This window comes from Trachypithecus francoisi, unplaced genomic scaffold (genome assembly GCF_009764315.1).
Source record: "Trachypithecus francoisi isolate TF-2019V2 unplaced genomic scaffold, Tfra_2.0 Lachesis_group9, whole genome shotgun sequence".
In the NCBI taxonomy this organism is placed as follows: Eukaryota; Metazoa; Chordata; class Mammalia; order Primates; family Cercopithecidae; genus Trachypithecus; species Trachypithecus francoisi.
In genome coordinates this window covers 9,780,041-10,356,756 of record NW_022681474.1, presented here as the reverse complement: position 1 = coordinate 10,356,756, position 576,716 = coordinate 9,780,041, and the positions used below count along the sequence as shown (strand labels likewise).

The 576,716-nt window shown below is 43.0% G+C and overlaps 3 protein-coding genes and 1 long non-coding RNA gene across 7 annotated transcripts; 2 read left to right on the top strand and 2 right to left on the bottom strand.

Moving 5' to 3' along the window:
- Window positions 1-53,178: 53,178 nt before the first annotated feature.
- LOC117082339 lies at window positions 53,179-158,929 on the bottom strand. Of its 2 annotated transcripts, none has more exons than XR_004436557.1 (4): window positions 158,906-158,929; window positions 138,995-139,076; window positions 54,422-54,715; window positions 53,179-53,829 (listed from the first exon to the last, which is right to left on the bottom strand). It is a non-coding gene; the product is annotated as an uncharacterized LOC117082339 (long non-coding RNA). The 2 variants fall into 2 exon arrangements; XR_004436556.1 differs by lacking the exon at window positions 158,906-158,929 and adding an exon at window positions 157,386-157,538.
- Window positions 158,930-204,432: 45,503 nt separating this feature from the next.
- LOC117082803 lies at window positions 204,433-220,325 on the top strand. The gene is made up of 4 exons (XM_033209795.1): window positions 204,433-204,836; window positions 205,189-205,457; window positions 217,198-217,322; window positions 220,173-220,325. Exons 1-4 carry the CDS (start codon window positions 204,433-204,435, stop codon window positions 220,323-220,325), a joined length of 951 nt encoding a protein of 316 aa, XP_033065686.1.
- A 58,346-nt stretch (window positions 220,326-278,671) lies between these two features.
- On the bottom strand, window positions 278,672-538,553 carry SFMBT2 (Scm like with four mbt domains 2). 3 transcript variants are annotated; one of them, XM_033208309.1, is made up of 21 exons: window positions 538,356-538,553; window positions 508,822-508,967; window positions 497,591-497,682; window positions 494,649-494,889; window positions 404,738-404,826; window positions 402,692-402,938; window positions 395,447-395,544; window positions 367,559-367,660; window positions 362,558-362,705; window positions 347,095-347,177; window positions 342,735-342,861; window positions 327,000-327,113; window positions 323,670-323,712; window positions 321,608-321,678; window positions 318,453-318,592; window positions 308,950-309,059; window positions 296,687-296,862; window positions 293,238-293,404; window positions 292,637-292,900; window positions 290,964-291,092; window positions 278,672-283,966 (listed from the first exon to the last, which is right to left on the bottom strand). In XM_033208309.1, exons 2-21 carry the CDS (start codon window positions 508,919-508,921, stop codon window positions 283,826-283,828), a joined length of 2,682 nt encoding a protein of 893 aa, XP_033064200.1. In that variant the 5' UTR covers window positions 508,922-508,967; window positions 538,356-538,553; the 3' UTR covers window positions 278,672-283,825. The 3 variants fall into 3 exon arrangements, with proteins under 3 accessions (XP_033064200.1, XP_033064199.1, XP_033064202.1); XM_033208308.1 differs by having other exon boundaries at window positions 497,591-497,685; window positions 538,356-538,552; XM_033208311.1 differs by lacking the exons at window positions 395,447-395,544; window positions 402,692-402,938 and having other exon boundaries at window positions 497,591-497,685; window positions 538,356-538,550.
- Window positions 538,554-539,096: 543 nt separating this feature from the next.
- On the top strand, window positions 539,097-540,948 carry LOC117082627 (collagen alpha-1(XXIII) chain-like). Its single transcript, XM_033209487.1, has one exon. It carries the CDS (start codon window positions 539,540-539,542, stop codon window positions 540,110-540,112), a length of 573 nt encoding a protein of 190 aa, XP_033065378.1. The 5' UTR covers window positions 539,097-539,539; the 3' UTR covers window positions 540,113-540,948.
- Window positions 540,949-576,716: the final 35,768 nt, after the last annotated feature.

Sequence of the window (576,716 nt, the reverse complement as noted above, 5' to 3'; positions counted from 1 at the left end):
TCTCATAATCATTTTCCAGTGATTATTACCAAAATATCATTTCATGTAAAGCTATTTGCAGTTTTTGCAAACCTTGGAAGAATTACAAGCAAACTGTTGAGATGCAATCATTTGCATCGAGGACAGGCGTTCCACCAGTTACCGAGGTTCTTCTTCTAACATTGAAATTGGCGTGTACACAGTGGTCTCCCCAAGTGGGCTTCTCTAACGTTCTCAGCACTTATCCTGCTCTTGAAGTTAGCAGTTGTTTGATCATCCAAGTAGTAAAAATGTATATTGATACTGAAGCTGGTTTGTGTTCCTGCTCTCTTTTCTTCTAAAATTATAGGTTACAATGTTAGACGTTGTCACTTCTCTTTTTTTCTTATTTCTTCATTTGTTCAACCAACAATCACTGAGCACCTTCTTTGTGCCAAACACCAATCTCAACTCCAGGGATATTGCACTGAACCATCCAGATCTCAGTTGTGAATTGCTCTCAGGAACACTGTGCTTTGAGAATGAATTCATTACATTACTAGCAGAGTTCATCACCACATGCATCATTACAGCAGAGCTTAATTATCATTAATGTGATATTAGCATTTGTATATTTACTCATTACACACACAATTAGCAATATTATCTTTCCCAGATAAAATACTTTAACAAGTCCAATTACTAAGCTGCCAAAAGGACATATATAAATGTTTGTAAATAAATAGAGGTTTGGAAGATACAAGATGATTGTGACAAATGTCTGTCCCTGAAACATGATAATTATTGAAAAGCATTACATTTATTTTGAGGAAACCGGTTTTTTTGAACAGGAAAAAACATATTTGTAGCAGCTGGAATAACGGGTATGCATAGTATGAGAATTATACCTAATTTCATAGCAAGTCAGTTTTATTTCTTATGATTTGCTGTTCCATTGTGATTATAGTTTGTTGACTAGTGGCACCTGCAACCTTTTTATGATTTGTTCTTACAACTAGTCATTCTTCTCTTTCTGCTACAGTGTTGGTTCCTCTTCCTCGCTGTAGCATCTCATTTTGATCTAGTTATCTGTTTGAGCTCTGCTCTACTATTTCCTTAGCATTTTCTCTTATTTCTTTGTTCTTACATCAGCTGTTTTGCACACATCTTAAATGTGGTTAGGTTAATAAATGCACAGAGAAACTCAGTTTTTTACCACCAGTCAGGCACCTGTTCATGTCAGCAATTGTCACCTAATGTACTGGTTTTTTTGTTGTTGTTGTTTTTGTTTTTTTGTTTTTTTTTTTGAGACAGGGTCTCGCTTTGTTGCTGGAATGCAGTCGTATGATCATGGCTCACTGCAGCCTTGACCTCCTGGTCTTAAGCCATCTCCTGCCTCAGCCTCCTGAGTAGCTGAGACTACAGGTGCCTGCCTGTCACACCCTGGCTAAATTTTTGTGTTTTGTAGAGATAAGATCTCATTATGTTTCCCAGGTTGGTCTCAAACTCCTGGGCTCAAGTGATCCTCCCGCTTCAGCCTTCCAAAGTGCTGGGATTACAGGAATGAGCCACTGCACCCAGCCCACTGTAATTTTCATATACTCACAGTGCTGGCTCTCACTGATCATATGAAATTATGAAATCACATGAAAACAATGCCTAGTTCAGTCCAAGGGAAGTAGATATGACTATTTTATAGAAAGGGATATTAGTAAACCCATAATCATGTCCAAGGAATTAATGTATACAGTGTTAGCTAGATGAGTGTTTTCTGTTACAGGTACCATTTCTGGATTTGAAGGGTATATTAGTCATGTGAAATAGTCTTTGCTCCAGATATAAAGGAAAGAAGAGAAGGCAACATAGCGCGGTAGAAAATAATGAGCTATAGAAACAGATAGGTGTGGATTTAAATTTCTGCTTTACTTTTTCCTACTATTAAGATTGGACCCACTGAGCTTCAGTTTTTTTTACCTGTAATACGAAGATAATGAAACAAATGTCATAGAATGTTACATACTAGTTTCTAACATTTTTCTTCCTTTGAATCCAAAAAGAAACCACAGGTGTTTAAAATATGCACCACTCAACACTCTAAGATGGAAACAGCTTAAAGTACCAAATTTGAGATTGATGTATATTGGGGAATGGAGATTATTCAATTTCCTTGTTCAGATGAAACATAATTAACATAATCAGTTTGGAACTTTTTTCAGGCCTAATTCACTTTCTAGTCCGAAAATAACGTTGTGCAAATTATTGGCACACTGTTTCATTTTCATGCCTGATTTAAAAAAAAATATTTTCCTTGTGTTTAAATACCTATTTAGTTCCATTTGGGCCATTTTCTTTGAACTAAATGCAAATGAGGGAGGTTGCATCTATTTCACAATCTCCCTTTAATCAAGATCACTAAGAAGCATCAGCCCCCTGGGTGACGGTTGACATAAATCATATTAACTTAATTCTGTGTGTTTCATTAAAGGATTTGGTATTTTTATGAACCAGAGTATCTGGGTCACTGCCACAGAAGCTTCAATCAAGCTGCAGATCTTATGGAGTCAATGATGTGTTGCTTATTTGATGAGATGAAGATGAAGTGCCTACTTCCATCTCATACTGGCCTCATTAATACATGGCTGCTTTAAGAGTTCATGAGTTTTGGCCGGGCGCAGTGGCTCACGCCTGTAATTCCAGCACTTGGGGAGGGCCGAGGTGGGCGGATCATGAGGTCAGGAGATTGAGACCATCCTGGCTAACGCAGTGAAACCTCGTCTCTACTAAAAATACAAAAAAAAAAAAAAAAAAAAAAAAAATTAACCAGGCATGGTGGCAGGCGCCTATAGTCCCAGCTACTTGGGAGGCTGAGGCAGGAGAATGGCGTGAACCCAGGAGGCGGAGCTTGCAGTGAACGAGATGGCACCACTGCACTCCAGCCTGGGCGACAGAGCGAGACTCCATCTCAAAAAAAAAAAGAAGGTCACAAGTTTATAAGAGACAGTTGAGTCCCTGGCCCCAGGAAACAAAGAAGTCCAGATCTTATACAATGTGCTGGACATATACGTATAACAAGTTTTGCATTCACTTCCCCCTTACCGTTGAAATTTATGATTTCTATGTACAACCGTTTTCTCAACAATCCAAAAAGGCAAGGTTGGCAGCACGCAATTTGCTGAAGAATCCTGCCTAAATACCCTTTTCCACTTCACACTGTCTACCATGGAGTCATTTTGCTTCTTTTTTATTCCTGGATGAATAAACTATGATATCCCAAACCTGATAATTTGTCTATACTTCCAGTCAGGCACTTCTGCACAATACCTAAATATTTATGTTTCTTTGTCAAATGACAGGACCAAGAATGTTTCTGTAATATTCGTGAGAACACAGGAGTTGTTAAGAGAAGAATCTTTGTCTCCTAAGGAAGGGAAATGAGAAAAGTTGGGAAGAAAGATTGAGCCCACAGTTGACAAAGGTTTTAAACATGTAGGGGACTATCATCACATGATAAGAGCTTTTGACTGGATTGCATGCAGTTAAAATTGACTACCCAGCATCACATAAATGCAGTGTTAGAAGGATTTCATAAATTAAGAAATCTGCAAGCATCTGGGAGAGTGGATGGTTCGCCTTGGGTGGCAAGGATGGTAGATACAAGGTTTTCACTGGAAAATAAGCCTATTACACATACCATTTCCTTTTCTGAAAATCTCCAGGGTCGCTGCTGGACACAGAACTTGGGAATGGGAAGAAACTGCCAGAGCTCTGTCCTCTCCCAGACGATCAGAATACAGGTGCACACAGTGCGCAGTTTCTTAGGGTTGTTGGTGATACCAGCCCACTTTCGCTATAGAACTGACGTTTGTGGGGTTTTTTGAATAAACATAGAAATTGACCCCCTGGGACTTAAACAGAGTCTCACTCTGTCGCTCAGGCTGGAGTACAGTGGTACCATCTTGGCTCACTGCAACCTCTGCCTCCTAGGTTCAAGTGATCCTCCTGCCTCAGCCTCCTGCATAGCTGGGGTTACAAGCATGTGCCACCACACCCAGCTAATTTTTGTATTTTTAGTAGAGACAAGGTTTCACCATATTCCATATTCCATGTATAATGGAATAATCTCCATTCCCTAATATACATCAAGGTTTCACCAGACCAGGCTGGTCTCGAACTCCTGACCTCAGATGACCCGCCAGCCTCAGCCTCCCAAAGTGCTGGGATTACAGGCATGAGCCACCATGCCTGGCCCTTATCTGAGTTCTTTCAGGCCTCCCAGATAGTATTAAGTAACTGAAACTTAGGAAATAACCACATCTAGACAATGAATTGCCATATCCCTCATCCACCATAACTGCCTAACTGACCACCTGCTTCCCACTGGCCAACTCCTCCTTCTTATCCTCCCTGAATCCTGTTTTCCCATGCATAGCTACATTCCTTCACCACTATACAAACCTTGGTTTTGGTTGGTTGGGAAGACGGATTTGAAACTTATCTCCTATCTCCTTAGTGATGTCACCCGAATAAAACCTTTCTTTCCTGGCAATATTCATCTCAGTGATTCCCTTTCTGTGCAGTGAGCAACAGGCCCAAGACGGAACCCTGGTGTTTGGTATCATTGGCAGTCAGAATTCACTTCTCCCCAAGAGGAACAACTCCTCCCTTCTGAAGAAGACAAAGAAACGGTCGTCGGCAAGTCACTCGGAAGTGTCCACGCTCATCTGGGTTAGGATTCGGATTCTTCTGACAGGGTTTGCAAAGAGCACATTTATCCAGAGGATTTGGCTTCTTGATTTGCATCATGAACCCCTTCGAGAGTCTTATAAAAAATTTTAGATCCTCTCCCAGAAATTGCACATACATGCAACTATTATTGTTTGCAATAAGCCTCTTACTGCAAGTTAAGACCTTATGACCTAGACATTGAAAAGCTTTATGTTTTAATGGAAGCTTTGACATTAACAGCAATAAATAGAGGATTGTTGCCCAAAGAAAGCCACTTCTTTGAAGTTAAATGCTGTTATTGTCCTGGTCACTGAAGCAGCAACATTAGGGATACATTGGAAAGCTCAGGTCCTTCCGTGAGTCCAGAGTCAGTTCCAGAAATAAATAATGCCTATTCTGAGTCTTCTGGAACCAGTGGTTCTCACCCCTTGGCTATGCATAAGAATTCTAGTGAAGCTTTTCCAAATTATACATGCCCAAGAAGACACACACACTTCCCAATGTCAAAACTTACGACAAACGACGCTAATCAGTATCGTTCTGGCATAAGGATAGACATGTAGACAATGAAATCATATTGAAAGTCCAGAAGTAATCTCTATTTATGGTCAATTGATTTTTGATGAAGGTACAAGAATCGAGTTTTTAACAAATAGTGCTGGGACAATTCGATATTTTCCTTGAAGATAAAGAGATAATGTCTGTATTCCAGGGACAGTCTCAGGCGTGTGCGCTTTCACTTTTGCTTCTGTTTTAATCAAGTTCCATGAGGATTCTCATATCCAGCTTTGGTTGAGATCCATGCTACAAGGTCAGTTACTGTATGTCACCTGGAGGAAATGATTTAAACTCTTCAAACTGCAACTTATTTATCTACAAAACACATCTGCTGGTGTTTTGCAAGGTCTCCATGAGATAAATGTTTTCTTTGTTGTTGTTTTTGTTGTTGTTGTTTTTGAGACAAGGTCTCTGTCACCCAGGCTGGAGTACAGTGGTGAGATCTCAGCTCACTGCAACCTCCACATCTCAGGTTCAAGTGATTCTCCTGCCTCAGCCTCCCAAGTAGCTAAGATTACAGGTGCGTGGCACCACGCCTGGCTAATTTTTGTATTTTTAGTAGTGACAGGGTTTCACCATGTTAGCCAGGCTGGTCTTGAACTCCTGACCTCAGATGATCCACCCGCTCTGGCCTGCCAAAGTGCTGGGATTACAGGAACGAGCCACTGCGCCCAGCCGAGATAAATGTTCAACAGTTCCTTGCATATTGCTGCATACAGTTAGTGCTCAACATATGTCAGCTGCTATTATTGTTGTCGTTCGTTGTTATTCTCATTATTACTACTAAACCAAGCCACTGAGGTGAGAGATCTTATGAGAGATGTGGATTCAGTACAAGGCAAATTAATTAATTTGCCATAATTATAATAGGTCTCCTGATGCTTACCACTTCCTCTTCAACTGTTTTCGGTATCCAATTCTTCAGGTCTCCTCTAACACCTTCCAGTTTGCCTTTTACCTTTGAAGGAAATTTGTTTGGCCTTAGAATTGAGTCCACCCAGGCCCTCACCAGTGTCAGAATCTTAGGCATGCTCTGTGACCTCTGTGTCAAACCTCTCCTAAAAGGAGGAAATGACTTCTTAGTGCCAGCCTCGTAAAGATGCTTATACAGGAGGAATGCAGTAAAACAGGGGTCCCCGATCCCCGTGTCATGGGCTGGTACTGGTCCGTGGCCTGTTAGGAACAAGGCCACACAGTAGGAGGTGAGCAGCTGGTGAGCGAGCATTACTGCCTGAGCTCCACCTCCTGTCAGATCAGCAGTGGCATTAGATTGTCATAGGAGCGCGAACCCTATTGTGAACTGTGCATGCCAGGGATCTGAGTTCCACGCTTCTTGTAAGAATCTAATGCCTGGTGATCTGAGGTGAAACAGTTTCATCTCAAAACCATCCCCCCATCCCAGTCCGTGGAAATAGTATCTTTTATGAAACTAGTTCCTGGTGCCAAAAAGGTTGGGGACTGCTGTCTTAAAAGATATAAACTAGGCCGGGCACAGTGGCTCAAGCCTGTAATCCCAGCACTTTGGGAGGCCGAGACGGGCGGATCACAAGGTCAGGAGATCGAGACCATCCTGGCTAACACGGTGAAACCCCGTCTCTACTAAAAAATACAAAAAACTAGCCGGGCGAGGTGGCGGGCGCCTGTAGTCCCAGCTACTGGGGAGGCTGAGGCAGGAGAATGGCGTAAACCCGGGAGGCGGAGCTTGCAGTGAGCTGAGATCCGGCCACTGCACTCCAGCCTGGGCGACAGAGTGAGACTCCGTCTCAAAAAATACATAAATAAATAAATAAATAAATAAATAAATAAATAAATAAAAAAGATATAAACTACTCAGAGCTGGGCCTGACGTGCAGTGATTTGTGGCTGTTGTTTTCATTATTTTTGTCTATTGGAGATTTGGAAACAATTGATCTTTTCTGTCATGAATTTCCACTTTCCAGCTTTTCATGAAATTTACTGTATTCAGTTATAAAACCACAGAGCGCCAGAACAAGCTTGTCCGACCCGCATCCTGCAGGACGCTTTGAATGCAACCTGACTCAAATTCCAAAACTTTTTTAAAACAGTCTGAGATTTTTCGGTGGTTTTGCTTTTTAGCTCATCAGCTATTATTAGTGTCAGTGTGTTTTATATGTGACCCAAGACACTTCTTCTTCCAATGTGGCCCAGGGAAGCCAAAAGTAGAGACACCTTTGCTGTACAACATTAAGCTCTAGGGACCTTAGGGAGACTTTAGTTCAACTCCTCACTTTGTAGTGGAAAAATCAAAGCCCAGGATGGTGAGAAATTCCCTGGGGCCGCACTGCAGAGCCAGTAAAATGAATGTAACATTGTGAACAGGTTCCCTCAAGAGAGCTGGTCCAGCCCCCATCAGCCCACACATTCACGTCCTGCCTGATTTTTCCCTTCTTTTTGGCCTGAGTATGAATATACGTATCTTTTTAAATGTTAAGTTAAAAACAAGGACAACACCCATTTTTGCTTTGCTTTGTCTTTGGTTCTATTTAATGTCTCCAGATGTCTAATAGTTTTTTTTTTTTTTATGTTTTCAGCTTTATTTGTCACAAAGATTTTTTTAAAGGAAATTTTTATAATGTATTTAATTGTTCACTGTTTTACTCTTTTCTCCTTTCTTTAGAACCTGTCAAAGCCAAAATATCATTTGGGGCTATGCCAGATGTTTTCCCACCAAGTCAGAAAAGTAAATGAATTTTTTTGTTCAACTGGATTAACTGGAAAGAAGATAATTAAAACACAAATATATATATAGTATTTAATGATATATAGTAATCTTACACAATAATATATAATATTTTAATAATATTATTTAGCCTTAAAATATTATTAAGTCTTTACCTAACTTGGTAATAATAGTTTGTATGATTTATTGCTGGTCAGAGTTACTAGCCAAGTCCTTTAGAATCCATGTTTATACTTAATAAACCAATTCAATTCTTAGTAAATGTTCAAATCAGTGGTTGGCATTTTTGACTTGAAAAGCCTACATTTAAGTTTTAACTCTAGTACCTATCTAACTTTTAGAGAAAGCAAATAAAATCTGAGTTTCATCTTCCTCAAATACGAAATAACAACAATAATAACACTAATAATCTTACCTATCTCTAGAGTTTCAATATCATAACCATGGCTTTGTGTACATACAGACTGACTGTTCTCCGAGACACTCCCCATTCACCCTCATCACCCCAATCTCCGAAATATACAGCAGTGCACTCAAACAACAACAAAAAGACCCGTAGGGTCTACATAAGTCATACCCAGGTTTGAATGAAAACATTCTTGCCACTTTTTTCATACAATGGCTTATATTTCTGTTTTGAAGAAACATACGAACTTTCGAAGGGAAAGGTGACAAGATACCAATAGCCTTTCTGAGACTGAATGGGGTGTAATTGTTGGAGAAGCAGAACCTCTTGTGAAGGAGACAGTTATTCTGCCCTAGGCCTCAGGTGACAGAAAAACTTCATATCAACTCGACCACAAAAATGATAAAGAATGAGATAGAGGGAGAATAGTCTGACCTGAAAAGATAATCAACCTAGAAATCCAGAAACAGAAAGGCCCAGGAGAGGGATTAAGACTGCAGCCAAATCTCTTCTTAATTTTGTTAATCAGACATTTGTCAGCACAGGGCACTTTGCAAGTGTTGAAAAATCGAAGCTGGTGAATAGGGCCTGGGCCCCATCTTATTACTTTCTCTATCACTGGGGAACATTTCTCAAGTTGGCTTCCTAAAAGGCATTTGGGTTTCTGTCTCATGTATGAAGATAATTATTTCTGTCATGATGAATAATTTAAGCCGTCATTCCCAACTCCACCCTCAGACCACTCTTAGCTTTCAACACAAGGAGATACACTGCTCTGTAATGTAACAGCTTCTCTGTTTTATGGACCTGGGAGGAAACGTAATGAAAGCAAAAATGTTTCCCCAAACTTCCATGCCAAAATTATTGGTTGGTTATCACTGATTTTTCTCAGTGTAGAATCATAGAACATTAGCACTGAATGTGTCCTTAGATAACTACAGACGAGAAAGACGAAGCGTGGATTAATTCAGTACTATGATCAGGGCATAAAGCTACTCGATGGAGTGGAGTTTTAGACATAGGTTTGTTTGTCTCTTGATAAAATTACTTACTTTCTTCGCACCACTCTAATATTGTGACAATGCTGTGTTATAAAAGTTAATGAGATCAGGCACAGTGGCTCACGGTTGGAATCCCAGCATTTTGGGAGGCTGAGAAGGGCGGATCACATGAGCCCAGGAGTTAGAGGCTGCAGTGAGCTGTGATCCCATCGCAGCACTCCAGCTTGTGCAACAGAGTTAGACCCTGTCTCTAATTAATTAATTAATTTTAAAAGTCTGTTAAACAAGAAACTTGGCCTGGCTGTCTCACATACTGGCTGGTTAATTAAGCACCTTGGGACCCTATAAAATGGGTTTGATAACTCAAAATTTGTTTCATTCTGAAACAATCTCAAACTTACAGAAAAGTTGCAACTCCAGTACAAAGAGCTTTTCTTGAACTGCTGAGTTTCCAACATGATGTAAATCTAGTGCTTCATCCCCTGAAAACTTCAGTGTGTATTTCCTACAAACAAGGACAAAATCAACAACACAGCCACCAAAGTCAAGAAGTTAGTGTTTGTGCATTCGTGTTTCACCACCTCTTTCATTAGGGTCCTTTTCAGTAAAAGGAGCTTATTCCAGATCCCAGATTGCCTTTGGTTGTCATGTCATTTAAATTGTCATGTCACATATTCCCTGCAATCTGGGACAGTTACTAGGTCTTCTCTTGACTTTCCTGATCTCAGAACCTTTGCGGATTAAAGGGCTGTTATTTCATAGAATAACTCTCAAGCTGTTTTTGCTGGTGTAGCCTTGTGAGTACACAGGCAGTAACATCACACAAAGGTGGTGTGCAGTTTGGATGCACTTATTACAGATGTTAATTTTGGTCACATGGTCAAGGTGATTTCTCCCTTGATCCTTCAATCTAATGACATTTTTCCTTTATAATTAATAGGTATTTAGTGGGAAGATATTTTGAGACTATGTAAATAGCCTTTACCTTATCAATCTTCTAAGTTATTCATTTACCTATACCACTATAAACTCATAGTTTCTCATTTTACTCAATGGGATACAATTCTTATAAAATATTTATTTTAATATTCTCATTGGCCAAGATTTAGTCATGTGGAAGCCCTGTGGAGATAGCCACCGTGTCCTTTTGGCATGTTCCTATCATTCTGTGAATTCTTACTACTTTTTCCACAAGGAGGAAGATATTCCAGACTCATTTCGTGCTTTTTTAGTCCCAGAGCAGGAATCAGCCACTTGTCAAAGAAACTTGGGCCCTGTTAGTAGATAACACAATTTAGAAACAGTATCAGGGCACTGGGTAGGCTCGTTGCACACGCATACTCACACTGACACCCATATTTCTTTCTACAGCTGCCTCCATACAGTACATTGAAAACCGTATGTTCACACCAAAGCCTCCAAATCCAACCTGTATCACAGGGTTCATCTTTCTAGTCTTCTCCTTCCCTCCCTCCCTCCCTACCTTCCCTCCCTCCCTTCTCTCTTCTCCCTTCCTTCCTTCCCTCCTTTGTTCGTTTCTTCCTCCCTCCCTCCTTCCTTTCTTCATTCCTTCTTTTCTCTCTCTTTTCTCTCCCTTCTTTCTCTTTCTTCCTTCCTTCCTTCCTTTTCCTTTCCTTCCTCCCTTCTTCCTTCCTCTTTCCCTCCCTCCCTCCCTCCCTCTTTTTCTTTCTTTCTTTCTTTCTCTTTCTTTTTCTTTCTTTCTTTCTTCCTTCCTCCCTTCTTCCTTCCTCTTTGTCCTTCCTTCTTTCTTCCCTCCCTCCCCCCTCTTTTTCCTTCCTTCCTTCCCTCCTTCCCTCTCTTCCTCCCTCCTTCTTTCATTCCTTTCTTCCTTCCTCCTTTGTTCGTTTCTTCCTCCCTCCCTCCTTCCTTTCTTCATTCCTTCTTTTCTCTCTCTTTTCTCTCCCTTCTTTCTCTTTCTTCCTTCCTTCCTTCCTTCCTTCCTTCCTCCCTTCTTCCTTCCTCTTTCCCTCCCTCCCTCCCTCCCTCTTTTTCTTTTCTTCTTTCTTTCCTTCCTTCCTTTTTCTTTTCCTTCCTTCCTTCCTTCCTTCCTCCCTTCTTCCTTCCTCTTTGTCCTTCCTTCTTTCTTCCCTCCCTCCCCCCTCTTTTTCCTTCCTCCTTCCCTCCTTCCCTCTCTTCCTCCCTCCTTCTTTCATTCCTTTCTTCCTTCCTCCTTTGTTCGTTTCTTCCTCCCTCCCTCCTTCCTTTCTTCATTCCTTCTTTTCTCTCTCTTTTCTCTCCCTTCTTTCTCTTTCTTCCTTCCTTCCTTCCTTTCCTTCCTTCCTCCCTTCTTCCTTCCTCTTTCCCTCCCTCCCTCCCTCCCTCCCTCTTTTTCTTTCTTTCTCTTTCTTTTTCTTTTCTTCTTTCTTTCTTTCCTTCCTTCCTCCCTTCTTCCTTCCTCTTTGTCCTTCCTTCTTTCTTCCCTCCCTCCCCCCTCTTTTTCCTTCCTTCCTTCCCTCCTTCCCTCTCTTCCTCCCTCCTTCTTTCATTCCTTTCTTCCTTCCTTCCTTTTTCTTTTCCTTCCTTCCTTCCTTCTTTCTTCCCTCCCTCCCTTCCTTCCTTCCTCCTTCCCTCCTTCCCTCTCTTCCTCCCTCCTTCTTTCATTCCTTTCTTCCTTCCTTCCTCCCTTCTTCCTTCCTCTTTCCCCTTCCTTCCTTCCTTCCTTTTTCTTTTCCTTCCTTCCTTCTTTCTTCCCTCCCTCCCTTCTCTCTTCTCCCTTCCTTCCTTCCCTCCTTCCCTCTCTTCCTCCCTCCTTCTTTCATTCCTTTCTTCCTTCCTTCCTCCTTCTTCCTTCCTTCCTTTCCTTCCTTCCTCCCTTCTTCCTTCCCTCCCTCCCTCCCCTCCCCTCCCCTCCCCTCCCCCTCCCTCCCTCCCTCCTCCCTCCCTTCCTTCCTTCCTTCCCTCCCCCATATTTGTAATTCCCTTCTTTGGTAAGAAAAAAACGCGGTTCCATCATCCTTAACATGTATACCCATTTTGTCACTGCCCCCATCTGTAGCAGGTTTTCTGAGCTGCAGAAGCTATGGGCACCTCTCTGGCCTGGGTGTCCTTCACCCTCTGGAGCACCCGCACCCTGCCCTGGGCCTCCTCCTACACAAATCCCCTCTTCACTCCGACTCTGACACTTGCAGACCCCTTTTTCCTCTGCCAAGGTGCCGATACCCCACATGGACCGTACCATCTGGACCCCTTCAGGCCCCACATGGGCTCCAATGCTCTGCTCCAGCCACGCACCTTTCCTGCCCCTGTGCAGGCTCCTTGCTCACCCCCACCAAAGGCCTCTGGAATGAATTTGATAACTTCCTCATTTTGCCTGTCTCTCAGGGTAGCTCTAAACTTTTGATGAAACAATGGGTGTAAATGAACACTTTGCAAACGATGAAGAGTTTAAGGTCCTGACCAAAGCATTTCTTCCCAGCAATGAAGCTTGTGGAGCCCAGGCTGGTATTCCGAAAAGGGGCGCCAGCTGTGCTCAGTGCTGTTGACCCCGGGGCTCCCTCACGTCCCTGTCCCTCCCTGGCCCTTCCTGCCTGCCCTCATGCTGGACTCCACACCACACCCTCCTTTTCACACCAACCTTCAGGAAAATCCCAACAGGACCCGCCAAAGGACTTCGGCTGCTTGGGGAAGACTGGGATGTAAACAAGTATATGATGTGGATGGCGATATTTAGCGTTCTCTCCCACCTCTTGGGTGAGATAAAACTGGTTTCCTTGACAAACAAACCAAAAACGTATAATGGATCACACAAAATGGAGTATTTATTTCTCACTTCTGTGAATTCTACAATGGGAGTTCCTGTTCCCTGGCAGCTTATTCATTTGTCAGGGCTGCCCATCACAAAGCATCACACACTGGGTGGCTTAAACAAGACAATTATGGTCTCCCGGTTCTGGAGGCTGAAAGTTTAAGATGGAGGTGTTGGCAGGGCTGGTTCCTTCCAAGGTTATGGGGTACAGTCCGCCCCAGGCCTCGGCCCTTTTTCTGCAGACGGCTGTCTTCTTCCCATGTCCTTACCTGGCCTTCTCCCTACATCTGTGTCTGTGTGCCTAACTTCACCTTGAAACTGACCCAATAGCCCAATAGACAGTTTTTTTTTTTTGATAAACATAGAAATTACCCCATTTGGTCTTAAAGCTTGAGACTTACATTTTTTAGGCCCATGGCAGATAGGAGTCGGGGTTAGAATCCAGCTGCCATGCAGACAGAGCAGTGTGTGAAGACTCGCATCGTGAACTGTTGTTCCAGAACTACCATAGGAAAAAGCTAGGAAAGTGGAGAGAATCCACAGGCCTCTGAAGGCAGCAGATTCCTCCTGTAGGACCCGAGAGACACCCCAAATACCGTGCTGGTATCCACAGCTGAGAGACCTGCAGACCATTCACATCACAGAACTCTGTGCAGACAACCCCCAGTACCAGCCAGGAGCCTGGTAGACCTGCGGGTGGCTAGGTCCAGAAGAGAGATAACCATCACTATAGCTCAGCTCTCAGGAAGCCACATCCCTGGGAAAAGGGGGAGAGTACTACATCAAGGGAACCCTCTATAGGACGAAAGAATCTGAACAGCAGCCTTGAGCCCCAGACTTTCCCTGCGGCATTGCCTACCCAAATGAGAAGGAGCCAGAAAAACAATTCTGGTAATATGACAAAGCAAGGTTCTTTAACACCTCGCAAAACATCACACTAGCTCATCAGCAATGGATCCAAAACAAGAAGAAATCCCCAAGAAACATACTGTAGTCAGGAAATGAAAATTAGAGTATTGGTTGCAAGATCTTCAAGAGGAAAAAAAAAAAAGATACTATTTCTGTGCACTTTTTAGAATATTCTCAATATTTTAATTACCAATGTGTCATCTGCCAACGAAAATGATATTAAAGGAAAAAGAGGTCAGTTGTAGCCCAGGGTAGCCTGGGCACTTCAGAGATTCTGCTCAGGTTCTACCCTGACACATTTAAGTTGCTGCTTCCTTTTGTTTGCGCAGTTGGGTAATTCCAATCTGGATTAGAATCTCTAACATTCTCTTGGGAGGTCATTCTTTCCCTAGGGCTCCTGTTATCTTTACTCTATAATATTAATGGTAACTGTAACCACCAGCAGGGTAGTGCTGAAACAAGCATTATCCTACAAAACTGAAATTCACTGCTGGGAATTTTTCTTAAACACCGTTATGCATAACAATATTTTTAATGGGGTGATTCCTACCAACTGGCTCACAAAACTCTTGTCATTTTTTAAAGCAGAATTAAATAATGCCGGGCAGCAGAGTGTGTTAGGCATAAATTACAGATGGCAGGAGGGCAAAGACATTTGGTGGTGGATAAATTAGAGCCTTAGATTATGGGGTCAGTGTGCTAGGTACAGGGAAGGAAGGCTGAGGCTGTAAGAGGGGAATGTTTTCAGACCACATTGAAATTAGGTCTCCGGTCCATGAGGGCTAAGCACCTAGGAGAGATCATTACTGCAGAAGGGAAGGATTTTCTTGGCTACAAAATATTACTAGAAAAATGTAAGCTTTTTTTTTTTTTTTAATCTTGCCTGTCATTGTAAAGTCCTAAAAGGTCAGGTGTGGATCTGGTTATGTTTCTAAGCTTGACAGACTTTGGAACTCATTATATATTTCACAGGTAAGAAGGAAATACAGTGCCTTGGGACACTTGGGTCCCAAGAGAGTCAGAGCTTATTTTCTTCTTCTTTTTTTTTTTGTACAGATGGGGTCTCGCTATGTTGCTCAGGCTGGTTTTGATCTCCTGGCCTTAAGCAATCTTCCCATCTCAGCCTCCCAAAGTGCTGAGACTACAGGCATGAGCCACCACACCCAGTCTTCTCTAAACAGCAACCTCAAATTAAAATGAGGTCCTTTCTGAAGGCTTAGAGATTGGGTACACCACGGAAAATATTTGATTTCTCTCTAGGCCTTACCTTTGTGGGGATTTAAGTTCTGCTTATTCAGCCTCAGAAATATCTTTCAAAGTGTGGCCTTTCCCACCATCCGTACAAATTTGAATCTTCAGCATCTCTAGCCTTGACTACTCATAACCTCTCACTAACCCCAGCACCTCGAATCTCAGTCTCTTCTCCTATTCTCTTGCTGACTACCCTCCGCACTGCTGCCAAGGACGTGTTTTCTAAAACGCGGTACTCATCATGCAGGGTAGGCCTAATGTTCTAACATGAAAAATTGACTCCACAGGATAGAGTCTGAAATCTCTAAGATGTTCTAAGAGATTGTGAAAGCACCTCTCCAGCCACGGCTGTCTACAGGGTCCATGCTTATGCTTCACTGGAACTCTCCATCTGCCTCAGCTGTGTCACACTGAATGCCAAATCCTTGGGACTTAGACTCTTCTAGGGCTGTCAGTAGCGTACGTAGAGCTTTTGTGGAAATCAGAAGACCCCTTTTCCCCAGCAGGATACAGCCAGTGCCAGGCCACCTTGCTTGGTAGGAAGCACTAGCGCTGGATTTCAGCCCCACTCGGCCCCTCATCTGCACGGTGGCTCCCTAGGTGCTGAACTGTTCCTGGGACTGTGGTGACCTTCCCCATTCCGTTTTCTTTATGAGCAGATTAAATGTCACGTACAACCACTCCAGGCAGAGGCTGTCACTCCCTCATCTTTGATAGCACAGCACTTTAGATGTTCAGACGTCTACCATTTGTTCAGACGCCTACCGTTTGTTCCTCCACTTTCCAAAAGACCGTGGGCTCAAGAACAATATGTTTGTTTTCTACACACCTTGTTTTTGTTGTTGTTGTTGTTTTAATCCCCAGTTCCAAGCACACTACATGGCACGGAATAGCGGTTCCAAGCATACTACATGGCACGGAATAGCGGTTCCAAGCATACTACATGGCACGGAATAGCGGTTCCAAGCATACTACATGGCACGGAATAGCGGTTCCAAGCATACTACATGGCACGGAATAGCGGTTCCAAGCATACTTCATGGTACAGGAATAGCGGTTCCAAGCATACTTCATGGTACAGGAATAGCTAGCTGTTCAGTAAGTGTTCCATAGGGAAGGTAGGAGGGAGAAAGGAAAGAGTCATTGAGTCTAAACTTGCAAAGAAAACTGGAAAAAGACGGATTTCCAACAATGTTGCAGAAATTAATGATTAGGAAAAAGTAGATTACTATTCTACACTATATTCTGAAAGAAAATATTTCAAAATGCTGGAAAATTGAAAATTAAAAATTACATGGGATTTAGTAGTACTTAAATTCCCAAAATATAAATATTTAAGAGGAAAAATGAAATGAAATTTAAAAACTGTTGTAAGGAAACAAAAATGTACTGGAAATTTTGTATCTAATATACAGATAAAAACAATATGTTCTGAGCATAATACCAAAGCCAAGGACCGTAAAGGAAAAAGTTCATAATGGGCCGGGCGCGGTGGCTCAAGCCTGTAATCCCAGCACTTTGGGAGGCCGAGGCGGGCGGATCACGAGGTCAGGAGATCGAGACCATCCTGGCTAACACGGTGAAACCCCGTCTCTATCAAAAATACAAAAAATTAACCGGGCGTGGTGGTGGGCGCCTGTAGTCCCAGCTACTCGGAAGGCTGAGGCAGGAGAATGGCGTGAACCCAAGAGGTGGAGCTTGCAGTGAGCCAAGATTGCGCCACTGCCCTCCAGCCTGGGCAACAGAGCAAGACTCCATCTCAAAAAAAAAAAAAAAAGTTCATAATGACTACATAACCCAACACCTATACATAATGAAATGACAAGTAACAACTTAGAAATATTTATAACAAAGAGTTTATAACTTTCTTACAAAATTATAAGTTAAAAGCTCTTATAAATCAGGTTTGATGGCTATCTAAAGAGAGAAAAGGTAAAATACATTCATCTATTTTTACTTTCATCTACATCAGTGTTTGTATATTTGAAAGCTTTGCTATTTAGTGCATGCACAATTGAGATTATTATAGCTTCTTGATGTATTAATTATTTTACTATAAAATATAATTTATATGGTCCTGGTTATAGTCCTTGTCTTTAAGTCTATGATGTTTGATATTAATATAATAATTCCCTCTTTCTTAAGATTACTATTTGCTTGATATATCTTTTCCATACTTTTAACCTATAGATGTCTTTATGTTTTAAAGCAAATTTATTACAGATAGCATATGTTGGATCTATTTTACCTGGTCTGAAAACCAATTTTAGTTGTGGTGTTTAGGCCACTTACACTTAACATAATTATAAATATTGTGTTTCAGTCCACCATCTTGCTATTCGTTTTGTAGTTGACTTATCTGTTCTTTGAGTTTTTTTCCCCGACTCTTTTTCTGCCTTTCTCCAGATCGACAGAATAATTTTAAAATGATTTCCTTGTATGTCCACAATGGATGTTTTCTCTATATCACTTGTTTTGCTTTGTTTTGGTGGTGGTTCTTGAGATTATACTGTGCATTTTTACCTTATAATTATCTATCTCCCAATAATATTATATCACTGCATGTAAAGTGTAGGAGCCTTACGATGTTATATTTACATTTCTCCACTGTTTACTTTCATCCATATTAACAGAATCAGGGTGGGGCATGCAGCATATGATCACCAAAAATGCACTGAAAAATATATGACAAAATATTAAGACTCATTTATGATAAAACCTTGTAGCAAACTAGGAATAAAGGGCACTTCTTTAATTTAACAAAGTACATTTATGAAAAACCTACAACTAACGACATGCTTGGTAAAGACTGAATGGTTCCTCCCTGGCATCAGGAGCAAGGAAAAGATGTCTTCTGTTACCACTCCTATTCAACACTGTGCTGGAGGTTTTGCCCAATAAGGTTAAAAAAGAAATAAAATGTACACAGATTTGAAAGAAATAAAGCTATCTTCATTTGCAGATAATATGATTGCATATGTAGATAATCCTAAGAAATCTATAAAAATAGCTACAAGGCTGAGGTGGGTGGATCACTTGAGGTCAGGAGTTCAAGACCAGCCTGGGCAACATGGTAAAACCCTGTCTCTACTAAAAATACAAAAATCAGCCAGGCGTGGTGGCACCCACCTGTAATCCCAGCTAATTGAGAGGCTGAGGCAGGAGAATCACTTGAACCTGGGAGGCAGAGGTTGCAGTGAGCTGAGAGCACACCATTGCACTCCAGGCTGGGTGACAGAGTGAGACTCCATCTCAAAAAAACAACAAAAATAAAAATAAATGTAAAAAGCTACAAAAATTGTAAGTACATTGAGAAAGCTTACAAAATGCAAGGTTGATATACAAAATTTAATTATATTTCAATACACCAGCAATGGACAATTAGAAAAAGAAATTTTAAATTCTAATACCATTTATAATAGCATAAAATATTAAAATTATTTAATAAAATATGCATAAAACCTAAATACTGAAAATCAAAAAAAATTTGCTGAAACAAATTAAGGAAATAAACCATCTCTGTATTAGTCCATTTTCAGCAATGTTTAATTAACTCCCAGTTCCACATGGCTGGGGAGGCCTCAGGAAACTTACAGTCAAGGCAGAAGGCTTAGGGGAAGCAGGCACCTCTTACATGGTGGCAGGAGAGAAAGAGAGCTAGCACAGGAGAAAATGCCATTTATAAAACCATCAGATCATGTGAGAACTCACTCACTGTCATGAGAATAGCATAGGGGAAACCGCTATGCTATTCCCATGATCCAGTCACCTCCCACCAGGTCCCTCCTTCCATGTGTGGGGATTACAATTTGAGATAAAATTTGGGTGGCGACACAGAGCCAAACCACATCAATCCTCGTGGATTGACTTAGTATTATTAAAATATCAATTATCTCTAAATTGATCTATGTATTCAAAGCCATCTTAATGAATTTCTTACAGGCTTCCCTTAAAAATGACAAACTAATTCTAAAATGCAAATGCAAAGAATGTAGAATACCCAAAATAATTTTGAAAAAGGAGAATAAAGTTGGAGGACTCACATTACCTGACTTCAAGAATTACCAAAAAATACAGTAATTAAGAAAATGTGATATTAACTTAATAATGGGCATATTATTGTGGAACTAAAAACAGAGTCCAGAAATAGAACCATACATACGTAGGGTATTGGCTTTTCTGTCTAAGGAACCAAGCTAATGTAACAGGGGAAGGGTAACCTTTAATAAGTGGTGCTAAAACAAAACAAAACGAAAATGAATTTCAACTCATACTTCACACCATTCACAAAATTATTTCAAAATGAAATGCAGTTGTAAATGTATTGGCTAATACTAGAAAACTTCAAAGAGAAAATGTAATGATCATCTTTACAACCTTGTAATAGGCAAAGATTTCTCAAATAAAACACAAAAAAAGCATGAACCATAATAGAAAAAATTAATACCTTGAACTCCACCAAAATTAAAACCTCCTGGTCCTTGGAAGATACCATAGATACCATTAAGAAAATGATAAGGCAAGCCACAGACTAGGAGAAAATATATAGAACTTAAAAGGCTGATGATAGCAAGTGTTGGCAAAGATATGGAACAACTGGACCACTCGTAGATTGTTTTGGTTGTATAAACTGTTACAACTTTGGCGTCTTCTTGTGAAGTTAAACATGCATTTACTGCACAATTCAATAATTCCTCTCCTAGGCATTTATCTAAGGGAAATAAAAAATAAAAACACATGTCCACAAAAAAACACTATTATACAGATGTTCATTGCAACTTACTTTTAAGGCTAAAACTCAAAACAACCTAAATGTCCATTTGCAAATGAGTGGTAAGCAATTTGTGTATATCTATGTAATGCAATATTACCCAGTAATAAAAAGGAACAAACTACTAATGCCCTCAACATGGATGTGTCTCAAAAATGTCATGCAGAGTAAATGAATACAGACTCGAAGGAGTACATGTTGTATGACTCTGCATATATGAAAGTATAGAATTATCAAAAGGCCTCTGTAGTGACAGCAAACAAATTAGTGATTGTCTGGGACTAGGACAAAAGGACATGGGGTAACTTTTAAGAAGAACAAAAATATTCTGCATCTTTGTTGGCTTGTGGTTACATTGTGTGTACGTTTGTTAACACTTGTGGAACATACCTGTAAAGTGAGTGTATTTTTTATACAGTATGTAAATAATACTTTCATCAAATTGATTTTAAAAAACAAAAATAGTATATCATTTTGAAAGTATGAACCTGGCAAAAAATTTAAGACGTGAGGACGTGAGGACAGGACGCTCTCATACACAGCAGGTAGGAAAATGAATGAATGAAAACCTTCTCTGAGAGAAGGGTGTAGCACTTACCCAAATCCTTAACAATGGATGTATTCTGTTTAATAATTTTTTTTCATTCCTTCCTAGGACTAAATTCTAAGTAAACAATTAAAATGTACAAAGGCTTAGCTATGAGAGTGCTTGTCTAAATGTTGTTTATCACTGAAAGTATTGAAAATAAACTATCCCAAAATAGGAGCTTGGTTAAGTAAATTATATTCGTGCAATAAAGTGCCATGCAGTCACTAAAAAGGATGGGAAACTATAGTTGTTGATATCAAAATACATTCATGATATCTGATTAAATGTTTAAAAGACACATTTATAAAACTGTGTCATACAATCTTACTTTTGTACAAGCACAGTAAAAAGGCAAGGAAATGCCAGGAGTTATTATTCGTAGTTTTACCTAGATGATAGGGCTGTGATGAGGTTTTCCTTCTCTTTTTCTGGTTTATTTGCATGTTTCTCTCTATTTCAAATGCATACATAATGTTTTTCTAAAGACAAAAATAGAAGTGTATTTTGTTATAGCAAGTATTGTTCTTAAAAGGTAAAAGAAAGGGTATCCTGAGAGATGAGGTGCTGTGTGGAACATTATTAAGGTAAGCACTGGGGTGTGACAGAGGCTTGGCCTTTTAGTCTCTGTCGTGGACAGACACTAGACTCAGGCGGGGAGCCCTTTTTGGGTTCCTTCATTGCCATCTGACTTCCTACTACTTCAGGCTCTCCTGATATGAATTATTTTATACCTTTTCTCAACCTATGGACTCTTGTTGATAAATCAACTTTGAAAGAAAGCTGCTGTAGGGACAGCAACCAACATTAATGAAGACAGTCAAGTGATTTTGGGCTGAAATGATTTCATTTCCTGGGGACATACACTCCTCCACAATACTTTAGACTCCATGAAGGGAAGAACTGTCTACCACAAAATATAAGAGCCTGACAACTTCAACTGGTATAAGGTGGTCCTTGGCAGAGCTCAGCACCCAGTGGATAATAGGATTTATAAATTCACTGCAATAGCATACTCTTGTTGGAATTCCTTAAGACCTTTTCAAATGCCTCATGGCCAAATACCCAGCAAGTATCCTTGAAATACTTTGAGCACTAGAACTGAGAATTGTTATGTAAATGGTACATGGCTGCTAACAGCCATGTGAGGTCTTAGAAGGAAAGGTTAAAAGAATTGGGTTAATTAGCTTGGTGGGAAGAAAGTTGACGAGAAATGTAATAGCTATCATTAAGAATCTGAAATATTATTATAAATAGACTATTTCCCAACCATTCTTAATATCCGCAGAGAGCAAAGTTTTTGCAGCAGCAAGAAGTCAAATAACACACTGGTAAAGAACTTTCTGATTCAACACTGAAACAGGCTACCAAGAGATGAAGTATTCATTCCTGGAAACCTTTCAGAATAGCATAGACAACTCACTGTTCAATTAACCTGAATCTAGCCCTGAATCAAAGAATTAAACAAATGCCCCTTGTGCTTGCTTCCCATATTAGGGAGGTGTACTTTTATCTTAACTAGAAAGTCACTCCATCAAAAGAAGGCCAGAGAACTCACTGAAGTGGCCACAAAGTGCTGAGTGTTAATTTTTTTAATGACATGTGTAAGAATGATATTCATTAAATTTAGAGAGCTTTATACACTGTGGAAGTGACACAGGATTTTTCTCAGCCCCTTTGCTAGACTTGCAGCATGGGCATCCCGTCTACTTGGCCTGCTGCACTGAGCTCCTTGCAGGAGGGAGCACGTGAGCAAGTGAGTTTGGGATCTGGCCGGCCACTCCAAGCAGCAACAAAGGAGCAAGCTTCATGAGGGACCTGTGACCAGACCAGGCATGTCACCTTGAGAGGGCGCCTGTGACCCTGAAGCCCCCGAGGGGGTGTTTTTGTGCTAATTAGCTCTTTTAGTTCCACTATCAACAGGCTGATGGACAGCATCATGTTAGCAGCTCAGCCAGTCCCTGGCCCCATTGTGTGGGGTGGCTGCCCTCTGCCAGTGAGGGCAAAAGGCCAGTGTGACAGCCTTTCTGTGTACCTGCAGTTGGTGGGTCCAAAGCTCGTGTCCAGCATCCAAGAAGAATGAGGGTACATGACAACTGAAGAGTGAGCAAGGCAGGGAGTTTTATTGAGTGATGAAACAGCCTTCCATGGAGAAGAGACATGGGGATGGTCTCCCTACCTGAAGGCAGGAAAGTCCCCCCAGTGTGGCTGAGTCTGGGGCTTTTATGGGCTCAGAATTGGGGGGGAGCAGGCCACAGGTAGTACTGGAAAAGGCAACATTTGATTGGTTAAAAGGCATTATTCAGAAAGAATCAACCAGGAAAGTGGTGGCAAACAGGAACAGAAGTTCTCACACTGGGTCGTAGGTTTCATCCAGGACCAGTAGTCTGGTCTTCCAGCCTTCAGGCTGTTTTTTGGCTTGAAGGTGGGGTTTCCCTGGGGACCCACCCCTGCCTGCCTGGTCATTTGGCTGCCTCCTGTTGCTATCAGAAGTTGTGCATGTTTAGTCTTAAAAAATTGCAGCCAATGTAAACACTGCCTATTGCAATGAAATATAAAACAAATGATGTAAACTTTGCACCCTGGCAAAAAGTGTCAAGGCATTCTACCATCTACCATCAACCATGCAAATATCTAAACTTATGTGAACTGTCAAGCAATAAACTGGAAGGATCTGTGTGCTTTTTCATAGAGATATAGTCTTCCTTGGCCCTACCCACAAACAATATAAAAGTTAAGGAGATTAATGCATTTTCCCAAATTACTTGAAAATGTCACTCTTTGTTCAGAACTGCTAAGACCTAAGGTCCAGTGAGGTCCTAGTAGTCAAAATGTTAAATCACAACAAAGCCAGTTAATGGGGTATTAACCACACCTTGTTGAAATTCCACATTGAAACAGGCTGGTAGTGCATTCAATTTAAATGACCTCAGTTGACTTAGGACTCAGTTTGCAAAAATGGTCCCCAAAGCTTCAGCTATGAATGATTATCTTGTGAGGTTTTCCTGCAGCTTTCCAAACCTTACTCTCAGGGCTGCACAGTTTAGGCATAAAGCACAGGCTTAGAAGTGAGACTCAAGGGTCTCGAGGTTTGTTTTTTTTCCCTCCTCCATGGACTTCAGCAAGTTGCTAGGAAACTTTTGTTTCTCAGTCAAATTCCAGCTCCCAGAGCAATAATTAACAATTAGCATTGGCACCAAAATAAAACACCAGTGTCTTCTGGCCAAGAGGCAAAGACAACACATGAGGCATTTAGCATTAGTTAATGAATAATTATTAATTAATCAAGTCTCAAATAAATAGCCATCTTTAGTTTTGCCAGAGACTATTTACTTTCAAATTATTCCCTCATGACCAGTAACAACCAATTTGAGGGGCTGTATTATGGCATCAATTTTATTAATGTCACGTTGGAAAGACAATCATAACAATAAAACAGCACACAGCTGTTAGAGGAGTTTTTCTATATGCGTTAATCATGTATTCATAATAGATTTTAATATTCTACATCATAAGCTGCAGTGTTTTAAATATAAGATGGGCAAAAAGATGAGGCAGTAATGAATTTTTCACACTTACCTATTCTCATAATAAAGTCTTAAAGAACATCTCCCTATATTTTCAAAGATGTCTGTGTGTTGTGTAAACCATTGTTACCAAAATGTTATTGTTAGACAATAGTATTAATTATAATTTACAAAACTGCTAAATAAGAAACTTAGCAATATGTTTCTTCATAATTTATGAATCTCCTTGAAAAGGAAATGCTTTTCCCAATTTGGTTCTGGGTAAAGCTGGGCAGTAAGCAGTTTCAACAGTAGCTATCTCAGCTAATTACAGATTATATTGGGCAAACTCTTAATATTTTTGTTTTAGTGTTGAAAAGAGAAGACTCTAGGATATAGGGCTCAGCTACAAGAAAATCAGAACAGAGAAAGCAGTAAAGAGATTGGTTGCACATTTGTAAAATCAACATGTTAAAATCTTGATAGATGTAAAAAATAAATGTAAAAGAACAGTGTTTCTGGCCAGGTGCAATGGCTCATGCCTATAATCCCAGCACTTTGGGAGGCAGAGTGGGGTGGATCACTTGAGGTCAGGAGTTCAAGACCAGCCTGGCCAACATGGTGAAACCTTATCTCTACTAAAAATACAAAAATTACCCAGGCATGGTGGTGGGTGCCTGTAATCCAGGCTACTTGGGAGGCTGAGGCAGGAGAAACTCTGAAACCCAGGAGGTGGATGTTGCAGTGAGCCGAGATCACACCATTGCACTCCAGCTTGGGCGACAGAGCAAGACTCTTGTCAAACAAAACAAAACAAAACAAAAAACAAAAAGAACAGTGCTTTTACAAAGAACTCCACTGGAAATCCTAAAAATAGCAACCTCTCTTTGTGTCCTTGGCTGTATGTTCAAATGTTGATATAGAATTAACTAGCAGGAAAACACATCTTACCCAAGAACATGACAGGAGGGTGTACTGGAAAGAGGGCAAACTTTGTAATTCAACTGGACCAAAGTTCAAATTCCGGTTCTATGAATGTGGGAAATTCACTCCATAAACCTCACTGCTCATCTATAAAATGGGTCAATAAGGTATATTTGCAAGATTACAGTGAGGAATAATTTACACAAATTATGTAAAATGCAAGGTTCACAGTAGGTACTCAATGTATATTGCAAATATATCTAAAAGATATGCTCTAGGTAGTGATAATAAGGAGAAAACCTAACAAGGAAATCTCTCATTCAAGCTTCCTATTTAGCAAAGTCCAATTCAGTGAGAATCTTGCACAGGCCACACATTACTCGAAATCTCTCCTTTTCTCACAAATGCTTATACAGGACTCTATTGGGTAAGAACTTGTGTTTGTCTTGTGGATTACAATGAGCAAAGCAGAAGGAAAGGATATTCCAAAGGAAAAAAAAAAATAAAGTTATTTCAATCTAATAAGAAAACAGGACAGGACAAAATCTGCAAGGCCCTGCATTACAATTTTTTCCAACAAGCATGCCCCTGGCCCCTGGGGGAAAATGTTGTATTTGTGGAAATTAAGTGAATATTTATAAATACAAAAACCCAAACTTCCCAGAGGTGATTTTTGTGTTTTCAAAGCAACACCAGAAAAATTTGGAAAAGAAGGATTTTCTCATTGAAGAAATGAATAAGGGCATAGTAAGGATATGATTTGCACAAAGAAAGACAGATGATATCAGTTCCCCTCCCTGCCTCTGATTCCAACTCTGAGTTTTCCCTCCTGATCTCACATCTATTTTTTGCAGTTTACTTGTATGTTACATACTTATTATTGCAGGGGGGGAACTTTTTCTCTATCCTCTTAAGTTTAGTAACTGGGGTCCTAAAAAGTAAACTTGCAAAAGACAGATTAACAGGAGGAAAAGAGTTATTTATGTGCATCTGGAAGGCCTCACAGAAATCAAGTGAATTTCCAAAGAGGCAGTGAGACCTGGAGGCTTATATACCACGCTAACAAAGGGCTGTAAATTTGTGCAGACGTGACAATTACAAAGGAATAGGAGTTTTGAGCTTCCAGGGTAATTTGTGGGAAGGTAAATATATAGGGAAAACTAACGGAAGATAAAAATTGTTTATTAGGGTTTTGTTTATGCATACTTATCTCAGTGCTCTCTCCAGTAGTAAGATCCATTCTCCTCTTCCTGGTATGGGAAAGAGGAGTGGGGACACCATCTCAAAGGGAAATTTATGTACTGCTTTCAGGCAAATAGGGACAAGGCAGATGGCTTTTTTGGTGTCTGCTCGTTCTCACTCTCTGCATCTTAAAACAATCTTTATGCCAAAGTGGAGGCAGATAGTAAATATTTTAGGTCTTGCAGACCATAAAATATCTGTTCAACTCTGCCATTGTGGAAAGCAGCCATAGACAATATGTAAATAAATGGGCATATCTGTTTTCCCGTAGTCTTATTCACAAAATCAGGTGCTAGGCTAGATTTGGCCCTGTTCAAGGGGTTTGTTAATTTCAACGATCCTGACAGATCCACTAGTTTCAGATACCTTAATGTATTATAATTTTCTGTTACTCATATTAAATATTTCAAAAATTAGTTACTACTGCTTTCATGTTTCATTTTGAAATATTATGTTATTTTGAATAATTTTGGAAATATGAAAAATACAAAATTGGTTAAAAACAGATAAATGGACAGAATATTTTCATAATTATTTATTCCTTCCCCCTGCATATTCCATTGTTCTTTTTAATTTTCATTAACTTTTGTATGTGCTCAAGAACTTTTGATCTTAAAATAAACATTTTTAATGTCTCATCCTTTTCAGCTACCTCTATACTTTTCTCCAACTTTGAAAACATTTTTATTATCATCTCATCACTTCCAAATTCAGTCCAGTCTTTCCTTTGAGCTCCAGATTTGCACACCCAGTGGTCTAGTTAACTACTTTTTACATCTCAAAAGTAACTCAAATGTCCCCACCAACACCCAATCTATCTGGTCACAACTAGGAGTCACAGTTGATACTACTCTCTTTTTCAACCCTTTCCTCTACTAATTCAAAAACATATCCTCTTGACTTTTTTTTTCCCAAATTACTTCTCAAGTATGTCCAGTTGTTTCCATTTTCTCCGCCCCAACCATACTCCCAGCTAGTACATTTCTTGCTTAGACAGCTACAATAATCTTCCTACTCATCTATAACCTTCTTTTACTCTGGTTCCATCTGATCTATACTTAAGATTAAGAGGAGCCTTTTCAGGCTGGACAGGGTGGCTTGCACCTATAATCCCAGCACTTTGGGAGGCCAAGGTGGGTGGATCACTTGAAGATAGGCGTTAGCAGACCAGCCTGGGCAACATGGTAAAACCCTGTCTCTACAAAAAATACAAAAATTTGCTAGGCATGGTAGCAAACACCTGTGGTCCCAGCTACTTGGAAGGCTGAGGTGGGAAGATGAGTTGGGAGGTGGAGGTTGTAGTGAGCCAGACTGCACCACTGCACACCAGCCTGGATGACAGATCAAAAGTCTGTCTCAAAAAAAAAAAAGAATAGTCTTTTCAAAATACAAATTTGGTCTTCGGTCTTAAAATTTGTTTGCTTAAAACTCTCTGTTGGCTTTCTTGCTCTTAGAATAAAAACCAAAGTAAGTAACGTGACTAAGAGTTCATTCAGCCTGGTCCTGCCCTGCCTGTCTCTCCAGGTTTACAGCTCACCCCTGACTCCACCCACTTCAACTTCCTCACTCCTCCATCCTTTAAGCATTGCAGACTCTCTCCTATTAGGAGGCCTTGACTAGTCCTCAATGAATGCTCCCAGATAGGCCCTCATCAGGTAGTGAGGAGTCACAGATTCTTTGATTTGCAAGTTCCTGCCTTGCCAGGAGTGTTTGCCAAGTTCTTCCTGTCCTCTCCTTCTTTCGTTCTCACCCCTTCTTCCATGCTAAGGCTCTTCATTAAGTATTTTCCTTGTGAAAGGCACTGGTGGTTGGGCATTTTGCAATGTAGAATGGCACTGGTAACTGGTCTGACTTGAATCCCATAGAGTGCATGCTGTTAATAGCAATAGTAAGAAGCAATAATACTACTGATAGAGCTAATATTTGTCTAGTATTTGTTCTATCGCAGGCCCTGTGCTGAGTCCATTGGCTAATATAACCCTTAAATACTAGTATGTTAAAATTGTTATTCCCGGTTTGCAGATAAGAAAACCAAGGCTTACATTTTCTCAAAGACTCACAACTATTGAAGGGGTTCAGGACATGTTACCCCAAAATATGGCTCCTTCCTCACTAAGTCCCCCCAGTTTGTTACCATTAGATCACACCCCTCCTTGTTCAAGCATGTTTCCCCATAACTATTCACTTCTTCATCAGACTTAGCATAAAATGTACATGGCTCTCCTGCTTCTTTGCATCTTCATTAATGAAGGCTCTTATGTTACATACATTTGTATGCTTTTCCCTCATTAATCTGTCTTTTGTTATAGGGGTCTGTATTAGTCCATTTTCTGTTGCTATGAAAGAATACCTGTGACTGAATAATTTATAAAGAAAAGAGGTTTATTTGGCTCACAGTTCTGCAGGATATACAAGAAGCATGGTGCCAGCATCTGCTTCTGGTGAGGCCTAAGTTAGCTTCCAATCATGGCAGAAGGCCAAGGGGGAGCCAGCATGTCACATGGCAAGAGAGGGTGCAAGAGAGAGGATGCAAGAGAGAGGACAAGGTGCCAGACTCTTTTAAACAACCAGCTCTGTGTAAACTAATAGAATAAGAACTCACTCATTACCATGGGGAGGGCACCAAGCTGTTCATGAAGGATCTGCCCCCATGACCCAAACACCTCCCACCAGGCCCCACCTCCAACATTGGGGATCACATTTCAATATGATATTTGGATGGGATAAACCTCCAAATGATATCAGAGTGTCAGCCGCGAACCTTGTGGTGGGTGAAAAGTCTTTTCTCTCCGACACTAGTAAGTGTGGGATATGACACAGACCCTTCAGTCTGGTCACAGTCTTCACATTCTTAGCCATAGCACTATATTGCTTCTGAAACATCACCATATACATCTTGGAAGAAAATTAAGAGTAAACAAAATCCATGGGGAAGGGCCAGAGAAAGACAGGATTTCTTTTTGGAGATTTCAGACCAGGAAGACCTCAATTTGTGTTGTAGTTTTCTAATTCTAGGGAGAGACACAGACTTCTTCTGCGGGTTGAAGAAGTTCCAAGAGAGTCAGACAGAAGCTGTAGAATCACTTTGGGACAAATGGCGCAGCAAGAACGTCTCCTCTGCCCTCAAACAAAGCAAAACAAAACAAAACAAAACAAAGGAATACTCTGCAGTGATGGTGTGTCTATAGCCAATATGGTCCTTAGTGTATTCAGGGCAACACAGTCTTTAGCACGACCTGACAATTACACTGCACCTGAGTACGGTGATAGCTGAACCACTGGGTTCCTGGACACTGTCCTTCAAGTGGTGCAGTGGGAACTGCAGGTTTCCCTCCTCTGGACAGCGAGCAACCCAACCTTTTGTCCTACGTCTCCATTCTCCTGAGTCCACACGCAATGGGGAAGAACCCACGTGATTTATTCCTGAAAGGATGAACGGACAATCGTAAGCGACCTCCTCTTGTCAAAGGGGTCTTTGAAATCGCCAGGCAGTAAGGTCATTGCCTGTGTTAGAGACAGCAGTAATTCTTTGCAGAAAGGAGGTGAAATGATTAAAAAGACAGGTCAAGGGGTAAAATGGATTAAGTAGATGAGTGGAGGTTTGTGGGTAAAACATCAATGCCAATGTTTCCATTTTCCCATCACTGCTGTCAGAAAGCAATTGCTCCTTTGTTCATGTAAATGACAGGCTTTTAAGAGGTGACCTCAACCGTTAATTTTAAATAAAAGTCTCTCTTTGGTCCCTCCCGGGTGGATCAGGCTGCTTCCATGAAATAGCAATAAGGTGAACCGGTTTTCCTTGGATTCCAGGGGTGTCTCTTTCCTCTTGCCAGGACTGGGAGGTTAGGTTTTGCCCCTTTATTTATTTATTTATTTATTTAAAGGGAAAGAGAAATTGATGAGTCTCACTTCTGTAGTCTTCAAAAAGTTGAATAAGTAATGATATGGAATCTTAAATATTTATTTTCAGTTCCTTATGTTGATCTTTTCTCCAGATTCCATCAACCTCTCCAGCTCCGCCAGACTCCCCCATATGCAAAATGACAGCTTTGTTTCAATCCTTATCACAGTTGCATTTCTGCTTAGCGGTCCAGTCAACATCATTTGCAAAGACAGCCTGAGTTCCTGGGGGATCAGTTCCTGAGGTCATTCTCTCTCCTTCAAAGTCAAAATGTGACTATTTCTAATGGTACCCAAGAAGACAAATCTAGGCTGATTTTAATGCTTTCCCCCCAGGAGTCCCTCTCTTCTGGGTGACAGTGGGGTTCAGGACACGCTACCCCAAATTATGCAGCTTGGGAAAATTGCAAAAGCAGACCATAAAAATTGGAAAGAATTTCCCTCATGCCATGTCCCCTGAAGCAGGCCTAATAACCTAGCTGACCTTCCCTGAAATAGGCCTGGAATGAGTCCTCATTCCAGAGGTGCCCTATGGGACACAGGACACAGGACAGAATCTGAACAAATGGGCCTTGCTAAGGTCCCTCCAGTTTATTCCCATGAGATCCCATCGCCTTGGTCCCATCACGTGTCTCCACAAGGATCCACTTCGTCATCAGACTTAGCATAACATTTACACAGTTGTGTTTCTCTGTGTCCTCATTCCTGAAAGCTCCATATAAAGTGTCACATAAAACTTGAATTCAATAAATATGTCTGCTTTCCCTTGTTAATCTGTCTTTTGTTATAGGAGTCTCAGCCATGATCCTTGCAATGGGTGAGGAAATCATTCTTTTTTCCCCTACCCTGATAGTCTCCATGGCTACATTTCATCTCTCTTCCCTCCCTCCCTCCCTCCCTCCCTCCATCCCTCCCTCCCTTCCTTCCTTTCCTTCTTTCCTTCCTTCCTTCCTTCCTACCTTCCTTCCTTCCTTTCTTCCTTCCTTCTCCCTTTCCCTTTTTCTCCCTTTCCTTTTTCCCTTCCCTTCCCTCCCCTCCCCTCCCCTCCCTTCCCTTCCTTTCCTTTCCTTTCCTTTTTCCTTTCCTTTCGAGATGGAATTGTACTCTTGTCGCCAGGTTGCAGTGCAGTGGTATGATCTTGGCTCACTGCAACCTCTGCCTCCCAGGTTCAGGAGCCAGCCTCCCGAGTAGCTGGGATTACAGGTGCATGCCACCATGCCTGGCTAAGTTTTGCATTTTTAACACAGACGGGGTTTCACCATGTTGGCTAGGCAGTCTCAAACTCCTGACCTCAGTTGACCCATCCGCCTCGGTCTCCCAAAGTGCTGGGATTACAGGCGTGAGCCACCGCACCCAGCTCATGTCTTTCTTTACGGCATGCCCAGTTCTGGGGTTATGCTCCAGAGTGGAGAACTAGGTGAACTACTAGAGTTGAGTTTGATTTTGTCCCTGCAGCAAGAGGTGAGGCACATCCCACATCAGGCACCGGGAGAGGCCTTCAGTACCAACAGCTACATGGAGCAAACCATGCCCAGCAGCAAGTGTGTTGCAGTCCCACAGAGAGCAGTGCTTCCCAGAAGTGGCTCTGAAATCTTCAAGTGGCCTAAAAAACCCAATTCTTTTTTAAGTGTGTAAGTTATAGATGATCTGATAAAGCCTACTTAGAAAGCCAGCATTGTGGAAAGAGGCTCATACCTGTAATTTTCAGAAAATCTAATGAATGATGATGCAGGGCTCTTAAATATTTATATAAGAAGGCAGGAGAGAACCTGCCAGCTTCCTCAGCTAGAGGCAACATCTTTTATGCCAAATATGAATCATCATATAGTATTCTTTCTCAAAGAGACATAGTACTAGTCATAAATCAGCGTACTCGAGTGATCCAGACACTTTTATCAGTTTATAATCTCTTTTTCCTGCGGTTGTTGCGAAACTGTTTTCATTTTACTTGCAAGAGGTTCTGCCTGACGCAGCACAGCTGTGCACCCTTCTCCTCCTTTCAGCCACCCTTGCGTTTTTAAGTCAAAAAGGATTAGGCTCATCAGACCAACACCATAGAAGGAAATTATAATGAAACTAGTACAGTGCATTAAAGACCAACACAGCACAATAGTTAGGAGCCAGACTCAGTGGTTGAATTGACCTACATTTCAGGTTCAGCTCCATCAATTACTAAATGCGCCAGTTGACCGTGAGTCTCTAAGTAAATCACTCTCTGCATCAGCTTCCTCCACTGGAAAATGGAGACAATAATAAGAAAGTGCATGGAAATAGTGAGTGTTCTGTAAATGTTAGCAACTATTATCACATCTAGAAACCCATCCATTTGTGAAACCAGCTCTACAGACTCAAGGGCCTTAGAAAGAATGTTTATGTCAAACAAGAAGACAAATACCAGGCTACTCTTGGCTTAAACTCAGCAGCATAAAAACAAAACTGAACTACATTCATACTGCTTTTGACCTAGTTAAGCTTTGAGGATCTTGAAAGAGAGAGAGAGGAATAGAAAGGGAACTGGTTTCACTTTGAAGGGTTTGCTTAGTCGATTTAGATAGAGTTGACATCTAGCAGGTTTTACATGCAGGTAGGTCAGGGTTTCTCAGTCTTGGCACTATTGGCATTTGGGGCTAAATAATTCCTTGTTGTCAGGGGCTGTCCTGTGTGTTGCTGGACATTTAGTAGCATCCCAAGTTGTGACAACCAAAAATGTCTCCAGATAGATCATTATAAAATGTCTCTGTGGGACAAAATTGGCCCCATTTGAAAACCATTGGAGGATATTATTAGATTGATAGATAGATTCATAGATAGATATGGATATAGATATGAATATCCATGAAGGTGTAGGGATAGACGCAGGTGTAAATACCTGGCAGATGGTTATCAGTGGGTAGAGTGCTCATCTTCTTGAACGCTCTACCATGCATCCATAATTATCTATCTAAAACACAAGTCTGATGGCATTGCTTGGCTGCTTTAAAGGCTTTACTTAGCTTCCTCTGCCTACCAAATTGTTTAAAGTATTTAATATTAAATGCAATGTTATCCACAACTTGACCCCTTCTCATTTCAGATCCAGTTCCCCATTTTCCCCACTATATTGTTCTTCGCCCAAACCTTCCACATACACAGACACACGCACACACTACACACAGACATGACACACACGGACACACACATCATGCATATATACCCATATGTACAGACACACTGGTTTTCTGACAGTTTTACAAACACATCATGTGCTTTTGCACCTTCATTTTTGTTCTGTGTCTGTCTCATCCATCCCTGCTCCTCTACGTCTCAGCCTAGAGAACACCTGTCCCATTTTTAAGGCAAGCCCAAATGTGACCTCTGGAAAATCTTCCTGGATGCCACCTCATGGGCGGATTTAATCCTCGTCACCTGCAGTCACCTGATCCTCTGTACCTATGGCCCTCCCAGCCCTCTTCATCATAGCCCACAGTCTCTATTTGTCTCCTCTGTAATTAAAGACTGCATTCTTTTCATGGCTGTAGTAACACAGTCCCTGCTGGCTCATAGCAGGCACTTGATGGGGGTTTGCTGAATTGAGCATGTACGTTTCTCCAGCTTTAAACTTTAAAGCACCACTCCTTCCAGGAGATTCCACAAATACTGACCGAGCTCCTGAAGTAGACACAATACCACATGGGTGCAGGCAAAGACTATGCAGCTCACGGGGAATAAGACAAATACGGAAGTAGAAAGTGTAACGTGATAGATGTAGAACCGGTGCTCTAGGGGGCTGGAAATATGGTGCTGTGGAGTGAGGGAGTGGAGAGCACACCTGCTTCATGGAGAATGTGGAGTGGGAATAGCAGGTAGATCTATAGAGTCGGGAATGATAGAAAACAGGCCACCAAGCCTCAGATGGGGAAATTTCCAGAGGTAATTAGGGCACAGTAAATAGACCATTTTGGCTGAAAGTGCAGTTTGGTATACAGGAAAAGTAGGAGAAAAACCAGAATACTAGGGAGGGGGTGTCTAGTTGAAGGGTCTTTTCTCCGAAGTGCTAATGGTTGCAAGAAAGAGAAACTCTCTTGAGCTATTTAAGCAAGTGTGGAGATGGGAAAGGAGGCAGAGTGTAGGAGTATTGAATGTATTCAGACACTGAGGGGAAAAGGACATGCAAAGATATGGAATATTGAAAATCTCTTGGGGCTAAGTAGCTAACCTCTTAGTCAATCTAGATGTGTCTATCAGTCAATTTGTCCACCATCTGTCTGTCTAAGACCATATAGTCTCCATCCTCTGTAGATTTTGCTCCATCGTCCTCTCTACAGTCCACCCACAAAGTAAATAGCTGTGAGATTACACTGCCTGGGCTTTTATTCTAGTATTTTAGCTGCATGACCTTGTACAAGTTTTAAAACTTTTAAAACTCTAAGTTCCTCATCTGTTGGGTGGTCACAGTAATTTTCTTTCTTTAGATGATAGATAGATGGATAGCTAGATAGATAGATAGACACATATCTTGATGGGGTTATAAAAATTAAATAACATACATTAAACACTTCACATAGCACCTGCCATGATGAATACTCAATAAATAGTAGCCATTATTGTTATTACTGCTCAGGATTTCTCTGCTCCCATGTAACTTAAGTGTGCATATGGCTTCAACTTGCCAAGGTACCAGTCCTGATAAAGGATCTTTCAGCTCAATCTCCTGATCTATTTCTGCATCCTCTGCTCAATTTCTTGAGGGGAGTGAGATAAAGAGAAGAGAGAGGAGAGAGAGATGAGAGAGATGAGAGAGATGAGAGAGAGAGAGAGAGAGAGAGAGAATGAGAATCTGATTGGTCACAGGCTACATGGGTGGGTTAAGTGCCCTCTAATGAGCTGTGGCCAGGAATGATGAATCTTGTGGCATGCAGGGCTTCAGGGGTTGAGGCAGGTGATGGATTTAGATGAGATTGGATATGGATGGCAGGCCATGATATTTGTCTAGACAAGGCACCTGAATGCAAGGTGAAGAGAACAAAGGCAAGTTGAGAGGAGTCTGGAAGGCCAGTGAGAGCTGAAAGAGGTATACTCAGCAGGCAAGGGCCCCCAGCTCTGCCTGAATGGAAAAATGACAGCTCACCACTTTACCAGCTGCAGACATCAACAGTAGAACCATCAGGATACCCTAGAATGGAACTTGGGCCAACTTGGAAGACAAAACCCAGCACACACCCAAAGACCACACAGGGCAAGGGCTTTCTTCCTCACTCCACCTTCTTCCAAGTCCTAGACAATATCTCAGGGTCAAATAGGAGGGATAGAATAGAAAGGATGAGAAAGTATCCCCAAATGGCTGAGTTATACCTGTAGACTTAAATCCTTGAATCATGCCAAATGAGAGCAATCACATTGTATATTCATTTTCCCTCCTCTCTAGTAGGCAGAAACCCATAAAGCAGCTTCATAGGAGGAAGAAACTATAAGAAACTACATTTTCTTGGTATATCCAAAGGTTGTGACTTTGTAACCTTGTTCCTTTACAGGAGGTGTACCTGCCAAATTTTAAGAGCTGTCTTAGAAGATTCCCATCTTAAGGACAGAGATCATGTCACGAATCTATCCATCAAAGCTGAAAGAATACAAGTTTTGCTAAGTGCAAAATCACTGGGACCAAACTTGGATGCCCATTTACTAGCTCTGTGAAACTGGGCAGCTCCTTTAATTTCTCTTACCTTCCACTTCTCTTTCTGTAAAGTGGGCCTGGCCATCTTGGTCCTACCTTCCATTGAAGGCATTTCAGAAAGTCACATGAGATAATGTAAAGTAAATCTGCTTTCGAAGTCATATAGAATAAAAGCTTGAATTATTGTAAGAGTGTCCAGCAGATGGTGGGTGCTAAAAACTATGCAATAGTAAGTATGAAATTACTGAGTAATTTAATTCTATGCAATTTAATGGAATGTCATTTTTCCTACAGATATAGTGTATAGAGATTTGAAAAAGAAAGAAGACGCTGTTTCCTCATTTTAATACCTGAAGCCCTATTGATAATGGCAAAGTTTTATACATTAGAGTTTTCTAGACATGCAGGATGATTTAATCTAGTTCATTGTCAAGGTCAAGACCCTGTGTCTTAGTGTGGTTTCAAGACCAACGTCAGGAATGAGGTGTCTGTTTCCTGGTCCAGTGACCTTGCAACCATACCACGATGTCATTTTTTAAATGTCTTACTATCAGTAAAATTACAACAACAAGCAATTGACATATGACTTCACAGATTCCAAAATGCATTTCCATGTGTGATTTCCCTTGATCCTTTAAAATACAGGGGGAAGATGTTATGACCCACACTTTGTCACCGGAGAGGAAACCAAAGTTTGGGTACATCAGATAACATGTTCAGGAAATGACAAGTTGCATTTTAAGTCTCTTTTTTCAGCGCTCATATGAGATCAAAAAGATCTACAATTTCCACAAATGGAGAAGAAGACAATAGTCACTTCACAGTGCACACTAACGACACACATCAAAACCAGGAGATGAAGCAAGATTTCTGGATCAGAAAAAAAAAAAAGTGTGATGCTATGGTTTTAGAGGAACAAAGCTGAAGGCAGTGGAAGCTGCAAGCGCATGCTGATTTCATTTAGAGGCTCTGATGCCTTCACAAGTTCATTTTAAAAATGAACATGACTTGGGTCACCAAGAAACCACACCAGCCATGTGATCCAGTTTGGTATATATTGTCCTTTGGAGTGAAATGCTGCTACACTGACAGTGTTTAACCCTAATTTAACTGGAAAGGAGAATTTGTACTGTTTAAAGGCAAATTTCTTTCTTTAATCATGGGACAAACCTTAAGGCCAACACAGTGGCAACGCCAGGGCCAAAGCAGGAGGTTCCTAAAAAAAATGGAAGACTGAAGGAGAGCTCGGTGAGAGGCAGAGTTCATTGGGGACATAGCACTAGATCCTGCTTCTTTTGCTATCTGCCTCTGGGGACACTGAAAAGTAGTGCTTTAGTGTTTCCCAATACCTTCTGAGATGGATTCATTTGTTACCCATTCAGTGAACATTACTGAGCATCTATTGGTTTTATAAAATCATTGAGAACAGGATGAACTTACATTCTAGTGTGTGTGGGCAGGCGGCAGGGCAGAGATACAAGTAGATAAAAGCAGAAACCATTTCAGAAGATGAAAAGGGCTAGGAAGGAAATAAACATCAATGACAGTGACAGGGACATGGTCAGGGAGGGATTCTGTGGAATAAGCGCAGAACCGAGGCCTGAATGATGAGAAGTCAGCCATGAAAGGAGGTAGTACAAGACCGTTCTAAGTAGAGGGAATAGATGGGCAGGAATGAGCTAAGCCAATGTGGATGAAGTGTAGGGGATGTAAACCTGAAATATCTGGGACAGGTCTCAATCAATTTAGAAAGTTTAGAATTTTCCCTTTGCCAAGGTTAAGGGCACGCCCACGACACAGACTCAGGAGGGCCTGACGTCATGTGCCCAGGGTCATCGAGCACAGCGTGGGGATAAATGGAGAAAATCAAGAGCTCTGTTTGGAATGTGTTAAATGTAAGTCACTCAGTCAATATCTACACAGTAGACAGTTGAATATGCAAATCTGGAGCACTGAGGTAAGTTTAGGGTCAGAAATGTAAGTCTGGGACTCAACATATGAGTTGAGAGACGGGATGAGTGCACCTAACGGGAAGGTGCAGGTAGAGAAGAGAAGGTGGCCAGACTGGAGCCTGTTACCCTGTGACGTTTATGTCATGTACCTGAGCAAGACCCAGCAAAGAGAACTGATGAAGAGGACCCCTGATGAAGTAGGAGGAAAACCAGCAGGGGATGCTGTTGGGGAAGGCGGGCACGACTGTATTGTGTGCTGCTGAAATGCTGAGTGTGATTGCATTTCTAGGCAAGGAGTCATTGCAAAATATTTATTTTAAACCAACTGTAAAGTAGCCCAATTGTTAGCTCTAGGTAACAAATGCTTGCTGAATGAAGGGAGGAGTAGAAGGATGGAGGGGTGAATACAGGGAAGGCCATGAGAAGATGAAATTTCCGAGTCCAGCTCTTGGCTCTCTTAGGGGCTACCTGCTTGGTCTTGGATTCACTTAGCACATGAATTCCTTATCTCTGAAAATGCTTTAACACAGCATATTAGCTTGGTTCTCCAGAGAACAGAGCCTACAGGATGCGTGTATATACACGAAGAGATTTAATTCTAAGGAATTGGCTCACATGATTAGAAAGTCTGGGAAATCCCAAGGTCACCAGGGAGAGTGGGCAGGTTGGAGACACAGGAGAGCTGAGGGTTTAGTTCCAGCCCAAAGGCCAGCAGGCTTCAGACTCAGGAAAAGCCAGTGTTTCAGTTTGAGTCTGAAGGCAAGAAAAAACCCATATCCCAGTCGGAAGGCTATCAAGCAGGAGGAACTCCTTTAATAGGGGAAAGGTAAACCTTTTTGTTCTATTCAGGCCTTCAGTGAACTAGATGAGGTTCACCCATATTAGGAAGGGCAATTGGCTTTACTCTGTCTATTGATTTAAATCCCAAAACAGACACACCTAGAATAATGTTTAACCAGCTATCTGGGCAACCCATGGCCCAGTTAAGTTGACACAGCAGTTAGCCATTACACACAGGCTGAAGGGCTCCTTGTCCAGGATATCTTAAAATAGGTTCTTGCGGTTAAAGTGTGGACTTGTTTGCTTTATAAAGTCCCCAACACTTAATAGAGTGTGTGATTCTAGGATTTATAGGATATAAGCAAGTGAAACAAATATTTTTTAAGAACTAATTCAGGCTGGCACAGTGGCTCATGCCTGTAATCCCAGCACTTTGGGAGGCCAAGGTGGGCAGATCACTTGAGGCCAGGAGTTTGAGACCAGCCTGGCCAACATGGCAAAACCCTGTCACTACTAAAAATACAAAAATTATCTGGACATGGACGTGCACCTGTAATCCCAGCTACTCGGGAGACTGAGGCACGAGAATCGCTTGAACCCAGGAGGCAGAGGTTGCAGCGAGCCGAGATCATGCTACTGCACTCCAGCCTGGGTGACAGAGTGAGTCTCTGTCTGAATTAAAAAACAAAAAACAAGCAAACAAAAAAAAAAAAAAAAGAAGAAAAAAAAAGAACTAATTCAAAAATTGTATATTATTTGTTGCAATATTATCATGGAATATACTTACAAACAAACAGGACCTATGCTGGCAAGCAAAAGGTGGTGTTTAAATGTTCTCATTCGAAAAGTCAGTATGGTTAGAGCCCCAGGAGTCTAACTGATATGCAGGGTTGTGATTTTTTTCTCTGGGGTTTCTCCTTTCCCCACCATGGGTCTATTGAAGCAGATCATCTTATTTCACCCAAAGGTTCGTTGGAAAGAGCTGGGTCGCAGGCTTAGAGGATGGCTCTCATGCTGTTTGTCCCCTGACTTCCATACGGTCCCCTTCTGTGCCCTGTATTCTCCCTGTTTGTTGGGGCTTCCTCTGTCCCCACTTGGAGACATCGCACCTGCGCAGATGCTGACAGACACCCATAGGTGGCAGCAGCCTTCTGAAGCAACAGCAGAGGTAACATGGGCGTCTGCCTTAGGAGCCGGGGCAGGGTGCAGAGTCAGGGTAGTGGGTGAATGTTCACACCAGCTGTGCACTTTCCTTTCCAAAGCAAAAAAGCGAATCTGTCCCGGCACATGTTAGAATATTTGTTATTTTAAATAGAACTAATACTCAAGATGGGAGGAAAGAAAGGCAGCAACTCCCAACCTCTTAAACTTCGGGTTTACATACCTTCAAAAACAAGTTGTACTCTTTGTCTGCGATTGTTGCTTCTAACATATGTTGGGCTCTTAGCATTTCCCAGCAGCTGCAGGCACAAGGACGAAACTTGCTCACTCTGCCTATAATCCGTTAAGAACAGATGTCCAAATAGATGTATCCCCCCCTAAACCTTAAGTAAAGATAATGTATGCAGAGTAAACAGAAAAGTGGGCATATTTGCCCAAATACAGATGGCTTTGCTGGATAGAGGTGTGTTGCAGAAGTCATTAAACATGAAGGTTTAATAACGTCACATCAAAATACTGCATTTTACAAGAAAAATAGCTAATACCAGTGCTATTGGGTTTATCTTTCCACATTCAATGTTGCTGTCTCTGAATGCCTCTGCAGGCAGCAAGAACTAATGAGACGTCTTGGAAAACTCAGCCTGTTCTATGGGGATTCCCGGCAACTGTCCAGGACATTTGTTGAAGCATTCTGCTGACTGGAACAAGCCAGAAAATTAAAGCAAGTGTTTTTCACCTAAAGACAGGTTCCAGGAAAAAAAAAAAAAAGGACAGGCACAGTGGCTCAGGCCTGTAATCCCAGCACTTTGGGAGGCCGAAGTGGGCAGATCACGAGGTCAGTAGATCAAGACCATCCTGGCTAACATGGTGAAACCTGGTCTCTACTAAAAATACAAAAAATTAGCTGGGCACGGTGGCACGTGCCTGTAATCCCAGCTATGCAGGAGGCTGAGGCAGGAGAATCGCTTGAATCCGGGAGGCAGAGGCTGCAGTGAGCCAAGATCACACCACTGCACTCCAGCCTGAGCGACAGAGCGAGACTCTGTCTCAGAAAACAAAAGGAAACAAAAAAACCTTTGCACGGGATCTTGGGTCAAAGATCAGCAGTATTCTAAATGTCTTCACCCTGTAATATGCACTGATCCATTTTAAAAACTATAAGAGAACATACTAAAGTAATAAGGTATAAAGGTGTAATTGGTCTGCGTCCCAATTCTGAGTTAAAAAATAATGTGCTTTTTGTTTGTGGTTTTTAAAAAAAAACAAAAAAAAAAACCTAGGTTAGGCTGCCATGCACCATTCTCTAAACTCTTTGTGCATTTCTCCTAAATATTTTATATTTATTTTTGAATAGGTAATTCACACATATAGTTTAAAAATTTTAAATGTATTTAAAGGAATACAATGAAAAGGCTCTTTCAAATGCCTGCTACTCATCCACACGTTACCATTGTCATGAATTTTTTATGTGTCCTTTCAGAGTAGGAAGGCATACAAATAAAAGTAAATACATATCATTATGTTTTTCCTTTTTAACACAAAAAAGGGAAACTCTGTTTACACTATTCCACCTCTTGCTTTTTTAAATAACACTATAGGTTGGAGAGCTTTCCATATCAACCTATAGAAAGTTCTCTTATTCTGGTTTACAGCTGTGTGATAGCCCATTACTTGGGTAAATCATATACCAAATGTTATGAACTAGTTCTTTATTAATAGATACTTAAATTATTTCCTGTCTGCAATTACAGACAGTGCTGTACTAATAATCTCAAAATATATCTTTTCAATATGTGCCCGGACATCTATGTGATAAATGGCCAGAAGTGTAACTGTTGGGTCTGAGAGCAGATGTTGGTGCATGTTTTAACGCTTTTCATCTGAATCTTGCACATGTTGTGTTGCGTTTATTCCTATGTATTTTATCTCTGGGTTGCTATTGTAAACGGGATCTTTGCTTCCATTATATCTTCTAATGGGCTACTGTTAATATATATGAAAGCTATGGATTTCTGTGTAATAATTTTCTACCTTATTACTTTAGTATATTCTCTTATAATTTTTAAAATTGATCAGTGAATTCACTTCAGTTTTCCAAATATTCAGTTTTATTGTCATCTGCAGATAGCATGGTTTTACATTTTCTGTTCCATTTTTAAATCTCAATTTTTTCATCAAATTTTACATTTAATTCTACAGTGAAATATTAAATAATAATGACATTAGCGGGCATCCCTGATTTCATCCTGATATTTAATAGAAATGTCTCTAGTACTGGCTTTTGAATTGATATACCAATTTTTATTATATTAAACAAGTGTTATATTTATTAAAGAAGTGTTCATGTATTTCTACTTTATTATTTTCATCAAGAAGGATTACTGAAATTTTTTAAATGCCTTTTGAAAGACTATGTAGATAATGACGTGATTTTTCTATTAAGATGACAAATTATGTAGTAGATTTCCTAACACTGAATCAGCTTTGAAATTCTAGCCTTAACCCTACTTATTATAGTTCTTTTAATGTGTTGCTAAATTCTGCTTGTTAACAGTTACTTAGGGTTTTGGAATCACTATTCATAAGTGAGATTTGTTGATAGGTTGGTTTTCTTAAATTTCATAACATTTAATTATTAATATCATTACTTTAACATTTTTCCTGCAATATTATTTGTTTCCTCCAGGTTTTCAAACCATTTCCAGAGACTTGAGGGAAGTAGTCTCATTCATTTAATCATCTCTGTTATTTTGGTTATATTCCCTTTTCCATTTCTTTTTTTATTTCATATTATATATTTACCCTTTGCAAAAAGTAGGTTTTTCAGTTTATATGTTTTTCTCATAAACAGTTTATAGATTTATTTATCAGGGCTACTGTTTCTCTGTTTTCTAACTCGTTAAATTCTGCTTTTATCTTCATTCAAGGCTTGTGTTCTTTTTCCAACATTTTGGGTAAGATAGAAATGTGTTTGTTTTCCCTCATTTTTTGGTGTATGTTGTTACTGTTATGAGGAGGTTATTGTGCATGGCTTTAGCTGTGCCTGATATATTCTCCCCTGTCTTGTTGCTATTTTAATTGTGTTCTAGATCAGTGCTATCCAATAGAACTTTCTGGGATAATGGAAATGTCATTGGCCATCTATGGGTATTGAGAACTTGAAATGCGGCTGGTATTTGTGAGTTGAGGAACTTAATTTTTAATTTAACTTTATATAATTTTTATTTATTTATTTATTTATTTATTTTTGAGACGGAGTCTCGCTCTGCCGCCCAGGCTGGAGTGCAGTGGCCGGGTCTCAGCTCACTGCAAGCTCCGCCTCCTGGGTTTACGCCATTCTCCTGCCTCAGCCTCCCAAGCAGCTGGGACTACAGGCGCCCGCCATGTCGCCCGGCTAGTTTTTTGTATTTTTTAGTAGAGACGGGGTTTCACCATGTTAGCCAGGATGGTCTCGATCTCCTGACCTCGTGATCCGCCTGTCTCGGCCTCCCAAGTGCTGGGATTACAGGCTTGAGCCACCGCGCCCGGCCTATAATTTTTAAATTTAATTTTAAATAGCCACACATGGGCCAAACATGGTGGCTCATGCCTGTAATCCCAGCACTTTGGGAGGCCAAGGCAGGCAGATCACAAAGTCAAGAGATCGAGACCATCCTGACCAACATGGTGAAACCCCGTCTCTACAAAAAATATGAAAATTAGCCGGGCATGGTGGCGGCCGCCTGTAGTCCCAGCTACTGGGGAGGCTGAGGCAGGAGAATGGCCTAAACCCGGGAGGCGGAGGTTGCCGTGAGCTGAGACCGCGCCACTGCACTCCAGCCTGGCAACAGAGCGAGACTCCATCTAAAAAAAAAAACAAAAACAAAAACAAACAAAAACAAAAAAACCACACACGGCTCATGGCAACCACATTAGGTAGTGTGTAGCTAGACATTTTCCCAATTTTCTTTTGTATTTCTCCTTTTATCCAAGAATTACCCAAGAGATGGGGCTTTTTTTTTTTTAAGCATGTCACTGATTAGGAGACAGAGTTTATATATATATGAAAGGTTGAGAGAACTTTTAGTTATCCAATTTCATTAACTATTAGAGAACGCTGCCTGTACTCTTGTTTTTGTTTTGTTTTGTTTTGAGACGGAGTCTCGCTCTGTCGCCCAGGCTGGAGTGCAGTGGCGCGATCTTGCCTCACTGCAAGCTCCGCCTCCCAGGTTCCCGCCATTCTCCTGCCTCAGCCTCCCGAGTAGCTGGGACTACAGGCGCCGCCACCACGCCCGGCTAATTTTTTGTATTTTTGGAAGAGACGGGGTTTCACCGTGGTCTCGATCTCCTGACCTCGTGATCTGCCCGCCTCGGCCTCCCAAAGTGCTGGAATTACAGGCGTGAGCCACCGCGCCTGGTCGCCGGTACTCTTTGTGGTTTGGGGGCATTATTTAGGATATCTCTGTGACCCAATGTATACTGTATGTGGGTGTACAATGTGTACTGAGAGTGCTGGGGCCACTTTGAAAAGGCTTATTCAGTATCTTCAGGATAGAATGTTAGATGCAGATCCATCAATCATGTAATGTTATTTAGAACTACTGTATCCATATATTTTTTTGTACTTGATCTGTCATGACTGACAGAGATAAATTAAGATTTCCTGCTACCAGTTCGCTTCGATTTCTTGTGTCTCCTTTAATCCCTGCTTCATGACTGTGGCTGTTATTTTATATTTAGCGCAGGGCTAATGTGTTTTCATTATGACTCACACAAGTTGGCATTACAAAGCGCCCTTGTCCGTCTTGTTCTGGCCTGAACCCCACGTTGACTGATATTAAAGTTTGTGATCGTTTTCTTTAATTGCATTTGACTAGCATATCTCTATCTGTTATTTGATATTTATATACTTGTATTTCCATGATTTTGAAGCTCTGTTTTAGGACTGCTGCTTTCATTTAGCATCGAGTTGTGTTTGGTTTTGATTCAACCTGAAGCCTGTTTGTATTAATAGATAAATTAAACTCATTTAACCTGTTAGTGTGATAGATATGTCAAGCTTCAGTTCTACCTATTCTTTTATGTTTATGTGTTCATGATATCTTAAAGGTCTTTTACTATGCACTCCATGAATAGTACTTTCATCACAGAGTTAAAAAAATATTTTTGTTTAATGGTTGATTACCCTTATAATTGCAAATTTATGCATTATCACCAGCACTCTCTTCAGTTCATAGCAATTATCTCCTCCTCCCTACTCTCCATGACCCATTTTCATTTAATAATATTACCTTTTTTGGTACCTAACTATGTAGTATTAAACATACTACTGCTTCTATTTACTGGTTTGTGAGTTTAAAATGATACCTTTGATATCTAACTTTATAGATGAAGCAATTAGCAAACCTATCTACTTACACGCTTTCCCTCTTCCTCTCCCACTTTTATCACTCATAGCATTTATATCTTGTTTGGGCATATACCATTTATATTTTATCCTGTCCCACTGACCACCATTTCAATCTTATTTGTACAATTGAACATATTCATGCACTACTATTAGTCCTTTTGCTATACTTTTCTCAGTCATCTCTTAGTTGAATAAAGCCCATTCTTTAGCAATTACCCCAACATAGGCTTATAGGAACAATATAATTTGAGTTTTGCAGGATCAAAACTGTTTTTCTGCATTGCCGCCTAAGGAGAGCTTGGCCTCATGAAAATCCTTGGGCCACAATTTATTTCCATCTATGTCTTATAAGCATTGTTTCCTGGTCTTCATGTTACTCTGGAAACATCTAAAGCCAGCCCTATTTGTTCCCTTATTTTAGTGACAGTATTTTTACCTGGCTTCCCAAAGATGTCTCCTTTCATTCTTCTAGTTCAACAATTTCACAAAATTATATTTTGATACTGACAATTTGTGGTGAGTATTTTCTGGCTCACAGTATGCCCATTCAGCATGCAGATTTGTTTCATTTTATTTAATTTATGCCTTTGCCTATTTGTTCTATTTCACTCATCTTTGAAAATTCTGGCCAGGGGCAGTGGCTCACACTTGTAATCTCAGCAATTTGGGGGGCCAAGGAGGGCAGATCACTTGAAGTCGGGCATTTCAGACCAGCCTGGCCAACATGTCGAAACCCCATCTCTACTAAAAATATAAAAATTAGCTGGGTGTGGCGGCACGCACCTGTAATCCCAGCTACTTAGGAGGCTGAGTCAGGAGAATCACTTGAACCCAGGGGGTGGAGGTTGCAGTGAGCTAAGATGGCACCACTGTACTCCAGCTTGGGTGACAGACCAAGACTCTGTGTCAAAAAAAAAAAAAAGAGAGAAAATTCCAGTGACATTTATTTTACATCTATCATTTTCTTTCTGGGGCTTTTTCACTATGTGTTACTATATTACCTTATTTTATTTTTCTCATTTCTATCCTTCAGGACCCTTCGTCTTTTAATCACACTGTCGATTCTCTCTTATGACCACTGGATTTCCTTTCCGTTTCTATGATGGTTTTGCTTTTTCTTCCATTTATTTTCTGAGTCCTCCTCACTCCTGTCTTATAACCTGCAGTTGTCTCTTGGCATTCTCCTGGAATTATTACATTTCCACTTTGTGGCATTCTTTCTTAGAAGCAACTGCTCCATTACACTCCTTAAAATCGTGGCAAACTGTTTGGTCGCAGTTCATCTTTTCTCAGTGACACTGTTTTTAGGAGAATAATCTGTATCAGTTGGAAAGCTCTGCAGATCTTTTCCACATACTTATTCACAATAAATTTTCTTACTGTTTATCATTGAAAACTTGGTTTTTCATGACCCAGCTGTTACCAGACAAGTCCTATAGGCAGAGACGAAGGAGGGCAGCCCTGGCTTCACAGCAAAGGGCTTGTTCCTTCACTGCCACAGAACCAGAATGCTCACTGTGAATATTGCTCTTCTGTGTGAGACTGGATTTCCATTTCTGGGGCCATCGTAACTTCTGCCACCAACTTTCCTTGTCCTGGCACAAGACATCCACTGTTGCAAAAAAGAAATACAGCTCTTGTACTGCCCGACCATCAATACTTGCATGTTTATGGATCTTCCTGAATTTTCCTTCTTATGATTCCACTCATTACTCTCTGAGCTTCTTTTTCCTACTCTTTCCTACTGCTCTTCCTCCCATCTGCTTCTGCCTTGTTTGGGGTTTTTGAACGTCCCTACAGGTATTTTGAAGTCAGCATATCATCTGATTTCTAAATTTCATGGACAGTTGAATTTGCAGGACTTAGCAAATTCTTCTAGTTTTTTGTTTGTTTGTCTGCTTGCTTCTTCAGGAGAAGAAGAAGAAAGCACTGATGGATACAGTCATGTTCATAAGAAGATCTCTTCCAAGTGTTTGATGGAACCTCTGCTTCCACCATCCCATCTTCTCCTTCTGAAAACCACTGTCATTTGTGCACACCAATTTCATTATCAAACTTGAAAATGTATCCCTCTTATCCATTTCCTTACTTTATCAAAAACTTTGGAAATGCATAACATAATGGAATGTACATTAACTTAGTTACCATCATTTTAGTTGTCCATTACCAGTACCTAATCATGATGGTTAGTTCAGGGATAAATTTTCAACAGATACTCCTGCAGCAATGCTAGGGGTGTCAATGATGGTTCCTTGACTTAAAGGAAGCGTATGATCTACTTAAATCACCTGCCTTTTTCTATCATCGACTAAATTTAAAAATGAAATAAAAAATAATAGCAGGGAGCCTTGATGGTAGGTTGAAAACTGTCTACCAAGTGAGTAGCTATTTTTATCCAAACAGACAAGAGGACAGCAAGCCCCTCGACTTGTGATTTCCGTTCTCTCGTTTCCTGTGTGCACCCACATGAACCATCTGCCCTCCCTGACTTCCTGCCTCCACGTCTAGAGAAGGAGGGGTGGATCTTCTCCAATTCCCCTGGTGTGCTTGACTTGTTCCCCACCACCCAAGGGCTAAGGCTTAGGCACTGTGTTGAAAACTTCAGCACAGCAGGGAACCTCAGCCACTCTGTCTTCTATCCGTCCTCCTTCATGTCTTCTCTGCACTACTGTCTCTATCTGTTGGCACCTGGGCCTCTGCCTGCCTTCACCTCCTTGTGTCCATCCTTGCAATGAATGCCATAGTAAGGCCACCTCTCCTTCTCCAGTGTAACTTCACTCTGGCATTATTTTCTGAAATTTGTGGACCCTCCATGCTGCAGCTATCCTAAACCCACTCTCCTGAGAAGCCCTAGTTCCCAGAACTGAAGTCCAGGGCAGCCCTCGGTCCCCACACTTCTCTACTTAAACAGCAGCTGCCTAAGAGTCTGTGAACCTGTACAATTTTCACTAGCAGTGTCTCAACAATTAGCCAGTGCCTCACAAGTGTGGCAGATGGTATAGCCAGGAATGAGAATTTCATGTTTCTTCTGATTCAAATGCATTCCTATCTAAAGGCTGTTTCCTTTTAGAGACAAACTAATTTCTTCTCTTTCGTCCTTTGCCTGGGTTTTATGTTTACTTTTACAGACTGGCACTTCCAGTGGTTTCTAGAGAGCTCATTGGTGCGCTCTCTCTCTCTCTCTCTCTCTCTCTTCTCTCTCACACACACACACACACTATGTACACACCTCACAGGAAATGGAAACTTGTTTCCATTATGAGTCCTGAAACAAAGCTCTGTGGATATGCATGTGCTACTCAGATTTTCTATCCCAGGAAATGAGTGTAAATATCTACCTCCCCAAGAAATTTTTTTTTCAGAGACGACAGACCTTGGAAGTGGAAGTCAAAACCCTCCTTGAATGTGGTTCTTGGGAGTTGGAAATCTCCATTGCTGTTGCTTCCCCATGGAAGGCTTTGCAGTGCTAAGTGGCTTATCTCCATGACAACCAGAAGAGCTGGTTTTTTTTTTTTTTTCTGCTGGACATTTTCATCTAGATTTTACTTCATATTTAAAATAATTAAAAGTGTTTATCTCAGTACACCACAACCAGTCATTTACTGGGCCAATGTCAGGAGGCAGCTCACATCTGTTTGGGGGCCACTCAAACCACCTCCATGCTGTCGGTCCTCAAAGTTTCCAAGAGGTTTGGTTTCTTTTTGAAATCTGGCTTCTCACTTGCTCACTGTATAACTTTTAAACAGATTAATTTTTTTAGTTCCTTATATATGTTTTTTGCATGTAAAAATTTGAGATAATTTTATGTCAAGAAGAGCAGAGAAGATGTATTAGATAATGTGTGAGAGACTGCCTGACAGAGCTGAACACATGGGAAGCATACAAAATATTCATCTCTCTGCTTATTCTTTTCCTTAGCAGAATATCTGGCTACAGCTTGCTGCAGCCATCCCGTCATCAGTTCCCAAATGGGAGGAATGCCATGGTCTCTTGATAGAGGCTCTCTTGCATTGTTGGTGGCAAGGGTCTGCTGTCCTGTCAAGTTGGCCCATTTATCCAGTTACTCGTGAAATATCTTGTTCTCTCAGAGAATCAACTGGCGGCTGTGTGCTGACTTCACAAAGAAAAATCCATTCTTTCACCAAGTAGTTGTCAAGCATAATAAAGAAAAACTGGCAGAATAATTGCGGTGGTTGCTGAGTCTAACTCAACATCATGTGAAATAAAATATATGGAACAATAGTCTTTAAAGAGAACTGCACACCTCTGTTTGTACGACAGGCTCAAACACGGCCAATCAGACGTATGTAGAGTCAAAGTGAGGAAGTGGAGGTCATTCAGACTACTAGTAGACCCAGAATTCGAGCCAAAACAGAAGTAGAAAACAGAAATAGATGCTTGAGGATCTGTCCCTCTGCCAAGCCAACCCAGCAATTCTCATCAGAAACCTCAACAAACAATTGGAACAGAAGCAGGTGGAAATTGTGGTTCAATTTTAAGGTATCATTGTGTTTATCTCGAAACATTTTTTTCTTCAAAATGGAAATCATTTTATTGTCTTATTTATAAACGTGATGAATGCTTGTTGCAAAAACAATCAGAGGAAACAGTTTTATTGTTTTATTTAGTTAAAATATGATGCAAAAACAGAGGCTACAAAAAATAGAAAAAAGAAAAGAGAAAAAAGATGAAAGAAGGAAAAGAATGAAAGAAAGGAAGAAAAAGATGAGAAGAAAACACGTGAAAGGGATCAGAGTATGCCACCCCAAAATATATTATTTTGAGATACTGACTATTTTGAGCTGAAGACAATTGAGAAAGAGCAGATCCAGGAAGATTATTTTGAGCTCAAGATGATTGAGAAACAGCAGATCGAGGAAGAGCTGTCTTCCCACTTTCTATGTATATAAAAGCAGGGCATACATTTTCTGTAAGAAAAGTACCCTCCAGGTACCAGGAAGAGGAGAGAATTTTTGTTGTCAGAGATGGGGAGTCGAAGCTGAGATGAATCCATACAAACAAGCCTACTAAAATTATACTTGCCTTCCATGAATTTTCCCTATGTATTTCTTAGTCACTGTCCCATGATTTGCCTCCCCAAACAGAAATCCCTTTCTCCCTTGACTCTCCATGTCTCCACAACTTATTATTTTCTGTTAAAATGATATATAGGTTCTTGGGCCTTTTCACCTCTTTGAATTCTCATTTCTTACATATGAAAGGCCCCATATACACATAAACACATTAGTATCAAATAATATTCGTATGCTTTTCCTCCTATTAACCTGTCTTTTGTCTATTTAATTCTCAGGACCAGCCACAGAACCTAACAGGACACAGAAAAAGTCTTTCCTTCCCTATGGAAGGAAGCAAGGAGAATAAAAATAAAGCATGATTGGTAATACAGCCACCCAAGATAAACACTGTCCATTGGCTTTTGATTACTGACCACAGTACTTTATATTCTCAAAAAAAAAAAAAAAAAACTAATGAATTTGGTCAGCAATTAGCATTTTGGTGAGGGCATGGAGAGTCATGAGAGCTTGCTGTTTGCACGAAACAGTCTTTAAGTAGAACTATTGCATAGCGTATAAAAGGAAAGTTGTTCCTAGAAGTTAGGTCAGAAGATAGAAGTGAAGGGACAAGATAATAAAGGAATTTATCATCCTAAAGCTTTTTATTTTCTTTCCTCATCTGCTGGATGACACATAATGCAGAATTGGAATGTTCTAGAATGTTCAGAATTTAGAATGGTTCCAAGTTGTCAACCCAATTCTATAAAGACATGTGAGATACATAAGGGTACAGGAATAGATACCTATTTGCACTGGCACTGTATTATGTTAAAGTGTGGAAGAAGCTCCAGTTTTTGCACTTGAGTCACTGTTCAGATAGACCTGTCCATTGATATTCTGAGGAAAATGTTACCAATGTGGGAGAAGGGGCTCTGCTATAACAGAAGGAGACAACATGGCATGATGGTTAAGAATTGGACCTGGGCGGGGCGTGGTAGTTCACACCTGTAATCCCAGCACCTTGGGGGCCAAGGGGGGCAGATCACCTGAGGCCGGGAGTTTGAGACCAGCCTGGCCAACATGGTGAAAACTCGTCTCTACTAAAAACACAAAAAATTAGCCGAGCGTGGTAGCGGGTGCCTATAGTCCCAGCTACTTGGGAAGCTGAGCCATGAGAATCGCTTGAACCTGGGAGGTGGAGGTTGCAGTGAGCCAAGATCATGCCACGGCACCCCAGCCTGGGCAACAAGAGCGAGACTCCATCTCGACAACAACGACAACAACAACAACAACAACAACAACAACAGAGAATTAAACTCGAGCCAGATTGCTCAGGTTTATCCTAGCTCTGCCACTAGGCTCTGTGACCTTGAGAAAAAGATAGCCTTCTAATTTATCAGTTTGGGCAAACGTAAAATAGGGAAAATCGCAATCCATCCCTTTTAATATTAGAAGGTGGTGGCTGTGCAGTGGCTCACACCCATAATCCCAGCACTTTAGGAGGCTGAGATGGGAGGGCTGCTTGAGCTCAGGAGTTCAAGACCAGCCTGGACAACAAAGTGAGACCTTGTCTCTACAAAAAAATTTAAAAATTAACCAGGTGTGGTGGTACATGCCTGTGGTCCCAGCTACATGGGAGGCTGAGACAGGAGGATTGCTTGAGCCCTAAAGGTCAAGGCTGCAGGGAGCCATGATCAAGCCATTGCACTCTAGCTTGGGCAACAGAGTGAGACCCTGTCTTTTAAAAAAAAGAATATGGTGTAAGTAAATTAACATAAAACACTCAAAACCATGCCTGGCACATGTTAAGTCCCATATAAATGTTAGTTATTCTTAACTCTCTCCTCACCATCTTTGCATCAAGGTTGGAAGAATTCTTAACCACTTTCTGTCTCACTAAGCACATTTTACATGCTGGCATGCAAGGATATGGTAAATACCTATTCGTCTGGAATAATTTAGAACTAGATACAACTTTGCTTATAAAATCAAATTGGGCTGGGCATGGTAGCTCACGCCTGTAATGTTAGCACTTTGGAGGCCGAGGTGGTGGGTCACCTGAGGTGAGGAGTTCAACACCAGCCTTTCCAACATGGTGAAACCCCATCTCTACTAAAAATACAACAACAACAACAACAATTCGCTGGGTGTGGTGGTGCATGCCTGTAATCCCAGCTACTCTGAAGGCTGAGGCAGGTGAATTGCTTGAACCCGGAAAGTGGAGGTTGCAGTGAGGTGAGATTGCGCCCTTGCGCCCAGCCTGGGTGACAGAGCGAGACTCCGTCTCAAAAAAAAAAAAAAAAATTCAGAAATTTGTCAAATACCTTCAGAGTTCCTAAAATTGAATGATGCCATTGCATTTATTCCTACAGATGCTTATACTCTAAACTCAATATTTTTCTCTTTGCTAATGTTTATAAACAATAGTTCTCTCTCAGGCATTCCTCAGCTATCCCAGTGTTTTCTCCATTTTGAATTTTTTTTTTTTTTTTCAGATGGAGTCTGGCTCTGTCACCAGGCTGGAGTGCAGCGTCGCAATCTCGGCTCGCTGCAACCTCCACCTCCTGGGTTCAAGTGATTCTCCTGCCTCAGCCTCCTGAGTAGCTGGGGACTACAGACGCGTGCCACCACACCCGGCTAATTTTTGTATTTTTAGCACAGACGTGGTTTCACCATGTTGGCCAGGATGGTCTTGATCTCTTGACCTCGTGATCCACCCGCCTCGGCCTCTCAAAGTGTTGGGATTATAGGCATGAGACACCGCGCCCAGCCGTGAAGCACTTTTACAGAAGATAGCTCCATGGCTCCAGGACCCCTTTTATAAACTCTGACTGCATCCCCTTTCATCCATGAAGTGCTTGCTCCATGTTTCCTCTTGTCCACTCCCTTGCAACCATAGTATGCAAGGTAGAAACTGTCCGCGTTAAATCTCACCTGCCGTGTGTCAGCCTACTTAGATTAAATTGCTGATCCGAATCTTTGTTCACTTGTGCCTGAGCAACACAGCATATTTTTCTCTTTTTTAAGTTATTTTTCTTTTTTTAAAAAATGCAGAATCTATGAACATTAAAATAGATTTGTAATAGCCATAGCCATGCACTGACCATTGCTACAAAAGTGTACTTTGCACCCTCAGGCTCTTCACACTGAAGAGTCTTTCTCGTGATTCTTATGCTGGGTCTTCCTAATGCTCTTCCCTACCCCAGCCCCCATAGTGTTCAGATCAAATCATGCTTTATTAGGTGAAACTCTATTGAATTGTGAAACTTTCAAGCCCATTTAGTATCCTTTACCACACCTCGTCTGTGTCTGAGGTTACCGAGAGAAAATTGTCTTTTCCTTTCTCATGGCTATGTTGCTTTTTCTTAAGTGTTTTTTTCCCAAAATTTGAGAGCCACACTATATCCTAAATTTGTATCAACAAAGAAACTACTGCTGAACTATCAATTAAAGTTAATAAAAACAGCCATGCAATTAAAAAAAAAATCAAAATTGCCAGTAACATTTCTTTTTTAATACCTCTTTCAGGTAAAAATGTGGCAATCTCTTTATTTGAATTCCATAGCAAGTCTCAGTTCAGATGCTCCTCCACTCACCATGGGACTTCGAGATGGTTTGGATCGTCTGTCCTGTCCAAATCTCATGTTGAAATGTGACTCCCAGCATTGGAAGTGGGACCTGGTAAGAAAGGTTTCTGACATGGAGGTGGATCCCTCATGGTGCCATCCTCATGCTAATGAGTAAGTTCTTACTGTGTTAGTTAATGTGAGAGCTGATTGTTACAAAGAGCCTGGCACCTCCTCTTCCCTCTCTGGCTCCCTCTCTAACCATGTGATAGGCTGGCTCCCTGTTTACCTTCTGCTATGACTGGAAGCTTCCTGAGGCTTCACCAGGAGCAGATGCTGGTGCCATGCTTCCTGTACATCCTGCAGAGCCATGAGCCAAAATAAACTTCTATTCTTTATAAATTGCCCAGCATCAGATATTACTTTATAGCAATACAAATGGACAAAGAAAGGCTATGTCCCAATAAACCCATCTGAAGTTGAAAATATCATCACTTGAAAATGCACTTAATATGTCTACCCTATCAAATATCATAGCTTAACCTAACTTACCTTAAATGTGCTTGGAACATTTACATTAGCCTACAGTTCAGCAAAATCATCCAACATAATGCCTATTTTTATAATAAAGCATTGAATATTTCATGTTATTTATTAAACACTGTAGCAAAACTGAAAAACAAAATGATCACCTGGGTACTCACCATTAACATACACAGCTGAAAGCACACTTGGCCTGAAGAATGTTTGAAGCATTGAACTAAGATGCAGGATGATGGGATACTGCAGCTACAGGGTTGCCAATCTCTCTCTTCTAATGAGGCTTGAGAATGGCTCATGGAAGGCACTGGGGCATCCACACTGGATGGTTTAGCAGGCATGATGTTCTTTAAGAAGATGTCAAGTATCCGTATTTTACCCTCATGATCCAGTGGTTGACTGGGAGCTGCAGCTCAGCATTGAGAGAACGCACAATGCTATAGCTACATATCACTACCCTGGAAAAAGACCAAAATTCAAAGTTTTAAATATGTTTTCTACTGAATGGTCTTTTTCATACCATCATAAAGTCAAAAAATCTAAGTTGAACCATTATTAGTCAGGGGTCATCTGTGTGTTCAGCTGACCCTCAGTGTCCATGGGTTCCACATTCATGGATTCAACCAACTGTGGATGGAAAATATTCAAAACCTCCAAAACAGTAAAAACAACAATAAAACAATAATACAAACAAAATACAGTATAACAATGTTGTTATACTACAGTATTTACATTGTATCAGATACTATAAGTAACCTAGAGATGATTTAAAACGTGCAGGAGGATGTGCATAGATTATATGCATTTTCTACACAAAATTTTATTTCAGGGATTTGAGCAACCACAGATTTTCGTGTTCACAGGAGTCCTGGAACCAATTCTCCACTGATACTGAAGGATGACTGTATCTGTTCAGTGAGTAAATATTACTCAACTCAATTCTTTTCTTGTGGCTTTGCAGAATGACAAATATAATAAAATGCATTCTTTGTCCCTTCTGCAGTGGGCATGCTTAAATTTTTGTGCTATTATGCACAACATACATTTTTATCCATCAGCTAGAGAATCAAGCTTCATAATTTTTAGAAGACCATAATCAATGCCAGCTTCCACTAATCTTTTAAATTTCAGCTTACTATGTCACTTTTTCAGCAAAACTTCCCTACCCCAAGGTTAGGTTATGGCGCTTAATTGCAATCCTACAAAACCCCACCTTTCTTCTCTGTGCATAACTAAATTTTTAATTAAATACTTCAAGTCTTTACTTGTCTAGCTCTCTTCTAGATGGTAAGCTCCATGAATGCACAGTCCCACTCATCAGTGCTTAGTAGAGGGCAAAGTCTTTTTAGGTCATCTTTAAGCCTTGGTTGAAGAGACACAGGCATTCATGAATGAATAGATGGATGAATGAATGGTAACAACAGATCTGCAGTAGAATTTTTAGAATCATCCCTGGATCATTATTTGGAAAGCATAATGGCTACAGTTTGAATGTTTGTCACCTCTGAAACTTAATGCCCAATGTAATAGTATTAAGAGGCAGGGCCTTTAAGAGGTAATTAATAGATTAATCTATTCATGGATTAATAGGTTATCACAGGACTGGGTTCGTTGTCACCAGAGTGAGTCTGTTGTCTGTTATAAAAGCCAGTTTTGCTCCCTCTCCTGCATGCCCTATTGCCCTGTGATGCCTTCTGCCATGTTATGATGCAGCCTGAAACCCTCACCAGAATGTGCTGCCTGACCTTGGACTTCCCAGCCTTCAGAACTGAAAGAAATACATTTATTTTCTTTATAAATTACCCAGTCTGTGATATTCTGTTATAGCAACAGTAATGGGCAAATACAATAACTGATTATCTTCTCAGAGAGATGCATTATCAATCTTTAAACTCTTCTAGTTTTCAGAGTTCCTAATTAGGATGAAGAATTTTGAACTTCTAGCTCAATTAATTAAACAGTTCCACATACCCTTCTCTCTCTTCCCAGAGAAGGATTAAAGGGGAACACACAAATGGCGCCTGAGAATTCTCTTCTAGTATCACGTTCCCAAAACAGTATCCTTCCCACTAAGCCAGCAGAAGTCTTATAGAATGTAACATACTTTTGAAAAATGCTGTAAGCCTCCTGAGAATTGACTTTATTGACTTAATTGGCTCCACTGACTTAGAATGACAAACTCAGAAGTCTCACGTCAATCAGATCCTAACCGACTCCCAGGAAGCCTAGGTTCTTATTCTTCAGAATACAAATGATAATGACAGCAATAACACTACTTTCTCAGGCCCTGGTAAACACAGCTATTCATACTCCAGGCACTTTCTATTTAAACAGAGAGAGAGAGAGAGAGAGAGAGAGTGTGTGTGTGTGTGTGTGTGTGTGTGTGTGTGTGTCTGTGTGAGAGAAATATGCCACATGGTAACAAATGTGATGGAGATATATGAGGGTGACCAGGGAGGTTATATTGATAAGTGACACATACGTAGAGACTTGAAGAACCTGGAAGAAGGAACCATGGAGATACCTAACTAAAAGAATTATGTAAACAGGCCAAACCTGGTCTCCTTGAAACAGCAATAGGGGGAACAGCATGGCTGTTCCCAAATAGTGCTGGAGGTATCCCACTAAACTCTGCCTTATCTCCCAGAAGACCAAAAAGGTTAATTCTGTTTCTCCATCTTTTGGGTTTATACCCTAGGGACTGTAGAGAGAGGCCCATCTTCTTGGCTCTAGGGAAGGGCAGGGCAGTGCAGATCTGTACATTTGCTGCACACTGGAATATTCTGCAAGCCTTTAAAACTCTGATGCCCAGGTTGCACCCCATACTAATTAAGGCAGTTAATCACCCTCTGAGGGTGAGACCCAGAAATCAGTGTTTTTGAAACGTTACCAGGAGAATCCAAAGTGGACATTCTGGAGCCAACTGACACCAGCTCCCGAGGGCAAATAATGTGCACTCCTTCAGGGGTAGAATAAGGATACCTCGTTCCTGACATGCAGCTTCAAAAACAATTGGAATTTCCTGAGTGACAGGCAAGTCTTCTGTTATTCATAATAAGCCCCTTTAGACCATACCTGAGTTTATGCTAACGAGGCAACTCCTGGTGGGTTCTTACACGGTTGGGAGGCAAGGGGGCAGTTGGGGGGTAGGGGAGTTGTGAGGGGCAAACCAGAAAGACCTCAAATGTGATTGGAGGGTTGGAACTTTCAGCCAAACCTATGACTTCTGGTGAGGGGAGAGGAACTGGAAATTGCATTTCATCAAATGGCTAATGATGTAATCAGTCATGCCTATGTAATGACACCTCATATGAAAACTCTGGATACCAAAGACCAGGGGGGCTTTCTGATGGGTGAACATACATCTAGGGAGAGCAGCACACTTCAACTGCATGGGAGCAGAAGCTTCTGCGCTTGGGATCGTCCTTGACTTTGGGCTCTGTACCTGTTTACCTGGCTGTTCATTTGTGCTCTCCATAATAAAATAGCGGTCATCAGTACAGAGTTTTCCTCAGTTATGCAGGTCATTCTCATAAATTATCACACCTGGGAAGGAATGAAAAGTTCCACATTTGTAGTCAGCTGAGCAGAAATGCAGGTGGTTTGGAGATGGCTGAAATGTACATCTGCCTTCTGAAGTGGGGCACTTGTGAAGTGAAGTGAAGAACTTTGTGAAGAACCTTGTGAAGAACTTTGCCCTCAACATGTGGGGTTTGCATGAACTCCAGGAAGTCGGTGTCAGAACCGAATCAAATTTCAAGACACTCAGTACTACAGAGTTGGCTCTGGAATATGCTTCCCAGCTCTGTGTTCAGTGATCTCATGTTAGCAGTTGAAGTCAGCCAGGGTGAGAATATGTACACCATGGAAATTGGCAAATGCTACAAATCAAGGCTTCTTGTCCTTCTGCCCCCAAGAACTGGTTATTAAACGTTTAGCAACACACTGCTATTTTAGAACCAATGGCCTATGCCATTAGGTGCTGATTAGGAAAGGCTAGAAAGACCTCAGGAGGGACAGTCTGAACACACTGAGAACTCCTTCTATTGCATACCCACGCAGAGTAGGCTGAGCCCATCCTGTGAGTGAGTGGAACTCCTTCCCTTCTGAAATCCCTCCACACAGTCCCACTTCCACATAAGCCGTGTCCAACCTATATATTGCACTAACCTGCCACTAGGTAAAATTCTTCTTAAGGAAGAAGACAACCTGGTCACTTAACGAATCAGGGGGAAGCCACGCCTACTTCTTTATGTTAATTCCTTGTGTTCATTTTTCATGGGCCTCTCTTGTTCCTCTTGAATTGTTAAATTTATTGCATATTTTTAGTAATAGATGGGTACTCTTCACATATTAGCCTCAGGTTGAGTCAAATCCCTTTCTGGGAACTCACAGAGAAGTTCCTGTTTTATTTAGTCTTCAGGAAATTCACTTAAATGTTATGAGTTTTCTAAGATAATTAATCCACCAGTACAATTCCCACCTGAAACTCTCTCCTTCCCCTCTATCCCCTCTTCAAATTTGGTTCTAATTTGGTTAATATTTCTGCCTTCCTGACCCATAATTCACGTAAGAGTGTGAACACACATGCGTTATCCCAGGAAACCACTGTGTGGGAATTCACTGACCCTTTCAAATCCATGTTTTCACTCTTCATTTAAAATGGAGGTTCAGCTGTTCCCCTGCTGTTAGAATTTAGGATTTAGTTGCGTGCTTAAGGGATGTAGTTGAAATCCTTGCAATATATTTGCAGGAATTGACTCGCCTGAAATAATGAATCACATTAAGCATTTAATTAGGACCTTGAGGATGGAGAATCAGGAACAGGAGTGAGAGACATGGAGGCTTAGAAAGTCAGTTCAGGCCAGGCACGGTGGCTCATGCCTGTAATCTCAGCATTTTGGGAAGCCGAGGTGGGTGGATCACAAGGTCAGGAGATCGAGACCATCCTGGCTAACACAGCGAAACCCCGTCTCTACTAAAAATACAAAAAATTAGCCGGGTGAGGTGGCGGCGCCTGTAGTCTCGGCTACTCGGGAGACTGAGGCAGGAGAATGGCGTGAACCCAGGAGGCGGAGGTTGCAGTGAGCCGAGATCGTGCCACTGCACTCCAGCCTGGGCGACAGAGCGGCGCTCCGTCTCAAAAAAAAAAAAAAAAGAAAAAAAGAAAGTCAGTTCAAATCAGGCACCGTGGCACATGCTTGTGGTCCCTGTGACTCGGGCAGCTGAGGTGGGAGGATCACTTGAGCCCAAGAGTTCAAGGCTGCAGGGAGCTCTGACTGCACCACTGAACTCTGGCCTGGGCGACAGAGCAAGACCCTGTTTCTAAAAAACAATTTTTAAAAGTTTACTTGAAGGTAACATGTGACAAAGGAATATCCCCCTTATACACATACACACACACAGACACACACACATGCACATATTCTCTCTCTCCCTCTCTCTCTCTCTCTCCTCTTCTTGCAATTCATTGTGGGAGTAAGCTAAACTATACCTAGCACATAACCCTCCCAGTCCATGTCTTAAAATTTTACTCCATATTCAATTTGGTTCTAGCCTCTGCATCTTCTTCCTCTTTGAGTTTCACTGTGAGAGTAAATCAAATCTAACCTTAAGTGACATCATCCAATAGTACTTTCTGTGAAGATGGGAATGTTCTAAATCTGTGCTGTCCAGTGGAGTAGCCACTAGCCACATGGGGCTACTGAGTCTATTCCATATAACTAGTGCAACTGAAGTTCTAATTTTACTTAATGCTAATTAACTTAAATTTACATAGTGTAATTGATGGCTACTGTATTAGACAGCTCAGCTGCAGATTAACAAACATGAATAAGGATTCAAGGGAAAAAAGCTGAGAATTGGCACCTGTATTAATTGGCCAAGGCTGCCCTAACAAACTGCCACAGACTGGGTGGCTTAAACAGCTGACGTTTATAGTCTCACAATTGTGGAGGCTGGAAGTCCAAGATGAAGGTGTCAACAGGGTGGGTTCCTTCAGAAGCATCTCTCATTGGCTTGTGGATGGCTGTCTTCTCCCTGTATCTTCCCTCTGGAGGTGTCTGTGCCCACATGTCCTGTTCTCATAAGGACACCAGTCATTTTGGATTAGAGTCCACCCTAATAATCTCATTTTAATTTAATTACCTCTGTAAATACACTATTTCCAAATAGACACATCTTAGGGTACTAGAGGTTAGGGCTTCAATGTGTGACCGTAGATGAGTCAGGTGACACATCTCACTCCATAACAGCTCTTTCACTGACCTCCAGCAGGACTGCTTTCCGATTCCACACCGAGACGAGCCATACCAGCATGATTATCTCTTTCAGAGATTCAGATGAAATTGAAAGACAAGGACAATTTCGTATCTTTAAAACTCCTTAATGAAGACAAGCTAGTCATGTTGTTACTGTTGTATGATGCTCCTTCCTGATTCCTCCTCTCGGAATGTAACAGGAGATCCACCTAAAGGTCTCTCTCACACGACTCCCAAGCCTCTTGCAGACATTGGTGATTCTGACCCCTTTTGTTTCCTTTTCCAGGAACCTGTTCTGAGAGCCTGCTTTCCCTTTCTCAACCTTTCATCAGCCAGGGGTAAAATGACACGTTTACAGCTATGGTTAAATTTAAAGACTCCATTCTGGGAGCCAGTGCAGGAGGTGCCTGGTGAGACCATCACGTTTCATCCTTTTTTTTTTTTTTGAGACGGAGTCTCACTCTACTGCCTAGGCTGGAGTGCAGTGGTGCTATCTCGGCTCACTGCAACCTCTGCCTCCTGGGTTCAAGTGATTCTCGTGTCTCAGCCTCCCAAGTAGCTGGGATTACAGGCACATGCCACCACACCTGGCTCATTTTTGTATTTTTAGTAGAGACAGGGTTTTGCCATGTTGGCCAGGCTGGTCTCAAACTACTGACCTCAGGTGATCTGCCCGCCTCGGCCTCCCAAAGTGCTGCGATTACAGGCATGAGCCACCGTGCCCAGCCCCATCCTTTTTATTGGTGAATTTGGAACCAACCTTTTGGGCTCAGTTGTTTTATAACCCTGCTGAGCTTGATTCCTATGTTGCCCCCTTTCTGTTAAATTCCCATCACGTTTGTTGAAATCGTTTAACAGAAAAACTAAAATTAAATTAATTAGATGAGAGAACACATCAGGTAGTCATGTGACTCAGACTCCGGAACCAGACATATGCCCACCTATCACTTCCCTACGGGTATGAAACTCTGTGCAACTGATACTTTATCTACAACACAAAGATAAAAAAGAGACTTCTTGTGCATATTTGCTAAGATAAGGCATGTAAGGTGCTCAGCCCAGTGCCTGGCACATAAAGCACTATTTACATGTTAGCTACAGTTATTATTTGTATTAGAAATCTTATTGTCAAGCACAGTTTGTGGAGGGAAACAGCATAGCAGAGTTGGATGCACCCAGAGAGAAATGGAAACAGATCGTCTCTGAGATCTCTTCCCATTGTAAAGTTCTATAAGGCATGACGTCTTTTTTTTTTTTTTTTTTTTTTTTTTTTGAGGCGGAGTCTCGCTCTGTCGCCCGGACTGGAGTGCAGTGGCCGGATCTCAGCTCACTGCAAGCTCCGCCTCCCGGGTTTACGCCATTCTCCTGCCTCAGCCTCCCGAGTAGCTGGGACTACAGGCGCCCGCCACCTCGCCCGGCTAGTTTTTTTGTATTTTTAGTAGAGACGGGGTTTCACTGTGTTAGCCAGGATGGTCTCGATCTCCTGACCTCGTGATCCGCCCGTCTCGGCCTCCCAGAGTGCTGGGATTACAGGCTTGAGCCACCGCGCCCGGCCCATGACGTCTTTTTTAAAAAAAAGAACAAAATTGTTTCACCTCACCGTTGGCTGGGTTATGATAGAATAACGGCACCGAACTACCTTGCCCATTTGAAGTACGGGAACTCCTAAACACATTTAATTTCTAAGTAGGCATGTTTCCAAGAACTCTCAAAGCACCTGTAGTATTAAGCACTTCTCTTTCAGGAGAGCAGCATGGCACATCCTTTGGCATCACACATTGCCATGGTGATTTCTCCCTGATCCCAACATGTGTTCTTACATCGTGTTTAATTTAGGAAGATTAGAACCGGTGATCAACCCCAGCTCCCACCTGGATTCCTTCTCATCTGCATTGCTGCATCAACCTTTTGATGTTTTTGTACTTTAGATTTTTAAAAGTATTTCTGAATACCATGTATGGTTCACAGAGGTCGAGGATCACTCACTTTCAAAATCTTCCTCTTATCCTAAATTGTACCTAACCTCCCATGAAATTACTTTTAACATCTATTTCCCTAATAGACATAAGCTATGCAAAGTCAAATTTGAGTTTGTGTTGTTTGCCACTGTTCCCCCAGCAGCCAACACAAGCCCACCTAGCTCAGACCAGGCACTTGCTGTTTGTTAAATGGTTTGTTTTTTTCCTACGCCATTGACTAAAACCTGAGTTAAAAATCACAGGGCCTGGACACTGTGGCTCACACCTCTAATCCCAGCACTTTCCGGAGCTGACACGGGCAGATCACTTGAGATCAGGAGTTCGAGACCAGCCTGGCCAACATGATGAAAACCCATCTCTACTAAAAATACAAAAATCAGCTGGGAGTGGTGGCACATGCCTGTAATTCCATCTACTTGGGAGGCTGAGGTAGGAGATTTGCTTGAACCTGAGTGGCAGATGTTGCTGTGAGCCAACATTGCACCACTGTACCCCAGCCTGGGTGACAGAGCGAGACTCTGTCAAAAATAAAAATTTTAAAAAGTCACAGGGGCCAGACGCAGTGGCTCACACCTGTAATCCCAACATTTTGGGATGCTGACATGGGCAGACTACTTGAGGTCAGGAGTTCCAGACCAGCGTGGCCAACACGGTGAAACCCCATCTCTACTAAAAATACAAAAATTAGCCGGGTGTGGTGGCAGATGCCTGTAATTCCAGCTACTTGGGAGACTGAGGCAGGAGAATCACTTGAACACGGGAGGTGGAGGTTGCAGTGAGCCAGGATTGCGCCACTGCACTCTACCCTGAGCAACAAAGCAAGACCCGGTCTCAAAAAAAAATAAAAAGAAAAGTCACAGTGAAAGAGCCAATAAAGAAAGACAAAGAACATTCCTGTTCTGCCACATGCAATATTTTGCAGCCTAGAAGATGTTACTTGTACACACCATTGCTTCTCCCCACAACGACCTGCAATCACTATAGGAAAGGCTTTAAACATCTTCAAAGAAAGCGGAAATGTCTTGTTTCTTAGGCTGAGAATAGAGTTTGAAGAATTAGAATGATTCTCTTCTTCATTAAGAGGCTGATCTCAATCATCTCTTCCCTGGCCCATCTCAGGAGAATGGAGAGGAACAAAGAAAGAAGCAAGCTCAAAAAGATTCCTACAGGACTGACAACCTTTCACCCACTTAAAAATGAAAGGCAATAAAAGCCCTCAGAGAAAGAGAAAGATCACTTCTTCAACCTAACATCCCACCCTAAGCTCTAACCTGCATAGACAGGTGCAAGCTGATGGATGAGACTATTAGCAATGAGAACTTATTTATTGTTCATGTTGTTCACCCTGGGGGAGGAGCAAGGAGCAAAAGGTGACAGTAGAAAGGGCTTATTACCTCCCCTTGGTAATTAAGCATCACACAAGAAAGAAAACTGCCCTCACCCTAATCTTACATTTTCAGGGGCAGTATTTAAATTTTTATTTTTAATTGAAGAGAATGCTTGGGTTTCTCCTAAAGGGAAAGTTACAGAGACTTATGAGTTTTGATATATGTAAATGTACTGGAGTTTCAGAAAAAATTCAAGATCCCAGTAGAATTCTGAGAGTTGCCAGTAATCATTTTGTCTTGAAGAATGACCATGACTGAGCAAATCAAGATGGGTAAAACTAATGGGAAAATGAACTCTTTCCAAAAGGATTAACAAACCCCCGATTCCCATGGAAGGAAGAACCCTGAAGGGGAGCCATCAAATGAAGGCATCAAATCTTGGATCCCCAGCCAAAGACATAATGTCAGAGGCATTTGAACCAGAGTGACTCCCTTTTGAGTGGGGCTGGAAAATGAGGGTGGGACTTGCTTCTTGGACTGCATTATCAGAAAGTACAGCCTTCCTAGCTTCTACAGATGTTTATGGCCAAGGGAACAAATTAATATTGCTTACTAAACAGACCCAGACTTGGGAGTGTCCAGATATCCCACTATCTTGAGAACAAAGGCATTCCTAATTTTGCTTTAAAGATAATAATATTGATTCTTACAAAATATAGTAATTAAGAAAATCAGTCCTTTATCACAAACCCTTGTAGCAGAACACATCTCCCCATATATACCAGCATTGTACTTACGGTGGATGCACTCCTCCTCTTACTTTCAGGAACGTCCTACTCTGTCTATGGAGTAGCTGTCCTTTAACCTTTTTGCTTTCTTAATAAACTTGCTTTTGCTTTGTACTGTGGGCTCACCCTGAATTCTTCCTTGAATGAGACCCAAGAACCTTCTCTTGGGGTCTGGATCGGGACCCCTTTCCTGTAACAATAAGATCTGAGAGGCTGATAAGATGCATGTTGAGAAATTCAGACCCCATGTCCTCTCTCGGATTTCACACTGCAGCATCAGAGAACTTGATTCTGCCCAATTACAGCCACGACACCAGGAGTTACGGAAATGTATTTTCCACGGCTTCTCTTCCTTTTTCTGCTTCTCCCTCCCTTGTTCCCACCCTCCCACCCTCCTTCTCTCTCTTAAATGTGCACAATAACAATTATTAAGTCCAAAATATTTTCTTCTAAACTTAAAAAAAAAACCTCTAAGAAAATGTAATGCCTTCTCTGTTTATTACAAAAATTTGCAGTTGTGTGAAAACAGATTATATGGGTAAATAGAGTTTTTACTTTATAAATATCAATTAGTAGTCCAGTGGGTAGCATTTTCCTTTATTTAGGGTTTCAACAAAAGCAAAGATGACTTTGTCTTAGAAACATTATATGTGGGAGAAGGCTGCTGAAGTTACTGGGTTAGGGAGAATCTTTGGAAATGTGTGTTCTAGATCGAGTTTGCCAAAGATATTTTGGCAGCCCTGGAAAAATGACACCCACCCCCAAGCCCATCCCCTCTTGCCTACCAAGAGCCTCAGCTCCCTCATTGCCCATTGAAGATATTGAGCCATGGGTTTCCAGCTGCTCCCTAGGGATTTGCAGATCTCCCTTCAGGGGCCGTGATGGAGAAGTGGGCAAGGAAGAGTACAAATGTCCTGTTTCATTCTGAGTGATTTATTTTTGGTATTTCTGTTTACATTTTTATTTGAACAAAAGATATCTCCATCACAAAGAAGTTTGAAAACCACTAGCTTAACTGATCATGAAATCAGTATCCTCCACCTCTAAAACTCTGAGATCAACGTGTCATTAAAAAAAGGCTATGGCCAAAACCAAGACTTCCAGGTTTAAATCCTTGCCCATTATTTTCTAGTTGTGTGACTTCAGGACAGTTGTCCACCTATACAATGGATAACAATGTTATGTAAACCACATAAGGATGGAGGCTGAACAAATTCTTGACATTCCATCCCAACTTTTTTTTTTTTTTTTTTTTTTTTTTTTTTTGAGGCGGAGTCTCGCTCTGTCGCCCAGGCTGGAGTGCAGTGGCCAGATCTCAGCTCACTGCAAGCTCCGCCTCCCGGGTTTACGCCATTCTCCTGCCTCAGCCTCCCGAGTAGCTGGGACTACAGGCCCAACTTTATTCCTTGATGATTCTATGGTACTTGGTGCTTTTATTACAGCCAGTATTTCTGGTCTCTCTTTAGGCTCCTGCCATTGGAATGCAAACAAGTATAAAGCTTGTTCCCAGCAACCAAAATGTGCCCAGATGCCCCACAGACAAATGCATCTGCAATGCTGCAGTCTTTGGTTTAACAAAGTATTTAAAATACTGGTTTATTGGTAAAGAGAAAGTCAAACTGTCACTATTTGCTGACGATATGATCATTTACATTGAAATCCCTAAGGACTCCTTTAGAAAGTTCCCAGAACTGATGAAAGAATTCAGCAAAGTTTCTAGATACAAGATTAGTAACTCTTAGTTAGTACACAAATTAGTAACTCTTCTATACACCAACAATGACCAAGCAGAGAATCAAATGAAGAATTCAACCCCTTTTACAATGGCTGCAAAAATAGACAGACAGATAGATAGATAAATAAATAAATAAATAAATAAATAAAACATTTAGGAATATACCTAACACAGGAGTCAAAATACCTCTACAAGGAAAGCTATAAAACACTGCTGAAAGAAATCATAGATGACACAAACAAGTGGAAACACATCCCATGCTCATGGATGAATAGAATCAATATTGTGAAAATGATCATACTGCCAAAAGCAATCTACAAATTCAATGCAATGCCCATCAGAATACCACAATCATGCCTCACAGAATTAGAAAAAAAAATTCTAAAATTCATATGGAACCAAAAAAGAACCTGTATAGTCAAAGCGACACTAAGCAAAAAGAACAAATCTGGAGGTATCACACTTTCTGATTCCAAACTATACGGTAAGGCCATAGTCCCCAAAACAGCATGGTATTGCTTTAAAAATAGGCACATAGACCAATGGAACAGAATAGAGAACGCAGAAATAAACCCAAATACAGCCAACTGATCTTCAACAAAGCAAACAGAAACATAAAGTGGTGAAAGGACACCCTTTTCAACAAATGGTGCTGAGATAATTGGCTAGCCATATTCAGGAGAATGAAACTGGATCCTCATCTCTCATCTTATACTAAAATCAACTCAAGATGGATTAAGGACTTAAACCTAAGGCCTGACACTGTAAAAATTCTAGAAGATAATGCTGGAAAAACCCTTCTAGACATTGACTTAGGCAAGGATTTCAAGACCAACAACCCAAAAGCAAATGCAACAAAAACAAAGATAGATAGCTGGGCCCTAATTAAACTAAAGAGCTTTTGCACTGCAAAAGGAACAGTCAGCAGAGTAAACAGACAACCCACAGCGTGGGAGAAAATCTTCACAATCTATACATCTGACAAAGGACTGAGATTCAGAATCTACAACAAACTCAAACAAATTAACAAGAAAAAAAACAATTCCATCAAAAAGTGGGGCTAAGGACATGAATAGACAATTCTAAAAAGAAGATATACAAATGGCCAAAAACATGAAAAAAAAATGCTCAATATCACTAATGATCAGGGAAGTGCAAATGAAAACCACACTGAGATACCACCTTACTCCTGCAAGGATGGCCATAATCAAAAACTCAAAAAACAGTAGATGTTGGTGTGGATGCAGTGAACAGGGAACACTTCTACATTGCTGGTGGGAATCTAAACTAGTACAGCCACTACGGAAAACAGTGTGGAGATTCCTTAAAGAACTAAAAGGAGAACTACCTTTTGATCCAGGAACCCCGCTACTGGGTATCTACCCAGAGGAAAATAAGTCATTATTCGAAAAAGATACTTGCACATGCATGTTTATAGCAGCACAATTCACAATCGCAAGACCGTGTAACCAACTCAAATGCCCATCTGCAATTGACAACTGCAAGATCGTGGAACCAACCCAAATGCCCATCAATCAATCAGTGGATAAAGAAACTGTGCCCTGGATAAGATTGGAGACTAATGTTCTAAGTGATGTAACTCAGGAATGGAAAACCAAACATCGTATGTTCTCACTGATATGTGGAAGTTAGGCTATGCAGATGAAAAGGCCTAAGAATGATACAATGGACTTTGGGGACTTGGGGGGAAGAGTGAGGGGATGAGGGATAAAAGACTATAAATATGGTGCAGTGTATACTGCTCAAGTGATGGGTGCACCAAAATCTCACAAATCACCACTAAAGAACTTACTCATGTAACCAAATACCACCTGTACCCCAACAACTTACGGAAAAATAAAAATAAATACAACACTGGTTGCTCCTCAAAAATTAAAACTAGAATTGCCATACGATCCAACAATTTTGTTTCTGGGTTTATTCTCAAAAGAATTGAAAACAGAGTCTCAAAGAGATATTTATGAACCCATGTCCATAGCACTATTATTCACAATAGCCAAAAGGGAGAAGCAACCCAGTGTCCATTGATAGATGAGTGGATAAACAAAATGTGGCCTCTCTATACAATGCAATATTATTCAGCCTGAGAAAGGAAGGAAATTCTGATACATGCTATTAACACAACTTGGATAAACTCTGAAGACAGGATTCTGAGTGAGATAAGCCCATTAGAAAAAGATGTACTGTGTGGTTCCAATCACATGAGGTCCCCAAATTCACAGAGACAGAAAATAGAATGGTGGCTGCCAGGGGCTGATGGGAGAGGAAATGGGGAGTAATTGTTTAATAGGCATAGAGTTTCTGTTCAACAAGATGAAAACAGTAATGAAGATGGATGGTTGCGTAACATTGTGAATATATTTAATATCACTGAATTGTACATCTAAAAATGATTACAATGGTAAATTCTATGTTCCAAATATTTTACTACCATTTTTGAAAATGCTATTTTCAGTTGTTCTTATTTATAAGGTACATTAGCATTTCTGTAATACATAATTACATCTTAAATATCAAACGTTACCAATCATTTTGCCAATGTTCCTCAATTCACTGAGAGTATCATCTCTTGTACCCTTGGGGAAGTCTGTTTAGAACCAAGGTAATGGATACGTTGCCTATGTTAGTCAGCTCAGGCTGCTATAACAGAATGCCACAGACTGGGTGGCTTAAACAACAGACATTTATTTCTCACAGTTCTGGAAGCTGGAAGTCCAAGGTCAAGCTGTTAGCTGGCTCAGTTCCTGATGAGGGCTCTCTTCCTGGTTTGCAGATGGCCACCTTCTTGCTGTGTCCTCACACAGTTAAGAGACAGAGCGAGAGCTCTGGTGTCCCCTCCCTGCCTTCTTCTCCTCTTCCTTCTCCTCTTCCTGCTTCTTCTTTTCCTCTCTTGTTCTTTATTTTCTAAGGACATTTATCCAATCTTGGGAGCCCCATCCTTATGACCTCATCTAAACTTAATCACCTCCCAAAGGCCCTATCTCTAAATACATCACATTGCAGGTTAGGGCTTCCACATAAGAATTTTGGGGAAACACAAACATTCAGTCCATAATATGGGCTAAATTTGCAATTTAGGTTACAGAGGCAGTAAAAGTCTGCAAATCTTAGAAAATATGTCGAAGCACCCCAATATCTAAAGCCAAGATTGTTCTTTACTTCCAAAGTCAACCTCACCATAGTTCCAGGGACCCGCATTACATTAGTAAACATGACTAGTGGTCTTAACAAAAATATACCTGGATTATTAAAAGAAATCAATCAGATAACCCTTGGTCATTATCCAGATTTCCACAAAGAATCCTTTATTTCTCAAGTTTAAGTTTTAGGCCCCAAGAAATTAGAACTATAGAAATGAGGAGAATGATGCTTTAAATGCTCATTAGTAATTCTGACACTTCTTCATAACCAGGTCCCATCGATCAACGTGTGGGTAAAGAAAATGTGGTACATATACACCATGGAATACTACTCATTCATAAAAAGGAATGAAATAATGTCTCTTGTAGCAACTTGGATGGAGCTGGAGGCGATTATTCTAAGTAAAGTAACTCAAGAATGAAAAACCAAATATCGTATCTCCTCACTTATAAGTAGGAGCTAAGCTACAAGGACATGTGTTAATCTGTTCTCATGCTGCTGGTAAAGACATACCTGAGACTGGGTAATTTATACAGGAAAGAGGCTTTATTGACTCACACTTCCACATGGCTGGGGGGGTCTCACAATCATGGTAGAAGGTAAGGGAGGAGCAAAGTCACATCTTACATGGTGGCAGGCAAGAGAGAGCTTGTGCAGAGGAACTGCCCTTTTTAAAACCAGACCTCATGAGACTTACTCATTATCAGGAGAACAGCACAGGAAAGACCTGCCCCCATGATTCAATTACCTCCCACCGGGTCCCTCCCATGACATGTGGGAATTATGGGAGCTACAATTCAAGATGAGATTTGGGTGGGGACACAGTCAAACCATATCAGGACACAAAGGCACAAGAATAACATAAAGGACTCTGTGGACTCAGTGGGGGAAGAGAGGGATAGAGGTGAGGGATAAAAGTGTACACTGCTCAGGTGACGGGTGCACCAACACCTAAGAAACCACCACGAAAGAACGTATCCATTTAATCAAAACCCACCTGCATCCCAAAAACTAGTGAAATAAAACTTTTAATGAGAAAAAAAATCAGACCCTCTCTCCTTGCTTCTTCGGGGAGGTGTTGAGAGGGTTCAACAGGAAGAAAAAGTAAAGAGAACACTGGTGCCTGAGAAGCAAGGAGGAAGGAGAGCAGCCCTGTGGGCAGGGAGGGAGCTGGGACAGAGAAGTGTGCTGGAAGGCTACACGCTCACGGCTAAATTCACACTTTATGCCAGAGTTGGCCTAATAGTAATTTGTTGTAGATGTACCTTCCAACAATAAAATGATCTCTGAATCAAGACCACTGAAGTTTATTTCACTAAGCATTGGAGAGTTTCTTTCCATCTTGAAGCTTAAAATGAGTCCTGAAGAGTAGTCCAGATGCATCCAGAATTTCAACTCCATTTCCATGACATTTGGTTACTGTTTGGTGCCTTTAAACACACACACACGCACACACACATGCTTGCACACACCAGTGCATATACATGCACCGGCTCACACACAGATAGACAGCCAAGTCTGTTGTTAGAGGGTTGCTTGCTGAGTTCTCTGGATTTTCACAGCATCACATCACGTTATTCATGAACATAATAAAACAAAGATTAAGTGGGAATTTTAAGCTTTGTAGGGTGAATGTGTTTCCATGAGGACAGGCAAATCTTGTAACAGAAAGTAACCAGAGCGTGGGAAGAACTTGACTTCTGGAATCCAAGCAAATCCTTTTATCCTCAGCCTAACATGCTGGAAGTCAAGGCATCATCATAAAGTTACGTTTTAGTAAAGTCGCACTATCAGCAATAACAGTTTTCAATTACAAGCAGCTATTTCCAGAGTTCTAATGTTTTGCATTTGCCTTTTAGAGAGATTCTCTGGACCTTTAGACCAGTAAAAATCTAATCATCATCCATCGTTCCATGTTGGGGCCAGGACAATGGCTCTCATGATGCCCAGGCTTAGAGACTTTGGGATGGTGTTACCTTGATTGCTTATGGGACTTACTGCAGAAGTATAATTTCATTTATTAGGAGCAGACAGCTTATAAAGTCCTGTGAAACAACAGGGACCAGAAGGAAAGCCAGATGCTCTAATGAGCACTGGAAACTAGCTCTGGAGAAAGCAGAGATGCAATTGATGCCGTTTGCATTTATCTTTAGACACAAATCAATCGAATCCTTCCAACCAGATTATCTCACCATGCTACTGCAAACAGTTTTCATCTACAGTTATTGATGGTTTTGTTCCTAACCAAGAAAAAAAAATGGAATGGAGAAAAATCATGGATAGTGCAAAGTCTTAGAACAGGCGCGTATATATGGAGTAGTTTAAAGGAAAAATAAATAATCAGAATACACTTGGTGACACTTCATTTGGTTTCTTGGAAAATAAAATGTTACATATAATGAAATTTTCCATATAAGAGAAGATCATCGATTCAAACTTACAACCCTAAAAATTGTATGGAAGTTGTGTGCTTGAGGAAAACTACAAAGTCATCTATGCTAAGGGAGATAACCTCTAAAAAATTAGAAGTACATTTGAAATCATATTCAGCACATCTTACACCCTATAATGATAAGGGTGTTTAATATTAAAAGAGGCAATACCTACTTAGTAAACAGTTAACAAGCTTAATTAAATAATTCATGGAATGTACCAATACATTGAAAATTTTATTGGATACTACTTTAATTACCATATTATTGCATTTCATTCATACCCATGGACATGGTATTTCTATTCCTAGGCAAGTAGAAGTAGTACTTTTAATTCCCATGAATAAAAATTACCATATTTTAAAAAATTATGTAGAAGGGCAAGTAATAAGCATAAGAAAATATATGTACATTCTTATAGAAGGATGAACACAATGAACTTCATATATGCTTCTTGCTCTACTCTTGAAAAGAAAGCATCTTCCAGTCCAGGAAACATGGCAAAACCCTGTCTCTACAAAAACAAAACTACCAAATTTAGCCAGGCATGGTGGCAGGACCCTGTGGGTCCAGCTACTCAGGAGGCTGAGGTGTGAGGAGCACTTGAGCCCAGGAGGTCAAGGCTGTGGTGAGCTGAGATCGTATCTTTGCACTCCAGCCATGGCAAGAGAGTGAGGCCCTGTCTCAAAAAAAAAAAAAAAAAAAAAGCAAGCATCTTAAAAAACAACTTTCTTAATTACATACATATACGTTACATAATATGTCATTATTACAAAAATTTATTTGTATTTCCCACAGCTCGTGTCTGCACAGTTTGTTTCCTCTTTCTAGAGGAGACAGAATGTTCTATTCCTTTCTAGGATCCACTGGTAATCTCTTACAGGTAGAAGATCTAGTTTGTTAAGAATTTGTTGTAAATTAGAGATGACATCCCTGTGTGAGACACTAATGGACAAAGTATAATGAGTTCACTGTAGGAGCTTTATTTCTTGAATTTAGGTCTGGGACTATGTTTTAGAAAGTTAAAATTTGGGGAAATTTGACTTCTAGTTCACTAGACTGTTACTTAATGCATTTTTTTTATTTTTATTTTTATTTTTAATATCTTTGTGCCACTGAACTATGCCTATGAGATCACAAATATCTTTTCTGTCTTGTGACCCTTGACTGGAATCAGACAACCTGCTGAGATTGGACAATTGCTAAGAACAGCGGGGAAAGGAAAACAGATCTGCGTCCCATCAAGTTCACAGTGAAGGCCAAGCATTCTGGGATTTTTCTGGTGTGGCTTGCTGAACTCTGACCAGAATAAAGTCCCGTGGGATTGTGCCAGACATAGTCAGGACCAACAGTCACTTCGACCTCTGTAAGCACCAGTGTTTGGGGGCAGCTGAGGCCTGGGGGCTTGGACGTCACTAGTATGATACTATCCAAGTGCTTTTGGTTTTAGGAATGCTGGGATAGTGGATGTGTGGCTCTGGGATCATTTTACCCAAACAAAGATGTCATCACTGTGTCTTCTAAACAATCCTATCCCTGGAGCCTTTGGGATCTGCGCCAAAGCAGTTCTAACAGTCATAACCGCCAACACTAGCCACAGGGCAGCCAAGCTGGACCTCAGTCCAGAGGAATAATTTACTGTAAGTATACATCGGGAACCTTCCAGCAACAGTCATGGTGAAGACAGAGGTTGCAGTGATGCTTCCACAAGCCAAAGTATACCAAAGATTTCCAGGACAGATTCTCCTCCACAGCCTCCAAAGGAGCCAAGTCTGCCAACTCCGGATCTAGGACTTCTGGTTTTCCGAACTGTGAGTTGAGATATTTTCATTCATAAATCACCTCGTCTGTGGTATTTTGCTCCAGTAGCCCGAGCAAACTAACACAGCAACTGGTTGGTTTAACAACAACAACAAAAAAAAAGAGTCAGAATTATATCCCAGGTTGTATACTAGAATTACTGGGGAAATGGGAAGCTTGTTGAAAAAATGGGAACATCAAGAGACTGAGCCAGTCTGGAGAGATTGATGAAGTCAGTCTTGACATGCTGAGTTCAGCAGTGAAAATAAGTCCATGGCAATTTCCAGTAAAAACCTGAAGATATAAAGCTTCAGTTCTAAAAAAGATTTTTTTTCCTGGATACTCATATAGCAAAGATGTGTAGTCTTTGGTTGTAGTTGAAATCAAGGCAGTAGGTAAAATCTCCAAGGAAGAGTAGAGCAAGAAAATGAAAGGGCCACATGCTGCCCTTCTTGGTATCTCATCTATGAACAGACTTGGGAGAAAGACTGTGGCTTCTCAGTGCTGTTTCCCACTCCCTGTCCTCAAAGCAGCTGCTGAGCCACCCCTTCCATGGCACCATGAGTATCCATGCAGGGACAGGAAGCAGAGAGGCCACTGGGGGTGACTCTGTCCTTGGAGTTCACACCTGAGCTCCTTCTCCTCTAGCAAGTGATGAAAATGTCCAGGACTGAGTCAGGCATGGACACAAGAGAACACCCCTGAGAATTCTCAGAAGATCTGGGGAGAGGAACGTGAAACTCTGCTGAATTTCCTACCAGTGGAGCCGTGGAAGGTCAGAGCAGCAGGATTTTAATCTTAACCTAGGTGGAATCTCATTTGTATTCAAAGGAGGAGCTAGCCTGGGGCACTGCAGTCACCATGTCCAGTATTAATATAAATATGGGATGAGAACACAAAGCAATGAAGAAGGTCACACAATGAAACAATTTTTAATCAACTCAAGCACTGTGAAAATACTCCAGACCCACAAGCCTGAAGGCCTGGATTCTAGCAAGATGAGACCCCCTCAGCAGTGTGGCATTGACAAATCATCTCAAAGCAACAGATTAACTCCACTAGCAATGGAAGGACTCACCGAGACCAGGAGTGCCAAGCCTAAAGCCTGCAGCAGAACCAGCCCATAGACCTGAGCTCTGCAGCTGGCATGGTGGTCAACATGCTTTTCAATTTGAAAGCTCTTCAGCAGACTTCTGACAGGTCACTGCAGTCCCTACAACTACTGCATTCCCATCCTGCATGGCTTACTAACGGTCCCTACTGACAGGCAGAATTCTAAAAGGGAACCTCCCCTTGCCCTGGTTGTTTAATCAAAGGCTACTCTACTACCACTGTGAAAGGGTTTTGCAGATGAAATTAAAGTCCCAAGTCAACTGACTGAAGATGATCAGATAGATGGACCCGATATGGTCACATGAACCTTTTATGGTGAAAAGAACTTCAAGCATCACTGTTAGTTAATGGAGGAGCTCCGTGGGAAGGGATGTGGGCGGCGGATGGGAGCACAGGGCAGCCCCAGGTTGACAGCCAGCAGGGAGACAGGGACCTCAGTCTCACAGCCACAGGGAACTGAATCCTGCTGCAACCACATAAGCTGGGAGGAGGACCGCACACCTCCAGAGGAGAGCTGTGCCTGGTTGCCGTCTTGATCCAACTGGAGGCCTGAAGCAGGAGCCCAGCTGAGCCCTGCCGAAGACCACCCTGGGGAACTGCGTGCTCGGACATCATGTTGCTGGACGCTGCCACAATGATGATCCTCTATTGTGCAGAACAGAAAACCAACCCCTCCCTTAGCGTTTCTCATCTGAAACACTTGGATCTTTGAATCTTGAGATCATAAGAAAACACCACCAAACAAACCTACAAAGCCCAGATCTCCCAGGTGCCCAGGCTTATTCATTTTCACCTTGTTTGCTCACACATTCATTCACTCAACAAATACTTTTTGCAAACAGACTATGTGCAGATCCCTGTTATGCGAGGACTGCGAGGATGGGCATAGCAAGGTCAAGGTCACATGGCACCATCAGCTCTATCACACAGACTGCAGTGAGTTTAAGGTCTTTATCTTCTGCCCGTCCATCAGAGCCCTGAATTCTCATATTTACTGTTGTTCTCATAAAATCCAAGTACTGCGAGGCTAAAAGAAGCCACCATAAAGTTTTAAACGATCACACATGCCATGTTTTGATTAAAATCAGTGATTTTTTGTGGGAAGAAGAGTACAGGTTTCTGAAATAATAAAGTCCCCAAATGTATATCATTCTGAGGATCATACTCAAGCTACATTCTGTATCCTCTTCTTATCTATGAGACACCGGAATATCCAACAGTGTCTTATATTTACTTAAGTGACCCAGATATGAAGCATGTTTTTTAATTCCTCTTTACTATTCGACTGTAGACATGTCTATGCTGATTTCACCTCTACGTTTTTTAAAGGAGCCAGGGAGCAGGGAAGCAATTCCATATTAACAGCACTTGGAGTGGTGTCATCCCCACCAAAGCTCTTATTCTATTAAATTACACCAAAAAGATAAAAAATATTTATTCTGTTTTGCTGACACCCATATCAGATGTGATCAGCTTTCAAGTCAAAACATTATGTTTCTAATTATACTACAAATGGCCTGAGCTGGGAGAATCAACATGTTTCCTTTTCACTCTGCACCTCCTTCTCCTAAAACAAAGTGGCCGCAGCCAGGATTCAGCTGGCAGATGGGAGAATGATTCATAAGGTAGAGTGGGATTCAACTTGGCTTTTCCACGGACTGTCTGCACAGAGCCAAAAGGAGCCAAAATGGGTTTGTTTCCACAATACAAGCAGTTTTCACAAAATGGTACACGGGGAACAGATACAAGGAGGAAGATGGCCTGATACTTTCTCTGCAACATGGCCTATTTCTTCGATAGATAGACGCTATCTATAGTCAATAACCATTCCACACAAGATCAAGGAAGTTCCACACCCGAGCCTGGAAAAGCTGCCAAGAGTCATCATTGTCGCTTAGGAGCCCAGAATTCAGAGCAAGGCCCTACAGAGTCCGGTTGAGAGAATCCTGCGATTGAATTCATCTGCAGTCACTGAATCTGTTTTTAGAAAAGAAGTATTCAGTTTTGCCCATGGTTTTGATAAAAATTCCTCCAAGACCATGCTTGCATTACACAAAAATGACCAGCTATGTTCCTCCTACAGGACAGAGTGAACAGAATCACAGGAACCTGTGGGCGTCTTGCAGACAGGTTGGTGACAGGGACTCCCCGCTGCCTGGAGTTGAACATGCCCATCTGCCCTAGATATGGGGGTAACTGCCTCATTTTTAGAGACTTCCCGTAAGGTCTATGCCAGGTCCTAATCATATTCACAGCATAAAAAAAATGTTTCCTTGTGATTAATAGCCATTTCTCTGAAGGAGGTTTATTTCTTTAATTGCCACAAGTAACAGCTGGCCTTTTCATATCACACCTTGCAATTAAAAACTTCCTCTTCAGGGCCAAGTGTGGTGGCTCATACCTGTAATCCCACGGAAGCCAAGATGGGGGGCATATCATGAGGCCAGAAGTTCTGAGACCAGCCTGGGCCACGTAATGAGACCCCCATCTCAACAAAATAATTGTTTTAAAACTTATCCAGGTGTGGCGGTGCACACCTGCAGTCCCAGCAGCTCAGGAGGCTGGAGGGGATCGCTTGAGCCCAGACCCCCATCTCTAAATAATAATAAAAATCTTCTTTGAACTTTCATGTTTTCAGGTTAGGTATTCCTAGTGAAATAAAATCCTCCTTTTCAGGATAACGTTGTCTCCCTATCTAGCTCACAAGTTTCAAGACAGCCGGGATGGTGTGGGTCTTAGTCATTGCGATAATTCTATGTTCAGCACAAGGTTTGCCATGCAACAAAGGTTTACTGAAATTAATATTTTGAATTCTCCAATTATTGGCATTGTTCATTTCTGGACGTGTTCTTTTTACCCATTGCATCATCAAGACTACCTATCAGTACAGCTGTGATGGCGGTTACAGTATTAAAACACTTCCCAACCCCATGGTCCCACTCACAGGTACCCTGGTCACCTGATAGGATGATCCCAACTATCATCCTCTGGACCTTCCAGAACTTTCCACCATCCAGCAACTAAAGGGTTAACATCCACTGCAGCTGGGAGCTTCCAGGATCCTGCTGATTGGCCAATGCCTGGTGGCCTACCTTGAAACAGCTTTGAAGTATTATTGTAAATATAGTCCTGACTCCAGTGTTATTAATACATGAAAGAGAATAACAGTTTAAGGGAGATCAATTTAAATAATAAACCACAAGTGTTATCAAACGCTTCTCCCTTTCATCTGTAATATCTGAATCGACAATTGCTGTGCTGTGGCCAGAGGTGGCACTTCAGGACAAAGGTGTAAGATACGTCAGAGAACAGGCAGAGGAAGCAGCCACAGTCCTGGGATGGGGAGGTGATAAAGGAGCCATCAAGGCTAAAAGTCAGCCTGTTCTGCTAAGGAGACTGCAAGAATAGTATCACACTCTTAAAATCTCCCTTATGTACCAAGTTTATAGAAATGAAATCAGACAGCCCCCTTAAAACTTTGAGTAGATACTCACTTGCTGAATAATTCAGGAAGCTTTTTAGAGCTGATTTTGTTTGGGCGTCTTTATTGTTGTATTCTGTTTCATTGTATTTTTAGTTTATGTTCTGGGATAGCAGGAAAGGCCCTGGAAAAGGAACTGAGGATGGAAAAAGAAAATATCTTCCTATCATTGCCTCCTTTCTTTCCTCTCCATAGAAGAGCATAGAAAATAAGTCCTTTGCACATTATGGGCACCTGGAGAGGTGTTTGTTTTGTGGTTTGCAAAGGAAATGTTCTGAATTGTTGCTTGAGAGACAAAATTTCTAGCAGTAACCCTCAAAGTTATAGGTGTTAGGCAAGTCTTTTTTGGCAAGAGATAATGGTAGGAGACATATATATTTTCCATTACCTGACTTAGCAAATTTAAATAAAGGATAAGAAACAACAACAGGGATCTTTCTATTTTAGTGCATACACTTTGCTGCTTGATAATCCATTTTATGTGTATCACAATTAATTAGACTGATCTGCAGTTGAACATTTGGGTGCTTTCAAGTCTTTTGCTCTTTGAGTCAATGAATTGGACAATGGATTTTTTGCATATATATCTGCATATGTTTAATTGATGAGTCAAAGGTTATGTGTATGTTTTTAATGAGAAAGACAAGTTGTAGAACACGATCTGTCATAGAAGTCTGTGTTTTATTTTCAATGTGTGTTTATATGTTCATCAATGTATAAGTGTATAAAGAAATCATGTATTTCAGGAAGGTAAGGTAAGAAATTGCTAAATTTCCTAGAGGTGAGACATTTTTATCAAGATTCTCATTACTTTTATAATAATTATTAATAAAATGATGCATGAGTTAGACCAAGAGAAAAAGCTGACTTATGAGCCAATAAGGATGTTTTGTATATGATTAGCACATTTCAAAGCAGTTTGTATTTCATGGAAAAAAAATCCAGAAATCCAGATAAAAAGTCAGAGTTACCTTGAATTGGGATTGAAATAAGCATAGGTAGCACTCCTACACTTTTCAAGCTTAATTGAAGGGAGGAGTGCTACCTATGCTTATTTCAATCCCAATAGGAATTAAGCACTGAGGAGTCAGAATCCAATTTTCTAGGACTGAAATCTCCCATGCTATTAACAAGCCTCGAAACAAGCTGAGTAAGTTATTTTCTCTTTCTTGGTCTCAGTTTCCCCACTGAAATATGAGAAAAAAAGAGTACTTTTTACCTCATTGAGTAACTGTGAGGGTTAAAGAGATAATTCATGCAGCACTAAGCACTGAGTCTGAAGTAAGTCCTCAATAAATGTTCATTATGTTTACTATTATTAGAAAAAGCAGCACGTCTGAAAACAATAATTTATCAATTCATGTTTACTGCACTAAGATAAACACAATATTCAAATAAAATTTCCCCAGTCTAAGAAAAAAATCAGTATTAACAGTTGTAGAAATATTCAGGCTTCCCTAAGATGATGACTTCCATCAAAGCAGGTTGAGGTACATTGTTTTCAATTATTTATCACAGCAAGTTACCATCGCAAATCAATTGTGTCAAGAAGCTATATTTAGGTTCTGTGGGTCAGCATCTCCCAAATTTAGCATGATTTTGCATTCAAAGAGAAAAAGGTATCTGTGTAATGTTTTGGCTGCTCTCAGAAAACATCAGCATCTGCTGTGAATGAGAAGGCCCTGTGCCCGCCACCCTCTGTCTCTTCTGTCTCTCGTTTCATCTGCCAGCATGTTGGATGCTCTTGGATCTGCCTCTGCTCCTGGGACCGAGCCAGTCCCCAGAGAAGGCGGCAGCACTGACCCCATCTGGCAAGGAGGGTGGAGACAGACGATAAGGAAGAATGCCATTCTTGATAGAGGGTGGTGGTCCCAGAGGGCCTCTCAGAAGAGGTGTGATTTAAGTTATTATGGATGGCAGCTCAGCCAGCAAAGGACTCAGGAAGGGCACCCAGGGGAGGACTCAGGCAAAGGTGGGGAAAGTGTGTGGTACTCAAGCATCAGAAGAGCCATCCGTGTGCCTGGAAGCTCAGTGGGGAAGGGAACAAGGTAACAAGAGATAACAATGGAAGGAATCAGTGTCCAGACCGTTTGGTGCCTGGGAGACCCCATTCAGGAGTCACTTGGGGTGTAATTCCAGAACAACAGGAAACTGCTAGAGAGAATTCACAAAGTTAGACTCCTGTTTTTAGGAGCTCACATTGGCTGCTCCTGCTGAGAATGAACTTTAGGGAGACAAAGTGGACGTAAGCAGCCCACTTAATAAGTTGCCCTAGTCCAGGAAGAAAAGGATGAAACCCTGAGGGGAAGGGGCAGGCGGCCCCTGATGGGAGACTCTAACGCTGGTACTGAGGGCCGGATGACTGGCTTGGGGTTTTAAACAAACTATTAAAAGGGCTCCTTTGATTTGGGGGCTGGAGAATCTTCTGCAACATTCACAGTGTGTGTTTCTTCTTGGATGATGTGATGACCTTTGGGTTGAAGCATTTACCTTGCCTTGGCTATGAAAATCTGCAACCACTGTTATAACCAATCACTTGCTTTCTGCAGCCCTGGGGCGTGCATTTGTCACTAAGTAATAAGGCTTCAGTGAACACTCAAAAGCCCCTATAATGCATATCAGGGCAGTGCCCCAAGTAGATCTATCAGAACAGGTCCAAGAAAGGATCCCGACAGCTTCCCCTACAGCCAGGTGGGAACTGATCCAGGGGTTTAGACACCCCCTGTGCAAAGCACCCCCAGCAGAAGCACTCCTGCCCTGCCCGTGCCCTATCCATCCTACCTTGCCCAACCACAGTGACTGCATTCCTTGGGCACCTGGCCCTGTATTGTGGTGAATCCTCACTGAAACGACCTGGCTGCTAGAGGGAGACCTATAAACCTGCCAGCTTCGGATTACGGTCACAGCACACCCCAAGTATCAGGAGATGGAGAGAAGTGGATGGATGGATGGAGTCAACATTCACAGATTTTGGAGTCAGACTTGCCCCTGCCCCAGGTATACAGAACCGTATTGAAACACAGCCCATTCTACTATACTTGGTTTTGAAAATGCAAATTTGTTCTAATGGGATTGAGATATTAAGGGAATAATCTAAATGTAACATGAATGTGCTGTTTTCTTATGTGTGACTTCATCTGAAAAGCACTAGCCAAACGCAGCTGCACAGAACAGCCTAGGAATCCGCAAAATGCACCCACAACCACCTCAAAGGACAGCTGGCTACCTCAGCGCACCATGTCTGGGCCACACCTGTCCACACCAGGCGTCCATCCTTCCCTCCATCTCACATAACCCCCTTCATGGTCTCATAGTAAGGCAGGAGCTACAATCCTTCCACAGGCAAACTTCAGGGCTTTTCCAAGAAAGAGTGCTTATGTATTGCAGTATTTATGTGTCTCTTACCCACGTACTATACGTAAAACTGTGCTGCCCTTTGTACTATGTTCCTGTCTTTGTTTTTAATGTGTCCCTGATGCAAGGTTAGACTGCTTGCCCCAACCTCGTTATCCTCATGAGCCCCATGGTTTGGGTGCTGTTGCATAGTAAGGAAGAAATAGGTCACCTTACAGCAACACCTACATCTACACCCACATAGGTAACTTTGTCCAACCCACATGAAGTACCTTTGTCAGGCAAGGTGCGGTGGCTCATGCCTGTAATCCCAGCATTTTAGGAGGTCGAGGCAGGTGGATCACTTGAGGCCAAGAGTTCAAGATCAGCCTGGCCAACATGACAAAACCCCGGTTCTACTGAAAAAAAAAAAAACAAAAATTAGCTGGGCCTGGTGGCGCACACCTTTAATCCCAACTACTTGAGAGGCTAAGGCATGAGAATCACTTGAACCCAGGAGGCAGAGGTTGCAGTGAGCCAAGATGGCAACATTGCACTCCAGCCTGGGCCACAGAGCGAGACTCTTTTAAAAAAAAAAAAGAAAGGAAGGAAGGAAGGATGGACGGACAGAAGGAAGGAAGGAAGGAAGGAAGGAAGGAAGGAAGGATGACGGACAGAAGGAAGGAGGAAGGAAGGAAGGAAGGAAGGAAGGACGGACAGAAGGAAGGAAGGAAGGAAGGAGGAAGGAAGAAGGAAGGACGGACGGACAGAAGAAGGAAGGAAGGAGGAAGGAAGGAAGAAGGATGGACGGACAGAAGGAAGGAAGGAAGGAAGAAGGAAGGAAGGACGGACGGACAGAAGGAAGGAGGAAGGAAGAAGGAAGGAAGGATGGACGGACGGACGGAAGGAAGGAAGGAAGAAGGAAGGAAGAAGGACAGAAGAAGGAAGGAAGGAAGGAAGGAGGAAGGAAGGAAGGACAGAAGGAAGGAGGAAGGAAGGAAGGAGGAAGGAAGGATGGACAGACGGAAGGAAGGAAGGAAGGAAGGAAGGAAGGAAGGAAGGAAGGATGGACGGACAGAAGGAAGGAAGGAAGGAAGGAAGGGGAGAGAGAGAAAGAAAGAAGAAACGCACTTGTTTAGCAACTTGCTTCACTTGCTTTCCTCACTTAACAGGTTGTGAATGTCACGTTATGTTACTATACAGAAATCTAAAAACACATTTATGTGTCATATATAGGTCTCCACACAAATAAGATCTACACAGATTTTAAGAAACACACCTTCCTCTGTGTGCATGTGGTATGAAGGACATTGAGGTGGCTTATGGTTTTTGTTGCTGTTGTTATAAATGTTGCCAAAGAGACCACTCCTGTAAGAATGTCTTTGTGCACTTGGATGGTGTGGTTGTAAGAAAAATCCCTACAAGTGGAATTGCTGTGTTAAAGACACGCATGCTTATGTTTTCATAGATTCTGTCAAATTGCTCTCCAAGGAAGTTGTATCAATGAATAATCATATAACCAACTATATATAACCGTTCCTATTCTGCTGTCATTGGAGATTGCCATTTTTTTGAAGTTCATGAATCATAGAAACACATACTCTAAATACACAATAGACTGAAATTAATAAATTATTGCTAGAGTCTGAATGTCTGTATTCCCCTCAAATTAATATGTTGATATTCTCACCCCCAAGTGGATGGTGTTAGGAGGTGGGGCCTCTGGGATGTGGTTAGGTCATGGGGGCAGAGCCCTCATTTATATGGTTCGGTTGTGTCCCTCTCAAACCTCATCTTGAATTGTATGTAGCTCCCACAGTTCCCGCATGTCATGGGATGGAACCTGAGGGAAGTAAGTGAATCAGCGGGGTGAGTCTTTCTCATGCTGTTCTCATGATAGTGAATAAGTTTCATGAGATCTGATGGTTTTATAAGGAGCAGTTTCCTTGCACAAGTTCTCTCTTGTCTGCCACCATGTAAGAGGTACCTTTCACCTTCCGCCATGATTGTGAGGCCTCCTCAGCCATGTGGAACTGTGAGTGCATTAAATTTCTTTTTCCTTACAAATTACCCAGTCTTGGGCATGCCTTTATCAACAGCATGAAAACAGACTAGTACACTCATAAATGGAATTAATGCCCTTACAAAAGTGACTCCAGTGAGCTTCCCTGCCCCTTTCATCATGTGAGGATGCAGCAAGGCGGCTGCATCTGTGACTAAGGAAGTAAACCCTCAGCAGACATTGAATTGTCACAGCCATTCCCCTGGACCCCAGCCTCTAGAGCTGTGAAAAATAAGTAGTTGCTGTTTATAAGACACTGAGGGCATAGTATTTTATTATAGCAGCCTGAGCAGACTAAGGTAATGGAGCATCAATATCAGTCCACTAGTCTGATGTAATATGTTAATCACAGAGCAGCCTGGGCATGAGAAGTGTGAGAACTACAGTATCTTCTCAATTGTCCTATAAATTAAAACTGTTACTAAAAAGTCTGTTAAAAATACATATATTGTCTTACATTAGTTGTGTCTATTCATGAAATTTAACATCTTTTTACAAGCGTATAAGTCATTTGTATTTTAATTTTTGTTAATTCCTTGTTTATGTTCTATCTCCAGCTTTCTATTAGATTATCTTTTTTTCCCAGAATTTAAAAACTTCCAAAAAAGTTCCAAGTTTTGAAATAATATTATTTATCTTTTGCTATATATGAAATTTGGCCAAATCTGTCAAATTGTATAACCCTTGGGGCTTCATGGCTTTTTTAGAAAATACCAACTTAACCCACCATTGCATTTAGAATAACTTTATCCACAATAAAATAAATCTAAAATATTTACTTATCAGTTAATTAGTAAACCAACTGCATTAGTCTCCTTAAGCTGCTATAACAAATACCACACACTGGGTGGCTTAAGCAACAGGCATTTGTTTTCTCACAGTTCTGGAGGCTGGAAAGTCCAAGATCAAGTTGGCAGAAGGGTTGGTTTCTGATAAGGCCTCTTTCCTTGGTTTGTAGAAGGCCACTTTCTCATTGTGTCTTTACATGACCTCCTCTGTGTGTGTGGAGAGAGATAGAGATATTGTGTCTCTGTCTCTGGGACACTAATCCTATCAGATTACACATTGTTATGACTTCATTTAACCTTAGTTACCTTCCTAAAGTTCATTTCTCTGAATATAGGCACAATGGGGAGCAGTGCTTCCACATGTGTTTGATGGGGGGACACAAGGGGGACACAATTCAGTCCTTAACATCATTCAACCAATATTTATTGATAGTGGATTACTCTACACTGTGCTTGCTAATCGAGAGAATACAAAGGCATGGCCCCTGACACCCACAAGTTTACAATCTAATCTTACAAGCATGAAATAATATTTACAATAATTATAATTTGGCAGATTTAAGTGCTTCCCCTGAGGGGAAAAAAAAAAAAAACACAGTGTAATGTCTAGACTGTAAAAGTGGCTGCAGACTTGTTTCCCTGCACCTCTCAGAACAGAGAGGTGCATCATAAAATTAAACATATCAATCTCTAGTCAAAAGTGACTTGTGACGTGGATGTGAAGGTGAAGTTATAGAATGTGGCAGAGAAAGAGGAAGAAATACAGCAAGATACTGAAAAAAGTGTACAAACAAGAAACAAAGTGTACAAACAAGAAACCAAACCACAGGGATCTGAGGCTACTGCAAACTACATACTCTGGAGTGGCAGGAATAACAGCTTAAAGTATATGATGCATTTTTTTCCTCTGAAACCCTCAAAACTCTTCTCAAGGATTTATTATCCTCTCATAATCACACTAAGGTAGAAAATAAATACGTTTTCTAGGCTTTTTAAATTTTAATTTCACATAGTTATAGATAAATACAGGGATCTCACTATCATGAATCTGATTATTAAATATTTTGCTGAAAACCTATTTTGCATAAGGTTGCTTTAGACCCTGTGGGTGTGTAATAAGGGCTAGGACATAGTACCTGTGTTGGAAAACACTGAAGTCTTACAGTTAGAAGGAAACAAGAGTTCCTCAATTTAGGAAAAGATTCACCCCCTCCCTCCGCTTTGGCAACCATGGAGGGCATCATTATTTGACCCCTGACTCATTGCAACTAATATCCTCAGAAGTACCCTCAGGATATTTCCCAGAGCTCTGCAAGAAGCCACTCACCACCAGCAGAACCAGGTGGGCACAGGAGTCAACATCTGTTCCTTGCACTATTCTATGCTGCCCCCCTTTAATAGTTTAACAACCTAAAAACCCATAGGGTTTTTCTGTGCCACTTTGATCCCATGCTTTATTTCCGTTGGATTCTCCATAGAATTCAAGAACGAGATGGCAGACCAATTGCTAAACTTAAGAAAACTAACACTTTTTACCTGACTTGTTGAGCCTAATTCCAATATCTGCCTTCATTTGACAGTGAGTATTCAGAAAAGGATTTTAAAAAATACAAAACAAACAAACAAAATCCAGTCGATGTGGAAAACACACATGCCTACTTTGACTTTCCTGGGTCAGAAATGGAAGTGAAAGCAGGCACTTCTCCAACTACCATTCTGCAGGAAAAGGTGAGTGCAACAAAGAAAACCCAAATGGCTTTCACTACGGCTACAGAACCAAACTGAAGAATGTGAGATCAGACAGCTGCCAGGGATCTTTACTGCGTATAAATACGGTATCTTAGTGCCTAAGAATGGCAGACAATGCCTGCTGGCATTGGTGAAGATGAGGATTCCGAAGAGAAGTGAAGGAAGGAGGGTCAGGAGGCCCCGGGAATATTTTTTCATAGAGAATTCCCCAATACCAACATTTTCCCCTTTCTTTGGGGCTGTGGGGTAATAATGAAACACATTCTGTGTTAGGGTTTCTTTGACACAGTGGCTACAGTTTGGTAACGATGACTGTCCTTGCCATTATTATTATGGCATTTATTTTATTGTGATTATTTAATCCATTCAACACTATGCTGTGAACTTTTAACAGCGTATTTCAGGTAATGATCTTAACAGCTCTGCTAAGTTAATATTATTGTTCCCATTTTTAAAATGAGGAAATTTAAAATTCTAAAGGATTCAGAAAATTATACAGGGAGTGACAAAGCCAGGCAGGATGCAAACCCATGTCTGCTCCAAGAGGAAGAAATAAAGGGCATCCAAATTGGCAAAGAGGAAGTCAGACTGTTGCTGTTCACTGATGATATGATCGGATACCAAGGAAACCCTAAAAACTCATCCCAAAGCATTTAAAACTGGTAAATGAATTCAGCAGAGTTTCAGGATACAAAATTAATGTACACAAATCAGTAGCACAGCTATTGCAACCCCTTTCACAATAGCTGTGAAAACACACACACACACACACACATACACACACACACACACAAACTCAGGAATATACCTAACCAAGGAGGTGAAAGACCTCTACAAAGAAAACTACAAAACACTGGTGAAAGAAGTCATACCTGACACAAACAAATGGAAACACATCCCATGAACATGTATGGATAGAATCAATATTGTGAAAATGAACATATTGCCAAGAGCAATCTATTATTCAACGCAATTCACATCAAAATACCCCATCATTCTTCACAAAAGTGGAAAAAACAATCCTAAAATTCATATAGAACCAAAAAAGAGCCCGAACAGCCAAAGCAAGACTAAGCAAAAAGAACAAATCTGGAGGCATCACATTACCTGATTACAAACTACAGTATAAGGCCATAGTCACCGAAACAGCATGGTACTGGTATAAAAATAGGCACATAGGCCAATGGAACAGAATAGAGAACCCAGAAATAAAGCCAAATACTTATAGACAACTGATCCATAACAAAGCAAACAAAAACATAAAGTGGGGGAAAGGACACCCTATTCAACAAATGGTGCTGGGATAATTGGCAAGCCACACATGGAAGAATAAAACTGGATCCTCATCTCTCAACTCATATAAAATTCAACTCAAGCTTGTTCAAAGACCTAAATCTGAGACCTGAAACCATAACGATTCTAGAAGATAACATCGGAAATAACCTTCTAGACACTGGCTTAGGCAAAGACTTCATGATCCAAAACCCAAAAGCAAATGAAACAAATACTAAGATAAATAGATTGGACTTAATTAACTAAAAAGCTTCTGCACAGCAAAAGAAATCAGCAGAGTAAACAGACAACCCACAGAGGTGGAGAAAATCTCTGCAAACTGTGCATCCAACAAAAGATTAATAACTAGAAGCTACAAAGAACTCAAATAAATCAGCAAGACAAAAACAAACAATCCCGTCAAAAAGTGGGCTAAGGATGTGAATAGACAATTCTCAAAAGAAGACATACAAATATATGAAAAATATGCTCCACATCACAGATTATTAGGGAAATGCAAATCAAAACCACAATGTGTTACCACTTTACTCCTGCAAGAATGTCCAAAAGATAATAATAATAATAGATGTTGGTGTGGATGTGGAGAAAAGGGAACACTTTTACACTGCTGGTGCAAACGTAAACTAGTACAACCACTGTGGAAAACAGTGTGGAGATTTCTTTAAAAACTAAAAGTAGAACTATCATTCAATTCAGCAATCCCACTACTGAGTATCTACCCAGAGAAAAAGAAGTCATTATACAAAAAAGATACTTGCACACACGTTTGTAGCAGCACAATTCACAACTGCAAAAACTTGAAACCAGCCCAAATGCCCATCAATGAGTAAAGAGAACATTATATATATGTGTGTGTGTATATACATATGCATATATACACATATACATACATATACATATATACACATACACACATATATATACATACAGACACACCATGGAATACTACTCACCCATAAAACAGAACAAAATAATGCACTTGTAGCAACCTGGATGGAATTGGAGACCATTATTCTAAGTGAAGTAACTCAGGAATGGAAGGTATGTTCTCATTCACAAGTGGGCACTAAGCTATGAGGATGCAAGGCATAAGAATGATACAGTGGACTTTGGGGCCTCAGGGGATAGGGTGGCAGGGGGTGAGGGATAAAAGACTACATATTGGGTACAATGTATACTGCTCAGGTGACAGGTGCACCAAAGTCTCAGAAATAACCACTAAGTAACTTATTCATGTAACCAAACACCACCTGTTCCCCCAAAACTATTGAAATAAATAGATACATAAATTCCTCAATAAAAAACCCCCATAAAACCATGCCCGCTCAACACGGGTAATCCTTCCCCTCTGACATCCTAATGTTCTCTCTTCATTCTAACGCTGTGGTAAGTATAGAAGACTAGGGGCGTAAATCCGCACTAGAGCTCACAACGTTTTTTCCTATAAAGAACCAGAGAGTAAATTTCAGGCTTTGTGGGTCAGATGATCATAGCCGTTACTCAGCCATTGTAGCAAAAAAAGCAGCCTGAAACAACACAGAAAGGAATGAGCGTGACTGTGTTCCAATACAACTTTATTTATAAAAACAGGTGGTGGGCCATATTTGGCCCTCAGGCTGTGGTTAGTCTACCTCAGTCTGCAAGAATGAGAAGTAGGAGAGATGGTTGCAGGAGCTGGAAGAACATTGCAATGACCAATGAAAGACACCATCTTTAACCTCAGATACTTTAAAATCTAGCAATAAACGCCACAAAAAAACCCACCATTTTTTAAAAAAGAATAGATTCAGAGAAAGAAAACACATTGAAAAACACAGAACAAATATAGTACAAATTATGAAAGCAATTTCCAGGAACAAAAAGGAGTGACTGCTCAGGTATAGCTAAATCAGCTAAAATGTCTTAGACAACGGAGATTTAAAGCTGGGTTTTAGAGGCAGGATAGAGGCTGAATGGGAACAGAGAAGAGAATACATCCCTCTCCACTTAGGCATCTGAAATTTACATGACATAGAAGGGATAAAGGAACTTGGGAAGCACCAGACAGCAATGGATAAACAACCAAAGGCATTTGTGTGCTTCAAAAAAAGTAGTAAAATCTCATGCCCTCCACCCAAGGAGTGCCCGTTAAAATAAATATCATCTGCTCAGAATAACAAACTGATAAGACTGAATTAATGATTACTCTATGAAAGTTTTCATTTGAAGTGTTCTGTGGATTAATGCAATAATCAAATCCATTTCCCCAGTCCGTCCCCTGCTCTTCTCTCTCAGCTTCAATTTCAGCTCTGAATTGTAAAACAGAATGAGGTTTTACTGGAAGCCTCTCTCCCTCTACCTTCCGAGTGCTCTCTGCAGTCATCCTAAGTCAAGGCCTGAAAGCTGAGGGAATCAACAGGCCAAAAGGAGAACAGGCTCCATGCCACTTTCTGCAAAGCAATTTTCCAATGGAAATTGGATGCACTTGCATCATGGGGCTTAATTCCTCTGCTTGAAGCACAGGACTTAGCAGGCTGCAAATCCGCAGCTCCCATGCGACACAAACTCCTGTCAGGTGGCCAGGTTTGTTTCTCATGATGAATTTCCTCTTGCAGGAATATTGTGAGTTGGAGCCAAAGGAATATGGTGAGTTGCAGAGCTATGGAGGCATCCAATGACCTTGGCCCCCAGCTCACAGACGACCCAGACTTACACCCTAGCAAGGTCAGGGCACAATCTCCCCAAAAGAAAATATGATTCATTCAGTTCTGAAGTCAATGAGGCAGAAATGGTCTCCCTCTCCGGATTTACCGTTTCTCCTCTTGCGTTCACACCCATCCTGGGTTTCCTCACTTCACCCCTAAGCTGTAACTGAAGCATTCACCTCTGGCAGCACTCTGCTTTTAAATCACATTGTCCTTGTCAATCAAATTTTACCTTAGAATCTTAACTTGCTCCGCTATAAAGCTCCAGGTCTAACTGTAGCAATGCTGAGCTCCCAGCATATTGCTTTAGAATCCCAGTCCCCACTTCTCCCTGTCTGGGAGCCACAGCAACGGCTCTGGTTTTCCTTGGATCCTTTAGACAAGACACTGAACGGAGAACATGCCCATTACAGCAGTCACTGGCCACCCTCCAGAAGCACACCTGTGGTTTAACAAATTGGGTTGACTACTCATTGCAATGAGGGAGCACTCACACCATGGGAACCATGGGACACCTTCATAAGGGGAGGCTAGAACCTATTATAGGATGAGGGCCTTGATTGGGTGATTTGGGGGAGAGTCTAAGGAAGCAGACATTTGCCCTAGAGTAGGTATCATCAGAAAATAAGGCAATTCTCTGAGTGGGTATCTCAATCAATCCCATCTAGAGGAAGGCCAGACTAGAGTGAGGAAAAGGCTGGAACTGATAATCATGTAGTAGTTACTCAGTGAACGAGAGAAGGGGATGTCTGGGACTTTGTTGGTTGCACAGTGACCTGGTCTGCATCCATATCCTGCGATATTGTTTATGTCTAGCAGGAGAAAACGAGGATTAGCTGTGCCAGATCAGTTTGCAATAACGTTGAGACCAAGCTCTGAACATCAAATTCAGTTCCCAGGCATCAGGATTGCATTATTTTCTTTTTCATACTGTTCTGTTAAGGAAAAAAAAATGCCAAGGTGTGTTAGTTATGAAATTGTGTGATTATGGTGATTCTGCATTCGAGTTAAATGATATTTGCATTTAAAATTGGCATTGCACGGTATAAAGACAAACACTAAAATCCATGATAATCATTTTAATTTTTAATTTTTCTTTACTTCAATCAACATGGCAAATTTTAAAATGGCATGAATAGTTGAGAGAGAGAGGCTGTGAAAGAAGAGAAAAAGCTTTACATTTTAGTCCCACTAATGACCTTTTTTTTCTGCTTTTTGAACAAGGCGGTCCTCATTTTCATTTTGTGCTGTGTCCTCCACATGACATAGCTGTTTCTGTTCCCTGGTCTTTATTTCTTTTAATCTTTGACAGTATCCTAAAGAGATATTCTTAAATGTCGTAATTTTCCTCTGTTTTTCAGAGATCGCTAGCTGCCCTGTGTGCCCTAAGTCAGCGAATGCCATAGGGGGTCAATTCTCTATGGATGCTTTCAGAGATGACACTTAGGTTAGATGGGGAGGAGTCAACCCAGCCTCCCGTTCTCTTGCCGGATCCTGATCCTTCTTTTCACTGCGTAGAAGCAGGAAGAGAACAGAAGCTGTCGCAGATCAGTCCCCACTGAGAATTCAAAGCCGTGTGTCCGGACTCCCATCAGCAAGACACGTTCTCCAGGCACTACAGTGCTTTTCTGGTGATTTTTGTTTGTTTGCTTTCTTTCATTTTTCCTGGGTCAAAAATATTCAAGTGTCCATTCACTCTTCTGATCAATATCTTATTTGTAAATAATTTTCCAGTTCTTATCGCAAGTTGCCCTAATGATCCCCTGGCAGCAACCTCAGCTCAGATTCGTCTCTGATATAAATGTACAGTGAATCTGCTTCCTAGAAAGGTCTTTCTCTATCCTTTACACAGAAATCACTTTTTAGTGTAATTTAGAGAAAGGCGTTTGAGAAGAGGTTTAAAGTGACTTCGTGGCAAACCAGTTAAGACCAAATGAACTGTGTATTTGAAAAATTCCGAATTTTTGACACATTCTTGCTTTCTTTTTCTTAACAGAAACGTCTGCTATGCTTACATTCAGATACCTGAAGGCCTCTGCCCTGAGGCACAGAATGTCAATAGAAGATTCCAGGAGTCCTTGCCCAAGTTTTTGGTACCATATCTGCAAATAGCCCTGACCCATCCTTTTGGGTCAATACAGTTAGCAGGCTGAAGAGGAGGCTCTGAATCAAAAGACAGCAGCCTATTTGGATGAAGTGGACATAGGAGGAAATAATGGCATCCATCACCACCACCCGCTCCCCGCAATCTCCATCCCAGTCCTGGGGCTGGATTCTCCTGCCATCTGGACATCCTCTCGGAGTGATGTGTCTGGCAGCATAGGTGGTCTTGGTGGCTCTTCTTGGCTGCTGCTATTCAAAAGGAGGAAACTGGTTTTATTGAATCTCAACAAAACCTGCCTGCCCCTCACCAAACCACATCATTCTCATGTCTTATTCTTAAGCCTCAAACTTAAGCTTAAGCCTCAAGCACTGAAACCGATGAATTGGGCCTTGTTCTGTCAACTGCATTAACTTACATAGTGAGAAGAAGTTTAGTAACAGCAGAAACTAAACCTTTGTTTGGTTTCTTAACATAGCACTTGCAGAATATAAAAACTGACCCTAATTTCTTACAGATTATTATTATTATCACATTTAAATATATTGAGTGCTTAGGAAGTATTCTTTACTTCAAAAGCATCGTCTCGTTGAATCCTTACAAACACTGAAATAAGTATTGTTATTACATATGTTTAACAGATAAAGAAACAGGTTTAGGAAAATTGAGAAAATAACCAAGGTAAAACAGCTAGCAAATGGTCTGAACAGAATTCAAACCCAGGATGTCCAGCCCCAGTGAATTTGCTCTCAGCTATTATGGTATAAAGTATTTACACACAATACACATTTACTTCATATACCCAAACGTGTTCATTACAAAACTATAGAACGTATTCACTGCCCTGGAAATACTGCAGTTTGCATTTGGAATTTTGATTATTTACAACAAATCCCAAAGTTCATGATACATATTAGTTTGTCATTTTGCTGAGGCATGATCTCAATCTCGCTCACAAGATTTCAATCTTTTCCCGCCACAACATAAGCCCTTGAACTTCAGCCATAAAAATGAAAGACATCTACAGCTGAAGGCGTGAAGAACCTGACTGCACCTGGGATGGAAAGCCTCGAGACAGCAACATAACAATGTACTTCTGCTCACCACTTCCTACAGGACTGCAGAGGGCACAGTGAGAATGCAGGCCCCACAGTCTCTTCCTGAGGACTCGACCTCAGCAGCAAGTCAGATCTTGACAGCAGCTACCATCTTTCCGTTCTGCAGAAATGTCAACAACATCCACTCTGCCCATCCACTAAAGAACCCCTTGGGCTGTTTTCAAGATTCCAAGGAGCCACCCACCTGAAGGACGGGAGCCCTGGAGGGCCACATCTACTTGGACAAAAATGGGGGAAGTAATATGCTTTTGAGTGGAAACATGGTCTTTGTCAATTTCTCCTTCACCAGCCTGGCTAACTTTCCAACGGACAGTGGGGGTTTTTGTTTTTATTAGTGAGTGAGGTAGAATTCTTGAGAGAGTGAGAGACAGAGACATAGAGATAGGGACCAGGAGAAAATTAGCCTTAGAAATAACTGAATTCTAGCAGAAAGTGGCAGTCAGTGACACCCATGGCAGTGGAGTCGCGTATGGGATTCCCTTTCTCTCTATCTGCCCTTTTCCACTATAGAGGAACCCATCGCTCTAACTCCTTCATGGCATCTTCTTCACTGATAAAACCTACAGGAGAAGAAACAATTGTTCTTGTGTGAGAGTTTGCCTTTTTCATAGAACATACCACAAACATTAGTTAAAAGAAGATCTGGATTTCAGCACTAGATCTATTTATTACAGGTCAGTTGTGTGATCTTACACAGGAGCCATTTTACCTCACTTAGCTTCAGTTTCCCCACCTGTATAATAAGAAAGTCAGAGAATTCCCTGAGGCTTCTTGCAGCTCTTCCCTTCTAAACTGTTTTGCAGAAACACAGTCACATAGCTGATTGCAGCTTATGTTTTCCAAAGTAATTCCTTATTTTGGCCCCTGGATTCACCTACCCATGGTCTGTTTGCCAGTGAATTCTCCTTTGATTAATGGACAAGTTCTGTGTCTCTCTAAGCCTCAGTTTTCCCTTCAGTCACTATGCTAAACCCTGAGAGACAGCGAAGAAGGCACAGCCATGTCCTCAAGGAGCATGCTGTCCAGGAAGGCAGTGGGTCTGCCTAGACAATCTCTAAGGCTTGTTTCAGCTCTGCTGTCCTAGGATTCTATGATTGCAAGCATTTCAGGGGCCACCATCTCCACAACTAAGGTTGGTAATAAAGAAAATGATTTGTATTTCAGAAGCTCTCTTCAAAGATGCCAAACACCACAGTGACAACATCTGCCATCTTGTCCGGTGGAAGACTCTGAAACACCCAGCTGTGAACAGAGTCTTTTAAACTTCCTTTAGAAGACAGGTAGCAGAGAAGCAAGCTCAGGTGTCAGTTGCAAATGGCCTTTTCCTTCAAAGAGTTGTTTAGACTTGAGTTCTTTTCTGAAATTGGAGCGTAAAAGTTCAGAGTTCTACTACGATTCTCCAATCGTTCCTCAATATTCCTGGCCTGTCCTACAATTAGGAGTATTTGACTTTTCAGCTGTAATAACGCATTGTCCTGGGGACATGGATGCCCTCACACTCTTACTTCCTTCGATCAACACATGTATATGTGACAGAGGTCAGTAGAAAAAGGACTGGGCCAATGTAACGATCTCAAACAGGTTCAAACCTGCCCCAAGGCTGTGTCAGCACCAAGCTCTAGGTTAAGGAGCAAAATTAGGTCATAAGCTAAGACAAAGAGCATAAAGTAGACAGGGACTCTCCGACTTCTCAGACTTTGCAATTCAGGACAGAAAATCAAAAGAGGTTGCCTTTTCTCACAACTCCCCCAAACACACACGCGTGCACGCACCCACACACACACCACACACGCACACAAACCTGTGAGTTCCAAAGTGCAAAGGAATCCATCCAGAATAGCCTAAGGAAGAATGCTCATTCCACTCCTCTCCCTGGCATAACTACTGCCCAGCGGGGGAAGTAGCCCTGCCCAGTGATCAGGCCTCAGGCTCTGTGGCCAGGCAGGATGCAAGCATCCAACTCTAGCACCCACTCATAGGATAACTGGGTTGGGATCTCTGAACCTTGACTTCCTCATCTAGACAATGGACACAAGAGTGTACTAGCTCAGAGGGCTGGTGGTGAGATTAAATAAGACAAGGTGATTCCAGGGAGCACCCCAGAGCAATGGCTCAGGGTGTGATACGGTTTGAATCTGTGCCCCCACCCAAATCTCATGTTCAAGTGTAATCCCCAGTGTTGGAGGTGGGGCCTGGTGGGAGGTGATTGGATCATGAGGGCTGTTTCTCATGAATGATTTAGCACCATCCCCTTGATGCTGTTCTCACAATATTGAGAGTTCTCATGATGAGATCTGCTTGTTTAAGAGTGCAGCACCTCCGCCCTGCCTCTCTTGCTCCTGCTTCTGCCATGTGAGACTCTCCTTCCACCATGACTGGAAGCTTCCTGAGGCCTCCCCAGAACCTGAGCAGATGCCAGCATCATGCTTCCTGTTACAGCCTGTGGAACCATGAGCCAATTAAACCTCACTTCTTTATAAATGACCCAGTCTCTGGCATTCCTTTATAGCAATTCAAAAACAGACTAATACAGGCTGTCAGCAGTTTCTTGTCCTCATGACTCAGACCCTGCCTGCATGGGATCAGGTCTTCCAGAAAGCTTTGTCCTGGTGGTTATTTATTTTATAACTAACAAGGGCAAGCTTTTTCTAAAAATTTGCTTAGGAACTCTACCCTCTCTTGTTTATATTCATTTTTAATTATTCATAAATATGTGGTTAGTGTAGAAAATTCAAATACATAGAGGTCCCTCTTTGAGATCTGTCTTTTCAAACTCTTTAGAATGTATGCACACGAACATACTCACTGGAGAAAGTACACACACACACACACACACACAGACATCATTTTTAACAAAAGTTGTACAGATATTGTATTGGCTCCTTTAGCTGCTTTTTCCAAGAGATGAGAGAACACAAAAAAATTAAAGGGAGACTTGCATATATCCAAATACAGGTTGTGCTGCTATTACTGGTCTCTTCTTCCCAGGAGTTCTAGAAGATGTTTTTAGGAGCAAATATTAGTGTGATATCTCTCCACAATTGATTACATTTCCATTAGTAATGATAATGTTATATAATAAAATATCCAGGAAGATAAAAATGATAATTGCTGAATCAAGGGTGAATATTTTGGAGCAAGGATAGATAAGAGGACAAAGCAGAAAGGCTTAAACTCTAACTCAGTAAATCTGTCATTATCCAGAAAAAAGTCTAGATGGTTTGTTTGGTTTCAACTTGCTTATTGAGTCATATTAATGACTGCTACACATTCAGCTGGGGACCTTTTTCTGGAACCCGGTGTCCCCCACCAAAAAAAATCAAAAGTCACCTGAGGTGAGAGACTGTCAAACCCCACAGGATGCCAGTCTTGTCCAGAAACTCTCACTCCAGTGGCTTCTTTCTAAGCAGAGCTATACCCAGCCTAAAATCTCCCCATGGACTGGAAGACCATCTAACAAAAACAATTGCTTCTTTCTGTTGCTTCAAACAAGAGGAAAAGACTCTGGTGTCATCAAAAATGAAATAATACCATGCTGAAGGGAAGGAACCCCTTGTAAAGGCCATTAAATAAAAATTGCCCTCCTTGTTGCTAATGGTTTCAATTAACACCAAAATGTGCCACCAGCTTAGCTGCAGCCTCTCCCTGAATCGACTGAATCATTGTTTGACTGTTTGTTCAAACACAGAGCTAGACAGTACAAATTTGTTAGCATAATACCATTTAATATGGTGACTACACATTCTCGCTAGCGGGAGCAAAGTGCATTTGTCAGAGCGATTACGTTGCTGGCATGAAACTCCACAATTCCAGCTCTTCTTAGCAATTCTAACTTCACATCTACTCAATGGCTCCGATCTCAGATCATCTTTTTCTAGGAAAACCTTCTTGGACCCTGCTTGTGTGGGTTAAGAAGACCAAACAGCACAGCGGCATCCCCCAGATTCCTTGGCTCTGTCCTAAGTTCTTTGTGATTCTGGGAGCAGGAGAGCAGGAGGAGACATCAGTGTGAACCATGGAATTTCTTTGCTTGAAGAGGGGGCTAATTTCTGTTAAAAGCAAGATTCAGATCTGAAAGAGCTCTGTGCTCTGCTGCAGGTCCCCAGAAAAGTAATCTTAATAAAATCTACTGCTGCCCCCTCTCGGTTCTGAGAGGGCAGGGATGGCACCATCTCATGCACCTGACTTTTCTCAACCTCATTGCCTGGCACATGCTGGACACATGTCGAACGAATGAATGAACAAATGAATGAACGAATGAATGAACCAATGAACGAACGAATGAACGAACAAACGAATGAACGAATGAATGAATGAGTTTCTGGGCGTGAAAGTAGGCAGTACAGGCAAACGGCAAAAGGAGGAGTGGGATGTGATTGTTTCTCCCAAATAAAACATTTTTAAAGTTGTGTCTGTCCATCCTTAATTTTCATTTCATTGATTCCATTTCATCTTTCCCTTGCCTCAAACTATGACTCAGATAGGTCCTTAGAAACCATTTCTTTCACTCTATAATTTTAGATACAAGGAATGTGATGCCTGAAGAGGTAAAATTACTTATTCAGGAAAACATGCTAGTTCATTTTTACGGTATTTTACACCATTGTGAGTTTTTTATAGATTGATCTTCTGTGAAAGCACGGAGTCCTCCTGTATCCTCCTGGTTGTCTCCAGTAACCAGAACATTAGAGCTTACAGAAAACAACCCTCCTTCCACTTCCAATACGTTAAAATGTGAAAAGAAATAGCTGGTAGAGCATTTACATACTAGGGTTTCATGAAATCTTACATCCCAATTAATTGTAAGGTGCACAATTATTTTACACACTGCTAAGAAAAAAATACCGCAAGCACGTTACTACTATTCAGAAGTTCTGTGTCATACCTATCAAAAGAGCTCTTTTAGACTTATTTATGCAATTTTAATTTATCTGTCTTGTTCATACCTTAAAAAGAAAACAGCAAAATGAGTTTGTTGTAGCATTTCTATAACTGCTTCGCGTTCAGGGAATGATGCTTTTATATTACTTTTTGGCTCCATTATTGATGGACAGTCTTTTTCACTGTTCCGTCATTTGTGCTATCAAAAGAGCTGATGAGACAGCTTTCTTTTAAACAAAAAACAATAGGGAGAGACAATCTCCCTATTGTCTCAGCTTCCTTTCCAAGCCACTGTTCGCCTCTCTGTGAGTTCTGCAGTTGGTGCTTACCTGCCTGGCTGGTGTGAAAGGTGTGATAGGTGATCTTTTTGCATTGTCTCAGAAGGCAGAGGGAGGCACCCAGCTCTCCCTGCAGAAGCGTCCTTTTAGATTCCATGAAACACTTGGTTGCTGCTTTGCAAGAACATAAGGAATTGCTGTCATTCCTTTAATGACAAGTCATTGTTTCCCTAACACCAAATGTGTGCCCCACTTCTCTGCTTCCATGTCTTTCTTTGTACACAATAACTTTCCGTGTTAAAGCCAAATCATCGTGCAATCTTCCCAAAGACATTTTAAGCGTCTGTTAAACTCCACACATATGGTTGCAGCAATGCACAGAACGCATTTGCATAGGACCAGATAGAGAGGGTGACAAACAAGTTTGCGTGTGTGCAGGGTAGCCTTATTAGGGTAATTATTAGCCTAATAAGGGTAGCCTTATTAGGATGGCTACCTGGCCCACAGTGATGAAACAATGATATTACTGTAAGATGCATGCTGACTTCTAATATGTTAAAATGTGAAAAAAAAAATGCACACCATAGAAATGAGGAAATAGAAGCAGTTTAAGCCTGTGTCAGAGTTTCTTCTGGGGAATCCTTTTGTTCTAGCTTAGTATGGTAGATTTTGATGTTTTCATTAACATTTCAAAAGTGCCTAAAATACCTCACAAAGAAAAGGTAACAAAGGCTTTTTTGTTTTGTTTTGTTTTCCAGAGACAGGGTTTCACTTTGTAACCCAGGCTAGAGTACAGTGGTGCCACCATACCTTACTGCAGACTCAAACTCCTGGGCTCAAGTGATCCTCTCACTTCAGCCTTCCAAATCCCTGAGATTACAGGACTGAGCCACTGCACCTGGGCAATGCAAAATTTTAAAAGATATCTGCAAGTCAACGCAAGCAGCATTTCTCAACACCGGCTGTGCATTAGATGCAATTGAGAAATTAAACTAACAAACCAAAAACCAATGTTGGCCCCAGATTGAATCTCTAGGAGTGGGGCCCAGGAACCAGGTAATTTTGGAAAACACTCTAGGAGGTTCTAGTGCAAGCCTAGTCTGAGAACCCCTGACTAATATATGAGGAATCTTCTGGATTTCTAGAAAGCAAACTCCTAGTGCTTTCTATGTGGAACGAAGAGAGTTCACCTTCCTTGGGAACATCCACATGAAGCAGCAGGTGGCTCCAGGCTTCTTTCATGTGGGCGGTCCATGGTGCCAGCACCTCTCCCCCTCTCCTTTTTCTTTCCTCTTTTTTTCCCCTCTCCCTGTTTCATGCTGGCTTGGCGACCTTGCTGCCCAGATCTATTTTTAGCGCAGCTCTTCACTGGGCTTTTAAGTCTTTTAAACCGTGTTATTCAAAACCGTGCGTGCCCTATCACGCATGCAGAACTGACTTTCTAGGATTCTCTGAACTCAGGTGCTGGCTGCAGTGTTTTCGGCATCCTCACTGTCCCTTTTGTCCGTGGGGCTGGCTGGTCCCACCTCTGCCTCCCCTAGGTCCTTGTGAAGTGGTCCCACCTTGTCTGACTCCGTGGTGCTTGGGAAATGAACGAGCAGAAGCTCCAGAGGTTGCGCTAGATTCCAGCAGCTGCTTTAGTCTTCTCTCTTGTTAGCTGCAGACAACATGCACAGATGAAAACAGAGGGTGCCGGGGTCCGGGGCCCGAGAAAACCCCTCTGCAGTTTTTCTCAGTCTCATGTGGGCGGTCCATGGTGCCAGCACCTCTTCCCCCCTCCTTTTTCTTTCCTCTTTTTTTCCCCTCTCCCTGTTTCCTGCTGGCTTGGCGACATTGCTCATGTACCTTAGCTCATGTTGTTTAAATACTGACATTTGTGTACCACATGTTTGGGGGTTCCAATCACAAAATGAAAAAACTTCTTTTTAGAAATTGACATGTAATCGTTGTACATACTTTGGAGGTACATGTGACACTTTGATACCCGTATACAATGCGTCATGATCAAATCGGGGTCATTTGGATATCTATCACTTCAAACATTTATCTTTTCTTTGTGTTGGCAAAGTTACAGTTTCTCTTTTAGTTATTTTTCAATAGCCAATGAATTACTGTTAGCTGTAATTTCTCCACTATGCTATTGACTGCTAGACCTTCTTCTTTCTATCTAAGTGTATTTTTTTGCCCCTTAACCAACTAAAATATCTCATGTTCCTATTCATATGTGGGAGCTTACAAAGTGGATTCTGCCGGGCGCAGTGGCTCACGCCTGTAATCCCAGCACTTTGCGAAGCTGAGATGGGCAGATCACTTGAGGCCAGGAGTTTGAGACCAGCCTGGCCAACATGGCAAAATCCCATCTCTACTGAAAATACAAAAATTAGCTGGGTGTGGTGGCGGTTGCCAGCAATCCCAGCTACTTGGGAGGCTGAGGCACGAGAATCACTTGAACCTAGGAGGCAGAGGTTGCAGTGAACCGAGATTGCACCACTGTACTCCAGCCTGGGTGACAGAGCAAGACTCTGTCTAAAAAAAAGGAAAAAAAGAAATTGGATTTCATAGAGGTAGAGAGGATGGTAGTTTCCAGAGGCTGGGAAGAGAAGCAGGGAGTAGGAAAAAGAACTGCTTATTAAAAATTCCACAGCCTTCTCATCATACCTTTTACACTGCCATTTTGTCTCTGCTTTTGTTTGTTTTTTAAGCTTAAAAACCCGGCCTAATTAGGCAAGAGGAAACAATCCCATTGGGAGGCATTTTGCAATGGGAGCTCAAGCCTTGATATTGGGAGAATTATTTCAAATTCATTTTCCAAGTGCTATGCAGGTATTACAAAGAAAATAGATTACAGTGTGCCCTGTTCTTCACCCCTTTTTCCCATTTAGGAAAAAAATAAGTACAGCTCACTGCTAGCGCTCATTTAATTTTACATAAACACACTCTGTGAGGCCGAAGCAAACCTAAATGATTTTCAATGTGAAAATAAAATATAAAAACTGTTCTTGGGGTTGTTTCTAAACAGAACTTGTCTCTAACCCTAATGGAACATCATGATGTTCCAAAAGTATTCTCAGGGCAAACGGGAAATGAGTTAAACTCCTATTGGGATTGTTCTGGAAGAGATGCTTCTGACTTCCTTGGGTATTTAACTCAGTTTGGACAATGTCATAGCCAAGTGATATAGCCAAGAAGGTTAAATAATTACATCCATCGAAGGTGACCCATTTCTAAATCTTTCCATGGGATCACAGTGAGTTTTCTTTTAGGACACATTTTTTTGTGTAACTTATTTTTCATATGAGAAATAAACCAGACATCGTAGTATCTACCACAAACAAACAAACAAAGAACAATCTATTAATTGAAATCTCTTCTCCTTACTCTTCTCTGCATTTGTAGGAATTTTCCTAACAACGCATGGCTTCCCTTGGAGACCACAGTTCATGTGAGTGAAACTTCGCGAGAGGTATTTTGTAATGAATTCTCAGCAATCTGTGGAGTTCTGCACAATGTTCTTTAGGTTAAAAAAGCCCTTTTAGGATATACGTTGCTGCCACTCATTGTATGAGATTGAGGACATTGCTTGCCTTCTTTAGGGCTCAGTTTTCTCACTTAAGAAAAGAAGGTATTTATAATATCTACCCCATAGGGTTTTTGTGAACATTAAAATAAATGAAAAGGATGTGGCTAATTGCTGGGCACACAGTTAAGTGCACAATAAATGATAGGTAGATGTTGTTATTATTACATTTCTTTTTGTTAGCCAACAGTTTCTTTGTCTCCATCCATTTTTGTCTGGACATGCTATATATAGCTAAAATGAAAGTTCAAAGAGTAGATTTTTTCCACCACTTGAAATTGAGCTTCTCAACCTTTACGTGGTCTCCTAAACAGAGAGACAGAATTTATAAGGCGCAATTAACCTGTCTTTGAAGATGAATCTTTCCTTGCGTACAAATTATCTGATTTGCTACAACACACCAAAGAATTCTGAAGGGTTTGGAGGTTTTCCCCTGGTAAGATCAATAGAGTCCTCTCCCAAATGCTATTCTTCATAATTCCTTAGTAGTGATTCTGCTTTACATTCTTATAGCAATTTGTGCTTTTCAAGCCTTATTACAGTATATGTGAACTCTACAACAGTTCAGCCAACAATGTATCAGAAATCTTACTGTCATGGAAGAAAGTTAAGAAACAGAGAGTTTAGGTAACTTGACCATTGACCCTCAGTTAGTGCGAAATTCAGGGAAGGTGCTAACTTTATCTGCCATGTTTTTGTCGACATAGGCTATTACTCCCATCATTAGTGAGTTCAAAATAGTTCTGTTCATATTAAGAAGGACCTGGGCTGGTGGCTCAGGCCTGTAATCTCAACATTTTGGAAGCCCGAGTTGGGAGGCTCCCTTGAGCCCAGAGTTTAAGATCAGCCTGGCCAACGTCTCTACAAAAAGTAAAAAAAAAATTAGCTGGGTGTGTTGGCGAGTGCCTGCAGTCCCAACTACTTGAGAGACTGAAGCGGGAGCATCACTTGAGCCCAGGAGGTGAAGGCTGCAGTGATCGCACCACCGCACTCCAGCCTGGGTGACAGAGTGAGACCTGCCTGAAAACACATGAGCAAAACCAAAAACAAATTTAAAAAATATTAAGAAGGAGGACACAGCTGAGAAAGAATCACTAGATTTTCTCTTTCTCTTTTTCTTTCTTCCTTTCTTCCTTTCTCTCTTTCTCTCTTTTTCTTTTTCCTTCCTTCCTTCCTTCTTTCCTTCTTTCTTAATATTTAATTTTGTTTCATTTTAAGTTCTGGGATACATGTGCAGGACCTGCAGATTTGTTACATAGGTAAATGTGTGCCATGGTGGTTTGCTGCACCCATCAACCCACCACCTTGGTATTAAGCCCCGTATGCATTAGCTATTTATCCTGATACTCTCCCTCCCCCAGCCCCCCAACAGGCCCCAGTGCGTGTTGTTCCCTTCCCAGTGTCCATGTGTTCTCATTGTTCAGCTCCCACTTACGAGTGAGAACACGCAGTGTTTGGTTTTCTGTTCCTGTGTTAGTTTGCTGAGGATAATGGCTTCCAGCTCCATCCAGGTCCCTGCAAAGGACATGATCTCATTCCTCTTGATGGCTGCATAGTATTCCATGGTGCATATATACTACATTTTCTTTATCCACTCTATTGTTGTTGGGCATCTGGGCTCATTCCATGTCTTTGCTATTATGAATAGTGCTGCAACAAACATACACAAGCATGTATCTTTATACTAGAATGATTTCTATTCCTTTGGGTATACACCCAGTAAAGGGATTGCTGGGTCAAATGGTATTCTCGTTCTTCACTAGGTGATTTTTCTTATCTTGAGTTTACTGCCTGTTTTTGCAGGGAGACAGCTGCCTTGCTACATCCTTTGCTGCTTAGGATATTTTAAAAAATTAAATCCAAGGAGCATTTCAATATCTGATTTAGTTCTTTTGTTTACCCATTTCCCATTTAGAAAAAAATAAAAATGCATAGCTGGCTGCCAGCACTCATCTCCTGGGGCAAATGGGGAATGGATGAAATTTCTCCCAGCCACACCTGCAGGTATTCACCCACTTATGACTATCAACGTGGACTTGCTTTTCTGTTTTGCCCTCCTTTTCTACTTGGCATTTCTTGAAACCAACAAAAAGCCAGGGGTAGCAAAAGGCAAGAGAATAAAAGGTGTGAGTGGAGGAGTTAAAAAGAGACCTGGCCCATCCGCTGAAGTGATAACAGCTTCCTCACGACTAAGATCTTGTATCTGATGGCAAGTCAGCTTTACGGTCTCCTGAACAGTTCACAGTGTGCCAAGCTTTGGGCAGAGCACCCTTTCCCTGGATGAAATAAATGTGGCTTCCAGTGGCCTGGTGACATCTGTTGTTCCTATTTAAAACCCAAGGGTATACCACCTTTTTCTGTCTGAGCTGTTAGCTTTTAAAAATACTTAAAAACCAATCAGCAACTAAATTGCATCTGAAGAGCTATTTCAATTATAGAATGGAGGCAGTTCCTCAGCAACCGAAGTATTTAAGAGCTGCGAAAATTAATGTGCATTTGAATGCTGATTTTCAGAGTATAATACACTTTGTAATTCATTTAAATGTATTCTGTGGGTTTTATTCTAGCTTAAGGCACAGCAGCAGTCCTTGACTCATCATAAAACTACATTTTGAAGGATTTTTTTATAGAAAAGTATTTAAAACCTAAGAAGATAAACTGAGTGAAGCATAATTGGTCAGAATCAGAATATAGATGGGTTCTTCTCCTTGAATAACATAACTTAAAAGCACTCCTGTGGGTGATCCTTGGTCCTTAAAGAGATAACCTGGAGTTTGGGTTTTATCAAATGAAAATCCCATCTAAAATTGCCTTTTCCTCGGTTGCCCGGCCACAGATGCAGCCTTCGTGCTTTCTAACTAGGAGCCATGCTATTTTTCGAAAGCTACTGACGTGACAGATAAATCCAGCAGAATTAGTGCCTCCGTGGTTGGGGTGTTTTAAATCTGAGTTAATCAAACATAAGCGTTTTGCCCCAAAGCCATTGCAAGCAGTACATATGTTGACAGCCCAAAGAAGGTAGAGTCAGCAAAGGAAACAGCTGCTTTTGCTCAGCAGTTGCTGAAACTAAGATTAAATGGATGTGCAAGGGAAAAAACAGCAAGCAGGAGGAGGTGCTCCGGGGGAGGGATGCTCCAGGCCCTGGGTCACCTTTCTGTAGCCTTTAGCAAGAAACCAGGGAAGGGCGGATTTGAACCAGAGACCACCAATGCTGGGAGAAACCTGTGCCCTCGCCTCATTCAAGCCCTCCCTCCTGTCGAATAGCAGATGAGAGACTGACTCCTGGACATGGAATGACAGGAGTCCCCCACAGTCTGAAAGTATTACATGGAAATTTCCAGAAATAGCCAGTTCATAAGTTTTGTGTTTTGGTGGGTTTTTTTTTTTTTTTTTGCTTGTTTGTTGTCTTGCTTTTTTGTTTGTTTGTTATTTTTCTTGAGACAGAGTCTTGCTCTGTTGCCCAGAGTGCAGTGGTGTGATCTCAGCTCCCCGCAACCTCCGCCTCCCGGGTTCACGCCATTCTCCTGCTTCAGCCCCCCAAGTAGCTGGGACTACAAGCACCCGCCACCACGCCGGGCTAATTTTTTGTATTTTTAGTAGAGACGGGGTTTCACCATGTTAGCCAGGCTGGTCTCAATCTCCTGACCTCGTGATCCACCTGCCTCGGCCTCCCAAAGTGCTGGGATTACAGGCGTGAGCAACCACGCGGGCCTGCCAATTCACAAGTTTTTAATGGCACCCTGTGCTGAGTAGAGTAACGAATTCCTACACTGTCCCAATCTGACCTGCCTGGGATGTGAACTCCTTTCATCCAGCTGTCTACAGTATGCACCCACTGGTCACTTAGTAGCCACCTTGGTTATCAGATGGAGAAAACACCGTATATGAAGGGCGCGGTACTACCTGCAGTTCCAGACATCTGCTGAGAGTCCTGGAACAAAGCGCCTTTGGACCAGGGGTTGGTATGCTGCAGCCTCACACAAGGAGCCAGGCCTGGAACCCGCGTTTCCGGTCTCCCTAACCAGCCCCTAGAAGGATCCAGACATTTTCTTTCTCCATCGCTTCCGGCAGTCAAATGAAAAAACACACACACACACACACACACACACACATATGCTTCTGTACAACTTCAAGCATTGTCTGGGATTATTTCTGACTTTGATCAGTCCTAGGTTCAATATTATTTGTGTTTGATTTGCTTGAATTGCATTTTAATCAATGAGTTGCCCAGAGCCATGCACAGAGGATATTCTCTGGTTTTCAGGAAGAACACCTCTTTCCTGAAGCTAATTCTTCTCTCTGCTTGAAGTCAACGTGGCTATAAGTAGAGTCCCTTAATGCCCTTGAAGACAGAAGGAAGCTCCTTTCACAGCCTGCCCTGGAATTTCCACTGCACTCTTAGGGAACAGAGGTTCAAAGGCACCTCCCTGGGCCCCATGCAGCCCAGTGAAGTGGCTGCTCCTCCGTTTAACAGGCAGGAAACCGGCACCTATGTGGAGTGCATTCGTTAGCATGACAGGGAAATGAAGGAGAGAACCACACTCTCCGTGATCGGAGACGGCCAGGTCTGATGGATCAGAAATATTTGGGGACTCTGTATTGCCCACATAAAAATAAAGAGCCCTGGGGCTTAGCAGAACGTTTATGGGATTTGGTTGAACTCAGTAGTCACAGGCGAAACGTAGTTTGGAAGATGCTAGGGGCACCTAGCTGGGACTGTCCATCCCAACCCTCCAAACTCAGGGAACCAACAGTTCAGGGATCTAAAGAAGCCTCAGGCTAATGCACAGGCTGGGTTGAGAGTGTGGCTTCCCAGAGCTCTGCGTCAACTTTCCTGACCTCTGCTGGGTAACTAAAATCTGTAGGATTTGCCTGCTGAGCCATGACAGCCCGAGGCCTCTGCCCTCTGGTCCCAAAGGGCCCCCACTCCCCAGGCAAACCTAATATCACAGCCCCGACGGAGTCCCAGGTACCTCCTGCCCATGAGGCCTCCATTTCTAGGCCAGGGAGCCAGGCCTCTCACAAGGAAACCATTGAGTCTGCTTCTGAGCTGTAGACAGGGGTGGCTTTCATCGAAATACCCACTGCTCCCCCTGACAGAACTGGGAACAGAGAGCGCTATTTATAAGCATTCTGGTGGCAATTTCCACAGCAAGGAGGTGAGGCTGGTTTCTGATTTACGCCTTTCCAGCCAGCTGTCCCCCGTCAGACTGCACATGCCGGCGTGACATTTCCCTCCAGCCAATTTCATCCTGAAAAGTTGTGTTTCTTTCACACTTGAATGAAAAGTAAGGCTCTGACTTGAATCATCCCTCACCTCCCCCCTCCCATAAAAGTGCACTTTCCCAGGTTCTATCGGATTTGTACTCATGTCCTTCTAAGCTTTGGGGACAACACACGTTATCAGGGCTTCTGTGGTGTGCCGTGTGGACTTTCCTTTGTAAATTCACTTGGGGAATTTAATTAAGAGTTTGGGGAATAAACTGGGATCTGACTGATTTTTTAAGAAAATGTATGTTCCTCTTCTCCTTTTTCTTTTTTTTTTGCTTTTCTGAATTTTAAAGGCAAAGAATATCCAGCCTGGGCAACATGGTGAAACCCCGTGTCTGCAAAAAATAGAAAAACTTAGCCAGGAATGGTGGCACGTGTCTGTAATCCCAGTTACTTGGGAGGCTGAGACAGGAGGATTGCTTGAGCCCGGGATGTTCAGGCTGCAGTGAGCCAAGATGGTACCACTGCACTCCAGCCTGGGCAACAGAGTAAGACCCTGTCTTAAAAGAAACAGAGAGAGAGAGAGAGAGAGAAGAAAGAAAAGAAAGAGAAAGAAAAAGAGAGAAAGAAAGAAAGAAAGAAAGAGAGAGAGAGAGAGAGAAAGAAGGAAGGAAGGAAGGAAGGAAGGAAGGAAGGAAGGAAGGAAGGAAGGAAGGAAAAGAAGGAGGAGGAAGAGGAGAAGGAGGAGAAGGAGGAGGAGAAGCAGGAGGAGGAGGAGGAGGAAGAGAAGGAGAAGAAGAAGAAAGAAGAAGAAAGAAGAAAGAAGAAAGAAGAAGAAGAAGAAGAAGAGAAGAAGAAGAAGAAGAAAGAAGAAAGAAGAAAGAAGAAGAAGAAGAAGAAGAAGAAGAAGAAGAAGAAAAAAAAGAAGACAACGACAAGGAGGAGGAGGAGGAGGAGGAAGGAAGGAAGGGAGGGAGGGAGGGAGGGAGGAATCAAACGTAGGTATTAGCAGGTAATTAAAAGCCAAGCGGACTTTGACAAAAAAGATAGAAGAGAAACACCCAGTAATTCTAGTATCTTAAGTCAATCAGATGGCACCAAGTCCCCAACAATGTGAAACAGAAAGTTGCCGCTAAGTGAAGAGATGACTATTGGAAAGGACAAATGCCAGGGCTACAGGAGGGGCAGACATGATCTGGGGCCTCAAGAAACAGGAACTGTAATACATCATGACACATCCCTGGGTCCATTACTTTGGGAGGGCAAGACAGGAGGATTGCTTGAGGCCAGGAGTTGGAGACCAGCCTGGGCAACATAGCAAGACTGCATCTCCACAAAAAATTAAAATATAAGCCAGGCCTGGTAGCTCACACCTGTAGTCCCAGCTACTCAGAAGGCTGAGGCAGGAGGCTCACTTGAGCCCAGGAGATTCATGCTATAGTGAGCTATGATTGCACTACTGCACTCCAGCCTGGGTGACAGAGTGAGACTCTATCTCAAAAAAGATATATAAATAAATGACACATCTCTAAGGCTCTCTGGATATTCAGTAAAGCCCCAGAGCTTTGGCCTTAGAGAAGGAATTATAAGGTCCCACCAGCTGACTCCAAGACCATCCATTCTTACAGAACTTCACATAAGCCTTGTGTTTTCCATTCAGATTGTTCTGTTAGTGACACATGGGGAACTTTCAGGAACCGAAATCACATCTTATGAAGTGGGTGAGAATCTAAAAGTGAATAATATACTAGCTGTGAAATTCTTCGAGTTATCTGAAATACATGTGCCATAAACACAACAAAAATGTACTTGAAGTTGAGATCTGAAGGCAGACTGAGGAACAGGGTAAGAGAAGGTATATTCACAATAAAATTCTACCCACGCCTCCACTTTAGAAGTGTGTTTGGGCCAGGCATGGTGGCTTGTGCCTGCAATCCCAGAGCTTTGGGAGGCCAAGGTGGACAGATCACTTGAGCTCAGGAGTTCAGGATCAGCCTGGGCAACACAGTAAGCCCTCTGCTATACAAAAATTACAAAAAAATTAGCCGGGTGTGGTGGTACATGTCTGTAGTGTCAGCTACATGGGAGAATGACCTGGACCTAAGAGGTTGAGACTACAGTGATACAGTGGGCTGTGATCACACTGCTGCACTCCAGCCTGGGTGACAGAGCAAGACTCTGTCAAAAAAAAAAAAAAAAAAAGTGTGTTCAGAAATACTAATTGAATTAGTAAGCAATGAACTAATGGATGAGTCATGAGCAGAGGGATAAGAACCATAGTTTAGACTTTTCTGAGAAAGGGAAATTTAAGTAGGATTCAATAGCATTCAAAGAGCAGGAGCAAAATTTCCTTATTAAAGTGTGACAAGAACCCAGATGACTCTCAGGTTTTCTCTACATTCTCAGATATTAAAGAAGACTTAAAAGTGAGTTAAGACAATAATTGCTACAAAACATGGGAAAAGACCAGATGATTGACAAAAATCCTTAACTTTTTAATCCTATTGATAATACCTCAAGAAACGTGGTGTAAATTTATCAACTGTTTTTGTTACAAAATATTTCAAGGACACAGAAAAGTGGAAGGAATAAGCTCTGTTAAACCCAACACATTCCCACGTTCACTTTAGATCTTTCTTGTCTTTTTTAAGAAACAAAGCAAAGAGGTAAAGCAGCCGTGTTTGGTTTTTTTGTTTGGCTTTTTTGTTTGTTTGTGTGTTTTCCCCTAATCCTTGTACATCTCCCTTTCCAGAAATAACCACTTTCCTGAAACTGGTGTTTGTCATTCCAAAACTTTTTTAAAAATTAAATTTTCTTACAGATGTACATACTCATACATCATGAAGTTTTACATCTTTTTCATTTTTTTATAAATAGTGCTGTGCCATACATATCTTTCTATAACTTGCTTTTCTTACTCGATATACTTGGAGGATTTATCCATGCTGATTTATGTAGCTCTAAGTAATTTATTTTAAACGATGTATAGTATGTATTGTACTTTATGAATATATCATACTTTACATCTCCATTTTCCTGATGCTATATATTTCAGTCATTTTAAACTTTTTTTTTATTGTTGCAAACAAGGCTTCCCTGAATATTTCCATTTCTTTTATTGAGTATATCACTAAGTGCAACTCCAGGGCAGGGGTTCTCAAGCCCGGGTGCACGTTACAGAGTATTTTAAGTGATTTAAGAAAAATACGGCTGCCGAGCCCTACATCGGATTCTGATTTAATTGGTTGAGGGTCTACAGCCTAGAGATAGAAGACAGAATACACACAGAGTTGTAGATTTGGAAATAGCTGGAAATGATACAAGATACAAGAAAAATAAGCCAAGGAAGTACTATAGGGCCTGGGTCATCAGGGAAGAGCCTCCCACAGAGGTGACGTTGAAGCTGAGACTCAATGACCAAGGTAGGGGCCATCAGAAGATCTCAGAGAAAAAGCATCATGCTACAAGAGACGGTAGGAGGTGGTTTATCCGTTTGAGAAACAGGAAGGAAGGAAGTGTGTCTGCCACCTGTCCCTAAATTTGTGGGGCTTGGGCAGGAAGATCAAGGCAGGCCCATAAACCATACATCTAAACATTTAAAAGTCATAAATTAGGCCAGGCATGGTGGCTCACACCTGTAATTCCAGAGCTTCGGGAGGCCAAGGTGGGAGGATTGCTTGAAGCCAGGAGTTTGAGACCAGCTCGACAACAAAGTGAGACCTCATTTCTACAAAAATAAAAATATTAGCCGAGCATGGTGTTACATGCTTGTGGGCCCAGCTATTTGGGAGGCTGAGGCAGAAGCATTGCTTGAGTCCAGCAGTTGGAGACTGCAGTGAACTCTGTTCATATCTCTGCACTCCAGCCGGGTGACAGAGGGAGATCCCACCTCTTAAAAAAATGTCGTAAGTCAATCAAACTATTAAAGAGCGTGTGTTCTATCTTCCTATTTTAACAAATATGCCAGCATAATGACAAAATTTTAAAATATGGATAAAGTTATAGTTATCTGACAGCAAATCATCAAAATACCAATGGCAACTGAATTTATTATTATTGCACATGTCTGGGCTTGTTGTAGGTAGACCAATGATGCTTGAATAAGTAATGAAATATAGGTAAATAATTCATAAATTATTTTCTATTTATTTCTCTAAACTTGTTTTGCTGGATTGATTTCAATAAAATCACTAATTATGTTGTCATAATCAATATTCACACAATTTGTTTTATTAATAGCAATGATCTAAAAGATTAAAAATAAAATATAGTTTTACTTAATATATACACAATTTAAATATATCTTCATTAAAAACATGAATTAAAGTTAAAAAATTTAACTACCATTTGTTTCATATGTTTTCCATAAGGTTATTTTTCTTCTAAAATACAAATCGTGATTAATAACAAAATATTTATCTAAAATCACCTAAGAAATGTTAAAGTTTAAACTTTAGAAAGTTTAAATAAATCTCATTAAAGATTTTTATGAATATAAAATAATTTACAGTTCAAGTGTTGGATCTATGTCTGGTTGCTAATGTAAGAATTTGTACCACTTTTCGTGTTACAGCTAGTCCCTTATTATTTCAAAACTGAAGTTTTAGTATTATTTAGGTATGGTGGGGGCAACAGTTCAGGAGACAGCTGCCATTGAAAAGAGAGTTTGTTACTCATAGATCCCAAAAGAAGGGGTATGGCACGCTATGGGTGTAACATGGAGACACCTGGGTCAGTTAGGAGGCAGAGAGAGTGGGTAAAAATGTGGACAAGAACCTGTATCATGGTCTTCATGGGAAGGAATGGTGGAGGCAAGGTGAGCGGGTTAGGATCTGCTAGTTGACATAATGTCAGCAGGCTCTGGGGACGTCTCATAGGAGTCCCCTGTCCACAGCTCCTTGGCACCTGGCACCAGGGTGATTAGGGCAGGGGATAGTGGCTCAGAGTATGAGATGTGGGCACAGGAGGTGCTTAGAAATAATTGGCTGGCGCCAGGCACAGTGGCTCACACCTGTAATCCTAGCACTTTGGGAGGCCAAGGTGGGTGCATCACGAGGTCAGGAGTTTGAGACCAGCCTGACCAACATTGTGAAACCCTGTCTCTACTAAAAATACACACACACACACACAAAATAGCTGGGTGTGGTGGCGGGCACCTATGGTCCCAGCTACTCAGGAGGCTCAGGCAGAAGAATCGCTTGAACCCAGGAGTTGGAGGTTGCAGTGAGCCGAGATTGCGCCACTGCACTCCAGCCTGGGCGACAGAGCGAGACTCCATCTCAAAAAGAAAAAAAAAGAAAAGAAAGAAGAAATAATTAGCTAGTTTGCATACAAAACGTGTGCTCACAGGTGAGTTTTTTGCCTTCTCTAGGAATTGGCTAACCCTGGATGGGGGAGAGAAGAGTTCCTCCAAAGTCAACAAGACCCCAAGATGTCAAAGCATGAAAATATAGAAAACAAAAGCATGGATAAAATATGGAGCGAAAAGCATTCATAATCAACACACATACACAAATTTAAGAGTAAGATGAACTGTTTATATTGCAAAATGTTCCTAGGTGACCTCTGTAACTATTGCGAACACCAGTAGTTCATGTGCAGGACCTAAGCCTACATGTCCACGGCCGCAGCTGGCTGGGACTGAACAGCGGCTACAGCCCCCAGATAGGCACCATCACCCCAGTATTCCAGCCTCCGCCACTCCCTACCATTGCCACGGTTGAGGTCTCGCGTTTTTGCCTTTTGCCACCATGGCTTTCCTATTGATTTTCTTAAAGTAAGGAAGACAATGATAGGTATCTTGTATTCACGTTTCTGAGAGTTGATAAAAGCAGCTTCACCAAGAGGCCAAAGCTGTTCATCAGAATGGGAAAGAACTCACTTCTTTGCTAGATGAAAGAATAGTTCTGTATGTTTAGTATTAAAAAAAAGTATTTGGTATGAAAAAAGTCTGTCAAAAGAATATCACTTAGGAAATCAATATAAAGCAATTCACAGTAAGTTTCACCTGAATCAAGTATGACAAAAAAACTAATAAAATGAGAAACAAAAAAAAAGTTCAAGGGGTTTATTTATAGTGTGAGTAAAATAAACAATGCTGCTGAGGAACACAGTTACATATTAAGTGAAAACTTGACCCAGGCATTAAAACTTTTTCGGTTGGAGTGTTTATAATGAGCATCTACAGAGGTGGCTGGGTATGGGAGAGAAAGAAGCATTTACAAATCTAACCACAGTTGCTTTTGTTCTGAATTCTGACAATGAAGCTGATAATTTCAAGAGCAAGTTGCTTAAAAATAGATAAATTATATGGTATTTTCTATTACAGTTGAGACAAGTACAGATGACAGCTGCCAGTTAGTTGTATTTCTTTGTCTTTTCCATTGAGTTTTGATATGACCAAACGTCTGGACATGGTGCCAGTGACAGCTACACACATCAGGACATGACATGTTGTGTTGTGTTGAGAAGAGTTTTGGAAAATTTAATGTGAACTTGTCCCAATTAGTAAACTGAACTACAGATAAGGTACGGTCAAGGTCAAAGTTGGACTTGCTACTGTACTTAACTCCAATACGTTAATAGTATGCAAAAGCATTGTATTTAGCTATCTGTTAAATCATTCACTCAGGAATAATTGTTTATTATAAAACTTTAAGAAGGGCAACATGTTGAACACTCTCTGCCCCTAGATGTAAAATCAGAGACAGTTTATGCCTATTGGACTCAAAGTGTGGCATGGTGTTATCACATGGAGGTCAGATGATCTGCTTGTGCCAGGTGACAAAGAGATTTGTATCAATTTTTGGCTAAAATAGGCATGTTACTTCAATACAAAGAAAAAAATCTCATCACCTTTCACCAGCAAAGCGTGAACACAGGTTTAGCCTTTTGGGTTGACATTAACACATCCCATGAAATTTTAACTTCCTACAAAGTTGTTCACATGCCATTTTAAAAGAAGTCATACAACTCAGTTTCCCTCTCAAACCAATTTTCTGAAATGCAAGCGAAACACTTCCAAAACTGTAGATCTGAAGACTGAATGGCAAAAGAAAAAAAATTCCAGATTTCATACTTTATGGAATGCACTTACAGGGTTCAGTTCACACTCTGATTTAACGTAATTTGAACAAAAACTACAAATGGAAGTTACTGTACTACACTTCACTGAAAAGTAAATTTTACAATGATGTTAGAAAACCAGAATTTTACAAATGGCTTGAGAGTAGTTACTTTAACAATGAAAACCACTGTGCAAGAACGTATCCACATTTAGAATACCTATATTTGTGAACAGCTGGTTTTCATTATGAAACCGCATAAAACTAAATGTCACTGCCTGTGAAAGGTTTAAGGATGAATTCTGGTTTGCACAGAACACAAAACCTGACATTGTCATGTTCGGACAAAAAAATAAAAAGGACTGTCATGTTTCTATATCCTAGTCAAAAGCATGATGAACGATAAAACTAAAAATCACAAAGCATAAATCAAAATTGTAATGAATTGCATATTAAACTGTATTACAATATATTTATTATAAGACATATTAAGTACATTTATTTTAATTGTAACTTTTAATTTCAAATTGATAACATATTCGCTACTATTACATATATTTTGTATGACCTTATAATAATACATCTTTAAAAAGAGAGAAAGATTGCCTATATTTCTGGCAGCTTGTTTTTCTTCTACTCAATTCATTTCACTCATTCATTTCCAAATTCCTGGCCCTATGGACACATCACTGTGTGATCCCTGCTGTAGACTGTAAGCTCCTCATGGACAGAGACACAGGCAGTATATGATTCCACCAGCTTCCCCATTTGTTCTTCAAAGATTCATCAATGACATAACAAATATTTGTTGGTGTCCTACTATCTCTCTGGCACTGTAGCTAGTGCTGCAGTGGCAAAATTGCGTAAGACAATTCCTGCGCCAGGAGCTCAGATTCCAGGTGGAAACAGAGCAAGTATTCAGTAGTCCAAATTGAACTGATTATCTGTCTTGTACCACAATGCAAAAAAAAAAAAAAAAAAATTCTAAGTTACAAAATGTATGGATCCAGAAGAGGTTCATTGCAATGTAGAAGGTAATATAACAGCTTATAAAATTCATCCCCAAGAGAAAAATTATTCCTGTCTGCAGGGTTTGATTTGTGAAAGCATCTGGCACAATGGGAAGCATCAAATTTTGCATTCATGATGAGTAAAATTTAAGTCCCTGAAGCTAATTAGTAAATTAGCATATAGGCTCATTCACCTGAGACCCCTCCAAGCCCTTTCCTACGGCTGTGGCATGAAGTAAGTTTTCCCCAGGAGACACCATTGAAACATATGTCTAAATAAACACGCCTTTGTCTTCACCGACATCTGAATCTATTTCTCTTTGTCATCACACTTGGAATCCAAAGGACTGCACTTCTAAGCCTGGTACATTCAGCTTAACACAGCCAGTGAACAGCATTTACATTCCCGCCCCCTACATCAACTTTTCTTTAGGCTGTCTCTTAACATACAGCTGGGCTGCTATCATAGGATATAGGATGGTACCTCTTTCATGACCTAAGGAGTTGCACAAAATTTAAAGACACAGATGAAAATAAAAGATGACGTGGAGGCTTCTGAGGTCAAAATGGAAATACAGAAATTAATTGCATGCTTTTTTTCTATTTCAATTTAAGAAATATTGCACGGTGGCTCAAGCCTGTAATACTAGCACTTTGGGAGGCCGAGACGGGCGGATCACAAGGTCAGGAGATCGAGACCATCCTGACTAACACGGTGAAACCCCGTCTCTACTAAAAAATACAAAAAACTAGCCGGGCGAGGTGGCGGGCACCTGTAGTCCCAGCTACTCGGGAGGCTGAGGCAGGAGAATGGCGTGAACCCGGGAGGCGGAGCTTGCATTGAGCTGAGATCTGGCCCCTGCACTCCAGCCTGGGCGACAGAGCGAGACTCCGTCTCAAAAAAAAGAAAAAAAAAAGAAATATTAAAATTCTCATCATTTATTAGTCCAGAAAATACAGTTGTTCTTTGACCTCCTATACTTTTTAGTTATTTGCTAGCATTGTCCTTCTTCCACCATGCTAATCCACATAACTCAGCTGAATTCTAGTATAATTCATGTTATTTTAACAAGTGCCTGTCCTATGCAAGGCCCTGTAGGCAGGAGAGCAGCTAAAAAAGTTTTCCATCAAAGACAGAACAAAGGATGAATGTCATTGATCAAGTGAAAAAGACAATGTATGAAATCCAGGCAGTTCACAAAAGTATGAAACATCGTAGTGGACAAAAGGAAAATATAAATTGTTTGGATGGCTGGGGTAACAGAAAAAGAGCAGATTCCCCATCTGCCTGCGACCTGGGGCTAGATCCAGCAGCCCAGGGGTCCATCACTGCTCAAGGGAAGGTTTGCTTCAGAGTCACCAGGGGATTTAACACACATGCGCGCGCGCACACACACACACATTTTCTTTTTATCTGGTCAGCACACAAGGTAATTTATATTCAGTAGGTATGGGGTTGGGACCCCAAAATATTTATTTTTCTAAATGCTTTCCAGGTTTCAGTTCAAGATGGCAGACTGAGAACAGGCATGTGCCTCCCTGAAACTTTACTGAAATTGTAGTAAAGAAGGACTAAATGATTCACCCACAACCATGAAGAGAACAGAAAAATTGCAAGGGGGCCAGAGTCCATAATCTATCACTTAAAGGAAAAGCTGCAGCAGTTGTAAAAACCATAATTTCTGGCAGAGCTACAGAAAGACTTCAAAATTGGTGTTAGCAGGAGTGAGTAATCAGTAATGTGACAAGAAAAATAGGTGATTGGAAGACTGTCTAGGGAACCGTTGAATCCTCCCCTTCCAACTCACGGAGAATAACTGGTAACCCAGCTTCTTCTTCTCTTTAGGCTTTCTTTTTACAGCAGATTTAGGTTCACAGCAAAATTAAGCAGAAGGTACAGAGAGTCCCCTGTATCCCCTACCTCCACACCTGCACAGCCTCACCCAGTATTAACATCCCCCACCAAAGGGTACTTTAGTTGCGACTGATGAACCATCATTATTACCCCAAATCTAGAGTTTATATCATGGTTTACTCTTAGTGTGAACGTCATGCGGGTTGAAAAAATGTATAATGGCACGAAGACGCCACCATTGTAGTATCACAAAGAGTGTTTTCAATGCCCTAAAATTCCCCCGTGCTCCTCCTAGTCATTCTTCCCCCACCCTAAGCACCACTGCAGCCGAGCTTTTAACCACATAGTAAAGATGTTCTTTGTTTTTTTTTTTCTTTTTTTAAATACTTTGATGTTTTTTGAATGAGGTTTTCCAGAAATCTGTGAGATGTGATTTCTAACCTGATTAACTTCTCCCTGGCTGAGGGCACAGGAAGACAAGCCCTCCCTGCAGTTTTCCCGGAAGTGGGGAAGGAGAATACCCCCACCCTGCTACAAGTACTCCTGAGGCTCAGACCTCACGAGAGACCCAGAGGAAGTGCGGAAGAAGATGAGAGCTGAAGTTAATTTCACTCCTGTTGCATCGCAGCCTTGGGACAACTAATGATATATGGCCTTTATGGTGATTACTATCAATCTTATTAGGGTGGCAATAAGAATTTTAATATAGGCCGGGCGCGGTGGCTCAAGCCTATAATCCCAGCACTTTGGGAGGCCGAGATGGGCGGATCACGAGATCAGAAGATCGAGACCATCCTGGCTAACACAGTGAAACCCCATCTCTACTAAAAAATACAAAAAACTAGCCGGGCGAGGTGGCGGGCGCCTGTAGTCCCAGCTACTCGGGAGGCTGAGGCAGGAGAATGGCGTGAACCCGGGAGGCGGAGCTTGCAGTGAGCTGAGATCTGGCCACTGCACTCCAGTCTGGGCGACAGAGTGAGATTCCGTCTCAAAAAAAAAAAAAAAAAAAAGAATTTTAATATAGAGCTTCAAAACAACCCAGCCAGGGCTGAGGTTGCCTCTTCTCTCCTATTACTGCAAGCACTGGCAATGGGAATCACACTTTTCCTTTGAATTATATCTCTCAGAGAAGAAGGTATTCTCTGATAGGTAGAGGGGCAAAAATAAGCCAAAGCTCCCATTTGAAACTTCCATTGACTACCCTTGTTTGTTCCCTGGAGAAGAAAAGAAACCAGCAGGAACATGTGGTTGGTGCTGGCGGAACCCAGAACTAGATTTGGCTGGAAAGGAGTTGGGGGTCAGGAGTCTTAAACCCAGTGCTCTTGGGAATCCAACCCGTCGTGTGAAAGGTAACATCAAGAGACTCCAGACCAAGGCGAGTTTTGGAAACTGGTGTGAATCAGTCCTCAGCCACTTGCTGAAAAAGGTCACCTTCTTCAGGAGAAGACACTGCCAAGGACCAGGAATGTTTTCAGAGCTGCATCCAAATGGGCTGAGATACTCCCATCCCACCATGAGGACCTGGACGACGCAGAAGCTCAGTCCTTGGAACTGGACAAATGTAGCATGCACAATGCCAATCTATCAGGCAGCAAAGCCACAGTCCATCTGCACATGGCTTCTCAGTATCCCCCCAGGCTAAGGCCCACAGTCCTATATTGGACCCCACTAGATTGTGGGCCCAAATCTGGGAAACTGCCCTGCTTCGAACAGAATGAGTTAGAAAAAAACACCCTTAAAATTCTTTTGCAATGTCACATGGCAGGGGTGAAGAAACAAAAGAACTCTCAATTTGTAGTATTGAGAAATTAGCTTTTGTGGTGTGGGGGAGATTCCCTAATTTTTTATTGAAAAAAAAAACACAGGTTTAATGCACTTGTTTTTAATGTCTCTTGCTCTACAATGAGGCTTTGTGACTGATTTTCACACAGTGGGTCACTGCAACCTTTAAGTCTTTTCTTTTCCATACTCACACTCAATCAGCCAGTGCTCAAGCTATACCAATGTTACATACATCTGAGTGTGTGTATGGGAAGGTGGGGCTGGGGGTTAAATACACCCCTTTGTATGTGTCTCTAGAGAGTTTACTTCTGGTAGGTTCTGACCTCTCCTCTGGCCTTTTGAATGGAATCAGTCTGCTGCTCACAAACTTGGCTTTGTTTGACAATGAATAAACCACTCTTCATCCCACAGTCCATTTAGGAAACCAAAACAGCCCTAGACCAGGGTAGACTGGTACAGCACAGCTTTGGCACAATCTCCACCCACTCCTTCTCTCCACAAGGGACCACTGAAAATGCCTCCTGGATTCCCAGCTCCAAGCCATCTTGAGCCATGCAACAAAGAGAAATGGTTGTTTTAAAGATTCCTTTCTCCGTGTGGATCTGTAATAACATTCCACGTGGAGAGGATTTTGGTTTTTGCATTTGCATATTCATTTTCTTTCTCCGGTGTGACTCCCCACGAGCTCTGCACAAATCCTGCCTCAATACACTTTTTGCTTTCAAAGCACCAGGCACACAGCTATTAGTTTTAATGTCTGTTTGTAAAAGTCGGCCCTAAAATTTAAAATTCAATGAAATCTCTCCACATGGTGAGATCACAGTTGTAAAGTAGCCCTTTTATGAATACCAGGGAAATAATAGAATCTTCACTTGCTTTCTGAGGCTGTGGCCGAAGCCGCCGCCGCTGCCTTGGTTACAGCCATGTGGGTTCTCAACAAGCTCTTAATTTGAATGGGCTGTTTATGTTCTGCTTACAGGAGGCAAGCCTAGGTATGAAGTCCACTAACCACAGGAGAGCGGGACTCGGTGAATTACTTTCTTTGCACTGATTATGCTTTATGTGACTAGCTCTCAGCCCACTTACAGCAACAGTGCAAGTGGTAAGTGCTTGTGTTGGTTCTCATTCAAAGGCAGGAATTGAATAATGAGAACACTGGGACACACGATGGGGAACATCACACACTGGGGCCTGTTGTGGGGTGGGGGGACAGGGAAGGGATAGCATTAGGAGAAATACCTAATGTAAGTGACAAGTTAATGGGTGCAGCAAACCAACATGGCACATGTATACATATGTAACAAACTTCCATGTTGTGCACATGTACCCTAGAACTTAAATATATAGAGAGAGAGACAGAAATAAATTGGATCTCCGATACCCCCACCACCTCAAGCAGACTGATGAGTCAGTTCTATAGACAGATGCCGTCGTCTCCTCTAAGCACAGGAAGGGGGTCTGTCTGAAGGGAATATCTGTCCCTGTGATGCTGAGGGTGCTAGGAGATCACCTGTACACCTGTTTCGGTCAAGCTGTACCCCTGGGTCATTTGCCCAGGGCCCGTATCTGTGGGGTCAGGAGCTTCTGGGTAATTTCAGAGCCTTTTGTGGGATTACCCCTCATACTCATCGCCACTCAATCGTTCACCTGTTGAGAGCTGGGAGGAGAAGAAATGTCACAAGATGGTATTCCTTCTGCTCGTTGACGCTGCCGTCAAAAATTCTCCTTCTCACCCAGAGAGAGAGAGATGGTACAGCCAAACAAGGCAGCGATAGCTGCACAATGTCAAACCAGAAATGAAGAAAAGCCAGAAACCGGGGGCCAGCCGGTGGGTTGGAAGCAAGAGGACCACATCCACTGACACTCAGACATGGGAGGCGATAAGAAGCAGAAGATACAAAAGAGGTGGGATAGTTGTTAAATTGTCTGCAAGTCCTTTGGCAGTCTTCCCACAGAAAGTAGAGTCTAATTTCCCTCTCCCTGAATAGGGATCAATCTAGCGACCTGCTTGTGCGGGATGAGATGCATCAGAAGTGGCCCCCTGTGACTTCCGTGGCTGGCTTTCTGCCTGGCTCTCTCTTGGGACAGGTACCTCTGGAGCCCTGAGCCACCGTGGAGGATGCTGACCACTCGGAAGCTGTCTTGATACAGAGACCCCCTAGAGGTAGCTGTGCCTGAGGGACCCGAGGGGTTCCAGACCCCAGTGTCTTGATCTTCTTAGCCAGATCCCAGGCATGGGGGTGTGCAAAACTTCATATGATTCTAATCCCCAGATTCAAGCGGCTGAGGCCGGGGGGGACAGAAACAAACCATTCCCACAGGGCAGTTTCCTAAGAAGCATCAATTAGATCTGTTATTCTAACAAATCCAGGGAACTGAAACTAGGTAAGATATAGAAGCCGCAGGGATGCAGATTTCAGCTTTCTGTAAAAACAAAATAATACAGCAGAAAGAAAACAAATTATATAAAATCAGAGGGGCCAGGTACAGTAGCTCACATCTATAATCCCAGTACTTTGGGAAGCTGAGGTAGGAGGATCGTCTGAGCCCAGGAGTTGGAGACCAGTCTGGGAAACATAGCAAGACCCCATATCTACAAAATGTATTTAAACAACTTAGCCAGGCATGGTGGTGCACCCTTGTAGGTGTTACTCTGGAGGCTGAGGCAGGCGGCTCACTTGAGCCCGGGAGGTCAAGACTCCAGTGAGCTATGATTGCACTACTGCACTCCAGCCTGGGTGACACAGTAAGACCTAGTGTCAAAAAAACAAAAATGAAGATAAAAATAAAATCATAGGAACAAAACACAGAGCCCCACCTTAGCCACTGGCAAACTGATTGAGTGGTTTGACTTATTTGACCTTCAGTTTCTTATTTATAAAATGATGTTACTGATGATTCTTGCCTCATGGCATTCCGATGATTAAATAAGATAACATACGCTTTGGAAACTTATAAAACTGTAAATTCCTAAAATGTGCAACAATTGTTAATCTTGCTGTAAGAAATTAAAGATCGATGTTCAGAAATTGAGCATTCTTAAGAGAGAGCTTCTCATCGTGAAATCCCACCAACACAGTGTCTTCTGCTTAACGTGTGTCCAGTAAATAAATGAATGAGTGTATTGCCTGGCATGGGTCCATTCTCCCAACAACAGCCAGGATACAAAGCAACCAAATACATCTAGGTGAATGAACCGGCACTGGTCAAGAATAACTGAATTTTTGGCATTCCTCCACGACAGCCTCTCCCCCAACCCTTGCATCTATAGCCATACTCGATCCATGGGCAATATGTGGCTTCTTCAGTCATGGTGGAAACGTGTTGCCCAGATCCCCCTTCAAGGAGGGACTTGCTGTGGAGTGTGATCAGTAGACAGCCTCAGACATCAGCTCCTTTAAGGTTCACCTCAGCTACAAAGGGTGCCCCAACCCGAGGGCATTCCCTTCCAGGGACAGCCTGCATCTGATGACCAGGTGTGAAAAGTTGCCCAGTTCTGCTAAGCACCCTGAATGGCACCACTCACTCCAGAGCTCCCTGTGCCTTTGTTGGGCTGCACAGCACCTGACTTCCTCTGTCCCATCCTGCTTCCTCTCTCCCATCACAGCTATTGATCCCTAGCCAGCATCTTGCATCCCAAACTTGGTCTTAACATTAGCTTCCAAAAAGCAACATTAGTTATTTCAATATTCACCAGCACTGAAGAAAGAGCAGATGAGATTTCCTCATCATCTCCCAACTCCAACTGCACAAGGTGAAGACAGAAAAGCATTCTCTTTCTCTCTGCAACAGTGGGGCTTGACATTTTTGTTGAGACATTTTTCTGGATACCCTTTGAATGCTGGAGTTTTGGGCGGCATGCTTGGAGGAACTAAATTGTGTTGGTAGTCAGCGTGCTATTCACTCTATTGCCTTTCAGCAATGGAGCGTTCTCTGAGTAGAATTGTCCATTGCCCTGAAGAGTCTCTGACAGTGTCTCTAAAAGTTACATGACTAGTTAAGGAACATGTATTATGTCATATCCCAGCCCTTTCATACATGTAGGTTCACAAGTGTGCATGACAGAAGCAAGTCTTATGATATAGCAGTTATATAAAAGTGCTCTGATATTTGCTATTCTATTTTGTTCCTTTGCCTTTAATAATGCCTGTTGTGACCTACTAAATTGATTTTATGACCCACTAGGGTCATATGGTTTTTTTTAATGTATGTGTGGAAAAATAATAGCTCTATTTTATACTTTTAAGGCAAAATCTGTTGCATATATGTAAACACAATTGGTCCTCTACCTAGTGTTTCTCATTTTTTTCTTTGATGACTTATAACAAAGAATAAATTTTACACCAAGAGCCACTGTACACAGAGAAAAGTTTCATGAAACAATACCTCCCTTGTATACAGAAAACAGTTTCCTATTTGCATTTTCGTTGATTTTATTTTGGAAATGCATAGAGCTCAGTAAGTTGATTTCATGATCCATGGTTAGAAAGCATTACTCTAATGTAAATGAAAGAGTCCATCAGGTCAACGTTCTACTCAAGACATATTCAAGTCACTTGTACTCTCAGTTGTAATTAAAACTTCTTTTACACATTGATCAAAAAGTGGCATCCTGACCAGGAACAGCAAACCAGGGCTCTCATGGCGGTGACAGGAAAAGGATGGAAGCACACGATAGAAACCCTGACATGATCAACCACAGTGACATGTGCACACACAGAGCTGGAGGCTGGCACTGAAGTGAATGTGTGCATTGCATGTGGGCACTGAATTTGCAGTCTCTCATCTCTGCCTCCTACAGACCCCTCAGTTCCCCGAGAATGTTTCACAGAAACTGTTTAAACCAAGTTTTTAAAAATATATTTCCCTGAGTTAGTTACTTCATACCTCAGCAGTGCTGCAAGACATGATAATTTCCTATCAATTTCTTCCATTCCCTCACCCGTATGTTACCACTAGTTGTCTTGCCCAGCAGTTTTAAAAATGTAATGTTTTAGCATTGTACTGGCATGAAAACAGACATATAGACCAATGAAACAGAACAGTGACCTCAAAAATAACACCACACATCTACAACCAGCTGATCTTTGACAAACCAGACAAAAACAAGCAATGGGAAAAGGATTCCCTATTTAATAGTTTAGAACCAGTTGCGAAAACTGGCTAGCCATATGCAGAAAACTGAAACTGGACCCCTTCCTTACACTTTATACAAAAATATATACATCTTAACTCAAGATGGATTAAAGACTTAAATATAAAACCCAAAACCATAAAAATCCTAGAAGAAAACCCAGGCAATATCATTCAGGACATAGGCATGGGCAAAGATTTCATGATGACAACACCAAAAGCAATTGCAACAAAAGCTAAAACTGACAAACGGGATCTAATTAAACTAAAGAGCTTCTGCACACCAAAAGAAACTACCATCAGAGTGAACAGACAACCTACAGAATGGGAGAAAATATTTGCAATCTACTCATCTGACAGAGGTTTAAAATTCAGAATCTACAAGAACTTAAACAAATTTACAAGAAAAAAAAACATCAAAAAGTGGGCAAAGGATATGAACAGACACCTCTCAAAAGAAGACATTTATGTTGTCAACAAACGTATGAAAAAAAGCTCAGCATCACTGATCATTAGAGAAATGCAAACAAAACCACAATGAGATACCATCTCATGTCAGAATGGTGATTATTAAAAAATCAGGAAACAACAGATGCTTGTGAGGCTGTGGAGAAATAGGGACTCTCTTACACTGTTGGTGGGAGTGTAAATTAGTTCCACCACTGTGAAATACAGTATGGCAATTCCTCAGGGATCTAGAACCAGAAATACAAAGTAACATGGGAACAGTAAACCAAACACTGCATGTTTCGAACAATGAGAACATATGGACACAGGGATGGGAACAACATACACCAGAGCCTATTGGTGGGTGGGTGTCAAGGGAAGGGAGAGCACTAGGCAAATACCTAATGCATGTGGGGCTTAAAACCTAGAAGACAGGTTGATAGGTGCAGCAAACTACCATGGCACATGTATATCTATGTAACAAACCTGCACGTTCTGCACATGTATCCCAGAACTTGAAGTAAAATGAAAAAAAAAAAAAAGTCATGTTTTGCCTCTGTTTTCTCATTGCAAGAAACTTCGATACTCTGTTTCCATGGCTGATTTTCTCAAAAACGTATGGTTTTCATCTAAATCCAATGGCCATATTTCTCTAACTTCCCTATTGCTCCCCTGTGTGGCAATGGTGGAGCAGGACTCTGATGTAAGTTCAATGACAAAGGCTTACCACTAAATAAGAGCCTTCCAAAATGATCCCGTGTGTCAATATCCTATGCATACATACAAACTGATGATTTTCAGACCCTTTGCCGTCTACGGTGGACTCAGCCCAAGTAACGTTCATTGTTGACTAAGAGAGGCGGAAAGCATGAGGTTGCAAATGGAGAAGAAGACAGAACTAAGTTTTTCTACTAAGAAGAGGACCATGGGAGAGGAGTAGAGTATGAGCTGGAAGGGAGGGAAAGCTAAAGGCGCCACTGAAAAGGTTGCTCAGAAGAGGATTCATGGGAGAAAATAATCCAAAAGAAGAAAAAGCAGAGAATGTATTCAGATGATTTCTATGAGTTTTTTTTTTTCCCCTGTGGAATGCAAATATATAGTTTTACTCCAATTTCTCTTGAAAGCATCAGTAAGACCAACATTGCTTGCCAGAGCTTGGGTGGTGCCTGGGAAGGAACCGAGTCTGGTCTCAAGGTAGCACAGAGTGAAGGAAGCCCCTCACATTTGAGTCTCCAAGAAGACAGTTTCTCTTCTCGTCTTCAGGGGTTAATGGAAAACAGTCAAAAGAATGAAGTAAGACAGACTCCAGCCCATCCAGGACACGGAAAGAGGAAACTGGAGCCACACAATGGGTCTATAGATATGTTCTTTCTCTTTTTTTTCGTAAGAGATCACCTTTGAGATAGGTTTGAACACATGCTCGGGTTTGAACCTATCTCACCTTTGAGATAGGTTTTGAACACTCTCCCTGTCCGGGAGAGACTCTTTCAGAAGTCCATTGATCCACAGTCCAGCAAGCTGATTACTTAAGAAGAGGTTAAAAAAAAAAAAAAAGTAACAGGAAAGGAGGGAGAAAAAACACATTGGAGGGAGGAAGGGGAAGAAGGGATAGAAAATCTGTCTGCTAAATTTATTATTTTAGCTTGCATTTTGGTGAGAATATGTACATTAATGGCCCATCTGCTGAGAAAATCCACCAGAGATTTTCAGTGATTCAAAGTGATGATAGGACTCACATTTCCACTTCCTTCCAGCTGCAGAAAAGGAGCCCACTTCTAAGAGAAAAATCAATGACCTGCCTTGGTTGCCTGGTGAACCAACTCTCATTTTCTAAGAGCTGAGGATAAAAATCGCACCTCTAGGCATTAAGCCTTGGAGCACACACCTGTGCACGAAACTTCTGGACAAGGCCTTAGAGAACTCAGATCAGCTCCCACAGCTACTCTTCAGTGACCAAAGGGCCTCGACAAAATCACTTCCTTTCCTCCTGCCACGCTTTCCCCAACTTTAACACCAAGATCATCTTTTACCCTCCTTTCTCAGAGGGAAACTGTTCAGTCCTCTGCTTTAAATTTAACCCTTTCTTGTCTTCATTTTAACCAAATACCTTCACTTTATCTTGACAAAACTCATGGCCCATATAGTTCCTCGGTTTTTATTCTCCCGAAACGCTCATCGTTGCTTAATACACGTAGACACTCATGCTGCCTTCACTTCCATCAACCAAACTACCCAGCCCTGACTTTTCTCCTGCCTGTTTCAGTGCTCAGTTCCATTTTCTATTTCTTTTCTTCATCCTGACCCCAAACCCTGGGGATCCCCAAAAGCTTTGTCTTTGACTTCTCATTCCCTTTCTTTAAACTCTTGCCCTGTATCTTACCATTGCTGTAACCGTCACCTGTGACTAGAAAGTCATCAAATTCTTAACTCCAGGCCTAGGATGTCATCACCAGACACACAACTCACCGTAAAGGTATTTATTTCTGTTTGCCTGTTCCATGGTTACCCTGCATGTAACATGTCTTACAGACAACCTGTGAACACCCCCAAATGCAAATAAATCATTCCTTCCTCCTTCTTTATCCTACTAATGACATCACCTGTCCTCTCTGAAATCAATCACAAGTAGCCAGACGGATCATCAAACCCTGCACATTTTTAGTTTATCCTGCCTCCCCCACCACCCACAGGGATCCATCCTTTTCCTTTCCATGCTATCTCCTTAGGCCACACCATCATCTCACATCCCTCCGTGCGAATGCAACTGCCATTTGGAATGACTCCCAGCCTTCAGCCATCTTTCTATCTGACAAATCTTCTTAAAACTCTCTTCTTTTACACAAAAGGCCTAATGAAGAAAGAACCTCTGGATTAAACAGATATGCTCGTGCTGCTGCTGGTAGTGATGAACAGCATCTTCAAAGAAGAGCAGGACATGGTCTGAGTCCTAAGGCCTATAGCTCGGAAGATAAAAAGCACAAGGACAATCACTGGGACCACAAACCAGCCCGTGCAGAGCAGAGGTCACCTCCGTGCCCCACACTAGCCCTTTCCTAGTTCAACTCTCCCGTATTCAGAACCTTCCTCCTTTGCCCTTCTCCCTCATGGAGTCTTTCTCCATCACTTTAGTGCTTTCTCTGAAATCCTTCGGCATTTATTTCCTTCAGGTAATCAAATATTGTTCCACATATCTGAACATTTAATTCTTTCTGTTGAGTATGTCCTTGAGCACTTTCCCTCCAGTCATAGAGGAATAATTTTCTCTGCATTCTTCCAGAAAAAATGTTAGTTGGGACAACCAAATAATAAATAATTGGCCGGGCGCGGTGGCTCAAGCCTGTAATCCTAGCACTTTGGGAGGCCGAGACGGGCGGATCACGAGGTCAGAAGATCGAGACCATCCTGACTAACACGGTGAAACCCCGTCTCTACTAAAAACTACAAAAAACTAGCCGGGCGAGGTGGCGGCGCCTGTAGTCCCAGCTACTCGGGAGGCTGAGGCAGGAGAATGGCGTGAACCCGGGAGGCGGAGCTTGCAGTGAGCTGAGATCCGGCCACAGCACTCCAGCCTGGGTGACAGCGCGAGACTCCGTCTCAAAAAAAAATAAATAAATAAATAAATAAATAAATAATTGAAGGGCAAGAATCATGTCTCACAACGCTCTCGTAGTCCCAACATCCCGGTAAAGAATCATGCATACAGATGTCAATTGGAGACATTTATTCAACATTTATTGAACAACTACTTTGTTCTAGGCTCTATTCTAGGTAATAGAATACAATGAACAAATTAAACCAAATTCCTGCCTCCCCAAGCTTGATTTTCCAGTGGGGCAGAAGAAATGGAATTAAAGAGAAATAGCTGAAATAGATAATAACATGTTGCAAAATAACACATTATTATTTTGTATGTTTTAATGCATATTTCTAATTATTATAAGTTATTATAAAACAATACCAAATAAGAAAAGAATGAACACAAAATTAGTTAATTCTATGATATATTAGAAATTGATAAAGCAGTAGAGAAACACGAAGCACGGCAGGGCGATAGAGAATACAAGTTGCAGAGTGAGGAGCAATTATAAATTAGGTAGTTAGGGAAGGTCTCTGCAAAAGTATTAGGTTGGTGCAAAAGTAATTGCGGTTTTTGCATTGTTGGAATTTGCTGTTTGATATTGGAATACATTCTTAAATGTGGTTATGTTATACATAATTTTAGTGGACATTTCTTGCTTTATTATTATGATTATTTTTTGGCTAATGACTTATTACTTGCTGTTTATTGTAGACTATGGAAATGACGGTAGCAAAAAGCAAATTCGAGCAATTTTCTTGAGTTCAAAGTGGGTTGTAAAGCAGTGGCGACAACTCCCAGCATCAACAACACATTTAGCCTGGCCCAGGACCTGCTAACAAATGTACAGTGCAGTGATGGTTCAAGAAGTCTTGCAAAGGAGATGAAATCCTTGAAGATGAGAAGCACAGTGCCAGGGCATCAGAAGTTGACAAAGACCAGTTGAGAGCAACCATCGAAGCTGATCCTCTTACAACTACACAAGAGGTTCCCAAAGAACTCAACATCAACTATTCTATGGTTATTCAGCATTTGAAGCAAACTGGAAAGGTGAAAAGGCTCGATAAGTGGATGCCTCATGAGCTGACTGAAAATAATTAAAAAAAACATTTGTTTTGAAGTGTTGTCTTCCCTTATTCTATGCAAAAACAGTGAACCATGTCTTGATTGTATTGTGACATGCAACGAAAAGTGGACTTCATATGACTACCAGTGACAACCAGCTCAGTGGTTGAACCAAGAAGCTCCAAAGCACTTCCCAATGACAAACTTGCATCAAAAAAAAGTCATGGTCACTGTTTCGTGGTCTGTTGCTGGACTAATTCACTACAGTTTTCTGAATCCTAGAGGAACGATTACATCTGAGAAGTATGCTCAGCAAACCTATGAGATGCACTGAAAACTGCAACACCTATAGCTGGCATTGTTGAGCCAGCATTGGTCAACAGAAAGGGCCCAATTCTTGACAATGATGCCCAATCGCACGTCGCACAACCAACACTTCAAATGTTGAATGAATTGGGCTACAAAGTTTTGCCTCATCCACTATATTCTCCTGACCTCTTGCCAACTGACTACCACTTCCTCAACCATCTGGACAACTTTTTGCAGGGAAAAGGCTCGTACAACCAGCAGGACACAGAAAAGGGTTTCCAAGAGTTCATCAAATCCCAAAGCACAGATTTTTTTTTTTTTTTTTTTGAGATGGAGTCTCGCTCTGTCACCCAGGCTGGAGTGCAGTGGCGCAATCTCGGCTTACTGCAAGCTCCGCCTCCCAGGTTCACGCCATTCTCCTGCCTCAGCCTCCCAAGTAGCTGGGACTACAGGTGCCCACCACCACGCCCAGCTAGTTTTTTGTATTTTTTAGTAGAGACGGGGTTTCACCGCCAAAGCACAGATTTTTACACTACAGGGATAAACAAACTTATCGCATTGGCAAAAACGTGTTGATTATAATGGTTCCTATTTTGATTAATAAAGATGTGTTTGAACCTAGTTATAATGATTTAAAATTCATGGTCTGAAACCACAGTTTCTTTTGCACCAACCTAATAACATCTGAGCCATTTCTGGAAGGAGGTGAGGGAATGAGGCATGTTGCTCTTTGGGTAAGGAATATGCTGCATAATGGGAACAACATGTGCAAAGACCCTGAGACAGGACCAAGTCTAGAATATTCTAGAAAGTGCAAAGAAGCTACTTTAGGAACATTGGCTTTTATTCCAAATGAGATTATGAATCACTGGAGTTTTCACTGGAGTAGTAAATAATTTTGATCACCCCAGTTGCTGTGAGATAATGTGCAGGCAAGTGCAGAGGCAGGGGGACTAGTTAGAAGAACTTATAATCCAATGCAAAGGTGACCACAGCTCAGACCAAGGAGGAAGTGGTAGAGAGGAGAAGGGGTCGGACTCTGGTTACATTCTGAAGGTAAAGCCAGTGGGATTTGCTGGTGGATTGATTGTGGAGTGGGAGGAAAGGGACAGAGTCAAGGATGACTCCAAGATTTCTGACCTGGGCAAGTGAAAGAACAGAATTGAGAATTTTCTTAACTGGGTCAAAGAAAAGTGGAGCATGCACAAATATAAGGTAGAAGATTGACATATTATTTAACGTTCTCCAGAGAGATAGAAACAATTGTGTCTGTGTGTGTGTGTATGTGTGTGTATGTGTCTGTGTGTGTACAGAGAAAGCTCTTTATTTTGAAGGAAGTGGCTTGATTATGGAGACTGGTAAGTCCAAAATCTTCAGGGTGAGCCTGCAGGCTGGAGACCCTGGAAGAGGCACGCTGCAGGTCAAGTCTGAAGACCATCTGCTGCAGAACTCCTTCTTGCTCAGGGAAGGTCGGGTTTTGTTTTAGTCAGGCCTTCAACTGATTGGACGAGGCTCTCCCACAGGAAGGGAGGGTAACCCACTTTTCTCAGTCTGCCTATTTACATGTTAATCACATTCAAAAACATTTGCAGAAATATCCAGAATAATGTTTGACCACATATCTGGGCACTGGCCAGCCAAGATGACACAAAATAAACCATTGCAACTGGGGATTTAGTTTTGGAAATGTTAAGGGTGAGATGAATATTGACTATAAGTGGAGATGTTAGGTAGAAAGTTGGATATAAGAGTGTAGAAGGCAACAGAGTGAATCAGGCTACAGATATAAGGTTGTGAATCATCAGTAAACGACTTTAAAGCCAGGCCTGGAAGACACCATCAAAGGAGGGAGTGATAGAGGAACACTCCGAGGACTGAGCGGGGTATTTCAACACTGAGACGACTGACAGAAGAGCAGCAGCCAAGCGAAGAAGATGAAGAAAAAGCAGCCCATGAGGCAAACAGAAGAAACACATATGATAATTACATACACTGTATCATATTGAGTGAATATACACAAATCAAATACATAATGAGTAAATAAGCACACAGCAATTAATTAGAATTCATTCATATATTTAATAGATAGTATCACATTTGATCATGAAAAAGAGAAGTTCATTGCAAAAAACAAACAGTTATGGTTTTATCTGAAACACAGTGACCTAAAGGGAACGGTATACATTTAATAACTCATGAAGAGAAATATCACCTGCCCTCTAAAAAAGAAAGAAAATCAAAAAAGAGTTTCAGTTACTTGCCTGGAGAAGCAAGGAAAAGTAACTCATTTGAATAAATTTGATTTTCTTAATGGAATCTACTTGTTTCTTAAAGGACCTAAATGTCGTTTTTCTTTCTCAGACAAATGTGTCTTTAAATCCCCACTTTCACTGCTGCCCGAGTCTTTTCCATGATAAAGTAACTACATTGAAACACTCTGTTCTAAATGTAACACCTGCTTGCAAAGCTTCTCTCCTTTCTTTGGCACCAATAAAGGGTAACAAAACTCTGGAAATACGCTGTTGAGAGCAAGCTGCTGTTTTGCTCCTTCCCTTATGGGTGATAAGGAAATACCTTCTTATGTCAGTAATTTTGATAGCATAGACCAGATCTCAGCCAACATTTTCTGTAAAGGTAAATATTTTAAGTTTTACAGGCTATACAGCCTCTTCCTCAACTGCCCAACTCTGCTCTTAAAGTATGAAAACAGCATACCTAGGGCAGAGCAAGATGGCCGAATAGGAACAGCTCCAGTCTCCAACTCCCAGCGCGAGCGACACAGAAGACCGGTGATTTCTGCATTTTCAACTGAGGTACTGGGGTCATCTCACTAGGGAGTGCCGGACAATCGCTGCTGCTGCAGCCCGACCAGCGAGAGCTGAAGCAGGGCGAGGCATCGCCTCGCGTGGGAAGCGCAAGGGGGAAGGGAATCCCTTTTCCTAGCCAGGGGAACTGAGACACACAACACCTGGAAAATCGGGTAACTCCCACCCCAATACTGCACTTTAAGCAAACGGGCACACCAGAAGATTATACCCACACCTGGCCGGGAGGGTCCCACGCCCACGGAGCCTCCCTGATTGCTAACACAGCAGTCTGTGATCTAACCAAAACGGCAGCAGCGAGGCTGGGGGAGGGGCGCCCGCCATTGCTGAGGCTTAAATAGGTAAACAAAGCCACTGGGAAGCTCGAACTGGGTGGAGCTCACAGCAGCTCAAGGAAACCTGCCTGTCTCTGTAGACTCCACCTCTGGGGACAGGGCACAGTTAACAACAACAACAACAAAAGCAGCAAGAACCTCTGCAGACGCAAACGACTCTGACAGCTTTGAAGAGAGCAGTGCATCTCCCAACACCAAGGCCGAGATCTGAGAAGGGACAGACTGCCTGCTCAAGTGGGTTCCTGACCCCTGAGTAGCCTAACTGGGAGACATCCCCCACTAGGGGCAGTCTGACACCCCACACCTCACAGCGTGGAGTACACCCCACACCTCACAGCGTGGAGTACACCCCTGAGAGGAAGCTTCCAAAGGAAGAATCAGACAGGTACACTCGCTGTTCAGCAATAGTCTATCTTCGGCAACCTCTGCTGCTGATACCCAGGCAAACAGGGTCTGGAGTAGACCTCAAGCAATCTCCAACAGACCTACAGCTGAAGGTCCTGACTGTCAGAAGGAAAACTATCAAACAGGAAGGACACCTATACCAAAACTCCATCAGTACGTCACCATCATCAAAGACCAGAGGCAGATAAAACCACAAAGATGGGGAAAAAGCAGGGCAGAAAAGCTGGAAATTCAAAAAAAAAGGAGTGCAGTCCATCGCCAGCAACAGATCAAAGCTGGTCAGAGAATGACTTTGACGAGATGAGAGAAGAAGGCTTCAGTCCATCAAACTTCTCAGAGCTAAAGGAGGAATTACATATCCAGCGGAAAGAAACTAAAAATCTTGAAAAAAGAGTGGAAGAATTGACAGCTAGACTAATTAATGCAGAGAAGGTCATAAACGAAATGACAGAGATGAAAACCATGACACGAGAAATACGTGACAAATACACAAGCTTCAGTAACCGACTCAATCAACTGGAAGAAAGAGTATCAGTGATTGAGGATCAAATGAATGAAATGAAGCAAGATGAGAAACCAAAAGAAAAAAGAAGAAAAAGAAATGAACAAAGCCTGCAAGAAGCATGGGATTATGTAAAAAGACCAAATCTACATCTGATGGGGGTGCCTGAAAGTGAGGGGGAAAATGGAACCAAGTTGGAAAACACTCTTCAGGATATCATCCAGGAGAACTTCCCAACCTAGTAGGGCAGGCCAACATTCAAATTCAGGAAATACAGAGAACGCCACAAAGATACTCCTCCAGAAGAGCAACTCCAAGACACATAATTGCCAGATTCACCAAAGTTGAAATGAAGGAAAGAATCTTAAGGGCAGCCAGAGAGAAAGGTCGGGTTACCCACAAAGGGAAGCCCATCAGACTAACAGCAGATCTCTCGGCAGAAACTCTACAAGCCAGAAGAGAGTGGGGGCCAATATTCAACATTCTTAAAGAAAAGAATTTTAAACCCAGAATTTCATATCCAGCCAAACTAAGTTTCATCAGTGAAGGAAAATAAAATCCTTTACAGATAAGCAAATGCTTAGAGATTTTGTCACTACCAGGCCTGCCTTACAAGAGACCCTGAAGGAAGCCCTAAACATGGAAGGAACAACCGGTACCAGCCATTGCAAAAACATGCCAAAATGTAAAGACCATCGAGGCTAGGAAGAAACTGCATCAACTAACGAGCAAAATAACCAGTTAATATCATAATGACAGGATCAAGTTCACACATAACAATATTAACCTTAAATGTCAATGGACTAAATGCTCCAATTAAAAGACACAGACTGGCAAACTGGATCAAGAGTCAAGACCCATCAGTCTGCTGTATTCAGGAGACCCATCTCACATGCAGAGACATACATAGGCTCAAAATAAAGGGATGAAGGAAGATCTACCAAGCAAATGGAGAACAAAAAAAAGCAGGGGTTGCAATCCTAGTCTCTGATAAAACAGACTTTAAACCATCAAGGATCAAAAGAGACAAAGAAGGCCATTACATAATGGTAAAGGGATCAATTCAACAGGAAGAGCTAACTCTCCTAAATATATATGCACCCAATAGAGGAGCACCCAGATTCATAAAGCAAGTCCTTAGAGACTTACAAAGGGACGTAGACTCCCATACAATAATAATGGGAGACTTCAACACTCCACTGTCAACATTAGACAGATCAACGAGACAGAAAGTTAACAAGGATATCCAGGAATTGAACCCATCTCTGCACCAAGCGGACCTAATAGACATCTATAGAACTCTCCACCCCAAATCAACAGAATATACATTCTTTTCAGCACCACATCGCACTTATTCCAAAATTGACCACATAATTGGAAGTAAAGCACTCCTCAGCAAATGTCAAAGAACAGAAATGATAACAAACTGTCTCTCAGACCACAGTGCAATCAAACTAGAACTCAGGACTAAGAAACTCAATCCAAACCGCTCAACTACATGGAAACTGAACAACCTGCTCCTGAATGACTACTGGGTACATAACGAAATGAAAGCAGAAATAAAGATGTTCTTTGAAACCAATGAGAACAAAGATAACAACATACCAGAATCTCTGGGACACATTTAAAGCAGTGTGTAGAGGGAAATTTATAGCACTAAATGCCCACAAGAGAAAGCAGGAAAGATCTAAAACTGACACTCTAACATCACAATGAAAAGAACTAGAGAGGCAAGAGCAAACACATTCAAAAGCTAGCAGAAGGCAAGAAATGACTAAGATCAGAGCAGAACTGAAGGAGATAGAGACACAAGAAACCCTCCAAAAAATCAATGAATCCAGGAGTTGGTTTTTTGAGAAGATCAACAAAATTGACAGACCGCTAGCAAGACTAATAAAGAAGAAAAGAGAGAGGAATCAAATAGACGCAATAAAAAATGATAAAGGGGATATCACCACTGACCCCACAGAAACACAAACTACCATCAGAGAATACTATAAACACCTCTACGCAAATCAACTAGAAAATCTAGAAGAAATGGATAATTTCCTGGACACTTACACTCTTCCAAGACTAAACCAGGAAGAAGTTGAATCCCTGACTAGACCAATAGCAGGCTCTGAAATTGAGGCAATAATTAATAGCCTACCAACCAAAAAAAGTCCAGGACCAGATGGATTCACAGCTGAATTCTACCAGAGGTACAAGGAGGAGCTGGTACCATTCCTTCTGAAACTATTCCAATCAATAGAAAAAGAGGGAATCCTCCTAACTCATTTTATGAGGCCAACATCATCCTGATACCAAAGCCTGGCAGAGACATAACAAAAAAGAGAATTTTAGACCAATATCCCTGATGAACATCGATGCAAAAATCCTCAATAAAATACTGGCAAATCGGATTCAGCAGCACATCAAAAAGCTTATCCACCATGATCAAGTGGGCTTCATCCCTGGGATGCAAGGCTGGTTCAACATTCGCAAATCAATAAATGTAATACAGCATATAAACAGAACCAAAGACAAGAACCACATGATTATCTCAATAGATGCAGAAAAGGCTTTTGACAAAATTCAACAGCCCTTCATGCTAAAAACGCTCAATAAATTCGGTATTGATGGAACGTACCTCAAAATAATAAGAGCTATTTATGACAAACCCACAGCTAATATCATACTGAATGGGCAAAAACTGGAAAAATTCCCTTTGAAAACTGGCACACGACAGGGATGCCCTCTCTCACCACTCCTATTCAATGTAGTGTTGGAAGTTCTGGCTAGGGCAATCAGGCAAGAGAAAGAAATCAAGGGTATTCAGTTAGGAAAAGAAGAAGTCAAATTGTCCCTGTTTGCAGATGACATGATTGTATATTTAGAAAACCCCATCGTCTCAGCCCAAAATCTCCTTAAGCTGATAAGCAACTTCAGCAAAGTCTCAGGATACACAATAAATGTGCAAAAATCACAAGCATTCTTATACACCAGTAACAGACAAACAGAGAGCCAAATCAGGAATGAACTTCCATTCACAATTGCTTCAAAGAGAATAAAATACCTAGGAATCCAACTTACAAGGGATGTAAAGGACCTCTTCAAGGAGAACTACAAACCACTGCTCAGTGAAATCAAAGAGGACACTAACAAATGGAAGAACATACCATGCTCATGGATAGGAAGACTCAATATCGTGAAAATGGCCATACTGCCCAAGGTTATTTATAGATTCAATGCCATCCCCATCAAGCTACCAATGACTTTCTTCACAGAATTGGAAAAAACGGCTTTAAAGTTCATATGGAACCAAAAAAGAGCCCGCATTGCCAAGACAATCCTAAGTCAAAAGAACAAAGTTGGAGGCGTCACGCTACCTGACTTCAAACTATACTACAAGGCTACAGTAACCAAAACAGCATGGTACTGGTACCAAAACAGAGATATAGACCAATGGAACAGAACAGAGTCCTCAGAAATAATACCACACATCTACAGCCATCTGATCTTTGACAAACCTGAGAGAAACAAGAAATGGGGAAAGGATTCCCTATTTAATAAATGGTGCTGGGAAAATTGGCTAGCCATAAGTAGAAAGCTGAAACTGGATCCTTTCCTTACTCCTTATACGAAGATTAATTCAACATGGATTAGAGACTTAAATGTTAGACCTAATACCATAAAAACCCTAGAAGAAAACCTAGGTAGTACCATTCGGGACATAGGCATGGGCAAGGACTTCATGTCTAAAATACCTAAAGCAACGGCAGCAAAAGCCAAAATTGACAAATGGGATCTAATTAAACTAAAGAGCTTCTGCACAGCAAAAGAAACTACCATCAGAGTGAACAGGCAACCTACAGAATGGGAGAAAATTTTTGCAATCTACTCATCTGACAAAGGGCTAATATCCAGAATCTACAAAGAACTCAAATATACAAGAAAAAAACAAACAACCCCATCAAAAAGTGGGCAAAGGATATGAACAGACATTTCTCAAAAGAAGACATTCATACAGCCAACAGACACGTGAAAAAATGCTCATCATCACTCGCCATCAGAGAAATGCAAATCAAAACCACAATGAGATACCATCTCACACCAGTTAGAATGGTGATCATTAAAAAGACAGGAAACAACAGGTGTTGGAGAGGATGTGGAGAAATAGGAACACTTTTACACTGTTGGTGGGATTGTAAACTAGTTCAACCATTATGGAAAACAGTATGGCCATTCCTCAAGGATCTAGAACTAGATGTACCATATGACCCAGCCATCCCACTACTGGGTATATACCCAAAGGATTATAAATCATGCTGCTATAAAGACACATGCACACGTATGTTTATTGTGGCACTATTCACAATAGCAAAGACTTGGAATCAACCCAAATGTCCATCTGTGACAGACTGGATTAAGAAAATGTGGCACATATACACCATGGAATACTATGCAGCCATAAAAAAGGATGAGTTTGCGTCCTTTGTAGGGACATGGATGCAGCTGGAAACCATCATTCTTAGCAAATTATCACAAGAACAGAAAACCAAACACCGCACGTTCTCACTCATAGGTGGAAACTGAACAAGGAGATCACTTGGACTCAGGAAGGGGAACATCACACACCGGGGCCTATCATGGGGAGGGGGGAGGGATTGCATTGGGAGTTATACCTGATATAAATGATGAATTGATGGGTGCTGACGAGTTGATGGGTGCAGCACACCAACATGGCACAAGTATACATATGTAACAAACCTGCATGTTATGCACATGTACCCTAGAACTTAAAGTATAATAAAATAAATAAATAAATAAATAAAACCCACCTAAAAAAAAAAAAGAAAAGAAAAGAAAACAGCATACCTAAACAAGTGAGCATGGCAGTGTTCCAATAAAACTTTATTTACAAAAGCAAGCCACAGACCAGAGTTGGGTCTGGTCCTTATAGTTTGCTGACCCCTTGCATCAACCACAGACCAGTCTTTCTAATCATTAGTCACCTATTTGCCCTGGAGGAACAATTCCAATACCATAAAAACTCTTTGATATAATAAGCATCACACAATGGAGGAGAAGCAGAATAAATGTATCTGTTGCTTCATGGCTATTGTTGTGGATATTTGATTTTTCTTAATGAAGAATAGCCGTATTTAAATGTGATACATAAGGTAGCAACATTGAGAAAAATTTGTGGAACTCATAAATCGCTCAACTCCCCAAGGATTTCTCTGGGTATGCTATAGACAGGACTATCAAATAGCAAAATGGGAAATTACATTACCTGTTACGTAATATTAGAACCTCTTGTCCAATGACATGGGTGTCTTTTCCGCATATCTTTTCTTGGCATTAATCTGAAAAGGCTGAGAGGAAAAAGAAACTTGAATTTGAATTTGACATCCTCTTGCGTCTGTCATTAAATTTCTAGGTAAAGTCTGACTTCTCAAAAGTGTAACTCCATTTAACTTAGTCACAATTTCATAAAACCTTCTCTTTAATTTCACAGGTTTCTATGTCTCTTTCAAGACGAAGATTCAAAGAAAGATTTTTCTGTGTATGGTAGTTTTGATATAAAGAACCCATTAGCAAACTTGAAATGTGTAAATTACATGGAAGGCTCTAAGATGTGCCTTAAATTGTAAGGGCAGACTACCTTCTCCCGGGAGGTTAATGGAGAAAGGAGGTGCTTGTTTCAACAAAGAGTTAAAAATAATACCCTGAAAATCACCTTTGTAATCAAAAGATGGACTGCTTTTAATTGCAGATGTGTGTTATGATATGAGTGACTAGAAAACAGTTTTATTCTTCCTTTATGGCATTTCCCTTGGCAAATAGAATTAAAATGAAGCCCCGAATATATCCAGCATAATATTCCTCAGTGCTCACTAACTCATCTGCTTCAATTCAGGATAGATATCGTAACAATCATTTTCATAATGCCTGTGGGTGCTTTATTAATATTTTATAATAAAATTATCATCATCTTATACAAATTTCACTCTATAATATGTTAAAAATGGGATCAGAGACTTGCAAATGAAATGAAAGCAATGGTAAAATTTAAAACATCATTTTCCACTGCAGTTTTTCTATTTTTTTCCTCCACAAAAAAGTTTTGAGTCACAGCTTTACCAATGCTGTAGACATTATTATCTTGATATCTCCACTATCTAGTTTATTAATACTCATCAGTGGTCTATATTAATCTCAGCTAAGCATGTTTTTCCTAGGGAGCCCAACGTACTACTATTTTTATTTTGCCAGAGCAGTTCCACTAAATTATAACATGCAATATATGTCATAACCTTTTGTCTGTTGTTAGAAAATCAACACATGAAATTTACAAGGTTATTTCTCCATTTTCAGGTAAAAAGGAAGGACAAAAGAGGTGCTCTTATCAATTAGAGCACCAGGGCTTTCATATATGCATCTCATTGAATCCTCAATCAGTTGAGGTAGATGCTATTACCCCATTTTACAGAGGGGAACAGCTGGGTTTCACAAAGACTAACTTGCCCACAGTTACACCTTTTGTAACTGGAGGACTGAGCCCACATTTCTTTGATTTCAAATGATGTGGGATAAGTTAGGTACATAAGGTGAATTTTTTTTAAAAAATTAAGTTTGACACCATTAAACTGTAAGGAATAAGTCTTTGAGATTTTAAAAAGAAAGTACATACACACAAGAAATCTTTACGTAGACATAACCATTTGACCAAAATATAGAATCCTCCTTAAGCATCTTCCTGTATGTCTCAAGGTGAATCAGGTAGAAAGGTACATTTCTCTCTCTTCTTGAGGAGGTTGGACTGTTGATTACCTATTTCCCCGGGCTGAATTAGGAGGAAGGTTGAAAGATGGACTTTTTAGCAAGGGCCTGAGGCTCTAGAACTGTCCAACTTGCCTCCTAATTTCCCATTGAAATTTGGCATTAAGGAGATGTTGACCTTGGCAATAATGTAATATTCTCCAACTCAATAGCTGTAGCCCCACAGAAAAAGACAGTGGTTGTTACCGTTCTAATCAGTATGGAATTTATTAGCCTTAACTAAGACTTCAAGTGTAGTTTGCAACCTTTAGAAATGATTAGGCCTTCACTGAACAAGCAGCCATAGTGACGAGTTGTGCTACCGTTGGTCTTCTCCAAAGCTACTATGCAACGTACAACACACAATAATTTTCCCACTAGCTGACTTGTATTGGGAACTTGCCATAAATGAGGCGCTGTGCTAAGGTTTTCCATGCAGCACCCCACGAAATCTCACCACAGCCTATTACCATCCCAGTTTACGGATGGGGAAGCTGAGGCCTACAGAGTTTGTAAAACCCTATCCTAGACCACCTAACCAGGAAGTCGTTGATCAGGATTTGAACTTGGGTCTCTCTGTCTCCTGCTCTCATAACACTCACATTGTCCTCTGGGTGATAATGAGGTTGAAGGGACACTTATTCCCCATACCTCATGTTTTATTTTATAGAAAGGGACCGTCTGCTAAAGTAACCTTCTCCTTGTCCTTTACTTCTAAGAAAAGATTAATGGTGCACCAATTAGAGCTAAGGAAAAGGCTCTCGGCCTGCTGGCTCAGTTCATTCCACTTGGGGACCCAGTGATCTGCAGAAACAACAACTCTTTTCTGCTTCCATGCTTGGCAGGAGGCCCAAGTTGTTTCAGCACAGCAAGTACCTGAGCAGGTGAGCTCAAATCAGTTAGCAGAATTGGCCAATGTTCTCCCACCTCCCCTTTCTATTAGTCACGACAGAGACATTTGAACCTCCATCTGCACTGGGACCTTGTCTAGTACCTTCTACATGAGACTGAGGCACAATGGCTTATTGATCAAGCCTCTTTTAAATCAAAACCATTGGGAGTCTGTAATTTACACAATAAACCTATAGGTCTCCCCCAGCTCTGTGACTCTCACTGGATTTCAGTGCCCACAAAGGGCAAAAATTCAAAAACCTTCCCAAATACACTTTTTCACAGTTTCTAACTTTCATATCTGCACCTTTTATATTTTACTGGCTAGCATTATTTTTTCCCAAATAAGATTTGCCCTTGTGGTTTCGTTGTTTTGTTTCAGATTAGATTAATAAACCATGAAGAATTCAACTGAAAATAAGATTTTTTTTTCAGAATTCATTTTAGGGAGTATATACTTTTTAAAAAGTCATTTCTAAATCATAACACATGAAAAGTGCCAGGCTACTTATAAAAAGAAAGTAGGTCTCTCATGTGTGCGTGCTCTCTCTCTCTTTCTCTCTCACACACACACACACACACACACTCTCACACTCACTCATTCCTACCTGCCTAAGATGATTTATGTAGGAAGTATCCCTAGTGGCGCGTGGGAGAAAAGCCCTACTCTGTAGCATTTGCCAGTTTCTGTGGTGTAAACTCTCCCATCACGACTGATTTCGAGTTAACACGATGTCACTGAACACCAGCTGGAGAAGAGGCAGGCGCAGTGACTTCTCACATGCCAGTGTAAGCTGACTGTATCACGCCATTGGACCAGACCCTTTCCTATGACAACAGGTAGCCAAATGGTATCTTAGTATCACTAGCTCCATTAACCAGGCAAACACTATTCTTTTTATAAAGCTCAACTGATTGCAGTTGTCCCTGAAACTATAGTTCCCCAGAAACTGTAGTTTCAGCGACAACCCACTACTTTGATATAAAATAAATTGAAATATGTTTTTTTCCTCCTGCATCCTTCAGAGGCTCTTTGCAACAATGAAGTCATAAGCGTTGGTTTTACAGAATTCAACTTAAACTTCTCTCTTGAGGCTCTTTTTATCAGTAAGAGATGCTTTATCTCTTTCTATATCCAAGATTCCCCTGAGGAAATCATTAAACTGCGTTATTTAGTATCTTTGGGACTTTTCTGCCTAGTTCTCTAACTCATGAGGTAGAAGTCTTTAAGAAAAGTTCTCTAGGCATGATACAAGTTTGAGAAAAAACATTTCCCACTCATGGCCCCCTCTCTATTTTGTAGTACTCATTGGAATCAAGAGAGATTATGCTGTTTGAGAAGATTCATTAATTACATCATATTCTTAGGCTGAATTTTTTTTCCTGACTAGAGACAATAATCAATCTTTTATTGATATTTAGGAAATCTGGATAATGTTTCTGATTGCACCACTAACTGTGTGGACTTGGGCAAGTTGCTGAAATCCTCTGGGTTTCAATCATACTGAAGAGTAAAGAGTGAGGATAGATAGTAATACTGATGGTTATTATTTCCGAGTCCTCAGAATGTACCAAGTAATGAGTGATATACTTTACTAACTCATGTAATTATCACCATAACCCAAAAAATGTAGATACTATTTAGTAGTCTCATTTTTACCTAGGAAAAGTGAGGCTTAGAGTGTAAGTAACATTCTCTAGGCCACATAGTAGTATTCAGAAGAGACGGGACTTGAAACCAGACCATCTTGACTCAAAGCACATTTCTTCAACCATTATTCTCTCCTGTCTTCTCATGTAGATAGCCAAAGAGGTCCCATCTGTGTCTCAAATCCCATTGCATTGGGGTGTTTCCAGAAACTGATAGCATGTGAGAACACTGGTAGTTGTATACACAAAGAGCTAGAATTGACACATCTGATTTTTAAAATGAATACTGTGAACATTTGGAGTCAGGAAACATTACTTAGTGTCTGTCTGCATTCAAGTTTTCCTACTTAGGAAATAAAAAGATTACTGGGTCTATTCAGGGCAGATATTTTGGAAAGATATTTTCTTAGTTATACAATACCCTCTACAAATTCCAGCTTCAAAAAAAATCGCTCTACAAATTCCAGCTTCAAAAACAATAGCTCTTCCAGTCACCATGTTAGGTATATATAAAACCATTGAAAACTTACAATACTCATTTTATATACAAATGCAGGAAGGGTAAAGATTTTGAGTTGCCCTAAACCACAGAACCCCATTTTCAGCCATGGTACACTGTACCACACCATCCAACAGAGTTACTTACATGTATAAAAGTTTGTGCATTCTTTTAAAATTTTAAAGTAAAAATAAATAAATATGCTGTAGAAAGAGGCAACCTCGTGGAATGGACTGCAAGGCAGAGATTTCAATTCTGTCTCTTGGTTTTTTTCACTGATGTGCTGTGTGATCTAGGAAAGGTCATCTACTTCACAGGTCTCAGCCTCACATCCACAAAGTCACTGACCACTGAAATATATTCTGACTTTAAATTTGTCTCTACTCTGGGGTTTAGTGTCTGACTGGGATACCCTGATCCCCTTGAAAGACAGATTATCCAAGCATAACTATTAGATGACCTATGATATTATTTTGCTAAGATTTTTCACAAAACCCCATCATCATCAGAGATATGGTAGTTCCTGGAGAGAAAGCACACTCTTTGCAGGTTTGGAAAGCCCAGTTCCCATCCTTGCTCCATTCCATACTGTGGGAGACACAAAGGGAGGAGGTAGGAAATTTCTGCAAAAATCCCATGAAGGGATAATAGATCACCTGTACTTCCGCTTAATGTTCTTCACAGCATACAGTCAAACAATGGGAATCAGTCACAGAAGTCATGATTTTGATTTGTTTCCTAATCTAATGTATTCTACAAACCATAATTTCTCTTTTTAATTCTACAGAGTATACTATATAATGCACATAAACAGTATACATTCAAAGATCGTAATGCACACATCACATTATTGTGTTTCTACATCAGCATCTTTAATGTGACCCTCCAGAACTGTTCTTCAACTGCTTGTGGCAGACATAAGTTGTATGGATGACAAATAGGAACAAGAAATGTTGGATGAATGAACAAATTAAGAAAGAAACAGACTAAGGGCAATAGAACTACAAATCAAAATGTTGAACACACAAATAATATCTCTATTTTTTAAATGACAATATTAGTATCATCATTTTTATTTTAGGAGAACTAGGAGTGATCACACATCATGGGAGCTAATGACTTGTGACAAGAAGGAAATTGCTCAGGAGTTGTGTGAATTGACCCCAAACACAGGTTAGCTAGATATGACACTTAGAATGTACAATATGGATGATGGTCTATCAGGTTCTGGGTAATACACACTCTTTATTCTTGGTATTTGCATTCTTCTGAGAACATTTTTTGGGAAATGTCCCTAGGGACAAGAGTATCCATGACCCTATACATCAGGGGAAAATCTGCAGGTGACGATGCAGAGTGAAGTTGCTAATAAAGGTATGTAGATGTAGGAAATATCAACAAATCCCTGGTATCATTAAGTTCTGTAATACAGCTTTTCACACAAAATCACATTACAGTCATTTTCACAATAATCAAAGCTGAGGACTCAAAACCAAATGTGTGAGGTTTTCTGTTGAAGAGGTCACTGTGAGTATCAATTTTCTTACTTGCTTGGGATATTTACCCAATTTTAAATACAAGAAAAAAGTTGAAATTGATGATGTCAGCCAGTTGATGGAATAGTAGAAACCAGCACTCATTCCCTTATAGACACATCAACATGAACAACCATCCACACATGAAAGGACCTTCACAAGAGCTAAGTCATTCAGATGAGAAATTATAGCACCTGAGTGTAGAACAGAAATAAGAAAAAATAGATTGAACATGGTAGGAAGAACAGCTTCACATTACCCATGTCATCTCTTTCCCAAGCTAAAGTGCAGACAGAGGTGCCATTCACATGGAAGGAGGAGGATAAACTGAGTACACAAATTCACCATGAACCACAGTATCAGGCCTTCTCCATTGAATCCTGGCACCAGGCCAATCCCCATGACCCTAGGCTCCAGGTTTGGCCTCATGGCCTCAGGCACCAAACTAGCACCTGCAGATTCAGGCTCCAGACTCTTTCACCTACTGACCCAGATACCACATCAGTCCATCTGAGGACTCCAATGGCAAGCCTACCTGCAGACACTGGCAGCCAGCCTGTCCAAAATCCCTGGACAGGCTTACCGCTATAAGGCTTTCTCTGCTGAAGCTGGGGTATAAAGACTGGAAGAGGTACCTAGTTTCTCAAAAGTTCAGATACTTCTTCAAAATTACAAGGATCATAAATAATCAGGGAGCCATGGCACCAGCAAAAAACAAATAAATAAATAAAGCATCAGTAGCTGATCCTAAATAAATTAAGATCTATTAATGGTCTGACAAAGAATTCAAAATAACCAACTTAAAGAAACTCAGTGAGCTATAAAAAAAAATAACTAAGCAAAATCAGGAAAACAATATGTGAATAAAATCAGTAGGTTAACAAGCAGATACCATAAAAAAGAACCAAACAGAAATTCTGGAAATAGAGAATACAAAGTCTGAGCTGAAAAATTTCATAAAGAATTTCAACAGCAGACTCAATCAAGCAGAAAAAACAATCAGTGAGCTCAAAGACAATTCAAGTTGAAACAACAGGACACTAACAAACATTGTGAAAATAAAACTCATTGCAAAAGTAAGAATATAGTCAAATTCAGAATATTCTAATACTGTAATTGTGGTGCACAAATCACTTTTACCTCTAGCAAAAAAAGTCTTAAAAATAACTAGAGCTGCAGTAACTCGTTAATAAACACAAATTACAAAAAGATGTAAATTGAGACATCAATAATATAAAATGTGGAGGAAGGAGAATTAAAGTGTACAATTTTTACAAAAATTTATCCTCTTAAAGTAGCATTTTTGTGTTATTGTTGTTAATGTTTTTGAGATGGAGTCTCACTCTGTCACCCAGGCTGGAGTGGAATGGCGTGATCTCAGCTCACTGCAGCTTCCACCTCCCAGATTCAAGCAATTATCCTGCCTCAGCCTCCTGAGTAGCTGGGACTACAGGTGCATGCCGCCATGCCCAGCTAATTTTGTATTTTTAGTAGAGACAGGGTTTCACCATGTTGGCCAGGATGGTCTTGATCTCCTGACCTCATGATCCACCTGCCTCGGCCTCCCAATGTGCTGGGATTATAGGCGTGAGCCACTGCACTCAACCAAAGTAGAATGTTGTAACTAAAGACTGTTTTCTGTTACATAAACCTCATTATAACCACTAAGAAAAGTCTCTAGCAGAAAGAGAAAGATAACAGAATCAAAACATATCACTACAAAAATCACCAAACCACAAAGGAAGCTGGCAAGAGAGAAAGAAAGAAACAAAGGAACTAAGAAATAGTCAGAAGAACAGTAAGTTCTAAGCTAGCAATAATTACTTTAAACATAAGTGAATTAAATTATCCAATCAGAAGACATAAAATGGCTAAATGAATTTAAAAAAATAATTCAACTACATGCTGCCTACAAGAGACTCACTTTAGATTTAAAGGTCTACATAAGCTGAAAGAGAAGGAACAAAATAAAAGATACCCCATGCAAATAAGAAAGCAAAAGTAGCTATATGTATATCAGACAAAATAAAACAAGATAAAAAATATCACAAGAGACAAAGAAGATAATTATATAATGACAAAATGACAATCCATCAAGAGGATATAATAACTGTAAATATATATGCAGAGAGCACTGAAGCACCTAAATACATCAAATATTAACAGAACTGAAAGGACAAATAGACAATAATACAATAATAGTAGGGGACTTCAATACCCCACTTTCAATGATACATGGATCATCCAGACAGAAAATGAACAAAGAAACAACAGAGTTGGATGGGGGCAGTGGCTCATGCCTATAATCCCAGCACTTTAGGAGGCTGAGGCGGGTGGATCACCTGAGATCAAGAGTTCGAGACCAGTCTGACCAACATGGAGAAACCCCGTCTCTACTAAAAATACAAAACTTAGCCAGGCTTAGTGGTGCATGCTTGTAATCCCACCTACTCGGGAGGCTGAGGCAGGAGAAGGGCCTGAACCCAGGAGGCAAAGGTTGCAGTGAGCCGATACCATGCCACTGCATTCCAGCCTGGGCAACAAGAGTGAAACTCCGTCAAAAAAAAAAAAAAAGAAAGAAAGAAAAAGAAACAGCAGACTTGAACAACAATATAGACCAAATGGACCTAACAGACATACAGAAAATTCCAGTCATCAGCAGGAGACTACACGTTCTTTTCAAGTACCCAAGGAATATACTCTAGGATAGATGATACAGATCATAAGTTAAGCCACAAAACTAGTCCTAATAAATTTAAAAAGAAATTACAATAAGTATCTTTTTCCAATCACAAGGGTATGAAGCCAGAAATCAATAATAGAGGAAAATTGGAAAATTCAAAAACACATGGAAATTAACACACTTCTGAACAATCAATAGGTTAAAGAATAAATCAAAAAATAAATGTGAGAAGTCTTGAGACAAATAAAAATGGAAACACAACATTCCAAAACTTACAAGATACGGCAAGAAAAAATTGTAAGCAGAAAATTTATAGTGAGAAATGCCTATATTAAGAAAAAAGAGACATCATAAAACACAAAAAGGTGTAAAACTCCTAAGTCTTATAAACAATTAAACAAAAGGGGAAGAAAAGGAACTCAAATGGCAAGACAACATAACTCCAAGAAGCCACAAAGACAGAGAAAAAAGAAAGAATCCACAAAACAACTAGATAACAATTGACATTGTGACAGGAATAAAACATCACATATCAATATTAACCGTGAATGTAAACGGATTAAATGCTCTACTTGTAAGATACAAATGGCTAGATGGGTTTTTTTAAACATGAACTAATTATATGTGCTTACAAGAAACTCACCTTACTGGTAAAGACACACAGACTAAAGGTAAAGGGTTAAAAAAAGTTACTTCATGGAAACAGAAACCAAAAGTGAGCAGGAGTACCTATACCTATATGAGATAAAACAAATATTAAACCAAAAACAGTAAGAAAAGACAAGGAATGCCAATACATACTGATAAAGAGATAAATTCAACAAGAGTATGTAACAACCCTAAATATATATGCAGCCAGTACTGGAGAACCCAAATTCATAATACAAATGTTACTAGAGCCAAAGAAAGAAATAGACAGCAATGCAATAAAAATAAAGGACTTCAATATCTCACGTACACTAGACAGATAATTGAGACAAAAATTAACAAAGACAAATTAACTAAAAAAACTGAACTTTAGACTAAGTGGAACTAACAAACCTTCAGACTAAGTGGAATTAACAACCTAACATTGCACCTCAAGGATCTAGAAACACAAGAACAAACACACCCAGTTAGCAAAAGAAAACAAATAACTAAGATCAGAGAGGAACCAAATGAAATTGAGAAAAAAATAAATACAAAGGATCGATGAAATGAAAAAATTGTTCTTTGAAAAGATAATATTGATAACCACTAGCTAGGCTAACTAAAAAAAGAATAAAGGATCCAAATAAGCATAATTAGAAATAAAAAAGAGACATTACAATTGATAACATCAGAGACTACAGTGAAAAACTATGTGCTCACAAACTAGAAAACCTAGGAAATGGATAAATTATTGGAAACATACAATCTCCCAAGATTGATCCAGGAAGAAACAGAAATCCTGAAGAGGCCAATAACAAGCAATGAGATTGAATTAGTAATAAATTCCTGTCAGCTACAGCACCTGATCACAGACACTAGCCAACCTCCTAACTCACTTGCAAAGCTGGACTGGTGACTTTTAGAAATATGGCGGGCAGTTTAACTCAGCTTGAGTCCTTATACTGCTAGTCTGCACACCCAGCCTCAGAACCCACCCGAGCAACCCCCACCTAGGCAAGAAGACTCCCACCTCCACGCATTTAGGAGAAGAGTAAAGGCTAGACCTCCTTACCTAAAAAATCAAGCAGCAGCTCCACTTAGCCAAAAAGCTCCCATAATGACCTCACCGAGGCAAGGAAACTTCTACCTCCACACATTTTGGAGAATAGGGGCCAGACTAGCTTGATCTGGGAGGTCAAAGAGCCACTCCTTCAGCCAAAAGCCCACCTAATAGCTCCACCCTGACAGTGAGACAATCTTCAATCATGCATTTCTAAGGAGCATGACCTCTAATTTTGCCCATCCCAAGCAGTAAATTCACCTAACCTCAGGCCTAGCCTATAGCCCTGACCATCAATTGTGTTTCTATATATTGACAATAAGCTAACTGAAGAAGAAATTAAGGACACAACTCTATTTAAAAGAACGTTAAAAATACGAATTTAACAAAGAGATGAAAAATCTATACACTGAAAACTTACATAAAACACTGACAAAAAAATTGAAGAAAACACAAATGAATGGAAAAATACCTCATGTTCATGGACTGGAAGAATTATTATTATTAAAATATCCATACTACCCAAAGCTATCTACAGATTTAATGCAATCCCTATCAAAATTCCAAAGGCTTTTTCATATAAAAAGAAAACAATTCTAAAATTTATATGGAACCATAAAAGACCCTGAATGGGCAAAGCAATCTTGAGCAAGAAGAATAAAGCTGGAGGGATCATGTAGTCTAATTTCAAATTATATTACAAAGCTATAATAATAAAAAGGGTAGAGTACTTGCATAAAAACAGACATACAGACCAATGGAGATGAACAGAAAGCCGCCAAATGAATCCACACATTTATGGTTGACTGATCTTCAACAAAGGTGCCAAGAACACAAGAACACACAATAGGCAAAGAATAAATGGTGTTGATAAAACTGGATATCCACATGCAGGAGAATAAGACTTAATCTTTATCTCACTTTATATTCATCCAACTCAATAGGAATTAAAGACTTCATTGTAAGACCTGAAACTAAACAGATAGCAGAAAACATATGGGAAAGACTTCTGTAAATAAGCTTTTGGCTATAACCTCAAAACCAAATAGGCAAAAAGTGGCAAATTGAATTTGATATGGTTCACATATTTTTTCACTCCAAATTTCATGTTGAAATATAATCCTTAATGTTGGAGGTGAGGCCTACTGAGAGGTGTTTGGGCCATGGAAGCAGATCGCTCATGAGTAGCTTGGTGCTGTCCTCATGATAATAAGTGAGTTCTGGTTCTGAGTTCACACAAGTTCTGCTATTTTAAAGTGTGTGGCACCCCTCCCTTGTTACCACTCTCACCATGTGACATACCTGTTCCTACCTTGTTCTCTGCCATGATTGGAAGCTTTTTGAGGTCTCCCCCAGAAACCAAGCAGATGTTAATGCCGTGCTTGTACAGCCTACACAACCATGAGCCAATTAAATCTCTTTTCCTTATAAATCTTCCTGAAACCCTAGGCATGATTATGTGAGCTTCATGAAATGATACACACCGCACCTTGGAGTGTGGTTTATCTGAATAAATAGACATGACCATTGAACATGTTGAAAAATCCAAGTGACAGATTGATGCTCACATGATGCAGAAGTTGGACTTTTGAAAACTGAAACAAAACATTAAAATGAATCTCTGTCCCTTCCACATACCTCAAATACAGTTTAGTCTGGCAATGCAGGCTCCCCCACCTACTGTGCCTCTCTAAAGAAAAGGACCTAATTCAGAAGAGTAGGAAGGTAGGCATTTTTCTGAAATTTAATAAAAGCATAAAGTTAACTATACCCAGTTGCACTTTATGAGGTAAGACTTTTCATTCATAAATGGTAACATAAGCCAAGAATAACTACACGGAGTGTAGGAAAAAGAAACCTGTGACCCACATATCTCATTCTCGAAGGGAAGATGATGATTGTGCCAAGAATGGCCAAGAAGGCGTTTGCATAACATAACCCAGGACCATCAGATAATTCACAACAGAAATCAGAAGATAGGGTAAGAGACCTTCATTTCTGATCATGACTCTACCATTGATCCTCTCACAAGTCATGGCCACTTCCTGCTTCCTATTTTTAAAAATCTCCAACAAGACATCACCAGCACTTCCGAAAGCCCCTGTACTGCTTCTCTGTTTCTAACCCCTACCAGGGTAACCAGCATCCCTACTCCTAGCAGCACAGCTTAGTTGGGCCTATTTTTGTACATTATATAAATGGAATCCCATTTTTAAAAGTCTCCTACTTTCATCACCATCAAGTAGTTTTCCCTAATTTTAAACTTCATATACATGAAATTATAAAGAATAATTTATAAAGAATATGTGCTACTTTGTCTGACTTTTTTCATCCAACTTTATATTTGTGAAACTCTTCCAAGTGGTTGCATGGGTCTGAGTTGGTGCATTTTTGAAAATCTTATTAGTCCCTTTTATGAGTATCCTACAACTTATTCACTCATTCTCCTGTTGATGAACATTAGATGTTTCCAGAGTTGGCCTACTGTGAATAGTATTTCTAGGAACGTTTTTATGTATGTATGCCTCCTGAGGCACAAATATACATTTCTATCCCCAGGAGTGGCGTTGCTGAATCATAAGGCACATCGTAAGGTATATTCAGCTTTATTAGAAATGCCAAACGGATTTGCAAACTTATTGCACCAGTTTACACTCCCATCAACTGTGTGTGAGAGCCCTAGCTGCTTCATGTTTGCACCAGAAGGTTTTACTGTTTGCCATTTCAAGTGTAGCCATTCCGACTGTGTATCTCATTGTGGTTTTCATTTGCATTTCCCTCCTGGCTAATTATGTCAAGGGTCCTTTAAATGCACGTATTGGTCACTTGGATATCTTCTTGGTTAAACAGCTATTCAAGCCTTTTGCCCATTTTTAAAGATTGGGATGGCTTTCTTATGGGTTTATTTGCAGGGATGACTTTATATATTCTGGAGACAAACCTTTGGTTAGATGCATACATTGCAACTATCTTTCCCCACTTTGTGGCTTTCATTGTAACAGTCTTACTGATTTGGTTTACAGACTTTCATAGTTCCAGTGCAGTCAAATGTATCCATCTTTGATTTATCTTTAGTGTTATAATAAAGAACAATTAATCTCCTTCTCATTATTTCCCCTCCAATCCACTACTCTGGACATATGGAAACATTCTTTCTCCAAAATCTTGATTACATACGCAACCAGTTTTTTATCAAGATGAGGGGTAAGTGTATAGCCAAGCAGACACCATGAGGTAGAAATGAAAATGAGCATCACTTGGCTGCAGTTAAGGCTGCAACAGCACAGATCAGAGGAAAGCAGCTCCAGAGAGAAATCAAACGGGGCCTGTGTCTTTTTAAAAACCATTAACGTTTTGCAAGGTGAAAAAAATCCAAAATCAAGTTGTTGGCAGGGTTGGTTCTTGCTGAAAGCTGTGAGGGAGAATCTGCCCTGTCCTCTGTCCAGCTTCAGGTGGTCACCAGACAGCCCTGGCATTTCCTGGTATTGAGTGCATCACTCTCATCTCCATCTCTGTCTTCACATAACATGCATTTCTGTGTCTCTTCTGTTCTTATAAGGACAGCAGTCATTGTGAGGTGGGAGGCAGGGCTTGACTCCAGAGGCAGGGGTCAGACAGTGCACCAAATTGGGGACTAGCTGAAACAGGGACCAGGTAGGGGCAGCTTTCCCTAAAACATGCCCACTGGTGTGCATGCCAGTTTACCATTACATGGCAACACCCGGGACTTACCACCCCTTTCCATGGCAATGACCTGATAACCCAAAAGTTACCACTGTTTTTTCTAGCAATTTCTGCATAAACTGCCCCTTAATCTAAATATAATTACAACTAGGTGTAAATATGACTGCAAAACTGCCCTGAGCCGCTCCTCTCAGCACGCTGCCTGTCATGGACCTATAACACTGCTGCCTCAGTAAAGCTGTTTTCTTCCACCCTACCACAGGCTTGCCCTTGAATTCTTTCCTGGCTGAAGCCAAGGGCCCTGATGTGTTAAGCTCCACTTTGGGGCTTGCCTGCCCTGCATCAGTTGGATTAGGGTCCACCCTCCTCCACTGTGACCTCACCTTAACTCATTACATCTGCAAAGACCCTGTTTCCAAATAAGCTCACATTCTGGTGTTCTGGGTGCACATGAGTTTAGGGGCCCACTGTTCAACCCAGGACAGTTGCCAGAAAGAATATCCTTTTTAGGTGTGCTGACCAGACAATCACAGGTGTGGAAGGAGGTGAGAAATCCATGTGCTTTAAGTAATTGCTGCAAAGGAACCTTAGCTGAGGCTGCACTGCCTGGCCCATCTTTCCAATTTGCTTTGCATTCTGAATAAGCATCTAGGACTATAAATACATTTGGTGATGTGCACATTTTTGGTCTTTTTCACTGTAAGTGGATGAAACCCCCAATCGTGGCAGAAGCTAGAGACAGAGACAGTAGACCCCTGAATAATCACCACTGTTGGGGTCCTGCCTGCTGAGGAGTGACAAGCTTGTGCCCTGTGCAACAAAAGGCAGTGGACAGAGAAGGGGCAGGGACGTCAGATATAGAGCATTTCCCCCTCTCGGACACATGCACAGTTAGATGCTTCACTGTCCTACATTGGCCTTATCTTTCGAACTCAGATAGTGAGGTTCTCCCAGAGAAAATTGCATTCATGAGAATTTTAAAGTGTGACAAAAGAAGCATAAGAAGCACAGATGATCTAATCTTAGTGGTCTTCTCGGTGAACTTCAGTGACCTTTCATAGAGACTGCTCTGGGAGGATTTTAGGCCATCAGAGAATCCAGGAATCAGCTATGACCAGCAGATACTAGAAAAACTGCAGTGGGTGCCAAACAAGCACAGAGATGGGCTAGAGGGAGGCGGCAGGAGGTAACCCTAGAGAGACGAAGGCCCTTCGATGGACCAGCCCTGTTTTCTAGAGTCCACATCCACTGGGCAGGGGCCAACCCTGGTATCAGGAGCCTGTGTCCAGGGGCCTGCCTGCCCTCCTTCCTGTCTTCTACTTCAAAAATTGTGGTTAACACATCCCCAAATGTCTCCACAAGGCCTTGTGAGTGTGCCTGTGTGTGTGCCTCCGTGTGTGCAAGTGCATGCATGAGCATGTGAAAGTATGAGTGTGCATGTGTGTTTGAGTGTGCCTGTGTGTGTGTGCCTGTGTGTGCAAGTGTGCACCCATGAGCATGTGTGAGTGTGTATGCGTGTGCATGTGTGTTTGTGTGTGCATGTGTGGGTGCGTTTGTGTGTGCAAGTGTGTATGCATGAGCATGTGCAACAGTATGTATGTGTTCGTGTGTGTGTAAGTGTGCATGCAATCAGACAGTTTAGGGCTATGCTGTCTTCTATGTCATAGCAAAGATTCTCAAGCAACAATGACACTGGTCATTTGGAAGGCTCCCAGCTGGGTCCTGCCCATTTTCATCCTAATGAGATTGTCATCCAAGCAGCTTTAGCACAGGTGAGCACAGAGGTCAAGGGGTGCCTGCTCAGAAGCGAATTTTCCTAGAGAGCTGGTCGTCTGAAACATTTTTTAAAAAATTTAAATGTAGTCCACCGGGAAGCACATAGGTTCAAAGAAAGTCCAAGCTGGGTTTGTAAACCTTCTTCACCATTTATTAGCAGCGTGAACTTGGACCAGCCAGTTAACCTCTGACTCTTCCAGTTTCCCTGTCTATAAAATGGCATTCACATTACCTACCTAATGGGGTTATTGTGAAAATTAACAGTGTATGTACAAAGTACCCAGCTGAGTAACTCCATGGAGATGACTCTCCCTAAATGGTGGCATTATTATTCGTGTAGTGTCTGCTTTGACTGTCACCTGTGCTCTCTGGCAGAATCCATCCATAAGGAAGTCAGCAGCCTTGTGCACCAACAGCCAGCTTCGTGGCTCAGCAAGTGATGAGGCATCTGCTCGGGCCCCGGAGGGCAACCCATCAAACACTGCCCTGGGGTCATTGTCATCCCCACCAATGTCCCCAGGCATAGGACATCACAGCCCCAGCAGGCAGAGCTCACGGGAAGCCTGCTGCTCCCAGAGCTTTGGTGTTTTCCCAGAAGAAAAAGGAGGAGGAGATGAAATGGCCTTTCCTCACTTGCTGTGCACCCCTTTATCCAAGTGTAAAGCAAACTCCTCCAACACACACCTGCACAACAGCTTGTAAACCACGGGAGGGCGGGGGGTTTATCTGTCTTGTTCTTCAGTGTGTCCTCGGTGCCTAGGACAGTGCCTGGCATGGAATAGGGGTCTGAATAGTAATTACGATAATGACAAAGCTTACTGGGTAGGTACTGCTTACTATGTGCCACACCCTACCCTTATCACTACATTAATATGGTCACATTGAGTAGTGCTCCCCACAGCCTATCAGGGAGGTACTGAGATTATCCTATTTTCCAGACTAGGAAACAGGCCTAAGGAGGGGAAGGGACTTGCCTAAAGTGAGACTCCTGCTTACTTGCTTCCTGTGTGATTCCCTGCTGTTGGCATCACCCCTGAAACTCCAAGCCCCCTCACTTTGCCCGAGAAGAGGAGGAGAGCAGAGAGGAATCTAGACAAGAAGACTCAAAACTGCACCTTCTGGGTGACAGAGGGGAGGGAGACAGCCAGAGAAAGAGAGAAAAAGGGGAGAGTGAGAAAGAGAAGGGGGAGAAATAACTGTGTTCAGCATCACCAGGGAAGCGTTGCCTTGGCTCTCCACTGGCAGCCACCGGATAAGGAGTGACGATGGCATCCGGATGCATGGGAGCATCCTTGGGGAACTGCCCCCAGGCAATCACTGAAACAGGGGATTGTGACATTGCAATGTCTTTCCAGTGAGCTTCAGACTTCTGTCCTCCAGTCATATTTATTGTTAACAGCAGGGGCCGCCGTATATATCCCAGAAAGGTACAACTTTGGCTTCAGAATAACTATAATAATTAGAATCATAAACAAAATAGAGATAAAAAATTAACTTTAGAGATTCCTAGAGCAAGTGGAAAAATCAGGCACCAGATTCTCACATTGAAGAGATGCATGCATACAACCTGTCCAGCACAGGATGAATGTATATCTAAAAGTCATCAGAAGTCTTCGTGAAATAGTCCTCTAGATTTAAAATACAGTTTCCAGAATAATCTGGGGCTCATCTTTTGCCTTTGTCTGGAACATCCTTCATGGCAGGCACCCCCCATCCCCTCATTCTCACTGGAACCTCTTCTCTTCCCACTGGTGTTCCTATCTGCATATACACTTGAGGTCACTTCATCAGATGAAAGCAACAAGCATTTCTTCCCTCCAAAAAATTACACCAAAATTTATCAAATACTTGCATGAAATTCATAGATCCCCTAAACTTCATTCATATATTCTTCTGTGGTTATGGACCCTCCCCCCCAAAAAAAACAATTCTATAAATCGCCTTGTGTAAATAAAATATCAGCAACAAACATAAATGCAACCTCTAAGAAGTACCTTGGGTTATTCTACCAATGTCACACAAATCTCTTCTATAACTTGGCCTAAAGACACCCATGTACTGCCATTCTTGAGTTTGACAATTAAAATAATCTAGTACAATCTAGTTGCTCCTTAAGAAAGAGACGTATTACTTGCTGGGACCTCAGAAATCCCAATCCTGGTCTAAGGGAACTTTCTGTTGAATGCTGATTCCAACTGTCTATTGGAAAATGGCTCAAATGAGCATCGGATAGAGGCAGAGCCCTCTGAAATGCCACACAGTCTGTGCCTTCCAGAGATCCAGCCCCTGCATCCTGAGGCTAAGCCACCTACCCAAGCAGACCCTGGTTACACTATACACTGGACAGTCCTCTAATTCAGGAACACGTTTTGTGGAAGCCTGTAATTCCCCTCTTTTTCTAATCCCTGTAAAATTAATTCAGACATTTCCACACTTCCCTATAGTTCTACCTACCTTCTCAAGTGTAACTCTACAGGGAAGCTCTTGTAGGCTTTTGCTTGCTCAATATACTTAAGCCACTTCACCGCTGCTTTGCAAAACTCATCAACCGAGGGTTTGGTCTGCAACTTGTTCTACTTGTATTTTGGTTCTTAGGTGTGAAGAGCTTTTGCAACTTGCTAGGCCTCCTGACCTTCCCTTCCTCTTTCCTGGCCTACTTTGCAACTGTGGTGAGTCCTTCCTACCTCCCCACATGCTCTATGGTTTCCTGAAACCTTCACCACACTTCAGCTAAGCAGCCATTCTTAATTCCACTTCCCCTTATACCTCCATACTTAAATACATATACATATGATATTAAATATATAAGATGAACTTGTTAACAAATGAAAAGCAATAAACTAGTGCATTGTCCCATCTCCATTCTCTAGTAATTCTCTAATTCTTGAGATCCATGCCAATCTTCACATATCTAATGCACAGGTCTGACTGCATGGAGTGTGTGGTTGATTCTGTCAATAGGCAGGCTTTCTGGATGTCTGTCCTTCACTTAAGTGTCATGTTTTAGTGCTTTGGTTTCAGAACGATGCCTCTTGTGGTGATTATCATCTGAGACGACTCTGCCAGTGGCAGAAAGTAGAAGAGTTTTGGTCGATCGGTAGGTTGGTTTGTCGGTTGGCTGACATTAGCTACGGAACCAAGAAAAACATCCTGGGGAATCTACTGATTCTGCTACACATCAGGGTTGTTCATTGTGAAGCCCCTGGCTTGGGGAGGGGTCACACACGGAGGTGCTTAGGTCTGTGGGACCCTCGCACAGTGTTCCCAAATGAAGGCCACCAGGGACTGATCTGCACTGGTGTCTGCTCTCCTTGCTGTTTTCATTGGAGTGAAAAGTTGTAAAATATTTCTCTAGTTGCTAAATTAAAATTGTGGCTGTGTCCAAAACCCCATATAAACCCAGACTTGTCACTTTCCTCAGTGCTAGAATAAAAGCAAGCAAAAAAGAAAAAGAAGCGAGAAAGAAATATTATCTCCAATATCCCCAAGCCATGAACTGAATTTATGTGGCAACCAGCAATAGCAATTAAAAGGAAGAAAATGACAACAAAGCCATTTTTCTTACTCACAGCTTGAATTCTAAAGCCAGTATTTCCTCTGGTTCTTGATCTACTGTTTCTAGATGAAGTCTTTTTCTTCAAACTCAGCTGCAGAGGTTGAGGACAATAGCCTTTTGGAGCTCAATTGCATCCTAAGACTAGCGTATTCTATACTTGTGCTTTGGATAAAAGCAACTGCTGTTCTTTGTACTCCTTGTACCTATTACATAACCCTGAACAAAGCATTGGTTCCTATGGTCTTCCACAATTTGTCCCTCTGAACACGGGGCCAAATGAAATACTTCTTATTTTTAGGGGCTTCAGGGGCCACCAGAAGGATGGTGTATTAGTCTGTTTTCACACTGCTGATAAAGATATAACAGAGACTGCAAAGAAAAAGAGGTTTAATGAACTCAAAGTTCCATGTGGCTGCACAATCATGGCAGAAGGTGAAAGGCACTTCTTATATGGTAGTGGCAAGGGAGAAGAATGAGAGTGAAACAAAAGCAGAAACCCCTTAAAACCATCAGATCTTGTGAGATTTATTCACTACCACAAGAACAGTATGGGGGAAACTGCCCCCAGGATTCCATTGTCTCCCACTGGGTCCCTCCCACAACATGTGGGAATTCTGGGAGCTACAATTCAAGATGAGATTTGGGTGGGGACACAGAGCCAAACCATATCAGATGGTGAGTAAATGAAGATATATTAGTACCATTAAATGAAGTGTTTGTATTTCCTCTCCTTCTTCAAGACTACCAAATCAGTAATGCCATCCTGAGAAGGATTAATCTGCCCTTTATTTTACCACTCGAAGATGAAAGGAGCAAAATTAAGTACAACATTAAAATTGTAGTCTTCTATTTAGAGAAGCTTCAGGTACTTCCACGAGCCAGGCTGTTAAGTATACAGCACAGAGCTGCTTCCTGATGATAACGGCAGGATGAAGCCAGCAGGAGGCCGTGGATGAAGGATAGTACTTAGGTGTCTGTTTGGGTCTGTAGCAATCTCAGGTAGAGTGTATTGTAAGACAAAACATTTAATGTATTCTTTCCTGTGACCAAATATGAGTTTTTGCAGCAATGATTGCATCCCTGGAAGCTGAAGTCATTGTAGTCTAAACGTAAAAATGGCACAAACGAATCAGCTTCTGGGCTATAAAGAAATGGCGTAGGTCTTGTCGGCACAGCAGTTGGTTTGGAAAATAAAGATACATGTGTTTCCCAGGTTTTACGAACCCCTATAGCCAATTTACAGAGCCATTGATGTCCAGTCATGTGTCATTTAATGGCGGGAATACATTCTGAGAAATGCATCATTAGATGATTTTGTTATGCAAACCATAGAGTGAATTTACAAAAACCTAGATGATAGAGCCTACCGCACGCCAGGGCTGTACGGCGGGGCCTACCACAGGCCGGGACTGTACAGCAAAGCCTATCGCGCACGCCAGGGCTGTATGGTAGATATGGCAGAGCCTACCGCGCACGCCGGGGCTGTACGGCAGAACCTATTGCTCCCAGGCTACAAAAAAGTACAGCATGCAACTGCTCTGAAAGCTGTAGCAAATGGTAACACAATGGCAAGTATCTGTGTATCAAAACCTGTGTAAACATAGAAAATGTACAGTAACAACATGGTATAGAAGATAAAAAGGCCAGGCATGGTGGCTCACGCCTGTAATCCCACACTTTGGAGGCTAAGGTGGGCAGATCGCTTGAGCCCAGGAGTTCGAGACCAGCCTAGATGGGCAACATGGTGAAACCTCATCTCAACTAAAAAAAATACAAAAATTGACTGGGCACGGTGGCTCACGCCTGTAATCCACGCAACTTTGGGAGGCCAAGGTGGGTGGATCATTAGGTCAGGAGATTGAGACCATTGTGGCTAACACAGTGAAACCCTATCCCTACTAAAAATACAAAAAGTGAGCTGGCTGTGGTGGCAGGTACCTGTAGTCCCAGTTACTCAGAAGGCTGAAGCAAGAGAATCACTTGAACCTGGGAGGTGGAGCTTGCAGTGAGCTGAGATCACACCAGTGCACTCCAGCCGGGGCAACAGTGCAAGACTCTGTCTCAAAACAAAAAGCAAAAAACAAAAAAAACCCACAAATATTAGCCAGGTGTGGTGGTGCATGCCTGTAGTCCCAGCTACTCAGGAGGCTTGAGGTGAGAGGATCACCTGAGCCCTGGAGGTCAAGGCTGCAGAGATAATCATGCCACTGCACTCCAGCCTGGATGACAAAGTGAGACTGTCTCAAAAAAAAAAAAAAAAAAAAAAAAGGATAAATAATAGTACAGTTGTATACGGGACTTTCCATGAATGGGATTGGCAGGACTGGAAACTGTGGAAGTTGATCTGGATGAGCCAATGAGTGGTAAGTAAATGTGAAGGCCTAGGATATTACTGTACACTTTTGTACGATTGGCAGTGCAGTAGGTTTGTTTATACCAGCATCCCCACAAACACATTGTGCTATGACACTAGGCGATAGGAATTTTACAGCCCTGTTCTAATCTTATGGGACCCCATCGTATACACCATCCGTCACTGACTGAAACATTCTGATTCACCACATGACTCTATTTAAACTTTAAGTGATTGAATCCAAACCTGGGATTTTTCAGCCTCTGTCTATTACCTTGAGCAGACAGACTTTTGTTCCTAAACAATATCAGCTCTTGCAAGGTTAGGAAAACTTACAATGTCTTTGAAAATCCTCATAATATACATGTAGGGTGACATTCCATAGCCAGAAGGATCGGGTGAGCTGGTGGACTGACGCTCCAAGGACAAACTTACTCCGCAGTTTATTTTAGAACTCACCTGGTGATATGGTTTGGCTGTGTCCCCACCCAAATCTCATCTTGAATTCCCATGTGTTGTGGAAGGGATCCAGTGGGAGGTAATCAAATCATAGGGGCAGGTCTTTCCCTTGCTGTTCTTATGATAGTAAGTCTCACGAGATCTGATGGTTATTATAAGGAGTTTTCCCGCACAAGCTCTCTCTTTTTGCTTGCCGCTGTCCATGTAAGACATGACTAGCTCCTCCTTGCCTTCCACCATGATTGTGAGGCCTCCCTAGCTACGTGGAACTCTAAATCTACCTAAACCTCTCCCTTTCGTAAACTGCCCAGTCTCGGGTATGTCTTTACCAGCAGTGTGAAAATGGACTAATACACCTGGGAATCTCAGCTTTGTTTTTTGCGCTTTAAAAGAGTTATACCACCTGAACTCTGATTTTTCTTAATTAGGACAAGTTCAGCCATTTCAAAGAACACTGACCTACCACATTTCACTGAATAAAATACAAAGATTATTACCTGTATGTTTAACTTTTAATCTAGGCCTTCTGGCATCAAAGTGGATTAAACCCAGTTTACTAAGGACCCACTGCCTCCCCCAAAAAATCCAGAATTCCCTGGGCAATAATAATCTTCAATAATATTGACATTTGCCTAAACAATGAGATTAACCATAAATTCCATATTTGAAAGTACATTTTGCCATTGAATTTATTTCATTCTCTTTTCAAATGTCTTAAGGATTTTTTCTGCACATATTTCAGAGTTTTTTTTTAACACATTCAGAACAGAAGAACAGACAAAATTGTCACCCTGAAATAAGTTCCTGCTGTTTCATAAATATTGCAGTGAATATGAACAACTTGTCAAAAAGATATTAATGAAAATTTGAGAAATTTTTTTATGAATGCAGTTGAGTTTCACAACCCTTTCATAGTGAAAATGAGTCTAAAGAAAAATGAACTATTCTTTAACCACTATTTCTATTTGTCTTCACTTATAATTTTGGGGTATTATAATTGGCTTCTGAATTTATTGTTCATGTCATACGCAGATGAAGAGATGGATGAAAGAGGCTGAAAATATTCTACATGGTGAAAGGCTAAGAGTTTAGAACCACAGGCAAAAGGCTGAGAAGTCTCAGTACTCGTAAACAGGAAAAGATCTTGGATCCCTAAACTGTACTGAAGACATCTCAGAAAGCATAGACCCCATTGATTCTCATCCTTGGCTGCATGTTAGAATAATCTGGAGAGCTTTAAAAATGCTGATGTCCAGTATTAATACCCAGACTAGTTAAATCCAATCTTCTCATTGACAAGATAGCCTGCAGTAGCCATTTGGGACAATCGTGGAATCCATGCTCCAGGTCTTTCTCATCACCCGTAATCTCCCATTTGTAATTGCAGTGGATTGAATAGCATCCCCGCAAAATGTATGTCTACCCAGAACCCCAGAATATGGCCCTATTTGGAAATATAATTAGTTGAGGATGAAGATAGGCTCATACTGGATTAGAGTGGGTCCTAAATTCAATGATGAACATCCTTGTAAGAAAAGGGGAGGACACAGACACAGACACCCGCACGAAGAAAGCTGTGTGAGAAGGGGGACAGAGACGGGGTTATACTGTCACCAGCTGGATTAGTCAGAGTTCTCCAGAGGGGCAGAACCAATAAAATATGTGTATATATGCACCATGGAATACTATGCAGCCATCAAAAAGGATGAGTTTGCGTCCTTTGTAGGGACATGGATGCAGCTGGAAACCATCATTCTTAGCAAACTATCACAAGAACAGAAAACCAAACACCGCATGTTCTCACTCATAGGTGGGAACTGAACACTGAGATCACTTGGACTCGGGAAGGGGAACATCACACACTGGGGCCTATCATGGGGAGGGGGGAGGAGGGAGGGATTGCACTGGGGAGTTATACATGATATAAATGATGAATTGATGGGTGCTGACGAGTTGATGGGTGCAGCACACCAACATGGCACAAGTATACATATGTAACAAACCTGCACGTTATGCACATGTACCCTAGAACTTAAAGTATAATAAAAAAAAAAAAGAAAAAAAAAATGTGTATATAAGAAAGGGAATTTATTAGGGGAATTGGCTCACACAATTACAAGGCGAAGTCCCATGATAGGCCATCTGCAAGCTGGGGAAAGAGAGAGAAGCTGGTAGTGGCTCAGTACAAGCCCAAAAGCCTTAAAACCAGAGAAGCCAACATTGCAGCCTTCACTCTGCAGCCAAAGGCCCAAGAGCCCCCCTGAAAGCCGCAGGTGCAAGTCCCAGAGTGCAGAGGCCGAACAACCTGGAGTCTGAGGTCCAAGGCCAGGAGGAGCAGAAGCAAGCATCCAGCAAGGGAAGAAGAAAAAGAGCCAGAAGACTCAGCAAGCAAACAGATCCCCCTTCTTCTACCTGCCTTGTTCCAGCCATGCTGGCAGCAGATTGGGTGGTGCCCATCCACATAGAGAGTGGGTCTTCCTCTCCAGTCCACCCACTCAAACATCAATCTCCTCTGACAACACCCTCCCAGACACGCTCAGAAATAACACTTCACCGGCCATCTAGGTATCCCTCAATCCAATCAAGTTGACACCTACTATTAACCATCACACAAGCCTTGGAGGGCCCCGGGCCACCAGGATCTGGAAGAGGCAAGGAAGGTGTCTTCCCTAGAGACTTTGGTGAGAGATCGGCCCTGCAGACACCTCGATGTCTGACTCATAGAACTGTCAAAAACTTAATGTCCACTGTGTTAAGCCACCCAGCTAAGATATTTTGTTATGGCAGCCCTAGTAAGCTGATACAGTGACCTTCCCCTCATTTTTGGATTACAGAATAAACTACCAGGCAAGGCAATTTCTTATTATCATAGATATTTAAGTCTCATTGTAAATATGGGTTGGACTCCATCTGGGTACAGAACTATTCTAAGATCTTACCATTGTGAGAATACATATATAGAGTGGGCACTGAAGCCCTGATCCAAATCTTTCACCTTCCGTATTATCCTTAATACCACATCTGAAACTGTAAGCTCAAATGGCTACGCTCCAGGCTTCTTCCAACACTATTTTAGATTTTCCAGGTGGATGAAAAAGAAGAGAATAGCTTGGTAATTGATATGAAGTATGCTGTGATTGTGACTACTTGATTCATACTCTTTACCACTTTGTCAATTATTAATATAATGAAACAATAACTAATTTGCTTTTAGAAAACCCAGTAACAAATACTTAGGGAAAAGATTGGTCTCATTTTGTCATACTAACAGACTAAATTTAAGTATTAGTTGTGGAGACAGGATGCAGAAAAATAAGGACAGAAGGATTAGCATGAAATTTCCCTAAAACTGTGATTCTCAAACCCAGTACACTTATATATAAGGGAAACAATATTTTGCAAAAAGTGTTCTTACTATTTCTGATGCACTCTGATCTTTTAAACTGTTTTTTGATCTTGATATTGATGTACAAAATTCATTTCATGCCCTAAAAATGAGTCTCAACTCTGAGCTTAAACAACCTCTAATTGGGGAAATTTGATTATGGATTGAGAATGACGTGATCTCAAAGACACTATCTTTGTGTTAGGTGTAATAACGGCACTGTGGTTCTCTAAGAAAATGTCCTTATCTCTTAGAGAGTCAATGAGAAGCAAATCTGGATGCTCTTAGAGGCATGTTTCCTTCCTGGTCTTAGTGGCTTAATCGCCCTGGCTCAGCTAGCCTGGGCCCATCTGTAGGAGGCAGAGAGGCCTTAGTCTAATGTTCACATCCCTGACAAGCAAGGCTGGTCCCAGGCCCCCGCAGGTAGACCTTGGCCCTCGGTAAGCCTCAAGTTATTCCTAGGCCTAGAAATTCCTTGATATATTTCTTGTTATTTGAAGAAACTAGGTGTGTGCGTCCACCTCCCCTTATGCTCACTCATATAACCCTAAGTAACACAAAGAGGGGGCAGGGCTCTCTCTCCTGACTGCTCTCTCTCCTGAAACTTTGGCCATCCATGCCTGGCTTATAGCATGAAACTTTGAGAGGAGGGAATTTGTCAGGCACTGTGCTACTTCTCTACTTGTAAGTTTCCCCCATTAAAGCCCATGATACATTCGCATCACGTGGCAGTAGTGACGGCTTGCATGACAAGATACACCCTGAATACATAAGAATGAAATGACAGGTGCCTGGGGGGATCTGTTTTAAATACTTCATTAAGGAGGAGGAAAAGGATGGATGGGGCAAAAGTGATGCAACCTTGATAATGGCTGGATCTGTGTAGTGGGGATGTGGAGGTTCATTTTACTATTCTGTTTTGCATATATTTGAACATTTTCATAAGAAGGAATTTTAAAAAGACATGCACACACAATACTGCCCCAGAATGTCTCTTGCCCTGGAACTTGAACATTATATGATAACTCTGAGATTTTTAGAGAAAGCTGTGTATTGATCCTCAAATTCTCATTTCATGGAAAAACAGAAAGAAGGAGAAATCTGTACAGTAAAACATTTCTATCCAGAAAAGTTTAACACTTCTGCATTTATATGGTAATACAGAGACAATAAGGCCAGCAATTTAGCCCTCTTCCTAGTCACTGTGACATTGTTTTTTGTCTTTGTCTATATGGCTAATCTCTCCAACTAAATGGGAAACTGGGTAAGGACAGGGATATTGACTAATGTCCTTTTGCCTTTTCTGGAAAAAGATGACTTGCATATTGCAGGCATTTTATCAATATTTTTTAGTTGATTGAGCTATGTAAATATACTTGTAGTTATAGTTTTAAGATTGGGTACACTTGTTTGCATTCTTCTACTTCCTTTAAAAAATATACTTTGGGAGGCCGAGGTAGGTGAATCATCTGAGGTTGGGAGTTCAAGACCAGCATGACCAATATGGAGAAACGCCATCTCTACTAAAAATACAAAAAATTAGCTAGGCATGGTGGCACATGCCTGTAATCCTAGCTACTCAGGAGGCTGAGGCAGGAGAATTGCTTGAACTCAGGAGGTGGAGGTTGCAGTGAGCTGAGATCGCGCCATTGCACTCCAACCTGGGCAACAAAACGAAACTCCGTCTCAAAAAAAGAAAAAAAAAAATTACTTGCATATGGTAAAAACAAAAACTTACTATTAGAGTTTTCAACTGGAGAGTCATCACCAAGCTTATTAGATAATAGTTTAAAATATATATTAAGCATTTACTCTGTCTGCCACTCTGCAAAATGCTTTATGTAAAATATCCCATTTAATCTTCATAGTAATCCTAGAACAGTTACTGTCAGAACCTTCTGATAGGGAAACTGAGGCACAGAGATTAAGTCTTGTGACTTTCTTAGTGTCACAAAGCTACTTAGCAACAGAGCCAGATTTTAAACCTCAGAAGTATGACTGATGCTAGAATCCTTTCTTTCAAAGGCCCTCTCTCCTGCAGTTCAGATGAGGCCCATGAGGTAGTGCTCTTGAGCACCATATCCAAGAGGCCTCAGATTCTGCTTGGCCCGTGTGATCCTGAAAGCTACATTCTGCACAGTCATTTGCTACTAAAAAATGACATAAAGGACTCATATCTATTGGGCATCGAATGTACCAGACACTATGCTAGCTGCTTTACAAATATTGTTTAATTTAATCTTCCCATAAGGAAGAGACATGATTAATTACTATTATAGTAATTCAATATTATATCAAGATATATCAATATAATACCAAGATACATCAAGAAATCAAATATCTTTCTAAATATGGGAAACAGGGTACAGCCTGGTGTTTGCTGATGGCTTGGTGGCTGAGTTTACTCCAGCATAAAGTGGGGCAAATCAAGAATGCTAACAGGTGCCTTAGCACGACCAGGTGACTGTCATCAGTGAATAAATGCAGGAGGCAAACTTCTGAAACATTACTAGAGCGACAGGGAGAAGGACAGAGTCTCTGTGAAAAGTAGAGAGTTTGGTAAACTGGAGATGAGTGCTGAGCAAAGAAAAAACAGCCAAGAAGAGACAATCAAGTGCACGGGAGGAGAGGAGAGGCAGTGATTTTATAAGAAAGAGGAGTGTAGACAAGACGGTGGCAGGAAGGAAATCCTCAGTGAATTGGGAATTTCAGTGTCGCTTCCATCTATTTTAGATCTAAGTCACACAATAGAATAAGCATCTATCAGAACAAATTAAGAAAAATAATCCCTCAAGGAAAGAAAAGAAATTCCCACTTCAGACAAAAAATCAAATTATGTGATCAAATAAGTAAGCAAAGAGGTTTATATATATTTGTTTTTGCCAACTGAATGAGTATAGTCACTGTAGAAAACATGATGTTAGTTCCTCAAAAACTTAAACATGAAATTACCATCTGCAAAGCATAGAATGTTTGTGTCTCCCCAAAATGTATATCTTCAAAACCTAACCTCCAGTGTGACAGAATTAGAAAGTGGGGTTCTTAGGTCATGAGAACAGAGCCCTCAGGAGGGGGACTAGTACCCTTATAAAGGGACTCCGGAGAGCTCTCTCACCATTTTTTCCTGCGGTGAAAATATAACAAGAAGTCAGTAGTCTGCAAACCAGAAGACAGCGCTCACCAAAACTCTACCTTGCTGGCACCCTGATCTCAGATGTCCAGCCTCCTCAACTGTGAGAAATAGATTTCTGTGGTTTGTAAGCCACTTGATCTATGGTGTCTTGTTATAGCAGCCTGAACTGACCAAGACACCCTATGATACAACAATTCCTCTTCTCCGTATATATACAAAAGAACTGAAAGCAGAACTTCAAAGAGAAATCTGCACACTCATGTTCATAACAGCATTGTTCACAGTAGCTAAAACATGGCTGCAACCCAGAAGTCCATCAACGGATGAATGGATAGCACAATGACGATGTAGTATATACAGAAAATGGAATATTATGCAGCCTTAAAAAAGGAAGGAAATGCTGATACAGGTTACAACATGGATGAACCTTGAGGACATTATGCTGAGTGAAATAAGCCAATCACAAAATGACAAATATGATATGATTCCACTTATATGATATACCTAAGGTAATCAAAATTATATAGATAGAAAGTAGAATGGTGGCTGCCAGGGCCTGGGAAGGGGAGGGAATGGGGAGTTATTATTTAATAGGTACATAGTTTCAGTTTTGCAAGATGAAAAGAGCTCTGGAGATGGATGATGGCAATGATTGTACAACAATATGAACCTACTTAATGTCACTAAACTACACACTTATGAATGGTTAAGATGGTAAATGTTGGTTGGGCGCCGTGGCTCACGCCTATAATCCTGGCACTCTGGGAGGCCGAGGCGGGTGGATCACCTGAGGCCAGGAGTTCGAGCCCAGCCTGGCCAACGGGTGAAACCCCATCTCTACTCAAAATACAAATACACACACACACACACACATATATATATTAGCCAGGCATGGTGGCAGGCACCTGTAATCCCAGCTACTTGGGAGGCTGAAGCAGAAGAATTGCTTGAACCCGGGAGGCAGAGATTGCAGTGAGCAGAGATCACACCATTATACTCCAGCCTGGACAAAACTCCATCTCAAAAAAAAAAAATGTTATGTTGTGTATTCTATCACAATAAAAATTGAAAATCAATGAATACATTGATAAAGAGACAAACTAAGGCCCCTGAATTAAAAACCAAACAGACTTTGGGAAACTATTTTTTATATATTTTTTGCTGGGCAGAAGAAACACATTGCACAATATGTCTAGTTACTTTCCTGCCAGCTTGAGAGGCAAAACTGTATCTTTAGACATCATGCCCCCAGCACCCAGCATGATGCACGGTGCACATTAGATTCCAAAAACAGTTTCTGCACAATTAGAACAGGTCAAAGCAAAAATAAGAGAGGGATCAAAGATGTCTCATAGAGAGAAAACACTGATCGACCAGTTTTATCACTAAAGAATCAGCAGCTCATTGAATAGTAGGTTGGATATTTTTTGAGGGAGGGGGATGCAGAATCCTTCTCGTGCTGGAGTAGATGCTGCTGACATCATCTCTTTACCTTCTTTCTTGTTTGTTTGAGATGGAGTCTCACTCTGTTGCCCAGGCTGGAGTGCAGTGGCACAATCTTGGCTCACTGCAACCTCCACCTCCCAGGTTTGAGTGATTCTCCTGCCTCAGCCCCCTGAGTAGCTGGGATTACAGATGTGCACCACCATGCCTGGCCAATTTTTTTGTATTTTTAATAGAGACGGGGTTTTGTCATGTTGGCCAGGCTGGTCTTGAACCCCTGACCTCAGGTGATCCACCCGCCTCGACCTCCCAAAGTGCTGAACCTTACATCTGTAATGCCAGGACTTTGGGAGACCAAGGCAAGTGGATCACCTGAGGTCAGGAGTTCGAGATCTCTACCTTCTTTCTACAAGAATCTCTCATGTCAGTGTCGGCCTACTCCTATCTGTATGACAAAGCATTTCAAATACTAAACACACACATCCCATGAGGTGGGTGTTATTATTCACACTTACGGACAGGAACATTAGTACTATGGCTTAAGTAGCTTGACCAGGGAGTGCTGGTGGGTCACTATTAGGACCCGGTTTGCAGCCCAGATGGAAGCGGCTCTCACTACCTCATCAGGGTGCCCCTGGAAATTCCACAAGCCTATTATCATCAGCCAACACCATGTCCTCTTCATTCCTGACCTTCACACCCACCTTGCTTTCTTGAGCTTCCTACCCTGGTTGTCAGCATTTCTATCTATAATAGAAACAGTCCTAAGATGAATATTTTGTAGACAGTCTTTCTCTTCACAGGAGTCTAAGAAAAAGCTTGGATTTTGTTTTCTTATCTTGGTTTACTGGAGAACCATCAATTCAGTATCATTTTGAAAGGAAGGACTTCGGCTCATGAGTCAGACTTAGCCTTGGACGGTGTGTGGGGAGTGTGGGGATATTATAATACGAGGTGGAGATCTGGCTGCTTCTTCTTGGTGCGTAACAATCACAATCACTTTAGAAGACTGAGCCTCTTCAGATCGATGCACTCCGTCTTCTCTTCTGGGAACCTTTCAAAGCATTTACCTTGTAGGTCTCATGACATTTCTGGTGAGCTGTAGCGTCAGAGAGAAGAAGTATGGAGCTGACAAAAAGAATGCAGATGTGCAGAGAGTATCAGTGAGTTCTCGCAAAGGTATCACACATAGAAGGGAATGGGAAACATGGCGAAACCCCATCTCTACAAAAAGTAAAAAAATTAGCCAGGCATGGTGGAGCACACCTGTAGTTCCAGCTCCTAAAGAAGCTGAGGTGGGAGGATCGCTCAAGCCGGGGAAGCGGAGGTTGCAGTGAGCTGAGCTGAGATCGCACCATTGTATTCCAGCCTGGGCAACAGAGAAACACCCTGCCTCCAAAAAAAAAAAAAAAAAAAAAAAATCTTCAGGACACTAAATTTGCGACTATCCTTGACATCCTCGATGCTATGTTAGTGTTAACTGTGCTAAATTTTTCACTGGTCCTTCCCTTTAATAGCAAATTGCTTTAGAAACAAATATTTCCTCCCAAACCGTCTATACATCTCTAAATTCCCTTTGCAATTGCTATGCTTGTTTTATTCTTGCAAATATTTGAACACTTCTGCATAAACACCCATTTAGAAATCAACCACTTGAACTTTAAGAAACTTTTGACATTAACAAAATTAAATGATGTTTTTCCTAACTCTCACTGTTCTTCCAGCAATTTTTTTGAGCAATCCTCTTTGGAACAGAAATAATGTCACTTCAGGAAAGAGGCACTGACATTTTCTGACCAAGCCACCTTTAATAATTCATTATCACCAAATATTCCAATGTTGTTGAACTTAAAAATCAGAAAATGTAATGCTATGCTTATAGTTAACTTCTCAGTGACATGAATTATTTATTTTGTGCCATTTCTGGAAGAAAAAATATGGCCCACAGTCATAGCATGAGTGTATGTATATTTAATATTTTTACTGCACATGCATTAAAAATCAGTATTTATTCCCTAGAAACATAGGATAGGGTAAGAGTTGACTGGCTGCTACAAAGGAAAACACTGTCTCTTTGGGGGCTGCAAAGCAACCAGACACAGCAAAGTGTTATGTAAGCTGGAGAGGTGGTAAATGAGGGTTTCTTGGGCTTGTCTGTCTCCCTCACTGAGGTCACACAGCCTGCTGCTTCCTTCTAAGTTTTATTGCAGGGGTCCCCAACTCCAGGGCCATGGGTGGGTATTGCTCTGTGGCCTGTTAGGAAACATGCTGTGCATCAGGTGAGAGGTGGGGAAGCGAAGCTTCATCTGTATTTACAGCCACCCCCCATCACTGGCATTACTGCCTGAGCTCAGCCTCCTGTCAGATCAGCCGCGGCATTAGATTCTCACAGGAGTGCGAGCCCTATTGTGAACTGCGCATTTAAGGGATCTAGGCTGTATATTCCTTATGAGAATCCAATGCCTGATGACCTGACACTGTCTCCCATCGCCCCCAGATGGGACTGTCTAGTTGCAGGAAAACAAGCTTGGGCTCCCACTGATTCTACATAAGTTATAACAGTTATTACAACAGATATTGTTGTAATATATTGTTATTACATTGTAATATATAATTAAATAATTATACCACCCATGTAGATAGTTGAATAATAATAATAATAATAATAATAGAAACAAAGTGGCCAGGCCTGTAATCCCAGCACTTTGGGAGGCCGAGGTGGGCAGATCACAAGGTCAGGAGATCGAGACCATGGTGAAACCCCATCTCTACTAAAACTACAAAAAATTAGCCGGGCGTGGTGGCGGCGCCTGTAGTCCCAGCTATTCAGGAGGCTGAGGCAGAAGAATGGCGTGAACCCAGGAGGCAGAGCTTGCAGTGAGCCAAGATCGCACCACAGCACTCCAGCCTGGGCGACAGAGCGAGACTCCATCTCAAAATAAATAAATAAATAAATACATAGAAATAAAGTGGCCAGGCGTGGTGGCTCATGCTTGTAATCCCAGCACTTTGGGAGGGTGAGGCAGGTAGATCACCTGAGGTCAGGAGTTCGAGACAAGCTTGGCCAACATGTAGTGAAACCTCGCTCCTATTAAAAATACAAAAAATCAGCCAGGCGCAGTGGTGTGTGCCTGTAATCCTAGCTACTTGGGAGGCTGAGGCAGGAGAATTGCTTGAACCCGGGAGGTTGAGGTTGCAGCGAGCTGAGATTGTGCCACTGCACTCAGCTTGGGCAGCGAGAGTGAAACTCCATCTCAGAAAGAAAAAAAAAAAGTGCACAATAAATATAATGCACTTGAATCATCTCAAAACCATCGCCCTTCCCTGGTCCATGGAAAAATTATCTTCCACGTATCTGGTCCCTGGTGCCAAAAAGGTTGAGGACGGCTGACATAAAGGATGGGAACCTTGGTTTGACAACATAACCACCATTGGATAATGGTAGAAAATACTCCACCTGCAAGCCAGAAATCTGGTGAACACAAGCAGATAAAATGTTTCAATATTTATCCCATTATCAGTGAACTGACTTTCTGATTTATATTTTTATGTACGATTAGTTAGGTTAGTATGTATCAACCCTGGAGGACATTGTTTTTTTGGTTGCTGTTTTGTGTGGGCTTAAGGTTTCATTTTATTTTACTATTATTATTTTTGAGACGGAGTCTCGCTCTCGCTCTGTTACCCAGGCTGTAGTGCAGTGGCACAATCTCGGCTCACTGCAAGCTCCACCTTCCGGGTTCACGCCATTCTCCTGCCTCAGCCTCCCAAGTAGCTGGTACTACAGGCACCTGCCACTACGTCCAGCTAATTTTTTGTATTTTTTTTAGTGGAGACAGGATTTCACCGTGTTAGCTAGGATGGCCTTGATCTCCTGACCTCATGATCCACCCACCTCGGCCTCCCAAAGTGCTGGGATTACAGGCGTGAGCCACCGTGCCCGGCCAACATTTTTTCTTAATTGTGGTAAAAAGTAGACAACATACAACGTACCCTCTCAATCACTTTGAAATGCATCATACAGTAGTGTCAAGTATATGTACCTTGTTATATAACAGATCTCCAGAACTTTTTCATCTTGCAAAACTGAAACTCTGCACCCATTAAGAACCACTCTCATTTTCCCTACTCCCAGCCCCTGCCCATCATTTTACTTTCTGTCTCTATGATTTTGACTACTCTAGGGACCTCATGTAAATGGAATCACGTAGTATTTGTTCTTTTGTGTCTGGCTTAATCCCCTTAGCATAATGTCCTCAAGCTTCATTCATATTGTAGCATATAATGGGATTTCCTTCTTTTTTAAGGCAAAATAATATTCCATTGTACGTATAGAACACATTTCTTTATTCATTCATCCTTCAATGAACACTTAGCCTGCTTCCACATCTTGGCTACTGCAAATACTGCTGCAATAAACATAGGTTGACAAATATTTTAATTCTTTTAGATATATACCCAGAAATGGGATTGCTGAATGATTGGAGAGTTTTATGTTTAATTTTTTAGGAACCTTAAAACGGAAGAAAATATTTGACAAGGTGACTTCTGTATTCAGAAGTGTCCGTGTTGGTCAAGGCAGTGTGTTGGCCGGGGAGGAGCCTGGCCTGAGTGACCAGACCAGAAGATTCTGAAAGTGGGAAATAAGGTGAGCAGGTAAAAAGCCCCAGAGAGCAGGCAAACCCATGAAACTATGGAGCAAGGCTTTGATGAGCTGCAGCACCTCCTATCTGGGATGTGGCATAGAAAAAGCAACATACTGAAAAAATCAGTTCATTAATTCATTTATCACATATATGCCTACCATGTGTGCGGAGCTAGTCTAGACGCTGGGGACATGGTAGTAAACATTACCGATAAACTGCTTCTCCATGCAAGCTTAAATTTTGGTGAGAGGAGACAAAAGACATGCAAGTAAATTGTGTGTGTGTGTGTGTGTGTGTGTGTGTGTGTGTGTGTGTGTGTGTAAAATAAGTCAGAATAATAAGTGCATGGAAAAAAGTAAAGCAGAGTAAGGGAAGAGGGAGGAAGACTGTTTTAAACAGGGAAAGGGCATGGAGAGATTCTCTGAGCAGATCCTAGCATGAAGAGAAGGAGCAAGACCAATGGCCATCTAAAATGAAAATATCCGGGAATGGTGACTGCAGAGGCCCTGAGGTGGGGACATGCAGGCGTGCCGGAGGAGCTGAAGGTTGGACTGTTGTGGCCAGAGCCAAGGCCAGCAGGAGATGGGGGCACAGAATGTGAAGGACTGAAGGATTATGTGACCATTATAAGGACTTTGGCATTTACTCTGAGTGAGATGGAAAATCGCTGGAGGTTTTTGAGCACCACAGCGACATCTTAGAAGGACCTTTCTGGCGGCTATAAAAAGTATAGTCAGCAGGTAGCAAGAGGGGAATGAGATCACCCAGTGAGGATCCTGCAACAGACCAGATATGAGAAGGTTGACTTGGACTAAAGTGGTATTGGTGGGGGAGGTGAGAAGGGGTTAGATTCTGGCTATATTTATGAAGAGAGTTAACAGGATTTGCTGATGAATTGGATATGGAGGGAAAGAGGAATCATCTTACATGACTCCCAGGTTTTCAACCTTAGCAACCAAAAGTTTGACATGGCTGTTTACCGAAGAATGGAAAATAGGAGAGAAGCTAGGCATTTTGTGAAGTATCAGGTATTTTGAAAAAAATTAGATTTGTAGAAGTATGCAGTGTAGACTGGTTCCTGGACATTGAGATTATTCCACTGATTCGTTTAAGAAGCAATGACAGACCAACGAGGTGAAGGGTAAGGTAATGGGGGATGAATAAGGGGCTCTAGGAGGTTTTGTTAAGGTAAAATAACAATGCATGTTGAGAGATCAAAAATAGTCAATCCATGAAATATCACAGACTCCAGAGTAGACGTGGTAAGAAGTACAGAATGGTATAATTTGTGTCTGTTAACATGCAAAAGAAAAGAGTGGGGGATAGCCATACCTTTTATAGTTTCAATAATATGAATCTAGGATATCTATTTCTATAACGCAAACCTGTGTAACTTCTCTGATAAGGTTTCCATACATTAACAAGACTCAGCGACAAGATTTTGCTGTACGTTGTTAGAAAGGAGGACGAGTTCTTTTTTAAGCTTGCATTTTCCAGGAGTCCTCAATAGATACTGATTACAGATTCATAGATGCAGCTTCTCAATCACTATTTCATGAATTTTCACTTTTGCACTTTCCTACTTGGGCTTGCCCAACCGCACAAAAATTTAACTGTCTAGATTCAAGTCTCAAGGTGGAGAGGACTTTAAGTGCATTAAACAGATAAAGTGTATGTGTAATAATATCCACCTCTTCCATCTGCTTCTGAAATTAAAAAAAAAAAAAAACCTAGGAGAATGAGAAGTGTGTCTTACAAACCAGTGATGGCCAAATAGGATGAGGTTGTGAGTGTAAGGTGCACGACACATTCAGCCAGCTGTCCCACTTCAGGTTTCAGGTCCCCCATCAACACCTGCATATCACAAAACTGTAGGCAGGGCATTCCATGGCCCTCTGCTGGGGTTCAATCTCTGTTCATGAAACTGTAGAGAATAAAACTAAAATACTATAAAAAATAATATCCATGCAATGACAGACAAAATTATGGAAAAAAAGCGGAAGGAGAGTAATCCATCAAATATCAGAATAATAAACATTACAAACACAGATATATGTCTGGTACATATTCAGAGGAAAAAGAAAAGAATTTATCTTTGTCTAATTTTTTTTTACTTTTCTTATGTTTAACTCAATACAACAAAATATACATTTCAATTGCTTTCAAGCATCAAGAGTCTATTTTTTCCATTATGACAGTTTCACAGAACGTTATCATTGTCTTTGTTTGAATAACTGATGGAAGCACTGTGGTTTTTTTCACCCAATAACTTAGGTAGTATCAAACTTAACTCCCACCCAGTCCCCAGACAGCAAGAGTTAGAACCACCGATGATTCTCCAACCATCCTATTCTCAAAATGTCATGGGATTGCCTCTCAGCAGAAGGCAAGAGAAGCCCGCAAAATGGTCAAGATCACTGTCCTTGATAAAAGCAAAGGGAGGAGACATCCAGATTTATCTATGTTTGAAGAATAGATGTAGGACTTACCCTCCTACTGTAAATAACTATACAATGTAGAAATAAAATTATTTACAGGGACTGGACCACTGACTTCATAGGCTGTCATTCTGAGAAGAGGAGAACCTACCAGTGAGTTCCAAATTCACCTCAGCTTCATGCCTCTAGGCACTTTCCAAACCATAGCGCGCACGCACACACGCGCACGCACACACACACACGCACACACACACACACGCACACACACACACACACACACACACACAAAGGAGCAACATTCTCACTGGGTAAAGGAAACAAAGATTGGAGTTTGAGTCTTTTAAAGCAGGTGGAATATATGGGGCAGAGTGTCAGAAGGGAGCTGTGTAGAAAGGGAGTTCTGGAAATCTGCATAACATTTCTCCTTGTGTCTTTGGCCAGATATAAAGCTGCGTATGTGCTGGAGAAAACTCTGTAAGACCTATTAGGAAACAGCTACTAGGAAAGGGGTTGTGAACTGAATGGAATTTCCAAAAATGACGCAGTGCTGGGAGACGTTGCAGCTCCAACCACTCATAATGGAGACACCACAATGAACATCCAAGGAACAAAATCACATCTCAGGAATAGATATGTTTTAGCCCTAGACTACCATCAGTTCTAGACCCAACCTAACAAAGCCTAAAATAAATGTTTCACAGAATCAACTGTCAGAAGAAAACTCAGTATCTTTCAAAGAAACAAAGTAAAATCCACACTCTACAATGTGTGATCTACAATGTACAGCATCTAATAGTTTTTTAAATGACTAAGACATGCAGAGAATCAGGAAAATTTGACCTACTCCAAAAGAAAATATAGTCAATGGAAACAGACCCAGAGATTATATTAATGTTGGAATTAGCAAGCAAAAAATGTAAAATAGCTGTTTTATATCAAAATTTAAAACTTTTGCTCAAAAAAATGCACCATTAAGAAAATAAACAGGCAAGCCATAAACTGGGAGAAAATATTTGCCATGCATAAATCTGGCAAAGCCTTGTATCCTGAATATATAAGAACGTCTAGAAGTCAATCATAAAAAGAAAAGGAACCTAATCAAAACATGGCAAAATCTTGGACATACAATTTAAAAAGAAAGATATAAAAATTGCCAAAATCATTAAGAAAATGCAAGTTAAAATGACAACGAGATGATACCACACTGTCACTCGAACATCTAAAATTAAAAAGATGGACAATCCAACCCAATGTTGGCAAGGGTGTGAAGCACCAGGATTCTCATATGTTGCTGGTAGAAATGTAGAACTGTACAATTATATCCAAAGAAAAGGTCTTTTAATTTAGAGTTTATCAAGAACCTACTGTATAACCCACGATTTCCATTCCTAGGTTTTTATGCAATAGAAATGAAAACTTATGTCCACAAACCCCATATGTATATGGCATTTATTGACAAGACCTCAAAATGGCAACAATGGAAATGCCATCAAAAAGTGAATGGATATTTAAAATTGTGGCAGTGGAATACTCCTTGGTTAAAAAAAAAGAAAATGAATCATTCTTATGCATACATAACACCACAGTTGATTCTCACAGACATCGTGATGAGTAAAAGAAGACAAACATGAAAGAAGATATTACACATGCTTCTAATTCACATGAAGTTCTAGGACACACAAAACTAAACTGTGGAGAAAAAAACCAGAAGAGTGGTTTCCTAGGTGAGAACAGAGTGTAGTGCCTGGGAAGGATCATAAGAAATATCCTTGTGTGAAGCGTCAGTTACATAGGTGTGAACACTGCCGAAACACTTGAGATCTGTACATTTCACTGTACTTAAGTTATGTCTCACTTTAGGCAAAGGAATACACTGGAGGGCAGGTGGCATGAGAGAAACAAAGACGATGCTTTGATTTCTGGTAGCGAGAATGCCAGCAAGCAGGTACCAGATTGTAACCCTGCTACTCCCAGTTCAGTCCAGTCCAGTCCAGTCCTAAGTCATTGCAAAGAACCAGTGGGAATCCAGCTTAGGAAAAGTTGAAGAAAAAAGTGTAGCTCGGAAGAAGTGCAGAGCAGCAATTGTAAGGATGATGCACCAGATCAAACCAGAGGAAAACTGCCAAAGGAAAAAAAAAAAGCAAGGTAAAATTGGGTCAGGTGTGAACCTCCATGAAATAAAGCTTACAAGATATAAGGTAAAAGGAAGCCCAAGCCAAAACACATCCAACCACCAACACGATGTCCCTCAAGAACAACAGGTATAAGGTAGATCAGACAAGCCCTCTGGCCTTCTTCTAGAACACTGAGCAGAACTGCTGTGTAGTGGAAACCCTCTGGCCTTCTTCTAGAACACTGGGCAGAACTGATGTGTAGTGGAAACCCTCTGGCCTTCTTCTAGAACACTGGGCAGAACTGCTGTGTAATGGAAGCCCTCTGGCCTTCTTCTAGAACACTGGGCAGAACTGCTATGTAGTGGAAGCCCTCTGGCCTTCTTCTAGAACACTGAGCAGAACTGCTGTATAGTGGCCTAAAGGATTTCCACTCATCCCCTGCAGGGAGAAGCAGCTCTGTTTTTCCCCTAGGCAGCGCTCCAAATGTGCTGTCCTGCTGACTTTCCAACAATTCCAGGCAAGTTATGGGGCATATTGTGCCCAGCTGAACCCACAATCAAATGACATTAGCTTTATCTTATTAGCTTGGTGCAAAAGTAATCGTGGTTTTTCCATTACTTTTAATTACTTCATTCTAGATAACTCTTGATGCACCATCTACCATTATGGTCACAACCAAACACTGAACAATGATCTCGTATCCAGACATTTCAGAAGTATGCGAAAAGTCCGTGTGGACATACGAGAATGGTTACGTGTGCTCTGCTCTTGGCCCAACAGCTCCACCGGAATGGAAGGAAAGAAACAATAATGCCATTAATTCCTGGGTAAAAGGAGAACATTAACAGGTATAACTGGGAATGAGAAAGGTCCATGTGTTTTTGGAAGACAGAGTGGATGGAGGAACAGAGGGGGTGTGGCAATACAGAGAGGATCATAAGAAATATCCTTGTGTGAAACGTCAGTTACATAGGTGTGAACACTGCCGAAACACTTGAGATCTGTACATTTCACTGTACTTAAGTTATGTCTCACTTTAGGCAAAGGAATACACTGGAGGGCAGGTGGCATGAGAGAAACAAAGACGATGCTTTGATTTCTGGTAGCGAGAATGCCAGCAAGCAGGTACCAGATTGTAACCCTGCTACTCCCAGTTCAGTCCAGTCCAGTCCAGTCCTAAGTCATTGCAAAGAACCAGTGGGAATCCAGCTTAGGAAAAGTTGAAGAAAAAAGTGTAGCTCGGAAGAAGTGCAGAGCAGCAATTGTAAGGATGATGCACCAGATCAAACCAGAGGAAAACTGCCAAAGGAAAAAAAAAAGCAAGGTAAAATTGGGTCAGGTGTGAACCTCCATGAAATAAAGCTTACAAGATATAAGGTAAAAGGAAGCCCAAGCCAAAACACATCCAACCACCAACACGATGTCCCTCAAGAACAACAGGTATAAGGTAGATCAGACAAGCCCTCTGGCCTTCTTCTAGAACACTGAGCAGAACTGCTGTGTAGTGGAAACCCTCTGGCCTTCTTCTAGAACACTGGGCAGAACTGCTATGTAGTGGAAGCCCTCTGGCCTTCTTCTAGAACACTGAGCAGAACTGCTGTATAGTGGCCTAAAGGATTTCCACTCATCCCCTGCAGGGAGAAGCAGCTCTGTTTTTCCCCTAGGCAGCGCTCCAAATGTGCTGTCCTGCTGACTTTCCAACAATTCCAGGCAAGTTATGGGGCATATTGTGCCCAGCTGAACCCACAATCAAATGACATTAGCTTTATCTTATTAGCTTGGTGCAAAAGTAATCGTGGTTTTTCCATTACTTTTAATTACTTCATTCTAGATAACTCTTGATGCACCATCTACCATTATGGTCACAACCAAACACTGAACAATGATCTCGTATCCAGACATTTCAGAAGTATGCGAAAAGTCCGTGTGGACATACGAGAATGGTTACGTGTGCTCTGCTCTTGGCCCAACAGCTCCACCGGAATGGAAGGAAAGAAACAATAATGCCATTAATTCCTGGGTAAAAGGAGAACATTAACAGGTATAACTGGGAATGAGAAAGGTCCATGTGTTTTTGGAAGACAGAGTGGATGGAGGAACAGAGGGGGTGTGGCAATACAGAGAGGATCATAAGAAATATCCTTGTGTGAAACGTCAGTTACATAGGTGTGAACACTGCCGAAACACTTGAGATCTGTACATTTCACTGTACTTAAGTTATGTCTCACTTTAGGCAAAGGAATACACTGGAGGGCAGGTGGCATGAGAGAAACAAAGACGATGCTTTGATTTCTGGTAGCGAGAATGCCAGCAAGCAGGTACCAGATTGTAACCCTGCTACTCCCAGTTCAGTCCAGTCCAGTCCAGTCCTAAGTCATTGCAAAGAACCAGTGGGAATCCAGCTTAGGAAAAGTTGAAGAAAAAAGTGTAGCTCGGAAGAAGTGCAGAGCAGCAATTGTAAGGATGATGCACCAGATCAAACCAGAGGAAAACTGCCAAAGGAAAAAAAAAAGCAAGGTAAAATTGGGTCAGGTGTGAACCTCCATGAAATAAAGCTTACAAGATATAAGGTAAAAGGAAGCCCAAGCCAAAACACATCCAACCACCAACACGATGTCCCTCAAGAACAACAGGTATAAGGTAGATCAGACAAGCCCTCTGGCCTTCTTCTAGAACACTGAGCAGAACTGCTGTGTAGTGGAAACCCTCTGGCCTTCTTCTAGAACACTGGGCAGAACTGATGTGTAGTGGAAACCCTCTGGCCTTCTTCCGGCAATGGGGACTTCCTTATGAGAGGTAACACATTTTACCTTACAGAACTGATGAGGGGGTAGTTCTAAGAGGGAAGATTGAAGTTAAGCACATGGCTGAAAACAGTAAGACTTGTTTATCATCTGTACGTAGGACCATTGGACACTCCTCAGTGTTGCTCATCTCAACCCTTGCAGCCAGGCAGCCAGCCACACAGCTCCTCTCGCTAGCGGGAGACAAGAGTTACTCTCTGAATACATTGAAACTAAGATCCTCTGGACTAAGGGGCATTAAGCAGAGAAGGCAACATGAGACACAAGGCTGAAAACAGAAGGATTAAATGAAATCTCTACCTTGAACTTTAGGACTGCAGCCTGGGTCCCTCCCATTGCTCCCAGATACCTGCAGCCAGGCAGAAGGACATCTCTGTGGAGACACTGCCTGGCACCTGGGTGCACATCTGCGTTGCAGGCTCTCTCAAGAAAGCTGCATTCCTCCTCAACCGCCTCAACTGGGGACTAAACCCAGAAGTGTGGGATGGAGGGAACACGACCCCAGAAAGGCAGTACAGGGAAGCCGCAGGCACTCAACTTCATGCCAGGCTTAGAGAACAAACTGGGCCAGAGGAAGGGGAAGCTTGGAGGACATTCCTCTGAGGAGGTGTGGAGCAGGTGGAGAACTGGACGGCAGAACTGATCTGATGGACTGCTTGGCATTGCGTTTGAGCTCTTGGCAAGATTATTAGTAGATGTATGCCAAAAGTGTTAAAACATCTGGAAAGAGTTAGTGATAAGTACATACAAAACTAAGCAAATGGAAGAAAATGAGGCAATTATTAATTCCAAGAATAACAAAAACATAGTGTGAAACAGAAAATGGAATCAATTTCTATGACTTGACCCATTAGTAAAAATCATTACATAGCATTATCTAATTGGTGGATGTGGCCCAAATTTGATGTATGACACTACTGAGAAGACAAGGGAAGAAGAAAGAAAGAGGGGCTGGTGGAAATGAAAAAGAGGTAAATCCCCAAATTTTAAAACATGTTAAGTTGATAGATATTATCTAAGATTGATCAATTAATACACAGCAGTACAAGTATATGATTTGGAAATACAAAGGCAAATAGCAGAAAAACTAAAACCTTGGAATTGGCTTTCTCTGGGAAAATAGGGATGAGAAGGAAGAAGGCAGGTGCAGCCGTGTCTCGGATGCTGCCAGTGTCTACCCACATCCCCTTGGCCTCACCTGTCCTGTACATGCTGGTCACTTGCTTCCGCAAGCCAGTGGGACTCTTCCCCTGAGTGCTGTCTCTAGCTGGGCTCAGCCTGCACATGGGCAGAATGAGTGATTCCCACTCTCGGTAACCCTCAGACAAGCCATGGACAGGAACTGGAAATAGACAGTCCAACTCACCCATCCCTTGGGTAGGTCAACTCTGAGGTTCATCCTACACCATCTCCCAGTGCTGTCTGCTATTATCTGCTCATTAATGCTCCCCACATTGACTCCCTTCCTTCCTTTCCCCCTTTCCCACCTCCATATCCGTGCTTCCTGGAATCACTTCCCAAAGAAAGAAGCCATTTGCACTCTGATTCTTGTTTGAGGGTCTGCTTCCGGGGAAGCCCAACCTAAGACCGGTTGTTACTCAATAGGAAACTTTCAGAACAGCAAGAATTGATGCCTTCACTATGTGCATATAACCTCCATGAAAATAAAATAAAATAGTGTAAGAGTGATTCTCTTCTGAAATGATGCCATGCTATAGCTATTATCATATTAATCATTAGTTTATTACTCAAGTGAATTTGCAATAGATTCATTATAACATGATAGGCTCAATTAATAAGTCAAGTATGATCATTTAGTATTGGAATTAAAAATGATCTCCTAATACATCTCATCTGGTGGTGCTGCCATCTGAATAATAATCTGGAAGAAGTGCCTCTTCTTCCCAGCTCATCAAGCTAGCGTTTCTGTGTAGTCATTGTGTCAAAGAGTAAGTTTTTCTATGATTTCTCTGTTTCCACATTTGTTCCTCTGCTAGAGCTAATAGTTGTTTGCTTGCTTTTTTTTTTTTCTCTCCATAGATTTTTGGTTAAGTGTCAACTAAGTTTGGCAGCAATATTGACTTCTCTGCTGAAGTAACATTGACTTCAATGTTACTGCTCTGGGAGTTTCACTGAGAGTGAAGTGACCATTGATTAGGATTTATTATCCTCTATGACTCCTGTCTTTCTACATAATAGCACTGTGATTACTTTCTAAAATACTCTAAGGTGTATAGTCTGATTTTGTAATGCTTCACCCGTTCACATATGAACACTAATTACTACATTGCGTTATCATCTTACCATCAGATTTCTCGATTTCCAGTCAAGGACGTCATGGACCAGTGCAGTGACCAAGCCAAAGTCACAACTCAGCAGATCTGGTTAAGTTTGTTGCTGGGACTGTTCACTTAGGCAGCTGGAGAAACAGATGCTCTCCAAATCCAGACTCAAAAACTAGCACAGAGATACTTCTCAGTAGTGACACTCATCAGAACATCATTCTACATTGACTTTATTATTCAGAGTTTATAACTCTCAATCTACTTTGCTAACAGCTTCCTTGCTCAGAATTTCAACGCAGTGATACTAGCTCACTCATAACCACTCCACTAAGAATACACAGCATAGCATCAACTTCTAAGAGCAGTGCCCAAGAGGCTATGGGCCAGAAAGAAATTGTTTCATGAAAAATGCCAAGAAAAAAGAAAAAGAAGTCATATTTTAAGAAAATAAATGTTGAGGAATAAAACTGACCAGCAATAAATAGGCCCATTGCTAAAGAATTAAGGCAATGTCAACAAGTGATTAGAAGATGGTAGAACTCCTCGACTTCTAACTTCTTGGTTTTCACTAAGGAAAATGCACAAGCGTTATTCCAAAGGAGAGAAGCTTCAGTGTAGGAGGAAATATACACACTATTCTCTTTCACAGAATCCAAATCACAAAGCACCTTTCATGAAGAGCTGAAGTTTGGAAATAAGCTCACGGATTTGGTCTCAAAAGTATTGCCATAATGAGGGAGAGAATTGGAGAGGAACAGAAGACATGGCAGACAAACGTTATCCCAGCCTTGAGGAAAGAAGCAAAGGTGAGCTTTAGAAAAGGTAAACTGCTCAGTGTGATGTCCTCTAAAGGAATTCTAGAACAGAGCTTCCAACAGGTGACTTGGAATATTACTAATTATTACAAGATTGTTAGGAATCAGTCATGCCAGGGATATGTCAGAAGTCTGCTGTATTTTATTTCCTGAGGCACTCAATGAAGCCTCTTTTTCTATCTTCGAACATTTCTCAAATGTTCATTTGGGAAACAAACGTGGGCTGAGAGCAGGATAGATGGCCTTGGAGTTGCTGAACAAGCAGGCATGCCCAAGGAGTCTGATTAACCGAAGTTAACCTTTCCAGGGGCAGTTAATGGTGCAGTAAATAATCATGATGAAAACTTGGGTTTGGGATGTGGGCCTGTAGTCACCAGCTGGGTGGCAAGTTACTTAACCTCACTTGCTGGGTCTTAATTTCCTGATCTGTCTCTAAATGGTCGTGATGATCATGCTGAAATCCTGAAGTTGGGGATTGAATGAGGCAGTGCCTATATGAGGGTTTACACGGGCCAAGTATACTCAATAGTAAGGGCCCACCAAAGCTCACCTCACAAGGCTTCTATCCTGTGGGTTTAAAAACAATTGGCTCATTTATCTCACAGTTTCATTTCTGTGTCTGGGAAGCATGTGCAGCCAAGAAACCTTATTGGCTTTCTAAGTTTTACCCCATCCTGACCTCTGCAATATAGAAGCCACTCCATAAACATACTTTTCCTGCCTCCTATGTGCTTCTCCCTCCAGTGCTGAGTATTTTGATAGCATCTTCTTTTCTTAATGAGAAGTGAATCCACAATTTAATTTTTTAAAATTTATTTTATTATGACATATTTTTTGAGACGGAGTCTCGCTCTGTCGCCCAGGCTGGAGTGCAGTGGTGCAATCTCGGCTCATCGCAAGCTCCGCCTCCAGGGTTCACGCCATTCTCCTGCCTCAGCCTCCCGAGAAGCTGGGACTATAGGTGCCCACTGCCACGCCTGGCTAATTTTTTGTATTTTTAGTAGAGATGGGGTTTCACCGTGTTAGCCAGGATGGTCTCAATCTCCTGATCTCATGATCCACCCGCCTCGGCCTCCCAAAGTGCTGGGATTACGGGGGTGAGCCACCACGCCTGGCCTAATATTTTTTATTGTAGTAAAAAATGCATAACACAATTTACAATCATAACCACTTTTAAATACATAGTTCAGGAGTCATGAGTATATGCACATTGTTGTGAAACAGATCACCAGAACCTTTTCATCTTCCCACACTGAAACTCTCGACCTGTTAAACAACAACTCTTCATTCTCTTTCCCCACAGCACCTGACACACAGCAGCTCACCTTCTGCCCCCAGGATTTTGACTCCTCGAGGGACTGCGTATGACTGGAATCAGTTTGCATTTGTACCTTTGTACCAGGCTTATTTCATTTAGCATAACATCCTCAAAGTGCATCCCTTTTGTGTACGTGACAAAATTTCCTTGTTATTAAGGTTGAATAATATTCCATGGTGTATAATAAAAAAGAAGTCAACATCACCCTAATACCAAAACTAGGAAAGAATACAACAAAAAAAGAAAACTATAGACCAATATCCCTGATAGACATAGATGTAAAAATCATCAGTAAAATATTAGCAAACCAAATCCAACAGCATATCAAAAAGATAATTCGCCATGATCTAGTGAGTTTCATACCAGGGATGCAAGGATGGTCTAACATATGCAAGTCAATAAATACGATACACCACATAAACAGAATTTTTAAAAATCATATGATCATCTCAATAGATGCAGAAAAAGCATTTGACAAAATCCAGCATCCTTTTATGATTAAAACCCTCAGCAAAATCAACATACAAGGAACATGCCTCAATGTAATAAAAGCCATCTATGACAAGCCCACAGCCAACACTATATGGAACAGGGATAATTTGAAAGCATTCCCTATGAAAACTGGAACAAGAAAAGGACACCCCCCACCACCACCACCACTTCTATTCAACATAGTACTGGAAGTCCTAGCCAGAGCAACTAGACAGGAGAAAGAAATAAAGGACACCCAAATCAGTAAAATAGAAGTCAAACTGTCACTGTTTGTTGATGATATGATCGTATACCTAGAAAATCCTAAAGACTCCTCCAAAATACTCCTAGAACTGATAAATGAAGTCAGCCAAGTTTCAGGATACAAAATTAATATACACAAATCAGTAGCTTTGCTATACACCAACAGTGACCAAACTGAAAATCAAATCAAGAACTCAAACCCTTTTATGTGAGCTGCAATAAAATAAAAATAAAAATACTCAGGAATATACCTAACCAAGGAGGTGAAAGACCTCTACAAGGAAAGTTACCAAATTTCCTTTATCCATTTATCTGTCAATAGCCACTGGGGTTGCTTCTGCTTATTGGCTATTATGAATGCTGCTATGAACATGGGTCAACAAATCTCTCTTCAAGTCCCTGCTTCCAGTTCTTCTGCGTAAATATTCCGAAGTGGAATGGCAGGACAATACAGTAATTCGATTTCTAATTTTTTGAGGAACCACTACACTGTATATACCACAGTTTGTTTATTTATTCATCTGTTGATGGATATTTGGGTTGCAACTTACTTTTAAAGGTTCTATGTCTATTTTCATTTTAGTCACGAAGCAAGTGTGACGTGTGCTTAGCATGTCAGCAAACCAGCATCACAAGTGTCCTGGGGGCACAAAATAAAAGGAAAAAATCCCTGCACTGAAAGTCCTAGCAAATGCCTTTAAATCCTCCCCAGTCCTCAAACAGAGCTCGGGACATTATAACCGTGTCCAGGAGTTGCACACTACAGGTTTCTTAACATAGAATTTTCCTCTGACACAATCTCCATCTGTAGCAGCCTTGTAAATAGGGGAGCAAAACACTCAGTGGCACTCTCATGGCACTAAGGACATTTCCATTCTGTATCTGAAAGTCTAAGCTTACGGTTTTCCCTTTGGTACCCAGTAAATTGACAGAAGGCACTGGGATTATCCTTGCTTTGCTCTTATAAGTCATTACGGAAGGATGGGGCCAGCTTCTCCCCTGGAAAGGTACATGGAGGGGACTCTTACTCAGGAGGGGAAGCTAAATACCACTTGAGAGGAATGGGCATGAAGAGGAAATCTCATAAGACCTCTTCTGGAAGTAGAAATTTGGAATTGATCTGTGCATAGAGTTTTATTGCATGTTGAATTGGTCCTGTTTAATTGCTACATCCACAGTCTTCTTCCGCTTGTCACAGAGCAATACCAGGCTGAGACGCCCCACCACAGAGCTTCCCAAACCCAGCAGGCAAGGGAATCTTGGGCACAGTAGAGTTTCCTGGTAGGTAGGATACCAGGGCCCTGACTCAGCCCTAAGCATCTCCCTGCAGCTTTTGCCTACCCCGGATACATCCAAAGCACTCCAAGTTTGAAAGAGAGTATCAGGCTGCACTCCATTCTGAAATGAACAAAAACCAAGAGAGAAGCAGTCTAAATCCCTTCACCAACACACCAGATTTAAAGCATGATGGTGGGCCTTGGGGGAAAGACAAGAAGGAAAAGAAGAAAGAAAATGACACCAACTGGGCTCCAACCCTGTTCACAGCCTGGAATGACACTAGCAGATGGCCTGGGTTGAATCCCACCTCCCCACTCAGCCTTCCTACATTGAACAGGTTACTTCCCTCCTCTGCCTGCATTCCCCAATCTGTGAAGTGGACACGATAACCCATGCTATGTTCTTAAACAGTGGCAGATGCAGAATAATTCCTCAAACTAAGTGGGGCGCACGTGGCAGTTCTAGCACTGTCATTCCTGTACCTTTCTCTCCACCACGCATTCCTCCCCAGTTTCCCTGCAGGTGGGCAATGAGGGGACCCACTGCATCTCTTCGCCACCAAAATCTGTGCTCAGGCAAGAGATAAAGTGTCAATCATTTCTACTGAATATGAATTTGTGGCCAGTGGGGTTTGCTTTTTAAAGCTTCATCAGTGACTGTGAAATATGATGTTACAGGACATCAGTGAGCACCAAGGGAATCATTTTAGGGAAGAAGCATTTGCTTCCCAGAAAGTCTGCAAACCCACTCTGTGGGCAATGTGGGCAGCTGGCCACCCCCTCTGCCCAGGACCAAGGAGCAGAAACGTGGCTATTGTCTCTTGCAGCTCTTGTCTGTGCTGGATCCGTGTCTCTAGCCCTTAAATAGCCCTGAGCAGAGCTGCGTCAGAAAACAGCAACTGTGGCTACCTTAGAGCTGAAGCGCATGGAGGAGTCAACGCATCGCTTTCTCAAACGGAGCGATAACATTCCATTTATATGAAACATGGCCTAGTGGGGAAGGTTTCTTTTAACAAACTATCTGATATTGCTTTTTATTCAACGGCTTAATAATTAATCAGTGGAAGGAAAGCTACATTTAAAGGAATTGGATGGAAAATCAATAAGTAAATGCACATCACTGCTTGTGAGAATAAAATAGGCTTCGGCAGCTGAAGCAATGAAAAGCTCTGTTGCAAACATGAATCCATCCCTTGCTCTTCCCTCCTGCTTCCCCTGTGTGCAGCAACTGAGGGGCCAAAGAGCGGGAGCATCTTCCTCATTTGTCACATAGACAGGGAGAGTCCCAGCCCACGAATGTTTTTTAAGGTTTTTCAAAAACAACGATTAAAAGACAGATGTGTTTTGGATGGGAAGCTGTATCTTTGTCTTTTCAAAAACAAACAAACAAAAAGTAGCAATGCAATTTCTCCAACCTCTCAATCCCTCTACTCTTCAAAATACGAACAGAAACGGAGAACTGCAAAGCTTGAGACACCTATGTTCATTAGAGAAATATTTCCAGCTATTTCTGGTGAGCACATTTAGGATGCATTTGACACCACCCTCAAAATATTGACTTTATGTTTCAGTGAATATGAGGATTTATCGTCCCTTGAGGTAAATATTGACCTTCGCACTGCCACAGTCAATATTTACTGTGCTTTTCACATCGATAAATCTTGCTATTCACCCAAATGAGAATTCAGTGCTGCTATGGCTAAACTAGCTGGAAAGAAAGAAGGCAGAGGAAGGAGAGTGCATAGAAGCTGCGTAACTCCACCCTGCATTTTCTGAAAAGTGGTCCCTGGCTAGCAGACAAATCCCAGAGCAACTGTTAAATGGATGTGATTTGCATTAGGCATTGCCCCCTCCCTTTTCAAGTTCTAACTTCTCCTACTTACTATTTAACCCAGTTCCCCAGGTCCAGTGTAACTCAGTCAAAGAGAACTATCCCGATAGCTCTCTTCACTTTGGGGTACTGAAAAGGACTGGATTTGCTTAGTGCCAGTAATGGCTTGGCTTTGTGGAAGTCTCCCTGCCATACCTTGCTGTCAAAGGAATGCATTTCTAACTGTGGAATTCCGCAAACATAGGCACATCCCTAAGGAAGCTGTTTTAAGAAAGACACATCTGCCACATTCCATTATTTGGATTGAATTCCAAAAAACCAAGATATTTCTTCAAACTCTGGCTAATCCTCTACACTCTGCTAAGAAGAGAGGAACTTTGGCATTCCTGAACAAGTCCTTAAGACCCTACATGCATCCTCTCTTAGGAAGCTAAGACATCTGTGAGTTGGTCTTCAACTCTCGTGTTCAGAATTGGAAAATGAGTACAGCAGAGTGGGGTTAAAGGGAGAGGAGGGGTGATTAGAATCACCCCAGAGAGTATAATGTCTGGCACATGGAACATGCAGCACACCTTTTAAATGCTGGTGGGGTGGATAAAATATATCAACATCCATTGGTTTGAGGACTATTCATACTCATCTAGATGGAGGTTGGTGTGATGTTGGTATAGTGATCTTCTAAATATTCCCAGTAGGAAGAAGAATAGAATTTTCTCAGCCCATTCTGAATAGTCCCCCAATCCTGACTACAAAAATTAATTCATTGTCCCAGAAGTTTGGCTTAGAAGATTTTCTAAACTTCAGTTCATTTGAAGTTTGGTTTTTAGTCTGAATATTTATAGTGGTCTGTCAAAGAAGCCTCTAGACCACATTACTTCTTAATTATTTTTTTCTATACTGATTTCACTTTCCTAAACCTCCATATACATTATGAAAATTTTTAAGAGTTTAGTGATTTGCTGAATCATGGGTTGCGAGAGAAAAAATACTAGAAATTATCTGTTTCACTTTGGTCGTTTTACAGATGAAATTGAATCTTCTAATGCTGGTAAATATGAATACATTTATGTTCTACAACCCATGCATTAAGCTGGATAGAAAGGGGGAATGCCATAAAGTGCAGGAATTTCAGAAGATACTTTCCTAGAACAACATCACAAATGCCTGGCGCTGGTGGGAACAGCTGAAGGAGGGATCAATTTTTAAATTTGGTTTAATTTGACACTTCCAACTATCTAAGTACACATTAAAGTTTTGTCATCTCTGCACATTTCTCTCCATTCTTAATTTTAAAAGTTACTCAATTTGTAGATAAGAGAGTCAAATAAGTGATTTTAGAAGGCCCATAGTATTGATCTACTGTGCATTCATTTCAGTGTGCTTTAACAGGAAATACGTAGTTGTTTATAAATCTGTCTTGGATGCTAAGTCCCTGAAGAAGGAAATACATCAGTCTCCGTCCAGCATCCCATCACCTTGTACATAGTGTTGGAAGCTCATATCTCTTGAAAGTATATTTAAAAATAGGGTTGCTGGGCCTCCAATATGGTAGGTAAAGGAAATCTGCAACTGGGCATTGGGATCCTGTTGTAAAATACCTCACAATGAATCCAGTAAGAGGCAGTGATGTTCCTGCAGCTGCAGAGTAAAGACCAGATGCTTGTGTCTGTGGTTATAAAAGACAAACAAGCAAACGTGCGTTATTTCTCCAATCACCTACTGCAATTTAAAGGAGCTGGAAAACATATTTTTTTACCTACGAAGTTACTAGGAAATACAAAGACCTTGGCAAAATAGAGTAGCCGGCTGACTTTCTTTGAAAACCTGACAAAATGCATTTATCTGACTCATCTTGATGTCTTCAATGGACTCACAGGTTGATAAACAAACAGGAGAGAACATCAATTCATCCTTTTATTTTCAGCTGTGCTTTCTGCATACTTGACTGTCCATTACATAAAGCTGAGAAGCAGCTCTTTGATTGTGTTCACATTTGATTAAGAAACTCAGTGTTTGGCAGACCAAAATATACCAAACTGTTAATTGCTTTTTAAAGGAGAATTATGACACTTTTAACAAGCCACATATCCTACTAAGCCTTGTTAGAGTGGATACTCTCATTCTGCTGAACTGTCTTATTTTGAGATTTGGGTCCCTAATTGCTTATAAACCATACTGTTTATTGAGTATTAACTGTGGCATGGCTGTTTATTATGTCAGCTTATTGCTTAATGCCTATAAAAAGCAGTCTAAATGAGCTACTCTGTGCCTGTAGTGTCTCTGCTCCCCAAAACACACACACACGTACACACACACACTCACAAGCTCACGGGGCTACACTTAAGTTCATCAACTGAAAGAAGTATTGGCAGAATTATGCAGAGGCAAAGCTTAGGTAGCACGTTGCTTGGTAACCAGGAAGTCCTCTGTCGATTCTCCAGGGTGTCAGCCATACATTTTCCTCTGCACATTACCTACAATGAAAAGGTCGGTGACCCAATGAAATACCAGATTAAGTCAAACTATTAACTGGACAAATGCATTTAAAGTGCTCTTGTCCCCTGGTTGGGTCTGATTAGTATACATTATGTTCTTCCGAGGCAAGCATGAATCATTAATAGATTCAGACTCTGCTGCTCCCTGCAATGAAACATCATAACTCAATGTGGAGTAATGCAGTGTGTTGTGTTTATAAGATGCGGGCTCTTCACTTAGTGTAATCTACAGGGTTGATATTTTGTGGTAAGGACACAGCTCCTTTTTTTTTTTTTTTTTTAACTTTAGTAAATAATGTTTGTCATTGCCTTAAAAAAGAAAGAAAAATCTTTCCCCAGAAAAATTGTTCCCTGTCTGCCTGTGCCTGCATGGGGGAGGGAGAGTAGCTTAGCCCATAAATAGATGCATTGTTTTTTTGCTCACTCTATGAAACTTTTTTTTAATCTCCTCCAGTTTAAAGTCAATTGTAATAGACCCAGGCAGGAAGAATCTCAATTCTGAAAATTAAAGAAAGGCAAACAATCTCAAGACAAAATTCCCGGAACTGAGTTTGAACTCTGACATCTCCTTGTCCTCTTCCCTTGTCTGTGATCATGCTGTGGCAGCCAGCTGGGTTTTGTATGAGAACCTATAAACTGGGAATGTGTCCAGCTCTGCTTTCTCCCGCTGTAGCTAGAAACTGAAGCCTCTGTGAGCTCAGCCATTTGTTATTTGACCTCTATGTGTCTCAATGAAGCTCACCATGCAAAAGTAACTGTATGGTAGAACTTGGGTTTGATTATCCCCACTACCCCTAATAACCCTATTTAATCCACCTAAAGACATTTTGCGGTGGGAAGAGGCAATACAGAACAGTGCTGCAGGCAACAACGCTGAAACATTAAGACTTGCCCTGGAATTTACTCCCAGCTCCAGCTGATAGCCAGCTATTCTGACACTCATGACTAGTGGGTGAAAAGAAACATGATCCGACACGTCAGTCTAGCAGGCATGTGCTGAACGCCTACTGTGTGCTAGGCAGGGTGCTAAGATCTAAGGCTCTCAGCCTGCACATCCAACCACAGCGGCAGATGTGGGAGGAGCTTCGTCCTGCAGCTGCCTGAGTTCCTTTACTTGGTTGAGTGTCAGGAATCTAGCCAAGAGGATGCTCATATCAATTTCTAAAGAGTTTATTCCACCCACAGTTCAAAAAAAAATGACGTATTTATTTTTCCATGGGAGTTAAGGAAGAAAACACCCCAAACAAATGGAACTGGATAACTTGTAAAGAAAGATGATGGCTAACCTCGTGAAATGTCGGGCGACGTGTCATTCTGTTCTGTAATGCAGAGATCTGCAGTTTCCATTCTTTGCTTTCCTTTTCTTTTTTTGCCTTTGCTTTGTGTGCTTGCCTCTAGACTATTTCACAGAGTCCACAGAGTTAGGGACCTGGGCACTGCCTGCCTCTCAGGGAAACTGTTAGCAAGTCCCCGGTGCTTCAAGTTCCTTTCACGCAGTAGCAGCTCCTACATTTGTCTTCCTTCTCATTTTCTCTAGATTGGCAGTAGATAGCCGCTGCTCTTCAGAGCTGCTACTGGCTGGAGCTGCCATTTAAGAAAGTATGTACACGAGAGGTCCCAAATCTCTGAAATCCTGAAACTCTGGCTATGTAAATCTATCACATTTCAGCTGTTTACAACTCCATGTCAGATTTATCTTTATTAAAGCTACCTTTATTTCCAAGAATGTGGCAGCCGTGGGCATTGACTTTGGAGGCATAACAAAGTTTCTCAGCAGCTGACTGTGCCATATGGCTCATCTAGCCCACCTGTCCTTTCAGAAGTGTCCCCAACTTGTTGTCATCTGGGTAAACCACCAACTTCATTGTTATGGGCTGAATCACATCCCCCTAAAATTCACATGTTGTATTCCTGATCCCCATTCACTCTGAATGTACAGAATTAATTACATTACAGTGAAGTCATTAGACTGGGCCTTCATCTGATCTGACTCGTGTCTTTACAAGAAGAGGAGATTGGGACACAGGCACACACCAAGGAAAGACAATGTGAAGACACAAAAAGAAGACACCATTTGCAAGCCAAGGAGAGAGGCCTCAGAAGGAACCAGCCCTGCCGACACCTTGATCTCAGTCTGCCAAGCCTCCAGAATGATAAGAAAATACATTCTTGTTGTTTAAACCTCCCAGTCTATGGTACTTTGTTATGGTGGCCCTAGCACACCAGTATATTCATGCTTACAACAATATCAGATTGCAGAGAAAGAAACATCAAAACATGAAATCAAGTGTTAGACTAAACTTCACTGTTCTTCAGGACAAATATCACCTATAAACAAATACATGTGCTTATATGTTTACCTGGATTAGTGTCCAGATAAAGCCAATGGGCTTTAGTTTCTGTCTTGGTTACAAAGCAGTGCGGGCAAAGGGCCATGCCAGGCTATTTTGTCTGCTTCTCTTAGTATGATATCAAGGACATCCACTTGGAGGTTGCTGGTTTGCCAACTCAAAGCATATCCATGTGAACATGAGATTCATTCTGAATACAGAAAGAAATTGGAAATGCTAAAGGAAGGACTTGGGCCGAGAACGGAAGGTAAAACTGGCTTTCGTCCAGTTAGAAGACCTACGCAATGATAGGAAAATGCGATCTCCAGCAAGTCCCTCATTCCATTACGTCTCCATGTAATGGGAGCCATAATACCTCCTTTCCTATACTAACAGTCAGAGGAGAGGTCATAAAACAACACAGTGTATGTATTAGGCCAAAAGCTGGAACGGAGGCTGATGAATATACCAGGAAAGGACCATTAGCAAAATGATGGATTAAAGTTCTGTATACATTTCTATTGGGATGGATCCTCGCTTGTTAGTTTAAGTAATCCTGTGCTTTGATTATAGCCATCAGCATATAAAAACAGGCTCTGTTAACCTTGAAGGTGTAAAATTCTAACGTGCTCATAGAAACTCAGGAACACTATCATTCACTGAAGTATTGGGGACTCCAAAAGAATGAAGGAGCTCTTAGTTAAAAAAAAATAGTGTTGTCAAGAAAGGCAAAAACAGGCCCATGGTCTATGAACAGCTCATTTTGCATTCTTTATGCACATGGATCTGCTTCCTCCATTAGGTCTGTAAGACCGAGGAATATCTACTTCAATTTGGTCATTTTACAGATGAAATTGAGGATTCTAATGCTGACAAGTATAAATACATTTATTTTCCACGCACACATAAAGCTGGATATGTCCTAACTTGTGACAAATATTTTTTATTGCCTACTCTGTAGCTATACACACCCCACTTCCAGCTTTCTTTCTTGTAGAACTCACCTCCTCCCAGAAGAGCTGAAAACACTAGACACTTTCCAAGGCTCCATCCATGCTTCTGTTGCAGCTAGAGCATGGGCATGTGATGCAACCCTAATCCTAGCCAATGAACCAGGGAGGAAGTCTGCTGAGAGTCTGGGGGGTGAATTAGCCCATTCTTGCACTGCTATAAAAAATACTTGAAACCACGTAATTTATAGAGGAAAGAGGTTTAATTGGCTCACAGTTCCACAGGCTATATAGGAAGCATTGCTGAGGAGGCCTCAGGAAATTTACAATCATGGCAGAAGGTGACGGGGAAGCTTGCATGTCTCACGTGGCTGGAACAGGAGTAAGAAAGATGGGGGAGGTCCTCCACACTTTCAAACAACCACATATCATGAGAACTCTATCATGAGGACAGCACCAAAGGGGGAAATCCACTCCCATGATCCAATTGCCTCCCACCCGGCCCCTCCTCCAACATTGGGGATTACAATTAACATAAGATTCGGGTGGGGACACAGATTCAATCCATATCAGCAGGACTTCTAGGAAAGGTTGAATTCCTTAATAAAAAGAGCGATAGATGAAATGCTCTGTTTCTTCTTGGATAGATAAAAGTCCCATCTATATGTGAGGTCAGGAGTAGTCAACTTCAAATATGAGGGCATGAGCCTAAGGTCCAAGCCACGACACCAAGAAAGTTCGAGCCATGACATCAAGAAAGTTCGAGCCACGACACCAAGAAAGTCTGAGCCACGACACCAAGAAAGTTCGAGACACGACACCAAGAAAGTCTGAGCCACGACACCAAGAAAGTTCGAGCCATGACATCAAGAAAGTTCGAGCCACGACACCAAGAAAGTCTGAGCCACGACACCAAGAAAGTTCGAGACACGACACCAAGAAAGTCTGAGCCACGACACCAAGAAAGTTCGAGCCATGACATCAAGAAAGTTCGAGCCACGACACCAAGAAAGTCTGAGCCACGACACCAAGAAAGTTCGAGCCACGACACCAAGAAAGTCTGAGCCACGACACCAAGAAAGTTCGAGCCATGACATCAAGAAAGTTCGAGCCACGACACCAAGAAAGTCTGAGCCACGACACCAAGAAAGTTCGAGCCACGACACCAAGAAAGTCTGAGCCACGACACCAAGAAAGTTCGAGCCATGACATCAAGAAAGTTCGAGCCATGACACCAAGAAAGTCTGAGCCACGACACCAAGAAAGTTCGAGCCACGACACCAAGAAAGTCTGAGCCACGACACCAAGAAAGTTCGAGCCACGACACCAAGAAAGTCTGAGCCACAACACCAGAGATGATAGCCCGGAAAGATGGGACGAGCCTCAGTCCTTGAACACATCCAGAAGCCACTGAACCAACCTGAGAACTGTCTGCCTGGACTTCAAGTCATGTTGGAAAATAAATGTCCTCATTGTTTAAGCCACTTTGGGATGGTTTTCTTTACTTCCGTCTGAAAACATTCTAATATACATGTGGCTTTTACAAGAATCGGGATTATTGCAGATCACAGTAAGTTGTGTAGTAGTTTCTCTAGAGTCAAACATGACAAAATCACCAGAGCATGAAAGTTTAGAGCCAAATGAACCTTAGAGCTCATTTTATACATAAGGAAACTAAGGACGTAAGGTTAAATGACTGATTCATTCTAGTTCTTGCATCTTGTTTCTCCCACCCAGGCCCTGGGAAGTTTATTGGCTGAAGTTCACATTTCAAGCTGCGCAGTGCTTCCCAAGGCAGACCACAACCTCTGAACCAAAAGAGACCAGGCAAATCCCGAGGACTTGCTAAATACCATTGAATGGAATTCCATAGGTGGTCATTCAATGATGTTCTCTCCTGAACACACACACACATTTTCTAGAAAAATCTTCATCTATGATTCAGGACATTCCTCAAGCTACTGAGGAACTGGGGAAATAGGAAAAAGAAGTAGCAATTGTCCTTTTTCATACTGTCCAAGAGTGAACATATGAAACGTTATTCAGTCTAATTCTTTACTGCATGAGCTAAAAGGAATCATGGGCTAGGAGCTCAAGGAATAGTGACAGTCATCACAATATTGATGTGAATTTTACAAATTAGAAACTACACACACACATGCACACACATACATTTTTTAATCTTCTACTCAGCATTGCCTTGTAATACAGGCAGGAAATATTACTTTTGCTAATGTAGAGAGAAAAAAAATAACTGAGGCTCAAATTGCTAAGGACCAACATGATCTGGTAAGCCCAGTTTTTCACTTTGATTAGTGGCTTCCTGTTTACTTTCTAACAAGAGTATAGCTATTTTATTTTAGAAAGAGCCTAATAACATTCCTTGACTGGAACTAAAAAAAAAAAAAAAATGCTAGCAACAATTTCAGCCTCCTCCCTAGAAACAAATCAAAGGAAACTCAATGTTCCTTTTTATGCCTGGAAGGAGATGCTGTTTAGTTAAGCTCAGCTCTCAACCACAGACAAGGGTGAGCAATGGGCTGGCCATGATTCAATATAATCTGTCTTCCTCTAACCTAAGTGCTCTAATAAACAATACAAATTAATGTTCTACTTCATAAGCTAGATGCCTGTAAAGTGCTTGTTATTATGGAAATGTTTCATGCGTGACAATCAGCAATGTCAAGACATGAGAGATTATGTTCCCAAGAAAGCGTTATTAGTTTGAGTTTAATTTTGTTTATTGGGCAGTACACGTAAAGCACAGGAGAAATGTTTATTGCCAGTAACAATAAAAACAATGATGATAGCTGGCATGTTTCTGCCCCTTAGGCAACAACTCTGGTATGAAACCTGGTTCTTCTCGATTTCTTCATTGCCCAAGCACTTAGGACTCACATAGGCCAGGAACAATTTTACTGAGTACCTACTACAATCAAGGCACTTTGCTAGGCACTGTTGGCATTTACTGAGTGCCTTCTGTGAGCAAGAATCTTTATTGTCATTGTTTCTAAGTTCCCAACAATCTGTCATGGTGCCTATTATTATCCTCTTTTTGCAAATGGTGAAAGAAACTAAAAGAAGTTAGGAGCCTGTCCTCCTAGAACATATACTTTTAAACTCACATGCCTCAAAAGGCATAAGACTATCAACGAATAAAATTAGAAAACTTGCTTTAACATCATAACATTACCAGTTGAACAGCCCTACTTTGAAAAAAAATTTAATCAACATATTAATCTGCTGCTTTCTGTAACAGGGTTTTATTTTAACATGCCTTTAAAACTGATCCTATGTATTCTCAGCACTTTGGAAGGTCAAAGAAAGAGGATCACATGAGCCCAGGAGTTTAAGGCCAGCCTGGGAAACATGGTGAGACCCCATCTCTACAATTTTTTTTTTTTTTGTGAGAGATTTTCGCTTTTGTTGTACATACTGGAGTGCAATGGCATGATCCCAGCTTACTAGAACCTCCACTGCCTGGTTCAAGTGATTCTCCTGCCTCAGCCTCTTGAGTAGCTGGAATTACAGGTGTGTGCTACCTCGCCGAGCCAGTTTTTGTTGTTGTTATTGTTGTTGATGTTGTTTTTGTGGGTCTTTTTTTTTTTTTTCCTGTATTTTTAGTAGAGACAGGGTTTCACCATGTTGGCCAGGCTGGTCTCCAACTCCTGACCTCAAGTGATCTGCCCACCTTATTCCAAAGTGCTGGGATTGCAGGTGTGAGCCACCGCGCCGAGCTGCCACACACTTTTAAACAACCAGATCTTGCACAAACTAAGTGAGCAAGAACTCACTCTTTACTGCAAGAACATCACCAAGCCATTCCTGAGGGATCCGGTCCTAGGACCCAAACCTCTCCACCAGGCCCCACCTCCAACACTGGGAATTATATTTCAATATGAGATTTGGAAGGGATAAGCATCTAAACTATATCAGGCCCCTATGACCTTTGAATTTTAAATGATCTTGGCTCTCCTAACACTTCCAGAGGAGTGAGAGGCATGGCTCTTACAATTCTCTCTTTGAAGCCACGTGTTTCCCTGAAATGCTTCATGGACACTCATCTGACCCTATGTAATAGCATGTATCATGTTAAATCATTCTATTTGTGTGACTATTTAAAGTATGCATTTCATCTACATGGTCAGCTCCCTGTGGGCAAGAATTCCAGTGTTTTACTTTCCATTGAGTTCCCAGAGCTGACGAGGGCCTCACCATTGAGGAGCGTGTGGATGAATGAATGGCAGAACCAACAGCTTATTGTATATTACAGTTTGTGAAAATTCTTTCAACATCTTGTTTTCAAAGCTCCCTTATAATAAATATAGAAGGTATGGAGAGTTACGGTCATTTTACAGGGCAAGAAACTGGCACAGAGTAATTGGTTAAAAAAAAAAAAAAAAATCCTAGAGCTGGTAAAGGGTGGATTTAAGACTCGAATCCAGAGTCTCTCTCTGTCTCTGTCTCTCTCTCTCTCTCTCCCCACTCCCACCCACCATGCTGTCTTTTTAGTATTTTCCCTACTTTAGACCTTATACACTAAAGTCGGCACTTTTCCTGTACCTAAACTATCTAACCAAAGAAGCCGCCGGGCGCGGTGGCTCAAGCCTGTAATCCCAGCACTTTGGGAGGCCGAGACGGGTGGATTGCGAGGTCAGGAGATCGAGACCAACCTAGCTAACACGGCGAAACCCCGTCTCTACTAAAAAATACAAAAAAACTAGCCGGGCGAGTTGGCGGGCGCCTGTAGTCCCAGCTACTTGGGAGGCTGAGGCAGGAGAATGGCGTAAACCCGGGAGGCGGAGCTTGCAGTGAGCTGAGATCCGGCCACTGCACTCCAGCCTGGGCTACAGAGAGAGACTCCGTCTCAAAAAAAAAAAAAAAAGAAGCAAGCTTCCAGTTGGTCATTTCTTGAATGATCACAGAACAAGCCCAAATGGTATGCAGGGCCTTGATTCAAGTGGCCCTGAATTCGGCTGGGAGAGGGGCAGTTCTCATCAGGGATGACACAGAGTGCAGAGCTGAGAGTGCAGACCTGAACACATCCCATTCAGCCCTCAAGATCTGTGTAGCATGAACCCATCACGGGAAACAACACACACTGGGGCCTGTCGGGGGTTGGGGGAGGGAAAGCATCAGAAAGAAGAGCTGATAGATGTGGAGCTTAATACCTAGGTGATTGGTTGATCTGTGCAGCAAACCAGCATGGCACACGTTTACTTATGTAACAAACCTGCACACCCTGTACATGTACCCAGGAACTTAAAATAAAATTTGAGGCCGGGCGCGGTGGCTCAAGCCTGTAATCCCAGCACTTTGGGAGGCCGAGACGGGCGGATCACGAGGTCAGGAGATCGAGACCATCCTGGCTAATATGGTGAAACCCCGTCTCTACTAAAAATACAAAAACTAGCCGGGCGAGGTGGCGGGCGCCTGTAGTCCCAGCTACTCGGGAGGCTGAGGCAGGAGAATGGCGGAAACCCGGGAGGCGGAGCTTGCAGTGAGCTGAGATCCGGCCACTGCACTCCAGTCTGGGCGACAGAGCGAGACTCCGCCTCAAAAAAAAAAAAAAAAAAAAAAAAAAAAATTTGAAGAAAAAAATAAAATAAAATAAAAAGGTCTGTGTAGCATAGGCGTGGTGAGCCTTGCATTTGCAGGGTAGCTGAAATGAGTCAGGGCCCTTAAGTTTACTCTTGGGGAACCTGAGCAGGAGCACATTGCAAAAAAAAATCCCAACTGGTTTTCTTTTTTTTTTTTTTAACGTCCCAAGTATATGACCCAAACTGTTAGAGGCTAACTAATAGAATCTAATAGCATCTATTAACTGCACCAAGATCTGTCATCTAAAGCTGCCCTACCATGCTAAGATGGAGCTGGAACATGGGCTCTTTCTAAAGTATCTATACAGTATCACATGCCAGCCAGATGCCTTATTCACACTAGCCTCTTATTTTCTCATCTTGATTGCTCACGTCTCAGGGTCTGCCCTGTAATCTATGCCATCTACTCTTGGTATCTACCCCTGAGCCTTGGGGCTGCTCACCCCTCAGTACTGCACCAAACTCCATGTAATGATTTCAAAGAGGCAATTTAAAAATGCAAAATAAACTTATTTCTCCTCCCATGAGAATATGAACTCAGCCCTCTGTTCCTTCACTTTTGCTATCTGTTATGCCCCCGAGAATGGCCACATTCTCTTGCTGTCCTCTTCTCCCAGCTCCCTGACTGCCCCAGCCTTGCTGAGAGCCTCCTTCCCTAAGACTCTATGGGCATCACTCATCTGGTAGAAGGGGAGTGTGGTGCCCTTAGAGCACACCGGCTTTAGAGTCCAAGGACCTGAGTTTGAACTCTATCTCAGTCACTGTTAAACTGTGACCACAGGCAGGCTGTGGGCTCCTGCTTTCTTTTGGATGTTTGTCACCAAACCTCCTGTTGAAATTTCATCCCCAAGGTTGGAGGTGGGGCCTAGTGGGAGGTGATTGGGTCATGGAGTTGGATCCCTCATGAATAGATGAATGTCCTCCCTTAGGAGTGATTGAGTTCTGGCTCTATTCATTCCTGCATGAGCTGGTTGTTAAAAGAGCCTGGCCACTCCCCACCACTCTTGCTTCCTCTCTCACCACATGATTTATGCATACACAGGCTCCCCTTCGCTTTCCACCATGAGTGGGAGATTCCTGAGACCCTCATCAGAAGCAAATGTTGACACCATGCTTCTTGTCTGCAGAATGAACCAAGTTTCTTTGCTTTATAAATTATCCGGCCTCAGGTATTCCTTTAGAACAACACAAATTGACTAAGACAATCCCTTTGGGCCTCAGTTTCCACATCTCATGCATAATAACAAGACTTATTTATGTTTGGGGAGTAGTAGAAATAATGTATGCAAAAGGACCACTAAACAAGTAGTGACAGTCGTTACTAATTAGTAACTGTCTTCAATGATACATGAGTTATTTCCATCCTCTTGCAAACTCCCTGAGAGAATGCAGGTTCTAGTGGGTGGGGTCCCCGTCTTGTGCTTCAAGCAATATATGCTTCAGCAAACAACTCCCTGGCTGCAATTTCCAAGATCTAGACTGTTTTCCCAAAATTATTCTTCTTGTCTTTTTTTAGACACAATTTTTTTTTCTTTCTTGAAATGCTGTTTGGCATTCTACAAAGCATTCAAATGAGGAATTCTGAGCACATCTCCAAGATCCACCTGCACTTCCTCTCTCAGGCCCTTTATAACTAATGTTTGTGCCAGAGGCCATCTCAAGTCTGTGGCCATAGGTGTGTGGCATTCAGTGACCTTGAGGAGCTCAAAACAATGATCTAAGGACAGACAAGATGTTAAAAGACAACCCACAGAATGGGAGAAAATATTTGCAAATCATATATCTGATGAATGTCCAGTCTCCAGAATATATAAAGAACAACTCAGCGATAAAGACAAGCAATCCAATTGTAAACTGGGCAAAGGATTTAAAGAAACATTTCCCCAAAGAAGATTTACAGATTCCAATGAGCACATGAAAAGATGCTCAGCATCATTAGTCACTAGGGAAATGGAAATCAAAATCACAGCGAGCTTCCACTTCACATCACTAGGATGGCTATAATATATAAAGAAAATTTAACAAGTGATGGCAAGAAAGGTATCAGAATCCCCATACATCGCTGGTATGAATGTAAAATAGTGTGATCATTGTGAGAAAAATCTTGGCAGTTTCTCAAAAACCTAAACATAGAGTTACCATATGACCCAGCAATTCTACTCCTAGTTATATACCCAAGAGAACTGAAAACATATCTTCACACAAGAACTTGTACATGGATGTCCACAGCAGCATTATTCATCATAGGCAAAAGGTGGAAACAAGCCAGATGTCCACTGACTGGTGAATGAATAAATAAAATGTAGTGTATACATACAATGGAATAAAAAGAAACGAAGTACTCCTCCATGCTGAGACACAGAAATCCTTGAAAAAATTATTCTAAGTGAAAGCAGCCAGACATAAAAGGCCATCTATTATATGATTACATTTATATAAAGTGGCAAGAATAGGCAAATCCATAGAAGTACATTAGTGGTGGCCAGAGGCTAGGAGGAGGAAGATGGGGAGTGACTGCCAATGGTATGGAGTTTCTTTGGGGAAAGATAGAAATCTTTAAGAATGAGATAGTGTGAGGGTTGCACAGCACTGTGAATACACTAAAACCACCTTGATGCACACTTATAAATATGAAAAGTATAAAACCGTACACTGTGGACTTTACATTATACACATTTCATATCAATAAAAGTAATTGTGGCAGGGCACAGTGGCTCATGCCTGTAATTCCAGCACTTTGGGAGACCAAGGCAGGTGGATCACTTGAGGTCAGGAGTTTGAGAGCAGCCTGGCCAACATGGTGAAACCCCGTCTCCACTAAAAATACAAAAATTAATTGGGCACAGTGGTGCATGCCTGTAGTCCCAGCTACTTGGGTGACTGAGGCACGGGAATCGCTTGAACTCAGGAGGCAGAAGATCACACCATTGCACTCCAGCCTGGGTGACAGAGCAAGACTCCATTTCAACAAAAAGAAAAAAAAAGTAATTACAAACTACAAACAAAGAAGGCTTAGCACCATTATCACCAAGTACCATCTAAACTAACCATCTTAACAACTAACTTAACCACAACAGAACCCAGCTCTATGGAGACAGCTGTTCAGATAAGGCAGAATATTAGCCTCTTTCCTTTGTGAAATAAGAATGAGCTCACAGGAGGACAGGCTCTTCCCATGTATTAACTACCTTTCTCCAGTGCTATACCATGTATGGCTGGAAAATAAAAATGCCACTAACCTCTCCTCTACATTTTTTCCAGGGATAATTCTGATACAAAAAAAAAAAAATGCATTGTCGGTAGCATGCATTGGGTGTTCAATAAATGTCACCAGTCAAGAATAATCATGAAGGAAAGACAAGAAAGTGGATGCCTTGAGGAGGCTCTGGAAAAGAGATAAGGTGAGACATTTGCTTCTTTGTATCTTGTGTTAGTTCCTTTCCAAGATGTGAATCCTCCCCGCCATATGCTCTCACCAAAAGCCCTGTTCCATGTTAGAAACAGCCCTCAAAGTTTACCTGAGCCCAAGGCCACATGGGTGGAGTTGGCAGCTGGTTGCCCTGGCCAACTCCAGGGCTTCTTGGAAAGGGGAGAGCCTCCTCATCCCACATCGCCCAAGGCCCTGAGATGGCCTCCTCTAGTGAGGGCTGTTCTCCTGGGAGGAAAGAACCGCTTGGCGAGAGAGAAGGAAGCGAGGAGTGGATTTATCAGGGGAGAGAGCTTGACGACACCGTATTCCAAGAGAAAGCAGTGGCATTAAAGGCACTGGAGGTGTTGCACGGGGAGTTGAAGACTTCTGAGGGCAGCCTTCTCCTACCCCGCAATTCTGCCTCAGCCTGGCCCTGCCCATCATCTCCGAAGGGGAGGTGGCCACGGGCTCCAGAAATAAAGAGCACGGTTCCGGCACTCTTCACTTTAAACTCCCCACTCCGGCCACGGTGAGCGGCTCCTCAACCCCCACCCGTGACTCTTTCTTCACCTCCATTCCTGTGTGACCTCAAACAAGTCCTCAGTGTCTTACCTTCGGTTTCTTCTTCTCCCCAGTGGGGCTAATAGCACCGGCTCAGAGACCATGTAGCCGAAAAGTTCCAGTCTCCCAGCACACCCCCTGGGGAATGGTGCCTCCTCCTGGAAAGTGAACCACACACACGGCTCCGCGGGAAACAGGAGACTTCCGCCTAACACACGCACGGCTCCGCGGGGAACAGGAGACTTCCGCCAAACACATGCACGGCTCCGCGGGAAACAGGAGACTTCCGCCTAACACACGCACGGCTCCGCGGGAAACAGGAGACTTCCGCCAAACACACGCACGGCTCCACGGGAAACAGGAGACTTCCGCCAAACACACGCACGGCTCCGCGGGGAACAGGAGACTTCCGCCAAACACACGCACGGCTCCGCGGGAAGCAGGAGACTTCCGCTTTACACACGCACGGCTCTGCGGGAAACAGGTGACCTCCGCCAAACAGGAGACAATGGACCTGGAATGTTCCAGCTGTGTCCCATTAGGTGCTCTGCTAACAGCTTGCTTTCTCTTCTGAGCCCTCAGTACGCTGGTAAGTATTCACTTACAGCCTATGCTCCCCAATGGACTACAAAATCCAGCAGGTGCCACGGAACTCACGGTCACTGTTCCTTCCCGGCTCCAGCACAGATGGAAGATGCCTCCTATACATTTCAAGCCGGCTAATCACAGGGGAAGAAACAGGGCGTGTTTTAACCGCTTTCTACAGGCTTCCTATGCCTTCAGTCCGTGCGTTCCTGCAGAGTCACCTCTGAAGGGGGAACCAGATCATCCAAAGCTTCTGGCTGTAATACCAGGTGGCCTTACGTAAACTGTCTCAGGGTCCTCATTTGCAAATGAAGGAGTTAAACTAGGTGGTCTCTGAAGGCTCCTTCAGTTCCCCCATGGAAAGCCACAGGCTAGGTTTTCAAAGTCACTCACTGCTCAATTATTTTGAAGCAATTGCATCCAACATCAGGGCTAGACTGTGGATAACCCACAAGACAATACAGCAGAGATATAGGAAAGGATGGATGATTTAGATATTCCCATGGTGGGAAAAATAGAAACTGAGCAAATAAGGAGACTAAAGTTCTCTACTGACGAGAAAAGATGAAATGTGGGTGATTTCCCACATTCCCAAATAAGAGGCGAGCAAACGTGGAGGTCTGTTGCCAGTGCCTCTGGGAGCCCAGCTCCTGCAGTGGGGTTCTCTCCGGATCCTTGCAGACCCCAAACAGAGAGATGATGCGGCCTGCAGACCTTGCCTGGCTGTCAGAAATTTTCCACCTGCTGAAGAGGTGGCTGGCAGCGCTCTACACTCTGCATGTGGCCTTCCTAAATTAATGAACACACTAACACATACACACATTCACACACACACTGACACACACCACTCACACATGCACCTAGACATACCCCCACACTCATATACATTCACACACACACCACTCACACCCAATTCACAGACATACTCACACTCACATACAATCACACACTCACATACACACCATTCAGCCTCACAGTCTCACATTCACACACACCACTCACACTCACACAGACATAAAAACACACTCATACACTCACAATCACACACGCACACCACTGACAGTCATACATACAAACACTCGTATACTCACAATCACACTAGCATACACGCACACCACTCAGTCATACAAACACACTCACACTCAAAATCACACTTGCATACAGGTACACCACTCACATACACTCAAATATACTCACATACACACACCACTCACACATACACACTCATACAATCACATGCACACCACTCACACACATTCACACTCACACGCTAACATTCACACAATCACACACCACTCACACTCACATACACACAATCACACACATTCACAACACTCACCCACACTCACACTCAGACACTCTCACACTCTGATGTTTGTAGACTTCTCAAACACGCTGTTGGTTTTTGAAGGGAAATAAGTTGTAGACTTTTTCATTGTTTTGCATTAAAAACCCAGTGTTCTCATCATCTTATTTAATAGTCACCAGCAGGATAGTGTCTCAAATGGAATAAGGGCAGGTGCTTTAGGCACCCTCCACAAGGGACTGTCTTCTTCATCTCAGCCTTGCCAAACACAGAGGAAATGAAGGGAGGTCCATGGTTAGTGAGCTGCAAATCGAGACATCGTGCCCCGTGCCAGGCTTTGCAAAACCTGTTAGTTCATGGGGAATGGTGGACAGTCACACAATATTCTTCACAAGTACATATGAAATATTTTCTGAAAACCTATTAGTTCATAGGGAATGGTGGACAGTCATACAATATTCTTCACAAGGACATATGAAATGTCTTCTGAAAAGTTAAGGATGAAGTTATATGAGTGTGAGTTCCAAGTCAAATGCAAAAAGCAAAGGTTTTAAAGGAAAAACATCAAAAAAAAAAAAAAAAAAAGAAATGAGAGGCCGGGCGCAGTGGCTCATGCATGGGCCTGGTGGCTCACACCTGTAATCCCAGCACTTTGGGAGGCCAAGGCGGGTGGACCACCTGAGGTCAAGAGTTCAAGACCAGCCAGGCCAACACGGTAAAACACAGTGTCTAGTAAAAATACAAAAATTAGCCAGGCATAGTGGTCCATGCCTGTAATCCCAGCTACTCGGGAAGCTGAGGTAGGAGAATCAGTTGAACTGGGAGGCAGAGGTTGCAGTGAGCTGAGATCATGCCATTGCACTACAGCCTGGGTGACAGAGAAGGCTCCATCTCAAATAAATAAGTAAATAAATAAATGAGGACAAAGTAGCATCTAGGTTAGAGAACGAGCATGAACAAAACTGTGAGATGCCACATTTTTTTTCAGGCTTCCCCCTCCCTTGTAGTTCCATCTCTTACCCTCTCTGACTTCACCCTGGTTCTTCCCAACAGTTCTGGGTTCTCCAGTGCACTTTCCAGCTGGCCTGCACCCTCCACCAGGTCAGGGGCTCACCTTCTCTATTCTTTCTTTTTTTAACTTCTTGCTAGGTGGCTTGGACACTGGCTCAGGAACTAAGCACCATCCATGTATCCCACCCAGCCCGGGAGGTGGTCCTGTCCAGGCAATGCCATTGCTGTCGTGTGAAGGGCAGGAACCATGCTGGTCTCGGCCATCATCCAATCTTTAACACCCAAGTATTTCACATATAATCATCACTCAATGTATTTTTATTTAAAATTATTTAAAAGTTCTCCAAAATTTGTGAACTTTTTGGGATATACATCTTTGCCTACTGGTTTTGGAGTTAAATTTCTATCCTCCAAAATTCCTGAGTCAAGGGTATGCATGTATGAAATTTTGAAGCATATTATTCATACACCTCCAAATTATTTGTACTAATTTACACTCCCACCCAGCGTCTGTGGAAGCCTTTCTCCTTCTTGCCTAAAAACCTTTGGGAAACAGTTATTCTTTCTTTTGTCAACTCACTCTTTTTGGCTCTCTCTGACCAAACAAAATAAATGGTATATTCCACAGAGTTTTTCCATCAAAACTTTTGGCAATTACTAACTATTGCAATAATTAAAATTCTTCTTGGATAGAAATCTCTCTTTGCTCCTGGGAGAGGATACAAAAAGAGTCAAACAAAATGGATTTTTTTGTTGTTGTTCTCAGAGGGCTCTCTAATGCATTCTCATAAATGATTAGTGGCATCATCTTGTTGGGTTACTCATCTCTTCTAGCATGGTGATGCTGGGTGATCCATAGTCCTAATTCACTACCCATAGCCAGCAGGAAAGCATCAAGAGGAACAGGACACTAGCATGATTATTTATTTCCACAGCTCTTTAAACTGAACAGTGGCTGGACACGGTGGCTCACACCTGTAATCCCAGCACTTGGGGAGGCTGAGGTAGGCGGATCATTTGAGGTCAGGAGTTCAAGACCAGCCTGGCCAACATGCTGAAACCCCATCTCTACTAAAAAATATAAAGATCAGCAAGGCGTGGTGATGGGCATCAGGAGTCCCAGCTACTCAAGAGGCTGAGGCAGGGAGAGTTGCTTGAACCTGGGAGGCAGAGGTTGCAGTGAGCCAAGATTGTGTCACCGCACTCCAGTCTGGGCAACAGAGTAAGATTCCGCCTCAAAAACAAACAAACAAACAAACAAACAAAAGTTTCATAATTTAAAATGCAAGAGACTGAGAACAAAATGGACTTTGAAGTAACTGAGTTCCTTTGAGCCAGAGGTTTTATTATAAATCAGCATTCAGCTGACCAGGGAAAGTCAGTTGTTTCAAGCAATGACTGTGATGATGCTCAATGATGTTTTTTTGTTTGTTTGTTTTTTGTTGTTATTGTTTTTTGAGACAGAATCTCTCTCTGTTCCCTAGGCTGGAGTGCAGTGGTGCCATCTCAGCTCACTGCAAACTCCGTCTCCCAGGTTCAAGTAATTCTCCTGCCTCAGCCTCCCAAGTAGCTGCGACTACAGGCGCATGCCACCACGCCTGGCTAATCTTTTGTATTTTTAGTAGAGATGAGGTTTCACCATGTTAGCCAGAATGGTCTCAATCTCCCGACCTCAGGTGATCTGCCCACCTCGACCTCCCAAAGTGCTAGGATTACAGGCGTGAGCCACTGCGCCTGGCCAGTGTTTTTATTTCCAAGATATTTTTAGTCACCTATGTTGAGGATGATGTTTTAAAAGACACTCCACAGCTCATAAGGAAATGCACACGGAATAATTATTATGAAGGGACATGCAGAATGACATAAACTCACCATTCTGCAATTCAACAGGAGCTGAATAAAATAACAAATAACGTGTCTGATTCTACCCACACTACTTGATCTTAGGTAGATCTTCTACAAAGCTGAAGAACTGCTGCACAAGAGGAAAAGAAAAACCCTGTGCATTTGGGCTTTACTAACAAGTAATAACATCTGGACTTTGCAAGCATCCGTGGAACAAATTGAATTAGGCCAGCAATTTATGGATAGTCTCCAAATTAGTCTCTGAATTTGGAGACAGTGACTATTTCAGCGTAAAAGTACCTATCTTCATTAAATTGTATTTCAGCTTAAAAGTAACATTTTCACTATCATGTCAGATACTCTAGAACACAATATGCCCAAGTCTACCTTTATCTCCATAAAGAGAACCTGGGAACTCCTAAAGGGTTGTTGAATGAACAAGTTATGGCTTGTTTTGTTAGTATGACAGTATGTGATGGGCTGTGGCTTTGACTGTCTCAGCTCTTCTTTGAAAAGGTCTCGTGGGTTTTTCCCCCAGGATACAATCAAGTGAGTCAACCATTTTATTAATCTTTGGAAAAACCGAAGATCTGATTCATGTAGCTTATGGCTTCAATCCAAAGTTAGGACGATTCTTGGTGGAAGAGCCTTGGGATAACCAGAGTTTTGGGAAGAGTCAGGGAGAAAAGGAACTCTGTATGAGAGAGTCTGTTTAGCTCTGAGGTTAAAACTCTAATCATCTGCTGCTGTGCACTACAGCCATAAATGAAGAAATGAAAAACATCATCCTAGAGGCAATATGACATCTGCTGCCAAATATTGGGAAAGGCTTCTTGATGAAGAGAAAATACATCTGTGCAAGCTGAAAAGGCAAACAGTAGCCCGTGGATTGGAGTCACTCCTGGGAAGGCAATGTGAGTAAGGTTTTCGTAACAATTAGAACTGGGACAATAAAGACTCCATCAAAGAAAAGATTCAATAAAGTTAAGTTAATGCTACTGCTTTAAGAAGTAACCCCTTATGTTATTCCGTTCTCACACTGCTAGTAAAGACATACCCAAGCATTTATCAGGGAAAGAGGTTTAACTGACTCACAGTTCAGCATGGCTAGGGAGACCTCAGAAAACTTACAATCAAGGTGGAAGAGGAAGCAAACACATCCTTCACATGGCAGCAGCAAGGAGAAGTGCTGAGCAAAGGGGGAAAGCTTCTTATAAAACCATCAGATCTCGTGAGAACTCATTCATTATCACAAGAGCAGCATGGAGGTAACTGCCCTCATGATTCAATTACTTCCACCTGGTCCCACCCTTGACATGTGGGGATTGTTACAACTCAAGATTTTGGGTGGAGACACAGAGCCAAACCATATCACCTATACATTTCAATGGCTTCGCACAATGGAATTTTCTCTCTTGCTCACATAATGGCCTGATGCTGGCATTCCTGGTCAGCTCATTCTTTCTTCCATGTGGTGACTCAAGATCCCAGGCTTTTGCATCTTGCAGCACTGGCCACCCGCTCTGGAGTCCTCTGCTTCTAACTGGTGGAAAAGAAATAAGTGGAAATTTTCAGGCCCATTCACAATAATCACTCTGCCTCTGTGCATTTCCTTATGAGCTGCCGAGTGCTTTTTTAGTCATCATCATCATCGACATAGGTGACTAAAAATCTCTTGGAAATGCAAACATCATTGAGCATCATCATAGTCATTGTTCAAAACAGCTGTCTTTCTCTGGTCAAGTGAGTGCTCTCTGGTTTTTAATAAAACCTCTTGTTAATATGAACTCAGTTACTTCAAAGCCCATTTGTTCCCAGTCTCTTGTATTTTAAGTTATGAGGATTTACTGTATGCTTTGTAGAGATCCTGGTCATGAGGTCTGTGCATATCCACTAGCAAGAGCTAATCATGTGGAAACATCTGGATCTACAGGGGTTGGGACATGTGCGAGGTGTAGTCCCAGCTGGGCTACATGAAATCTATGGTGCCTTCCAACTTTGAGAGTTGACTGATTCAACAGACACAGAATGAGCACCTACTTCATGCATGACTCATTGTGTCAGGGAATACAAACAAAATGAAAAATGCATAGAAACTATCACCTGAAAGCTTACATCTTAGAAGGGAAAGCAAGACAAACTCAATGATATTACACAACAAAATATAGGAGTTATAAAATGCTATGGGAATTTAGCAGAGAATTGAGTCACCTGAAAAGAATTCATTGGAGTTAATGTCCTCAGGATGGGCCTTGAAGGAAGGGGTAGGATTTCAATGTGTGGAGATGGGGGAAGGTCTAGAAAGCAAATAACTGGCACAGATAAAAGATGATTGGATTCCCGATAATCCAAGGAATTCCTCCAGGAATTGCTGTTAGTACTGACCCTTCATATCCTTGGGTCTCACATCCATGGATTCAACCAACCATGGATCAAAAATATTTGGAAAAAAAATTGCATCTGTACTGAACACGTAGACTTTTTTGTTGTTATTCCCTAAACAATACAGTATAACAACTATTTACATAGCACTTGCATTGTATTAGGTATTATAAGTAATCTAGAGATGATTTAAAGTATATGAGAGGGTGTACATAGGTTATACGCCAATACTGTGGCATTTTATAGCAGGCACTTGAGCATCTATAGATTTCGATATCCACGGGGGACCTGGAACTCATCCCCCAAATACCAAGGGACCACTGTAGTTTTCTTTAACTTTTATTTCAAGTTTGGGGGCACAAGTGCAGGTTTGTTACATAGGTAAACTCGTGTCATGGGGGATTGTTGTACATATTATTTTGTCACCCAGCTACTAAGCCCAGTACCCAATAGTTATCTTTTCTGCTCCTCTCCCACCTCCCACCCTCCCCCATCAAGTAGACCTCAGTGTCTGTTGTTCCCTTCTTTTTGTTCATGAGTTCTCATCATTTAGCTCCCACTTATAAATGAGAACATGTGGTATTTGGTTTTCTGTTCCCACATTAGTTTGCTAAGGATAATGGCCTCCAGCTCCATACATGTTCATGCAAAAGACATGATCCTGTTCTTTTTTATGGTTGCATAGTATTCCATGGTGTATATGTACCATATTTTCTTTATCCAATCTGTCATTGATGAGCATTTAGGTTGTTTCCAAGTCTTTGCTATTGTGAATAGTATTGCAATGAACATAAGTGTGCATGTGTCTCTATGGTAGAATGATTTATATTCCTCTGTGTATATAGCCAGTAATGGGATTTCTGGTTGAATGGTATTTCTGTTTTCAATTATTTGAGGAATTGCCACACTTCTTTTCACAATGGTTGAACTAATTTACACTCCCACCAACAGTGTATAAGTATTCATTTTTCTCCACAACCTCACCAATATCTGTTATTTTTTGACTTTTTAAAATAGCCATTCTGACTGCTGTGAGATGGTAGCTCATTGTAGTTTTGATTTGCATTTCTCTAATGATCAGTGTGATATTCAGACTTTTTACATATGGTTGTTGGCCACATTTGTCTGTTCATGTCTTTTACCTACTTTTTAATGGGGTTGCTTCTGTCTTGTAATTTTTTTTTTTTTAGTTCCTTTTAGATGCTGGATATTAGACCTTCGTCAGAGGCGTGGTTTGCAAACATTTTCTCCCATTCTGTAGGTTATCTGTTTACTCTGTTGACAGCTTCTTTTGCTGTGCTCTTTGTTTTTTATAAGCCTATCTTAATATACTTTCTTAGTATAAATGAGTAAATGCCTTAATCAATATTAGCATAGAGAACACTCAATAAATGGTAGCCACTAGTAACTTTAGGTGAAGAAGTATTTAAAATTAATGATTTGCTTGTTGATTTCACATGTGCATAATGTAATCATACCTGGGGACCATTAAGCTCTCTTAAATCCTCTTGATATCCAGGAAAAAGACATTTATATACCCACACTAACTCAGTGTAGATGTGTTAACAAAAAAAAAAAGAAAAAGAAAAAAGTGAATTTCCCTCCAAATACTATAAATGGAGCCATTGCTTCCCCTGAATTACTGGAAGAGTCAGCCTGATTCTTGGCCTGGTTGTGTTACTAGAGACCAGACGCCAGAGTCCCAGAATAGGTCACTTGGCCTTGATATACCTTGTTCATTCCCTTGAAAAATGGAAATCACAGCCAGCATCACCTACGACAGGATGAGATAATGTCTGTAAGGCATACTCTACTCCCTGCTAGACCCTCCCCAGCCCCGTGCCCGCTGACAATGATAAACAAATATTTCAAACCTATCTGAGTTCACTGGTGCAGGTTAAATCTGAAAGGAAGCTTCACAGGTATTTTTCTTATTTAATTCATCTGGTGTCAGCTCAAGGTTCCACACTGTCCTTTATAGATGGATTCACCCTATAGATTTGGGGGATCGCTGAGCTTGCTCTGTGCTTTCTGGTCTTCCCGTAATCTCTCAGTGGCTTTAAATCGTTAGCTGATCTTGACAATTAAGGATAAGGGAAAAATTTCAAAGCCTCGTAAACACCCACCCAAGAAAAAACCACAGGAAGTTAGAATGAAATGTTCATTTTCAGGCTAACCAGGAATTTTCAGTGCCAGGCAGAGAATTAACAAGCAATCAATCAGCCAGAGTTGGAACACATTATTTGCAAACCAATTTGAATTTGATGAGGCTGGGTGGATAATTTTGAATGAAATTGGACCTGAATATTTCTAGAACTTAAATGTTTCAGTGAGTGTGGCTGCTTAGATATTTATGAAAAAAAATATGGGACCTAGGTCTTCCTGTTACAATCCATGACTATCTGAAATATGCAATGGGCTAAAGAGTGAAGGAGAAAAGTGTCAGAAGGGAGAAATAGATTTTTATTTCATAATAACATAGAACAAAATGAAGGTTGGTAGACCTATGGTCAAAATTAGGAGACAGAGATAATCACAAAATGTGTGTGAAGCCCTCAGTTAATGCCAGGTTTTAGTAATAGTACCAAGCTCCAGGAAAAATGGCTCACTTATTTTTCTCCCTGCTCATAAAACCTCACAGGTGGAAGAAGTGAGCGGAAAGAGCAGAGCCTATTGGAAAAATAAATTACATTTTAATTATGTATTTTATATATAGCAAATGCATGCAAAAATATACCTGCATGTTTATTGCTATATAAACACACAATATAAAAATAATATAAATATATAAAACTATAAATACAATCTATACATATATCTATGTATATTATCTGTGTTTGATAAATTTAATTTAAATATGTATTCTATATGTAAAATATTTATATCTGTGTGTGTGTTTGTATTTTTAAGGAACATAAATGAGTCACAAGAGGAGTTTGATGTCTAATTTAGCCATTTGTTTGCAAAAATGTTGCATGATCAATGTCAAGTATCTTCTAGTAGAGGCCAATGCTACTTTACAAAATCGTAACTCATTCCATCTGAGCCCCCTTTGGATTTCCCTCTGAGAGGACAGAGGCTGGCCCTTAGTGCCTCTTCTCTAGTGATTCCAGTCAAGGCTGCGGGATGGTGGGAAGGTCTTCCCAAGCCTTAAAGCAAGGAACAGACGTGGAGAATACATTATCTGTGTATTGATTTGTAATACATAAGGCTTCTGAAGTTAGAATAAGACAGTAAATGCAGATTCTTTTTTTTTTTTTGAGACAGAGTCTCACTCTGTCGCCCGGGCTGGAGTGCAGTGGCGCGATCTCAGCTCACTGTAAGCTCCGCCTCCCGGGTTTACGCCATTCTCCTGCCTCAGCCTTCCGAGTAGCTGGGACTACAGGCGCCCGAGGCCACGCCCGGCTAATTTTTTGTATTTTTAGTAGAGACGGGGTTTCACCGTGTTAGCCAGGCTGGTCTCGATCTCCTGACCTCGTGATCCACCCGCCTCGGCCTCCCAAAGTGCTGGGATTACAGGCGTGAGCCACCGCGCCCGGCCGCAGATTCTTAATGGAATTCCCAAAATACGTTATGAAGAGCATTTCCTGAAAGCAGCGCAAATTCGAGTTCAGGTAGCTTCCACATCCATGAATTCTTTCTGTTCATGTTTGCAGTAGAAAGAGTGGCTTGGGTTTTTCCAAAGCTGCATGATGCTGGTTCACGTTCCAAGCAATGTGAAAGACTTGTTTTAAGGAGGGAGAGAAATGGCTCAGGCTTGGGAGGCCTGGTCTCCTTCACTCCCTTAAGATCTTCTCACTCAGCACATTTTCCACTTCCTGAGGGCGATTTCAGTGTTCCAGGAAAACTCCACCCAGCCAAATACTGAACCACCAAGTCACATCCCACACATGGCATAAAACCACCATGCATACATTACAAAGAAGTAGCCTAACCAAATAAATAACCCAAGTGAATAAAAATCCCCCAGTCATCAGGCCTCCTGTGATTGTTAATTTTATATGTCAGCCTGCCTGGGCCATGGTGACCAGATACGTGGATGTTTCTATGAAGGCGTTTTGGGGGGAAATTAAGTTACGTCAATGGACCTTGAGTTAAGCAGATTGGCCTCATAATGTAGGTGTGCCTCACCCAATCAGTTGAAGGCCTGGATAGAACACAAAGACGGACTTCCCATGAGCAGGGGGGATCCTGTAGCAGTCAGCTTAGGACTGGGACAGCAACACTTTCTCTCTTTACATATATTTCTATGTAACAAGAATGGGTGCATAGGCACAAGGAAAAGTTATACAATGATGCCTGCTACAACACTGTAAGAGCAAAACCATAAATACAAACATGCTTCAATAGGTGATTTGTTAATACATTTGGTTCATCAGTAGAATGGATTAATTGCAGCCATTAGAAAGGACAGTGGCCATTGATATGGTTGGGCTGTGTCCCTGACCAAATCTCATGTTGAACTGTAATAATCCCCATCTGTCAATAGCAGGGCCAGATGGAGAAAACTGAATCATTTGGGCAGTTTCTCCCATACAGTTCTCGTGGTGGTGAGTAAGTCTCTTGAGATCTAATAGTTTTATAAATAGCAGTTCCCTTTGCAAGCTCTCTTGCCTGCTGCCATGTAAGACATGCTTTTGCTACTCCTCTTCCTTCTGCCGTGATTGTGGGGCCTCCCCAGTCATGTGAAACTGAGTCCATTAAACCTCTTTTTCTTTATAAATTGCCCAGTTTTGGGTATGTCTTCATCAGCAGCATGAAAACGAACACAGCCATCTCTATATATTGACATGGAAAAGCAGTCATCATATATCGTTAAGTTAAAAAAATTAGGAGTCAGATGCCTCTATATGGGTGAAATGTATTTATATGTCATTTTTTGTCTCTAAGTAGGTGAGAGTTGTGATTTTTTTAATGTTTGTCTTTTTGTTTACACTTTCTAACTTTTTGTTAATAAATATGCATCACTCTCATAATTTAAAAAGTTAATAAACTTCCTTTATATTAAATGTTAAATAAAAACAAACAAAATCAGCATGGGTTTAATGGAAACAAGGATCCAGCTAGGCTGGGAACTCCACCTGCCAAGCCTCTGCCGGGAACGTGAGGTCGGCAGCTGAGGCACATTGGGGAAGGTTGAGGCTCCTCACCCTATTTTTGTATCTTCCTTCTCTCTCTTCCTATACTTATTCCCTTTCAGGTGCCAGGAGCTCCCCTGTCTCAAGGTTTCCACTGATTCGAAGAAAAGTACCTTCATGCACACCGAATGGTCTTGAAGCAACTTGGATGGAGCTGGAGACCATTATTTTAAGTGAAATAACTCAGGTATGGAAAACCACATATTGTATGTTCTCACTCATAAGTGGGAGCTAAGCTACGAGGATGCAAAGGCATAAGAATGATATAATGGACTTTGGAGACTGAGGGGGACAGGTGGGAGGGGGATGAGGGATAAAAGACTACAAATTGGGTACAATGTATACTGCTCAGGTGACAGGTGCACCAAAATCTCAGAAATCACCACTAAAAAAACTTATCCAGGGCCTGGTGTAGTGTCTCATACCTGAAATCCCAGGGCTTTGGGAGACTGAGGTAGGGGGATTGCTTGAGGCCATGAGTTCAAAACCAGCCTGTGCAACATGGAAAGATCCTGTCTCTACTAAAAAAAAAATTTTTTTAAATAGCCCAGCATAGTGGCGTACACCTGTAGTCCCAGATGCTCAGGAGGCCGAAGTGGGAGGATCACTTGAGCCTAGGAATTACAGGCTGCACTGAGCTCCATTGCACCACTGCACTCCATGCACCACTGCACTCCATTCTGGGTGACAGAGTAAGACCCTGCCTCTACATAATAATAATTATAATTATAATTATAATAATAGAATTTATCCATGTAGCCAAAAACCACTCATACCCCAAAAACTATTGAAATAAAGAAGAAAAAAAGTAACATAAATGGAAATAAAATAATATAAAAACAAAACAGATATAAAAATAAAGCTATGTGAAATCAAAAAAATAAATTACAAAGTAAAACAATGTATACTTGTTAAACTTATTCTGCAGTAAAGTCATTTCAATGACAACTAATTGTTTGAATCACAAATAGTGTTAATATACACTTCCTGTGCTATCACAGTTAAAGTGAGTGAGATCTTCATCCCCCACTCTCCACTGAAAAAAAGAATCCCTAGGGCAGAGCAACTGGGGAAAGAGCACCCCACTCTGCAGGCCCCACTGGGATAAGCCTCTGTTCCCTAATGTGTTAGGTGGATCTAGGATCCACCATTCATTCACTCTATGTGATGTCTTGGTTCCCTCGGGCTTCTGTAACGAAACACCGTAACTGAGCAGCTTATAAACAACAGACATCTAATTCTCATGGTAATGGAAGCTGGAAGTTCAAGATCCAGGTGTCAGCAGATTCGGTGATTGGTGAGGACCTGGTTCCTGGTTCATAAACAGCCATCTTCTCGCTGTGTCCTCACATGGCAGAAGAGGTAACAGAGTTGTCTGGGGTCTCTTCTATGAGGGCACTAATTCCATTCGTGGGGGCTCCATCCTCATGATGCAATTACCACCCAAAGACCTCACCTCCTAATATGATCACCTTCGGGGTGAGGAGTTCAACATAGGAATTTGGAGGGAGACACAAACATTCAGACCAGAGTCCAGGAACTTCTGAGAGCACACACAGAACCACATTGGAAAGGGCCACTACCCAGCTCCTTGGACATCCAAAGAAATCTCACCATGATGTCTCAGTGGGAGCATCAGGTTTTATGGCATTCATTTCTTTCAGAATCATTGATCTTTCATCTTTTCATGATACCAGAGGTCTATAATTAAATCCCAATAAACTTTCTTTTCAAGTGAAAGTTTCAACATTGCCACCTCTCAAAATCCAAATTAAGTTTTTACCAGTTTTTCTTTCCTAACAAGGAGCAGACCCATTCCTGGCAAGTGACACCATATGGAATATCAAGGTGTCTATATCTTCTTATGGTGCAAATTCCTAAACCCTCAGTGTTTGCTTGCCCAGGGAAATGCAGCCTTTTAAGAGTTAACTCCTGCCTGTGACTCTTCCAGAGAATTCTAAAGCATCCTTGACCACGTGCAGTGGCTTACACCTGTAATGCCAGCACTTTGGGAGGCGGAAGCAGGCAGATCACTTGAGGTCAGGAGTTCAAGACCAGCCTAGCCAACATGGCAAAACTCCATCTCTACTAAAAATACAAAAATTAGCCAGGCATGGTGGTGGATGCCTGTAATCCCAGCTACTCAGGAGGTTGAGGTAGGAGAATCGCTTGAACCCAGGAGGTGAGGTTGCAGTGAGCCAAGATCAGGTAGATCAAGACTCTGAAAGAAAGAAAGAAAGAAAAAAAGAGAGAGAGAGAGAAAGAAAGAAAAGAAAGAAAGAAAGGAAGGAAGGAAGGAGGAAGGGAGGGAAGGAAACAAAGGAAGGAAGGAAGGAGGAAGGAAGGAAGGAAAGAAAGAAAAAGAAAGAAAGAAAGAGAAAGAAAGAAAAGAAAGAGAGAAAGAAAGAAAGCAGGAAGGAAGGAAGGAAGGGAAAGCAGGAAGGAAGGAAGGGAAAGAAGGAAAAAAGGAAGGAAGGAAGGAAAGAAAAGAAAGAAACAAAAGAAAGAGAAAGGAAGGAAGGGAAAGAAGGAAGGAAGGAAGGAAAGAAAGAAAGAAAGAAAGAAACAAAAGAAAAGAAAGAGAAAGAAAGCAGGAAGGAAGGAAGGAAGGGAAAGAAGGAAGGAAGGAAGGAAAGCAAAAAGGAAGGAAGGAAGAAAGGAGGGAAGGAGGGAGGGAGGGAGGCGGGGAGGGAAGGAAGGAAGGAAGGAAGGGAAAGAAAGAAAAAAAGAAATTTTAAAACATCCAGGGAACAAACAGCTTCCCCTTACAGGTTAAATCCCAGATTTTCTTTTACCAGGTCTTGCGCTTTGTGGTGCAGAGGTAGAACATAAAGTCATCAGGGAGAAATCGCAAAGTCAGCAAGTGGTATCAACCTCCCCTTTCTCCCTTTCTAAACTTCATGGCAGCCCCTCCCAATGTAGCATTTTCCTACCTTTTCTCTATCTTTCATTGTCAATACCTGTGCTCAGAGCAAAAACAGATTAATCAGTCATTTATAGCATGATAAGTATAAATGCAAAGTATTACCTCCATCAGAGCATCTGCCTGCTGCAGTTCATCACGGATGGTGACGAGGAGCCCTTCATCACTTCTGAAGACCCCACCCCATGTTCTTCTGGAAGGATGGGAGCCCCACACCGCTATTCTCTCGTCTCTGAAGAAGGACCTCAGTTTACATTCAAGAGGTAAGAGAGGAAAAACATGGATTTCAATATGAAACTTGTGACTAATGGTTTTTGTAACCACAGTTTTCCTGATATTAGTCACGGTGTCTGAATCATATTTCCATGGGAATCCAAGTCAGCTGATTCTTGTAGGCTATGTTTTTATTTTATAGCTAGTTGTTATAATTGCATTGCATAAGCAAAAAGGAATAACCAGAGAAGGTGGATCGTGAACGTGAAGAAAAATCCCATTTTATGCTCTAAAACATCAGCAGAAGCTCTGATTCTCCCTTGAGTTTCCCATTTTTAACACAAATGTTCTTTTGAATGTGAAGCCAGATGTGCAGAGAGAGATTACACGGTATACTGAATAACACTTTAAGGAGTCATTATGTATTAGCTGAGAGTTGGAGCTTGGGAAGGGCAGGCACCATGGCTTCTATGTGCCCCCTTGCCAGCAAGGTGGCAGCACCAAGTGGACTGGAGGAAATGTGGCACTAAAGGCTTTCCCATTTCCACATGAGAAGCTGAGAAACACAAAGCCATCATAATCCATCAGGACCCTAAGAAGCAACCAGGACTCCTCAAGCTTCAGGGAGATCCCGGGGAAACTGTAGTTGGCACTGATATTGTTTGGCTATGTGTCCCCACCCAAATCTTATCTTAAATTGTAACCCCCACATGTGGAGGGAGAGGCCTGGTGGGAGGTGATCAGATCATAGGCGTGGTTTCCTCCATGCTGTTCTCACGATAATGAGGGAGTTCTCAGGCGATCTAATGGTTTAAAAGTAGCAGTTTCCCCTAAACTCTCTCTCTCCTGATGCCTTGTGAAGAAGGTGCCTGCCTCCCCTTCACCTTCTGCCATGATTGTAAGTTTCCTGAGGCCTCCCCAGTCATGCAGAACGGTGGGTCAATTAAACCTCTATTCCTTATAGATTACCCAGTCTTGGGCATTTCTTTATAGCAGTGTGAGAATGGACTAATACAGGCACCACTATCTAAAGAGCAAGAAATGCTTTGGAAACAGGGTCACCTCTTCTATGATATTAGCACATATGGTTGACCTTCTGTGTATACTGAAATTGAATTTAATTAAGTTGCCCATTTTCAAGAGTTTTCTGGGCTGACTTGGCCACCTATATTTCAAAAGGAGGTAGAAAATGAACCAGACTTTGGATAGATTTTTCAGGGTGCAAGGAAATTTCATTCAAGCACTAAGTACTATTATCCACAGAGGCACTTTGAGGCTGCCTTGAAGTGGGAGAGACTGAGCACGTAATGCTCTGGCCACGGTCTCTTTCCTTGGAGCCCACACCCAGCATCAACCAGAAGCACCCTGTTGTTAGACATGCTGAAATTGTAGTACATTTTTTGTTTGAATCAGAACTGCTGAAACTTTGAAAGCCACCAGCCTATAGCAACCCTAGATATTTCCTTTGCAGTTCTATGTTTATCCATTTTCATGTGCTGTTCACCTCCCAGCTTCTCCTGATGCCATTGTAAGGGATGAACATGGGGAAAGAAAGGATAGCATCATGGGGAGATGTTTTGGTTGAATTGTGTCCTCTCCCCAAAAAAAGTTATGTTGGGGTCATGACCCATTCAAAAGTAGAACTTATTTGGAGATGGAGTCTTTACATAGACAATCAGGTTTACGTGAGGTCACTGGTGGGCCCTAAACCAGTGTGAGTGATGCCCTTATGCAAAGGAGAAACCTGGCCAGGCACAGTGGCTCATGCCTGTAATCCCAGCACTGTGGGAGGCTGAGGTGGGTGGATCACAAGGTCAGGTGTTCGAGACCAGCCTGGCCAACATGGTGAAACCCCATCTGTACTAAAAATACAAAAATTAGCTGGGCATGTTGGCACATGCCTGTAATCCCAGCTACTCAGGAGGCTGAGGCAAAAGAATTGCTTGAACCTGGGAGGCGGAGGTTACAGTGAGCCAAGATCGCACCACTGCACTTCAGCCTGGTGACAGAGCTAAACTCCGTCTCAAAAAAAAAAAAAAAAAGGCGGGGGGGCGGGTAGTTGTGGAAATCTGGTCACTGATGCACACGCAGGGAGAATATCACGTGAACAAGAAGGCAGAGAGTGAAGTGATGTGTCTGCAAGCCAAGGACCTTCCAGGATGCTGGTAGCCACCGTGAACTGTTCCTAGAATAGACCCTGGTGGCCGCTGACAATGGTAGCCATGGAAGAGAGATCTGAAACGGATCCTCCCTCAGAGCCCAGGAAAGGAAGCACCTTTATCTTAGACTTCTGGCCTCTAGAACGATGAGATGATGAAGTTCTGTGGCTGAAGCCCCCAGTCCGTGGTACTCCGTCACAGCAACCTGAGCAAATTACTATAGGGCCAAAGGCAGGAAAGACATTTGTGTCCATTTATTACAGAGTTATCTCTCGAGCTGGGCCATGTAAAAAGTGATGCTAACCAAAAAGTGAAGTTTGAGTTTTTCTTTAATATAAAAACAATTCCCCAAGTAGGCTAAGTGAACCTGTCTACCAGGGTCCACCAGGATCGCACAGTGGAGCCACACCCATGAGCAACAAACAAGGCGGCCATGTTCCCATGAGGCCAAACCCCTGCTGCCCTCACCAGCCTGCTTGGCTTGGACATTGCCGGGCAGTAATGACGCATACTCTCAATGGCGCTAGGCCAGCACTGTCCCCACTGTCCTCACCAGATTCTCCAGGAGCTCTGGTTTTGACATCAGCACCTGTCTTAGAAGAGTACTGAATTCTTCCCTGCAGAGGAATCTGGAAAGACTCACCCCCCCACCTTAATGGATGGCCTTAAAAACCCTTTGAGGTGGTAACTCTGCCTCCTTTCCGGCGCTTTTCTCACCTCTTCCGGGTCTCATTCCATGTTTCCCCTGCAGTGCCTGCTGCATCTCTCCTACTTCCTGACCTTTTTGCTGGTGGCTTCTCTCTCCTGGCACCCCCTTTTCCCTCCTCCCTGCCACCCATCTTGCTAAGTGCTGCTTGTCATCTGCGTCTCAGATGTCTCCTCGAGGAAGCTCCTCTGACCATCCAAGATGCGCTGAGGTCTCCCTTCCATGAGCCCCCCTGCCACCCTGTTCTGGCGGCCCAAAAAAGCGCTTGTCCTACAGTATGGAGAGTGCCTGTCTGCCCTCTGGACCCCATGCATCTTGGCATAGGACCCATGTCTGGCTCACTGTGGGTCCCCAGTGATTGGTGCTTATGTAGTACAGAGTCACCTCTAGAACCACTTTATTGCGTAACTAACTGTGGCAAATGTCATTGTTAGAATAGGTTATTAAAAGTCTGGTTAGAAGGTAATCAGAGTCTCAAACAAGATAATGGCAGGGATGATAGGCAGCAATCGATCCATAGGAAGAGATGTTTAGGAAACAGAACTGTCAATATTTAGCCACAGGTCATGTGGGGTGATGGAGAACAAAGACTCAAAGTTTTCTAGATTTCGTGATTTGGGTCAGTCCATGGATTATAAAACAAATGAGTGAGTGAATGAATGAATACATGAAGAGATGAATCCTCCCAGTAATGCTCAATTCTCTGGTGGTGAGTGGGGAGGTGAGAGTTGCTATTGGCCTAGGAGGTAGATTATCTGGACTCCAGACCTCTCTGTGCCCTAGATGTGTTTTTGAGCTATAGGCAAGTCATTTCTCATATCTGAGCTCAGTTTCTTTATTTGGAAAATGCAAGGGTTGGGTGAGTTATTGCCTGAGGTTCCTTTAAGCCCCATCATCCTTCCTCTTTCTCCCCTGCTTGCAGAGCAATTTGGGTTCTCATTTAACTTAAGTGAAATGGACATAGCTCTTCTCTAAGGGTATTTGGGAATCTTTTAGGATACAAGCATTTTCAAGCAGAATTGGAGTGTCCCATAGATGCATAATGTGATATCCATTCTTGCAAGTAGATACTTCGGGAAACTTGGCTCTGAGGGCAAAGCTGATCTAAAACCCAGCACTCAGCAACATCAGTCTCGACTTTGGGCTTACAAAGAAGAGAATCTGCAACTAATAACAATAATTAAAACAAATCAAAACAAACAAAAACACTGTGGACTGGGCGCCATGGCTCACACCTGTAATCCCAGCACTTTGGGAGGCCGAGGTGGGCGGATCACAAGGTCAGGAATTCGAGACCAGACTGACCAACATGGTGAAACCCCATCTCTACTAAAAATACAAAAATTAGCCGTGGTGGCGCATTCCTATAATCCCAGCTACTCAGGAGGCTGAAGCAGAAGGATCGCTTGAACCTGGGAGGCGGAGGTTGCAGTGAGCCGAGATGGTACCACTACACTTCAGTCTAGGCAACAGAGCAAGACTGTCAAAAAACAACAACAACAACAACAAAACACTCTGGATAGATTTGTGTACATGTCTGCTTTCCCTGAAGGGACCTGAGATGTGTCCTCAGAGAATGACACCAGCACCTAGCCAACACAACTCACTCCTAAGAACGTCACAGCAGCAAGAGATGGTGGGAGAAAAGTCTGCCGTGGGTTTGCAGTGTCTTTTTCAGACCATCCCACAGAAACTTCTGCTCCTAAGAGGTAGCAGGGGAGCATGTGTTTGCAAATCCATCATTCTCTTTTCTCTTATAGGAAGGCTGAATTGAAACCTGCAGAGCAGTAGGGCACAATGGCTCATGCCTGTATTCCCAGCATTTTGTGAGACCGAGGAGGCAGGATCTCTTGAGTCCAGGAGTTCGAGATCAGCCTGGGCAACATAGCAAGACCCTGTCTCTATGAAAGTGTTTTTAAAAATTAACTAGGCATGGTGGCACACACCTGTGGTCCCATTTGCTTGAGAGGCTGAGGCAGGAGGATCACTTGAACCCAGGATACCAGCCTGTCTCTATAAAAAAAAAAAAAAAAAAAAAAAAGCTGGGCATGGTGGTACATGCCTGTCATTCCAGCTACTTAGGGGACTTGAGGTGGGAGGGTTACTTGCGCCTGAGTTTGAGGCTGTGATTGCATTCACTCTAGTCTGGGCAACAGAGCAAGACCCTGTCTAATAAAAGTTTTTTTAAAAGAAAGAAACCTGCACAGTGAGGTGCTCAATCAGAGCCACACAACTCTGTCAACGCAAACCAGCCTACATAAGTCTCTTTTTCTCCATACGTCAGACCCAGCATGGAAAGACACCCCTAGGTAGGGGGAAATGGAACCAAACGTGGAGCCACACAGATGGGTAAGAGACTGCAGGGTTGCAAGGCAAGGTCTTTGCCACATTGGCCAGATGGTAGTTTCCAGGAGGAGAAAGATCTGATTTGCAGACGAGAAGGAGAAAATAACCTCTTACATTTGGGAATTGAAGACAACAAAAGAGATGTTAAATTATCTGCATTCTTGTAGAAATGCAGTTCAGTGAAGCAGTTAAGATCAAGGGCTATACTAACTATGGTGGCTCACACCTATCATCCCAGCAACTCTGGAGGCTGAGACAGATTTGCTTAAGTCTAGGGACTCAAGGCTGCAGTGAACTATGACCACGTCACTGCACTCAGCCTGGGTGACAGGGCAAGACCCCCAATTCAAAACAAAACAAAAAAAGGATCAAGGGCTCTGAAATTCATATCAAGGTTCAACCACTATTGACCTCTATAACCTTGCACAAGAGGCTCAACATCTCCAAGTTGCATGTCCTCATCTGCAAAGCATGAGAAACAATAGGAACAATCTCCTAGGGATGTTGTAAGAATCAAAAAAGCTAAGGATGGTCAAAGTGCTTACCACAGCTATTGACTCCCTTAAATCCTCAATCAGGGTGAGGAATGATACCTTACATCAACAGTCAAGGGGCATACACAAGTAAGAACAGAATCATCTTTAACCTGAAATTCCTCTTTTTAAATGGGAAACAGTATATACTTCTCTTGGTTATTGATTACGATTTCTGTATTTTCAGACCCCAAAATCAGAGCAAGTGCTTTCTGAAGTTCACACTACTTCTGAAACAATGGAACAAAGCATTTTAAATAAACATGACTCAGACAATTCAGAACATATGGTTGTCATAATGTGTGTCCATGTTGAACTATCCCTGAAAAACATGGAGCACTAAGGATTTAACAGTAAATGAATTACTCACAATCACATGAAAATATATAGACCAAGAAACAGTCTTGCATTGAACACCATCAGTGCCTTAAATTTAACTACTGGGGCCAACCTCTTGTGAACAGACAGATTTGCGTCTTGTTTGTCTTACCTGCCCAATACAAGGCAACAGGGTATGAGTCAAGCCAGTAATTTATTTTGAATAAAACAATAATGAAAACTTGCTGTCATAATTGTTCCAGAAGGGGTGGCCCACCCCAACAGAATTCCCAGCTTTCTAGGTCACCCATTGTGCTTGGAGAGGTGGTGACCTTTACTGCATTTTGGAAGGAACAAGAAGTGTCCTCAATGCCAATTCTCAGACATGACAAAAACACTAGAAACAGTTTGTCAAGAGGAAAACACACCATGACATACAAATTTGTAGACCAAGTTTTCGCTAAGGTTTAATATTATTCTAAAAATATTTTAAGGGTTTCTTTTTAAATGTGTGTTTCAGGGGGATTTCTTTTCACTGATGAGTGGGGAGGCGGGGCTCCGTGCTCACCTACAAGGGAAGAGAAGGAAAAGTACATTCTTCAACTTTCAGAACACAATCATAAAGCGTCGAGCGCTGAATAAATGTTGAAACTAATTTTCACACTGGGAAATCTACTCACAATAAGTAAGTAGGATGGAGAAGGAAATGAAAGAGCCCCATTTTTCAGCTTCAACACAATGCGTACAAATCCTCAGGCTCACCAGATGAACCTTTGTGCAGACTGTGTCGCTTGGGTGTTAGCACGGAGATGACAGAGAGTGATTTTCAAAGAATATGTACGGCCTCTGCAGCCTAAATGGAGTGGAATAAGATCCGAGTGAAAAGCATGCGCAGTCAGTAATAGCCAGGGCCGGCCATCGAAGGCGTCTTAGAGGAGAACCCAGCGGTGAGTGAGAAGTAGAGAACATTCTTACCTAGCTTAATCCCGCAGACCGCCTTCCAGCCATCGGCTGTGGAATTACATTCAAAACTAAATTGTTAATGAGAACGTAGGAAAACCAGGGTTCTAGAGATCTATGCTCCAGTTTCCTCTTTTGGAAAATGAGAGGGCTCGTAAGAGCTCAGCTCGGAGGATTTTTGCAGGGATTGAATGAGTGAGTCTGTACAAAGCGTTGGGAATAGTGCCCGGCACAGAGCAGGAGGCTCTCCAGGGTGGGTGAGCACTCCGTTTGCACTCATGGCTTTCGTTGCCGCCCTGGTTGCTGCTCTTTACCTCTTCCAGTCTCCTGTCTGCAGAGGGCTCGGTGAGACCACAGCCAGAGGTTCCTACACTTCACTTCACCAAAGCGTAATAATTTGGAGTATCGTCATAGGATTGGCTACTTTATATTTTGGCCAAGTAAAGGCATTGAAAATGAAAACCTTACCATCTAATAGGACAGAAGAGCGTATCTGAGAATAAAGAACAATTCTTTAAGTGGATTTAGCTTCATGAAAAACTCATATGTTAGTTTTCTTGTCTTGCAACAGACCAGTGAAAATCTGCTGTGAGCTGCCAGAGACCCACAGCCCCAAGTTAGGAAGGACTTTCTGTTCTATAGAACAGAGCTCCACACAGGCAGGCACTGAAGTGGCTTCTTTGGTGTCATCTCGGAGCCCGTCTTTGTGGAATTCTATGGATGTGCTTACACCTTGATCACGGTGATGACTTCACTGGTGTGTGTGCACATCCAAACTCATCAAACTGTACGTGTTAAATATGTATAGTTTTTAAAAATAAGAATTATACCTCAATAAAACTGTGAAGAACAAGAGGAATAACAAACAATGAAATCATTAATGCCGAGATGCTCAATATTTGATGAAATTGAGAAACCAGGCCCAAAATAATTCAGAAAGATAAGAAAGAGATAACAACTAGGAGTTAATCATCACACACTTTAAAGAATCTCCAGTCTTTGTTTATCCCTTACTGCCTGTTTGGATTGCTTTGGTTTTTTGATTTTCTTTTTCTTTTCTTTCTTTCTTTTTTTTTTTTTTAAGAGACGGAGTCTCACTCTATTGCCCAGGCTAGAGTGCAGTGACGTGATCTCGGCTCACTGCAGCCTCCGCCTCCCGGGTTCAAGCAATTCTCCTGGCTCAGCCTCCAGAGTAGCTAGGACTATAGGCGCCCACCACCACACCCGGCTAATTTCTTTTGTATTGTGGTAGAGATGGGGTTTCACCGTGTTTCCCAGGCTGGTCTCAAACTCCTGAGCTCAGGCAATCTTCCTGCCTCGGCCTTCCAAAATGCTGGTATTATAGGCATGAGCCACCGCACCCTGCTTGTTTTTGATTTTCTTAAGTCAGTAAAGTCTTATAAGGCTTCATAGAAACTACCTGGGGCTACCTTTTCAATGCAGCTGATATTGCCTCTGCCCTACTTAAGGCATCCGGCAGTCTGTGAAGTTCCTCTGCCAAGAATGAAGTGATCACTATGAAGGCAAAGGAAAATTTGCATGGGGTGGGGATTGGGCGAGCATGAAAGGAAAGAGACCCTATGTTGGAACTAGCAGTGACTTTTGTCTGTGTTTCCCCCCAAGTTTAATTTTTTTCCAATGCACATTGCAGTATGTGTGTGCAGAAGAAGGTACGTGGGTTTTGTAGTACAGTAGGCTGAGTTTGCCACTTCTATCTCTCCAACCTTGAAGAGGTAAATTAGCCCTTCTGAATCTCAGTTTCCTTGTGTGGCAAATTGAGGATAATAATAATACCTATGTTGGAAAATGAGAGGGCTGGTAAGTGCTCAGCTCAGAGGATTTGCAAAGGGTCTACAAAGTGCATAGCCCATCACTTAGCCTGGTGGTTGTTCAATAATTATACCTCTCATAGAAAACATAAATTCACTTTTCTTTTATTTATTTATTTATTTGAGATGGAGTTTTGCTCTTGTTGCCCAGGCTGGAGTGCAATGGCACGATCTCGGCTCACTGCAACCTCTGCCTCCCAGGTTCAAGCAATTCTGCCTCAGCCTCCCGAGTAGCTGGGATTACAGGCATGCACCACCACACCCAGCTAATTTTGTATTTTTTTAGTGGAGACGGGGTTTCTCCATGTTGGTCAGGCTGGTCTCGAACTCCTGGCCTCAGGTGATCTGCCTGCCTCAGCCTCCCAAAGTGGTGGGATTACAGGCATGAGCCACCGTGCCTGGCCCATAAATTTGCTTTTCAAAATAGCTAGAGTTCTTTTATTTCTTCAAGGCCAAACTTTGTGTAGACTACATTAGCACGTATAAGTAAACTGAAAACCACACTGAGGAATGAACGGTAGACTTGGTCATACATGCCAGGGGGTACTGGAAGGCCTTGCAAGAGCTTCAGCAGGAAGGATCTGCCATACCCAAGTTGATGAAGAAACCTAGCTATCATCATGGAAGTCAAGAAGAGGTAATTAGGACTCCACACTGATTTAGCAGGACACTGATTGTGGTAGTCTCTCCAAAATGGCTCTGAAATGCTTTGTGTTTTACACCCCCCATTCCCACCCCCAGGTGTGTACTATGAAAACTGCCACTTTCCACCATCATTTGTAACACCTGGATTATCAGATGCTATCTTTTCTGAAAAGCAGCCTATATTTATTGCGGTTGAGTTTGGAAAATTTCTGGTGAAGAACTTTATCAATGTTGTCACCAGTATACCTTATCACCTTCAAGCAAATTGTCAGGCCGATAGGGTGGGTAGATTACCCAGGAGCCCTCTAGCTGAGGAGCTCTGAAGTTGGAGGAGACTGGCCAACAAGACTCATCAAATTCTTATCACGCGCTTTGTGAGTAGCAAGGAATCAGCATGTTGAAATGCTGTTATGATTTATGATTCATCTTCACAGCCTCCATTTAGACCTTGAGGAACGCTTCCACAAAGTGCAGGAATGATTTCTGAAGGCTACTCTGGCTATACTTTTTTTGTTCACGTCTACCAAGAGCCTTTTCCAAGCAGCATTGCATTTGTTATTGAACAAGAATTCCCTGTGCTCCTCAAGCTCCCATGAACAAACAGAGCCCTCATGACATTGTCATAGGAACCCACAGGAAAGATCACAGCAGTGGTACTATCAGAAGCAACTCTTCTAGAACCATCCAATATTGACTATTGAGCTGCTTCTCCCAAGAACATCGTCAAGGCCACGAAACTAACAAACAAAAAGAACTCTTTTACTTCTGGCCGTAGCAACTGCAGCGGTGGAACAACCTGACGTACATACACCCACTTGAAAACCTTTTGTAATTTGTCCAGTTAAAGATTCCACTTCTTACGTTTTTTTAGGTGTGCCCAGCTGAGCCACTTCCTCTAACAATATTTTTATGGTTTCATATAACCATCCCCTGTCACAAAGGGGTTGCTTGAATTTCAGTACAGGCATTTGGGCATGTAAAACACAGAAAGAGAATTGCCAATCTTCCTGTACACCCCAGGCATCAGCACCTTGAGAGAAGAGCTCATTAGCAAGAAGAGAGGAAAATCCAATTTCCAACGTGCAGTCTTTTGGCTGCAAACGTTGATAGCAATTTCAGTCATTAGTCTCTTTCATAAGTGCTGAAATCATTATAGTAACAGAATGGCCAACAGGCAACCTCATCTCAGGCTCATTCTTGCAACCGCTACCTAAGCCTGATGATTTCTCTTTCAAAATAATTACAGGAGCAGCCATGCTGGCCACGAGGAAAGATGGGACCTTATACACTCACTCTTCACCCGGCCAAGAAAGAGCCTGCTTTATTATTCTTTTCCGTTAGGATCAAGGAATATGGTTTTTTGTGTGTTTGTTTCTGCAACAGAGAATCCGCATTGGCTTTTTAGAAGAATTATTTGCTCATAAAGGAAAGGAACAGGGTAGGAGCAAACAACTTTTTACTTTTTTATTTTTGGTTGGCAATATCTTTCTAGCAGATTTTGCAAACTGACAGACATTCCTGTGAGAGCCAATGTCATGTGGTGGTTAAGAGTGGGTTTTGAGCCGGGCGCGGTGGCTCAAGCCTGTAATCCCAGCACTTTGGGAGGCCGAGACGGGTGGATCACGAGGTCAGGAGATCGAGACCATCCTGGCTAACATGGTGAAACCCCATCTCTACTAAAAAAATAAATACAAAAAACTAGCCAGGCAAGGTGGCGGGTGCCTGTAGTCCCAGCTGCTTGGGAGGCTGGGAGGCTGAGGCAGGAGAATGGCATGAACCCGGGAGGCAGAGCTTGCAGTGAGCTGAGATCCCACCACTGCACTCCAGCCTGGGCGACGGAGCGAGACTCCGTCTCAAAAAAAAAAAAAAAGAGTGGGTTTTGTTTTGTTTTGTTCTGTTGTTGTTGTTTGAGATGGAGTCTCGCTCCATCGCCCAGGCTGGAGTGCAATGATGTGATCTCAGCTCACTGCAAGCTCCGCCTCCCAGGTTCAAGTGATTCTCCTGCCTCAGCCTCCCAAGTAGCTGGGATTACAGGCGCCCACCACCACGCCTGGCTAATTTTTGTATTTTTAGTAGAGACTGGGTTTCACTGTATTGGCCAGGCTGGTCTCAAACTCCTGACCTCATGATCCGCCCACGTTGGCCTCCCAAAGTTCTGGGATAACAAAAGTGAGCCACCACGCCCCTCCAAGAGAGGGCTTTCTAGAGTCAGCCAGCCCCAGGTTTGAGTTCAGGTTCTCCCCATAATAGTTGCATCTTCTTGGGCAAGTGATTTAATGCTTCTGCACCTCCCTTTTCTGAACTGTGAAATTAGTATACAGTAGGCCCCGATTCATAATGTTGTTGTGAAGATTCAATAAGTTATGCATAGCACCTGGTACATGACAAGCACTCAATAAAAAGCAGCTTTTATCACTGTGATATTTATAACAGCTTCCGTTGTTCCTGCGGCAACAGCTGCTCAGATCAGAAATCTATTGCTTCTCTGATCTCTATGAGGGGGCGGGGGGTGTTCTCACCTGAAACCTCTAGAGGGCAGCAATGTGCAGTGACCTTCGACGCTCCCTAATGGGAACTGAAGTCTACTGAGCTCTTCAGGGAAGTTTACTAGGAGTTTTGATTTGTTCTGTTTGCGATACCAAGACAAACCAACCTGTATGACACAATCAATGTCATAGCCTTGGGGAAATAGATGGCATTTCAACAACAACAAAAATGTAACATTAACAATAATATAATTAGAGTACCATAATTGAGGGCATGCTCTACAACAAGTATGATACCTACATCATCACTAGTCTCCACAACAATCCTGCAAGGTTGACATGCTAACCCTCATTTTACATGTGTAGACACCGAGATTCATAGACGTGAAGGATTTTCTTTTTATAAGGATATTCTTGATGCCAAAAAAAGACTGGGATGTGGCCAGGCGCAGTGACTCACACCTGTAATCCCAGCACTTTGGGAGGCCCAGGTGAACAGATCACCTGAGGTCAGGAGTTCGAGACCAGCCTGGGCCAACATGATGAAACCCCATCTCTACTTAAAAAAAAAAAAAAAAATTAGCCAGATGAAACCCCGTCTACTAAAAAAAATACAAAAATTAGCCAGTCGTGGTGGTGGGCGCCTGTAATCCCAGCTACTCAGATGGCTGAGACAGAAGAATCGCTTGAACCTGGGAGGCAGAGGTTGCAGTGAGCCGAGATCACGCCCTTGCACTCCAGCCTGGGCAACAGAGCGAGACTCCGTCTCAAGAAAAAAACAAACAAACAAAAAAACTGGAATGTAGGTCTGTCTGATTTAAACACTTGTGTTCTTTCTGTTCCACTGCATTGGCAGTAGAGTTTACCAGTCGTCTTACGTTAAGTTGTACCACAGTGACAAGCAACCCCAACCCTGGTGGCCTGCAGTCACAGAGGGTTATCCTCACTCATGCTGTGCGTCAGCTGTGGGTCGGACGTAGCTCTGCTCTGTGTGTTCTTGATTTCAGGAGCCAGCTGGAAGAGAAGCTACATCTGAGACTTAACTATTCTCATGGCAGAGAGAAAATACCAATGAGGGAGCCCCCTGCTGCCTCTTGGTCAAGTCTTTCATTCATTCAGTCCTTTACATTTATGAAGCAACTGTATGTACTACCACAGTCCCTCCTCTTACGTAGCTTACAGTCTTGTGCAAGTAATCAACTTGTTAAACCTATAAGGTAAGTACATTAAAAGAAAGTAACACCTGGAGCATGAGGATGCGTCATGGAAGAATTTCATCTGGTCTTGGTGGGCAGGGAAATAGCATCAAAGAAGACTTCTCCAGAACAGCATCCTTTGAACTAAGATCTAAAGGATTTATAAGAATTAACTATGCAAAGGAAGCCAAGAAGCCAAGAAGGCAGAGAATTGCGTGTGCAAATGTCCTGTGGCAGGTAAAGGTTGATTCATTCAGGGCACTGGAAAAGAAAAGGCAGGATCATGAGTTTGAAGGTGAACAAGAAGTGGTGGGAAATGGTGTTGGGGAAGCTTTATGGGCCAAGGCTCTTGGCCTCTTCCTACATACATGGGAAGGTGTTGAAAGATTTTAAGTCATTTAATAATATTTACTTTCCTAGATGGGGAAAATATTACCTTCTAGGTCAGCCAACCTCATAAGTAGTGATGAATTAATTACTAAAATTGGACTCTAATAATGGCATCTGATGGAGACATTTTATCGGGCAGTATTGATACTTCCCTTACAGAATTACTGAGCCATTGTGAAGAAATATACGTACTGCTGGGATAAGGCTGTCTTCCTCACATAGCTTTAGAAAGAAGGGAGAGTGTACAAGGTCATTTGAAAGAGGCTGAAATGTAGATGGTGTCATCAATTACTTGATGGAATATCAATCCTTTTTTTCAGAGTTGGATCACAATGTATATAAAACAGTGCCCTGTGAAGAGGTAATTATTGTAATTGAGTCATACACCTGCTGTTCTTTCTGGGAGCCAATCGGTTCCGTGAGAATAGAGTAAAAAAGATATGTGCTACCAGTTTGATATTGGAAATTTTGTGAAGTCTAATCTAAAATTAGGCTTCAAATGCTCCCCTACTCCAAACACACCCCTGCTATGGCCCATGATTCCACCTGATAAAGATTAGAGAGTTAAACAGAAAGATATTTTCATTATTTCTTCCAAATACCAACACCTGGACCCTTCCATGAATTAATCTGTTTGTAGGGTAAGGCAATCACTTCCCTTAATCTTACCAAGCAGCTGTTCCAAGACATTAATTGCCCTGTTGTTTATATGTCTCAAAATGGTGCCATTTGACAGTGGCACACACTTAAATTTGTTTGCTGTGTCAGACTGTGTTCCACTGGTTACCACTTTGCAGCAGGTTTTCTAGATGACTTTCATGGGTTTGTAATACACAAGTGCTGTTAAAAAGTTCCCTTTAAGAGAATCTCTGCTATTCATCATCATTAACCAGCCCTATGGCAATCAATACACTACCCCCATTGTGTAGAGGGGTCTTGAGAATAGACATCAACTCGTAGTTTCTAATCCCAAGCTTCAGTCTTGCCGTCAGCGGAGAAATAAATGCATACGCATACACATAATGTTTCTTTGCATGAATAATGATAAATGACTAATGCTCACAAGCAACCGTTTGGAATCAAGACATGCTTCCTGTTCAAACCATCATGTGTTCACTCAGCTTTGTCGGCCAATGACAGAGCAATTTTGAGGGTTTTATTCCGTTAGCTGACAGCTCCCCAGACAGACTACAAAGCCGTCTGAAGTTTCCAAATAAACTAGGAGACCGTTCTTGAATGGGTTTATCACACTTCTTTCTTTCTTTGGATTCAGAATAAGAATGGCTTTCCCATGACTTGCTTTGAGGGCTAGCTTGAACTATACTTCCTCAGGGCTACAAAAGTCCACTATCATGAAATTCATCACACCCAAAACCTCAGTCAGAGGGTAAGGGACTGGAGAAGGACTTTGCTGACTGATAAGCAAAACTTTAGATCTGTGTCAGGGAAACAGATGGCATCACCACAGTCAAAACCTCCCCTCCATAATCACTCGTCTGAGTAAATATACAAGAGTCAGTAGCAGCAGACACCTTTGCAGAATTTACAGATGGAGAAACTCAAGGAGAAGGCTCAGTAATGTGTTTGATGTCCCACATTGACGGGGTTTAATGTTAAGACTGTCACCTAGGAGTCTGCGTGCCTAATTCATTCCTTAATTACCTACATTCTATGAGCTTTAATTTCTTCATCTCTAAAATAAAAGCAGTAAAATTGAACCTAGTGATAACTTGATAAGAAGTAATGATAGGATTCAGTGAAAGCCCCAGCACAGCATGTGGTGCACCATGAGCAAACAATCCACATTCAATTCCTTCCATTCATTATAAAAAAGTATTCATATCACACATCTTCCAGAACAGGTGCAGTCTGAAGTGATATTGCCTGCTTCAATTATACCAAATTTGGAAAAGAAGTCAAACAGCCAGCTTTGGAAAGGAAGCATTTTGAAAAGGAATAATGATCCAAACTGGAGAAAGGAGAAATGAAATAGTAAAAGTGTCTATGTGAGCACTATATACTTTCAAACACTTTGCCCAGGTGGTGGGATTTACTGCTCAAAGTAGAAAATAAGTGGTTTTCAGCAAGTGCTCTTAAAGTACGGATATATTTTATTTGTAAATTTTACATATACACATATACAAGTTACGTGTAAAGTATATGTGTATACCTGCAGTATCAGTCCCATCTATATTATATGTACGTTATCCCACGCAACCACCTGTATTTATATGCAAATATCCTATGTGCATTACAAATGCCACCAAACCCGGTTAAAGGAGGGAACAGGTAGAGACAGGCCATGCTGGAATGAGGGTGTGAATAGTCAGACCTTATGCACAGAATGTCTTCCCCTGAGTATTCATAAATGTATAGTCAGAGGTAGACCTTGAAGAGTATGAGGTCAGTGGGTGGGCCCCAGGGACTGTGTGATCCCCTGGAATCCTACGTAAAATATCATATACATGTTCATACATGCATTTTTTAGGGACAAGATCCATATATTTCATCAAATTCTTAAGGTACAAAAGACCTCTGAAAAAGTCCAGCATCACTGATTTACACCAACCTTACCTACTTTAGGCTCTTCCCCATCAGTCAGCACACACGTCACTCTCTTCCTAGCTTCTGGTATAGTCTGGAGCCTGACAGAACTTGTAGGGTCCCACCCTTTATTCTTCCATTCTTTCTAGAATGCTCCCGACATAGGGAATCAAAGGCATTGGAAAGAAGACATTAAAATCAAGAAAATGGCAACCTGTAGGCATTTTAGTATGAAAAGCGTTGAGCCTAGAGTGACTTACACAGATAATCAGCTTGTGTACAGATTGCAAAGCTTTCCTCTGCCTTATACTTGAAGGTGACACTTGAAGAAATCCTGAGGAAAGGCTGTTATAAGGACTCACTCATCAGAAGTTATAGTCAAAACTAAGATGACATCTCAAAAGAGCTCCCAAGTGGAGTTTAGTAGTGGCTCTTCCATGACGCATTCTAATACAGGGAGAAACTTCATTCTCCTTTCTTGCCTCTGTTTCCTCAACTAGAACATTAGACAATGGGCCAGGTGATCTCTAATGTCCCATCTCATAGACACCACTAGTTACTGAGGGTCTACTTTGCTAAATGCTGGGCAATCAACAGGCAGAATCGTATCTCCCCCAATCCTCATAGAAAGTCTATAAGACAACAGTGCTTCTCAGCTCTTCATTTCTGAAATTCTCTTATCTAACTTGTATTTGAAAATGATGAGCTAAAATTTTAATAATGAGTTATTTGTTGCAGGTATGAAATTGTACTCTTACTAAAAGGGATTATTACTAATATTTTAGGGAGCATAATGGAATTGATTATATATCATTTTTAAAAATTGGTTAAAGCCTTTGTGATTTAGCAGTTTATGGATCTGTGTCTAATATAATTTAGACTATTTCCCTACATGGATTTAGTGGCTGTTGTAATCTAGGCAAACACAGATAATTTTTGATTGTGCCAAATCTTAGTTTTTAGTCCCCTCCATTCAGCATACAAATGTTTGTTGAAATTCAGCTAATGCTGTTCCCTCTTCCCAGATGTCAATGAATTATTTTTATTTACTAATCAAAAGGTGCTGCATTTTAATATTTTTGACAAATGGGCTTGAAACTTCTGACACTCTTTTCCTTAAATTTTTCAAACTGGCTAGAAATTGGTTTCCAAGTTTTTAAGTGTGAAAACATGAAAGTTTCTAGAAGCAATTCACTTAAATCATTTTCTTCAACAAAGTCACAGGATAGAAACCTTTCCCAAGATTCATTTTCAAAATGTTCTCTTTATAGCATGAGATTCTTACAAAAAGTCATTATTTTTCCCCACACTGTTAAGTTACATTTACCTAAAAGGGTAGATTAAATGCATTTATTACTGCTAGGCAGCACACTCTGACAGCCACTTTTCATCACAGGAAAGGTCAACAATTTGGAGCTCTTGACTTTTGCAAAAGAAAAAAAAATGTGCAACTCAACTCCCCATTCACAAATCTCCTAACACTGCCACGAAAGGAGCAGCAACCTTCGGTGCTGGAGAAAAAATGTTCACGGTCACCCTTTGTCTTTTCACAAAGCCTGTTAAAGATCTACTATTTAAGAGCACAAAATCTGCTAAAAACCATTACCCAGGCATGAATAAACTGTTCATACCCCAGTTTTCAGAAAGCAAGCAAAGGAGGAATGGGGCCAGGTAGAACACCAGCTCTTCCCTTAGAAACAACAGATAGCTCAGAGACCATCATGCCACATGGCCGTCTGCCGTGCAGATCAAATGGACATTTGTACATTAAGTATTATCCAGAGATTGGGGGTGGGTGCAGTGGCTTGTGGCTGTCATGTCAGCACGTTGGGGGTCTGAGTTAGGAGGATCGTTTGAGACCAGGAATCAAGACCAGCCTGGGCAACACAGTGAGACCCTGTCTGTACGAAAAATAAAAAATAAAAATAGGTTTTGATAGGTTTTGTCGCCATTATTGTTCAGCTCAAATAATTATTAAATTTTTTTTTTTTTTTTGAGACAGAGTCTCTCTGTCACCCAGGCTGAAATGCAGCGGTGCAATCTCAGCTCATTGCAACATCTGCCTCCTGGGCCAAGCGATCCTCCTGCCTCAGCCTCCCCAGTAGCTGGGACTACAGGCATGCACCACCACGCCTGGATAGTTTTTTTGTATTTTTAGTAAATACAAGTTTCGCCATGTTGGCTAGGCTGGTCTCAAACCCCTGACTTCCGGTGATCCACCCATCTTGGTCTCCCAAAGTGCTGGGATTACAGGTGTGAGCCATCACACCTAGCCTAATTTCCACCTTGATTTCACTATTGATCCAGTGATCATTCAGGAGCAGATTACTTAATTTCCATGTGTTTTCATGGTTTTGAGGGTTCTTTATGGAGTTGATTTCCAATTTCATTCCACTGTGTTCTGACGGACTACTTAATATAATTTTGATTTTCTTAAATTTACTAAGACTTGTTTTGTGGCCTATCATATGCTACCTTGGAAAATGTTTCCTGTACTGATGGATAGAATGTATATTCTGCTGTTGGGTAGAACGTTCTGTAAATATATGTTACATCCATTTGTTGTAGGGTATGGTTTAAGTCCATTGTTTCTTTGTTGACTTTCTGTCTTGATGATCTGTTTAGTACTGTCAGTGGAGTATTAAAGTCCCCCACTATGAATGTGTTGCCATCTGTCTCATTTCTCAGGTCTAGCAGTAATTGTTTTATAAATTTGGGAGCGCCAGTGTTAGGTGCATATATATTTAGAATCATGATATTTTCCTGTTGGACTAGTACTTTTATCATTAAAGTGTCCCTCATTGTCTTTTTTTTCCTGCTGTTGCTTTAAAGTTTGTTTTGTCTGATATAAGAATAACTACTCCTGCTCACCTTTAGTGTCCATTTGCATGGAATATCTTTTTCCACCCCTATACCCTAAGTTTATGTGAGTCTTTATGTGTGAGGTGAGTCTCCTGAAGACAGCAGAAACTTGGTTGGTGAATTCTCATCCATTCTGCCATTCTGTATCTTTTAAGTGGAGCATTTAGACCATTTACATTTAATATTAGTATTGAGATGCGACATACTATTCTATTCATCATGCTATTTGTTGCCTAAATACCTTGTATTTTTTCATTGTGTTATTGTTATATAGGTCCTGTGAGATTTATGCTTTAAGTAGGTTCTATGTCAGTGTATTTAGAGGATTTGTTTCAAGATTTTGTGTTTCTTTTAGCAATTCTTGTAGTGCTGGCTTGGTAGTGGTGGAATCTCTCAGCATTTGTTTGTCTGGAAAATACAGTCTCTTTCCTTCATTTATGAAGTTTAGTTTTACTGTATACAAAATTCTTGGCTAATCATTGATTTGTTTAAGAAGGCTAAAAATAGGACCCCAATCCCTCCTAGCTTGCAGAGTTTCTGCTGAGAAATCTGCTGTTAATCTGGTAGGTTTTTGTATAAGGAAAAATCTGGTAGGTAACCTATAAGGTTACCTGCTTTTGCCTCATAACTCTTAAGATTCTTTCCTTTGTCTTGACTTTAGATAACTTGATGACTATGTGCCTAGTTGGTGATCTTTTTGTGATGAATTTCCTAGGTGTTCTTTGAGCTTCTTGTATTTGAATGTCTAGATTTCTAGCAAAGCTGGGGAAGTTTTCCTCAATTGTTCCCTCAAATACGTTTTCCAAACTTTTAGATTTGTCTTCCTCAGGAACACCAATTCTTCTTAGGTTTGGACGTTTAACATAGTACCAAACTTCCTGGAGGCTTTGCTCATTTTTTTAAAATTATTTTTTCTTTGTCTTTGATGGATTGGGTTTAATTTGAAAGCCTTGTCTTCAAGCTCTGAAGTTCTTTCTTTTGCTTGTTCTATTCTATTGCTGAGACTTTGCAGTGCATTTTGCATTGCTCTAAGTGTGTCCTTGATTTCCAGAAGTTGTGATTGTTTTTTATTCAAGCTGTCTATTTCACCGAAGAATTTTCCTTTCATATCCTGTATCATGTTTTTATTTAAATTGGACTTCACTTTTCTCTGGTGCCTCCTGGATTAGCTTGACAACCTTCTGAATTATTTTTCTGGTGATTCAGAGACTTCGTCTTGGTTTGGATCTATTGCTCGTGAGCTGGTAGGATCTTTTGGGGGAATTAAAGAAATTTGTTTTGTCATATTACCGTGACTGTTTTTCTGGTTCCTTCTAATTTGGGTAGATTATGTCAGAGGGAAGATCTGGGATTCAAGGGCTGCTGTTCAGATTCTTTTGTCCCACGAGGTGCTCCCTTAATGTGGTGTTCTCCCCCTTCCCCTAGGAATGGGGCTTCCTGAAACCTAAACTATAGTGATTGTTTCTGCTCTTCTGAGTCTAGCCACCCAGTGGAGCTACCAGGCTCCAGACTGGAACTGGGGAGTGTCTGCAAAGAGTCCAAAGGTCTTGTAGCTGTCAATACTAGCACCTACTCCGGTGGAAGTAGCAGGGGAGTGAAGTGGGCTCTGTGAGGGTCCTTGTTGTGTGTGGTTTTTATTTTTATTTTATTTTTATTATTTATTTATTTATTTATTTATTTATTTGAGATGGATTCTCGCTGTCTCCCAGGCTGGAGTGCAGTGGTGCGATCTTGGCTCACTGCAAGCTCCACCTCCTGGGTTCACGCCATTCTCCTGCCTCAGCCTCCCGAGTAGCTGGGACTACAGGCGCCCGACACCATGCCAGGCTAGAGATGGGATTTCACCGTGTTAGCCAGGATGGTCTCGATCTCCTCACCTCATGATCCGCCCGTCTCAGCCTCCCAAAGTGCTGGGATTACAGGCGTGAGCCACCCTGCCTGGTGGTTATGTTGTTTAGTGCGCTGGTTTTGTGCTGGTTGGCCTCCAGCCAGGAGGTGGCGCTTTCAAGAGAGCATCAGTGGCTGTCCTTTAGGGAAAATACAAACTTGCCCTCAAGACACCTGGTTAAGTATTCAGGTTTCTCGGGCAGTGGGCAGGGCCATGGAGTTCCCAAGAAATTATGACCTTTGTCTTTGGCTACCAGAGCATGTAGAGAAAGACCATTAGGTGGGGGCAGGCGTAGGTGTGTCTGAGCTCAGCCTCTCCTTAGGCAGGGCTTTCTGCGGCTTCTGTTGGGGATGGGGGTGTGGTTCCCAGTCCAATGGAGTGATATTCCCGGAAGAATTACGGCTGCCTCTGCTGAGTCATACAGTTCACCAGGGAAGTGGGGGAAAGCTGGCAGTCACAGGCCTCACCTCACTCCCACGCAGCCCACAGTCCTAAAGGCTAGTCTCACTCCCACCACATCCCCCCAGCAGCACCAAGTCTATTTCCAGGCAGCTGCTGACCAGGGCTGAGAACTCGCCCCAGACTAGGAGCCTCCTTATTGAGAGAGCAAGCACACTCAGTCTTTTGGCATCTCAGGGAGCCTGCAGCAGCAGTCCCGGTCCTTCAAGGGGTCTGTGGATTCCCTCTGCATTGTTGGTATGCTCCTGAGGTAGTTGTTGGAGCAGAAGTTCACGATGTGAGTCTCCACACACTGCCCTGTCTGAGTGGGGGCTGCAGGCTAATCTTGCCTCCACCTCATCATCTTAATCCTAGTGTCTGCATGCATGTGTCTTTAAGGTAGAATGATTTATATTCGTCTAGGTATATACTCAGTAATGGGATTGCCAGGTCAAATGGTAGCTCTGCTTTTAGCTCTTCAAGGAATCACCATACTGCTTTCCACAAGGGTTGAACTAATTTACACTACCACCAACAGTGTATAAGCATTCCCTTTTCTCCACAACCTCGCCAGCATCTGTTATTTCTTGACTTTTTAATATTAGCCATTCTGACTAGTTTGAATATTTCTTTTAGACAAGGGTTTCTCCGTGTAATGTTTGTCCCTAGTTAATCCAGCATGTCCATGCAAAGAACTATAGTGTTCCTGAGTAACTCTCATGGTCTCCTGTTCCTTCTTACTCAGCCTTCAATGTCAAAACTGATCCCAAGCTTTCTCTAAGTCTTTTCCCCACATGTTGGCATTTAATGGTGATGTTCTTTCCATTACGCCCTAAGACCTCTCTAGAATCAAAGGACCGTTTATCCTGTGCTTACAGTTGTAGCTAAAGGACATTCTATGTAAGGACGTTCTATGACATTCACTCTGATCACCACCTCCACTCTCCTGTGAAATAAAGACCCCCTTAGGCCCGTTTCGTGGGATTCCATGGCCCAGCAGGATGGCATCACAGAGAGTTTTATTATGTTTTCCTGTGAAAATATCTTTTGTGCAGTGTTTATTTATAGCTAACCTCCCTTTCAAAGTGTGAGGATCTACATATTATAATAAGAACCACTTCATAAGTCAAGAAGCAAAAACGGAATCACAGCTTTTCAGTGAATTATCTAATAAGACTTTGAAAACTTCTGTCCCATTTTCAAAAGGTCAGAGTGTAATTTTTTTTAAAATGAATTGTTCCAATAAAGTAGCAGCTGTGGAGAATGAATACCTTTTTCTATGCCCACTAAACTGTGATTCATATAAAAGCAAAGGTCTCTTGAACTAATGAATAGCTGTTAAAGTTAAAGATCTGTGCAGAGAATAATGTGTAGGTGCAGTTCAGAGAGTTCTGGAATTATAGCCACACTGTAATTGAACTCAGGGGTTACAAAAAGAGCTTTGAAGACCAATGATCTCTGTTTACTCACAGAACAATAAAAGTTTGTAAAAGCCTATTTCCAATCATTCACTCTTCCCTCTGAACTAAAATTCCTTCCAGCACAGCACAGGACCTGTGGTGTGGGGAGCCTTCAGCCCAGATGAAAACTCCTCCAGCAACGAGTCCAGGTTTGACAGGAGGGGTTTTATGTTTTAGGGATGAAGACCAGATTAGATAGTCAGAAATCCCAACCCTTCCTCCACCCCATTAATTCACTTGATAATAAAATACAGTTCCCTTTTTATCCATTTGCTCATCCATAAAATGTAGGCATTCGTCAGCCTCACTTTTCACCGCTCATTTCTTTTGATATTGACCAATAAACCTCTATGCTTCTTACTGCCTGTGCCCACTCATTCAACGATTTCCAATCTGTGATCATAATGTGTTCAAACTCATAAAAGACATAGCAAAAACGTGGTGTACTTTATCCACTCTTTAACCAATTGCCAAGAACACAGAGTCCTGTGAAAGGGGAACCATTGTATAATCAACAGTATTTTGCTTACAGTGGTCTTGAAAATATTTCAGAAAAAATAAAAATAAGAAATGATTCTAGTGCCTTAGCGACTGCATCTCCTGAAAGCTGGCTACCAAAGATTTTGCTCAGGGTCAATATTTATTCAGCGAGCTCATTCAATAACCATTCTCCTTCCTTTACATCATTATCTAATACGTTAAAGTTACGTGTAAGTAAATTTAGGGTAAAAACTCACTTCTTGAAACTTAGATTTAAATATCTGTAACTCACTCTTTATTAACCACCTACACTTTAATAAAGTAATTCTTAGAGGGTAAAACTGAAATGCTCTGTTGTAGTGTTAAGGACACTATTAAGAAGAGACATTGTGTCTCGTATTGCAGAATTTTGGAACTGGAAAGAGATCATCTAGTTTAAACTCCTCTTTCCACAGTGAGAGAACTAAAGACTGGAGAGGTGATTAAGACGTTCTCAGGGTCAGCCAGTAGTGATGGTACCAAGATGGGGGCCCCGTTTCACTGAGCCTGTGACCTGTTCCTTTTACCATAGTGCTTTCTGATGGGCTATAAACGTATTCTTAAGGGATCTAAAATTATCTCCCTGAAGTTTTTCTATCGCCAAGTGAATTCATCAAAAAAAGATGATACCAAGGCAATAGAAAACCTATTGTGTCCAACTCCTACACACACTACCCCCTCCCACACACATCATAGAAAGCAAATCTTATCCTCCCCTGTTTATAATTGGGAGTTCATTCTTCTAGTTCCCAATCTCACAGAACAATTTCTGGCTCCTGGCAAGTTTGACATAAATCCTGGAGCATGTAATTGACACAGTGTGCTACAAGGATCAGAGAACTCGGTGGGATAATGGACAACGCGCCCACTAAGGGCAATGTGACTCATACATTTAATCTGCCAGGGAGGCTTGCAGCGTAGCACAGTTCCGTTCTGTTAAATTATTTTCTTCTCCTCCTTCAAAGCCCCATTCAGGCTTCCCGGGCAGCAGTTTTCCAACCACGTTATGATTTCACGATGATCCATTTCATGTCTTAGCAACATAATGGGTGGTGGGTGGGGGTCGTTCTTAATCACACCCAATTTCTCCTTATCTTGTCTTCTAGGAAGATAGGAAATTTCAGGTCAGCATCTATCCAGCCACAACTGATATGCTTTTAAATGACCTGTGAGTTTTTTGACAGGTATTTTTCTATAATGCTGAAAATGGAGAGCACACATGCAGAATGGGAATTCTGTTTGTCAGTGCTATGGTCTGAATGTTTGTGCCACCCCCCCACCTCAAATTCATGTGTTGAACCCTAACTTCAAAGGGCTAGGATTAGGACGTATGGTAGTAGGGACCTCTGAGGGGTGATTAGGTCTTGGGGACAGAGGCCTCTTGAATGGGATTAGAGCCTTTATAAACGAGGTCCAGAAAGCTCTCTTGCCTCTCCTGTCACGTGAGGACCCAGTGAAGGGACATCTCTATGAACCAGGAAGCCGACCCTCAGACACAGAATCTGCTGGTGCCTTGACCTTGGACTTGCCACCTACCAGAACCATAAGAAATCAATGTCTGTTGATTATAAGCCACCCAGATTACAGTATTTTGTTCTAGAAGCTCCAGTGGACTAAGACAGCTGGTAAATAGTTGTTGAACTGTTACGTGCTAGGTTTTGCTGCCACAGAAATCAGAAGACATTTTCCATGGTCTCTAGAATTCACTCTCCACGGGAGGAAAGCTGAATTGAGTTTCTGCGTAATATGAATGACACTAAGGAACAAAGGAAGCAGAGAAGGAGTGTGTCTATGGGTCAAGGAACACGTCCTTTTCACCTGGGAAGGCGATATTTGAGCTAGTTTCCAACAATCGAGTAGACAGCAAAGACAACTTGTGCAAAGTCATGGGGGAGGGCTTCAAACCCGCAGGAACCACATGTGTTCTGATATCTTAGAGGCTGAATGAGGAACAAGGAGTCCCAGGAAATGAGGCAAGCCAGGTAAAAAGAGGTGAACCCCCACTTCCTCTGTAGTCTCTCTACCCACAGAGCTCTTAGCCTCCAAAGGCCAGCAATCACACAGGATGTTTAGTTTGGTTGCTAAAAGTAGATTTCAGAATTTCTGGGCATCTTCGAAATTCAGCTCCCAGTCACTTACATTTTATACCCCTCCTAAGGACTGTGGGAAATTAGTGTCTGGTTTTCTGAATATTGCCCTCAGGCTGAAAGCCTCTAAATTCTTAAAGTACAATCAACTGAGCACAGAAGGGGTCGCAAGAGTCATAGTTGTCCCATTAAATGAAGAACTCTGGGCATTATCCAGCTCCTCTTAATAACAAGTGACTTCTCATTTGTCACTTGGAAAACGAAGGAACAGGAAGGAAGAGGAAAAGGATAGAAAGCTTTATTATTTTTGTTTAACTTTTATTTTAAGTTCAGGGGCACATATGCAGGTTTGTTATACAGGTAAACTTGTGTCGTGGAGGTTGGTTGTACAGATTATTTTATCACCCAGGTATTAAGCCTGGTACCCATTAGTTATTTTTCCTGATCCTCTCCCTCCTCCTTCCCTCCACCCTCTAATAGGCTCCAGTGTGTGTTGTCTCCTCTATGTGTCCATGTCTTCTCATCATTTAGCTCCCACTTATAAGTGAGAACATGCAGTATTTGGTTTTCTGTTCTTGCATTAGGTCACTTAGGATAATGACCTCCAGCTCCATCCATATCACTGCAAATGACATGATCTCATTATTTTTTATGGCTGTGTAGTGTTCCATGGTATTTATGCATTTTATGGCTGCATAGTATTCCATAGTATTCAAAATATGTACTACATTTCGAAAAGCTTTATTTTAAAAATATCTTTATTTCTTAAAACAGCTAGCCAGCCAGCATTATTTGGGGGGCTTGTTTATGTGTTTTGTTTTAGCATCTTTGAATTTCCCTAAAAATATAGCATATTTTAAAGGTAAGTGGGTATTGAGGGGATAGGTCACAGAATTAAAAATATGTAAATATTTTTTCTGAGAATACTGGAATTTAAAAATCCTTGACAAGGGACTGCCTAAAAGGAATAGTTTAAAAATCCTGATATCTCAGAAACAGGTAAGTCTTGTAACACCTTCTGGATGGAATATTTCAGTTGGGTTCAAAGGGTTCAGGTCTTTCCATATGGTAAATGTAGGGCACAGAAAGAATTGATGGAATTGTCCATAGTAAGAATAATGAATTCTGCAGGTTGGTGTCTTTATAGGACATGAGTTCTGATATCTTAGAGGCTGAATGAGGAACAAGGAGTCCCAGGAAATGAGGCAAGCCAGGTAAAAAGAGGTGAACCCCCACTTCCTCTGTAGTCTCTCTACCCACAGAGCTCTTAGCCTCCACAGTATAACACAAACGTCCACCTGCAAGTCTCTTCTTTGCTATGCAATCATGCCTCTCTCTCTCTCTCTGTCTCTTTCTCTCTCTCTCTCTCTCTCTCTGTGTGTGTGTGTGTATGTGTCTGTCTCTCCACCTCCTTCTGGTGGGTACTGCTTCGTGCCTAACTCTGGCTTAAATTTTAAAGGCAGTAATTAAGCCCTAGAAACTTCTGGTGCCAAAGCTCTTCTGCAGTATTGTTACTGTACAGTAAATCACCATCCTATCCCCTTGGGGCTCCTTCCCAGAAGCTGTCACAGGCAACTCCATGTTTATGGGAGAGTCTCTCAACGCTTTATATTCATTGAGATAAAATTAAGTCAAAGAGCATCCAGTTAAAATGGCAGAGTAATTAAGTGAGCTCTACTCTGTCCCTCCATTTAAATTGCATCAAAGACTTCGGACTAGGGGGAGGAGGATGTTGGAACCATTTTATTCCCCAGCTGCTGTGCTGTACTGTAGGTACTGTATGGCTAACTAGGTCATGGAAGACTGGAGACTTTGCCATCTCTTCAAAGTGGACTCAAAAAAAATACACAGGTTTTTGGGGCTGTTATATCAGGCCAAAAAATGTACAAGAAGCCATCGAGCACCAGTGGAATAACACACAGCCCTGATACCTGATTAGAGACACAAAGAGAAGAGAGCAGATGTGGACTGATACACAGCCCTGATACCTGATCAGAGGTGCAGAGAGAAGAGGGCAGATGTGGAATAACACACAACCCTGATACCTGATCAGAGACACAGGGAGAAGAGGGCAGATGTGGAATAACACACAGCTCTGATACCTGATCAGAGATGCGGAGAGGGGAGAGCAGATGTGGTATAATACACAGTTCTGAGCAGAGATGCAGAGAGAAGAGAGCAGATGTAGAATAATACACAGCTCTGATACCTGATCAGAGATGCAGAGAGAAGAGAGCAGTTGTGGAATGATACACAGCTCTGATACCTGATCGGAGACACGGAGAGAAGAAGGCAGATGTGGAATGAGATGCAGAGAGAAGAAGGCAGATGTGAAATGATAACCACTCTGATACCTGATCGGAGACGCAGAGAGAAGAAGGCAGATGTGGAATAAGACACAGCTCTGATACCTGAGCAGAGATGCAGAGAGAAGAGAGCAAATGTGGTTTTTGGTCTCTGGGAATTTACAGATTAGTAGAGAAACCACTTCAACAGACAAGGGCACAGTAAACAAAAGGGATGCAATAGGGAATGATGCCAGATGCTTGGCTATAACTGGTATTAAATAGAGAAACTTTGAAACTGAATTTTTGATAGCCAAGAGAGATTATAGAAATGGTCTAGTCCACAGGTCTCACGCTTGTCTTGGTGATTTCTGCTAGGAGTTTCCAAATACATACCAGTGCTAAGGTTGCTGGGAGAGGTTAATACAACTAGTAGTAATAAATCACCTTCATATTACACTGAAACTATTTTTTAATCTATCAATTTCCATCTTTAGCCCCGCTGCCATCCCGATTCATCTGTACAAATCCCTATGTGAGATTTCATCAATGCGCTTACCCAGGCTCATTGCATTTGTGCCTACGTACATCACCCTCCATTAAAATGATCACTGAATCCCAACACATGAGCTTGCCTCTTGTTCACGTCCACCTGTGCTCACCCTTCCTCCCTGCCTGCTCAGCATGCCCCATCCCATCCCTTGCATTCCAACCTTCAACCTGGTATCTACCTTCTCAAATCACCTTCTTGACCTAGCAGCCTGCCACACACCCCAGAGGGGCCATCATCAACTCTCTTCATGTGGATCCGTTGTTCTGCTTATTCACTGACGTTACCGCCTCAGTATGCAGTCTTTGAGAATCAGTACCTTCCATTTTTCATGAACTGTACAATCTGAGAGCATCACAAAATAGTAGCTGTTTACTGAATTACATTTTAAAAAGTAGTCCAGGATAAATGATTTCTGAATTACAATCTTTAGTATTTTTCAGAGGTGCACACTTTATTTTAATTTGCTTCTTCTATCCATGTGTCTTAGTTTAATTCTGAACAATCCACTAAACATTTAGGCAAGACTCCCCTTCCAACAAATTGAGCATTCATCTTCATATACGTTGTATCCATTAAAGGTAGTTCCCTGCTTTCAGGACTTTAAAGCATTACAAAGATTGAATAGAGAGTGGACGTCTATGGGACATCCTGACAGTAGACATCTATGGGATATCTTAACAGGGTCTGCTCTAGTTCTGCCAAGTTCTAGAAAACTCCATCATTCTGACTCTCTATTAGTCTCTGGTAACTGGCTCTGCATCTATCAGAAGGCACATGGAGTCTCCCTGATTAAGTTTCTGGGGTCTCTTTGATGCTTGTGCCTTGTTTTTTTTTTTGAGACAGGGTCTTGCTTTGTCACCCAGGCTGGAGTGCATTGGCACAATCTTGGCTCACTGCAACCTCTACCTCCTGGGTTCAAGCAATCCTCTCACCTTAGCCTCCCTAGTAGCTGAAACTACAGGCATATGCCACCATGCCCAGCTATTTTTGGCATTTTTAGTGGAGGTGGGGTTTCACCATGCTGGCCAGGCTGGTCTTGAACTCCTGATCTCAGGTGATCCACCTGCCTCGGCCTCCCAAAAGTGCTGGGATTACGTGCGTGAGCCACCACACCCAGCCTGATGCTCGGGCCTTTATCACTCATACTCTTGTCTCTGTCTAGAACTCCTTTTAGAGGGAATGTCTGGGAATTATTGCTATCCTTAGCATTTACCCTCCTCTGCCACTTGGTACTTGCCTGAGCATTCCAGACTTACTTAACTATAAGGACATGGCGGCCACTTGGTTTGCCCTGGTCCCATGAGTGTTGCCTCTGGCACAGTCTTTCAGTCTCAGCCTCTTGTTGGTCTCTGTATTCCAGAAGTTTCCTTTGGGTTGACATTCCATCTCTGTAAACATCACATGGCTCATTTTCATTAGGACATGTGTAGTTGAAGAGCATAAGGTTCCAATTTCATATGAGGAAAAACTGAGATTTACGCAAAACTTTATAGGAAATAGTGATAAAGCTAGAGCTGGCTATTGCAAGATGAAAATAAACAAAGACTGTTTGCCCACACCAGGTGTTACCTGGTAGACCTGGGACATGAGCAGTTCATCAAATATGGCAATTCTAAGTTACTCACATGAAGGAAAGAAGACAATCTTCAATACTCACGAGGTTCAGACATTTCCCTACAGAGCTTTAATAAAATTTCTCACATCCTGATTGATGTGAATGGTCCCTGGTTTGTGTCCTTTCAGGGTGGGGGAAAGTGATGAGCAGTGAAATTAACAAGGCAGCGACTTAGAAGACCAGAAGATGAGTGAGCTTCCCAAGCAATCAACAGTTGGCCAAGGATGTTGACCTCACGGTGAAGGTAGTTTTGAGAATGAAAACACGACCAATGTTTAAAATTACTCTCATTCCTCATGCTCTTTAGATGGCTGTAAACTCCTAAAAGGCAGATCTGTGTGCTCTGCTTATGACATACTCTCATAACCCTGAGCTCAGGGGCTTATAAGTAGAGAACATTCACCAAAGTATCGTTGAATAAAGAATGAATTAATATTATCGTAGCTACCAGTATTGGATTTCCATATTATATCCCAGAGATAAACACAATAAGATGCAATCTTATTACAATAATATCAGGGTTGTAAAAATATTTCTGGCAGAGCTAAATTTTTCTGTTTCTTTGGGGCCAAGATTACTATGTACCGTAATAGGATGAAAACAGATTAGGAAAATTCCCTGACATAAATGAGAGCTAGTGTTACAGTAAAATGCAGACTGTTCAGCAAGGTGCAAAGACATTTTAAAAGATTTATGTCATGGGTTGCCACCGTATTTTGATACTTCCCGATGGCATTTTATGTAAAAATTGAACTTTGAAAGAATTTTATAATTCATTTTAAAGTTAATTTTGTGCCTTCATTATTAACCAAGGAAGTATACAACCGTGATAAAATAGCTTGCTAACAGTAGCTACCCAGGGACTACACAAACTGTGTTGTATTATGCAGTTGTTCTTTTGCATATTTCATTTACTCAGGGGGAAAATATTATAATTTGTAATTTCCATATTGCCAGATTGTTGTGCATTCTCCAATGATTACTCTATTTGTTTGGAACCTGTCAATTTCTGCACAATTTCATAAGACAATTTGACTTCCCAAACACCGGAAGAATCTCGGAGGGCTGCATTTCAACTGAAAATGGAAAAGACCACAGTTATTTCTCAAGAATACCAACTCAGCATCATCATTTGTTACAGCACCTTCCCAGTTGATTTCTCTTTTCTCCCTTGAAGCTTAACTGTTTGATTTCATCTTGGTACAACAACATTTTCGAAAATGTAATTGTAAATATTATTTTAATGCTGAAATAAGAAATGTGGGAGATGCAGTTATTATAAGTTTGCTGTATGCTGCAATTGGCTTACAAATGCACCTAGATTTATGTGGGGATTAAATGCAGTAACTCTCTTGCAATGATTCAAAACAATTTCCACAGCATTTAATATATGAACCGTATAAACAGTTTTCAAAAATTATTAAGTCAAAGAAATTCTATTTGGTCCTTGCCTGTACATTGTCCACACTTAACAATGTTCTCAGCTCCCTTCCAGCCCGGCAACTGAAAGGTTCTAATACCATTATGCTGCTTTCACAGTGGCCCATTTAATTTTGCTTTGCCTCATCAAGTTGTTCCTCAAATAGGTTTTGCAATTAGAGCGGATGTCATGTCAATCAGGAAAATCTGTTTGTTTAATTCTATCAAGTCAGCAAGTATTTATTGAATGCCTACTTGGAGCTGAGTGCTGAAAATACTCTTCTCTGCAATATTCTGGGCTGCTGGCTTGCTGGATCCTTGAAGGTTTTTTTTTTTTTTTTTTTTTTCAGGCTCCTTCTTCAAAGTCCTAGTTCTTTAAACCAGAGAACACAGATTAACAGGGTAATTAGTTAATTCCCTTAGCTAAGGGAACTTTTTTCAACTTCGTTTTTCTTACCCATTAGAGTTGTTACTGAGAAATTTCCATGCATTCAACACTACACCTAGGCAACAAACATATGTAGCAGAAAATAATAATGATAAATATGTAAAACTTTAGAAGCAATCTACTAGATATATATGCTAGTAGTGTGGTTTAAGATTGTGTTTTATTTCTTTTGGAGATGGAGTCTCACTCTGTCGCCCAGGCTGAAGTGCAGTGGTATGATCTTGGCTCACTGCAACCTCCGCTTCCCAGGTTCAAGTGATTATCCTGCCTCAGCCTCCTGAGTGGCTGAGATTACAGGTGCCCACCATCATGCCCGGCTAATTTTCGTATCTTTAGTAGAGACTGGGTTTTGCCATGTTGGCCAAGCTGGTCTTGAACTCCTGACCTCAGGTGATCTACCTGCCTCAGCCTCCCAAAGTGCTGGGATTATAGATGTGAACCACCGTGCCCAGCCCAAGATTGTGTTTTAAGAGGCACTACATCATAGAGTTCAAGTGCATGAACTTTGGAGCCAGACTCAAGTCTCTGGTCTGTCATTTACTAGTTGCTGACCATAAGCTAGTTATTTAACTTCTCTAGATCTCAGCTGCTCATACGTAAAATGGGAAGAGTAATAAAGAATGCCTCATAAGGCTGTTGAAGGATTAAATGAGATAATTCCTATAAGGCATTGTGGTTAGACGACAAATCAGGATGTTCAGAGGTTTCTTTGGGTCCTTACGAGAAAGCTGGCTCCAGGGGTCCAAGTTAGCTCAGCTCCGGAAGCTCCCCTTTCTAAAAAGGCCATTTTCCCAACCAGGAAGCGTCCCATTGTCACATAGTCATGTAGATGTGCTGGACCCTCAGAACTGCAAACGCATAGACCTGATTCACAGTGGGACGTCCCTCTGTTCTTGAACATTGGCCAGAGTATGTTGTACACGTATACACGTGTCAACTGTAGGGTAAAGAGAAGTCGCAAATGCTGTGACCTCTAACTCCTCTTTGCTTGTAAGTTACCCCTCCCCATGAACTTTGTATATTTACACCAGAGCTAAGGAATGCAAGTGCAAAGGTGAGGAAGGCTTCCCAGAGGGGATGACCCAGTTCGTTCTCAAAGGATGGGAAGGATCTTTGGAGGATACAGAGGAGCTGACCCTTAGGCAGAGCAGAGGGCCACCGTGGGCCAACTCCTCATCATCCTAAAAAACCAGCTCAAGCTTTCACTTCCTTGTGACGTCCCTGGTGACCAGTGAGCCCAGGCGCAGGCCCTCTCCCAGAACAGGGCACGCCCTCCTTCCAGGCGCAGCCCCACTCCCAGAAGAGGGCGCGCCCTCCTTCCAGGCGCAGCCCTTCTCCCAGAACAGGGCGCGCCGTCTTTCCAGAGGCAGCCCCTCTCCCAGAACAGGGCGCGCCCTCCTTCCAGGCGCAGCCCTTCTCCCAGAACAGGGCGCGCCGTCTTTCAGAGGCAGCCCCTCTCCCAGAACAGGGCGCGCCCTCCTTCCAGGCGCAGCCCTTCTCCCAGAACAGGGCGCGCCGTCTTTCCAGAGGCAGCCCCTCTCCCAGAACAGGGCGCGCCCTCCTTCCAGGCGCAGCCCTTCTCCCAGAACAGGGCGCGCCGTCTTTCCAGAGGCAGCCCCTCTCCCAGAACAGGGCGCGCCCTCCTTCCAGGCGCAGCCCCACTCCCAGAAGAGGGCGCGCCCTCCTTCCAGGCGCAGCCCCTCTTCCAGAACAGGGAGCGCCCTCCTTCCAGGCGCAGGCCCTCTCCCAGAACAGGGCGCGCCCTCCTTCCAGGCGCAGCCCCACTCCCAGAAGAGGGCGCGCCCTCCTTCCTGGCGCAGCCCCTCTCCCAGAACAGGGCGCGCCGTCTTTCCAGAGGCAGCCCCTCTCCCAGAACAGGGCGAGCCCTCCTTCCAGGCGCAACCCCTCTCCCAGAACACGGTGAGTCATCCTTCCAGAGGCAGCCACTCTCCCAGAACACGGTAAGTCATCCTTCCAGAGGCAGCCACTCTCCCAGAACACGGTAAGTCATCCTTCCAGAGGCAGCCCCTCTCCCAGAATAGGGAGCACCCTCCTTCCAGGTGCAGCCCCTCTCCCAGAACACGGTGAGTCATCCTTCCAGGTGCAGCCCCTCTCCCAGAACAGGGCGCGCCCTCCTTCCAGGTGCAGCCCCTCTCCCAGAACACGGTGAGTCATCCTTCCAGGTGCAGCCCCTCTCCCAGAACAGGGCGCGCCCTCCTTCCAGGTGCAGCCCCTCTTCCAGAACAGGGTGCACCCTCCTTCTTCCCTCTGGTGCTCTCGCTTGCATATTCCCCACTGTCACATTTAACAGCCACCACCTCATTGTCTCTGAGCTAAGCTCTTCCTTCTAGATGCCAGGGAATTCCTTAAATGTTGGGTGTATGAGTATTCACTCTCATCCTCAGATCCTAGGACTTTTGCCAGCATCAGGGACTCTGTAAATGTTGAAATACTAATCTGATGGGTTTCCTTATTGATCAAATTAAGGGGGTTGGCCTCATTCAGAATTTCCCAGTGGTTCACTGTGTAATATTTATTCTTTGCAAAGCTAACGTACTTTACATGAAAAGGGGTTCCATGATTAAATAAGTTTTGCAACTACTGGGTTAACTTGATTAAGCAGATTTCTTTATCATGACTGCTCGTATCTGGAATGTGGTATAGAGTGTTTTCCAAACTTATCTGAAGACAGAATCCTGTTTTCTTGCTGTTCTCCTAAGACAGTGATCCCAGTACAAACTTTGCTAATCCCCATCTTAAAGATTCTTCTAGCACCATGTTTACCTGCTAAAGACTCTGTTGCAAATAATTAATCTGTGATAGATTTAAATAAGCAAATTGTTAGGTAGAATGACTTTATATATGACAGCTGGACAATATCCTGTGGAAAGGATAAGAAAAAAAATCCACTGTGAATTAGTTTATGTTATAAAAACTCTTTTTCATGCTTGATTATCAGCTGGAAACGGCATAGAACACGCTGAGGCTGGCAATTATCTTCTAACTCCCAACTACAACAAATTTTTTAAAATGTTACACCAAGTTCAATTATTTATGCTTTTTAAAATTGAGAAAAGAGGCTGGGCGCAGTGGCTCACACCTATTATCCCAGTACTTTGGGAGGCTGAGGCAGAGAGATCACCTGAGGCCAGGAGTTCGAGACCAGCCTGGCCAACATAGTGAAACCCTGTCCCTAGTAAAAATACAAAAATTAGTCAGGCATGGTGGTGTGCACCTGCAGTTCCAGTTACTGGGGAGGCTGAGGCAGGAGAATCACTTGAACCCACGAGGCAGAGGTTACAGTGAGCCGAGATGGCACCACTGCACTGCCTGGGTGATACAGCAAGATCCTGTCTCAAAAAAAAAAAGAACTGAGAAGTTCTTTCTTTCTTCAAAGGAGAATTGGGGGAACGATCTACTATTTTCTAAGGATAGACTCTTCCACTCCCCGATATTAACTGAGTCCAGTGGAGGCATTCAGAATCCATCAGTGAAAAAAAACACCTTCTTTCTTCAGATTAAAACAAAAGTTGTGCTGATAAGTAAGTTTTCCTTGAAATTCCAAGATCTCTTTCAGCCTCATATCCTCTGGATGGTTAGTGGACAAAGAGTGCTTTAGTCTGAATCATACTATATGATCCACCTACAAAATCACCCTGAGTCTGCGTGGGAGAGACAGAGGTATTCATTCATTCCTGACTTATTCATTCCACTCTGCTTTTTCACTGTGAGATGACGATGATTGATGGTGCTAATGATCACGATGATGATGACCATGATGGTGATTCCTACTGTTATTTTGACACAGAGCCAGCCTCACGCCGTGACCCAGGCTGTGGTGCAGAAGTGAGATCCTAGCTCACCACACCTTCCAACTCCTGGACACAAGCGATCCTCCCATCTCAGCCTCTCAAGTGCCTGGGACTACAGGCGAGCACCACCACACCCAGTTAATTTTTTAATTGTTTTGTAGAGATGGGATCTTGCTGTGTTGCCCAAGCTGATCTTGAACTCCTAGCCTCAAGTGATCCTCCTGGCTCAGCCTCCCAGGGTGCTGGGATTATGGACACGAGCCGCCATGCTTGGCCCTGTGAGATTATTTTTAAATAGACTTAGTGTAATTAACCTTACACAGAGATGCTCTATGGTACCATTCACACCCAGAGCTCCTCCTGAGACCAGGCTAAAGGCTCAGCAGAAACTACCTCTCTGCCTGGCTACCTCTGTGTACTCTCCCACCTCCCTCGCCACGCAACAGATTTCCCCTGAGGGAATCCCCATCTCAGGCTGTGCTTCTAGGGAAACTGACCTAAGACAGGCTCACTTTCTTTTTCTTTCCTCGTTAACCAGCGTTCTCTCACTACCCAGTTTTTGGCACCAAAATGGCTTGGGTTTGCGATGGCACCAGTTTGAGATCAAATTTTTAAAAAATCAACTTGCTATAGTCTCTAGGTCTCCTGGTTCCAATTTTTTTAATAATCAGATTGGCCAGGTAACAACGGCTGAGTTCTGTGTGCCCTGATCACGCCGTGCGGATAAGCGTCTATCAGGAAAAACAGTCTTCAGAGAAGGTGTGGCGGGCGGGGTGTGCGCTCAAGGCATAGACCTTGTGCAGCTTGGACTTTTCCATCAGAGTGTGCATAGCTTTGAGGTCAAGCATCATGGCGTTTTTTGTTGTTGTTGTTGTTTTGTTTTGTTTTTTTTGAGATGGAGTCTCTCTCTGTCACCCAGGCTAGAGTGTAGTGGCACAATCTCGGCTCACTGCAACCTCTGCCTCCTGGGTTAAAGCGATTCTCCTGCCTCAGCCTCCCCAGTAGCTGGGACTATAGGTGTGCCATCACGCCCAGCTAATTTTTGTATTTTTAGTAGAGACAGGGTTTCATCATATTGGTCGAGCTGGTCTCAAACTCCTGACCTTGTGATCCGCCTGTCTCAACCTTGCAAAGTGGTGGGATTACAGGTGTGAGCCACTGGGCCTGGCTAGATCATGCCTTTTACTGCCCATACCCAAGAGATTTAATGACACACTGTAAGGTTTAGAATGTACTAATAAGTGAGTCAATAAATGAATCTTTCCATGGCTCACCTCAGCCCACGATGACCCTTCCCTTCTTTGCAGCCTTTGCTTTTTACAACAGGTACACCATACCATCAAGCATCAGACTCTGCCATAGCTTGCATTATTTTCCAGTTCTTTATGTATGTGATGGCCTCATTTCTCTAAATTGTAAAAACTCCAAATTAGACACTATACAACAAGTCACTCATTTTGCTTTTTAAAGCATTTATTAAGTGCTGGGAGCCAGGCAACAGGCTGGATTCTGAAGATTCAACAAGAAACAAGCAACAGTGCCTACCTTCAAGAAATGCACAGTGCTGTGAGGAAGATAAGTCAGTAGCCAGAAACGTGAAATAAACACTGTGGATAAAGATGAGCCCCGGCTGCTGGGTAAACATGGACGAGGGAAACATACCTCAGATTGCACATTTCACAGGGTTGTGGTCAGGACTGGATGATATAAACAATCTGGATGTAATCAATATTAAGAATTTTGCACATGGTGTCTGCTCCATAAATACTAGTTCACATAACATTCTCCTTCCTTTTTGCTAAACCTTGCTGCAAAGGACTCTTGCTAGAAGATAAATTAAGTGACTTCTTAAGAGATACTGTTTTTAAGAGCACTGATAGATATAACTGATGTGATATTTTTAGGCTAGAAATAGGCTTTATTGTATTCGCTTCCCTACATACCTCCTAGTACAGTTTGATCATTCTGAAAATTGGGCAGTATCACCCCTCCACAAAAGGGTCTGCTTCTCATCCTAACGAGAGCTCTTTTCCTCCCATCTCATGACTCTTAGAAGGGCGAGTAAGCGGACTTGAGAGACTTGAGCTCTGATCCTGATTCCCTGACAATCTTTCTGATCACGGACAAGTTACTTTCCTAAATCTCATTTTCCTCTGCTATACGTGGGGGAAATAGTACCCACCTCAAAGAATGGTTGTGATGACTCAAGAAGATAACTCATGGATAGATCTTAGCACACTCAATCATTCAACAAATGTTAATTGAGCACCTAATCTGTACTGGATGCTAAAGACAGAGCAGAAAAGGCAAAACAAAAACACAGACCAAATTATACTTGCCCTCATCGAGCTTACACTCTGGTGGGGGAGAGAGAAAATATATAAGAGAGAGATAAGGACGACTCATAGTATGTTTGAAAGTGATAAGAGCTAGGAAGGGAAAAGAAAACAAAGCAAAGAAGGATATGAATTAGAAGGCAGGCATTGAAATTCCCAGAGGGAGAATTATCTGAATAAAGACCTAACCAGGTAGTCCCTGGCACAGGTGAATACGTGGTCAATTTTAGCTATTTTACTAGGATATATTTTTGCTCCACTCACTGCTCTGGATTTGGAGCACATTGTGGCCAACATGTCTTGGAGAATGCTGATTTAAGGTAATGACTTGGAGTTGTCACACTTTGCTAGCGGTTAGACTTAACCACTATTCAGGTTTCTCATCTGCATTACTGGCTGCTCTCATTTTTTCCCCTCTGTACTCATGATGGTTCTTTTCTTTTCTTTTTTTTTTTTAAACAAATACACATCATCCCCCTCTGGGGTGCTACTGCTACCAGAGGAGCTACTAAAGCATTTGCTCTTGCATCTTTCATAAGGACCTGTCCTCATAAAAGAAGCACTTTGTCTCCCACAATTGTTTCTCATCAGATGCTAAATTACATGAAAGGATGCCTTGTTCCACGTAGAGCATGGGGGCCTCTCACTCAAATGTGGTTAGTGCTAATGGGATCTGTGTGGCTTGCGTGGAAGGTGAGACATTTAGCCTGTCATAGAAGTTGACACTGTAAATAGCAACAGGTTCCAGATAGAAATACCCAGCGTCAACGTACTTGGTTACCGAGTTAACATGATGACACCACAATCCAAGGGGCTGGGAGCGCAGTAGAAGCAGTTGTCCCTGGTGACTAAGGAAGTGAGAAGAGAAGGATTTTCTCGCATCTATTTTCTCTTTTCTAGCCATACAAAAATCCCTGAATTCCTTTTTTTTTTTTTTTTTTTTTGAGACGGAGTCTGGCTCTATCGCCGGGGCTGGAGTGCAGTGGCCGGATCTCAGCTCACTGCAAGCTCCGCCTCCCGGGTTTACACCATTCTCCTGCCTCAGCCTCCCCAGTAGCTGGGACTACAGGCGCCCGCCACCTCGCCCGGCTAGCTTTTTGTATTTTTTTGTAGAGATGGGGTTTCACCGTGTTAGCCAGGATGGTCTCGATCTCATGACCTCGTGATCCGCCCGTCTCGGCCTCCCAAAGTGCTGGGATTACAGGCTTGAGCCACCGCGCCCGGCCAAATCCCTGAATTCCTAAGATAAAACCATTTGATCTGAATTTTCCATCTGCATCTTTTTCTCCTTTTATTCATGCATCTCAAGCTTTTGACCACGTCCTTTCCAGCTCTAATCAATAACAGTTTGCTAAACACCCAGTTGTTAAACACCCAGTTGAGGAAGAGACTGTTTGACCACGTCCCTTTCACTCTAGTCAATAACTGTTTGCTAAACACCCAGTTGAGGGTGAGACCGAGCTGTGCGATCTTGGGCAAGTTGTGCAAATTGTTCAGGTTTCGGTTGCTTCTTTGACATGGGAATGAGAACACCTAACCGGATAAAACGTGAGATTCTGTGAGTGAGGATTGTGAGCTCAGCAAAGACTCAATGACACCAACAATCATCTCTTAAGGGGCTTCTTCTATAGCTGGATGGACAATGTTGGCACCTGGATGAAGGAAAAAGACCACATATGCAACGTTAAGGTATAATGAAAGCAAGGATTCCAAGACAGATAACTCACTACTAATGGCCCAACAGTTTCTTCCTGGCATAGCACTAGTATATGACAGTAAGGACAGCAGGGTGTGTGTGTGTGTATGTGTGTTGGGCAGATAAATCAATCGTGGCATATTCCTACAATAGGATACCAGGGAACAATGGAAATGAATGATCTACAGCTTCATGCAAAAGCATGAATGAAGATTTTTAAAACCAAGGGAAAGATACCTGGGTTCAGCTGAAACGCCAGCTTGTTCCACTCGGAGAAGCTCACTTTGTGAGAACCAACAGGAAGGAGCCTGACCTGCCTGAACCTCTTCTCTATGAATTCATGGCATAATAGGTGTTAAAAAATAAAAGACCTCTGGATTGGTAAAAATGTTTCTCTTCACTGAGTAGAGATGTGGTGTCATCTCCCCCAAAGAAATGTTTAAAGCAAATTTCAATCGTGTCCAAAAAAAAAAAAAGATCTGATTCTATTTACTCAGTGTACAAGATGAACAGAAGCAAATGTAAAACCAGCAATTCAATAAACAAGAGAGAGAAGGATAAATAAACGGAAAACAAAACAAAAATCTCCCACTCAAAGTGAATCTCACAAACCAAAATTCCAGGAACACACAAACCATCTCATGCTAAGAAAAAGATCAACAAATTCAGAATGGAAATTCCCTTTCAGTTGAGTTCACTGAAGTTGCTGTATAGAACATTAGAATATTTTTTAAAAAGTAGAGTCTCAGTAATAATGAACAAAACATAACAGAAAAAAGATAGTAAATAAGTTATAAAGCATTTAGAAAACATTTAACAAAATACGTGCCAGAGTTTTACAGAGAAAAACATAACCTTATGAAAGGACATGTAAAGTACACAAATAAATTAAAAACGATATCCTCTTTTGCATAAAAAGATTCAATAGTATAAAAGAAGTCAATTCTCCCCAAATTTTTACAAACTGAATTAATACAAGTCCAATCAATACCCTAACAAAGTTTTCTCTGGACTTGAGCAAGTCTAAATTCATAATGAAGAATAAAAGATCAAGAATAGGCAAGACAACTTTGAATAAACAACAAGGCAGGAAAATTTCCTTTACCAAGTAACAGGGGTTATGAGATAGTGTGATGACGGCATTGATCAGGATAGATGCACACACCAGTGAAACCAAATATTGACCAGACGTAGACCGGCACTTGAATGTAAACTTGAAATATGACACATGTGGGATGGCCAGTCAATGGGGAAAGGATAGACCCTGGGCAATTAAAATAGAATAGGGCAATTTCACTGGCTCACATGTCCATTCCACATCATTCCACACTTGTCAGATCAGCGATCCTGAAAAACACCACTGCATGTTGTCAAGGTGCAGAGCAGGAATGAATTTCCTATGCCAGGAGTGGAAGCTAGTGCTAACACTTTGTGTGTGTGTGTGTGTGTGTGTGTGTGTGTTTAGAGGTAGAGTCTCACTCTCTCGCCCAGGCTGTAGTGCAGTGGTGCAATCTTGGCTCACTGCAGCCTCTAACTCCTGGGCTCAAGTGATCTTCTCACCTCAACTTCCCAAGTGGCTGGGACCACAGGCAAGTATCAACATGTCCAGCTAATTATTTTTTATTTTATTTATTTTTTTTGTGGAGATGTGGTCTCACTGTAGTCTCAAATGCCTGGCTCAAGTGATGCTCCTGCCTCGGCCTCCCAAAGTGCTGAGATTACACGAGTGACCCACTGCACTGATGCTCCTGCCTCGGCCTCCCAAAGTGCTGAGATTACACGAGTGACCCACTGCACTTAAGCCACTTTGAATAATACTGGTAGTACCATCACAAAGAAATTTCGAGAGAGTTTGGGGAAAACAAAACATAAACTTTTAAAAGAAAATAAAGGAGAATATATCTATGTCCTAGGAATAGGTAAGTTTTCTTAAATAAGAGAATAAAAGCAAAAACCATAGAGACTGATATATTGGAAGTGTATTAGAATTTTAAAAAACCTCTGAATTACAAAGGACAAAATTAAGTGAAAAGACAAAAAGAGCAAGATTATTGACAATCTCATAATTGATATGGGATTAATATCAAGGGATATTTAAAAAATATCCTTATAAATCAAAGGAGTGGAGGGGGGTGAGGAAGAGTCAGAGACACAATGAGAATCTGTAAAGCTTATGGAAAGGTAATTTACAAAATAAAAACCATGAATGGACAATAAGCAGATGAAAATATACTAAACCTAAATAGTTATTAGGGAAATGCAAGTCAAAACTATATTGAGTTACTATTTCCATGCTCATCAGATTGGCAATAATTAAAACTCTGTTAAGTGTGGGCTAAGATATGGAGCAATGGACACTTTCATGTACTTCTGGCAAGAGTGCAAACTGGTGCTACCATTAAAGATAACACTGGCAACATCCAGGAACGCTGAAAATGTGTCTAGTCCATGGCCCACCAATTCCACTTTTAGAGACATCTTTAGAGACTCTCCCACATGTGCACAGAAGATGACATAGACAAAAATGTTCATGGATCCTTCTCCTTCTCCTTCTTCTTCTCCTACTTCTCCTCCTTCTCCTTCTCCTCCTCCTCCTCCTCCTCCTCCCTCCCTCCCTTCCTTCTTTTCTTCTTTCTTTCTTTCTTTTTGACAGGATCTCACTCTGTCTTCCGGGGCAGTGATGCAATCACGGTTCACTGCAGCTTCGACTTCCCAGGCTCCATCAGTCCTCCCACCTCAGCCTCTCAAATAGGTGGGTCTACAGGTGCACACCACCATGCCTGGCTAATTTTTTAAATTTGGGGAGAGATGGGGTCTTCCTATGTTGCCCAGACTGGTCTCAAATGCCTGGGCTCAAGCAAGCCTCCCGGTTTAACCTCCTAAAGTGCTGGGATTACAAGCATAAGCCACCACGCCTGGCCATGGAAGCATTTCTGAAAGAGCAAAAAGCTGAGAATAACCTAAAAGTCTACCAATAAGGGAATGGATGTGTGATTCATAATATAGTCAATGAATTTATGCTGCAGAGAAAATAAATGAATTAGATACATATATTAACATGCATGAATCTCCGAAACATAATATTGAGCAAAAAGAACAAACCGCAATATGGCAAAAGTAGCACAACACTCTAAAATTTTGAAATCCCACAAAAAGTGGTATATGTTGTTATAGTTACATGCAAATGTAATATTAGAATAAAAATCATGCTTAGGAATTTGAAAAGACAAAATCAGAACAGTGGTGAGCTCTAGAATATGAAGGAGGGAAGTAGAATCAGAGAGGACATGAAGTGTTTCAACCTACCTGTAAGATATAAAATACATTACACTTAAGGAATTATGGCAAAATGAAAGTATTTTCAGCAGCTAGGTAAGTAGTACACAGCATGTCAAATTATTTAAAAGTTTACTTATTTTTTTATTTTACTTTATTTTTTATTATACTTTAAGTTCTAGGGTACATGTGCATAATGTGCAGGTTTGTTACATATGTATACTTATGCCATGTTGGTGTGCTGCACGCATGAACTCGTCAGCACCCATCAATTCATCATTTATATCATGTATACCTCCCCAATGCAACCCCTCCCTCCTCCCCCCTCCCCATGATAGGCCTCAGTGTGTGATGTTCCCCTTCCCGGGTCCGAGTGATCTCATTGTTCAGTTCCCACCTATGAGTGAGAACATGCGGTGTTTGGTTTTCTGTTCTTGTGATAGTTTGCTAAGAATGATGGTTTCCAGCTGCATCCATGTCCCTACAAAGGACGCAAACCCATCCTTTTTTATGGCTGCATAGTATTCCATGGTGTATATGTGCCACATTTTCTTAATCCAGTCTGTCACAGATGGACATTTGGGTTGATTCCAAGTCTTTGCTATTGTGAATAGTGCCGCAATAAACATACGTGTGCATGTGTCTTTGTAGTAGAATAATTTATAGTCCTTTGGGTATATACCCAGTAGTGGGATGGCTGGGTCATATGGTACATCTAGTTCTAGATCCTTGAGGAATTGCCATACTGTTTTCCATAATGGTTGAACTAGTTTACAGTCCCACCAACAGTGTAAAAGTGTTCCTATTTCTCCACATCCTCTCCAACACCTGTTGTTTCCTGACTTCTTAATGATTGCCATTCTAACTGGTGTGAGATGGTATCTCATTGTGGTTTTGATTTGCATTTCTCTGATGGCGAGTGATGATGAGCATTTTTTCATGTGTCTGTTGGCTGTATGAATGTCTTCTTTTGAGAAACGTCTGTTCATATCCTTTCCCCACTTTTCGATGGGGTTGTTTGTTTTTTTCTTGTATATTTGTTTGAGTTCTTTGTAGATTCTGGATATTGCCCTTTGTCAGCTGAGTAGGTTGCAAAAATTTTCTCCCATTCTGTAGGTTGCCTGTTCACTCTGATGGTAGTTTCTTTTGCTGTGCAAAAGCTCTTTAGTTTAATTAGATCCCATTTGTCAATTTTGGCTTTTGCTGCCGTTGCTTTTGGTGTTTTAGACATGAAGTCCTTGCCCATGCCTATGTCCTGAATGGTACTACCGAGATTTTCTTCTAGGGTTTTTATGGCATTAGGTCTAACGTTTAAGTCTCTAATCCATCTTGAATTAATCTTCGTATAAGGGGTAAGGAAAGGATCCAGTTTCAGCTTTCTACTTATGGCTAGCCAATTTTCCCAGCACCATTTATTGAATAGGGAATCCTTTCCCCATTTCTTGTTTCTCTCAGGTTTGTCAAAGATCAGATGGCTGTAGATGTGTGGTATTATTTCTGAGGACTCTGTTCTGTTCCATTGGTCTATATCTCTGTTTTGGTACCAGTACCATGCTGTTTTGGTTACTGTAGCCTTGTAGTATAGTTTGAAGTCAGGTAGCGTGATGCCTCCAGCTTTGTCCTTTTGACCTAGGATTGTCTTGGCAATGCGGGCTCTTTTTTGGTTCCATATGAACTTTAAAGCAGTTTTTTCCAATTCTGTGAAGAAACTCATTGGTAGCTTGATGGGGATGGCATTGAATCTATAAATAACCTTGGGCGGTATGGCCATTTTCACGATATTGATTCTTCCTATCCATGAGCATGGTATGTTCTTCCATTTGTTTGTGTCCTCTTTGATTTCACTGAGCAGTGGTTTGTAGTTCTCCTTGAAGAGGTCTTTTACATCCCTTGTAAGCTGGATTCCTAGGTATTTTATTCTCTTTGAAGCAATTGTGAATGGAAGTTCATTCCTGATTTGGCTCTCTGCTTGTCTGTTGCTGGTGTATAAGAATGCTTGTGATTTTTGCACATTAATTTTGTATCCTGAGACTTTGCTGAAGTTGCTTATCAGCTTAAGGAGATTTTGGGCTGAGACGATGGGGTTTTCTAAATATACAATCATGTCATCTGCAAACAGGGACAATTTGACTTCTTCTTTTCCTAACTGGATACCCTTGATTTCTTTCTCTTGCCTGATTGCCCTAGCCAGAACTTCCAACACTATGTTGAATAGAAGTGGTGAGAGAGGGTATCCCTGTCTTGTGCCAGTTTTCAAAGGGAATTTTTCCAGTTTTTGCCCATTCAGTATGATATTAGCTGTGGGTTTGTCATAAATAGCTCTTATTATTTTGAGGTACGTTCCATCAATACCGAATTTATTGAGCGTTTTTAGCATGAAGGGCTGTTGAATTTTGTCAAAAGCCTTTTCTGCATCTATTGAGATAATCATGTGGTTCTTGTCTTTGGTTCTGTTTATATGCTGTATTACGTTTATTGATTTGCGAATGTTGAACCAGCCTTGCATCCCAGGGATGAAGCCCACTTGATCATGGTGGATAAGCTTTTTGATGTGCTGCTGAATCCGGTTTGCCAGTATTTTATTGAGATTTTTGCATCGATGTTCATCAGGGATATGGTCTAAAATTCTCTTTTTTTTGTTGTGTCTCTGCCAGGCTTTGGTATCAGGATGATGTTGGCCTCATAAAATGAGTTAGGGAGGATTCCCTCCTTTTCTGTTGATTGGAATAGTTTCAGAAGGACTGGTACCAGCTCCTCCTTGTACCTCTGGTAGAATTCAGCTGTGAATCCATCTGGTCCTGGACTTTTTTTGGTGGGTAGGCTATTAATTGTTGCCTCCATTTCAGAGCCTACTATTGGTCTATTCAGGGATTCAACTTCTTCCTGGTTTAGTCTTGGGAGAGTGTAAGTGTCCAGGAAATTATCCATTTCTTCTAGATTTTCTAGTTGATTTGCGTAGAGGCGTTATAGTATTCTCTGATGGTTGTTTGTATTTCTGTGGGGTCAGTGGTGATATCCCCTTTATCATTTTTTATTGCGTCTATTTGATTCCTCTCTCTTTTCTTCTTTATTAGTCTTGCTAGCGGTCTGTCAATTTTGTTGATCTTTTCAAAAAACCAACTCCTGGATTCATTGATTTTTTGGAGGGTTTTTTGTGTCTCTATCTCCTTCAGTTCTGCTCTGATCTTAGTTATTTCTTGCCTTCTGCTAGCTTTTGAATGTGTTTGCTCTTGCCTCTCTAGTTCTTTTCATTGTGATGTTAGAGTGTCAATTTTAGATCTTTCCTGCTTTCTCTTGTGGGCATTTAGTGCTATAAATTTCCCTCTACACACTGCTTTAAATGTGTCCCAGAGATTCTGGTATGTTGTCTCTTGGTTCTCATTGGTTTCAAAGAACATCTTTATTTCTGCCTTCATTTCGTTATGTACCCAGTAGTCATTCAGGAGCAGGTTGTTCAGTTTCCATGTAGTTGAGCGGTTTGGACTGAGTTTCTTAGTCCTGAGTTCTAGTTTGATTGCACTGTGGTCTGAGAGACAGTTTGTTATCATTTCTGTTCTTTGACATTTGCTGAGGAGTGCTTTACTTCCAATTATGTGGTCAATTTTGGAATAAGTGCGATGTGATGCTGAGAAGAATGTATATTCTGTTGATTTGGGGTGGAGAGTTCTATAGATGTCTATTAGGTCCGCTTGGTGCAGAGATGAGTTCAATTCCTGGATATCCTTGTTAACTTTCTGTCTCGTTGATCTGTCTAATGTTGACAGTGGAGTGTTGAAGTCTCCCATTATTATTGTATGGGAGTCTAAGTCTCTTTGTAAGTCTCTAAGGACTTGCTTTATGAATCTGGGTGCTCCTCTATTGGTGCATATATATTTAGGAGAGTTAGCTCTTCCTGTTGAATTGATCCCTTTACCATTATGTAATGGCCTTCTTTGTCTCTTTTGATCCTTGATGGTTTAAAGTCTGTTTTATCAGAGACTAGGATTGCAACCCCTGCTTTTTTTGTTCTCCATTTGCTTGGTAGATCTTCCTTCATCCCTTATTTTGAGCCTATGTATGTCTCTGCATGTGAGATGGGTCTCCTGAATACAGCAGACTGATGGGTCTTGACTCTTGATCCAGTTTGCCAGTCTGTGTCTTTTAATTGGAGCATTTAGTCCATTTACATTTAAGGTTAATATTGTTATGTGTGAACTTGATCCTGTCATTATGATATTAACTGGTTATTTTGCTCGTTAGTTGATGCAGTTTCTTCCTAGCCTCGATGGTCTTTACATTTTGGCATGTTTTTGCAATGGCTGGTACCGGTTGTTCCTTTCCATGTTTAGGGCTTCCTTCAGGGTCTCTTGTAAGGCAGGCCTGGTGGTGACAAAATCTCTGAGCATTTGCTTATCTGTAAAGGATTTTATTTCTCCTTCACTGATGAAACTTAGTTTGGCTGGATATGAAATTCTGGGTTTAAAATTCTTTTCTTTAAGAATGTTGAATATTGGCCCCCACTCTCTTCTGGCTTGTAGAGTTTCTGCCGAGAGATCTGCTGTTGGTCTGATGGGCTTCCCTTTGTGGGTAACCCGACCTTTCTCTCTGGCTGCCCTTAAGATTTTTTCCTTCATTTCAACTTTGGTGAATCTGGCAATTATGTGTCTTGGAGTTGCTCTTCTGGAGGAGTATCTTTGTGGCGTTCTCTGTATTTCCTGAATTTGAATGTTGGCCTGCCCTACTAGGTTGGGGAAGTTCTCCTGGATGATATCCTGAAGAGTGTTTTCCAACTTGGTTCCATTTTCCCCCTCACTTTCAGGCACCCCAATCAGACGTAGATTTGGTCTTTTTACATAATCCCATACTTCTTGCAGGCTTTGTTCATTTCTTTTTCTTCTTTTTTCTTTTGGTTTCTCTTCTCGCTTCATTTCATTCATTTGATCCTCAATCGCTGATACTCTTTCTTCCAGTTGATCGAGTCAGTTACTGAAGCTTGTGCATTTGTCACGTATTTCTCGTGTCATGGTTTTCATGTCTGTCATTTCGTTTATGATCTTCTCTGCATTAATTAGTCTAGCTGTCAATTCTTCCACTCTTTTTTCAAGATTTTTAGTTTCTTTGCGCTGGGTACGTAATTCCTCCTTTAGCTCTGAGAAGTTTGATGGACTGAAGCCTTCTTCTCTCATCTCGTCAAAGTCATTCTCTGACCAGCTTTGATCCGTTGCTGGCGATGGGCTGCGCTCCTTTGCAGGGGGAGATGCGCTCTTATTTTTTGAATTTCCAGCTTTTCTGCCCTGCTTCTTCCCCATCTTTGTGGTTTTATCTGTCTCTGGTCTTTGATGATGGTGACGTATTGATGGGGTTTTGGTATAGGTGTCCTTCCTGTTTGATAGTTTTCCTTCTGACAGTCAGCAGGACTGTCTGTTGGTCTGTTGGAGATGGCTTGAGGTCCACTCCAGACCCTGTTTGCCTGGGTATCAGCAGCAGAGGTTGCCGACGATAGAATATTGCTGAACAGCGAGTGTACCTGTCTGATTCTTCCTTTGGAAGCTTCCTCTCAGGGGTGTACTCCACCCTGTGAGGTGTGGGGTGTCAGACTGCCCCTAGTGGGGGATGTCTCCCAGCTAGGCTACTCAGGGGTCAGGGACCCACCTGAGCAGGCAGCCTGTCCGTTCTCAGATCTCAGCCTCCGCGTTGGGAGATCCACGGCTCTCCCCAAAGCTGTCAGACAGAGTTGTTCGCGTCTGCACTGGCCCCCGCTGCTTCCCCTATTGGTCTTCAGCTGTGCGCTGTCCCCAGAGGTGGAGTCTACCGAGACAGGCAGGCTTCCTTGAGCTGCTGTGAGCTCCACCCAGGTCGAGCTTCCCAGCGGCTTTGTTTACCTACTTAAGCCTCAGCAATGGCGGGCGCCCCTCCCCCAGCCTCGCTGCTGCCTTGCGGATAGATTGCGGCAGACTGCTGTGTTAGCAGTGAGGGAGGCTCCGTAGGCGTGGGACCCTCCCGGCCAGGTGTGGGATATATTCTCCTGGTGTGCCTGTTTGGTTAAAGCGCAGTATTGGGGTGGGAGTTACCCGATTTTCCAGGTGTTGCGTGTCTCAGTTCCCCTGGCTAGGGAAACGGATTCCCTTCCCCCTTGCACTTCCAGGTGAGGCGATGCCTCACCCTGCTTCAGCTCTCGCTGGTCAGGCTGCAGCAGCTGACCAGTACTGATTGTCCGGCACTCCCTAGTGAGATGACCCCAGTACCTCAGTTGAAAATGCAGAAATCACCGGTCTTCTGTGTCGCTCGCGCTGGGAGTTGGAGACTGGAGCTGTTCCTATTCGGCCATGTTGCCACAGAGACCTAAAAGTTTACTTATACATTCAAAATAAAAATGCTAATATGCAAAAAAGATTGACTTCACATGCTTATGTAAGAGCATGATTACAAAAAAACCAGTGAAAAGTTTTCAAATAGTATAAACAACTTGATTTCAATATTGTGTTTTTATACATGGAGATACAATAAAGTTGTAATTAGAAATAATGAGATAATAGGTAAATTTAATACCTGTTTTTTACTTTCTAGAATACACACGTCTTATGTTAAAAATCAGGCTGGGCGCAGTGGCTCATGCCTGTAATCCCAGCACTTTGGGAGGCTGAGGCAGGTGGATCATGAAATTAGGAGTTCAAGACTGGCCTGGCCAACATGGTGAAACTGTCTTCACTAAAAATACAAAAATTAGCTGGGCGTGATGGCAGGTACCTGTAATCCCAGCCACTCAGGAGACTGAGGCAGGAGAATTGTTTGAACCCAGGAGGCGGAGGTTGCAGTGAGCCGAGACCGTGCCATTGCACTCCAGCCTGGGTCACAGGGTGAGACTCTATCTCAAAAATAAAATAAAAATCAGATGGGACTTCTTTTTTTTTTTAATTTTTTAAATTATACTTTAAGATCTGGGATAAATGTGCAGAATATGCAGGTTTGTTACATAGGTATACACGTGCCATGGTGGTTTGCTGCACCCATCAACCCATCGTCTACATTAGGTATTTCTCCCAATGCTATCCCTCCCCTAACCCTCCACCCCGACAGACCTCAGTGTGTGATGTTCCCCTCCCTGTGTCCATGTGTTCTTATTGTTCAACTCCCACTTACGAGTGAGAACATGCAGTGTTTGGTTTTCTGTTCCTGTGTTAGTTTGCTAAGAATGCTGGTTTCCAGCTTCATCCATGTCCCTGCAAAGGACATGAATTCATCCTTTTTTATGGCTGCATAGTATGCCATGGTGTATACATGCTACATTTTCTCTACCCAGTATATCATTGATTGGCATTTGGGTTGATTCCAAGTCTTTGCTATTGTGAATAGTGTTGCAATAAATATACATGTGCATGTCTTTATAGTAGAACGATTTATAATCCTTTGGGCATATACCCAGCAATGGGATTGTTGGGTCAAATGGTATTTCTGGTTCTAGATCCTTGAGGAATTGCCACACTGTCTTTCACAATGGTTGAACCAATTTACACTCCCACCAACAGTTTAACAGCATTCCTGTTTCTCCACATCCTCTCCAGCATCTGTTGTTTCTTGACTTTGTAATGATCGCCATTTTAACTGGTGTGATATGGTATGTCATTGTGTTTTTGATTCGCATTTCTCTAATGGCCAGTAATGATGAGCCTTTTTTCTTATATTTGTTGGCTGCATAAATGTCTTCTTTTGAGAAGTGTCTGTTCATATCCTTCACCCACTTTTTGATGGGGTTGTTTTTTTTCTCGTTAATTTGTATAAGTTCCTCATAGATTCTAGATATTAGTCCCTTGTCAGATTGATAGATTGCAAAAAATTTCTCCCATTCTTTAGGTTGCCTGTTCAGTCTGATGATAGTTTCTTTTGCTATGCAGAAGTTCTTTAGTTTAATTAGATCCATTTGTCAATTTTGGCTTTTGTTGCCATTGATTTTGGTGTTTTAGTCGTGAAGTCTTTGCCCATGCCTATGTCCTGAATGGTATTTGGGATGCAAGGTTGGTTCAACACATACAAATCAATAAATGTAATCATGAAGTCTTTGTTATGAAGTCATGAAGTCTTTGCCTATGCCTATGTCCTGAATGGTATTTGGGATGCAGGGATGGTTCAACATACACAAATCAATAAACATAATCCATCACAGAAACAGAACCAATGATGAAAACCACATTATTATCTCAATAGATACAGAAAAGGCCTTTGATAAAATTCAACACCCCTTCATGCTAAAAACTCTCAACAAACTAGGTATTGATGGAACATATCTAAAAATAATAAGAGCTATTTATGACAAACCTACAGCCAATAGCACACTGAAGGGGCAAAAGCTGGAAGCATTCCCTTTGAAAACTGGCACAAGACATGGATGCCCTCTCTCACTACTCCTATTCAACATAATATTGGAAGTTCTGGACAATGCAATTAGGCAAGAGAAAGAAAGAAAGCATATTCAAATAGGAAGAGAGGAAGTCAAATTGTCTGTTTGCAGATGACATAATTGTATATTTAGAAAACCCCATCATCACAGCCCAAAATGTCCTTAAGCTGATAAGCAACTTTAGCAAAGTCCCAGGATACAAAATCAATGTGCAAAAATCACAAGCATTCCTATACGCCAATAGTAGACAAACAGAGAGCCAAATCATGAGCAAACTCCCATTCACAATTGCTACAAAGAGAATAAAATACCTAGAAATGCAACTTACAAGGATGTGAAGGACCTCTTGAAGAAGAACGCCAAACCACTGCTCAAGGAAATAAGAGAGGACACAAACAAATGAAAAAACACTCCATGCTCATGGAGAGGAAGAATCAATATCGTGAAAATGGCCGTACTGCCCAAAGTAATTTATAGATTCAATGCTATCCCCATCAAGCTACCATTGACTTTCTTCCCATAATTAGAAAAAACTACTTTAAATTTCATATGGAACCAAAAAGGAGTCTGTATAGCCAAAACAATCCTAAGCAAAAAGGACAAAGCTGGAGGCATCATGCTACCTAACTTCATACTATACTACAAGGCTACAGTAACCAAAACAGCATGGTACTGGTACCAAAACAGATACCTAGACCAATGGAACAGAACAGAGGCCTCAGAAATAATGCCACACATCTAAAACCATCTGATCTTTGACAAACCTGACAAAAACAAGCGATGGGGAAAGGATTCCCTAATTAATAAATGGTGTTGGGAAAATTGGCTAGCCATATGCAGAAAACTGAAACTGGACCTCTTCCTTACACCTTATACAAAAATTAACTCAAGATGGATTAAATACTTAAACATAAGACCTAAAACCTTAAAAACCTTAGAAGAAAACCTAGATGGGACATTTTAAATTTTAACCTCTATCCCATGTCTTTAAGGAATTCTGAAACAGATGCATAGTAAGAGCATTCCAATCACGGAAGGCTGGTAGGTTTCCCCAGCTCCAGAGTCCTGCTGAATTACACCAGAATATTTTGTCATTATTATTTGCAAAGTGCATATGTAGACTATAATACTCTCTACTTTTGGAGGCCTACTGCTTTAGCTGAGTTCCCAAGAAAACAGATCCTGAGAAAAAGCTTCTAAGCTGGTACTTTATTGGAGAAGAGGAGGTAATCTCAGGCTGAGAAATGTCAAGCACAGGAGGAGGAAAACTAAATAATCAGTAGTGCATAGTGAGGTGGCCATGATTCCATGAGGAAGCACATGTGGTTACTCAGACATGTGGGTTGTCTCTGGACAGGCTGCACGGAGCCTCCACCATATGGGGATAGAAGCCATCCGGGAGAGGATGGAAAGGGAATTTATTTGCTGGCTACATCCTGTATCTCAATTGATCAAAGTTTGCCTCATGGGACATTAACTCCATAGCATTTCCAGGTTCTGACACCCAAAGTAGCCAAATTCCAAACCTCAGTGCCTCATCTGGGTCGAGACAATGGGAGAAACTAGACCTTTAATGGGGCAAGTACAATGTATCCGGGTGCTGCTGTGCCTCGTGGCCACCAAGTTTCGTGGGAGAGATGCTGAGCTGGAGCTGGCCATGAGCCTGAAAGTGGTCATGGTAGCTGGCATTGCTGGGCAGTGAGCTAACAGCTCATCCACAAAGCAGCAGTTGATGTAAGCGGCCTGGGGGAGTGCGTAAACTGACGAAACACCATCAATCCTGGATGCACTCACACTTTCTCATTATATCCGGCTCTCATCCTCAGAGAACAAGATACCCTCACGTTTTTCCCCAAGAGGGAAAGTGCAAGTCTAATTCTCCAAAGTGGTAGGCAGTGACCCTCTCCAGAAAAAGACTTAATAAAGGTTAAGAAGCCAAGTTGCCCTTTGTCATAGCAAGTCTCACAGCTGTAACTCTTATCAACTCTTTCTGCTATCATGAATTATGGATTCACCCTTGGCCAGCCTGGTGACAAATCTGGATTTTTTTTCTTGTGGAATAATCCAGAACATCATACTCCAAGGAGTCTTTGGGAGTTTGAATAATCCAGAGTGGATTCCTTGGGTTTGCAATAATCCAGAACTTCATATTCCCAAGGACTCCCTGAGTTGCCCTGCTGCCTCGGTTGCCTATTCATGGTTACCAGTGACTACATGAACACTAAGCAATGCCCCACTGAATCCCCTGGGTTTCTGACATGCTCCTCCCTACCCTCATTGTGCAGAACCAGAAACCTGTCAAGGCTGCACATTTTATATTCTTTGCAGTTCTGCCATCCTTATAATCAGATCCTAGGCCTGATTTTCAGTGAGTCTTCTCTGTGGCTGCAGACCTAGCTTTTCATGGCAATCAAGTAAATAAACTGTTTTGTTTGCTGGTCCACGTGTATAAGAAGGGCAAATGATAACCACAGCTTCCAATTCAGTGGTACTTTGTGTTCTGTGGGGAAAATATTCAACAATCGAGTTACTAGGAATAAGTGGTGAGAGGAGCCCATCCAACCTAATTCTACTATTTGGACGTCTGTGCCTTCAAACTCTTGGGAACACAGTATCTTATACTGGCCATTGGTTCTGTGCAAATGTAGCAGCTGGAAGGACATGATTGTATACCTATAGGATGCAGTTCCCCGAGGCTGTAGCTGTGCCACTGGTCGACCAGGCTGTCAATAACGCTGGCTGCTTCTAATGTCTGTGAGGTTTATCTTCCTCCCTCTGGTATGCAAGTATTTTACCAGGATTCCTGCTCACCAGGCCTAATTGGCATGATGCCATCAATAGACCAGCCACATGTTAAGATGACCAATGTCTCTGCGAGCTACATTTTTAAAAAGAGCAGGAGAGTTAGCCTAGTATATGCATTATATTTCCAGTCTTTTGACATCATCCTCAAAAGTATAACAAAGCCACTTTTGCATTTCCAGCTTGTTAACTATAGGTCAATACCTGGGAACCATCATGGGTAATCATTAGACTGGCCCCAAGTAATTCTTACAAAAATACTGAATTCTAGGTCACAGTAAATGCCCCAATGTCATGAATTTCCCCATATCCAGCATTATATCCTGTGCTGCTTCATCTAAAACCCTAACCTATTACCATATGCGTCCTCCCAGTTTCTGCCAGTGTGTATTAGCCAGATTGTGTAATTCCTTTGGTGTATGGACTGTTCTTCCCAAATCAGGGTTTGTATTTACATTCCCAGGCTGTGCTGAGACCTAAATCTGGTTATTGTTGTGAAAGTGATGATGGGTCAAAGGGAGGAGACACATGTTGGGAATGATGTCATTTTGCAAATAAAGAACCTGCATCAGGTGAAGTTGTCCCATGGTGTTCACGCAAGGGGAGTGCTTTCACCTCAGGAAGAGGGCTGCTTCTGCCTAGATGTAGGAGAGTTTAGGTAAAGTTAAGGTTGAAGATTCTTGGATAACCAGCCTGGGCAACATACTGAGACCCTGTCTATGCAAAAAAAAAGAATTAGCCAGGCATGGTGGCATGATGGCACATCCCTGTGGTCCCAGTTACTTGGGAGGCAAAGGCCAGAGGATTGCTTGAGCCCAGGAGTTTGAGACTGCAGTGAGTTATGATCATACCACTGCACTCCAGCCTGTGTGACAGAGTAAGACCATGTCTCTTAAAATAAGTAAAAAGAAAAAAAGATTCTTGTCTTATGTACTCAATGACCCATCTCGGGTGTTAATTTTTAACTCTTTCCCTACAAGTGCTCTGACTTTGAGAAAGGAAACCTGTCAAGGCTGCCCATTTAGTATCCTTTGCAGCTCCGATATCCTTATAATCAGATCCTGGGCCTGATTTTCAGCAGGTCTTCCCTGTGGCTGTAGAAGATGAAAGTGCCTTTGAAAGCTGCCTTAGAAGCTTTTGAGCTGACAAATTGCTATTTTCCTTTTTCAAGGCCAGTGATGCCAAATGCAGTTACCTTACACACTGTCTTTATTAATATCATTGCCCCTACTATAAGCAGTGGCCACTTAATCTCCCACACCCATGCCTTCCACCTGCTGTGCATTCAAGCTGAAGCAAAAGCTTTAGTGATTCTGATGCCAGTGTCAGGATTATTATCCCCTACTTACCAAGATGAAAAGGGTCCCTACTGCTTTCAGAGGGGTGACAATCTGACTCCAAACTCCTAGCTGAGAAGCTGTTCTATAAACTTCTTGCACAAGTTATCTTTTTTTTTCTTTTTTTTTAATTGTACTTTAAGTTCTAGGGTACATGTGCATAACGTGCAGGTTTGTTACATATGTATACTTGTGCCATGTTGGTGTGCTGCACCCATCAACTCGTCAGCACCCATCAATTCATCATTTATATCAGGTATAACTCCCAATGCAATCCCTCCCCCCTCCCCCCTCCCCATGATAGGCCCCAGTGTGTGATGTTCCCCTTCCCGAGTCCAAGTGATCTCAGTGTTCAGTTCCCACCTATGAATGAGAACATGTGGTGTTTGGTTTTCTGTTCTTGTGATAGTTTGCTAAGAATGATGGTTTCCAGCTGCATCCATGTCCCTACAAAGGACGCAAACTCATCCTTTTTTATGGCTGCATAGTATTCCATGGTGTATATGTTGCACAAGTTATCTTATCTGGGCTTCAAAGATAACAAAGTCTAGGTCAAAGCCTATGTGCCAGTATTTTATTGTGGAATGAAACATCCAGGCAGCAGGAATAAGGGAATACAGACATGGAGGCAGGTAGCGCTGGAAAGCAAATACCAGATGGTATGTTGTAGAGTTGGCCTCAGCTTAAGGTTTCTCTATCAAGGTTTCTGGTCAGGCTAAACAAAACTACCATTCTTCAAAATAGATCATCCAGGGAAAGGAATAGGACCCTGCTGCTAGCTCCTTCCCATCTCTCACTGATCCAAGTTGGTGCCCTGGGACACAAATTCTGCTTTACCTGAGAGTGGTGTCACACAGCCCTTCTGGTCAACTGTTGGGGAAGCCAGATCAGATCCTGCACACCATGGTGTGTACTTCATTTGAATCTAGGTTTGGTGGGTAGGGCCCAAACTCTCAATGGCTTAATTGGATTGGGACTGGTGGCTGAAGTTTCTGCTGAGGTAGATGTGAAGGAGACAATAGTAGTGGCAGCCAGGATGTTCCAATGAGCAACTGCTCAAAGGCCCAGAAGTTGAGGGTGCCCAGTGATGCTGGGAATCTGGTTCACTACCACATGCTAACTCTGCCTAGAATCACACAATATTTATCTAATGTCCAGTCCTACCAACCATGCACAGATATAGCACTATCCACCTCTTACAGAAAACTGAGGCCTTGTATAACATACCTTGCAGGTAGTAGAATGAGTATTTGAACCCAGTAAAATACAACGTTTTACTCTTTTTCTGTCAATGTACATCTCCTATTCCAAAAATTCTAAGCAAAAGATGGCAATACCTATGATGAAACAAATCTTGGGGTTGGGTTGGAAGACCTGGTGGTAGTGGTCATTGTGTGTTGATCAGACTGCAGAATAACAAAGGAAGAGTTTCCATTTTACTTATTACTATGATGCACCATTTACACATATTAGCTATAGGAGAACACAAAACAATGTACTTTGACACAACAAATGAACTGCACTAAATGGAATGTGTTATAACCCAGGCTTGGGTTGACAACATAAAAACCTCTTGATGAAACTATCCCCAAGTAAACCTTTGTAGCCCATCTATTATTTTGATGTTGTATTTTCACTAAACTGATAATACGTCCAGTCTTCACGAGGAATCACCCAAGGTTATGTTGACATAAACGACATTTCTTTAAACACAGTCCTTGAAACTCCAGTAAGCATCATGCTCTTTCACATACTTAAAATAGTCACAGCACAAACCCCAAGACAAGGGGGAAGTAACTTCTAGTAAACTGAGGAAACAGCCTCACTAGAGAGCAGAAGAATTAAAAATAGGTTTTTGATGGCGACATGAAAATACAGATTTTCTTTCTTGCCTTAATTCATTCAATTTAGAGGTGCAGAACAGAGTTCAGCTTCCACTGTCTCAGATATTTGGTCTTGCTCTTCTCAAAGATCTCCAAGTGCAAATTGAAATACAATGATCCTATTTACTCAGCCATTTCACCCTTTATCTATTTGTTTACGGTGTATTTTGAGAAAATGAACAACATGTTTCCCATTTTGCCCTCTTGGGCCTCATTTTTGCTATTAAAAAGTTTCCTAGCCAGATGTGGTGGCATGCCTGTGATCCCAGCTACTCTGGAGGCTAAGGTGAGAGGATCACCTAAGCCCAGGAGTTTGAGGCTCCAGAGAGCCATGATCATGCCACTGTACTCCAGCCTGGGTGGCAGTGAGACCCTGTCTCCAAAAAAAAAAAAAAAAAGTTTCCATAATTAAAAGAAAAATTTCTATACGCAGAATGTGATTGCCATCAGAGCAAATATAATATTTAAAGAGAAGTAAATGACTGCACCACTGCACTCCAGCCTGGGTGACAGAGCGAGAGCCTGTCTCTAAAAAGAAAGCAATAAAGTAAAAAATAAAGTGAACTAAGATACTTGAAATCATCTGGGATGGATGAAAAGAAGAAATTGTTCAACACTCCTCTACCTCCATTAACTCAGTGCTTTCTCTCCCCTTCTGCCTTAACCCTGCCCCTAGGAGATGCTACCTGAACCTGTGGTGACAGAGGAAGGGGACAGGTTCTGCCTGTGAGAGATCCCAGAGATGGGGTAGGACGGCAAAGGTCTCTCTTCTTATCCCAGCTTCATTGCCTAAAACCTATGTGTGACACTGAAAGAAAAATGATAAATATAAATGTGGTTATTTAACTATTGCTCTCATAGAAATAGGGCAGTCTTTCTACTAAGGCATCAGGAAATCCTAGAATAACAGAAATGACTGAAAGTGGGAGGGCTAGAGGTGGTTGTGTGAGGATACACGAGAATGTTTTAACAACTAAAAAGAATAAACACAAGTTCTTTGACCAGAAAGTTCCATTCTGGAGCTAGGAGGTGACTCTGAGAGGTCACACAGGACTTTGAGAGTCGTGGTCGTTAACAACCTAGAAATAAGGCTTCAGTGCGTGGCAAAAACAAAACAAAAAATTCCGACCAAAATAACTAATGCAGACGCTAAAGATAATATTGAATAACCTTCAACACAAAGACCGAAACACCACCATAGAATTTATTTCTGCTTTATTAACAATGTGGCTTACAATTATTTTTCAAGTAAAAAGGTTTTTTTCCTTCATTTAGAATAAAAATTAAAATATAACTCTGATATAGATTTTCATTTATTTACATGAAAACATATATACAGAATACAATCTTACAGCAAACCAAAAGCATGCCCTTCGTCCTGCAAATTTCAAAAGTAACGACACCAATTTTTCCCTTTTATGCACCAGAAACATACACAAGATAGGAATCCAATTTCAATACAAACTATTCAAACTAGAATGCAAAACAGTGAAAGGGCTTTCAACATTCACCACGAGGGATAGTTGATGTTTCCAGAGATCATGCTGGCTCCTGTTTCGAGCGAGTGAGATGATTATTTTTTCTGTCATTTAAAAAAATTTGCCTCAAATTTTTCATCCTAAGGTGATTTTTAGCCAACGATTGTCCTAGAAGTTTCCGTTTTCCATCAGCACATCTCTTTAGCCACACAAAAAGCACTGCTCTGCCTTGGTTAGGCAGCACGACCTTCATACTCACCAGGCCAAATTCCCATTACTTGGTGCCAACCATATAGAAGAATTACAGCCCCTTCCTCAAACAATATGGAATCGTTTGAGTTGTTATTTATCATTGAAACTAGAGAGGTTTTCAACCAAAATTCAAGGCAGTACTCTATGTCAGCACTTACAACTTTCAGGTAAATTACATGGGTCAAAAGTAGCACAATTTGATTTTATCATAGTATGTTTGGGGTATCTGCAAACCATTCTAGTGATAAGAGCTATAAGAACTGGTCAACTTAAGAATTCAACCACGTGAAAGGGACTAATTTCCAAAAGACTCTTAAACAGAAAAAGGCAATAAACAAAAGAATTACTGAATTCTAATAGTTGCCCATACAGATTTCCTTTGCTATTTAATTATTGCACCAACGGGATATGGGCAGCATGGATATCTCGCTAACAATTTCTTCCTTAAACTACAGGTTTCTTAATTGACTATGTTTCCTTTCAGATAATTGCACACGTGATCACAGCTTTCTAAAGAGAGAAGAGAGAGGAGGTGGAGCCTTGATTCACCATCTTAATCCAAAAGCAGCAAAGATGCTCAAACCACAACAAAGATTTTTAACACTACTGCTTTTTTTTTAGTTCTATACACAGAAATAAATATAAATGGGTGTTCTATAAAATAAGTATGAAAACCCCTAGTGCTTCTAAAACTAAGCGGGGACAGCTCTTAGAAAGGGGTGTTTGGCATAAGATAGAGGGCAAATCTCAGAACTTGCCGAATACAACACTCAAAATTCTGTGAGATAAATTCGACACCCATCTTCAAAGGGCTGATCAAAATCAACCTCCCAGAGGGGGCAGTAAAGGTCACAGGGGCAGTGTTCAAGGCGTGGATCATTTTAACGTACTGAGGAACAAATCAAAACAAACACAGGAAATCATCTTTTGAATCTGATCAAATAAGGTAGGAGAACCCAGAAGCCGTGCAGCTCAAATACTGTGTCTGACCCAAACTTGGATCAAATGACTCTAATTTTGAAAGTGATGGATGAGTCCCCCACACTCTGAAGCTCTGTGGTGAAGTTCACTGTGTTTTGCTTTTGTTTGAAAGGCAAAGAAGTTCTGTGATGCCAGTAGTACCCTGTTCTTTTTCTAGGTTGTTAGGTTGGTGTTTTTGTGGACAGGATATTTTTTCAACATAGTACAAATGCAGTCAAGAAGTGAGGAGCTGAAACAACCTCCGTGAGTTTAGGGTGAGACTGAGCAATGGGCTGTCGTGATTTAAGTTGAGGTGGCGTCTCTTTCTCAGGGTTTTCAAATGGCGCAGACTGGAGAGTCCACCGGGCCAGTTCCAGGAAGTTCCAAGTGGCGTGATGCCCACAGGACGTGGGCGCACGAAGGAGAGGACTTTGGTCCCAAAGGATCATCAGAGAGAGACGGAGAAGAAACGGTACCATCAAGGGAAGGAATGCAGGGCATCACTTCTTGGTGTTTAGACCATGACACTGTTGGCCTGGGGGCTAGGGTGGCATCGGGGCGCACATGTCAAATCCACTTTTTCTGCCAAAAGCAACAAGGACACACACAGAAAACTGCTCCATGAAATCGGCCCTATCTTTAAGACAGACGCTGTGAGAGGTGAATCCTACAGAGAAATGAAAACACATTACAATTCTGTACCAGAATTGCTGCTGATGTGAAGTCCACCCACCACACGACGGAAATCCCTGGAGAATCCAAGCTCAGAAGGACACTGGCAACAGCTGGAGGAAAAGCACCTCCTTGGTCCTAAAATCTTTCTGGGCTCTCCTCAAGGACCAGAGAGAAGGCATAGAGACAACTTTCATGGTGACGCCAGGCCGTGCCCTCGTGTGCAGTGGTCACAGTCGTCTCCTCCCTGGCACACGCACACAGAGTGCTCACCCATGATGACCGCAACTGCACAGAGAAACACCGAAGTTAAACTGTCAGGGTGAAGGATACGGAGAGTCTTGGGCACTTGGCTTCGTGGGAAGCAAACACTTTCCCCTGCGACAGTGGTCGTATCCTTCCTGGGCTCCTGGCGGGCCACAAACTCCAGCTCCCTGGGTGGGCTCCAGAGAGCTCCTGGAGGATCTCCTCCCTCCAACGCAGCACCTCCTCCTCCGTGCCACCACTGAAAAGGGAGACAGAAGTGACATTCGTGCTGCAAGTCCTTGTTCTGTTGCGGCCACCACATTCCCTCATCCTCGTCTCAAATACAACAGAAACAGCTCAGCTTGAAAAGGCCACAGTGAAGGATCATCAAGGAGTCAGCGCAGGGAAAATGCCAAAGATCTGGAAATGGATGCCCTTTCCAATCGTTTGACAGAGTTTAACTCCACGAGACTGAGCGTTTAAGGCCAAAAGCATGTGGCTGAGAAGGCAGGGGTGGAAAACCGCGGAAAGGTCAAAACTTGAGCTTAAAGGAGAGATGCCCAGGGCAAGCCTGTCACGGATCCCAGAGACGTTTCTGTCGGGGCACAAATGACACAATCCTCCCATCTGAGGTCCCCAGGCAGATGCATCAGCCAAACTCTAAAACTTGATTCTAGAAAGCGACTGCAGGGGAGAACAAAATGCCTCATCCATAAAATATGTGTTTTCCATTCTCCTCTGTAACCATTACAGAGTGTTAAGAAGGGTGAGCTTGAGCAATCACAGTTTCCAAAATCCCACCAAGAATCATATCTGGAAATGTCACAGAAATGCAAGCAGCTCATCAGCCCACCGCAGAATTTTACTGGAACTGTGGAGACTCTAGTCCAAGGGACAAGCTCAAGGTAATTACGGTGAAAAAGCAGGAAGGGTGTGAAACCTCTGCTTCCAGTGTCTGCTCAGGAACTGTGGGAGGGTTTGGTTTCCTTGCATAAGTTTAAAAAGGCATCTTGGCAGCCACCACAGAGGAACACTGTAGTCCACTGGGTCTGAGTGGAGATACGGAGTCGCTCATGAGGATATGGAGATGGCTTCTGGTCCAAGAGGCCAGCCAACTCTTGCAGCCACAGCTTTGTATGTGACCTGGCGGATTTAACACAACTGCCCAAGAAATTCCACAAGCAAATTCAAAGCCAGAAAGAGCTGCAGGAATGGCAGGGTCAGAACTGGGACCAGACCCTTCTTTTTCTTTCTTTTTCTCATTTTTGGCCGCTCTGGATCTTTCTTTCCAGCATGAGTGGGATGAACGCCAGCGGGAGACAGCGTGCTCACCACCACACCCTCAGTGTCCACACCTGTCACTTCACAGGAACCGAGGTCCAGAGTGATGAGAAGTCACTCAAGATCTCAGAGTTAGTTCTCAGCAAAACCAGGGTGCCAAGTGGCTGCCTCCAGATTCAGGGCTCATGCTGCACTGTCCCTGGTGCATATGCGGCCAGCTGGGGCAGAACGAGACAGAATGGATGCTCAGAGGGACGCCTGCTCAGTGACCTGCCGCAGTGATCCTTCTAAGCGGATGCAGCTGGTTCATGAAATGCTTCCCCCACATCTCTTTCCCTTCCTGCTCTCTGAAACTAAGCTTTTCTTTTGATATATAATCCAACATTTGCCTAAAAGACTCACTGCCTGATCCAGCTACAATTAAACTACAACACTGGAGACAGTTGAGGTCTAGAAAAGACTGGGTAGAGTGTGTCTCTACAGATGTTCTAAGCTTTAATCAAAAACCATCCAGTTGGGCCGGGGTGCGGTGGGTCACACCTGTAATCCCAGCATGTTGGGAGGCCGAGGCGGGCAGATCACTTGAGATTGGGAGTTCAAGACCAGCCTGACCAACATGGTGAAACTCCATCTCTACCAAAAATACAAAAATTAGCTGGGCATGGTGGTGGGCGCCTATAATCCCAGCTACTTGGGAGGCTGAGGCAGGAGACTCACTTGAACCCGGGAGACAGAGGTTGCAGTGAGCTGAGATCGCGCCACTGCATTCCAGCCTGGGTGACAGAGCGAGATTCTCTCTCAAAAAACACAACAAAACCAACCAACCAACCAACCATCCAGTTGCACGGAGATGCCTGCCGGCCTTCCTTCACTCCCCGTATTCCTAAAAGGCACCTCGAACGGAGGACAGAGCTTTAGCATATCTTTTTATAAGGATGTCACTGCCAGCTGCATTGCAGAAAGGAGTTGCCACCAAGATGAAACTGCAGGTGCCATTCAACGAGGGTCACACGCCTATCCACAGGAAACTGCATGTATAAATGTGCCCGTGTGATTACAGGTAACATGATGGCACGGGGTGAGGTTTCTTCCTTGGCGACATTCTTCTTTTACAAAGAATGCAGGCCTCACTTTAGGAAACCCTGCTTCAAGGGAGCTGCCTGGTTTGGGGTGGGAGAAAGGCAAAATGTGGGTGAACCAAGAAGCTGGCCCACGTCCGGCAGGGTCTGACGCGTGACTTTAACTGGCACCTCCCCAGAAGCAACTGCTGCTGTGCCTCACTGTGCTTTGAAAACACGGAAACAGCTCACACGCCAGCAGAGGCAGGAGATCCTGGGCTTCTGGTTTTCTGGTGATACTTAGTGTCTGTACCATTGAACACATCCCGGAAAATCAAAGTTTCAGTCCTGGAAACCTTTACCAACACTGCATCCTACATCACGGGCCACCTCCCGAGGGGAGAGTCAGTTGGCGTACTGGGCGTAGAAAGCCACTTTGACTCTCTCGATCTGGTGGCATAACTTGATGGCGGGCCCCAGCTTCAGCTCCATGCACTCCTGCACCGTCGGAAGAGTCAGAAGCAGGAGTGCCTGGCCGTCAATGTCCTGCAGAAAAAGAAAGGCAGGTTAGAGACGGGGCGGTGTGCACCCGGGTACGCAGATGCATCACAGCAGGCTCCATCCCGGGGCCAAACCTGGCAAGAGGATGCTCTTGTTTCATTCAATTCAGGGGATTGTTGGTAGAGATACCAACCCAGCTGGATGACTGTCTAATCTCTGTGTTACTAAAATCTTTTTGCAGCTAGGCACAGTGGCTCACACCTATAATTCCAGCACTTTGGGAGGCTAAGGCTGGAGGATCGCTTGAGACCACGAGTTTGAGACAAGCCTGGGTAATCCAGTGAGATATGGTCTCTACAAAAAATTTAAAAACTAGCTGGGCAGGGTGGTGCAAACCTGTGATGCCAACTACTCAGAGGCTGAGGGAGTAGGATCACCTGAGCCCAGGAGTTTGAGGTTGCAGTGAGCTGTGATCACACCACTGCCCTCCAGCCTGGGCAACACAGCAGGAGCCTCTCTAAACACCACCACCACCACCACAAAACCAACAATACAAATACAAGAGCTTTTGGCTAAGGGCATTCTGGCTACTCTGAAATTCACATACCTACTCTGTTGGGTAGAAAGAGCTGGAACAGGAGGGTTGCTGCAGGAATTGCTTCCCAAGCTTATTGCCCCTTGCTGGGAGGGCAACTCACCCTCCACCCCAGGCAAGGCCAGGTCCTCCCTGAGCTATGCTGAGACTTCATCTGAGCACTAAGCAAAGGAATGTCTACTAAAAGACAAGGCTCCCTCACCTCCCTGCCAAGGTCTGGCATTTCACCATCAGGATGGGTGAGAAGATGCTCAAGAGAGATATGCCAAGGACAGCGCAGTTTTCCATAAAGGAAAAGACACACACCCACACACACACACACACACACACACACTGCCCAGAGCGAGGTGTTGCTTGTACACAGATCTGTTGTCCCACTGTGTCCTGCTCAGCCTTTCTCTACCTACACACAGGGCATGAAGACATTCATTCAATGAATGTTCAGTTGAATTTGCTACAGGAGGAAGCATCCAGAGACCCACTCCAAAGCTCTAAGACCCTTCCGCTGGACATCTCTGTCTCTTCAGCAGCTTGCTTCATATAGTAATCTGGTTCATTCACAGAGATGTCATTTGACTGGACTTCTGCGTTTAACCGCAGTCCTCCTTCCTGTTTACCAAGACGATCTCGATAGTCCAGAGGGAGTCACTGAGGCTCTAAGAGATTGCAGGCCCCGGGCAATGATGAAGATCAGTGGTACCATGAGAGCCTTAAGTGAGCTCCACAAACTGGAATTTCTGCCACTTGCAGAAGAATTACACCCAGGGCTGCCATAAGCCACAAGGACATTAATAGCCAAGCAAAAGCGTAAGATCCTATGTCTCCAACAACACCTGTCGGCGACTTTCGCACAGGCAGTTTGTTTTCTTAAACTAATGGTTTATTTAGCTATCTTGAAAATATCTAAAGCAAAAAGTCAAAGTGTGTATAAATGGTAGCCTTGAGCAGACTGATCTTCTAAGCAAGCATAATTCATCATCTGATCAGATTCAAAAGACTAATGTTAAGAGCAGGAATAATTTATCTTCTGATCAGATTCAAAAGCAACAATATTCCCTAATAAGTACTGCAGCAATAAAAATGAACCATTAACTTTAAAAGTATCAATGTGAGTGTCATTTTTTATTTTTAAATTACAGATGAGCGCTAGCTACGATGTAAGCAACGCAAAGCCACGCTCAACCAAGACTCAAAGGTGACTTTATCAAACCACGAAGTAAACAGATCTGTCTTGTATACATACTGAAAGCAGGAGATAAACTATAGAAAACTGTCACTATATTTTCATGCTATGTTTACATCATTTTTCTCTTTCTCTATAGCGCTCATACATGTTATTTTACTTTCTTTTCAGATGCTAGAGAAAAGGCTGATTGCAGCTGGGGGGATTTGGGAGTACTGTGAAATAGTGTTTGGCTCTAGGTCGCGAAGAAACCAAGGGGACCTCTGGTCTGGGGCCTGCAGGCCAATTCCACTTTCAGAGCCAAATCCACATATAGTACATTAAAACAGACCAGGAGGGCACAGGCGGAGGGACTCAAAGTCTTCAAGGTACCATGGGCCTCATAAAAACACATTTTAAATAGGCAGAGGGCTGATGTTCTATTCTGTGGATGCCATTAAACCGTGGACAGGTGGCTCAACCATTATGTTCAATGACATCCACAGAACAGGACAGAATAGAAATAGAACTTATTTTACTTTCCCAGGAAGTTTACTTTTCTGGTGAAAGTTAATGCCCAGAAAAGCTAGCCAATCTAACTATGATCACACAGCAAGTTAGAGACAGTGTTGGAATGAGAACTGTAGTTTTCAGACATTACACTTCAAAGGGAAAACTGTAGCTCAGTCTTTAACATCTGTACTTGGGCATGATGGTGATTCAATCACCACTGAGTATCAGCACTAAAATATTCATGTAACTCTTTCTCTACAGAAAATTTCAGCGAAGGTGGCCGATGCATGTCTCACATTTAAGTGTAGCTGCGCACACATTTCCTTGCCAATATTTATTGAGCATCTACTAAGTGGCAGGCACTTGGCTGGCCTCTGGGGAATGTCACAGTGAACAAAGGAAAGGTTCCCTCTCTGGGCACCCCACGAATCTGAAGGATGACAAGTCAACAGACTATTAGGATACAGGGATATTAACATATGGATGCAGAGCTAAGGGCTCAAACAGGACAGGCAACCAAGTCAGTCTTACAGGGGTGTTGAAAGGGCTTCGAACTGAGACTTCAGGGACCAATAAGAATTATTAAGGCCAAGAGGGACTGAAAGAATGAACACAGCTAGTTCCCTGGAACATAGAATTCCAGGAAATTGGGGAGACACCAACGGTAAAATCGTGATGAGCCCAGAAAGCCACTTTATCTGGAAGACTATTTTTTCTTTCAAGGATTATTTAGATAACAGCATACTTCGCAGGTGGTTTAATTTTTATAAACATATTCCTAGATAACTGAGAGCTGCTGGCAGATCACTTTTAATGTTAAAGAATTCTCATAAATGGACTAATTGTAAAGAAATGAAATATGATGAGATATATGACACGCTTAGCACAGGGCAAAATTAAATCAATTTTGATAGAGCATTCAGGTGAGGATTTGGTAGTTCCTAATGGAGGTATTCAGGTCTAGAGAAGTAGAGAAAGGACAGCTTAATCTGGACTAAGCCTATAAACTACCCTGAAATTTTTTCATTAATGTCAATTGATCACTTGAGCCGTCTGCTTATTGCACTGTCTCTGACTGATGGAAGCTGAATGAATAGGTAAAATTCAAAATGAATAGGTAGAGTTTTGTGTGTTCTTTAGTTATAGATGAGTGGATTTTTACTGTGTAATGTACAGGTTTACAGCGTTAAATTATGGAGTATAGATTTTTAAGCAGTTGCCATACATTTCAGAAATAAAAGGCACAGATGCTGGTAATGGGGAGTTTATATTTTTTGCAAATGCTCCTGGTGATTATAATAATCTCTGCATTTACAACGTTCAGAGCATGCGTACACATAGCAACGACCATGCTGTGCACAGGGATCTCATTCACATGCCAGTGAATAAAGTCTCTGGGTTCCTTCTAGCTCATTTAAAATCTCAGAAATGCCTTCAGTGACCTACTGGAGGCCTCCTCAAATCAGAGCTGGAGTATCTGGGCTAAATGACGATGAACAAATTAGTAAAAATTAGTAATTAAAGGTCTGATGGGACAGAAAGAGACTCAAGTGCCCATGTACTTCAGACAGCCCACAGGGCAATGACTTTTTATTCCAACAGGTGAACTTGCCTAATGTGAAATGTGAAATTACACAGGAACGAGATGACAATCAATGAAAGCCTATTTTTCTCTCTCGTAAGAGAAACAAGTAGGGATGAAGGGCAAGGCTTTTACTGATATTAGAAGAGCAACAGGACAAAACTCTGTCTCTACTAAAAATACAAAAATTAGCCAGGCATGGTGGCGGGTGCCTGTAATTCCAGCTATTCAGGAGGTTGAGGCAGGAAAATCGCTTGAACCCGGGAGGCGGAGGTTGCAGTGAGCTGAGATTGCGCCATTGCACTCCAGCCTGGGCGACAAGAGTAAAACTCCATCTCAAAAAAAAAAAGCAACTTGGAGAGCAACTTGATTCTACAAGGGAGACAGTGTTGGCCAGTGTTCCACTTCCTAGAAGGCTTAGCTTAGGGAAGGCATGAAACTTTTCTCTGGTGTTATCAACTGGGCTTAGGAATACAAGAAAGGAAGACTCAACACTTTAGGCTTTTCCCCAAACCAGCTTTGTTTCACTTTCTTGCTTATTACTGAGAACTTGTACACAGTGTAGACAGACACAGGAGTTATTGACGTTTCAAGGTATAAGCCCTCTTACCTAACCTGGAATCTAGAAATGAGAAATCTGCTCTTCATTCAGGCCTAACTAAACTTTTTTTTTATTGTGAAAACTAAGCATTTGAGCCTAAAAATAAAACCAAAATGTTAGAGTAATACAGAATGCCACACCTCGCTATCAGAAGGCGCCTCGCAGGGACGGAATCGGTGTATGCTGAATGCACCCAGGGACCGACAGATACGCATCAGCGCAACCAAACCTGCGGGATCAGCGCTTGTCATGGATTTGAATACAACGCTTTTCTCGCTGCAGCACCACTGTCAATAAATACCAGACAGGCAAAGTGCGGCACTGGGCAACACTTTACACAGAATTTCAATCTATTGCTTTCTTTTTTGTTTTTGAGAAGGAGATACAGCTTATCAATAAGCCCCCAATCACCTAAGCCCTTGCATTTCTTACAACTGTCTTTCTTTCCTGTTTGTGTGTTATTTGAAGGGACAAGCTCATCACCCAGGTTCTTTAAGTCTAAGGAGGCCTCTCCCTGGTTGCTTTTCAGAGTTGTCCAGACAGGAAGGGTGGCCAATGTCAGAAGATCAGGAGGCAACTCCTTCTGCCTTCAATCATTCGTTTTTTTTTTGCTTGCTTTTGAGATGGAGTCACTCTGTCACCCAGGCTGGAGTGCAGTGACACGATCTCGGCTCACTGCAACCTCTGCCTCCCAGGTTCAAGCAATTCTGCTGCCTCAGTCTCCCAAGTAGCTGGGATTACAGGCGCCCAACACCACGCCCAGCTAATTTTTGTATTTTTTTTAAGTAGAGACAGGGGTTCACCACATTGGCCAGGCTGGTCTCGAACTCCTGACCTCAAGTGATCCGCCTGTCTTGGCCTCCCAAAGTGTTGGGATTACAGGCGTGAACCACCATGCCCAGTCTAATCATTCTTTCAGCATGATCTTAGTGGATGTCTGCAGAAGGTTCTGGTGGTCGTCAATAGGATGAACTAATTCATCTCTTGGACTTCTTGGGACACAGGGGGAAGAACTTTGAATGACAGTAACTACTCTCTTTGGGTGGCACTGGAGACCACTGTAATTTGCTTTTTTCGGTTTATTGCTACATGAACTTGGGAGAAAAGCTGGGAAATTTCCTGGGTGCACGGGAAGTCACAGACCTTTTATGTTCCCAGATTTAATGTTTGAAATATCCTCTTTCTAGACTACTGGTTTGTATGATCTAAAAAGAGACTGAATAAACCTATCTTTAACTTATTATATGAAAAACAGTACTTTCTTTTTTAACATGAGGTCTTTGAACACAGATATTTATACTAGGACAACACAAGAAACTTTAACAAAGTAAGCACAGAGCAGAGCAAGAGCCTGGAATTTTCTGCAAGGCCAGTGAGGCAAGATGCAAGGTGGTGTGTGTGCATCTGTTTCCCTGGCAATTTGTTTGCGTATTAATTTAAGGGACAATGTAAATGAAAACCGTCTCTTCTTCCTTAGGACACAACATCATATATCTTATGTTTTAGTTAACTATACTCATTTCATCTGCTGGGCTACAGACTCCTTTAAAATAGAAATTCTATCGACCGTTATTGCGTTTGTCCATCACTATACCATCGTCTTAAAAACATTTTATATAGAAAGAAGTGAGGGAGGTAAGAAAACAATGACGAAAGCAGCATTCAGTACGACACACCAGCCAGCGGGCTTCCACTTTGGGCAGGCCAGGTGGATACACTGTTCCCTTCTTCTCCCACCAGGCCTAAGTAAGATCCACTGGCATTATATAGAAATCCACAAACAGAAGACTCTGGAAGGTGGAGAGAGGAGGGCAGACCGGCTAGGGGCCTGGGCCCCCAGCTGACAGTATGGTGCTGAGCTCTCTGGTTGTTTTGGTTGCTGTTTGTGTGTGAGTTTCATGCACCTGAAATTTGGAGCTGAAGAAACTGCAACCCAGATTTGCCAAAAGGCACTGACAGGAGGCTCAACCAAAGTCGGCTGTCTCCAGACAAAGGCCTGGCCAAGGGGTGGCCCAGCAATACAAAAAACTGAGAGACAGCAACACCTCTTTGACAGCTGAACATCACAGGGAGGGCTGGCCAGGCCCCACCGATAGCAGCCAAGGTGGAGTGAGCCGCCCTGACTTTCAGCCTGGCCAGGTGGCAACTGAGCACCTCATCCTACCCCCGAGGTGGCATCTGAAAGGGCCAGGCAGGGAACTGGGACTCTTACCCTGGCCTGGTGGTAAAGAGCCCCCACTGCAGGGTCGGTGGAGATGGCAGGGGGAGCGTGGACTCACACCCCTCACCTGGCAGCAAAAGGCACCTCCCGTCCCTGCTGGCTGGTGTCACTAGAGCCGGGAAAGTCACCCCTCCACCCCCACCATGGCACTGGTGGGGCCAGTGAGGAGCAGGAATGAGGCTCTCTCTCTCTCTTCCCTGCCAGGCAGCTCTCAGCAGGGGCCTTGGAGGGAGCTGGGTCTCGCATCTGCTGAGCAGTGCTGAGGACCCCCCACGCGGGTGTCACGAGGAAGCCCGCTAGGACAGGAGGTTCATTTAGATCCAGAGTCTCAGCCCATCGCACAATCGACATGCGGCAAGCCACCGTACCTGCTCCTGAAATATCTTGGCCAAGGGGGCGCAGTCTGTCAGCTTAATGAACCGCACCACGTCGGTGACCGTCCACTCCAGCGGGTTGCTCTCCAGAACCAGTCTCTCCTCCTCCTCTTGCTTCGTGTCCTGCAGAGAAAGGGTAGGAGGAGCTCAGCTGTGGCACAGTCAGCCGGCTGGGTCCTCTCCAGCACGCTCCAGGCTTCAGCCGTTCCTGGCCGGAAGCCACTGCCTCCCTTTGCTCCCTCACTGGGCACCTGAAAAAGCTGCACACCCTCTCAGTCCCTGGGAAAGTTCTTAGCTCAGTGATGATGCCCCTGCAAGGACTCATGCGCCTGCAGAGGGAAGTTCTTAGCTCAGTGATGATGCCCCCTGCAAGGACTCATGCGCCTGCAGAGGGAAGTTCTTAGCTCAGTGATGATGCACCCTGCAAGGACTCATGCGCCTGCAGAGGGAAGTTCTTAGCTCAGTGATGATGCCCCTGCAAGGACTCATGCGCCTGCAGAGGGAAGTTCTTAGCTCAGTGATGATGCCCCTGCAAGGACTCATGCGCCTGCAGAGGGAGTTCTTAGCTCAGTGATGATGCCCCTGCAAGGACTCATGCGCCTGCAGAGGGAAGTTCTTAGCTCAGTGATGATGCCCCTGCAGGACTCATGCGCCTGCAGGGAAGTTCTTAGCTCAGTGATGATGCCCCTGCAAGGACTCATGCGCCTGCAGAGGGAAGTTCTTAGCTCAGTGATGATGCCCCTGCAAGACTCATGCGCCTGCAGAGGGAAGTTCTTAGCTCAGTGATGATGCCCCTGCAAGGACTCATGCGCCGCAGAGGGAAGTTCTTAGCTCAGTGATGATGCCCCTGCAAGGACTCATGCGCCTGCAGAGGGAAATTCTTAGCTCAGTGATGATGCCCCTGCAAGGACTCATGCGCCTGCAGAGGGAAGTTCTTAGCTCAGTGATGATGCCCCTGCAAGGACTCATGCGCCTGCAGAGGGAAGTTCTTAGCTCAGTGATGATGCCCCTGCAAGGACTCATGCGCCTGCAGAGGGAAGTTCTTAGCTCAGTGATGATGCCCCTGCAAGGACTCATGCGCCTGCAGAGGGAAGAAGCAGGCACAGACAGTTGCTCTTGCATCCCTAGTTCAGGAAACCGTGGGGCTGCTTAGCAACGAAGCATCTCTGATTACAGAAAAGAGGAGAAATACAAGGGGCACGTCCAAGCAGACACGAGAGTGTCCCCCAATGTTTCTGTAATGATGGTGCCAGTGGCCCTTTCTGCTGATCTCACACCACCCATGGGGCCAGGGGAGACCTGAAACACTGATTAAATACTGTACAACATCACAGAGGTGTCCTGTGACACAGGGCAGTCAGAGGAGATGTGGGGAAGGAAACCCAGAGTTCAAAGGAAACCAAGGACTGTGCCCACCTCCTGACAAGCACCCAGGTGGCACTAAAGCCATCCAGGAAAGAGGTACTGTCTCCGCCCTGGGCACTCCATTCCAATGGTGAAAGGTCCCTCCGCTCAGAGGTGAAGTGCCAGCCTTTGCTCCTGACTTGGGAACGAGCTAGAACAGCTGCTGCTGTTGGAGGTATTTAAAATGGGTTTCCCCACATCGTGGCCCTGCGGTGTAACAGGTGGGCAGTGAGAAGCCCTCTGTCCCCACGCCCAGGAGTCACCTCTGTCCCCTCGGGCTTGGCCGGTGGGCACTTCTCCCCTTCCTCTGCTGAGGAGACGGCTGGCGCCCTGCGGCCCCTTCGTGTCCTCTCTGCGGGCGGCCGGCGTGCAGGTTCTGAGCCGCTCCGCAGGGTGACGGCCCTCCGGGGCCGGGCCGACGGCACCTCCGCCGATGAGGTGTCCGTCTGGTCATCCCGGAGCTCGGAGCCTGTCTCCTCACTGGCAGTGTCATCGTCCATGGCTTCGGCGTCCTCCTCTTCACTTTCCTGGGCCAAAGAAAAAGGCATTTAAGGGGCTGGTGGCAGGGGGTCCAGTAGCAGTGGCCTGGGCCCAATGCAGACCACTTAGCAAGCCCTGTCCCTGGCAGTCTCTGAAATGGAGCCAATGGTCCCACCCGCGGGCCCTACGAGGCCCCTTCCCAGCCAAAGCAGCTGGACACGCTACATTTGTTTTCAGCAGGTAAGGAGGAGGGGGTTCTTCTTCGGTCTTTCTGACCATCCTGCCGCAATCTCCAGGGCCACCTCTGCTGTGAAGCAGCCATACTTGCCAGCCAGGGCCAGATGACAGAGCCACAGGCGGGCGGGCGCCCCGGGCAGAACATACCTCCCCCGAGCCCGCGGTGAAGTCCACAGCAGAAGACCTCCGTTTCTTCTGTACAAAAATGGATTTCCGTCGCTTCCTCCGCCTGGCGGGTTTGGGGTGTCCGCTGTCGGGGTTGCTTTCTCCGATGGGGGGCTTGGAGATCTTCTTTCTCTTTCCATAGTAATAGGCTGTAGGAAGGAAGATGAGAAACCTTTGAAGGCATAAACACACACAGACACGAACAGAGGAAGAGGAGAGAGGAAGGAGGGAGACGATTCTTTCATCTGATAACTCATTTGTGCCTTACAAAGTCATTCTGAGAAAACAGACCCACGGAAGGAGCACTGCTCTAAAGCTTCAGGTCTGGAAGGTGTTCGGGCTGAACTTGGCCCCTCCCCAATGTTGAAGCCTGAACCCCCAAAGTGAGTGTATTTGAATGTCATTGACATTAATGAGGTCCTAAGAGTTGGGCCTGGTGTCTGGGAGAGACACCAAGGACCCAAGACCCAGAGGAGAGGCCCCATGAGGACACAGGGAGCAGGTGGCTGCCTGCAGGCCCAGGAAGGATCTCATCAGAAACCAAAGCTGCCGACACCCTGATCTTGGACTTCCAGCCTCCTGGACTATAGGAGGTAAGCGTGTGCAGTGAAAGCCCCGGGTCTGTGGTATGTTGTTGTAGTAGCCAGAGCTGACTTCTGCAGATGGTGAAAGAGACAAAGATGTGCACAGTTCCCACAGGAGTTTATCCCTGTCTGGACCCCAGACATTGCATACAGTGGTGGCAATGACATCCATTGGAGTGCTCTGACACCTGCTCCCAAGTCTGAATCTTGAGCAACTGGTCAGTCAGCAAGCACCGGGTGAACATCTGCTGGCGTGGTCCTGGCATGAGGGACTCCCCCAGCTCTTGGTCTGACCAAGACAAGTCGTGATCCTGAACACACAGGCCAAATTCACCAAGCACCTTTCCTCTTTTCAGAGTTCCTTCTCTATTACATCGTTGTGTACTTTATTCCCTTCTCATTTGGTGGGACTCACATTACTTCTGAACGCTACAGCAGAGACACAGGTGTATATCTTAATTCAAAAATTTTATTGAACTTTAGTAGTGATTAATGTTTTTTATAAACAAAATGTATCATCAACTAATGAAAACCACCACTAAGGATCCAGCATTCAATCACGACCCAGACGCCTTACTCACTAACCGAAGGTTCAACCGTCCCACCATGGGATGCCCATGAGCCACAAAATAACTGAATGCAGCCAAGGAACCTTTATCCACGAATGGGGTGGGCCACAGGAAAATGGCAAATGCACAACCCCTGGTTTGCAGGGGCCCCTCTGCAGGGAGCATGATTTCAGTGCATTCTCACAGTGCTGGGCCGCGGGCTTCGTCCTCCAGGTAAGTCACCTATCCTTTCTGCACCCCAATTTCCTTACTTACAAAATGAGACCATCAGGACTAACAAGCATAGGTTTCCTTCAGGCCTAAGGCCCTCTATGTCCCACTCCCTCCCCTGCATTTGATCACAGCACGGCATTTGGAAAAACTGTCAAGAGGCCTCACAGTAGCACCCCTGTAACTCCCAGGAGGCACACCTGCTCTGGGAGCCCTGGCCTGTTCTCATCAACCGCTCAAAAGCAGCAGATGGCAAGAGAGCTTGGAACAAGGTCCCGTGTCCAGTTCTACAGGGACCGTGTTCCTCAGTGAGAAGGAATGAACTGCCGTGGGCGAGCACTGCTTTGTGGCCATCTCCAGGTACAGGGGCAAATGAGCAAGCCTCTGTCCCCACCCAAACCCCAAGCATGCATGACAGGGCTGGCTGGCTTCTTAGAAGCCAGAGGCTGGGGATAAGAATTGGTTTTAGGGAATGCAGCCAAAGGTCAGTATGTGTTTGGAGCCTTAGAATGAGACTGGATGACCCCTGCTTTTCCAGTGCTCAACTCCACCAAAATATCGTTCTGGCCTCCTCCCACTGGAGCCTCAGTTCAGCCTGTGGTAACAACCATTATAAATTAACCTAAAGGATCTTGGGAGTTAGGAGTTTTATCATATGAGATCCAGAGACATCTCTGAGTTCATTTTGGCAGTGCTGAATGGGAGGTGTGGGACCCTGCTCCTTCCCTGCCATTCCCAGAAGCCCATTTGGCAGGTAAGCATTCACCACGCATGGCCAAGCCGAGCCCTCGGTCAGGCCTTTCTTACTCAGGAGCTACTGTTTCCCAGTGAATCCTTCCTCTGGAAAAAGTGCTGTGGTGGAGAAACAAGCTCTTCCGGAACTAGGTGATGTGCTGGGCCGACACACCGGCGGGCCCTACCTGAGAGCCCCTGCGCACAGAATGATGGGGGCTCTGTGTGATCAGTGAGGGCACAGCTGATCTCCAGCAGAAGGCAGAGTGGCAAGGAGGCTGTGTGTGTCTATGTGTGTGTGTGTGTGTGTGTGTGTGTTGAAACACACTGAGAGGTAATAAAATACAAGGAAAGTCACACTCTGAATAGCGTTTCGAGTACATTCAGATTCCTGGTTCCAGAACCCATGCTGACAAACATCACAAGTGACTGCGGCTCACAGAGCACTGGCCACATAGCCAGGCCCTTGTCACATCCCAGTTGGCTGGAACATGGCTGGCAGAGTCAACTTCCAGGTCACTCCCCCTTGCATTAGAGAGAACTGAGGGAAGATGCAGGAAACTCAGAACTGTGGGTCAGAGGGAGAGATCAGGGCTCAGGCACAGGAGGTGGAGGTGTCTGGGAGTGGCTACCACGGATGGAGAAGGTCATCAGAAGGGAAGAAGGGCAGGGCTCAGGGGGGGCAGATGCCCACAGCCAGAGATCCTCGAATGGGACTGGGGATGGAAGAGGCAAGAGCTGGAGGTAGGAAAGTGGGGACAGCTCTGAGTCCTGCATCCTGTGTCCTGGGAGAGAGGCAAAGCTAACTGGCAGAAAAGAAAGTGATGGTGGCTTCTGAGTCCTCCATGGCTCTCCTGGGTGGGGTTGTTGAGGAAGGCATCTAAACATGAGAAGCTGATGATGATGCGGATGTGGCCCCCTATCAGGAAGAGCAATGAAAGCAACATTACACTATCCCAGAGTAAGGACTGAAAGAGTCATCTGGGTTACTGTTACTGTGGTCAATTTTATTGTGCTCTCCTGGCATCCACTGAGCTGTAGAATCAATCAATCCACTGAAACTCATGACAGTACACACAGTTTCTTCTCTTCTTTTCCAAGGCCTACCAATGAAAATTCATCCTGTTTTAAATCATCCCATCCCCTCCGTATGTCAGGCTAAAAACACATGTATCTGCTACAGCAAATCTTTAAAAATCCTTCCATAGCAATTCCTATGGAAGACTAGTTAAAAGGTTCAAAAAGAAAAAAGCAAATGAAACAAAAACCAAATACCTTACAGCGTAGTTTAGGCCTCTGGGCCCATGCATTTCTTTTTTTCATTATTTGTACTTACTGTATTTGGTTTTGGTATGAATGGAGCAGTTCTCTGGGCAGTTTTCAGATACCAGCACAGGACTAAACAAATTTGGACAGCACTCTAGCTTCGCACAGACTCGGCGGCAGAAATTTGCAACTTGGTCAGATGTCCGTACGATTTTGACCACAGCCCTGTACGTTTTGCCTCTGTATCTAGAAAACAAGGTGGGGGACAAAGCGATGGTAAGACCAGATTATGATTCAGACCTATTCTGTACCATGTATTTCAAAGGTAGCAACTTCATTTTCTAATGACAAAGCAGATCGTGCACAGTTTTCCATGTTGTTTCTGTTATTTCTCAGAGAGATATTTATAAGAAATGCTCCCTAGTGTGCTACAAATGTGTCACAACAGTGCTACACCAGAATCCACTTCCATAAAGAGCCCCCCATTTAGCACACCCTCATTTTGCTATATACAACTTCATATCAAAGATTAGTGGTGCAGGGTACATACCTCACGGGCATGGCTCTCGAAATGAGGTTAGTGAAATCTAACAGGTATTTTCCTGTTGTTATCTTATTTCATTTTTGAAAAATGTGAGTGCATATGGGATCATGATTCTGCCTTGAAAACCATGCAAATTCAGAACACTGAAAGGATATCTTTGTCAAGATTGTGTATAGTGTTGAAATGGGGACGATTTCCATTATTCATAAATGGCATCTGTGCAGAATGGTGATAGGTAAGCGAGGTCACATTTAAATGGAGAGAAACACAAAAAAAGAAAAAAAGAAAAAAAAAATTAAAAATGCAGAGTGACTGTATGATTGGGACCTGGAAACCGAGTGAAGACCCCCAGTCTTGCAGACACTGGCAGCAAGTGGCTTCAGTATAAACAGAACCAGGACGGCTCTCCGGTGGATGAGTGACAGTTAAAGGAAAAGGCTGCTGTACTCTCAAGTGTAAAGGGAGCAACATGAAATGGTAATGCCACTTGCCATACTCTGCCCATGAGGGTCACTGGCCACTCCTCCCCCTAGGTCGGGCTGGTGAAAGATTGCTCCAGGAAGTAAAACTTGCTCCCACCTGCTCTCCAGTCCCCTCAGCAACCCCTCCATGGCTTTGGCTGCTTTCTCCAAAGCAGTAAATGGAATCCTTTCTGAACAAGCACATCTTCACTGCAATTCCCCACAGACTGAAATCTTGACTGAGTGATAGACAGTGGATGACATCATACTGCACCAAGAATGCGCGCCGGAATCAAAAGTCCTTCATACTCATCTCTAGTTCTTATTAGACTGAGGTCTTTGGAAAGCTATAGTCTATTTGTGTATTAGGAAAAATAAGAGGGATTTCTCCAGTTAAATCTCCCCCGCAAAAGTGGTAAATCTAACTGAGGGGCCTCACGTAGGAGACCTTCCTTCTTATTATGGATTGAACCATGTCCCTCCCAAATTCTTATGTTGAAGCTATAACCCCCGATAGGACTGTAATTGAAGATGGGGCTTTCAATGAGGTGATTAAATCAAATGAGGTTATAAGGGTGGGGGCCTAATCCAATAGGAGTGGTGGCCTTATAAGAAGATGAAAAGGCTGGGTGTGGAGGTTCACCCTTGTAATATCAGCACTTTGGGAGGCCGAGGCAGGACTGCTGGAGCCCAGGGGTTTAAGACCAGACTGGGCAGCGTAATGAGACCCCCATCTCTACAAAAAATTTAAAAACTACCTGGGCATGGTGGGGCACTACTGGGGAGGCTGAGAAGGCTGAGGCAGGAGGATTCCTTGAGCACAGGAGTTCAAGGCTGCAATAAGCTATGATTGTACCACTGTACTCCAGCCTGGGTGACACAGTAGGGCCCTGTCTCTTAGAAAAAAGAAAAAAGAAGAAGAAGGAGAAGGAGAAGAAGAGTCACCAGAGGTGTACATGCACAGAGACTAGACCATGTGAGGGCAGAGGGAGGAGGTGGCCATCCACAAGCCAAAAAGAAGCGTAAGGAGAAACCAACCCTGGCACCATCATCTTGGACTTTAGCCCTCCAGAGCACTGAGAGAATAAACATCACTGTAAAAGCCATGGGGCCTGTGGCTCATTCTTCCAGTGGGGAGCGACAAGAACGGGGACCCCCAGACGGCCTACCTGCACCTCCCCACCACCCACACAGCAGCTTCTCCTGACCACGGGTGCTGCCTGCTTCTATCTTTCCTTCTTGGTTCACATTTTCTAAGGATTCTCTGAGGTCCCCTTAAGCACTTTTCTCTGCTCTTAGTGGAAAGACTAATCGAGACTAAGGGGGTATGGAAGTTTTCCCAAAAACCTTTTCAACGCACTAGGAAAACGAGAGATCTGAAAATCCGAACGCCTTTTACAGTTATCCACAAGGAACTGATTTTATATATGGGACTCCAAAAACTTCAACAAACATTGCTGAAAGAGATGGCACTTGCTTGCCATCATATATAAATATCAAGCACAACACTGCTTTCCTTAAACATAACTATTTAGTGAAGAATAAAAATGAAGCTCCTCGCATCCCTCCCACACCCACCCACACAACAAAGAATTTAGAGCGAGACGCGCTTCTGGAACCCGGATATTGTCACTTATTGTTCATCACTTTTAAGAAAAAGACTTTTCTCCTGCCCCAAGAAAAACCGATCGAGACCATCCTGGCTAACACAGTGAAACCCCGTCTCTACTAAAAAATACAAAAACTAGCGGGCGAGGTGGCGGGCGTCTGTAGTCCAGCTACTCGGGAGGCTGAGGCAGGAGAATGACGTAAACCCGGGAGGCGGAGCTTGCAGTGAGCTGAGATCGGCCACTGCACTCCAGTCCGGGCGACAGAGCGAGACTCCGCCTCAAAAAAAAAAAAAAAAAAAGAAAAACCACAGGCAATGAATTCACCAACACAAAACTGGCAACCGGAGCTACAAAAAGCAGATTGGATGGGTTCTTGTTTTAAAATTAGGCACTACAGCCCTCATCCAAATATTTATGGGAATACGATATAAATAATGCCTGGCTGAAAACACAAGCACTTGAAGGTAGGTTTCAATCACCTTTCGGCACATTTTTAAAACTATCACGGGAACAAAGTAATGGTCAGTTTCTCAGCTGGCAACAGAACACAGGTTTTTATTTCGTTCACATATCACCAAGCTACTGAAATGTCAAATTTCAGTTTTTTAGGAACGTCTTTCTAACGTCTAGAAAAATACTTTGTCAAGTATCAACGGCAAAAAAATTAAGAATTAAATTCCAACTTGTACTTTGTATCTGCATATTCTACTAAATGTACTTTGTATTTATTCAGGGTCTTTCATATCCCAGAGCCTAGGTGTTTCTTTTTCTTCAATTTCTCTAACGGGTCCAGCTTGACTTTCCATGTAGTGAGAACTGAAAAGTAATCTTCCGTAGATAAGATCATGCTTGAAATCCTACAGCCCCGAACGGCTGTTGGTTTTTCTAGGCCCTCCATTGACCCTATGTGTAGAGACTGCCCTCTCTGTGCCTTTGAAGAGGGACTCCAGGACCCACGTTGGGGCGGTTCTTGCTTATTGTTTTTGTTGTATTTTCAAAAAATTAAAATTAAAATTAAAAAAACAGCACAACTGGGAACACGGTATGTTCCTCGTGTTGAGGTAAATGGAGAGTGAAAATGGGATATGTAGAATAAAAATGCTTTCCCTTGCAGTTTTATCCACTATGAGTTTGGTGGTCCTACAGCTTTGTTGGAAGGAGCTCACTATCAAGATTCTTAGAGTCCCTAAAAAAATAAAATAATGAGACATAAAAATGCAGGAAGAAATGCGCAAGCCAGGTCAGATGTCAAACTGCAGAACGAGGCTCAAAGACGAGATGCTCATCAAACCTCCAGGTGACAAGGCACACACACGCGGTGCCACACTGGAGGGATGGATGAAGGGAGTGGTTATCTGGAGGAAACAGAACCAGGGTGGCTTCATTTTTTCTTCCCAGTTTGGGACGATTTCATGGAAGCAGTGTTTCAGTAAAACCTTTCACAATAGGGAAAAGCTCATGTGAAGGTATGAAGATTTAAATTATAGCATTTTTTAAAAACAGCGGGCTCCTTTTCTCTTCCCTGCCCTTCCTGAACAATTCTGTTTAGAAGCCATGGCAGTGGGGGGTAGAGGGGACTCAGTAAGGATGGGGCACAGGCTGGGGAGGTGGCGGATGACGTGCTGCCTGCACCCCTTCACTGGGGAGCTTGCTGCCCCAGCTGCTGGGAGGGAGCCTTCAGTTGTGGCCCTTTTATGTTTTTTGTCTGTTTTTTTCTTTTCTTTTTGAGACAGGGTCTCACTTTGTCCAGGCCGGAGCGCGTGGTGCAACAGTTCAGCTCACTCAACCTCTGCCTCCCAGGTTTCAGCGATTCTCCTGCCTCAGCCTCCTGAGTTGCTGGGACTACAGGCGCCCGCCATCATGCCTATAGTGGTCGTTTTTTTTTTTTTTTTTCTTTTCTTTTTTTAATTTTTAGTAGAGATGTGGTTTTGCCATGTTGGCCAGGCTGGTCTTGAACTCCTGGCCTCAAGTGATCTTCCTGCCTCAGTCTCTCAAAGTGCTGGGATTACAGTTTTGAGCCACTGTGCCCAGCCCCCTTTAGGGTTTTGCAAAAAGCTGCCTTGGCCCTGCCCTACCCAGGAGAGCCCCAACCAGGGACTGACTGTGGAGGAGGTAAAAAGGTCACTGGAGCCCAACTCCAGACAGCCATGAAGAGCCTTTAACCCCAGAGGTGCTGCAGGTGCCTGCCTGGCCTCACTGTGGGATGATCTCTGTCTACACAATCCCACTGCCTTCCCCTCCCTTCCAAAGGCATTGGTCCCAAGGGCCCTCCTTGATGAAACCCATCTTGGAGAAACCCACCAGGGAAAGGCATGGAAGTTGGGGAGGGACGCAGGGAGGAGGTCGTTGCATGTGGGGACAGCGGCAAGATGCATGAGGATACTGGAGTGATGCTGAGGTTTGATGAAATGAACAAATACGCCAAAGGTGGAGAGCACAGGCCAGGTTTCCACTGTCAGAGCCAGAGTTGCAAGTATAGGGAAGGAAAAGTCTAGGATGAACCCTGGCGTGCTGGACTAGAACTGGAACCTACGTTCCACCATGAATGCGAAGAAAAGGGTGAACACAACAGGCCCAAGCTTTTCTCCTTAGAAAAGCCTACTTATGGGCGGATCAAGAGGTCAAGAGATCGAGACCATCCTGGCCAACATGGTGAAACCCCATCTCTACTAAAAATACAAAAATTAGCTGGGCGTGGTGGCACACGCCTGTAGTCCCAGCTAGTCAGGAGACTGAGGGAGGAGAATCACTTGAACCTAGGAGGCAGAGGTTGCAGTGAGACGAAATTGCATCATTGCACTCCAGTCTGGCAACAGAGCAAGACTCCTTTCAGAAGAAAGAAAAAAAAAAATACAGGCACATCCCTAATCTGAAAATCTGAAATTCAAAATTCTCCAAATTCTGAAACTTTTGAGTGTCAATATAATATAAGTATACTGCAGGTATTCCAAAAGCTGAAAAAAGATGAAATCCAAAACACTTCTGGTCCCAAGCATTTTGAATAAAGGATATTCAACATGTGTTTGGGGGTGATGAGGCTTAGGCTTTCAACTTATCCCAAAACAATCAGGAGAAAGAACAGTACCTTTATTCTGTACTTCTAATATTTCTGTAAGTTTGAGATTGTTTCAAAAATGCTTAGAAATAACATAAAGGCATCTAGTCATATAATTACTCAAACTATACAAAGCTGACTCTACAACAGACTTTCCACCACATGAGTATTTCTGAGCACTACTGGTTGAGTAACATGGACACATCCAGTTGCTATCAATATATGAAGGATAAATTGATTGTGAATTCCAACTCCAACCTGAACCAATAAACAGACTTGTTTTGGAGTTGCCCTGCAAATTAGGGTAATTGTTGGAACAACTCTTTCAAAGGCATGCTGAACACACGAAGATACAGGCCTATAAATAAGGAGAGGCAAAAGATGGTTCTAAGAGTTTACCAACTGGCTGGGAATTAACAGTAAATGTGCATTTATGGAATGGAGCCACTCACATTTTCTCAAGGATCTTACAGCATTTCATCACTTGATCCTTACACGATCTTCCCAGGCACAGCGGACAGGGGTTTGAGCTCCACATGACAGACCTGGGGATGGCTAGGTACGGGGATGACCTATTCTTTCTCTCCTTTTTTTTTTTGAGACAGGCTCTCACCCAGGCTGGAGTGCAGTGGCACAATCTTGGCCCACTGCAATCTCCATCTCCCAGGTTCAAGTGATTCTCTTGCCCCAGCCTCTAGAGTAGCTGGGACTACAGACACCCACCACCATGCCTGGCTAATTTTTGTATTTTTAGTAGAGATGGTGTTTCATCGTGTTGGCCAAGATGGTCTCAAACTCCTGACCTCAGGTGATCCTCCTGCCTTGGCCTCCCAAAGTGTTGAGATTACAGGCACGGGCTACCGTGCCCAGCCTCATTCTATTCTTTATTTTACCAAAAGTGAAAAGAAGAGTGTGTTTTGTAGTTTCACCTTCCATGAGAGACTTACAAACACATACCAGCGACAAAACTTTGTAGGGAGGATGTGTGAAAAGAACAACCGAAAAGCATGAGATAATGCTTTTAACTTTCTACTGACACTGTGAGACCAGAGGGCAAGACATGGATGTTACTTAACACGCGGCCCGGCAAAGCTCTCACAAACACGAAGTTTTTGAAGCATGTATTTCAAGTCCCAAGAAGAAAAAGTAAGAGGAAAATATTACGAGACAGCCGAGCTCGCACACAAAAGAAAACTCCCTGGCAATATAAATAATCTCAGAAAGAAGGAAAATAAAAGCAACAAGCAAAAGATCATCGAGTTGGAACTAAGGAATAGCAAAGACAAAAATGGTGAGGGAGGAGAAAGTTGTAAGGGAGAGGTCCAGGAAGGAAAGCCTTCATCTTAGTCCTCAGATAGACCTTGTCGTCCCAGCACCTGTGCATCACTCAGGTTGCAGAGAAACCTGGAGGGAAGAACGCGATCTCGTCTTTACAAGCTGAGCACATCAGGAGGGGCTGGGGCTCTCGGAAGCACACTTTGAGACAATAAAGGAAGTCACAGATCAACAGTGGGAAACACGGGAGAGGCTATTGCTGGTTGTCAACGCAGGACACTGAGAACCCCAGAGTCCAGAGAAGATCATTTTAAGCTCAAGATATTTGAGATTCGACAGATACAGCAAGAAGCCTTCTCGGAGCTCCCATTATCCGCTCTAAAGCAGAAACATTAGAGAAATGGAGACTGCCGTAAATTCCCTCTTTGAGGACAGCTTCCCCTCCCAGGAGAGAGACTTAAGAGTAAAGCTGCTATAAACCCCCTCTTCTAGGGACGTTTCCCGGCCTGGCCATGAAGAAGAAAGACCACTCACACCTGCATAAACAAACATTAGCACAAACTTTCTCATTTCCCATTTGCTTTCCTCAAATCCAATTTGTCTTTCCCAAAGCAATCTACTTGTTCTTCCGACAAAAGCCTTTGCTCCCAGCTCCCTTTCCCGTACTGTGCTGGATATAGAATCCTCAAACGACGGACCCCTCCTCTGAGTTATTCACCACTGAGCACTCCCTTGGTACAAGCGTTACACATGTAAGCAGGCTGTTTCTCCCCTCACTCACCTGTCTTTGGTCAGTTTAATTCTCAGGCTCCCAGAACCTAAGAGAGTGGAGGCAAAGTTTTTCCTCACCAATATCAATATAAAGTGTGTGTGGCCTTCCACTTCCTTCCCTTTAGCCAAAGAAGGGATTTCTTTCCACGTCCAAGTGTACATGGCAGGGGTGGAGAAAGACAGAGGAAGATGGAATGGTAAGAATGCCAAAAAAATCATCTCCTCTCCTTCAGTAGCTGATATGTTTTGGCTGTGTCCCCACCCAAATCTCATCTTGAATTGTAGCTCCCATAATTCTCATGTGTTGTGGGAGGGACCCGGGGGGAGGCAGTATGGGGCAGTTTCCCCCACACTTTTCCAGTGGTAGTGAGTAAGTCTCACGAGATCTGGTGGTTTTATAAGAGGAAGCCCCTTCTGCTTGATTCTCATTCTCTTCTCGTCTGCCATCACGTGAGATGTGCCTTTCACTTTCCGCCGTGATTATGAGGCCTCCCCAGCCATGTGGAACTGTGAGTCCATTTAACCTTTTTTTCCTTATAAATTGCCCAGTGGCATGAAAATGGACTAATATGGTAGTTGAAAGTTGAGAAAAATCAGAACGGATTTTCAGTCAACAACAAAAACAGAGTGACAAAGCCAACACCGGTGTAACCATCAGTTTATAACCACCAGCAGAGCCCAAGCGGAATGTCACTATGGTCTACGCTCCATCATGTGCCCTCAAAATCACCCTTGTGAGAACTTTTAACAAAATCCTGTCGGGCAGTGATAGGGGTGTGGGAGCGGGGGATGAGGTTCTGGTTCTTCAAGCTGAACTCACACCCTCGAATGCTGAAGGAAGAATTAAAAGAGAAGGGAAACGGTGACTCTGAGAACCCTGCAGAAATAGGGAGGCTTTGCAGGCTGTGGAAAGCCTCTGTTCTCGTCAGCAATAGTGAGGTACGGTTCTCACTTCCTTCAGATCAAAGCTTTCACTTCATTGGTCTCATTCTTGGTCACTGGATGCCGGGGTCGGGAGGACGGGTCGCTGGTTTTCAGTCTTAGGACACCCAAACACCTCAGAAATTTCTTTCTTCCTTCTTGCCTTTAAATAATGGGAACTCTGCAATACCAGCGGTGTGTATGTTTATCCCAGGGGGACCACTGCTCCTTCAGAATGTCCTAAGCTGGCCTGTTCGAATCAGACACGCCACGCCGCGATCCGATGAATTCAGGTACACACACACACACAGAAACACTGTCTTCCCTTTGAATAAACTGGTTCATCGCTTTGCTTAACGTGACGAACCATCGCATTATGAACCATAAAGTTCACCTTGTACGTTTTCAGGACAGCAAACTACATCCGCTTGGGCCAGGTAACCAAAATTAACGAATGAACAAACAAAACCTTTTTCGGTCAAGTCTCTCAGTGTGGGAATCCATTTTTTACATCAATCACTTTATAGCCAGATGTTACCTGTGACAGTTGATAAGACACAGGCTTGCGTAAAAGGACAAAAATTAAAGTCAAGTAAGTAAAAACACACCAAATTAAGCGCTGCTTAGGAAAAAAATGAAACCACAACATTTCCACAGAGCTGAGCACAATGCACCTAACAGTGAAGATCTGACTTTATCTCCTCGCCTCTGATAAGTGACAGTGAGCTCTAACTCACATGAAATCCTACCAGGATATTTCCCCTTTAAACCTTCTGAGTAACTATAACAAAGGGCTAGAAAAATTATTAAGCTTCTGCCTGGCTTTTATGAAGATGATCACAAACGCCATTCAAAGAAGAGTTCAGACAGTCTTTTCATTTTCCCTCAGGAGATTCTGTAACATGTTGATAAACATATTTAAATGTCTCTAGATGCAGAGAGGTAGAAGGCTTTTTTTTCCTTATCCCCCTAAGATACAGCCTAAATTCCTTCTCCTGTAATTCAAAATAATGTAGGTGAATTGAGCATATTTAAATTCATTGGCAAGAAAGAAATTTTCTCTTCCAGAACAGAAATGAACTACACGAGAAGCCATTTTTTTTCCTTGGCACATAAGCTAGCAAATTTTTGCTTTTCCATACATGTTGAGGGTATTAATGATAGACTCCTCACAAGTTCAAATATTGCAATAATTTCTACAAAAGGTCTGGTTGTTGGAATAAATAGAAGAAAAATCACCCAGAGACAATTGTAGGTAATAGAGTAAGTTTTCATTATATTTACAAGTCAAAACCTTTACAAAGACACCTTCATCCTTTCAAGTAAATGGGTCTTTACTCTTAGGAGGTGGAAAAAACAACCAGAAATCCTAGATGCCAAATGAGCGCAAGCACACTGCCCTATGGATAATCTCACATCCGCTCTTCCTGAAAACAGTCTTTAGAACTGTGTACAACAGCTCCCATAACCAACCAACAGGACTGAATGCCATATGTATATATGGCATATATATACACATATATACACACACACATATATATATTTTATTTGTTGTAGAGACAGGGCCTTACTATGTTGTCCAGGCTGGTCTTGAACTCCTGGGCTCAAGCGGTGTGCTGCCTCAGCTTCCCAAAGTGCAGGGATTACAGGCATGAGCCACCACGCTTGGCCTGGACCAAATGTCTTGAATGCAGGTCTCTACTCTTGTACGTTAATTTATTCATGACAGAAAACATGTCTGCCTTTCAGCTAAATGGGAAGATGCCAGCTCTCTCTCCTCCCATGTGCACCAAAGAAAAGAGCAAAGTTGTCGAGATCTAAAAAGTTGTCGTTTCACATCAGAAGGGAAGGGGTGACTCAACACACAGGACCAGAGCAGGAGAGCTCCCGCTTACTGTAAAGCTGTCATCCTTAGCAGCTGCTTTGAGACGTTGCTATGATCTAGCACAGTTATACATATATAACCCAGCTCAGACAGATGTTTTCTCATTAGAAGTTGCTGTGTAAGAGTTTGCTATGGAACTTTCTGTCATATTTGATATAACAGGTAATATGCTGCCTTTATAATTCAGCAGAGCCGGGTTTCACCATGTCTGTTTTGATTGTATCGGGCTGGATTTAATAAAAAGCTCTGATCGACGTGGTAACATGAAAACGAGTGCAAACACGTGCAAAATGAACTTCCTCTCACCGTGGAGCGGGAGCGAGTTTCTGGCTTATTTAGAGGCAGAGGAGGTTTTAATGGGAGCTAAGATTTTTGTACTGTTATTATATCTGTGTCCATTAGGTGTACATGGACTGTATAGAATTTTGCAGCAAAGTCTTAAAATAAGAAGGATTTCTCCATTATAAACACTTGCTCATGTTTTCTGCCCCCACAACTTCTACAAAGTTGTAAGAAAATGTGCCACTACTGCTAAAGATCTCTTTAAATAAGGAGAAAAATATGAAATATTAGAAAGACATGTTTTTCTCTGAGTTATAGGTGAAGCTCACTTAGTTATTTCTTGAGAAAGAAGGAAATGATGAAATGTAGCAGCATCTTTAATTGGCCTGCCATTTCCTGCAAATAAACCCTCTTCTTATCTACATATATTCTCTTACACTTTGGTGATTTGGCAGATTATGATTAGACCATAAATGACGTTTACTGAATCTAAAACCCCAGAGTTGTTCAAAAATGACACCAGGAATGCCAAGTGGATTGCTGGCAATGAATGTTGAGTGTGGCACAAAACAAGCTCTAAACATCTTTACTCACAGTACTAGCATGAATTAACTACAGAGGAAAAGATTACTGATCGTACAAATTATTTAATATTTCTCAATTTTCACTATGCATAGGGCAGGTGCCTTCTCTAAAGGAGGCTTAGATATCCTCTAGCCACTGAAAACTGGTTTCCTCTTTAAAAAAAAATCATTGCTCAAATGTTACATCTCAATGATCATTAAGAAGTCAACTAGTAAAACCTATTCTATTTGAAACCCAGAGATGAACATTGAAAGTCCTCTCAAGCACTCTAAACAATTATTCAACCTAAAATTATCTTAGAAACGGATCTTTTTCTATGTACCTAAACAACCAAGTTCAAGTACGTTGATACGGTTCCTGCTCTCAATCTCAGAGGTCAAGAAACTTAACAAAAGCAAAAATGTCACCTTTCCAATTAGCCTATTTCCAAATAAAAGAAAGTCACTTGACTCCATGTCAACCCAGATTTCACTGCCATTTACTTAACCCAGACCAAACATGCATGGGTTCCTTTTATCTGTTAGAACTGTCAACTGCCAGAGAAGAGAGCATTTGCATTTAGCATAGTCTTTATAATATCAGAAATGAAGAGCTGTTTATGAACATAGTATAATAATGATGAGGGATATCCTCTCTACAAATTTCCCCCTTTTGCTCGAATAACCTGTTGGTCCTGAAACATACCAAGTTTTTACGCCGAATGTTTAATATAATAAAATATTAGTTAAGGAAATCTCTACTTTACTTTAGGAATCCTAAGGCTTAAGGCAACGCTGTATGGCAAAAATGCCAATAAATTTACACGTCGTCCATAGAACTACAGAAGGAACGTCCTTCAGTTTGTTCCATTTCTCAGGGCTGTGTCACAAAGAGAAGTGGCAAGTTTCAAAGTAGCAGGTGAAGTATTACAAAAACCCTTGCTTTCCAGAATTGAAAACACTTACTTGGCCTTCAATGTCTCCTCCTGGAAATTCCAGTGGGGATCTTCTACCAGCTGTAATTCTCTTAATACCCTTCCAGGCTTGTAGGCCGCGTTGATTATCATGCTAAGAACCTTTTGGGGGAAAAAATAAGTAGACTGAGCTGCAATTGCATTAATTCCTCCTAACACAAGAATGCTTTGAAAACCACACCACTGACACTTAGGAACACTCATCATTACACCCACATTAAGTGAAGAACTGTGATTAAGTCTGATAGAACACGTGCCAGGCTAACACTGAGTTGTTTCACCATCCCGAGATGAAAAGCGTGGTAAAATCCAATCTCTCTGGCTAGAAAAGTGTGAACCACTCCCTAGAGGAGGTGGCAGACTCCCATTAACTCTTCTAGTTGCAGAAAAGTTGAACCATTTTCACCAAAGAGCAATTTATTGTACTTCAACAGGATTACTCTTCAGTTGGATAGGCGACTGAGAATTTCACTCTATTTTTAAAGATTTCATAAGGAACCAATGAAACACAGACAATCTACTCATGCCAACACTTCTGGAGAGGCTTCAGATGCTTGCAAGGAGGGTAACAAATTGTGTGAAACTCTCCTCTTGCAGGCTTAATTCATGGACATTTAATACTAGGGCAACCCTCTGAAATGTGAATATTTTCAAAGAGCGTCTGGAACATCCAGCGCCATCCAATATCGTATTTCCTCCATCTACCCTTCACTCCAAAGTCCAAGAAAACAAGCATGTGTCTACCACGGGGCTCAGGAAGAGCAGGCATTTCTGAGAGTCCCAACTGCTGGCCCTGGGGAGATATGTTCCTGTGAACCTCAATGAGCTTCTCTAATGAAAAGGACAAGGACCTCAGACCCCTAAGGTGCTCACCTTTCAAAAAGCAAATCATCATTAATGATTAACATTGACGAGTTCTGGCACATTCCTGGGCTGCTGTTATTTGCATAAAGACCTTACAGAATGTGAGAGTGCAAAGCAGAGGCCTAGGTGTGGGGCTTCATGAAATGACCCTCTGTGAAGCTCCACTGGGTGACAGTAGCAGGAACAAGACGGGGAGAGCACACAGTGTCCATGCCTCCTGCAGGCTGTCCCGGTGCAGAAGCTGGAAGGAGCATGCCAGGGAGGGAGCTCACATTTCGGATTTCAGAGCAAAATATCATTGAGATATACCCGAGTGAGATGCGCGACTGGCACTAGTGCCTAAATGCTCACTATCTTTTAATGGAGACTATTACAAAATAAATGGAAGGAGATGGGAGAATGTGGATGGAATATGCATGTCGCAATTTTCACGGGTCTGTCGTGTTCTGGAACGTCACGAGCTTGGTTTGCACCCTGATTTATTTCCGAAAACAACAAAGCGTTCTCAAGTTGTAACTAAGGATTTGCTCTTAAAATACTTTACACTAAGCAGTCAGCCCGGCGACTGCCTTTTCTCTGCCTGGGTAACATTTTGCTATGTTCCAAGAGCCTCAAAACTACCCACCAAGAGAATGTGGCTTGCGAAGGTGCTAAAAAGCCATGACAAGGCGGTACCAGCAGTTTTGTTGCGTTTGTGTTTTCTGTATTAGAATAATCATCTAATTTTACTGTTTACTGTCAGTACAATTTACAGAAACTCACTTTAAAAATAAATCTAATTAGAACTGACTGCAATAACGCACACAGTGTTTATCAACAGACAATAAAATTTCAACAGATTCTTTTCATTGGGTTTCCTGAGAAAACCCCAGAGCTACATGTTATTTGCTGCATATCGAGATGCATTTGGTGACTGTGAAAAGAAAATGCCTTCTGGAGTTCAATTCAGCCTGGGAGCAGGCAGCAATTAAATTATAAAAAGCATCTGATATTGAATGTTTTTCCCTTGGCTTTTCTTGATGCCACATCATCCATCTCCAAATTCAACAAGCTCTCTATAAAACTTTGGAATTGTGAGCTGAATAATTTCTGTGCACATGACAATGTCATGTATTATAGTTACCTAATGAAAATAACGAAGTGGACAGCTACTATGACTAGCCACAGTTAAGCCTGAATTACTGTGCTTTGCAAAACACTGGAGTTCAGTGCACTGTGATCAGAGAGGGTAGCAGGGAGACTGCCCCCCCCCCGCCTGGAACTAACAGGACCTTAGGTGTCTCATCTTCCTCCACTGATATGGTTTGGCTGTGACCCCACCCAGATCTCATCTTGAATTCCCATGTGTTGTGAGAGGGACCCTGTGGGAGGTAACTGAATTGTAGGGCAGTTTCCCTCATAATGTTCTCGTGGTAGTGAATAAGCCTCTTGAGATCTGATGGTTTTATAAGGAGTTTCCCCTTTTGCCTGGCTCCCATTCTCTCGTCTGCTGCCACGTAAGACGTGTCTTTCGCCTTCCACCATGATTGTGAGGCCTCCCCAGTCACGTGGAACTGGGAGTCTATTAAACTTCTTTTCCTTTATAAATTGCCCAGTCTCGGGTATGTCTTTATCAGCAATGTGAAAACGAACGAATACATCCCCCACCTCATTTCTCAGCTCTTTTTTTTGAGACTTGCTCTGTCGCCCGGGCTGGAGTGCAGTGGCCGGATCTCAGCTCATTGCAAGCTCCGCCTCCCGGGTTCAAGCCATTCTCCTGCCTCAGCCTCCGGAGTAGCTGGGACTACAGGCGCCCGCCACCTTGCCCGCCTAGTTTTTTGTATTTTTAGTAGAGACGGGGTTTCACCGTGTTAGCCAGGATGGTCTCGATCTCCTGACCTCGTGATCCACCCGTCTCGGCCTCCCAAAGTGCTGGGATTACAGGCTTGAGCCACCGCGCCCGGCCTTTCTCAGGTCTTTTACAGTAAAATCCTTAAGAAGAGTCAACACTCAACAGCGCCTTTTTCTCTTCTTCAGTCCTCTCTGGAACCCAGTCCAATGGGGGCTTCTCTGTGTCCACAATGTCTGTGAAACTGTCTTATTCAGATGCCTGCTGAGGGCACATGGCTGAAAGACTGGACAGCTCTGGTTCTATTCTCACCCTGCTGGCAGGGGCTTCCCCGCCTTCCACCTCACCCTCTGAGAGCCTCACCTCCCAACAACGGCCAGGGCAATCCTTTAAACCACAAGTCAGATCAGGCCTTTCCTCTGCTCTGTTCTTCTCTGAGGATTGTTCTTCCTGGGAAACCCGTCTAGACCATCCTTCCCCATCCGGGTCTTTACTCCAAAGTCCGTATCAGAAAGGGCTCTGCTGAGTATCCTCCGTACACAGCACCTTCCTCCCTTCATTCTCCGGCCTCTCATGGAAAACTTGTCTTATTATTAGTATAGGATTATTCTGTAATTGGCTTATTTGTTCACCATCCACCCCCACTAAGACATAAGCAGCAGGAAATCAGGGACTTCATTCTGTTTGCTGCTGTATCCATGGTAGATAGAACTATAACTGGCAAGAGTAGGTGCTCTACAGACATTTTTTGAATTAGTTCAATAATTTCAATATGGGCTCTGAAATTAGATAAAATTAATCTGTTCATCTAAAAATTAACAATAAATTCACTCCAAGTATTTGATACCATATAGCCTACATGAATGAAGCCTCAGGAGTTATCATTTGCTATTGCTTTTCATTGCTGCAAAATCTTATCCTATGCTATGCTAAGAAAGTTCATCAAATTTATCTTGTCTTCTCTATGGGAAAGTAATAAAAGCTTGACAAGCAAAAACAATGTGCACTTTTCCTTTGCCAGCCTTCCCTCAGCACCACAGACTATGTGAGTGTGTTAGTTTACACCCGCCCACAAGCTTGGTACATCATTCTTAGTGGGTGAACTAATGTTCAGCATAAATTTAAAACAGCAGCAACAAAACCACAGCAGAGTATCTTCCAGAGGCCTGTCTGCATCTGTCTTTGATTCCAAGCAGCGACTTCACTGAGGTCAGCTGGGTAAGACATTCCCTCTGTCCAGTATCACTTGGAAAAGTCCTCGATACGAGACCATCATTCCTACTCCCTTAACACTGCCTCCCCTGCGTGCTATCGAGAAACGTATGGCTGCTTCCATGAATGAAAGCTCTTCTCCTACCGTCAAGTTTATGAACAGTGAGGGCTGCTTGGGGCAGCTGACTTTCAGGGTTCCCACCAGAAAGCTTTCTAGTTTTTAGGTTCAAGTTGTTGAGAGTGATAGCCCAGGACAAATGCTCAGAGCTCCACAACGAAGGGGAAATTTCAACAGCACACGACAGACTGCCCAAATGTGAGAGCCAGACACCCCAAACAAAAAGACAGAGGGAAATCACTTAATGCATCAACCACAGGGCAGACATCGAAACCATAAATAACAGCTGAGGCCAAATCCCAAACTGCCAGGTCCCACTCGAAAGATCCAAAACTGCAGGTGACCAGGAGCCGGAGTCACTTGAAGCCCTTTGGGGGTTGGGAGTCACATCACTATTTGCAGTGGGGCATCTCTGACTCAGGGCCGGTGGTTCGGGGGACACTGCATTCCGGTCCAGGGGTGCAGCATTACTTCTTTGATTCTGCTGGTCTACGCCTTCCCACCTAGCCTTTGGACCTCAGCTGAGTGCCGTGGTCTCACCAGCATCCTGGCGAACGGGGTGGAGAGTTACACTGGAGCAAGAAAAACAAGCCTGAGAAGTGCCTCATTGCACAGGGTCCTGGGTGCCAGGCTTCCCGGGCTTTCTGTGAACATTTAAGCACCAGAAGAAGAAAAAGGAGAGCAGAAAATCAGCCGTTCTATTTCTACCTTTCTACAGAAAGTTACGGCTCATCGATTTCCTTTCTATAAACGTTCCTCTCTTAAGCTCCTGAATCTGGACTGCCAAAAAGCAGCACACAGGACAGGCCAGGTGTGCTGCTGAGCGAACGCAATCGGAGAGCCCCTGCCTGCTCAGCAACCCAAAACTCATGCGGAAAACTCACAAAGGGACACCCACAGATGCCCCACGTGAAAGGCATGTTTCCCTTTTTTTCTGAAAAACAGAAGTTACATACTGTCACTGACATTTACATACTGATATTTTAAGCCAAATCAATTCTAAGAAAAACCACGAGGCTCCCCAAGTCTCCAAGAGTCACCCTGGGACTTTCTCCAAGGACACTGTCCTGCCAACCCCCATGATGTTTGCAGTTCCTGTGAAGGCAGAGGCTCCATCGCCCTGCCCAGGTGGGTGTTTTCAGAGTCATTTCTACCAGGAGCGCTTGGCTGGTCTGCTCTCACCTTCATCATGGGTCTGTGTCTGCAGCTGAAGCAGTCACTCCAGGACCCACGGGCATGAGTAAATACATTAGATGTTCCACTCCCTGTTGGCCTCTTGTGCCCAGGCTGGCTCACTCGTTCACTTTCTCTTTCACATGTAGACACTAGCCTGACACACTGTCTATAAAGTGAGGACTACAGGCCTGGTGATTCATGAGATGGTATGTACGCTACAAGGCAACAATTTCCTGAACACCTTGTGCAACGCAAAGGAACACAACAGCTGACAACACTCTTTTGGCCATAGGAGGCAACCAATCTCTTGATATGACACAGATCCATAGTTTCTCTCTCTTTTGGGGACCCTGGTACTCTGGGGGAGGCATGGGGTAGAAGGATTTGAGATAGAAAAAGATGATCCCAATGGACAATGACCCTACTGAGCATGGACATGTGCCTTAGGATAAACAGCATCCCTACTGCCTGTGCCTAACAACTCCACCCTCCGTGCAGCTGGGCACAGGCATCCTGTAAAAGGCCCAGCATGTGAGAGGCGGTCGTTGGCTGGGCCTGCCCTTCCACGCCAAGGCCTGCTTCGTTCTGAGTTTGCTTATGGGATACGTCTGGACCTGAATGGACCGGTGAGTGACTCTGGTTCCAGCTTCTCCCAGGTCCCCGTACCTCCCCTCACTGCACCCCCTCGAATTGAGGCCAGACACACTCGTGGTCCCCTCCAAACCCCACTCGGCTCTAACACCATAGAGCCATGCATTAAAGACCACTTTTACCAGAAACTTCGTCCTCTCTTGTAAAGCGGTCCACTCAGACAGAACCCAGAACTGGACTTTGCAGCCTGCACTGAACCTTGCCAAAGACCATGTCTGCATCCATCCCCCGAAACATTGTCTACTTCCCCCGAGACATCATCTATTTCTGGCAGAACAGGTCAGCGTTAACCGCTCTCACTGCACATCTCCTACACATAGTGTTCAAGTTCCTAATAACACCGATGGCCAGGAAAAGCAATGCACTCTGTCTTTGCTTCCATTACCTCGTTCTCCTTAACTAAAATGAAATTTGAAGCTACAGAGGTTCTGGTATTGAAAGAGGAGCATTAGCATAAATATTAGCTTGGTGGAACTTACATTTTTCTTGCACTCACAGAACTGAAGCACTCACCTATTTTTTTGTTTGTTTTTCTTTCTTCCTGCCACACGCATTTTTCAAACATCGGCAAAAAACTAGTTCTGTCATTAGAAAACTGCTCTGGCCTCACTTTTAAATTTGGCTGCGGGCACCTATCACAGAATTGACCAGGGGTAACTACTTTTGACTTAAAAAAAATCATTTAGTAAAGTAAAACAGCCAGCCCCTCAAGACAGGCTGAAGCCAAGGTCATCTTGTTTGTTCACAGAGCTGGCAGATAAGGGAAGGTCTCATTTCAACAACAGAACATGTCATGTGAAACAGGCTTGCAGGCAGCTTCAAAAAAGGCCGCCAGCTCTCCGTAATTTTGTGTTTTTGTGTCCTCATCCTATCACTCACAACAAAACTAGGCAGAAATACAGGCAGACAACATCGCCCTAGTGGAAATCCATTCACAGACTGACAGCTGTGGCAGACAGACGAAAGTCAATTCTTGCTCTAGGGTCCTATTTCCTATGGTGGCAGAAATTCTTATGTGTAATCCTGGCTTGATTTCTGTTTGGATTGAGTTTAATATCTATAGGGCTCTCCAATCTGTGCCAATTTATTCACTTAGCATTAACTAGCAGTCCTGCCGCTTAACCACACTGCGGAGCCCTTCCCAGGGTGTGGCCCTTCCAACTCAATCACCATTTTCCTTAGCTGTAAATTTCTCATGTATTGAATCTACTCGCCACTTACACTTAGTGAGATGTGTACTGTTTGATTTCAAGACATGATGCCAAATGCAGAAATGAGCTAGTTACAAGGAAGGCAGCTCCACTCTGCTAAATGAAGATGTGTATGAAGGGCCTGGTACAATGGCCAGGCCTGCGACAGATTCTAAACATGAACAAGGGCCCTTTCTGGGTCCATCCCTTGCAGTCTGCACATTTCAGGTGCTGTGAGCATCCTCTCCTCTTCCTTCTTTCATCCCCTGCACCCCAGATGCCCCAGCCTTGTTCCTGCTCTTCTCCCTACCTGGGGCAGGCCACCTGTTCCACGGTCCCTACAGATTGCGGATGCCTCCAGTGTGATCTCAAAGCGTGCATGCCAGGTCCTGCCCTGGAACCTGGGACCATGTGGCTACATTCTATTTACCTACTCATCTTTCCCACTCAACTGGATGCTCATGTGGGGCAGGGATCACCTGCTAAGCATTCTACATGCTCCCGAATAAATGACCGCAACAATAGTCTTGTCGATTTCTGACAGGTTTCTTCTAAACTGTAACCCCTACTTCCCTCTCAAGCAGATGTTTTTTCTAATATAAAGGTCTTTAACTATGAATCCCGTTGATAACCAGGAAGAGCAAACGCCCTCTGACTTTGCTTCAACGGTCTCCTTCTCATTAAGTGAAATGATATTTAAAACCACACAGAGGCTCTCATGTGGCATCCCTCTGAGGATGTTCCATCCATTGATTCAAGTCCAAATCACTTAAAATACCAGAGAAGGCCTTTCACAAGCAGGCCCCATCCACTTTGCTCCATCCACCCTCACACTGAAGTGTCAAGGTGGGCCAGCTTCCTGTTTTTCTTCTCAGAATCTAATGGGTCCTTTTATGCCACTGTTTATCTCCAGCCTAAGTTCCTAAGCTCCAGCCATACCTGACTTTCCTTTCTGGAACACACCTTGAATGCCCACCTGTGTGGCCATGCCCACACTGTGCAATCAGGATCCTACGCACTCTGCCTAAGCCAGATGAAATGTTACTTGCTGCGGCCGGGCGCGGTGGCTCAAGCCTGTAATCCCAGCACTTTGGGAGGCCGAGACGGGCGGATCACAAGGTCAGGAGATCAAGACCATCCTGGCTAACACGGTGAAACCCCGTCTCTACTAAAAAATACAAAAAAAAAAAAAACTAGCCGGGCGAGGTGGCGGGCGCCTGTAGTCCCAGCTACTCGGGAGGCTGAGGCAGGAGAATGGCGTAAACCCGGGAGGCGGAGCTTGCAGTGAGCTGAGAACCGGCCACTGCACTCCAGCCTGGGCGACAGAGCGAGACTCCGTCTCAAAAAAAAAAAAAAAAAAGAAATGTTACTTGCCATATATCTGTCCTCCACTCTGCTCCCAGGGCACTGTGTTTCTGCCTCTCTCTCGGACCCCCAACTGTACATCAAGCTGAGGATTACATCATCTCCCTAACAAGAACAGGAAACCCCAACAGGCAAAAGGCAGAGCCTATTTCTTTTTTAATCCAATGCTTCCAATGGTGCCTGGCTCCTCAAAGTTACCTAACAAACATTTGTTCAATGGATCAGTGGATTGCTGTGCCTGCAGAATTTTAAGAAACATTCATCATGGTACAGTGGCAATAGAGAATATCCATTTGGTATCTTCTTTCTTCAGAGAAAGCACTGATATGTGTAAGAAAAGAGCAGAGAGAGTTCCAGGAAGAGTTTGGAAACTATTCCAAATTTCCAATCTGTCTCCAAGCACTGTCCGAGGCTATGCTAGAAAAATGCAACGGAGAGGAAGCCTTCATCAACATCCTCAGGATTCACCTCTCTCTGCAGGTCGTCGCCCGAAGGCAGCAGGACCAATGGGGAGCCACAGCCTCCAAGTGACGGGCCTGGATGTGACCCATGACACAAACCTCATCAAAGTACCTGGAGACCATTGAAATACTTACCAGTACCTCCCGTGTGCAAGTACCAGGTGCTGGAAAAGATGGATGACACAAAAAGATGGAACAGCACCATGACCTGGCCAAGGAGCACCGTTCTCAGTGATAATACCCTCTGCTGCCTCGTGAAGTCCTCTGTGCCATTCCGGGCTGGTCTATCTCTTTGGAAACCTCAACTCCAGTCCTAGGCCCTCAATCCACACACAATCTTCCCTCTGTCTTTCCAAAGCACTTCATTCAAACCTACTGCAACGTTTCCCCCTAATTCGAGGGGAGGCAGATGTGTGTCCCTCCACCTAGACGGGGAGTCTTTCATGGGTCAGAGCATCATTCTTCTGTTTGTGTATCTCTGGCTTTAGCGCCCAGGACGGAGAGAAAGGAGGTCTCAGTAAATGCCAACTGAATTGCTTCTGATGTCTGTTCCCTCCTTCAGAAACTGGGCCCACAGCTTTTTGAAAAATCCTGTTAAAATAAGCCAAGGTGATTGTGCACAGGCTTTACCTCTTTAAGAACCAGCACGCACTTGCCCGGTCCCACCGACTGAGGTAGCTCTGCGATCCTTCCTTTGTTCAGGTAAGGGCCTGAGAAACACCTGTGGTTGATGAAGAGCTGAGGACAGCAGTATTTCCCGTTGACGGTTCCTGCAGGGGAGAGCAACACAGCCCATGCTTAGGACCACAGCCCCAGACCCTAGGGGGCCCCGAGACCCTTGCTTCATCCACATGGTCAGGGAAAAGGAGCACAAAGAGCTATCCGAGATCTTGGCTGATGGAGAGTCAGGCATAACAAAAGCAATGGAACCCAAAATGAACACGACAACCGTGACGGCCAGTGTCGTTAGAACTGTAATTAGGAAGCCACACTCTGGTTGAAAATTGTGACAGAGGAGCAGAGAAAAACATGATTTTCTTCTTTTGAGAAAGAGGTGCTGTGTCCTAATAGCAGGACATTTGATATCCTTAATGATACCTTAGAAATTCTGGTTAATTTTTCCAGATTGCATGAATCTGGTGTTCATCATGCCACACAAGTGTGCCAACTTCACCACACACAGAAGCATGCATGAGCCTACAAGCAACATTTGATATCCTTAATGATACCTTAGAGATTCTGATCATACTTTCTGCCATATAAATAAACTTTTCTGTTTATGATGCAGTATTCAAGACACACGAAAAGACACAAAAGCTAAGACAATGACCACTCCAGAATCATTATATAGTTCAAGGACAAAAACACTGACTACACAGTGAAATTCTGTGAGTCACCCACCCCAGTGACCCCCCTAACCTGCACCCCCAGAAGTCACCACAACCCTGAATCTGGTGTTCATCATGCCACACAAGTGTGTCAGCTTCACCACAGACAGAAGCATGACAATATATGATATTTTAAACATATTCCATAAATGATTTCCTGCAAGATTTTGTTGGTTTGCTTCACAAGAAGTTTCTGAGATATATCCAAGTTGGTAAATGTGGATCTAGAAAGTTCATTCATTTTTTTACTTATTTGACTCTGTTGAATTAATATAGTATCATTTAGCTGTCTAGTCTCTTACTGATGGATATTTAGTTGTTTTTACTTGCTCAGGACTGTCAACAGTGCTTTCATGAATATGACTGTGAAAAACTTCTACATGTGGGCAAGAGAGTCTTGCAGGTGCGTAAGAAGAGTGGGCTGGCTAGGCCACCTCTGCGTATCTCTATCTTCAGTTTCACTAGACATGGCCACGCCGTTCTTCACAGTGACTACCCCAACTGACACTCTTGTTAGCACCATGGAAGGGCTCCTAGAGTCCCACACCCACCCCAACACTGGTTCCTGTTGCACTTCTCCATCCTGCCAATCTGATGAAGGTGAAGTAGACCTCACTGCAGCTTAAGTGTACATTACCCATATTCTTCTTTCAACTCAGAAAGGGAAAAGGGAGAGCTGCTGATCTTGCTGTCTCTAATGCCATGGGCAAGCAGAATAATTAAATGATAAGACCTCAATCTAAAGTTTCTTTCTTACAGGTGGTGGCTCACACCTGTAATACTGGCACTTTGGGAGGCTGAGGCGGGTGGATCACCTGAGGTCAGGAGTTCCAGATCAGCCTGGCCAACACGGTGAGACCTCATTTCTACTGAAAATACAAAATTTAGCCGGGCATGGTAGTATGTGCCTGTAATCCATCCTGGGTGAAAAGAGCAAAACTCTGTCTCAAAAAAAAAGAAACTTTTTTTTTGTTTTGGTTTTGAGACAGGGTCTCACTTTGTTGCCCAGGCTGGAGTGCAGTGGTGCAATCTCGGCTCACTGCAACCTCCACCTCCTGGGTTCAAGCGATTCTCCTGCCTCAGACTCCTGAGTAGCTGGGATTACAGGCACGTGCCACCATGCCTGGCTAATTTTTGTATTTTTTAGTAGAAATGAGGTCTCACCATGTTGGCCAGGCTGGTCTCGAACTCCTGAGCTCAAGGAATCTGTCTGCTTCAGCCTTCCAAAGTGCTAGAATTACAGGCATGAGCCACCATGCTGGGCCTAAGGTTTCTTAATGTCTATAAATGTAGAACGAGGTTTCACTTCTGGCTAAGGGAGTCACCGCCCCCATCCTGACTCTACCCAAGCGCCAAGCTAAGCAACACTCACAGTGGAATTTCTGCACAACCACTGCTATTAATTTGGGATGGTAATTTAACAGTCTAGAAAGGTTTGTTCTCATAAAGACTTCAACTAAGAACCAGCAGAGGTAGGAGGCAGAAATGTTATTCTTCTGGATATAAAAGAAAAGGAGTAAAATTACAATTATAGACTATGAAAGTGTAGCTGGCAAGGTTCTTTTAAAACCATTCTAAAGTTTGAATTATATAAAACAGGCAAAATAATGAAGTCCACAGCAGAATTTACATGGACATTTTTTGGTAGGATTACTCTGCCTTTAGATTACCAGGCCTGTAGAAAAACAAACTTTTAGTTAAATCTACTTATAAAACTGCTCTTTACTACCAAGAGAATCTCCTAGTAGGATTCTTCCATGACATGTTGGTTTTAATCCTGGAATTCAGAGCAGGTTTCATTTTGGCTTAGAGAATAGACTTTTTAATCAAGTATGACAAAGTATAAACATGTCTATTACCAGACTTCATGGTCAGAGGGTAGCTCACAAATGTATTTCCAAAGGTTATTGTAGGATGTAAGACTTTACACATTAAAAAACATATATTGTTCACAACCATCACGTTAGAGGGTTTTAAGGAACAATTCAAAAGCCAGAGGCGACTTAAATACTAACAGTAAGTGGAAAAATGCAAGTGGAACCGAAATAAAATGTCGAAAAAGAAATTGCCTAATGAGATGATATTTTCAACACTTTCCTTTTCCCCATGATACACAGCCCTAATTTGGCTCCTAATTTGCAAGTCACACATAAACCATTTTTCTATAGACTAGAGCTATCTAGAACTACTGGCCAAAAAGCAGAAAAGAAGAGGCACAGAGAATTTAGCTTAGAAACTTTTCTTTTTAAAAAGTAGGTATCCGTTCACGAGTGGCAATGGAGAAAAACAGAACAGGCTCAACGCTGAGACATATTCATAGCAACCTAGACACATGTAATGTCTCTGCTCCCGGCTGCACTTGGGAAGGCACAGAGACCCCTAAATGGGACCGATTACCTGTGGTGTCCAGGTGTGGGAATAAACAAAGGTCATGAGGTATTTTCTTAACAGGCACTGTGGGCGGCAATCTGTCAACAGAGAAAATAAAACTATCAGGGACCACAAGCTTTAGAAGGAACTACTACATTCCAACGTCTTATCATAATTTAAAAGGACTCTTCCAGAAATCCCAGATAAGAGGACCATAGAAGAGAATGTGTGCATGGGAACAATGCCAGTAAGATCAGATGAAAACAGCATTTCAGAAAAGTAGTTGTCCAGTTCTTCGGATGGCCCTGGAAAGCCTGAGACATCCGCCTCTGAGCGGCTGGCACTGAGCAGTGAGTTTCTCCCAGGTTGCTTCTGGCCTTGTCTCTTGCTATGGAATTGTAATACTGTCTTCAATTATATTTTAAACATGAAAAAACGCTATCCTACATTGGATTAAAGTCAGACTTTTCCACTTCGATGTCTAATTGAAAACCACTTTCCACTAACCTTTGATTTCTGACCTCCGGGCCCCTGTGAGTCATGGCCACACTAAAAATAAGACCTTAAAAGAAAATCTATAAACTGGCGAGTCTTCAAATGCAATACAGGCTTAGTCCAGGACAGAGTTCTGTTACAGTTCAGTAAAAATGTTGCTGAATAAATAGGCGTTTTAAAATGTAGCCTTAGGGGAAAAGAGGTGTACTAGATTTCACAGGGCTGTCTAGGTTGGTGGCATAGAAACCACATGGTTGAAAAGCTCCTTAAGCTCAAAGTCAACCCTTACAAGAGATCTTAGCAAGGCCATCTATGCAGCGGTTCTCCAAGACGGGTTCCCAGACCCACAGCATTGACACTACCCATGAACTTGTTAGAAATGTAGATTCTTGGGCCCCATGTCAGACATTCTGAATCAGAAATTTTGAGGATGGGGCCCAGCAATCCGTGTGCTCCAAGCTCTCTAAGTGACCGACACACGGGAAAGGTGAGAACCGTTAATCTACGGGCTGCACATTTAGGAGTGATGAATTCAAGTCTGGATTCAGTCACAGGTGTGTTACGAAATCTCTCTACTTCAACCTCAGGTGGATAACATGGAGTCTGGTTATGAGCCGCATACACTGCATTTAGAAGCAAACCCACAAAAAAACACCTACAGAACTGTTCTTCTCATTCAAATAGTGCAGTTACAGTTCAATTTCATTTTATTTAAATTTAAACTCGACTACTGCCCATGAAAAACGCTGTTTTCAGCTGTCTTTCCATCAGTGTATTTTTATTTACTTAAGAAAGCAGAATCACTTGGCATGGAATGCACATTTTAGTGTATTTTAAATATTTTTCAGTATTTACAAATGTTACTAGCAGTCACAACTTTTCAAAAACACACTGCCTGCCTGGACACACTTTGCTAACACCCTCTTTCCACATAAAGTCACAGCTGAAATGGGGGACACCCTCTTTCCATAGGAAATCACAATTGAAATGGGGGACAGGGCATAATCTGTATTTGTTCAGCCTACAATTTAAGGCCTACACTTTTTTTCAAATGGAATCTAATTTAATCTTCCTAAGTACCCCAAATCATATTTTATAAACCAGAGCACTGAAAGGCAGAGAACCAATGCTACTTGCTCAAGTTCACGCAGCAGAGCTGGGGTTGGACTCAAGTTTTCCGCCTCCCAAACCCGGGCTACTCTAGGAGAGGTGAGTAAGAAGCAGCATTCTGAGTGTGGTGAGGGGCTGCGAGTAGAAACTGCACCTGCCACGTGGGGCCCCTGCAGACGCTGAGAATTGTGAGCACAGCCAGCCATTTCTCTCAGTGTGTAGATCTGGGGCCCTCCCCAGGTATGTCGAAGTGGAATAAAAAGTGAGCCATGGGAATCTGGACTGTGAGTGCATCGGGGAGAAGGCACTGTGTTCTGCACATAACGGGTACACAACAAATAACAGCCACTATGTTTTACTGCTACCTCTACTTGCGTGCTATTTGCTAGATAACACCAATAAAAACAGCCATGCTTCCCATCCTCCATAGAGACACTACAGTTTATCGGTATACACTACAGTCTGGGGGGAAAAAAGCACGTACTGTTTCTCTGGTTGCACAACTGCAATCTTTCTCTTCTTTTGTGCTGTAGAAAAGGCAAAGGGAAAAAAAGAAAGTCAGCTTTGTTAGTGGGGCAAGTCCATTTTTAAAAATAGGTTATAAAGTAAAAAGGTACCCATTTTAAAGTAGTAATTTAAATGCTGAAAAGTTATGTCACTCACGCCACAATTTCCTATCAGTTTCTTCTAGCATAGGACAGACGTTAACTCACCAGATGTCAGATCTTAGTACAACTTAGTTCATTTAATCTGATCATTACACTAGCTACTTCATTTTCCAACGTGCATCTAAGAAAGCAAAAGAGTACACCTGCTGTACCTCACACGTTCAGATCAATTGTTGCAAGCAATTATCCAGAATGATTTTTTTCCGAGAAAAATTGTGATGAAGCAAATCATGTGACCATCACAGCACTCTCCTGAAGTGCTGTCAGAGACACGCATGTCAACTCAAACATGTTATTCACAAAAGGAGAACCAGGAGTGCACAAATACGCCTGGTCAAATATTGACATAAATGAGCAAATAGTGATTTATTTGGATAAGAACATTTCCAGTTTATATTTATAACGGATTCGGATCACCTTAACAAAAATAGACCAAAGCTTTTGGCATCTACTAACTTTGGCTCAGATAATCCTACATCTTCCAACATAAGCATACATTAATTCCAACAAAACTTCTAAAGCTGCTAGAGTCTGGCAGGTTTGGAGTTGGAGTTTGCCTCTTTAAAGCAAAATGTATGTGCAAGAAATGCAAGCAAAAATGAATAAGAAAAATACTCAATAAGATCCCACCTACTCTTGACTATCGGACATTCAACTCCAGTTACTACTACGAAAAGGTCCACACTTAGAATCTGTCAGGTGAAAAGTGAGTTTGGAATACTTGTCTCCCCTGGTCTTTGTTAACGGGGTGAGGTCGCCTGACCCCCTGGGAAAGAGCCAAGCACAACAGACAGATAAAAAATCCTAAAGAACGAGGAAACTTTACAGCATTTACCTTAACCTGTACATGATTGTGCTCCAGAAAACCCCAAAGCACTTGCACCCTCCCAAATCCATGTGAAGGGGGGAGGAAGAGGATCTAGGACATCAGGTTCTGTTTGAGGGACAACAAGGACAAAGGGGATTGGAACCCCAACCCCAGGACAACACTCAGGTTGGGGAGAACCTACTGGCCTTGCTGGCTGAGCAAGGTCAGAATCTGCAGCACTTTTTTTTTTTTTTTTTTTTTTTTTGAGACAGAGCAGAGTATCGCTTTCTCGCCCAGACTGGAATGCAGTGGCGTGATATCAGTTCACTGCAACCTCTGCCTCCCAGATTCAAGCGATTCTCGTGCCTCAGCCCTCCGATTAGCTGGAATGACAGGCATGTACCACTATGCCTGGTTAATTTTTTGTATTTTTAGTAGAGATGGGGTTGTGCCATGTTGGCCGGGCTGGTCTGGAGCTCCTGACCTCAGGTGATCCCCCTGCCTCGGCCTCCCAATGTGCTGGGATTAGAGACGTGAGCCACCACGCCTGGCCAGAATCTGCATCATTTTAAGAGACAGAGGAAAAGAATGTCCTCGAGATTAAAATAATTGCTGTACACTCAACGTTTTAGAAATATTTTTAAGTAAGGGGAAACTATTACTCCAACTGAATCAGATCCTTTGAGCAGGATGGTTTAGGAAAAGGAGAATCCCATAGAATCCAGCTGTCTCTAATGTGAACTACCTGCTTGTTTCACACACATAATGTCCTCTGGTGCTCTTAATAATGCTAACTAAAGGAGCCCTGAAACTGTTGCCACTGGGGAACGTGAAGTCAGCTATGCAATGGAACTGTTTCCAGCAATGTTGTGAGAATCTTCAGAAGTGGCCACAGAACAGGCTGTTAGGAAGAAGTTAAGTTGGTGCCTAAATTCCACCAAGAAAATGACAGAGATGGAATCTCTTTAACAGTTAAAACCTGTAATCTCTAAGGACTCATCATTTTAAATAACACTTCTGATATGCATTAGGGTAGAATAATAAGTGCAATGATTAATTAGGTTAGAAGATTTTTAAATGGTACCATTTTGTGATAATAACCTACAATAATATGTTAAAACACACGGTTGGCCAGGCACGGCCAAAGTGTAATCCCAGCACTCTGGGAGGCCAAGGCAGGCGGATCACTTGAGGACAGGAGTTAGAGACCAGCCTGACTAACATAGTGAAACCCCATCTCTACCAAAAATATAAAATTAGCTGGGCATGGTGGCGCATGCCTGTTATCTCAGCAACTCGGGAGGCTGAGGCAGGAGAATTGCTTGAACCCGGGAGGTGGAAGGTTGCAGAGAGCCGAGATCGGGCCATTGCACTCCAGCCTGGGCAACAAGAGCAAAACTCTGTCTTAAAAAAAAAAATTTTTGCATGTATTTAAATGTGCCTGCGTGTGTGTGCACACATGTATGAATGGGCATGTACTGCTGGGTTGTTTAACTGTTAATATTGGTTATTTGGTATTTCTGTAACCAAAGAGATGTGTGGTAATACGTTTTATAAAGTACAGCTGAAATATCACCTATAGTTACTGTTAAGAGTAGACCGTTTATTTATTTTTTGAGACAGAGTCTCACTCTGTCACCCACGCCGGAGTCTACTGGTGCTTGGATGCCATCTTTGCTCATTGCAGCGCTGATCTACTGGGCTCAGGCAATCCTCCTACCTCCGCCTCCAGAGTAGCTGGAGACATGTGCCACCCTGCTGGACTAATTTACTTATATATGTACTTCTTTTTTTTATGTAATACAGTATCTCACTATGTTGCCCAGGCTGGTCTCAAAATCCTGGGCTCAAGCATTCTCCTGCCTTGGCCTCCCAAAGTGCTGCGATTACAGGAATGAGGCACTGTGCCTAGCCTGGCTACGTGTTTATAAGAATGTCAGTAAATTATTGGAACCAATTATGACTCTGTTAGGAGAAGCTACATGAGAAAAATCAGTTCTTTTAAATAAATGATAACAATAATATAGTATCTAACTTTTTTTTTCACATCAAAACAATGAACTGGATAAAAAACTGAGAGTGATGATTTCAGATATTTTTTCTCTGCCTCTCTATGACTTTCAACTGTCCCTCACTGTTAAAGTTTGTCAACCTGTGATATCATTTCATGCAAACACTTAAAGATTAAATGAGATCACGAAAACATGGGTTCTCAGTGGAAAATCAAAAATCTTATTTGTTCTTTAGAACTTGGTTATAATTTCTTTATGAAGCTGCCGATTTACTCACGAAGATTACTGGTGTCATCCACCACCCCCCTCAACTGGGAACCACTTACAGACTGTTTTGTGTGGTGTAGTCAAAGGGTAAGAATTGGCTTCACACCAGCCCACCGGGAAGATGTCCATGGATTCCACATCAACAATGACCTCTGGAATAGGAGTCTGCAGCCCTGCATGGGAAGGGGAAGAAGTTGAGAAAAGAGGTATGAACAGACCTTACCAACAAAGAAACAGAAGGACAACAGTAATAGAGCATCCCTAACATTGGGGAAAACATTCCTTTATACATTAAAAAACAAAAACAAAATAGCAGCCATATGGAAGAGACGACTTTAGAGGAGTCTTTAGTCTTATCACAGACACAAATGCTTGAAATATAAAAAGGCAGGGATAAAAGGGGTTCAAATAAAGTGAGGGTTTGGAAAAACAGAGATACTCCACCCTAAAAATCAAAGAGGAAGAAGGACTGTAGGAAAAGACTGGCATCGGAGCAGGATTGGCTGAAAGAGAGAACTGGCATCCCCCTTTCCCAAGAACAGCTCTGGGGTTAAGGGAATGTGTCGGAGCTTGGGGTGGGACCTCAGGGCCCACATCTAAGCCTTCACGATGTGCTCCACCCAACACCAAGTAAAGGCAACCTTCAATGAAAGAAAGTCAAACGTCACAGCTAAACGGAACCAGTAAACCTCAAAAACAAGGTTTATGAGCAGTGTACATGGCCAAGGCCCTTCTCTAGGAAACTTGTCAGCTGATCAGTTTGGAGTTACTTTGTTTTGAATTCGGTTTGTGGCCTGTAGACTTTGGCCACGCCATGGAAAAGTCACTTATGTAGCAAGGTCTAAGAGATCCCACTAAAAAGTGGGACCTGATGACTATCACACCCTATTTCATAATTACAGTCATGCCTTGTGATGACCTGGCTTCACAGCCATGAAACTCTGAAAAAGGAAAGAAATCTGGATTTAACAGCAGCAAAAGTTTCAAGGAGCTCTGGCTACGGAGAGAATAAATTTAGAACCAGTTAAAAGAAGAACATCTGACACCAAATCAATAGTTAAGAAAAAAACACTTTTAACCAGGAATCAAGAGTTAAGAGCTCCATTAATAGACGGTGACCCATGGACTCTGACCCCTTAATCCAGCTCTGCTTTGGTTTCCTCATTGAGAACTAAGATGAAAATAACATAGTGGCTGGGCGCCGTGGCTCATGAGTGTAATCCCAGCTCTTTGGGAGGCCAAGGCAAGCAAATTGCTTGAGCCCAGGAGTTCAAGATCAGCCTGGGTAACATGGCAAGACCTCATCTCTACAAAAAATACAAAATTAGCCTGGCATGGTGGCATGCACCAGTAGTCCCGCCTACTCAGGAGGCTGAGGCAGGAGGATTGCCTGAGTCCAGAAGTTTGAGACCAGCATGGCCAATATGAAGAAACCTTGTCTCTACAAAAAATATAAAATTAGCCTGGCATGGTAGCAGGTGCCTGTAGTCCTAGCAACTTGAGAGGCTGAGGTGGGAGGATCGCTCACATCTGGGAGATCAAGGTTGCAGTGAGCAGTGATTGCACCAATGCACTCTGGCCTAAGTGACAGAGTGAGATGCTGTCAAGAAAGAAAAAAAGAAAGAGAGAAAGGGAGAGAGAGAAAGGGAGAGAGAGGGAGGGAGGGAGGGAGGGAGGGACGGAGGAAGGAAGGAAGGAAGGAAGGAAGGAAGGAAGGAAGGGGAAGAAGGGAGGGAGGGAAGGAAGGGAGGGAGGGAGGGAGAGAGGGAAAGAAGATAATGTGGTGAGTTCCATTACCATCCATGTCATCTCATGATATCTGAAGAATTTTGAATCACATCCTCCCTCCCCACCAAAACCGTAACTTCATGAAGCTAAATACCAACAACCAAACACAAAATGGTCCTAAATCTGGTGCGAGCTCCACCAGCTCTGACTTTTCATCATCAAGTAGACATGGTGAAGATGGAGTATGTTAGTTGCTAAACGTGGGGTTCCAATTTAGAGTTAAGCCAATATATTGGTGTATCTCAGGTGCTCTGAGCATGGACAGCAGGTACTTATACACACACACTATCATCGCCATTCATCATTTTGAACTTTTGATTGGTTCTCAAATCAATTATCACGATTGTCATCATTTTGAACTTTTGATTGGTTCTCAAATCAGTTATCACGATTGTCAGCCTTAACATTTAAATGTTTAATTCCCCTATAATTTAAAGAACATAGAATTGAAAGCAATGCTAGGAGGTTTATAGGGTTTATTTTTGAACAACGTTAAATAAACAGACATCGTTTCTTTTTAATATTGTAAGACTTGACCAATATTTAGCCTAATTGCTAAAGGAATCAAACAAGAAAGAATATGTTCAAAACAGACAAAACGTAAAGAAACTCTCCCCAGAGGCATCCAGTGTGGAAGTGCCTCTGCCTGTGCTGAAGGGTGTGGGATTGATTCTCCAGAGTGCAACAAAGTGGGTCCCTGGGCAGGTTCCCGGTACACAAGGTCATTTTCTCCTCCGCAGACCCAAAAACCATTTGTTTCTCAGCTACTCAAAAATTTTGCCAACAGGTTAGATTCATCTACTAAATATATTTATATTTCCAGATTTGTATTTAGCTACAAATAAGATTTTCAAGGTCATTAAAAGTAGTACTTCAAAAGGAAGCATAAAATTAACTTTATATTGGGAGGCTGAGGCAGGTGGATCACTTGAGGTCAGGAGTTCGAGACCAGCCTGCGCAATATGGCAAAACCCCGTCTACTAAAAATACAAAAAATTAGCTGGGCATGGCGGGGGTGCCTGTAATCCCAGCTACTTGGGAGGCTGAGGCAGGAGACTCACTTGAACTTGGGAGGTGGAGGTTACAGTGCGCTGAGATCATGCCACTACACTCCAGCCTGGGCAATAAAAGTGAAACTCTGTCTCAAGAAAAAACAAACAAACAAACAAAAAACCCAAAAAACCTAACTTTATGGCTTATACCTTCCTAAATTACGACTTTCATCTTCCAATGTTCTGCTAGTTCAAACATCACATCGTATTATGTATATATTATATTAATATATATAATTCAGTACAATGTATACATTAGTACACAGGTAGGTCCGTCTTTACCATACTTTAGAATCCTTTGATCAAGTTTCCCATTCAATTAAACAAGGATTTATGAGGTCACATGTGTCTATTAAATAAGAACTGATGGAAAAGCCAGTTATCTATCACCCGGGAAAGTGTTCCTGACCCTGAACAAATCCCATTTCAAATAATGGGTACCAAGTCTTCATTTCCCTTTACCAAGCTTATGAATCTACATTCATCTGGCTGGATTCAGACAACCATCTTTTAAAACAAACTAATTATTTTCCAAGATAGGAGACCCAAGAGCATGTCAAATAGTCCATTGAAATAAGAATGCCCACAATGCTCCTCCTTGATGACTTGAGGACTGCCAAAAGTACATAGGCAAAGCTGAATGTTCCACTGAAGACTGTATCATTTTATAGAAAAATCCTGACGCATCGCTTCTCGGCCTTTTGGCTAAGATCAAGCGAAAAATCCCCAACACACAACACAAGACCATGCTCGATCTCCTGACTTTGCCTAAGCTGCATCCGGTCAGTATGGATTCCACTTGTTTATTTTTATCCAGAACCTTCGTCTCAAAAACCATGAGGAAGTTTAATTCCCCATCTATGGGAAAGCACATAAGTAAATCTGGGTACATCCATGTGAGGGAATATTCTGCAGCTATAAAAAAGAATCAGATACCTCTTAATATACTCACACATACAGATCTGCAAGATGCACTGCCGAGTATAAAACGCAGGATGCTGAACACTGTGCATATATAGTATGCTACCATCTGTTTAAAAGGGGGAGATAACATATATTCATATGTGCATAAAATAAATCTGGAAGGAAATGCAAAATGCTAACACAGTGGGCGTCCACAGGGAAAGGAACCAGGTGGCTGGAGCCCGGGGGAACAGGAGTGGCGGGAGAATCTGACCCAGGATACACCTTTATGATATTTTGTCCTTTGTGAATGAGTTCCCTATTTTACAACCAAGGCCTCCGCAATCACCACCACTGTAACAACACAACCAAAGATAGCAGGAGAAAAAAGTACGACTCTCATACATAAATACGGTATTGCCGCAGAGGTCAGATTAATGAGGGGCCAATTATCATACAGGAAAACAAAACTAAACAGCAATCAACATTTCGCTTTCTAAGAGAACGAAGACTTTCTGTACTCACAAACTAGATTCATAAGAACACAGATTTCTGATAATCTCTTTGGAACCTTAAAAGAGTTCTGCAGCTTGCTACCCCCTTGTCCCCGGTTCAGCAGAATGCAAAGGTCTACCTGCCGCTCTCACTGCAACCGCACCACGGCTCCACCCAGCTGATGACACAGGGGACTGTAATCCAGACAGTGACCTATGCTACCCAGAGCCCTGGGATGAAAAAGGGAGATGCTTACGGCTTGGGAGGACACCTGTGTGTCTTCCTAGGAACACAATTCTATCAGACTCCTAAAATTATGTAATTACTTCACTCCCAGCGAGTCACAGGAGAAAGCATGAGCATGCATGAGCTTATGGGGAGAGATGCCACAGGGCTGCAGAGGTAAGAGGGACCCAGGGCGAGGGAGGCTACAAGCCCACCGTGAGGAGGCAAATGCATTCCTCCTCCTTCAGGAAGAAAATCAGCACAACTGCTTCCGCTCAGTTAAAGGCTGGAATAAGAAGAAGGAAAAGAAGCATTTAGGGGAACACCTTACCTAATAAACCTCCCCACTGAAAGTTAAAGGGCTCGGCAAATGCTGACAGGCTCGAGCGTAAGATCAACAGGCTAAACACCGGCAGAACGCAAAGCCGGTGTGAGTGCCCACAAGCAAGACCTGGATGCTAGAAGCCCCACCTGCCCTCTGGGCCTGTTCCGTTAAAAGATACCTATCAAGAAGCCCAGTGTGCAGAGCCTCCCTGGGTCAGCTCTGGAGCCGAAGGCCTGGGAAAACAAAAACAAAATAAAAAATGGTGGGCAGGATCAAGGTGTCATAGGAAACAGGCTGAAGGAAACAACAGAAATGGGATTAGACAAGTATGTGGGGAGAGGGTGGGGGGCGAGGAGAGAGAGAAGAGAGAGACCCACACAGTGGTAAACGCAGTGCTTACTCCATTCCAAGCGTTCAATCCTCACAACAACCCTAAGAGATAGGGGGTGTTTTCATCCCCATTTCAGAGATCAGTAAACTGAGGCACAGGAAGAAATCAAGCAGCCGGTAAGTGGCAGCTGAAGGATTTAAACCTGGGCAGTCCAGCTCCAGAGCCTTACAGAGCACCTGGGGTAGGCGGCTTTTTCCTTCCTCGTTTTTATTTCTGGGTGGGGGTATGTGTCTAGCATCTGTCTCCCTCCGGCTAGGGTCCCATACAGTTTTTGCAGAATTCCCACCATGTAGTAGCTGTTGCCTGCTGCTACAGGAGAAGCCAGGTCAACCCCGGACCTGCAGGCAGATGAGGGCAGGCGCAGGACCCCTTCAGTGAGAACGTGCTCACCGGGAAGTCACAAGCATCACAGTGGCAGCTGGAAAACCTGAACTTTGCTGTGGTTCCTGCTGCAGAGCCTTCTGGAGAGGCGATTCCCCAGCCCCTGGTCAACAGTCTTCCCAAATCATTCCCAACGGACTTACGACAGCCAGAGCCAGTCTTGCTGCTGGCCTCCAAAGCCTAACAGAGTACCAGCCTTCCAAACAAACACCTGTGGCGGGGCTAAACGCCTCTTCCCCGGGACAGCTCCTGTGGGTCACCTGCCCTAACTGCCTGGAAAAGACTGTTCCTGTATTCTCATCTGCTGAAGCAGCTTCTCCCACTCAGGTTTCATACAGGCCATGCTGCTTCTTTTTTAAGGTTTTAAAACCACCCACCCTGGCTTGAAATGTAATTATTTTCACATTCACATGTTCCCTTGTTTCAGTTTTGCAAAGATCTCCAAAATGCATATTAACCAACTGACCTTTTTGCCAGTTACAGAAAAACTTAAGGGCTGTGTTCTGCACCTGGTCTCCTAAACATACCAGGTGGGCTCAGACGGGTTTCTCTGAACCACACCATGCCTTCCCCATTTGACCTACTGGAGTGCTTTACAAACATCTGGGGAGGGAGACTTTGCAAATGCAGATTCCCAGACACTGCTGTGAGACTTGGAGGCATTAGGTCCGGGAGAAATGTGCATGCTAATAGGACCCCGTTGACTTGGATGTGGAGGGCAGTTTGCTGGAACTCGGTCATCAGTCACAGACACAAACCTGTCAAGGAGTTTCTGAATTTTAGCTTCCAGCATAAAATGTCTCACTGTCCCCAAATTCGGTTGGCCAAACAGCAGTTCTTAACGGACTGCTGTATCTGAAATCGCTATTTCGTTCAGGAATACACATTTTATTTCTTCCTCATATCTACTCAGCAAATGCTGAGCGAGCAAAGTGCACAGGACTGTCTGTAAACACATGGTATTTTTTGTCAGGCACACGGAGAGGAGCAGAGCCCTGTGGAACGGTGCCCAGCACCAATAACCAAATCAGGAGGCTTGCAGACACGAGTGCTCCTTTTGGCTGGATCACAGGCTCCTGCAGGTGGCAAATCTGAAGAGAAAAGTGCTGCCTAAGAGTAATACCAGCTATCTCCATTTACTGAGTAATGACTACTATGAGCTAACCGTGACTCTTACATTCTATCGACGTTCGTCCACTCGCCACCATCCTGTAAGAGACTCTGTCACTAGCTCTTTTATACAGCTGTACAAATAAAAAAGATTTTACACTCAGAAAGTGCCAAGGTCACACATCCTGGAAGCATATGTGCCTACAGAGGATGGGTTGCTGAGTGGCATGTTATGGAATTTAGTCTCTACTTGATAGCAAAGACTTGGAACCAAGCCAAACGCCCATCAATGATAAGACTGGATAAAGAAACCGTGGCACATGTACACCATGGAATACTATGCAGCCATAAAAAGGAATGAGTTCATGTCCTTTGCAGGGACATGGATGAAGCTGGAAACCATCATCCTCAGCAAACTGACACAGGAACAGAAAACCAAACACTGTATGTTCTTACTCATAAGTGGGAGTTGAACAATGAGAACACATGGACACAGGGAGGGGAACATCACACGCTGGGGTCTGTCAGGGGGTGGGGGCAAGGGAAGGGAGAGCATTAGGACAAATACTTAATACATGCAGGGCTTAAAACCTAGATGACGGGTTGACAGGTGCAGCAAACCACCATGGCACATGTATACCTATGTAACAAACCTGCACGTTCTGCACATGTATCCCAGAACTTAAAGTAAAATTAAAAAATTAAAAAAAAAAGAAACACAGACCTACTGTGTATTAGGAGGAAGGCAATGCCTGTATTTTACAGAAATAACCTCAAAGTCCCATGAAGAGGGCAGAGAGAGCAGGTAGGAGGCGGCTGAAATCACAGAGCCAGGGAGGAGTGCCTGAGTGCAATGTTGGGGCCGGAAGAGGACAGGCAGAGGCCTGGACTGAAGTGACTCACGGGTTGTGGGGGGCGGTGGGAGGGCAGGAATTATTGTAGAGTTTCTAACTTTGAGGACGCCGTGGCTTCCGACTTGGGTGAATAACGGTGTCATTCGTCAGGCAGGAGGCTCACGGAGAAGAGCAGAGACAGGTTCTGCTGGTTCTGCCAGTGAGTTCTGTTCTGGAAATGCTGCTGCCATGTGGAGATGTTTTGCAGGGGATGGAAAGGGAGTTGTGAGTGTGATGCCATGGGCACGGGCACTCAGATCCGTGTGATGCCATGGGCACGGGCACTCAGATCCGTGTGTGATGCCATGGGCACGGGCACTCAGATCCGTGTGTGATGCCATGGGCACGGGCACTCAGATCCGTGTGTGATGTCATGGGCACGGGTACTCAGATCCGTGTGTGATGCCATGGGCGCGGGCACTCCGATCCGTGTGTGATGTCATGGGCGCAGGCGGTCAGATCCGTGTGTGATGCCATGGGCGCGGGCGGTCAGATCCGTGTGTGATGCCATGGGCGCGGGCACTCAGATCCGTGTGTGATGTCATGGGCGCGGGCACTCAGATCCGTGATGCCATGGGCACGGGCACTCAGATCCGTGTGTGATGCCATGGGCGCGGGCACTCAGATCCGTGTGTGATGCCATGGGCGCGGGCACTCAGATCCGTGTGAGATGCCATGGGCGCGGGCACTCAGATCCGTGTGTGATGCCATGGGCGCGGGCGCTCAGATCCGTGTGTGATGCCATGGGCGCGGGCGCTCAGATCCGTGTGTGATGCCATGGGCGCGGGCGCTCAGATCCGTGTGTGATGCCATGGGCGCGGGCGCTCAGATCCGTGTGTGATGCCATGGGCGCGGGCAGTCAGATCCGTGTGTGATGCCATGGGCGCGGGCAGTCAGATCCGTGTGTGATGCCATGGGCGCGGGCGCTCAGATCCGTGTGTGATGCCATGGGCGCGGGCGCTCAGATCCGTGTGTGATGCCATGGGCGCGGGCGCTCAGATCCGTGTGTGATGCCATGGGCGCGGGCGGTCAGATCCGTGTGTGATGCCATGGGCGCGGGCGCTCAGATCCGTGTGTGATGTCATGGGCGCGGGCGCTCAGATCCGTGTGTGATGCCATGGGGCGGGCGCTCAGATCCGTGTGTGATGCCATGGGCGCGGGCACTCAGATCCGTGTGTGATGCCATGGGCGCGGGCACTCAGATCCGTGTGTGATGTCATGGGCATGGGCGCTCAGATCCGTGTGTGATGTCATGGGCATGGGCGCTCAGATCCGTGTGTGATGCCATGGGCATGGGCGCTCAGATCCGTGTGTGATGCCATGGGCATGGGCGCTCAGATCCGTGTGCACAGCATGGCCATCCGAAGCCACAGAGAAAGACAAGGCCCTGCTGGGCACAGACGGCTGAAAAGCAGGACTGGGGGGATTCTAACCTCCACATCGGAGAAAAGCAGAGTGAAGGAGAGGCTAAGAAAAGTCATCTGTGGAGGAGCTGACGGTGGGAAGGGAGCCCTGCCACCCCAGGACCTCGCAGAAGATGGAGGAGACAGAGGAGCAACTGAGGAAGGACAAGCATTGCCACGAGGAAAGGAGTGGGAATGTCCAGAGACACAAGTGACCAAGGGTGGTAGAAACGTACTAAAAATAAAACATCACGAGTAAAAAGCAAGAAACAACTAACCAAAGCAGGAGATGGAGAATATACGTGATCCCTCGTAACAAGAGGTTAAGAAAACGTCCAGCATCTTCCGGCCACCACTCCTATGAACACAGGCCACTGCAGCAGGTGAAGAGAGGGCAGTGGCCCCGCCAGGTTGGGGAACCTCCCCTGCGGGTTGCCGTGCTGTGTCCCTGCCTTGGAGGCTGGGTACAAACGAAGCAAGTGGAGAAGGAAAGGCTAGTGTAACAGCATGAGTTCAGAGACCCATCCCACCTCCACCAACGGGCTGAGACCCAGTCAGATAAATGGGAAGACGCCATCAGACAATTCCAGACTGATGCATTTCTTAAGATGGGCAAAGGAGAGATTAGATTTATTCCTGAGCTATCACTGCTTCTTCTGTTTAAATACCTATGAGGAAATTCTACAGACTTGTGGGATCCCCACACTGCTCCCCAAACACACTTGTGGAAATCAGAAACTGCACACATACCAGACCTGCCTTGCACGTAAGTGCTGTGCTTGTCAGTGTGGAATGTAAAGTTCATGGTACAAGGAGGCAATTCCTGAACTCCAAAAACTTACTGTCCAAAGCTGTATACAGCACAGATTCCTAGCTTGATACCGGTAGGGTGTGTTTTGTCATTATTTATTTTTTTCACCCGTTCAAAGCACAAAAACACTAAATGCATGTTCCCTGCCTGTTTTAATTTATAACAGGGCTCCCCAATTCAAAACTGGGTTTTGTTATTCGCATTCTAAAGCTCTCTTCAACAATTTCTGCAGTGGTAACAACTGAAAGAGCTAAATAACTCAGAAGTAAGGAAGTCTGCTTGTCTTCCTAACTCTTGTGACATGAAAGGCATTTCTGCCTCAACTAAAACGCTAAAATAGCACTGTGGAAGAGAGGGCTGATCACATTCCTTCTAAATAGAAGGAAAAGTGTATGAATCATGATAAGGACAAAAATAGAGAAAACGGGCTGGGCATGGTGGCTCACACCTGTAATCCTAGCACTTTGGGAGGCCAAGGTGGGCAGATCACTTGACCCCAGGAGTTTAAACTGAGACCACCCTGGGCAACATAGCGGGACCCCCATCTCTACTAAAAATACAAAAGAAACTAGTCAGGTGTGGTGGCACGTGCCTGAAATCGCAGCTACTCAAGAGGCTGAGGTGGAAGGATCGTTTGAAGAGTTTGAGGCTGCAGTGAGCTGTGATCGCACCACCGCACACTCCAGTCTGGGCGACACAGCAAGACCCTGTCTCAAAACAAAACAAAAATACACAGAACATCTTCCAAATATTTCCTACGGTCTTGAATCTATTTTAGGTGATCTCCATAGATTAATGAATGTTGCAATCAGGGGTTGTTTTATCCAACACAGTACATGGGGGCTCCAGGGCACTGCCCTGCTCAACCAAGCACTGGAATCCCTCCCTGGGCAATCGGACCCTGGGTTCACCTGCACAGCTCATATCCATGGAGGCCGGGCCCCACAGAGGCAGCACAGAACCCTGCAGGGAGGAAAGTCTGCTGCAGGTGCCAGAGGGCGGCTGGCCGATGTCTGACTCAACTTCATAGACATAAAAAGGGCCTGACCTGCTTCCCTCCTCTCTCCCTGCTCTGTTTGGCTGGAGGGTCTACTAGGGATGCCCCCTCACCCCCTACTCCATGCATCAAACACAGCAGACAAACTCGCTGGGCGGTATAGACACAGCAGACAGACTCGCTGGGATTGTCTGTTCATCCCAGCCACCAGGAGCAGCTCAGTGCCTAAGACTTGAGCACATTCCAAGGAACCAGGTCCATCACAGGGTCTCTCTCTGGCTCCTGAGAATTTCCTCTTTGTTCTCTCTACTGGTAAATTCTTCCTGGAAATTCTGCTAACTGCTTTAATGCAAACTAAGCCCCTGCCATAAGTAATACCATGATTGCCATTTTAGAAATGGGGAAACCAGGGCTTAAGTAATGTGCTCAAGGCCACAGGGCCACCAGAGGCCTGCATTCACACCTGGCACTGCCTGGCTCCAAATCGCCATGACTGCAGCTGACCCTGCTCCCATCGCAGACCCCAGATCATGGTGACTGATATGGTTTGGTGTGTCCCCACCCAAATCTCATCTTGAATTATAGCTCCCCAAATTCCCACGTGTTGTGGGAGGGGCCTGCTGGGAGACCACTGAATCATGGGGGCTGCTCGCCCATACTGATCTTGTGGTAGTGAATACGTCTCACAAGATCTGATGGTTTTAGAAGGGGTTTCCCTTTTCGCTTGGCCTCATTCTCTCCTGCCGCCGCCATGTAAGACGTGATTTTCAGCTTCTGCCATCATTGTGAGGCCTGTCTAGCCATGTGGAACTATGAGTCCATTAAACCTATTTTTCTCACCAGTCTTGAGTATGTCTTTATCAGCAGCATGAAAACTGACTAATATGGTGACTCATGTGACTACTGAGTGAGCCTGCTGTCCCCTCCTCGCCAGTGCCCCAGCTGGCTAGTGCCCTGTTTACTTCTAAAAGTCTCCTCGTTTAAGCAAAGTTTGTGGTCACCATCCCCACACATCTTGTAGCCTCTGATGAGGGCCTCAGTGTCAAAATTCCCACCACTTCCTGTGCCTCCTCAGCTGGGATCTCCATCCATATCTTAAAATGCAACTGTCGCTCTTCAAAACTGTCTCCTTCCAAACCTGTTCTTCCTCCTCTGTGTCCCTAGTCCTTTTAATGTGTCCCTGGGGACACTTCCAAGGAAGCCAAGGAAGCAGGACCAGCCCCTCGATCAACTAACTCTTCAGTCCTCTGTTAACCACAAGCCACCTACGTCTTAATATCTTGCCAATAGGTGACCAGGTCTATGAGGACCAAAAAGACAGTAGGGCAAATTATGATGAAAGTAGAAAAACATAAAGCACTACGATTGATAATGAATCTTGTAAAAGGCCATTTTCAGACAAATCCAGCATGATTTGACTCATGTGAGGTACCTGAAGTCATCAACTTCATAGAGATCGGAAGGAGGATGGTGCTGGTCAGGGGCTAAGGAGGGAAGGCAGACTTTAACGGGGAGAGAGTTTCAGTTTTGCAAGATGAAAATGTTCTGGAGATGGATGGTGGTGATGGGTATATAACAGGGCAAATAAACTGTAGGCCACTGAACTGTATAAGTTAAAATGACTGAAGTGGTTAATTTGATGTTACATATATTTTAAAACCATTCTTAAAGATGAAAATGTTTTTCAATAAAATATCTCAATGAAACCACCCAAAAGTTCTTGTCAATCTGTTGCATTACTTGCTACACATGAGCTAGAAATCTACCAGGTCTCATCTGAAGTGCAATGTAAGTAGTGCATGTATATATATTTAGCCAGGTGTCCAGGAAAAATAATTCTGAGAAAGAAGACTCCAAAAAAGACGCTAAGGAAGACAATGCAGGCATGCAAACCTTCTTCTGGGCTAAAGAGCTAGGAGAGCACACAGAACTGCTGGACCAATGTATTTGTCCCATAAAAAAAAGGACTGGAAATGAATAGAAAGTCACTTAGTTTGTGGAAAAGCAGAGCTGTGAGTGTGGGAGCCAGTGTGTGCGGCCACAATACTAGAGACCTAAGACTGAAAGTAACTTGTATTGTATGAACAATATTCACAGTTATAGACATGATGACGTGCAGCAGAACACTGACCTAGGAGAAGGCACGGCCTCCTTTCCGGAACACTGGCCCCATCATCATCAATCATCCTTGCTAACTACCAGTGGTTTCTGAGAGCTTAAGATTCTTTTCAAATATGCACTTAAAATGATATTACATTAATCTCACATATTTTATTCATTGCTCCCTCTTCAACAACAGCTCCTTTAGAGACATGCAAAGAATGAATCAACTTCAAGGGAAGTCAGATATTAACTAGAAAGAATCATTTTAATTACCTGAAAGTGGTCAATCAGTCTAGTGTTGAAAAGACTTCAAATCAATTTAATGCATGAAAATAACTAATAAAATTGTGACAAAGTACTTTATAAATTTAAAGTGTCAAGTAAATGGCCTATAATCGGAATAATTATCATTAGATAAAAAAATTCAACAGCCACAAAGTGACCATGATGAATCTCCATCATTTTATCCCCAACATGGAGGAAAGGAAACATCAGATAGATAAAACTGAAATTATGAGAGCTAAGTGCCATTAAGCTGTCACTTTGAAAGGTCGGTGCTCAGTAAGGGCCAAAATCAAAACCAAAACAATTCAAGCAAGACCCAGGAAATTGACTGGAATTTTACTTTATTTGTAGGCCATATTGTTTGTAAGTGATGAAAAAGATGCATGATTTTGAGTAATAACTACAGGTAATATCCTATGCAACAGATAATATTCAACAGACTGTTTACAAACCCTTTTTTTTTTTTTTTTTTTTGAGATGGAGTCTGGCTCTGTTACCCAGGCTGGAGTGCAGCGGCACAATCTCGGCTCACTGCAAGCTCCGGCTCCCGGGTTCGCACCATTCTCCTGCCTCAGCCTCCTGAGTAGCTGGGACTACAGGCGCCCGCCACCACACCCAGCTAATTTTTGTATTTTTAGTAAAGATGGGGTTTCACTGTGTTAGCCAGGATGGTCTCGATCTCCCAACCTCGTGGTCCACCCGCCTCGGGCTCCCAAAGTGCTGGGATTACAGGCGTGAGCCACCAGCACCTGGCTACAAACACTTTTTAGAATAATGAATCAGGTCTGGAAAAACGGTCAATGTATATTTTCTGATGTGTTTCCTAACACTAACTAGTTTTCATTACTACCCAGTGAAAACACTCCGGGGAATAAGAAAAAGATCTGACATGAGCTGACTTCTATTTCTTTGCGAGAAAATAAAAAATCTGTATTCAAAGAAAACAGGCCAAAGAAGAAAACACTGCCCAAAATGTTACATATACACTAAATGTTGTCCATCACTCTTTTTTAAGATGTGGGAAGCCGTAGGGTCTGGTCAATTAAGCAACAGAGAAAATGTCAAGAGCAATGGAATTGAACCTCAGGCAGATCTTAATGGCTTAGCTAGCTTCTCCACCTTTAAAAATCAGGACACTCTTACTGCTGTTTATGTTAGGTAATTAACAGTCATAAAGCATGCTGAAAGTAGAAACTGCTAAATAAATAATGACTGCCAAAGAATTTTAACCATAATGTGCTAAGTAATAAGGATAAAACATGGACTTTTAACATGACCATTTTTGTTTTCAAATTAATAATGCAAACAAGAGTCCGATCTCATTAAGATGGCTCAGCATAGTGTTACATAGCAAATTAAATTTAGTCATTACAAAGTACAGAAGGAATCTTGCTTCTCCAAGAGCAGTTCACCCAACTCTAGGTGAAGCTGTGAAAATAAAGCCATGTTCTATTCTTGTAAGCTACAGACATGTTACCATGTTGCCTGTGTCTACGCTTTCGTTAACTCCAGACAGAGGTCATTCTACTTAAAAACCCACTAAGCAATCAACTTTTTGGGAATCTCTATTTACTTCACATTGATTTTGGAACCCTAAACTTCAGTAACATTTTAAACAATTTTCTGGGAATTGGCAACACAATGACGTCAGCCACAATGACTGCTTTCCACATTTCCAATTCCTTGTACTACAATATGTATGAGATTGTAGGCCTAAGAACTTTGCAGGCATTTTCTAGATTCATAGTGAGGAAATAAAAATGGAGATCTTAGTATCAATTCTATGATTTTCCTTCTAAACTTTTTATTCCAAGCGTGATATAGAGTAAGTCGTAAGATTTAAACTATGAACTAGGAGAGCTAACTTTGTTTTACTACTCATATCTATTCATTTTTGCATATATACTTGAAATAACTCCTGAGTATTATGAAATCCTATGAAAAAAAAAATCCTATAAATCACAGAAAGATGGGAGAGCCTTGGAGATCAAATCCATTGTAATTATTTCTCACTGAAAACACACGACCTGCAAAATATGGTTTTCTACTTAAATATAAAGTCTGATCAGGATTCTGTTCACAAAATACAGCATTCTGTGAATTTTCTTACACCTGTAAATATGCTATAGCTATAAAGGGTAGTTTCAACATCACTGAACAAAGAAGCCTAAATTCTGTTTATTAGACATTTGGGGAGAAAGTCATCCTGCAGGTACTATTTTGAGGAGGAACTGAACACCTACATCAAATTAAAGGATATTACTACCTTAAAATACAAATGTACAATTTTGTCCTCATAATAACCAAGACCTGGAATCCCAGTTTTAGTGACTCATATTAATTTAATTGTGATATTTGCTTTTCTAATCATAGATGTAAAAAGACCACTGTGTTCCAAACATAATTATCTTGCCAGCATCACATTGCATGAAATTATTAGTTAAGATGAGAGCCTCTGAATAAATTTATATTTGATTAGTTTCACTTATTTAAGAACCCGGAATAATTTAAGATTTGTTTAAATGAAGGACAAGTAAGGCCCCTTCTGAGAAGGGCTGCATTCCTCCACAAGTTGCCATGTCGACAAACTCTACAATCCCCCCAGCGACTGCTACCCCCAGCGAGTACGTACCTTCCAGGTGAAGCCACATCAGCCGCCCCTTCACACTCACAACGGAGGCCACACACAGTTCTCCTGGATTCCTGGGGTTCACAGCTTCAAGTTTCATGTTCTTTGTGAAACCTCGACTGAATGATGTCTGCAAGAGAAATGGGACCGACACTGAACCAGTGCTGACACAGCAGGACAAAGCTGGGCAGATGAAGAGAAAGAAATGCATGCACATGCATCTCACATCAACAAGACAGGCTCACGTACATGTTTGTCCTTCCCACCGTTCATGAAGAAAGAACCAGGTGGTCTTCATTTTTGTTTCCCAGAAATTAGAACTATGCCTAGCACATAGGAGGTGCCTGATAATATTTGTTAAATGAGTGAGAGTATGAATTCATTGTCTTTCCAGTTCCATATGCACCCTTCCTTCTACAGGATCACTGAAGTACACACCATTTCCTCCACCTTCCTGTACCCATTGATAACAGTTCAAGTGGGTACACGGAGTTTCCATCCGGCATCATTTTCCTTTAAAGGAAATGGGAAGAATATCCTTTAGAAATTTTCATAGTAAAAGGCCGGGTGCGGCGGCTCACACCCATAATCCCAGCACTTTAGGAGGCTGAGGCAGGTGGATCACTTGAGGTCAGGAGTTCAAGACCAGTCTGGCTAACACGATGAAACTCCAACTCTACTAAAATACAAAAATTAGCTGAGCGTGGTGGCGCATGCCTGTAATCCCAGCTACTCGGGAGGGTGAGGCAGGAGACTCACTTGAACCCATGCTGTTCCCTTCTTCCAGTCTCCTGTTTTCCTGCCTGCTTTTGTTCACGTTCCACTACCCTTAAATAGTCGTGTTTGGTCCTGTGTCCAGACCTCAGAGCTGCTCTACATGCAGAAGGGTCAGTTCAGTATGAGCTTACTCAGCCAATACTGAAAATATTATTTTAAAATAAATATAAAAATTTCCCAAATTGCCAACTACTATAAATTATCATCAGCCATGTTACAACACTATAGATCTATATACTTATGGATACTGAGATAAACAGGTTCCTATAAGGAACAGAGACTACTACTTTTTCTGACTTATGGAAAGAAATCAAGGTAATTCACATTTACATGTCTTTTTCTAAAACTTAATCTGAAAAATACAATTGTATCTTTATGTAACCTGAAAAAAAGTGATCCAATGCATGTTAAGAAATCAACTGGCTCCATGCCTTCACGTTTCTTTGGAAATAGGAAGCAAAGATCTTCTAGGTGGGTTATTTGCTTCTGCAAGTTACCTGGTCTCACCCACAGCTATTATATATTGAACTTCCTTCTGAAAATACAATTCCATCAGCTGCTTGAAAAACCTCTAAGTAAGTTAAAATGCATTTATCCTTCTTAACAAGGGAAAGCTACAACCACATAACCTATTTTCATTTCAATCTACCGCTTGAGGGTAATTTATGAGGATCAATAGCAAAACTGTTACCTGTGAGTTTATTTACCAAGCATTTTACTATGTCGATCCCTTTCATAACAGCCTCCGTTAAACATCCCTGGGGAAATGTCTTCCACATATTCAATTCCACACTAGCTCTCCTCTAATACACAGGAGATGTGTGATTAAAAAATGAAGTCGTAACATGCATTCCATTAAAGAGCACTCGTAGCAAGCTAACAAACTCAGCAAAGCACCGCCAGTTGAGTGCATACGTCAACAATCCTCTCTATTACATAAATGGAGTACCAGAAACGAAGGCATTCCTACGGAACACGCCTGCAGATTCATCCAAACAGAGAGCAACTTGGTGGCCAAATCCTGAAAGCTCAGAAGCCACCTGGGAATGTAGTGACTTACTCTACCACTCAAAGCCATGTGGACAACTCCTGGCTGCGAATGGGAACAGAGGACTGATAAAAAGAAGGTTTAGTGGGACTGCGTTGCCATAGAAGAAATCACTCTTTAAATATAGAATGAAAGAGAGAGAGAAGGATTTTCTTCCAAAAGTTAATGATTCGGGGAAGGAATATTTCTCTTTGTACCTTGTCAGGTACAAAGTACAATCTCAAAAGGGTTTTAGGGTGCTATAAGATGTTTCTGCGACCCTAAATGAAAGCAGACAAGCCAGTAGATTCTGTGACTGCGACATCAATACGATGAGAAGTCAAGACAGCACAGGACATCAAAGCTTTCAGAGTTAACCAGCTGCAGTCCTCATGGGGCATGGTTATGCAGCCAGCCCTGTCACCTAAATACACACCACTCGGTTCTTCAAGATACAGAGAAACTGCTCTTGTGCAAAGGCAACATCATTCAGTGGCAATCCTGGGGAGAGCCAGGACTGGGAACCACAAATTCTACGTGTAAATTCTGCCTAGATTTTTTTACTGCTCCCTGGATCATGCAGGTGCCAGGTAGACTCCAAGCAGCCTAGATAAGGGGAGAACTCAGTTGAGATTTGAGCAGCTTCTCAAGGTCGTTCAATCACAGAAGGATCCTTGATTTCCAACCTTGCTGCTGACGTGCTTCTGTATTTACAAGTACCAACTGACCCAATCATCAACGTACTGAACCCTCCAAACTCTGATGTTGACTTGAGCTCACTTTTGAACTCCCTATTCAGCCACCCCTTTCTTGCTTCATTTTTCATATCGTTATGTCTAGAATGCAAAGATAGGTGCAGCAGCAATGAACCTGCAAGCTCCAGGAGCACATGCTCAGCAAACAAGTCTCTGACCAGCAAGGGCTTTGCACTGTCGTTACAGATCTCAATTAAGAGGAGACTATCATCTTTTTGTCTTAACACAAATTAACTCTCCTAACTAAAAGCACATTGAACATAGTAGACCATACATTTAAGCCTAATTCTTAAAACAGAGATAATTGATATCTCTACTCATAGTTCCTAGGGTTGAAGAATTATTGATAATTTTGTAAACCACAGTCACGTACTGCATGGTGACGTTTCAGTCAATGATGAACTGTGTATACAATGGTGGCCCCATGTGATTACATGGTTGTACCAAGTAACCTAGGCTATGTGGTATAAGCTATACCATCCAGGCCGTGGATGAATCTCAAAGCTGTATGTAGCACAGGCTATACCATCTAGGCCTGTGTAGGTACAAGGTACACTCTATGACATTCACACAACAATGAAGTGGCCTGATGATGCATTTCTCAGAACATACCCCCATCATTAAGCAATGCATGACTGTAGTTTATAAAATGACTTCCTATACCTCTGTAAGTATACACATGTGCACAAACACTCATTGCTACTTTATGTGTCACAAAAATCCTATTACTATGTTCCAATAAGCTCTGTATGAACCAGGTTGTTGCTTAAAGTTAGCAAAGCACAGAAGTCACTAGCACCTTACTGGACATCAAAGAAAGCATTAAAGCCATCAAAATAAGTAAGACTGCAGTTTAAGACTAGGCCTCAGGAGCAAACACTCTCCTATCAGTGGGCTCATGGATAAGATGCTACACAGCAAGTGTTCCTCTAACAGGGGCACAGATGGCCAGCTGTCCACCAAAATGTGTCCTCTTTGCTCCAGAGTCCAGAATCACAGTCAGGCAGCAAGCCCAAGCAGGACCCACTTACTGGCCTCACCTATGACATGGTGCAGCCAAGCAATGGGCTCCCACCAGTAGAAAGTAAACAGCAGTAACATACACTGCTATCAGGCTGCAGTATTTAGAACCAGTGATACCTTCTCCTTCATCTCTTTTCCTTCTGCCGGCTAGGTTACTCACCAAGATGAGAACCACCTATTAATCAGGAAAACCCTGGACTCTTCCATAAGTGAGACTTGGCCATCACCTTTTAGCACGTTCCAGCAACTGTGCATTTATTAGTCAATTTGTTAGCACAGACCACATCACCCTAGCAAATACACAACCTGAAAGCAGAGCTTTCCAAAAACTACAGACATTTTGTAGTTCTCCAGTGCACAGTAATACTCCAACCTTGCTTCATCAATACAAAGCAAGTTATAAAAATCATGGTAGGCCAGGCGCGGTGGCTCAAGCCTGTAATCCCAGCACTTTGGGAGGCCGAGACAGGCGGATCACGAGGTCAGGAGATCGAGACCATCCTGGCTAACACGGTGAAACCCCGTCTCTACTAAAAATACAAAAAAAAAAAACTAGCCGGGCGAGGTGGCGGGCGCCTGTAGTCCCAGCTACTCCGGAGGCTGAGGCAGGAGAATGGCGTAAACCCGGGAGGCGGAGCTTGCAGTGAGCGGAGATCCGGCCACTGCACTCTAGCCCGGGCAACAGAGCAAGACTCCGTCTCAAAAAAAAAAAAAAAAAAAAAAACTCATGGTAAACAAAATCTATGATTTTTAAAAATTAAGTAAGAGAGAAGCTTCTTACATTTCTGAAGCAGAAGGGAGGAGCTTCCTGCGCCCCATGCTGCTTGTGATAATCTGCCCAGTCGAAGTCCTGGCCAGAGAAACCTGGGAATGAAAAAACACAGAGAAAACAGCGTACATTAAGCAAAATTCCAGACAGATGAGCAAAATCAGAAGGGGTGTAAGTTTAGGCCCCCAAAAGATAATGTACTTTGATGCCTAACACCACTTCAGATTCCATAAGCTCAGATGAAATATTTTGGATAAATTAAAGTACTAAACACAGGTAAACCATCATTACCATAACACGGTATCTGAAGCCAGGTGAGGAAGGCTGGAACTTACCTACAGTGGCGCCAGCCAGTGGGGGGATTTGCCATAAGGGGGAAGAGCTGAGCCGGGATATGACATAACACACACTCTCACCACTCACTGTGCAGAAACAGACAATGACATCTCCCTTACGGGAAGCCTGAGTTCATGGGAGCTTACTTTTCAGTGTCTTTATGGAAAACATGAGATTTTACTGGGGAAAACAAAACAAAACAAAACAAAAAACAGTACCAGGGACGACTTTTAAAAAAGTAACAGAAGGCAGAGAAGAGAGCAATAAAGAATAGAGGGTTTGGAGAGAGAGCTCCCAGAGAAATGAGGGAAGGGGAGGAAGGCAAACATTGCCCTGACTTGCTAAGGCTGAAGGAACATGAGAATTGCGGGACGCAGCCCTCTGCTGCCAAGCTCTGGGGGCAGTTTGGATATACTGAGAAAGGCATCTGAACTCTTCATATACACTGAATGTAACCAAATACAGATCCTACTAAAGTGGCTTTTTTCTTTCTTTCTTTATAGTCGCTTCATTTTGTAGGGCTGGGGAAGATGCAACTACATAAATGTCCATCATGACCATGGCAACACAGGAGAAGAGGTGAGAGAAAAGGGGCCTGAATTATACCTAAGAAAGGCATAAGCCAGGCAGGAAAATGCCTCTTAATGGGAGTCTCATCGGCACAAAAACAAACCAATGGACAGGCAAGGAAAAAGGAGTGAGGTGTCAAAACCTTCCTGTAAAAAAGCAAAGGAAAAACACAGTCCAACTGTGATTCGCTGACGTGGGTAAATGCCCCTAGTATCTTCATTGACGGTGCTCTCTGTTGGCTGAAATCCACGTGAAGTAAATCTCTAAGGGATTTCTTATGTTTTTTATCCAAATCCCCCAGTTTCTTTTCCCCACATTGTCACAGATTCTATGAGTGCAGATTCATTTATGTTAAGGACTTTTAGTTACTAAGTCAGATGCAGAGGGACTACGGAAATTCTTTATTAAGGAAACTCAAGATACTGAAGATACTGATTGCCTCTACTTGTATTCCCAAGCAAAAAAACTGGAATTATTTTCATTAAGCAAGCTCACTATATCCTATTTTTTGTTGTTTCTGTTTTTGCTTTTTGAGACAGAGTCTTGCTCTGTTGCCCAGGCTGGAGTGCAGTGGCACGATCTCGGCTCACTGCAACCTCTGCGCCTCCCAGGTTCAAGCAATTCTCCTGCCTCAGCTTCCCGAGTAGCTGGGACTACAGACACCTGCCACCACGCCTGGCTGATTTTTATATTTTTCGTAGAGACAAGATTTCACTATATTGGCCGGGCTGGTCTTGAGCTCCTGACCTTGTGATCCACCCGCCTTGGCATCCCAAAGTGCTGGGATTACAGACGTGAGCCACCCTGCCAAGCCCCCCCCCCTTTTTTTTTTAAGTTGGGAAGGGTGACAGTTAACCAAAAAAGCAGCTGTGCTTCTCGGGTACCAGAGACCGACCCATGACCTTCCCACATCCCGCTGACCATCAGTGGCAGGTCCCCTTCTTTCTTAAGACAGCTGTTTCATTCTATAAAGACTGAAAATTCTTTCCAGCCACTTTCAAAGAAGTTCTTCAAGTTCTTCCACCTGCCATTTCTCCTGCCCTTTTCTCCAAAGCTCCCCTCCAGCTAAATGGCTCTTGCATCAGAGGTTTCTGGACAGAACCAAAGTCGACTTTCTTCTGAACCTTTTTAAACACAACAGAACACATCTCACAAATTACAAGGTAATGTAATGTGAGTTTCTCTACAATTAAGAAAACCTTCCACTTTGAGTGTAGTTTCTCTGGAGCTGTCTGGATCAAAGCCTCGCATTACTGTAGAAGAATTAGCCTCAAGACACATCAAACGGAGACGTTTCCTAACAGGACAAAGGGCCTGGAACTGGAGAAGAGGGTATCCAAGTTTAAGACCCAGCTCTCCCAGTAAAGGGATGGAGCCAGGAAAAAGCAGATTAAATCTTCTGTGCCCCACTTTCCTCATCCACAAATTCACAAATCAAAAAGAAAAGCAGCTGGGCGCAGTGGCTCACACCCATAATCCCAGCACTTTGGGAGGCTGAGGCAGGTGGATCACAAGGCCAGGAGTTTGAGACAAGCCTGACCAACATCGTGAAACCTCGTCTCTACCACAAATACAAAAATTAGGCAGATGTGGTGGTGTGCGCCTGTAATTCCAGCTACTCAGGAGGCTGAGGCAGGAGAATTGCTTGAACCTGGGAGGCAGAGGTTGATGTGAGCTGACATCACACCACTGTACTCCAACCTGGGCAACAGAGCAAGACTCTGTCTCTCAAAAAATGAAATAAAAATAAATAAAATAAAGTAAATAAAGAGAAAAGCTTTTAGATCCCTCTGCCATTGCATTCTGATTCAGAGCCACCATTACTAATTATTTGATTGCTGCGACTAAGGATTTTTTCCCCCAACTCTCCGTGGTTAATTCCCTTCTCTGCTCCTAAAAGAAAAGTGTAATGTGACTGGATGATGAGCAGTTACCTAACAAGGCATTCCTCTAAGAAGACCTCATGACGCCATCCGCGAAGATACATCTCTGTAACATAATGATCTCGTCTGTCTGGGGTTTTGGAAGACGGACTTTGTTAAAGTCAAGATCTCCTTCTGGGGCCGGGCGCGGTGGCTCAAGCCTGTAATCCCAGCACTTTGAGAAGCCGAGAAGGGCGGATCACGAGGTCAGGAGATCGAGACCATCCTGGCTAACATGGTGAAACCCCGTCTCTATTAAAAAATACAAAAAACTAGCCGGGCGAGGTGGCGGGTGCCTGTAGTCCCAGCTACTCGGGAGGCTGAGGCAGGAGAATGGCGTAAACCCGGGAGGCGGAGCTTGCAGTAAGCTGAGATCCGGCCACTGCGCTCCAGCCTGGGCGACAGAGCGAGACTCCATCTCAAAAAAAAAAAAAAAAAATCTCCTTCTGTTCCACTATCTCTTCCTGGACCTCTGCTATTTCCTGAGTTAATTTCAAGAGTGAAGAAAACTTGATGGGATCACTGGGGTGGGGAGGAGGCAAATGAGAGAAAACTATAGAGAAAAATAGCAAAGCATTTTCTGATACAGCCTGGCATGTGGGTAATCTTTATGGTCCATACATGTTCAGATAAAACTTTCCAACCTGGAAGTCACCGCTATTCCCTACACAGAGACGTTAAGCTGGGCTTTCTATAATTAACTTCTAATGAGCTTCAACCCATTGTATAAAATGTCATGCCCCGTGTTTTCTTGGACCTACATTCAAGCCTTTTATCTATTCATCCAGTCCTCCACACTTTGTCTATGGAGAGCCATTTCTAATCTGATAATTTCTAGATAAAATCAAGTCTTGCTGGGTATGTCCTAAGCAACAGTTAATTATTCTGCCCCTAGAACATGCTCATTTCCTTGCCATTCCAACAACTTAGACTCCTCCTTCCCCTCCTCCTCCTCTTCGGGACCTTTACTCACTTCATCACTTCAAATTCTTCTCCTTTGGGCTGATAATGAGCTCTCTTTGTAAGGCAGTTTTGTGACAGCTCAGAAAATAACTGCGACATAAAAACAAATTGCCATGGATGGTATAATAGAGACGACAGGGTCAATTATACTCATTAATCAACAAAGACAGAACAAGAAGTACTAAGGCTTAACTGTGGAAAGGAAAACATGTTTTAAACCTGGAGGGAGGGAGGAAAATAGCAGAGGGGAGAAGAAAATGAGAGGAAATAAAACCCCTTAGGCAATTAAAATTTGCTGCAAGCTTCCCTGAGAGACTGCTGAACCACAACCATTAGATTTATTTAAGCTTTTATTAGTGTTTATTCTGAATGAAGTTTCCACCCTTACAGGTCCAAAAGGGAAGAGGTTGATGACCTATTTCCCTTGGATACATATTAATTGACATAAAACAGCTCTATTTGCACACATCATTACTGGCAGTGCAAGTGGACAATTCTTTGGAAAAACTATTTGGCATTAAAAAAACTCCTACCCTTTGACACAACCATTTCACTTCTGGGAACTTATCCCATAAAAATGACCCTAAAAACCGAAAAAGGTGTTATACAGGAAGACACTTACGGCATTATGATTAGTAACACTGGAGGAAAAAAAATGAACTAACTTTCTGTGCAGTAATAGAAAATGAGATGAGACTTCTCCAAGTCTGTGGAATGCCACGCAGGCATGAAACTACATGTAGTTTTAAAAAATTCATAAAAAATAATTGCTATGGCTTTAGATGAAAAGACTGCTATAAACATATACAGAATATTAGATTTATATAAAATATGCAAAGATGAAGACCAGAGAAAATGTACAAAAACCCTAATAATAAATATTACAATAATTGTTGGCTGGTAGGACTCTTGGCTACTTTCTTCTTTGACCTCTTTGTATTTTCCAAGTTTTCAGTAACGATCACAAAATTATTTCATTAATAAAAAAGTATCTGAAAACACAGAATCTTTGCCCTATTTTAAATGATAATTAAGGCATGGTTGATCAATCCAGAGTCCACTCAGCACATGAAATACACGATGACTGCCTCCCCTCAGCCTTCCTCCAGCTCTGCTAGTAGAATCCTGATATCCAGTTCCTGGAGGAAGTGAATCGGTACAATCTTGAGACACTCATGGTGGCCATATGCCCTTTTCAGGAGGCTTAAGATGGGTAGGAGATGGGTTTACAGAAAAAAATTCTCTAACAAAAGAGACATGCAGGAATAAAAACTCCTCTTCTACCCTGGGTGGCTATGAAAAAACATACACAATCTTAATAAAAAATAAAAATAGCAAAGGAATACCATGTTTGCTATCTACCTGGCTGGCAAAATGAAAAACAACACTAAGAATACACCATTCTAAAGGCTGTCAGGAAGCAGGTGCTTTTATGTGTCTGTGGTTGGAGTGTAACGTTAAAAACCACTGTAATGTCAATTTGGTAATGTGTCAAATTCCTCAGGCTCCAGCCACTACTGGGAGTAACAGACACACAGCCTGACGCCGATAACACAGTGAGGTAAAAGCAAGAATGGAGGAGCACTCGGAGAGTGAGGAAAGAAGGCTCTGAAGATCTCACCGCTGCAGAGCAAACAGCTCCATAGAGAGATCTTCTTCACCCCAGAGAATGTTTACTCTATTAAATGTTAGAAGAGCATGAGTAAATAGCAAGCTTATTTAGTTTTCAGTTCCACCTTCCTTGGAAAGGAAAAGTGATACAATCATCTTCAAAGTCAGCAAATACCAGGACCCAGATATGTGCATAAATGTTGATGCCACAGAACATAAGTTCTAAGAACAGGTTCTCAGTCCTTTCCCAGAAAGTTTCACAACTCACAGAGCAGCACTTCGGGGCATTTTTGCAATGCCTCACTCTTCCGATTGAAAGCTGATCTTTCTCCTTTCAAGCCCAAGTTTTTAACGTTTTTGAGGCAACCAACATTCCTTGAACACCCACTAAAGCCAGGGGCTCTGTGGCATCACTTTAGGGGATGAATGTCCCACGGCCCAGGCAGGGAGGCACGACTGTACAGACCTCAGCTGGCAGAACCAGTCCTGGGAGCCAGTCTGTCTATTCCAGAAAACAATTTTCTCAACGTTGCCTCCATCTGTTTCACAAAGGAGTTTCTGTACATTGCAGGCTTACAGGCAGGACAGCAAAATCACCAGCGACTGACTAAAGCATTTGTTCTTGTCCATGCTGTTTGCTAAAAACCTACAACCTCCCTCTTGAACACTTCTAGCTACCTCCACATTCTTGGGTGATATTCAATTTTAAGCCCTCCTTGATGCTGAGCTTTAAAAGTGATACTTTCATTCATTCCCAATTGAATTATTCTGTGTTTTTATGCTCACCCATGGAACAATGCAGGAAAAAAAAAAAAAAAAAAAAACAGAAAATAAGGAAGATAAGTAAGACAATAATATAAGCACTAGCCATACCATCTTTCTTATCTTTTAAAACATTATGTTGAGAAATACTTAATCTTCATCATGGTATGACACTTCATATACTTCTCTGCTGAGGAAATGTTCCACATGTTATTCTGAATTGTAAACAAAATGTTAGGGGACACAGGTATGTGCCCAGGATGGGGTCTAACATATAAATATCAGCTGTCAATGGGCAAAAACTTCTTACATACCCTGAAGAATGAAGTGAATTTAGGGATAAACATAAAAGGCTCTTAGTTTTCAACAATCAGAAGTATTTTCAGATATTAAAAATGACCCAAAGAGTTTACTATCCCAACTCTTTTCAATCAAAAGTGACCTTTTTGCTCAAGAATGAATCAGAAAGCTAGAAATGAGACTTGTTTCCAAGTCCAGTAGCCAGGTGGGACGATCTGACAGTTTCCCTACAGATATTCAGACGAAACACATTTTTGAAAAATTACACAGGCCAAGTCAAAAGAAGAAAATCTCCAGACACACACACACACACATACACCAAAAAACAAAACAAAACAAAACCTGAAAGAGCCCTGAAAACCAGAGCTAAGCAGCCCAGCCCAGAGGGCAGAGGACAGCCTGGCTCAAGAGAGATGAGCAGGAGGACCCGAGGCTACTACATACATGTGGCCCTAGGCAGCAGCGCAGTCTATGAAAATAGAACCAGACAAACTAAGCTGACTGGATCAGAGAGGCAACAGAGATGGGCTACGTACATGAGGTTCTGAAGAAGAAAAAAGGAGATCATGCACTTCCCCAGGGCAATGGCACACATGGATGTGGGGTCTAGCTTTCCAATTCCATGGGACACAGACTAAGAAATTAATATCAAACTCAGTCACTCATTCCTTGAATAACCAGGGACACCTTCAAGGACCAGACATTGTTTTTGGTGTTGGGGATGTAGCAGTGAACAAAAGATATTTTTAAAATACCCTTGACCCTATGAAGTTTATTTCCTAGTGGGTGGATAGAGATAGTAACAAATAAATATAGATTGAAGGGATGACTTCAACCCAGGGCACATGGAACTGCCACATAAATAACAACCACCACTGAAATTAGTTGACAATCAACAATCACAAACCACATAAGGAAACAAACCAATCTGAGGGAGGGCCAGAGAAATGGACTTTAACGCAAAATGCCCTATCAGGAAAAAAGAGAGCTTCCACCAGTTTAATGATCTTGAATCTGAACACCTTAACAACTTCAACACACACATGCACACCACACACTATACACCACACACACCCACCACAGAGCACACACATACAGACACATACCACACAGACTTACCACACCTACACATCACATATTAGACACACACACACCCCCCACATATACACACTGCACAAACATATCCATCACCAAAACAAAGAGAAGCTAACATCCTCAATCTCAAAATAATATTTTAAAGTACCATTCGGAAATTTACAGAACAATAGATAAAAATATAGTGAGGATATAGAAAACCTGAATACTTTAATAAATACACTTGACCTGATCAATGATGTGACAATAAATCTGAAAATACAGCTAAAACAGACACTACTGTAAAATACATGTACATTACCAAAACTATCTCACAAATGGTTAACCTGACTAAACTTATATCCACTAAAGGAAATAAATTCACACTCAATAAAACACCACCATCACCAGCTCCAGATAGGTTTATAAAACAGTTTTTCCAAACTGTCAAGTATAACATAAGTCATATCTCACACAAACTGTTTTTAAGACAGTTTAGAAAGGTAGCTAGATATGACATAAATATACAAAATCAGTGGTATTCTCTTATACCAGCTGACAGTCAATAAGAAATGAAAAGAAATCCCATTCACCACAGCAAGCAGAAGGATAAGGTACCTAGGAAATATTCCAAGAAAAGATTGCAAGTTATAAAAAGATAATATAAGAAAATATCAATTTTTCTAAATCTGTAAATTCAACGCAATGCCAAAATCCAATATGTCTCTTTACAGAACCTTACAAACCAATGCTAAAATTCATGTACAAGAATGACCTGCCAAAAATGACCAAGAAATGTTGAACAAAAATAAAGAAAAAGTGACTCAACTAATAGATATCAAGACTATATTATTATAAAGTAATAACAATTTGTTCAGGGCTATACAAACAGACTGAAGAGGCAGAATAACAAAGAACAGGGTTAAGAGTCACACCCACAAAGGGATGAATCCATGACAGTGGTGGCATTATAAATCAAAGAGGAAACAGCAGACCATTCAACAAACGATGCAGAGACGAGTGGAGAAATGAAAAACTTCAATTCTATCCAAGCAAGAAAAATAAGATAGTTTTCCTTCCTCATGCCAATACAAAAATCAATTTCAAGTAGGTTGCAGATCTAAACATGGAAAAGGAAAATTGCAACAGTTTTAAAGAAAACACATCAGTAGGAAGGGATTCTAAAGATATATAAACAATGCATACAGGGAAAGATGGCTGTTTGACTACATTACAATTTATGACTTCAATATGCCATTACAAAAACCATTAAAAAGCAAAGAAGCCAGACTAGGTTATTATATGTGTGAAGCACACTGTTGAGAAAGGATTCATGTTAGAATATATAAATTACTTCTGTGATCAAAAGAAAATGGGTTGAGGAAGAAAACCACAAAAGGCCAATAAGGGTAGGATGCAGTGCTCAACCATCCTAGTGATCAGGACCACCTCGTTGAAACAAGGAGATCTGCTTTACTCCCCTCAGAGGGGCCATGCTTAACCCTGGGAACACCGCAAAACAGTGAGGGTGACACAAAATGGGAATGCTCAAACACCACGTTAGAAATGTAAACTAACACCACTATCTACGGAATTCCAGCAATTCCACATTTAGGAATATCCCCTGAAAGCACCTCTTACACTTGGGGACACTGGATGTACCTTTGAGGATCACTTGCAATAGGGAAACCTGGAAATGCCTTCCATGTTCACCAATAGAAAATGGAATTTTCAAATATTACAGTATATTCATAAAGCAGGCAAAATGAATAAACAATCTACATGCCCCAACATGGAAAAAAATCTGAAAAATGTTAATAAATAAAAAGTTACCTAAAGATATGCATAGCACATTATATATGTAAATAGTCAAACAAGGTCTATTTTAACTTGACTGTAATAAAAACAATGATACTGGTAAGGCATAAACAAAGAAGCCTATGCAGTCATGTCATAAAAGCATGTAATCTTTAGGAGGGTGCTCACCTTGCAGAGGATGACGGGTGAAGGGCTGGGGTGGAAGAGAATGGGGACAGAGCTTCAATTCATTCAACCTCAACAAATACCTACCAAATGCCACCCACTATTCCAACTACTGAGGATCACTGGTGGGTGACTGACAAACACCCACGCTGCTCTGGATCTTTCATTTTAGTGGGGGAGATGAATGAAAAACAAGACAAACAAGGGAAAGAGATGCAAATGTTGGGAGTGGTGGTTTGCTATTGAGATTGAACAGGGAAGCCCAGAAAGATGACTTCAAGCAGGTAGCACTTGAGTCAAGACTGAATCAGGTTAAGGGCATCTGCGCAGAAGGAACAGCAGGTGCCACGTTAAGGAGATGAGAGTGACTAGGACAGACTGAGTAGGGAGTCGAGAGATGAGGCTGGACAGGGCAATGGAAGTCAGCACATCTGGGTGCTGTAGGCTGTTGCCATAATCTTGACTTGGACGCTGGGAGGGGTGGAAGGCGCTGGACAGTCCGAGCAGAAGGACCTGTGGTTTATGTTCTAACACGATCGATCTGACTGAAGTGTTGAGAGTCCCCTGAGTTAAACAAGGGGCCACTGCAGGAACCAGATGAGACTCACTGGTGGCCTGAGACAGGTGGTCATGAGGAAAAGCAGTGAGACTCTGAAAACGTGAACAGAAGTCCCTGATGGATGATGTATGGGGCATAAGAAACAGAGGACTTAAGGATGACTTGGCCTTCATTATATCCGTAACACTTTCATGTTTTATATTTTGTTGTTGAAAAACATCAATCAAACAAGGCAGAATGTTAGCATCTGTTGAAGCAAGATGGTAGGGCCATGAGTGTCCACATGTTATTTTCTGCCCCCTTTGGTATGTCTGAAACATGAGTGACAAAACGGATTAAGCTCATCAGTCAGTGTCTGAGGTTTTTCTTTAGGAAAAGAGAATACCACTTAGGGTTTCCTGCTTTGTGTCTCAGTAATAATTAAAATACACCTTTACTTCCTGAACTGTGTTAACAGTTTATGTGTCTATTAAATGGTCAGCCTAACAGAGACAAATCAAAGTTGCTAACGTAAGCCAATTAATTCAGCCTTTGCTCACACCTTTTACAGCAGAAATTTAAAGGCTGAACATTTTCTACAAAAGTTCCTGGGTGGAACTTTTCCTCCACTAATTCTACAACTAATCTTTCATGTTACACAAGAAAGGTTAATGAAATAATTTTAAAATAGCAAGTCAAGGTTGATAACCTATACACATGTTTGCTTAGGTGATCCACTTGTTGATCACTTTTCATAGTGCCTATGAAACTGACTTGCTGTTTAGTGGATTTAAACTAATTGGGTAAAATTTCCAAGGTTCTAACTTTTGCTTACCAGGAAAATGTTTACTACACAGAAAGCCACACTGAAAAACTCCTATCCACTCTAGCTCTCTTGTCTCTAAGGTGTGAGGACAGATTTTTTTTTTTTTTTTAAGTAGGAACAGAGTCAAGAGAATGTAATAAAATGTCTGTGTTATTTGCATATCTCTCTCCTACACCACCAGAAGTCTTTAATTTCAACAGCTGCTTCCCAACCTCTTTTTGGAATCAAGCAACACACCATAATTGTAGGCAGCATGCCTGTTTTTAACAGTAATCTAGACAACCCAGTACATTCATGGGAAACACACACACATGAAAACATCTGAAATCACTTGGCAATATGTATAATAAATCCCACATATTCTACATGTCAATCTAATAATTTAATTTAGACACAACAACCTTTTATTTTTAAAAAAGCTTCTACTTACATACATTTATAAAGTGAAGAACGGTCTCTGAAACATCTCTATAGCATGACTCTTAATCCTGGGGTTGAGATGTAAGACGTGAAACCAACCACCTCAAAAGGAAACCATAAAACACCACTACCACAATCACCACCACCACCTCCTCCTCTAAACACTCATTCAGTTTAATTACAAAAATAAAAATATTGCACTCTCACGAGAGAGTAAGGAAGTCAATGAATGAAGCCATGATTGTCTTATAATCACACACCCTTGTAAAATTATTCCCTACAATTGCAGTTCTCTGACTGCTTTGACATATTGACTATCTGAATCGTGTAAAGCCATGGTTCACTGACATGAATTAGGTTGCTGTAGGCCCCCCAAACGCTCTAGAATTACTAAGAAGGATGAACATTACAAAACATCAGCAAGACAGAACAGCAGTGAAGTGTGGATATAGTTGTGTAGAAAAAGCATTAGATTTGATATCTTCAGGCTGGGGTTTTTAACCCAACACCCCTGCACCAGGATTTGAAAAGTCATTTAACACAACCGAGCCTCAATTTCTCTAGATAGAAAATAAGTAAGGTTGATGAAATCATCTTTAGGATCCCTTTCAGTTATAAAAACCCTCCATTTTTAATAATATATGTTTATTTTTTAATAGGTAATACATTTATTTAGATAGAAAAGAAAAAAAAGATAAAAATAGTATTGTTACACGTCATGTCTACCTTCATCCCTTACGCCACACTCCCCACCGTCGCCCATACCCCAAACACTAATAATTGTTCTCATTAGTTTCTTATGTAACTACAGAAATATGAGCAACACTAATATATACTGTTTTGCCTCTTCTCTAACATAGAAAGTGTCATATGATACCTACTGTACCACTCACAGTGTATCTCAGACAGCCTTCCACATCAGTTCATACAGACGTCCCTCATTCTTTTCAACAATGGCATAGATTTCATTAGAAGGATCTCCAAAGTCTACTTAATCAATATCCCACTGATAAGTACTTGAATTTTTCCACTCTTTTGCTATTACAAATAATGCTGCAAAAAAAACCAAACTTTTATGCAGATGATCTCTACATTATAATTTAAGGAGAAATTTCCAGACGTGGAATTACTGAGTCAGTGGGAAGATAAAAGTTTAGCAAAATCTGCCAAACTGCCTTCCACACAGTTTGCACCCTTCCTGCACTCTCAACGGCAATGTCTAAGAATCTTTATTCCTCAACCGTCTCATTAAGCTGAGGTTCTCCTGTTCCTTCTCCTTCGGATTTCTATCTCATCTGATAAGCAGATACCACATCAATAGGATTTCTCTTCATTTGTGTTTATCTTATTATGATAAGTTTGCCCAAGAGTCACTGAGCTTCTTGTATTGTGTGCTCTTCTGAGTTTATTCCTTGTCCACATTCCTGTAAGTTGCTAGTCTTTTTCTTACTGGTTTATAAGTAAAAATTCTACTGTTTCAAGAAAACATTCCTGAACTAATGATATTTACCACATTCTTGAATGACATGGTTTGGCTGTGTCCGCAACCAAATCTCATCTTGAATTGTAACTCCCACAATTCCCACATGTCATGGGAGGAAACTGGTGGGAAGTAATTGAATCATGGGGGCAGGTCTTTCCTATGCTGTTCTCTTAATAGTGAATAAGTCTCACAAGATCTGATGGTTTTAAAACCAGGCGTTTCCCTGTACAAGCTCTCTCTTTGCATGCTGCCATCCATGTAAGACGTGACTTGCTCCTCATTGCCTTCCACGATTAGGAGGTTAACCCAGCCATGTGGAACTGTAAGTCCATTAAACCCCTTCTCCTGTATAAATTACCCAGTCTTAGGTATTTCTTTATCAGCAGCATGAAAACAGACTAGTACACTGAACTAATGATATTTACCACTTCCTGAATGCTTAAATGGTTTAAAAAGAATTACAGTTTCTTATTGGAAGGTACCAGCCACCATTACTCAATATTCTACTGAATTCTACTGATGTGCAGTATGTATTTGTACATAATATCCATGAAGAAATTTTTTTGAAAAAGAAAATTTTGAGTTTTTGAAAAAGAAAATTTCACTTTCAACAAGAAAAAGGAATGGTTTGGAAGAATGCATGAAGATAATGTCACCTCACCAAATATCACAAATATTTGGATAAAAGAAAAGAAATGATCATCATAACTAAATATTAGGTATAAAAAGCTTAAAATATAAAAATATTTAATTTTATATCTTTGTACAGTCCTTTCATTGAATGTTTAACAGTTCAGTTACATTAATGTAAAACAATTTTCTTAATATCATAAAATTCAAGTATCCAAATAGGCACACCCATTTTCCTGGTGAACTTCTAAGCTATGTCAATGATCTTTTTATGTAATTCATAGAAAATGTATTTTAAAATTCTGAAAACATTGACAACTATGAAACCTCTGCCATAATAGAGTGATCAAGCAGCCAAAATGCTGATATAAATACTTTTCCTTTTTTTCACTCAATGAGGAAGTAGCCAACCATTTTTTCAAAATTCTTAAATATAATAGATCCTAATAGTATCAAGGAATGAGCAAAGTCTAACCAAGTAGCATTTACATATCTAGAAAAAATTTTCCTTCAATGACACAGGACCCATTCCCCACACATGCTTCCATGAGAAAAGTTCAAAAGAAGCAAAGGAAGATGGCCCACAGGGTGTTCAGACTCTACAGGACCTACGGCTAATTCCACAGCAGGGAAGGCCTTCCCACCTACTACCAATAGGTCGTTGATAAATATGACTCCTGCAAGGCCATATTAAAGCGATGAGAATCCTCCGACTTTTATCATTTTAACTCTGCTGGCCCCTAGAGACTCCCACAGGTGTCTCCACTGGACAGTCTTGAAAACTGAAGCAGCGATGTGGCTCAGGGTGCAAAGCCAGTTCATACCAACAGAGAAACAAACACCGACGCCTCCTGGAGTCCTCACCGCTACCAGGGGACACAGTCCCAAGCTCTGCCCAGAGACCTACGATCCAAGTGACCCTGGGCAAGTTATATAAACTCTCTGGGACTTAGATTCTTCATAGTTCACTTTGAGGAGTGAATGAATTAGGCATTAAAAACAGTGACTGGTAAGCTGTGTTCTGTGTAAGTTTACTATATACCATTAGGCCGAACTCCACGACTGCACAACTTTAACCCAAAGAGTCAACAGCAGAAATGGAAATATTCAAAAGCATCTCCTCCGTAGGGACAAATATGGGGAAAATGAAGATAAAAGCCCAGCAGAGTACAGTCATAGGAAAGGTAAGCAGGCAGGCACCACTAAATGATGCGAACAGAGGGGCGAGGCCACCAGGTAAGATGGGACTTAACCTGTGGGAACTGCATGATTCTCCCAGGAGGGTTAATGTCCCAAGCAATCCAATCCCTAGAGATCTGGAAAGGTTAGTACAAAACCCCTTATTATTTAAGGTTATCTGTTAAAATCCTCCTCAATAAGTTTACTTTTCTCATCTTTTTCCAATTTTCTTCTTCTTATGATACTTTTATTATTCTTCTCTTAGTCTCAACTCTCATCTTACTACTTTCTTCCTGAATAAACCTTAGGCCTATAAGGGACAACAAACCACACTGGTAAACTCTAAGAGCGGTACTCACTAACAATGTGGTTCTTGAATCCCAATTTAAAATTATTTTAATGCATCCTGGCTCCCAGTGTAATTATTTTAAAGTATTATACCGTTTAATTGTTGGATATCTGAAAGCAAATTGACTCTGGAGAAAGCTTAGCTTACTGGAAATAAAAACTCCAAAGAAATGTTTCACCAACACTGTTACATTTGTAAAGCCACTTCTCAGACACTTTTAAGTCTTTGAGCTCAATCACTTAGCAATGCTGTATCCTCTATGATTACACAACAGCAGCACGTCTGCCAATAATGCCGTAATGGATGGGGAATCTCCTGTGGGCAGAAGTGAGAAGCCCACGGCCGCTCGCCTCGCCCGGGGATGGAGCTGTAACTGACATCTATGTCAAGCTGATGAAGAACGCCCTATTTCTACTACATCTAAACCCTTTACACAACCAGCCTCCCCAGATTAATGCAAGTGTTACTTAACGACAATAAGACACCCTCCTGAATCGCCAGACCCTGCACACCTTCACAGAATACAAACCTTTGGGAGGAGTGAGGCTGACTCCATTTTTAAGGCACCATTGTACTGGCAAAATCCCCAAAGAATCTGCATGGCACAGCACTGAGAGTTTACTTGGTTCAGGTCTTAGGTCATCAATAGTCACTTGAAAAAAATGATTGTTAAAAACCTAAAAGAAAAAAAAAAGGCGGGGAGCCAAAGGTTAATTCTTTAGAGTTACACATAATGCAAGCATAAAATAGCGGCAGAGCTTCCAAAGGCAATTAAATATAGTTCATCAAAATGATCTGAATACAACCTGGCATTTTCAATGTCTATTACTAAATTAATTCAGCTAATAAAAAGTTAGAATTGACCGCTGTGGTCCTATTAATGGAAAGATAAATAACTAGGTGATATGGAAGACTGAGAATGAACAAAATCAAAGACTTGGAGAAGTAAACCAATGGTCATAGCTTGAAGAAAAATGAACACAGGAAGTCAGACAGACAAACCCCAGCTTCGATGACAGCCAAGACAGGAACTGAAAAGTGAAACCATCTCTCAGGGTCCACAGCCAGCACCAAACTCTACACCAGATCATTCAACAATCTCCAAGATCTGGTTTGGAGCTTTCTAGCCTCATCCTGCACCATGTCCCTCAGAACACCCCACCCTCCAGCCCAAGAGGAAATCATTCACCCTAAGCCTCACCGACTACGACACCTGCAATGCCATGTTTAAGCTATCAAAACACAGTGCATTTTCAAGGTGCATCTCGTACTTCGGTGCTGCTGATCTGGGTAGAACAAACCGCCCTCACTCTGTGCTCCTAAAATTTCAGACTTCAACTTCTGTATTGAAAACTCTTACTGCTTTCTAGACTGATAACACATCGGTCTTCCAATGCCATAGAGCATAAGTTATTAGAGGAGAGTGATGTCTTTTTGTTAACACAAGTATTCCCAAATGCATATAAAGTGCTTTGTACGTAGGAACTGGATAAATGTCCACTGACTATAAGAAGAAATATCAATGAAGAAATAAGAGCAAGGCATGCCAATAAACAAAGCAGAGGGTAAAAATCAGATGGACCATCACTGAAAAGCAAGATGGATTTAAATAATTTAGCATCTAAAACAGGCCAGAAAAAAAGATCCCTTTCCCAATTCAACAGACATAACCCAGTCTTCCTTAGGAAACCCTGAGAGTTTTACGAAGCTATGATTCCTGGCTCCTTCATTTTTTTTCTGGAAGCAATTTAGTTCAAAGCAAAGCAGGAGAGGAAACTCACTTCTGTTCTTCTCTGGGCTAATTTTGGTAAATAGTTTACTGAAGGTTTGCCTGTGAAAGTCAACTTCAAGCAACAAAGGATCAGACGGGGCCTTCCCAGTGAGGTCATCTCCGAGAACCCTGTTGAGAATCTCATCCTCCCTCCACCTGAAAGGATTATGGAAATCCTTTGACTTCTATCATTTTCACTCCTCTGGGCACCTGGACTCCCCTGGACAGTCTTGAAAACTGATGCATGGCCATCTGGCTCAGGCTGCAAAGCCAAGTGCGTACCAACAGGGAAACTAACACCAAGGCCTCCTGGACTCCTCACTGCTATTGGTGGGCACAGTCCCAGGAACCCAATATCCCTGCCCTGGTGTATCTTTCTTCTTAGCATTTAATATGTAACATACTAGATTTATTTACTTATTGATTCTGTTTATAGTCTGTCACCCCCCATTAAAATATAAGCTCCACAATGGGAACACTGTCCAGAATGGAGCCTATGAATACTCAATAAATATCTGTTAAATTACTGTTATTTAGTCTGTCTCGCATACATACACATACTCACACACACACACGTATATAAAAGAGCATGTCATTTTGGTGGAGCTGCGGTACCCTATAAAGAAGGAATTTCCACAACCATTAAAATGCATGTTCACGTGGGAACGCTTCAAAGGAAAAGCTTAGTACGTTTCAGCAAATCCATCAGGGCTCATGTTCCTAAATGGTCCAAAGCAGTGTTTTGTGCTCTACCCAGTCCAGAACCCACAGGACTCAGAACTAACGCCCAGAGCAATTAACTGACTTGCCCAAGACTGCACAGCTAAGAGATGGCAGACACAGAAACAGAACCCAAGGCTTCTCATGTCAGTATCCTTTCCTCTAATCAATATGATGCACTTCGCTTACACAGATGACATCATCACCATCTGCCAGTATTTAAACACCAAGAACACACCCTCGCTGCACTGCTGGAAGTTCATCATTTAATACTGGATCCACCACACACTGTCTGCATCCTTGTCTGTCTGTTGTAACATTTTTTACATATTTCTTCAACAGTTATGCCACCAAGAAAAGGCCCAAGGTGGGAAAAAAGGAAAATTTTCATTGTGATGAGTAATGACAGCACAGTGTGTTCTATTTTCAAACATAATACTCCAAGGTACTTTCCCCACACTTACAGAAATATATTTAATTGTAAATATCTTCTACGCTAGCAGTATTCTGATACCTCATTACATGAAGGTGAGTCTTGAACCTGGGGAGGTGCCTACCGAGGTTGTAAAAGACAGATCAGATGCACACATCCCAGTCCATGCATTATACAATACATGGTCAATAAAAGAAGGAGGGCTGTACACGAAACAGCATGACTTATTTTATCTTTGCTACAAAGGCTAAGAAAAAGCAAAATAAAAAGGGAAACACAGTTTAGAAATCAGTAAAAATACTTCTTCCCTCCCCTCAATAAGATCTATTTAGAGAAAACTATTTACTGTGAAAAGCCAACTATCACTGGAAGTCTATCCAACTAGAAAAAGATATTTGGGCTGAAATTAATTTTGATTAGTAGACACATTCTAACATTACATATTACAGCTATTTAAAGGCATAAGAATTATTTAAAGGAATAAGAATGTGAGAGAGGCTGGGTGCAGTGGCTCATGCCTATAATCCCAGTACTTTGGGAGGCTGAGGCGGGCAGATCACAAGGTCAGGAGTTCGAGACCAGCCTGGCCAAGATGATGAAACCCCATCTCTAATAAAAACACAAAAATTAGCCAGGCACAGTGGCAGGCGCCTATAATCCCAGCTACTTGGGAGGCTGAGGCAGGAGAATTGCTTGAACCCAGGAGGCAGAGGTTGTAAGTGAGCCAAGATCATGTCACTGAACTCTAGCCTGGGCAACGGAGCAAGGCTCCATCTCAAAAAAAAAAGAATGTAAGAGGCTACCGCTGACAGTCTATGCACATCAACTCTGTTGAGTTTAATTGATAAATACCAGGTGAAGTGACTCTGCAGCATGCTACATCTGCAAACAGATGGGCAGCTGGCATGACTGCAGCACCCACTAACGGAACAAAGGAGAATTCTGGCTAGGATTCAACAGGGTACCATTTGTCCATTTTGGAAAAATATCCGAGTACCGGCCGGATACACAGTAAAGAACCCCAAAGGCCATTTCAAATTAAAAGGTTTTTAACGGATGCTGGATAATCAGGAGTACATGACTTTCAACCTCCAGATTATAGAGCAAAAGCCAATATATTTTTCTTTAAATAACCTTAAATATTTAAAGTTTTTCTGATTTTGTTTGTTTGTTTGTTTTGAGATGGAGTCTCACTCTGTCGCCCAGGCTGGAGGGTAGTGGCAAGATCTCAGCTCACTACAACCTCCGTTTCCCAGGTTTAAGCAATTCTCCTGCCTCGGCCTCCCAAGAAGCTGGGGTTACAGGTGCGCGCCACCACACCTGGCTAAATTTTGTATTTTTAGCAGAGACGGGGTTTCACCCTGTTGGCCAGGCTGGTCTTAAACTCCTGACCTCAGGTGATCACCCTACCTCAGCCTCCCAAAGTGCCAGAATCACAGGCGTGAGCCACCGTGCCCAGCTCCTAAAGTTATCCTTGAAATAAGCTACTTTAATGGTTATAAAAACAATTTATGTTCACTAAAGAAAAAACGTTTACAAGAAAAAACGTTTAGAAAGCATTTCATTTTTATAACCAATGTCCATATTCTGTAATACATTATCGCTACTAAATTTCTCAAGTGTTACCAAATCATACATTTTTAAAAACTCATGACTCACAAAACAAATACTAATCACTGCATGAAAAGTGATTTTCCTTAAAGAAAATCCCATTTCCTTAAGAAAAAGAAATTAAAACAGATTTAAATCTGTAATTAAATTCTCCTACTGAAGTACACAAAAGACCATTCACCGAAACACACATCGGCCAAGTGTGCTAAGTTTCTCACATTATTTGTAAGAGAATATTTAAGGTAGAAACAAGCAATTTTGATTTTACCACAGGTTTTGTCATTAAAACTTCTTTAATGGGGAATGGATATTATACTTTTTAAAAAATGTTTTACTGTTTGTAGAGACAGGGTCTCCCTATGTTACCCAGGCTGGTTTTGAACTCCTGAGCTCAAGTGATCCTTCCACCTTGGCCTCCCAAAGTGCTGGGATTATGGATGTGAGCCACCATGACCCGCTGGGATATTACAATCTTCAAAGACTAACAGATCATTATAAAAATGCCTTTATGTTAAAAGGTAATTTTATTCTGAATCTGTAGATCTTAGAAGCATGAGTTTTTCTTTAGTCAATGAGGGCACATGAGAAAAATAACACAGAAATGCTGAGACATGGGAGGTGACAATTTGCTTTGCACCATTTTCATGTATTTTCCAAGTATAAACAGATCATATTTACTACTACCCGTGCAGGAAGAACAAATTACCCTTGTAATGATTACAACGTGCAAGTCGTCAGTGGACAACTAGCAGAAGACAAGGAAAATTCACCCTATCCATGATAAGAGGGGGCATCTGACTAGAGTCACTCTGTGCCACCAGTAATAAAAACAGCTTAAAACAGCGCTGGACTGGAGGGGCGGCAATCTTCCTTAGCTTCGCCTGGCATTGCTGACAGCCTTGCACGAATATATTTCATCTGGATGTCTTTGAGTTGAAAGGTTTAATTTGATCCACTCTAGGAGCTGGGTCGAAGAACGAGGGAGGAAAACCCACCTTAGTCACTGATGCAGGAGAGATGTAAAAGGGCTCGCTCATATTCACTGTCTCAAGCTTCATCCCAACTGTGAAGAAATGGCTTCGCAAATCTGCGTGATCCTGCAGGGAGAAAGATGAAAATACTGAAAGCCACGGTACTGTAAGTGACCTCAGCCACGGTCCGCATGCGCTCCCATTTTATTGGGCAACCGAAATCTGATGGAAACAATTAACCCTCCCCATTTAGAATTTCTAATTATTGCCAGATACCGCGGATTTAATTATTTTCTGCAGGCTAAATTGCTTTTCCAAGGGAGAGGCAACAAGGCTTCGTGGGCATGCTTAAATTTACCCTAAGCAAAAATTCACATTACACTGCTTTGCTCGTCCTCGGTGCTATCAACTGAAGCACAGCAGAGTAAGGGAGGCAATCCGTCATCCTACCCCAGCAGGGTGTCTTCAGAAAACGAGGCCTCTCACTGCTGGAGTCACATCTCAGAGCTTCAGTCAGCACCCTGTACCCACAGTCTGCCCCCACCTCCCGTGTCTAAGAGCACACTGCTTACCAGTTACTGGGAGTAAGCTGGCACACAGCTTATACAGGTAGGGGTAGTCAAGATCCCATGATCTTTGAGATGCCTGGAGGTAAGAATCCAAACCTGCCCCACGGATGATTAGAACCTGACTCCTACTCAATAAAGGGGAGGAGCAACACTCCTTTCCTAATAGGGGTCTGGCAGTTTTATAACCCGCTCACAGCAACCTTATGTGAGACAGATGGGGCTTTCCTGCCTCCTAAGAAAACACATTTCAATATCCACTTCAGCTACACAGCAATGGAGGAGGTTGGCTGGACTCCGGATACCAGAATTTATCTTGCGGAGATGGAGGTCACCTCATAACTCACGGTCTGGATAAACAGCGTGGATAAATAAATGTATTTGCAGTCTGTCCCTGAGGAAATAATAGCTGCAAATAAATCCTGCGATTTCCAAATACATCAATTGGGTGTGAAGTACGAAAATATCTGGGGACCTGTTACTTTCTTTGACCTGCGAATCGAAAGTGGGTTTTTAATTACTCCAACCACACCACTCTATATCCAACTCTGAGGACTGCACAGAACCCAGACGGACAGTGCCTGTTTCCCCAAAACCCCCAAAAGCTGGCCAGTACCATCAGAGTCCGACAGGAGATCAGACCAGAAGAACTGCTTATAAAACCCTCAACCTGTGCACTGAGTTGCCAAGGTAACCGAATGTAAACGCCTATAGAACCACATGGACCCTTTCATTTTTCATGTCCCCAGGGCAGTCTGCAAAGGTCTCTGTATTGGGCGATGCATGATGAATGCTGGGGCCATGTCCAAAGAGGACATTAATCAGAACAAGACAGGACGCGGTCAAATACGACAAAACCCAATCAAAGGAACTGGCCACTCTAAACATTTACGAATTCCTTAATAACTTACAATCCACACTTTATAAAAATCATATGCATAAGGAAAAGCACAAGGAAATAGGTGCGGGTGATGATCTGCATTGTTTATGTTGCAAACAAAGCATTTAATTATTTTTAGCTTTTATTTTAGATACAGGGTACATACACAGGTTTGTTACATGGGCTTACTATACTCAGGTAGTGAACATAGTACCCAATAGGTAATTTTTTGACCCATGACTCATTTCCCCCCTCCCCTCTAGTAGTCTCCAGTGACTATTGGTACCATGTTTACGTCCGTGTGTGCTCAACGTTCAGCTCACACTTCTAAACGAGAACATGCAGTATTTGGCTTTCTCTTCCTGCATTAGTTTGCTAAGAATAACGGCCTTCGGCTGCATCCATGTTGCTGCAAAGAACATACTTGCATTCTTTTTTATGGCTGTGTAATATTCCATAAGTATATATGTACCACATTTTCTTTATCCAATCCATCACTGATGGGCACTTAGGCTGCTTCCATGCCTTTGCTATTGTGAATAGTGCTGCAATGAACGTGTGAGTGCATGTGTCTTTTTGATAGAATGACCTGTTTTCCTTTGGGTATACAGCCACCAATGAGATTGCTGGGTCGAATGGTAGCTGTTTTAAGTCAGTAAATCTCAAAACTGCTTTCACAGTGAGTGAACTAATTTATATTACCACCAGCAGTGGGTAAGTGTTCCCTATTCTCCACAGCCTCATCAGCATCTGTTGTTTGTTTGACTTTTTAATAACAGCCATTCTTACTGGTGTGAGATGGTATCTCCTTGTGGTTTTGATTTCAAAACATTTGCTTTTAAAGGTGGCTGGGGGAAGGCAAATCAGGAAAGAGAAGGAATCGAAGGCTACTGTACAGAGAGCGAATGCGGATTAACACACAGCAGCCGTCATGCCCAGGCAAGGCCAGAAGCCACAGGCAAGGAGACATCACAAGTAAACCAACATTGACTCGCTGACATCCGAATTCAAAGTTAATTTGAATGTTTCTAGCCCGAAGAAAAGACAAATATTTAAGGTGATAGGTATCTCAATTACACTGATTTGATCTTTACAAATTATATGAATGTATTAATCACATGTACCCCAAAGTATGTACATCTATTACATATCAATCAAAAAATTTAAACATTAAAAAAAAGGATTAAAAGTGGGCTGGCTGCAATAGCTCCCGCCTGTAATCCCAGCACTTTGGGAGGCTGAGGCGGTCGGATCATGAGGTCAGGAGTTCGAGACCAGCCTGGCCAACATGGTGAAACCCTGTCTCTACTAAAAATACGAAAAAAAGCTGAATGTGGTGGTGGAAACCTGTAATCCCAGCTACCCAGGAGGCTGAGGCAGGAGAATCATTTGAGCCTGGAGGCACAGGTTACAATGAGCCGAGATCACACCACTGCACTCCAGCCTGGGTGACAGGACGAGACTTCATCTCAAAAAGTGATTGTTCCTGTCAGATACCCACGTCCCCAGTACCCATCAGCGAGAAGTGAGTCCCGATCATGGCTTTTGCAGGTAAATATCCTTCCCCATTTAAGTACAAAACCCTTTCATCTTTGGAAAAGGGGAATTATAGAATTATGATATAATAAAACATGGCCTGAATGTACTCAGCAAGTCTAACCAGTCATTATTACGCTGTTTGACAATCAGAGGTGCCCTCAGTCACTCCCGGGACATTCATAACTATAAGTAATGGTTAACAGATGAATGTCAGTGTTTCTCAGGAGACTCCTTCTCTGTGTAGGACCCCGTTCCTCCTGCAGCCTGCCCCTCACCAGCCACAGCCACAGGGCGAGGCATTCCTGAGGTCTGGTGCACGGCGGCAGGCTTGGGTCTTCCCCCTGGCTGCCTCTGTCACCACGGCTCTACCCAGAGCCTCCGCTGTCGGGGCGTCCTGACAGCCGTGGGGCTTCTGGTCTACCTGCCTTCGTCATTCCCTCCATTCCAGATTCTGTGCTTCTCTCTCCTCCACAGAACTCTTTGCTCCAACCTTTGCTCTCTGAGTAGAGTCAGCTTTCTAAGTAGGGTTTACCCACAACCCTACGCCCTTTCTACATCCCAGGCCCTCAGCCTGACCTTGACCACTGACTTGGAGTCTTTAGTCAAATCCACCCCCAACCTTTATTCCGTACTCCAAGTCCTCTGGGAAGGTCTGTCAATCAGAGCTCCCCGTGCTGTGTGGAAACTCTGTGGCCCCAGAAGCCCTGTCCTCTCTGTGGACTTCCTGTGTTCACAGTTGTTGAGCAGACACCAGGCAGTGGCTGCCGCTCCTTGGAAATACAGCAGACAGCAATGTGTCCCTGAGATAACCCTGCCCACTCAGGGTTGCGGACTGTATTGGAAATGCTTATGGGTAATGACTTCAGCATCCTCTGCATCTAATTACATCTCTAGGTTAAGAGGGGATCACTTCCGCTTCCTGCAGACAACACACAATCTCTTCCTTTTCTCCCAGAGTGTCCTGCGCTCGAATGTCCATCATTAAACTCCCCACTTCTGCTCATCTATAACAATGAACATAATCATCAAAACCACGCATGAATGCGGGATGAAAATAAAAAGAGCATGACATTTAAATATTCTTAAACAGTTTAAGAATAATGCTCAGTGGGCATTATTCCAAAAATTTTAGAAACTAGTTTCCCCTCTGTCAGTCTTGGCTCAGCTCTCCTACAACTTAAATTATTTCTCCCAGGTTTCAGCTGTGTGGTAAATGTATACCGGTCTTTGTCTCTGGTACAGGACTCCTAAATCCTGTGGGATTTCCCAGGTGATAGGAGCTTTTTTGTTTTATTCGGTCCATTCTTGGTGGGTCCCTAAACAGCTTCAGGGTGGGGGCTCGTGTCCAGAAAGTCCAAGGCATAATTAGAGAGGTCTGTAAGTTCATTTCCACCCCGCAACCACTAGGGAGGGGAGAAGAGCTGGATATGGAGCTCATTACCAAGTGCCAAAGATTTCATCAATTGTGCCTACATAATGAAACGCCCATGAACACCCTAAATGACAGAGTTGGGGTTTTCCAGTTGATGAACACTTCCATGTGCCAGGAGGTGGGGATACCCCAACTCCACATGGCCAGAAGTCCCTGTGCCTGGGACCCCCTTCCAGCCCTCACCCTGGGCACCTCTTCCATTTGGCTGTTCATGTGCATCCTGTATGGCACCCTTCACAATAAACAGGTAATAGTAAGGAAACTGCTCTGTGAGCCGTTCTGGAAAACTATCAAATCTGAGAAGGGGGTTTTAGGAACCGTAATTTATAGCCATCAAGTACAGGAATCCTAGGACTTGTGACTGGCATCAAAGTGGAGGAATCTTGTGGTACCGAGCCCTTCACTTGTGGGGTCTGCACTGCTTTCAGATGATGTCAGAAACGAATTAAACTGCAAGATAGTCACTTGCTGTCCAGAGACTTGAAGAACTGGTTGGTGTGGAAAAACCCACACACGTGATGTTAGAAGTGTTGTGGGTAAAAAACAGTTCATAAGTTATAGTCAAGACACTTCTTACTCACGGAAATGCATCTGCTTTTCTTTCCAAACTACACAAAACCCCTTAAACACTCTTGTTTCATATACTGAAAAAAGAAGCCAGACATTCTGAGAGGTTGCAACATCCAAACATAGGTATTTGTAGTATGGCCTCAAATATCCACATATCTTATCCTATTAAAGTTCAACTCTGTATTTCATAAATAAATTTGGAAACTACAAAATACGTTGCTGTATCTTCCAGCCCTAACTTCCACTTTCTGAAAATCACTTCCTAGTCAACATCCAAAAAAAAAAAAAAAAAAAATCCCTCTATGACCATGTAGACATCCCACCAGTTTCAAAGCTAAGTCAACATAATGGAAATTGAGAAGACTCAAGAATAAAGACATAACAATTAAGAGTTTGGCTAAACCTGCTACTCAAATGTTTATATTACTCATGAATGACGATTTCAGAAACGTTTTACTGCAAGAGCACGACAATATTTTCTGATGGGGTTTGCCATTGAAACTTCTGGCCATTGGAGAACTTTAAAAAACACGAAAGATAACCATGCTGTATGTGCAGAACTTTCCAGTAAGTGCCAAACTCCCTCATTTATGCTATGTGGCTCACCTAAGAAAGGCTTCAATAAATATTTATTGAATTAAACTGAAGGGATGACAGAAACCTGATGATTTCTTGACATCCATTCCAATCCTATATTCTGTCACTCATCCAATAAGCACTGATCAGAAGCCACTGAGGTACCACACAGAAGACTAACAGTTATTGCATGGAATACACAGAACACCCTCCGTTTGTCACAGGGAGAAGGAAAAGACAGGCAAGAACAGCTATGGAAGATCCAGACTGAGAAGGAACTTCAGAACAAATGTTTTTTACTTCTAGCACATAAAAATGAAGTATCACTATGATCACAGTAGTCAAAGGATTTATAGGTGTGAAGCTTAATTTGGAAGATGAAAACCACGTGACTCAGAATAAAAGATTCTGGGGGTGGAGCACAGTGGCTCACGCCTGTAATCCCAGCACTTTGGGAGGCCGAGACGGGCGGATCATGAGGTCAAGAGATCAAGACCATCCTGGCGAACATGGTGAAACCCCGTCTCTACTACTAAAAAAAAAACAAAAAATACAAAAATTAGCTGGGTGTGGTGAGGTCGCAGTGAGCCGAGATTGAGCCCCTGCACTCCAGCCTGGTGACACAGCGAGACTTCGTCTCAAACAAAAAAAAAAGAAAAAAAAAAGATTCTGGGAAGGTGGCACAGTGAATTTATGCACAGAGACTGGGCTCTGCATACTGGATAGAAGCATTTAAATATGATCTAAAAGGCAAAAGAAGTCACTTAACACTCCTAAGGAATAACAAGATTTTATGATAATTGAAGGATTCAACACCACAAAATTTCCAAATAAGCCAATAGACAGAACTGCTGAGTTCTGTGGTGTAAGTGTCCATCCATATTAGTATATGAGAAAATGATGCAGCTATTCTCATTGAAAAACAAATCTATTCACCCCAGACCACTTACTTTGGGCTGTTAATGCAGTCAGAGAGCATGCATTCATTTACACAAACACCCAACTAATCATCCTCAATATTAAGGACAGAGAGAGTTCCTGGGTCCTGAAGATGATTCGCCAAACCAATTATGTACTGAGAGATAATGGAAAATTCACTGTCATTTGAAAGAGACATTCTTGTCCTTTGCAAAGCTCTAGAGAATCATTCACACTTTGCAATTGTTGGATCAAGAATGATGTTATTCCTGGTATCAGGATATATTACTAAGTCCTTAGTAGATTTACAAATATGCCTGTCACATTCAAGAAATACTGTTAAGAGTACTGGAGTCCGGTCAAATTGCCTACAGAAAAACTACTCTCCTTTAATAAATGCCAGCAATGTCATTCCCATCTACATTCATCACTACCCATTTTTATTTTTGCCCTAAAGTAGTTTCATATTGATCAAAAGTAAAATGCCATTCATTTTATTGGAGGACTGTCTTAACAGGTTGCCGTGGCAATCTCTCTTCAGGGAACTTTATTTTCAGCGGAATGACATCATAAAAGAGGTTCTGTCTACATCAACTTCCTTTCTGCACCCAGGTTTCATCCCTCCAGAGCCTGAGCAGTTCTCACTCCCCTACTAAGATGTAGTAACTCTGCACTGAGATTAACTAGTTTCTGTGTATACAAACTGGACATCCCAACTCTGAAAATCCCAAGCCCCAAACCCGAAACTTTTTGAGGGCCAACAAGCCGCTCGTAGGAAATGCTCATCGGAGCCTTTTCGATTTTGGGTTTTCAGATGCTCAACAGGCAAATGTACTGCAAACATTTCAAAATCTGAACCTGGAGACATGTCTGGTCCCAGGCATTTTGGATAAGAGATGCTCAGGCTGTAATATCAAGTGGACAGAAACAGTTAACATGTTGTAAATACTGGCAGGCACACTCCCTGCACTGTCATTTTCCGCTGACAGACTGTGGGGTGGAATCCCTCTTGCGGGAGGAAATTAAGACACAGAAAAACGAAGTCACCCGAGCAAGGGCACACAGCTACCAAGAGAAGCCAGGCTTCAAACCCAAGCAGCCTGACTCAGTCTGAGCCTACCATCTAGCCACCAGGTTATATAATAGGCCAGGGTACAAAGACCAAAAAGGATTTTTAAAAAATCGATAATCAGTACAGGCAAACAATACCACTACAATCTACCTAGAGCCCCTGAAATGTTCTTTCAAAGAAAGCTACTACTAAGTTAAAAAGTGATAGCTACTAACACTGATCACTTACTTAAAACCTCCAAGTTTTGCTGTTAATTCCTCGCACTTTTCAATGGCTTAAGAAAAAAGTATGTGAGTGCATTCCGGCCCTAAAAATTACTTCCACAATGTGTATCTAGAGCCAGTCACAGCCTTCATCAACAATTAGCAAATATCATGACTACTTCCGTGTGTTTGTACATTAAGCAATGAAGATTTAGGAAGATTTAGGAAATACATGCAGCAAAATGTTCACGGTGCTTCATAAATTATTCTCTATCGATACCTACTTCCACAAGATGTTATCCACGTTAACCAAGACAGGTTACTCTGATCAACGTGGTTAATCTAGTACACGTGGATGGCTGCAAAGTCCACACCAACCCCAACCTGTGACTGGTATTTTAAATACCATGTGATAGGCACCATCCTATAATGGACGGACAGGAAAGTAGTTGAGGTGATTCCTGACCCTGAAAAGCTGGAAATTTACTTAGAAAACAACTGAGGTCAGGAGTTCGAGACCAGCCTGGCCTACACTATTAAACTCCATCTCTACTAAAAATATAAAAATTAGCTGGGTGTGGTGGTGGGCGCCTGTCATCCTAGCTACTGTGGAGGTTGAGGCAGGGGAATCGTCTGAACCCAGGAGGCGGAAGTTACAGTGAGCCGTGATCATGCCACTGCATTCCAGCCTGGGTGACAGAGCGAGACTCCATCTGAAAAGAAAAAGAAAAAGGAAAAAAGAAAAACAAAAAGAAAAAAGAAAAGAAAACTGCAGTGAGAAACAGGAAGTACAGTATCATGCTGGAAAAAGGAGTATGGACAAACTTCAATATCTTGGTGTCCTGACTTTACAGTTTTGCCTTATGTCTCACTTTTTTCACTTAAAACAGAGGTCAGGAGGATCCCGCAACCTCAGAGCCCACCCTGGGTGCACTCACTGCCCAAGGTCACCCACTGCTTTCAACATCTGCCCCGATGAAGTCCTTGTCTTGGCAGTGGTTGCCGTGGCTGGAAAGGGACAGCACCGGATTCAGGAGGAGTGAACCATCGCTGCAGGAGAAACACACCTGCCTGGATATAGTCACCATGAGTCAGCAGCAACTCACGTCTCTGGCAGGTGCCAAAGCTTCAGGGTGAACAGTAAAGTTCTTTATAAAATACAGTATACACATGGCTGTGAGTATTAATCTACAGACAGCAATGGAGAGTATTACTAATGGAGAGACAGGAGAAAGAGAAGACAGAAAAGAAAGAACATTCATGTCTGCCGGGCCTGCCTGAACTTGACTCATCTCCACATTCACTTGAGGGGCTTGAAGAACTGAAGCTTATGCTCTTAAAATGTCATTATGTGGCTATCACAGACTCCGAAAATAGCTAATGCCTCTTCCCATCCCCACTTCATTAGATAAATACATCTCACATGATAAAAAATTGTGAGCGATGTGGCACAGGGGAGAACAAGTTCTCGTTAATTAAAACAACAAAATTAAAATGTACTTGGGGAGGATTTGCATGTAAAAAAAAAAAAAAGGCAGTGAAATCATCCTTATGCAGAAATCAAATTCTTTTATTATTGAGATAGGGTCTCTGCCACCCAGGCTGAAGTGCAACGATGCAATCAGGGCTGCAGATCAGGCTCCGCCTCCCAGGCTCAAGCAGTACCTCCACCTCAGCCTCCCAGGTAGCTGGGACTACAGGTGTGCACCACCACACTTGGCTAATTTTTTGGTTTCTTTGTAGAGATGGGGTTTTGCCATGTTGCTCAGGCTGGTCTCAAACTCCTGGGTTCAAGCAATCCAACCACCTCAGCATCCCAAAGTGCTGGGATTACAGGCGTGAGCCACCATGCCTGGCTCCAGGAACTGAATTCTTAACCTGAGTTCCACAATCAAAGGCTACAGGAAATTCTCTTTCTGCAGCAGCAATCTCAGTGTCAGCCTTCAATTCTTTGCTTCTTCCTTTCGGCTCATTTGGATATAAAATAAAATAGACAAAAAACAGATATAGGATTCACCCTGCCCAATTTGTTTAAGCACCAAAATCTTTTAGTGTATTGTACTTACACAAAAATACCGCACAGTATAATTTTTTCAGTTCCAACATGCCAGTTTTTTGGTCCACAGGGAACTCAAATATTGCGTGTGCTTCTTTTCAAAGCCTCCATTAATTTGCATAATTTCTAAGACTAGGCTTCAGTGAAGTCAATGGAAGGTTTTGGTTAGTATTACATTCAAATTAATATATAATGAACTACGCTTTAATTCTTCTGTTCGTACCAGCACGCTAGGTCCCGCTGAAAAAAGCCATCCAGAGCCATTTATGATATCATTCTTTTGTTTTACCAATGACCTAGTGCTCAGATGTTCGTTAGAAAATTACTCCCGTAATACCAGTTTCATTGAAAAACAGATATTAGGAGGCCAGCATTTATTAAATCAATAGTATTATGACATTTCAATTTGATTACACTCATTTCCATTTAGCCAGTGAAATATTTGTAACAAAAATGTAATTTTAAAATCTATTGCTGAACACTAATAAGCATTTCTATTTTTTACTTATAGATGTAAAGAGCGATTTTATCTAGTAGCTGTGCGTTCAAGCAAATTAAAAAATAGTAATGAGAAATGTAGTACCGTAGTATCATAGATTACAACCTGAACCACACGATTTATAACAGGCAGGATGTGGTGGACACTGAGGGGCCCCTAAATGCATTAACTCAACTGCTGTCATGGAAACACGACGCCAGCATGCTTCAGAGAAAGAAGCAAGAGCTGGGAAGGTGCAAAACTTCTCCACCCACCATTCTGAGCTTCTGTTCTGCCCTTCCCAGACACCAATGTGGAGGCCAGTAAACACAGAGAGCTTGCAAACCCCTCTACGTGCTCTGCCACAGGTGGGAAGCCTCCCCACTGGGAAGTGTCCACTGCCAGGCAGCCTGGACTGGATCTAATAACAGCTTCAGTCTCCAGAGCCTTCCTCTCACCCCAGCTGCCCTCGGCTTCCCTCCAAAACCATTCCCAGGTGAGAAACAGGGATGATTAACCTCAACAGTACTGACCTTTCGGGGCCAGATTCTTTGTTGGGGGACTGTTCTACCACTGTAGGATGTTGCAACTGCATCTCTGGCGTCTATCCACTAGATGCTGACTGCATCCCCTACCTGGGACAACTGAAATGTCTCCTGGCTTTGCCACATGTCCACTGAAGGGCACATGCCCCGGCCCCTGAGTTGAGAACCACTGATTCAGATTCAGTTGAGAGAAAAGTCAGGTATTATTGATGAGACACCTGACCTTGTGGTCTCCTCCCCCTACACTTCTGATGAGCTTCCTCAGCATCAATGGATTCTCTCTGCCTCTGTCTCCAGCATTAACTCACTCTAGTACCTACCCTTCAGGCCCTTGGTGTGATCAGCGGTGCCAACTATCCCTGTTAATCTTGACTCACTCTGATGCTGTCTCAGCAAGACCTGGAAATCCTTACTTACATTTGTGCCAGTCTACACTGCAGACCTGGTGCTGCTGTTACCCTCCCACTGCCTCCACTTTGAAAGTCCAGTGTATAAAATTCAAAGATGCTGTTATGAATGACAGCAATAACCATAAACAATGGTGACCACAATATGGTGGTACAAGAGATGCTTTGCATGCATAGGACGATGACAATAACTCAAGTACTCCTTAACCCACCAGCCTACTACCACTATGGCAGCCATGGGTTCTCTGTTTGCAAGGAGTAAGCAATCATTTCCAACCTGCAGACAAGCAGACTAGTCACCTAAAATGGTTCTGGTCCCCAAGGAAGCCTTTATCTATTAAGGAGCCTTCTCATGCAAAGACCAGACAGAAAACCCTGCTCCACCTGGTATAAACCATAAGGAAATCCATTATCTCACATAGCAAAGGGGTCCAGAGAAAAGGCAGCTCAAGACTGGTGAACAGAGCCATAGGCAATGTCAGAAACGGCCCCGGTTCTTTTTATCCCCCTCCTTCCACACCCTAGACATGACAGCTTTCCCCAGTCCAGCTCCTCCCTGGTGGGTTCAAGATGGCTGCAGAAGCTCCAGGCCTCTCAGGCAGAGCAAGGCCCCCTCTTCCCTATGCCGCTTCTTCAAAGCAAGGAAACCTATTCCAGAAACCACCAGCAGGTGTCCTCATGTATTTTTGACCCAAATTGGTCACAAACCTCTTCCTAAGCCAATCACTGACAAGAAAAATGGGGCCACTCTTCGGGCTAACACCACTGGTTCTAATTCTACACAGGGGGCATCTACCACATTCCCCACTGCAGATATTTATTTGGCAAGGGGCAGAGGCAGCTGTTACTTAGTACAATAAAAAAATCATCCTGGCCAAAATCCCAGGAGAGCCCTTGTCAAAAGCAACTGAGTAACAAGGAGTTGAGCAACATACTTTGGTTCAAATACCATTCTGAACAGGCAACACTTAATACTCTCAAAATTCATTTTCTGGTTCTTTGTTATAATAATACTGAGTTTTGTGTAGCCTTTAAATATCCCAGTTTACTTCTGAAAACTGGGACAAAAGAAACATCAAAAAAAAAAAAGTGTGACTTTGGGTTTGAGGTGCATCTGTGCATCCTGGCTCACCCGTGTTCTCTCTGCATGAGGTATGACTAGAAATTAACTTCTCTGAGCCTGGCAATTCCTGAGCTTAACCAGTAAGACTCCCAATGCCTCCCAAGTCAAGTGACTGTGGGGATGTGAGATAGTATGTGCACAGTACCCAGCACAAGGCCTGCAGCCTGTGGGTGCGAATCATTAGAAAACGCTCATCAATTCACTGCAACACTTTCCAATGGAGAAGGGTGTTGGAGTTCCTCTGATTCACCTACAGCTTCAACTGTGTTTTGCCTTCTGTACCTTTTTATGCTATCCCGAAAGGTCTGAAAGGTTAACACATATTCCAAAAACGTCCTCAAGATGAGCGGCTTATCACACAGAAAGCCAGGGTTTGTAACACTCCGGCCATGCCTTGCTCCCTGTCCCATTGTTTACAGACCTGCAATCTCTCAGAATCATCAGATGCTCAGCAATGACTAAGGCTCAGGGAGTGCATGAATCAGGACAGACTCACAAGCAAAACGACCAAATATTCTGATCCCTTTGCTGAGTGGGGCTGCGCATGCAGGCATGTCTGGATGGATTTACTTTCAGGAGAATCGAGATGCCGGCAGGGAAAAGAACAAATCCTGTTGTCATCTAGAGACTTTGCAGGTCACCACAAGTGCACGATCCTGTTAAATATTAAGGAGCTTTAAAGCAGGTTTCCACTCTCCTAAACTTAGCCATTCCTTTTATCAAGTTGTTAAATGCAGGACATCATATATTCATGTAAAGGTTTATCTGACGTGTTCGTGCTGGCCTTTCTGGTTATAAATGGCACTGGCGACAAAACTGGAGGCAGATTTTATCTTATCCTTGACTTTATGTCACCGAGACAGGCAGATTCAAAGTAGGGTGGCTGGTGGAAGGACAGAAGAGAGAAAGCTCGGGAATGAACGGTCTCCACATCTTTTATTTACACCCAGCAAAGCACGCCAACCTCCTCAGTGTGCCCTACCTGGGGGCAGGAGGGAGAGTGCTGAAGCGCAAGGCCCGGTGGCATGGCAACACCACTGGGCTCCCTTATTACATGGGGTCCTCATTTCCCATTAGCTCTCAAACCTCTGAAGTCCTAAAGTTAAAAGAGAGAAGCTCAAACTTCTCTTTACATCACATTCCTCACTGGAGACACTGCTATTGGCAACTGTCTGTTCACGAAAGCCACTACGGGCTTAAATGGGTGGCCTAACTTGCAAAAGGATTGGTGTGTTTTTTTGGGGGGCGGAGTGGTGGGGGAGCCACCTCCAAACAATTTTACTGTGGCTTAAATCCACAATAACATCTTCCATAGATAAAAGAATTATAATCTTTTCTTAATTATTTTTATTAACAGAGAATGGAATAGAAAACCCCCCAAAAATAAAAATCTGGCACGATGATCACTTTGAAATGTGTCTAGTTTTATAAACAAGAGATGTATCCCCTTTGCACACCTCCACATCCCATACACCAATTACACTAAGTTCATGCTAATATTATCTCACCCTTTCTGCAATCCCAGGAACTGGCAAGAGCCAGAATTATCCACGGTAAGCAGAAGTTATTTGGGAGTGAGAACTCCTGGAGCAGAAAACTGAAAGTTGACTAAATTCTTAAATTCTTAACGTTTAGGATTAAAAGCAAGTTCCTATCTAACGGACTGCAGGCGGCGGAGCTTAGGCTCCAGTGATCAAGCAGCTGTGATAGCAAACTATATAGATCTGGATTTTTGCGATTTTTATAGCTACATTTATTGTTTGACCAATGTTACCCTCTTTAGTGCGTCTCTTACAAGATTTTCTCCAATACTCGTAAAAACTAGATGGCCCCACTGGTCCTTTTTTGCCATGGAATTCACATGCTTCAGTTCAAGAACCCAGAAGACGGCCGGGCGCGGTGGCTCAAGCCTGTAATCCCAGCACTTTGGGAGGCTGAGACAGGAGGATCACGAGGTCAGGAGATCGAGACCATCCTGGCTAACACGGTGAAACACCGTCTCTACTAAAAAAATACAAAAAACTAGCTGGGTGTGGTGGCGGGCACCTGTAGTCCCAGCTACTCAGGAGGCTAAGGCAGGAGAATGGCATAAACCCGGGAGGCGGAGCTTGCAGTGAGCGGAGATCCGGCCACTGCACTCCAGCCTGGGCCACAGAGCAAGACTCCGTCTCAAAAAAAAAAAAAAAAAAACCCCGAGAAGACACAAAGGATCCCGCAGACGAGCCCCACCTTGCAGTTCTGTATGTTGCCAGGGACGGGCATTCAACAAACTGGACTCCTCTGGGGTTTTCCACCCAAAGAGATTCTGTTTAACAAACCTCTTCAAGTCTGTAAAGAAACGGGAATGGCAAGAGGAGGTAGAGGAGCACGTGCTCTGCAGGACTGTGCTTTCAGGCCCAGACACCAGGGATGACTGAGAGAACAGACCTGGCTCCAGTCATGGGGTACAAACCTTACAAGTTTAGTCAGTGGCACCAAGATCACAGAGGGACGTGCACCAGTCTGCTAACAAAATCACCTACCATCAGAACAGCCTCTACTTCTCTTTTTTTTTTGAGATAGAGTTTCTCTCTTGTCCCCCAGGCTGGAGTGCAATGGCGTGATCTTGGCTCACTTCAACCTCCGACTCCTGGGTTCAAGTGATTCTCCTGCCTCAACCTCTCGAGTAGCTGGGATTACAGGCATACGCCACTATGCTCAGGACATTTTTGTATTTTTAGTAGAGACGGGGTTTCACCATGTTAGCCAGGCTGGTCTTGAACTCCCGACCTCGTGATCCACCCGCCTTGGTTTCCCAAAATGTTGGGATTACAGGCGTGAGCCACCGCGCCCAGCCAACAGCCTCCCTTTTAAAGCCATGTGGGGATAATGTGATGAGAAGGAGATATCCATCATGTATCCCACAAACATTATTTGCTAAATGACTTGGGCAAAAAATTAAGCTCTGTCTCCACATAGGAGCTTAAGGAAAATGCCGGGAGAATGTAAGTGTCCCACCTGAAGGCCAAACTAAGCTACAAGTGTTTTGAGTGCTGCTGCATTTAGCTGCTGAATAAGGGAAAAAGAAACCAGTCACCATAGAAACTGCAGCCTCACAGTCTATCGTAAGAGAAGCCCGCATCTTCCTTACCCCTTTGGCTGTACCAGATAGAATGAGAAAGAAAAGCTTCTCTCTTGGCCACATTTAATCTTCTCTCCTCAGCCTTTAATCTAGGTCTCCGATGCTAAAATACAGGAGAGATTCCCTCCTAAGGGTTAAATCTATAATCACACTGACAGGGACATCATTCAAAGCTAAGAAAACACTGAAAAAAAATCATTGGCTGTGGAATCTTCAGTGCTACGAGCAGTGTGAACACTCTAGTAGGGAGGGCATCCGTGAAGGGAAGGCCTTTATTTCTTTGTTTGTGTGGGGAAAAAATGGCCTCACACAGCATTTCTTCTATCAGTTAGCCTTCTCTCCATGTCTGCGTCCCTTCCTTTATTAAACACTGAGAAAGAGAGAAAGCAAGATACTAAAAGAAAGCATTCCAGATACAGTTTCAGACCCAACCAAACCAGACTCAACCCAGTGCACTGCCATGACTGCTAGTCCTTTATTTACGGATTTCCAGGGTGCCTTTTATCCCTTATCAGTGATGTGTGTATTATCTCGATACTTATGTCAAAGACGACAGAGACTGAGCTACAGGAGGACACCGAGACGCTGAGTATTTTACGGAAGTACTTAGACCAGGCACGCATTTGCTCTGTTCTGAGTCCAGATGAAGTACAAGCCTCAGTTATCGTGACTTTGGATCTCTGTAACCTCTGTGAGGTGCAGATTCTGATGAGAAACTCGTCAGGGAGGTGATAAGAGAATGGATTGGAATTAGTATCCTGGGCATACGATTCACATCAAAAACAAACTTCTCCTTGGCTTCAAATAAAATGGAAATAAGCAGGAAGCACTAGGGAGTCACTGCCCAGCCACACCTCACCTGTCAGTTACATACACTACTGAGAAGCATGACCTGAAAGAGCGATCGATTCAGCAGAAAAGAATTAGCTGCCTATAAAAAAGCAGAAACCCTGGATGCCAACCGTATCCCCGGACCAGAGTGCTCTCCTGAGCTTATTCCTCGAATTCCTTGTGTCTCTATTCTCTCTTTGTTTAGTTAGAAAACAGTATACAGTGGCAGGTCAGTGCCCAGATCAAACAATCTGAAAAGTCAGACACTTTAAAAAAGAGAGAAAAAAAAGCTCACATACAACATGTGTACACAACATTAGGCCTAGTCCGTGATCACTTTCGACAAGCAGCAAACCTTGACATTTCAGGTTTGTGAGCAACGGGATTTCATGGAACATGATCTTTTTTTTTTTTAATGCTGAGATTTTAATTTTTTTATGTTTTGGTTTCTTTTTTAATGCTGAGATCTCCCTCCCTCCTTCCCTCCCTACCTGCCTCCCTCCCTTCCTCCCTTCTCTGAGATGAAGTCTCGCTCTATCGCCCAGATTGGAGTACAGCGGCACGATCTCAGCTCACTGCAATCTCTGCCTCCCGCATTCAAGTGATTCTCCTGCCTCAGCCTCCCAGGTAGCTGGGATTACATGCACACGTCACCATGCCCAGCTAATTTTTGTATATTGTGTAGAGATGGGGTTTCGCCATGTTGCCCAGGCTGCTCTAGAAATCCTGAGCTCAAGCAATCCTCCCGCCTGGCCTCCCAAAGTGCTGAGATTACAGGTGTGAGTCACCACGCCTGGCCCCTGAGATGTCTTCTTAATTTCAATTCCTCCCAAACATTCTTCTCAGTGCTCTCAACTCTTTTCTCTTCTTAGCAAAGAACTGAGCTGGGGTATTTTTAGCTGATTACAAAAATGCCATCCTTAGATGTAAACTCACCATCCCATAAATGGAACCATTCCCCTCTTAGGCTAGTCATCCCTATTATTCAGAACCACTCACAGGAGGCTTGCTTAATTTCAGTTATAGTGATGACCTCTCCTATGCTTTGATTCTTCTAAGTTAATTTTTGGACTTATTTCTTCGTGAATCCCCACTGAAGAATATTTACTGAGAACTGATGAGGTCCTGGGTACTGCCGAAGGCCCTGGGGATAAAGCAGTCATGAAAATACAAACTTGGCGTTCGCGGAGCCTGCATTCTAGCTAGGAGAAGGAGGCCGTACGCAAAACACCATTTAAATTAAATTTAAAAAAGTAAAAGTCAAAGCGCTATATAACACTCGGGGGAATAAGCGCTGAGATCAGTGCTGAACCAGGATAGCAGGGAGAGTGCACAGAAGGGGAGATGGTGGCACAGAGTGGGGGTTTTTATTTATTTATTTATTCATTCATTCATTCACTCACTTACTTTGAGACAGAGTCTCGCTCTGTCACCCAGGCTGGAGTGCAATATCATAATCTCGGCTCACTAAAACCTCCGCCTCCCGGGTTCAAGCAATTATCCTGCCTCAGCCGCCCTAGTACCTGGGATTACAGGCAAGAGCTACCATGCCCAGATAATTTTTTTATTTTTAGTAGAGATGGGGTTTCACCATGTTGGCCAGGCTCATCTCGAACTCCTGACCTCAGGTGATCCATCCACCTTGGCCTCCCAAAGTGCTGGGATTACAGGTGTGAGCCACTGCACCCAGTCCAGGGTTTTCTAATTTTAAGCAGACACCCGTAGGATGTGAGGGAAGGGGTTATGCAGGAATCTGGGGGTGACCTTCCAGGCAGACCAGGCATTATACAAAGGCCTGAGGCAGGAGTAAGCAGGTGTCATTGGGACAGTGGGAAGCTGGAAGGGGAACGGCAGGTACATGAGGCCTCCAGTGTCAGACGCCTGGACCCAGGCATCCCACCCTGATGAGATGGCTGCCACAGGGAGGCAGGAGCAAAAGTGGGGCTCCATCTGACTTCAGTTTCAACAGAAGCCCTCTGGCTGCAATTGGGGGACGCAATGACTAGAAGCCAGGAAACAAGCTCTGGCCTGACGGGACAGTCCATGGGACAGAGATGGTGGACTGGACTTGGGCAGCGGCAAAGGCCATAGAGAAGAGTGAGTTCAGGACAGAGTTTGAAGGGAGAACCAACAGGATTTGCTGCTGGGTGGAATGGAAGTGTGCAGAGAAGGGTTCACCTGGGAGGCCTGAGGCTGTGATCCTCACAGACAGGGCTCGCCTGCAAGGGGGGTCTGTGGCTACAACCTGGAAATGTGACTGATAAAAAATAGCTTACTCCAATCTAAAACTTTTCCTAAATATAAGAGTAGTTCGCTGTGTCTAAAATGTGTGTGCAAACAATCTGGTTTATGGTTTCCTTCTAAGAGTGGGGAATTCTGGTCTGTGCCAGGCAGAGGGTGCCTATGGGAACAGTCCCCAGAAAAAACCCGGAGCACTGAATCTCTAAGGACCTGCCCTGGTAAAAGAGTATCTGGCACCTCTTGTCACAGCTGGGTGCTGTGTGACGCCTCCAGGAGGGGGCTCTGGAAGCTTCTGTCTGGTTTTCTGGACTTCACCCCATTGCTGACTCTGCTTTCTATCCTGTCACTGTAATAAACTATAATCGTGAGTGTAACGACTTCTGAATCCTGTGAGTACTTTCAGTAAATTATCAAACCTGGGGCAGACGTGGGGATCCCCCACAAACAGGTGTGAGGCGGAGAGGGGCTACAAGGAGGATGCCAAGGGTTTGGACTCAAGTGCAGTTGTCCTTTTTTTGTTTTGTTTTTGTTTTTTTTGAGACGGAGTCTCGCCCTATTGCCCAGGCTGGGGTGCAGTGGCGTGATCTCGGCTCACTGCAACCTCCACCTCTCAGGTTCAAGTGAGTTCTGGCTAATTTCTGCATTTTTAGTAGAGACGAAATTTCACCATGTTGGCCAGGCTGGTCTGGAACTCCTGACCTCAAGTGATCTGCCCGCCTCAGCCTCCCAAAGAAGTGCAGTTATAATTCCCTGCACTCTAAGGCAAAATTCTGAGTAGCTCATTTAGAACTTCAAACACACTGAGATTTTCCATTTTTTTTTAAGTAAGACAAAAAGGTTCCAACAATTTCCCCTTTTTAAAGGATAAAAAAAGATCACAGATGTTAGTGACATTTCACATATGTCCCTTCCTTGCTGTTACAAGGTGTGGTCATGAGTGAAGTGAGCTGGAGAGCTTTATCTTCTCCAGGCTGTATTTCTGTATTCCTCTAAGGAAATAATATTTTATTTCCATTAACTAGAAAATTGGGAATTGCTGTTTCTTATTTGTAGATCTTTTTGATGGACAAATGAGTTGTCAGTGAAACTTGTACAATTTAACATTTGCAAACATGTAGGATCTCAGATGTAGAATACCATTTATAAGAACTGCTGGGAATGAAAAGTAATAGGGAGGCTTGTAAATGTCAGACACGTGACATGTTACAATTACTGATGGGCTTTTATTTTCTAGTCTCTGTTAGCCCTAGTTTTAAAACTTACCAAGACCCCAAAAATCCTTTAGTGGTCTCTTAGTATACACTTAGTGAACTGGAAAACTGAGGCAACAAAGACATTACTGATCAAAGACTGAGTTTGTCCTATAATAAACTTCATTGTTTGATGACAGAAACAAACTGACAGAAACCCGTCCTAGTAGTTCTTTGCAAAAGACAAAAATAAAAAGCTTTTATGGAAACTGGGGCATTTTGCTTGAGTGGACATGGGGATATGTCATAAGTTAATCAAATGATGGTTTCCCGAGGCGGCAAAATTGCTCAGTGTGACTATGTCAAAGAAAGGTTTGATCTACTTTTTTATTTTTTGTCACCCAGGCTGGAATGCGGTGGTGCGATCTTGGCTCATTGCAACCTCCACCTCCCGGGTTCAAGTGATTCTTCTGCCTCAGCCTCCCGAGTAACTGGGATTACAGGTGCCCACCACCACGTGCAGCTAATTTTTGTATTTTTAATAGAGACGGGCTCTATGTTGGCCAGGCTGATCGCAAACTCCTGACCTCAGGTGATTCACCCACCTCGGCCTCCCAGAGTGCTGAGATTACAGGCATGAGCCACCGCACCTGGCCTTTATCTAATTTTTAAACATATCTTAAACTGATTTTATTAATTGAAAATTAATTAATTTACAAATAATTAATTTATAAATTTAAATGGATTTTAAATTGAAAATTTCGTTTTGTTCCAAAAGCTGAGAATCAGCCAGGTGTGTGATGCAGAGACAGTAAAATCCACTGAGAGTCATGGTGATGTGCAGTGTAGTCACCTCTAGAGACTTGTTATGGACGTGGATAGTGTATGGATAGTTTTGGCAAATCTTTTAGGCCTCTAAATAATGGGGTTGGTCTTCAAGGAAAAAAAAGTCATTATTAATTTTTCAATCAAATGAGGCTTTTCATGTCCTTTGGGTTTTTTTAAACCTATTTCATCAACTGTCTATCCTTCAGCTGAGTGTACATTTTGGAAATGATCTGTATTTTCCAAATAAGGAAGTCAGAATTCCCACTGAAATATGGCATCCAAAGCTCCTCAGAGTGATCTCTTCAATCAAAGGTAAATAACAGTAGAAATATTAATCATGAGCTTGTTTTCACACTGTTCCTGTTTGCATTCAAGACAGAAAGGACCGCCTACCCAGGAGCTGAATCAGACTGCACGCACAGACACCAACAGACAACCACACAGACGTGTGGACACATCCCCCAACGTGAGCAACCGCAGCATAGTGGGACTCATCCCATCCAAATACCCATTTCATCTAAAGCATAAAAATAATAAAAAGAGCTGCTTGGAAATACTGCTTGTCTCCGGCCATTAAATGTGCTTAGCTTTGACTTCTGTCTCGTAACAGCTGAACACTATGGCAACTTTCCATAACAATATGCATCTCAGATGACTTCACTGCTGAATTCAAACACATATTCCTTTTACCATAATGAAAGAAACTAGAAAGAAGTCTGCCTGCTGAGAAACAGTGATGATCAAACAGTGATAACAGAGAAAAAAAGCAAGTGTGTGTGTGTGTGTCTGTGTGTGTGTCTCTTTTTGGATCCTGCAAAAAGAATACTGCTTGCTGGAACTTCTAAAAACTTGCGAGAGAAAACTTCTCTTGCTTTTTTTTTTTTTGGTTTTTTCTTTTTTTGTTGTTGTTTTAATAAATGAAGCAATGGCTAAGACAGTTTGATCCTCATCCCGTGCATCCACACCATTTCTCTGAACTTTACTTCGTGTAACCAGAGGAACTCAGTAGAGAGTACCACTGTGTTATTTCTAAGATTCTGAACATACATGAAATGCGATCAGATTGAGTTGAAGAGTGTCTCCCTGCAAACGCGTACTCACCCAGAAGCTATCATGCCACCTTATTTGAAAATAGGGTCTTTGTAAATGCAATCGAGTTAAGACAAAGTTGGACGGAATTCACACAGGGCCAGTCAAATGATGGTTGTCTTGTAAGCAGAGAGAAATTTGGACAGATGTGGAGAAGGCCATGTGAACGTGGAGGCAGGGAACCGAGGAAGGTGGCCACAAGGTGAGCAAAGCCCAGGACACAGGCAACCCTGGAAGGCAGAGCCGACCTCTGCTTCCGCCCTGAGCCTTCGGGGAGTGTGGTCCTGCCGACACCCTGATTTCACACGCTAGTCTCCAGAAGCACGAAAGAACAAATTTCTGTCATTCTAAGTCATCCAGTCCATGGGAATTTAGGACAGTAGCCTTTGCAAACATGTTCTCACACCCTCCAAATTAAACATATAGATTCTCACTCATTACAAAATATAGTTAAGAAACCTCCCATGTCTCTTCCATTGAACTCAAATAAAACATTTATGCAAGTATCTCACCACCTTTAAGAACACATAATATTCAATCCAATTAATGTCTATTTATAAAGTGCCTAACCCCACATCCTGCCTCATGAGAGGCCCAAAAGTAATATTCAGTAACTACTCTTAAAGCACTTCTTAATTATGCACAAAATATTGAATAAGATGATAATTCTCACATACCCTATCAAAATAATAGTCTGAATTCTCATGGGAAGAAATTAAAGTGAGGGAAGAAGGTAAGGTAATTATATTTTGGAAAATATGAACAAACTATTAAACTCTGGAATCAGGTCAACATCACATAATAGCTTTGTGCAAAGACAACAAATGTTTAATGAATTAGTTAATTTTTAATTACAAATATATTAGGATGATTAATGTGTATACCTTTTGAGTCTTAGTATTCATACCTCTAAATAAGTGTGCATATCCATTTAATCTATATGTATGAACTCAAAAATTTTAAATTCAAGCCAGGCATGGTGACTCACGTCTATAATTCCAGCACTTTGGGAGGCCGAGGTGGGTGGATTGCTTGAGTTCAGGAGTTCAAGACCAGTCTGGCCAACATGGTGAAATCCTGTCTCTACTAAAAATACAAAAAACATTAGCTGGGCCTGGTGGTGCACACCTGTAATCCCAGCTACCTGGGACGCTGAGGCAGAAGAATCGCTTAAACCCAGGAGGCCGTGGTTGCAGGGGGCCAAGCTGAGATCATGCCACTGCATTCCAGCCTGGGTGACAGGGCAAGACTGTCTCCAAAAAAAAATGATAATAATAAAAATAAATTCAAGGAGTTGAAGACACATGTCCACGAATTCATGCATTTATTGGACAGGTATTTAATGAGTGCTACTATGGTCAAGAAAGTATGTTTCTAAGAATGGACAAGAAAGATACAGTCCTTGCCTTTCTAGAGCTTCAAAGTTAGGTGAAAAGAGATCGGTATTACACAAAGTGCTGCACAAATGATTAAGCATAACTGTGAAAGAACAAGCTGCTAAAGGACACTAACAGAGGCTCAAGTTCATCTGGGCCAGGTCCAGGGGTCCGGGGAAGGATTCCTTTAGGGAATCTATATTTGAGAACAAAGGATGAGTCGGACTTTAACAGAGAGAACAAAACAGGTATGCGTTAGTCCGTTTTCACATTGCTGATAAAGATGTACCCGAGACTGGGCGATTTACAAAAGAAAGAGGCTTATTGGACTTACAGCTCCACATGGCTGGGAAGGCCTCACAATCATAGTGGAAAATGAAAGGCATGTCTCACATGGCAGCAGACAAGAGAAGAGAGCTTTTGCAGGGAAACTCCCATTTTTAAAACCATCAGATCTCGTGAGATTTATTCACTATCACGAGAACAGCACGGGGAAGATCCATCCCCATGATTCAGGTATCTCCCACCAGGTCCCTCCCACAACATGTGGGAATTCTGGGAGCTATGAGATGAGATTTGGGTGAGGACACAGAGACAAGCCATATCAAGGTACAAAGGGCGTTAGAGAAACATAAGAAGTGCACCTCCTGGTACAGCAAGGACGGGCACAGAAGGAGACACTGCACAGGGGAGCGCGTGAAAAATCTCCCCAGGCTCAGCATGTCCAGGAAGGATGTGGCAGCGTGATCATACCCTAGAGTCCAAACAACAAGATTCTTTTCAATGGTGATGCCAGGTTAAAACAGCAGGCTGAAAACCCACATTCATTTCACCTCCTCCTAAACTCTAACCAAAACTACCGTCCAGAGACTTTCTTAAAAAAAGACACAAACCTACTCAGCACACAAAGGTAAGGAAGTAAAAAAGCTGATGAAGAAGAAGTGAGTAATTTAACACATTCAGCAAAGCCAAATCCCAGGCCTTCAGCAGAAAAGCTGAGCGCCAACACAGTGACTCCTGCACAAGCCTTGAAAGGCTCAGAAACGAGTCCCAGCAGATATGTCTGAAACTGGGAGGTGGATAGGAGTTTAAGATATAAGCGTGGGGAGGTGACTGGGAAGGAGAGGCGATTAGATCACTCCACAGTCTTCCTGATCCCTGTCTCAGCCTTCTCTGCAGAGGCTGGGATAGCAACCAATACTGCAGGCCAGCACCTCAGCCCTCTTCTCCCCATGTGGCTCCTGGAACACTGGCAGTCAGACCTGGAGCCCCAGGTGGGACACTGGGAGACTGAAAAACTCTCCCTTGGAAACCAGCCACAGAGGAAACACTACAGCACGAGAAGCGGCCCACAAGCCACCCTCCAGGGACTGACCACCACATTCTAATCCCCGCCCTTTTCTTTTTTGAGACAGAGTCTTGCTCTGTTGCCCAGGCTGGAATGCAGTGGTACAATCTCAGCTCACTGTAACCTCTGCCTCCTGGATTCAAGCAATTCTCCTACCTCAGCCTCCTGATTAGCTGGGATTACAGATGCATGCCACTATGCCTGGCTAATTTTTCATATTTTTAGTAGAGACAGGGTTTCATCATTTTGGCCAGGCTGGTCTTGAACACCTGACCTCAAATGATCTGCCCGCCTCGGCCTCCCAAAGTGCTGCAATTACAGATGTGAGCCACCAACGCCCCAGCCAAAACCTCTGATTCTTGAGACAAATGATAGCTCACCTAAAATTCTACACCCACACAAACTATCAATAAAGTATGGATAAGATAGACCTTTTTAGCCACTTTTAGTGAGAAGGAAATGTAGACAGCATTTTATCATCTTTGCAACCTATGGACAGAATGCCGAAGTCAGCCAGACCAAGACTGTTAACAATATTCAGCTTATTTTGACTACACTAAAGAGATTCCTGAGTTGAGTCCTAAGCTGCCTGGACAAGATGAGAACATTCATCTCACTGCAAGGAAACACTGAACTTCAGCCTGCTCCTGAGAGCTAAGCTGTAAAATCAGAAAACAAGAAGCAACCGAGCACTGCCCACATTTCTAAGGGATGTGACCTCCAGTACTGAGAGTTCATGCTACAATATCAGTAGAAGCAAGTGTGGGAACCCCTCATCTTCTCAAGATTAGCTCACGGACCAGGTGCAGTTGCTCACACCTGTTATCCCTGCACTTTAGGAAACCGAGGCAGGAGGATCACTTGAGCCCAGGTGTTTGAGATCAGCCTGGGCAACACAGTGAGACCCCATCTGCACACACACACACACACAAATCTAAAAATTAGCTGGTATGGTTTGGCTGTCCCCCCCCCACTGAATCTCATTTTGAACTGTAGTTCCCATAATCCCCACATGTCATGGGGATGCAACTGAATCATGGGGACGGTTTCCCCCATGCTATTCTCCTGATAGTGAGTAAGCTCTCATGAGACCTGATGATTTTATAAGGACCTTCCCCTTCGTCCGGCTCTTATCTCCTTCCTGCTGCCATGTGAAAAAGGATGTGTTTGCTTCCCCTTCTGCCATGATTGTAAGCTTCCTGAGGCCTTCCCAGCCTTGCTGAACTGTGAGTCAATTAAACCTTTCCTTTATAAATTACCCAGTCTCAGGAATGTTTTCGCTAACAAGCGTGAGAACAAACTAATACATTAGCTAGGTGTGATGGTGCATGCCTGTGGTTCTAGCTACTTGGGAGGCTGAGACAGGAGGATGGCTTGAGCCTGGGAGCTTGACACTACAGCGAGATATGGTCACCTCACCCGCACTGCACTCCAGCCTGGGTGGCAGAGTGACACCCTTTCTCCAGAAAAAAAAAAAAAGATTAGCTCACGACTTCACCTACTGAATCCTCATCTACTCTGAGGAAAAGCAAAGCCAGTTTGGTGCCCAGACCACATCCAGCTTTCTTCCCTCTTCGGAGCAGGGAAAGGGCCCTCTCTGAACAATGAGGATGGTACCCACTTCCTGTCCTATCAACAGGACTCAGCATCCCACTTAGGGAAGCATACGCAGGCAGGACCACCACAAAGAGAGGCACGGGCAGGACCCACACAGCTGTGAGATCCCGGGTGCCCTGGCCCCGCAGGGAGGCAGGCCTGGGGCTGCGGCGGGGGCTTTGCTGGCCTGGCAGGTCTGAGGCTTAGATCAGAGGGTGGGCATCTGTATTCTTCCGCTGGCTCCCTCCTTCAACTCCTCCCGTGTGTGTATAAGGTGCTTCAAAATAAAATTTATTTTTTTAAGGGTGAAGGATGTGACTGGATTTGATTCACATTTGAATATGACTGAGGCCACGGTGAAGAGAAAGGGGCGGGGGTGACGAGGGCAGGCTGGCTCTGGTGCGGGTGGCAGAGCTGAGAGGTCCAACATTAAAGGCTGTTTCTCTTGATCCTTTTTGTATGGGCAGGACAGTATGAAAGGAAGGAAGAAGAAAAGGGAGAGAAGAGGGAAAGAGAGCAAGAGAAAGACAAAGAGGAGGAGAGAGAAGGATTTGGTCAGTGAGGCAAAAAATAACAACAACGCCCACCATAACTGCCGGCCTCCCTGTCAGTCAATATCGTGCTAACAGTGTATTATATTTACACTGTTCCTCCAGTACAGGAGCCCCCAAACACTGTAAAAATCATCATTCAGTTAACGTCAGGACATAATTACATGGCTAAGTTGAGGAGGAAGTCTTAAGAGTCCAATTTTACAAACAGGGGAAGTACTGAACAAAAGGGTCAATGATTTGCCACGACTGCTTAAAAGGCTGAGTGAGGACTCGGGTGTCCATAAAATCCAGGAAGCCCACGTCCCCTACTAAATCCTTAAACTCCTGCTGTATGGGGTGTCCAACCACCACATTAAGTACATCTTCTATATGAAACTCCTATGACTCTGCAGACGCGTGCCACTCCAGGGCTGGGAGGCAACTGGATGTCTGCCCATCACAACCACATTGAGAACTGTCCAAGGATGCCAATGGTGCTGGGTCACCACCCACACTCGTCGGGCTTGTTTTATGATTTCCTTGGATGAACCTGAATGGACCATCCTTATCCAGAACCAATATTCTATTTCACTTAAGTGTGAAGTCTAATTTTTGAAGTGTAAAGAACTTGGTAGCCATTTTGGTGGAGATGCATTTCACAAGCCCTTCATTTTCATGTGAGCACCTGGTGGAAGGCCTAGTACTTAGCAGAACCTTGGGACATCAAGAAAATTGAACCACCACAAGATGCACCATTTTCTCTCATTTTTACTAAACGTCAAAATTAGACTTGCTATATTTTCTTTTGTTTCTGTTGCAGGAAGTGAGGGGGTGAAATATTTCCATAACAATATGCTACAAAGAAAAACAGTGAACCTAAACAATTTTAATCAGCATCTTATAATATGGGTCATTATGAGAATTATTTTTTTAAAAAGCAACATGAAACAGACAAAATCTTAAGCATTTAAAATGTAAACTGGTTAAGAAGGTGCCTTTTTCAAGTGGAAAAGGATTTGGTATGGAAAACTTTTTTTTATTTTTATTTTGGAGATTGAGTCTCGCTCTGTTGCCAGGCTGTACTGCAATGGTGCGATCTCAGCTCCCGGTAACCTTCGCCTCCCTGGTTCAAGTGATTCTCCTGCCTCACACTCCCGAATAGCTGGGGTTACATGCGCACGCCACACGCCTGGCTTATTTTTGTATTTTTAGTAGAGACAGGGTTTCACCATGTTGGCCAGGGTGGTCTCGATCTCCTGACGTCAGGATCCGCCCATCTGGGCCTCTCAAAATGCTGGGATTACAGGCGTGAGTCGCCGCACCCGGCGGGAAAACTTTGTAGATGGTTTTATTCTCAAAAAGAGTAGATACATTGCTAAGAATCAACATCTTACCTTAAATACTTCCATTGGAAGAGGAAATTTGGCAGCATCAATAAGGGATTTTTCCAGAGTACATTTCCATTCAGAGGCCATCTTCAAAGGATAGATTTCTGTATCAACAGCAAATCACAGAAGAGTTGAAGGACTAACACGTTCTGCCGGGTGGCCCTTTCCTGCATGTTAATTCCCAAGCTTTCCTGATACCTCAGCACGGTCAGTGACCGTGAGTGCTCACACCCCCTACCCGCCGTGAGCAGCCACCTGCTGAAAGAACTTTCTGAAATTAAATAGCAACTTGGGATTCTGCTGTCAGAAATGAAGAATAAACTTAACAGACCTCTTATTCAGGGAACATTTGTATGCATTTAGTTGGCATTCTGTAAGTAATTTAATGGTATTAATCACATTAGCAAAAACCTTCAGTCATCCATGGGCCAAAATTCCACATATCACCTAGGAAAGCAATGTCCACTGATGAGGAACTTTTTATCTGATACATTTCTAAACTACAAACGACTCTACTCCGGCATTTGCGGTTATTACAACATATTTTTCACTAAATCTCTAAGCTCTCATCTGCTAAAAATAGTCCCTGTAAGTCAGAAAATTATTAAAAGGTAAATTAAAATTTACCAACCAAGTTTAATATTTACACTGGAAATGTTGCTTAACACACCGCATGTTGCCCATATTTTTCCCCAGGCGGTGGGAGGGGGGGCAAGATTTACAGATGGAGGTTATAGAGTCTAAATGCAAAATTAAAAAGAAAAAAAAAAAAACTTTGAGCACTGTTTTTACCTATTGCTGAAACTGCAGGAGAATTTTATGGCCTGATCTCAACAGATTTAAGACCTTATCAAAATAGGATTTGCAGAAGCCCTCACTGGAAGTAGGTATGTTTATGCCTTCACTATATCAACCCAGGCTACTTCAGACAGACGCTTAGGATGTGAATATGAAATTAAGCACAGTTAAAAGGTAACATTAAACCTTTGGGACTATATTTTTAATTTCTTGCATGTCTGCTTTTTAGCATGAAGCCATCTATTTTGATCCTCATTGCTTTTGAACTCACCTTGAGCTTTAAGCCCCCGTTTCAGCAGTTTATTCAGTCATAATTACGCTACCAGAACTAGCCAAGCCATCAGCGCACCGCCCGAAGTCATTGTTACTTACACAAAGACACACAAAGGGTAATTCACAACCACACATCCTCTGCGTGTGTGCATTGTCTATAATCCTTTCTAGTGTTTCCTGTCTGCTGAACTTTTTTTTTCTGGTTTGGCTTTTCTAAATTCTTCTTAGTAACTAACGTAATTGGGAACACTCAGTGGGGTCTCAACACACACTTCTGCGGAGACTGAAAGAACGGGGTCTCTGACGTCCACGGTGAGAAGGGGGCACTCAGGAAGACACTGCTTATCACAGGGTCCCCAAAAGCAGGTACAGGGACCAGTTCACAGAGCCCCCCACAAGCTGCTCCATGAGGGCGAGAGGGACACCTGTGCACTTGGGCAAGCTCCTGGGCACTGAATCCAAACCATAGAGAAACAGGAGGCCACTCAGCAGAGCCCGGGGAGCAAAGCCCTGAGGACACCAATGCAGGATCAGGAGAGAACCTGCCAACAACAGGCTGGAGCTCCTGACGGGACAGGGACCATGAACACACGCCTGTTTCCAGCAAGTCGGGTAGGCAGACGGAGAGTTCAACCTGGGCATGGTAGGAAAAGGACCAGCTCACAGAAAACAATGGGGATTTCCAAAGCCTGCACCAAAGAAAGAATTTGAAGACCCAAAAGGCACAGAAAAGGAAAGCGTGATCTACCTGGCTGGCACCTTTGGCCTCTTGCTTCGGAATTAGGACTAGTTATACCCTTGACCCTTGATGGTGGTCTCCGAGTGGGGGAGGGATGCCCTGAGACAGAGGAGAGGGTAAAAGAATGGTCAAACAACACCCTCATTGAGAGGCCGAGGCAGGTGGATCACTTGAGGTCAGGAGATCGAGACCAGCCAAGCCAACGTGGTGAAATCCCACCTCTAATTTAAAAAACAAACAAACAAACAAACAAATTAGCCAGTGTGGTGGTGGGCACCTGTAATCCCAGCTACTCGGGAGGGTGAGGCAGGAGAATCGCTTGAGCCTGGGAGGCAGACACGGCAGTGAGCCGAGATTGTGCCACTGCATTCCAGCCTGGGTGAGAATTTGTCTCCAAAAAAAAAAACCTTAAGTCCAGGAGGAATGGAAATCCAACATGACCAGGGTTAGATCTAAGCTATGAGAACTCATGGAGGGGATGCCCCGGCCCCAGTGGGGTTGCCTGCACGCTGGCCCAGGAAGGCGGACCAACCAAGTCATCTCTGAAAAAATGAACTCCTCTGTCCACCGGATGCCATCTCTCCTCCTCCACACCAGAGACAAAGGTAGCAAGAAGCCCAGGTGCCAGGTGGGTCCTGCCTCTGTCCTACAACCTGAAGATTCTTTGTTTTCTTTCTGATGGTGTTAAATCCTGGAATGAATCCAGCCCACAGCAAGGCAGATTTCTTTCATGACAAGGTGAAAATCAGCTGCAGTTTTGACAGCCTGACACAACCGGCAGAGAACAACAGTCCCCGCGTGCATTCTGTGAGATGGAGGCACGCTGGTTATACTGGCAAATTAATGGACAATAAATAGTACCATTCAAAGAACATCGACCATTTTCTTAAAATGATCATGTTGCAGGTAACTGAATAAAGTACATCATGCCAGTTTCTGTTTCTGGGAAGGTCGTGAGCAATTAAAACATGTCCCGATTCCTCTGAAACCAGAAGCCTACGAGAAAAACGAGGCAATCTCCTTTTGTGCAAGGGTTTGGTGGGGCATTTCCTATTAAGTGCCACAGGACGCAGGAAAGCATAACATAATCATCAATAAACAAAGGCCTATAGAAACAACCCTTCTTTTATCCACCTCCCTCCAAAAAACTTCTGCATCTTCCTGCTCCTCCAGATCCTACCCAGTGAAGAAAGATGAGTCTGTGTTGTTAAGAGATAGTAAACGTCAAAGAAAAGTGTTGTGGACTAAATGTTTGTGTCTCCTCAAACTTCTTACTTGAAGCCCTAACCCCAAAGGGATGCCTTTGGGAGATTAGAGTTAGATGGGGTCATGAGGGTGGGGCCCTCAAACGAGATCTGTATCCTTAAAAGAAGAGACACTAGAGTTCTCTCCTGATCTACTATGTGAGGACACAGTCAGAAGGCGGCTGTCTGCAAACCAGGAAGCGAGCCCTCCCTGGACCTCAACTACACTGGCACCCTGATCTCACACTTCCAGCCTCCAAATCTCTGAGAAGTAAATGTTTGTTGTTTTAAGCCACAAAGCCTGTGGCATTTAGTTATGGCAGCTTGAACAGATTAATACAGTCCAGCTCACTTTTGGACTAAGTAACAGTTCAGGCAGGAAGTATTTAAGTTGGATTCAGAAACTTCCTAACTCCAAGAACCATCTAAAACAAGCACTTACAAAAAAAGGGGGTGGGGGGTGGGGGTGGATAAAATAATTTTGAAGGAAAAAAACAAGGGAATAAATTCTAGATATAGAGAAGAAAAAAAACCTCAAAAAGTTTCATCTCCTTAGCATCTACAAGAATATCTAAAAATCTATCTTATTTTCTAAACATCCCGAAATAGGAGAGCAGTGGGCTTCTTAAATGACCCTAACCTTAATGACCTACTTACACTCCTTAGAAAAGCAAAGTATAACCTTAAGACTCTGATCACAGATTAAATGTCTAGAAAAGGCCAATCTCTTGATATACATTATACCACTCAGCAGCAGCCCAGCAAGATATCCTTATCCCCATTGTACAGGGTAAGGCGACTTCTTTCCCTTCCTCCTTCCCCAAGCGCCAGAATGCTATTTCCTCTGATTCAGGGCAGAAAGAGAAAGGCTCAATGGCCCTATGTTTCTCAGAGGTGGAGAGTATAAAATCTAGTCTCTTTTCCCAGGTATTTGAAGGCTAACTTCGTAGCTACTTTCTATGACCCATTTCTCTTTTATTTTGCTGAACAGTTGAGAAATCTGTGCCCTCTGAAGAGTAAAATGAGGGCCATGAGGAGTGGCTCATGCCTGTAATCCCAGCACTTTGGGAGGCTGAGGTGGGCCGATCATCTGCGCTCAGGAGTTCAAGCCCAGCCTGAGCAACATAGTGAGATCCCATCTCTACAAAATAAGAAATTAAAAAAATGAGCCAGGGATGGTGGTCCATGCCTGTAGTTCCGGCCACTTGGGAGGCTGGGATGGGAAGGTCACTTGAGCCTGGGAGGTTGAGGCTGCAGTGAGCTGAGATCATGCCACTGCACTCCAGCCTGGGAGATAGAGCGAGACCCTGCTTCGAAAATAAATAAATAAATAAATAAATAAATAAATAAATAAATAAAATGAAAAGTAGGTAAAACTAAAGGATGATTATTTTTAACAGTGGTGGTGGTGGTAGTGGGAGCATACAGCAGACGGTCCTGGCAGCAAGGAAAAGTTCGCGGGGAGTATGCTCATCTCCCCTGCACACTCCCCTCCCACTGGACTTCTCCCCATCAGTCATGGAAGCAGAACACTTTCCAGTGACTTCATGGTGTTTGGAAAAACGAGAAAATCAGCCTAGTATTTTCCATGCAGGTATGAAGTTTTATTCTCACCTAGCTTCCAGTTAAGGAAGTGGTGCTACCACGTAAGTTACACAAGTCACTGTGGGACTTGAAATCAATTTCAACAAATCCAAAGTACTAGAATCTGTCCCCATGAGCACAACAGGGGTAGTAACAGCCTCTCTTCCTGGGGATGCTGTTCTGCTGAACGATGCAGCAGAATCCAGTTTCCATCTTGAAACCACTGGATCTGAGGAACTCAAAAATCACACTTTGAGTGTCCTGTCACTTTTTAGTTCTTCCTTCTTGTACATAACCTTTCCTGCTGGTGATTTAAATACTGGGGAAGTAAGTTCTTGAGGATGAATGGCTTTTCCAGAATCTTTTTTTTTTTTTTTTTTCACGGGGTCTCACTCTGTCACCCCAGGCTGGAGTACAGTGGAGCAATCTTGGCTCACTGCAGCCTCCACTCCCGGGATCAAGCGATCCTCCCACCTCAGCCCCCTAAGTAGCTGGGACTACAGGTGCATGCCACCACGCCCAGCCAGGTTTTTCTATTTTTTGTAGAGATGGGGTTTCACCATGTTGCCCCAGCTGGTCTCAAACTCCTGAGCTCAGGCATGAGCCATCATACCCTGCCTGTTCCAGAATCTTCAGGGGCCCCCAAGAACTCTCCAGTTAAATGAACAACTAATCTCCAGAAAATGCTACGACAAGTAAACACAATTTATTCATATATTATAAAGATCCCAAATTATCGAAAGAGGGAGATGGCTCATAAGCGAATATTTCCTAAGCTTCCACGGAGGCATATTCCATTGCCACTTGTGAGCGTGAGTCCCATAACTTCCCAGGAAAGAAACATCACCGAGAACATAAGAAGCCACTAGTCATCCTTTGCTTTGCTATAAATTTGTACACTGGCAAGTAGATATTGCTCCTAAAATTTATAAAGCAATTAGATACTAAGCGGAGATTTATACACACAACTTTACGCACAAAGTAAATTTTTCCTGCTGGGTTATGAATCCCAGGGCAAACCCAGGCTTACATCCTTCCTCACAACACGACAGGCTCTTTGTTTGTCATCAGAGTCAAAAATTACTCAGCATAGAGATGGAGGTGCTGGCTGCTTCTCAACATTTTGACGGCAATAATACTAATAAAATGCCACGTTACACGTCTCTATGCCTGTCAAACTTAATGCAAATGCAAACACACGGGACACAGGACCAGGAAGTGTTTTCAATTAAAGCCTTTGAGTGACAGAAAAGATAAATATGACTCCTCTCCTTCATGTACTCAAGACTAATATCGGCAACTAATACGGGAGGAAATTCTCTGGTGATTTTAATAAAGCAAAGAGCCACGTCCTTACTCCAAATATACCTACAAAACTCACCGGAATGAAGATTACCAATTTCTGAAAAAATATGTATTTCTTCCTTGGCATCTCTAATTCTACAAGAATCCAATATTTCTGTTCTGAGGTTTCCCATTCAAAGACTGATAAGAGGAAGCAGCAGGGGGAGTGGGGTGGAAGGGGTCCAGGCCCAGCACCTGGGAATCTGAATTTCACTGCCTGTCCCCTAAAACGGGGGACCTTGGACAACTAGCTGAACTCCAGTCTCAATTTTCTCTGCTGTGAAACAAAATTCACAACAAACATGCAGCACTTTTTTAGAATCAAAATAAACAATATACCAGATGTAAAATCACCTGGCACATAGTAAACATTCAAGAATGGTTATTTTGTAAATACTGAGTTTTTAACTAGGTAGGTATGACAGAGAGCATAAGGCATGATTCTTCCCAATTAAGCCTCTGCAAAGCCATTTGACAGTGCATTTGAAGCTAACTAAAATCTTATGTGCCAGGAGAAAACATGATGATCTATCCACTCAGCACTGTTTCATGGTCAGACTGGACTGTAGTTTGGAGATGGATGGATGGATGAATGGATGGACGGATAAACAGATGAATGCTGGATGAATAGGTGGATAAATAGATGAATGCCAGATGAATAGGTGGATAAATGGATGGTCGGATAGATGAATGCCGGATGAATAGGTGGATGAATGGAAGGTCAGATAAATAGATGAATGCTGGATGAATAGGTGGATAAACAGATGAATGCTGGATGAATACGTGGATAAATGGGTGGCTGGATAAAATAGATGAATGCTGGATGAATAGGTGGATGAATGGATAGATGAATGGAAAGATGGGTGGATGAGTAGATGGATGGATTGGTGAATGGACAGAGAGATGGGTACACAGATGGACAGAGATTTTGGGACCTACTTACAAGACTATCAAAATTCCTAAAGAAGAACACGGAGAATATGCTCAAGTCTCAATCTACTGTGTCTTTCCTTTCTGAACCAGTGATTCCCAAGGAACTAGATCAATTTCCCTAAGGCCCCCAACATTGCTTTTTCCTTTGAGAACACTATTGATTGAGGTCTTAGGTTTTAGTCTCTATGGAAAGCATTGTGAAGTTAAAGTGCTTAACATTCACATACCCAGATATAAAAGATACCAGAGAGCTCATACATTTTCTAGAAACACACCCAGGAAAACATCACATCTTTTTCTAAAATACTTTACAGCAGCAAACGCTTTGGCCCTTACCTGAAGGTGGGTCCATTCTGTACTTATTCTCTTGACACCAACCAACTGGTCGAAGTCTGTAATCCAAGTAAAACAACCACTGGTCATAGGATTCAGTGTCCTCCAATCCCACATAGCGAAGGCGTAATCTTCCTCCAACATTTTCAATCACACTAACTATCCAGTACTGAAAAGGGCTCTGGGAATCCTGAAGTTCTATTAAGGAACCAACTGTAATGAGGTCTATAGGGCCTTTCCCTCGCAGAGGCTGTTTAAACAGAAGCAAAACTCCTTATTTTAAACTTTAGTTTAAGGTTCTCATGGAAACAGATGACAGCAGAAGATAATATTTTTTCACACCATCATCCAAGGTACTGGCGAACAGTCTAGCGTTCCCTCCACCCCATCCTTGCCCAGCCCACGCCCCACCCCTTTCCTTTCCTCCCTCCCACACATCCATGTACCCCATTCCACATCCAACAACAAAAAAATCACAAGTCAATAGAAAATAACAGTTTATGCTAAGTTCTCACCAAACAAATCACCCTTCCCAGATAAAACTGCTTTTGTTAACAATCAATATGCTTTCAAGAAGAGTTCTACCCAAATTTGCCTGGATCTAGAAAACATGTGGTAGCAAACGGTTTACTTTTACAATGGACAGATATTTTCTAATACGGAGCATTCAATTTACACCATGACTCTTTCCCAGACATTCATCTTACTCTACTGGCCGCTACTCTAATGACCAAGATGCTCTCATACTTTGATTATGTAATGAAGGCACGAGTGTGTGCTGATAACATGTCGAACACACAGTAATGATCAGCTAAATTAGACTACTATGTAAAATTATTTCTACACTTAACCTGATAATTGGTTGAGATAATTTATAATTACTGCCCCTTGTAAGAAACCTTCTTAGCATATGATAGCATATGAAAAGGGTGTTTGTTCAGCCAGCTCTAAAGGCAAATATGCTTTAGAAAGTTAACACAGTGAGACAATTTGTCCTTTTTGAAAGGATGAACTATCATCATTTTGATTTGTTAATGAACAATTAAAACAGTAGCTCTAAAGATATATAACAAATACATCAGGCAAAATCTTCACAAAATAAAACCCGTTAACTATATTAGACAATGACGTTCTAAAGTGTCAATATGATTTATGAAAAGAGGGAAAGTTTATGGTTAAGAGAATATGATACTGTCAAAATCCACACCTGATTAGAGAACATGATACTGTCAAAATCCACACCTGATTAGAGAATATGATACTGTCAAAATCCACACCTTATTACATATTACTTGTTGTTCACTAAGTTTTCCCCTTTTAGGGGCATTCTTAAGAAAAACAGACTAGGTAATTCAATAATTACTTATGACGCAGTGCCTTTCTCTTCCTGTACTATTATATAAATATAAACACTAAATATAAATACCAAAATGTTTCATCATAAAATTATTTTCAAATAAACCATCAAGATTTCAGGTTAAACTATTTCTTTTCTTCAATATATTAAAATTTCCTTGGCTACACTGAAATACGATCTGCCATTCCTCCTCTTGTTTTTACAAGAGAAGTTAATTCAATTATTGGTTAATGTGTGTATGTTCAAATCTTGGGGTTATGCATCCGAAATAGAACATTTAATGGAACCACTTATCCATGTACTCCAAGAGACTATATTAGCACATACATAATCTTGTCACCTGTTCAAAACAGTTATTCTACAGGATGTGATTTATATTCACTCATATAGGAAAGAGGCTTAAAGATATAGGACAGCAGGAAGACATCCTGGCACACTGTGATTTAAAAATTGGATTCGCATAGAGCGAATTTTTCCATTTGCTGATTGCATCACAGGGGAGGTTTCAGCAATGCCATTCAAATCAGTCACCTAAGTTATTTAGGACAAAACAGGAGGGGAGGCTATTTGGATGGCAGTGTCTGCGGAAAGCACGCATGTGCTGAAGGATATATGCAAAGGTGCTGTCAGGTCTGAGCTCACGTAACTGGGGTGCTTCAGAGATACATTAGATGTATAACAACAATACATACACCTTCCAGGAGGTTGGCGGGTGCTGTCCTCGAACCGGTCAAGTCACGTATGAGAAATTCTGTCCAGTCTGTGTACTTCTCTTTGATTGCTGGCAAGACAAAGGAGGAAAAAAAAAATCACTTCAACACAGCAGCTAAGTATCCAATCAAATTAAAATCACAGCAGTTTTCTCTATGTAGGTTTGATTTCAATGTTTTTCTTAACCTTCATCACCAAGCTTAAGTCAATACTAAACTTTCATCATCATGCTTAAGTAAATACTAAAATTGAGACCGAAAATATGTCTCTAAGTAGTGACTTGACACGTACCACATGCCTGGGCACCAAGGAGATGAAAGAATCCGAAGTCTTACAATCTATTTAGAAACTTTTCACAGATCACAAAGAAATTCCAAAGTATACAATTCAGGAGGTTCCAAGAAGAGAGAGAGCAGTGAGGCTAGGGAAATGAGAGAAAGGCTTTCCAGGTGGGAAAATCAAACCAGGCCCTGAATTAACATGAAAGGTTTATACAGTTGCAGAAGAAGGAATCTGCAGACAGAGAAACGGGCACAAAATAACAAGAGGGGTGGACTGAAGGTGAAATGGAGAAATAGAGAAACGGGGAAAATAAGTAGTCCCCTCCATATCCATGGGTTCCCCATCTCTGGGTTCAATTCAACCGAGTATCAAAAACATATGGAAAAAAATGCATCTTTACTGAACATGTATACTTTTTCTTGTTATTATTCCCTAAAAACTCCAATGTAACAACTATTTACACAGCATCTATGTCAACAGGCGATTTAAGGTCTGCAGGAAGATGTGCATAGGTTATGTGTGAGCCATACTACTTTCTGTGTGAGACTTGAGCATCTGCAAATTTTGGTATCCTTGGGGGTCCTGAAGCCAGTCCCCCAGGGGATCCCAAGGGACGACTGCACAGTAAACAGACAGGCTAAGGCACACTCCAAGTGCACAGCACTGGGAAATAATACTGAGTGGTAGGAACAAACTATGGACAGTCCAGGAAGTCAACACAGACGTTTAACAAACAGAACATCTCTGTATAAAATGAACCCAGCAAATAGTATAAGGGTTTGAATGGAAAGAAAAGAGTCTAAAAGCAGGGAAACTGAGGCTGCTTCAGTTATCTAAGTAGAAAAGTGATAGGACTCAAAATAGGGGTGACAGCCCTGTGAATAAGGAAGGAATGTATCTGTGGCCTCCTCTGAAAAAGAAATATCAGACTGTGGAGGGCAACATTCTACAAGTGCTCGGAACCCAAGACCTGAGAAAAGCGTATCTCCTTGGCATGTCTCCCAAGCGACAGATCTCCAAAGGCCTCACTGGGCTACACCCGCATCCCTGAGGGACCTGAGCCTTCCAAGGGCACCAACAGATGGATGTGCAAAGTCAGCATAAATGACAGCAAGACCCTAGCCCCAGATTAACCACTCACCACAACTGGCTCTCCCTGTGGGCAGCCCGGGATCCACCCAGGACTTTACTCAGCCCCCAGTAAAGGTCCAAGACCCAAGTAGTTTGTGCACCGTTCAGGTTCTTCAAATGCTTGCTGCAACCCTCCTGGCTCAAACCTAAAGCAGTGAAATGACTATAAAAGGGAAGTTGGCAATAAGGGTGTGGGGCAGATCTGGGCCCCAACGGGGGTTCCAGCAGCACTGGATGCATGACTTTGAATAATTTACTCAATTTCTCTTAGACTCTTTTCTAGCCAATCAAAGGGTGCCAGGTTGCTAACAATATTTTGCTTCTAAGGGGTGTTGTAAGGACTAAAGGAGAGACATATGCAAATAAAATATAACCAACCCAGGCACACACCAACCAATTAATAAATATTAGCTCTTGTTTTATTAAAAACATGTACTAAATTATTACATCTATCTTTGTAATCTGCTAGTTATTGATTATTCACACCCATGGTATCCAGACTGAAACTTCCAACGAGCTTTGGCAGAACTGCCAGTAGAATGGAGGCCAACATACAAGCCAAGCAGTGGCCAGACCTGCTGCTTCATCACTAATGTGCCTCTCAGTCAACATCCACCCACGCCCAAGGACGATCATCAGACCAAAAGCAAAACCAGCATGCACAGAACTCAGGCAAACAAGGCTGAGTCCAGCTTTACCTTACACGGCAATGTCCTAGCCTCACCCCACTTAGAATAAAGAATAACTCATCTGTCCACTTCTATCACTACATTTTTTTCTCAAATAAAATGTCACCTTCCTTATTTTATACATACATACTCACATGGAAATACAAACACAAAAAATACTGTATGCTCGGCACTTTGGGAAGCTGAGCATAAAACTGTGTTCTTGTGTTCTCTTGCTTCGTTATAAATGTAGTCATCATTTTTCAAATGCTACACCCTTTTCAAAAGTGGCCCTCGTGCATGGCTAGGGTCACTGAGACGAAAACAAAGATACACAGGCCAAATGAACTAAAATCTGGACTCACCCTATGCTTTACAAAGACCTTTCATTTACCCCCTCTTGTTTTGTTCCTCCTAACAATGCTAACAGGGGCTTCTTCTTTACTAACTCTTGCCCAAGTTCACAGAAAAAAACTAGAAAGAGCGGCCAGGTGCGGTGCCTCACACCTGCAATCCCAGTACTTTGGGAGGCCAAGGCGGGTGGATCACAAGGTCAGGAGTTCAAGATCAGCCTGGTCAATATTGTGAAACCTCGTCTCTACTAAAAATAGAAAAATTAGCCGGGTGTGGTGGCAGGTGTCTGTGGTCCCAGCTACTTGGGAGGCTGAGGCAAGAGAATCGCTTGAACCCAGGAGGTGGAGGTTGCAGTGAGTCGAAATCATGCCACTGCACTCCAGCCTAGGCGGCAGAGCAAGACTCCATCTCAGAAAAACAAAACAAAACAAAAACCTAGAAACAGCCTCAAGCCCCCAAGTGTTCAGAGCCCAATCTCACATGGAGTCTCTCCACTAGATTCTCTGATTCTCCAAAGCTTTTGCCAACAGAAAAACCAGTAATTTACATTGCAGGCGTGATGGAGATAATATGAAAATGACTCACAAAACTTTCAAGATTGGGACAAAATATACAACTGTACCCCATAAATATGCATTTCATATCTCATTACAAAAGAAGAACAATTATTATAATGCAGTGATAAATGGTCCTGTGCCTAACACAGATCGTCTATATCCAACTACGGGAAGAAAGCTCTATTTCCCACAGGGTTGTTTCTAACATGCGTATGATGCAAGTTCATGTTTAAGTGAAAATTTTTAAAACATGCAAGCACCCTATGAAGTCACTGCACAATGCTGAAATTTAAATTGTCCAAGTAAAAGCAGCAAGGGAGCTCCAGGGAGAGCTGACATTTACATCTTACGAGCCTCAAGTTCCCAGAAGTCCTATAGCTTTCCTTTATATGTGTCTGCACAAGACTCAAGCAATCTTTTACGAGTCAGACTATCTAAATGAATTGCTCTCCATGAAAGATGTCTCTATAAAACCACAAACGTACACAGACCACTTTAGGTTAAAAAGCAGAAAAGAAATGTTCTCAAGAATCTGGCTAATTTTATAAGAAAAACTGCATCAGTCAACATTTAACTCTCAAAGCTCTAAATGTTCAAATGTACCATAAACCTATTACAATAAATATTGCCATAAAATAAAAACTAAGTATAATCAATTCACAATTCCGAGTCCATGGAGTTACCTTAACCACTGATTAATTCAGTTAAATTCTGGTAAATAAAATTTGCCTCGCAATTCTTTAGAATTCACTGCAATGAAAGCTAATTGGTATTGTTTAGTGTGACCATTAAACTTCTAACTCGAAATTTTAAAACTATGAACTTTATTCTGCAGCATGTCTCTCTTCCAAGACTCCAACTCAGCACTCTCAGCTGTAAGCCAAATCCTTGTCTATGATCATGATCTTATTCTTCAAATTGAAGGACCAATCCACACATGAAACATCGCGAAACTCAAAACCTGCCCTGCGCCCAACAACGGCATCAAAGGAGAACTCTACAGCAGGAAAGAAATGATCAGGGAGAAAAACACTCCGCAATTTCAGGTGGAGGAAGGTTTATCCACAACTTGGTAATCATTGCTCCATGCTTTCAGCTGATAAAGGCAAACTCCTAGAAAGTCATAAGAAACAAACAAACAAAAAAATCAGAAACTTTTTACCACATTCTCATGAACATTTTTTCAAGGTTTTACTTAGTTATAATATTATACAAGCATTCCACTATACCTTTTAAAAATCCAAGTTCCATTCCACTAATGCCCCACTTGGAGAGGTGCCCACATCACAGTGAAGGAAGGAATCATGAAGTTACGTTTCAGAACTCAAGTTCTGAGCTTGAGTTACACACACATATGCTTCCTGAGGACATGTAAAGATGGACCCAAATCCCACAAATGCTTTATTAGGACTATAAAGCTGCCGAGCTGGACATGGTGGCTCACACCTGTAATCCCAACACTCTGGGAGGCTAAGGCAGGAGGATCTCTTGAGGCCAGGAGTTCAAGACTATCCTGGGTAACACAGCAAGACTCCATCTCTACAATTTTTTTTTTTTTTTTTTTTTTTTTACTTAGCTGGGCATGGTAGTGGGTGGCTGTAGTCCCAGCTGCTTGGGAGGCTAAGGCAGGAGAATGGTGTGAGCCCAGGAGTCTGGGGCTGCAGTGGGCTATGATCACACCACCGCACTCCAGTGTGGGTAACAGAGTAAGAACATGTCTCTAATAAAAGAAAAAGAAAGCAAGCTATCTACAAATCGAGTCCCAGATAAAGGCAGAAGATTAGCATCACTTTTTCAGAAATTGGGGAAACACCACTCATGTTGGATTTCGAGCCCTATCAAGTGCACATAACGTAGAGTCCGACGCTGCACCTCTCAGGGACACGACCTGTATAGACCGGGCTGTGGTACAAAGCCCGTGGTCAGGGCTGCCCATGCAGGCAGATGATGAACAAGGAGACCCATGCTGGGGTCAGGAGGACAAACACTGTTGGCCCAGGCTCCTCAATGCCTTCCCATGTCACAGTAGAACAGACAGGTCTGCTGAGACCAGCCACCCCATGCCTACCCATTCTCTGAGAGATGGGGAGAGTAATTAGAATGAAGAGAAAGGCCATTTTCACTCAAACCCACTCTAGCCCACAGGAAGGGAGTTCAAGTCCCATCTCGATGTGATAGCATTTAAACACAAGAGTATTTCATTTTTTGTTGTCTTTCTGGGCAATTTTCTGAACTTACTTCCAATCAACCCTTCTTTGAATTCATTCCGTGGGTCACAGTTTTAGTCTGCAATGTTTCTTTCTTGCTTCTGGTAGTTCCTTCCTTCTAAAACCTTTTCTTTAACAAGATGCCCTTTTCAAAACCTCTCATTACAGTAATGAGAGGTGTTTCTCTTCCCCTATTCCCCGGGTCCTCTCTGATTCCTGGGAGCTGTTCTGTTGTTTCTTCATCTCATCCTGCCCTCTTTGATCAGAAGCTTTCTTTGGGTGTCTAGCCAACAATGGTCATGCATCATACTTAAATATGAGACAACAGAAACCCTGGAGAGGCTGGTGTCCTGGGCAGACGGGTCTGACTCAGAGAGCAGGCACTGGAGTAATTCCCCTTCTAAGAAGCTGCCTTCCAAACTAGCAACAGGGGTTCTCCCTAGACAATTCAGTCCACTTTTTCAGAGATGAGGCAGAGGGATAAATATCTGGCTTCTAGTCCTTGGTTGTAGCCACGGCAGGGGTGGAAGAAGGACAGAATCCATGAAGTGATCTGACTATAGGTATCCCACGGAACCCTGTGATTTTCAGCCTCACATGGGACTCCCACCCACTCGGCATTCAAAGTCTCCAAAGTGGGCCTCCCCAGCTGCAGCTCCCACGCTAATTTGGTAGTCATGGAGCCTTATCAGCATCCAGGCTGCCAGAAACATTGTGAAATCCCTTTTCCATGCTGGTGGCCTTTAAGTTCTTTGTGTTGTTGGTATATGTACTTTTTATTTTCTCACTACCATTTTAATGGGGTCTCTGGAGGAAAAAGAGATAAATAAGAGTGCTTAATCCACCGAAACTCCTCCCAGCTCACAAGAGAACCGAGCCTTCTCTCAAGGAGATGTCAGGTAGAGCAGCCTTTGACTTCTCAGGGGACGACTTTTTTAACATTGACTTTGCTAAAGGAAAAGGGAGGCAACAGCAGACTTCGAATGATAAAAGGAAACACTTGCTCTTACTATTAAGAAAAAAGGATGACAGAGTTCTTTCCCTTGGAGATTTGTAAAGGAGAACCTACATTAATTTTTCATATAAGGTTCAAATTAGATTGTTCCTACAAACAAAAGGATAGATCATAAAATGATTCAACAGGATTGACAAGCTTCTAGTGCTACCTACTACTGGGGTTCAAACACATAGATAAAAGTGCTGCTGTCTTTAATAATGAATGTAACCCAGATGAAGATATAACTTGTGAAGAATGTCAGAAAAATTACACTTACACACACACACACCCCTTAGTACCTGTCATATAAAGATTTTTGGAGGACAAGTTTCATTTCAACCTTTCAAGACTCTTTCAGTTGTAAAAATACACTTGTATGATTGAGAAAAGAAATAGTAACTTTTTTTTGTAAAGAATAGGAATTAGGCGGGGCGCAGTGGCTCATGTCTGTAATCCCAGCACTTTGGGAGGCTGAGGGGGGCGGATCACCTGAGGCCAGGAGTTCAAGATCATCCTGGCCAACATGGTGAAACCCAGTCTCTACTAAAAATACAAAAATTATCTGGGCATGGTGGCAGGCACCTGTAGTCCCCCAGCTACTAGGAAGGCTGAGGCAGAATTGCTTGAACCTGGGAGGTTGCAGTGAGCCGAGATCGTGCCACTGTACTCCAGGCTGGGCGACAGAGCAAGACTCCATCTCAAGAAAAAAACAAAAAAAGAATAGGATTTAACAAAGACATGATCTAAGAATTGTTGGAAGCAAACGACACAGCCCTATCACAGTGATGACATTAGGGTGAAAGGAGAAAAACAAGGTATATGAAACTCAGAATAATCCACATCATATGAATATTTAATATTTATGCCACAATCATTAAAACTGTAGACAGCATTTATGCACACCCTTAAGAAGGCCTTTGTTACCTACCATTCTTTCTATTCATTGCTTAGGGCTTTCTTCAGGGTTGGAAATGAGCACAGGAGAGTTGCCGTTGGCTGATACTAGCTCACTACAGAGTCATACATGATTTTTAATGGCAACTGCTTCATTAGGCAATTGTGAGAATGAAATGAGAAGGTAAACATAAACTTCCTAACACTTTTTACTCAAGTACAGTATCAATCCTTGTAAAAAGTAAATATTCTTTGATGATGCAATATTACCGAAGAATACTTAACTATTCATTCAAATGTTTATTTAATACTGTTTGTTTTGAGAACAGCATATATAAAATATTTTAAACTGGTGTTTTCATTATAAGCTAACGATTTCCTACAATCCAAAATTAGCTTCTAAAGGCCACGCACAGTGGCTTATGCCTATAATCCCAGTACTAGGAGGTCAAGGTGGGAGGACTGCTTGAGCACAGGAGTTGGAGACCAGTCTGGGCAACATAGTGACGCTCTGTCTCTTATTTTAAAAAAATAAATAAATTCAAGAAAAGCAAAATTAACTTTTAGTAAACTTGTACATCAGGTCATGGATATAAAGTTATGGTCACCAGCATAAAATCATAGAGCAATATTAATTTGAAAAATTATGATTAGAGTAAAAATTCCTTCCAGAGTATGACGATCCTTAATAGCCTTCTAGTCTCTTACTTGCCCTCCCTAACGATACTAATGCTAGTTTTGTCACCATGATCACATCTTAAACATCTGCAAACTGGTACCAAAATGAAGTATCTCTCACAGAAAATAATGTCCAGGGTAAACTGTCACAGGAATCCAATCCATTTTTAGCTTCAATTCCCTTTCCTCGCATTCTTATAAAACCAATCACTTGTTATATGGCAGTAAAAGGCAACCTCTCTGGTTAAACTTAGCAAAAAACACTCATAACACAGCAGGGTACACTGCACGTACAGAGCATCACAGTCGTTGCTGGCGGATGTTTTTGATGAGGGCAGGATCTGTAGTGAAGAGATGGTGTGCAATATGAATGTTTACACACAGTTATTTACCTGCTTAGTTTTTAATTTGCATGACACATCGTTCAGCAGTTCCCGTAGTCTAGATTCCTTCCACATCCAAACCAAACTTTTCTTCTTCATTTTATGCACAAGAGCACAGAAAAAGAAAAACAGTATCCTCGAGATCATTGTAAAACTTAGAATGCAAACCAGATTTCTCCACAGCTATGCTTCAGTCTGGCTGCCCTGCAACTTTCCACTTCATCAGTGCAGTGACTCCAGCAACGCGCGCAAGTCACACTACGTAGAAGAGGAATTCACTCTCATTATTCTCCCTGTTTAAATAAGGCAACCTGACTGGGTATGTATCTATTTGCAGCAATTTTTGTTTGTTTGTTTGTTTGTTTTCTTTTTTGAGACAGAGTCTTGCTCTGTCGCCCAGGCTGGAGTGCAGTGGCACAATCTCGGCTCACTGCCTCCCAGGTTCTGCCTCCCAGGTTCAAGCGATTCTCCTGCCTCAGCCTCCGGAGTAGTTGGATTACAGGCGTGTACTACTGCGCGGCTAATTTTCGCATCTTTAGTAGAGATGGAGTTTCACCATGTTTGCCAGGCTGGTCTCGAACTCCTGACATCAGGTGATCCTCCCATCTCGGCCTCCCAAAGTGCTGGGATTATAGGTGTGAGCCACCACTCCCAGCCAGCAATGTTTTATTGAGGGAATTTGGGGCAATTGTGTGACACCTTTTACCAGGCCCTGGGAAGAATCTGTAGTGCTGACCACCGGAGCAGCGGTAGGGCTGCCCCTAGCGGGGACACAGAGAGGAGAGCTGTGCTTCCTCAGCAGCATTTCATACGCTTGGTATTTTTGTCTTGGACATTGCAGTAGCTTCCTGCTGGCTTTAGCACACAACAAGGACTTCCACTGCCACCCTGAGAGGGATAGCCACGGTAGGGCTGGAGCAGAATGAAGTGAATAAGTGGCATATTTTGAAAAGATGGTTCTGGTCACATTATTATCTGCACCCAGGCAAGAGCAGAAGCAGGAAGCCCTGCAAGGGGGCCACTGCGGTTCCTCAGCCAAGAGCTTGGCAAGCATGCTGTTCAATAGCAGAGGCGACGAGACAGGGTCAGATTCGCCACTTCAATCATCTCATAAAAACAGAGTCAGGGGATGGGTACCTGAGGCTGGCAGCAGGGGTAGAAAGTTTCAGCTTGAAAGGAGTAGACTTTAGAGACCCACGACACCACACAGGGACCATAGTTCATAATAATGCATTGTGTATTTCAAAGGTGCTAAGAGTCGATTTTTAACATTCTCAGCACAAAAAAAAAGATGCTAAGTTGCTAAGGTGATGGATATGTCAATAAGCATGATTTAATTTTTTTACAGTGTATGCACGGGTCAAAACATTACATTGTACCCCATAAATAGATACAATTATTATCTGCCAATTTTAAAAATATTTATTTATGTATTTATTTTGAGATGGAGTCTCACTCTGTCTGGAAAGCACTGGCGCAATCTCGGCTCACTGCAACCTCCGCCTCCTGGGTTCAAGCGATTCTCCTGCCTCAGTCTCCTGAGCAACTGGGATTACAGGCGCCCACCACCATCTCCAGCCTCAGCTTCCCAAGTAGCTGGGACCACAGACGCGACCCACCACATCCAGCTAATTTTTGTATTTTTAGTAGAGACCGGGTTTCACCAGGTTGGCCAGGCTGGTCTCAAACTCCTGACCTCAGGTGATCTGCCCGCCTCGGCCTCCCAAAGTGCTGGGATTACAAGTGTGAGCCACCGCACCTGGTCAAAGTATTTGTTTTTTTAAAATATGAAGGTAAAGCTAATGGGATTTGCTGATGGGCTGCAAGAGAAGTAGAACACAGAAATGTCCCTGAGGCTTTCTGGCCTAAGCACTTGAGGAATGGAGCAGGCCTTTACTGAAATGGGGCAGATTCAAGGGACGTAAATACCAAGGGAAAGCTCCACGCGCCCTCATAGTCATTAAGATCATTAAGATGACTATGAGATACTGCATCACAGCTAGACTGCATAATAAAGAGACCCAAAAACATAGTGGTGCAAGCACAAAGTTTCTCTCTCTCTCTCTGTCTCATCCACGGCAGGTGATAGAGAACTCTGCTTCCCACGATGTGTTAGGAGCCCTGGGTCCTTCAATCCTGTCACTCTGTTCTAAGGGAGGGCAGGGAAACAGATGGTTCAGCACATCCCAGCCCACGGAAAGAGGGAAAGAACATAAGTAAAGATGAACAATTTCTATCTCGTCAGTTACATGTATATCACAGAGATCACTTCCTCGTCGGGCATGGCCACTTCTTCATAGTACAATAGGAAGTATGGCCCAAAGGGAGCTCTCTGGAGCAATGAGCTAGGACAGAGCCCAGCTGGAGGTACTGAACTCACATTCATTCAGGTTCCCCATGAAATGCGTACTGCCCCACTGCCAGGGTGGGGGAAGGTACTGTAATTACTGTTTATCCCCTAATATCATGGCTGTTTTCTATGCTAACAAGAAAGGAAACCCACAAAATGGAAGGATGCTTCCAATGAAAAGCATGCCGACTCACCCAGAGGCATCTCTATGGGGAAAGAGGATGGAATGTAAACCGTTGGTCCATGTACATCTCGCTTTCCTCCAGTGAAACCTCATACTAAATCTGTAACATACGATGTAGAATTTATCTCTGACCTTAGCAAGTAACAGTAAGACTGGACAGAACCCACTGTGCATTGTTCAAGTATCTAGACTCTATCTGGACAGCCACGTGCCCAGCTAATTCTCTTTCCAAGTAATAAAAACATTTCCAGAAGGAAGGAATAATCAATCTTGTCAAAGGCTGCTGATAGGACAAGTGAGGTGAAATCTGATGTTAGATGCTTAATTTTTGTAACACTGTTACTCTAAAATTAATTCCGATGGTTAATTTTTGTAACATTGTTACTCTAAAATTAATTCCTAGGTGCAGAACAGCAAAGGACTTCCTAGTTATCAGCAAACTGCTCTCCAAAGTCATTCTTACAACCTCATCATCCCCAATGTTCTCTGTCCTTGGGAGTATTTTATATAATCAGACTTCTTAAATTTTCACTAATCTGAAGCATATGAAACTGCCTTTTTCCTTTGCTTTTTTGTTTTACAGATCATCAGTGCTGTTTCGTATCATTACACTATGACAACTCAGGTTTCCCTTCTGGGAACTGCCTATTCACATCCCCTGTATATATTTCTCTATAGACTCTTTTTAATATATACTCGTTAATGGTTTATTTATCACGAGAAACTGTTTGTTAGCCCACATATCTATGCTTTACGGTTCAGAAACACAGGTCAGTGACAAACTTCTAGGTAATTCAACCCAAATAAATTCCTTATATTCCAAAATCACATTGCATCCTGAAAGACGCCAGCCTTTCTCATCTCTTCAAAATCTTTCATAGAATTATAATTCTTGTAAAAGTCTGTATCTGCCTTTTTCCTTGGTTCAGCCACAGCAAACTGAGACAAAGCTGCAACCCCCAGAGATACGACAAATGCTCCAACAACATGTTTGTGTTCCTGTGTCTACAATATTCGTCTGGCTGTCCACTCCAGGAGACTGGGACCACCTATGCCCACTGTGTCCAAAGCCACACACCCAACACCTCCCACCATGGCCAACAAATAGGAGGTTACACCTCCAACAACTTATAGGCCACAGATGAACTTGAGTCACAAGAAGGAAAGACTGGCAGATTTAGACAGCTTTAGAAATTGTACCTGTTTCACTAATCTTTTGATGACATACAACTTGCTGAATTCAGACTAGGAGCCACTGTGACCATAAATATTCACTGCACAGACCTTTCATTGAAATACGATTTAACTCAGTAGCATGTCACCGCATTCACAAACATACTGCCATTTCTTTTTCTTTTTCTTTTCTTTTTTTTGTATTTGCATAGTTTGTAACTGCTTACATAAGTGAATTATCACTTGCAATGTTCGTTTCAGCATGTGTAACCTAGAAAGCCAGGTATCAGTCCATTTAAGTGTTTTGGCACTTAGTATCTTGTGTGATAAAGACACACATTTAATATTTTTCTGGAGTTCTCTGCTGTATGATTAGCCCATTAGGTAACACCAATACTGTTCATGTCAGACAAGGGAAACACCCAGAGATGAAAGAAAATCCAGGTACTACACAACAGGACTTTAATCCCAAAGGACCTAACGCTTTCTCTGAAGTTCCCAAGAAGATCTTAGCGCTAGAAACAACCGGAATTTGCTAAATAAACACCACAGAGATGGAAACCATTTACGACTTTCTCGAAACACACAACCCACACTACTCTGCAAGGAATCTTTAAGAGTCTATGAGATAAATAACCTCTAAAACTATCAGATGAAATTTAACACTTTATCACTGTTTACTGGCTAAAGATTTTTATCCAATAAAATACGGAATCTCTCATTCTTGCACGTTTTCTCCAATCCTTCTCTAGCTGCCAATAGCTCACTTTCATAGACGTTACTGCTCCTGCTTTTAAACATTTTCCTGCTTTTAAAGAATCCCCTTCCAAAGAGTCAGCCACTTTTCCTCCATTCTCCACTAAAAAGAAGAAAAAAAATTCTTACAGTTCTTTTCATTAGTTCACTCTGCAGAGAAACTGTCAAGACTGAATTGGCATATCACACAGGTCCAGGGCTCTAAGTTCAACGGAGTAAGACAGTTGCTTGATAAAGATTTTCTTCTCGGCCGGGCGCGGTGGCTCAAGCCTGTAATCCCAGCACTTTGGGAGGCCGAGACGGGCGGATCACGAGGTCAGGAGATCGAGACCATCCTGACTAACACGGTGAAACCCCGTCTCTACTAAAAACTACAAAAAACTAGCCGGGCGAGGTGGCGGCGCCTGTAGTCCCAGCTACTCGGGAGGCTGAGGCAGGAGAATGGCGTAAACCCGGAGGCGGAGCTTGCAGTGAGCTGAGATCCGGCCACAGCACTCCAGCCTGGGTGACAGCGCGAGACTCCGTCTCAAAAAAAAAAAAAAAAAAAAAAGATTTTCTTCTCCTAGGTCTCACTCTATTTTTCATACTTGACTTACTTCTTCCTGTAAAGTTACTTTCTTTCCTGAAGCAAAAGAACTTCCATTCACATTTTTCCCAATATTCCCGTTAGGTCTACGAGAAGAGATATAAACTTGCAGCAAGTTTACATTAACATGCCCTTAGGTATCTGACATTAATAAGCCCTTAGGTATCTGACAAAATGAGTCGGCCTCTCATTCAACAGGATTTAGGCTGCTGTCTGTGATGGTTAATTTTACGTCAACTTGCCTGGGCCACAGTGCCCAGATATGTGGTTGAACCCGACTCTGGATTTTTCTGGGAGGGTGATTTTGGGTGAGATTAACATCTTAATTGCTGGGCTTTGAGTAAAGCAGGCCGCCCTCCCCGGTGTGGGTGGGCCTCGTTCAGTTGAAGGCCTGGCTAGAACAAAAGACTGACCTCCCCTGAGCAACAGGGAATCCTCCAGCAGGCAACCAGATTCCATCCCAGCAGCGCCTCTTCCTGGGTCTAAAGCAGACGGCCTTGGACTGGAACTGCAACTCTTCCCCGAGTGCCCGGCCTGCCGCCCTGCCCAGTCAAAGGTCAGACTCACCACACCTCCACAGTCATGACAGTATCTATATATACACACATTATATCGGTTCCATTTCTTTGGAGACTCCTAACACACTGCCTTACCGTTACTATTCTAAAGGTTCAGCAGGCAAAAAGAACAAAAACACTCCTAGAAAAGGGAAAACAGCAATGAGTCAGTCATCAGACAGCTCTTGTAGGCTGTGCCTTTGAGGGTGCACAGAAGGAATACTGAGATGGCCTTGCACTCACTGAGAAAGCTGCAAAACACAGGAAATGGCAGGATCCAGATGGCACTACCTGGGTTGGAGTCCCAGCTACATCCACATTGTCTGTGTGACATCAGAAAAGCCGCCTAACCTCTCCAGGTGCGTTTCCTCACTTGTAAAACAAGCCTACTCGCTGGACCACCTGGTAGGTCCTCCTGAACACTAAGTAAAATAACCATGCACAAGAAGGTTCTCAGCACAGGGCTGGGCAGGGGCTCAGAGCTAAATAAAGGAAGAGGGGGAGAGTGAAAAGGAGGGGGAGGAGGAGTGGGAGCGGGAGGAGAAGCCGGAGGAGGATGAGGAGGCCATCGGGGTGGGGGTAAAATGACCCCAACCACTCTGATGAGCTACTGCAGAGAAACAAGGAAATTTAAAAAACTAGTTGGAGAGATTTTCATTAATGTTACATTTTAAAATTTTGAAACAAAAGCCAAACCATTATCAAAGTCATATAATTGTTTCAAATAGGAAGAGAAAACTGAATTCAGTGTTAAATTATAAATTTGTTATAATTTTTTGCTTCACGACGACACACACACTCAGCACACACAGGAGTGTGACCTGGGTGAAAATGTGGCCTCAACACCTGTACATCTGAGGATAGTATCTGCAATCTGTGTCTGCCTCCCATGCCCGCCCTGTTATCAGCACCCCCACCACCTCTGCAATGGCAGCACCACGGGCTGATTCATATTCTCAACCCAGGGGCTCTGACTTTTGCCCAAAGATGGAATCCACCCTCAGTGGGGTTTGCAGGTGAGGCCTGGAGGTGGCCGTGCTGCTGCTGGCTGCTCACCCGGCACCCAGAGGTCTTCACTCACCATCAACTGCAGCTGGCCCTTCGCCAATGAGTGCTAGATTTTTGCATCAGAAAATAATTGGAATTCCAGGCAACTGGAGAGATCCTGTCTCTCGGGATTCCCCTAATAGCCATCCTCTGCGGGGTATGTCCAGGGAGCAGAAAAACGGTCAACACACTCTGCACTTCCAGCTTCTTCTCAGAGTCTCGCTCCAAACCCTGACCATGATGTCCCCACTCACCGTCCCGAGCACTCCCCAGAGAGACCGAGACCTCCACCCTGTGCACGTGATCTAGTCCAACTGATGTTCAGACTGTCCATCCTGGGTCACCACATGTGAACTGCTGGAATGTCACTCACCCAGAAGCCCAAGAGCCAGGCCAGTTCCCTGGCTCCGGACAGGCCTGTTCCTGAAGTCTCAGTCTGACCAATTATCGCCTTCTCTAAAGCAAAGGTTCTTAACTTGTTAACAGGTCTGGGATAGGATCCCCAGGGTTCACGAGCCCATACAATGAAGTACAAGGCTGTGAAGTGTGTGTGTGAGTGTGTATACATATGTGCGTATGTGTGTCTGTGTGTATGTGTATGTATATGTGTGTACGTATGTGTATATGTGCATGTGTATACATGTATTTGCATGTGTGTGCATATGCGCATATGTATATGTGTATGTGTGTGTGTCTATGTATGTATATATATATATGTCTGTGTGTGTGTGTGTGTGTATTTGTGTATGTGTGTATATGTGTGTCTGTGTGTGTGGGTCTAAGACCTCTTCCAAGAAGTTTCATTGGATTCATCAGATTCTCAAAGAACTCCATGACTCCCGAAAAGATTACGAACAACTACTGCATAGAAAATATTATTACAGTAAAATGTAGCTGTGGGCTGCTCGTGGTGGCTCATGCCTATCATCCCAGCACTTTGGGAGGCCGGGGCAGGTGGATCACCTGAGGTCGGGAATTCGAGAGCAGCCTCGCCAACATGGTGAAACCCCGTCTCTACTACAAAATACAAAAATTAGCCCAAATCAACAGAATATACATTCTTCTCAGTGCCACATGACACTTATTCTAAAACCATAAAAACCCCAGAAGAAAACCTAGGCAATACCATTCAAGACATAGGCATGGGCAAGGACTTCATAACAAAGTAAAGCCAAAAGCAATTGCAACGAAAGCCAAAATTAACAGGTTCTAATTAAACTAACTAGCTTCCGCACAGCAAAATAAACTATCATTAAGAGTAAAAGAGGCAACCTACAAAATGGGAGAAAATTTTTACAATCTACTCATCTGACAAAGGGCTAATATCCAGAATTTAAAAGGCACTTAAACATACTTACAAGAAAAAAACAAACAACCCCATCAAAAAGTGGGCAAAGGATATGAACAGACACATCTCAAAAGAAGACATTTACATGACCAACAAACATATGAAAAAAAGCTCAACATCACTAATCATCAGAGAAATGCAAATCAAAACCATAATGAAATACCATCTCATGCCAGTCAGAATGGTGAATATTAAAAAGTCAGGAAACAATAGATGCTGGTGAGACTGTGAAGAAACAGGAACGCTTTTACACTGTTGGTGGGAGTGTAAATTAGTTCCACCACTGTGAAATACAGTATAGCGATTCCTCAAAGATCTAGAACCAGAAATACCGTTTATATGTGTCTTTATAGGATAATGAGTTATATTCCTTTGGGTATATATATATATACACACACACACACACACACACACACACACACAGTTTGGGTATATTTATTTTGGGTATATATAAATATATACCCAAAGGAATATAAATCATTCTACTATAAAGACAAATGCACACAAATGTTTATTGCAGCAGTATTTACTACAGCAAAGACACGGAACCAACCCAAATGCCCATCAATGGTAGACTGAATAAGGAGAATGTGGCACAAATACAACATGCAGCCATAAAAAGGAATGAATACTATGCAGCCATAAAAAGGAATGAGATCACGTCCTTTGCAGGGGCATGGATGAAGCTGGAAGTCATGATCCTCAGAAAACTAACACAGAAACAGAAAACCAAACACCGCGTGTTCTCATGCGTAAGTGGGAGTTGAACATTGAGAACACATGGACACAGAGAAGGGAACATCACACACCAGGGCCTGCTGGGGGCTTGGGGGTGGTGGGGGGAAGGGAAGAAACTTAGAGGACAGGTCAATAGGTGCAGCAAACCACCATGGCACACGTAACCTAAGTAACAAATCTGCACGTTCTGCACATGTATCCAGCTTTTGTTTTAAAGAAATAAAGAAAAAATAAAGACTAAAAGAGACTAATCAGGCTACATTCACACTGAGTAACAAACAAATATCCTAGGGAGTATCTGCCACAGATGGATGACAGATTCCCACTCTCACCTCATGGGGCCGAGTCGTTGACTCCAACTTTCAAGGTAGTCTTTTGACAACATTCCTGGTCAACCCTGAGGCTTCTCATTCAGCGTGCCTGCATTTCACACTGCCCCCTTCACACAGCTTTTAAAACACCCTCCTCAACCCCTGCCCACCCAGCCAGGAATTCCCTCCCATGTGGCATGTGGTACATGTCCCACATCACAGTATCTGCCCAGCTGTTCCCTACCGCTTCTGACAGCCCACTGCATTCCGTGAGAATGGAAAGGCATTACTCTTGTTCTAACTTTCTCCTCCAGGCCCAGCATCGTCTCTGGCACTGAGCAGAAATCTAATAAACAACTGGCAAATGCACAAAATGTATTTTTAAGAATCTTTTATATTTAGTGAGACAGAGCACTGGATTAAAGGTTAAACGACTTTCTGGACTATTTCTGTCGTTAGCTGCCAACTCCAAGAGAACTGCTTAGACTCTTTGGAATTTAGCATTATACAGTTAGAAAGGTGATAAATTGCTTCTAGTGAAAAGACACAGGCTGACTGTTTTCCTTTGTGTCGCACAAAAGTCCAGATATTGGAGAGAAAATAAGGATCATTAAGACACAGTCCTTATGTTCGAGAAGTTTCATAAGGAAGACAGGCATGTAAACAGGTAATTCAGACAGGGAAGGAGTCAGCCCCAGATACTGTGGGAGCCCTGGGGCCAGGGCCCGGACACTTCCCGATGGAGGTAGCTGAGAACTGTGCCTCCAACGAACAGAAGTTTCTTCGCTGAAAGTCTCAGGGAAGGGAATAGTCAGCATAAAGAACGTCATGTGCAAATCCGCGTGAGGCAGTTATTAGTGTCTTTATGTCATGTGCAAAGTAGCGTGAGACACTAGTAACTAGCAAGACACTATGGACTAGTTGCCAGTCCCTCCACAGGGTTCATTCTGAAAGGAGAGATGCCACAGAAAGGCCGGTGGGTCAAGTGGCTCTTCCAATCATCAAGTGAGGAATGAAGGAAGCCTGAACTCATGAGAGTGTGGAGGAGACCCGGGAGAGACTGGAACAAAGTCCAGGCACAGAGGCCCGCAGGCCTGAAGGAGCCTGGGCTGTATCTATACGCTTAGTCATCAGCAGTTAGTGGCACGCTTTCCACCGAAACAGCGGGGGCAGGACCCCGGGACAGGTGAAGTCCTGGAACACCAGCCAGGGGAATCTCCACTGCCTCCACGGGACAAACCAGAGACTGCAAAGAGAGGGGAGGAGCTGTCGCTTCCAAGTTGGGCCATTTACTGTTCTGAGATGCAGAAACTGGTATTTCTTGACATGGGCTCCCCAGAAGTCACCTAGTATGAGAGCCATGCCTCTCTACAGACGCTAGGAGTCCCCATCCTGGCCTTTCCCGGGGCTGCTGAAAGAGAAGGGAGAACTGCGTGGTTCTAGACCATCAAAGGGGACAAAACCACTGGTTTAGAATTTTTTAAAAAATCGTTCTGGGCTGGGAGACCTCAGGAGTTAACCTAGCCTAGCTATGCAGACTAGAACCTCCACTGACCCCAAGGGACAGGGGAGGTGCAGACTGGAGGAAGCACAGAGACTGTCATAAGCCTCAATACGGTCCCAGTCATAGGTCCACAATTCCAACCAGATAACAACAGAAAACTACCAGAAAACAACACAAATCCTCTGGCAAGGTAATTACATGACCCCTGCCTTGATAACTTGCTTTCATCTCTCCACTTGAGGTAAATGCTGTCTTAATTCCAACCTAAATCTTCGTGCCTGTGTCCTCAGCTTCCCTCCTTTTTTCCCAAAGTCCCTGTACAACCTACAACCAGATAGTTACTCATTTGCTAAAGACAAGGCACCCTCCCTCTTCTCCCATGAAGTCGAAATATTTCAGGAACAAACTCTGTTCTTACAGTCTGAATTCATCTTCACAACGTTACTACTACCCCAGTCACAGTATTTGCTTCAATAGCAATGCTGTGGGGATTCACATTAACTAGTTAGTCACAAAGAGAATAAATGTCACCCCACATGCTGAGGAGCAGAGTGGGAGCTCACAGCTCCAAACGGGGCTGTGACATCGACCCCTGACCCTTGGCATAACCCAGGGGAAGCTCCTAAACACAACAAGCCAGGGTTTCCATGACTATTCTGTAAGTAGAGATGCATGTCTGGGCAATTAACTGGCTTGATTCTTGTTTTTATGAGAAAGAAGGTCTAGTAAAAGTGATTGATGACAAGGAGCATTCCAAAATGCGAGAATCATGATTCAACATCATAAATCAGGTTATTAAAGGAAAACCGTTGAGGAAGAACAAAAATTATGACAGGCCTTTCCCTCCTCAGTTTAGGTGGAGCTGAGGAGTCCCCGCGCCTAAAATGCAAGCTGCATTTGGTTCGTAAGCACCAGCAGGAATGAAAAGAGGTTACAACTTGAATATCTGACTCCCTCACTCTCTCTCTCTCATTTTCTTTCTTATCAATAACAGAACAGGAAATTTAGAATAAGTAAAGTTCCTAAGGTTTTGTCTTCTATGATTCTTCAAACAAATCAAAAACACTATCAGAGTATATCATAAAACATTTTAAAACTTTGCAAAAGGGCTACAATATGTAAAAAAAAAAAAAAAAAATTGCTGCACCTGTAGCTGTCAATAAGTCATTCTGAGTGCTGACTGTAAGTTCTGCCTGCTTTATTTCATAAACAGAATACATTTGGATTATTGCATGTGGCAGTTCTTGAAAAAGTCAGTTGTAAACAGACCCTGAACAAATTCCCTGAAATTTTCTTCTATCAATTACATGAGATCAAATTATGTTTGTGAAAATGAAGCTTTACTACTAACAATTATTTTTAAGCAATGAAATGTAGCAGATATTAACGTATGGTTTTCTTCCTGTGAACACTAAGACCGTATTAGATGAAATTTATAGTTGTTTAACAAAACAAAAACTATTATGTCAGCCTTAGAAGCAGTAATTCATCAGTTTATGTAGAGCGAACAATTCATGCCAGATGAGTACAGAGAAATAAATTTCCTACTCACTTTGCAACCATTATTCTTTCCACCACAGAAAGATGGGGTAATCTGAGATTTAAAAGAGCGAGAGAGAGAGAGACAGAGAAAAAGAGAAAGAGAAAGGGTGGTGTAATAAAATAGGGCCTTATTTAGACACTTAATCTAACCACAACCTAGAATTCACTTACTCAATAATCATAAGCTCTTGGTGAATTTTGTCAGTATATCCAGTATTTCAATAACCCCAATACAATAAACTACTGAGATTTAAAACCAGTCCGAAATGCCCCTCTCAATAACCACTCCTTATCAAAATTCTTATTTCTTTAGAATATTTTCTGCAGGAAGAAAAAGGGAGAAACAATATTTCATTGCCATTTTAGAATGATTTTGTAAGCAGGGATATAAACATAGTCACACATATTTATGCTGGATAAGAACTTATATTGCTTGACCACATAGAAAGTTAGGTTACATGGGAGTGGAGAAAATCAAAAATTATTTCATTTTTCTTTTCTCTCATTTCCCTTCCTGCATGTCACTACGGATCCTGCGAGGCCTGAGAGAAGATGCCGGCCGAAAGGCAGGAGCCCACGATGAATGAACCGTTCTCTGCATGGGCGAGGCGGGCCACGGAGACGGCTCTTCAGCACAGGGAGCAGCGAAACAGAACGAACCCCAGCAAATCACTCGCTGACGCGGTTTGGTGTTGTCCCCACCCAAATCTCATCTTGAACTGCAGCTCCCCCAATTCCCTTGTGTCTTGGGAGGGACCCAGTGGGAGGTAACTGAATCATGGGGGTGGGTCTTTCCCATGCTGTTCTTGGGATAGGGATTAAGTCTCATCAGATCCGATGGTTTCATAAAGGGGAGGGAGTTCCCCTGCACACGCTCTCTTGCCTGTCACCATGTAAGACATACCTCTGTTCCCCTTTGTCTTCCACCATGATTGTGAGGCCTCCCCAGCCATGTGGAACTGTGAGTCCATTAAACCTCTTTTTTTTTTTTTTAAATAAATTAGCCAGTCTTGGGTATTTCTTCATAGCAGAGTGAAAATGGACTAATACACGTACTAAGGGGCTTGGTTTTCTCATTATGGTTACAAGGAGTCCCTAACTTAACAAACGGGTTATGTTCCAAGGGATCTTTAACAAATCAGTGTCAGAACTCCCAAAGTTATCCGAGTAACAGCGATAGCTCAGTGAGGGCTGGCTGGCCAGGCCCTTAGACTTTACAGATATGAAATATACTGAATATGATTTAACTATGCCTACATAGCCTATCGATGCCGTCCATCAGAGACAGAAATTCTAACCCCAAAGATTCATGTCAAAAACAAATTCAGGAAAGGAGAAGGAAATCTCTTGTCTGGACAGAGAAGAGGGACAACCACCACCAGTTACCAAAGTACTACTAAATCTACACTGGGAATAAGCCAGGTCCCACCCTGTGCCTAAAGGAGGCAGCTCTCCACGTCAGTCACCTCCTAATTATGTGAGAAGAAATAGGTCAGTTGCACCCCTAGGAGGAGTGGCTCCAGAAAAAGCACGGCAGGAGACCAACACAGTTATCTTCTTCCCTTTTCTTTTCAGGAGTGACAACAGGAGCATCAGCTCCCAGCTCAGAGTCCCTCTCCCTCTACAGAAAGAGTGCCTGTGTTCATTAGTAAAGTATTAAACTGGAAGTTCATTTAGCAAAACTGTGAAAAAAAACTGCATTGCAAAAATTTCTACCCATGCTACTTACTCGGGTAATGACTGAATCTCGAAAATACACCTTCAAGGATCAACCTACAATGAGAGAGGCCACATCACCTGCAATCATCTTCTCTCCACATGCAAAGTACTTGGCATGATGATTAAATGACAGGCTATCAGCACTGAAGCCAGTGTGCTATATTCTACAAATGGTATTTAGGTTCTTTTATGGCAGCTATTTCCATACATGAATAGTAACTCAGCAGTGTCTCCCCAAGTTCCTGTATCCTGTTATTAATTAAGTACCTGTGGGTCCTCCATTATATTATAAACGCCTGTGAGAAACAGGGATATTTTATTGGGCCCACCTCCAGCCCCCTAGCAAGGTGTCTCTGACTTGCATAGTATTCAATAAGCATTGAACAAGGAAATAAATATTCCCAGTGTGCACCACTATGGTAGGCATGATGCAAGGAAACAGGAAAGTTGATTCCTATCTAGTCAGGAAGGAAGATCATCCAGACAGAATGAAATCAACGGGAAAACCTGATACCTAACTGGCAGTCTGGGGCAGCCTTATCAATACTGCACCATTCACTGAGCAAAGGTCCACCCTTTTGGAAGACTCCGATTTTCTGTAAGAATGCAAGAGAGGCAACGCGATAAAAGTAGACATGGCACTGGATTGAACTGGTTATATTCCAATTTCTGCACATTTTGTGACTCCAGTGAAATCACTCAACCTTTCCAAATCCCTCCTTCCTCATTCAGAACACAGCAGGTACAGTGTAGGGAAGTGAAACAACATCTCCATGGGTTGCCCCAATTACTGGAACATGATTCAAAGCAGAGTCTGAAAGAAATTAGCCTTCAGTGTTACACATATTTGATATAGCTCATTTATTTACTAAACTCTAAGTATTTCAGATCAACTTGAAATGGACTCATTTTCCAACTGACTTAGGAAGGCAGCCTACCATTAAGCCATATCTGTACCTTAATGTTGCAAAGATTCAATTTATGTCCATAGGGGGTCAAAAAGGAAGCCATTAACCATGCCCCAGTCAATGACAAGTGCGCGGAGTCAGTCTTCAGTTAGAGGCACACACAGGGTGCTCTCCGGCAGGCTTCAGTGAACTGTGCGTGGCTTTCGGGCCAAATCCCACCACCCACTTGTCTGTGTTTGCAAGGCTCAGAAGCCAAGAGTGTTTTTCACATTTTTAAATGGTTGGAAAAGTCAGTATTTCATGACATATGAAAATTATATATGAAATTCAAATTTTTGTGTCCGTAAATAAAGTTTATTGGATCACAGCCACGTCATTCATTTATGTATTGCTCACGGCTGCTCTCGTGCCACAACAGTGAACTGAGTAGCAGCAACAGGAACCAGATGGCCCACAAAGCCCAAAATATTTACTCTCTGGCCTTTTACAGAAAAAGTTCACTAACCCTCGCTGTAGAGTTTCCAGAAGAAGCAGGTATTATAAGAGTAGGATATGATGGATCAGATCATATCTATAATTCATCAAATCAAGGATGCTTTAAAAGAATTAATAATCATCATCTACAAATATAATATATGCCATAAATAGCAACTAACAGGAGAAAAAAAAAGTGATACAGAAGATGAAGCCAAGAAAAAGAAAAAAAAAAGGAAGAAAAGAGAAAATGATATGACAAATGACAAAGAAGAAGAGAGAAAACATTGTCCCTGCTCCAGGATGTTCTGTGCAATGCTAGCAATTTCTAGATTATCAATAAGTATGTTACTACACTGGCTGAAATTAAAAATGCATGTCATTTATGTTGGGCATGGGGAGAGAAGGAACAGCTAAAATTGCCAAGCCACCATCCTCATGCCAAAGCATCCCTGATAACCATGGGTAGTACACAGGGCATACCTTAGGGCAAAATTTCCTTTAAGCCTCACTATTTATACAAAAATATTCATGCAAACAGCACTTAGAAAAATATAAAATTTAAAAGATACCATTTACATAAGCTTCTAATAAATCTTATACAAGATAGAAAATTATCACACAGAAAACTACAATCCTTTATAAAAATACATAAAATGTAAACAAAGGAAATACATACCATGTTCATGGATTAGAGAGCTCAGTATTATAAAGATGTACATTTTCCTTAAAATGATCTAGTCAACCCCATTCCAGTCCAAATCCCAACATATTTGCTTTGCAGAACTAGATAACCTAATTCTAAAAATTACATGGAAGTAAAGTGTCCCAAGGAGTGCCAAAACACTCTTAAAGAACACCAACAAACTAGGAACCCTGCCATACAGATGACAAAAACAGTCATACATAAACAACTTTAAAGATATAGTATTGATAAAGAGAACAGACAAAACTAATAAAATGAAATAGAGAAGTCAAACAAATAGACAAACCTGATTAATGGTTAGAACTGGCTCCACAGATTAGTGGGGAGAGAACAGACTTTCTGATCAATGGTTCAGGGACAACTGGTTTATCCATACGGAGAAAAAAGAAATTAGTCTTCTGCCACACGCTCTACCTGAAAATCAATTCCAGTTGAACTAAGGACTTACATGTGAAAGGCAAAACTACAAAGCTGTTGGAGAACAAGAATGGAGAATACGTTTTTGCTATCCATGTGGAAGAGGAAAAGATTTCTTACTAGAGACACAGAAAGCATAAAAGATCAATACAATTAGCTTAGTAAAATTAAGAATTTCCATTCACTAAAAAGTCATTAAAAAGAAAACTACAAGCCACAAACTATTAAAAGCAAGAATTTCTGCTATAATATCATATATCTGTTCCTGAAAAGTGTCCCATTTTGCAAATGTGAGTGCTTAACATAAGAGAGTTTATGAAAACTAAGGTTTAGGGAAGAATTCTCAAAGCCACATAACTTACAAAAATAGTAACAATCCTAACATCCTCACCATAACATTAGCATGTAAGCCAGGCACAGCGGCTCTTGCCTATAACGCCTGAGACTCAGGAGGCTGAAGCAAAAGGACTCCTTCAGTCAAGGATTTGAGACCAGCCTGGGCAACAGAGCAAGACTCCATCTCTATAAAAACATTTTTGTTTAAATTAGCCAGGCCTGGTGGTACACGCCTATAGTCCCAGCTTCTTGAGAGGCTGAGGCCATAGGATCATTTTGAGCCCAGGAAGTAGAGATTGCGATGAGCTATGATTGCACCACTGCACTCTCCAGGGCGATGGAGAGAGACTCCATCTCAAAAAACAAACAACAACAAAAATTTAGCACCTATTAAAAGGCATGTTACATACCTAATAAATACTACAATAAATTTAGACCTTTTCCTTAAAAAAAAATTTAAAGGTGGAGGTCACTTGATGGAGAGAAATATAAGGAAGGATTGAAAATGCTACATTAATGGGGACAAGGACAAATGTCCAAGGATGGAGGAGACGAGGATATAAAACTTCCAAGAAAAAGCACGTGGCCCAAGGTCACCAACAGAAAGAATGTGAGGTGAATGGCAATGTGATAGTCCTGGCTCCCCTGCAGCTCACTCATTTCAGCCGTGCTAAGGTAGCTGGTGATCAGCGGCTATTACTTGATGTAAAACATTAACATGCTGGGGAAGCTACCGGGAAACTGGGCTCACTTTTACATTATGCAGACATGAATGCTCTACTTACCAGTTATTCATGAACTCTCTCACGCTACAGAAGCCTGCACTGTAAACAATCAACTGATTTTACAACACGTAACTAATGCAGGATCAATAAAGAACTACAGATCAGTAGAAAGAAGAAAAATGAGCAAAGATCCTTAAGCACTTCCCAGAAATGAATATCCAAACGGCTAGAAAACATGTGAAAGGATCCTCAGGTTCAATGGACATGATGGTTAATTTTACGTGTCAACTTGACTGGACCATGGGGTGCCCAGATATTTGGCCAGACATTATTCTGGGTGCATCTGCAAGGGTGCTTCCGAAAGAGGCTAACATTTGAATTCGTAGACTGAGTAAAGTGGACAGCCCTCTGTCATGTGGATAGACTTTATCTAATCAGTTGAAGAACTGCATAGAACAAAGGGCTAACCTTATTCCTGCAAGGAAGGGGGACCTTCTTCTGCCTGACTGCTGGAGCAAGACATCAGTCTTTGTCACTGTTATGAAGGGGCTGTGTAAACATTTGTGGACTGACCAATATCTGTTCAAATAATCCATGTCAGAGATTTATGGTCTCATCAGCCAGGTACACGCTGCCCAGGTCTGCTGCATCTGGGTTAAAGCCATAGAGCTGGTTCTCGCCCGTGAAAAGTGAAGCTATGCTTTCTCCAAGCTTTCTTTTCTATCTCCAGCTGAATGTAGAGGAGGACGTGGCCTGACAAAGATGGCAGAGCCCCAGGACAGAAGATAGCTGGCGCATGGAACGGGGGTGTATAGGAAAAGGTGTCTGTCCCTCACACTGAACTGTGACAGGATCAACAAAATTAAACATCACAGCATCAAGCCCTGAGATTTGCTGACCCTGTCGCAGCATCTATCGAGACACCCTGGATCTGCCCTTGTTACTTGCCCTACTACATTTTTATAAGGGAACATATCCATACCTTACTATCATGTTAAAATAGTAATTCATTAAATGTCCTACATATAGCCTCTTACATCCATAATAATCCTTTCAAGAAAGGAGGAGGAGGAGAAGGGTGTCTGTAACAATGAAAAATCAAAGACAATTCAGCCAGAAAAGGCAGCAAAGACCAAAAGAACTAAATATGCCCTTAGTAAGCCCAGAGATGGCTCCAGTTTAAACCCGGGTTTTTTAATAGTGTCAGCACTATTGACACTTTGGACCACATCACTCTGTGTTGTAGGGGACAGCGCTGTATGCTGTAGACGCTTAGCAGTACCCGTGGCCCCTACACTCTAATGTCAATAATACTCCCTCCAGTTGTGACAACAAAACTTGTCTCCATATATTGCCAAATACAACCCGGGGAATAAAATCCTCCTCAGTCGGGAACCACTGGTTTAGAGAGAGCACCTAGTGAACGGTTTCAAACTTCTATATTAAGTTGATGCTGTCTAGCCAAATGCCACATGTTGATTCAGTACACAGAAAAACCTCTCCAACAAGGACACATCGTGCTGTTCCACGCCAGAGAGGAAATGCCCAAACCAGAACAAGGTACAAAACCGGGCATGAATGCCAGTACTGAGAACTCCACGTCCGAAGATGCCGATTCCAACTGCTGGGATCTCATGCCACAGTTAACATACCTCGTGCCCATGGCACTTACCTACCTGAGCTGAAAGGTGAACATTATTGCTGTCCTACCTCCTCAAGCAATGAAAGAAACAGACAGTGATAAAGGGTACATCTAAACATTTTAATACAGTAGTCTATTCTCTATCTGTTCTAATGAGGAAAAACAGTGATGAAATTGATGAAAGGGGTGGGCAGCTCAGGAATCACTGACATTTACTTTTGGCAAAGTCTGTCTGATTTTTCCTCTTCCTAAATGAATCTTCTTCAGAATTTTCTCTTGCTAAGGCTCATGTGAAGTTGCTGTGCATTTTCTGACTACATGCTAGCTCCGCAGAGGAAACAGGTTTGACAAAAAGGCTTCGTGTGCAAAAAAATGTCAGCCAGGGCTGGGCGTAGTGGCTCCTGCTTGTAATCCCAGCACTCTAGGAGGCTGAGGTGGGCAGATCACCTGAGGTCAGAAGTTCGAAACCAGCCTGACCAACCTGGTGAAACCCCGTCTCTACCAAAAATACAAAAAATTAACTGGGCATGGTGGCGGACACCTGTAATCCCAGCTACTCAGGAGACTGAGGCAGGAGAATCGCTTGAACCTGGGAGGCAGAGGTTGTAGTGAGCTAAGATCATGCTATTGCACTCCAGCCTGGGCAACAAGAGAAACTCCATCTCAAAAAAAAAAAAAGTCAGCCAAGGTTACAAAGTTTCCCCTGAAAAAGAGAAACAAACTATTTCATTCTAAACCTTAAGATGTCCCATTATACAACCCACGTAATTGTACACAGAACAAATCTCTTCTTCCCAGTCTATCAAGCACCTGAATTACTAAGAACATAATTGCCCTCTTTGAACTTAACAAGATTAATCTAGAGCTAAACATTTCCAATGGTTATCTCTCAGTAGTTCATCTTTCATTGTGACATTTCGACGGCCGTACCCTACTTTGCAAACTAACAGATTCTTCCATGGAGGGCGACTCAGTATTTTTCTATCTGCAAATTCACCTGCTAAGAATGTAAAGTGATTTTTAAAGGAGAACTTGGCTAATAAATCTATCACATCCTCCATCGTCATCCAAGAGTGACTAACCCACTTGGGTTTATCTTGATTGACTTACAACTCTGCCAGCAGTCGCTCAGCTACACCGAGCAATAAATGGTCTCCCTGCAAGCTGCTATGATTAATCACCCCCCTTCAGTTAAAGTCAATATCCGACTCACATCATGTTGACAAAAAGAAAAATTTGGTAATAAGAAATAGCTTTCCTTTATCTAGGCTGAAGATATATAAATTACAATCAGATTATGTAGATAAAATACATGAGCTAGATTTATCTGCTGTAACTACACTTGTCACAGCTCTTTTTAATGCCTCTAAAAAAGGGGGTTCATTGAAGTGCCGGAGTTAGTGAGCGGCTGAAGAAAGGGCCGTGCCGCAATTCCTGAAAAGGTCATTTGTACCTCATTCAAATTCTTTCTTTTCTCTCTACAAGCCGCAAACTAAAAATCTTTTCATTTCCCTGGCCCACAATGTTTTTACTAAGCACTTACAAAAAATACAGAAGACCAAGCACTGCATGTTCTCACTCATAGGTGGGAATTGCACAATGAGATCACTTGGACACTGGGTGGGGAACATCACCCAGCGGGGCCTGTCTTGGGGTGGGGGAGGAGGGAGGGACAGCATTAGGAGAAATACCTAATGTTAATGACGAGTTAATGGCTGCAGCACACCAACATGGCACATGTATACATTTGTAACAAACCTGCACACTGTGCACATGTACCCTAGAACTTAAAGTATAATTAAAAAATAAAAAATCTTTTTTTAAAATTGTGCAACCCTAAGGCATAAGCCATAGGCTTGTAAGAGTAGTAACAGCATCAACAGGGCTCTAGAAGTCCGAGGGAGCCGAGGCCGCCACCCAACGCGGCCAAACTACCAACTGGCAAACAGCACGCGCATGTGATGAGTCCAGCAGACCATTATCCACATCTTCACAAGACAGAAATAAAGCACAAGCGAGCAGCACAGATTAGGGGGAACAGGAATGCTGAAGCCAGAAGTAAAATACAGAATAAAATAGAGGAAAAGAGAATGGTGAGAATCCAGAAATTCTGCCTTAGATCCCACATACTGGACACCCGTCCAGAGACAGCCTCATGTTTAACCCACTCACAGGGTCTTTAACTATACATATTCACACAAATCCCCATCAATAATTAGCAAATCAGTAGACTGCAACTGCTTGGAGACCTCTGTTCTCAGCTTAACAGTCTGTTTCGTTTATAGCTATTAGTGATCTTCCTAAGGGGAGTTAGCGAATCACAATGGTGTTTACTGAACCCCCCAGAACAGAAAGTTATGCTGGAGTCATTTTTTCCCTTTGGTTAATTTTAACGCGCTGAAATTGAGTTTTAATTACTTACCAGGTAAACAGACAATATAACCTAATTCCAGAAGGAGAGGGACAGCATTTCAAAGTAAAAACTAGACAGATTTTCTGGGATTGGGGACACATCCAGGTTTGGCTCTGCCAAAGGACTGCAACGAGAGGATGGGGGTGCTCCACCCACCCCGGGAGAAATAAACTAAATACAACACTGAGTTCTGTGCCCAAATATGACCTGCAGCCAGTATTCCCAGCAGTGTTATCCTTCCATGTAAGATGCTGAGTCCAGAGCCTGTACATCTTATGAGTTATGAAGAAAATTGATTTTAAAATACACAAAGGATAATACAATCATTCCCAATTGTATTATACTCAATATAACACAATTGTTATACATAATAATATATATTATATATAATAATATATAACATTATTTATATCATAAATATAACACAATTGTTCTCAATTGTATTGTTCTACAACACAATTGCACTATGTATGGTAAAAACCTAGAGGGGCAAATATAATATTCAACGTTGACTAAAAAATTATGTGACAAATCCACACTGCACAGAAGCAGTGGAGTGAAATAAGATGGCACGATCGCAGCTCACTGCAGCCTCGACATTCTGGGCTTAAGCAATCCGCCCACCTCAGCCTCCTAAGTAGCTGGGACTACAGGTATATGCCACCAATCTTGGATAGTTTTTGTGTTTTCTCTACAGACAGGGTTTCACCACGTTGCCTACGCTGGTCTCCAACTCCTGAGTTCAAGTGATCTGGCCTTCCAAAGTGCTGAGATTACAGGCATGAGCTACCGCACCCAAACAAACAAATGATTGGGGTTTTGGGTTTTTTTTTTTTTGTTTTGTTTTGTTTTTTTTTTTTAGAGATGGGGGTCTCACTTTGTTGCCCAAGCTGGTCTTGAACTCCTGGGCTCAAATGATCCCCTCGCCTCAGCTCCCAAAGTGCTGGGATTACACGTGTGAGCGACCATGTCCAGCCAGGTTTTAAGACGATTGAGTGAAACCAGCATGTCTCAGAACTGTGTGTTTGGCAAGACACCACTTTTCTCATCTAAATTTCTAATGTAAAATACCTTCATAAGAATATCTTTATAGATATAGGAAAATATTTAGATACATGCACAGCTTTTCTGCAGTCATTTCTGAGAAGTGAGTTTGAAGGGGGGAGAGGAAGGAGGACGTTCACATTTTACTTCATATATTTATCTACATGCTATTTTCATTTCCAAGTTACTTTTGTCATTTTGTAAAAAGTAATGGAAAAATAGCACTAACCCCTATTGAAATTATCACTGATTCAAACATTCCCTAGTTAGAACATTGAGTAAGAGTCTAAATTAGAATCATTGCACATTAGGATTTACTCTTATATAAAAACTAGCATTTTCCTTCAACAGAAAAAAGAGGGACAACCCCTTAAGTGGGAGGCAGACAACACAGCGCAAATCCAAATAGGACACCAAACAGTTTTAGTTGTTTCCACTTGCTGCCTCACAAAATGACTAAATCTGCTAACTTATTTACAAGTTACAGAAACATCCACAAAGCATTCACAGGGACAAGCCTACCACTGCATTATTGCTACATAATGGCACATCCAAATGTTGAACTGCTAGGCAGCTATGCAAACCAAACAAGAGATCCCCGGAAGAATGAACAAGCACTGCCTATAACATTTCTCAACTATTACATGATCTCTGGGATTTATATCTCAAGCACACTTGGTGTAAGATGTTGGGTTACTATCCCAGCCTTTCTGTGACGACTGCTCTTTGGAATTACAAGGGCATTACAGCTAAACCATGCATAAAGAACCAGCCCCAGCTGGGCACACTGGCTCACACTTATAATCCCAGCACTTTGGGAGGCTGAGGCAGGTGGACCATCTGAGGTCAGGAGTTCGAGATGAGCCTGGCCAACATGGTGAAACCCTGTCTCGACTAAAAATACAAAAATTAGCTGGGCGTGGTAGCAGGCCCCTATAATCCCAGCTACTCAGGAGGCTGAGGCAGGAGAACCTCTTGAACTCAAGAGACAAAGGTTGCAGTGAGCCGAGATTGTGCCACTGCCCTTCAGCCTGGGCAACAGAGAGAAAGAGAGAAAGAAAGAGAGAGAGAGAAAGAAAAGAGAGAAAGAAAAAAAGAGAAAGAAAGAAGAGAGGAAGAAAAGAAAAGAAAAGAAGACAAAGAAAGAAACCCAATCCAGCAGCACAAGAGTAAAATGTCACGATGCCCTGTGAGGGTCCATCATGTGAGTCAATGTGCCTGGCCATGATGCTCAGATATTTGGTCAAACATTATTCTGGGTGTTTCTTGGGGTGTTTCTGGATGACATTAGCATTTGAATGAGTAGATTGAGTACAGCAGATGCTATGGGTGGGCCACATCCCATCCATCGCAGGCCTGTAGAGAACAAGAGGCTGACCCCACCCCCAAGTGAGGGAGAATCCCTCCTGCCTCACTGCCATTGGGATGAGACGATGGCTTTTTCCTACCTTCCGATTCTATCTGAAATATTGGCTCTTCCCGGGTCTCGAGCCTGGCGGCCTTCAGATGGGAACTATTCCACCAGTTCTGGTTCTCAGGCCTCAGGCTGGGACTGGAAATTACACCATCTTCCACCGTCAGCTCTCCTGGGTCTCCAGCCTGCCGACTGCAGCCTCCATCATCACAGGAGCCAATACCTTGGAACAAATCTCTCAATATCACCATCCTACTGGTTTCGTGACTGGAGAACCCTGACTAGTCCATATGCCAGAGAATTTCAATCTGCTACTAACCCAGACTATTCAAGTCCCAGATACACCAGTTATGAGCTGTATGACCTTCGGCGAGTTACTCTTCCTTTCTGATCGTCAGTTTCCACAGGGACAAGAACAGTCCCCACCTCACAGGCTTGCTGGAAGCCTTAATGTAAAACCTGTACAACAGCACCTGAGACATAGTCAGCCCTCTGTGAACACTCGCTGTTATTAAGAAGATGTTCAGGCACAGAATTACACAGATAAGGCTAATCTATACAACACAGGGAAAACCGGAAGTATCAGGAACACTAGAATTTCTGAGTTCCTAGAACAATTGGAAGCTGAGCTTAGTCTACTTCATCACAGAGGGAAGAAATACAAAGACCATGCTGAGAACAGATGGTGAACTTTGAAGAGCCAAAACGCATGACCTCCCTCAACAGGACTCATGTTTATGCAATGTTCTAATTAGTGAATGGGTTGTGTTGGATTTTTATCAGAATGGCAAGAAAAACAGCAATGTTCACAGCTGGGCTAGGGCAGTTAGAAGGGCTCAAAGCAGTGCAGAACAGAAACAAGGCTGAGCGCAGAGCCGAGCAGAAAAGATGTTATGGCCAAGGGATCCAGCCAGCTGGGCTGGGAAAGGCAGTGAGCACACCCCAAAGCCATGAGCAGGCAGGTGAGGTGCTGGATGGAGGCTGGTGGGCCCAGCACACCCAGGAAAGGGAAGCGCCAGTGAGTCACGGATGGGCCCCACCAGGCTGGACAGCAGCACAGGGAACACTCAGACAAGAGCAAGGTTGCAATGAACGATGCAGGGGACATCAAGCCAGCCACGGGGCTCCCAAGGAAGCCTGGAGGACATCGTTCTCCCATGCAACTGAGTTTAAAACCTGGATCCACCATGCACAGGACAAGTCACTCAAGCCCTCTGTTCAGTTCTCTCTCATTCCACACAAAATATGAAGAGAAGTCTCGAAGTCACTAGCGTGGTGCCTGTAAATGAAGAGGTTCCCCTTTCTGGCCTGCCAAGATGGTCTAACACGCGTGCTCACTTCAAGGATTTCTCCAGGATCAACTCCTCCGAAAGATTCCCTATTTGACACTCCCACGAACCTCTTGATATTACATGGCCATAGTATGTAGGCTGGTGGTGAACATGATAACGTACCTCCACACACACACGCAAACCACACATACATATGTGCATGCCTATCAAGTCCTTAAACTCAGGGACTATGCCTATTTGTTTCTCTATTGATAAATGTGATATCTAGTGTGTAGCAGAGCTCACACGGTGTACTAAATGAGCACGTACTTCCTTCTAAAGTTCTGGTCCTGTCACCCTCGTCAGCTGCAGTCTTTGCAGGGCTTCGCCAGTGGAAAGCACTGCTCCTTCAGGACAGGGCTTTGTCCTTATGCCCCCTCCCCCGGCGTCATGTCCTGAGTGCGTGAGCCTACTCAGAGGACTGGCCCACGCTAAATCCATGGACGGGACCCACATGGGCAGCTGTGGGAAGCCACGTGGTTTTATTCCTCTCATCATTCGAAAATAGAGGCAGCTTAATGAAAAAAAACCCTACAGAATTTAAGATCCTTATTTTTAACGAAAGCATCTGCTCTCAATTCCAAGCAAAGACCTATCATGGCCAGCGCAGTCAGTGGCTCATACCTGTAATCCCAGCACTTTGCGCGGTCAAAGCAGGCGGATCACCTGAGGTCAGGAGTTCAAGACCAGCTTGACCAACATGGAGAAATCCCATCTCTACTAAAAATACAAAATTAGCCAGGCGTGGTGGTGCATGCCTGTCATCCCAGCTACTCAGGAGGCTGAGGCAGGAGAACCCCTTGAACCCAGGAGGCGGAGGTTGCGGTGAGCCAAGATCATGCCACTGCACTCCAGCTTAGGCAACAAGAACAAAAACCCGTCTCAAAAAAAAAAAAAAAAGTACATATCAGCAATACCATAGCTTCTGGCCACGCTGACCTGGTCCACAGAGGAGAACGTAAAAGATCTGTGTCAGATCCCTGTGCAAACCTGCATAAGGAAAACACTAATTTATGTATCAAAATGACATGAAATATTAGGTTTTAAATTCTATTAAACTACCAAGGAAATGCACAAAAACGCCTGGTGAGAGTCATTTGGAAGACAAAAGTGTATCTCTGGATGAAAAAGATATTTGATTTCATTATAAATTCCAAAAAATCAGCAAGCCAAAGAACACCACAATTCAGTATTATCCTAACCACAACTGGGGACAGTCTAAAACAGTGGCTGCATACCACAAAGATATGCACCGTCTTAAGGAAAAAATGGGTTTTCTGAGAATTCTAAGGAATACGGAGTGGAGAAGAATAAACTGTAACACAAAAGTGTCCACTGGAGCTGGTATTTGCAGGTCTGACTATGAAATTCTGGCTAACACTGGGAAGGAGAGAACGTGGCAAATTCATGGGGACACAGGAGGCATTCTGCCAGAACATTCTTGCCTGTTTTCACCGATATTCTCTGCCCTAAAAACCAGGGTTTCACAACCGTTTTTTCTCTCATCATCATGCCCCTAAAGTAAAGCCCTTTTAGATATTTGTTCTAAACACCTCCTCATGAAATTGTAAAACCATAGACATCCTTCATATTTCTTTTATTATGTATTAAACTGACATCTGTGCTTGGCATATTTTAAAAGCATGATTTTTTTTCCACCTCTTTGGAGGTGATACCGTCCCCACTTAGAAATGCATGACCCGAATTCCAGGTCAGCCAATGCTCAAGTACTTGGACTTGGAGCAGGCACCTGGGCTCAGTCAGGAATCTTATGACTTGAACGAATGAAGTCACATTTACCTTTCATTAGCAGGAATTTAACACGGTGACTCTGTTAAGTATGCCTTGAGCCATAATATGACTCATCAGTCATACTGATAGAAGAATATCCATTCAATCCTTCAGTAAACACACAGCCTAAATGCTGAGGGAACTGGAGCGAGAAAATAATAAAGGTTCGTGTCTCCGCATCTTCCATTCTGGGCTAGGACAGAGGAATGGTCAAGTGGCAAATATGTTATCAGACAATCAAATATGCTAAAAAGGGAAATAAATCTGCCAGTGTATTAAAGTAATGAGCAATTCATCTTGCCAAGTTGGGCTTTTTCACCTCTTTGGAGGTGATAGTGTCCCCACTTAGAAATGCATGACCCGAATTCCAGGTCAGCCAATGCCCAAGTACTTGGACTTGTAGCAGGCACCTGGGCTCAGTCAAGAATCTTATGACTTGAACGAATGAAATCACATTTACCTTCATTAGCAGGAATTTAACATAGTGACTCTGTTAAATATGCCTTGAGCCATAACGAAGGCTGATTATATTTGTACACAATTCCTCAAATCCTCATGAAAAAACGACGTTAGCAGAGACTTAAAGGAAGTGAGAGTAAGCCATGCAATTATCTGAGGGAAGGGTGTTCCAGGCAGAGAGTGCTGCCTGTATAAAGGTCCTGGGCCATAAACGAACTTGGCACGTCTGACGAAAGGGAAGGAAGCCAAGTCCACTGGAGCAGGGTCACACGATGGATCGCAGAAGACAAAGTCAGAGACGCGGAGGCAGAGTTTCCATGGGTGAATTCATTAACCAGGTGCACGGAAAGACATCTTTCAACTATGTCCCTCAGAACTTCTAGGCAAAGCAGTCAACGTGCAAGCAAAAACCATAAGTCTGCTGGCATGGATGTCACTAAACCAAAATCATCAAGCTCGCAGTACTCCTAGGGTAAAAATACAAAGCAAGGAACTGTGCACGTTGCCTTTCTTCAAATCCTAGCAGCAATTAATTCCCTGGCATCTGCAGAAGCATTACTTTTGCTAATTCAGGAGAGATAATCCAAAGTTTAAAACTGAATACTGTCACGGTGCTGCAAACACAAGGTCCCTGAGAAGGCCAACCAGCCTATCTCAAACTGGATGGGACACAAGTCTGTTCTTAATTTGACTTAGATCTTGGGGAAAACAAACGTCCTTCACGTACGAAGGTACACTTACTTATTTTCGGATGTCTTGAGAAAGTCCCAGAGTCACAGGTATCAGTTATGATATATCATGAAGTTTCATTTTGTTTATTGCTGGGGGTTTTTTAATCTTTTTGTAGTATATAAGCTACAGGAATTAAACTAGGTATTACCAAAGGGAGAGACAGAGACAGACACAGAGAGAGGAGACAGAGAGAGAGACAGAGACAGAGACAGAGAGAGAGACAGAGAAAGACAGAGAGACAGAGAGACAGACAGAGAGAGTGAAAGAGAGACAGAGAGAGAGAGAGAGAGACAGAGAGAGTGAAAGAGAGAGAGACAGAGAGAGAGAGAGAGAGAGAGACAGAGAGAGACAGAGAGTAAAAGAGAGAGAGAGAGTGAGTCAAAGCTTGACAACCACAACTTGGCAAGACGAATTGCTCATTACTTTAATACGCTGTCATACATGCGAAGTGATTTAAATTCACTCAAGTTGTTTCCCTTTCCTATCAAACGAGATGCCTGAGTGTGCAGCTGCTGACTCTTAAAAATTAATTAATGATTCACTTTTATCTAGTTCTTCCTCAAAGGACTTCCAATCGTATGGTAAGTGTTCTCTAACATCTTGCCCCGCGGAATAAATGAAACAAGACAGAGGGCCAGAGGGTTACAGCCACTTGTTCTCCAATCGAGACAAGAGAACCAGGGCAGAGATGCTGATTCCCTATGATTGAAAGAAATGAGCTTATCCTTTGAAATCTTCTTTCTTTCGATTTTTTTCCTGGAGAATCACTGGAGTATTTTCTTATGAAAGGAACCATTTCACTATAGGAAGTAAGATCAACAACTGCAGAGAACAGTGGAGTCACACCTGCTGAGAGCCAATATATGGAATTCCTTTTCATTCTCACCACCATTCTGGGAGGTTAAGTAATAGGAAGTACCTTCGTTTTTCAGATGAAGAAAGTAAAGCTTAAAGAGTCTAATCTCAGTGTTTTGGGGGCTGACATGGAGATTCAAGACCTGGGGTCTTTCTGACCCTCCACGACCCACATCCTCCACTATTCAAGGCCAATTCCAAATGCCATTTTTCACTGGGAGATTAAAATTACTGACTCTGTAGCTCTAAACTGCCTGTTATGAGAGAGCAATTCCCACCTGAGCGCATAATGGGCCTGCCAAGGCCCAGTTCTTCCACTGCTCGGAACAGTCAAGATAATTAAATAAATCGCCTAAAAAAAAACACTCCTGTTAAAATTTCAGTGGCTGCTTCTCTCCATGTTGAGTTCCCTCAGGACCCAGCATGTGTTATTTTTAATTAATAATACGACACGGTTTATTACAGGGTTCCTTCTATATAAAACAAAGAAACAATCTTTCTGCAAGGGAAGAGGAGGAAGGCTCTCAGTTAAAAAAGAAAAGGTGGATCTCTCCTTTGAAAAAGAGAGGGTATCCCTAAGTTTCACTGAGGCATTCATGAGCCTCCTAACAGTGATTCAGGGTAAAATAACATCAGGGATAAAATATCCCATCTTAAGGCACACAACAGAGGTACTCACCATATCATTAAGAAAACTGACACACTAATGTGGTCTCTTCTTCCTTTGAATTCTTTAACACGAGAGCTTGTATATTTCTTAATCAAATCAAAATGTCCCATTAATACCTCCAATATTTTGTAACTCTCCCTTGTCCATTTCCAAGCATATAGCTTTAAATTACGAACTACTTGAGGGTAGGGGTTTATTACTTACCTGGGATGCTTTTCAGCACTCAGCATTGAGTCTATCCATTAAAATATAATTTCTTACATTTGCAATGCATGTGTTAGAAAATGCAAACTGAAATCACAATAATTTCAGTTCCCCAATTAATAAGTTTCACGCAACTCCAATCAAAATTCCAGTGGAGTTTTTTTTAGGGAACTTGACAAACTTGACCTCTAAATGTATGCAGAATGTCAAAGAATGACAAATAGGACCAGCACCTCCCAAACTTTTTCACATCAGGGTACATGATATTGTTTGGCTCTGTGTCCCCACCCAAATCTCACCTTGAATTGTAAATAATCCCCATGTGTCCCATGGGAGGGACCCAGTAGGGGGGAACTGAATCATGGGGATGGGTTTTTCCCACGCTGTTCTACTGATGGTGAATGAGTCTCACTAAATCTGATGGTTTTATACATGGGAGTTCCCCTGCACAAGCTCTCTTGCCTGCCACCATGTAAGACATACCTTTGCTCCTCCTTCACCTTCTGCCATGATTGTGAGGCCTCCCCCGCCATGTGAAACTGTGAGTTCATTAAACCTCTTATTTATTAATTACCCAGTCTTGGGTATTTCTTCACAGCAGTATGAAAATGGACTGATACAGTACACAAGGAAAATGGTCCTGTTTGTACTCACACCTGTACTGAAAAAGGAAGCTCCCATCTGAAAGTGACTGGCCCGGAACAATGACTGCCCTACACACAGGCATTGATTCCAGATGGATTAAAGATCTTTACTTTTTAGAAATTCTAGAAGGAATATACAAGAAAATTTTTATGAACTTGGAATGAAGAAAACTTATAGAAGACACACACACACACACGAAGCACAGCACAAAAGAAAGGTCTAATAAACAGACTATGTTGAAATGGGAGAGGGGACAGCAGGGAGGTGAATGGGCAAAGGAAACCCTCATGTCTAGGAAAAGACACAAAATCATACTAACAATCACGGAAAATGGATGAAAACCACAGAAAGACAGCATTTCACATCTAGCCCAAGGCCAAAAATGAAGCACTGACCAGGGTATGGGAAAATGTGGATTACTGCATGCTGCTGGCTAGATGATAACCACTGTGGAAAATGACTACCTCATTATCATCAGAGAAATGCTCTCATATGTAAACCAGAACATTCACCCAAGAGTATTCTTCACAGCTCTGTTTGTTAACAGTGAAAATTTGCAAAAAACAACCTCAATGTCTAACATGAAGAAAACAGAGAAATTGTGGAATAAGCAGAGAAAGCAAATTGAAAAATTATTTATATTGATACCATTTATGGAAAGTCTGAACACAGGTAAAAACAATACTAACTATGATTTATGGTGAAATACACATGCAATATAAAACATAAATGGAGCTGGGTGTGGTGGTTCACGCCTATAATCCCAGCACTTTGGGAGGCTGAGGCGGGTTGATCACCTGAGTTTGGGATTTTGCAGCCTGAACAGTATGGTGAAACCCCGTCTCTACTAAAAATACAAAAAATTAGCCAGGTATGGTGGCAGGTGCCTATAGTCCCAGCTAATGGGGAGGCTGAGACAGGATAATTGCTTGAACCCAGAAGGCGGAGGTTGCAGTGAGCCAAGATCACGCCACTGCACTCCAGCCTGGGCAACAGAGCAAGACTCCGTCTCAACAACAACAAAAAAAACATAAATGAGGAAAATAAACACCAAATTCAGGACGGCAGTTGCCACAGAAGACAAAAGGTGTTGGAAAGGAGCCCCGATATTACATGGGGTTTCAACTATAGGGGTTTTTTCAATCTGAAGTATGTTGAAATGTTAGAATTCGATAAAGCCCCACAGGTGCTGTGCAGATTTTTTTTATTTTAACCTCTGTACTTTTTCTTTAGGTTTGATATATCCAAAAAATAAAGTGTGTTTCAACATTTTTAAGAAAAGAAAGTATATATTGATAAAAAGTTCCCTGGAACAATGTATAGTACAGAGAAAATCAGAAGTACAAAGAACTTTACAAAAAAAGGTCTCTTTTTAATAAAATATACATTTTATATTTTGTAATATTAGGGAAATGATAAGATGATAAGAGTTATAGAGACAGAGATCGAGACAGAGACAGAAGCAGAGACAGAGATCTATCCCAAAGGCCCTCAAGTTACAACCATCATAGTATATACATAAAATGGAATTCTATATGGCTATTTAAAATGTTATATTTCATCTGTATTGATTGCCAAAAACATCAACAAAAACTGTTATAAAGCAGTTTAGTGAATATGGTAGGACTCTATGAATGTAAAAGTACATGCCTGTGTAAACACATTGCCTATGCACATACAAAGTTGTCTAGGTAGTCCTAAAATGATCATAGCATCTAGTTCTACAGTAGTGAGATTTCTGAACATTTTATCTTTTGTCCTTTCCTGAATCAAATGAATGTTATAAGTGTGAATAATTACTATAATCACACACACACACACACACATTTTTTCTAGTATGTTTGTGGGAAACCCTTCTCTCCATCGCATATTCAACTTATGAGAAAAAGGTTTGCTAAACACTGTGGTTCAGCAACAATGCAATGTTGAAAAATAATGGAATAAAGAGAGTAAGAGGTGATAGTGCAGAGGGGACAGCCAGAAGTAAAAATAGAGAAGACATGGAGGAGACCAGGCGGGGGAGCTCCAAAAACGAAGAGGTAGAGCCCAAACTGCAGCCCAGGGTCTTGTGAACTCCACCCCAATGTGAGTTTCCTGAGTTACTCCTCACAGCGTTTATTCGAAGGCAGATAGGGCGGTACTCACTTTCACTATAGTCCCAAGGGAATGGTCGTTCTTACCAGTTAGAAGAAACTTACAGGCCAGGCGCGGTGGCTCAAGCCTGTAATCCCAGCACTTTGGGAGGCCGAGACGGGCGGATCACGAGGTCAGGAGATGGCGACCATCCTGGCTAACACGGTGAAACCCCGACTCTACTAAAAAAATACAAAAAAAAAAAACAAAAAACTAGCCGGGCGAGGTGGCGGGCGCCTGTAGTCCCAGCTACTCGGGAGGCCGAGGCAGGAGAATGGCGTGAACCCGGGAGGCGGAGGTTGCAGTGAGCCGAGATCCGGCCACTGCACTCCAGCCTGGGCGACAGAGCGAGACTCCCTCTCAAAAAAAAAAAAAAAAAAAGAAACTTATAATGTATTAGTTTGCTTGGGCTACTCCATCAGAACAGCATAGACTGGGTGTCGTAAACAGAAATGTATCTCACAGTTCTGGAGGCTGGGAAGCCCAAGATCAAGGTGGCAGCACGGCCAGTTTCACTCCGAGGCCTCTCCTTCTAGTTTGTAGGTGGCCGCCATCTTGCTATGTGTTCACGTGACCTCTTTGTGTGCTCAGGGAAGAGGGAGGCGGAGGGAGAGTGCATGAGCTCTCAGATGCCTTTTCTTTTAAGGACAGTAATCCTAAAGGATTAAGGACCCAGCCTTATGTCCTCATTGAGCCTTAATTACTTCCTTAGAGGCCCCCGTTTTTTTTTTTTTTTTTGAGGTGGAGTCTCGCTCTGCTAATTTTTGTATTTTTAGTAGAGACGGGGTTTCACTATGTTGGCCAGGCTGCTCTCAAACTCCTGAGCTCAGGTGATCCGCCCACCTTAGCCTCCCAAAGTGCTGGGATTACAGGCCTGAGCCACCGGGCCCAACCCAAGGCCCTACTTTCAAACACAGCCACACCGGGGGTTAGGGCATCAACATAGGAAATGGGAACGTTCACAAACATTCAGGCCATAACCAATATTAAAGGTAGAGAATAAATAAAATAATAAAGCTGTACTCAGAGAAGTTTAAAATACTTCTATTATCACAAGGTATCTGCTGTGCTGCTGCTTAGTCATCACCTCTGTGTGAGGAAGACCCACGGTTGTCTTCTCAATCCAGTCAGAGCCAATGACTTCTCTTCCTCTAAATACATATTCAGAGGTAACAAAACCTACCCTCACATAGAACTGGTTTAAAGTCACAAAATGCCCAAACTTGAGAGATTAAAAAAATAAATGGAAAGTAATTCATTAAAAAATGAAGCACACTTTAGTAGGTACAGGCTCAGGCACAACTCTACCAGAAGACACAATGTGGCGGTCAAATTTGTTATCTACTTAACAATAAATAAGTAGGGATTTGACAGAAGATAGTATCAGGGTGGGGATGGAAGTGACTGCTATCGGGTAAGGGTTTACTCTTTGGGATGATGAAAATGTTCTAACTTAGCTTTTGGTGGTGATTGCAAAATTCTGAATATACTAAAACCATTGTACACTTTAAGTGGGTGAATTGCACAGTATGTAAATTATATCTCAATAAATATGTTAAGAAAAAACTAAATAAAAGAAAACAGTATTTAACTGAATATTGTTGGCACTCTTTTCTATGAGGTATTTTGAATGCAGGACAAGAATAGTCATATGTAAAATTGTCTAGTATGCAACCAGAAAAAATAAATGTATGCTGATACGTACGTGTTGCCTGTATTGAAATATCAACACGGATATTGTAGTCCCTGATTTTCTAAGAGTAAACAACTCTTGTTAAGCATCCGAACAAAAGAGCCATCTTCGTCGGATTTACCAGGCAGCTGTATTCTTGAAAAATTCAGACTATTTTAAAACTATACAAACCATATATAAACAACTTAGAGTTGGAATTAGGTTCCAAGCTCCATTCACTGCACACATAATTTCATCTTTGTGTCTGGCAGAACATTTCAAGATCACCAGGAACAATTCTTCATTGTATGGGGCTCTTCCAGGCGCTGAGGGACATTTGGCATCCTTAGCCCCTGCCCAGGAAATGCCAGTGGCACCTGCCCATCAATAATTCCCCCGCACATTCCCCAAAGCTCCAAGCTGCAAAACCAGACCCTGGAGATCACTGGGCCATTTCGTTTAATAGCCTCGGCTCTGTATTCATTTCTGAAATCAGCTTAGGAAGCTACTGCTCCAAAGACCCACAACACGTCTGGCATCCTATGTAAAGATTATCAGTAATACAAATACTAATAATAGTCATTTACATTGTCTCAAAATAAATCCTCCAAATCACACAGACTATCGAGTTTACCCCTTAATTTTCTAAGTGGTGCACGGTAATTTAATTGTGCGACTCTGATTAGCCTCCATTTTGAGCTGTGCAGTTAAATTTCTTAAAAGTGCACTGGAAAATGAAAATCTCAAATCTCTGGCTCTTTCTAATCATTTCAAGTCAAGCCTTTGTTTCCTGGTCCCAAAGCAACCGCTCTTTTGCTTCCAAAGGTGCCCTTAAAACCAAACTAGATTCCCTTTTGGTGTACCCCTTGGGGAAAGGGGTTGCACAGTAATTTCTCCATGCAATTCTTTGGGTAATATATTTTAGGAAAGTCACTGTAAATAAAAGACAAGCATGGGGATGTCGCTGTGCCCTGCAGACTAACATGAAAAGCAGCGTCCCCTCCCTGCTGTCCTTCATACAAGGGACTTTTGTCCCCCAGTGCTTCCCTTCATGTCACTCTAATTGGGGTCACCAGACCACTAGGGGGAAACCAGGTCTTCCTTGAAAAAAAAAAAAAAATGTTCTCCCCATTCCTCTCTCGTATCCACAACAACAACAAAATACTAAGATTGTTTAATTTTTTTATTTCTATTATACAATAAAGTTGACCTTTCTTGGGTATACAGAGTTTTATGAATTTTACACATGCATAGATTTCCATTCCCACCACCACCATCAGGATACAGTTTCATCACCCTGCAAAAAAAAACACCCTCCTTCTGTTTAGCTTCAGAGTCACACCCTGCCTCCACCTCAACCCCCTGGCAACCACGGATCTAAAGTTTTGCCCTGTAATCCTAGCACTTTGGGAGGCCGGGGCGGGCATATCACTTGAGGTCAGGAGTTCAAGACCGGCCTGGCCAACATGGCGAAACCCCACCTCTACTGAAAAAACAAAAACTAGCTGGGTATGGTGGCATATGCCTGTAATCCCAGCTACTCAGGAGGCTGAGGTAGGAGAAACACTTGAAGCAAGGAGGTGGAGGTTGCAATGAGCTGAGATCACAACACTGCACTCCAGTGTGGGAGACAGAGCGAGACTCTAACTCAAAAAAAAAGAAAAAAAAAAAGAAAATCATGTAAATGGACTCTAACAGCATGCAACCTTTGAGACTAGTATTTTGCCCCCAGCATGATGCCTTTGAGATTCTTCTCCATGGTTGTATCAATAGTTCTTTCAACGTTTTTGCTGAGCCAGTTTCATTACCTGAATGAATTTGTCAGTTGTCCATTCACTGCTTAAAGACATCTCGGCCGTTTCCACTTTCTGGCAACTATGAATAGGGCTGCTATAAACATCTTACCCAGGTTGTATGCGAACGTAAGTTTTCATCTCTCAAGGGTAAATACCCAGGGGTACAATTGCTGGGTCGTACGGTAGGTGTATGTTTAAAGTTGTAAGAACTGCCAAACTGTTTTTCCAATTGGCTTTCCTATTTTGCATGGGATCACACCACTAGCAACATACAAGAGTTCCAGTGCCTCCATATCCTTTGCCAACACTTGATATTGTCAGTAGTGTTTTAGGTTACTAATTAAAATAGGGGTATAGTAATATTCACTGTAGTTCTAAGCTGCAATTCTCTAATGTTAAATAATACCGACATCTTTGCATCTGCTTATTTGCCATCTGTATATCTGCTTTTTAAGCCTTTTGCCCATTGTAATTGGATTATTTTTTCTTTCTGTTGAGTTTTAAAAGTTCGTTTTATTCTAGATACAAAAAGACCTTTGTCAGGTATGTGATTTGAAAATATTTTCTCTCAGTCTGTATTTGTCCTTCGACGTTTCATTCTTTTAAGTGTCTTTCACACAGGAAATTTTTCATTTGGATGAAGTCCACTTTATCAATTTGTTGTCTGTTCTCACGTCTATGAACTCTTGTCTAATCCCAACTCACAAAGCTGTTCTCCCATGTCCTCTTCTAAATGTTTTATAGCTTTCTGTTTTACATCTAGATCTACGATCTGTTGAGTTAATTTTTACATAATGTGTTACATCCACTTTTAATTTTTTGCACATGGCTGTCCCACTGTAGGATTCTACATAAAACAATTTCCTCTTTGATAAAGTAAGTGCTGAAATAATAATAGTCCCAGACGGAACTCACTTTCTGAGGTTAACCTTTCTTTCATGCTTAAAATGTAAAAGTCTCTCTGTGTACAAATACATTTGTACCACAAAAAAAAAGGGTAAGAACAAGGTGACTAAGAAAAGCTTAAACTTGCAGCCTGTCAAGCCTGGGACCCATTTCTACTACACAGGAGCAGAAGGCTTCCTTCCCCGGTGATTTAAATCCAGGCATTACTTGTGAGATCCAAGCAGCCCACAAGGCTTGGAAAACTTGAGAGCTTGCCTTACTTCTCCCCCAAAATCCCTGCCTGCTCCTGAAGTCACATGAGGCTGCCAGATACGGAACCTTCACTGCTATTGTATGAACATGTGGCTCGTGTTATTTTGTAAGCAACAGATACACTGGGGTTAATAAAATCCAAAAGAACTACCCCAAATAACAGTACAATCTCAGTAGCATTTCACGGACTAAGAAATGTCATGGCTGAGACTAAAATGACAGTGGACAGATGGAAAAGACCAACAGTGAGTGATGGTTATGATGCTGACGATGATGTCAATGATGCTGGTGATGTCAATGATGCTGATGATGCTGACGATGATGTCAATGGGGTGTGTTTCTACCCAGGGCTGGAAGCACAAAGAGCCTCTGTTGTGGCTCTAGCGGCCCCTTCCTGCATGGAGGTTCTCACGAGCCGAGCTTAGGGACTGGCTCCCAGTCCTCAGCAGCCATCAGCTCAGCACAGCACAGGTGCTGAAGACATCCCCATAACCACAGAAGCAGTGAGGGAACTGAGGAAATGTGCGTGGTGAGTTCTGCAAAGAGCACGAACTGGAGGGAGCGAGGAGGCGCCGCTGCTGCTGCAGGCACCTCTGCTGGGTCGCAAACTGCCCCAGCGCCCAGGGGCCAAAACACCATCTGCTGATGCTCATAGATTCCTCAGTCAGAAACCCAGATGGAACACAGCAAGGCAGGCTCGTCTCTTCTACAATAACAGGGGCTTTGGCTGGGAAGGCCGGGACTGCTGGCCAGAGCACCTACACGTGGCCTCTCCATGCAGCATGGTGGCCTCACAGCACGGAACCACACTTGTCCCCCCATGACTCAGGTGCCCGGGACAAGGGTTCCAGCAAACGAGGTGGCAGCTGTGTCACCTACTCACTCAGCCTTGGAAGTCACCAGTGGTCACTCTGGCTGTTCCCTACTGGATCCAGCAGTCCCAAAGCCGCCCAGATTCAAGGAGAGAGAACACGGGTCTCACCCCTCAATGCAAGAAATGTCAAAGAATTCTGGAGTCAGATTTTAATACCACTGTTACAGGTCTCAGAAGCCCCTGATGAAACCCTTTGCATGATTTCTAGGAAGTGAGGGAGATGGCCTAAGACAACCTGTGGCACCTGGGAACCCTTCTCGGCTGCTAAAAATCTCTTCTCAGACTGCCCAAAGATTGGGTTGTGAAGGTTTTTTAGCGAGGGGGGATCTCTATTATCCCCTTACAACTGCGTAGCAGCCTGTTTCTCAAGATTCTGTTTCCGGACAACCTGAAAGGTAAATCAATACCTTCAGCTAACTTTATAACATTTCTCATTATTTTTAAAAATAACTAGTCCAGCTAGTTCCAAGGCTGCTATTTTGAGACTCCCATTAAAATTACCTCCTAAGGTCCACCCACGCTTCAGCACAACCCCATAATTAATCTGAATCACATCACCTGACTTCTTAGGATCAACCATTAATTAACCGCTTTGAACCCAGGTGGAGGAAGCATGTGAATTGAGTAAACCATCCCTGGTGGCCTTAGGGACATACACCACCCACCCTGTCATCCATTCAGCAATGCAACCTTAGCACAGGATGGCCCAGGAGCAAGTACTTGCATCACTCGGGAAGGACAAGCTTTAAACTAATAGTCACCATAATTATACAAGCAAGAAAAACTCCACCAAGCCACCTTAGCTAAAGCAGTTCCAGCTCCCTGTCTCTGTCTCTCTTTCTCCCTCTCTCTGCTCCTATCTTCCTCCCATCTCTCTCTATTCATCTCTATCCCCCATCACTCCCTCTCTCTCGCTTCCTATATAATATGCCCCCTCCCAGTTCAGATGTGCTTCTTTAATTTTCACTATTATACTTTCTTTTTTTTTTTTTTGAGACGGAGTCTCGCTCTGCCACCCCGGCTGGAGTGCAATGGCCGGATCTCAGCTCACTGCAAGCTCCGCCTCCCAGGTTCACGCCATTCTCCTGCCTCCGCCTCCCAAGTAGCTGGGACTACAGGCGCCCGCCTCGTCGCCCGGCTAGTTTTTTATATTCTTTAGTAGAGACGGGGTTTCACCGTATTAGCCAGGATGGTCTCGATCTCCTGACCTTGTGATCCGCCCGTCTCGGCCTCCCAAAGTGCTGGGATTACAGGCTGGAGCCACCGCGCCCGGCCTATTATACTTTCATAAAACTCACCTCTCATCAAAATCTTTGCTGCTGTTAGGAAACAGAGGAACAAAGACAAGGTCTCTCATCTGACTTCTGATGCTTCTTCCCCTGTCTGATCCATCCCACCGTAGCGTCCTCCCTGGGAGGGGGACAGGCAGCAGTCTGGGGTCATCGTCGAGCCCAGCGACTGTCCAGCTCCAAGGCAGGTCAGAACACCTTGATGCAGTCAGGCCTCTGTCCCTTCCTCAACGGCTGGCCCAGCACAAGAATAGGTTTGTTTTTTTTTTTCTTAAAAGCCTTATCAGTTAATATTCCTCTGTGACTTCTTTGGTACTTGTATTCTGACACAAGTCCTCCAGCCTACCAAGGCTTCATTATAAGCCATGTCACTGTAAAGAAGGAAAAACTGCATTGTGAGCTCTAGCTAAGAATTCCCCCATAGGCTAAGACCTGCTCTCTGCCTTTCATCACTCGATGGCACACCCAATTAATTCTCAACACACTGTCCAACCAGGAGTCTGTCGATGGGTAATTTTTTAATAGGGAAATCATTCTCACTATCCACTGGGACAGGAACGCCAGGTGAAAACTGTGATCCACACAATAATCTTGAAAGCCAACCTTTAAACATATGTATCCAATTATGCTCTTGAATCTAACGGTCTTTACCTTACAAAGACAGGATGTCAGAGTGGGAAAGTCATTTCAGTTCATGGAACCCAGGCATCTTCCCAGGAGAGGATCAGAGACTAGAAGGCATCCCCACGTGGAGAGTTTTTAGAAGAGCACCTGTCTCCTGCACCCACCACTGCCGCCCTGTCCACTGTGGTGGTAAAGATCCTTCCTCTCTTCCTGCACCGCCAACACTGAGGACTTGCAAGCTAATCACATCCACTCACGTCACACATAAAGTGATTGACACCCAGAAAAGCATGACTGGGGCTTCACATGGGAACCTGTGCATATCACGCCTGCAATCAATCCCAGCCCTTTGGGAGGCCAAGGTAGGCAGTTCACCTGAGGTCAGGAGTTCAAAATCAGCCTGGCCAATATGGTGAAACCCCGTCTCTACTAAAAAAAAATACAAAAATTAGCGGGGCGTGGTAGTGTGCCCCTGTAATCTCAGCTACTCAGGAGACTGAGGCATGAGAATCACTCGAACCTGAGAGGCAGAGGTTGCAGTGAGCCGAGATAATCACACCATTGCACTCCAGCCTCCTGGGCAACAGAACGAGACTCTGTCTCAAAAAAAAAAAAAAAAAGTGAATGGTTACAGCTCTTCCAGACCTACAGGTCATCTACCACTGGAGTCATCTGCGGAGTGATGGTCACCTATGGAGGCTACTGGTGTTGGTTCTTGGTACCAGTGAGCCACTGGGTTTCTGTGTGTAACTGTACTTTATTTAGGTTTCTACAGCTGAGATTTTTCTACTTTATTCTATTTCTTGCAAGTGTTTCAGTGGACCAACTTTAATAAGGTTAGGAAGAGTGGCTGACAGGGCATCTAAATCTACATCCAAATGAGAGAGGACGCTACAAATGTGTTTCAGTAAGACAAAAACAGGGCTCACCCAAGGCTTGACATAAAAGAAATGTAAAACAGTGCTATTCATCAATAGCAATTAAAAGCTCTACTGTTTATGCATATTCTTTAATAGTCTGCCTTAACTGGGGAGAGAAGATGCAGAAAAAGTTAGGAATTGTTCAATAAGTTCACTTCTTAAATTAAACAAATATATTTCTTTGCCCTTGTAAAATAACAAATGCTTGAGAAATTTTTACAATCTTCACTTCCTCTCGCACCCAGCTTATAAAAATGCGTTTATTAAAACAAGCCAAAGTGAAAACAAGTCTACCGGGCCCATTGATTTCATTCTCTTAGGGAAAAATAATTATTTCACTAAAACCTAAATATTTCCATTAAGGTCTATGACAGACTTGCAAGAAAAAACACACAAATAAAGCACCAGTCTGAGGTCACTATTCACAGCACAGCACAGGGTGCAGGCAGCACGTTGGAAGCCTTAACAAAGGAACTCAGAATAGGCCAAAGAGAAATTACACAGTGAATCTAACGGAGATGAGTTTTTTCTTTTCTTTTCTTTTCTTTTTTTGGAACAGAGTCTCTCTGTCGCCCAGGCTGGAGTGCAGTCACATGATCTCGGCTCACTGTAACCTCTGACTCCTGGGTTCAAGTGATTCTCCTACCTCAGCCTCCCAAGTAACTGGGATTACAGGCATATGCCACCACGCCCAGCTAATTTTTGTATTTTTAGTAGAGATGGGGTTTCTCCATATTGGCCAGGCTGATCTCAAACTCCTGACCTCAGGTGATCCGCCCACCTTGGCCTCCCAAAGTGCTGGGATTACAGTTGTGAGCCACTGCGCCTTACCAGAAACAAGTTTTTCTGATCATACTTTAGCTTCATGAGAAATTTATCAACTTGAGAGAGAAAGAAAAATGGAAGACTAGCACAAATAAAATATGGGTAGAACAATTCAAATATCTTTTGAGCCCAATAACTTCTTCAAATAAAGGTTTAAGGACACACCATAATGCCTGGCCTATTACAGGCACCTAGTAAATATCTGGTGGATGAGGATAATTTGAGGCTCATCTTTTTTTTTCTTTTAAAGAGACAGGGTATCACTTTGTCACCCAGGCTGGAGTGCAGTGGCATGATCATAGCTCACTGCCACCTCGAATTCCTGGACCCAAGCAATCCTCTTGCCTCAGTCTCCTGAGTAGCTGGGACTACAGGTGTGTGCCACCATGCCTAGCTAATTTTTCTTTCTTTTTTTTTTTGGTAGAGATGGTGTGTATTAGTGTTTTCTCATGCTGCTAATAAAGACATACTGGAGACTGGGTAATTTATAAATGAAAAAGTTTTAATTGACTCACCTTCCACATAGCTTTCTCTCTCTCTGTCCTGCATTCCCCACACAGCATCCCCGTTTGGACGAACGGAGGCAAGATGGTGCACTTCCAGGTTGTTCTTCACCAACTTTTCCCGCGCGCGCGAAAATGCAGCCGGCGCCCGGGAAGGTGCAGACCAACTAGGCATGCGCCAGGTGACGTCAATCCGAAGAGACCAAGATTTACCTGGTCGCACCTGTGGAATGCCCCCTGACACGCCCATGCCCCGCCTATTGCCCTCCCACTCCTAGAAAAGCCGCTCCGGAGGGACGCCACGCGTGGCCTTCTCACAGCCCCACTCCTGTCGGGATGTCAGGACTGTGGGAACTCCGTCCGAGAGCCCCACCGGGGGACTCTGTCGGCCTTCTTTGCCTGAGGCCGACAGACCTCTTCCCCACACCTTAGGTGACCAAAATAAACTTGCAGTTTTGCTCCTACACTTGCCTAGTCGCTGGTTCTTTTGTGCCCGCTCTGGTGGTCTTAGAAAAACATCAGTTGGTGCCGAACCCGGGAGGAGACCCCTCCTCAGGGCCCCCAGGGTCTGGGGAGCCTCCTCCTCCTCCTCGTTCCACGCCGCAGACGGACCAGGACCTGAGACCCGCTTCCCTCACTCTCACGGCCTCTCTGGGGTAAGTGCCCTTGTCTCCTCTTTACCTCCCTTGGCCAAAATCCTGCGCAGGTCCGAGGTCCATTTTGAGCCACCAAGTGGCTCGGGAGACCCGTTCAGGATGGAGACGTCCGCCTGAAGGTAATCTCCACTTTGGCTCCATGAGCCTCCAGTCTGTCTCTGCTGGTTCCAAAGGATGCTTTGAAGCCAGGCAGAGATCCACTTCCATTTCCATTGTGTCCATTGTGTAAGTAAAGAGGAAACAAACGGGAAACCCCCAGTCCAAATTTCCAAAGAGCACCGGCCTCTCTGGGGTAAGTGCCCTTGTCTCCTCTTTACCTCCCTCGGCCAGAAATCCTGTGCAGGTCCGAGGTCCATTTGGAGCCACCAAGTGGCTCGGGAGACCCGTTCAGGACGGAGACGTCCGCCTGAAGGTAATCTCCACTTTGGCTCCATGAGCCTCCAGTCTGTCTCTGCTGGTTCCAAAGGACGCTTTGAAGCCAGGCAGGGATCCATTTCCATGTCCATTGTGTCCATTGTGTAAGTAAAGAGGAAACAAACGGGAAACCCCCCAGTCCAAATTTCCAAAGAGCACCCCCTTAGGGTGCCTCCTAGCCAATTTAAAAACCTTACAGGTCGAACAAGACCTTAGGAGGAAGCGGTTAATTTTCCTTTTCACTGTGGCGTGATCGACCTCAGCAATTTCTGCCAGTGGCTAGGCAAGTGGTCTTAAATTAATTACATACAAGGCTTTTGGGCCTTATGCTCTCGTCCCGACCTGCCCTATACTCCTCCTTCTCTCCCTGCTCTCTCCAACCCCTCCCTTCCTGCCCAGACTCCTCCTCCTCCTCCCCCCATCCAGACTCCTCCTTCCTCCTCCTTATCTACTAGTAATCCACTCGGTCCCGTGCCTCCTTCGGGGCCCCCAACTGGCTGTCTTGAGTCCCCTATCTCTGCCCACACCCTCCTACAGTGTTAGCGCCTTTGCGAGAGGTGGCTGGGGCGGAGGGGGTAGTCAGAGTACATGTCCGTTTTTCATTGGCCGATCTTTCCAAAATTGAGAAGCGTTTAGATGATTTCTCAGCTAATCCTACCATCTACATAAAGGAATTTAGATACCTTTGTCAGGCCTATGACTTAACTTGGCATAACCTCCAGGTTATCCTAACCTCTACCCTAAACTGACTGAGGTTCTAACCCAGTATACCTGGTTAGATCCGGCCTCTCCCACAGGGGCCACCATTTTGGCGTCTTATTTCATTTCTCAATCAGCTCCTGACATTCGTAAAAAACTTCAAAAGGTAGAGGATGGTCCTCAGGCACCAATACAAGACTTGGTTAAATTAGCCTTTAAGGTCTATAACTCCAGAGAGGAGGCGGCAGGCTCGCCTCAAACAGAAGTTACAGCTCCTAGCAGCGGCTTTATAGCCCAGTCGTAACCCCAGGCCAGAGAGCACACACTCCGCAGACTCCACGGCTACGAAAGGAGCCTGCTATAAGTGCGGCAAGGCAGGACACTATGCCAACAGATGTCCTCAAGGTCCCCGAGCCCCAAAGCAGCCTTGCTATAAGTGCAAGGCATCAGGACATTGGGCCAGTGAATGTCCTAACCTCGTCCACCAGCAACCCCCTGCCCTGCTTGCCAGCAGGGATGACACTGGAAGTCTCATTGCCCCACCCTGAGAACAGGTGCTGCGTCTCCACGTGACCCCCTTTCCCAGGATCCTGGGAGCTCCTTCCAGCTCCTACATCTGGACGACGATGACAACTGAAGGTGCCGAGACTCGGGGACCCCCATCACCCTCACCGAGCCACGGGTAACTCTCCTGGTAGCGGGTAAGACAATCAATTTTTTAATCAACAGCGAGGCTACCTATTCTGTTCTGCCGTCCTTCTCTGGACCTAGCCTTCCACCCAATATATCTGTAGTAGGAGTAAGCGGAAAGCCATCCACTCCACAAAAACTCCACTCCTTAATTGCTGCCTGGCCAACAACTACTCTGCGCACTCGTTCCTCATTCCCAGCTAAAAAGGGCCCCTACCGAAAGCAATCAGTGGAAATCAGTTTGGCTTTCCCCCACTCGCCTCAAACTTACTAAATTTTCTTAACTATCTCATACTCCTCAACCTTGCTGGGACCTTCCTTCTGGGTTTTGCCCCTATTCCAACAAATGCTTCCATTCCTCATTCCTGTACTAATACGGTGCCTTATTTTATTCTTCATCCGTACGTCCAAATGCCAACCATGGGCCCCGACCTTAACGACGCCCCTTAACAGCAGGAAGTAGCCAGACAGACCACGGCGCCCCTTATCACTATTACCAATAAAAGGTTGGAATGTTTGGACGAACGGAGGCAAGATGGTGCACTTCCAGGTTCTTCTTCACCAACTTTTCCCGCGCGCGCGAAAATGCAGCCGGCGCCCAGGAAGGTGCAGACCAACTGGGCATGCGCCAGGTGACGTCAATCCGAAGAGACCAAGATTTACCTGGTCGCACCTGTGGAATGCCCCCCCACACGCCCGTGCCCCGCCTATTGCCCTCCCACTCCTAGAAAAGCCGCTCCGGAGGGACGCCACGCATGGCCTTCTCACAGCCCCACTCCTGTCGGGATGTCGGGACTGTGGGAACTCCGTCGGAGAGCCCCACCCGGGGGACTCTGTCGGCCTTCTTTGCCGGAGGCCGACAGACCTCTTCCCCACACCTTAGGTGACCAAAATAAACTTGCAGTTTTGCTCCTACACTTGCCTAGTCGCTGGTTCTTTTGTGCCCGCTCTGGTGGTCTTAGAAAAACAAATCACCCCCTTTCTCTCTCTCCCCGACTCCCCACACGGCCTCCCCGCTTTCTCTCTCGCTCCTCAACACCCCACAAAGCCTCCCCACCCCAGCTCCCCACACGGCCTCCCCGCTTTCTCTCTCTCCCCCACTCCCGCTTTCTTTCCCTCCTTGCCTTCCTCTTTTGTTAAATCTCGTTTTTCTTTAAGGCTCACAATAGGAAGCGCTGGTGTGGCGGAAACACGGGAAGGCAGGAAATGAGTTTGGGAAGAAATAAGTAAATAAAATCTGGAAAAGCACACATCTAAAGCACTCTTCACCCTTCACAGTTTATCTGGGGAAACTTCGTATTTAAAACATATTTTGTGACGCGGGCCTGACAAAGCAGACACACACACCAGATGTGCTATGCGACGGCTCTTTCTCAGCCTCCGGTAACGGGGTTCATCTCAGGACACGACACCTCATTGCTGACGATGGGAGCAACGTGATGGTCTATCAAGAGGAACAAGGCAAGTGTCATCCACAGCCGGCCCAGCCACTGACAGCCAGGCCCCATCACATCCACCGGTCCTGGAGAACCAGGCTCAGAAACCCACTGTGCAGCCTCCGAGAGGCCACCCCTCCGCCTTCCCAGTGATAAAGCCACAGCCACCACCAGGAGTCTCACGCTCAGACACACAGTTCGGCCTGCTGTGTGCTGCCTCCCGGGTCTCAGAGGCTGCCTTTGCATCAGCTCCCAGTCACAGCTAATGAAACCTCTTTGGAACTGGCTCCCAATCCTTAACTGTACCAAAATGGAACAGTACAGGAAACCAGAAGTGTCATTAAACGGGGACTAGAACACTGTGTCCCTGAGTCCCACAACCAGGACCACAACAGAGTGTTTGTTCCTAAAGGTTCCTGATCATACTCAGACCTTAAAAGTGAGCTGCTCATTAAAAGCGGGACCTGTCACCGATACAGACATTAACTAAAGCATTTATTCCATGAGAGGCAGCGTAAAAGGATTTCCACGGCTCTTGACAAACACACTAACACAGGCCCAGCCCAGTGTCCCAGCGTTTTTCCTCCCACTGTCTGCAATTGTGCGCTGGGCTGCCTTGCCGAACTCCGCTTCATTTGTTAACCTCCCCACTGAGCTGAGACCTGCACCGCATCAGAGACAAGCGTGAAGTTCCAGGGCGACAGGAATAAAACCTAGAACCTGCCACCCAGGAGTTTACCAGGGAAATGCTCACAGAAATAAACACCGGAAATAGGCCTGATACAGACAGACAGAAGCTAGGGAGGAACTGAGGCGGGAGCATAAATCACCAGGATGCTTTAATGTTCAAAAGAAGCAGGGGAAACAAAAGGAAACTGTTTGGGGATTTAGGCAAAGTCTGGCAGAAACTGATCTTTTTCTACAGTGGTCAAATTCATAGAAAGAGAAAACAGAATGATGGTTGCCCAGGGTAGAGGAGGGGGAAGGACTGGGAACCACATTCCACATGTAGAGAGTTTCCGATGAGGGAGAGGAAAGCACTCTGAAGATGGTCCATGGTGATGACTGCACGGTAACATGAATATAATTAATGCCACCGAACTATACAATTAAAAATGGTCCACATGGCAAATTGTATGTTACATCTATTTGACAATGTTTAAAATCAAAAAAAAAAACTATGACCCAATTTCTTGCAATCCAACTATGTCACACCGTCTTAGGAGGCATCAAATGCAGATGTAGCTCACCAGTATAATCTGTAGAACAGCATTACTTGGTGACCCCAACTGCTACTTGCTTCTGGAGTAAGCCTGCACCCCCTGGTTGCTATGGAGAATCTGCAGACCACCACAATTAAATCGTCCAATAAATTTCTCTTTCTCAAAAAAGTAACATCCTTAAAAGATATTCAGAAACAGAAACACACACAGAAATACACACACACAACACATATACATAAATTGCACAGAACACTTCACATTAACTGAGAAAAGAAATCCATCCTGCTCGGTTGTATAGGATTGGTGATGTCCTCTGAATGAGTCAAAATCCAATCCATGTCAGAAATAACGCTTTCTGCATCTCAGGCAAAAGACACTACATTCTGTGGACTGTAACGTAACAAAGGATTAAATCTGAAAGCAACTGGCCAAGCGTTCTCACAACGACCTTCTAACCTGATTGTTTTAGTTATTAAATCTATCCTCAAAACATTTTTGTCACTAATACCACATGGCATGATGCATAACTAAGACCCTTACAATAGACTCAGTCACTAAAAAGAAAAAAAAAAAGAAAATACCTCAAAGGAAGGACAAACACTTCCTTAATATTTTACCTGCTAGTACAAAGTATCAGGCAACATAGAAAAACTGAAGTACTTAATATTTCCACCCATCTTAACTCAGTTCCAACAGTTTTTCAAATCTTAAATCATCTGTAAATCAAATATTGCCTTGAAATAATAAAACACTGTAAAATATGTTAATTAAGTCATAAAAGCCTACTTTCCTGCATAATTATGTTTTACTTTTCTCCTCACTGATTTCTTTACACTAGAATTAGCTAGGATTCTATCTGGATAAAATAATAATGCTTCGCTCCCGCAAGAGTTTTACAAATAGGAAAAGCCCACAGCTGACCACAGAATTTCTAGACTGGCTGGCCTAAGAAAATCAACACTCATGGGTCTTCATGGCAGAGTCACAGCACCAAACTTCAAGGCAACTTCTGGAGAATGTTTTATTTTGTCTTGCATCATATGAGCAAATTAACATGAAGCAGAAGAACGAAGAATCACTGGAAATTAGATGTAATGAGATATCAGGGTAAGGCTGGGCACAGTGGCTCAATCCTGTAACTCCAGCACTTTGGGAGACTGAGGTAGGAGGATCCCCTGAGCTCAGGAGTTCAAGGGTGCAGTGAGCTATGATCATGCCACTGCACTCCAGCCTGGGGGCAGAGCGAGACCCTGTCTCAATCAATCAATCAATCAGAGAGATCAAGATAGTAAATGACCAGGGAACTAAAAGAAGAAAGTTGGGGGACTGAAGAAGTAATCAAATGGAAAATGCAACAAATGTATGAGTAGGTTAACAGGGAAAGGCCACTGAGTTTCACACTAAGAGAGCTGCTGGCCACCAGAACATGCAATTTTGGCACAACAACTGAGAGAAAACTGAGGATGAGGAATAAAGTGTGTGAAGACAGAACAGAGACAGAAGGTATTCAATGAGAAAAACTCAAAGAACCAAGACAGGCAAAGTACTATTAGACCCAACTATTTACAATGTCAACTGCTGGAGTACTTTCTGTCACCAGTAATATTTAACTCAATGAAAAGAATAAAATAGCCCATTTCTTTTCATTGATAAGATGCACCATGACTTACTGTGTGCACTGACTTAATATGTACAGTGATTTAATGAGGGAGTGTCTCTATTCCTGAGAAGCTTTCATAAAACTGTGGTTTAGATGAAAGTTTACAAGGATGCAAAATGCCATGGTAGTCAAATGTCCTACTAAACGTATTAATATCTGTTCAAAGCCACTGCTATTAGGCCCAAAGATAGAAAACGTACGCTGCTTCCCTGTATGAGGACAGCGTTTCTTTGCAAGAGCATCATTTTATTCTATTCCGAGGTTCCACTTTGATATGGTTTGGATCTGTGTCCCCACCCAAATCTCAGACACAATTGTATATGTGTTGAAGGCAGTGTTGAAGGCAGAGCCCAGTGAGAAGTGACTGGATCGTGGGGGCAGTTTCTAATGTTTTGACACCATCCTCGGTCTTGTCACGGTAAAAGTGAGTTACCACAAGATCTGGTTGTTTAAAAGTGTGTGGCACCTCCCCCTTCTCTCTCCTCCTGTTTCTCCAGCCCGTGTAAGACATGCCTACTTCCCCTCGCCTTCCACCATGATTGTAAGTTTCCTGAGTCCTCCCCAGCCATGCTTCCTATACATCCCTTGGAAGTGTGAGCCAATTACACCTCTTTTCTTTATAAATTACCCAGTCCTGGGTATTTCTGTGTAGTGGTGCAAGAATGGATAATAACACAGGCCTCCAAGACCATCAGAGCTCCCGTCCCAACTCCCATCAGGCCCTGTGTACCTGCCCTGGAATCAACTGCAGACAAAAATGGCAGATTCAGTCTGTCACACTCGGACCTCAACAAGTCATGTTTCCAGTTCAATTCAAATCAATCTTCAAATACTTTCTGGTGCACCAATCCTTGCCAGCCTGGCCCCCAAAACACGGCTCGTCCTCACCTCACAGCAAACTCTGCTGCACCATCTGCTGACTCACAGCTTTTCACTAAGGTCTTTAACACTTTCGTGTCTTCACTATCCATGCTAACCCAGCCCTCCACACGTGACCTCCTAAACCAAACCAACTGCTCTCGTTGTCTTCCATGGTACAGAAATGACAGTAGCTAATGGGAAAAACAACCATAAGCTGGCTTGTCCTGCTCTGTGCTAACCAGTGAGGAAATTCACCATGAGGGAAAATTAAGTCATCTCACAAAGACCACATTTGCCCTGAGAGAATCACTTCTGCCATACCTCAAAAAATGAATAAAATGTGCATGAACTTCACTGGAATTACAATTGACCCTGTAAAACTGAAATTCCAGTTTTCCCACTGAACCCCCCAAAAGTCAAATATCTGCATGTAAATTTTGACTCCCCCAAAAGTTAACTATTAAAACCCTACTGTTGATCTGAAGCCTTACTGATAGTAGTTGATAAACACATATTTTGTATGTTCTATGTATTTTGTGCAGTATTCTTATCAAGTATGCTAGAGAAAAAAATGCTATTAAGAAAATATAAGGAAGCAAAATATATTTAGTATTCATTAAGTGGAAGTGGATCATCATAAAGGTCTTCAGCCTCATCATCTTCACGCTACATAGGTCAGGAGGAGGAAGAAGAGGAGTTGGTCTTGCTATCTCAGGGTGGCAGAAGCAGAAGAAAACCCATGTATAAGTGACTCACGTATAAATGACTCACGCAGTTCAAACTTGTGTTGTTCAAGAGTCAACTGTAGTTGTTTTCAAGATGCTCACATCTTCTTCCAAGTCTGCTCCATCCCCATTCCCCAGCGCACACATCCTCCCTAAGTCAGTCCTACATGCAGTCTGCACTCTTCCCAGATTATTTTGTCTCTCATTGTTATAACCAACAGGCTCTTCAGGGTAATGTCTGCTGTTCAGGTACAGGGACGCTTGCTTAATTTCAAATCTTCTATTTAAAACTGAATTGGCAGCCAGGCGCAGTGGCTCACACCTGTAATCCTACCACTTTGGGAGGCCAAGGTGGGCAGATCACCTGAGGTCAGGAGTTCGAGACCAGACTGACCAACATGGTGAAACCCCATCTCTACTAAAAATACAAAAATTAGCCAGGCATGGTGGCAGGCACCTGTAGTCCCAGCTACTCAGGAGGCTGAGGCAGGAGAATCACTTGAACCTGGGAGGCGGAGGTTGCAGTGAGCAGAGATCGTGCCACTGCACTCCAGCCTGGGTGACAAAGCGAGACTCCGTCTCAATGAATAAATAAATAAATGAATGAATAAATAAATATTGGCTTTTCAATGAAAACAAATAAGTTTCAATACAACTGAATTGACTTTTTGCTTCACACTTACTCAAATCAATTCCACACAAAAGAGTTGGATGCTTTGTAACTTCTCTTTAGGGCAAAAATAAATGGGTATGTTCTTAATGTCAGAAAAATGCTAAGAGCTCAAGATACTTTTTTTTTTTTTTTTGTTGAGACGGAGTCTCGCTCTGTCGCCCAGGCTGGAGTGCAGTGGCCAGATCTCAGCTCACTGCAAGCTCCGCCTCCCGGGTTTACGCCATTCTCCTGCCTCAGCCTCCCGAGTAGCTGGGACTACAGGAGCCCGCCACCTCGCCCGGCTAGTTTTTTTTTTTTTTTTTTTTAGTAGAGACGGGGTTTCACCGTGTTAGCCAGGATGGTCTCGATCTCCTGACCTCATGATCCGCCCGTCTCGGCCTCCCAAAGTGCTGGGATTACAGGCTTGAGCCACCGCGCCCGGCCAAGATACTTCTTTTCTTCCTATTTTGAAACAACCATAATTTGACTTCAGAATAAAATTTCTTTCATCAAAAATGTATGTTTTGATAGGTGCACTGCATAGGATTCTAATAGCTCTAAAATCTGCTTCAGTTTAGAGCTGTGATCTTCATCACCCCTAAGCCTTGTCTCTTACTCTCCACAAATTAGACTGCATCCTTAAAAGGCATCCACTGACAGATTTCACAGGGAGTGATGTGGGCTGGGCATTGCATTCCACGGCATCTGAGCTACTCTTAGACAGGCCAACTTCATCATTCAGAGCAAGCACTGAATAAACCTCCTCCAACTTATATGAATGTAACCCACTTCATGGCTGTCAGAGGGAAGAAATAAGCCTTCGAGAATCCTCTGTACTAACATGGCTCCCCTCATGATAATGGCTAGGCTGGTTGCCAGAGTTCCCACAGCCAAGCCTCCAGGTTAAGTACTAAATAATGGCCCAGAGGGTCAGCAGGATGAGCTAGTTCCTAAGTGAAAGACTCTCATTACTCAATGAGTGCTTAGGGCCTTAACACTAACCGATTCATGAAGGTCTGACGGGGCATGAATGTGCAAGTGAAAGCCATGTAGGTTGCTGAGACAGCCATAGTCGGTGGAGATCCGTCAGTGGCTGGCCTCAATTCCAGCCTTTTGGGATTTGTTACATTTGTATGTTCTATGTATTATGTACGGTATTCTTACCAACAAGTAAGCTAGAGAAAAGAAAATGCTATTCAGAAAATCAAAAGGAAGCGAAAATATATTTAGTATTCATTCAGTGGAAGTGGATGATCATAAAGGTCTTCATCCTCATCATCTTCATGCTGAGTAGGTGAGGAGGAGGAGGAGGAGGAGGAGGAGGAGGAGCACTGGTCTTGCTGTCTCATGGGTGGCAGAGGCAAAGAAAAGCCATGTATAAGTGACTCATGCACTTCAAATTCGTGTTGTCCAACAGTCAACCGTAGTTGTTTTTAAGATGCTCACATCTTCTTCTAAGTCTGCTCCATCCCCATTCCCCAGCTGACACATCCTCCCTAAGTCAGTCCTACACACACTCTGCATTCTTCCAGGTTATTTTGTCTCTCATTGTTACAACCAACAGGCTCAAGCAAGGCAAGAGGATGGCTTGAGCCCAAGAAGTGGAGGCTGCAGTGAGCCATGATGATTCTGCCACTGCACTCTAGCCCAGGCAACAGAGCAAGACTGTATCTCAAAAAAAAAAAAAAAAAAAAAAAAAAACTGCAACATGATAGCTTCTGAATATCATTAGATGAGGTGTCATGTCCTTAGGAGCCCATGTGTGACCTCAGCTTGAAGAGAGCAGATGGGAACACACTGCCAACCAGTGCAAGGTCCCAGCAGTCATTGACTTAAAAAAAAAAAAAAAGCAAAAAGAAAAGAAAATTAACAAACAAAATAACTGGGATAGAAACTGCAGGAATTCTTTGGGGTACACAGAAACTAAAGACATGTCTGGGAAAGAGCATGACTTGATTTAACGATCACTCCAGCTGAAAAACAAAGCCCATGCAGATAATCAGGAGCGCTCTACGGAACCAAATGCCAGTTTCAAAGCACCCAGGACAGAATAAGCTCATCTTTTCTGCAGTGTGAAATGCTAAGCAGCAGAGGGCACCTCCATGTTTTCTACTCCTAATATGTCTCTACAGAAAAGCCATTACAAAGAGTAATCCCAATATTAGCATGTAATCAATTCACCTAAGGCAATCAGTGAACTTCCTCTAGGCTCACGGCCATCCAAGCTCACATCTGGAGCAGAGCAGGAATGTTCCTGTTGTGGACACTAAGGATGAGTGCTCACTTGACTGGACATCGGAAAATGCAAAACATGGGACCGCTACAGCTATTCGGTAACACAAACCCATTTTCACCACCACATTCAAACCCAAACCTACTGCATTTAAATCTAAAGTTCATTCTGGTTCTACTAAAGGAAGAGAAATGCAAATTTTCCATTCCCAATACATCATTTAAAATATAAAAGAAAAGCATTCCTTTTCCCTGTTTTGCTTTTGTTTGGAGAGGAAGAGGGGTGCAGATCTAATTTTAGTTTTTTATTCATTCAACAAATTTTTGAGGAGATAGAAGAAGATACATTGCATTTAACTTCCACTAGAAGGGTATTTTTTATATCCATTTTTGGTTCTGCGTTGTAGAAATCATTTTGTAAACAAAGACTCTCTTTAAATACCAGAGCTTTGCAATTATTCTACACACACATGTGCAGAATTATCTTTTAGAGACACATACTAAAATATTTACAGATGAAATAGAATGATGTCTAAGAGTTGCTTCAAAGCAACAAGAGTCTGGAAAACGAGGGTGGTAATATTGATTAAACAAGGTTGGCTTTGAACAGCTCATGGCTGAAGTCGGGTAACGAGCATACGAAGTTCACTATATATTCTGTCTACTATTGGTTATGTTTGAGTTTCCCATAATAAAAAAGTTTTCAAAGCAGAATGGAGGGGCATTTTGCCATTCTTTTAGCAAAAGGAAAGTTGCCAACCAGAGCAAATAGTTATTTGAGCTCCAGTTTTTAGTTGAGTGTGCCAATGAAGAGTTGAGAAGTTGAAGACCTTCATTAATCCCTTTTTCCTTCTTAAATCTACTGGGTCCGCAGCTCACTGCCCCATTAAAATAATAATAAAAATAATAATGCTACCATGTGTTCACTGTGAAGGCTCCAAGGTCCCCAAGGGAAACAACCCGAACACCAGCAAATTGGTACTAAAGAGAACTCAGTATACATGTGTCTGTTACGACAAGCAAACAGGGATATTATGTGAGTTTAGAGCACATTTATTGACCTTCTGCCAATATGTTAAGCACACATAAGCATACATGCCTGTGCAAATTTGACTCGTAAACTGAATGGATGGGGGAACCAGAATATCCTTCTAGAAGGGAAGGATAGCCTACAGAATTTAAGTATTGCACTGGAGTGAGTCTTTCAATCACCAAAAAAAAGTTGATTTACACAACTCCGGTATCAAAAAATGTAATCACTCATGTCCATATTTCCTTTGTTTTACCCAAAACTATCAGGAAACAACTGGGAAATGAGCCAAAACACAAACCACTTGGATTCAAAAACTGTCGAAAGCAACGTTACTAACATTTCCATGTGTTTTGAAGAAGTTCATTAGACTTTTTTGTGGGGAGGAGGAGGAGGTACCTATGTGTCAGGGTGTCAGAGTAATTTGGTGTACAGATAATTTTGTCACCCAGATAATTAGCCTAGTACCCGACAGGTAGTTTTTTAATCCTTACTTTCTTTCCACCATCCACTCTCCAGTAGGCCCCCATGTCTGATTCCCATCTTTATGTCCATTTGTACTCAATATTTAGTTCCCACTTCTAAGTGAGAACATGCAGTATCTGGTTTTCTGTTCCTGCAAAGGATGGCCTCCAGGGACATCCATGTTGCTGCAAAGGACATGATCTTGTTTTTTTTTTAAATGGCTGCACAGTATTCCATAGTGTATGTGTAACACATTTCCTTTATCCAGTCTGCTGTTGCTGGGCATTGAGGTTGATTCCACGCCTTTGCTATTATGAATAGTGCTGTGGTGAACACACGCATGCATGTGTCTTTATGGTAGAATAATTCCTATTCCTTTGGGGATTGCCAGTAAGGGACTGCTGAGTTGAATGGTAGTTTTAACTTCAATTCTTTCAGAAGTCTCCACAGTGCTTTCCACAGTAGCTGAACTAACTTACATTCCCACCAGCAGTATTTAAGCATTCTCTTTTCTCCACAACCTCACCAGCATCTGTTATTCTGTGAATTTCTAAGAATAGCCATTCTGACCGGTGTGAGATGGTGTCTCATTGTGGTTTTGATTTGCATTTCTCTAATGACTAATGATATTGAGCATTTTTCCATATGCTTGTAGGCCATGTGTATGTTTTCTTTCAAAATGTGTCTATTCATGTCCTTTGCCCATTTTTTTAGAAGCCTTCCTACACAAGAAAACCATACTGATGTTGATGGAATAAGCTGATGGTTCTAACTTAGAGGGAAACCATTAAGATCCTGGGGACTTTGGGTTTGAGGGGGTAGAAAATGTACGTTGTCACTACAACGTCTACACTGGTTGTTCTGTTCCTCCAAGAAAGACAAGAATCTTGGCACGGTTGTTGGATAACATCTCCTGAGAGTTTAGGTAAGATGAGAAGAGAAAATATTCATCCCTAATATTATTCTCTTCCACTGGCCCAAAGATCATAGGCCAATTCACAATTATTCACATGCTCTGAAAGATAGCACAGTAAGCTAGAATTTGACTGAAGTAGTCAGGGGCTTTTTTGTGTCTTCCTGGTTTAATCTCTTGTCCTATTTGTGCATGCACAAGTCAGCTTCATAGGGGAAGAGAGGAAATATTTTTTCTGTCTTTTCATATTCCTAACACTCAAGTATTAGGCATGTTTGGGTTTCATGAGTTAGGAAGGTGAGTTCCATGTGGGTGGACAACTGATACCGTTTTGCTGTGTCACCACCCAAATCTCACCTAAAATTACGATAATCCCCGTGTGTCAAGGGTGGGGCCAGGTGGAGATCATCGAATCATGGGAGCAGTTTCCCCCATACTGTTCTCCTGATAATGAGTAAGTCTCACAAGATCTGATGGTTTTATAAAGGGAAGTTCCCGGCCGGGCGCGGTGGCTCAAGCCTGTAATCCCAGCACCTTGGGAGGCCGAGACGGGCGGATCACGAGGTCAGGAGATCGAGACCATCCTGGCTAACACAGTGAAACCCCGTCTCTACTAAAAATACAAAATAATTAGCCGGGCGTGGTGGCGGCGCCTGTAGTCGCAGCTACTCGGGAGGCTGAGGCAGGAGAATGGCGGGAACCCGGGAGGCGGAGCTTGCAGTGAGCTGAGATCGCGCCCCTGCACTCCAGCCTGGGCGACAGAGCCAGACTCCGTCTCAAAAATAAATAAATAAATAAATAAATGGAAGTTCCCCTGCACAAGCTCTCTTGCCTGCTATCATGTAAGACGCGCCTTTCTCCTCCTTTGCCTTCCACCATAATTGTGAGGCTTCCCCAGCCATGTGGAATTGTGAGTCCATTAAACCCTTTTTTTCTTTATCAATTACCCAGTCTTGGATATGTCTTTATTAGCAGCATGAGAACTGACTAACATAACCACCATGAAAGAAGAGAGGGAATCCAGGAAGCTCTCATTTGGCGGTTCTGTCTATAATTTATCACTATTTTTTTAAGAGCTATGGCACATGGATAAAGATGATACAAGAGGGTTGTAATGTGATTTCAGGCAATCAGGAGAAAAAGGAGGCAAACAAGGAAAGTGAAAGAACCGTGACAGGGCTTCACAGAGAGATGGAGCCAGGAACCTCCATGGCGGAGATGTACCACCACAGAATCAGAAAGCTGAACGGCTTCCCCGGGGTCTGCAGGTGAGATACCTTCGAAGGTGTCAGGGCTTATAAAAGACGATTCCACATCCCAGACCTTGTAGCTTCAAATGACCTCTCTAGGTGTCATGATATCCCTTCAAGACCATTCCAAATACATAATTATCTCCGACGGAAATAAGAAAATTACAGTTTAATAAACTAATAACCCCAAAAATATTTATTTTTACTTGTTTTTTTGAGACGGAGTCTAGCTCTGTCACCCAGGCTACAGTACAGTGGCAGGATCTCCACTCATTGCAACCTCCACCTCCCAGGTTCAAGTGATTCTCCTGCCTCAGCCTCCCGAGTAGCTGGGATTAGAGGCACGTGCCACCACACCCAGCTAATTTTTGTATTTTTAGTAGAGACAGGGTTTTGCCATGTTGGTCAGGCTGGTCTCGAACTCCTGACCTCGTGACCTACCCACCTTGGCCTCTCAAAGTGCTGGGATTACAGGCGTAAGTCACTGCTCCCAGCCCAAATATCTTTTTTACATCCTTCATTCTATGGCCAAGTCTACAACTGCAGAAGAGTTGGAGTATCAACAAGTTGCCCAGCAGTAAATAGCCACAAACACAGAAGTGTGTCCTTCCCGTCTCCCCAGACCCATCAACAGACGGTCTTAACCAAGTGTTCTATCTCCTGCATAAATGGCATTCACCCATCCTCCACGTCTGCACAGCGACACAGACACTAACCAGAACGGAAATCCTCTGGGAGGCAAAACTTCCACTTCAACATTCCACTTCGAGTGCCAAGAACAGTCCCTGACTCTGAAATAACAGATCCCCGTTATTTAGCAGAGCGCTCAGATGCTACCTCATGTAGGGCAAAAATAAAAGCACAGAACACCTTAACTCTGTCGTCCTCACCCCGCTAAATTCCCACATTCTTCCTTGCTTCAAGATTAAAGTCCAAGCAGCAGAAGCTACTGGCCTAATTTTGAGCCTGACATTTGACTATATGCATCCTATAATACACACTGTATAATTTTTGCTCTTATCCCCTTGTGCAAAGTGATTGAATCAAATCACCAGCCTTGTTTATAATCTGTTGTGCTTTGTTTTACTTCTAGACACTTGTAGGATCTTTCTGACCGCTGTGTCTTGATGATTGCTTGCATTCATCTTAAACAGTAAAAAGCAGATTGAAATAGAGGACATGGTAAAGAGTGTGAGCAAGACACAGGTAATATTTAAAACAAATCTTTTAGAACCATCTCTTACAAATATTGTGCACAGGTAACATTCATCTCTTTAAACGTTAATGCAAGGGAAAGTGCATACCCTATTCCATCAACAGCAAAGATCACGTTTTTTAAACTATAGACAATACATTTTGACTCCCAAATGAAGAAAAAAAAAGCCATTCTGTTTTGTATTTTAACACTTTTACATTTTCCTTTAGACGTTTTCCAAAGATGAAACAGTTATCTTTAAAAATTTTTTGTAGGCTGGGCAAGGCAGTGCACGCTTGTAATCCCAGCACTTTGGGAGGCCGAGGTAGGAGGTTCACTTGAGGTCAGGAGTTCAAGACCAGCCTGGCCAACATGGTGAAACCCCCCCTCTCTACTAAAGATACAAAAAAAAGGGCCGGGCGCGGTGGCTCACGCCTGTAATCCCAGCACTTTGGGAGGCCGAGACGGGCGGATCACGAGGTCAGGAGATCGAGACCATCCTGGCCTACACGGTGAAACCCCGTCTCTACTAAAAATACAAAAAACTAGCCGGGCGAGGTGGCAGGCGCCTGTATTCCCAGCTACTCGGGAGGCTGAGGCTGGAGAATGGCGTGAACCCGGGAGGCGGAGCTTGCAGTGAGCTGAGATCTGGCCACTGCACTCCAGCCTGGGCGACCGAGCGAGACTCCGTCTTAAAAAAAAAAAAAAAAAAATTTAGCCAGGCATGGTGGCAGGCACCTATAATCCCAGCTACTCGGGAGGCTGAGTGAGGCAGGAGAATCGCTTGAACTCAGGAGGCGGAGGTTACTGTAAGCCAAGATTGCGCCACTGCGCTCCAGCCTGGGGAACAAAACCAGATTCTGTCTCAAAACAAACAAAACAAAAATGTGTAGCTAAATGATCTGTGACAGAAACTAACTGTCCCCCCGGGCTTTTTTCCCTCCCTTCTTTGTTTTAGGAAAAGCAGCCTCTCCACCCCAGGGATTTTGGCTAAGAGGAGCCCCACAGCTGTGGGGTACCTTTCCCAGTCTCTTTGTAGCTAGATATGGCCTGGTGGAATCCCAGGAGACCGAGTTTTGCTAGTGGGAGGTGAGCTGCTGTCCCCAGTCTCTCCCTTTCCCTCTTTCTTGCTGGGCCACTTGGAGGAGAACCAGCCTTCCACCATGCAGACATGGCATTTGGAAGAAAGAGCAGTAAACTTCTAAATTAACTTGAGCCACAGCATTTTAGCGCCTTTTGGGAACAGCAGTTGTAATCCTAACACATAAACGACATCATGAAAGCCCTCACATGAGCTGGAAGCAAAAATCCCTCAGGAAAAGGGGAAATCTTGAGAAAGAAAAATAGAGAATCCAGAAAGAAAGGATAAAAGGGACCATGAAATTTAGAAGGAAAAAAGAAACTCACAAAAATGACCAAATCTCTTTGTTTTTAAAACACTCTTAAAAATCTTTGTAGTGTTTGAACACAGTATTCATATGCAGGTAGAGAAGAAAGATGCTCCTCTAAATGGAAAAGAGTTTCTTTTGTTAGCAGAAAGAGGAGCTAAATTGGGAAATTAAGCAGGCAAGCATCTCAAAAAAAATTAAATTTGATCTAAACATACTGTACTTTGATGAGAAAGGGCCACAGCCAATTATGGTAATAGAATTTTTAATTGACACTTATTTGCTGGTTAGTTATTTATGTTAACATTCACCCTGCAGAATCCTTCAGAGAAATTCACCCAAGAAGGGCACATAAATACATACACTTAACTGAAAAAACCATTAACGGTACTTACAAATCTAAAGATCCATTTGGGCTCTAAAATTAATTTTGATGGGCTAACAAATTGCCCATTAGATGTATAGATGAAAAACGTAGAGCACATACTGCTTTCTTCATTTCACAAAACAAATCTAATGAAACATTACTCCAAGTAACGCTACACCAGGCATATAAATCATCATCACCTCTTCATCCCTACGAGTCAATAAAACATTTGAACAAGAAAAGACGTTTTAAAAACATTTTATTTTCTTTGGAGCTCTTCAAAGAGTTTGGGTCGGTTTATGTTTAAGGGTGGTGGGGGAGGTTCGTGTGGGATCAGGGAGTTGTTACACTTTGTGATGGTCTAGGATGTGATGGTGTCAAAAGAAGAAGTTGTGAGACATCCTTTTCTAAGAAATATGTTGAACAGAAGCTAATGACTTGACATCACTCCCTACTATGAAAAAAAAATAATTACAGATCGTTTTAATGGCTATAACTTGTTCCTATAATCCATGATGGGCTTTCGGGGGCTCTTGGTAACCACTGTGTAAATGTCATTAAGGGCTTTTCAAAAAACTGGCATTGTTTAATCAACTCTGCTTCACAGCTCTGTTAGTTGATAAGAAATCATCAGAAAAATAATTAGGAAAACCCTCAAAATCATACTAATCTTCAATTCTTTGATACTTCCTCTGATTAAATCTCCTTGGAAATACAGGTTAACCACTGTAAATTCTTGCTGCATACCCTAAGAACATTTTAAAAGACAAACATTTAAGCCTCATGTTGTATAATCATTCTATCTTCTGTTGGATATAACCAGATTTGTGCTAATATTCAGAAAGCAGGCACATTGTTTTAAAAAACTGCTTCCCATCCATCCTTTTTGAGAGAAAGGCAGCTTCTCCAACACAAATGCTGTTTGGCCTGGATGTAAGCTCTTTGGTACATTTCAGTTTCCGTGAATGGCAGGGAACCTGCCACAGTCATTTCTGCAGCCTCAGGCTCTCAGGGTGTTCAACTCCTTAGAAGTGGTAAGTTCGGTGTCTTGTCACCACCATGACAAGGATGAGACCTCCACAAAGGACATTTGGATGAGAAACGGAGAGAGCCCTGGCCACAGAGATCCCAGGTCAAGAATGGTCACCCACCCATTCTCTACCTCTCCGACTCTGCTTTCCTTCTCACTCCTAAGTCTCATGAATCTGTGACGAACCTCCCTATCCATTTTTAAATCCCCTCTCTTGAAATCACAAGAATCATAGAAACTTTCCATAACCTCAGAGATCATAAATGTGAAAATGATCTAAAACAAAACGGCCCAGCATCAATCAAAGCTGTTTTGCTCAATCTCCAAATGGTGTGGAATGGCACGTGTGATGGAATGCTCAGCACAGACTGCCTAACTCTGCAGCCCTCCAGAATTTCACTCCAACATAGTCTCAGGCTTGGTTCAGAACTACCATGTCAAACTTAAAGTGGACAGAACACCCTATGGGCAGGACAGGATGCAGTTTGGATCCTCTCACTTTCAATCCCTGACTCTTTTTTTTTTCTTTTTTTGTGGGGGAGGACAGAGTTTTGCTCTTGTCGCCCAGGCTGGAGTGCAGTGGTGTGATCTCAGCTCTTACTGCAACCTCCGCCTCCCAGGTTCAAGCAATTCTCCTGCCTCAGCCTCTCAAGTAGCTGGGATTACAGGTGCCTGCCACCATGCATGGCTAATTTTTTGTATTTTTAGTGGAGACAGGGTTTTGCCATGTTGGGCAGGCTGGTCTTGATCTCAGGTATCTGCCTGCCTCAGCCTCCCAAAGTGCTGGGATTAAAGGTGTGAGCCACCATGCCCGGTCCTCAATCCCTGACTCTTTTATCCACGTCTTGCTTCCTAAGACCCTCAGCGTGAGACCACGAATGTCTGTCCCCTGCCCATCACCAACTGAGGACACTGGGATTTCAAGGACTGTATTTGATGGACTGAAGATGCCGATGCAAAAATCATCCAGTGTCTAGGATGTCCCTATGGGAAGCCAACTCTCAAAGAGGCAGGAAGGCTACATCGGCACCTCATAGGCGCATGCTGACATTCAAGGAGCCACTCAGACCCACACACCAGCTCCCTCTCCAAGCTTGCTTCATTCAGGGCCCTGGGAAGTGCTGTCCACAGTCCCACTCCACAGCCCTCTTCCCATCGTGTTTGGAGCTGGGTCATGGTGGCAAAGTCAGCCTTGATCCTTCCTAGTAAGTTTCCCAGACTCCTGCCCAATTGTGTCTTAGTTCCTAGATTTTTTTTTTCCCATGGGGTACATCCGGCTGATGGGATCTTGTCCATCCTGCTGATGGGGACTTCTCTGTTCTGGCCAGTCCCAATCCCCAGGTCTGAGGCATGCAACCTGAACTGTCCATCTGGAGGCACATTCCACATGCTGGGACCTTAACACTTCATCTTAGAAAATTAGAAAATCGACAGCAAAATATATCTGAACTATCAGCTGTGACCCCACCCAGCCACCCTTCCGGGCCTGCCTTATTCTGCACCCATGATGGCTCTAGCATCTGTCCTCTGCCACACTTCAGTGCCATCTTGCTTCCTCCTGACAAATGCCTTCCCAAAGTGGCCATGAACTGGCCATGATAGCTCGCTACATCTTGAAATACAAATATGTTTAATTTTTGTGTAGCTTGTCATTGCTCCAGGCTCACTGTGTTGGTTTACGGAGTTCCCACTTTTAGGAAACTGGAATAAAGACTGTTCTATACTTTAAGTCTGCATGACAAAGAAGAGAAGAGTTCTACCATAGCTCTAATACTAATACATTTCAACTCCTAGAACAGCAGGTTTTCACAATCTTGCTTTTCCTCCATGCAAATCCCCCTGAGGTTAGCCTTTGCTCTTGCCACCTACTTGGTAGATATCAAAGAAATTTACAACTTTTTGGAGGATTGAGTGCCATAAATCAATTATTCTGCTTTACTATGCAATAGCTGGCAATTCCCTTGGTGGTAACCACACACCCTCTGGATCTGTGGATGGGGCTATCTGCTCCTGTGGTAAATGGCATCAGATTGCTCTACTGTTGATACCATTTTTCCCAGCTCCTCTACCTCCTTCCTTGCAATTGGGTGGCCCGCTATGATTTACTTGTGATATCAATATGCACGACTAACAGCTGTCTTCTCATGCTTCTAATTTTCTGCTTCCAACATGTGCTGGGCTTCAAAATCAAATAACGTGATTGTTGTCTATGAATGTGGTAGGATTTGAAAAGGCCCTCCAGTGAATAATACACAAACACTAGTACTAATTAGTTTTGTGTGTTGTTGTTTTTGCATGGAGGCTTTGTTCTGTATTCATTTAACAACTGCTGAGCTTTAACTATGTGCAAGGCATTATAAGAAATCAAAAGGTGAATAAAATACCATCCTTAACCAGAAGAATGGGGATGGATAACAACTGCATTCCTCATTACCACCTTCATTCTTAGCACTGCTCTAAGGAGTTTCCACGAATCCCATTTAATGCACAAAACGATCCTGTAAGGCGGGCCTCATTATCCCCAGTTTACACACGGGAATATTGCAGGTCACAAAGTTGAGAGAGCAAATACCTAGCCCAGGTTCGCACATTTAACTAAGTGGTGGCATTAGGATCCGAAATGTGTATTTCTGATAACAAATCATTCACACAGCCTCACTTTCATAAGCAAATGGCTGAGATCAGGTATCCACAAACAATTACAGCACAGAGCAAAAATAATCATTTTAAAGGCAGTATGATCAAAATTCTCTGAGCTCACAGCGCGTAAACAGGCAACTCCTTGACAGTATTCTGGACAGTGGACGTGGCCGGGTGAGGAGCTACTGACTACAGGAAAGACACTATGTCCCTGTGCTGTATTTCAAGTGCCCTGCGATTAGGGCACAGACGCTTCTTCACTCATACAGCCCTTTGTCAAGGCCTATTAAAGCCTCTTACCAAAAAAAAAAAAAAGGAACAACCTGATAATGTGATGAGGAGGGAACTTTCCATGTGACAGGTTACAGAGAGCGTTTGCCATCCACGTGAGAGCAAGGTTATGTCAATTCGTCACCGTGAAGATGAGGACAGTGTGACGCAAGCAGATGAAGTGGCTGTTTTCTGGGCAGGCCTGAGCCCCTCGCTCAGGCCACGTGACTCACACCAGCACTTCCCACCCCGTACGCTGGCCAGAGGAGTCACTTACTACACAGAACTCAGTCCCAGAGATGCCAGTGTTTTGTTTCAATACCAGCAGAGAACAGGGGTCTTTCTATTCATCCACAGGCGGATTCTCCCAGAAGGAACGCTCCAGGTGCCCGGGTCAGGTCAGCGCCCGGCTCTTGGAAGTTTCCATAGCAGTTTCGCAACATGGCGAAACCCTGTCTCTACTAAATATACAAAAAATTAGCTGGGTGTGGTGGCGCGTGCTTGTAATCTCAGCTACTTGGGAGGCTGAGGCAGGAGAATCGCTCGAACCCAGGAGCTGGAGGTTGCATTGAGCTGAGATCGTGCCACTGCACTCCAGCCTGGGTGACAGAGCACGACTCCATCTCCAAAAAAAAAATAAATAAAACAAAAAATAAAAATAAAAATATACATGTATCAGTACTACTTTAACAGCCTGTATGGAGTTCTTTTTCCTCCCTGAAATTGCAGAAGCAGCCTATATCCCCCAGACTCTTATCCCAACTTCTAAAAACGTTTGGCATAAAGATATGTTGAGACAGGGTCTCACTCTGTCACCCAGGTGGGAGTGCAGTGGTGCAATCACAGCTCACTGCAGCCTCGACCTACTGAGCTCAAGCAGTCCTCCTGCTTCAGCCTCCTGAGTAGCTGGGACTACAGGCGTGCACCACCACACCTGGTGAATTTCTTTTTTAGAGAAGGCGTCTTGCTATGTTGCCCAGGCTTAGACAGACACATTTTAGAAACTCAAAAGAAAAGAAATGCTATCTCAGAGAAGTTCCCACCCAGACTAGAGGAGTCATATTCCCCACGCTTCCAGAGATCAGAGTTTCAAATCAGCTCCCAACACCTCTTGCTAAGCCAAGGAGTGAAACAGTCAAGAGCAGGGCAGAAATGACCAACAAATAAATAAGTACACTGGGGCCATCACAGAAAACATACTTTGCCAAAATTGAATTGATCACTGAGTACACACTATCAGCCAGAAGTTGACTATCTTACTGGTGTGCTTCAATACAAAATGCTTAATAACAACCATATCATATATTCCCACCCAAAAAACACCAGGCACAGCGTGGAACCCCAATATGCACTGATTGATATTAAAGTGTTTCCATTTCTATGGCAACAGTAATGTGGTGATAGAGTGGACCAAATCAGCAGCCAGTAACCATTTTTACCCATCAACCCAAGATCTTCCTGTCAGCTCTTGTTTTCCTATTAGCAAAGAACTCAGAGAAAGACTTGCAAATATATTACCAAAGGAATCCAATGACGGAAATAGAAACTCAGCAAATGCTCAATTATGATAAATCCTTCCAAAGCCCTGAGAACGTCTAAGCATCTAAATTATAAAGAAAAAAACATCTTAATGGATGAACGAGAAGGGCTGTGGTTGAGTACCATCTGTGAAAACTGGTCCTCAAACTTTCTTGTTCATATACCCCCCATACAAGAATCTTGAAAACCTCATGTCCTCCCATCATGCATTTTCAATTTGGCATTGAGAAATGTTTCATTCATTTCAATAGTCACAAAGGATATAATTTCCTGTGTATTGCAACTCTGACATTTGGAATAAAACTCCTATATTACTCGCATAAATATACTCAGTAAATGATCTGATACCGTCCATCCTACATTTAAAATTATACATAAAAGGTCAGGCACAGTGGTTCACGCCTATAATCCCAGCACTTTGGGAGGCCGAGGTGGGTGGATCACCTGAGGTCAGGATTTCGAGACCAGCCTGCGCAACATGGCGAAACTCTGTCTCTACTAAATATACAAAAAATTAGCTGGGTGTGGTGGCGCGTGCTTGTAATCTCAGCTACTTGGGAGGCTGAGGCAGGAGAATCACTCGAACCCAGGAGCTGGAGGTTGCATTGAGCTGAGATCGTGCCACTGCACTCCAGCCTGGGTGACAGAGCACGACTCCATCTCCAAAAAAAAAATAAATAAAACAAAAAATAAAAATAAAAATATACATGTATCAGTACTACTTTAACAGCCTGTATGGAGTTCTTTTTCCTCCCTGAAATTGCAGAAGCAGCCTATATCCCCCAGACTCTTATCCCAACTTCTAAAAACGTTTGGCATAAAGATATGTTGAGACAGGGTCTCACTCTGTCACCCAGGTGGGAGTGCAGTGGTGCAATCACAGCTCACTGCAGCCTCGACCTACTGAGCTCAAGCAGTCCTCCTGCTTCAGCCTCCTGAGTAGCTGGGACTACAGGCGTGCACCACCACACCTGGTGAATTTCTTTTTTAGAGAAGGCGTCTTGCTATGTTGCCCAGGCTTAGACAGACACATTTTAGAAACTCAAAAGAAAAGAAATGCTATCTCAGAGAAGTTCCCACCCAGACTAGAGGAGTCATATTCCCCACGCTTCCAGAGATCAGAGTTTCAAATCAGCTCCCAACACCTCTTGCTAAGCCAAGGAGTGAAACAGTCAAGAGCAGGGCAGAAATGACCAACAAATAAATAAGTACACTGGGGCCATCACAGAAAACATACTTTGCCAAAATTGAATTGATCACTGAGTACACACTATCAGCCAGAAGTTGACTATCTTACTGGTGTGCTTCAATACAAAATGCTTAATAACAACCATATCATATATTCCCACCCAAAAAACACCAGGCACAGCGTGGAACCCCAATATGCACTGATTGATATTAAAGTGTTTCCATTTCTATGGCAACAGTAATGTGGTGATAGAGTGGACCAAATCAGCAGCCAGTAACCATTTTTACCCATCAACCCAAGATCTTCCTGTCAGCTCTTGTTTTCCTATTAGCAAAGAACTCAGAGAAAGACTTGCAAATATATTACCAAAGGAATCCAATGACGGAAATAGAAACTCAGCAAATGCTCAATTATGATAAATCCTTCCAAAGCCCTGAGAACGTCTAAGCATCTAAATTATAAAGAAAAAAACATCTTAATGGATGAACGAGAAGGGCTGTGGTTGAGTACCATCTGTGAAAACTGGTCCTCAAACTTTCTTGTTCATATACCCCCCATACAAGAATCTTGAAAACCTCATGTCCTCCCATCATGCATTTTCAATTTGGCATTGAGAAATGTTTCATTCATTTCAATAGTCACAAAGGATATAATTTCCTGTGTATTGCAACTCTGACATTTGGAATAAAACTCCTATATTACTCGCATAAATATACTCAGTAAATGATCTGATACCGTCCATCTACATTTAAAATTATACATAAAAGGTCAGGCACAGTGGTTCACGCCTATAATCCCAGCACTTTGGGAGGCCGAGGTGGGTGGATCACCTGAGGTCAGGATTTCGAGACCAGCCTGCGCAACATGGCGAAACTCTGTCTCTACTAAATATACAAAAAATTAGCTGGGTGTGGTGGCGCGTGCTTGTAATCTCAGCTACTTGGGAGGCTGAGGCAGGAGAATCGCTCGAACCCAGGAGCTGGAGGTTGCATTGAGCTGAGATCGTGCCACTGCACTCCAGCCTGGGTGACAGAGCACGACTCCATCTCCAAAAAAAAAATAAATAAAACAAAAAATAAAAATAAAAATATACATGTATCAGTACTACTTTAACAGCCTGTATGGAGTTCTTTTTCCTCCCTGAAATTGCAGAAGCAGCCTATATCCCCCAGACTCTTATCCCAACAGTCTCGTAATGTTTATCCTATCCAATTTCTCTGCAACAACAACAAAAAGTAGGCAGTATATAATTCAACTTTTAAAAAAAAAAATTTCGACCATAAAAGAAAAATTTTCTTTTGGCTTAGATTATTAAAATTGTCACTAGTCTTGGTCAAAACAATATGAATAACATGGCAGTGTCACGAGTAAACATAAAAAGATAAACTGGTGTGTCTGGATGTCACGGCTGGCACGGTGGGTATGAGATCTCGATACCTCAGATGGTGGCATCCTTCTCAACCAACGTGGGAGAGGAAAGAGGGAGAGAGGGCGGGACAGGTGGGAAAGGACAGCACTGGTCTATTCTCAGGCAGCTCAGTCTCATGGAAGAGACAGGCCTGGTGGATGTAGAAACTGGCTCCCTAAATTCATTCATGCCCAAATCATGCTTAGAAAGACTTCTAGTTCACGGGGCTCTATCTGAACCCTAAAACGGGCCCAGACACCCCAGGTGTGAATACAAATGTAGCTCACGTAGCACATGTTTTAAGATTTACAAGTTATTAATCAAGCAAACAGGCTTTTAAGTAAAGTATGCTCTGTCCTCCTACACTGACAAATATATCTTCATAATGTCAATCAAAAAGTCTGGAAAAGCGCTAGTGCACACAGATGACAGAAAGTTGGCAAAAAGCCAGAGATGACTAAATTCAATTATGACAACATGAGTCTGGGTGTTCTGCTGATGGGCCAGCAATGTTTAGATGAGTAATCAAATAAAGACTTACAGAAGTCATAAATGATTATATCTTTATCCCTTTGACCTTCCTTTCAGCAAAATTAACTATTTAGTTAAAAATCTAGATTTTCACATAATTTATGTTCTAGTCACAGAAATCGCCTAACAGACTAAAAGATAAAATATCATTATACCCAATCTACTTCATCTTAATTCTTTTCATCAAAATACATAAACTGAAGAAAATGCTAAATTCAAACTTTTTAATCATTTTGTTCAAAAATGCTATTTTCCTTCTAAGTGTCAGACGATTCCAAATCTCCTCCTCCTCTAAGATTCTAAAGTATCTACTAAAATTAACAGGAAAATGCAAATTAAAATTAGTGAATATCAAACATTTTAATTTAAAATATTAAAATAAAATTAAATATTTTATTTTTTCAGCACCAAATCTCATTAAGCGTGTTTATAAAGAAATAAAAGTATCCACAGTTCTAGCATTCAACATTCACTCAGTTGCCAATGTAAAAAGTCAACATCGGCTTCATCCATGTCACGTCCAGGGTTCCAGATTCCCATGTGTGAAAATAGTGTGAATTTGTATGGTAAAATATTTCATTTTCATTTTGTAAAACAAAGTTAATTTTGTTCATGCCTGTAACCCCAGCCCTTTGGGAGGCCAAGGTGGGTGGATCACAAGGTCAGGAGTTCAAGACCAGCCTGGCTAAGATAGTGAAACCCCTTCTCTACTAAAAATACAAAAAAATTAGCTGGGCATGGTGGTAGGCACCTGTAATCCCAGTAACTCAGAAGGCTGAGGCAGAGAATTGCTTGAACCCATGAGGCAGAGGCTGCAGTGAGCCAAGATAGAGCCACTGCTCTCCAGCCTGGGCGACAGAGCAAGACTCCATCTCAAAAAAAAAAAAAAAGCCCCAGTCAACGTATATAACTGTTGGAAATTCTGTACTAATTTCTTCTAGAATAGAAACTGCTCAGCACTATTGCAAAGTGATTCTTCACTACGTAAAAAATTTATTATATTTGTGCTTTCTGAAAGAAGTAATTTGACCATTAATGTATCTTTTACTCTAACAGTGGCAACACCACAGCTCACAAAATCACAGCATTCAGACACGGCTATTTTTCTCCCAAGGGCACGAGAGATGCGGAGAATCTCTCCGCTTGAGCCTGATGTGTAGGTACAGTTGCTGGGGAACAGTCCTGGGAACAGGATCTGAAGGAGAGGCAGCTCCGTGCTCTTGAATACATGTAGTTGTCTGTGCATGTGATTCTCTGCATTCTCTAAAAGGCACACCCCAGGCTGGAGGCCCCTCTCATCCTGGTGGAAGTGTAATGCTAACCTCAAAGGCTGTTCACGTGTTCGTTTTTTCTCAGGGTTGAGGACAGGCCATATAATGATTAAGATGCAGGCTCTCAAAGGAGTTCAAGGCGACCCATGATGAAAGCACACTAGCTACTGCGTTTTTGTTATTGTTGTTGTGTTTTGTTTTGTTTGAGATGGAGTCTTGCTCTGTCACCCAGGATGGAGTACAGTGGCGTGATCTCGGCTCACTACAACCTCCGCCTCCTGGATTCAAGCAATTCTCCTGCCTCAGCCTCCCAAGTAGGGATTACAGGCATTTGCCACCACGCCTGGCTAATGTTTGTATTTTTAATAGAGACAGCATTTCACCATGTTGGCCAGGCTGGTCTTAAACTCCTGGCCTCATGTGATCCTCCCTCCTTGGCTTCCCAAAGTGCTGGAATTACATTACAGGCGTGAGCCACCGCGCCCAGCCAGCTACCGCCTTTTTAAATGCATGCCACAGAACCTTGTATCCGGAAGTACATCCTCACTAGCAAAATCCCTTGTAAGTAATCCCAGTGGGTACCTGTAGAGTAATAAGCAGTTATGGAAATTGACACTGAACTCAGATAAATCATGGTGGCCCTACTGAGCAGCAGGCAGTGAGCCTAAAAAAATAGGTGAAATATCTCTGCCTCTTCTTCCTACCCACTTTGTATTAGTTTTCAAGAGAATCTCTGACCTGTCACTCTGACATTTACACTTTCACAGAATTAAAGATAATCCATGCATTTACTTCACAATCTCTCAAATTGCTACCAGAGCTTTCTGTTAAGGGCATCTATATTCAGAAATATCAACTGAACACTGTCTGTTAAGGCAAACCAGCACAGTGATTCCAAGTGTACACAAAATGTTCTGCCTCTCCAGAAGGCATTAAGATGACACCGGGGAGAGCAAGTGGGTGATGCAGCTCCAGCTCTGAATTCGCGCCTGGCAGGTTTAATTTTATGCGTCAACTTGGCTGGGACACGGTGTCCAGACATCTAGTCACACATTACTCTGGGTGTTTCTGTGAAGGTGTTGGAGGCGAGTAACATTTAAGTAAGTACACACTGAGCAGCAGATCGTCCTCCTGCATGTGGGTGGGCCTCATCTAATCAGTCGAAGGCTGGAATAGATTGAAAGGCTGACCTCCCGGGAGCCAGAGGAGATTCTCCAGCAGGCAGCCTTCGGACTTCATCTGCAACATTGGTTCCCCCTGCTTCTACAGTAGATGGCCTTCAGACTCCAATTGCAGCTTTTTCCTAAGTTTCCAGCCTACAGATCTTCCCCTTGTTTGAAAACCTTGACTCAAACAATTCCAAATTCACCTCTGAATCATCCTTGGAAACCATCTAAGTTCCCAAGACTTTGAACTGAAGTTGTACTCGCCAGGCTTGAATATGATTCTAGACTCAGGAGACAAGTTATGCACAAACCAATCATTCCCTGAGAGCCAGGCTCAAAAAGGCAGACTCTCCCTAATGACCGGCAGAACTGAAGGACTCGAGCTGGAGGCACGACCGTTGGCATGGCTCTGGAATGTTGGCACAGCCCTGGAGTGAAACTCAATGGAACCCAGCATGGCCCTGGGACATCAGCATAGCCCTGGAATGAAAGCATGGCCCTAGAACATCTGCATGGCCCTATGACATCAGCATGGCCCTAGAACACCTGCATGGCCCTGGAACAGAGGCATGGCCCGAGAATATCTGTACAGCTGTGGAATGGAGACATGGCTCTAGAACATCAGCATGGCGCTGGAACATCTGCTTGGCCCTGGAATGGAGGCATGGTGGCCCTGGAATGAAAGCATAGCCCCAGAACATCTGCTTGGCCCTGGAATGGAGGCATGGCCCTGGGACATCAGCATGGCCCTGGAATGGAGGCATGGTGGCCCTGGAATGGAGGCATGGTGGCCCTGGAATGGAGGCATGGTGACCCTGGAATGGAGGCATGGTGACCCTGGAATGGAGGCATGGTGGCCCTGGAATGGAGGCATGGTGGCCCTGGAATGAAAGCAGGGCCCTAGAACATCAGCATGGCCCTGGGACATCAACATGGCACTGGAACATCTGCTTGGCCCTAGAATGGAGGCATGGTGGCCCTGGAATGGAGGCATGGTGACCCTGGAATGGAGGCATGGTGACCCTGGAATGGAGGCATGGTGACCCTGGAATGGAGGCATGGTGGCCCTGGAATGGAGGCATGGTGGCCCTGGAATGGAGGCATGGTGGCCCTGGAATGGAGGCATGGTGACCCTGGAATGGAGGCATGGTCCCAGAACATCTGCATGGCCCTGGGACACCAGCATGGCCCTAGAACATCTGCTTGGCCCTGGAACGGAGGTATGCCCTGAAACATGGAGCCACGAGAGGAGACTTAATAAGAAGCAGCAGGGAAGTCAGAGGCTTGTATAGGAGGCCAGAGCTGGGAGCACAGTGGGAGAAGCTCCCCAGTCCAACAAACTAGAGGACGGTCAGCGGCACGATGAAGAGTGAACAGGTGGAGGTGGAGGGGGAATAAAGGGAGGTCAACGAGGAAGGGTCAAGCCTGGAGCAGCCAGATGTCCTACAGGCTGAGCCGTGCCCAGGGGGGCTTGTCTGTGTAAAGGTGACATGGGGCTTCCCTTGCAAGTGACAACCAAGGATCATTCAGGACATTCCAGGGTCCACCCAGGGCAGGAACGTGGCTGGATGGGAGCTGAGCCCTCCACGCACCCAAGGCAATGATCATCTGAGCTGCATCTGGAGGAGGCCAGGGCCAGGATCCTTACAAGGGGAGGTGGGGCACCAAGGGAGGGAGGGGCCACATGAGTTGGAGGCTCTGACAATTTCGGAAGTGAAGGAGTTAACACGGAGGCAAAAATCAGCCACAAGGCCATGGAAACACACAGCACCAACTCCCCCTCGAATTCCACTCAGAATCAAACACATGCTTGACTTAAATTACATATGTTGCTGGGTTGAGAAGCAGGAGAAAATAAATTCATTTATGACTAGCACTAAAAAGGAAAACCTTCTAGTCACTGCTTCGTGCTTACAGTTTTCATGCAGTGCAGAAAAACCCAAATAGCATCTGATGCAATTTACATAACTTTCCATAATCTCATGGTTACCATTCGGCAAAGAACTTCCAGACCGCATCTCTTCCATTTATTTGCCGCCAAAAAAGACAAGTTGGAAAATATTCTGGACAGCAGCTTTCTACCCTACTCTTAAAAATCACCAAGAAACCAATTCTACAACGTTTCTCAGTGATATTCAGTCTGACCATTCTAATCTAAAGTCTTAATGATATCATCTAATCAATAAACAAATATTTACAGACCCCCTGCTATTTTCAAAGCATGGCTTTCAGAACTGGCCAGAATCCTCTTAGCTTAAAATCTACTTCAAACTGCCTGATCGGGGAACAGACACACTTTCTTCTTTCAAACTGCCTGATCAGGGAACAGACACACTTTCTTCAACTATGAAAAAAAAATAATACCAGCCACTTCATAAGGATGTTCTGAGGACTGACAGGATTAAATGTCATTACCCGGTACCACAGGAGGTGCACACAAAAATATCTTCTAATTGGAGAGCTATGACACAAACAGAATGAAATTCGTGATTCATTCATTCACTGTTCAAGATGACCAAAGACAGTGTGTGGGGCCAGGCACGGTGGCTCATGCCTATAACCCCAGCACTCTGGGAGGCTGAGGAAACCAGATCGTTTGAGCTCACGAGTTCAAGACTGGCCTGGGCAACACACGGAGACTCCCACCTCTACAAAAATACAAAATTAGCCAGGCATGGTGGTGCGTGCCTGTAGTTCCAGCTACTCAGGAGGCTGAGGTAGAAGGATAGCTTGACCCCGGGAGGCAGAGGTTGCAGTGAGCCAAAATCACGCCACTGCACTCCAGACTGGGTGACAGAATGAGACCCTGCCTCAAAAAAATTAAAATAAAAAATAAAAAAGAGAGTATGTGGCATATTGTGAGTAGCGAAAAACAAATACAAACACCGAACAGGGATTTCTGGGGGAAAAAAAAAACATTCATTTTTTACTCATAGACAAAGTTATTCACCATTACCTATATGAAGGGTTTTGATTCATCGGAGGACTCTTTTATGATGTGATGTGTGAATGACAGAAATTAAAATTAAATACTGTTTGCACCAACAGTTACACACACGCACATACCTACTCTCTCTGTCACACACATCTACAAGCCAAGCCCATCCTGGTCTACACCGTGATGAATCTGTTCACAGACTCTCTACTTGATCAGATAGAATTCAAAACCACGGGAATTGTTGTAGAAGGTCTATTCAGTGCCTACGGAGAAAGGATTACTTTGTTTCCTACCTGAATGTTCCTTCTTTCACACACCATCATCAAAAATGGCTTTTTGACAATACAATACTAGCTCACTTTTTAAATATTTTAAAAGTTTAGAATATTTAAATATTTTTAAATAAAATATCTAACTATGACTTTTGGTTTATTTACAGACATACTTGTCAAATAATCTTACCCTTTCTTATACCAATGTGTTCTGCTCTCCTTATACTAAGCTATCTAATATTTAATGAGTGTCTCTCTGCTTGCCTCAACCCTGGGTGCCACCAGTTAGGATTCATTTTGCTCTTTGAGTTTTTAGCATATGTACTAAATTTTCTTATTGATAAACAAGTGAAACTCCAGTTACAATGTCAGATAGCCAAAGAAAACAATGTGATTAAGTTCCCTTAATATTACTAAAATGTCATTTACATTATAAAATGCAAATTTTAAAAATGGTCAGTCTCATGAAAACATAACCTAATTCTACTTCTCGGAGTCCACAGTTGAGCCATGTCACAGCCGGTTAAGTCCTGCTGTCTGGTCACTTTCCTGTGCCATGTGCCATCTGCCAGCATCTTGTCCTCTACAATCAACTATAGTAAAAATGGCAATTCCCAAAAACAGTCCTAAAACCAGGCTTTAAAACTTGGCAGGAGCTGTCCACATAAACATAAGGCCATCTTCACACGTTCTCCTCACACTTCATGAATAAACATTCCTTTATTCAAATGAGTTGTATATTAACTAACTCCACTAATTTTGATTTAACTTTGAATGGTAAATCGAGTCATTCTGGCAAGGTTGCAGAGTATGCAATTCAAACGACAGAAATTTTAATCACGGGGAAAATAAAAATTAGTGGCATGACTCCTAAGGCACTAAAATTCCAATACTTTTATTGCAGCCGTAGAAAGCACTCATAAATACATCTCCATTTACAAGCCAAGGGGTGTTATTTGGAGTCGTATCATCACACATACTTACCTACAATCTTCCACGAGCATCCTTTTCAGGGCTCGGCAGGCATCGACTAAATCTCCAAAGCTTCCCAGTCCCACACATTAAGAGGTAATGTTGCTGCTTTTCAATAAATAACAATGAAGTCGTCACTGGATTAAATGATTTCCATATATTCTCACCATAAACAATAATTATTTGGCAGCTGCCCTTTGCGAGCATTGCGTGTGCTTATGAATAAATCAAGTCTTATGGATTTACTAAACCAAAACGTTTTACATTTTGCTCCACTAATAAGAGCCATAATCCTCCATAGCACTGAGTGACGCTTTAATGTAGTATGTTCCTTAATACTGTTAATATGAAAGATTAGCCCCGATTAGCTCACAAGCATGAACACTGCTCCCCGAACGGCCAATTGGCCACGGAGCCCGGGTCTCTAAATGCATGTTTATTAATGGAGCTGTGCCTGCTGATGGGAATCCCCTGGTGACGACATCTCCTGGAGCTGCCGCCATGCTGTTTCTCCTTCCTTGGACCATTTCACAGACTAATGAAGGCTTGCATTAATTCATAGCTTATATTAATTTAAAATAGCAACGCAGGAAAACATGGGACTGCACAGGGTCCTAGGTGCTCTGTAAAACCATCATCTAAGATAATAAAACCACTGTTTTTCAATGCAGTGACTCCAGGTACTAGAAAACTACTCTGGAGAATCCCAAAGTGTCCTCGAAGATCTGGAGCTCTGCAACCTCCATCTGACAAGGAAAGGCATTCTCTCCCTTCTCCCACGAAACAAGGACAAAATTCGCAAACACTCCCAGGCTGTTATCCACAACCAACTGACTTGACTCTGCTTCTGCTGATTACTCAGCTAAGGACTAAAGACTCTCAGTTCTCTGGTTCCAATGGCGAACTGGGGCCTACAATTCTTTATGGGGGAAAATTCTACCCAGGCACATGCCATAACTTGCTGACCTAATGACAGCGTCTCCCAATCTGTTAAACTGTCATCACCTCCAACAGTAATTCAGAAACTTGATGTCCGTGCTTTGGACAGATTCCTGGGCTAGACGTCCATGGATCTTAACTCCAAAAAAAATCCATTCCTTGTGCATTATATAGGAAAACTAGCACCCAAACCCTCCTTCCTTTCTTCCTTCACAAGGATCACAAACCTAGGCATTTCCTAAATGCCTAGAAAAGACTGGAAAGCTCTTTAGAGATTCTATACCACAACCCCCTTGATATGGTTTGGCCGTGTCCCCACCCAAATCTCATCTTGATTTGCAGCTCCCATAATCCCCACATGTTGTGGGAGGGACCCAGTGGGAGGTAACAGAATCATGGGAGGTTTTCCTGTGCTATTCTCATGATAGTGAATAAGTCTCACAAGATCTGATGGTTTTATACAGGGAAGTTCCCCTGCACAAGCTCTCTTGCCTGCCACCATGTAAGACGTGCCTTTGCTCCTCATTTCTAATTTGCCTTCTACCATGACTGTGAGGCCTCCCCAGCCATGTGGAACTGTGAATGCATTAAACTTCTTTTCTTCTTTTTTTTTAGATGGAATCTCGCCCTGTCGCCCAGGCTGGAGTGCAGTGGCGCAATCTCAGCTCACTGCAACCTTTGCCTCCCAGGTTCAAAAGATTCTCCTGCCTCAGCCACCTGAGTAGCTGGGATTACAGGCGCACACCACCATGCCCAGATAATTTTTGTATTTTTAGTAGAGATGGAATTTCACTATGTTGGCCAGGCTTATCTCGAACACCTGACCTTGTGATCCGCCTGCCTTGGCCTCCCAAAGTGCTGGAATTACAGGCGTAAGCCACCACGCCCTGCCTAAACCTCTTTTTCTTTATAAATTACCAGTCTCAGCTATGTCTTTATTAGCAGTGTGAGAACAGACTAAAACACCCCTCATGCAAAGATGAGAACCCCAAGAAGGGGACTCAGCCATGGAGCTAAGTTAATGGCAAAGGCGAGATAAGAACTCAGATCTTGGGCTACAACCACAGGCCCCTTCCCTTTCTACCACTCTGACTCCCGGAATCAGTAAGAAAATCTCCCTCTCACCAAGAAGCCTCCCAAACAGAAACATTATGTACCCCGGATTGCTATAACTGCTGTTCATATTCTGCAGTGCCTTTCAAGTTTAACCACAGCAAAGATCGACCAGGTACAGTTGCAGAATTTACAATGGTATCAGCTCTCTAAGACAGAAAAAAAACCACACGAACAAGAATCCTTGTTCAAAAAATAGATTCTACTATTCCCTCCGGAACAACTACCGCCTCTGGCTACAAAGCAATAATTATTCTGTCCTACAGCAATCGATAAAACCTCTTGCCCCATGAACCTGCTATTTCCTGACTCTGCTCTCCATACTAAAGATCTCCAAGTCATATTGATTACCCACTAAATTTTTTTGAGTTCTTTAAAAAAATCACTGAAGAATTCCTCAAATTAGCATAAGTTGTTAACAACTGAATAGACTTTAAATATTTCCATCACATTCATGGCTTCCCTTTTTCCAGGGTTTTCTCATTTTTCTTTTTGAACTTGTCATTTTAAGTGTGGCTGTGTCTTGTCTAATAGCACAAAGTCAGTAGGATACAAATTGGATGGTGTTTCCAAGAATGTGACTGCTGCCACATTTGTCTTCTGAAGGAGAAGGAAGAATTGATTAATAAAGTCTGCCCTCTTTCTCAAGCAACAGCATACATTTTTACCAAATGAACCCATTAGCTCTTAGAGTATTCAGATTCAAGACCCCAGAACTTGTCTCTAAAACCGTTCAGTAGAGAAGCTATTACAAAGTGAAATCATCTTACATCCTTTCCAAGGGCCTTTCAAGACTCAAGTGTCAAACTTGAAGAGTGAGTCATGAATGTGATGGTAAAACCGTCCGCAACAAGGATGGGGCCTGAGGCTCCCACCCACTCTATGTGCCCCCTCTGTGTGCCCTTCTCTTGGTGCCCCCAAGCATGTACCTGGCCCCCAGCATGAATGCACCCCCCCGAGTGTGCTGCAGCATAAATGTGTGGCACCTGCGTGCAGAGTTGGGGATGGGGGAAGGTCTCTAAATCTCTAACTAGACCTGATATTTCCTCAATATTCCATTAGTACAATTCATCCATCAAGGCTGATTTATTTCACGACGGATCAGAAATCATAGGTAAATTAATCAAACGTTACACCACAGCTTCTCATCTCAGTGGCAGTTTTAATTCAAAGGCAGATCTAACAGTGTCACTCAGGACCCGTTCAGGCTGGGTCTGGGGCTGAGTGAATCAGACATTACCAAAAGCACGAGCATGCACTGTGCCTCCCAGGGTGTGCCTCCTGACCCTACGATTTGCTTACGCAGAGCTGGAGTGGGAACTGAAAATAAAACCTGACTTAGTAATAGCCATTCTCCAGCACTCACCTGAATCGAGGCTGGAAATCCAGGCTCGCATGTCCAGAGAGAAGGTGCACAGAGCACTACTGGCAGCTCAAGGAGGAAAGGTGAAGGACAGACAGCGGACGTGCTTCGGACCTTCGTAACAACGACTGTTCTTTTCCTTGCTATTTCAGACTACCATGTGAGCAGCACTTTCACCTTCTTCAGCACATCACTCAATTACTCAGTGAACCTTTACTGAGAATTCCTCAAGCACAGGCAGCACGTGCTAGAGCTGCTGTACACAGATGAGTGGGTTCACACCATGCAGCTTACTGTCTTAAGGGGATAAAGTGTACTCCGTTCAAAGAACCACCCAAGTGGAAGTACAGCTGCATCTAAATGTCCACCCACTGATGAAAGGAGAACAAAATGTGATCGATCCATGCCAGAGAATATGATTCAGCCTTAAAAAGGAAGGAAATTCTGACACGAGCTACCATGGGGATGAGCCCTGAGGACACTAAGCTTAGGAGACTAAGCCAAACACAAAAAGTGACACAGCACAGGCTTCCATGCATGTAATATGCCCAGAACAGGAATATCTACAGAAACAGAAAGTACATTAGTGATTGCCAGGGGTTTTCTGGGGAGGGGGAGAATGGGGAGTGACTTTGGAGGTGATAAAAAAATGTTCTGGAATTAGATAGTAATAATGGTTGCATGACCTTGTGAAATTTTATGGCATGTAAATTACATATTGAAAAACAAAAAAGAAAAGACAGTACAACTGCAACCATGATGCACACTGAAGGTGCAGGCAGCCACGTGCAGGCAGCCACAGATAGGGTATGACCTGGCCCGTGAGCACGGACAGTGTCAACCTTGGTGCAGGAGAAGAGGGAACTACACTGACAGCTGGAGGAGGAGGAGGACGTGGAAAGGAAGGAGGTTCTCGGCATAGGAAAGAGCGGGTGCAAAGACCCAATGCAGAAAGGAAAGAAAGAACAAGCTTTTTCTCTTTCTTCAGAAACAATAAAGAGTCAAAATATCAGCTAACGCCACAGCAGTGGGTTCAATCCAGACAGATGTCACATAAATGTAACTCTTGACTTCAGCCATTTTATGACCCCCTTCTTAGCAGATTATCAATTACACATAACAAAGGGTAGTTAAAAACCACAGGCTATTCCCAATAATCAGAAAAACAAAATATCATAACCAAAAAAAAAATGATAAAGCTCCAATACCGCGAAAGGCTAAGTAAGGTAACTGCTAATACCACGGACAGAATGAACCTGGGGATTTCACCTCTCCAAGTTTACACGTCACTTCAAGATGAAAACAGGCAGCTAGCTACGAAGAAGACACCACACACATTTGCAGGGTGGCATCAAGAGCGTGCAAGTATCGCTGCTGCCATTATCATACAATAAAACATAGAGAGTGGTGTGTTGAGATTCACGTATTTGGCTGTCCTCAGTTTTCTCACTTACGGGATGAGACGAATTCCTTCGATGCATTTATCATATCCAGCCCATTCTTTTCCAGCAGGCTCTCTCCCCCTCAGCACTGCTGGCAGGCTGAGCCTGGTAATTATTGGTCATGGGGCTGCCCTGTGCACTGTGGGGGTTTAGCATCATTGCTGGCCTCCACCCACTAAATGCTAGTAGCAACTCCCATAGCCCTGACCAAAAATGCCTCCAGACATTGCCAGGTGTCCCCTGGGGGATAAAACTGCCCCCAGAGAGAACAGCGGCTTTGTAGCAACTAAACTGATCATATCTACATGGGTTTTGACCATTCCCTTGAGACCAATGTCATTTCTCTCATCTGTGATTTTCTGAAAGCTTGACACCCTGACAACCTCCCAACAAGACAGATGAAAAGTGATTAGAGAAGCCTGCTTAAGACGCTCCGTGTTACTGTTCAAAATGTCGACTTGCGGCCGGGCGCGGTGGCTCAAGCCTGTAATCCCAGCACTTTGGGAGGCCGAGACGGGCGGATCACGAGGTCAGGAGATCGAGACCATCCTGGCTAACACGGTGAAACCCCGTCTCTACTAAAAAATACAAAAAACTAGCCGGGGCCGGGCGCGGTGGCTCAAGCCTGTAATCCCAGCACTTTGGGAGGCCGAGACGGGCGGATCACGAGGTCAGGAGATCGAGACCATCCTGGCTAATACGCTGAAACCCCGTCTCTACTAAAAATACAAAAACTAGCCGGGCGAGGTGGCTGGCGCCTGTAGTCCCAGCTACTCGGGAGGCTGAGGCAGGAGAATGGCGTAAACCCAGGAGGCAGAGCTTGCAGTGAGCTGAGATCTGGCCACTGCACTCCAGTCCGGGCGACAGAGCGAGACTCCGTCTCAAAAAAAAAAAAAAAAACTAGCCGGGCGAGGTGGCGGGCGCCTGTAGTCCCAGCTACTCGGGAGGCTGAGGCAGGAGAATGGCGTAAACCCGGGAGGCGGAGCTTGCAGTGAGCTGAGATCCGGCCACTGCACTCCAGCAGCCCGGGCGACAGAGCGAGACTCTGTCTCAAAAAAAAAAAAAAAAATGTCAACTTGCTAAAGCAGAAGAAAAGCAACACGGCCAATCGCAGAACACAAGACCTCAACTCTTGATGTCCTTTCAGGCTTCCTTTCTTATCCTCCAAAAGTAATTTAAGGATTAGGCACATTTTCAGTTCCTAAAAGCCAGGGCTGGCTCCATTGTCAGCATCACCTCTGACATCCGAAAATGTACCGATCTCCCTCCAGCTAAGGAAGCCCGAGAAACAACTCTGAAAGAACTGTGAGCCCTTTGCACGAAGACCGTTAAGGATTCTGTGCAAGGTTCTCTCTGCTCCTTGCAAAACTACAGGCATCGTGAAGGATGGCGGCTTGTAAATCGAAGCCTTTGAAACGGGGGCTCACCGTCCGGGGGCATCAACACCTTGTTGTTCTGTGTGCACCACCCCACGGGGTGCAAATCCGCTATGACTACGTCACACCAGAAGTCGGCCCTGCGGTCCTCCCCGTAACCGCAGTAGCGCAGAAGCAGCAGCTGCCCACACGTGGTAATGATCGTGGCCACCCAGTATGTGTCCGGGTTGTTCTTATTGGCCACTTCCAATTTCATTCCTGGCTGGAAGTTGCTCTGAATGCTGATTTCAACCTTAAGGAATCAGAAATAGAGAAAACCCATTACTACCCTAGACACATATACATCCAGAAGATGACAAAAACCACTAAAAACCATGGCACTTACAAACAATACTCCTGGTGCTCTAAAACAGGCATATATTTATCTAAGTAATATTCTATGGAAGCCACAAGTGTAATGCTAAACTTTATATCTGCAGCCAGCCACTTTAAGAAAAAAAAAGGAATAAATTTAATTCTACCAATATATTTTAACCCAATATATCCAAAATATTATCACCTTGACATGTAATCAATATAAAAAACATTAATGAAACGACCAACTTTCTTCTTTGTAAATAAAGCCTCCAAAACTTGGTGTGTATTCTACACTCAGAGCACATCTGAATGTAGACTACACACTTTTCAAGGGCTCACAAGGACCACATGATAGTTGTGGATTTGGCCCTAGAAAATGGATTTTTTTTTTTTTTTTTTTTTGAGATGGAGTCTCGCTCTGTAGCCCAGGCTGGAGTGCAGTGGCCGGACCTCGGCTCCCTGACAAGCTCCGCCTCCCGGGTTTACGCCATTCTCCTGCCTCGGCCTCCCGAGTAGCTGGGACTACAGGCACCCGCCACCTCGCCCGGCTAGTTTTTTGTATTTTTTTTAGTAGAGAGGGGGTTTCACCGTGTTAGCCAGGATGGTCTCGATCTCCTGACCTTGTGATCCGCCCGTCTCGGCCTCCCAAAGTGCTGGGATTACAGGCTTGAGCCACCGCGCCCAGCCTGGATTTGTTTTTTAATTAAGGGTTACAGTCTATTGATATCTACCAACCCTCACTTCCAGAAAAAGCTTTCCAGCCTGGTGGGTCTTAACATTGCAAAGCTGACATACCCGCTGTCCATAAGTGGCCACTGCTTAAAGGAGATGACAGAATTATCAATCACACTTACATGGGTCTGAGGCTACTTTTCCTTTAAACCTAGCATACAGACCTGGGAGCCTCTGCATCCTGAAGGGCAGCCTCCAGCTCCGCCCCCCAGGACACTATACTGTGATTAAAAGGGAGGTGGGAGGATTGACTGAATCAAAGAAAATGGGAGTGACTCCATACAGAGAGAAATTGATAACTTCTCAGTACAGAAAGGAAGGAAAAAGTTGTGATCAATGTCTCTTTCCTAACCTGCCTAAGGCAACTGCCAAATCATCTCAGCATCTTAAGATGTAAATGTTACAATGGCTTTTGCGGGACCATGACTACATCGTATGCTTGAAAGCTTTGCTATGTTTTAATATTTAGCTCTTGGTTTTACTACACAGCCACAATCACATTCAAAATAAACTAGTAAACATAGCATAATGAGTATAAAGAGAAATGGAAACATGATCTACCTTTTCAGGGTCACAGAAATTTAATAAAAATCTTAAATTTCTTTTGGAGAGAACACTTCACCTCCAAAAAGAATAAAATGTTGTATTAAAAGAAGGAATCACATCGGGCGTGGTGGTGCGTGCCTATAATCTCAGCTACTCGAGAGGCTGAGGTAGGAGGACTGCTTGAGCCCAGGAGTTCGAGGCCAACCTGGGCAACGTGGCGAGACCCAGCTCACAGAAAATAAATAAATAAAAATAAGGAATCACAAGTTCTGGCTTCCTCATTCAGCCAAGGAGCCAAAAGGAAGAACAGGTTACGAAAAGTACCCCAATTTGTCAATGAAACTCAGGCTGAATCTTTGTCCTGCATGGACAAAGTGAAAAATGTTTCTCAGTTAAATCTCCGTTTCTATTTCTATTAAAACAACAATTAAAGACTAAATTTCCAGGACCCAACTTCTTAGGACCCAGGTGAGTTAGTCTTTTTTTCCCTGCTAATGATATTATATATTGCCAATATCTTACACCAAAGCAAAAACCTGATAAAACCTCACTTTTTAAAAATTTTCTGGGACTTGCCCAGTACTGGGCATGCTATTTGCATTATTCAAAGAAATATGATTAATGAGAATGGTTTTTTTTTTTTGATTGGATCCAAATGTTTTCATCATATTTATGGTTAGTTCCTCTAATCTGACTCATCTGCCAATAAATGGCTGGAAATCTTTTATGAGCTTTTTCAAAATCAAAATATTAATTGAAGCTGAAAACATAAAGCCATTACACCTACTAAGAACACATTATACCTACTGGTTTAGTTTTCTGGCTCTTTACTTACTCAAGCTGACCTTACCTGTGGTCTATATTCCCTGGCGCTATCCGGGGAAACCAAGCTAACTTCTAAGACTCCTCCTTCTTCCTAAAAAATCTTGGCTGAATTTCCCTCTTTCCTCTTTGTTTGAGACGGTTTCACTCTGTCACCCAGGCTGGAGTGCAGTGGCGCAACCTTGGCTCGCTGTAATCTCCACCTCCTGGGCTCAAGGAACCCTCCCACCTCAGCCCCCCAAGTAGCTGGGACTACAGGTGTGTGCCACCACACCCAGCTAATTTTTATATTTTTTGTAGGGATGGGATTTTGCCTGTTTGTGGCCCAGGCTGGTCTCGAACTCCTCATCTCAAGTGATCTGCCAGCCTCAGCCTCAGCCTCCCAAAGTGTTGGGATTACAGGTGTGAGCCGCCATGCCTGGCCACGAATTTCCCTGTTTCCACTGCCCTTCTTCCATTGGGTTCTCCGGCTTCTGCCTACAGATTCCTTCCCGTCCCACTTTCTAGACACAGAGAACACGAGCTGCTTTACATACGTGTTTGAATGATGTGTGGGGAGCGGCACTTGCTCCTGTCTCTTCCAAATATTCTCCCCAGTTAAAGCCAGTTTCCTCCAAGCTTGAGCCTTCTTCTGTCGAAAAACGAAAGAGCAGAATATCAATACTGGAGTGGAGGACAGAAAGGTGCTGGCCTGCAACTGAGACCAGAAAATCCTTCATGCAAGACACAAGCTAATTCCACAGTTTAAAAGGATATTGCAGAATTTTTTGCAAAGCTTCTTCAGTCCGCTGATTTTAGAGGTGTTGACTAAAGAAAGGAAAACATGGGACATTCCGCTTTGACACCGCACAGATGAAATCAAGAGTAACACTGGGTTCTCCGGGGTAAATAACATGAGACGGGTTCCAATGCATATTTGCTACATGTTCGTGTATTAGCTCAAAATTAGCTGCAGTAGACACCCCAGTCTGCAGGGAGGTTGGAGGACAAGACAAAGGAACCCATCGTGCGCTGACTAAGGGCTGTGATGTAGGTTATGACGTATACAGAAAACAGCACTAATTGTTATAAAGATAAAGCACTGACTCTGGCACCATTTTAAGGGAGAAAAGAGAAAATGAGGCCCAAAAGAATTGCTCGAGTGTGTGGGGCCATCCAGCCAGTCAACAAGACAAACCAACCAGCTGCCCCACACCCCCGATGCCTGGCCAGTCCAGGGCTCCCAACTCCCGCCTACTGCTGGGACAGAGCTGTTGGGGCCTGACACTCTGGAGAAACCAACAGAGCATGTGCTTCTCCGATCACAAGGAATCAAGAGAAATACAATCAAATGCACAACATGGCTCTCAAAATCATAACTATTTGTGGGTTTTCTCTGTTTGTTTGTTTTTTGTTTTGTCTTTTTGAGAGACAGAATCTTGCTCTGTCACCTAGACTAGAGTGCAGGGGTGCAATCTCGGCTCACTATAACCTCCACCTCCTGGGTTCAAGCAATTCTCCCGCCTCAGCTTCCCAAGTAGCTGGGACTAAAGGCATGCACCACTACACCCAACTAATTTTTCTATGTTTTAGTAGAGGCAGGGTTTCACTACATGTTGGCCAGGCTGGACTCGAACTCCTGACCTCAGGTGCTCCACCTGCCTCGGCCTCCCAAAGTGGTGGGATTACAGATATGAGCCACCACTCCTGGCCAAAATCATAACTATTTGAATTTCACAAACCCACACACCCAGCTTGAAGGAAATCAAGCAATTCTCCAAACATGTAAGGCTACATAAAAGATAAAACTTGTATAGTCAAAAAGCATCAAGTAACACATTTTAACACACACATGGCATAAATGTGACTGCATCATTTTAAATGGAAATAATAAGCCATAAACATTATTTGAACCAATTGGCAAGGTCATAAGAACATACAACAGAAATAGCTGTCCAAAATGCACACAAGAGTTTCAAAAGTTTAGATTATCTTCCTGCAATAATGTCCAATGGATGCTGATGTTCGACCCATTTATCTTCTAGAAACAAAAGCCTATGTCAATGGCCAAGAGTAAATACTGCTTTCCATCTTGTGGCTTGTGCAAAACGGATATCCAATCCTATCAGATGGGCCAGAGAAAATGGGGTCAAATAAGAATGCCTTCTTTTAGAGACTATCACTATTTGTCTACTTGAAATTTTTATTTTTTTTATTTTTTATGTATTTATGTATGTATGTATTTATTTATTCATTTATTGAGACGGAGTCTTGCTGTGTCATCCAGGCTGGAGTGCAATGGCACGATTTTGGCTCACTGCAACCTCCGCCCCCCCAGGTTCAAGAGATTCTCCTGCCTCAGCCTCCCAAGTAGCTGGAATTACAGGCTTGTGCCACCACACTAGGCTAATTTTTGTAGTTTTAGTAGAGACAGGGTTTCGCCATGTTGAGCAGACTGGTCTTGAATTCCCGACCTCAGGTGATCGTCCCTCCTCAGCCTCCCAAAGTGCTGGGATTACAGGTGTGAGCCACCGTGCCCGGCCTTCTTGAAATTTTTAAATTATAAGTAGGAAAAGTAAGTCTCTCTTAATACTTTGTGTACTCTTAGAAAGTGAGGGAAGAGGATCGTTTTTGTAAAGTCAGAAGAGGCTGAATTGAAAGGCTATTTTAAATTTCGCCTTCTAAGCCCAAGTTGCGTAGAATGGCCTTCTCAGCTTTTGCTTCAGTGAAGTGACTTACAGTCAAACATTCAAAAAAGAAAAAGAAAAAGCCACCAGGAGAGAAAATCTTTCCTTGGTGGCGCTCTAACATCTGGTCCCACCCAGGGATTGAAGCCCTTCAGGCAGAAATGTGCTTCCTGTAAAAAAAAAAAAAAACAAAGTCAACGGTCCTGCAGCCTCCAGTGAAGAATGGATGACACCAAGAGGCTTAGAGCTTCACAGACACAGTGAAATGAACAAGAAAGCAGTCATCTTCCAGAAAACACTTCAGAGTGGCATCTGGTGGCTCTGCTGACAATCCTCTGCCTCCCAATGGCACTGGGCACCTCTTACCAAATTTGCTTTCCGATGCACTAGTCAGAGGCTCAGCACTATTGATCTGCCCCAAAGTCCTGATGTAGTATCTAAGGACAGCAAACCTGCTGCAGACAAAGTCCAGAGCTTCTTTCCATCCTCCTTGTCTGGCCTCAGCTTGAACCAGACCCTCCTGCAGCCCCTGCCTGCCCCAGCCTGTGTCAGCAACTTCCAGATCTACAAAGCAGCCACCACCCTCCTGGGAACATCCTAAGAGCTCTGCTGTGTTTGAGTGTCACCTCTCTGCTACAAGGCTTGCTACGGTTTGAATGTGCTCTGTCCCCACCAAAAGTCATGTTGCAATCTGATTCCCAATGCGGCAGTGCTGGGAGCTGAGGTCTAGCAGGGGGTGTCTGAGTCCTGGGGGCAGATCCCTCATGAATAGGTTAATGCCCTCCCTCAGGGGTGTGTTCTGGCTCTCCAAGGAATGGATGAGTTCCCTGGAGAGTGGGTGTGAAGAGCCTGGCTTCCTTGGTTTCTCTCTTGCTTCCGCTCTCCATGTGATCTCTCTGTACACACCTGCTCCCCTTCCTCTTTCTGCCAAGAGCAGAAACAGCCTGAGGCCCTCACCAGATGCACCTGCCTGTCTTAGACCTGGCAGCCACCAGAATCGGGAGTTGAATAACCCTTTTCTTTATAAATTATACAGACTCAGATATTCTGTTACAGGAACACAAAACAGACTGAAACAGTGGTTTACAGGTATCTCCTCACAATCTTCCCAAGAATCATAATGGATGCAATGCTCACAGGGGCAATCTTGAGAGCTCAGAAAGGACAGGGAGTCACCCTGAGTCACTGCTGTCCAGCCTCAGGGTCAGGAGTCCAAAGCTGGAGCTCTTATGAAGTACTTTCCCCCTCCTTCTCCCACCTGTGTCATGCACCAGAAACCACCACCACCACCATTCACGTCTTCTGCAGAATCCTAGGGAGGTTTTAAAGTGATGAGTCTGTCTCTCCATGTTGGTGAACCCTGAAACAGTCTACAGCCAAAAAAGCAGGAAAAGAGAAGAAACAGGAAGCCATGGCCACCTGCGGAGAAAAGAGTTGACTGAGCTCCCAGAATGCGTGTGAGGAAGAAGAAGAGAACCTGGGAAGAAGATATCAGCAGGAAACTCAGCCCTGGGCCAAATGAGGCAAGAAGTTTTGTGTAGGACTCCGAGAATGATGGCTGCTGAAAAAGGGGACAAGTTGTCCTGGGTGACTCGTTCCCGCACATCAGAAACATGCAAATAGAGGCTGGGTGCAGTGGCTCCCCCTGTAATCCCAGCACTTTGGGAGGGCGAGCCAGGTGGATCACTTGAGGTCAGGAGTTTGAGACCAGCCTGGCCAACATGGTGAAACCCTGTCTCTACTAAAAATACACCAATTAGCCAGGCGTGGTAGCACACACTTATAATCTCAGCTACTCAGGAGGCTGGGGCAGGAAAATCGCTTGAATCCAGGAGGCGGAGGCTGCAGTGAGCCAAGATTGTGCCACTGCACTCTAGCCTGGGTCACAGAGCGAGACTCCATCTCAACAAAATAAAACAAACAAAAAAAAGGAAACATGCACATTGAGGCAGAACCTCGGAAACTGCCTGCAGTCACCAGCACCTGGGATGAGAGGCTTTAGTGAACCCACCACATTACCCACAAAGATTCGATGATTCCATCACTTCAGATCAGGAGAGACCAGAGCCTCCAATTCCAACCTCGACACCGAGACCACTGGTTGCAGTTCTTTATTCGCCACACAATCCTAATCTATGCTATTAGAATTTTACCAAAAGTTGTGCTTCTGTCAAATTTTAATTCATTACAACTACATTTCCCAATATAACGGGTTCTGCAGACTTCAGGGTACACAGTTTCACTCAGTCAAGATAACCAGGAGGTCAGAGGGTGCCACTGTGTCTCCCCTGCAGGAATCAGTAGAATAGTAAGCTCTGTCACTCTCTGCTGGTCTAAAGAAAACACTTAAAAAGGTAACCAAAAGTGAGACTCAGAATGGGATTTTAAAAATTCAAACCTTCATGCCCAGCACTGATGACTTGAACTGTGCATTATAACAAAGTCAAGCACAAAATGTAGGGTTATTCACAATACAGCCTTTTAAAATGTGTCACATACAACCCTTCCCCAGGCCTATGTGCCCCAAGGAGCTGATTCTCCAAAGACATTTCAATGAGCAATAGAAAAACACACAAAATGTTTATGGGGAGAGGCCTCATAAACCCAGAGCAAATATTTATAGCTGATTCATAAACCTCTTAAACCCATAAACATTTTATCAAGGAAATTCTGACAATCTCCCTCCACTGTAAATGACCCAGTGGGAGGCATTTCCCCATGATGTCATGAAAACCGACTAGGAAAAGCTACTAAGAAAATTTCACAATTTAAAAGGGAACAGGCATGTTCATTAGCAGCAATCCAGTTTTAGAAAACAGAAAGCTATTTATGAGGCAAGAATATTTCATAACAAACATAAAAAGAATACCTTACTATACCTTACTAGAAGCTGGACTGTAAGTGACGTTAGAGTGAAAAATGGAATAAACAAACGGCCCATACATCTTCGTTCAAGTAATAAAATCTTGGGTTTGTACAATTTTACAATCTGAAAAAAGGCTAACTTTACGAGGCTGAATATTAAAGCCTGTGCCCACGACACCAATAAAGGAACTGGGAATTGGCAGATTCTAGGTGAATGCTTACGGAGCACCTTCTTAGATGCTAGATACTTTTTTTTAATATGGAAAGAGAAAGAAAGAAGACATTAAGTCTTTCTTCCTGTAAATACCGATAGTGATTTCATACTATCAGAAGATTTAGAAAATAGTTCCACTGTGAGTATATTCATCAGAAGCATCTGTGCAAACAACTCAGAAAGGAACCGTGGCCACCTGCCTAGAATCTGAGCTCACAATTGCAGAGCCACCCCACAGGCAGAGGGACAGTCCTCATGGCACAAAGGTCCTCCTGGCTTGTCCGACTACCCAATGGCCAGAGTTATTCTAAAGGGAAAAAACAAAGCACAAAAAACAAAAAACATAAAAATCACCTAGCCAGGGGAAGCTGCAACTATTCAAAGGAGGGTTACGGAGAAGAGGGAATACCACTGAGTCACACAGGCCCAGTTCCCAGCGTGAAGAGTGAGGCTTGAATTTTCCTGAGAAAAATGTTGACTCCTTTCCTTCCCAAATAGAAGAGCCAGTGAATACATTCCAAATGCCAAATGCCAAGAAGAAGAATCAAGCCCACATTTTCAGCGTAATTCTCTCTACTGAGGCTCACTCTGCCTAAATGTGCAGCATCGCTTTATCTACAGACTTCATCAGGACATTTCACGTAGCAGGCCTATAAAAATAATGTCAAGGAATCTACCGAACACTATGTCAGCATATTGTTCTGCTTGCTTTTATCACAGCAACTGACAACGCCTGGAATCCCAGCATTGGAATTTCAGCGCACTTCCTCCTTGGTGTCCGCTGGGATGATGCTGTCTATGGCGTCTGCTGGGGAGGCCGCAGATCCTGCGCTATTTCCTCTCCCTGGGCTTTTTCTAATCACATATTTGGCGTTCCCAGGAGAAGGAGTAATTTTATATCGTGCCTATTTCATTTACAGGACTTGGGTGGCGGTTATTGATCTCAACGGTGATTTGAGCTTTGCTTAGAAAAAGGCCGCCCCACCCTGTAGTCCCAGCACTTTGGGAGGCCAAGGCGGGTGGATCACGAGGTCAGGAGATCAAGACCATGCTGGCTGACGGGGTGAAACCCCTTCGCTACTAAAAGCACAAAAAATTAGCCAGGCGTGGTGGTGGGCACCTGTAGTCCCAGCTACTTGGGAGGCTGAGGCAGGAGAATGGCGTGAACCCGGGAGGTGGAGTTTGCAGTGAGCTGAGATCATACTACTGCACTGCAGCCTGGGCAACACAGCAAGACTCTGTCTCAAAAAAAAAAAAAAACTGGTAATGAGACTGAGGCCAGCTGAAGTCTCCCTTTCACACGGGCCTGACTGCAAGGAATCATAGCATCATAACATCTCGAAGTGGACAGTGGCAAAAAAACAAACATAACAGAAAACGCCCGGCCGGGCGCGGTGGCTCACGCCTGCAATCCCAGCACTCAGGGAGGCTGAGGCGGGTGAATCATGAGGTCAGGAGATGGAGACCATCCTGGCCAACATGGTGAAACCCCGTCTCTACTAAAAATACAGAAATTAGCCAGGTGTGGTGGCACGTGCCTGTAATCCCAGCTACTTGGGAGGCTAAGGCAGGAGGGAACCAGGGAATCGGAGGTTGCAGCGAGCCGAGATCACACCATTGCACTCTAGCCTGGCAACAGAAAGAGACTCCGTCTCAAAAAAAAAAAAGAGAGAGAGAGAAAACATCCAAGCACGTTCGATTTTCCTTTCCTCGATCCCATAATTTTCTCAAGGAAAAACTTCAGTCACTCAAGTGTAGTCACTTGTTAGGGAGACAGTAACACAGTGGTCCCCAATCTTTTTGGCACCGGGGACTTATGCACCAGTTTTGTAGAAGACAATTTTTCCACAGACATGAGGGAAGGGAAGACGGTTTCGAGACAATTCAAGTGCATTACATCGATCGTGCACTTTATTTCTACTATTGTTACATTGTACTATATAATGAAATAATTCTGTAACTCACCATAATATAGAATCAGTGGGAACCCTGGGCTTGTTTTCCTGCAACTAGATAGTCCCATCTGGGGGCGATGGGAGACAGTGACAGATCATCAGGCATTAGATTCTCATAAGGAGTGCACAACCTAGACCCCTCGCATGTGCAGTTCACAATAGGGTTCACGCTCCTATGGGAACCGAATGCTGCTGCTGATCCGACAGGAGGTGGAGCTCAGGCAGTAATGTGAGCAATGGGGAGCAGCTGTAAATACAGATGAAACTTAGCTCCCTCACCAGATGCTCACCTCCTGTGGTGCGGCCCAGTTCCTAACAGCCCACGGACCAGTTCCAATCTGTGGCCGGGGTTTGGAAACCCCTGTAGTAAGGTATCATGGGACACAGGGTAGGTGGCATGGGAGGAAAGAGTACGAAAGAACAACAAAGAATCTAAGTTGTGTCTGTGCCCCCAAAATTGTGTGTGTGTGTGTGTGGGGGTGTGTGTGTGTGTGGGTTGGTGTGAATGAGGGTGTGTGTGTGAATGGGTGGATGGATGGGTGTGAGTGTGTGTGTGAATGTGTATGTGGATGGGTGTGAGTGTGAGTGGATGGGTGGATGATGGGTGCGAGAGTGGGCGTGTGGGTGTATGTGTGGATGGGTGGATGGATGGGTATGAGTGTGGGTGTGTATATGGCTGTGGGGTGGGTGTCAGTGTATGGATGGGTGGATGGATGGGTATGAGTGTGGGTGTGTGTGGGTGTATGCATGGATGGACGGGTGTGAGTGTGGGTATGTGTGTGTGGCTGTGGGGTGGGTGTGAGTGTGGGGGTGTGTGTGTTGGGTGGGAGTGTGGGTGGATGGATGGATAGGTGTGAGTGTGGGTGTGAGTGTATGGATGGGTGGATGGGTGGGTATGAGTGTGGGTGTGTGTGGGTGTATGCATGGATGGACGGGTGTGAGTGTGGGTATGTGTGTGTGGCTGTGGGGTGGGTGTGAGTGTGGGGGTGTGTGTGTTGGGAGTGTAGGTGGATGGATAGGTGTGAGTGTGGGTGTGAGTGTATGGATGGGTGGATGGGTGGGTATGAATGTGGGTGTGTGTGGGTGTATGCATGGATGGACGGGTGTGAGTGTGGGTATGTGTGTGTGGCTGCGGGGTGGGTGTGAGTGTATGGATGGGTGAGTAGGAGGCTGTCAGGATTTCCTGATGACTCCTCTGTGCACTTGAAAGGGCAGGTGCCCCCCAGGGTTTCAGAGCACCAACTCCACAGCCTCACAATGCCTGAAATTAAATCTTGCTTCTAACACAGGGCTCGAGTCACTTCATCTTGTTGTTCAGTCTCCTCATCTGTAAAATTGGGGCAATAAAAGCAGCTACACCTGTGGGCTGTTGAAGGATTAGGTGAATTAACACATGCAAAGAACTTAACATTTTCTGTGCCTGCCACACAGTCTGAACTCACGCTCATACACCTATCATCGCAAGTCAATTCAGAACCAGCTAAAGAACACTGGGTTTGCCTCCTCCTGTACGTGGGATGAGTAAATCCCATCTGAAAACGCTTCCCAGGAGAAGACCTCCAGCACCAAGACTCTGCCTGTCCCAGCTGGTCCCAGAACCAAATATCTCACCACGTGATTCCAGGACTGGAAATACTTTGTGGGTTAGCAGGCTGGAAAAAGTAATAATAAACTACTTGTAGAATCATACTTAATAGTTTAAATGCTCAAAACTAGATTTTAGAGAAAAAAAAAAAAACTACTTGTAGAATCAAAATGCTCAAAACTAGATTTGAGTTTCTCAAGTGAATCCAGCCACTGTCCTCTGCAAAGTCTTAGACTCTGCTTTAAATTTGTATCCTCTTTAGAGTCTGTCTGTATCATCATCTAAAACTCTCCTCACCACACAATACAGAAATCCCAAGGCGAAAGGACAGATTAGCCACATGGGGGTGGAGAAAAATCTGGGCCAATGTCTGAAAAATGTTAAGGTAATTTAAAGCCATTTAGAAATAGTACTTCCATTAAAGATCTGAACATCTTGTATGATTCAGGCCATCCCTGACGCAAAAGCAAGGAACCAATCATGACACGAGTATACATGGGCTTTCTGCAGGGACTCCCCCAGCCAAGGATATAATGATTCTCGCTCTCACACCTGCCATCCCTAGAACCACCCTTAACGAAATGTCGGTACAAATCATTTTCCTCACACCAGATTATCATTAATGAGTTTCAGAATCTACTTAAGTTAGAGAGATACACGGCAATGGTATGCACGTGAAAACCCAATACACAGTAGGTGTTTAAACAGTTTTGAAAACGTACCACGAGAAATAACCCAGTAATCGACATCGGATGTGTGCAGATGATATACTACAAAAATAAAAGCTCAGGAACTCCAAAATGTGAAAAATAACTTCACTCAGCAAACATAGGAAAGACTTTTTAACAAGGTAAATCTGTACTTAAATAAAGTAGAATAATTAGGATGAACTTTCAGCCTATACAACTATGCCTTCTCAGAAAATAATTTCCATGGTTCCAGGGAGGAACAATGATTCAGCTCTACCTGCAGGAGAAGTTGTCCCACATCTGGTTGATGTGTAGAAAAATCTGAAAGAGGGAAAAAGGAGCCGATTTGGAAACAGATACTAACATCTTTCAACACAGTAAGGCTTTCACTCATGTGAGGGTTTTCCGGGCTGTCTTCCACATAAAGATACAATTTTATAAACTTAATCTAACAAATTCAATGATATGGAGCAACCTGTAATCTGTCATTGACTAGTCTCATCAAAATGTGAAGACAAACTTTGTGACTTCTTTGGACCACGGTCAAGTGGCTGACTTAATGAGCCACATTTTTTTTTACAGGAATTCACCATAGCTAATGTTTACAATTCAGAGGGCTAAACTGTCCTTAAGTAATTTGCTGGTATGTATAAATAATGCAACTCTTTTTTTTTTTTTTAAAGAAAAAGGTATCCTTTTTAAATAAACCCTTTATTGTGTAAGTATTTAGAAAAAGATACATTTGTGCACTTATAACTTCATCAGTTAAATAATTAAAACCCAATCAAGGCTGGGTGTGGTGAACCACACTTATAATCTCAGCACTTTGGGAGGCCAAGGCAGGAGGATCACTTGAGCCTAGTAGCTCAAGACAAGCCTGGACAATACAGTGAGACCCCATCTCCACAAAAAATTTAAAAGTCAGCAGGCACAGTGGGACACACCTGTAGTCCCAGCTCTTGTGGAGGCTGAGGTAGGAGGATCACTTGAGCCCAGGAGGTCAAGGCTGCAGTGAGCCATGATTGTACCACGGTACTCCAGCCTGGGCAACAGGCGAGATCCTGTCTCAAAACATACATACATACATACACACATACATATATACATATATACATTTGAATCGAAGGCTGTGTTTGAGTCAGAGGAGGGAGCTGTTCTGTTTTTCAGATTTCTGGAAGGGAGATACACTTCACCACCAATCCGCATGACCTCACTTCCTTCCACATCGTATGCTTTTCTGACAGATGTGCTCAACATATTAGATGCTGTGTCATCGGTATCTACTACGTAGGCAGATCTGGATGTCCTGTCTCTCTCTCCAGCACTTGGGAGGGAACTCTTTTTCCCAACCTCCCTTGCTGCGGCAGAAACATGCAACTAACTTCTTGTCAAGGGGTTCCGAGCAAAAACAGCATTCGTCTCTTGTGAGCCAGAGCAGGTGATTGCCAGTCCGAGACCTCCAACCCTGCTCTTCCCACTCACAACAAACCCTGCAGGAAGGTGCACAATGACTCCATGGAACAGTGATTCACAGACATTTCCTGCCCAGACCACTGAGATTTTCAAGTGATGTGTTGCTGCACTATAACCCAGTCCTCTCTGTCTAGTATTCAAGATAAGAATTTTGACCCAAATTTTAGAGCTGCTATATCCTTATAAATAGGACTTCCAATCCCAGGAACCAGGCAGTATGTGAGATCTAGAAATGTTGCACCATTGTTTCCTGAATATTTTCAGGAAGATATCGATCAATTCATCAAAAACCCAGATGAATCTAGAAAACAAAATCCTACCAGAATCAAGGTCTCCATTTCCATTAGCTGAGCTGAGACACTTTTCCAACGGTGAAGATGAAGGGTCCTGCATATTGGAAGCTGACAAAGTGCTCTCCATGCCTGATGAGCAAGTGTCTCTTAATTCATCCTGCAGAAAAAATTACCTAAGAGTAATCAAAAAAAAAAAAAAAAATCAGAGCAGTTTAATCATATTAATTATATTAACTTATTTTTAAATTGTTTAAAAAAACCTTAACCTTATTAGTGTTGCTACCATTTCATTAAAACTTTCAAGATGCAACGTAATGTTGATCATAGAAAATACCAGAAATCAGTATTCTGGTACACTGAGGCCAGGCACAGTGGCTCATGCCTGTAATCCCAGCACTTTGGGAGGCCAAGGTGGGCAGATCACTCGAGGTCAGGAGTTCGAGACCACCCTGGCCAACATGGTGAAACCTTGTCTCTACTGAAAATACAAAAATGAGTCAGAAGTGGTGGCAGGCGCCTGCAATTATAGCTACTCGGGAGGCTGAGGCAGTAGAATCGCTTGAACCTGGGAGGCAGGGGTTGCAGTGAGCTGAGATCACACCACTGTACTCCAGCCTGGGCGACAGAGCAAGGCTTCGTCTCAAAAATATTAATTAATTAAAAAGACTAATGAGTACGTCTCTATACAAGGTCAACAACGTCAACAATAAAGGTCTCACCAGAGCAAAACCATCAGTGTTCTAAAGGTCATTATCACCACTAAGATGGACACGTATTTCACCAACAGAAACTTGCATTTCAGTCCTCTATCCACCATGGCAACAGTGGGTAAGATGCTCCCCCGACCTTGAAGCTATGCAGCAGCAACCTCCACCCCCGCACACAACTTCAGCATCCCACAGGCAGGTATTGCAACACGCAGTGCCCTGCCTCGGGAAGAAGTCCTCAGGTGTTACACATGATCTGTTACCAAAACCAGTTAAAGCATCGATGTTTGTGAATAATGTGCTTTTTTACAAAGTAGAAATGGAGACAAGACTTTCCCTATGACAGCACTGCTATTCCCCACTTGCCTTCTAATAAGATGGCTGGAAAAAGCCACATTAGAGCTGGTTCCCGCAGAATCCTGCTCTCCAACTCCTTTATGTCAGGGCCCAGGAGACACCGGGAGAATTCGTATCCAATGAGCAGCCATACCTGGCTCTGATGCTTAGACACTGCCCACACAGTGTGTTAAACCCCCACAGCCACATGGTGTTTCTCTCATTCATTCAACATGCGCTTTCATTTCACACGTAGTTAGAAGTTTAAAGAAGCCAATAGGCAGGTAGAGATGAAGAAATAAAAGAATATAGTGCACCTATATCTACTACCAATGGGATATTTTGTGACTCACATACTGGTAAAATATCTTTTAAAAAACATTTGGGGGTTTTGTCAAAATTGAAGGTTCATGTCAGGTGCAGTGGGTAGCCTACGTGCACCTGTCATCTCAGCTACTTGAGAGGCTGAGGCGGGAGGATCATTTGAGCTCAGTAGTTCACGGTCAGCCTGGGCAATATACCGAGACCCCCATCTCTAATTAAACAAAAAACAGAAGGTTCATGAAAGTGCATGTTACTCATTTATGCAATGGTAGAGAAAAAGTTGGAAACTCAATGCCAGGAACAAGTAGGAAGAGACAGGAAATGTACCAAGGACACAGCACCAAAATGTAATTCAACGTGCGTTCAGTTATCCACCTGTCGTATTTAACATACTATACCAGACACTGTGGAGAGGACAGGAAGCTATTTCTCAATCACAGTACAAAGAAAGAAAATACCTATTTCAGAGTATATAAACTATAAAACTATATGGAGTGGGTCGGCAAGCAGCGATCTAGGCATTTTGCTACTACAAAGTTAAGTTCATGACTAAGCCAAGGGAAAAACAGTGCAACAGAGAAGACCCCTGCAAATGAGAGATTATCGCTCCTTCACTTTCTCAGCACAGGGCCTTATGTTTCCTGAGGCAAACATGCGGGCACAAGGGTTGAGTCGTAAAAGTCAACATCAGTGATACAAGAAACTTAAACCAGGACTTTCCTGATTTCAAGTGTGAGAGCTATGGGTAAAATGCAGTGTAGTAGGTCCTAAACAGTTTCTTCAGCTTGGTTTAAAATCACAGAAAGGCTGGGCGCGGTGGCTCATGCCTGTAATCCCAGCACTTTGGGAGGCTGAGGCAGGCAGATCATCTAAGGTTGGGAGTTCAAGACCATCCTGACCAACATGGAGAAATCCCATCTCCACTAAAAATACAAAAATTAGCCAGGTGTGGTGGCACATGTTTCCAATCCCAGCTACTCGGGAGGCTGAGGCAAGAGAATCGCTTGAACTTGGGAGGTGGCGGTTGCGGTGAGCTGAGATCGTGCCATTGCACTCCAGCCTGGACAACAAGAGCGAAACTCCATCTCAAAAACAAACAAACAAACAAAAAATCACAGAAAGGACAAGTAAGTACCATGCCTGAAGAGCCATGGACATGATGTGCTCACTGTGGCACCGTGCGGGGCACCACAGAGTAACCCAATCTTAACCATGGCCCTCTAGATGCATAAATCTAAGGCAGGTAGTGTAGGAAAATACGGTATATGCACAAATGACCTGAACCAAAATACAAACTGGGTTTGCTTCATTCATAATGAAAATGAAATGTTTTAGATAGTGAAATCCTTTTTCAATAGTTTTTAATAATGAAAATAGGCCGGGCGCGGTGGCTCAAGCCTGTAATCCCAGCACTTTGGGAGGCCGAGATGGGCGGATCACGAGGTCAGGAGACTGACACCATCCTGGCTAACACGGTGAAACCCCGTCTCTACTTAAAAAATACCAAATACTAGCCGGGCGAGGTGGTGGCGCCTGTAGTCCCAGCTACTCGGGAGGCTGAGGCAGGAGAATGGCGGGAACCCGGGGGGCGGAGCTTGTAGTGAGCAGAGATCGCGCCACTGCACTCCAGCCTGGGTGACAGAGCGAGACTCCGTCTCAAAAAAAATAAAAAAATAAATAAAAATGAAAATAAAGGTTTTTTTAATTTAAAAAATGCAGTTATCTTATATCCCCAGTGAATCACCTGCCATGTAACGAGCTTAGTTTCCGAAAGCTTAGCTGGAATCGACACTAAATGAAGGACTCTTTTAACAGCTGGAGGGGTTCTAAGATTTTGTTGTTGTTGTTAACGGAGGACACTGGTAAACTGAGCAATTTACTATGGAGGCTGGCTACATTTTATCCTGTAGGTATCAGTCTGCTAAAAGAACCCACCCAACGGTGGAAAGAACTGCATTCTTCTTCGAGCAATCCTTCCAGATTCCTGTGGTGACAGGGACACAAAAATTTGGACACGGGAACTACCTCTTTCACAACAATGAACCCACTGCGTTGGCAGGCGCGGAACTAAACATCACCTAACACCGAACTGCCCTGCTCGCACCTCGTCTCAGAAGGTTCCAGAGATTTTCTCCCACGGGCTGCACACAGCAGAGGAAAGGCTGTCTGCCAGGGGCACTCTTAAGGTCTTCTGTGCTACACCTGGAGTTTCAGTGGGTAGCAAGACCCCCAGTTCACCTGGACTGCCCCGGCATGCAGACAGCGAGCGCTGAGGCACTGTGTAAACAAACCAGTAGGTAGCAGGACCCCCAGTTCACCTGGATTGCCCCGGCATGCAGACAGCAAGCACTGAGGCACTCGGTCAACAAACTACTTGCTGATAATCAAGTGTGTCCATCCAACCAAATACCCAAACTTCCACTGAGAATGTCCCGAGGGTAACGGGAATATTACAAAGGGTGAGATGCGCACCCTCTACCCCTCACCCCTGCCCCGTGTAAGGAAGTGTGATTATGAGATTACAGCATCACTTGGTCACTGAGAAACGGACACAACAGCCACCAACTCCAGAAGCCACAGGTGGCACGGGCTTGGAGAGGGGAGGGCGGCGGCCCACTGTGGAAAGCTCGGCTCTCTCAGCTCTCCCTCCAATGATCCCTCAGGGAAAATACCGGGAATTTGGAGGGGAGAAGGGTGTGCAACTGAAGGAAAAATGTAGGAACTGAAACACGTGGAGCCAACAAAGGTAAACAAAGGAAGAAAAAGGGAGGAGAAAATGCCAGAATGTATCCAGGAGACAGGGGCCTTGAAGGCATATGACAAAGCTCCAAAAATGACGATCATAACAAAACACAGAGCTCCACGAAAAGAAGCTTAGAGCTATGGACACAGGAGTGCAACCACGGAGAGGGCACACAGAGAACACCCAAACGAGCCAGGGCAGGGAGGAATTCCAGTACGAAAGCCCCTCTCCTTACAAGCGCTCAGATTTCAAACTTTCATAGATAAGAGCAAAACCACAATCCAGGAAAACAATAATCAAAAGCGAGCAGTGTTTCACAATCCACACTTCAGCCTGGCCATCTCGGGTCCTGGCTCACGCTCAGGGATGGCTTCCCTGTGCTGTGTGTATGTGTGTATTTTGTGGGTGTATGCTTACTTTTGAGACGTTTAAAGAGCACAATTAACTCCATCTTGTCCAGTAAGTGCAAAAGCAATTAACAGCGTCCCAGTGAGAAGAGACAGAAGCTAACGATGGGGAAAAATTAAAATTCTGGGTATGTGGGCCGGGCGAGTGGTTCGCAATCCCAGCGCTTTGGGAGGCCAAGGTGGGCAGATTACTTGAGGCCAGGTGTTTGAGACCAGCCTGGCCAATGTGATGAAACCCATCTCTACTAAAAATACAAAAATTAGCCTCTAAGGTATGGTGGCACATGCCTGTAATCGCAGCTATTTGGGAGGCTGAGGCACAAGAATTGCTTGAACCCAGGAGGCAGAGGTTGCAGTGAGCCGAGATCACACCACTGCACTCCAGCCTAGGAGTTGGAGCAAAAAAAAAAAAAAATTATTTGTATGTGTACCCACTGGTCATTGGTTAGGTTATTAAAATGAACTTAAAATGAACAGACTTCTCAGCAGTCTTGGGAACCTAAACCAGTTGGTAAGAAGAGGAGCTTCTGTCCCTCCAAATAGAAGAAATGGAAGTGTTAGCATGGTAAGCGTGCATTTATGATTATTTTATTCTACCAACACTTACAATGATTACTAAGTACTTAATAAACATGCACTTATTTAATCCTCGTACGAACTCTAGGATGTAAGTTATATTACTGTTCCCGTCTTACAGATAAGCAACCTAAGGGATGAAGTAACTTGCTCAGCATCACACAGCTGCTAGTGGTGGTACTGGGATTTGAACCCACACAGCTGGCTCCAGAACTCATGCCCTAACCAGTCAATCACAGTTCCCTTTCCCCCATTATCCACATTTCCCATAATGCAGCTATGACTTTTAAATTTTTTCTTAAACCATCGATTTTTAATAACTGAGCACCAATTATGGGGAAAGGGCAATGAAAAGAAATAATACTAAACTAGGGAGTGGCGGGGACCCCACACAGGGTCAGCTGCCCCGTGAGCACCCAACACTCCTAGGCATGGATCATTTTATTCCAAATTAATTCCTCCTGAAAAGCTTCCCTCAAGAGCTTATAGTAAACTTCTCTTAGCAAATTCTAACACAATTTTAAACTAATGCCAGACAGATAAGTGCTGATACCATGCAATTTTCTCGTGTATGTATTAATGGAACATCTGATTTACTTATGCTGGATACCACCTTGGGCACTGGGGACAGACATATAAATACCAGTGGCTGCCAACAAGGACAACTGGCTGCTAAAAGCAAGTCTGTCCGTCCAACTGCATACACAACCACCACCAAGTCCACCAAGAATGCACCTGGAATCCCACGAAGGACAAGATGCAAATATCAACAAGGATAGGAAGGCGAGCTTGGGTGGGCCGGGGGGTGCATCGAAGTGGAACAGAAAATTAGAAGAGGCTCAAGAGGAAATGCCCAGAGGATAAGAGGAAACTGAGGGGGCTGGGCATGGTGGCTCACACCTATAATCCCAGCACTTTGGGACGCTGAAGCGGGCAGATCACTTGAGGTAAGGAGTTTGAGACCAGCCTGGCCAGCATGGCAAAACTCTGTCTCTACTGAAAATAAAAAAAATAAAAAATAAAAAATTAGCTGGGTATGGTTGTGTGCACCTGTAATCCCAGCTACTCAGGAGGCTGAGGCAGAGGTTGCAGTGAGTTGAGATGGCGCCCACTGCACTACAGCCTGGGCAACAGAGCAACTCTGTTTCAAAAAAAAAAAGAGAGAGAGGAAATCGAAGGAGCAAAGAGAAGCACAGGCTTCAGAGACTCAGGAAGGTAGGAAAGTCATTAAACACAGAGGAACCAGCAGCAAACAGCATGGCAGACCCTTGGGAAAAAGTCTAAGGTGACTCAAGGGAGAGGGTGGGGGACAGGACTGTGGAGCAAGCGGTATCATGCCCATTCATCCCCAAATATGTACTGACCCCCCCATTCCATGTCAGGCACTGTTCTAGGCACGGGAAGGCATCTGTAACAAAACAAAACAAAAAATTCCTGCCCTGGTAGAGATCTCATCCTAATCAGGAGAAAGAGCCAATGGAGTTTTTTAATTAGTAGATGATATAGCCTGTTAGATGGTGGTAAGTGCTATAGGGAAAAAGGAAGCAGAAAAAATCAGGCAAACAAAGGATGATAATTATTAATATTATTATTACTTTTTGAGACAGAGTCTCACTGATGTTCCCCAGGCGGGAGTGCAATGGTGCAATCTCGGCTCACTGCAACCTCCGCCTCCCAGGTTCAAGTGATTCTCCTGCCACAGCCTCCTGAGTAGCTGGGATTACAGGTACACATGACCATACCCAGCTAATTTTTCTTTCTTTTTTTTTGTATTTTAGTAGAGACGGAATTTCGCCATGATGGCCAGGCTGGTCTCGAACTCCTGGCCTCAAGTGATCTGCCCGCCTTGGGCTCCTAAAATTCTGGGATTACAGGCATGAGCCACTGTGCTCGGCCAAAAGGATTATAATTATTTAGGTGACAGTCAGGCAAGACCCAGGAAGTGATATTTGAACAAAGACTTGGGGTGAGAACAGAGAGGCTGGTTGAGCGCAGGGGAGAGGAGAACGTTTGCCACAGTAAGGGCCTGAGCCCTGCGTATCACTCTGCAGATGGAGTGGACGTGGCAGGGCGTTGTTCCAGGAGGTGAAATGATCAGGTTTGTTTCAGAAGAAGCACTCAGGGAGCCATGGGTGAGATGGATGAATGGGAACAGACTAAAAACATGGAAAGGCAGGCGAGGGTCTGAACTAAGACAGTGGAGAAGAAATGAAGGGAACAGGTCCAAGAAGTATTTGAGAGACCCCATCAACAGAACGCCACAGAAATTATGCTAACAAAATGCAATCTTTTCACAGCACGCAGTCACGATTCCTAGAATAAATTACTTCACTTTCCACAGCAACTAATGGAACCTATGCAGTGCCTGTGGAAACAGATAATTATTGGGGAAATCTATCAAATATGAGAATAATAACCTACTTCACAGAAATTTCTATTTACATTCAATTGGATTTTTGGGGGGTTTAGAAGGGCAAATCTTGGTGATAACAACTGCTCCACCCATAAGCTTTGCAAAATAGAAACAGGATATTTTTAAAAGCCTTTTCCTAACTACAACACCCTAACCCCCAAAAAGGCTATTATTAAAAGAAAATATATTTCCTTTTGTTTCTTAAGCTATATGTACTTTCAAGAACAAGGTAAAAGTGTCTATTAATAAAAGTAATATTTTTTTCCAAAGACAATATAAAAAAGGTTCAGAAGACTGGGCTTATAAAAGGTAACTTCCTGTTTTAAACAACACACTTTGTGGTTTTGTGCAAAGTTAACTCTACTATAATTGGCTCCTTTTGTCTCTGTTGAACAACAGAATTCTAGTACTGGAACTTCTTACAAGAGTTGTCTTGGACCAGTGAAAAGAACTGAGAGCTTGCAGAGTAAGGGGATAACAAGGCCATTATGTAGCTGCGTGACATAAGCAAATTACTTAACCTCTCTGTTCCTCGAATTTCTCATCAGTTCAATTAGAAGGCTTGATGAGATGGAATCACCCCTTTCAAATCTAAAATGTTATCAATCCAGGTGTTTTTAGGATTCACTGTACATTTTCTGCATTCAGATTATCCGCATTCAGATTATCCGTTTATATTTGAAGCAAATGTAATACAATAAGCATTCTCTCCTCTCAACCCTATCTTTCCTTCTCCTTTCATTTGAGGTATAGTCAAAGAATAGAGTAATGCTAGCACAGGCTAAGCAAAGCTTTGTTAGGAAGAACACGAGTGAGGAAGAACACACGTTAGATATTACTCTTCACCTAGCCAAAAGTAACTGGGGGCTCATTATCTATGTTGCACGCATCTAGACCAGCACTGCCTGATCTGTACCTGCTTGGTCCAGTAACCACTATATGTGGCTACGGTGCACTGGAAATGTATCTAGTACTGTTGAGGACCTGAATTTTAATTTTAATGACCTTGAACTGAACTAGGCACATGTGGGTAGAAGGTGGGCAGCCCAGTGAGACCACTGCACTGATGAACCGTATTTGAGAGCTTGGAACATGTCCCAAACAACCATCAATTCTTGGCTCTCTTAAAAGTTTTAATGTAATAATGTCAAGCTAGTTAAAACTCATGAATTTTTAAATCTAAGAAACTTCAAAAGGAGACTTAACCGTTTCCCCCGAATATTCCACAAATGATTCATGGCAAACTTCCTAACACAGCACAGGTTTTGATTAAATGGGCTGCATTTTTGTATCAATGGAAAATGTCAAAGGAGAAACATCTTATAAACTTTCGGCCTGGCGCGGTGGCTCAAGCCTGTAATCCCAGCACTTTGGGAGGCCGAGACGGGCAGATCACGAGGTCAGGAGATCGAGACCATCCTGGCTAACACGGTGAAACCCCATCTCTACTAAAAAATACAAAAAACTAGCCGGGCGAGGTGGCGGCGCCTGTAGTCCCAGCTACTGGGGAGGCTGAGGCAGGAGAATGGCATGAACCCGGGAGGCGGAGCTTGCAGTGAGCTGAGATCCGGCCACTGCACTCCATCCTGGGCAACAGAGCGAGACTCCGTCTCAAAAAAAAAAGAAAAGAAAAGAAAAAGAAACTGTTACGTGTGTCACACAAAGACTATTTGCTTTTTTTCATTCATTTATAAATTCAAGAAAATCATTCCACCTCAAAAATGCAGTCAAGTACCAAGTTTTTCTGTAAAGAAAAGTCCATGAACATAACTATTAATAAATCAGTTACGTGTCAGTGGCTTATAGACTCTTATTAAAAGGGGAAAAGTGTGCTCAAGTCTTATGACTCCTCATTATCCATTTGCCTCTAACCACACACTACAGAATGGTAATCTGAGACTGTAAAATTTAAATGCATCAAATCAATCATTTTAAATAGAACTCAAGGCCGGGTGCGGTGACTCATGCCTGTAATCCCAGCACTTTGGGAGGCTGAAGCGGAAGGATCAGTTGAGGTCAGGAGTTTCAGACCAGCCTGACCAACATGGTGAAACCCCATCTCCACTAAAAATGCAAAAATTAGCAGGGCTTGGTGGCGTGTGTCTCTAATCCTAGCTACTCAGGAGGCTGAGGCAGGAGAATCACTTGAACCTGTGAGGCTGAGGTTGCAGTGAGCCAAGATCGCACCACCGCACTCCAGCCTGGGCAACAGAGTAAGACTCCGACTCCATAAATAAATAAATAAAACCAAAGAGTGACAATACAAAGACCAACAAGAAAGCCACTGAAAGAGGAGCACAGCGGCCGGGCCGGCGGCTCATGCCTGTAATGCCAGCACTTTGGGAGGCCAAAGCAGGCGGATCACGAGGTCAGGAGTTCGAGACCAGCCTGACCAACATGGTGAAACCCTGTCTCTATTAAAAATAGAAAAAGTAGCCGGGCATGGTGGCACGCGCGTGTAATCCCAGCTACTCAGAAGGCTGAGGCAGGAGAATCGCTTGAACCTGGGAGATGGAGGTTATAGTGAACCAAGATAGCACTATTGCACTCCAGCCTGGGCAACAGAGCGAGACTCTGTCTCAAAAAAAAAAAAAAGAGTAGCAGAGTGAAAGCTCACATGACTATGGAGGGCAATGGCAGTGCCACTCGGAGACTTCCCTTACGTCCACCCACGTGGCTGCAAAACTGATTCACTTTGGCAAACAATGGGTCCCGCGTTGACTTTTTCAACAACATCTAGTTTTTTCCTTCCTGTAAGAGACAGACACGCTCTTGGTAGAAATCTTAAAAAGTAAAATTATAAAGAAATTAAAATCACTTGTAATTTTAACACTCAGTGATAATCAATTTTATGTTTCTATAGTATCTCCTCCTGACAGTTTCTCTGTCGATTTTTTGTTTGTTTGTTTAGTTCATACAGAATTTGGAATTCTAATCCATTTTTCATTTTGCATTACACAGAGGGAATTTCTCGTATCATTAAGATTCTCTGAAAACATGACTTGATATGTTTGTATAATTTTTATTATAAAATGAATAAGGTCATGTATTTACCATGCCTCTGCTGCCGCTCATTAAAGCTATTTATATTATTTTTTCACCATGATAAGTAGCACTCTAGTCACGACTCTCAGTCAGAAATCCTACATCTCTGATGTCTCCTCAATGTAGAATCCCAGAAGTTAAATTATAGGATCAAAAATATGGGGACACAGTTGAGGCTCATGACTCCCCTGAAAACATGCTGTCTAGTCCGCTAGGCTGGTTTACTAGCAAGGCAGGAGAAAACACTAAACTCTTTACATCTTTTTTCCATTTGATATTCAAAAAATAGTATCCTGGCCAGGTGTGGTGGCTCATGCCTGTGGTCTCAACACTTTGGGAGGCCGAGGCGGGTGGATCACTTGAGCTCAGGAGTTCGAGACCAGCCTGGGCAACATGGTGAAACCCAGTCTCTACTAAAAATGCAAAAATTAGCCAGGTGTGGTGGCACACACCTGTAATCCCAGCTACTCAGGAGGCTGAGGCAGGAGAATCACTTGAACCCAGGAGGTGGAGGTTGCAGTCAGCTGAGATTGCACCACTGCACTCCAGCCTGGACAAAGAGTGAGACTCCGTATCAAAGGAAAGAAAAAAATAGTATCCTGCCAGTGTAATTTGCAATTCGCCTGTTGATGCCTCTTTCACTTCCTTCCCATATTTAAACTCTATTGGTATCTGTGATGGATTTTTAAGAGACCTAGATTATTTTTTATCTCACAAAACTATTGCAAATATTTTTCTCAGTTTTCCTTTTCATGGTTTCTTTTGACAAGACAGAATGTTTCTCTTTTTAAACTTAGTCAGATCTATCAATTTGCTTTATTTCTTCTAAAACTTGTAAAACGTCTTCCCCTACCCTAAGATACCAGAAGTCTAACTTTTGTGGAATTTCAAGTTTTACATTCACTGTTTTAACATACAAGGAATTTACACTGATATTTTGTCAGTTGTACCTCTCAGTTCATCCTCCTCACAATTAAATAATCCACTCCTATCTCATTAGATGGTTATATCCTGTCTATTCTTTTTTTCTTTTTTATTTTTTTGAGACAGAGTATTGCTGTGTCACCCAGGCTGGAGTGCAGTGGTGTGATATCAGCTCACTCAACCTCCACCTCCCATTCAAGTGATTCTCCTGCCTCAGCCTCCCGAGTAGCTGGGATTACAGGTGCATGTGACCACGACTGGCTAATTTTTGTATTTTTAGTAGAGACAGCGTTTTGCCATGTTGGTCAGGCTGGTCTCGAACTCCTGACTTCAGGTGATCCAACCATCTCAGCCTCCCAAAGTGCTGGGATTACAGGCATGAGCCACGACGCCCAGCCTCATATATTACGTTCTTACACGCACAGGGCTGTTTCAGTTCACCAAACTTTCCTTCAATAAGAAAAGTTGAAGGAATGGAAACCCTATATACTGTTCACATACCCCTCTAGTTAAACAATAATTAAATTGGGGTCATTTAAGGTAGGTTTGCAAAGGGACAACAGTAATTTTGTTTGCAGTCTCTAATAACTCTGTCGTCCCAGGCATTCTCCTCTGAGGAGAACATATCTGAAAGGTAGAAATCACTGTGGCAGAGGCTGCTAACTCCACCACCCCGAATCTGTCTTCTACTTTGTCTACAGTAAGGAGTAACTGGCTGATCAAAACAACATTGCCTGGCTTTCCTTGTGGTTAGATGAATTCAAGCAACTAAGTTCTGCTAATGGGAGGTGTATAGGATTCACGTGCTCACCTACAGGGTAGAAGGGGCATGCCTTTGACCTCTGACCCCTAGACCTCGGATCACCCAGCTGACTGTCCCCACGAACAGCAAAGCAGAAGATACAGGGACTTGGTCCTGAGACTGCAAGGCTGTTCTGCCAGCTCCGGGCCACATCAGAGGAAAATAAGCCAGTCTCTTGTTGATACCACTCTGACTCTGGGTCGCTGATATACAGCCAATCCCAAATCCTAACAACCATTTCCCAGAAGTATTGTGGTCCCCTTTTTTTTTTTTTTCTTTAATTTGAGAAAGGGTCTCGCTCTCTCGCCCAGGCTGGAGTGCAGTGGCTCGATCTCGGCTCACTGCCTCCACCTCCCGGGTTCAAGTGATCCTTCCAACTCAGTCTCCCAAGTAGCTGGGATTACAGAGGCATGCCACCACGCTCGGTAGAGACGGGGTTTCACCATGTTGCCCAGGCTGGTCTCGAATTCGTGGGCTGAAGTGATCCACCCACCAGCACGCCCAGTGAGATGATTTTTTATATCAGAGTTACATCCGCATATAATTTTGAAAGCCAAAGTCTATAAGCCCTGTGCATCAACACCCACCCCCTAAAAAACAAACCCAGTCATCTCCTGCCCTTCTCCTGCCTCACCATCTCCTAACTGGGGACAACTTTTGCTCTCTCAGCCTATTGTTCTGGCATTTCTCTCCACTCTCTGGGGAACATGCCACTTCCCAGTTCTTCCATATCTGTCATTATTAGGTGATGCCTACTGGTCACATGACCCCCACTCCCCAACAACTCCCCAACACGCTCACTCCCCTGGCAGCTCCCACTGCGTCCTTAGGTCTCTGCAAACATGCCAAGAGTGATTACTTCTCCCATGGCACCCAACTTTCCCCTGTCATTCATAATGGTCTTGTTTATTCCAAGTCCTGAATTTTCTATGTGTTTATCACCAATTCAAATCCAAATTTTCCATAAACTGTCTAAAGCACCTGTCCCTAAATTGGGGTATATAGGCACTGTATTTATTTCATCTTGAAGTAATGTCTACTGGGGCCTTCTTTTCTGCTATAATCTACATGAACTGCTTCCCCGCCTGGGACACCAGTGTTAGCCAGCAGTCTCGCCTCCCCCTCCTCTGTCATATACAGGGCCTCCTGTCTGCTTCCCTCTTAGCGTCTGGCTCCTGATGAAGAAACACACCCTCCAATAGATTCCTAAAGAAAGGATTTATGTGGAAACTCTGGATGGGTGGCATGTCTTTAACCTATTCTATTTCACCACTAGTTTAGGTGGGTAGAGAATTCTACGTTGGGCCCAGACTGTGGCTCATGTCTGTGATCCCAGCACTTTGGGAGGCCGAGGTGGGTGGATTACCTGAGGTCAGGAGTTCGAGACCAGTCTGGCCAACACAATGAAACCTCGTCTCTACTAAAAATACAAAAGTTAGCCCAGCATGGTAGCATGCACCTGTAATCCCGGCTATTCGGGAGGCTAAGGGAGGAGACTTCCTTGAACCCGGGAGGCGGAGGCTGCGGTGAGCCGAGATCAGCCCACTCCACTCCAGCCCAGGGTGACAGAGCAAGATTCCATCTTGGAAAAAAAAAAAAAGAATTCTACGTTGGAAAAACATCCTCCCTCAGAATCTTGAGGGTTTCCCTCCATGGCCATCTGGCTTCCATCGTTGAGGTGTCTGATGCTGTCCTAATTAGGGGACTTTTTGACATTCTGAAATCTCACAATAATGTGCCTGGTGGCACCCTATTGGTGAGCAACTTCTTTCAAGATTGAAATTCAGGTTCTTCAGCTCTAGGATATTTTCTTGAATTATTGCTAATTTCCTCATCTCCGTTTTCTCTTTCATTCTAAGGGTCATTCAAATGCTAGACTTCTTTCATTTCCTTAAATTTTCCCTTTACCTTCTATCACTTTATTTTGTGTAATCCACCGTCTGGGATATTTCCTCAACTTTCTCTCTAACCCTTCCATTGAGTTTTACATTTTAATTTCTAAAAGCTCTTCTTCCTTTTTTTAATGCTCATAATAGTCTCTGTTTTCATCCTATCCTGCTTGTTACGTGGATGTAAAATTTTCTATTATATCCCTGAGGCTATGAATGTTTTTTAGATTTTCTTCTCTCCTTCATAGACGTTATTTTTCTCTCTGTTAGTTCTGGTGTCTACTTTTATATTACTGCTTCCCTCAGTAGTCCAGTACTTCTTAGCTGTTTGCTGATGTTGCAGAGTAGGAAATTAAAAGGCTGACTGGGCCAGGTGAGGTGGCTCACACGTGTAATCCCAGCACTTTGGGAGGCCAAAGCAGGCAGGTCAGCTGAAGTTAGGAGTTCGAGACCAGCCTGGCCAACACGGTGAAACCCTGTCTCTAATAAAAGTACAAAAATTAGCCAGGCGTGGTGGCGGGCACCTGTAATTCCAGCTACTAGGGAGGCTGAGGCAGGAGAATTGCTTGAACCTGGGAGAGGGAGGTTGTAGTGAACTGAGATTGCGTCACTGCACTACAGCCTGGGCGACAGAGCGAGATTCTGTCTCAAACAAAACAAAACAAAAGGCTGACTGGTATCTCTCAGTACATGGTGGAGGTTGTTAAATAGGGAAATCAGTGTATAGAGATTTGGGGTTTCCAGGGAGGAAACCCCAACATTAGTGAGTTTAAGACTTTTCTCTTAGTTTGGTCAAATTACACAGAAAAGGACTTCTCATTTTCCAGTACAGAAATGCTTACGGTTTCCCGCCTACTGTCACTGATCTAGAATCCGGCATTCCAAACAGATACAATCAGTTTCTTCCCCAATATTAGGCAAATTTGGCTAGAAGAAAGATCTCCCTCTTAAAATCAAAGCAATAAAGATAAGTCCAGTTCCAATTTCAGATATCCAGTTATGAGTCGATAAATTCTCTCCTTCCCTTATGCTAATTCTAATATGGCATTTTCCACTTCAATTTTGTCTTACTAGACGCAAGAAATGTAAAACTATCATTGTGCAATTGGAGTCATCCAAACTCAAGTGAAAAAGTGAAACTTTAAACTGTGATAACAAAGCTACGTAAGCATTAGAAATCATTCTCATCTCCATTCATCAAGGCAGGCTCCCCAAGGCTCACTGCTCAGGAAGGGCTCACTACAGTGAAAGCCACCAATGACTCAGACCTTCCAAACTAATCTGCCTTCAAGACATCTAAGAAAATGGCATTTGTGCTAAGTAATAACCTACTCAACTTCAGGTTTACCACTTGGCAAAGGGAAAGGGGTTACAGTTGGTTTTTTGTTTTTTTTGGTTTTTTTTAATGATTCAGAAAAGATAATAATCTCCCAATGAAAATAAAATGTGAAGGTCTAAGCGAAATGCTTGCGAAATTCCAGACATGCTATAGCCGCCCTTGAAAATCGCTTAGCACGTCTAAATCACAGGGAAAGCTGTCTCATTTCACACTCCAGGAATTTCAAAATGAGCACAGGCATCTATGCCGAGACCTTTCAAAATATTTCAATCAAAAGGGAAAAATCTCAAAGGATTCTGAAAGGAGGTACCACCAAATTTGAAGCCGAAATCTTGGTCTCTGAAAATCACTGCTTCCATGTTCCTAAGAAGCAACATACAACAGCCCAGAATCGCAGCAGTTATCAGGAAGAACCGCATCTGTAAATGGCTTTGAAGATGAAAAGCGGTGTTAAGTGCCAAGCGCTATTATCAACGCGCGCTTTCTTCTATTTATACTCGCCCTGTCACCCAGGTCACTCTGCTAATAATACCTAACTAAGTACATCTCTTCCCCCACTCTCACCAGCCAACTCACAGCCTTTCTCAGAAGAGACAGGCCCTGCCTCATCCCATCATCAAGTGAGACGAGCTGATTGTTCGGGGCAGAAGTTCATCTTGCCATCCGCCATATGCTCAGAGCTTGATTTACCTTGATTAGGACAGCAATTTACTCACCATTTTTCAACAAGGCTTACATTGGTTTTCACTCAGAATAGACTGAAATCTGACACAAATTGCTGCCCTGGCATTAAAAAAAATGCTGATTTTTAAAATCAGATTCATGCCTCCATACTAGGAAATAAGATCTGTTGGGGATAACAGGCACTTGAGGAGTAAATATCTCCTATTCACACAATAGCATTCGGTGTCTTCTAATTCATGGTTTTTACTGTCACCTCTTAACCTCCCAAACAGCATATACTGCCCAAGAGCATAAGGTGAACAAATCAGTTGTTCAAAAATGGGCATGTGCAAAGTGAGAAAAACAAGAGGCTTCCAAGTTAGTTGCTCAGGAGAAGAAAACAAAGTGTACCACCTTGAAAGTAGGTTTATTTACTCTTTGCCAACAAATTTTTTATTTACTATAAAGAAGGATGAGGTTTTGCAATACCCAGTTAAACACTGCTACACAACAGGTCTTTGCATCAAGGTACTTCTTGTACCAGAAATTTACACCCAAGCCACAAAGGTCATCCCCATCCTTCGCTAAGCAGAAGACTGAGTGAGTTTGGTCATAGGGCCTTTTTTTTTTTTTTTAATTTTTGTGGGTACATGGTGTAAATGGGGCCTTATTTAAAATGCAGCAGTTTTAGAATTAGCAGAGATGTAGTCACACTGGGTTCAAACCTATTGGACAAACCCTACATACAGGATTTCCCTGTCCCTTATAAACATTAAAAGGAATAAATTAGAGCATCCCCCCAAGTTTGCAAAAGAGCTAAGTAAACCTTATATTCCCCAAAAGATTTGTGTATTGCATTACATACAAATGCAGATAAGTCATTTTAAGTAGATCTTGTGTTGTCCATACCATCATGAGACTCAAAAAGTAAAGAAACTTACAAGGAAGGCTTGTGTAAGCCAGACATGCATGGATAATGCCTAATTAGGGCATAATTTTCTGGGTGGATTTTATGAATTGATGACTTCAAGCCAAACAAATGCACAGCAACAATGCCTGAGAGGTGCCACAAAGTTCAAAATACCAAAAGAAGTTCTTCTCCCACTGTTAACCAAAATACCAATAATGAAGAGATGAAGAGTCCCAACCCCGCGAAGTTATCAGCCAGCGGGAGCCCCTCGCCTGTGGAGCCCAGCATTCTAGTCGGAGATTCCTACAACTGGAGTATATCGATATCTCCTATCCACCAAGGTTTTTGGGTTTTTGTTTTTTGTTGTTTTTTTGAGACAGAGTCTAGCTCTGTAGACCAGGCTAGAGTGCAGTGGCATGATCTCAGCTCACTGCAACCTCTGCCTCCTGGGTTCAAGCGATTCTCCTGCCTCAGCCTCCTGAGTAGCTGGGATTACAGGCGTGGGCCACCATGCCCAGCCAATTTTTTACTTTTAGGAGAGATGGGGTTTCACCATGTTGGCCAGGCTGGTCTCAAACTCCCGACCTCAAGTGATCTGCCTGTCTCAGCCTCCCAAAGTGCTGAGATTGCAGGCGTGAGCCACTGTGCCTGGCCTATCCACCAAATTTCATAAATTATATCATTTAAGTGCATGAAGGAAGTTTACTAGAGTCTGCCTGAAAATCATTAGGCAAAGTAAATAAAAACACTCTCACTTACTATGGTCAGTAAAGGACTCAGAAAATGTGCAGGACTGGCAGGAGGCCCGTGTCCGTACGATAATGTCTTATCAGGCACCAGAATGTGCTCCTGGCCTTTAAGTGCCCCAAGCAACACTGTCCTCAGCTGTAAAAAGAAGGGACTGTCCTAGAAGCTTCTTCACTCTCATCTCCCACTCAAGCACGTCAGGGAAGGTAAGTTTCCACTCACCTTCCTTGTTATAATCAGGAGGATGTGGCAGGAGGAAATATTAGAGCATCCACCAGGATGGAACAGAGACTGAAAGAAGGGATAGTCACCATGGGCTGAGCCAGATCACAAGAGCTTTCATGAAAAAGGTGGATCTGAGCCAGGCCTGGAGAAAACGGTGATGTCTGGCAAGCCGGAGGAATGGGAGGTTCCTCCAGGCTAAGGGGGAGGCAGGGTGAGCTCTGCCTCTCTGGTCCCAGAGCCTGCACTGGGAAATGGGCAGGAGAACCTGACGAATGTGTAGTGGCCAGTTGACACGTGGCCCTGAGTGCCTAGCTGGCTATTCAAAGACCTAATCTCATCACTTGTGCAAGGCCACTGAAGTTCACAGCAGTAGAGGGAGGAAGAGGGAAAGAGGAGGTTCTGCACTTTACAGCTCTCTAGGAAGCACACAGCACAGTTCGGTCAGTTTTAAAGGCAACGAATGACAAGGACTAAATCCCAAGTTTTGCCATAAACTCTGTCTGTTACTGTACAAGGGCTCTCTTCTCCAAGCAGCAGCGTGGAGGGCTGCGACGGTTCTCTCTCATCCCAGGGCTGGCTATCTTTCAATAATCATCCCACAGAGGGTGCATTAGGGGGAAAGCAAGCAGAGAAAAAAAACACCAAATTGCTCCACAGCTGTCGGCTTCTATGAAGCTGATGGCATCCAGCGGTTGGCCTCTCCTCACCTAAAGGCAGGGGGCACAGGCTTGGCAGGGATTAGCTCCTCCAGGGCATCAGGCCTCCCAGGCTCTTGAAAGCTGTCAGCTTCAACAGGAAACCCTGGCAGCTGCATTCAGTCGAACTTCTTTTCCTTTTTAATTAGCACAGGGACATGAGAATGCTTCTCAGAAGAGCCTGTCTGGCTTGGGGCCTCCTCTGCTGCCTCTTCCACTCAGTTAGAAAAGTCCTCTCCTTAGAAAGCCCAAGGATCTCACCTGCCACAGAACAAACCTCTCAAAAAGCATCCCCTCCGGCCAGGCGCGGTGGCTCATGCCTGTAATCCCAGCACTTTAGGAGGCTGAGGTGGGCAGATTACCTGAGGTCAGGAGTTCGAGACCAGTCTGGCCAACATGGTGAAACCCTGTCTGCACTAAAACTACAAAAATCAGCCAGGTGTGGTGGCACACGCCTGTAATCCCAGCTACTTGGGAGGCTGAGGCAGGAGAATTGCTTGAACCCGGGAAACAGAGGTTGCAATGAGCTGAGATCGTGCCACTGTACTCCAGTCTGGCCGGCAGAGTGAGACTCTGTCTCAAAGAAAAAACAAATAAACAAAAAGCATCCCCTCCAAAAAGAGCCTGGGCGGTAAGTCTCTTAAGTACACACCTTTTTGCGCACTTGGGACCTTAAAAGCCTCCTTTTCGTTAGGTCAATGGGAAAATTAAGGCTGAGGCTGCAAGTGAGATGAGAAAACACCAAATATGTAGGATACAGACTACACCTCTCAACCATGACATTCATGCTGACTTTCTCTGAGCAAATATATCCAGGTGAAAGGGCACACCAGGATTCAACCCACAACTTCCAGCACAGGGAGCTGGAGGAGTGATCTTATACCTCCTGTTTGTTTATAAATATAATTTGTGCTACAAAAGAATAATTATGATTAAAGTATCTCCACAGGCAGATAAAGTTTAACTTAGGGAATTAAAACCAACGATGAAAGTAATTGACAAAAGAAGGAGGCTGCCCGGACAGTAAATGTTGCCCTCTGATGTCCTCACGCATATTCATGACCTCTGTCCTCTGGTTCAGACATCGCCAGGGTGATGGGCTCAGGATAAACCCTGATCTTCCTACCCAAAACCTCCTTCCAAAGACTCCTCTTTCCCACTTCTCTGTGCTTAGGAAGGTGAACTCATTGTCCCTGCAGGTACAAATGCAAACACCACCATAATCCAACCTAAATTTCAGCAGTGTGCTTTTCATTCTATGCCCTTGACTTTTTCTGTGGCTAACTCCACAGCATGCCGTTCCATGCCGTTTCATGGGACATTTCTCCATGAGTTCCGCACAAGCCATGCATCTCATTCCAACGGAATACCAACTGTAGGCTATTTAGAACGGTCTCCCACGAATGTCTGTCTTTAATTGAAGAACTGCAACCTAAGCCATGTACCAACTGGTACTGTTTATATCCAGTGACAGATATGAGGCAGACAGGAGACACAGAGCTCTTGCATTACCAGGGAGTAGTTCTGTTTAGTACACAGGCAAGATGGTGACTACTGAGTATACATACATAAATATATATAAATATTTATACATATAAATATATATCTAAATATAAATATTTATATATAAAAAATACATCTCTAAATATATAATATTTAGATATATAAATATATGTATATATCTATAATATATCTAAATATTATATATCTAAATTTATATATTTTTTATATATATATAATTAGATATATATATATATAAAGCCCACCTGGAAAGAAATGTCCTTCCCAATCTGGAGATAGGAAAAAAGAAAAGTGACTGCAAACACGAATGCTTCCTCTGCAGCTGTGAAGTGTGTACCTTGTAAAAGAGTCAAAGAGATTTTTCTCTAATAAAAAGACAGTATATTTGTCCCAACGCCAAAAGCTTAAGTAAACACGTCTTCCACCTCTTAAAGCAGGTTTTTAAACTACACTTGTGCCTAGCAAATATTCCATCCTGCCATCCATCGCAGGAAAAATCAAATATAGAGGAGGGTGAAGATGAAAGGGATTAGCCAGGGTCCCACCGAAAGTCCTGAACCAGAAATGGGGTTTGCGAATTCCCAGGACTTGGTTCACTCTAACCATCCAACTATGCTTTATTTATAACACCCCAAATTTAGTGCACTTCCTAAAAATAATACCAACTGTGAAAATTCAGCCACTTCAATTTGGCAAAATTGGACTTTTTCCCTGGCCCATTAAAAGAAGTGCAGTTAATTTCCACCAATATAGAGCAAGGGCCTTTGATTCTCCATCTTCGTAGTCCCAGGCCAACAGCACCAGGGAAGGGGTCTAGAAGCAGCTGACAAGACTGAGAAGACACAAAACGGTGTGTACCTGGGACTCACAAAAAGAGCAGCTGTTGTGTCTGTCTTCAGTTTTCTACATGAAAACGAAATAATCCAATAAAAGACCAAAAACTGAAGTTCACTCTAAAAGACTGTTCTCTTCAGTGGCCAACACTGTTTGGAAGGGAAAATTCTAGCTCTCTTCCCCTAGCTTTCAATAGTGTCCTTTTCATTTCTACCAAGGACTTTTATCTAAAACATATTCTTACCTACATTCAGGGGGAGAAAACTGATTTATATTAAAATCAATTATTTTCTAACAAAGATGAAATTTCAGAAATGCAACACTTTTCAAATCTTAAATCGTCGTTCATACAACAGGAAACAACATTCTGTCCTAACTAAGCATCTGCACTTATACATTTAAAAACAGTAATGTAAGCGTCCTTGAAAAGCTCTGCTCTCCCGCAACCATCTGAACTAAATCCAAAAAGAGAATGATTTAGTCTTACTTCATTTCAAAATTAACTACTAAACACAAACCCTATTAGAATGACCCTGTATAACCTCTCCAAAGACCCAATTTCCAAATCAATAAAATAAATAAAACAACCCACACCTATAAAAATTAAATAAGTGAATGGTTTAAAGTGCAAGGTGAGACCAGGAACGGTGGCTCACACCTGTAATCCCAGCACTTTGGGAGGCTAAGGCGGGACGATCACTTGAGGTCAGGAGTTCAAGACCAGCCTGGCCAACAGGGTGAAACCCCATCTCCACTAAAAACATAAAATTAGCTGGGCATGGTGGTGCGCACCTGTAGTCCCAGCTACCTGGGAGGCTGAGGTAGGAGAATCACTTGAACCCAGGAGCTAGAGGTTGCAATGAGCTGAGATCGCACCACTGTACTCCAGCCTGGGTGACAGAGCCAAAGTCCGTCTCAAAATAAGCAAATAAATAAAAATAAATAAAGTGCTATGCAAGTATCTCAGACACAGTAGTAAGCAATCAAGGGGTAGCAGTTACAATCTTAAGACAACATGTAAGACTAGGATTTCAAATAACTCTCTCTCCTGCTGGCTGGCACTCTAGGCAAGTAACTCAAGCTATCTAAAGCCTGCCTCCTCTGTAACAGGAGGACAACAAAACTCTCCCAAAATAGATGAAATATAAATACGAAGCAAGAAGAAGAGTTGCTGGCCAACAGCAGATATTTACATAAGCAGCTTTTTTTTTATTTTATTTTTTAAAGTATTTGAAGGACTGGATTGGGATGCTTGTAACACAAACAAATGATACATGCTTGAGGTGATGGATCCCAATGACCCTGATTTGCTCCTTCCACACTGTACACTTGTATCAAAATATCACATGCACTCCATACATATGTACCATTAGTATGTATCCATAAAAGCTTCTTAAACATCTAAAAATAGACCGGGCACGGTGGCTCAAGCCTGTAATCCCAGCACTTTGGGAGGCCGAGATGGGCAGATCACGAGGTCAGGAGATCAAGACCATCCTGGCTAACACGGTGAAACCCCGTCTCTACTAAAAAATACAAAAAAACTAGCCGGGCAAGGTGGCGGGCGCCTGTAGTCCCAGCTACTAGGGAGGCTGAGGCAGGAGAATGGCCTAAACCCGGGAGGTGGAGCTTGCAGTGAGCTGAGATCCGGCCACTGCACCCCAGCCTGGGCGACAGAGCGAGACTCCGTCTCAAAAAAAAAAAAAAAAAAATCTAAAAATATTGTTAAATAAAGAGTATTTGGAGTAAAGAGGTAATTTCACATCAGATTAATTCACAATCCTTTCACTGCTAAATCTCTAGACCTACAATCCAAATGTCCCATTCCTTGGAGGTGCTCATTTAAGTTATATTTAAAACAAGACTTTGTAGGAACTTAGAGTGGGAATTTCACACTCTTGTACCATTCCTTAAAGTGATTCCATTCATATATTACTGTTGATTGAAATGGAGGGGAAAAAAACAACTTGCCAAGTTTGGCAGAAAGCAGGGAAGGCATACCTTAACATCTGTTTATAAGACATCTTTTTCTTGGCCAATAAAACTACAGGGAAAAATTCACAGGATGAAAGCCTGCCCCTTCTCCCACACGTCCCACACCTCCATACACTTCTTGTCTCATCACAGTTGCTAACATTATTTGTTCTACTTTGCAGAAGTCACCAAATGCTTTAGCAAGCCCTGGATCTATCAAAATGTGTCATTTTTGCTTTTCAGAAAATGAGAAAGGAATGAAACAGAGAAACACAATGGATTCTTTCTTTAATCAATGTCAAAAACACACATGAATAGAAGCCTAGACGTGCCATCTCATCAATAACGTGAGGGACCCTAACCATCAGTGCATGGTTGACATATTATCACTTTTGCTTTTTAAAATTTACCACAGGCCAACCAGATGGGAAGTGTTAAGGTGGCATCTTTTCAACAGCACAGTGATGAACTGATCATGCAAAACCAGTCCTGAAGGATTTTACTTGGAAACCTTACATGAATCATGAGACACATTCTTTCTTATACTGAAAGTTCTAAGCAGACTATCTTCCCTTCCTTACAACACAGTCTTATAAACATCTTATTTACACTTGACTTAAACACAGCCAACACTTGTTTTAGCCAACAAGAGTATTTTCCTTAGGAATTGTCCCAGAAACTTTTAGTCTAACAAAGAGAGGAAGTACTGCCCAGTGGCCAAACCTAAACCCTAGGAACGGAAAACCTTGAACTTCAGAGTGGACGCTCTCACTCACTTGCTGGCTACCAGAAGGCTGCAGTCATCATGCATATCATAAACATGGACCCAGGAGATCCAAGCACCCTCCCGTCTGGAATGGTGGGGTATACTGTGCTATCTGGAAGAGTCTCTGAGCCTGGAAATTATTAGAACAAGATGACGTCAGGTGTTTCCTCACTGCTTGTATTCAAAGGCACACTGCTCTAATCCAGGCCATACCTTTATGGGGTTATGTGGGAAGGCCACATACATGTAAGCCTCCATCTTCTCTACCCTTCACCTTTTCCAGAGCACAAACGAAAACATGACCCCATGTGGAGCTTACCTCACTTAACAACAGTATTTTACTCTGCAGCAGGGCCCACAGCTCAGCTGCTGCCTTCACAAGCACGGTTGCGCATGGATGTTACCTAAGGCCAGTCATGCTTTCACCATCCTTTAGGTGAACACGAGTATGAACGATGAATCTCTTGGACCTATCTGCATAGATGTACTCAATCACAGATGTATTTTTCCCAGATAGAAGCACAGAGATCTTTAAGTGAGATTCCAGGCCAGCACCTTTATTTTGTAGATAAGGAGGCTGAGGCCGAGAAAGGTGACTCACTTGTCCCAGATCCCACAGCTGAACAGAACCATCTCCACGTAGACACTGGGCCTGATTTTCTCTCTCTCTCTCCTCTCTCTCTCTCTCTCTCTCTCTCTCTCTCTCTCTCTCTCTCTCTCCCCTCTCTCCCCTCTCTCCCCTCTCTCTCTCTCCCTCTCTCTTGTCAGGAATCTTCCTTACCAGCTAGTGTCAACAGATCCTGGATCACCAAACTGAATACACACATTCACTTCCTGGTTTGTTGTGATATATAATTTCCCAACATCTTTTTTTTTTTTTTTTTAATTTATAGGATGGGGGCAATAAGTTGCTGCTGAGGTAACATAGATGTAAGAATGGTTAGAAAAACCACAAAATGCATCCTGAATTACAGGTCCCAATGTCCTTTTAGTACAAAAATGTTTATGAGTTCTTACTTTAGAGCAGGGTAAAATTTCCTTCTGACCACTGCACCCATGAACCTCAAAAGTTCAGAGTAATAAAATATAAAGAGAGAAATGTCCAACCCAAGTATACTAGAACTGTAGGTCATTCGAATCCCACAGTGAACTCTTTTTGTTCAAATTATTTAAAAAAAGAAAACTCTGATAATCTGACAAAAATTTTTAGGCATAAGTGTAGGACCTGGAGAGAGTAAATTTCCTTTATGGACTTTTTATATCCCCAAAACATCCTGTATCAATAAAATGGAACCTCATTTTCTTACTATTCAAAGCAATGCTTCCGTCACTCACTATTTCCTCTCAAATGTGGGAGTCCTTTGGGGGCAGTGGTGAAAAAAAAAAAAAGCCACCTTAGCTAGAGTGGGCAGCAATGGAAAATGGACAAATGTTTAGTACTCCCAGGAAAGCTTTATGATGAAAACAAAACAGGGAAGAGTCAGGAACCTTTTCTGGCTTTTTTAAAGTCTTGACTTCAAGTCAAGAATCGTGAAGCCAGTTATTTATAACAAGCAATGTTAAAAAAAAAATAGTCTATAATGTCTGCAAGAACACAGGAAGAGGAAAAACTCTGCGATGTATTACTCCCATCATTACTGAAACGCATCTGCCAGCAGGACCTGCTGTTTGAGGTTCAGGATGGATGTATCCCAAGGGGAAATGGGAAACAGTTCCCACCTCGGAAGCCTCCACCGGCACTTCTAGAGCAACACACATCAAAATAGAGTGGTTGACCACTCTCTATTCCAGGATGGGGGTTGCGAGACCCCCTGCCGCGGGACAGTGTTCTGCACTAGCCCAGGAATGGATCCTGCAAGCAGTAAACTCTTCTTTGGTGGGGACCTGGACGGTTGGCAGACGGGGACATGCCTGGGTGTCTCCCACTCTCTTGCAGGCAGGCAGCTTGGTCCCAGCAAGAGCAAAGATGAGATCTGAGAGAGTATTTATTTATGGAAGGGAGAAAGCAGAGTGTGCGCAAATTTAATGCTTAGTAGGGAAAAAGTCGCAGATCTCGTATCTTCAGGGAGGGCCTAGGGAACAACTCCTTCTGAGCAACAAGGCTTCTCCCCTCCCCCACCCCACTTACCCGCTAACTCCCTCCCCACCCCCAACAGCCTCCCCAGGAAACGAGGCCACATTTAAGCCTGTTTTTTCCTTTTCTGCAACCTGGTGGAACCTGGGTCCATTCCTTTGGTGCAGACACGCTAGTGGGTCTCCCAGTTCCTTTCTCTACGGTGCAAGAGTGGAGGGGGGACGGAGAGTGGCGGGCAGCTGCAACTGAGCCAGATCCAAGAGGGGTCGGCCTCGTCTAAACTGGTTTCCCACCAATGGCCTCGGATCAGCCGCGGCTGCCCCGCGGGAACCATCAGGACGCGGCAGGGATGGCGCGCGAGGCCCCGGAACCCCAAACCTGGCTCGGTTCGGCAAGGTTCAGGGAAACAAGGTAGAGAACGCTGGGATGGGCGAGAAGTCGGGCGGCGGATCGTCAGGGTCACGAGCCTCGCCTTGCCTTCTCGGAATCCCACCCAACTTTAAAAGCCCAAAGGTCCTGAAAATTCCGAAAGCGAAACTGTGAGCTGGTCTCCAGAAGTTTGGGAACGGTCTCCCAGGCTTTCCGGTCTCGTCCTGGGATTCTTGGACACCACAAACGCCATCAAGCACGAGCACCGGTGTCCATGGCTATTGCCCCGCATGGTCCCGATCTGCGCCCCGGGAACTCCCTCGGCTTTTCGCTCATCCAGGCCCCCAGGCCCAGCTACTGGTGCGCCCCGAGCCCCTGGGAGCCAGAGCGGTGGTCGGCCCGGCTCCTGCCCGGTCTCGGCTCCTCCCTTCTCCCCACTAGAAGGAAAAACTTGGGCCCTTAGAGAATCCTGTGGAATGTTCTTTGTAATCAACTGTACATCCGCTTCCACGGCACGGCCCCGTGCAAAATCGCGGGTTTCGGGGCGTTGGAGTAAATTGTGCGCTTGTCAGCGGCGACGTCAGGAGAACAAGGGGAGGGGTTCGCGGCTGAAACTGCAGCTTCGCAGCACAGAGCCATTTTAGGCTGCTCCCATCTCGCGGGGCCCATGGGAAAGCCGGCCCCAGGAGGGCGCGCCCAAGCGCAGGCTGGAGGAGCCATGGACGCGTCCTGGCCAGCGCGTCGCCATCGCTCAGCCTCGCCGCCCAGGTGGGAGGGGTCACCTGCCGCGAGGTCTCCAAGCCAGTGCCGCTTGCTCCCGGCCCCCACCCACCGACAGCACGGCGTCCGAGGGACCCTGTCCAGCCTCGCTCTGCGCTCCTGCAAACCACGTTGCTGCGCTAACTACAGACCTGGCCAACATGTCTTTGTAACCTTATCATTTAAAAACGCCTTCAGGCACCTGGCCGCTGCCAGATCAGGTTCGCGAACCCGGAGGAGGTCCTCCCACCTGCCCACGCCAGCCCCCGGGACCGTGCACGGCCGCCGTGTGGCCCCCGCCCACGAGGTCCCTCGGGCAGGCACCGCCGCGCGACCTCTGTTCAGCGGCCGCGTCCTGGCCACGGGCGACCCCTGTCGGGAACCCCTGTTCCCGGCTACGCTGCGTTCCCGCATTCCGGTGGCTCTCACCCGAGCTCGCGTGTGCTGGCTTTCCCTCCGGCTCCTCTGCCTGACTCCGATTTTGTCTCCAAACTCCACTCCCAGATCCTCCCCGCCCCGGAACGCCGACCTTTCCCTCACACTTCGCCGCCCACTCACATCCCCTGGCGACCGCCCGGCCTCCGTGCCAGCCAAGACAAGAAGACGCCCCTCTCCGATGCGCCGAGAGGGTTCCTAAGCAGAGCAAGGGACAATTTTTTCTCAAACCGCTGTCCCCATCCCCCACCTTCCCTAGAGCGCGAAACCCAAAAGTAAGAAAGGCAACCCCTCGCCTCGACCCTACGTGCCTGTCTGCCGAGATCCGCATGCTCCCGCCCTTCTGTCCCACACCACCACCGCCGCCACTACCACTTTGGTCTTCTCCAAGCCTGGGTCCCAGTCCCCCACCTCCCACCCCAGCGCGGCGTGGAGGAAAGCAGGAGCCCACCATTAAGTGCAACGCGCCCCCTGCACACACGAAATCCGGCTGCCGGCTGCTGCCCGATTGCAGCCAATACCCAGGACAGTTAGTCCTTTTAATAAGCACCTCCTCGCCCCACCTACTCGCGGATCTACCAGCGCAGGCTCCAGTACACACGAGGCGAGGGCTAGCTCGTCTCCTAGAAAGCCAAAATAAATCACTCTCTCTGCCCTCATGTATTTTGCACCACGTGTCCGCAGTGTGTCACGTCAAATCATGGCAGGGTCTGGTTCCAAGACGCACACACACATTCGGGGCGGTTCTCTTTGACACACACACCCAAAAAAACTGCGCACACACAGGCCTGCACACTAATCCACAGGCATACACGTCAGTTGCGTTTCGGTGCCCTGGTCCGGGCCAGCGGCACCTCTCCATCCTTTCCCCCTGGCAATGGACTTGACACACAGACTCTAACCACGGAAAAAAAACAGAGCAGCCCATTCTTTCTTTTTTGTCCCACTTAATTCGCTAAAGCGCTTCCTGGGGTAGCCAAAGAGAGTCGAAACTAAGGGGTGGAAACTTCAGCTGGGTTTTTTCCCACCTCAAAACCTTTATTTTCAGTTTTTAAAAGCCACCTTAGCCCGCCATATTGAAACTGGCACGGTTTCTAAAGACTCCGTTCCCGCAGTTGCGCTTCCAAGAAAACACGAGTACGGATCAGGCTCTGGATGTGCGCCGGCCACCGAGAACCAGCGACTTCCCACCCTCCAGGATCCCCTAGCTCCCGCCAGCCCCCTCCCACCGCCCTGGGTCAAAATCAATAAACACATCTAGCAGTTCCTACAGTTGCATTTTGGCGGATTTCTGCAAAACACACACACACACAAGCATATTAAAAAATAAACTCCAGAACCAGCAGCTCAAGTCAGTAATTTTGAAAGGGGGTCGGATAAGAGGAGACAATCGGAAAGCCCCCAAGTGACAGGATATTACTTTAAAGAGGAAAAAAAAAATGAACAAAAAGACCATCCTCCTTGAGCTCGCTCCAAAACTACTACTGCCCATTTCATTTCAGTTGCTCAGGCAAATGTTTCCAAGCGGGCGATTCCGAATGTCTGCACGATTTTTTACCCCCATGCCTGTCTCGGATTCCCCGTCCTCACCATCTTTTTCTCCCACCCAAACCAAAAGAAAGGGGAGACCCCAGCGCGAAGGAGACGCGGGAGCGCGGGGTAGGTAGCAGCGGCGGCTGCGTCGCTAAAACGAGTGCAGAAAGAGGGAGGTGGGTGGCGGGAGGGGACAGGCTGAGCCCGGGGGAGGAGGGCACTTTGCAACTCCGGACGGACTCCCGCACGACCCGGCTTTTCCGAGCCCGGAGACGCAGGCGAAGGGGACCCGGGAAGCAAAAAATGACAACCTGGAGCGCACAGAGGAGTTTGAGGCTTCGCTCAAGTACAGTCGCTTTCTTCTCCTGCCCTTCTCTTTCGCTCCCCTGCACCCTCCCCAGCCTTCCCCAACCCCCCACTTCCAACACCCGCTCGCTCGGGCTTCCTTTTCTTTTTTTTCCTAGACTGGAAAAAGCCCCTGACCGGCGCACTCAACCTGCGGGCCGGAGGGCTGCTGGGCGCCGGGGACAGCAGCCGGCGCGGCGTCCTACCTGGTGAAGTTCGTCCTGCCCTCGGTGTGGATACAGCACCCGGGCGCCGCCCGGGAGGGCGCCGGCCTCGCTGGTTCGCCGGCCCTAGCCCGCTCGCTCCCCGCCCGCCGCCTCCCTCGCGCGCCCGCTCCGGTCCTCCGGCTCCCACTACAGCTCATTCCAATATGGCATCCTCTCTGTGCGCATGCTCGGCGCTCTTTTTTTTTTTTTTTTTAAGGTGTGTGTGTGTGTGTGTGCGCGCGCGCGCGCCGCGCGCGTGCAGCGAACTCCTTCAACGACCTTTTCCAGCGCTTGCAAAATTTAAGCCAATTAGCCTGCGGGACATGATCGGCTCCTTCCTCCGCCCGCGCCGCGCCAACCCCCCGGCGCCTAAGCGGGCGGGTACCCCCAGGACCCTGGCACCTTCCACGCCCAAGCGGCCCCCTCCCCGCCGCGCTCCCCTTCCTCCTTTTTGTGAGCTCCCTCCATACACGATCTGCAGAAAGTTCCCATCACGGGCGTTTCCGCACACCTCTCCGCAAGGACAACTGGGCAAACACCGCGTTTCCCTGGCCGCGGTTCGTGCGCTGGGTTTCCAATGGCTCAGCCGACCTTGTGCACAAACTTGCGCTTTATCCGCCCGGGATCGCTGGGAGCGGAGAGAAATTCAATCCCCAGGGCAACCTCGGCCCCGCCCGCCCCACCCCCCCCACCCCACCCTGCGCTTAAACAGATCCTTATCTTGAGGCTGCGAACATTTCCAGGCCCCTTGGGCAGGGTTGGAGGGGCCGAGGAGAGCTATTCGAGGGAAAGGTGCCCCGAGGGGCAGGAAATTAAGTTGGGGCTGCCCGGGCTAGCTGCCAGGTAGCCGTGCTCGCCACGGCGTCTCATAGGGCGCCTGGCTAGTCCGGTCCTCATAGGGCGGGAAAAGAAACGTCCCTCGCGCCCCAGCAAAACGTGGCCCTCGGCGGTCCGTTGGAGAGCTCTAGCGGCCGTGAACCCCGGACAGGGTTGGACGACTGCGGAGCCCGCGGGCACTTTGTGCGGCGCGCCTGGGGAGGAACGCGGAGCTCCCAGGGCCTTAGGTGCAACGGCTGCGCAGAGTCCGAACGAAACGTCCCCAGTGCGGAAAAGAGGGTGACGCCCTGGTAGCAAGACCAAGAGCTTCCGAAGAACGCTGCGCCCTTAACTAGGGTCTGGAAGAGATGCCGGTGTGGGCCTGCATTGTGTATTTCTGCGAAATAGCGAATAGACACGTTTGCTCAGGGTTTTTTATGGTTGCCAAAGGGGGCAAAATTCCTCAGTCCCCCAACTCTGTTCCAAGAATCCTTCTCACAGTACCCCTCTCCAGGGGGCCAAGAGGTCCTCCAGGTTCCCGTGGGTTCGCAGCTCCACCCGCCCTTCCTCGCCCTGCATCCCTGAGGAGAGGTGTCCGCTCTGAAGGGCTAGGGGCCGGCCAGGGAGCGAGGGGACCGGGGCTGACCACGGGCAGTACGAGCAGGCGTCCTCAGGCGGGCCCTCTCCTGGACTGTGGGGCCGGACCTGATCTAGAAGAAATACAGAGGGACGTGCCGGGAAGCCGCTCTCGCCTAGCCGCGACCCTGGAGAGCGCCCCTCCACCCAAAGGATCGGCCGAGCTGATTGATCCAGGGCGGGCGTCCGCAGCCGTGAGGCCCCCTGCGCCGCCAGTATGGGAAAATCCTGCCTCCTTACACCTTGAAGAACGCTGGGCGACGACTAAAGCTCCTTCCGCCGGCCTGTCACTCCAGGTGACATAGGAGCCACGTGAGACCCAGAAGGGTCCAACGACTCGCCATGCGGCGCACTTTAAACTCCAGCCTGAGTCTGCGACCCCTCCAGCTCTCCAGTCCCCAGCTGTTGGGGACACCAAGCTAGAGCCCTGGCCTCTTTGCCCTGTGGGTCGCTGAAAGCAGGGAGTCCTCAAACCAACCGAACCGGGCGCATTAACCCTCTCGCCTGCACCCGCCGCCTCCCCGTTGAGGCCCAAGGCGGCTCCAGGTGGAACCGGCTGGACTGACTGCGGCGTCCAGGAATCTGGAGTGTGGGCTGTAGACACTCCACGGTTCTGGCCCCGGATCTCAACACCCAAGTCACCTCTTCTGGCTCCTTCACTACACTGCGGGGCCCGTGGGGAGGGAAGGGCCGGGAGACCCCTTGGCGGACCACTGTCCTGGAGGGGTCCCCACCCTGTGCACTGCTGAAGCTCAGGGCGCGTCGGGGCAGGAATGTCCCCGAGTGCGGATCCCCTGCCCTGAGCCTCCCGCTCTTGGCCCGCGCTGCGCCTACCCAGTGGACCTGGCCCCACAGGGCGACAGCGGCGGCACCCTCCCACGTGCGTCCCAGACCGCGCGGCCTCGCTCAGCTCCCGGGAGCCGACAGCGTTTGCCCCGGTGCCAGCGCAGGGCTTCCCGGCGGCTTGGGGGCGGTGGGGCGGTGGGGGGTGGCGGAGGAAGAACGCAATTTCCTTCTGCACGAGTCTTGGAGACGTGAGCTGCAGCCAGCCACTGCGCTCTCTCCAGGCTTATTTACCAGTTTTAAGTCATTATTGTGCACGAAACATTGTTTCATCCAAATAAAAGCAAATGTAAAAGAACACCTGATCCCAAACGGTGTATGACTGTGTGTATATCTTACCTGGTTACCCCGAAGGAGTTGAATTTTTTTAATGTTTTGGGTACGTAGAGCTCGTATAACTTTGCTCCTGGATCCACAAAATGGTGATTTTGGGGGAGGGTTACCTATCGTGATTAAGAAATATAATCAGGAAGTCGCAGCACACACAATGGTGGCATTGTTATTGTAAAAAAAAAAAAAAAAAACTCCTTTCCCTCCTACTTTTGTGTTGCTTTTTGCACGTGACTTTTTGAAGATTCCTTGATTTTCTTTTCTGCAACCGACCTCCATTCTCTTTTATCCAAGGGCACCAATGAGGCAAATGAAAATTGGTTAGGAGATTCCCTGAGGCAATTAAAGTGGCCCCTTCATCCCACTTCAATACCTTTCAACTTTCATTTTTATTTCAGAACCAGACACTTTAGGGATATGGGTACCCAGATGTAGGTTGCACCCTAAATCAATTAAAGATAGGAAAAAATTCCACACAGTCAGCAAAGCATAAAGCGCTGACAAAAATTGTGACTGCTTTTTTTAAGTAGAGAGGGCTTATGCACTCCAACTCAAACAGGGTCATGAAAATCTCATTATCATCACAAGACTTTTTCTCTATATTGTTAATATTTACTAAAAATCTTGACAAAAATAAGCTTTTGATCACAGTAACTATAGATGTTATTTCATTCCTAAACTTTGTTTAAGCCATGAATTTCATCACTCTGCAGATCAAGTTGGGACTTTGGAATTCTTTAACATAAATGAGGCGAATTGGTTAATTGTAAAATATTTAGATGCTATTCTATGTGTCTAATGATACAGCACAAATTAGAAATATAATATAACAATTGAAAAGTTTTGGCCGGGCGCGGTGGCTCAAGCCTGTAATCCTAGCACTTTGGGAGGCCGAGACGGGCGGATCACGAGGTCAGGAGATCGAGACCATCCTGACTAACACGGTGAAACCCCGTCTCTACTAAAAACTACAAAAAACTAGCCGGGCGAGGTGGCGGCGCCTGTAGTCCCAGCTACTCGGGAGGCTGAGGCAGGAGAATGGCGTGAACCCGGGAGGCGGAGCTTGCAGTGAGCTGAGATCTGGCCACAGCACTCCAGCCTGGGTGACAGCGCGAGACTCCGTCTCAAAAAAAAAAAAAAAAAAAAAAAAAAAAAAAAAAAAGAAAAGTTTTCATCTCATTTTCTGTGTATTCCTAAGTATTATGTCACAAAAACTATTGCAGAGGAGTTTGAAAAATTATATGTGTACTATTTATTTTCTTTATATTTAGGACATGGATTACTTAAATCCTGTTGCATTAGTCGTACCCAAGAAAAATGTTCAATTTATTCATACCTATTCCATGTTTAAGTTATCACTTCCCACTGGGAAAAGGAAATGAACCAAAGAAAACAGAAGATAAACCATTACCCTTTCTTAATATAGAGACTCTCTAATGAACTATTAGACATACTAGCTTAACAGGAAGGCCGAAGGAGGAAAAAAGGAGGCCAGAACCAAATATTTGAAGAATTTGTACAACCTTCTCTTTACTACAGCCTTTAAACCAAAACTTGTTTTTTCTTAGGCTACATACGATAGTATTTTTCCATCAGCCTCCTAAGGTCACAAAGAGTAAATCTAAATACATTCTCTCTTTATTGTTTCACCTTTTTTCCTTATCTTCTATCCCCAATTAAAGCACTTAATGGCTAATGTATTGGGAGCCCAATGACCTCAGTCACTGCTTCATCACTAGTTATCTGTGTGACCTCTGTAAGTCCAGTGACCTCTCTGAGCCGTTCTTTCCTCTTGGGTAAAATGAGGGGATTGGACTAGATGTTCTGTGAGGTCCTTTCAGACCCTAAACAGTGCTCAACAATAGACCCCACCCTAAAGCCATCAATTGCTTTATATGGTATTCTGCCAATTTGATATAGCAATCAAATTCTGAGGTCACAGAGGATAAAAAAGGATTAAGTAAAGGAATCTGTCGGGAAAGGGTGGTAGGGCCTTCTTTGCCTTACTGCCCTTCAGTGAAGGTATCGTTCAGGTCATATGTCTGCCTTCTTTTGATTATTATCGTGTTTTTGCGTTTACTGTATGAGTTTTGTGTTGCCCATAAAAGTGTGGGGGCTCTGGTGAGAGTATCTATGACTGTCCTTCTGAGAAAAGCCTGGGGTTATTGAGATGGCTTGTGAAAATAACTAGAGTTCTCAATGAGTGTAGTGATGTGTATTGGTTTACAAAATATCACCACCTAACAGAGCACTTTCTCATACATTTCTAGAAATTTCAGAAACACACTATTGCGATTGACTCTTATATAATTTGAAGGAATTTCAAGCTTCCTTGACAACAAAAGAAAAAAATAATAGACTGCAGGGTATATTTTTAAAAGTACATGAAGGCCGGGCGTGATGGCTCATATCTGTAATCTTAGCACTTTGGGAGGCCGAGGCGGGTGGATTGCCTGGGCTCAGGAGTTCGAGACCAGCCCAGGGAACATGGTGAAACCCCATCTCCACTAAAAATACAAAAAAACAACAACAACAACAATAAAAACGTGGTGGCATGCACCTGTAATCCCACCTACTCAGGAATCTGAGACAGGAGAATTGCTTGAACCCAGGAGGCAGAGGTTGCAGTGAACCAAGATTGCACCATTGCACTCCAGACTGGGCAACAGAGCGAGATTCCGTCTCAAGAAAAAAAATAAAAGGACATGATGTCTGAACTCTCCTAGGACATTTATTGAAAGAGCCGAGGTGGTTTGCTTGTGGATGTTCCAGTTTTGACTAACGGCTTCTTTCTCCACTGAGAAGAATATTCTGACGAAAGTCATTCCCAACTTCTGCAGCTACTGGCTTGTACATCTGGATACATGGTATCACACCCTTCACTTGTGAATCTTACTGTGTATCAGGCATCATATTTTAGACTTTGTGGCCTCAATTCCAGCCGTTTTGAGAGCTGTAGTCCAGAGAGATTAAATGACAGAGGCCTTTTAAAGGACAGAGTTACAGAGCAGGGACTGGCTCTCAGGCCCTGTTAAAGACAGCAGAAAGGAGACAGAGGATTTATTTAGTACCCACTTTGCTCCAGACACTATTCCAGGTAGTTTTTACATCTATGATAACATTTCATAACTCCTATTCTATATTATGTGTAATATATCTTTTAAATGCTTTAAAAATGTTTTATATATATATTTCCTTACACATAAAGCTGAGTCTTCATCCACTGTCACTGTCATTGAAACACAGGTTGTGTCTCAGTTTTTTCTTGTGGAACTTGAGTTGTCTAGACTGTTTACACTTTCTAATTTACCCCTTTATGACTGAGGGTATCTACTGGCAAACACACACACACACATCCCAACTGGATGCAGTAGCTCACACCTGTAATCCCAGCCCTTTGGGAGACTGAGGCAGGAGGATCGCTTGAGCCCAGGAGGCAGAGACCAGCCTGAACAACATATCCAGACCCTGTCTCTACAAAAAATAAAAATTAGCTGGGCATGGTGGCGTGCACCTGCAGCCCCAACTCCTCAGGAGGCTGAGGCAAGAGGATTGCCTGAGCCCAGGTAGTTGAGACTGCAGTGAACTATGATCATGCTACTGCACTCCAGCCTGTGTGACAGAGCAAGATCATGCCCCAACAAACAAACAAACAAACAACAGTAAACACAGTGTAGGTCAGGGATGTGGGTCTGTGACCCTAGAACAGTATTTCCTCTGTGAATGATAACTGGCCTGAATGAGGTTGAATTTGACGTAGTGTAAAAGGATTAAGAGTCCCATTGAACTTGTATTGCAAAATAGACTAAACAAAGTAAAACAAGTGACCAAAAATCCCACATCAAAAAGCAGTTTCATCAATAAGCATGATGGGCAATTTGTTACATTCACCCACTACTTTAATAAAAGTACCCAACCATGATATACAAGAGGAGAGATACCAGTATTAGGGAACTGGACTATCTCAGCTTTCGTGTAGCTTCAGAATCGCCATCCTATTTATTTTCACTGTGTAAGTCGCTTTAGATGATCTTAGTACAGAATAAATCATTATTATCATGATCAAAGAAGTGATAGTTATTAGATCTACAAAGACTTGATTTGCAGTGCCATCTACTGGAAACAGACATTGACTTGCTTTTAGATGTTTTAGATAGTTTTTTGTTGTTGTTTATTTTTTAAAAAATAAAGAATGTTGAAGATACAGATATCAGTACTAAGGGAAGAATTAGGTTCTTACTATATTTGATTACAGATGATGGCTTAGAAGCCTTGGCTACAAATAAGCTGAATTGTATTCATATCAAATCATTCATCCTTTGAATGTTATACATAGAGTACTTACATGTTTCTTTGAAAAGTAACATTGCTTCCATTTCTTAAAATGAGTCACTTAAAATAGTTTTTAACATAGCACTATGGTTTTTTTCTTATCCCTTTAAAGATTGATTTTTTTTTTTACCCTTGTAAGTGCCTCTGAAATGGATATTGTTGCTAAATTCTTGGAGATTTTCATTTTAATTTCATACCTTGGGGGTGGGGTGAACTCAAAAGATTTTTCAAGGTCTCCTAAACCAATTTTTTGAAGAGAAACTTACAGAAATTAGATATAGAGGAAAATTAATGAAAAATAAAAGCAAATATCTGCTTACATTTTTCTCATTCAACAAATATTTATTGAAGACCTGCTATGTGCCAGGCACTGTTTTAGGATCTGAAATACGGTGAACAAGATAGACGAAGTCCTGTTCCGTGACACTTACAGTTCATCAAGGAGAGATCAGCACCAAAGAAATGAATATCTAATGTGTCATGTGGATGTTAGTCCCATGGAAAAGAGTAAAGCAGGGGGAGGCACAGGAAGTGACAATGACTACTATGGTGTTGGGGGAGGATGACATTTTTTATGAAGTGGGTCAGGGAAGTGGCATTTGAACAGAGAGCTCCAGAGAGTGGGAACAGTAAGTACAAAGACCTTGGTATTGTCTTGGCTCCATTTGAAAGAAAGAATAAATTATACAAAAGTTTGATGATATTTAACACCATAGTCATAAGCTATGAACTTGTAACTTCTAACTTAGCAAGAAGTGCTAGTATTCCCAGATGGGAAACCACAACAGAGTGGTCAGTTCAAACACATACAGCAAATCCAAGCGTTCCCCAAGGGATCAAACCCAGTTTCCCTGAATTTAGATTCTTTCTTAGGTTGAATGAGCCGCAAAGGTCACCTGGTGTGCCATCTCTCTCGTGCCCAACTCCTCTCTACATTATCTGTGTTAGTCTGTTTTCACACTGTTATAAAGACATACCCAAGACTGGGTAATTGATTTATAAAGGAAAGAAGTTTAATTGACTCACAGTTCCACATGGCTGGGGAGGCCTCAGGAAACTTACAATCACCGCCGAAGAGGAAGAGGCATGTCTTATATGGTGGCAAGAGAGACAGAAAGAGCAAAAGAGAGAGAGCATGTGTGTGTGAAGCGAAGGGTGAAGAGCCCCTTATCAAACCATCAGATCTGGTGAGAACTCACTATCACAAGAACAACATGGGAGAAACTGCTCCCGGGATCCAATCACCTCCCACTGGGTCCCTCCCTCAATACATGGGGATTATGGGGATTATCATTCGAGATGAGATTTGGGTGGGGACACAGCCCAACAAATGACCATGCAGTCTGTTTGAACACCTCACTCCTCACTCCCTCCAGAGATAGCTCATTCCATCTTTGACTCCTCTTGGTAAATTCATCCTTACACTGAACTGAAGCCATTTCTCTGTTCTGTAGTGCTTGGGTGGCTTGCATGGCAATGGGGGAAGGCAAAAGTGTCACCCTCTTCCTATTCCTCCCTGGACAGTGGCCTCTGTGATCAGGAAACCCATGTAAACGTCCATGTAAAGCTGGCACTGTAATGGACCTGAAATGAATCCATCCATCATCATTCATCACTCTGATCTCACCTACATAAAAACTCCTCAAGTACAGAATGGTTAGTGGAACGGTGTTTTCTCTAGGTCTTTAAGCCAATGGAAACAAAGTAGCTCATGCAACTGAAAGACCCCAGTGTTTAAGTGCTCTCACTCACCTTTCATTCCTTTCTTGGTTTGCATTATGCTGAATCAGAAACCAATTTCTTAGGGACAGCACAAATGAAAAAATCTAGAAAATATACAAATGCATCTGAGCACAACAATAGAGTCCACTTGCTAAAGACACACTTCCTTAAGTCAGGGAATTAATTACAACAGTTAACATTGACTGAGCACATACTCGGTGCCAAGCCCTCTTCCAAGGGCCTTATGTATCCTACCTCATTTAACCCCACAGCAAGCCTGTATAGTAGGCAGTGTTACTGTCCCCACTTTATAGACAAAGAAACTGAGGAAGGGGCTGAGAGTGATTAAGCCAGCTGGTTGTAGATACATGACTAGTAAGTGTTGGAGCCCAAACCTTAAGTCAATCTGACTCCAGAGCCTGGGCACATTATCCATAAACTCCATTCCCACGATTTATGAGAGTAGAGATGCCAGAGACTGAGGATAATGTATGGGATGGAAGATTGAAGGAACGTGGATCATTTAGCAACAGAAGAAAAGGCTAAAATGAAAAGGAGGGCCAGGGCAAGCTCATGAGCAATGCCAATGCTAATTTTTTTTAAATGGGTTGAAAATAGAAGGAATTGTGACTGTGGCCTGAATGGAACTAAGTTTGAGAATAAAAAGTGACGAGGATATTTGGAATGTGATAACAGCAACAACAATACGACACTACATGCCAGGCTCTGTACCAAGTGCTGATGTTCATTTGTTGTAATTTAACCTCATTGAATCCCATGAGATAGTTACTGTCGTCACACCCACTTTGCGGATGAGGAAACCACGAGCTGGAGGAATTAAGTAGCTTTTTGACATAACCAGGTAGAGAGTAGCCGAGCCATTACGTCAGGAGTCCATTGAGCAAGCGAAGCTTTATCAGCACTTACGGTCACTCCCCATTCTCCCTTTACCGCCTCAGCTCCACCTCCTGTCAGATCAGCGACAGCATTGGATTCTCATAGGAGCACAAACCCTATTGTGAACTGTACATGCCAAGGATCTAAGTTGTGTGCTCCTTTACAAGAATCTAATGCCTGATGATCTGAGATGGAGCTGATGTGGTGATGCTAGCACTGGGAGCAGCTGCAAATACAGATTAACATTAGTAGAGAGGTCCGACTGCACAGAGACTGTAATAAATCAACTGCTTGCAGACTCATATCAAAACCCTATCAGTGAGTGGCAAGTGACAATTAAGCGTCATCTGGTGGCAGGCTTTACAGTGGCAGGTTAGTTGATATACTTCAATCGTACAACTGCATCTGGTGGCCTTATAAGTATGCTTGAGACAACTTCAAATCTCCATACGTTCTGGGTTAAACTCAAGGTGGAATATCCTCAGATTGCCACAAAAACATTGAAGAGCCTGCTTCCATCTACAACCCCCTATCTTTGGGAAGCAGGGTTTTCTGCAGTGATAGCTATCAAAGTGAGATTACAGAGTAGGCTGAACATAAACAACACAATTAGGGTGTCACTGTCTCCCATCACTCCCAGATGGGACTGTTTAGTTGCAGGAAAACAAGCTTACAGCTCCCACTGATTCTACATCATGGTGAGTTGTATAATTATTTCATTATATATTACAATGTAATAGTAATAAAAATAAAGGGCACAATAAACGTAATGCTCTTGAATCATCCCGAAACCATCCCCCACCACCCATCCATGGAAAAATTGTCTTCTGCGAAACTGGTACCTGGTGCCAAAAAGGTCTAAGACCACTGCATCACATTACATGGCACATATATGTTCTCATGTTCATGTTATTTAAGAGTCAAAATCATTTGTGTTGATTGAAGTTTGGGCTACCCTTAGGCACTACTAAAATCCAGTGATTATTTTCTGTTTACAAATTCACCAGAGGCCTTTGGAAACCCCCATGGTTCTGTTGGATGCACCATGAGGCAGCATGTTAGAATGGAGGGAGTCTGTACATGGAAGACAGATGATCTTGGACTTAGATCCCAGTTCTGCCATTATTAGTTTCATTTCTTTCCTCTCTCTCTCTCTCTTTCCCCATCTCTTTCTCTTCCTTACCCCCTTCAGTTTTCTCAGCTTAAAAAAAAGGACTAAGAAAACCTACCCCTACCCTACCCACCAAAATATTATAAAGACTAAATTTCTGTTTCAGAGAGGGAGATTGGCACTTAACGGAGGCTTCAGAAGTACGACCTCCTCCATCTCCCCATCTACTCATCTATCACCTGTTTAAAATACACATCGTTCATAGCATTTTAGTACAAGCTTATAATACTCTTCAATACACATCCAATAATTCTATATTGATGATAAATCAGATCATATCCCAAATTTGTTTTCTACATTTCCATGGACTTGCACCCTCTGTAATTCCTCTAATTCCTCTTTCAGCCTTCCTTTCTGGTTTTTTCTATTCTCTTTGTTTTATTAGTCAATAGTTACATCTTCCTGACAATGCAAATAAAATATTCCAAACCAGAATGTAGCTAGCAGCTGATTCATAAGATATTAAAAGGCCTTGAGTTATACTGTATTCATTGAAAACAAAGCCTTCACATATACCAATGCTTTATTACTTTCGTGAAACTTAATCTTTGTCAAACCCTAAAAGGACAGCTAATTTTAAAGACCAATTTGAAAAGCAGACAATGGGACTGATAGCACATTCCTAAACAAATTGTTATAAATTCACATGAAGCCAGGCATGGTGGCTTGTATCTGTAATCCCAGCTACCTGGGAAGCTGAGGCAGGAGGATCACTTGAGCCTCAGAGTTCGAGGCTTCGGTGAGCTGTGACTGTGCCACTGCACTAGGCCTGGGTGACACAGCAAGATCCCCATCTCTTAAAAAAAAATTCCTGGCCGGGCACGGTGGCTCAAGTCTGTAATTCCAGCACTTTGGGAGGCCGAGACAGGCGGATCACGAGGTCAGGAAATCGAGACCATCCTGGCTAACACGGTGAAACCCTGTCTCTACTAAAAATTACAAAAAACTAGCCAGGCGAGGTGGTGGGCGCCTGTAGTCTCAGCTACTCGGGAGGCTGAGGAAGGAGAATGGCATAAACTCGGGAGGCAGAGCTTGCAGTGAGCTAAGATCCGGCCACTGCACTCCATCCTGGGCAACAGAGCGAGACTCCGTCTCAAAAAAAAAAAAAAATTCCCATGAAATGAGTAGTAACAGAATAATACTGCAGACCAGAGTAGTGAACAAAAGAATAAAGAATGAAGAGACCTGGATTCAAATCCCATGATTTCCTTAAATAAATTATGTGCAAGTCAATGAATTTATCTGACCCTCAGATTGGCCATCTGTGAAATGGAGATAATTACCACTTACTGGCTGGGTGTGGTGGCTCACGCCTGTAATCCCAGCACTTTGGGAGGCCAAAGCAGGCAGATCACTAGGTTGGGAGTTCAAGACCAGCCTGGCCAGCATAATGAAACCCCGTCTCTACTAAAAGTACAAAAATTACCCACGCATGGTGGCATGCACCTGTAATCCCAGCTACTTGGGGGGCTGAGGCAGGAGAATCACGTGAATCTGGGAGGCAGAGGTTGCAGTGAGTCGAGATCATGCCACTACACTCCAGCCTGGGCGACAGAGTAAGACTCCATCTCAAAAAAAAAAAAAAAAAAAGAAAGAAAGAAAGAAAGAAAAGAAATAACCTCTTACTTTATAGGATTGAGAGGAATTAGGAGGGTGCAATATGCCCACTGACCAGAGCAGAGCATTGAGTTGGGTGCTCAAAAACATTTTTTTGCACTCCCTTTAATAATAAAATAAGTTTCCAATTCTAGCCCATAGGAACAGGCTAACTGGGAATTCAGAAATGGAAGAGTCTAGCAAAAAGTCTCAAAACCCAAACTGAATCTTGATTCATGTGAATTTGGAGAAACATCTTAATCTATTTTTGTCAAAGATAGTCCCCAGGAAAAGTGACACGGATAATGATGGTTACCTTGGTGCCTTCCTCCTACCTGGGGCATGTTGTAAGACAATGCTATCACTGGGGTCATTGCAACTTATTACTGCTTTATTCCAATCATCGTGCTAGACACGGTTTGCTTTTGTATGTGTTCTCTTGTTTCCAACCACTTTGGTCTCTTAGGAAGTACAGAGCTACAGAAATTTAAGGTATGGCTGGCATTTCTCCTGAGTCTTTTGTTGGCATGCCTTTAGCTTCTAAAGAAAAGAAGGAGGAGAAGGAGAAGAAGCAGAAGAAAAGGAGGAGGGGGAGGAGGAGGATAAAGAAAGGAAAATTTGGAAAGCCAGGAAATTATTTCAGACAGAAATATCTCCATCTCTTTTTCTCTTGCCTCTAAATAGTATAAACCATGTTGAATGAGCCAATATTTTCCAGTTTAAAAAAATACCAGGTGTTTTTTTTCTTGCTTTCCTTTTGCCAACTAAGAAAAAATGTTTAGCAATTTTTTAGTAGTGAAAAAATACATGTCTGAAAATTAGAACCTGAGTTCTATATACCACAGTCATTGGTACATAGAATGAGCTCCATGAATGTTTGCAGAATTAGGTCCTGGCTTTGGCACTGACCTGAAGGAAAACTACGTGGCGATATGTCTCCTTCTCCCTTTCTGTAAATGAGAGTGATAATATCATGTGCACATTTTTGGAAAGATGGTATGAAAGTCATTACAGTTCCACCACTTTCTTAGCTTCTTGGACCAAAACGGACGATGAAGATTTTGTTTTTTGAAAGCAATGGTTGTTTATGTAGCTTCCGAGTGAGTGATGTGCTCCACAAATCCATTGTTTGCACTCCTGGGTTTATTTACTTTGAGTTTTGTCATTCTGGAATAGGAGGAGACATCCTGCTGGGGAGAAGCTGCAGGGGTGAGCTGCAGATGCTTTGAATAAGAAGGCTATTTTCATCAAGGTAATTTTAGTGACATAAGAATCTGGGGGATGCTGGGGCTTGCCTGGAGACTCTCAAACTGGAGAACCCTGGGCGTAGAAGGAAAGATCTCAAAGTCGTTCTCATGGCCAACTTTACAGCTTTGCCAGCTTCAAAGAGCCATCCCAACACGAACCATGTTCAATACTCTTAATGTTGCTGGATTGAGGGGGTGAACCCCAATATGGTCAGGGGCCCACTCCATCCCAATTTTCTGCTCTGATATTTCTTCACAGTATGTTATACCATATTCTTTTATTATCAGTCACTAAAGACAGGTATCTTTTCTTTTTTATTGACCAGTCTATTTATAAACGGCCACACCAGTGATAACTGTACTTTAGTAACAATTCCTGACAGTTTCCTGTTTTTCGTAGTGCATTCTAGTCTTGTTTCGGCAGATGCTGGTGCCTTATTCAACAGATGCTGCTGGCTGCTTTGGGCTCCACCTTCAAACACGCGCAGAATTGTTGAGTTTTTACCTTTTGAGCACTGCTCCCCTCTCGCCCAAGTCATCAAGCACCCCCAGACTCGGATGAGCTCATGGCAGACACCTCCTCACTGGGCTCCCTGAGTCCACTCTCACATCCTACCCTTGGTTCACGACACAGAGGCAAAAGTGTGAGCTCTCAGAAAGTGAGTCAGATCACACCAGTCCCGGCTCAAAACGCTGCAGCGGTTTCCCACCCGACTGGAGGTGGAGCTGAAGTCCTGGGCACAGCCTGTTTGCTTCTGCTGTCCGCTTCCTCTCCAGCTGCTTTGTCTAGTAAACTTGCGTCCGGGCGCTGCTGGGGCCACTCCAGTCGAGGTCTAATGCTGTTCCTTGCACAGGAGGGCTGTGCTCCTTTCTCAGAGCCCCTGCATCTGCTGCCTTCTGTGCCTGGGATACTTTTGCTCAAGATGTTGGCTTGCTTGTTCCTCTATCCCCTCCAGGTTTCAGCTTCTCTGATCACTCTATATTTGCAAACTCTGCATCCCCCACGGCCCTATACCCTGCTCTATTTTTCTGACTGATACTTATCATCACCAGTATCATGTTGCTTTTTCCTTATGAGTTCTGTCTCTCCTACTACAACAGTACCGTATCTTCTGTATAGCTGTATCCCCAACCATTAGAACATGATCTGCCTCGCAGTAGATACTTAGTAAATATTTGTTGAATAAAAGAGGAAAGAAGTGCCACAAACACAAAGCCTGTCTCTGAATAAGGCTGATATGAATGTTTTGATTAATGATAGATTTCATATAATCTGCATTTGTACACAAAGCAGGAACGTATTCAAGTGCAACACGCCTTCAGAACACTTGAGTGAGAGGCGAGGATGTGCATTGTTGTTTAGGAAGGCTCTTGTACACAAGCATGGGAGAAACAGAGAGATGTCTTGCAGTGAAACACTTTGCCTTATGAAAAAATAACCTCATTTGTTTGATCCTTGCCATGGTTCCAAAAAGGATTTGAGGCCAGAGTTGCAAATTGTCTTCCTTTTTCCCTTGAAGTTTCTATGCTTCCAAAAAAGAAAAAAAAAAAAAAAATGTTTTGAAGGACTTTTTGCTCTCAAATTTTAAAAATAGATTTCCAAGTAGATTGCAGGCATGATCTAAGTCTTGCCTCAATTACCTTAATAGTCCTGTGATTATAATGCCACATTTATAAACCTGCACTTATATAGAGTGGATCCTTTAAAAACCCAGTGAAACCCATTAGGACTGACACAGGCAGGAACCTCCAGGAGTTAAGGGTCACTGCCGGATGTCAGCTCAAACCTTCCCAGTAACTCTGCTCTCTGAGAAGACCAGGGCTCAGCAGCAGGAGACATTCAACTTTCACTTGTTGCCCCGTTCAGCAAAGCAAGATCCTAAATGAAAAACTGACCAATGTAAATAGCAAGAAACCAGCTTCCCATCCAACTCAGATGTAAGTATCTTGATTTACATCTCAATATGGCTGAAATGCAGGCCATGTTCCTTCTCTTATTTTATAGGTCATTGCAAGTAGAGAGAAACAGGAGCATTGAATACACTAAAGATGACTACTACATTGATTAGTAAAATGTAATAATGTAAATTCTGCTAGTTAATGTCTAGTCTTTAGTAATTCTCCATGATCATGTACAATAATTCTACACAATTGGGCTTATGTGGTGTCATTCAGGATACTGAACCACAATTTAGGTTTGCATTCTGCATCCTGTTCAGCCTTTCATCGGCTATAAACTTGAATGACGGATTGAACCTCTTGCACTCCGTTTCTTTGTATTAAAAAAGACACAGAAAAAAACCAAAGTTGTCAGTAGGCCTTATAAATCTAATAATTTCTATTTCACTCTCCTACTTAGATGCATAGTGTCATCCAGGCTCAGAGATCTACAAAGCTATTCTGATCCTCTTCCAATTCTACCTACCCCCTTGCTATTAAGGAAAACATAAACTACGATATCAACATTAGCAGCACATGAGTCCATTCTCAGAAATAACTCAAGCTGCGTCAAGGGTGTAGTAAGGGATTTCCTTTGGGAAAGAAGAGAAACAAAAATGAAATTCAACCAGGTACATCAACTGTAGTTTATCTCCAAGACCCAATCTCATCCCTTCCACCATGTTCCTACCTGGCACTCTAAAGATGATGCTGGAGGTAACAACCCTCATCCCTTCCAGCTATGGGAGACAAGAGATATTATCCCTTTAGCTCCTACATATAGACCACAATGCACCTCTGTTCCATGGAGGGACACCTGGGGAGAAATGACTCACTTCTTTAATCATTCTATGCCTTTTTAAAATCTCAATTTTATATGCATATCCATTGCCCAGATATTGAACTTCTGTAAGAATTGTCTAAGAAAATAACAAGACAATTACATAAATATGCATGAATAAAGGTGTTCATCACAGAACTGTTGAAAATACTCACCTAGACAGAGTTGATAAAATCAACTAAGTTACACACACACAATAGAACATAATATGGGCATCATTACAAATGATGTGGTAGATTTATATTTTTTGACCTGAAAAGCATTTTTAAAACATTTCGCATATCATGATCTTGTCTTTGTAAAAAATGCATTTATATATGCCTGGAAACACAGATGTGAAAACGCTCAGTATGTGGTAGTAGTATAAGTAATATCACTTTCTACTTTATAACTTTCATACCATGTGTCTTATAACAAACATACCTCTGTTAATTAAAAAATATTTATTTTTAGTAGACAATACTTGCATATGGTACAAAATTGGAAGCATACAAAAGAGGAAGCAATATTAATTAAGGCTCCCTCTTCCTGTAGCGCCTTCCAGAAGGTAATCACTGTTACTTCTGCCTTCCCTAATCTTCCTGAGATAGTTTATGCTTATCCATATATTGCTTTTATAATCAGAAAAACAATAATGGTAGCTCCATTTTGAAAAAATAATTTCTGCAATATTAAAATTATGTCTTTAGGTGTTAAATAAAATGGAAGGACTGAAACAATAATATGAAGACTTGGATTTTTTCTGTTTTGCAATAGAGCAGTGGGCAAGAAATACCAAACGTGTTACCCAACTCCTTAGTAGGTAATAGCCCTTCTTTATTATTATTACATTACATATATTTAAGTGCATATTTTTCTCCCCCATAAGACTACAATTTTCTTTTTAAGAGACAGGGTCTCACTCTGTTGCCCAGGCTGGAGTGCAGTGGTGCCATCTTGCTCACTGCAACCTCCACCTCCCGGGTTCAAGCAATTCTCTTGCCTAGCCTCCCGAGTAGCTGGGATTATAGGCGCGAGCTACCATGCCTTGCTAATTTTTTGAATTTTTAGTAGAGACGGGGTTTGATGTTGGCCAGGTTGGTCTCAAACTCCTGACCTCAGGTGATCTACCTGCCTTGGCCTCCCAAAGTCCTGGTATTACAGTCATGAGCCATGGCGCCTAGCAGACTGCACTTTTTTTTTTTTTTGAGTTGGAGTCTGGCTCTGTTGCCCAGGTTAGAGGGCAGTGATGTGATCTCTGATCACTGCAACCTCGGCCTCCTGGGTTCAAGCAATCCTCCTGCCTCAACTTCCCAAGTAGCTGGGATTATAGGCATGCACTACCACACCCAGCTAATTTTTGTATTTTTAGTGGAGACAGGGTTTCACCATGTTGGCTAGGCTGGTCTTGAACTCTTGACCTCAAGTGATCCACCTGCCTCAGCCTCCCAAAGTGCTAGGATTACAGTTGTGAGCCACCGCATCCAGCCAGACTGCACATTTTTTGAGGTGCAACACAATTTTATGTCTTCCACACTGCTTACATATAATACAAGAGTTATAAGATTTTAATTTATATTTACAATTTATCAAGATTTAAGTAACTGTTAAATAATAGCTTATATACAGCAAGCAGGAAATGTATGCTTGTTGCATGGAAAAATAAGTGATATGGTCTGAAACAAGATTTAATGGTTGGATCTTGAATGGTAACATTAGCCAATGCCTGTATTGCACTCACTGTGTGCTAAGTATACTTCTCAGAAATGGACGGGAATTAACCCATTTGATCTTCTTAACAGTCCTGTGAAAAATGTTCCTTTTTCACAGATAAGGAAACCAAGGCACAGAGAGAATAAGCATTAGGTTGGTACAAAAGTAATTGCAGTTTTTGCCTTTTTTTTTTCTTTTTTTTACAAAAACTGCAATTACTTTTGCGCCACCCTAGTAATTTGCCCAAGATCATCCGATGGGAGAGAGAACTAAGCTGGGTCCCTGGTCCAGGCAGCCTAGTCATATGTTAGTAGCCCAGTACCTTTCAACTAGGCATCTGAAAGTGTTTTATGGCACATAGATAAAAATAGACCCACTTCTTTAATAAGGCACACACGGCTATTGTTGTGCCTAAGAGAATGATCTCGCATCACCAGTGGAACTGAGAGCTCTGAATCTCAGCCCTGCTCTGGCCACACTCTTTCACAAGAAAACTCAAGAGCTGCCTCATTTGCAGGCGACCACTACAGTCCAAGTGACAGAAAGGAAGCACAGTGAATATTTTTCATTTCATGGCTGCTAATCAAGTACTCAAAGAACATGGAAAGGTATCACAGGGAATGTGGCTGGAGCGTGAGGCAATAGGATAATTGCCTCCGTCTGTGGCCTTCAACTTGGGTGAGCTGAATGTATTATTTTCCAAGCTTGTGGCTTTCATTCAAAATGAACTGTGTCCAGCATCTGATAGAGATACCAAACACACACTGTAAACAATTAAAAGCAAAACCTAAGGTGGGCCTTTTGCAGGGTGATAAGTGAAGGCAAGATGAGAAGGAGTAAGCTAAACTCCATGAACAATTCAAACAACATGATGACAAAAACAAGAATCCCTGTGTCATCTAAAGAAACATCGAGATGAAAGGAAACTTGTGAATTCCCATTATGACCCAAACTGTGGCCCACAGTCTGGCATCATTAGCATAACTTTGGAGCTGGGTGGACATGCAGACTCTTGCACCCCACCCCAGAGACCCCCTGAATTTAAGCCCACATTTTAGCGAGATCCCCAGATGGTTCAAATGCACATGAAAGTTTGAGAAACACTATCTATTTTAACCTACTTGCTTTAATGATGAAAACATTGAGTGAAGTAAAGGAGCTAAGCTCACATGGCCAATTCTTTTTTAGTTTTATTATTTTTTAATTTTAATTTTTTTTTTTTTTGAAACCGAGTCTTGCTCTGTCACACAGGCTGGAGTGCTGTGGCACTATCTCAGCTCACTGCAACCTCTGCCTCCTGGGTACAAGCGATTGCCCCTGCCTCAGCCTTCTGAGTAGCTGGGACTACAGGCGCAAGCCACCATGCCTTGCTAATTTTTGTATCGTTAGTAGAGATGGGGTTTCGCCATGTCGGTCAGGCTGGTCGCAAACTCCTGACCTCAGGTGATCCACCTGCCTCGGCCTCCCGAAGTGCTGGGATTACAGGCGTGAGCCACCGCAGCCACATGGCGAATTCTTGATACTGACCAGATTAAAGTCCAAATGGGAAACTAGGACAGGACAAACACAAAATTGTTTTACACGTTGTTTTACACTGATCATTATGTGTGTTAATAATGTGTGTGGCTGTTTAAGTGGGGATTACAATGATACAGAAATGGGGAATAACTTCAGTTTCCACATAACCAGTTGAAGTCCATAATTAATGTATGTCCAGCCACGCTTATCCCCACAGACCCTCACTATTTCTTGGGAAAATGTATTTTCTTAGTAAGGGTAATTTTCCTAGCATCAACTTTTTTCTGCCAATTCTCCAGTGCAACTGCAAAAAAAAAAAAAAAACCAAACAAACAAAAAACCCTTTTTTAGGCTGTCTTCTCCACGTTATGATAATTACTGCCGTATTGAAAATGTAATCCTCTTCAAAAAATATGAATGGTAAATGCACCAGCTCAGCCCTACATTATGATTATCCATCATTTCAATTTCTCAATTGATGTTCCAAACAGTTGCAAATCAGCCAGGTTTTTACTAGAAGCATTTTTTTTTCCTTTTGGAAGAAGAAACATGCATATTTCCATCCATGGGAAAGAAAGTAATTAGAGAGTTTTTAAACAGGGTTGGTCTCACTTCTAATGCCTTTGGAGGGGTTAATGATTAATTTATACTTAAAAGCAGATTGAAAAATGGACATAACTCCCTGTATGCTTAGAGAGCACAATTGTATACAGCACCCAGCCTGAAAAATGTGATATTTGCTAGCTCGCATCAAGGCTGAAGTTTTAGTGATGGTGGTTGAGATCCAACTTTGGTAACCTGAATTCATATTCAGATTGCATAAGAGAATCTTGTTGGATTTGCCCATACCATGTAACAGTATGCATGGGTCCCTCTCATGCAACGCATTCCTCTCTGTGCAGTGTTTTTTGAGCTTAGTGTGTACCCAGCACTTCCACTTACATTGCCGCCCTGACTACGCATGTGCCGCCGCAACTACGCACGTGCCGCCCCGACTACGCATGTGCCGCCCCGACTGCAGGTGCCGCCCCGACTACGCCTGTGCCGCCCCCACTACGCATGTGCCGCCCCGACTGCAGGTGCCGCCCCGACTGCTCCTGTGCCGCCCCGACTGCTCCTGTGCAGCCCCCACTACGCATGTGCCGCCCTGACTGCAGGTGCCGCCCCGACTACTCCTGTGCCGCCCCCACTACGCGTGTGCCGCCCCGACTACGCATGTGTCGCCCCGACCACACCTTCAATATTTCTCTCTTGAAGTGGCCATGATTTTCAAGTTTCTAAAATCAATGATCCTCATCCAGAATTTATTCAAAAGAATGTTTTTTCTTGCTCAAGTGACTTATTATTTGAGAATTTCTAATTTCCTATAACTAGAAAATGACCAGCATTACTGGAAAAAAGTGGAAAGCCTGAGGCATTTCCTGGACCACACGCACCCACTCGAACACGAGCCTCCCAAGTGGGTCGCTGTGCAAGTCTACGTAAGAGGATCTGTTGACACCATCGGGGGCAGGAGCCGTAGAGCTGGAATTCCCACCCAGGAGCAGAGCTCTTGGGGTCCTCTTCAGAAAGAACCTTTTGGCTTCTGTTATTCCTTGACAACATGAAACATTATATTGCCCAATATTCGATGAAAGTTTGATGCTTTCTGCATAGAGTGGGTTGTGTATTTATGAAACACCAAGTCATCTTGTGAGCAAGAGTGGTTCCCACACACTGAGTAAAGTGAAAAGATAGAATTTCTATCTATTACCAAAGAGGGACAGAGCAATGGAGAGAGAAATTGGACATACCTTCCTCGATTGTCTGGCCATTCAAATCTGTAAGGAAGATGGAAAAAGGTGTCTGAATCAATAATTAAGCACCAATTATGGTACGTACAAGAGGCATTAGAGACCCAAAGAAAACAGAAGCCATGAAAAGTTTTGGGAAGATGGCTAGAAGCTTAATATTTAATGTTTTACATTTATTTTTATTTATTTTGTATAGAGACAGGGTCTTGTTCTGTCTCCCAGGCTAGTGTGCAGTGACACAATCATGGCTCACTGCAGCCTCGACCTCCTGGGCTCAAGTGATCCTCCCACCTCAGCTTCCTAAGTAGCTGGGACCATGGTCATTCGTCACCACACCTGGCTATTTTGTATTTTTTTGTAGAGACAGGGTTTCACCATGTTGCCCAGGCTGGTCTTGAACTTCTGGGCTCAAGCGATCCTCTTGCCTGGATTGTTCGCAAGGTGCTGGAATTACAGATGTGAGCCACCGCGCCTGGCTAGCCGTCTTAGATTTCGATTTACTGATATTTTATTCACTCTTCTGGATCATATTTGATTTAGAGTTTTACAATAGAAGTTCCCCAGGAGTCTTGCTGACGATATGGGACCCAAATCCCCGAAGGCTTCATTGAATTTCCTTTTAATCTCTCTTCCATCACTGTATTATAGCTTGTCTGGTGATGTGTCTTTCTGAAGATAATTATCTCCCTCTGGCATTTTTTTTTTTTATTCTTCAATAACTTCCACAGTGTTTGAAATCTTCAGTCATTTCTCTTTTATCTCATACAGCATAACACATCACATTTTCCCTCATGAAGAGTTCTTTCATAAGGAGATCGTAAAGTTCTTTGCAGATGTTAATTATTTCTTTCACCAGGAAATTCTTCTCCTTATTTTGCATCCTTGGGAAACTGAGGCAAAAAGCTGACATATCGAAGTCACACCCAAAAAAATAGGACCAAGGTTTGAAATATTATCCAGAAGATAAAGTCCTCAGTGCTCTCTTCAGAAAGAAATTGTATTCTAAATATGAGCTAAGTAATGATGATCAAGAAATTAAATCAAGGAGTAGAGAGACCTGTGTAGTTTCAGTTCACTGACCTACAAATCTAAAGAACAACCTACTCTTAAGGAAAATGTGGCCATGGCCACTACAACTTATAGTGAAACTCATATTGCCAAGATTTATTACCATGCACACATCCCCACACAGCGGGATTTTTAGTATCCTACTATGAAGTGTTATTTGAAATCATTAAAACTAAATGGCACCTGTCAAAATCAATCAACCAATACATTTACTGGTTCAGAATCTCTGGCTTTTAATCTTTTCCCTATATTCATTAATTCTTAATACTCTTTCCCATCATTAGTGTTTAATTTCTAAGTACTCCTGTCCTGTAACAATAGTGCATTCAAATGAAAGTGGGTATTTAATGCCCGATTCTGTCGTTGATTCATCTGGGTTGAGCTTTTGTCCACATAGTGTCGCTTCCAGGGCGGTTCTAGGTTTTCCCTCCTATAAAATGTTTTTACAGCTTTCTGCTGTAAGAGTCAATCCAGCTGACATATCTTGGCTGTTGCCTCTATGTAGGGCTGTTTGATTTAACATGCTTCTGTTTAACAATGGAGTTTCCTGACGCTGTCAAAATAAGTAAGGTATTAAATGCCTTTTTCGAAATGACTGTTTTTAAAAGAGAGATTAAGTCAACAAGCCATTCCTGCTGGTAAAATAATTGATTGTGTTGCTGACTATTTAATATTATGTTTAGCCAGAACTCCCTAGGGACAGTTTATTACATTAGCATAAACAAAGAGAGAGCAGCCGTGCTCCACGAGGGAAGCACATAAGAAGCCGCTGCAGATATTTGCATTTGAAAAGAAGAGAACAAATGCGTTCCTTGTTGAAGTGACCAGCAGATCCTGTGAAAATGTGCTCACCCATAGGCATGTTGCAGACGTATCCGCGCCGTGTTAAAAAACAGACCTAAGTGTTTTGTAAATAACTCCTACAGTCCTCTAATGAGGTACGCAATTAAGAAAACGGTTTGGTTAATAAAGTTTGAAATCCTGAAGGCAGGTAGAAATCTGGCTATTTTTAATCTTCATTTTTCTTCGTAACAGTCCACTTTTGTTTCCACATTCTGGTTACACTCGGGAAAATCTATTAACCTATTTTCAACAGACTCCCTTGGTAAGGACATCATAAAGAGAAATTGATTCACTCTCCAAGGCTCCCTTGCTGAGTTAGGCATAAAGTATATTATTAAAAGATACTGGGCCAGCCAGGACATGCGATTATGTTTATATCTGCATGCTGCTGTGTGAGCATGTGTTTTCTTTTCTTTGTTTTCTTTTTCTTTTTTTTTTTTTTGTTTTTTTTTTTTTGAGATTGAGTCTCACTCTGTTGCCCAGGCTGGGGCTCACTGCAACCTCCACCTCCCGGGGTTCAAGCGATTCTTCTGCCTCAGCCTCTGGAGTAGCTGGGATTACAGGCACCGGCCACCACACCCAACTAATTTTTGTATTTGTAGTAGAGATGGGGTTTTGCCATGTTGGCCAGGCTGGTCTCGAACTCCTGACCCCAAGTGACCCGCCTGCCTCAGCCTCCTACAGTGCTGGGATGACAGGCGTGAGCCACCGCACCCGACCTCTAACATATGTTTTCATTTTGGGATTAGAAAACATTTGTCTCTCTTGCTATGTTGGGTTTTGAAAGAAAGAAAGTAGGAAGCAAATGTGTTAAAAATCTACTACATTTTCCTTGTCTGTCTGAAAAGCCAGGAGTTTTTACAAGCACAGTTGTATTGAATTCTCCCCCAAACTGTGGGAGGTAGTTATTATCTGCATTTTTACAGGTGAAGACGCAAAAAGTGAGTGAGGTTTAGTAATTCACTCAAGGCCACACAGCTAGGCAAAGGCGCCGTCGGAGGAGCTGGTGTCTTCAGGTTGGCAAAGCCCTCTTCTTTGTGAATGCAGACTGGCACTCTCCTACGCACATGCTCCCCTCCTGGGGAACCCAGGTACGAAGGCTGGCACTAAGGAGTGGGTAAGAGAAAAGGCAAAATAACAAACCGGATACCCAACGAAGGCAGGAGCCAGCCTGAGGAACAATCGTCCCGGAACCATACCAGTCCCATAACACTGTTCAGAACATCTAATATTTAGTGACTGCACCGATACCATCCTGGCACCTCCCATTCTTCAGAGAGAATAGCTGGTTGAATCAAACCATCCAGGGAATTGGCTCAATGTGAGGGCCTACATTTTACTTGAAAACGGAAATATGGGTTTTAGAGTTGGGGAAATAAGAATAGTGGATAAAGAGATTAACATTAATTATTTCTCTTTAGATGTTCAACTTCATAGATTTTTAATCTAAGGATAATTGAAAGTCAGACCTTTCTTCTCTGTTTTATTTTATTATTTATTTATTCATTTATTTTTTTGAGACAGGGTCTTGTTCTGTTGCCCAGGCTGGAATGTAGTGGCATGATCTCGGCTCACTGCAACCTCCATCTCCTGGGCTCAAGCCATTCTTGCACCTCAGCCTTCCAAGTAGCTGGGATTACAGGTGCGTGCCACCATGCCCGGGTAATTTTTCTACTTGAGAGACAGGGTTTCGCCATGTTGGCCAGGCTGGTCTTAAACATCTGACTTCAGATGATCTGCCTGTCTCAGCCTCCCAAATTGTTGAGATTACAGCCATAAGCCACCGCACCCAGCCCTCTCCCCTATTCTTTATTGTTGGTATATTTCAGTCCATTATATATTTGCCAATAGAAGTGTTTTCTTCCTTAAACTGGAACTCATAATAGCCACCACTAATTGCAATCACATTCTCATCAGCTACTTCTCTTGGCACCTACCATGGCCCTAAGCTTAGAGGAAGAGCTGGAGGAGGAAACCTTCAGTTAGAATTACCATGGGTGGATTCAACCAGTACATGTTTTCTGTGCTCTGTGGGATATGATTTTAAAAGCATGAGTTTTGGAATCAGAAAGGCTTTTATTTATATGTTAATTAGCTAGCTAACTAATCCGAACACATGAATTCAAGATTTGCATTCTGGCTCCAAAACTAGCTATGTAGCCTTGGCAACTTTCTTTCTTTCTTTAATTTTATTTTTTTTCCTGCCTCTGAGTTTCACTTTCCCTGCTGAGCTGTAGAGGTGTCATCTTGGTCATTCTCAAGGCTGAGAACAGGCAAGTAGCAGTGGGACTTGCAGGGCAGCTTCTAGCTAGGAGACAGGGTGGGCCAGGTGGAAGGGGAGTTGGGGGAGGGCAGCAGGTGAAATCAAGATGAAGTTTGAGATGAAAGAAGGATGAGTGGAGCAATCTAAGAAGAGTTCATTGTATAGCTGAGAAGACAACCATATGTGTCAAATCCATGCAGCAAGACATGCTCCCAAAGATGAGCCTAAGAAGAAAAACAGCCCGGCACGGTGGCTCACACCTGTAATCCCAGCACTTTGGGAGGCCGAGGCAGGCAGATCACGAGGTCAGGAGTTCAAGACCAGCCTGACCAACATGGTCTCTACGAAAAATACAAAACCCCGTCTCTACTAAAAATACAAAAATTGGCTGGGCATGGTGGTGCGTGCCTGTAATCCCAGCTACTCAGGAGGCTGAGGCAGGAGAATCACTTGAACGCAGGAGGCAGAGGTTGCGGTTAGCTAAGATCATGCTACTGCACTCAAATCTGGGCAACAAAGTGAGACTCCATCTCAAAAAAAAAAAAAAGGGGGCAGAACAAGGTTTGCTATTGCTAGGACTAGTGCAGTAGCTTAAGGCAATGTTGGTAGGCAAGGCAGACTAAAGAATTTGATAATGTAAAGGAATGTAGCCTGGATTTTTATAGTATACTCTCTCAACTCTTCCTTTTATTTTTTCTTCCTCTTTTTTCCCCTTTCCACTTCTAGGATCAGTTGCTGACACAAGCTGCTAAAACTCCATCTGACCCAACTGCATTGCTTTCAAATGATGAGTCATTAAGTCAATGCTATTTCTAGAGAGATGCTCTAAATCCAAATGCTGCCAGATATCCCTTCCATTCAAAATGACTCACTGTTCATTTGTGCACATTGTGAATTTTTGAGAGTGATCTCATCTGTAAAGATTTATTCAAGGATGGAAATCAAAACTACGTTAACTTTTTGACACAGGAAACCACCTTTTAAGGAAATGAATGTTTAAATCATTTTAAATCCCTGCCACATTTTCTGAAACTCAGCTTCTATCATGAAAAAGCAGAATTAAGTGGCATGACTGAAGTTGACCCTGACAGTAATTTTTCTCTGACATGCAATCATTTATATCAATGTCATTTTATGTGCCTTCTGCTGTTAATGCCTCCCCTGCCTCCCCCGATATTATAAATCACCCAAGACATCAGAGTACTTCCCTTGGAAGCTTGCACCAAGTCTCCTATTACTTTAATCATTAATACGTAGTTCCCACTTGGAGGAGTCCCTTCCATTGCTCCAGGCTATCTCTGGGACAGTCCTGCCTCACCATTGACTGGGAGGGGGCTCAGGAATGCCTGGACATGGCCACTACGGACCAAAACTTGGGGTAGGACCAGATATTTATAGCATAGACGTCAAGGCCTTCCAAACCCGAGGTTCGGGTTCCTGCATTTTCAGTGCTGCGTTGAGAAGATCCAAGGCATTGAAGATGGATAGACCTGCATCCGACACATACTAGAAACTTACTTCTTAAGTTTGGAACATGGGGAACATGGGGGTAATAATATCAACCATACAGTATTGTGAGAATTCACAAAGACGTCACATAAAAGCTCTTGTCATATAATAGCCACCTAATAACTAGTGCAAACAGACACAATAGCTAATATTTATGAAGCACCTAATAAAGTCTGGGCACTGAGGTAAGTGTTTTATGGGCATTAGCTTCTTTGTTCCTCTCAACAACCTGACTGGGTATCATTATACTCATTTGACCGACCAGGAAACGAAGCATGGAGAGGTGGCAGGACTTAAGTCCCATAGATGCTGACTGGTAGATGAGAATTCAAATCCAACACCCAGGTTTGTGTAAGACTCCTATGTTTTAGTTAAATAGATCAGGAATAAACCCATAGCAACCATGAGATTATAAATGACTTAGAGCTTCATTGAGAAAGCTGCCATATGTTTATTATCAATAAAAACCAATGTTTTTATCTATAAGTAAAGGGGCATTAACTCAAATTGCCAAAGCCACTGTTTTGTTGTTTTCCAGACTCTATTTTTCTGAAACTCATTAATTCCAATTTTAAATTCTTTTTTTTTGAGACCGAGTCTCGCCCTGTCGCCCAGGCTGGTGTGCAGTGGTGCGATCTCTGCTCACTGCAACCTCTGCCTCCCAGGTTCAAGTGATTCTTCTGCCTCAGCCTCCTGAGTAGCTGGGATTACAGACCTGCACTTCCAAGCCCAGCTAATTAATTCCAGTTTTAGCAAGCCATGTTGAAGTACCAAAATAGCGCCCTGATAAATATAGTGGAATCAACCCAGAGGAAGGTGGAGGTGGTTTGAAGAGAAGGTACTAATCCATGCAATAAATGCCAGCACATCGTTTGGGGCTCTTATCTCTATTTGGATCATGACATAACCATCGACTGTCATCCAAAATGCTATCACTTGCAGGCCGCACCAAGATTCAATCTCCAACTCCACTTTTAATAGCTGTTGTCAGCTTGTTTCTAGAGAAATTATACTCAATTACGTGAGTAATGTGGTGGGTGTTTGCATGTGAATTTTTTTTTTTAGGAAGAAATGGCTTAAGCAAACTGCATGGGGCCTGAGAAGAGCGCAGACTGAGGGAGGCGCCCTATGGACTAGGAGAGGGAGAACTTCCTATGAAAAACGGGAAGTTTAGGCCGGGCGCGGTGGCTCAAGCCTGTAATCCCAGCACTTTGGGAGGCCGAGACGGGCGGATCACGAGGTCAGGAGATCGAGACCATCCTGACCTACATGGTGAAACCCCGTCTCTACTAAAAAATACACAAAAAACTAGCCGGGCGAGGTGGCGGGCGCCTGTAGTCCCAGCTACTCGGGAGGCTGAGGCGGGAGAATGGCGTGAACCCAGGAGGCAGAGCTTGCAGTGAGCTGAGATCCGGCCACTGCACTCCAGCCTGGGCAGCAGAGCGAGACTCCGTCTCAAAAAAAAAACAAAAGAAAAAAAAAAGAAAAATGGGAAGTTTAATGAGACGAAAACAGAGTAAGTGTGATAAAAAGAGGCGCAAGGGAACGGATCAGGGACAGAGTGTCTCCCATGCCTGTGTGTTTAAGGGTGTTGGGGATTGCCATCAATTGCGATCCTGTAATGCACTGGCTAGTTGAACCTAATGTCCACTTTATGCAGTGCTGAGAGCTAGAGCAATTGAAAGATACTAAGAGGAAAACGAGTAATGAATCTGTTTTATTGTATGCTGTAAATGGCCTCCATTGAAACAGTCTGTGTTTAGACCGGTAATAAAAATGAGTGATGAAGGCAGACGTTTAACATGGGAATTGGTTCAAGCAAAAAACATATTTTCTGTTTTTTTTTTAAAACCCTCACAAATAATTTGGTTTATGAAGAAACTTCTTGCTTAGAAATTTTCTGTAACTACTGCACAGTTTTTATAAGCCTTGGCAAGGTGTGTGTGTGTGTGTGTGTGTGTGTGTGTATGTCTCATTTTGTGGCTTGAAACATTGGCAAGGGTTATCACAGTAGCCAATGAACTTTAAATTTTATTTGTTAATTTGTCATATGTGGACCTTTGTCTCTCCACTGGGCAAGCACAGGAGCCCTAGGAAGAAGACTGTTCACAAAACATGGGCGCTTCTTAGATATCGGGGATTCTGCCGACGGGGAGATCTATTCATCAAATACTCCAACTGTAGCCTTGTCTAAGCCCTGGAATTATTAACCCAACAGTGTATCAGCTCCTCCTCCTTTTATTTTTGTTTTTTATTTTGAGTCAGGATCTTGCTCTGTCACCTAGGCTGGAGTGCAGTGGTGCAATCTCATCTCACGGCAGCCTCAACTTCGTGGGCTCAAGTGATTCTCCCTCCTCATACCCCCACCAAGCAGCTGGGACTACAGGCGCACGCCACCACACTCAGCTCATCTTTAACTGTGTGTAGAGGTGTTGCCCAAGATGGTCTTGAATTCCTGGGCTGAAGTGATCCTTCTGCCTCAGCCTCCCAAAGTGTTGGGGTTACAAGTGTGAGCCACCATGCCCAGCCTTGCACCTCCTCCTTCTTATTTGCCCTCCAACTAAAAGAAAAAAATCTGACCTGGCGCGGTGCCTCAAGTCTGTTGTTCCAGAGCTTTGGGAGGCCAAGGCAGGAGTAGCACACTACTACAGCCCTAAGGAAGCAAAACAAAATAGCAATGACCCTCTTCTCTAACCTGGTCAGAAAATGAGACGTTCTTAGTAATTACACATGGAGCACATTGATATAGTGAGGCGTGGCATTCTGTGTGGGTTACTAGTTTGCAGCAGTTAGAACATGGAGTCCCTGGGTCGAGTGACACATGGCCAGCAGTGTGGGTGCTGAAGAGAGCAGAGGCAGAAGGCAGAACAGACAGCAGGGGACAAGGCCAGTGGGCAGAGACACAGCCGACCCCGAAGCATCCCATGCCTCAGTTTCCTCCTACATACAGGAAGGTTAGATAATTGCATAGGAATTTTCAGGTTCTAAAATGCGTGGGGAACCTAAACACAGTAAACTATTACACAAAGACATGTAACGACTAGGGAAGGTAGAAGTCAATCTTTCAATCATACATTTCATCAAAAACATTCTTTCAGGCTGGGCACAGTGGCTCACCCCTGTAATCTCAGCATTTTGGGAGGCCGAGGTGGGAGGATAGCTTGAGGCCAGGAGTTCAAGACCAGCCTGAGCAACACAGTGAGACCCCATATCTACAAAAAATAAAAATAAAATAAATTAAGCTGGGCATGGTGGCACATGCCTGTAGTCCCAGCTACTTGGGAGGCTGAGGTGGGAGGATTGGTTGTGTACGAGGCTGCAATGAGCCATGATCACACCACTGCACTCCAGCCTGGATGACTCTATTGCTAAAAAAAATTGCTTTTAATGAAAAAAAAGTATGATTTACTATTTTTAAACCCATCACAGTTTAAGAGTTGGACATAGGACTAGCTCATTGTTTGGAAACGTAGTATATGCCTGGCACCCCAACACACCCCTTCCAGCAACCCTGCGACGTGGGTCCTTTTAGGAATGAGAAATGGAAGGCTTAGGGAAGCCTAATGACTCCTCCACTAATAAGCGACAGAGCCTGGAACTCAAAGCTGAGTTCGATGGACTCTAGAGGCTCATGTTCTTTCCAGGGCACTGTTGCTCAGAGTGAGGTGTGCTGTCTAAGTCATGGTAATGCCTGGCGGTCGTCACCTGATGGAAGCAGCAATAGCAACGAACACACCTCTGCCCAGGCGCGGTGGCTCACGCCTGGAACCCCAGCACTTTGGGAAGCTGAGGCGGGCGGATCACTTTGAGGTCAGGAGTTCCAGACCAGCCTGGCCAACATGGCGAAACTCCATCTCTACTAAAAATACAAAAATTAGCCAGGCATGGTGGCGCACACCTGTAATCCCAGCTACTCGGGAGGCTGAGGCAGGAGAATCACTTGAACCCAGGAGGCAGAGGTTGCAGTAAGCGGAGATGGCACCCCTGCACTCCAGCCTGGTGACAGATATAGACTCTGTCTCAAAAACGGAAAACAAAAAACAAAAACAAACCAAAAAGTCAGCTGTGGATGTAGGAGACGGCACGACTGTCTGCAACGGCTGGGAACAGAGAAGGCTACACTTCCACACTACCCTGCGATGTTTTCTTGTCTCCATTCCTCAGACCTTGGCTCCAGCCTCTAACACAAATGGCCTGGGTTGCTTTTGCAGTGGAAAGGCACCAGCACCCATTCCAGATGAAACTATGATTAGGAAGCGGGGGAAGAGTTTGTAAAATGGGACGAAGATGAAAGTTGAACAGAGCCTGGGAAAAGGAGATTATGGGGACCCTCCCTCCAGCCTCCCAGCCCCAGCTATGCAGTGATCCATCAGGGGCTGACCAGTGCAATTTATCCTTTCAGTCCACAGGAGCATGTAGGGAAAATGGAGGGGGTGGCAGGGAAGAAAAATGACCTTTTTGCTCTTCCCATGTTGCTCTGGCTTTCAGGTTGCGCCTGCAATATGCTTGGCTTATTTGTGCCGCATGGAATTGTCAGCAATCACAAGAGAAGGACAGGATCAGTGCAGGAGATTCCAGCCAAGGTTTGCGTCCGCTCACAACTCAAATCAGTCCTTTTGGAAAAATGAGTTCCCACTTGAAAGCCAAAATCAAAATACAAGAAAAAAAAAATCCCTCACTGTTTCAGGTATCTGCAGTTCACTGAGCACTTCAATCTTTTAGAAACCAAAGCTGCAAAAGCTGCTGGAACACCTTCCATAGAGTAACTGTGGCTTTCCTATGTGCCTAGAACAGCACTCATTCCAGCATTCCCCATAATGTGTAAAATACTAACATGTGATAAACTGGAAATGGAATAACGTCACCTCTGAGGACCATCGATCAGTTTACCATAGCCGAACGGCAGGGAGATTTCTCCAGGATTGGAGGTGGAGTTTGAGAATCAGCAGCGCAAAACCCAAACACTTGGTCGGGCCCCGCTGGCCAAGGGAGCATGCAGGACACCTCTTCGTATCTCACTGTGTAGTAGGCGTGGTCAGTGCCTCTGGGATCCAGGATGTGGGGACCGCCCCTCATCTTGGCTGGTTGAATCAGCCCTTTGCTTCAAATGCACAGTGACTTGACTTCGTTACCGTATTCCCCATCTGATTCCCTGCCCGGTCTCCACGCCCAGGGAGTGACCAGAGCTCCATGTATTCAGATTCTCTAAAGGAAACACATGTTTCAGTTTGCAAGCAGGTGTTTTGACTCCCTGTCATTGTTCTTCCCATTTACGCTTTTCTGGAATTGCTCAATGAGCTTGCAGCTTGGGCAGCCCTTGAATTTGAGAGAGGAAAGAGGAGCGGCTATAGGGAGTCTGGGGGAGGTTCACAGAGAGCACACATCGTTGGGGGAACCCAGCCTGAGATTCAGACTTGATAAGTCAGCACAGGAAGCAGCAGGCTGGAGGGGAGCTGGGTGCCACGACACACAAAAGGAGGAAATAGCTGGGGTCTGAGTGCGCTCCCATGTAAAGCTTCAATCACCCCGTGTAGACAGCTGACTCTGTGATGAGCCATGAGCCGGCTCATCCACAGGCCGTGCATGTCCCACGGCCGCACAATCCATGATTGATTTTCCCTACAGAGTCGGAGGGAGAATTCAGTATAAAAATACCCTGTTCAACAAACAAGTCAAACGACCGGAAGTGAGATGAACTAGAGGCTGAGGCGTACCTGGTGGGTTGGCAAGCCATTTGCAAGCTGAACGTGCCATGCACTCAGCCACTCTGAGGTTCTCTGCAGAGGTAGGAATTGGAATCCAAGATGTGGGGGCCTCTCCACCCTGTAAAACGGGTCATTTTGAATTCTTGGTCTTAATTTTTAATATGGTAAATATCAACACACATACAAGAAAAACTCTAGGATTTTCAATAATGTTTTATGAGTTTAAAGGTGACACACACCAAAATGTTTGAAAGTCACTAAAAAACGACTCTTTTTCCTTGAAAAACAAAAGCAATTACAGTTTGTATTTCTCTGTCACTATTATTCCTAGTAGAGTTGTAACCACTTATGTTAATCATCACTTTTCATCACAGTAAGTTCTATTTCATAAAGGAAACTGGAAGCAGGGGTGGACTGTTGAGGGATGTCATACACGAGTATTGTCTACTGGAAAATGGGTAATTTTTAAAAAACATTTTCTGAGTAAATAGTTACATAACCTGAAATGTGAAACTGTTTCAATTCCCATTCTCACTTTACGTGCTTATATTCATAACTCACATTGAATTTTTCTTTTTAATCCCCTTGAACTCTTATTCTTGTATTTTTCTATCAAAACACGCCATAACGTTTGTCTGGGTTATCACAGCGCTCCAGTTATCACAGTATCCAGAGCCTCCTAGCCTCTGAATGCCACTTCTTAAGTAGGAAGGAACAAGTGGTAGAAGTATGTTTCTGACTTTAAATTCTAAAGTAGTGGTCTCCAATTTTTTTTTCCTGCAGTGGGATGATCATAACTCACTGCAGCCTTAATCTCCTGGGCTCAAGTGATCCACCTACCTCAGCCTCCCAAGCAGCTGGAACTACAGGCACATATCACCATGCCTGGCTAATGCCTGGCTAATGTTTCTTTCTTTTTTTTTTTTTTTTTGAGACAGGGTCTTTTCCTGTCACCCAAGGCTGAAGTGCAGTGGGATGATCATAACTCACTGCAGCCTTAAACTCCAGGGCTCAAGTGATCCACCTACCTCAGCCTCCCAAGCAGCTGGAACTACAGGCACATATCACCATACTTGGCTAATGTTTCAATTTTTTTTTTTTTTTGAGATGGAGTTTTGCTCTTGTTGCCCAGGCTGGAGTACAATGGCGCGTTCTCAGCTCACTGCAACCTCTGCCTCCCAGGTTCAAGTGATTCTCCTGCCTCAGCCTCCCAAGTAGCTGGGATTACAGGCATGCACCATCACGCCTGGCTAATTTTGTATTTTTAGTAGAGACGGGGTTTCTCCATGTTGGTCAGGCTGGTCTCGAACTCCTGACCTCAGTCGATCCACCCACCTTGGCCTCCCAAAGTGCTGGGATTATAGGCGTGAGCCACTGCACCCGGCCTAATGCTTTAATTTAATTTAATTTAATTTTTTTTTTTTTAAGACAGGGGTCTTCCTATGTTGCTCAGATTGATCTCAAACTTCTGGCCTCAAGCAATCCTCCTACTTTAGCCTTCCAATGTGCAGGGATTACAGGCCTGAGCCACCACACCAAAAATTTTTATTGCCTCATATCTCTACCTGTAAAAAAATAATAAAATAAAAATAATCAAGACTAAGCTCCCCATTAAATTCATAATTATTTAAAGAGAATGACCATGCACTATTGTATGACTATACTAGGTACACTATAAAACATCCAAAAGTGGGGGGAGGGAATTTTAAAGGATGAGAGAAAAATAAGCTTAGTTGCAAGCTCCCAAGTTTCCCCAACATCATTTAGTTGAATCAGAAATCCCATTTTTGAAAACCATTTGATCCAATGAAAAGGAAGGCTGACTTAATAAAAGCATCCTCTGTGTTTGATAGGAGAGGCTTTCTTCATTGTATTTCTTGCCAAATAAACAAACAAACAAGCCAAGAACACAGAACAGCTCCCCAAGAAGCTAGCTTCCCTATTTCTGTCCTAAGATGTATTTAAACCAGCCTTGCTGCTACCAGTTCACTTTCTGTGGCAGAGAAAGCTGCCTGGGTTTCCTGGCTTTGTCCCTCAGTGGCTTCTCTACCGGGTGGGGCTGGGGACAGACTCAGCAGAGCATTTACTGCGGTGGCTTTGCAGCAGCCGTTTCTAAGGAGATGGTGCCTGAGCCCCGTGCAGAATGCCATCCCTTCCTTTCCCCCTCGATTTGTCTCTGCCTAATTGAACTCCCGCTGGCTGTGTTCCAGCACAGTTCTGTTTCACCTACTGATAAATGGTCGTTCACTTTCCAGTTTCAGAACTCAGCTAACCCCTGGAATGAACCACGGTTCATCTTCACGGTGTCCCCAGTGCAGAGTCCCGTGCATCAGACGATCGATGCGAATTCGCAGCAAATTGGCCGTTCAGCGGTGCCGTGAAAGAACCTCGGAGACAGATACGGAAAGGCTTTTCTGACAAAGTCATGGCCTTCCCCAGACTCACTGGGGAACCAGAAAAAGAACTTGGACTTTCTTATAGCTTCTTGCTAAAATTCAGGAGTTCTAAATGATTACACCAGTGAACCCATCAGATAACTATTTCTCCAACTAAATGAATGAGATGAAATTTGACACAAAATAAATACAGGCACCTATCTATCCATGGGCCATGTGGGGAAAACCAGAAACACGTATTTAATGCATGTCTCCGAGCTTATAGACCTCCAGTCATCAAAGTAACCAAAGCTTACGGAACCAGCAATTCCACGGATGATCAAAGCCCACCCTGGGCTAGACATCTCTGAGGAAGTGAATTAGCATTAGGATTATTGTAGAAACATAAGAATCTAAGTAAGTCTAAAATGTGGAATGTACTGCTTATATTTAATTTGGTTTTGTACTTTCCTTTCTTCTCTTCTAATTAGGTGATTTTAGAGGAATAAACACCCTTAGCCATCAGCCAACATTTTACAAATGAATCCCAGCAAGGGAAAGGAACTCATTGAAGGCCCATGCTCACTAACGAGGAAGCAAAAACAACAGCCCACAGGCTTGGTTCCCTGGGCCATGCTCCTTGATTTCCAAGCGCTGTTCCAGTTCACACAGGACAAGACGTCCTTTTTTCTTCTAGAACAACAGCTCAGCCCCACCTGAAAGAAAAATTTCATTGACACTTTTTCAAAGGCTTCACAACTCTTAGCTTTTTTGCCAACTTCAGCAAAATAAGTCGTCATCTGGCCAACTTTAAGAATGAGGTTTGCTAAATGGATCACATTCTGAGGTTATCGGAAGACTCTGCACACTTGCGTATCTCACAAATACTGTCAATAAATTCATAGTTTCATTTGCTCATTGATTCACACATTGGTTTTCCTATGTGAAATGCTTTGGAACAGGCTCAATACGAATATTCAAAAGCAACGTGATGTGCTCTGCCATGAATATAAGTCAGTGAGTAATAAACATTGCTAACTGTCCTATTCTATAACATAGTGATAACCTACTCCCTTTATTTAGGAAAATCACAGGGTCCTTGACTATTTTTTGGAGGACAGGGTCTCACTCTCTCATCCAGGCTGGAGCACAGTGGCACAATCCTGGTTCACTGTAGCCTCAACCTCCTGGGCTCAAGTGATCCTCCCATCTCAACCACTTGAGTAACTGGGACCACAGGTGCACACCATCATGCCCATTATCATTATATTATATTATTATTATTATTTTTTGTAGAGACAGAGTCTTACCATGTTGTCCAGGCTGGTCTCAAACTCCTGGGCTCAAGTGTACCCACCTTAGTCTCCCAAAGAGCTAAGATTACAGGAATGAGCCATTGCACCTGGCTATTCCTTGATTTTTTTAAAAATTCAAATAATAATACAGTTTAAAATGAAAAGCAAACCCCGTTTGTCTCAGAGTCCTAGTTCCTGTCCTCAGCAGTTCCTGGTGTATCTTCCAGATACTGTCCCTGCAGACACACAACACATCTGTTTTTCAATACAAATAGGGACATAGAAATCATATTATTCTATGTCTTGATTTTTTTTTTTTTTTTTTTTTGAGACGGAGTCTCACTCTGTCACCCGGGCTGGAGTACAGTGGCCGGATCTCAGCTCACTGCAAGCTCCGCCTCCCGGGTTCACGCCATTCTCCTGCCTCAGCCTCCCGAGTAGCTGGGACTGCAGGCGCCCGCCACCTCACCCGGCTAGTTTTTTGTATTTTTTAGTAGAGACGGGGTTTCACAGTGTTAGCCAGGATGGTCTCGATCTCCTGACCTCGTGATCCGCCCGTCTCGGCCTCCCAAAGTGCTGGGATTACAGGCTGGAGCCACCGCGCCCGGCCCTATGTCTTGATTTTTACGCCTGGTGATACACTTCAACAATCTCTCTGTATCAGCACACGCAGCTCTATCCATTTCCTTCCAGTTCTGGAGTACTCCACTGAAATGATGTGCTATACATTTTTAACCAGCCCTCCATTATGGATATTCAAGTTATCTTCAGTTACTGTTCTTGCTGTGGCTAACAGTGCAGCAATGGCTTTGCTTTTACATACAACTTTATGCACATTTTCAGCATATTTGCAGAATAAATTCCTAAAACTGAAACTGCTGGATCAAAGGTTGTATTCGTTTTCTAATTTTGTTAGCTATCACCAAATAACACTCTATCTTAACACGAAACAAACACTTGCAAGGATGCTGTGCTAATTTACAGTCTCATCTACCGTGCATGTGAGTGTTGGTTTCTCATGCCCTTGCTAGCACCTAACTTTGTCAAGGTGATTGGTAAAAAACCATGTCGCAGTTCCATTTGTAGTTCTTAATTGTCAGCATGTTTGAGCATCTTTTCATCTTGGAACTCTGTATATAATGATTTTTATGTTACCTACCTGCGTTTGTCCCTTCTTTTTTATTATTTATAAAAATCTCTTAATAGGTTTTATAAGATAATCTTTGTCTTTTGCATTGCAAATTTTTTTTCTCAGTTTGTCATATGGCTTTACTGTATTTTACCATATTCAAGTTTAAGATATATATAGTTATTTATTTATTTATTTATTTATTTATTTATTTATTTTTTGAGACGAGGTCTCACTCTGTCACTGAGGCTAGAGTGCAGCGGTGCGATCTCGGCTCACTGCAACCTCCACCTTCTGGGTTCAAGCAATTCTCCTGCCTCAGCCTCCAGAGTAGCTGGGATTATAGGTGCATGTCACCATGCCCAGCTAATTTTTGTATTTTTACCACGTTGGCCAGGCTGGTCTCAAACTCTTGACCTCAGGTGATCCACCCACTTTGGCCTCCCAGAGTGCTGGGATTACAAGCGTGAGTCACCATGCCTGGCCAAGTTAAGATAAATATATATATAACATATACATACAGAAAGAGAGAAAGAAAGGGAGAAAAAGAAGTTGATTAATTTTTTTATAGCTTCTGAGACTTGTGTATTGCTCTGAAATCACTTTTTTTGTTCTAAGATTATTTTTTAAAATCTCCCATATTTTCTTCTAGTGATTTTATGTGTGTGTGTGTGTGTGTTTTTAGTTTAAATGTTTGGTTCAGACTTTCACTTCATAAAGGCATGACAGCCTTTTGTTCCCATGGTAATGTCAAGAAAAAGAGAAAATAAAAATCATACTTTCCCATGGGGTTAACAAAGAT

What these genes read in the sequence shown, in the direction of transcription:
- SFMBT2 (XM_033208308.1), bottom strand. Translation starts at nt 508,921, where the DNA reads ATGGAGAGCACTTTGTCAGCTTCCAATATGCAGGACCCTTCATCTTCA. An exon ending in CCCACACATCATTCAAACAC is followed by an intron (nt 494,890 to 497,590) that starts GTATGTAAAGCA and finishes TGATTCCTTAAG; the next exon opens with GTTGAAATCAGCATTCAGAG. An exon ending in TCACCGCGGGCTCGGGGGAG is followed by an intron (nt 292,901 to 293,237) that starts GTATGTTCTGCC and finishes TCTTTGGCCCAG; the next exon opens with GAAAGTGAAGAGGAGGACGC.
- LOC117082803 (XM_033209795.1), top strand. Translation starts at nt 204,433, where the DNA reads ATGGGTGGAGTTGGCAGCTGGTTGCCCTGGCCAACTCCAGGGCTTCTT. An exon ending in AACTCCCCACTCCGGCCACG is followed by an intron (nt 204,837 to 205,188) that starts GTGAGCGGCTCC and finishes CGCGGGAAACAG; the next exon opens with GAGACTTCCGCCAAACACAC. An exon ending in TCTGAGCCCTCAGTACGCTG is followed by an intron (nt 205,458 to 217,197) that starts GTAAGTATTCAC and finishes ATTCCCTTTCAG; the next exon opens with GTGCCAGGAGCTCCCCTGTC.
- LOC117082627 (XM_033209487.1), top strand. Translation starts at nt 539,540, where the DNA reads ATGCCGGTGTGGGCCTGCATTGTGTATTTCTGCGAAATAGCGAATAGA.